The sequence below is a fragment of the Homo sapiens genome, chromosome 6, assembly GCF_000001405.40.
Source record: "Homo sapiens chromosome 6, GRCh38.p14 Primary Assembly".
Classification (NCBI taxonomy): domain Eukaryota; kingdom Metazoa; phylum Chordata; class Mammalia; order Primates; family Hominidae; genus Homo; species Homo sapiens.
This window is the reverse complement of record NC_000006.12, coordinates 148714551-149195790: the sequence shown is the minus strand read 5'-3', so window position 1 is coordinate 149195790 and position 481240 is coordinate 148714551. Positions and strand designations below refer to the sequence as shown.

Here is a 481240-nt window from a genome sequence, read left to right as displayed (position 1 = left end):
GAAAACACATAAACACCAAAAAGCTTGTTTTCTTTAAAAGGTCCAGACTTTAGAGAGTCCAGCTCCAAGTTTTAAGACCACAGACTGAATTCTCATTATGGCATTCAGATCAAATCAATGGCATATCTAGAGTTGGAGTACACAGGCCCTGAAATTGCAAGGATTTGAAAGCTACGTATTGAGAGACCCAAAATGTGTATGGATGCTTCTAACTGAGGGGCAGTTTTCATTATATTTCCAGGGGTGCACTCAACTACAGTTTTCGTTCATCAGATTTACATATCTTCCTCAAAAAAACAAACTTCCACTGTGTCTTTTAGTAGTAGCCAAGCCTGTGCCTTCATTCTGCTTTCATTAAATCATTTGCTCAGTTGGCGTTCTGTAGCTCTGAGCTTTACACTGATAAAAGCTGAAACTGAAAACCTACTCGGTAATCAGGTGGTAGACTGGGACTGTATTAACAACTCAAAATGAAATGTGCTTGGGGGTTTTATAGCTTTAAGTCCAGCTTTAAGTTTTCATGAACTGGGTGAATCCTGCTTTCTGGTAATGGGTACAGGCACAGGTGGTCAAATGACTATGAGAATCGCCAGGAAGTTTACAGCAGGACAGGGCATTCTCTCCCCTGCTTTGCAAAGGGGGTTATTGTTGTTAAAATTCCTTGGGACTTGGATTGCACCATTTGAGTACTTTATCATCTCAGTTCTGAAATGAAATCTCTTGGGGAGCGGAAGGACTGAAACCTTGGCTGGCAGCAGTGATGAAGGAAACGGGCCCTCTTACCAGCTCGATGGGTGAGGGGATTTACTGCTGGTGTAGATAAGATTCGATGTAGTTAGACATTGTCAACACATCCTGGTGTAAATGCAGTGCCCTTCCTTGACTTTCCCAAGGGAAAAACAGAGCTCATGACACTGACTTTCATTTCTCAACAACAGTATTGAAAACATCTTCCTTGTAAAGGCAGCTGAGACACTGGTCTTTAAAGGTCTTCATTGCTGGGCAGACTTAAGAATGTAATCTGATGTGCAGTGTTATCATGTATATGTGGACATGTTTACAAGTGCATGTATTATTTTATTTTAATTTTAATTTTTATCATTTCTTTTGAGATGGAGTTTTGATCTTGTCACCCAGGCTGGAGTGCAGTGGCATGATCTTGGCTTGCTGCAACCTCCACCTCCTGGGTTCAAGTGATTCTCCTGCCTCAGCCTCCTGAGTAGCTGGGATTTCAGGTGCCCGCCACCACGCCTGGCTAATTTTTTGTATTTTTAGTTGAAATGGGATTTCACCATATTGGCCAGCCTGGTCTTCAACTCCCGACCTCAGGTGATCGGCCTGCCTTGCCTCCCAAAGTGCTGGGATTACAGGTATGAGCACCCGGCCACCTGTATTATTTTAAGTGTAATTTTGCACACAGAGCAAACGGGGCATATCTGCAGGAAATAAGTATTTACTATTTGATGGTATTGGTATCAGCTTAGATTATAATGACAGTGGCTCCAGGATCTCGCAAAGGAAGGAATGAACTAAGCTCCACGGTAGCCATTTTTGTGCTTGGCTTTGAGTTGGTTATTTATTCACTTGATGATCATTCTTTCATTCAACACTTTGCACAAGCATTGTTTGTGCAGGCTGGGTACTGAAGACATACCTTGAAAAGCACAGATTGTCCCATTAAGAGATTATAGCAGTATGAGAGAGACAAAATGAACAGGTATTTGCTACATAGCAGGAAAGGGGGGAGGTGAACACATCGGAGGGTCTGAGTCTCAGGGCAGAGAGCCTAGGAAGAAGAAAGAGTCCTGCAAGAAATGACCACAGCTTTATATTACAAAATTTGGTGGCACAAGGCTAACTCACTGTCCATCTTTCATTCCATTTTTTTTAATTTCCCTATTTTTTATGTTCATTCTTCTGCATGAACTTTGTATTATTTTTAATCAAATTCCAATTTAGACTACATCAAACTTATAGACTCATTTAGGGAAAATCACTCTCACTTTATCAGGATTGAATTTTCTTATATAAGAAAAAAATGTACTTTTCTCTGTTTCTTTCTTATCTTTTAAAATGACTTTTAGTAGAGTTTTATCAATATATGTTGCACACTTGTCTTTTGTTAAGGTTATTCCTAGGTATATTCCCTATTTTTTTTTGTTTTTGTGATTGGCTTTTTTTCCTCATTATTATTATTATTATTATTTTATTTTTTTGAGATGGAGTCTCACTCTGTCGCCCAGGCTGGAGCACAAAGGCATGGTCTCAGCTCACTGCGACCTCTGCCTCCCGGGTTCAAGCGATTCTCCTGTCTCAGCCTCCCAAGTAGCTGGGATAACAGGAGCCCGCCACTACGCCCAGCTAATTTTTTGTGTTTTTAGTAGAGACGGGGTTTCACCATGTTGGCCAGGCTGGTCTCGAACTCCTGATCTCGTGATTCATCTGCCTCAGCCTCCCAATGTGCTGGGATTACAGGCATGAGCCACCACACCTGGCCTTTCCATTACATTTTATAACTGATCAATTGGAAATAAAAGAGCTAGTGACATTGGATATTTATTTTTTACCTGGGCATAGAACGATCCCACCAGACACAGGTAATTCCCCTCTTATTTACTCGTTGCCTTAGGTCAAGTTCCCTGGGAAACAGACTTGAAGTTGGAGGTCTGTGTGCAGAAGCTTTATGGGAGTGTTCCCTCAAGAAAACAGCCATGAGTGGCTGGGTGCGGTGCTTATGCCTGTAATCTCAGCACTTTGGGAGGCTGAGGCATGTGGATCACCTGAGCTCAGGAGTGTGAGACTAGCCTGGGCAACATGGGGAAACCCTGTCTCTACAAAAAACATAAAATTAGCCAGGCATGGTGGCATGCGCCTGTAGTCCCATCCACTCAGAAGGCTGAGGTGGGAGGATTGCTTGAGCCTAGGAGGCAGTGGTTGCAGTAAGCTGAGATTGCACCACTGCTCTCCAGCCTGGGAGAAGATAGACATTGTCAAAAAAAAAAAAAAAAAAAAAAAAAGAAAAGAATGAGGGGTGAGGGAGGGAGAGGGAAGCAGGATTGGGAGAGGGAGAAATGAACCGCAGCAAATTTGCAACAGGGACCTCAGCTGCTCCCACAGGGAGCTCCAGAGCTGAGATGGTCCTTCTGAGTTGTCCTGAATTAGGGTAAGGAGGCAAGGCCTTTGTACCCCCACATTAACCCCTCACTGGAGGTGGGTTACCATGGAGGAGGGGATGTAAACTTGGGCCAGGCAGTTCCCTTTAACAGGGAGCAAATTTAGCAGCCATCGGAAGTGAACACTCCAGGGTGCTGGGGAACTGAGTGTCTTGGTCTTGAAGGGAAGGGCTTGGCTGGGTACCACAACATCCACTACACTGATACTGGCTTTCTTAGATCCCTAGATGACTATGAGCAGGGACACTAACAACACTGAGAAGCCCAATAGGTCAAAAAATACCTAGGTAGCTGCTCCTTCCTTTACCTTTAAAAGTCTTGCTATTTAAACTTACCTTTTAGAGGCTTGTAAAGGTGTTCCACTATTGCTTTTAATGAAGTTTTTTGAACACCAGTGATCTTCATTTTGAACTCACATTAATATTCCTTGGAGTATTAAATAACTATTCTCAGTATAGGGGAAATTTCCAGGAATAGAACAGTGGGTCTTCAGTCCAAATACTATTGGTTGAAATTTTAAAATGCTTTGACCAGTCCAGACCTGCTGAGAAAAATGCCAACTCCCCCCAACACACATTTACAGGAAGACTTACATATAACCATTTCTTTGCTTTATCTCTCAACTTTATTGGGGTGTAATTACATAAAATAAAACACATCTATTTTAAGTGTAGAGTTGGGTGAGTTTGGCAAATGTTTACACCCATGTAATCACCATGTCAATGAATGTATAGAGTATTTCCATCATCCCTTTGCAGTTATCCTCCTACTGTTCTCTCACTCTGCCCCCAGGCAACCACTGGTCTGCTTTCTGTCACTATAAATTAGGTGAAGAAGTTTCATATATTTGGACCCTTATAGTATGTAGTCCTTTAAGTCTGACATCTTTCATTTGCTGTAGTATTTAAAAACTAGTTTTATTGAGGTATACTTTGCACCCAGTATAACTCATTTATTTTAAGTGAACAGTCTGATGACCTGATAAATGTATACAATCATGTAATCACTGCCACAATCAAGTTAAGACATAGAACATTTCCATGGACCTCCAAAAGGCTCTCATTACCCTTTGCAGTCAATCCCTTGTCTGCAGTGTCTAATCTGCTGTTAATCTTATCATTATATTTCTCCTATCATATTTTTTTTTAACCTCTACAAGTTCCATGTGGATTTCTCATATCAGATTTTTTTTAACCTCTACAAGTTCTATTTGGATCTTTTTCATATCTGCTATTTCTTTTATCATTATCTTTATGTTTTATTTTATATCTTTGAACATGTTAATAAGATTTTAAAATCTTAATCTTTCAATATTAAATCTTTTAAGGTCCTTCTACCCATTCTATTATCTCTGGCATTTCTGAGTCTGTAATTGATTCTTCTCCTGGTTATAGGTAATCTCTTCTCGTTTCTTTACATGCTTTGTGATTTTTGATTGAATCTTAGCCATTGTCAATTTTACGTTGTTGAGTGCTCATTTTACTGTATTTCTTTAATGAATACCGACTTTTTTCCTTTTTAGCAGTTAAGTTACTTGGGATCAGTTTTATCTTTTTAAGACTTTCTTTTAAGCTTGTTATGGTGGGCCCACCACATCCTTTAGTTAGGGCTAATTTAGCCCCTCTACTCTGGCATCATGATTTTTGCCAATACATTGTTATTGGTTTTGCCTTGAAGACTTTAAAAATGTTTTATTCTTTAAAAAATATTTTTTATAAATAAATATATTTTCTTAAATATTAAAATTGAGGAAAAATGATCTTTTAAAAAAAAGTTTTCTCACCGGCTGCCTGGATATAAAGTTGGTGCTGTTGGGGGAGCACAGGGGGATTGAGACTGGCCTTTTTGGCTGCATAGGGGCTGGGTGAGGCCTGTCACTGCCAACTTTCCACCACTTCCCTGGCAACCTGTATGATGCAGCAGAGGCAGCCATAATCCCCCAGGAAACATAACTCTGTCAGCTGGAGAAAAACACCCTCATCCCCTATAGCAGCCACAGCAAGCCTTGCCCAAGGAGAGTCTGAGCTCAGACATGCCTAACACTGCCCCCACCTGATGGTCTTTCTCTACCTGCCCTGGTAGCCAAAGACAAAAGACATTATCTCTTTGAAGCTCTGTGGCTTCACCCATCACCTGGCCAACCTAGGGCAGGCTTGTATCCTCCCTGTACTACCACAGCTGATGCTGTCTTGAAAGCGCCACCTCCTGGCTGGAGGCCAATCAACACAAACCATTACAGCAACTCATAAAAGAACAGCCTTGTCCCAAGAAAGGAGAAAACAGCTAACTCTACTGCCTGTAACATCCTGGATAACCAGAGGTCCTGAGTCTGTCTACATGACAACTTTACTGCCAGGACAACCAGCATTAGAGAAAACCAGCACACTAAACAAAACTACAACAAAGTTCCCACAAAAAGTCCACCTCACTCCTCTGCTACCTCCACTGGAGCAGGTGCTGGTATCCACCTGAAGATGGATCACATCACAGGACTCTTTGCAGACACTCCCCAGTACCAGCCCAGAGCCTGGTAGCTCCACGGGGTGGCTAGAATCAGAAGAGAAATAACAATCACTGCACTCTGGCTCTTAGGAAGCCCCATCCCTAGAGGAAGGGGAGTGTGCCACATCAAGGGAATACCTGTGGGGCAAAAGAAAATGAACAGCAGCCCTTGAGCCCCAGATCTTTTCTCTGACACAGTGTACCCATATGAGAAGGAACCAGAAGAACAATTTTGGTAATATGACAAAACAAAGTTCTATTATGCCCCCAAAAGATCACACTAGCTCACCAGCAACGAATCCAAACCAAGAAGAAATATCTGAATTGCCAGCAAAAGAATTCAGAAGGTCAATTATTAAGTTACTCAAGGAGGCACCAGAGAAAGGTGAATACCAACTTAAAGAAATTTAAAAAATGTTACAGGATATGGATGGAAAAATCTCCAGAGAAGTACATAGCATAAATAAAAAGTAGTCACAACTTCTGGAAATGAAGGACACTCTTAGAGAAATGCAAAATACGTGGAAAAACCTCAACAATAGAATTGAACAAATAGAAGAAAGAACTTCAGAGCTCAAAGACAAGGCTTTCAAATTAACCCAATCTGACAAAGACAAATAAAACAGAATCAAAATAATGAACAAAGCCTCCAAGAAGTTTGGGATTCTGTTAAACAACCAAACCTAAGAATAATTGATGTTCCCAAGGAAGAAGATAAACGCAAAAGTCTGGAAAACATATTTGAGGGAATAATCGAGGAAAACTTCCCTGGCCTTGCTAGAGATTTAGACATCCAAATATAAGAAGCTCAAAGAACACCCAAGATATTCATCACAAAAAGCTCTTTGCCTAGGCACATAGTCATCAAGTTACCTAAAGTCAAGAAGGAAAGAATCTTAAGAGTTGTGAGGCAAAAGCATCAGGTAACCTATAAAGGAAAATGTATCAGATTAACAACAGGTTTCTCAGCAGAGACCCTATAAGCTAGATGGGATTGGGGTCTTATCTTTAGCCTCCTTAAACGAAACAATTATCAGCCCAGAATTTTGTATCCAGCGAAACTAAGCTTCACAAACAAAGGAAAGATATAGTCTATTTCAGACAAACAAATGCTGAGAGAATTTGCCACTACCAAGCCAACACTATAAGAACTGATGAAAGGAGCTCTAAATCTTGAAACAAAACCTCAAAATACACCAAAATAGAACCTTCTTAGAGCATAAATCTCACAGGACCTATAAAACAATAACAATGAAGAAAAAAAACCCACAGGGTATTCAGGCAACAATTAGCATGATGAATAGAATAGTACCTCACATCTCAATACTAATGCTGAATATAAATGGCCTAAATGCTCCACTTAAAAGATACAGAATGGCAGAATGGATAACAATTCACCAACCAAATGTCTGCTGCCTTCAAGAGACTCATCTAACATAAGGACTCACATAAACTTAAGGTAAAAGGGTGGAGAAAGATATTCCATACAAATGGACACCAAAAGCAAGCAGGAGTAGCTATTACCATATCAGACAAAACAGATATTAAAGCAACAACAGTTAAAAAAGACAAAGAGGGACATTATATTACAATCCTAAATATTACATGCAGCTAATATTGGAGCTCCCAGATTTATAGAACAAGTACTACTAGACCTAAGAAATGAGATAGATGGCAATACAATAATAGTGGGGGACTCCAATACTCTACTGACAGTACTAGACAGATCATCAACACAGAAAGTCAACAAAGAAACAATGGTCTTAAACTATACCCTAGAACAAATTGACTTAACAGATATGTATAGAACATTCTACCCAACAACTGAAGAATATACATTCTATTCATCAACACATGGTATATTCTCCAAGATAGACCATATAACAGGCCACAAAATAAGCCTCTATAAATTTAAGAAAATTGAAATTTTATCAAATACTCTCTCAGACCACAGTGGAATAAAATTGGAAATCAACCCAAAAAGGAGCGCTCAAACCCATGCAAATACAAGGAAATTAAATAACCTGCCCCTGAATAATTGTAGGGTCAACAATCAAATCAAGATGGAAATTAAAAAATTATTTGAATGGGATGACAATAATAACACAACCTATCAAAACCTCTGGGACACAGCAAAAGTGGTGCTAAGAGGAAAGTTCAGAGCATTAAATGCCTACATCAGAAAAGTCTGAAAGAGCAAAATAGACAATCTAAGGTCACACCTCATGGAACTGGAGAAGCAAGAACAAGCCAAACCCAAACCCAGCAGAAGAAAAAAAATAACTAAGATCACAGCACAACTAAATGAAATTGAAACAAATAAAACACAAAAGACAAATGAAACAAAAAGCTGGTTCTTTGAAAAGATAAATAACATCAATAGACCATTAGTGAAACTAATAAAAGAAGAAAGTATATTCAAATAAGCTCAATTAGAAATGAAACAGCAGATACTACGACCAATGCCACAGAAATACAAAAGATTATTCAAGCCTACTACGAACACCTTACATACACAAACTAGAAAACCCAGAGGAGATGGATAAATTCCTGGAAACATGCCACCCTCCTAGATTAAACCAGGAAGAAATATAAACTCTGAACAGACCCATAACAAGCAACAAGACTGATATGGTAATAAAATAATTGGCAGCAACAAAAAAAGTCCAGGACCAGATGGATTCATAGGTGAATTCTGTCAGTCATTCAAAGAAGAATTGGTACCAATTCTGTTGACACTACTCCAAAATTTAGAAAAAGAGGATCCTCCCTAAATCATTCTATGAAGCCAGTACCACTCTAATACCAAAACCAGGAAAGGACATAACAACAACAAAAAAGAAAACTGCAGATCAATATCTGTGATTAATATAGAAACATAAATCCTCAGCAAAATACTAGCGAACTGAATCCAACAGCATATCAAAAAGATAATTCACTATGATCAAGTGGGGGTTTCATACCAGGGATGCAGGGATGGTTTAACATATGCAAGTCAATAAATGTGATACATCACAGAAACAGAATTTAAAACAAAAATCACGTGATCATCTCAATAGTGGCAGAAAAAGCAATTGGCAAAATTCAGCATCCTTTTATAAAAACTTCAGCAAAATTGGCATAGAAGGAACATCCCTTAAGGTAATAAAAGCCATCTATGACAAACTCACAGTGAACATTATACTGAATGGGGAAAAGTTGAAAGCATTCCCCTTGGAAACTAGAACAAGACAAGGATGTCCACTTTTACCACTTCTATTCAACATAGTACTGGAAGTCTTAGCCAGAATAATTAGACAAGAGAAAGAAATAAAGGGCATCCAAATCAGTAAAGAGGAAATCAAACTGTCACTGTTCACTGAGGATACGGTCATACACGTAGAAAACCCTGAAGACTTATCCAAAAGGCTCCTAGAACTGATAAATGAATTCAATAAAGTTTCAGGATACCAAATCAATGCACACAAATCAGTGGCACTGTTGTACACCAACAGCGATCAAGCTGAGAATCAAATCAAGAACTCAACCCCTTTTACAATAGCTGCAAAATAAAATAAAATAAAGTAAAACAAAATAAAATACTAGAAAATAAAATACTTAGGAATATACCTAACCAGGGAGGTGAAAGACCTCTACAAGGAAAACTACAAAGCACTGCTGAAAGAACTAACAGATGACATAAACAAATGGAAACACATCCTATGCTCATGGATGAGTAGAAAATGTGAAAATGACCATACTGCCCAAAGCAATCTACAAAATCAATGCAGTTCCCATCAAAATACCGTCATCATCCTTCGCAGAACTAGAAAAAAACCAATTCTGAAATTCATATGTGCCAGGGTCCGTCCCACAGACCCTAACTGCATGACGGATGAATAATGTACTCAGACACTGATATTCAGTGAAAGAGCAGGGTAGAGGGCCAGACAACTGACCGAAAGAGTTGTAGCAGCCACTGCCTGACTAGCTGGCCCTGCCAGCATTTATTCAGCACACACTAAATGACAAAGGCTTTGAGTCAACACCACTAGAGAGTAATTAACCTGGTAGTCCTCCACACAGGACAGCCATCCTGCCTGAGAATGATCGAAGGTTAGTTTTAGGACCACATGAGTAAACAAGTTATTTAGATAAACTCCCTTAACATTCCTTTGTACCTACTTTAAGCTATTTACTTAAGATAAGGATTAGGCTGCCTTCAGCCAGATCTGTTACTGAAGCTTATGCAACAACCCCGGCCTTCCAGGAAGGTTTGTATCTATTACTTATAACTATCTTTAAAATTTTTCCCACCAGCCTGACTGAACTCCCACCCATATGGGACCAAAAATGAGCCCACATAGCCAATTCAAGACCAAGCAAAAAGAATAAATCTGGGGGCATCACATTACCTGACTTCAAACTATACTACAAGGCAATAGCCACCAAAACAGCATGGTAATGTCATAAAAATAGGTACATAGACCAATGGAACAGAACAGAGAACCCAGAAATAAAGCCAAATACTTACAGCCAACTGATCTTTGACAAAGCAAGCAAAAACATAAAGTGGGGAAAGGGCACCCTATTCAACAAATGGTGCTGGGATAATTGGCAAGTGACATGTAGGAGAATGAAACTGGATTCTCATCTCTCACCTTATCTGAAAATCAACTAAAGAGGGATCAAAGACTTAAATCTAAGACCTGAAACCATTAAAATTCTAGAAGATAACATTAGAAAAACCCTTGTAGATACTGGCTTTGGCAAAGGCGTTGTGACCAAGAACCAAAAAGCAAAAGCAACCAAAACAAAGATAAATACTTGGGACTTAATTAAACTAAAAAGCATCTACATAGCAAAATAAATAATCGGAGGAGTAAACAGACAACCCACAAAGTGTGAGAAAATCTTCATGAACTATGCATCTGACAAAGGACTAATATCCCGAATCTATAAGGAACTCAAACAAATCAGCAAGAAGAAAAGAAACAATCTCATCAAAAAGTGGGCTAAGGACATGAATAGACAGTGCTCAAAAGAAGATATACAGATGGCCAACAAACACATGAAAAAATGCTCAGTTATCAGGGAAATGTAAATCGAAACCACAATGAGATACCACATTACTCTTGCAAGAATGGCCATAATTTACAAATAAAAAAATAATAGATGTTGGCATGGATGGGGTGAAAAGGGAACACTTTTACACTGTTGGAGGGAATGTAAACTAGTACAACCACTATGGAAAACAGTGTGGAGATTCCTTACAGGACTAAAAGTAGATCTACTATTTGATCCAACAATCTCTACCCAGAGGAAAACAAGTCATGATATGAAAAAGACACTTGCACACACACATTTATAGCAGCACAATTTTCAATTGCAAAAATATGGAACCAGCCCAAATGCCTGTCAATCAACCAGTGGATAAGGAAAATGTGCTATATATACACCATAAAATACTATTCAGCCATGAAAAGGAATGAAATAATGGCATTTGCCACAACCTAGATGGAATTGGAGACCATATGCTAAGTGAAGTAATCAGGAATAGAAAACCAAACGTCGTATGTTCTCACTTATGAGTGGGAGCTAAGCTATGAGAACACAAAGGCATAAGAATTGTACAATGGACTTTGGGATCTTGGCAGTAAGGACGGGGAGGGGTGAAGGATAAAATACTACACACTGGGTACAGTGTACACTGCTTGGGTGATGGGTACACCAAAGTCTCAGAAGTCACCACCAAAGAACTTATCCATGTAACCAAACACCACCTATTCCCCAAAAACCTATTGAAATAAAAAAAACAAGTGGAAAGGGGGGGAAACATTGATTGGTGAAGAACTTTCAAGGTTTTGTTTTTTTTTTTTTGTCTAAAAAAATCTTTATTCTGCCCTTATTTGTTATTATCATTATTTTTATTATTTTTGAGACAGGATCTGGCTCTGTCACCCAGTCTGAAGTGCAGTAGCACAATCTTGGCTCACTGCAACCTCTGCCTCCTGGGCACAAATGATCCTTCCACCTCAGCCTCCTGAGTAGCTGGGACTACGGTATGCACCACCACACCCCACTAGCTTTTGTATTTTTTTGTAGAGATGGGGTTTTGCCATGTTGTCCAGGCTGGTCTTGAACTCCTGGCTCAAGCTATCTGCTTGTCTTGGCCTCTCAAAGTGCTGGCATTACAGGCATGAGCCACCGCACCTGGCCATGCCCTCATTTTGAAAGGTATTTTCTCTAAATTTAGAATTCTAGAATTATAGCTTTTTTTTTTCTTTGTGTACTTTGAAGATGTTCTACTCTCTTGTAACTTTGTTACTAACAAGGAGTCTGTGGTCATTCTAATTCTTGTTTCTCTACATAGTGTGTATTTTTTTTCTCCAGCTACTTGTAAGGTACTCTCTTTACCACTGGTTTTGATCAATTTGATTATAACGGTGTTTGTGTAGTTTTCTTTATGTTTCTTGTGATCCTTTGAGCTTCTTGTATCTGTGGTTTACGCTTTTCACTAAATTTGGAGAAATTTTAACCTTATTTTTTCAATTTTTTTTTCTATATCTATCCCTCCTTTTCTGGGACCCTTATCACATGTATATAGATCAAGTATATTGACCCACAGGCCACTATCATTCTGTTTCATTTAAAAAAATATTTTCTCTCTGTTCTTCATTTTGCATAGTTTCTATTGCTATGGTCAAGTTTAATAAACCTTTTTTCTGTATTGTATGCTTTTTATCCCAACAAGTATATTTTTTCTGTTCAAATAGAATATTTTTCATCTCTAGAATTTCCATTCGTGTCTTTTTTATATCTTTTGTTTCTTACACTGTCATGTTCACATTTTTCTTACACCATGATCATAATGATAATATTTGTATTAGTCATTTTAAAATCCTTGACTGCTAATGCCATTTTCTGCCATTTCTGAGTTTCTTTCTATGAATTAATTGTTTTTCCTGGTTATGGGTTATATTTTCCTTCTTTACATGCCTGGTAATTTTTGACCAAATACCAGACATTACAACTTTTACATTGTTAAAGGTTGGATTTTTTTCACATTCTTTTAAAGAGTGTTAGGCTTTTTATGTCAGGCAGCTAAGTTACTTGCAGATTGGCTTAATCTCTTTGTGCTTTATTTTATTTTTTATTTTTTTTTGAGATGGAGTCTCACTCTGTCACCCAGGCTGGAGCGCAGTGGTGCAATCTCGGCTCACTGCAACTTCTGCCTCCTGGATTCAAGTGATTCTCCTGCCTCAGCCTCCTGAGTAGCTGGGATTATGGGCGTACCACCACGCCCGGCTAATTTTTGTATTTTCAGTAGAGACGGGGTTTCACCATGTTGGTCAGGCTCATCTCAAACTCATGACCTCAGGTGATCCACCTGCCTCGGCCTCCCAAAGTGTTGGGATTACAGACATGAGCCACCCCGCCCGGCCCCTTTGTGTTTTATTTTTAAACTCTTTTGGGATGGGGCTAACCTAGCCTTTACTCTGAGACAGCCCTATTTCTAAGGCCTGGCCCTCCTGGAATATCTACTAAATGCCTTGCGTATTCAGTGAGGGCTTTCTACTTTGCCTCATGAGAAACGGAACTATTGCCAAGTCTGTGTGAACTCTGGGAATTGTCAGCGTACGGTTCTCTGGTGATTGTTCTTTTTGCAGAAGTTGTTTTTGCCTGGCCTTATGAGTTATCACCTCACACATGCGCAGACTGGCATTCAGCTAAAGACTGCACAGGACTCCCGAGTAGGTTTCTGGAACTCTTTCTCTGTGTGACTCCCTCCTTGCAGCTATTCCCCCACAGAGCTGCCTTGGACTCCCTAACCTTGCATCTTTGTCTCCTCAACTCAGCAAGATTCCAGGGCTCTGTTTCCATTCCAGCATCTTACACTAAAGTCCAGAAAGTTCCTCCAGGCAGAAAGCCTTGTCAGTGGTGGGGCTCACTTCACTTATTTTCCATTTTTCAGGAAGAACAGTCCTGCACTGCTTGTAGCACAATTTCTGAAAATTCTCATTTCCTATATTTTGTCCAGTTTTCTAGTTGTTTATGACCAAAGGATAGTTCTAGATTCTCCCAGTGGAGCTTTTATATTTTTATTTTTAAAGTATATGTTAAACTAAACATTGTCAGGGTTTTGAATTCACTTTGTGATTAAGTTTTTTTGTTATGATATGAATTTGATTTCTATAAACAGGGCCTTCACTGCATTGAACAAAAATAAGGCTATTGACATCTTATGGTTAAAAACCTACAAGCATTTAGATGTAATTCAGTGGTTACCAGTATCTTCAGATACAATATATTATACTCCTTGATAGGAATAGCAGCTTCAGCATTAATATGGAAAAAGCATTTTGCCTAATATTACAGCAATAAATCCAAACCCTACAGAATAGAAAACGGGGTAGATTTTAGTCATAATTAGAAATAAATTGTGCACATATCAGAAACTGCTTAAGGAAGTTGGTATTTCTGTTCCTTTTCTATTTTTTCTGCTTCCATGTACCGATTTGCTTGCTTTAAATGACGTATACACATGGATAGTCTTCACCAAAGGATCGAGGTAGACTATGTCCCAACCATGAATAATTGCTCATGTACCCAGTGCCTAAAAATAAACCATGATGTAGTTAAAGAAATCAGGCAGTGAGACTACATAGGGATAAATGTCAAGACCGCCTTGAGTCCATAGTCATCTCTGAGCGGGAGGGTTCTGTCAGTACCTACCAATGCTTATGGGTCCTGCTTTAGAATACCTGGATTGACCTCTCCAGAGAGGTATCTTCATCTGATGTAGAGAGTCAACTTGCCACAAGCTTTTAGAGCTACAAAAGATTTTATAATGAGTGTCCTCATTTATTTATTGTAGACTTAATGAGTTTTTTGTGCCTTGGGGGCTGCTGCTACAGCTGTTGCTTTCTGTTTGGAAGGGAAAGTATGTTCCTGGTTCGCTCGCAACACAGGATGCATTTTTCATAAAAATCATTCCCAAATGAGGGCGAGGTAAGTTGCAAACAAGTCATCCTACTCCAGTCTGTGTATATTAGGAGCTAAATTGGCTTTGGGGCTACATGAGGAACTTAGTTTCTGATACAATGTGAGTTTCAAACTTTAGGGGGTCCTTGCTAATCCCATACTCATTAGAGGAGTCCCTTCAGCTATGAGGTTGCAGGATGCAGAGGGAAACCAAAGTCAGAGGCAAGCAGAAACCATCAAGGCCTGAAAACATTTGCTAATGATCTGACCACTGGGGAAATTAGTCCTTAGACAAACAATCCTTCCAGCTTAATGCTGGAGTATTTCTCAACTCATCATGTAGCTTCTCTCTTGCTGATGGTCAGATGTTGTTAACGTTCAACAATAAAGTACAAATTCATGAGAGCCAGGAATTCATAAAATCCATCAAAGTAGTGTTGGAGAATTATTGGAATCACACTCAAAGTGTTGACAAATGAGAGTTCCGCAGAGTTAACCTGATGAACAACTGAAGGAGAGAAATTTAGGAAAGGTACAGCAGGACATAACCACAGGCAGAAAATAATTTGGTCACCAAAGGATTAAGGGACACAGTGGGAAAACTAATAATTTCCTAGAATTTTTTTTCTAATTACTTTTGTTTTTTTTTTTTTGAGATGGAGTCTTGTTCTGTTGCTCAGGTTGGAGTGCAGTGGTGCGATCTCGGCTCACTACAACATCTGCCTCCTGGGTTCAAGCGATTCTCATGCCTCAGCCTCTCAAGTAGCTAGGACTACAGGCACACACTACCATGCCCAGCTATTTCTTTTGTATTTTTAGTAAAAACATGGTTTTACCATGTTGGCCAGGCTGGTCTTGAACTCCTGGCCTCAGGTGACCTGCCCTCCTTGGCCTCCTTTCTTTATGACCCTACTGCAAAAGTCAAACATAAATGTCAAGTAAACTCTGTCATTTTAGGCTATCATGCAATTTATTTAAAATATAATAATGCCCTCCTCAACAAAAGCCTTCATGCAATTTGTCTTTTCAAAAGTTAAGGCATAATTACATTTTAGCCTATATTTGGTTGAATATAATATAAATTTATCTTTTATAAGTTTTAGTTTTATTTAAGTTTTTATCAAAATGTTTCTATGCTTAGTGTGAAATTTTGGTCCCCATTTTAAGAGGATTTACTTTAATTGACATTTATTTATTTATTGACAAGTAAAAATTGTATATATGTGGTACATAACATCATGTTTTGATATTTGTATTCATTGTGAAATGGCTAAGTCAATTTATTTTAACCTATGCTTTATTTCACAAATTTACCCTGTTTTGGTGGTAAGAACACATAAAAGAAAATGACTCTCTAAGTAATTTTCAAGTATGCAATACATTGTTACTATACTTTAACTGAGCATTAACTAGTTGTGTTACTGTATCTTTTTACAAAGGAAATTTGGTATTATAGTCCTTTGCTAAATTGAGAACCAAAAGGAAATGGCCTCAGGGCACTTTCCTAGTAGGAGATTTTGGGATGAATATTTATCTGGAGGTTTCCAGGAATGCAAATTACCCACAAGAGACTAGCCACATTGATGGACACGAACTATTACCCATTGCTCTGACCCAATAGCACTTTCTGGCTTTTTTTATGGGAAGAAAAGAAGGACCCTGCAAATCCTAGAAAATGGAAGGTCTTCCTGCTCCAGCCTGTGTTCTACAGCCTCATCTCCCACTTCTCCTTACCCTCCCTGCCTCACCTTCTCCACTCTGTCTCCCTTCCCATAGACATACCACTCTCTTTCCTGGCCCAGAAGTTCTGGTAGCAACAACCATCAGCCTGGTTATTGTTGGGATATGTTGTTCAGCTTTAGATACTGACAATCAGATGTGAATTACCCATGCTACCATCTTGGGGTACAAATATAGTCACATATCTTTTATTTAATTTCTCCAGAGACATGCTGAGCTACCACTTCCCTCCTTTAGCAGGAAATTTGTATTTTTGCTCTTCTCTTCCCTATTCTCACTTCTACAATTACTTAAGCATGATAGAGACCTTTTCAGTCCAAGGAGGTCAGTCTTGTCTCCAAATGCCAGTAGGTAAAGACCTGGGAAGTCTGATTAGTCTGCTAGAGGGCCCCAGTTTATGGATACCAGGACTCATTTTTGGCCCTTTAGTGAAATCACTGTGAAAATGGTCTTGTGTGGGCCAACGTGTCTTTGTTCAATGCTTTACGAATGCTCTTTCTCATCTAGATTTGCCAGGTCTTGGCACCATTGGCAATGATTTTTTTTTTTAAGTTTATGCTCACACACCCAACCAAATGATCCCAGAGCATAACCTCTGTGTGAGAAGGGCTGTGTCTGGAGGGGTTTGCAGCCTCTGCCATACACTGTGCCAGAAGGCCATCTCTTTCCCCTCCATCTAGTTGGTGCTGGAGTTGAGACTAGACCATCAGTCCAAACTCCTCATCCCTTCTTGATAATGTCCCGGGAACCTAGGGCTCCTCTTCTACCAACAGACCTCAGTAAAGACCCCTCTAACTTATTAGATAACTTCCCAATAAAATAGAACCTTAAAAAGGAAGAGCTGCCTGGGAAGCTTTTGTAAATTTGCCTGTGTGTATTCTCAGTGAACAGATCTGCATCCCCAAGATGTTTTTGTAAAGTACAGTTTCACACACCACAGTAAGATCTAGTACTGCTTCCCCGGAGTCCTGGTGCCTGCCCACCTCACTCTTGCCTAACCAAGAACACTACAAGTAGGCCACTCAAATGACTGCTCCCTGAGCTCCTAGAAAGTTCTCCAACCTGTCAAGCTCCCCCACTCTACTAGGGGACCATTAGAGTCTCTTGCTAAAAAACGTCAGCATCATTATGCATCCTGCCACCTTTGTGTTGTTGTTGTTGTTGTTGTTGTTGTTGCTTTTGGACCCAACTCAGTACCTGGCACATAATAGGCATTTGGGGGAATACTTGGCCGGGGGTTGTGGCTCACACCTGTAATCCCAGCACTTTGGGAGGCCGAGGTGGGTGGATCATGAGGTCAGGAGATCGAGACCATCCTGGCTAACATGGTGAAACTCCGTCTCTACTAAAAAATACAAAAAAAAAGGCCGGGCGCGGTGGCTCACGCCTGTAATCCCAGCACTTTGGGAGGCCGAGGCGGGCGGATCACGAGGTCAGGAGATCGAGACCACCCCGGCTAAAATGGTGAAACCCCGTCTCTACTAAAAATACAAAAAATTAGCCGGGCGTAGTGGCGGGCGCCTGTAGTCCCAGCTACTTGGGAGGCTGAGGCAGGAGAATGGCGTGAACCCGGGAGGCGGAGCTTGCAGTGAGCCGAGATCCCGCCACTGCACTCCAGCCTGGGCGACAGAGCGAGACTCCGTCTCAAAAAAAAAAAAAAAAGAGCCAGGCGTGGTGGCGGGTACCTGTAGTCCCAGCTACTGGGGAGGCTGAGGCAGGAGACTGGCGTGAACCCGGGAGGTGGAGCTTGCAGTTAGCCTAGGTCGTACCACTGCACTCCAGCCTGGGCGACAGAACAAGACTCCATCTCAAAAAATAATAACAATAAAAAAATAAAAAAATAAAAAAAATAACAAAGACTCGATTGGATGGAGAATTCTGCCCAGGGCTCACAGAGAAATACAGGAGGTTGGGGGAGGAAGGCGTATAGAGAGGCGGTGAGAGTTGGGTGTGCCATAGGTAAATAAAAGTGTTGGGAGTGGTTAATGTTGATTTCACAGATGAATTAAAACATTTGATAACCCTGTAAATAGACTCCTGTATGTTTATGTAAATGGCACACTTAGCTTGTAGTTACAAGGTGCTAAAATAACTGCACGAAAATGAAAGACTCCATCAGTCAAATGGTTGTTTTGCCTATGTGAAAGTCAAACAAGCAATTGGATTGATTTTTTTTTCTCCTCTGAATTGACCCTTTGTTAAGTGACCTAACACCGTAGTGCAAACTGCCAAGTGAAGGCAGCAGCTGACTGTTGTACTGATTACAGCCTTCCTGGGGTTCCTGTGTGGAAAACGAAGCAAGGTAAATTTGTTAAACCATGATGTGGGCTCAATAAACATTTGTTATTGATTGGGATTGTTTAATCATTGAGGTTATCAGGTAATTATTTATTCTTCCAGGGCATTATATAATTGATTAAAGGGAGAAATCAGTAGAATAAATATGAAAAGTAGGTTCCGTTTTTATCATTTTATGATCTAACTTAAGGGTAATCTTTTATTTTTATTGTAGTAAAGAGAGGCACATTTGAATATCTGTGAATATGCACTACTTAAAGAGCCTGTGGTAGGCTGAAAAATGGCCTCCCAAAGATGTCTAATCCCAGGCACCTGTGATATGATATTAGATTGGTGCAAAAGTAATTGTGGGTTTTGCAATGAAAAGTAATGGCCAAATCCACAGTTACTTTTGCACCAACCTAATACTTTATATGGTAAAGGGATCTCTGCAGACATGATTAAATTAAGGATTTTTGAGACAAGGAGATTATCCTAGATTATCCAGGGGAACCCAAGGTAATCACAAAGTTCCTTTAAATGTGGAGGAGTGTGGTAGAAGGCCAATCAGAGAGAGATGGGAAGATGCAGCAACACTGCCAGCTCTGAAGACGGAAGAAGGGGCCATGAGCCAAGGAATGCAGGTAGCCTCCACAAGCTGGAAAAGGCAAAAACATAGATACTTCCCTAGGACCTCCAAAAGGAGGCAGCCCTGACAACACCTTGTGTGATGGTTAATACTGAGTGTCAACTTGATTGGATTGAAGGATACAAAGTATTGATCATGGGTGTGTCTGTGAGGGTGTTGCCAAAGGAGATTAACATTTGAGTCAGTGGGCTGGGAAAGGCAGACCCACCCTTAATCTGGGTGGATACAATCTAATGAGCTGCCAGCTCAGCTAGAATATAAGCAGGCAGGAAAATGTGAAATCACTGGCCTAGTCTCCCAGCCTACATCTTTCTCCCATGCTGGATGCTTCCTGCCCTTGAAGGTTGGACTCCAGGTTCTTCAGTTTTGGAACTCAGACTGGCTCTTCTTGCTCCTCAGCCTGCAGAGGGCCTACTGTGGGACCTTGCGATCATGTGATTTAATACTTAATAAACTCCCATATATATATATATATGTTCTGTCCCTCTAGAGAACCCTGACAAATACACCCTGACTGTAGGACTCGTTTTGTGCTTCTGACCTCCAGAACTGTAAGATAATGAATTTGTGCTGTTTTTGGCCACTGTGTTTGGTAATTTTCTACAGCAACAATAGGAGACTCATACAGGTGCAAAGGCAGCTCACATTTCCCTCCTGCTCAAAGCAGGAGATTATCCTGGATTATCCGGGGGTCCCAATGTAATCACAGGGTCCTTATAAGAGGGACTCGAGAGGGTCAGAGTCAGAGGAAATGTGACAACAGAGCAGGAGGTAAAGTCAGAGAGAAAGATCTGAAGGTCCCCATGTTGCTGTCTTTGAAGATGGAGGAAAAGATACAGGGAATGTTGGCGACCTCTAGAAACAGAAAAGGCAGTGGAATAATATTTTCCCTAGAAACTGCACAAGGAATACAACCTGCGGACACCTTGATTCTATGCTTTCTGACCTCCAGAACAATAAGACAATACATTTGTATTGTTCTAAGCCACTTAGTTGGTGATAATTTGTTATAGCAACAATAGAAAACAGATCTATGAATTGTTGAGCAGAGAATTCTCTAAATTTGCTTGATAAATATACTCAAATATGAATATGGTTCATTTTAACATTAAAATATTGTTGAAAAACCAACCCAAGCTTATTCCATTATAATCCTCCTACAAAAATATTATTAATATTTGTATCTTTCTTACTGTGGATGATTGGTTTTTAGCTGATGAAGAGTTCAAGTAATGTGTGGAAGTGGCAGCTCTGCTATCCTTTTGGTGTTGACTCGATGTTGCATTATTCATTGTCTTCAGTGTTTTCAAGTTGCTTGTCTATTTTGAGGTGGTTTATTTGGTTAAACTCAGGTACTATGATTCATAAATATACCTAACCAGATACAGGAAAGGCACAAAATATCAGAGTATGCTGCCAAGGAGAGCAGGGGCTCTCAAACCTTCCCTTGGGACACTGCTGGAGATAACCCTGGCCTGGGTGACAGGATGGGGACAGAGAGTGACAGGGTAGTACAGATTTGTTATCGCTGCCACACAAAAGGCATTTAAAAAAATTCTAGCCTCTCAAAATTGACCTATAGCAATCTGGAGAGAAGAACTTGCTTCTGATGTAATATTATTTTAGAGTAGTCTCTAAAGAGCTTTTCCATGTTTGAAAACTCTTATATGGGAACATTTATCAGAACCAGTCCAAGGCAGCGTCAGAATCTCCATTTCAGCATGCATGAAAAGGAAGAAATTGTGAACAGGTAAAAGCTGGCTAGGCAACTACTGTTTAAGTGCCTAGTAAGAGCATTGGAAAGTGGGGCTCCTTTCCATGGAGTGATGAAATCTAAGAAAGACGTGCGAAATTTTATAAAACCAAATCACTGATTAGTAACTTCAGGGGGATGGCCTGTGCAGAAGGGCCCTTTACCGAGTCCGAACACACAAAAAGCATGATTATCAAAGCACCTTTCAGCAAAGTGAGGACTTTGAGGAAGCTCAGAGACAGAATCTGAGATGTTGTTTGTATGAGGTTCCAGGCTTTTCCATGGGCTGCAGTCTTTGTTGCCTTCCTTTCCATGGTGTAGTTTCAATGTCCTACCCTCCAACTGAGCAATCTGTCAGGCCAACTTCCACAGCTCCCTTAGGACTCAGCTTACTTTTCCCTTCCATAGAGTCTACCCTGCAAACTTCAGCACCCAAAGAGAAGCCCCTTGTAGCTGCAAGGGCTGCACTTGCGTTTGCTCTATTATAATACATTTGCTAGACAGACTTACCCATCACCTTACCCAGATGGTGACCTGCTGAAGGGGAAGGACCGCATCTTTTCAACCTTGCAATCTCTGTGCTTAGTATAAGACATAGCTCATTATAGGCATTCACGAAATCTTGGTTGAATAAATCAATCATAAGCAGTCTTTTTATATACTTGGAGCAAAGGCTTCTCCCTGCCTCACATCACCTCCTTTCCTTCCTCCTTCTTGTTCTTTGATTGTAGTCAGTATTTACTCACTGGACATCCTGGAACTTCAGTGATCACTGGTAGAGGGAGAGGCAACAACTTCAATGGAGAGTTATTGCATAGGAACCTCTACCTTCTCTTTTCCTCCTGCCTCCCCTGCCCCAGGCAGGCAGAGAGCATCTTCACAAGACCCCTACATGCAAAGTCTCCAGCTATAGCTCTTGTTCACGTCCATCCTCTTTGGCCAAATCCAGGAGTTCCGGGGTTCTTCTGAATTCACTCTCTAAAAACACCTAAGTCCCCGTGCTAGTTTCCTAGGAATGTTGTAAGAAATTACCAAAAACTGGGTGGCTTAAAACAACATATCTTTATTCTTTCTGGCCGGAAGTCTGAAATCAAGGTGTCAGCAGGGCCATGCTCTCTCTGAAGGGTCTAGGGGAGAAAGTGTTCCCTGGCTTTCTTTTGGCTTCTGGGGTTGCAGCAATCCTTAGTGTTCCTTGGCTTACAGCTGCATCACTCCCCTGTCTGCCTCCATCTTCACATGACTTTCTCCCTATGTGTCTCTGTGCTTCTATCTCTTCTCTTTTGTAAGGACACTAGTCATATTGCATAAAAGGCCCTCCTTAGGCCAATATGACATCATCTTAATTTACATCTTAAAAATATCTGCAAAGATCCTATTTCCAAATAAGGTCACATTCATAGGTTCCAAGGGTTAAGATGCAACATACCTTTTTGGGGAACACAATTGAACCCATAACAGCCCCTTTCTCTAGGGATCTGACCTCAGCTTGCTCAGCTGGGGATGGCCTTTGAGATGTTACTTGCCCCCTGTGACTGTAATAGTCAGCCTTGAGTCAGACAAACTCAGGGAAAGGGAAGCCTGTGATAGGAATACACACCTAAAAAATAAGTCGTTAACATCCTAGGGCAGGAGCCTAGCAGAGTCTGTCCTCGTGCGTGCTGGAGCTGGAAGGAGATTACTGATTTCAGGAGGTCCTGGGGACTTCAGCAGTCACAGTTGTGGAAATGTATTCTTATGCTCTTCCCTTAACCTGATTTGGAGTACGGCTTTTTTCTTGCCTCACAGCAAAAGTGGCTTCCAATCTCTATTCATTGATTTCAGTTCTGCTCCCTGTCTCCTGTCCCCGGCTCAAGTGCAGCTTGTTCTGGACTTGGCTTTTCCAGGCCCGATTCTGCCTCACGACCCTTCAGCTTTATGGTCCACTGTGAACTGACCCATTCTCATCATGTTACTTAGTTCACATGCTGTTATGGACTGAATGTTTCCCTCCAAAATTCATATATTGAAGCCCTAACCCCCGATATGATGGCCTTTGGAAGTGGAGTCTTTAGGTTTAGATGAGGTCAGGAGGGGAAGGCCCTAAGAAGGGATTGATTAGAGCACTTATAAGAAGAGTTAGAGAGATCAAAGCATGTACTCTTGTTCTTTCTTCCTTTCTCTTTCTCTAGACCATATTGGGACATGTCAGGAAGGTGGCCATCCATCTGTAAGCCAGGAGGAGTGCCCTCATGAAGAACTGAATCTGCTGGCACTTTTATCTCAGACTTATGGCCTCTAAATGATGCAAAAACAAGTATCTGTTGTTTAAATCACCCAGCGTCTGGCATTTCATTATAGCAGCCGGGCTGACTAAGAGACATGGCTGTGGAGAGATTCAGAGTGGCTTGGGTCCTCTGTCCGAGGCAGGCTCCAGGCCAGGCCTTGTGAGGGTCAGGCCTGGGATGCTGGTTCTGCGATTTCTCCTGGTCCAGGGTTGGACATAAATGTGTGTTTGTGTCCAGGAGTGGTGCTCTAACCCCAAGGCCCCCATCTGCAATGGTGGCATTTGAAACTTGACTGCTGGCCACTGAGACTTCTTGAGGCTTCTCCAAACAGAGCAAAGAGGCTGTCCTTGGTTCTTCTAGGATGAAGGACTCACCAGGTTGGGAACAGGAAACCTAGAGAAATTCTCAACATCCTTACAGGCAACTCTTGCAATTGTATATGGCACTGCTTGCTGGTTGAGAGAGGCTTGTAGTGTTTGTTCTCAGGACACTCACTGCGGCACTGTCCCCACATATGAAAACCAGGAGAGTGGGGATTTAAGCTTGTTTGTTTGCTTTTAAGCTGCAGAAGCATGCATTTTTCATAATGAGTAGAGGCCACCAACATATGGCTCATGGATCTCCTTTGCTGAACCTATTCCAACTCAGAGCTGTAAGAGCCCTCATCAAGTGTAAAGAAACCCGTCTCCTCATGTAACTGAAATTTTAAGTACCACTCAGGTCTGGTTTCAACTCTGGCAATAAAATAAAAATCTTTCTCACCTTTTCACAGATTGGGTCTCCCTGGTATATTTCAAATTAGCGCAGTTAGCTGAGCCCTCTAATGTTTCTGGATATGAAATGGATAGGGGTAATTCAGCCTCAGCAGCTCAACAGCATCCCACTTGCTGTCACTGGATCACAGCTATGGAAGTGTTTCGCTTTCCCCGGCTGCACGAGAAAGCTTGATGACGACCGGATGTGGAAATATAAGTCCCACCTATTTGAGAGGTAAAACTGATGAAGACATAACATACAAGTCTGTATGTCTTCAGAAGTCATTAATAGGAAAGAACTTGTTTACTCAAATCTTCTAATCTGCCCATTTTAAAGAAAGTTGTGGGCAGCACAGTTGACATGTCTTCCAGGTTCCAAAACCAACAGAACTGAGAGTTTCAGGTTACCAGAAAGAAGTCAAACATCTAGCATTTAATGAAACTGTACGTGGACTCAGAAAATGGTAAAGGGTAAAAGGACAAAAACAAGACCTCACGGTAATGACGTCACCTCCTAGGGTGACTCTGCTGGGCTTTCCGAGGGACACACAAAAAATAGTAAAGTAATAGTGCAGTCCAGTTGGGGAGATAAGATGTAACTCAGGGGAAAACCAAACGCCAGTAAAGTGTTTGAGTGACATTTTAATAGAGAGCAATGGAAGAGCTATTTCATGGGGATCCTGGGCTAATTGCCAAGGCCATCCCATCAGCAGTAATTGCTCTGCATTGGAAGGGGATAGCCGTTACTTCAGGCTGCGAGGGTCAGAGATGTAGGGCTTGACCAAGGGGTTGAGTCGGAGGTTGACGCAGGCAGGGGAGGGGTCTTTCCCGGCAGGTTAAATGGCGTGGGCAGAGGGCACAGAGGGGAAATTAATGTGTTCAGGAGAAGGAGAAATTATGTGGTAATGTTCAGAAAAGCTCAGGCACTTGGACTTCATATTTTACAAATACTCTGAGAGAAACAGGAGAAAAAAATCAATTCTAAAAGTCTGAATTGTGTAATAACTGCTGACAGTTTTGGCTTTTTTACTGCAGATGTGTTTAAATGCATGTTTTATTATAAAATTTAAAATAAAATATTGTGTATATATGCTGAAATAAAACTATTAAAAACAACAGAATTTCAAAGGCCAATTCTTGTACCATTTCTCTAATAGGTCTTTTTGTATCAGGTCTTTAAAAAAAATCATAGAAGGAAATTTTGCCTTGTCCAAAGTGGTTTGAAATATCTCACATGGGAAGGTTTCTCAATGAGAAAACAATTATGTAATTACACTCATGTTTATCTCATTTCTGTATACTTTGACTTACTAGAATTAAAGCTTCTTGCTGAAGGAACTTCCCAGAAACTTCCCCAATCCTAAAACAGAACTTTGGAATGGTACCTTCAGTTGGGAAAGCTGATGGCTTTAGACGTAGGGCTTTGTGTTGGCTTGTGAAGTGTCAGTGGGAGGGGAGCTTGACTGCACTTTAGTCACCCATGTATAACTGGCTTCTAGTAGACAGACCTCCTACCGGCTCACAATCTATGGAACCTGCTTGTCACCCATACCCTAAATCACTGTTCTTCCCCCAGGTGACTTAGTAAGTGGTTCACACACAGCTTGCCAGCACATGAAGGGAGGAGTACAAATGGCCCCTCTGGGCAGCTGCGACTGCCCTCTCGGTGTCCCCCGGCACTTCTGACCATGCTGGAGTGGCACAGAGATGACTCAGTGATGCTCAGCTATACTCAGAAAGCATTTAGGCAATTTTCCCGAAAGCTGAGCCTGGTCAGCTTCAGAAATCTGCCCTGGCCCTGCCCTTTTAGGAGGGCACAGATCACTCATTTTTACAAAGCCCATTGAGATGTAAGCCCACACCCAGAAGTTCATATTTGACTGATGAATATACCCCATTGTGGCTTTGTATATGTCTTTGCTGCCAGTGGGTATTCTGTAAAAGGCCTGTTTGTATAAGCTGGTGGAAAGGGTTTAAGTATGACAGAGTTGCTGCGTTCTGGGGAAGCGAGGATGGAAAAGCAAGGTTTTCTAGGGCTCAACCAGAAGAGCCTGGAGACTTGACAATCAGGTGTTTGTGGAGAAGATAGGAAGAGGTGAGCAGGCGTAGCAAGAGACAGACAATGGGGGAGGGAGGGCTGATAGCTGGAAATGCGAGTTCATGGAGTCCTCTCATTGGAGATGGGGGTGAAAAGGGAGGGGAGGAGGACAGGAGTCAGGCGGAGAGACCCACTCAGGTGCTTCTATGGAGCTGGGGTCATTCACGTGCACGTGCCTTTCTGGAGTCTCCCCTTCCTCTCCCATAGGACCCCAGTAGTGCCCTGTGCTTCAGTGTGTGAACCGTGGCTTTTATTTTCTCTATTCTGATGCTTTGACATCCGGAGCCTTGTGTCCCCTGGAGGGACTGCCCCTTTCAGGGTTAGCCAATTCGTAGGGATAGTAAACAACCCGCCCAAGGGCACAATTTTCAAATACAAACCAACCAACCTAGAGTCCACACCCCAACCACCTTCTTTGCTGGGCTCTCATACTCTGAGTCATTACCCATCTGCCCTAATCCCCCCTGGCCCAGGTGCTAGACAACTAGGGACAGACCCTCTTCCCAGAGCCCACTGAAATAATTCAAGCCATCCGATGCTAAGTAGCTTACCCCGTCTTTCCTGTTCCTTCCCACAGAAACCACAGCCGAGGCTCTTGCCTGTAGTTTCTCTGCTCCCTCTGCCTCCTGATGGTCCCTGGTTCATCCCCATGTGGCCCTCATGGTGCTGTGCCCTCCTCCCCTTGGGAACTGTGAGTAACAAACTATCTTTTTAATGGCGATTGTCTCTCGATCTGTTGGTCTCACCATACCTAAATAGTAACAAAGTCTGTTAAAACGTTCAGTTCCAAAAAAATCTCATGAGCCAGTGCTCTGCCCCAGTCATGTCCCCATAGTCCTAGGTCACCCCTCTGACTGTTCTCCTCTCTCTCTTAGTATTAGAGACATTGTCTGGGTGATAAGTAAGTCATTAAACAAAATAAAAGTAAGAACTTAGTTACCAGGTCACAAAAGAGCCCAATACTGTCTTAAAATTATGTATTTAAGGCTACAGTGAAAGCTGAATAATTGATTTTCTTAGATGTCCAATATTTGGCTTGCGAGCAGAAAGGAGGTGACATTAACAAGGAGATTGGAGATCCATTGACTTGGAGAGATCCCGGCCATAAATGGGCTGGGCTTGGGTGGCCATCCTGAGAGATGCAAGGACAAGAAAAGTCTAACATTTATTGAATGATTACTATATGCCAGGACTGTTCCAAGGACTTCACAATGTATTTAATCCTCCGACAAAACTTTGAGGAAAATACTCTTATTCCCATTTTAAATACAGGAATGGGGCCAGGCACGGTGGCTCATGCCTGTAATCCCAGCACTTTGGGAGGCTGAGGCAGGCAGATCACGAGGTCAGGAGTTCGAGACCAGCCTGACCAACATGGTGAAACCCCATTTCTACTAAAAATATAAAACTTAGCTGGGCGTGGTGGTGTGTGCCTGTAATCCCAGCGACTCAGGAGGTTGAGGCAGAAGAATCACTTGAACTCGGGAGACAGAGGTTGCAGTGAGCTGAGATTGTACCACTGCACTCTAGCCTGGGTGACAGAGCGAGACTTGGTCTCAAAATATATATATATGTGTGTGTGTGTGTGTATATATACATATATAAATATATATGTATATATATAAAAATATATGTATATATTATATATATATTTATAAAAAATATATATGTATATATTATATATATATTTATATATATTTTATATATACATATATATTTATATTTATATATATTTTATATATACATATATATTTATATGTATATATATTTTTATATATATACATTATATATATATGGAGACTGAGGCATAGAGATGTTGAGTAACTTGCCTAAGTTCACATAGTTAGCTAAGTGGCAGAGATAATCTCGAAATCCAGGCAGTGTGGCTTCAGGGCCTATGCTCAACCACTACCCCATCTAGTACAGTAGAAATAGCCAGACAGACTCATACAGACACTTTGGTTCTACCAATTTTTAGTTGTGTGAATATGGGTTAGTAATTTGACCATCTATGATATACGGGTCCAACTATAATATGAAGGTGATAATATTTATCCATTTTCTCCATATATAAGTATGATAATACTTATCCAATAGGATTATTTTGAGGAGTAAGTAAGATAATCATGAAAACTGAGCACCATGTCTGGTGCATAAATGAGTGGTAGATAAATACCAGTGTCCCTTTTTATTCCTAAGCAAGACATAGCTGGCCATTGCATTGTTACTGTACACTGGTGATCCCATGGCTGCCCATACCTGGATTATTCTACATGGGCCCAGTTAAAAAACTGGAAAATGTGTTACTAAGGTGGGTTGCAGGCAGGCAAGGCTGACATTCAGCCAGTATGCCCTGTATGCTCCTGTCAGTTGTTAAAATATGGAAATAGGTCCACATGGGTTGGTAATTTGATGTTGTCCTCAGCCTTTTCCAGGGGTCCCTGTCACTGCAATCACCCAGTTTTCTCTGCAGGGACACCTGGCCCAGGCCAGGCCTCCAGGATGCTGCGTGCAGAGCCCTGGCCGGTGCCCATCCTGGTCCCTCGGCGCCTGTGCTGTCCTGGTTGTTAAATGCTCAGATAACCACTGTAGGCAACAGCAGCAGAAGAGCTGCACTGCAGCCCTCAGGACTTGCTGAAGACCCCAGATCCTTGGGTGTAGGCCAGCAAAAGCAGGAAGCATAAGCCGGGCATTCTGCCATCCTTTTACGTGCTTAGTGATCAAAGAGAGAAAGCAAGCAAGCAAGGTTTTCCTCCTTCCTTTCTTCCCCCTCCTCATCCTCACCTTCGAAAAGTTACCTCTTCAGAGGCAGGTTAACATTTCTAGGCCGTTAGCAAAAATGAAAATGTCTATGTTTATGAAATCAATGTTCCCAAGTGGATCTATGCCACATTAATTTGACCTGAGAGATAAAAATCACCTCTTGGGCTCAAGTCAAATTGCATGTGGGCTCTGAACCATAATGACTTGCAATTACAAGGGCCACTTCTTGAAAACACCCTACCACAAATTCCATCTGCACTGGGACCACCCAGCCTCATTCCCATTTACTATCAGTCTGGATACAATTGGCTTTGATTGTATCTTTTGAAAACGTAACTGCAGTTTCCTGTGAGCTGAGCCATGAAGCCAGGAGGCATCTTAACAATCACATTTGAGCTGTCACAGTGGAGCACAGTTAGGTTACTTTGGAGTCTGAGCCAAGACTTTATCCACTTTGCTACAGGCATTTGGGAGAAGGCTTCTGAGATTTGGCAAACTAAGCTAAAGATTGTTTATGAACCATATTTATCACACCACTTTCAGAGAGAAACACCTGAATCATATTTCCTTTTATATGTAAAAACTGGACAGCTAGCCAAGTAATTCTTCATGCATAATCTTGGGCTGCTTTCTCAAAAATCCTGTAATGTATCCCACTTTACAGATGAAGAAAATGACATTTAGAGACATTGATTTCCTTGCTCAGTGGTGGAATGTAAATAAAATCTTTCTATGTAATATTTTGCCCTTAATCAAATTGCTTGGAACTGAGGAACAAAGATCAGTCAATAATATTTCCTAGGAAGTAAAAATCCTTTAAATTTATTTTGACTTTGTTTTCAACGAGAAGGTTGATTAACTCATATCCGCCTTCTTAACACATTGAAAATCTAAGAAAGGAGGATGATAAGTTTGTATGTGAAGGCTTGTCATTTTCATATATTGCAAGAACTAGGAAGGGCCTTAGCGATTAGCTAGTCCAGTTTTTCCCAAAGTATATGTCTTAAGGTGTTGGTAGATGTTATGCATTAAGAGAATTCCATGATCAGATAAAGTTCAGAACAGTCACTTATACAGTTAAACGGGTGTGTTTACCGTAGGGCTATCCGGAGATCAGGAGTTTCTTTCTCTCTCTCTCTCTTTCTCTCTTTCTGTCTTTCTTTCTTTCTTTTTTTTTTTTGACAGAGTTTTGCTCTGTTGCCCAGGCTGGAGTGAAGCGGTAAGATCTCAGCTCACTGCAACCTCTGCCCCCTGGGTTCAAGTGATTCTCCTGCCTCAGCCTCCTGAGTAGCTGGGATTATAGGTGCCCACCACCACACCTGGCTAATTTTTGTATTTTTAGTAGTGACGGGGTTTCGCCATGTTGTCCGGGCTGGTCCCGAACTCCTGACCTCAGGTGATCCACCTGTCTCGGCCTCCCAAAGTGCTGGAATTACAGGCGTGAGCCACCATGCTTTGTTTAACAGACCGACATGTTTGGGACTAGGAATATGCTGCTAAATGCTTGACCACCAGTTCTTTGGAGAAAAAGCCCTGCTTTTGCAGTAGCTGCTGATTTCTGTGGTGTAAATATTCCCACTACAGCCAATATCCAGCTACCAACATATCAATGATTGTGAAGTTGGGGAGAGATACATAGCAGCACACATTACCCAACACTTCCACAAGACAGTGCAATAGACATAAACAAGAGCACACCTAACAGTAAAAGGTGGTAAATTAATTAGGAAGTATTGTGTTCTGTAATCATTGCCTTTTTAATGGAGTTTATTTAATTGGAAGTTTATGCAGTTTAATTTTTAATAATGACCATGTTTAACAACTGGCTCACAAACTTCCTAGACATTTAACAATTGACTTTTGCAAGCTGGAACAAGCTAGCTCCAGCACACCACTGCTTATGGTCCCCAAAAGGATTTGGGTGGATGGGAATAGATCATGTGGTGCTCCACAAAATTATTTGACCCAAGACCCTTCCTTCAGGTAGTATTTTATAGGATTTGTGTTCTGCAGAGAACACTTCAGTAAGCGCTGAGCTAGTCAAACTTTGTCAATTTTTTTCCCCCTAATTTTTCTTCATTTTCAAAGCTCCCATGGTTTCCCGACTACTCACTGGGAGCTTAACATACCGCACTTCCATGAAATTCAATTCAATAAATATTTATTGGGCTCCTGTTATGAACAAAACATTATGCGAGTACTCCAGAAAATTCTAGATGACTAAGACTTAGTTCCTGTCCTTGGGGGGTAAACTGTAGGACACAGACACAAAGAACCACAGAGGGAAGCAACATATGCTGAGTGCCCCTAGAGCGGTACAAGCCATAACTTTGAGAGGTTGAAGAAAACGAAATCACATCCAGCTGGAGATGTTACGATGGGAGACGCTCAAGTCCACAGGGGGCCTGAGATTTAGCTGTGGCTCTTGCCTGGGACTGGAAGAGGCAAAGGTAGACAGAGGAGCCGGCGTGTGGTTCTCTTGTTCAAAGAGTGTGTACTCACTCATTTACCACTTCATTCAGCAGGCAAGGATTGGGAGGTTCTGGGGCGAGGCCAGTAAAGCCTGTCTTTTTAAAACTTTGCATGTTTTCATTACCAGCTACGTCGAGCATCTGTTCACATACTAGTTAGCTATTTGGGTTTTCTCTTCTGATGAATTGCTTGTTTGTATCTTTTGCCCATGTTTGACAGGCTTTCCTTTTTCCTCCCTTGTCAGTTTGCAGGGGTTTCTTGTATATTCTTTTGTGTAAGTTATAGATATTTAAAATGTTTTCCCCCAGTCTATCACCCACGTGTTTAATTTGTCTCTGTTGTCTTCTGGCGGCAATGTAGTGTAGTGGTTAAACCCGAGGGCTCTCTCTTCAGCTCCTAAATTACTGATGTGGCCTTGGACAAGCTATTTAACTGACTTGTGCCTGACTCCTCACCTCTAAGATACAGTAATGACAGCTTCTACTTCTTATGGGCGTTAGGAAGATTAGTTTAATCAATACACATTAACAACTTTGCTTGGTAAATATTAAGCTTTATTTGTTGACCCCAAATCTTTAATTTTGATTTCGTTAATCTGTCAGTTTTTACTTTTCTGGTTTATGTTTTTGGGGGATTTTCCCCAAAATCCCCCAACATTTTCTTCTATTAATTTTATATTTTTATTTTTGCATTTATTTATTTATTTATTTTGTCTTGAGACAAGGTCTCGCTCTGTCACTCAGGCTAGAGTGCAGTGGTGTGATCCTGGTTCACTGCAGCCTCAACCTCTGGGCTCAAGCAATCCTCCCACCTCAGCCTCCTGAGTAGCTGGGATTACAAGGCACATGCCACCACGCTCAAATAATTTTTAAATTTTATGTAGAGATAGGGTCTTACTATGTTGCTCAGGTTGGTCTCAAACTCCGGGGCATAAGTGATCTTCCTGCCTCAGCCTCCCAAAATGCTGGGATTATAGGCATGAGCCACTGTGCTCAGACCATTTATCCTTTAATGGTGTGAGGTAGGCCTCTAAATTTATTATTTTTCATGTAATAAGCCAATGCCTTTTCTAAATAATCCATCTTTTTGCAAGCAATATATCTTATGATTTCTTTTACTTTTAAATTCTATTTTCTCCAATATTAGTATTAGATTAAATATATTACATGTTAATATTAAAACTGCTGTCTCATCTTTCTTTGATCCATATTTGATTAGTTTATTATTTTTCCATCACTTCAACTTTTCTATATTTTTAAAAAACATGTGTCTTGGAAGTAATATTAATAAGTAATATTAATTACAAATAAGCTATTACCAATATTAATAATCAATAATAAATGCTAAAAGTTTCTGCCTTTTGATCTGTTTTAACTCTTTGACATTTTAATAATTAAATTATGTATAACATGATATATAATGGTATATAATAATCATCATATTAGAATATATAATAAATATTTCTGCCATCTGATTTCATGTTTTCCATTTACCATGGCTTCTTTTAGCTTATTCTTCTTTCCTATTTTCCACTGGCCATATCAAATTTAAAAGTTTGATAATATCCAGGGATGGGGAAGGTGCCTGGAAACAGCCGCTGTTGGTGGGGCATAAAATGGTGCAAACATTTTGGAGGTAATTTGACAAATATCTATTAGAATTTAAAATGCACACGCTCTTTGATCCATCATTTCTACCTCCAGGAATGCATCCAATGGATAAGGACTTTTATTGTAACGTTTTTTGTTGTAGTAAAAATCCATACTCTTTTCAACCTTCTGTACTATTTGAATTTCTTACTGTGAACATGTATCACTTTTATCATTAAAAACATACTATATAAAAATTATACATATAATTTATATAGTGCCTTTGTATATATATTTATAATTTTTATATAGTACATATATAGGTGTTTATATATACTTGGAAAGGAGAGAAATGTAAAGATCTCACAAAGCCAAACAAAGAATTTCTTTGTGAAAAATCTGGGAACCTCTAACCTAATGTATCACTTTAATCATTTTCTAAATAATATTGTATCTCAACGAAATAAAAATGGGGTTTTCTCTACTCTTATATCATCTTTCATCTGATTTTCCAAAAATTCAATGTATAGTTTTTCTCATTTATTTCTACAGGTGGATTATCTAAGCTAGGAAGAAGTTAAAATAGCTTGACTAACTCCCCACAGTGAGTTAATGCAGCTGTAGGCAGAGTTCTGGGCTCTGATTGGCCACCATTACCTCTGGGAGGTGCACTCATCTAAGAGAAACATCACTGAGGTAACAGTGACTTTCATTTGTCAGTCATTGTTCAGTGTTTTGCATATCTGTATCAGGAGGAATAAACTCTATCAGGAATTTATCAATAAATTTCATTTATTTTTAATTTAATAGACTGTTTCAGTCCATTTTTGTGTGGCTACAACAAAGTACCCGAGACTGGATAATTGATAAAAGAACAGAAGTTTATTTCTCATGGTTCTGGAGGCTGAGAGTCCAAGATCAAGAAGCCAGTAGAAGTGGTGTCTGTTGAGGGCTGCTCTCTGCTTTCAAGATGGCGCCTTGTTGCTGCATCCTCCCCAGAGGAGGAAAGCAATGTCCTTACATGGAGGAAGAGATAGGAAGGCAAGAGGGTGCTCCCTTCATCCCTGAGCCCTTTTATAAGGTGCTAATGCCATAGATGACTTAATCACCTCCCAAAGAACACACCTCTTAATATCACCACAATGGGTTTTAAGTTTGAACATGGATTTTGGTGAGGAAACGAAGATTCAAACCATAGTGTGGACCTTTCAAACTGGCCAGTCATCTACATGGCTTGGTGATCAATGAAATTTGACAATTTTACTGGCTTTCTATTAGAAAGAATTGCTTAATATTCCATGAAATTTTAATTTTGCATTGCATTCTTGAAACAGCCCTAGAAGCTTCAGAATGAAAGCAATGGGAAGCATGGGTTTGGCATAGACAGACTTGTTGAAGCCATGTTCCTGAGGTCTGGAAGCAAGGATTTGGTGATGGAATTCACAGAGTCAAGAGGGCTTCAGAACAGGGAGACTAGGCAGCCCCTACTTCCAGCTTTGATTTATGTTCTGTTCAAACGAAACATCTTGCTTCCTGAATGACACTTTGGCTTAATTTCACCAGAGTAGCAATTCTTAATCCAAAGCAGTCAAGAAGAATTTGCTCAGTGGTCAAACAGCATTTTTCTGCTTGGAAACCATGAAGGTCCACTGTTGCACAATATTCTTGAGCAAACAAGGTAAAGGTGTCTATAGGAAAGAGGAAAACCAGTAAATGTACCAGACCAGGCTGGGGTCAGCACAATTCATTCACCTTACAACTGCCATTCCAGTCTAGTCCCAAGGTGGCAGATTTAATTTTGGTTAATTCTCAACTTTTGAAGAATATATTATTCACTACTTCCTCTATGCCTCCAAAGCACTTAGTCCATATTTTCGTTAATGTATTAGCCGCATTCTGTCATTGTTAATACTTTATTCACCTATTTCCACAAATAGACTTTAAGCCCTTGAGGGTAGAGACTGTGTCTTCATCTTCACATTTTTCAAAGTCAAATGGAATGCCTGGCACATATTAGGTACTATATATTGTCTAAAGAATAAAAGTATAAACCAATGACTGAAGTCTACTTATATTCTGATCATGTAGTTACGAGATACTTTGAAGGAATAAATATAACATGCACCAATGCAAAGATTCAAAACAGGTGTGTGATATAATATTAGAAGACAAGATACAGCAAGGGGCTCTTTTTTGGCTCAAAAAGAAAAATCTAATTTAAATCAAATCTAAATCGTTATCTCTAGATTTGGACAAGTTACAGCAACTTTCATTCCGATTATTCATTACCTAAACTCCTGGCCACTTGGGTGACTGGAATGTCAAAGGCATACAAGTTTGCATTATTTAAAAATATTTTCTTAAAGCTCTTTGCTCTTTGGGATATTAGTAAGGTCACAGAAAAAGCCAGTGTCACAGGTCAATTCAAATCCTCTATTTTCATTCACAAAATTTTCCTTTATAAGAGGAAATCATTTGAATTATTACCCACCTTGAATCATTAACCCTAATAATTTGTTTACTAAATGTAAATTTTTTTTTTTTTGAGTCTGGATCTCGCTTTGTCGGCCAGGCCGGAGTATAGTGGCGCCATCACAACTCACTGCACCCTCAACTTGCTGGGCTGAAGCAATCCTCCCACCTCAGCCCACAAGTAGCTGGGATTTCAGGTGTGCACCATCACACCTGGCCACTATTTTAATTTTTCATAGAGACAGGGTCTCACTATGCTGCCTAGGTTTGTTTTGAACTTCTGAGCTCAAGTGATCCTCCCACCCTAGCCTCCCAAAGTGCTGGGATTACAACCATGAGCCACCAGACCCAGCCTGAATGTACATTTCTTATTTCAAATTAATTTAATGAACAAAATAATGCCAGTTATAATATATCCCTAAATTTCAGTTACTCCCACTACTCATTTATATAATGGCAACTTAGGAGGAGAATTTATATACTAATAGTATATTCACAGGCCTCTGTGTTGAAAGGAACTTGTATTTCAAGTGAGGGGTAAAACATCTTTTATCAAGCCAGTAGGGAGGAATTAATTTGAATTAATGGGATTTTAGGAATGGATCTTTAGACAATTGGGTATAATTGGTTAATAATTTTTAGAGTTGGAAATAATTAGATCATAACTTCTAACAGAGAAAACCTCCGGACTAGATGAGTAGTGTTCTTTACTCTGAGATTCAGTATCAACATTTGCACCGCTTACTCATCAAGGAGATTTGAGGATGGGGGCAAGCACAGAAGACAGTAAGAGACACCTGCCACACAGCATCTCAAAAGGTCAACGTTAGGACTCAGGAGAAACAGATGAAATCAAGATCGTGATCAATAAGATCAGGTACTTTGGTTTCTTAGAGGTAATGATGGCATTTATGAGAAAGGACTGATATGGACCTAAAGGAGAGAAGAGTGGGGCCTGGGAAATGATGCAGAGAAAAGGATACCTGGTTCTAGGGATCAGCGGACTGTCCCTCACCCCCAAATTTAGGGGTGGTTTGAAAAATAAGAGAAGCACTTTGAGTGGTAGTCCTTGAATTCCCAGGAGGGACCAAGGGCTCCACCCAACATGACAGGAAGCTTTGTGATATAACTGGCACTTTGACATTCCTGCTGCGAGGCAATTCTGTTTTGTTAAGATGCTGGTCATTTTCTAAATGGGAACATCAAGCCACCTGTCTTTCTAGATTTTGCCTGCCAAACAACTGCCATCTCATGAGCAAGAATATTTCTCCTAGACAGAGACTATACTAAGCTTAGGGCCCTCCAGGTATCTAGATGGGTGGAAGGGGAGGGATGAGCTTCTGGAACTGTTCCTAGCTAGTGAGACAGAGCAGGGGCCCCTCTTGGGGACCTGCAGCCACCTCACCACCCAACAAGAATGGAATTAAAAGAAAATCTTGAGTTCCTTCAAGGGAAGTTGCAGGCACTTAGCTAGCCCTGAGAAGTAAATGAGAAACTTGATAAGCAAGAAGGTAATAGTAGCTTAAACCGTATCCAAGGACGTTAGAATCACGAAATGTTTGGCTCCTCTACAGAAACTAAAGATAACATCTTAGCCTATGTCCCTTAGTTGTTTTTCAGAATCCTAGAACCCCCCACCCCCACCCAAATGGATCTCCTCCAGATAAGGGGGAACCAAAGACTGAACTCTTTGTTCTAAGTTTCTTCTTGAGGGGCCTGGAGGAGGTCACATCCCTGGCCCAGAACATTCTACTAATCCCATATTTTTAGATGACGCTTTGCCTTCTTAACTAATTGCAAATCAGAAAATCTTTGAATCCACTTATGATCTTGCTTGGGCTCATGCTTGGAGATATCCCACCTTTTGAGGTCCAGCCAATGTATAGCATCCATGTATTGATTTATGACTTTGCCTGCAACCTCTGCCCCCTGTCTTAAAAAGCCTTTACCCCTAAGCCATCTGGAGGTTTGACTCTTAAGCAATAGCTGCCAATTGTCCTTGCTTAGCACCCTGCGAATAAACGCCTTCCTTTCTCCTGCTGCAAACCTCAGTGTGGATATCTCATCTTACTGCGCCGGGCAGGTGGAGTCCAGTTTGGTTTGATAACATTAGGGGCTGGAAGAGTATGCATTCCTGTTATAGTCACAGTAAGACCCTAATGCTTGAGGTGACTTGGATGAGTTCCTTGAGCTGAAGGAGTTGAACGAGAGTGTGCGTCTTTGCATGGCACCATTCCTGATGTCCAAATTATATTTGTCGATGGAAGCCGAATTAAGTTTAACTGACTTCCTGCCTTTTCCTCAAGGATGAAATCTGTGAGAGAATTGTTGCTGCTGCTACTGATGGTGATCAAGATATTTAAATTGAACCGCATTTTAAGGTTTTAGTCCTTTATTTCATAACAAACACTGTGACGTAAATAGGTAGCTACAATTGCACATTCCAGCTAAGGTAGCCTCCCAAATTCCCAGAGGTTATCTAGGCATGCAAATTAAATTTAGCTGAATGCAAATGCACTTCCCTGCTTTGTTTCAATGTCCTGCAAATGAGAAAAAAAAAAAAAAAAAAAAAAAAAGAGAGAGAGAAAGACAAAGAAAAGGCCTTTAAAACATTTTCCTTCTTTCTCACTTTTCCATATCTTTCTGACTGGGGTAGTTCAAATTAGCATAACTCTAAGATACTATTTTAGATCACTTCTTCAAGTCAGTGCTCTTAAGACTGATATTGTCAAAGGGCAAAGGCTAAACCTGATATATATGTGCTGCTGCAGCCCCTGTAACAGAGCCTGGAACTCACTTAATTTTTTTTTTTTTAAGTGTGCCTGATCTTACGGATCCAAATGCCCAGTTCAGAGTTGTTAGATTGGAAGACTGTACACTTATTCCAATGATTCTACCATTAATCTAATCCCTTTTGGAATTATCTTATTGGAATTCCTATCCTAGACCAAGGCATGTGGTTTGAAAGATTTATTGGTGGCAAACTTTGGTTTTGCGAGAGAATCTGCTATTTAGAAAATGCAAAAGGCATCTGGTGCCCAGTCTGGTAAATAAGTTGAGTAATCTAACTTTTTAATCTGATTCATATGTGATTAGAAATGAACGAGACTAATTTTCTGATGTATTTCTCCATAAACTATATCTGAAAGCGATTCCAAAACAGAAATTTCACAGATGTTTCGAAGAATGGTGGTACCACTGGAATATGTTGTGTATCTAGGTGGGCATCCACCTTAAATGGAATTGCATTCCTATTATGCATATCGTTAAAAAATCTTACAAAGTTTTGAGACTAAAAAACAAAATTCCAAGCGGTCCTTATTCCATATTCATGGGCACTGCCTGGAATGGGCCTGATTGTTGTGATGAGTTTGAGTTTGTGGCCATTTTTGCTGGTCCTTATTCCATATTCATGGGCACTGCCTGGAATGGGCCTGATTGTTGTGATGAGTTTGAGTTTGTGGCCATTCTTGCTGGTCCTTCAAGGTAGCAGAAAGGATGGTGCTGGTATCTTAGCTGCTTGAGCCAATTATGTTTTTACTGGAATTGGAGTAACAAGCTTCTGTGCTGCCTATTAACTTCCTACATGCTGAGATGAGAATAGCTTGAAGCTGTGGAAAAATGCTGATATACTTAAAATAAAGAACCAAAATAGCCATATAAAGAAACCTCAGGGAATTTTAACCAAGAAATTACTGCCAAATAAATCTGCAGCCAGTCAAAATGCTGAATATTTTATTTTGAAAAGGAACTATATTTTTAGTCTCTGCCATGCTTGTCAACACTCCACTGTAATAATAAACTAAACCATTCATTAAAAAAAAAAAAGATGGAAGTGACCTTTTTCACAAACCCAATTAGCCACACCATGCATTAGTGGAGACAGAAATGCACAAGTGACTGTTGGCGATCATAAACACGAGGTCGGGGCATTTGTAGTTCATAACAAGGAATAAGAAGCATCTACTGTCCGATCGGAGTTCCACCAAAACTGTTGGCTTCTGTGGGCCCTTCCCACAACAACAAAAGATGAGCTGAAAAATAAAAGTCAACTCTGGTCATCATGGTAGTTCAGTAATCTTTTCTTCTCTCTTTTCTTCTTGAATGTTCATTTTATTGCATTCACTGTTGTGAGGTGAAAGGCTGAAGAAACTAATTATAAAAACAATATGCATCCATCTTAGATAATTTGGAAAATAAGCCAATAATAAAAAAGAAAATAAAAGTTACCCATCCCTCACCATTCAGAAATAATCGCAGTTAACATTTTGATATATTGCCTTCTTATCTTCTTTAAATGCATTATAGGTAAATAATTTAAAATACAATTAGGAGGATGCATATGATTTTGTTTTTTTCCCTTAGCATATTATACACATTTTCCTATGTGAGTAAATACTCTTCAAAAAGATAATTTTTAAAGGGTGCACAATAGCCAACCCCATGCATAGAACATAAATTCATCATTGGAATTCCTATTAATAGATATGCAACTTCTTTTCATTTATATTAATACATGTCTATAATGAATATCTCTTTATAATGTTTTATGTACTTGTATTAGTCTGTTTTCACACTGCTGATAAAGACATACCCGAGACTGGGTAATTTATAAAAGAAAGAGGTTTAATGGACTCACATTTCCACAAGGCTGGGGAGGCCTCACGATCACGGCCGAAGACGAAGGAAGAGCAAAGGGATGTCTTACATGGGAGAAGACAAGAGAGCATGTGCAGGGAAACTCCCCTTTATAGACCCATCAGATCTTGTGAGACTTATTTACTATCAGGAGAACAGCACAAGAAAGACCCACTCTCATGATTCAATTACGTCCCATGGGGTCCCACCCATGACACATGGGAATTATGAGAGCTACAATTAGAGATTTGGGTGGGGACATAGCCAAACCATATCAATACTGTTATGATTGTTTCCTTAGTATGCATTCTGAGAAGTGGAATTCCTAAGTCAAAGGATTCTGTGCATGTTTTAGCTAGTAAGTTTCTTGTTAAAAATAAATGATGCTTCTACTAATACATTGAAAATTATTATAATAATTACCCCCCTCCATCTACTTTTCTTTCAAAGATAAGCATTATCCCTTGAACCTCAGTATTATCAGTCCCATCTCTACTGGGTGCTGCCATATAAAACCAAACATGATATATAGGTTCACTGACATGGATAATTTGTCTCTCACCTCACTGTCTGCCAGAAGGAATATGGTGGAATTTGCTAAGGGATTCAAATGTATATCCAAGAAATGTGACAAATACTTTTGGGGTGCCTGAAAAGGTCAACCTCCATCCTTAGACAGGTGTCTGCATAAGCTTTCCTGAACAATGGGGCTGGGCATTTTATTTTTATAACAGGTAGATCAGGGATATCTGACTCTACCCAAAGCACTCAGATAGAAATCACAAAAGTTTGACTTAAGAGGCTACGAGACTGTATTCCATGAAGGTGACTTCTTCTAGAAGACTAAGCTGCAGCAGCCTTTTTGGGCCATGAGGACTGGTGATGAAGCAGAGAGAGCCAGAGGCAATCTGCAAAGGAAGCCAGAGGAGGGAGCAAAGGGACAGAGGGAAGCAGAGAGACATTGGGGTAGGATAGGGAAGGGAGAGAAAAATAGACAGAGCAAGGGTTTAGTTACCAAAGATTCGACTTCCTGTGTATATTCTTCAAGTTTCATGAAACACTCCTCTCATCTTGCAATAAGTTCTCTTTTACTCAAGCTGACTGAAATGTGAGCAAGTTATCCTGACTCAAACAATGGGACTGATGTTGATCAATCTTCCCACTGTGGCAATCTCAGGCACATGCTCTTTGTTATATGGCTAGGTGCTGGTCAGTATATATTTTTTAAAACAAGAATGTATAATTGCTGAATGTACCTTAATTTGAAAATGTTGTTTTTTTCCCTGTAGATAGGTCATATTGGTCAGACCACATGCTGACATGTGAATTTGTTCCCACCAAATGAGTCAGTTGAGATTTTAAAAAGCAAAAACAAAAAACCCAAACACCTCCCAATTGTTCTGGAGGATAAAAAAAAATGAGCTAGTTGGTCTTACTGGCTTGTACTAACAAAAAATAACCCCAAAAAATCTGGCTTCAGTATACTTAAAACAATAACATTAGCTCTTTCTGCTATCCCAGTGGGAACAGAGTTGTAATAAACTGCACATTGTCCAGATTGGTGTGATTTTAACCTGGTAGTGGGATAAAAAATATTTGCTACATGGTTTAAAGTTGAAATAGCAAGAACAAGTCTTTCTTATTCACATTTTCTTAAGAAGCTCTCTGTGCATAGAAGAGTGTGAGCCTGGGATGGGACAGGTGAGACATACTTTGAGGGATGTCAGCTCCTGCTCATTGCTACCTAGATAACGTATACACTAGAACTGAGACAAGACGCTGGGGAGGCTGGAGTGGCTTTTGCTTTTGCTTTTATTTTGGAATAGCAAAATATAGATGAGGAGAAGATGATGCAATTTTTGTAGGAGAAAAGAGTGAAGGGACAGGGTGAGGAAACAGCAGAAGTTGTTGTTTCTCTTTCCCCATCTTCTTCCAAAATTGAAATACTGAAGCATCTTAGGCACAGTTTTCTGTGAAAATGCACAGAGATGGTGTCTTAGTCTGTTTTGGGCTGCTGTAAAAGGACACCCAGAGGCTGGGTATTTTATAAAGAACAGAAATTTATTTCTTATAGTTCTGAAGGCTAAACATCCAGGATTGAGGGGCCGGCATCTGGTGAGGGCCTTCTTGCTGTGTCATCCCATGGCAGGAGCAGAAGGGCAAGAGAATGGGGACACATGGGAGAAAGGAAGCAAGAGAGGGCCAAATTTGCTTTTCTAATAAACCCACTCTCACAATAATGAAACTACTCGCATGATAGCAGCATTAATCCATTCATGAGGGCAGAGCTCTCATGACCTAATCACCTCTTAAAAGTCCCACCTCTCAGCTTGGTTGCATTGGGGATTAAGTTTCCAACACATGCACTTTGGGGGACACATTTAAACCACAGCAGATGGAGATGTGCATGTGGGAGGATCATGAGGAAGCACTCTTGGAAAGAGCATCTGTGAGGAAATAAATAAAGCAGGGTTGGGAAAGGCAGAAGTGAAGCTGCAATACAGCTACAACAGAGGTCTCAGCTGATCTCATGGTTTCTGGAGCTGGGCTGGCCCTTCGGAGTTAGCTCAAATTAAGGCAAGGGGAGTGGTCCTTATACTCTGCATTATCTACCAGTCATTGGATGTGGGCTGCTCCTGTGTCTTCAGCGGGGGGCATAACCTTGGGCAAAGCAGCTTCTTTCTACTCAGAACTTTTCCCGTGGAGGTTCAATTGTGAGCTGTTTGTAGCCAATGCTCCTGACAGCTAGAAGCAAATGCCTCATTCAGGGGGATCTGAGCAGTGCACCACAGTAGCCACTGGAGTCCACACCTCCCACCACTTGGGGCCACTTGCTTCATATAGTAAGTTTATCCCAACTGGGATAAGCTCCTCCAGGGTTCCTGGATAACTCTGCCAAAGATAGGTTATTAGGATAAACTATAGCCCCTGCTACTGCACCTGGTCCTGAGGCTTCAACTTATACACATTGTCTTTCCTATGACCCATTCTTGATTCCCTTCACCCTTGGCTAGCACCTGTCTTGGTCGAGGTGTCTTGTCTGGTGTGAGCAGACTTCATTCCTGAGAGGTCTGAGCCCCTGGCCACAATGCCCTGCTTAGGCTGTGGCTGCTGCATTTGCCCATTTACCATTAAAATTAGGCCTGGAAGTATAAACAGATGCTTCATTATATCACTTGGGTGCCCAATATATTCCTTCCTGCCCTATTGTATCACTTCAGTCACACCTGTGATGATCTGGGTCACTTTACCCAGATGATTTACAGCATCAAGGATGATGACCTTTTCCTTGTCTGCTGGTCTCTTGGCACAAGGCTCTTGAAGTAACTGGGTGGCAGCTACAGTTTAAGGTTTACTGAGACCCTTACTTTGTTCCCTGGTGGAAGCGTTGCCCTCTGGGGATCAGGATCTCTAGACCATAGAGCCAACTGTTGCAGGGATGGGCAATTTCAAGTCCCCATGCTGGAGTTGTGATAAACAGGGCTGCTCCTACTTCCACCCCTTGGTTCCTCCTGGACCTGGGTTATAGACTATATCAGGGGACACAGCTCAGTAATGTTTATTGATTTAGGATGTGTACAGCATTCTGGAGAAGAGTGCTCCATATTTGCAGAGTGTCACTTCTAAGCTAGTGCCTCAGCTGCACCTTCAAAAAGCTGTTCAATTTTTATCAGGCACAAATGTTCTAGGCGGGACTGTATGTGATAGAACCAGTGGATCCCGTGGTTAAGTGCCCACTGCTATACTTCCTTTGTTGCGTAGTAAGACCCTTGTCCAAGACGATGTTAAGCAAGATCCCATATCAATGGTCCAACACTCAGTAAGGCCTGTGATCATGGTGATGGCTGAGGCTTGGCAGGCAGGAGAGCAAACTTGTACTTGAAATACATATTTGCTCTCAGTCAATATGAACGACTGCTCATTCCTGGGTAGAAATGGTCCACTGAAGTCAAGTTATCACCAAGTAGCTGATCTCCTTGAGGGACGGTGCCAAACTGGGGTCTCAATGTTGGCTTTGTTCCTGTAAAGTTGGTTGCAGCAATAGCAGCACTATTGGGCCCAAATATAGCCTGCATTCCTGCCCCCATGGCCTCTGTCCATGAGCCCATTGTGCCAACACTTGGCATAGCTGGTGACAGAAGCTGGCTGTTGTCAACGGGTCAAATCATCCCATCTCCTTGGTTGTTTAGTGAGTCTTCTATGATGAATGTTCTGTGATGGACATTAACATGGGAAACAAAGTCCCTCCCACGTGGTTTCTGCTCCCCTATGTCCATCTGCAGCCTCTTCTCCAGACCCCCTTGCCTCTGACCTTCCAAACTTTCTTTTGACAGATCCAACCCACCAGTCACATGGTTTATCACTGTCCATGAAACCACCTATCATCTTGACTCAAGCTACTCTCTTACCACATCGTGGATGACTAAGTGTGCTGCCTAAAACTCTGCTCACTGGGAGATCCCTCCCCACTGCTGCTTTCAGTGCCATTTGTGAGAGGGGCTGTGACACAGAAGCCACCTGTCTTTAGCTTGTACTCACACACCAAGACAACCATCCATTGGTGAGCCCTGCTTAGCCTTTTTAAAAATTCCTTTAGCTTCTCAAAAGCGATCTCCCTCCCCCATGCAGCTGAATTGGTGAGCTCAGGGAGAGTGCATGTGTGGTACTGTTAGATGTCATGTGGGGTTGGGCCACCTCTTCATGCAGCTTCATTGAGTGCTCTGATCCAAATGTACCACTTCTGTCTTATGATGCATTGCTGTTGGGCATGCCACTGAGCTTCTCAGTGAGGCTTGCTCCCTTCTAACCAGCTCTGTCCTTGCTGCTCAGGTGAACAGGCTTTTTGGCTGCATGTGGAAGATCCATTCTGGCGTGCCCACCTCTACAAGCCTCTTCTCCCCTTCACTGTTTGCTGCAGCAGCTCTAGCATTTCTCCTACAATTTATTGCAAATATATTTTCCAAGAGGTTGAGAGCCTCCTAGCAGCATATCAGCATCATCTTCTGGGATCCTTGCAGGAGTGTTGAATTCTGAATTACAAGATGATGCTCCCATATCAATGAGCCCTCCCCCGCTTATCTGAGTTGATCTTGTCTTCCTTGACGCATCACCTTGGGATCCAGCCCCATGCATGTCCCCCAAACCCCAGCTCTAGCTAGCACTAGTCGGCTAGGTCTTGTGGCTTTTTTGAAGCATAGAGACCCTGTCCTGGCTTAATAAGCTCAGCACTTCCCATGCTGGCTCATGTGACTTGATCCTGTGTATTGGTGTGATGTCCAGGACAGATAGGGTAGATCCTGAGAGGCTCTCGTGCTCTCTTTAAGTTAGAGGATCCTGTAATGTCTTCAAGCAAGAGGTCAATGTCAGTCTTAGTAGAAGGCAGTAGACTACTTCTGCAATCCCAGAGCACCAAAAGGCTCTGGATTTTTAAAGTTCTTGAGCACATCAAGACAAATCTTCACATTGCAAGTCTTAGGGTCCCCCACGCACTCTCAATTTTTTGTAAATAGAATCATATGATTTTTGGCAATTCTGTATGCTCCTTTTTCCACTCAAAAATATTTCCAGGATATCTTTCTATGTCAACATACATTTACGTTAGGTTAAACTATATGAAAAGACGGATATTCAAATGTTTTGAACCTGCAAAAATGGCACTAGAGTTTAACCTAATGGAACTTGTTCTTCCTGCAGAATTCCCATTTCGGTAAATAGCTGTTCCATCTTTCTGGTTGCTTAGGCCAGAAACCTTGGAGTCATTTTTTTCCTCCTTATTTTTTTCTCAGACCTCTAAACCAATGTGTCAGCAAATTCCATCTACTCTACCTTCAAAATGTATCCAGATCTTACTCAAACTGTTTCACCTTCATGGCTACCATTCTGAATCATCATTTCTCACCTGGGTTATTCTAATAGCCTCCTAACTGGTAACCTTTCTACTGCCTTTATCTTCCTTCTAGCCATACTTTAAAACAATTTTTTAAAATATTTTGTAGAGACGGGGTCTCTCCATGATGACCAGGCTGGTCTCAAACTCCTAGCCTCAAGTGATTCTCCAACCTTGGCCTCCTAAAGTGCTGGTATTGCAGGCATGAGGCACCGTGCCCAACCCCTTATACCCAATCTTAACAAAGGAGCCAGAGGGATCCTGTAAAACATAAATAAGATCATGGCTCTTGTCTGCTCAAAATTGTCCAAAGATCTCCCATGTCACTTAGAATAAAAACTAAAGTCTATGACAAGCCCTGTGTAACTTGGCATCTCTGATCTTGTTGATCCTCTAGTTTACTTCTCTGCTGCTCACTTACTTCTCTTATTCAACCAGTCTCCTTTCTGTTCCTTGGGCACATCCGGCTTGCTCCTGCCTCAGCACCCTTGCATCTGCTCTTCCATAAGCCTAGAAGGCAGCTTACCCTAATATCCATGTGGCTCTCCCTTTTCTCCTTCACATTTTTACTCAAATGTCATCTTCCCTCATCTCCCTATTTTAAATGGCATCCTTCTTTGGCCTCCCTAATCCTCTTGCCTGCTTTATTTGTATCCATAGTGCTTCTTGACATCTAACATATATTTTCCTTACTTATTTTGTTTACTGTCTCTCTCCACTAGACTGTAAGGTCAAGGAGAGCAGAACATTTTGCCGGCTTTGTTTACCTCTGAAGAAACTAGAATAGTGCCTGACATACAGTTACCATTCAAAAAAAAAATGTTGAATGAACGAATGGATGAATGGATCATTCTTAATGACTTCATCATCTGTATAGATCTTAATTTACCCAGTTCACTCACTGGTGGACATTTGTTTCGATTCGTTTCCATCATGAAAAAAGCATCCTCAAATATCCTTGTGAAAACATTTTTGGGGACAATCTTCTAATTCTAATGGAACTGATGTTTCCCAAAAGAGAAAATGGAGTTTAATAACTGTAACAACACTAATAAACAGAATTTCATTGTTTTGACTTTATCTTAGGGCTACAAAGCTTGCAAAATACACATGAGAAAATAGATGTCAACTGAAGAACCACAAATACATTTCCTTCTCAAAACGTCGAGGTGAGGTTTGTGTGAACGCATGCCGAAGTACATGAAGGAAGTTGAGAGAAAAGTTCTTATCTTTCTCCTGTGTACAATCCATCCTCCCTCTTTGTTATTTACTGTCCTGGCAACAGCCGAGAAACTCTAATTTCACTTTGACTCCTCTTTAATCCCCATCACCACAATCCATCATAAGGTGTCATCTTCATGTGTGAATGCTGGTGCTTATCATCTCTTACATTTTTTTCTTCTCTATATTTCCCTTCCCAGTCCCTGCCTGCCCTATTTAGCTCTTGTCTTAGCTGAATCCCTGCAAAGCTAAAAGCTAAAAGAAAAGCTGAAAGAATCATTTCCCCAAACTATTTCCCCAAATTCCGTACCCAAAGGGATTCTAATCTGGAAACCTTCTTGCAGAATGAACCCATGTCATCCGGGGTCTGGAGCACATTGGGGCAGTCTCTGAAAAATGCTTAAATTAAATTAGGACTGGGTGCAGTGACTCATTCCTGTAATCCCAGCTACTCAGAGGTCTTGAGCCCAGGAGGTCGAGGCTGCAGTAAGCTATGATCACACCACCGCACTCCAGTCTGGGCAAGAGAATGAGATCCTGTCTCTGAAAAATAAAAATGTTGCCTCAACTGCATAAGTGATTTTGTTTATGAAAACATGTGAGACATTTGTGGGGGACCCCAGGAAATATTTGGATGGAATTTAGAGGTGCCCAAGGTCTTGCACGAGCAGGTAGGGGTAATAAGTCATTACATTTTGGATTATTGCTGTTACTGTAACAGCATCTGCATATCCTCAGTGAGGTCTGCATTGGACAGAGACAAATGCAGTGACATTTTAGAAATCTTAAGCTAGCAACCAGCACTGAAATGTTTTTTATTTGTCAATCCCTGCATGTCAGAAACAATTGGAAACTCCTTAACCTATAGTTTCAAGATGTTTGTAAATTCTTTTTTCTTTATTTTAGATACTTTATAGTCTAAGAATAATTTTTATCTCCAGCTCATCCTCTAGCCAAGTGTCTAATGCCTTTGTGAATTTATAATTCAAAATTAATTCCCCCCCGAGTTAGCCTTGTATAAACAAATGATTATAGAAATGATAAAACAAATGTCAAAGTAAAATATTAAAGGGTACAGAATTTCACGAATGAAAAGACATAAAAGTGTTGCAATCTGGGTGGGGCAGGGAATTGGAGAGGAGTGTGGGTATGCAGAAAAACGTTATGAAAGTATTTCAGTAAGTGATTGGATAAGAAGACAGAGTCTAAGTTAAATCAGGGCTCAACTTGTTGGCTTGTGGCTTGGGCAGTATCATCTGGTCAGCAGTGGCCAGTCCAATGTCAAAATCTTTAAGTGGACATGTCCCAGTTCCTGTGGCCAGCCAGAGGTGCTAATGCTGGCCTTCACTGGGCAAGTGTGTAAATCCAGAACAAAAATTCTAATGTAATATTGCTATTGTTATGTAGGGTATGTATTTGTAGGGATTGTATGAATGTAGTAAGTTTTGTCATTACTATACCACTTTAAATATGCTTTATCTGATTTTAAGATATGTGAGATTAAAGTAATTGACTTTATTAATGGAACAGAACAGAGGCCTCAAAAATAACACCACACGTCTACCACCATCTGATCTTTGACAAACCTGACACACACAAACAATGGGGAAAAGATTCCCTATTTAATAAATGGTGTTGGGAAAACTGGCTAGCCACATGCAGAAAACTGAAACTGGACCCCTTCCTTACACCTTATAGAAAAATCAACTCAAGATGGATCAAATACTTAAACATAAGACCTAGAAAACCTAGAAGAAAATCTAGAAGAAAACCTGGGCATAAAATCCTAGAAGAAAACCTGGGCATAAAATCCTAGAAGAAAACCTGGGCAATACCATTCAGGACATAGGTGTGGGCAAAGATTTCATGTCTAAAACACCAAAAGCAATGGCATTAAAAGCCAAAATTGACAAATGGGATCTAATTAAACTAAAGAGCTGCACAGCAAAAGAAACTACCATCAGAGTGAACAGGCAACCTACAGAATGGGAGAAATTTTTTGCAATCCTTCCATCTGACAAAGGGCTAATATCCAGAATCTACAAAGAACTTAAACAAATTTACAAGAAAAAAGCAAACAACCCCATCAAACAATGGGCAAAGGATATGAACAGACAGGCTTCTCAAAAGAAGATATTTATTCAGCCAACAGATATATGAAAAAACGCTCCTCATCGCTGGTCATTAGGGAAATGCAAATCAAAACCACAATGAGATACCATCTCACGCCAGTTAGAATGGTGATCATTAAAAAGTCAGGTGCTGGAGAGATTGTGGAAAAATAGGAATGCTTTTACACTATTGGTGGGAGTGTAAATTAGCTCAACCATTGTGGAAGACAGTGTGGCCTTTCCTCAAGGATCTAGAACTAGAAATACCATTTGACCCAGCAGTCCTATTACTGGGCATATACCCAAAGGATTATAAACCATTCTACAATAAAGACACATGCACATGTATGTTTATTGTGGCACTATTCACAATAGCAAAGACTTGAAACCAACCAAAATGTCCATCAATGACAGACTGGATTAAGAAAATGTGGCACATATACACCATGGAATACTATGCATCCATAAAAAAGGATGAGTTGGTGTCCTTTGCAGGAACATGGATGAAGCTGGAAACCATCATTCTCAGCAAACTATCACAAGATCAGAAAACCAAACACTGCATGTTCTCACTCATAAGTGGGAGTTGAACAATGAGAACACATGGACACAGGAAGGGGAACATCAAACACTGGGGCCTGTAGGGGGTGGGGGGCTAGGGAAGGGATAACATTAGGAGAAATACCTAATGTAGGTGATGGGTTGATGGGTACAGCAAACCACCACGGCACGTGTATACCTATGTAACAAAATTGCATGTTCTGCACATGTAGCCCAGAACTTAAAGTATTAATGATAAAAAAAAAGAGAAAACACATACACACACACACACCTACAAGTTATTGGCTTTATTATATTTTAAAGTTTATTAGAGTTATCATATAGATTGAATGCTAGGAAAGAATGTTCTTATTAAATTTATTAAATCTGCATGATAGGCATTTGAGCAATTCAGATGTGTTAAATACCTAATTGTAGTTCGAAGTGTCTAAGAAAATTTTGTTATTTAAGATAGGACATTTTAGTTTTTTAACTTATGAACTAATTTAAACATTTATCAAGGAGTGTGAAAATAGCTCTTCTGATTTTTGGACAATTGCTATATTTCTAAATAAAAAAGAAAGAAGATTTGCAAACTGAATTTAAATGTTCAGAAAAATGGAGATTCTTAATTTATAGCTTTAATAATTTGAATACTAATGTTAAATCCTGCTACAGTCAATGATTGGGCAAGCAGACAGAATCTTTCTTTCTGGACATACAAACTCTGATTTTTAGGAACTCCAATGATAATTCCCATTGTGATCTCAGAGACACAGAGTAACTTAGTCCACATAGACCGAGCTCCACATTGGGGAAACGTGCCATGGGGGACGGGTTGTGCACGTGCAGTTCCCATGTGGGTCATGCTGTTCATAGACGCTGACTGGAATGTCTAACTCACTCCTCATTTTTCAAAGTTTCATCTTTTCATAACTGCTTGAATTCTTCAAGGTCTTTCTTCTCCCCAACAACATTATTTAGACTCATTTATATTGCCATATGTAGTCATTTAATATTCATTCCATTCTATGAATGTACCACTGTTATTTATTCATTTTACTATTGATGGAAATTTCAGGTTGTTTTCAGCTTTTTATTTATTATAAGCAATTTCTGCTATAAATAATCTTATACTCATCACCTGTTTGCACATGCAAGGCTTTTGCTAGTATCCGTAAATGTCTAGGATTGGAATTGAAGGGTGAATTAAAATAGGTGATGCCGAAGATTGTACTGATTTCTGCTGTACATCAGCATAGGAGACATCCTGTTGCTTTATGTCTTTATGAATACTTGATAGTGCCAAGATTTTTAATATTTGCCAGTCATGTGGGACTAAAATTTTATACCAATGGGGTTTTAATTTGTATTTCTCTGATTACAAATGAGCTGAACATCTTTTAATGTTTTTAATATTTGGTTTCCTTCCTTTGTGAAATATTCATTTTGGCCCATTTTTTCATTGGGTTATTTATTATTTTTAATAGACCTTGACACACAGGAAGAGATACGTATTGTATGTGTTATTAATTCATAGGAGTTCTTTATATATTCATGATCCTGATCCTTTGTCAGTTTGATGTGTGGCAAATATCTCCTTCCAGTTGATGGTATGTATTTTTTCTCTCTTTTAATGGCTATTTTTGATGAACATAAATTCTTTTAATGTAATTTATTTTGTCAATATTTTCCTTTATAATTTCTATCCTTTGAACTGTGTTCAAGAGTGGCCTAAGTACCCTGAGGTGATAAAGATATTCTCCTATATTTTCTTCTAAAGATTTTTTGTAAAAACACCCTTTTATTTTGAAACACCTTCAAGCTAATAGATATGTTGAAAAGATAAAAATAGTACAAAGGACCTCAGTATACCCTATTCCCAGATGCACATATTATTTACATTTTACTCCCATTTTCTTTTGCATTCTCTCTCTCAACTTTTGAAAATCTCTTTCTTGAAACCTTTAATGGTAAAGTAAGTAAATCATGGCCCTTTACCCAAAATGCTTCTAATATATTTTTTTAGGAATAGGGATATGTTTCTAAAAGTTTAAAAAATTTGCTTCCCCCATTTAAATTCTTGGTCCATCAATAATTCATTTTTGAGTAAGTTATGAGGCAGAGAGACAATATAAATTTTTATGGAGATATCTAAGAGTCCCACACTCTCTGAAAATAATCCAACATTTCCTCTGTAATGTTACTTGCAACAAATATCAAGATTTCACATGTGCATGGATCTGAGTCTGGGCTCTTCAGTTTGTCCCTTTGGTCTGTTTGTCTGTCCTATTAAGACAGACTACATTATCTTAATTACTATAGCATTGTAGGAAGTCTTGATATCTGGCTGGGGAAATCTCTCTACATACTTTGTCTTCTTTAAGGGTGTTTTAATGACCATAAGATCTTTACTCTTTTATATAAATTTTAGAATTAGTTTATCAATTGCCAGGAAAAGTCACTTGGGGATTTTGATGAGAAATTCATGAAATCCATTGTTAAATTAAATAAGCAGGAGGCCAGTAAACTGAGGTTGTCTTTGTACCTTGATTTCCTATGCAACAAACTGCAGCCTAACTTAGCGTGTACTAAACTCAACACTTTTTTCTAACAAATGGCTGGGTTTCAGCCAATCACAGGTAGCCAACTGATTACATCATGAGAAAATAAGCCAAATGCCAGCTGTAGCGATTCAGATGCTTTCTCTACCTGGCTTCCATATTCAGTCTATTTCCATAGCTCACTGCTCATGCTTCTGGGTAGAGCTCTCTGAACCTCTTCTGGTTCTGAGTGCTGCCTGATTCATGAAATGTTCTTTGCTCAAATAAATTCTGCTAAACTTAATTTGTCTGAAGTTTTTCTGTTAATACTATAAATCAATTTTCTAGGAACTGACATCTTTGCAAAATTGAGCCTTCTGATCTATGAAGTTAGTATGTTCCTCCATTTAGTTATTTAAAAAATCTCTGCAATAAATGTTTGTAGAATATTTTTGCAGAAAAATATTGCACATCTTTTTCATATTTATGCATCAGTATTGTATATATTTCTTGATATTATAAATGGTATTTTTAAAAAATGTAAAATTCTAAATGTTTGTTATCAGTATATAGAATACAAATTGGTATTATAGCTAGTAAGCTGGCTAGAAGCTCTAATGTTAATAATATATCTGTAAATTTTTTAGGTGGTCTATGCATACAATTATATGATTTGCATATAGTAACAATTTTGTTTCTTTTTTCCCGATATTTATATCTTTCATTTGTTTCTTATTTATCTAGGATGACTAGGACTCTTAAAATAATATTGAATAGAAGTGAGAGTAAATGTTCTTGAATTGCTCCTAATTTCAAAGGGAATAATTTTTAGTATTTCAACATTGGGTGTTTACTGTCATTTTTTTGTGAAGGTCTTTGATCAAACTAGAAAGTTTTCTTCTATTCTTAGTCTATTGCATATTGAATGTCATTGAATGCTTTTCCTGAATCTCTATGATGATTAATTGGCCCTCTTTAATCTGTTAGATCCGTTATATTAATAGATTTTTCTGAGTTTGAACTAACCCTGCATTCCTAGAATAAACCTAACTTGATTGTGATATAATACATATTATGTAGGATTATATTATATAGAATTCAGTCTGTCAATATTTTGTTGAGAGTTTTGCTTCTATTTTTAATGCATTAGTTTTTTTTCCTGATTTTACAAATTTTGTAAAATAAGTTGAGATAATGTTTTCTCTTTTTCTGCTTGCTGGAAGAATTTGGTAAGATTGAAAGTATCTATTCCTAAATTTAGTGAGAACTCACCTGTAGAACCATTTAGGCTTAGAGTTTCTTGTGGGAAGATTTTTAATTACTGACTTAATTTTGTTAACAGTTATCAAGCCAGTCAGATTTTCTATTATTGCCTGAGTCATTTTTGGTAATTTATATTTTTCTGAGAAGTTGGCTGCTTCATATAATTTTTCAAATTATTTTTATAAACTTATAATATTCTTCTTTTATCTTTATAATTACTGCTACATCTGTGGTTTGGTCCTCTTTTTATCTCAGTCTTAATATTTTTTATTTATAACTTCTCTGTCTTTTCTTGATCAGTTTTGCTGGAAGTTTATCCATTTATTAGTGTTTTTAAAGATATAACTCTTAGCATCTTGATCCTCTTTATAGCTTTTATGTTTCCTATTTTATTAACTTCTTCTCTTGCCTTTATTATTTCTTTTTCCTACTATCTTTGGGTCTATATTGTTTTTCAAAGTTGACTTCTTAAATTGAATGTTTAGTGCAGTCATCTTTAATTTTTATTTCTTAAATATAATCAACATAATGATTATAGAAATTTATAAAATAAGTTGCCTTATCTGTATTGCTTTTTTTTCCCTCTACTAGTTTGGAAGTTATGCAGTTTATTTCTAGTCTTTTAGTGTATCCCTAGAATTTTTTCATGTATATTTAATCAATGTGTCTAATGTTAGTGAATATTTTATTCTCTTGAATAATCTAAATATATCCATATGCTTTTCCTTCAATTACCTCTCAATCAATTTACATGCTATTATTGTCAGCAGGTAAGAACTATATTTAACTCAGTCTGGTTTTTATTTTCTCATCTCCATAAATTAGACATTGTTATCTCTAAGTTACTCCATGATTAAAAAAAAGTCATCACCATTTTGGGTTCCAAGGTAATTATTGCAAGTCCTAATTATTGCAAGACTTATACTGGCCTTCATTGTCCTAAGGAGTGCAGACTTTTAGTCTAGGCCTGATTTGGAGGATACCAAAACTATTTTAAAAATCAAGTCTGTGAAACTATTGCTGTTTCTGAGAACTGTTTACCTCAGACAAATTTCCCCTTGATTGAGATGATCAAACAACGGCTACTCTCTCACCCTTTCCTGTTTTCATACTCTGACACATACTGTGTTTTCTTTCTAATGAAACAAGTCTGGGGAATTTTCTAGTACCCCTAAAAACCTGCTTTTAAAAATAAAGTTCATGAAATATTTCCCCTCTTACTGGGATTCCACTGATTTCCACTGGTTCCCTTTCCTTTCCTTGCACCTGAAGCCTTGGGTCTTTACTGGCAAATAAAGTATTTGGGTAAGGCATGAGATATTTAATATGTGAAAACAAAAAGCCTCAGTAAATAGTGGAGATGTGGGCTTTACTTGTCAGAGTGCATTCCATGTGTTTCCTGAGTAAACGTTTCAGAAAAACCCTTAAAGACAACAGACTCTAATCAGGCCAGCACAGCACACACACACAAAAAGTCCAAGTGAAAGCGTAAGATAAGAGAGAATTATGACTATTCTCTCTAAAAAGGAAAGCTCTATTTCTGAAAGTGTAGAGTCAAAACAGTTGAATTCTTCATCCTTACAGTCCTGCTGGGAGTGAAGAACTACCAGATTTCTGACCCGAACAAGAGCAACGACCTGCCTCCAAGCTGTCGGACTCTAAAACTCATGCCCTGATGCAAATGACCCTCTCAATGGATCCCTGGTACACACGTTGGGTTCCTTGATTTTGGTCTCACTCAAAGTTTATTGTGTGTCAAATTTATAAAAAGGGAAAAGCCCGTCTGTGACCAGATGAAGAGACAATGCAAATCTTACCTGGCTATGACGGTGCTGGATCACAGCAGGCCTGCAGGCCCTCAGGGAGGCAACGTAGCTTCCCTGCAGACGTCCTGCGGGTGCTGGGGTGAGAAGACAACAGGCCTTTGGAAGACGTGGCTGCAAAGTCAAGCCACAAAGTGACAATGATGACCTCTGACTGAGAATTAGAAGACTGAAGGGAGAATGTTAAAATGTGGTCAAGATTTTGATTGCAAAATCTACACTCAAAATGATCTTTTAGGTTGTTTTTTTTTTAAATCCATAAAATGGGTTTATCTGAGATAAAGAGACATCTCTTTGTTCAGTATGGGGAAATTTCTTCCATAAATATGCAGTAATAGAGGATGTTTTTCCCTTTGAAGTTTACTGCTTATAGTATTTCTAGATCTCAACTTGTGAACATTACCAATATTGCAACATTTTGCTTCATCACTGAGTGTTTTAAGTTTTACCTCTCATTTCTTGAATGGTTGTAGAGACTGTCAAATGGAAGTCTGGGGCATATCTTTTCTAAACTTGCTTAGAATCCTTCTAGAGCTTATCTTTTTCTTAAGATTGAGGGCTGTCATAGATGAATTTAAATTTCTTTCTATGTTTCCAATAGAAAATTCATGTTTAATTTCTAAATGAATATAAGGTATTCTTTTTGAGAGTAGTTTCATTTTTTTAATCATAATCACTTAAAAATATCTAAGTGTTTTGTGAGGATAGAAACTTTATAATTTTATATTTGTATTTATTTATTTAGACGTTGTCTCGCTCTGTCACCCAGGCTGGAGTACAATGGCACAATCTTGGCTCACTGCAACCTCCACCTCCCGGGTTCAAACAATTCTCCTGCCTCAGCGTCCCAAGTAGCTGGGATTACAGGCATGTACCACCATGCCCAGCTAATTTTTGTATTTTTAGTAGAGATGAGGTTTCGCCATGTTGGCTAGGCTGGTCTCGAACTCTTGACCTCAGGTGATATGTCCACCTCAGCCTCCCAAAGTGCTGGGATTACAGACATGAGCCTGTAATCATGTATTTAGACATATGTTCATGTGTGTGCTTTATTTTAAATTATATTAATATTTTTCCAGTGTCCCCAGTGTGCCAGGTACTACTGTGTCTTACATATAGTAATTTATTTGATCCTCATGAAAGCCCTATGAATATGTACTGTCATTATTTCCATTTCGTATGTGAAGAAGCCTGGGCACAGAGAGGTTAAGTGACTTCCCCCAGTCACACAGCTCATGACGCCGGACCTATAGCGCTGCTGACTCTCGTGATGCTCTGCTGTAATATAATAACTCTCTGGCCAGATGCGCTGAGCATTTAACCTGTTTCCCAGGTTCATCCACATGTGGAAGCTGCATTAACTTCTAGAACCACCAGGACGTTATACTAAGCCAGACACCAAAGGACAAATGCTGTCTGATTCTACTGGCGTGGCGTCCCTAGAATAGGCAAATTCATGGAGACAGAAAGTAGAATGATGGCTGCCGGGGGCTGGAGCAGGAGGCGTGGGAGTTGTTTAATGGGTATAGGGTTTCATTTTGTTGGGGAAAGGAGTTCTGGAGATAGATGGCGGGCTGGTTGTACCACATGTAAATGTACTTACTGCTACTGAACGGTGCACTTACAATGGTTAAAAATGCTATTTTTTTTTTACCGTAGTTTAAAGCACCCCACTAAAATTATCTTCAATAGGCCAATGATTCAGGGAACACAGAGCATCTCCTGTTACTGGGAGCTGCTGGGTAATGGAAAAGTTGTGTTCAGCTACTTTGAACCCTTCAGAAGCAAGGGAGACTTCAAACTGGGGATTGACCTGAGAGATAGCTATAACTTGGAAAACTGTGCGTGGCTTTGATTCTCTCATATGCATTTCACCTTTTGGTTTCTGCTGTGAATTGGTGGAAAAGAGAGGCTAGAGCTGCGTCTGGTGGGAGGGCTGGAGACCGTGGCTACGGCGCACCTCTCCTACTGCACTGGGAGTAGGGGAATTGGCTTGCCTGCTGGCGGGCCTCCCCGGGCTTGGCTCTGTGAGCCTCTCTCGCAGGTCTGGGCTTCAGTTCTTGGACATTTTTGCCCCTGAGTGACCGTGTCTGGCTGCTGTGGTCTCTGTGTGTCCCACCCTGCTGCCTCCCTGCAGTGCTCCAGGACTGGGCCTCCACCACAATAATAATCACCACCGTTTTATCAGGCACCAGGGCACACACAGTCAGGTGTAATCTTCACAGCAGCCCCTTCAGGTCAGTGCCAGTACCCCCAATTATCAGAGGAAGACCCTTCCTTCAATCCCCACTGATGAAATTAGGACCCCCAAATACACTTTCTCATAGTACCTTGTACATTTGATCCCAGCCCTTTCCTCCATGTAGTTGCCAGATGGGCGTAATTTGTTGTGATGTCTAGCTCCCCTATTAGTAAGCTCTGCCTCCGTTTTTGTTCCTAAAAGTAACTCCAGCAAGAGGCAACACAGTGCTGGGCTGCATTAGGCTTTTGGCCAACATTTATAGAGTGAAGAAATGAGTTGCATAACATGTCCAAGGTCCTGTTGCAAATCAATGACAGGTTAAAAAACAGGATTAAAATAAAACCCTATCACATATCTCTTCCTTGTTCTCTGTTTTAAAAATTATATATGTACACACACGTATATATGTATATGTGTGTACATATGTGTGCATGTGCGTATCTGTGTATGTGTGTATACATACGTGTTTTTTAAAAAATATGGCAGGAAGGGCTGGGTGTGGTGGCTCAAGCCTGTAATCCCAGCAGTTTGGGAGGCCCAGAGAGATGGATCACCTGAGGTCAGGAGTTCAAGACCAGCCTGGCCAACGTGGTGAAACCTGTCTCTATTAAAAATAAAAAAAATTAGCGGGCGCCTGTAATCCCAGCTACTCGGGAGACTGAGGCAGGAGAGTCATTTGAACCCGGGAGGCAGAGGTTGTAGTGAGCTGATATCATGCCATTGCACTCCAGCCTGGGCAACAGGAGCGAAACTCCATCTCAAAAAATAAATAAAATAAAATAAAAATAGGGCAGGAAGAAGAGAAGAGGAAGACCTGCAATTCCCTAAGGGAAGAAGCAAGCGGGGGTGAATGACAGCCTTCAGTGACAGGCAGGGGATGTCAGAGAGAGTCAATGCCAGAGGCTTGGCTCCTGGTTGGGCAGCAGAGGCCCTCAGGGTGACAGCCCTCCCTCCCAAGGCTGGGATACATCAAGAATCAGGTGGAACTATTGATTGAGATCAGAGTCCATCAAGTCCCCACTGCATGAAGCTCAGTTCTCCTCCACACTGACTAGGCCGTCTCTGTCAGCACCTTCCCCCACTGTCCCTGTCCCCTGCTATGGCCTGAATGTTTGTGCCCCCCCAAATTTATATGTTGATACAAAATCCCCAATGCAGTAGTCTTAAGAGGTGGAGCCTTTGAGAGGTGATTAGGTCATGAAGGCTCTGCCCTCATAAATAGGGTTAGCGCTCTTATAAAAGAGGCTTGGCAGAGCTTGTTTGCCCCTTCCCCTTCTGCCATGTGAGGAACATACAAGGCATCATCTATGAGGAATGGGCCCTCACCAGACACTAAAACTGCTGGCGCCTTGATCTTGGACTTCCCAGCCTCCAGAACTGTAAGCAATACATTTCTGCTGTTTATAGATTACCCAGTCCAAGGTATTTCACTGTAGCAGCCTGAAATGGACTAACACACACCCTATTCACACATTAACACACGCACTCAGACACATATCACGTACCTGCACACACACAAACACACCCTCAAATCTACACATATGCACACTCACAGACACATACACTTATATACACCCACACAGATCCACATATGAACACACACACACACACACAGACTCAAACCTGCACATACACTCACACATACACCCACACACATAGTCACACACACTTGCCCATGTGGGAGTCTGAAAACATTTTCATGCTTTCTGAGGCTCCCTATTTCCCGTGGAATTAAGTTCAAACTCCTTGGCATAGCATTTGGGGCCTGTCACATGGAATCTGAACATGTCTTTCTGACCCTTTCTTCTCCCACATAGCTCTATCCATGACATCCATCAGGAGGCAATTGGGTTCCCAGCCTGGATTACACTGGTTGGCAGGAAGGCTGTGAGTTGGAAGCCTGACATTGGGAGCCCTCTTTCCTTGTCTGTGCCATCAGAGCCTTCCATCATTGTGACATCCCTGAGGGCTGTCTAAGGGAGCAAACCACCTGGTAGGACTTTTCACGTTTGCTCAAGATTTTTTAATCTGCCCTAATCCTCCCTATACCTGTTCAACCCTTCAAAAAAACGCAGACAAAAGCACTACTTAGCAAATCTTTCCTCAATCCCTTCACTTAGGGGAAAACCCTTTCAAGCCCTTCCTCCATACAGAGAACTTCCATTCACGTCTCTGTATGCCTCCCTGTGCCACATACCAGCCCCACACTGAAGATGCTTGGCTTACTTCTTTCATGAAGTCTGCAGTCCTCGGACTCAGGATGGTTAAGTGCTGTATTTGTGTCATTTCAAAGAGTTTAACAGGACACCTTGTACAAATCAGGTGCTCTAAAAATCATTTATTTCTCTTTGATATAAAAAGGCTACTACATTTTGTGGTCAGTAAATTCTTCCATAGTTATTTGGCTCAACTGATAACATTGTGTGTTGAAATGTATCTAAGGCAACCATTTGAGTGTAAATCTCATCTGATCGGGAAAAATCACTAGGCCAATAACTTCTTCCTGAGGTTGGTTTACATGAATAGCTCTTCCCTGGGCTGGTCTTAGGGGAAATGGAATCCTGGGGAGACCAGATGTGCAAGGGTATCAGGGAAGGGCCAGTTTTATGGGATCAAGTTCTTGGTGGGAAGCAGGAAGAGGCAGCTAGGTCATAAGATAAAAGTGAAAATTTTAGAAAAAGGAATGCAGGGAAGGAAGGAGACAGGAAGAAAGACAGAACTTGACAGAACTTAAAAGTCCCATTTCTCTTAATTAAACATTTTTGCCTTGGCTGGGCATGTCAGGCCATAGGGTCAAAACTGAACTAAGAGGTTTGTGCAAAAGTATTCCCATCACACTTTCTAAGTATTTGTTGAAGTGAAAGTGTTCTCACTAGAACAGTTCAGTGATTTTTGCTTCGTTGTCCATTATTTTAAAAATGATCTCCCACATGAATAGCATATCAGCTTTTATATAAGCTACCATGGGTTATGAGCTCTTAAGAGGAAAACGTCTATCCCAGTAAAAAAAAATATTATTATTGCTACTTTACTACTTTTGAATTCAGCTGAAGCTTCGTGTTGGGGCCATTGGGACATCTTACATGCATTGCTTTGATCTCTACGTTATTTATTTCCATATCAGCATGAGTTTTTTCCTAGGGAATCTCTAGTTTCTGGCTGAGGGATTCTTTGGCAGTGCAGATGCTGTGTCGAAAAGAGTAGGTCCCTGGGATTTGCCATACAGTTCAGCATGTAGATTTACCTTTGAAGGCTTAAAAACTATCCGAAGTGGGGTTGGGAAGAAAAGAGTTATTTTTTTTCCTCTCACCTCTGAGTCCAATTACCTAATAAAGATTCATCATTCCTTTTGTCCGAGAAGCCCTGTGACCTAATTTTGCTCCTTGCCTCGTTTCAGATATCACAACCCATTTTTGTGCATTCTGCTTCCCTAATGAAATCCACATGTCTTAAATCAATAAAGCCATTGTTTAACTTCCTTCTCTTAAGCAGTGCCTTTTGCAGGGTCTATTTTGTTTGCATACTTGTTTGTAGGAAACACGTCTCCTTATCTAGAATCTTCCCCTTCTCCCCCCAACTTTGAGATCTTTTTCTTATCCTTCCTTTTAATGATTATCAGTTTGATGGTGTGCAGCTATTAAATGCTCTTTAATGGACTAGTCAAGAGAAAATTTTGTTTATGCAGGTTTTCTTTCTTGTTAATTGTTTGTTTTAGATAGGTCAAAAAATTAACAGTGGAAAATTCAATGTGTTTGTTCAGTATCTTTGTATACACTTAGAATGTAAAAACCCCCTGTGCAAACTTCAGAAACTCAGGTTTTATTGCCTGTTTCCAGACCCCCCAGTCTGTCCCTTTTTCCATTCAAGAGCCACCACTAAGGACTACTGAGTATTAGATCTTTTTGTACTTTTGAGGCTCCTAGATCATGACAAGACCCTCTTAGTGGTTTTCTGTTCCGAATAAACCTAAAACTCATGAAAGTTGCCTGATGTGAAAGTCAGGCTACTTTCACAGGGAACATTTTACTTATCTCAAAATCCAGGGATTCAACATAGAAGCCAACTTGAGTGGAAGAAGAAAACACCCATTTGTACCATCTCTGGGGCTTTGAGCCTCGCTGTAAATTCTAAGTAGTTCTCCATCCCATCACTGACTTTCAACAGAGTTGGTCAAGGGCTGGCCCCACAGCACTTCCTGTGAATCTGCTGGGAATCTTTCCTTTCCGGTTTCTCATGGAAGAAAGTGTGAGCTGGGTTATCAAGTACGTGCTTGAATATGGAGGATGAGGATGAGGATGGTGGAACACTGAGTTCCACTTATCGTCCTACAAATTCTCTTGGATTCAACCTTGCCCAATGGGAGAACTAGAAGAAGGGATAAACAAATGGTGGGTCAGACCTTCTACTGTTCACACATTCTTTGTGATCCCGTTGTTTTTTCTTCCTTCATTATCTTTCTTGGCCTTTTTGTGGGCTCCTGCCTGCATCTCTTTTTCTCATTTTCAGCCTCTTGCCAGAGTCAGGGCAACTGTCCTCTTCACACATCATCTTCGTTTTCTGAAGTTTTATTTAAATCATATCATAAAAAATGCCTTTTCTTTTCCTGAAAAGGTCTACTGTTACCATTCTGGACTTGATGTGAGAAGGTGAGCTTGGAATTAAATCCTCACACGCAGCAAAAGTAACTAGCTAGTCACTTTAAAAATAAACAAAAACCCAAAAACCCAAACCTTTCCTCTACTGCTTTATGGACATCTTTCCTTTCAGGGCAGTCACTGAAATGTAAAGGAATGAGCACAATGTCCTGCTTTGTTTATCTGAGAAACACCAGCAGCTCCCAGACGCTTCTGTTTTCTTCAAGAAAGACAGAAAGAGAGAATCTGGCTGTATTTGCTGTGACCAAGGGTCAACCCCTTCTTCTGTCTTCCATATTCTCTCCTGCTAGGCTCTTCCTTCTTCTGAAACATTCCCTGTTCGATGTCTAGGATGACCTCTCTCACTTCAAGTCCTTTAAAGAATCAAACATTTCCCGCGGGTTGGCCTCCCTTGGCACTCCACTTCCTTTCTTTCTCTGAACTGGGGAGGCAAGAAGACAGTCAAAGTGGAGCCAGAAGGCCAAGCTTAGCTTCACGGTGCCTGATGTCCTGTAAAAGGGGACACCATGTGGAAAAGCCGAGAGAGTTCCAGGAGTAGGGTTCAAGACATTCTGCTTTCTGCTGGTGACAAGATCCACAGGTGGTTTGCAGGACTGGAGTAAGCCTGGAGAAGCCTCACGGACCCTCCACATCTAATACTAGTTTGAGGCCAAGCTCCCCATCTCCCTCTCCAGCACACTCTTCTCTGTACACAGGTATTTGTTTCTACCTCTTCCCTTAATTGGCCTAGGCAGCAAAATGGGGTGCTCTGAACATTATCAGGGGCTGCACGGGGATTGCAGTGCTGGTGGCACAGCAGAGCTGGTGTAACCAGCTGGTCACACCCTTATTGTTGTCATCATGATTTACTGACTGGGCGGTGCTGCTATGGTTAATGTATGCCTGAGTTAGAAATGGGTCTGAGATGTCTTAAAACAAGACAGATTGTGTGTAAGGAGAGGAACAGCAAACAGGTTTCATTTTGATTGCTAGTCCCAGTACTGGCACCTAGAGTGAGATGTTAACAAAGATTTTGAAGCTTTCTTCTGGCAAGCGAGTGATTGGTTATGGGAGGGGGGAGTGGCAGCGAGAGTGTTTTCCTTTGGGTTTACTTCTTCTGCTACCAGAGGAGGACATGATTGAAAGGCAAAGGGATTAGCCTTCTCCCTTGATTCCTGGTCTGAGCCTCTCATTCCTTGCTATGTTTCTCAAGGGCTCTTTGGTGTCTCCCAGTCCTGATGTATCCAGTCTCACCCCGTAAGTTCATTGGAAGGAAGAGTGAAGAGAGAACCAAGGGAGCAGAGACTCAAGAAAGAGAACAGAGCCTCATACGTCACACTCCCAGGGAGTATAAGGAGTGTGTGGCCAACTCCTCCACCCGTAGCTGGGAAAGTTGGAATGATTCTAACCTCTTTGTGTGATAACTCCTCAAATTCTAGCACGGGGATAATAGAGGCTTGTTGTGAGAATTAGATAAAATAATGTATAAAAGCTGTTGGAATATTTTACTGGCTTTATAAATGTCAACTATTTTCATTAAAGTATATATAAGCTCTTGCTTTTCCTAGTATAAGCTCTTCTCCTATGGTGGCCCAATGGCATCCCTAATGATTTCACCATGCCCTGGTTCATGTCAGGGTTCCTCCCTTTTGGGATTCTCTGAGCTTCTTTTGTAGATAGAATGTGTGGCTTTTGGGGAAATAGAGGCATTGCAGGATCAGAGCATAAGTCCAGAAGGAATCTTGACAGTCTTCTAATTCCCACATTAGAAACTCATAGGATGGAGCCAGAACTGGGCTGGAGAGGATTTTCAGCATTCCTCTCCAGCCCAGCAGGTCAATGGGGACTTTGATAAAACCATAATGAAGATGATGAGGGGTGCAGGGTCTTCCTGCTTCCCTTTCATCCTCTCCAACTTCCCAGCTGCCCTTCCTTGTGGTACCCAGGGCCACCTTCAGTGTGTGGTCCAGGATGGATCCAGGCCTTTTCTCATGAGCTCAATAAACCTCATTCCCTGGGAGAAGCATCATGATTGGGCTTTAGGAGGTCATCTGATTCTGGTGATATTTACTGGTAGAAATGGCTGATATATGGGATCACTTGGCAGTATTTAATACCTTTTAAAAGAGAAGCCCATTAACCAAGATTATGGTAGAATGTGGTACATTTTTTAGCTTGGAGGGCCTTTCATTCTCCACCAATATTTCAGAAAATCAGGAGTTAGTAAATCAGTACTGTTGGCTGCTAGTCACTGATTCAGAGAGCCTTCTCCTCAGCCATATTGGGGTTTTATTAAAAAAAATATTCGGGAAGGAGATTGTCTACTTCATCACATAACTCTCCTTGACTGTTCAATGATCCTCACTATCAGGATGTTTTCTCTTGTATCTAAGCTAAATCCTGTCCGTGTTGTTTGATCCATTTTATTTCCTCTTGTCCTGCCCTTAGTGGAAACAGAAAACAGCTGGTGACTGTTTCTTGCATACAACAAAGGATTCTGGCTTCTAAGCCTATTCAATTAAAAGGAAACTCACTAAAGCAGCCACCCCCATTGCAGAGCTCTGGGGCCCCAACTCTAACTGCTGGGCTAGGGTCTTGCACTTCAGAAAACCAGAGGCACCACCATATACCAGTTTTATGTCCTTGCCGTGTGTGTGACAAATCCTGTGTTTAACTTGGGCGAGCTTCAGAAGGTTCTCGTTGTACCACATTCCAACTAAGAGCCTGCCACAGGAGGCCTGCATTTGAACTCTGTTGACGTTCTCCACAACCTTTCAGACTTCCCTAATGGAGCCGACAAAGTAGCTGCCACGGAGGACATGGATACTGTCACCATCGTGGAAACATAGTGTTTATCCACTTGGAAAAAAGGGGGAGTATGGAGAGTGTCAATACATAAAACTGCAGGGCCAATTCCCTGTGCACTCTTCTTTATACTATTCAGCAATTCATTTCATGGAGCAAGACTCCTTAGCCAGCTTGGTGAAAAAAAAAGGGGAGACATGTTTCATTTGTATTGAACTCAGGACTCTGACTTGAATGTGGTTAGAATACAAGTCTATGCCGAAAGGTTCTTGCAAATGCAGCAAAAACACTTCTGAAATAGGAATCAATGTTCAGGTTTTTCCCTGGCAAGTTTATCTTTGCTGTGTCATTCACTGCTTTTCAAGTAGGATCTAGGGACTGGTGTAGAGTTCCAGAAAGTAACTCATAATAATAAAAATGAACATTTAGTGAACACACATGCCAAGTATTTGATGCATATTAACTCCTAATTCTTTCAACAATGCTCTGAAGTAGGCACTGCTGCTATCCCCATGATATAGATAAAGAAACTGAGGCACAGAAAGATTAGGAACTTGCCCAAAGTATCTGTTATAGCAAGAGGTAGAGACATAACTTGAATCCAGGCAGTTTAGTTCCAGAGCCCAGACTCTCAGCCAAGCATGACATGACATCTGTGCCCAAAGCCATGAGTCAAATACGGCCACCGCTCTGAAAATTCCTGTTGCTCAATGATGAGTAGTTCGACACATCATTTTTTTTTTTACAGTGATAAAACAGATGTAGCATGTAGTCTTACGCAAACATGCAAAATCAAAGAATTTTTAGTATGCAGTGAATTGCTTCAAGCTGCACCTTGGTGTCCTGGGGCATGTACTTCACCTCCTCTGATGTCTGGGGTAGTACGCTGATGAAAAATGTAAGAGCTACAGTGGCGTTCCTTACCTCTTCCTCTTCTCAGTTCCCCTGCACTGAAGCCAGAGGTCAGAGGTCAGATGTTAGGTGCTGATAAGACAATCTCCTGTCATGTTTTTTTCGACCATTGCTCTACCTCCTTTTTTCTGGTATGGTCAAGGATAGGAAAGGGGTTGTGATGGTTAATACTGAGTGTCAACTTGATTGGATTGAAGGATACAAAGTATTGGTCCTGGGCATGTCTGTGAGAGTGTTGCTAAGAGATTAACGTTTGAGTCAGTGAGCTGGGGAAGGCAGATCAACCCTTAATCTTGTGGGCTCAATCTAATCAGCTGCCAGCGAATATAAAGCAGGAAGAAAAACGTGAAAAGGAGAGACGGGCCTAGCCTCCCAGCCTACATCTTTCTCCTGTGCTGGATGCTCCTTGCCCTCGAACATCGAACTCCAAGTTCTTCAGTTCTGGGACTCTGACTGGCTCTCCCTGTCAGCTTGCAGACAGCCTATTGTGGGACCTTGTGATCATGTAAGTTAATACTTAGTAAACTCCCCTTTATATCTATCTGTGTATCTACCTATGTATCTATGTATGTATGTGTCTATTATCTATCTATCTATCTATCTATCTATCTATCTATCTATCTATCTATCATCTATCTATCATCTATCTATCTGTCCTATAGGTTCTGTCCCTCTAGAGAACCCTGACTAATACAGAGGCAGAGCTGGGTCATGCCAGTGGCCTTATCACAGGGTGAGGAGGGAGCATTTCCTTAGATGCTGGGGCCCACATCCCAGAAGTAGGGTCTGTGTACCGTGGCTGCTCAGTCACTCTTTGTGTCCTTCCCGGGCTCCTGATGCCCCACCACTGGTGGGTTGCCCTCCCTCCCCAGTGCTCTGGGCAGGAAGAAATGGAGCTACTCTCCATGCTCATCTGCATCTCAGCTGTCTGTTGACGACACCACAAAACTGTCAAAAGATGAGGAGAGTCCTTTCTGGTCTTGATATGTGTTTGTGCCACACTTCACCACACTTCCTGCCTTTCTGGGAATCAGGAACACAGGGTTCAGCAAAGCGGGACCCTTATCAGCTCTTCCCCCATTGCCTGTTTACAAGAAGAAGCCAACACACAGCTGGAGGACCTCCTGTGGGTGGGGCTTGAACACCACCAAGAGCTGTGCTCCCTTTCTCACTCAAGGCTCAATTGCTGGTGAGCAGCAAGTTTGCGTTGGCAAAACAAATTCACTCTGCTGACCTTGTTTTACTCCTTTCTCTTCCCCATTGGATTATTACAAACAAAATGCTAAGAAAGACTGTGCTTATAAAATGCACCTGGATCACGAATAGTGTGCTGAACCAGAGTCTCATTTGAGAATTTTCTCCTTCTACTGTTTATATGACCTTTTTCTCTTTCATGTGTGTGTTTTTAATTAAACCTTTTATTTTTAAATAACCATAGATTCACATGCAGTTATAAAAAAATAAAGAGAGATCTCCTGTACCCTTTACCCAGTTTACCCCAATATTAACATTCTATAAAACAGTAGTACAGTATCACAACCAGGATATTGATATTGATATAGTCAACGTACAGAACAATTCCATCATTGCCAGGACCCCTCGTGTTGGTCTTTTATAGCCACATCTATTTCCCTCTCTTCTTAACCACTGCCACCCACTAATCTGTTCCCCATTTCTATAATTTTGTCATTTAAATAATGTTATGTATGGAATTAAATGTGGGATTAGCTTTTTTACTGAGCATAATTCTCTAGAGACTATGTGTATCAATAGCTAAATTCTTTTTATTACTGAGGAGTATTCCTTGGTAAGAATGTACCAAAGTTTGTTTAACCATTCACTCATTGAAAGACATCTAGGTTGGCTGGGTGTGGTGGCTCACATCTGTAATCCCAGCACTTTGGGAGGCTGAGGAGGGCGGATCACGAGGTCAGGAGTTAGAGACCATCCTGGTTAACACAGTGAAACCCCGTCTCTACTAAAAATACGAAAATTAGCCGGGTGTGGTGGTGGGTGCCTGTAGTCCCAGCTACTTGGGAGGTTGAGGCAGAAGAATGGCTTGAACTCAGGAGGCAGAGCTTGCAGTGAGTCGAGATAGCACCAGTGCACTCCAGTCTGGGCAACAGAGCAAGACTCCTTCCCCCACAAAAAAGAAAGACATCTAGGTTGTTTTTAGTTTTTGACTATTAGTAAGAAATCAGATATAAAAATTTGTGCTCAGGTATTGGTATGAATGTAAGTTTTATTTCTCTGGGATAAATGCCCAGGAATGTAATTGCTGAGTCATATGGTAGTTGCAAGTTTATTTTTTTAAGAAACTGCCAACTGTTTTACAAAGTGGCTATACCATTTTACATTCCCACCAGCAATGCATGAATGATGCAGTTTCTCTGCATCCTGGTTATCCTGATAGATTGTAGTAATATCTCATTGTGCTTTTAATTTACATTTCCCTGATAGCTAAAGATGTTGAATATCTTTTTGTTTAACTTCATTGTCATCTGAATACACTCTTCTGTGAAATGCCCCTTATGTCTTTTCCCCATTTTTCAACCAGGACTGTTGAGTTTTTTTACTGATAAGTTTTGAGAGTTCTTTATATATTCTAGATACTAATCCTTTGTTGGATATGTGGTTTGCAAATATTTACTCCCAATCTGTGGTTTGTCTCTTTAACCTCTTAACAGTGTTTTTTGCAAAACAAAAACTTTTAATTTTGATGAAGGCAAATTTATCAATTTTTCTTTTATGGATCATGATTATGGTATCAAGCTTAAGAAGTCTTTGCCTAGCTCTAAATCATGAAAATTTGATTATATTTCCCCCTAAACATCTTATAGTTTTACATTTAAGCCTGTGGCCCATTTTGAATTAATTTTTGGAGAAGGCGTGAGACAGAGGTCTAGGTTCATTTTTTTTGCCTGTGGATGTCCAATTGCTCTAACACCATTTATTGAAAATGACTCTTTACTCTGCTGGACTGCATGTTCATCATTGTCAAAAGTCGATTGGGCATATTTGTCTGAGTTGAGTTCTTCCTTTTTTTTTTTTCTGGAGATGGGGTTTCACAACGTTGCCAAGGTTGAAGTACAATGGCTATTCACAGGTGCAATCGTAGTGCACCCCACCCTCAAACTCCTGGCCTCAAGCGATCCTCCTGTCTCAGCCTCCTGAGGAGCTGGGACTATAGGCACTAGCTATTGTGTCTGGCTTGTGTGAGTCCAGTTTTAGGTTCTCTATTCTGTTTCATTGATCAATGTGTCCATTCCTCTGCCAATACCATACAGTATTGATTACTTATATAATATTCCTTATTTCAGAAGTAACATTTAACATTACATATTATGTAATGGCTCAAAATTAGATAGATTTCTCCCACTATTCTTTTTTTTCAATTTTTTAAGCTAGTCTAGTTCCTTTGCTTTGTCATATATATTTTAGAACAATATTTTGTCTCTCTTGCAAGGACTTTGATAGAAATTGCATTCAAACTTTATGCTAATTTGGGGAGAATTGATATCATTATGTTGAGTCTTCTAATCTGTGCATATACGTCTATTTATATAGATCCTCTTTAATTTCTCTGATCAGCATTGTGCATTTTTCAGCATATGGATCACATATATAGTTTTCCAGATTTACACCTAAGTATTTAATTTTTAAAGTAATCATAAATAGTATTATATGTGTTTCAATTTTCTTTGTTAAAAATAAATTTAATTGTGTATATTTGAGATTTACAACATGATGTTATGAGACAGATATAGATAGTAAAATCATCATCTGTGAGATGATAAATACGTAAATTTGTTTTACTATAGCAAATATTTTACTATCTATGGTAACATAGTTGTGTTACTATAGATAACAAGAGCAGCTACAATCTACTTATTTAACAAAAATTCTCAATACCATATGATTTTATTAACTATAGTTCTCCCGTACATTAGATCTCTCGTCCTGTTCATCCTATGTATCTGCTACTTTGTGACTTGACCCCATCTCTCCATTTCCTCCCTTCCCCTGTCCCTCACTCTAGTAACCACTGTTTTATTCTATATCTCTGTATATTTAGACATTTTTTAAAAAGGATTCCACATATAAGTGGGATCATCCAACATTTTTCTTTCTGTGTCTGGTTTATCTCAGCATGATATCCTTTAGGTCCATTCATGTTGTGGCAAATGGTAGGATCTCCTTTTTTAAGGCTGAATAATATTCCATTGTGTGTGTGTGTGGATACATACAGCAACACTACATTTTCTTTTTTTCTTTATCCATTCATTTATTGACAGAGACTTGGGTTGTTTTCATATCTTGGCTATTGTGAATGATGCTGCAGTGAACATTGGAGCAGATATTTTTATGAGGTAGTGATTTTATCTCCTTCGGGTATATACCAGAAAAGTGGAACTTCTAGGCCATGCAGTAGTTTTAATTTTTAATGTCTTTAGGAACCCCCACACAGGCATACCTTGGAGATATTGTGGGTTGAGTTCCAGACCACCACAATGAAGCAAATATTGCAATAAAGTGAGTCACACCTTTTTTTTGTTCTCCATTAAAAATAAAAGTTATGTTTATATTGCACTGTAGTCTATTAGGTGTGTAATAGCATTTTGTCTAAAAACACAATGTACATACTTTAATTAAAAAATATTTTATTACTAAAACATGCCAATGATTATCTGAACCTTCAGTGAGTCATGATCTTTTTGCTGGTGGAGGGTCTTGCCTTGATGTTGACTATTGACTAATCAGAGTGGTGGTTGCTGAAAATTGGGGAGGCTATGGCCATTTCTAAAAATACAACAACAATGAATTTGCCACATCAATAAACTCTTCCTTTCATGACGGATTTCTCTGTAGTGTGCAATGCTGTTTGATAGGATTTTTACCTGTAGTAGAATTTGTTTCAAAATTGGAGTCAATCCTCTCAAATCTTGCTGCTGCTTTATCAACTGGGTTTATGTAATCTTCTAAATCCTTTGTTGTCATCTCAACAATGTTCACAGCATCTTCAGCAGGCTTAGATTTCATCTAAAGAAACCATTTTAGTTGCCCATCCTTAAAAAGCAAACTCCTCATCAATTCAATTTTTATCATGAGATTTTGGCAATTCAGTCCCATCTTCAGGCTCCACTTTTAATTCTAGTTCTCTTGCTATTTCCACCACATCTGCGGTTACGTCCTCAAATAAAGTCTTGGACCCTTCAAAGACATCCATGAGGGCTGGAATCAATTCTTCCAAACTCCTGTGAATGTTGATATTTTGACCTCCTCTCTTCAATCATGAATGTTCTCAATGGCATCTAGAATGGTGAATCCTTTCCAGAAGCCTTACAATTTGCTTTGCCCAGATCCATCAGGGGAATAACGATCTATGGCAGCTATAGTGTTACAAAATGTATGCTTAAATAACAGAACTTGAAAGGCTAAATTACTCCTTGATCCATGGGCTGCAGAATGGATCTTGTGTTAGCAGGCATTCATCTCCTTGTACATCTCCATCAGAGGTCTTCATGACCAAGTGCATTGTCAATGAGCAATAATCTTTTGGAGGGAATATTTTTTATCTGGGCAGTAGATCTCAACAGTGGGCTTGAAATACTCAGCAAACCATGCTATAAACAGATGTGCTGTCATCCAGGCTTTGTTTTTCCACTTATAGAACACAGGGAGAGTAGATTTAGCATAATTCTTAAGGGCCCTAGGATTTTCAGAATGGTCAATGAGCATTGGCTTCAACTTAAAGTCACCAGCTGCATTAGCCCTTAACAAGAAAGTCAGCCTGTCCTTTGAAGCTTTAAAGCCAGGCATTGACTTCTCTTCTTTAGAAATGAAAGTCCTAGAAGGTATCTTTTTCCAACTTAATGTTGTTTTGTCTACACCGAAAACCTGTTGTTTTGTGTAGCCATGTTCATCAATTAGCTAGATCTTCTAGATATCTTGGTACAGCTTCTATATCAGCACTTGCAGTTTCATATTGTATTTTTATGTTACGGAGATGGTTTCTTTCTTTAAACTTCATAAGCCAACCTCAGCTAGCTTCCAACTTTTCTTCTACAACTTCCTCATCTCTCTCAGCCTTCAGAGAATTGAAGAGAGTTAGGGCCTTGTTCTGGATAAGGCTTTGGCTTAAGAGAATGTTGTGGTTGGTTTGATCTTCTATCCAGACCACTAGCACCTTTTCCATATCAACAATGAGGCTTTTTTGCTTTTTTATCATTTGTGTATTCACTGAGTACCACTTTTAAATATCCTTCAAGAAATTTTCCCTTGCATTAACAATTTGGCTAACTGTTTGGTGCAAGAGCCCTAGCTTTTGGTCTGTTTTGGCTTTCAACATGCCTTCCTCACTAAGCTTAATCATTTCTAGCTTTTGATTTAAAGTGAAAGATGAGAGACTCTTCCCTTCACTTGAACACTTAGAGGCCATTGTAGGGTTATTAACTGGCCTAATTTAAATATATTGTATCTCAGGGAATATGGAGGCTTGAAGGAGAGAGATGGAGAAACAGCCAGCTGGTGGAGCAGTCAGAACACACACATTTATTGATTAAATTTGTCATCTTATCAGGGCATGGTTTATGGCGCCCTAAAAAATTACTGTGGCAACATAAAAGATCCTTGATGAGATCACCATAACACATATAATAATAATGAAAAAGTTTGAAAATATCGTGAGAATTGCCAAAATGGGACACAGAGACAGGAAGTGAGTACATGCTTTGGAAAAATTGTGTTGATAGACTTGCTTGACACAGAGTTGCCATAAACATTCAATTTGTAAAAAAGAAAAAAAAGTAGAATCTGCAAAACATTACAAAATGAAGTATGTCTGTAGTGTTTTCCATAATGGCTGTACAATCTATATTCCCACCAACTGTGGACAAGGGTTCCCTTTTCTCCAGACCCTCACCAACATTTGTTATCGCTTTCCTTTTTGATAATAGTCATCCTAACAGGTGTGAAATGATACCTTATGGTGGTTTTAATTTACATTATATTTTTACTTTTAGTCCCCATGTGTTCATTTCTAATATATAGAAATATAATTGGTTTTTGTATGTTAATTTTGTGTCTTGTGAACTTGCTGAACTCATTTATTTACTCTAGAAGTTTTTTTGTATATTCTTGGGATTTCCTATGTAGACAGTCTTACCATCTGCAAATAGGAACAGTTTTGTTTCTTTTTTTCCAATCTGTATGCCTTTTATTTCTTTTTCTTTTTCTTCACTTATTGCTCTGTCTAGCACTTGGAGCGCTATGTTGAATTAGAGTAGTGCATGTGGATATTCTTGCCTTGTCCCTAATCTTAGGTGGAAAGTGTTCAACGCTTGTAAATGGTATTAATACACCAATCAAAAGGCAGAGATTGGCAACGTGGATTTAAAAAAATCACCAAAATCTATCCTATGTACAAGAAACTTGCTTTAGTATAAGGATATAGGCAAGTTGGAAATAAAAAGAGAAAGAGAAAGTGGATTTTCAAGCAAAGAAAATTACCAGACACAGATAAAGACATTATATAATGATCAAAATGTCAATGCATCAAGAAGACATAATAGTTCACTCTTCTTTAGTTTCCAAGTCTCTGGAGATTTTCTTATCTTTCTGTTACTGATTTCTAGTTTGATTCTTTTGTGATCAGAGGACATACTCTGTATGATTTCAACTATTTTAAATTTATTGGGAGTGTGTGTGTGTGTTTATGACCCAGGGTATGTTCTATCTTGGTATATGTTCTGTAGGCACATGTAAAGAATGTGCATTCTGCAGTTGATGGGTGGTGTTGCTACTATCCTATGGGGTGAAGTCCTGTTCCCTTTTCAGCTTTGTCTGACATCACCCTGGCATGAGGTAGGGGTGGAGAGTGGGGCTGGGGTACCTTGTTGCAGTTGGTAAAGACGAAAGTCTAGGCTCCCCTCTTGGCTTTTTCTGGTGTGAGTGAGCCATAGTTTTTTCTGCGGTGTTTGTAGGAGAGTGGTTATTGTTTAAAATAACCAGTCCTACTTGGATGCCCTTTCCTGGCCCTTTGGCTAGAGAAAGTAGGCTTTGATTGAGATTTTCTTTTGTCTGTGCCCATTGGCATTCCCAGTTGCCAGCTTCTTCAGCTCCAAGTCTGGGCTTTACGAGGCAAGAAGAAAATCCAGGGAACTCACCACCATGTCATTCTTTGGGTCCCAAGTTCTCCAGCTGATTTGCCCTCTTCTTTCTACCTTTCAGGGTTTCCCGATGTTTGTTTTATACAGAATGTTCAGGGTTTTTAGAAGTACTTAGCAGAAGGAATAGGGGAAAACACTTCTACCCCATCGTCTGGGAAGTAGAAGTCAGTCTTTCATGGTTTGACAAACGCTGTTAACGTGGAAAGATACATGATGTTCTAGATCTCTTCTGATTGGTTGTCCAATTCTTTCTTTTTCTGAAAAAGAGTCCCCAAATAAGGCCAAATAATTACTTCCCTTTGGGAGAGTCTTGATGTGAATGAGGCTGCGATGTTGCTTGGGTCACTGTGAGTTTGTTAGACTCCACCCCCTACCCTTCTTTTTCCAGAAAGTAAAACTTGGGCTTCCTGTATTTGTCTAAAGTGGTTTGTTCTTGGAGTATGTTCTGCATCCAGAGTGCCAAATATCTTCTGGAACTGAGGCCTGGACACAGATTAAGGATAAAGTTAAGGCTACTTAGGTGAAGCAGCCATACCACGTGGAAGCCAGAGTTGCAATGTGAGTGGTCTCAACCAGGAGAAAGGCCCTGTATTAATGTGCTAGGGTTGCCATAACAAAGTACCATGGACTGGGTGGCTTAAATAACAGGAATTTATTTTCTCACAGTTCTGGAGTCTAGAAGTTCAAGATAATGGTCTCAGCAGGATTCGTTTCTTCAGAGGCCTCTCTCCTTGGCTTGTAGATGGTCATCTTCTTCCTGCATCTTTAGGTGGTCCTTCCCCTGGGGCCTGATCTCCTCTTTTTATAAGGACGCCAGTTAGATTGAATTAGGGCCCACCCAAATGACCTCATTTTAACTTAGTTACTTCTTTGAGACCCTGTCTCCAAATACTGGCACATTCTGAGGTACTGAGAGTTAGGACCTCAACATGTAAATTTGGAGAGACATAATTAAGCCCGTAACAATCCCCAAATCAGGAAAATGAGAGGTGGAGGCAAAAAAGGGCAGAATGAGCCCCATGTTGAGAGACTTCAGGATGGGCCAGGTCAGCAGACGAAGTTCTGCGAATTTTGCTGAATAGTTTTTCCAGCTGACCCTGATGTGATGTTTAATCCCTGTTTCTCTTCCAAAGGGTCCTGGCCTTGCCTAATTCAACTTCTAACTTTTGTTTTTTAAACCAAAAAGGAAAGTTAGGTGCCTAGGGAAAATTTCCCAGACACTCAATATGTGTCAAATATATTTTAATTTTTTATTGTGATATACAAGTACATAAACTACACCAATCTAAAGTGTGTCACTCACTGTTTAAACATGTGTACATATTTGTAGCCACCATCTGGATCAAGGCATCACAAGTCCAGCACTCCAGAAAGTTCCTCATGCTCTTTCCAGTCAATCCCTGCCTCTCCACCTGGAGGTAACCACTCCAGACATGTGCTCCTGACCTTCATATAAGTGAAATAATAAAAGACATATTATTTTGTGACTGCTTCTATCTTCTATTGTGAGACTCATCTGTGTTGTGAGTATTAGAAGTGTGTTGCCTTTATTGCCAAGTATTATCTTATTATGTGGATATAGCATGAGTTATTTATTCATTCTTTTGTTGACAGACTTGTGAGCTATTTCCAATTTGGGGCTATTTTACATAAAGCTGCTATGAACATTCTCGTACATATCTTTTGGTGGATCTATGCACAAACTGCTCTCAGGTACATAAACCTAGGAGTAGAATTGCTGGGTCATTTCAAAGCTACTCATTAAATTAAATTTGATAAACATATACATGAATTTAAGTCAATTCTTCCTTTTGTTAGGTTATTTTTAGCATCAATTCTGTGGACTCCAATCATGACTTTCATATGTCTTTGCAATATCTAGTTATGTCATAAATTTAATTGAAGGTGCAATAAACTATTCTTAAAATGCCCTCTTAAAAATGTACTGATTGACATTTTACATTAGCAGTAAGATGCAATAAGGTGGGAGCTATTAAAAACAAAATAGAAGATGTGTCTTGAGACCTTTTGGTGGGGTGTCACCAATCAAAATACAACAGTTTTTTTTTTTTTGCCACAGGCTTTATGGAAGGAAGAGATAAAGTACAAACTGCCCAGTAATGGTATGAATCATACAACTTCTCTTCCTTCATTTCCTAGGGGACTGTTGACTTTTTGGCTATAAGAGAGAAACAGAATTGATCATGTATGATCAGAATGACCCTTGATCATCAGGAGTTCAGAGCTGCTGAGTGATTTTTAGACTGAGGTGAAGTCGAGGCTCAGAGAGGGAAGGTTTTAGAAAGCTGCTCCAGACACCATGTAGCTGTGTTGGTTCCTGAGCTGCCCAGGGGAAAAATACACACATCTGTGACAACAGGATTGAGCTCCTCTGGATTTTCATCAACCCTTCTATTGCCTGGACTACAGGCTCCCAATGGTGTGCCCAGACTTGGGTTCCTTCTTCTCAGTGAGGCCTGGTGGGGTATGGGGTTTCCAGAGCTTCCTGGCCTGTTGTTTCTGGCTGTGAGTGGCCCTGCTTATTTACCTTGTTCCCCAGTGTGTGGTTCAAATACGATCATGTTTCCCATGCACCATGACAACAGAGAGGATGGGAAGCACTGTATTGGACCATGTTCCCTAAAGTTAAGTTGTACAATGCACCCCACACTTTTCTGGGAGAACTTAAGTTTCATTGATTCCCGTTTCCAGAGGCTCCATACACAGAATCTTCCTTTCTGTTTCAACTTTTTTCTTCAGTGCCCCACATGAAATAACTTTTGTAAACAGGTATGGTATAGACAAGCCATCCGCTTATTTCCCTTTCAGGCCAAGCACTCCCAAGAGAACTGTAAGACCTGGGGTAGACACGCATGATGTCTACCTGGGAGGACACGAAAGAACTGGGCATCTTGTGGCCATTTGCTGGGAAATGGCGAAGACCACCATAGACATGGAAGTCCTCTTCTGTGGATCAGTGGCACTGCCCCAAGCCATAGAACAAAGAATGATGACCAGAGAGGGGTATGGGGGCTCCTAATGCTGGTGAGGAGTGAGGGATGGGCAAGGAGACCTGAGCCCACAGGATCAGCAGATTGCTACCTCTCCTTCCAGAGACAGAACACAAGGGCCACTGTGGAAATCTTTACTTGATGGGGATCAGTTTGGGGAGCAGTACGCAGACCCTTTCTGCCCCAGTGCCTTTTGCAAATGCCGTTGGGGCAGTGAGGGTCTGTGTACTGCCCCCTGTATGATTATTAAATGATTATTAGATCTAAGTCATTTTTAAAAAGAGAGAGATATAGAACCACTGATTATAGTTTTTGATGAGCACAAGATAAGTGGCCACCACCTGGAGCTGATGTGACTCTTGCCAGGAGCAAGGCAACTCAGCATTTTGAAACTTTTCTGCCTAACCGTAGTGCAGAACTAGGTATGATTTCTCCTAGCTCTTATAGAATATCTAAACTAGCTAAGGGATCCCCTGTTTCTGCCACTGTGGATACCAGCTGTCTGGGGGAGCTATGGCTGTTATGTAATCACCAGAGACCTTAGTCTGTGTCACTAGCAGACTCCAGGGAAATTTCTTCTGTAGCACACATCCCCTGGGGTTCTGGCCTGATCCCAGGTTCCCTGAGATATGGTGTCTACTCTGCCTTCTCCTCTCCGCCCCTGCCCCACCCTTGATGCGGGTACTTAAGGAACTTAGGACAATTTGGAACTTTCAGGGCTCAGCACATTGTGACTGGAAAGAGAATAGGGTTTGGGATCAGACAGACCCGTGCTGGCCATACAGTCTTGTTATTTACATTTGCTAAACCTGTGTCCTCATCTCCCAAATGGAAAATATAATAGGATTCACTTCCTAGGTTCTCATGAGGCTTCAGGGAGAAAGTGTCTAAAGCACCTGGCACACAGTAGGCTTTTCAATGATGTCCTGTTCCCATGTCATGGTTTCTCTGTGCCCTCAGAAGAGCATGGGACTGAGGGTGTGTGAAGGCTCTGCTTCAGCAACTCAAAACCAAGGGCATCTCAGAGCTAACCCAGGACCTACATTCTGAACCACTGGCAAGTGGAGCAGCTTCCCAGGGAAGCTCCAGGTTGGCCCAATAATAGACTGAATCTGATGAAATTAGAATGGAGCCAGGCCAGCTAGAGAGAAGACAGTAACTAGAAAGTCAGCAGCCTGTCATGAAAACTAAATGGCCCCATCTAGGACAGTAAATAACAATCTGGAGACTCGGGGCAGCATGAAATACCTTACCATCTATGCAAGCAATTTACTTCTTGACAGGATCAACATTTTCACATCTCCACTAATGCTAGCAACTGCCACTAAGAAAAATTAAACCTCATGGTTCTTTGAAGCCACTGTTTAGTCAGGTTTCTGTTACTTAGAGCTGAACATAAACACTAACCAACCCAAGATGGGGTGATGGTGAAGAAGGTTCTAGAAATGGAGTAGCAAAATCAATCAAAGAACCAAAGAGATGAGAATGAAAACTTGGTTGGAAGAGATGCAACACTTGGCAATCTGCATTTTGTGGGGAGACAGAGATTTTATGAACATCCAGAACTCATTTGCATACATCCCTGGGCCAAATGGGTATCTCAGGGAAAGAGAAATCACAAGTAGCCTGATTGAGCAGCCAGTGCAAGTCCTATATGCAAATTAACACTTTGGGCATATCAGGCTATCGATAATGAACTTTATTTGCCTGGCTTGCCATCCGGGCTGGATCACACCTAGGGACACATAGTATTGCCAGTTTCCTAATATAATCTAACTTTAAACATATTACCATCATTCTGGATGTAACAACATGCTCTTAGTTTTCCTTTCATAATATCCTGGATGGACTCCACTTGCCTTCCTGGAACCGAGCCCCCGTCGGGCAGTGGAAAAACCAAAGCTTGAAGCCACAGCCATTTGCTTAACCCAGCACAACTAAGCAGCTGGAAGACCTTGACCAAGCCACCTAAATACCCTGTGCTTCGGGTTTCTCATCTGTCAAAAGACAACAGCCATCCTGACTTCAGTGGATTGTCATAGAGCATGGCGGAAAGGGCTTAGCACAACGCTGGTCACGCTGCAGGCAAAGAACTAATGAGTGGTACCTACTCCCTGCCTTGCCAACTCCCCTGTCTCCCCTCACTGCTCATACTAAATTGACTCTGAGTTTTACCTGCTCTTTTAAATCTGACATCAAATCAGGAATTCTCCACTTTGAAACGCTTCCATATGTGGACTCTGCCTGTGCTGGTACCTGAGATTGCTTTCCCATGCATCAAGTGATGAGTTTGGCCCTTTCCTCTCTGCTGCCTGAGTTCCTGAGCTATCACTAATGATTGCTAATGGTCAGCATCCCCCATACTCTGTGAGGCCCTGAGGTTAGGACCCTGTTGTGTCTGTTGTTCTATCTCCAGCCCCTAGGACAGTTCTTGATCCATAGTTAATGCTCACAGACTCGTGGAATAAATGAGTGAATGAATGAAGTCCTTGAGCATCGCATAGGTAGCACGGAAATGTCCTAATAAAGTACTTTGTGTAGGCAAAGGCTCAGAAAACTTTTGTGGAACAAAAACATTTCAGTCCTACCTTCCCAGCTTTGGTGACTCTAATTGCTATGAATTCTTACCACTTCCTTCTTTTTTTTTTTTTTTTTTGAGACAGAGTCTAGCTCTGTCGCCAGGCTGGAGTGCAGCAGCCCGATCTCGTCTCACTGCAACCTCTGCCTCCCGGGTTCAAGCAATTCTCCTGCCTCAGCCACTCAAGTAGCTGGGACTACAGGCTCATGCCACCACACCTGGCTAATTTTTGTATTTTTAGTAGAGACGGAGTTTCACCACGTTGGCCAGGATGGTCTCGATCTCTTGACCTCGTGATCTGCCAGCCTCAGCCTCCCAAACACTTCCTTCTTTTTCAGCAAGAGAAGTAACCAGGGCAGCACAGAAACCCTCTAGAGCTATACAACCCTGTAACTATGTTTTATAATAGCTCCGTTCTTTCACAAACCTTCCTCCTTCCTGACCTACTCAAGGGAGGGAAACTGGGAGCATTATCAAAATATCAGTAGCTTATCTCTGAAAAAAACATTTTTCCCTGGCTGTCAAATTGAGCATAGCTAAGCACATTTAAGAGATTACAATGGAACCTTGAAATTATACCTTGTAATAGTGACAACTACCACCACAACTGACATTAACAAGCTCCAGGATGTGCCAGGCAGTGTCCTAAGCATTTTGTTTATCAGCTCTTCCCAACAACCTTATGACAGAGGCAACATCAGCATTTTACTGATGAAAAAACCAAGATACAAAGCGGTTAAAGAACTTGCCTAGAGTTACTAGTAACTGATGAAGCTGAGATTTGAATCAAGGCTATCTAATCTAGAACTGGAACTCTTTTTTTTTTTTTTTTTGAGATGGAGTCTAGCTCTGTCACCCAGGCTGGAGTGCAGTGGTGCAATCTCGGCTCACTGCAAGCTCTGCCTCCCGGGTTCACGCCATTCTCCAGCCTCAGCCTCCCAAGTAGCTGGGACTACAGGCATCCGCCACCACACCCAGCTAATTTTTTTGTATTTTTAGTAGAGATGGGGTTTCACCGTGTTAGCCAGGATGGTCTCAATCTCCTGACCTTGTGATCCTCCCGCCTCGGCCTCCCAAAGTGCTGGGATTACAGGCATGAGCCACCGCTCCTGGCCTAGAACTGGAACTCTTAACCACTGAGCTATACCAAAGTTTATTATTATTATTTTGGCCCCAAAATTGGGTAACACTGATCCAATCAAAAGACTTCTTAGTTTTTGGCTTATTGAATAAAACTCCTGAAAGTACAATTTCACATACATGTCACCCCGCTTCCCCCAACTGGCTCTCAAAGATAATATCAAAGTGAAATTCTGCATTAGCTTGCTTAGTCCTATTATGGCCTAGTAAATGTTTTTCTATTTTGTTTAGAAGAACTTGTAATCTGGTTCCCACTCTTCTTTCCTTGCATGTTTTACAGAACACATCGTGCTTGCAGAGAGAGCAAACCATGCCTGTCCCTTGTGGAGCCCACAGTGCTATGTGCTTAGTGTGGCAGTTGGGCCAGGAATGAAAACAACTACACCATAGTAACAATCCGTCATTCTGTCCATCTGCTACCCAAGAGGGATCTTAAAATAGTTTCAATTCACCTTTAAAATCCACTGCTCTATGAAGGGCTTGTAACACTTGGCGGCCTTGGAAGCCTGCCTGAGAAACAGGACTGCTATTCGGACTACTGGTGTCCAGCTGTAAGCCTCCTTGGAGGGAAACAAGCCATCCATTCATTGGGCTGTTGTGAAATTTTCCTTCCCCACCAGCCCTCCCAGCCAAGAAGGAGAATACCTGGAGGAATGGCATTCTGAATTTTTGTTCTTCCTAATGTAGGGCCTGAGTTTTTATTTTCTTAATGGCCTACTCTTTTTTTTTCTTCCTGCTTAACCCTCTTCTGCTCCAACTCCCCAACCCTACAGCTTTCCCCTTCTTTTAGCTTTTCTTTCTTCAGCTGAGGGATTGGGTGTGAGTCGAAATTTTATGGTCTAGAATTTCCAAATTGATTCATGGGGTAACTATCCCCAAACCAGCACAGTTTTAATTAGGGTAGGAGTAATGAAATGGGAGACTCCCTGGACCCCTTTGTGGGACTTTCAACAGGGGTGTGGCTTGTTTGCTCTGCCACCACATGCTCAAACCACTTACAGGAGGGGAGCATGCCGGTGAGCAGGTGCCGGAGCCAGGGTGAGCACTTTTGGGCTCTGGCCCCATGGCAGTGTCTACGAGTATTACAGTGCTCTTTCAGCCCTGCTGTCCAGGGATGGCTTAAGTGTTAAACAGCTCAGTGAAGAGTCAGGGTGACAGCCTTTTTGGGATTCTGCACCCAGTGCATCCCAAATTCTTGCCTTGCATCCAGGAAGAATCAGGTTACATGTACTTGAAAGATGGTGAATGCGGGGATTTTACTGGGTGATGGAGGTGGCTCTCAGTGGGATGGGAAGCTGGAGAGGGGATGGAGTGGGAAGATGATCTTCCCCTGGAGTTCAGCCATCCTGAAGCTGATCTCCTCTCCGACTGCCCCCAGCCAAACTCCTCTCAGGTGCTTCCTCTCTTCTCTCATTCTCTGCCATGCCGCTCTGCTGCTCTGCTGCTCTGCCATGCTTCTGCTCGTGGAGCAGATTTTTATGGGTACAGGATGGGGGGTGTGGTGGGCCAGGGTGGTCTTGGAAAAGGCAACAGTTGGGGACAAAAACAGGAATGCCTATTCCCATTTAAGGCCTTGGGTGACCAGGCTTGAGGGTGGGGCCTTTGCTGGGGAACCACCCTCTACTACCCGGTATTTCCTTGCCTCTTGTGCATATCAGTAGTATGAGTGAAGTGAGACCTTCCTGGGCAAACCCAGACATCTGGTCCCTGGGGTTAGCTCTGGCTCCACTGAGCAGCACCAAAGAGCATGGAGATGCTCAGCATGTGGCAGCTGGAGAGAACAGCATCACCCTTTGTTGGCTCCTGGTTCTGGTGCCTAATTGTGTTCTAGATCTCGACAGGGCACGGCCAGTGGGGATTAAAACAGGACAGAAGATTCTCCTTTTTGCTATTTCCATTTTTTTAAAGGTTGCATTCTCAATATTCTAGTAGTCTAGCCTATCAGATCTCTGTGTGAATTTGAAAGTTAGATCGCAAAATTTCAGTCTCACACATTTTTTTTTCCATTTTAATTTTCGTTTAGGCTGTGAAACCTAGCTTAAAATAAACTTAGAGTAGTTTTTGTTTCTTACGGGAGATGGCATAGGCCTTAGATTATTTACTGTCTCTTTCTGAAGAATTTAACGCAAACATGGATATCAGACCAAATCATACAATTTATATCAACAATATGAATGACAAAATTAAAAAGGAAGAATTGAAGAGATGCCTATATGCCCTGTTTTCTCAGTTTGGTCATGTGGTGGACTTTGTGGCTTTAAAGACCATGAAGATGAGGGGCAGGGCTTTGTCATATTTAAGGAACTGGGCTCATCCACAAATGCTTAGAGACAGTCACAAGGATTTCCATTTTATGGTAAACCAATGCGAATACATATGCAAAAACAGATTTGGATATAATATCTGAAATGTGTGGCACTTTTGCTGACAAAGAAAAGAAAAAAGCCAAAACTGTGGAACAGACTGCAACAACCACAAACAAAAGGCCTGGCTAGGGAACTCCAAATTCAGCTAGTACCCAAGGAAATTCAACACCAAATCCTCAGGTCCTCGATTACCCTCCAAACTATATTTTATTCCTTAATAACTTACCAGAAGAGACTAATGAGATGATGTTATCCATGCTGTTTAATCAGTTCCCTGGCTTCAAGGAAGTATGTCTAGTACCAGGGAGGCATGACATTGCTTTTGTTGAATTTGAAAATGATGGGAAGGCTGGAGCTGCCAGGGATGCTTTACAGGGATTTAAGATCACAACATCCCATGCTATGAAGATCACCTATGCCAAGAAATAAAATTTGGGAGAGTCATCTTTAAAGGACTTGGTGTTATTTATAGTGTTTGTTTTGCTAACATTTGGTTGGGTCATTGTAATAGAGATTAGGGGAAGTGAAAGTGAAATTTTTGTGAAGGACTTAAATTATCTAGTATTTCTTTAGCCTTGGTGAATTATGAAATACGAAGGCCTTAATTTTGTACAATAAACTTTGATTTGTATTCTGTGAAAAATAAATAAATAAACTTAGAGCTACGCTTCATATGCATTCTCTGGGGATAATGCTATCAGATCAAGAATATCTTAGAGGTGTAATTGCATATATTCTCACTTGTCACCCACACCAAAGCCATGAGGTAGGTGGCACAGTTGAATCATTTTTGAACATAGAACATGCCATTTTGATTTAAAATCAAATTATGGCAACTAGAGCTGGGCATGGTGGCTCATGCTTGTAATCCCAACATCTTTGGAGGCCGAGGTGGGAGGATCACTTGAGTCCAAGAGTTCAAGACCAGCCTGGGCAACATAGAGAGACCCTTGTCTCTACAGAAAAAGAAAAAATTAGCTATGCATGGTGGCACAGCTGTAGTCCTAGCTACTTGGGAGTTGGAGGTAGGCGGATGGCTTGAGCTCAGAAGGTTGAGGCTGCAGTAAGTTGTGATCGTGCCACTGAACTCCAGCCTGGGCAACAGAACAAGACCTTGTCTCAAAAAAAGAAAAACAAAACAAAAACAAAAAACAAACAAAAACCAATAAATTGTGGCAACTAGGAAGAAAAAGGGTATGGAGAATCAATACCATTAAACATAGTCTCACTGATGACTTTTTTCCATACTTTTGGTTGAAGTATAAACATATAGATATATCATTCTAAAACCTACCATTTGTTAGGTGTTTTTTGTTCTGAGTAATCATAGCAAGCAGTTATGTTTGCAACCAACAGCCATTTGCACCTGTGCCCCCTGAGTCCCCTGTCCAGAGCCTCACCAGCAGAGCCACCTGTATTTAATACTGAAAACACTAGCTTTCCCAGCTCCCCTTATTGCCATCAGCATCTAGTTAAATCCCGGTGAATTAAACCAGAATGAAAGTCTTCCCTGGAGCTTCTGGAAAAAACCTTCTTCTTTAGTTAAAAGATCTATGCAAGGGAAAATTAGTGCCTCTTCCTTTTGGATAGAGACTGAGCTGCAGCAGTTCTCTTGCAACCTCGAAGGGACAATCCTGAGGATAAATGACAACTCACTGAAGGTAGCCGAGCAGAAAGATGACAGTCACCTGGGTTCTTTTCCACCTCATTAAGCCACTAAGCCAACACTGAAAATACCTACCTCTGGGCTTCTTGTTTTATGAGAAAACTAACATCTTTATTTTTCAAACCACATTTAGCATGATGTTACTTGCATCTAAAAGCATCCTTAATGATTCACCATATAAATGGTGTTGCTGTAGTTCACTGTCAGACTTAATTTCCTTTTTATAGGAAACTTTTTGTAACATTTCTTTTAATCTCTTGAAATTAAACATCTAGGTAACAAAACTTCTAAACATAATTTTGAAATTCAATAGAATATTCTTACTGGAATATAAATGAGAAATGTTAAAAAATAATTTTAAAGAGGAATATACATTTAAATATGTAAATGCTTGGGTACAACTACAACAGATGACATGATAAAGTAGTCAGAGCTTGCATACCTATGTAGAATCACTGAATATAATGGTTCTCACATGTAGCATGATACAGGTGTGCTTCGCCGCTGGCTCAAATCCCAACAGAGGTGTAGACATTAGCATTGAGATTTTTCAAAAGGTGAACAGCTCTTGGTAAAGTTCCAACCAAACAATCTACAATCTCACATGGACTTATGTGGTAGCTGCATTTTTGGAAAATTCAGTGTACCTTAAGAACTGTACAAAAATTACTTTGTAACACAGAGTTAGGATCCAGAATCACAGATCTATAAATATGTTTTCACCTACATGAATATCTGATGGTACAATTGGGAGTCATGTGAGACTTTGGACAATTCTTTGCAATGCAGAATTAGCCTAGACATTGCAACATGTCTGGTGTCTCACCCAATAAACATTGACGGTGGCCCCCTGATTATTGTGACAACCAAAACTTGCCCCCATAGGTTTAGAAAGCATCCTCTGGGGACAGTCCTGCAACCGTCTCCCTCACCACAGAGGACAATATCCTGGGGCAGGCACTCTTGGTTGTTTGCTCTGCATAGATGTCAGAAGCACTCCTTATTTCTGACTCTGCAAGTCTTAGACATGCTTCCATGGGTGGGTAGGTGGAGGGAAAGTACAGAAGCAAATGGTGGATTGCTTAGGATCGGTGCTATTACTGTATTTCAAGAGTCACTGGTTCATTGCTTTCTCGGTTTGTGTGCATTTTTTTCAAGGGATCCCCACTATGTGCAAGGAATGATGGTAGACACAGAGTTGACTAAGATTTCCTTCCTGCCCTCAGGGAGGTAGAAGACTAAAATAGAAGCAGAGAAAAGTATCAAATTTTAAGATGGCGCAGGTGTTCTTAGCCTGAGGTCCCAGAAATGTGCTTCAGGGGATCCTCTAAAACTCTTGAAATTACAGACAACAATGCATGTGTGTGTGTGTGTGTGTGTGTGTGTGTGTGTGTGTGTATTTTTGAATAAAGGGTGTATAGATTTAATCACATTCTCAAAGAACTCCAAGACACAATAAAGGTTACAGCTGATGCACAGGGCAGGCTGATACACAGGTGGCAGCCTATCTGATGGATTTTTGGAAGTTGCCCTCTGCTCCAAATATCTCTTTTACTCACATTTCTTTCACTGAACTTCTACCAATAGAGATTCATTCTAATGAATGGATAGTTAGCATGGATCTCTCCAACACTGATGCTCCAACAACTTTCAAGAAATGTCTATTGAGCTTCTGCTGAGTAGCAGGCACTGAACTAAGGACCAGGGATGCAGCAGTGAACAGAATGGAGCTCACAGCCTGGTGAAGGAGCTGGAGTAGGAGCAATATGCAGATACAGGGAGCACTGAGGGGCAACTTGACCCCAAGGCAGTGGAGAGGTTCTCAGGAAGAGATAAGCGATCCTGGGCTGTGCTGATGTAGCTTGAGTAACAGCTAGCCGTCTTGTGTGAACAGAGGGTCCCAGTCCATGAGGACACTGCCTTGGGCCTGAGGACACTGCTTTGGGCCTGTGGACGTGGGCAGGCTGCTGAGGTGGGAGGTGGAAAGCCTCTTACAGCATGGGGCCTCAGCTGTGCCTCAGTTTTGCTTGGGTTGGCCTCTGGGGGAACAGGGGGCCTTGCAGGATGACCCTGATAGCATAATCTGCGTTTTGGTGTGCATTTAAGATTCCAGTTCACATGGGCTTCTAGTCATATGTCGCAAGAGTGTTTGTAAAGCAGACTGCAGACTCTCTGGGATTGAAGGGTGAAGTGGGAGGGAGGTTTATAACCTGGAAACTATGTGCTGACTGTGGCCCTGTTGAGATGCAGTGTGGTTTCTATGGGGTTCCTTCTGGACCTCATACATTTCAGTTTCCCCTGGAACAAGGCCTTTGCTGAGAAAGAAAACATACATTGGCCATGAAAATGCAGAAGCGCTCCATGGGTTGCTCCAAGCAGCTCTCTAAGCAGAGGCTTAACTTGTCCTGAGGCCATCTTGTCTTTGGAAACTCTAACCAAGCAAAACACATATCTTTTTATGCCTTTCCTTTCTTTACACAGACATTGACTAAAAAGGAGCAGGAATAACTGCCAATTCAGTAGGCTCCTTGCTCTTTTGTGCATTTTAAAGGCATTTGGTGTTTGGGATTTGGAAGAAAATCATGAGAACTGAGAAGCTCTGGCTGTCTTGGCGGGAAGCAGGCTCATTGTTTGCAGAGAGAGCTGGTTTCCATGGTTTTGGACTATAGACAGCTGCGTTTTTGTTTTTTGTTTTTTTTTAAAGAGTAGTTTCTACTTGCAATTGGATCTAATAAATAGTCAAGGTAGCCAGTCTCCCAACAGCAAAAGGTCTTTGAGTTATTTGGAAACACCCTAGTATGTTATCATTCACGACCAACTGTACCTGGTTTTTAGTTATTAAAAGTCATGCATTCTCTCAGGATAGGGCCTGTTTGGCCCAAATTCTGCTTTATCGAGGGCAGCCAATTATATTTCAGGCTTAACGTTCTAGTCTTAAAAGTGAACACATTCCTTTCTTTTAAACGACAGGAGACTTGGGATGGTCTGGGATAGGAACGCAGGGTGGGGACCTGCAGTCCTGCAGGCCTGAGAGGCAAGTGCTGGAGCTGAGGCCATGGGAGGCTCATGGTTTCCCCTCCTCCCCTAAGCCCGCTGGCACAGCAACCATATGGTGCACTGTAGGGAAACCAACAAGTGAAAAGTGGCCATTTTACTTCTGTCACTGAAGTAGGACACTGGACAAACTTTTGCTTCTTTTTTTCATGACCTATAAAGAAGAACAAATTAAACTAAAATGAAAATAACATTTTTCAGCCAGGTGCAGTGGCTCATGCCTATAATTTCAGCACTTTGGGAGGCCAAGGCAGGCAGATCACTTGAGGTCAGGAGTGCAAGACTGGCCTGTGGTGAAACCCCATCTCTACTAAAAATGCATCTCATGCTGAGGCATGAGAATCGCTTGAACCCGGGAGGTAGAGGCTGCAGTGAGCTGAGATGGTGCCACTGCACTCCAACCTGGGTGACAGAGCAAGACTTCATCTCAAAAAAAAAAAAAAGAAAAAAGAAATAACTTTTTTTTTTAATTGGGACACTGACTTGGAATTCAGAGGGATCAGGTAATGAATTTAATAATTTCCATGTTAGCAGCAATATTAAAGCAATTACAGGGTCCCTTGTATCTCGAGCAGCAGGCTTGGCATAGTGGATGGAACAGTGCAAAAGTCTAGGTCTCACCAGCATGCCAACATTACCTGTGGCCCTTACAACCTTTTAGCAGAAACCTGTACTCTTTCTAAACAGGGTTGAACTGTGTGATTATGCTCAAAACCTTTAATGTTGCCCCAAAAAATCTTCTGTAGGATGTTATGTTCTTTTCTCCCTTTCCTGAACTTATGGCTGGTGTTCTGGCTTACTTTTTATTTTGTTGGCTTTATTGTCATTGGCCCTTTGCTTGCTATTAGATTTTCTTCTGTCTAGATCTTGGTTTCCAACTGGATTTTTAGTCCTTTGGGATCAGAGACTACCAGATCATTTAATTTTCTAATGTGCTCTGTTTCCCCACCTAAGATGGATTTCTGAGTCTGGCACAAAACCAACTGGGAATACGTCAGACTTTCCTTCCAATGACACTTTCGTCAAAGAGAACGAGAGATAACCCTTTCCCCATCTTCTTTAAGCATCATGGTTGTTGTGGGTTAGCAGTTTCTTAGGATCACTTACACACAAATTTACCACCAAATATATAAACTGCAGAATGGGATCTATCGGAGAGCCTTGGTAGAATTAGATTAGTGGTGACTTAGAGTGGGATTGGAGAAGCTAAGGAGGGGCTGATGCTTTAATCAGTGCTGTAAGCACTGCAACAACTTGTTTTTTTGCAGCCACTGCCTGTCCTTTTGGCTAGAACAAGATTTCTCCCCTAAGTGACTTACATTTTCTCACTCTCAGTGGAAGATACATTTGGCTCAGGAACCATTATTTCTCTTCCTTGGGGACCAATCTGAAAGTAAAAATATTAATCATCTTCATAATCACAGACATTTCTTTTCATGTAACAGAGCACCAAACCCTTCATGGCCAGGTAGGTATGTTCAAATTAATTTAACTCACCCTGAAAGGAGAATTCCTAGGAGAAGAAGAAACTCAAAGATGTGCCCTCCAGGGTGAGGGTCCCAAAGACCTTCGGCCCAAACTCATTCTCGCCTCCCTGCAAACTCTGTAGCTTGGTTGACAGATGTGGTCCAGACTCAGGAAGATTGTCCTTAACCCAATCCAATCTTGTAAAATGATATTTAAGTCACTTTCTCAAGTACACTTTCAGGTAATCAATACTATTTTTAAAAAACTCATTGCAAGCTCAATGATAACATGTTAAAATTAGTGCATTTAATGTTGTTTTCCATTTATCGGAAATCTGAGTTACTGCTATGGTGAAATAAAAAGTGTCTACCTGTAGTCTATCGATGTATGTAAGAGAAGATGATAGATGGGAAGGTAGATAAGAGTGAAGAGGAGAGTGGATGACAGGATAGAAGAGGAGGGAACAGGAAGGGACAGGGGAGAAATGGCAAGTAGACACACACGTATGGAACTGGTAAAAAAAAAAAAAAAAAAAAAAAAAGTAGCCCCACAGCATGCTTGGAAGTGAGAATTGATTTTAGTCACCTCCCTTTTTCTAATATTCAGTGTCTTCTGCAATTAAGAATGTTAAGTTAGAAGGAATACTGGTACATGATGTGTGGTGTATGGAATTTGGAATCAGAAGACCTCGATTTGAATCCCAGCTCTGCTTTCTTCTTAGCAATGTTGAGTTCAGGTAATTTACTTCATTTCTTGCATCTGAGTGGCCACTTGTGTGAAATACAAATAATACCCCCTCAGAATTACTGTAAGGACTCAACTATTAGGTTGATGCAAAAGTAACTGCCGTTTTCGAAATGACTTTTAATGGCAACACCGCAATTACTTTTGCATCAATCTAATAGCATGTGCACTTTGAGACCATCAAAGAATGCTAGTTATTATCACATCCAGAGTCCTCTTAAAAGAATCTTGTTGCTCTGTAAGAACTTACCCGCCTTGAAGACAAATAACAGACATAAAATAGGTACTCTTCATTGTGTGTTTCACTATACAGAGAAACTTAATATCTTGAAAGAACCTGAATAAGCAAAGATGTAATCATATTTTAAAAAATGTTAACATGTATTTCTGTAAAATGTGAAAAAAGTACTCATTTAATATATATTTTTATTTTAAAAAGTTTTAAAATTGTATATAGTTGGTGGGTACAAGTGCAGATTTCTTCCATGCATACATTGCATAGGGTGAAGTCTAGGCTTTTAGTGTGCTTATTACCCTAATAGTGAACATTTTACCCAATAGGTAAGTTTTCAACCCTCACCCTCTCACCCCTTCCCACCTTTTGTCATCTCCGATGTCTATTATTCCACTCTGTGTGTCCATGTGTATCCATTATTCAGCTCCCACTTCTAAGTGAGAATATGTGATGTTTGACTTTCTGTTTCTGAGTTATTTCACTAAGGATAATGGCCTCCAGTTCCATCCATGGATGTTTCATCCATATTGCTGCAAAAGACATGACTTCATTCTTTTTTATGACTAAGTAGTATTCACACACACCACAGAATACTACTCAGTCATAAAAAAGAATAAAGTTATATATATATATATCTTTTAGATATATATATATGTGTGTGTATATATGTATATTAATATATATATGAGATCCAAAATATGAGATCTAGATGTAGATCTCACATTTTCTTCGTTCAGTCCACCATTGATGGAGTTAGGTTGATTCTATATCTTTGCTGTTGTGAATAGTGCTGCAATAAACACATAAGTGCAGGTATCTTTTTTTTTTTTTTTTTTTTTGAGACAGTCTTGCACTGTCACCCAGGCTGAAGTGCAGTGGTGCAATCTCAGCTCATGGCAAAGTCTGCCTCTCAAGTTCTAGTGATTCTTCTGCCTCAGCCTCCCAAGTAGCTGGGATTATAGGCATCCACCATCACGACCGGCTAATTTTTTTTTATATTCTTAGTAGAGACAGGGTTTCACCATGTTGGCCAGGCTGGTCTTGAACTCCTGACCTCAGGGATCCACCCACCTCAGCCTCCCAAAGTGCTGGAATTACAGATGTGAGCCACTGTGCCCAGTCAGCATTTTTTTGATATAATAATATTTTTCCCTTTCGATAAATACCTAGTAGTGGGATTGTGGATTGAATAATAGCTCTATTTTTAGTTCTTTGAGAAAGTTTCATACTGTTTTCCATGGTGGTTGTTCTAATTTACATTCCCATCAACAATGTATAAGCATTTCCTTTTCTCCACATCCTCACCCACATCTATTGTTTTTAGCAGTTTTAATAATAATAATAACCATACTGACTGGTGTAAGATGGTATCTTATTATGGTTTTAATTTGTATTTATCTGATGATTAGTGATGGTGAGCATATTTTAATATGTTTGTTGGCCACTTTATGTCTTATTTTTTTTGAGACGGAGTCTTGCTCTGTTGCCCAGGCTGGAGTGCAGTGGCGCGATCTCAGCTCACCACAACCTCTGCTTCCCAAGTTCAAGCGATTCTCCTGCCTCAGCCTCTCTAGTAGTTGGGACTACAGGTGTGCACCACCATGCCTGGCTAATTTTTGTATTTTTAGTAGAGACAGGGTTTCATTATGTTGGCCAGACTGGTCTCAAACTCCTGACCTTGTGACCTGCCCACCTTGGCCTCCCAAAATGCTGGGATTACAGGCGTCAGCCACTGAGCCTGGCCTCACTTTATGTCTTCTTTTGATGAATGTCTCTTCATGTCCTATGCCCACTTTTTCATGAGGTTATTTGCTTTTTTCTTCTTGAGTTGTTTGAGTTCCTTGCAGATTCTGGATGTTAGCCCTTTGTTGGATGCGCAGTTTGCAAATACTTTTCCCATTCTGTAGGTTGTCTGTTTACTCTGTTGATTGTTTCTTTTGCTGTGCAGAAGCTTTTTAGTTTAATTAAGTCCCATTTGTCTACCTTTGTTTTTATTGTGTTTGCTTTTCAGGACTTGGTCATAAATTCTTTACCTAGGCCAATGTCCAGAAGAGTTTTTCCTAGGTTTTCTTATTTTTAAGAAAACGAGGGTTTTTATAGTATCAGGTCTTATGTTTAGGTTGTTCATCTACCTTGTGTTAATTTTCATATGTGGTGAGAGGTACGGATCTAGTTTCATTCTTCTGCATATGGCTATCCAATTTTGCTGGCACCATTTATCGAATAGAACATCACTTCCCCAATGTACATTTTTGTTGACTTTGTCAAAGATCACTTGGTTGTAGGGATGTGGCTTTATTTCTGGGTTCTCTATTCTGTTCCATTGATACATGTGTTTATTTTTATAACAGTACCACACTGTTTTGGTTACTATAGCCCTTGTAGTATAACTTGAAGTCAGGTAATGTGATGCCTCCAGATTTGTTCTTTGTGCTTAGGATTACTTTCATTATTTGGGCTCTTTTCTGGTTCCATGTGAATTTTAGGATCATTTTTTCTAATTCTGTGAAAAATGGCATGGGTAATTTGATAGGAATTGCATTGACTCTGTAGATTGCTTTGGGTACTATGGTCATTTTAACAATATTGATTTTTCCTGTTCAAGAGCATGGGATGTGATATGGTTTGGCTGTTAAAATCTCAACTTGAATTCTAATTCCCATAATCCCCACATCAAGGGAGAGACCAGGTGTGGGTGATTGAATCAGGGGGGTGGTTTCCCCCATGCTGTTCTCATGATAGTGAGTGAGTTCTCATGAGATCTGATAGTTTTATAAGGATATCTTCCCCCTTTGCTGGGCACTTCTTCCTGCTGCCTTGTGAAGAAGGTGCCTTTCTTCCCCTTTGCCTTGCACCATGATTGTAAATTTCCTGAGGCCCCCCCAGCCAAGCTGAACTGTGAGTCAATTAAACCTCTTTCCTTTATAAAATTACCCAGACTTGGGCAGTTCCTTATAGCAGTGTGAAAACGAACTAATACAGGATGTTTTTCCATTTGTTTGTGTCATCTATGATTTCTTTCATCAGTGTTTTGTCATTCTCCTTATAGAGACCATTATTCTCCTTGGTTAAATGTATTCCTAGGTATTTTATTTTTCTTATAGCTATTGTAAATGGGATTGCTTTCTTGATTTGGTCCTTGCCCAGGTCATGATTGTTGTATAGAAATGTGTCTGATTTCTGTATGTTAATTTTGTATCCTAAAACTTCGCTAAATTCATTTATCAAGTCTAAGAATTTTTTGGGTAGTGTCTTTAGGGTTTTCTAGAGATAAGATTAATCATCAGCAAAAAGGGATAATTTGACTTCTTCTTTTCTGATTTTGATGCCTTTTATTTTTTTTTCTTTTGCCTGATTGCACTGGTGAGGACTTCCACTGCTATGTTGAATAAGAATTATGAAAGTGGACATCCGGCATTATTCACAATAGCAAAGACTTGGAACCAACCCAAATGTCCAACAATGATAGACTGGATTAAGAAAATGTGGCACATATACACCATGAAATACTATGCAGTCATAAAAAATGATGAGTTCATGTCCTTTGTAGGGACATGGATGAAATTGGAAATCATAATTGTCAGTAAACTATCGCAAGAACAAAAAACCAAACACTGCATATTCTCACTCATAGGTGGGAATTGAACAATGAGATCACATGGACACAGGAAGGGGAATATCACACTCTGGGGACTGTTGTGGGGTGGGGGGAGTGGGGAGGGATAATATTGGGAGATATACCTAATGCTAGATGACGAGTTAGTGGGTGCAGCGCACCAGCATGGCACATGTATACATATGTAACTAACCTGCACAATGTGCACATGTACCCTAGAACTTAAAATATAATAAAAAAGTAAATAAATAAATAAATAAAAAAGAAAGTGGACATCCTTGTCTTGTTCCAGTTCTTGTAGGGGATACTTTCAACTTTTCCCCATTAAATATGATGTTGGCTGTGGGTTTGTTGTATGTGGCCTTTATTATGTTGGAGTAAATTCTTTCCAGGCCTAGGTTCTTTTCATCTTTCTTGAAGATTTTTATCACTAAGGCATGCTGAATTCTATTGAATGCTTTTTCTGCATCTATTGAGATAATTATATGGTTTTTGCCCTTAATTCTGTTTATTTGATGTATAACATTTATTGATTTTCATATGTTGAAACATCCTTACATCCCTGGGATACAACCCAACTGATTATAGTGTATTAACTTTTGGATGCACTGTAGGATTTGATTTGCTAGTATTTTGTTGAAGATTTTTTCATTTATGTTCATCAGGGATATTGATCTATAGTTTTATTTTTGTGATGTGCCATTGTCTGGTTTTGGTATCAGGTTGATACTGGCTTGTAGAATGAGTTAGGGAGAATACCTTACTCCTTAATTTTTTTTTTAATAATTTCAGGAGGATTGGTATTAGTTCTTTGTATATTTGGTACAATTTGGCTGTGAATCCATCTGGTCCTGGGCTTTTTTTGTTGGAAGATTTTTTACATTACTGCTTCAATTTCACTACTTATTATTGCTCCATCCAGGAGTCCTATTTCTTCCTGGTTCAATCTCAGGAGGTTGGTGTGTTTCCAGGAATGTGTCCATTTCCTCTAGATTTTCTTTGTTTGTGAGCATATAGTTGTTCATACAGTAATAATAATAGTCTCTGCTGAAGCTATTATTTCTTTTTCTTTTTGTATTTCTGTGGTATCAATTGTAATGTCTCCTTTTTCACTTCTGATTGTGTTTATTTGGATCTTCTCTCCTTTTTCTTGGTTATTCTAGCTAGTGGGTTATCAATTTTGTTTATCTTTTTGAAGAACTTACTTTTCATTTCATTGATCCTTTATATTATTTTGTTCTCTATTTCATTTAGTTCTGCTCTGATCTTTGTTATGTCTTTTCTTCCGCTAACTTTGGCTTCGTTTTGTTCTTGCTTTTCTATTTCCTTGAGGTGCAACATTGGGTTGTTATTTGTTATTTCTACTTTTTTTTCCAAAGTATTTTTTAATTTTAATATTTGTGGGTACATAGTAGGTGTATATATTTATGGGTTACATGAGATGTTTTGATACAGGCACATAATGCATAATAATATTATGTAAAATGGGGATATCTATCCCTTCAAGTATTTATCCTTTGTGTTACAAACAATCCAGTTATGCTCTTTTAGTTATTTTAAAATGTACAATTAAATTATTATTGACCATAGTCATCCTACTATTGTATTTCTCGATGTAGGCATTTAATATTATAAATTTAACTCTTAGCACTGCTTTTGCTGTATCTCCCAGGTTTTGGAATGTTTTATTTTCATTTTCATTCATTTCGAAAAATATCTTAATTTCTGTTTTAATTTTTTCATTGACACAGTGAGTTTTTCAGGAGCATGAATTTTAATGTCCAGGGGTTGGTATGAGAAAGCTCTAAAGTACCTTTTGGTATTGATTTCTAGCTTTATTGCACTGTGATGCAAAAAGATACTTCATGGAATTTTGATTTTTAAAAACTTGTTCAGGATTGTTTTGTGGCCTAACATGTGGTCTGTCTTGGAGAATGTTTCATGTGCTGATGAAAAGAATGTGTATTCTGTAGTTTTGGGGTGAAATGTTTAATAAATGTCTGTTAAGTTCATTTGGTCTGAAATCCAATTTACCCCAATGTTTTTGTTAATTTTCTGTCTTGACAATCTGTCTAGTGCTGTGAGTTGGGTGTTAAAATGCTCCACTCTTATTTGTATTGCTTTATTTCTTTCTTTAGGTCTAGTAACATTTATTTTATGAATTAAAGTGCTGCAATGTTGAGTGCTTATATATTTAGAATTGTTATATTCTCCTGTTGAAGGATCCCTTTATCATTACATAATGACCTCCTTCGTCTTTTTCTAAATTGTTTTTTATTTAAAGTCTGTTTTATCTGTTATCCGTATAGCTACTCGTCAGTTTTGGTTTCTTCTTGTGTGGAATATTTTTCCACCCCTTTACTTTTAGTTTATATGTGTCTTTATGAGTAAAGTGAGTTTCTTATAGGCAGCATATACTTGGATCATGACTTTTTGTCCATTCTGCCAATCAGTATCTTTTAAGTGGAGCATTTAATCTATTTATATTCAAGGTTAACATTGATATGTGAGGTTAACATTGCTTTGATCCTGTCATATTGCTAATTGTTTTCTAGTTTTTTAAAAGTTCATTTCTCTCTTTTTCTCTGTCTTGTTGTCCTTGTGGTTGGATGAAATTCTATCATGTTGTCATTTGATTCGTTTCTTTTCCTCCTTCGTGTGATTGTTTTATAAGAACAGTGCATTTTACAGTTCCATGTGTTTTGTGATGGTGAATATTGACCTTTTGTTTCCATATTTAAGATCGCTTTGGACATTTCCTGTAGAGTGGGTCTAGTGGTGACAAATTCCCTCAACGTTTGCTTGTCTAGGAAAGCCTATATGTCTCCTTCATTTATGAAGCTTATTATGGCAGGATATAATATTCTTGACTGACAGTTATTTATTTTATTTTATTTTTTTCATTTCAGTACTTTGAAAATGCAATCTCATTCTCTTCTGGCCTGTGAGGTTTCTGCTGAAAAGCGTGATGGTGTTTCCTTCATAGGAGACTAGACAATTTTTCTCTTGCTAATTTTAAAATTATTTCTTTCACTTTGACTTTAGACATTCTAAATATAATATGCCATGATGAAGTCCTTTGTGCAATGTATTTACCTGGAGATCATTGGGCTTCCTGGATCTCGATGTCTAAATGTCTTGATAGACTTGGGAAGTTTTCATCAATTATTTTCTTAAATAGGTTTTCTAAACGTTTTGATGTCTCTTCCTCCTTGGGAATAGTGATAATTCATAAGTTTGCTTGTTTTATATAGTACCAGTCATCTTGAAGACTTTGTTCATTTTAAAATTCTTTTTTCCTTATTTTTGTCTCACTGGATTATTTCAAAAGACCTGACCTCAAGTTTTGAGATTCTGTGTTCTACTTGGTGTAATCTATTATTGAATCTTTTGAATGTATTTTGCATTTTCTTCAATAAATGTTTTAGTTCCAGAATTTCTGCCTTTTAAAAAGATATCTGCCTGCTTGGTAAGTTTCTCATTCATAGCCTGAGTTGACTTTCTAGTTTCTTTGTATTGGTTTTCAGATTATCTTGCATCTCATTGAGCTTCTTTAAAATCAATATTTTGAATTCTTTATCTGGCATTTTGGGGAATTCGTTTTGATTGGGATCTGTTGCTGGGCAATTCTTATTGTCCTTCGATGATGTCATATTTCCCTGTTTTTCATGTTTCCTGTGTCTTTCTGTTGATATCTGCTCATCTAGTATAGTAGTTGCTTGTTTCATTTTTTTTGAAATTGCTTTTGTGGGGGAGAATTTTTTCTTAGGAATGTATGTATGTTGATTGAGTAAACTACTTTGACTTTGATTTTGGTTGCCTGTGGTACTGTGATCTTTGTGTGACTTCCTTGGCAATATACAGTATCAGTGGTATCTGTGATTTCCTTGGTGACTTAGGGTACAGTTATTAGTTGAGGTTGTGGTGAAGTTTTGCTGGGGACTTGGACACCAACTGAGCCAGTCTTCAGGCCCAAGTATCAGCAGTGGAATAAATGTGCCTCTTTTTAGGCACTGGCTCTGGTGTTAGTGGACTCTGGAGCACTGATGCTTGGGGCTCCAGGTGGCTTGCTTAGAAGCTAGTAGTAATAGTAGTGGGCTAGGTGTGTGGGTGGGTTCTCAGGCCCCTGGGAAGCTGGTGTCATGTGGGTGATGGCAGTAGCAGTGGTGGAGCAACCCACTGGGACCCAAGCAGTTCAAATAGGTATTGCTAGAAGCTGCAATAGGTTGGGTGAGCCAGTCCTCCACCCCACAGATGCCTGTAGAAGGGTAGTGGGTATTGTCCTAAGTGTGCTTAAGGGAGCTTGGTCTCCCCTGTCCCTTCCCTGGCTGGGTGGCAGCTGCAGCCTCATCACCTCTACTTGGTCTGAGGGTGGGGCACAGCCCAGGGTTAAACTCTAAAAATCATGCTAGCTGTGGGCTTGCGACAAGAGAATATGAGGGCCCACTAAGGCAAGCAGTGTGTGCAAGAAGCTATGGGGAGTGCAGCCCATTCAAGTCTGAGTTTCATAGCAGCCCATAGCAGAGTGGTGGATATTGTTTTAGGTATGCATAGGGGAACCTGGTTTTCCTGTCCCTCCTTGGCCAGGTGGTGGCTGCAGCCATGTTAGCCCAAGCTCAGCCCAAAAGTCTCAAGCCCAGCATTAATGTCTTAAAATAGTGTCTTGGGCTTGGGACCAGGGAGGATGGTATCCATCCCAGGCAAGCAGCATAGGCCAGAAGCTGTGGGGAGTGTAATCTACTCACATCTCAGTTTCATAGCAGCCCACTGCAGGGCAGTGAGTATTCTCCTGGATGTGCATAAAATAGCCTGGTTTCCCTGTCTCTCCTTGGCTGGGCAGCAGCTGCCACCATGTCAGCCTGAATTCAAACCAAGTGTGGGTCATAGCACAGTGTTAAATTCTCAAAATGGCACCTTGGGCTTACCAGAAGGAGCAGGGCCTTAAGGGCAAGAAGCTGTGGGAGGTAATACACATTTTTGGAATGTCTCCAAATGTGAAGTTCTGAGTAGCCACTGGTAGGTGAATGAAGGAATAAGCCCTGCAGAAGTTCACAGGGTAGCTGGGGGAGCCAGACATGAATGCAAACTCTGAGGGCAATATTAATAGAACTGAGTAAATAGCTATTAGAATGAATAGACAATTAGCTAGAATGATTTTATCCACAATAACTTTGGATCAATGGGGATTCATTATCTGTAACCTCCAGGCTCTTCACTTTGAACATGGACAAAGACACCTGGATCATTGAGATTCTCAGTTAAACAGCACATAGCTGAGTATACAGTCACCAGAAATCCTAAGATCTTACTTGAATGGTCATTGTATTGGCTTAGTTCTTACAATCTCAATGATTGGTGCTTCTTTAATGACTGAGAGTCTGGCTTGGGTGCCCCTTCTCTTTTTTTCCATGACACCCTTTGGCTGAAGAGAATAGACACAGCAGTAAAGGGAAGGACAGGAGAAACAGTGTCCCTGGAGGGTCCTTAAGACTGGTCATTTCCTTATGCTTCTTTAAGAGTTGAATGTGTGATGAGAATTTCCCCTTTCTGAAGGTGCAGGCTGCTGGGAAAGAATGTGTGTGCAGGGGTAGTGGTGGGGGAGATGTGTGGGGAGATAGGACAGGAACACACTTCTTTCTGCTTTATGCATGAAGGGAAAACCACACAGATCTATCCCATCGTGCTTTAAGCCTCCTTAACACTGGAAAGCACTATCTCTACTCAGGGCACCAGCCACTCTGACCTTGAATGTTTTCTATACAAAGTATATACATCAATAGACAGCTGGCATCCACCATTTTTAACTACACTGGACCTGTCTGGGAACAATAATAAACCTTTATCATCCCACGCAGCATTTCCAAGCATATGGTCATTGATGCTTGCTCCAAACTTGTTCAATAAATTTTAGAATAAATTCTTTTTTTCTTATGTTGGCTTAGAATTCAAATAATTTCTGTTGCAGTGTGATCTCAACCTCAGTGCCAGAAGCTTTCCTATGCAGCTTCCTTTTCTTTATATAGTGACTGTGATTTTCAATGTATGGATTTGTTTGATTCCTGTGATCCCAATTATTCCTCAGCTTATGAAGATGTATCTAACCTGGTATCAGTAGAGTTAACGTTCAGCTTCCTTTAAAATCTCTTAGCAACTAGTATGATAGATGAAGCCCAACAAAACACTTACGCTCTTGCTTGAGGATGTCTATCTATCTAAAATGTTATTTAAAATTATAAAAATTATATACTTCACACACACACACACACACACACACACGAAATGCTTGTCCATTGAGTGAGTGGATTTAGCTGTTACTCAAAGGGGAGAAATATGTAACTTCAGGTCATTTTTCAGGCTAAGAATTAGACTTCCTGAGTTCTGGGTAGTACGAGGGTTTGTTTCAGATTCCTTGAATCAGAGCCCTGAGTCTGCACACTGGCCCCATGGCAGTTACATTACTGGAATCTTGATCTCCTTCCAAGAATGCTCAAAAATTACATGAAAAGGTTGAGTGAGCTGACCTGAAAAAAATTAGATGAAAGAAATAGTGTTTTTCATCTTTAGTATGTTGCTGTTTAACTATCAAGGACATCTAGATTTCTAGTCATCAAATGCTCAGTGACCTTCAGAAGTGTGCTTTCCTCACCCAGTAGACAGTAATACTGTAGTTGCCGAAGTCAGAATACACAGGTATTTACTTGCCATGTAATCAGCATAATTGCAGAGGATTGTTCTGTGTATAACTTGGAAAGTATTTTTTAACCTCTGGAAGCTCTGCTATCTAATTACTGATTTTCTGTTTCACTTACCACTTCCCTCTACACATAAATCTGTGATGATGTTTTTAACAAATAAGATCCACTAAAATTCTAGATGATTTGCAGGCATCCCAATTTCAGTTAACCTTTTCTTTCACAGACTAGTTTAGGTTATTACCCCAGTAGCTAAACATACTGTATTTATCTTTAGTTTAACAAAAATTCTAACAAAACCACTTATTAATGATTAGTTGGGTTCTCCATTGCTTACCAAGCTATAATGCTGTTGAAAGACAACTTTTAACTCCTGCATGGGTGTGTCACACTTCAAGTTCTTGAAAAGCTCTATAGGCATTTTCTTCCTTTTTTCCTTTCTTATTTAATTAAATTATTTGCGTAGTGTGTCAGGTTTAGCTGCTGGAGGTTTTACGGGAAATGTCACTTGCAGGCTGCAATGTGCTGTAGGTTAGAGCTTAGTCATTCTTTTCAGAATTAGCGAATTCAGCATTCCTTTCTTTGGCCCTCCCCTGGGCACCAGCCTACTTTCTTTAAGGGAAATCATCAAGGTTTCACTTGGCTTTTTCATACCTCCCACTCTCCTCCATCCAAACTCCAAGTACTCCAAGGTCATGACCACTTGGAGGGCCTTTTGCCAGCAGTGCTGTGGACCTGTGGCTGGAGGAACCTCTCAAAGACACAGGCAGACTTTACTACTGCTGATGATCAATATACCATGAATGCATGGACAAAGGAAGAGAGGCAGTCATGCCCAAGAAGAGAGAAATGAGAAAGCCAGGAGCAGCATCAAGGTGATGGGAAAGGCTAACCTCCTATCAAGGTTGGAGGAGACCTGGCACATTTCAGAGCTACTGCAGAGGGGCAGTAGCACAAGAGCCCAGCCACAGTTTCACGCTAGGCCTGGGGTATCTGCAGGTATCTTGGCCTGGTTTATTGGATCTGTCTTCCTTCTTTGGGCAAATACAATCTAGTCCCAGTGAAGAAAAGCTTGCTGCACGTTTCCTCCCCAGGCTTTGGAATGCTACCAAAACTGGAAAAGTAAATTCCATAAATCTCTGCTCATCCAGATCTTTCTTGTTCTGAAAAAAAAAACAAACAAAAAAAAACCTCAGCATGAGTTCCACAACTCCTGCAGCCCACACTGCATTCTCCCTGTGAGCCTTGCAGATTCGGGTCTGAACCATAAAATTCAGCAGTTCATTATCCTCTGACATGAACCATTCAAGAGGGAGTGTGGAACTGAGAATTCCCGGGGCACAGGATGGGGGATTGGGGGGCTGACAGCCGTGTCCAGGGCAGCTCTGCTCCTGAGCACCATTACAGTTGTACTGTCTCGGTATCCTCCTCTGCATCATTAGAAACACAGGCTCAGTATCTGTAAGTTGACTTGTTGCTGTAAAGACTTCAAATCTGTGCATTGCTTTCTCACTGGGCTTATTTCAAGTCCCAGGAGCAGAAATTGTGTTTTATATTGTTTCCTCTTCCTCTTCACATGGCATCAGTAGTTTGCCTGTTCGTTTATTTAACAAGTATTTATTGAACCTTTGCTATCCACAGGCACTATGCTGGTGGAAGGTGGACATGCTGCTGGTCCTTTGACAGGTCAGTGGTTCTCACACTTCAGCCAGTATCAGAATCTCCTGGAGGCTTCTGTTAAAAACAGATTGCTGGGCTGCACTTCCAAGAGTGTCTGATGGTCCCCCAATTGTTTTTTTTTTTTTTTTTGATGGAGTCTCGCTCTGTTGCCCAGGCTGGAGTGCAGTGGTGCAGTCTCGGCTCACTGCAACCTCCTTTTCCTGGGTTTAAGCAATTCTCCTGCCTCAGACTCCTGAGTAGCTGGGATTACAGGTGCCTGCCACCACGCCTGGCTAATTTTTTGTATTTTTAATAGAGAAGGGGTTTCACCACATTGGCCAGGCCTCATGATCCTCCCACCTCAGCCTCCCAAAGTGCTGGGATTACAGGTGTGAGCCACTGCACCTGGCCCAAATCTGTATTTTTAGTAAGTGGCCAGGTGATGCTGAGGCTGCTGGTGTTGGGGTGTGAGGACCACATTTTGAGAAGCATTGGTTTATTCACATAGCAGTTGGTGACAGCACTGTTTTACCCAACGGCTCTTAACAGCTGGCATCTAAACTCCTCCTGAGGAAGGATCTTCCTTTGTCTGAAAAAATTCCTTTAAAAACCTGCTTGGATGGGCAACACCTTTGGATGCCAGCCAGCAGCAAGATATCAGGAAAGGAAACATGCTCTTCAGTATACATTGGGGAACTGGAGGGTTTCACACCTGAAGAAGAGGGCAGATGAATGAAGAGGGTGAGAAGAAAGGAAAGAGAAAAAGGGCCAGGCAGGTGAGGGGCCAACCATCCAAGTGAAGGCTTGTTTTATGTGCTGTAAAGCCTGTCTTTGTTTATTATCTTTTTTTTGAGACAGTCTTCCTCTGTTGCCCAGGCTAGAGTGCAGTGGCATGATCTCGGCTCACTGCAACCTCCGCCTCGCAGGTTCAAGCAATTCTCCCTGCCTCAGCCTCCCGAGTAGCTGGGATTACAGGCACCCGCTACCACACCTGGCTAACTTTTGTATATTTAGTAGAGATGGGGTTTTGCCATGTTGGCCAGGCTGATCTTGAACTCCTGACCTCAAATGATCTGCCTGCCTTGGCCTCCCAATGTGCTGAGATTACAGGCGTGAGCGAACATGCATTGCCTGTCTTTGTTTATTCTCTATTCCCTACTTGCCCTCCCCCAAACCTTGAATCCAAAGAAGCAGGAACCAAAGGGCGTAGAGGCCACAAAAAGATAAAGCTCTCTAGAAAACACAAGAACCCTAAGATGCATCTTGAGGTTCCTCAGGCTACGGAACTGGAATTCGTGGTGGGGCAGAAGCCCATGTGGCCTGGCTCTCCAAGGGGCCAGAGCCCCTTGATGGCTTCTGAGTAAGCCATGGCTGAAAGCTAAGTTCTCAGTGAGGTCTTGAAGGCCTGAACAATATTTATTTTATTTTATTTTACTATTTTTTTTGAGATGGGGTCTCTCTATGTTGCTCAGGGTGGTCCTGAACTCCTGGGCTCAAGCTCTCCTCCCACCTCAGCCTCCCAAGTAGCTGGGACCACTGATGTGAGCCGTTGCACCTGAAATTTTATTTAAAGTGTTTTTATTTTAAACTTTAAGCCTTAAAAGAAAGAATGAAGCTGAAAATTCCATAAACATGACCATAATCAAAATTACAGCTTATTGTATTAGTGCTATGAACTTTCTCAAATGTATAGTTTTCTTTGGTCTTTCTTTACCATAGTCTTGTCAAAAGAAAACACTAGTATTAGTCATATATTCCTATTGGGAAACTGAGGCATAAAAGATGAACAATAAAGCCATGGTTTCGAGCCCGGGTCTCCTGACAGACAGTCCAGGGGGTTTTCCTAAGGAGATGCTGGGAAAAGCCTTTGTTCTCAGAGCTCTATTTTCCTCTCAGATGAGGTAGCTGCAGAGTTCAATTTGAATTCTGAGCAAATTAATATTTGGAATAGTATCTCAGCATATCCCAAGGAGGAGGTTAAATCATTTTGTCCCTAACTTAATGTCCGACTCTCAAACCCAGAGCCTTAGCTTTTTCCTTAAAAACCTGCCTGTCATTTGCCTGCAGGAGGGAAACAGGGAGGGCTGTGATCAAACCTAACTCTCTTTACATTTGCAGCCGCATGTTACACTCTGATATCAATCTTGCAGCTGGAAAGGTCTATATAAGAAATAGCCACGGCCAAATTCTCTGTTTTTTGGCAAACCTTACTCCATCTGTCTTGATAGCCGACAGGCAAATCAGTTTTATTCTAAATCAAAATGATGGGTGTCCTAGCAGTTCCTGGCCAGGCCAAGGAGAACTGAGGATGGGAGGATGCAGAGGGCCCCTCTCCCCCTTAACTCTCCTCTTCAGGTATCTTCTTTAGCCAGGTGAGATCAGGTTTAAATTAGACTCTCTAACAGGGAGGAAGAGGACAAGACTCCACAAAACCCAGGCCTGAGCAGAGTTTGTGATTCAAAAGAGGTGAGCCTTCACACTGGGGAGCAGGGTACTGAGAGTGAGGCCTTCTCTCTCCCCATGTCTCCAAACACCACACATCTAGTCTTGACGGCCAAAAATCCTCACCAGAAGAAAGTGCTAGCATTTATTATGCCTTAATGTATCTGTCTCAGTTCCTTCTCACAATTACCTGTGAAGTACATATGCCTCTTTCACAGAAGACAGATCCTAGGTCTCAGGAACCTGAAGTTACCTGCCCTCGTTAATAGGTGGCAGGATTGATATTTGAACTGTGTTACTACAAAGCCCGTATTCTTCTCCACTCTTCCATCCCCTGGTTCCCCAAAGCCTGCCTGTGAGAAAAGAACAATGAATGACTGTTTTCTTAAATACAAAATCACATCTTTTTAAATTTGGAGATTATGGTCTTAGTTTTTTAATGTGAAAATGTCTATTCTTTGCCCCAAATCATGGTGACGGTAGATAGTAATTCCCTTCTCTCCTCTTCCTTTTTTTGCTTCATATTTTTACTTGACCAATGGGGAAAGGAAGCTGACAGTCCTATTTTGGTTCCATGTTTCTATTAATTTTTTTTTCTTGGTTCATAAATCAAAAGTCTGGGACCCCTGCTTTACACAGAGTAACTCATCACAGCGAAAGAATAGCATAGCGACTGGAACGCAGGGCCGCAGCCGTGTCCTAGGTAACATGCTGATCATTCGATTTAGGATTTACTAACTGACACTGTACAATTGGTTCGAGTTTGGTGATAAGCTTTAAGTACGACTACTAGGGACTTCTTAGTCAAAGGTCATCTCTTCTCTAATCTGAAGCTTCTTCTTCCTTTAAGATTCCCACTTTCCTTCCTGGTTGTGCCCGTATATCTGGGTTCTAGTTTCTTAACTCAATAGAATGTGTTAATCAGCTAATATTCTTCTGAACTCATTTTTATTCTGTTCTATACACAGTTATTTTTCTAGGTGGAAGCTTGAACATATTTTTTCTATATTAAATAGTCTCATGATTTTTACAAATGGTATGAAATTGCTACAGGCCATATTAAATATTACAATGCCCTTAAACTTGAACAAAGCCAGTCTGGGACAGACAGTAAGTCCACAGCCTGACAGGCAGCACCCCCTTGCTGACTGTACATTCCGTTGCGTTAATCAGCCGTGGGACAGAGCCACTGCTGATGCCGCTCCTCTTTTGAACACCGTCACCTGTGGGCTCAGGGCAGCTGCAGACCCTCCAGTCCCGGGAGCCACATCTTCAGACACAGCTCTGTGTCTGCGCCATACCAGTTTCAGGGCCTCCGGAGTGTCTCTCAGCTCTAAGTCCTGCAATTTCCTTTATGGATGCAGTAAATCATTCCACACACCATGGAGCAGAGGAACAGTCTGAATTATTAGACCTACCTGCTTGGCTCCTTTAGAGGGGGATTCTTATATTGAATGATTTTCCCTCTTCACTTATTATTATTTTTTAGATTTTTTAAATGTTTTTTTGAGACGGAGTCGCCCTCTGTCGCCCAGGCTGGAGTGCAATGGCGCGATCTCGGCTCACTGCAACCTCCGCCTACTGGGTTAAGTGATTCTCCTGCCTCAGCCTCCCAGAGTAGCTGGGACTACAGGGGCACACCACCACACTCAGCTAATTATTTTTGTATTTTTTAGTAGAGATGAGGTTTCACCACGTTGGCCAGGCTGGTCTCGAACTCTTGACCTCAGGTGATCCTCTCGCCTTGGTCTCCCAAAGTGCTGGGATTACAGGCGTGAGCCATGTGAAATGTTTACATAAAACACCCATAGAGCGTTCCTTAGAAGCTGACCAGGGGGATTCTGGTCATGTTGGGCCACTAGTGTTGGTTTCCCAGAGGTGGCAAGTCTCTGTCACTTTCTTTCTCTATCTCTCCTGTTTACTCTGCCCTCCTGTTTCTCACTCCAAGTTCTCCGCCTTCCTTTGCTCAGTGAAAAAGAATTAGTTCACTGCATTCATTCAGCCACTCACCCATTGGCTCATTTGTTCACTCCTTCATTCTGAGTGCTGCATTTAAGTGCCGTGGACACTGCAGTGAACAAGACAAGGTGTTGCCCTCACAGAGGGTGTGGTCTGGGGGGTGAGACAATGGTTAAATGAGCATTTACAATGTAGCGTGGTGAGCGCTACCCTTGGGGGGAGCACCAAGGGGCTTCTGGAGGCACTGAAGCAACAGAGATGACGCAAAGCGGCTCAAGACCTGAGAAAGCGCTGTTCAAGTGGCAGCTGCAGCTTGTTCACCCTCAGCCTGGGCTCCCTGGGGCAACACAGACCCAAGGTGAGCTGAAATTGTACCCGCAGTTCTTCTTGAGCAAGAAAGGGTTTTCCTGGTGGAATTCCACAACTGAGTTGGAAAAATAAAGATTAAGATACAAGCGTGTGCCGAGGGACAGAGAACGTGACTTCTGTGAAGTGGAGAGAAGAGAGCTATGCTGCACAAAGTGGAAAGGAAACTTTGTCACCGTTAAATAAATGTAACCAGAACAGACTCAAGGAGGGCTCTGAAGGGTGGAGTCCACTGAAGTTGTGTACAATTCATTATGGAAGCGAGACTCGAATAATAGCTGACTTAGTTTAATTTATATAGGTGAATCAATAATTTGCCTGAGAGATCCAATTTTGGGTTTAAATGATCTGAATAGTCTTGCCCTAAAATCAAGCTCTGTCCAGGAGCCCTAGTGATTGAGGCAGTGGAACAGCTCTGGGCTAAACTGGTTGGGTCAGCTCTATCCACGCCTTTGTAAGCTGTTTTAACCATTTCACAAGAGTGAGGCATGATGTGAGGTTAAGGGAGCTTTCCTGTGATGGGAGGCTGGGGAACGGGACGGCTCACCCACAAGCTAAGGGTCTGGCTTGAGCATTTGTGGTTCAAGTGCATGTATTTGCAAGGTACGGTTTGCCTTGTGTCAATGAACCTTTAAATGTCACCTGAGATCAGTTAAAAGTAAAATATTAAATATGTAGCAGCTGTGAATGTATTGTAATTTATGTGAAAGTGCTTTGAAAACTTAAATGCTGTAGTGTTTAACCTTTTTCTTTGGTAACAGACCATTTTGAGAATCTGATGAAAATATGGACCCCCTTCCCAAAAGAAGTACATACCAATATGCTTATACCTTTATGATTCTCTACACAAATTCAAGAAGTTCACAGATATTCTGATGTCACAGCTTCCCTGATATAGAGATTTATAAGTATAAAATGTTATTGAGTATTCTTTTTACATATTAAGTGAATGGTGGTATGTAGAGTTTTATATTTAACATGATCTCAATGATATTATATGTATAGAAAAGGATATACGCACATGGAACAGACTGGAAGGATATGCACTAAAATGTAAATAGTGCTTATATTTGGGTGATGAGATTGTGGGTGATCTTAATTTTCTTCTCTAAGTCTTGTTTGAAAATTTTTTCACTATTTTATTGTTAACAAGTGTCGCTGTGCCTTGTGACAGGCTATAGAAATACTGGGCAGAGCTTTCAAAAGCAAATCTAGGCTGGGCGTGGTGGCTCATGCCTGTAATCCCAGCATTTTGGGAGGCCGAGGCGGGCAGATCATGAGGTCAGGAGTTCGAGACCAGCCTGGCCAACATGGTGAAACTCCATCTCTATTTAAAATACAAAAATTAGCTGGGCATGGTGGTGTGTGCCTGTAATCCCAGCTACTCAGGAGTCTGAGGCAGGAGAATCACTTGAACCTGGGAGGCAGAGGTTGCAGTGAGCCAAGATGGCGCCACTGCACTCCAGCCTGGGCGACAGACAGCAAATCTAAAAAGACCCTGTAGTGGAACCTCTTTTGGGTGGCGGCTTTGTTCACAGTAGTCTCCCGTATTCTCTGTTTCACTTATTGAAGTTTAAGTTACCCTCAGTTAACCTCGGTCCAAAAATATTAAGTTATTTGGCCTGGGGGTGGGTGGTAGTGGGTTGGGGGAGGGGGAAGCACATTCACTTACTTTTATTACAGTATTTTGTTATAAGTGTTCCATTTTATTATGAGTTATTGTTAATCTCTGATAGTGCCTAATTTATTAATAAAAATTAAACTTTTTTCATAGGTATGTATGTATAGAAAAACACATAAGCATATACACGGTTTGGTACTATTCTTGAGTCCAGGCAACGACTGGGGGTCTTGGAACATATCTTCCTTATCCACGAGGACTACTGTATTTACCAGTCTCTGAGATCTAGTGATTTATACCATGGGAACATTCCTCCTGGCCTTCTGATTGGTTCAAGGATGGGGGGCCCTGACTAGCTAAACCAATCATTGTCTTTCCCCAAGACTTTTCTGAACTGTAACTAGCAAGAAGCCAGCTCCTCTGTGGTGACAGAAGCTGTGAGAGTGAGGTTTGGAAGCTTTTTATTTTTTGGTAAGGGAAAGGGGGCACATTTTCTGCTGGTCTGGAAAAGAGAAAAAGAGAGAAGGGTGGGAGAGAGAGGGAGAAACACCAGGTAGCATTTCAGTCCCTGGTTCCAGTTGCCCTTGAGCCCGATTGCACCCTTGTCCTGCTTGCATTTTTGCTTTTTCAATTCTTTTTCTGATTTTATAGATACCCTTCTGCTCTTCCAGTAGATTTTCTTTTTGTCTGAACTTGTTAGAGTTGGATTATTTCTGGCACCCGAAACCAACAAGTACATACAATTAACAAAAGTATAAGTAGTCATATAATATAACTTGGATTATATTTATAACCCCAATTATGGAGTACAGAAAATCACCAATATTACTTGACACAAAAAGTGATTGGCTTTGTGTGCCTGGCCCTGTGCAGGACAGAGGGAGGGGGAAAAAAAAAAACCAGACAAATTGAAAATTTTGGTTCAGATCCTGAAATCATCTTGTCTGTTAAGGAGGCAAAACTTGTCTTCTTGGCTCTATGCAGAAACAGACAATAGGGGATTGTTTAAACCCTAGGTTATGACCATTTAAATTACAAGTCTATTCTCTCATTTATGAATGTGATGCTTCAGATAACACATTTACATGGGTATAAAAGAGAAATATCTTTTCTAACTTAATGAGCTGGAAAAGAATCTCTGCATTAACTTGGCAAACTGAAGATATCTGAGCTCTGCTAAAGAGAAAATCTCAGCAAATCTGTAGAGATTCTCTACAAGAATAATTACTCTCACATGGGTTTGTGCTCTTCACAACCAATTCTATTTCAACAAATGTTTAACTATAATGAAATTAGCAAGAGATACTGGGACAATATTCTAGAAACATTTGACCTAGTGGAATTTCATAATGACCTTCTTAATTAAAATATAACCCACCTAAGCGAAAAGCTCCAACTTCAAATCTGGTCCTACCTGTATCCACTATGAAAGTGTGGAAAATTATATCTGCCTTTGGCAAGTGTATGTTTCTAATGGGCTTAGAAATGGCCTGTCCAGGATAGTGTGCTAAGCTGGTGATGATGAAATCATTTCCACCTTTGGAGGCTGGTTATGGTGGCACAATCAGAAGGAAAGAGTTTTGAGGTTTACATCTAGAGTGACTATAAGATAATGAGATTAAATTTTTTTTTAGTCTCATTTAGACTAAATTTAGACTAAATTTTTTTCTTTAGGCAATGTACTATAACCTACATATTCTAATTCAAGTAAAAGCTATGTTCACGTTTCTTGAAGGTTGAGAGATATTGTTATCAAAGCATTTTAGACTACGACTTTGAGTAATTTGATATTACATGACTAATATCTTTAGATGATTCTAGATTTTGGATTTGATGCTATAGCTACGAAATAAGTATTCGGGGTAGGGCTTTCAAAATAGTTAGAATCTCAGTGTTTATTGTAGGTTTTTATCTGAATTACCAAATTACTTTTCAGAAATGTATCAATTTTACTCCCATCATCAGCAGAGCGAGAGTGAGTACTTCACTAACCTCTCTCCTCATCTCAGGCATTCACATACCTAAATATGTTTGCCCCAAAGCATCTCCAGTGATGCCACATTGCTTCTGTTCAAACTTCTTTGATTACTAATGAGGATGAACACTTTTCTTGTTTCTTAGCTTTTGAAATAGCTAAGGTCTGAGAATGAATGTGTCATTTGCACATTTTATTCGTTTTATTGATTTATGTAAGTTCCTTAAGATTAGCAGTTTCAGTCTTTTATCTGCCATGTCTGCTACAAATGTTTCCCCTCATTTGTTTACTTTTTAACTGAGTTCTTTTTTATTTGAAACTCAGAGATTCTAGTATTTTTTTCTTTGTGATTTCTTTCATTTTGCCTATGTTTAAAGTTCATCTCCACCCCCAAAATCAAATTCATTTGATTTACTTTGATAGCATAAATAAATCCTGTCAATTCACTGGAGCACAAAGATATATTTGAAGTAATAAACTCATTTTAATTTTGAATTGTATTTTTCATTTATGCTATTTTAAAAAGAAAGAAAGGAGAAGCCAAGAAAAGAGGGCAGATAGAAAAGGCAAACATCAGTACTCCCAGGATCTAAGAGTGTTTGGGGGATCCAAGGCTCTATGTAGAGGCAGAAGCCACCAGTGACTTACCTCTGCCCTGGCAGTTACTTCTGGGTTTCAGGTTAGTGTTCTGACCAGTCTGGAAAATAGCTAGAGGCCTGGATTTGCTGACAACAGCCCCAGTGCAAGTTATAACTGAAACAGGAACCTCTCCTATCTCACCTGACCATCACAGGGGTTAAGTACCTGGAAATCCAGAGATGAAATGAAGAGGAGTCTTTAGGGAGGTAAGTGGCAGAGAGACTGGGAAGCCTGGATTCCTGACTTCTTTTCCTTCTGCCCCACTCCTCCCCTTCCCCACTCAATATCCTGCACCCAAGAGTTGGATACTGATTTACAGGGAGTGGGAAAAGGGGACATTTTTAATTTGTATTCAACCAAGTTTATGTCTAAATCTAACCACACTGCCCTTTTTTCTCTTTACATCCTTGAAATTCAGATTTGTGCAAAAAGGCGTAGGTAGAATGTAGTAAAGATCAAATCAGGTAAGACACAGGTTTTAGTTTGGTAGGGTCTTCTCATTTCAGGTTTGTGTCTGGAATTAGAGCCTTCAAAACTGCCCCAAATGAACAGTAGTTGTCTCTATTATGTTTAATCAAACTCTCAGACCAAGAGTCCAAATGCTGTTCACCGAGGAACCCTGAAGTTATTATGTGATAAACATATTCAATGAATGATGAAAATGATTTTCTATACATTGGCTATGGCAGCATAATGTAGACAAAAGAGTGCTAGATAAGCAGCCAGAAGGTTCTAGAATCAACTATACCCACTATGTGACCTCTTGAAAATCAATTTGCCTCTTTGAGCCTTAGTTTCCTAATCCATATAACCATCTACACAGAGATTAGAGATCTGCAAAGAAGTAGGCAGGGCTGGGGGAGATACACAGGGTGCTAATTAATTTAGAAGAAGGAAAATGATTTCCTCATGTCACTTTTGTGTTCTGAAATGCCCAAAGCTTCCTCATTGCCCTTATAGTAAATAAAAATTTCTTCCAAAATTTTTAGCAATCTGGCTCAATCTTATCTTGCCTCCTACAAGCAATAAAAAGAAGCAAGAGCATGTTACATTTGAGTGTGCATCCTGGTTTTGCTCCTTACTGTGCTGTCACGGGCTCATTGTTTAACTTCATGGAGGCTTTGTTTCCCGTTATACACATAGGGATGACAATGCCTCTTTCTTGCAAATCTGCTGCAAGGGCCGAGTGATATTTGTGCTTATGATCTGCCTTGCTATTATCTGCAAATTCCGCTGCTCTAGCTCAAATCCCACATGAGGTCTTCTCCTTACTGAGGTCTTTACTGACCTCCCATGTAGCCCCTATGTGTGCCAATAAATTTTTGTAGATGAAAATAATTTAAACTGAAAGTTACCTGAATCCTTTTCTAGTGTGGCCGGCCTTGATAACGGGGCAATGCCTCTTTCTTGACATCTTCCTATATCCTTGTTTTTTGCATTAAACACACTTTCTACTTATCTGTATTGTGGCAATTATGGTATTGCCTGAAGGTTATCTGGGACAGTCATCACATGGGTCACCTCTTGATTACTGAACCAGAATTGTCATCATGTTTTAGTTATACAACAAACTCAGGAAAGATGATCTGATAAAGACTGATTTTAAAAATACAACGCTAATCTAAAAATAATAGCAACAAAACTTAAATCAGGCCAGAAGACCTGGGAACGCTAATAACTTATTGATCAACAGTGTGTATGTACACTGGTAAATGTACCAGGTAAATGCACCAACCATGAGTTTCTTCTGGGCCATACTGCTTTAAAGCAATAAAGGAAAATGAGCAAGTGAGAGAGAGAAAGGAGGTTTGGAAAGAACTTGTGATTTCTTGAGTAAATTGTTATGGATACGGCGCCCCCTAGTGCACTGAACAACACAGGTGCCCCAGTGTGTAGTAGCTGAGAGCTCCGGAGCTGAGCAATCTCATCCCCATCACCAACCTTACTTGAAACACCTGCGATTTCTGTTTCATCATAGCTTTCCTTTCCACTGCACAAGCAACTGTAGCCCAAGGAAGAAAGGGGGACAGATGTCCTTTATTTGGTTGGATTTAAGCACTGATCCTCATGGGAGTCATGAATTAATTCAAGGTACCCAAATAATATTGAAAAGTATAAAAAATTTTACCTTGAAAAGAGTTTCTACTTTTTCCCGAGATAGAGGAATGTAATTAGGAGAATAAGCAAAACTGAAAGATGATTCCTTGTTATTTTCTAAAAATGTTATTTGTCCCCATCTTCTTTTTATCAACATGTTCGTCATCTGATGCAAATATATTTTCTTCAAGCACGATGCACGGACCAAAATTGAACCACAGCAAGAGGAAAACAAGTCTTCCAATGAGGAAAAATGTAATCCAATAATTTGCATTAAAGCATTGTTTCTCAAAGTGTAGTCTCCAGAACACTAGTTCCACAGGATATCAATGGGTCTTATGCAAATAAGGGTTTCATGGCAAATACTTTTGAGAAATTTGAAATTCAACAAAAGATCAATTAATTTTTAAAAATGCTTCAGTATGCATGAGTCCTTAGTATACTCTGAATATACTACCATACTGTGTAACACCACACTATGAACTGCAGCACTTCCAAAATTATTTAACACGATTTTTTTTCATGCCTATCTCACACACTTGGTTCATGAATTATCCTTTGAGAATACACATTGGACTAGAATTTCACTAGTTTCCAAAGATGGACACCATACAGGAAAGTGTGCCAAAAGGAGAAAAAGCAAATAGTAAATTTGATATGTGCAAAACTTAAGGTGACTATAAGGAAGTTTGTGGTCAGTGTCTTAACTCTCTTCTGCATTTGAAAGATTAGTAATACAACACATTAAAGTTTTTCAACATGGCAGTCCTATGGGGAATCAACCATGCTGGAAACATCACCAGCCCACAAAATCATTGCCAGATTTTTCCCACATCACAGCAGTAACACTACTTCTGAGAATGAGAAATGACCCTCCAAGAAGTTTAGTACCCCCGTCCTGCCAGGTTTCCAATTTTTACTAACACTTTTCTTTGTGCACAACCTGTATTAATTCACATGGATGTTTTAGGCTCATTATTACCATTAGTCATGGGATCACAGATACACACAGTAGTTTAAATAAGTTAGAGGAAGCCTGTATTTAGTACAAGCTGTGAATTAGAGCTGAATCTTCTAACTTGCAGCTAGACAAACTCGTCCCAAAGAATGCTTGAGAAAAGTGGAATTCCACAGACTGGTTTATCTTGGATAATGGCACAGTAAACAGAACAGTGGAAACCAGGCCAGGAGGAAGGGACCGATGCTTCTTCAGGACAGGTCCTTGCTGCATTTGCTCTATCTCATGCCCAGGAGGATGTGCCTACTCCTGGGAGCTCAATTCACATTTCAGAAATGCTGCTGTCCATCGACTCACAGCATACTGGGCAATGCCACTTGCAGACATGAAGGAACGGGGGCTTCAGGCAACCTGGAATGACTATATGTAATTCTATGCCCTCTTGCTGGGGATACAGTGTTCTGTGGTGAGAACAAACCTTTCATCAGCTTAGGAAGTGTTGTGGCTCAGTCTTTTAGCATTTAGGGGTCAAGGGTGGGAAATGGTTCATCCCAGAAGCAGCTCTTGGTTTTCAGTAGATGTTTTATTTTCTTTCTAATGTTTTCCAGCTGAGTCGATTTCAGACCGATGGAGGTCAAATGATTTACACTGATGCCCAGTGAAACAGAACAGCTGGGACTTGAACTCGGGGACTTGACTGGTGGGCAGCCCCCAGCCTAGTCAGTCAAATGCTCTCCTCCCAGGTTTTTACTGCCTCTCTGGTTGCACCTCAAAGGCAGCCTGCTGTGTCTGGCAGGGCCCATCTCCTGGGCCGTGTCTGCTCCTGACTGGAATAAGAGGCCTGTGACAGGTCAAGTCTGAATGTTCTGGCAGAGCGGCACAGGGCAGACTGCTCCACCCCTGCTCAAAGCACACAGCGTCTGGTGAAAGCCAGATTGAAGATAGCTAAATGCGCATGCCAAGATTCCAAAAGGAAAAACTTAGCTCTCAACTTTCCTTTGCATGGTGATTTTTCATCCTCTCCTTTTTCTTTTTGTAAAAAGGGAATCCCCATGTTTACAAGTTGAAATCCAAAATGCACAAGTGGTCAGTTCACAATTCTGTGACCCATGAACATCTGTGGGCCTGGGTGTTCCTTGGGAATCTGCAGTGCTTGGAGCAGTGAGCCAAGCCTGCCCTGGCAGAAGGGAATTCTCCAGTGAGTCAAATAGTCCTGCGAGTGCCCGGGGTCTGCTTCTCCTCTGGTTCTGCTTTCCTGGGACATGTCTGTACTTGACTTCCCCTAGTTTTATGAACTGCATTTTGACTATATTTTTGGAGGTGGGTCCATCTGAAACTCGTTACAGGAAGTAGGACAAGAATCTTCATTTTGCCTTTAAGAGAAATAAAACTCTGTAATCTGAGATGGGCAAACATGCTCCAAGTCTGTTTACCAAGGAACAAGAACCTCTCTGTGTCTTTTGAGCAGACAGAAAAATTAAAAATAAAATATTTATTTGGGATTTGTCTCTGAGGACTTCAGTGACTGAAAACCAATAGGGCCTCCCCTCCCTCTGTGGAAAGGCGAGTTCCAAAGCCCCGGCTCCCAGGAGAGCCCTATGGTGAGGCTGCTCCAGTACAGCAGGTGGCAGTGGGTGTGGCTGAAAGTGCCTCATCACTTTCATTCTGGATCCTAGGTCTGTAGATGGGCTTTGGCTATATCATCTTTTTAAAGTTTTAATTTGGTAGCTGCTTCAAAAGTTAAGGGAACCCTCAATGGGCAAAGTTAGCATGTGACATATTTGTGTCTCCTCTTTGGACCTTGGTTTTCCTTGTCTGTAAAATGAGGGAATGGACCAGATCACTGCTCCAGAGCCCCAATGCAACTATAGGAATCTGCACTTTGAGGCTTGCTTCTCTCCTAGTAGGAATTCAGTTCCTCTGCCCTAACTTTTCTGCTATAGTCTGGGTGTTATGGGCTGAATTGTGTGTCCCCCACAAATTCATATATGAAAGTCTTAACCAAGTATCTCAGAATGTGAGCATTTTTGGAAATAGGATCTGTATTAGTCTGTTTTCACACTGCTAATATTAAGACATACCCAAGACTGGATAATTAATAAAGGAAAGAGGTTTGATTGATTCACTGTTCAGCATGGTTGGAGAGGCCTCAGGAAACTTACAATAATGGCAGAAGGGGAAGCAAACATGTCCTTCTTCACATGGTGGCAGCAGCAAGAAGAAGCGCCCAGCAAAAGGGGAAAAGCCCCTTATAAAACCATCAGATGTCATGAGAACTCACTATCACGAGAACAATAGCATGGGGGTAACCACCCCCATGATTCAATTATCCATCACCGGGTCCCTTTCACATGTGGGGATTATGGGAACTACAATTCAATATGAGATTTGGGTGGGGACACAGCCAAACCATATTAGGGTCTTAAACGAAGTCATTAAGTTAAAATGAGGTCATTAGAGTGAGCCCTAATCCAATATGATTGCGGTCCTTAGAAGAAGAGATCAAGACACAGACAGGCACGGGGGAAGGACACGGGAGGATGCAGGGATAAGGTGCCCTCTGCAAGCCCAGGAGAGAGGCCTCAGGAGGAACCAACCCTGCCAGCACTTCAATCTCGGACTTCCAGCCTCCAGAACTATGGGACAATACACTTCTGTTGTTTAAGGCAACCAGTCCGCAGCACTTTGTTACGGTAGGCCTAGCCGACTAACACCACATGATATCACAATGAATGTGCTGGGCTGTGAAAGAAGTTCTGTGTGTTTTTCTTAACAGACTTGGATTTTTGGTTTTAGCCCAAAAAAGACTTTTCTGTAGCAGGATATTTAAAACATTATGTTTGTTTATTTTTTACAGATTTCTTTATCATCTGATGTGAAATAAGCCGTGTTAGTAAAATAACTCCTCTTTATCTTTACTTGAAGGGGGTTTCACAATTTTGACCCAGAGGGCTATTTTTCTTAATAGCTATGGATTGTCATCCTGCTTTTTTTTTGTTTCTTTTTTTTTTTTTTTGACGGAGTCTCGCTCTGTCACCCAGGCTGGAGTACAGTGGCATGATCTCGGCTCACTGCAACCTCTGCCTTCCAGGTTCAAGTGATTCTCCTGCCTCAGCCTACTGAGTGACTGGGACTGCAGGCGCATGCCACCACACCCAGCTAATTTTTTGTATTTTTAGTAGAGACGGGGTTTCACTGTGTTAGCCAGGACTGTCTCAATCTCTGGACCTCGTGATCCGCACGCCTCGGCCTCCCAAAGTGCTGGGATTACAGGCATAAGCCACCGCGCTCGGCTGTCATCCTGCCTTTTAAGAAATACTGTCATTATCTATAAAATTCATTAAAGGCCAAATAGCTCATTGGATAAACCCGCAGGTGATGGCACATGTATAAAGAACTTCAGACCACACAAGCAACCCCAGATATGGCACGGTCCAGTTTTTCTTGAGTATTTTTGGCTCTAAAGTTGATTGAGTCAAACATCATTTGATTGAGTTACAGAAGGACAAACAAAATGATGAACAAAGGTCACCACTTATCACCTGCTGTTTAAGATTCTCATATTCTTACTTGAAATAAAGCATACCATTACCAAAGTGGATTTTTCTTTCCTTTCGTATCAGCATTCTGATTCTTTTATATAACAGTCACATGTAATTGGAATGTAGCATCAGACACACAGGGAGCATAGTTTGTTTCTCTTTGTAAGCTCCATTTGACCACAGCAGTGAAATTTCCCAAGAACGGTGTTTCCAGATCAAGACTACTCACTTGAGAGCTTAGAGTGGTCCAGGTTTTGAAGTGCTGCATGTCTGAGAAACAGATCATCGTAGACACTGAGAATTGGGGCACATCCTTCCTTTCCTATCTGACGGTAGACATGCCCCGTAGATGCTGGATAACAGAGACAGATGATTCAGATGTAGCACCCCGACATGAAACCAACCGTGGAAATACTGATAAAATCACCTGTTTGCTTTTTAAAATATGCAACAACATGAGTAAATGACTAGTTCATTTTATCAGCCCCCTTTTTTTTGCTGTCATATAATTACACGAATGAAAATTGATACACTTTTTAAAATACAGCTTTTCAAAATCCCATCTTGAGGAAAAAAGCTTGGCCAATTAAGAAGGCTGAGGGGAGGAACTGCAGGCACTTTTATTTCCAGCTGTCAACAGGATGGAAGAAATATGTCAACTTATTTATATTTATTTATTTATATGGGTGATGAATAAGTTAAGGAATGCTTCATCTCAAACACAGATTGCTTTTATTTTAGCTAAGTTAATGTTTCAGTTCCATATATATTTTTGAATTTCCATCAACGTCAAACACCATTTTTTTCTTTCTTCTTAAAAAAAAAAAAAGATTTACAAGCACTTTTACGGCACTCAAGAAAGTAGGCTGAAGGTTCATAATAATAATTTTCCTTTTAAAAAACATCCATCAGACCAAAATAAAATCATTTTAATTAACTCCTTCCTGAGTAACTAAAACCTTGGAATGTGCTGAAAGGTTATAATAAATAAGACAGTCAAAGATCAACTAGCTTAAAAGGTATTTTTTAAATTAAACTATGTAAAATGTACAATATGTTTCATGAAGTACAAACTGTTGGGCCCAGGGCCAAAAAAAATGTTGTCATGTTTGCCAAATAAACTGAAGTACCTTGACTTTTAGGACCTAGAGGGTGTTGGCTGGGACAAAATAACATTAAGGCCCTGTAAGTAAATCCGTCAGCATCTTTTTTTGTGAAGTTATAATGATCACTGCTGAAAAGAAATGCCTTTGAACACACAGGTAAAAGTACCCAGATAAACTTGCAGTAAGAGGATGAATGTTTTTGAACGACCAATTGTCCCAATGTTCTGACAAGAGCAGAGAAAACACAGCCAACTCAACTTTATTTTCAGATTGTGAGATTGCACAGTGTGTAAACTTATCATCATTCTTTATATGGAATTTCATAGAAATGACTCACAGGGTACCAGGCAGCAGTTCTTGTACTGGTTTTGAATATGATTGATAGCTGTTCTCCAGGTTGCTTCTGAAAGTATGCCTAATGGTAGGGCCCTGGTCTCTCTGAACAGGACAAAGGATATTTCCTCCTCTAAGAACATTTCCCTTCATCACTTCTCTGCCCCCGTCCTCTGAGGCAGAAAGAAGGCCCATGAGCGGCCAAGTGCTGGACTCTGTGCCTCTGTGGTCCCCGCCTTCCCTGGACTCCTGTGGGCTGCAGCCTTCTTAACACACATCTCATGATAAAGTAGCTTCAGTGCTCACTCGGCAGGTTCCAAATGACTTGCTTTATATCTTGGCTACAGTCCAATTTTAGTGAAGGCAGAAAAAATTCTAGAGAGACTTTGTGGTTTATGAAAAGTATAAAATGTGTAGCTTGTGTAAAGTCAGAGTCTTATTTACTATTAACTACTCCCAACTCACACATTTGCTAGGGCTGGCTCTAGGGGACAAATATGAAATAGACAAAATTTGTGGCAGTGTCCTTCCTGCTGCCACCACTGAACCTCGGCTTCTTAGCTAGCTGTTTATCGTCTTCCCAGGAGAATGTGTATTTTCAGCATTTTTTTTAAGGTGAAAATATTTCAGAACTCAAAGCAACAGATTTCTAATGACTGAACCAAGGCATCATTGATAGGTGGCAGGGGAGGGGCAGTGGGAGGTGGAAAGAAGACATACCTTAGGACAGTGAGACTGCCCAACATGTACTCACATCACATTGGAGGCAGCCACTTACTTACAAAGCTGGCCAAGCAGTCTCTGTCCCAGAAGCTCTTGCTGCTTCTTTTTGATGTCTCAAGTAAGAGTTCTCAGGAGCACACAGGTCCCATAAGAAATGGGACTCTACCTGCACAGAACTCAGGTAGTTCTCGGGTAGCTCTTCCACCTGCACAGAACTCAGGACCCCTTTTTACTGAAAACAGGTACCTCTTAGGGAACTAGAAGTTACAATAGTACATAGTACCAGGTCCTATAGGACCCAACTTGGCCAGGGGTGTGTTTGATAGATTACACACCATCTGTGGTCAGGCTCAGAACTTCTGCTGTAGGAGTCAAATGCCTGAGCTAAATTGGTTCCTAGAACTTCCATTAAAGCAGTGTTGGGAGAAGATGTTTCATATTGGGTGCAAAAGACACAGCCATGCCCTTTCCCTGATGCCACATGACCTTCAGATTTATCTGTCTTGTCTACATTCTTCCTTACACAGCAAACAAATTATTTTCCCTGCTAGAGTACTTTGATATCTGTCAGCACGGTGCTTTGAAATGGAATGTCTCAATGGAGCTGGCCATGCACTTTGACCTTGAAAGGTACTCCAGGCTGTGGATTGGTTGGGGATGCGGCACAAGCTGACTTGCTCTTTCAGAGATAATTACACTGCTCTTGGTGAAAGTGCCCCCTGAGAAGGACCAGAGGCAGAACTCTACCCATGCGGGTAGAAACCACTTACCCATGGAGATCCTCCTCCTTTAAAAAAAAAAAATTAATTGAGACAGAGTCTCACTCTGTCACCCAGGCTGGAGTGCAGTGGTGTGATCACAGCTCACTGCAACCTCAAACTCCTGGGCTCAAGTGATCCTCCCACCTCAGCCTCGGATTATAGGCTCAAGCCATGGCACCTGGCTCCATCCTCCTTTTCGATGTCCTAATCTGTCTTACCTTCTCTTAGATCCTTCCAGAGGAGATACCCTGGTCTCTGAAGTGGTTTTGTATTTCCACTGAAATATACAAGTCTGGATGTCTCCTACCATTGAGGTAATATTTTTATAAGTCATTTTACAAATGATAAGTTATTAGGCTAGGGGCTATATTTCTCCCCCTTTTCCCATGATATGGGGTGGGGGAAAGCTGTTTTATGACAAGATGCCTTGGGATGGAGCCATCTAGTGTACCCGGGAAAGACCCAAAGAGCCAAGAGAAAACACAGAATAAAATTAAACAAATAAAACCCGCAAAACCGGGCATCTCCCAATGACCCCAACATGTGGGAATGTTTTGTTCTTTTTAATGCACCCAAGCATTAATTTAGTCCCTTAAGGATTTTACTTCCCCAAACAAAGAACTTTCTGGAAAAGGGAGATAAAGCCATAGAGGCAACACAGTCACATCACCTCTTATAAATATCTTCCAGCCACTTTTCATCATCCTGTTCTTCATCGTCGATTGGCTCCTCGGTTTCCAGTGGAGTTGGGATAAAGAAGTGTGGCCTCAGGGGGGGCTTGCTGACGTGAGACTTAAGTCCAAACTTGCGCTTCAGCAGGTGGAACTGCTCTTTGACGTAGTGGTAAAACTCGTACTCGTATCTCATCCGCTGGTAGAGGATCTGCACAGCCTCAGGAGAGGGGACAGTCTTCTTCACCGTCACAGTCATGTTTCCAAGCTTCCTGTGCTCTGGAAGAGAACCGGGGTCGCACATGAGCCATCATTTGCAGTAGCTTAGAAGGGATCCCGGCGAGGACCCACATTACCTGTACAACTCTGGTAGCACCTAAGGAAGCAACTGCATATCCAAGTATTAGAAGAGAAGAAGGGTTCCTGACAATATTTGGAAACACTTACCAACTCTAGGTGTTAATGTCAACATGAGTTGACGAAGCACAAGCTATCAAATTTCCTTTCATCAGATGTGAACCATGCGATTGGACCAAATTCAATTGTTAACTCTGAGTTCTACATTCTTTTGAACAGCAGAATCTATCCATTTTCCCTCTTTTATTTCTTGATACACCAGAAAAGGGCTTTACCCTCAGAAGGAGGCATGGAAGAGCTGTCTAACCACTTTCTAATAATCTTGTTTTGTAAGTTTTAAAATATTGACATAAAGTTTAATTTGATACAAAATCCATTTCCATTTTACTATTTCAACAATGCATTTGTCCAGAAAAGGAAAGGAAGGGCTGCCAGATTTCTTAAGTATAATTTACAAATTTTTAAAATTTATTTTTATTTTTTGTAGAGACAGGTTCTCACCATGTACCCAGACTGGTCTCGGCATCAAGAGATCCTTCTGCCTTGGCATCCCAAAGTGCTGGGATTATGGCACGAGCCACTGCACCCAGTCTAAATATAATTTTAACCCTTGTAAATTTTAAATTTTTTATTGTGGTAAAATATATACAACTAAAATATGCTTAATTTTATACTAATGCTTAATAACAAAATATATTTTATATTCATTGCTGAATAGCATGAAAATGTTATATATAGAGTGTACAATTTTAACTATTTTTAAGTGTACACTTCAGTGGCATTAATTATATTTACAGTGTTGTGCAACCATCACCACTGTTTTAAAAATCCTTTCATGAGTCTATACAAAAACTTGATATCCATTAAACAATAACTCCCAATTCCTTTCCTTTCCTTACCCCACCCTACTTACCCCATCGATTAGATAGAACCTCTAATCCATGTTCTATCTTTATGAATTTGCCTATTCTCAGTACTTCATGTAGGTGGAATCATACAATATTTGTCCTTTTTTTGTCTAGCTTATTTCACTAAGCATGTTTTCAAGGTTCTTCCATGTTGTAGTGTGTATCAGAGCTTCATTCCTTTTTTTTTTTTTTTGAGATGGAGTTTTGCTCTTGTTGTCCAGGCTGGAGTGCAATGGCGCAATCTTGGCTCACTACAACCTCTACCTCCCGGGTTCAAGTGATTCTCCTGCCTCAGCCTCCTGAGTAGCTGAGATTACAGGCATGCACCACCATGCCTGGCTAATTTTGTATTTTTAGTAGAGATGGGGTTTCTCCATGTTGGTCAGGCTGGTCTCGAATTCCCGACCTCAGGTGATCCACCTGCCTCGGCCTCCCAAAGTGCTGGTATTACAGGTGTGAGCCACCATGCCTGGCCCAGAACTTCATTCCTTTTAAGGTTGAATAACATTCCATTGTATAGATAGAACGCAATTTGTTTATCCTTTCATCCTTGGAGAGACACTTGGGTTGTTTCCATCTTTTGCTTATTATAATGAACATTTGCATTCTAGTATCTGAGTCCCTGTTTCCACTTATTTTGGGTATATGCCTAGGAGCAGAATTGCTGGGTCATGCGGTAATTCTAAGTTTAATGTTTTGAAGAACTGCCAAATTATTTTCCACAGTGTTTGCACCATTTTACATTCCTACCAGCAATGTGTGAAGGTTCCAATTTCTTCGAATTCTCTCCTACGATTGTTATTTTCCTCCCTTTTTAAAATTGTAGCCATCCCAGTAAGTGTGGAGTGGTATCTCACTGTGGTTTTGATTTGCATTTCCCTAATGACTCCTGTAGTGATGCTGATGCTAATGGTTTCCCTAATTTCTAATGACCTTTTCATGTGCTTTTTGACAAGCATGTGTCCAACAAATGCTGTTTGTTTGTATATCTTCTTTAGAGAAATGTCTATTCAAGTCCTTTGCCCATTTTTGAAGTGGGGTTTTTTTTTGTTTGCTTTTGTTTGTTTTTATTGTTGAGTTGAAGGAGTTATTTACATATTTTAGATAATCTGCACATATATCAGGTATATAATTTACAAATATTTTCTTCCATTCCACAGGCTGTCTTTTCACTCTGTTGATAGTGTTCTTTGATGCATAAAAGTTTTTAATTTTAATGAAGACTATTTTATCCATTTTTCTCATATTGCCTGACTTTTGGTGTCACATTAAAAAAAATTGCCAAATCCAAGGTTGACATATAGAAGTTTTTAATTGTAATGGAGACCATTTTATCTGTTTTCTTCTTATTGCCTGTCTTTTGGTGTCATATTAAAGAAGCCATTGCCAAATCCAAGGTCATGAAGATTTGCCCTCACATTTTCTTTTATAATCTTGCTTTTGACTAAAATTTTTGTCAACAAATTTGAATAGGTATATAATTTACTAAATACAGTTCCAAATGGCTATTTCCAAAATCAGACTCATCTGAAAGGACATAGACTTCCCAATTTTTAGGATATTTGAGGTACCTTCTGAAGCCTTCAGTAGCAATTCTAAAGAAGGAATTTGAAAAATTCTCTATGTAGAGGCTAAGAAGGGTAGTGGGGGATTGGGGACAGGTGGGGATGGTTCATAGGTACAAAAAAAATTGAAAAATGAATAAGACCTATTATTTGATAGCACAACAGGGTGACTATAGCCAATAATAATTTAATTGTACATTTAAAAATAACTAAAAGAGCCGGGTATGGTGGCTCATGCCTGTAATCCCAGCACTTTGGGAGGACGAGGCAGGTGGATCACGAGGCCAAGAGATCGAGACCATCCAGGCCAACATGGTGAAACCCTGTCTCTACTAAAAATACACAAATTAGCTGGGCGTGGTGGCATGCACCTGTAGTCCCAGCTACTCGGGAGCCTGAGGCAGGAGAATTGCTTGAACCCGGGAGGCAGAGGTTGCAGTGAGCTGAGATTGCGCCACTGCACTCCAGCCTGGCGACAGAGCGAGACTCTGTCTAAAATTAATAATAATAATAATAAAATAACTAAAAGAGCATAACTGGATTGTTTGTAATGCAAAGGATAAATGCTTGAGGGGATGGATACCCCATTCTCCATGATGAGATTATTATGCATTGCATGCCTGTATCAAAACATCTCATGTACCCCATTAGGTATTAATTAAAATAAAAAATAAATAAATTCTCTATGTGGCCAACAGCCTCATTGAATAAGGGTATTACTTTTCAAACTGACTCTTTTGAAAGTCCTTTGCCAGGTTGGGTCCTTTGCACAGGGGAGCCTAGATCCTTGTAAATAGATAACATGGTCTTCATTGAAATTAAAAACATAACACACATTGAACACTCTAGAATTTCTGTTAAATAACTTGGCATAGACTCTTCTGAAATGGGTTCCTAACAGAACATTTTATAATATCTGTCTTCTCTGAAGATATGAACTCTAGCTAATCTGGGGCGGGTCATTGTTCACAGGTCTTAGGTGTTCCTTTTTGTTTTTTAAAACAGAGCTAAAAAATCTTATGAAAGACAGACAAGAAATAAAGAGTTTTAAGTCAAACATTGAGAGGCAGAGGAAAAATAATTCTCTCATTGAAAGCCTCCTTCAATCCCTTCCTCTTAGAGCACTATACATTGTGTAGGGTTTTGTTATCTGATACACAAAAAAGTAAGACTCCTGTGATTTAAAATAAATTCATTACTTAAATTATTTGGCCCAACCTGGCAAAGGATCCAAGGGGATAAGCAAAAGGGAGCCTAGATCCTTGTAAAGAAGTAATTTGGAAATCTGTTCTATTTCACAGCCTCAAAGCTCTTTGTCGTAAGGTTGAAACAGTAATTTCCTAAAAACAATGGACAGCAAGTGTAATCATATAAATACCTTGACTACAAAACTATCTGAGAAATACCAATCACATTTTACTAGTCTTCAATCACTTGCAAAATGTTGGTCTATATAATGGATTGAGTTGATTTGCTATATAAATGGTTATTAATTTCAGGCCAGAAAAACTTTGGGAATATTCTTTAAAGTTACAGCATAATGGGTTTATACATTTCTTTCTTTGATTACGATTAGGTGACTGGGTCAACTGCCATAAGGTTACTCCTAGTTCATGACAATAAAACTCTCTTCCCTGAATGCCTTCCTCTATGGTTAGGATGGGGGAGTTGGTGGATGGGCAGAGCAGGTAAATAACTCTGTCAAAAGTGACATTATATCCTTCCGAATAGACATTTCTCAAAATAAGACATACAAATGGCCAAGAGGTATATGAAAAAACTCAACATGCTAATCATCAAGGAAATGCAAATCAAAACCACAATGAGCTATCATCTTACTCCAGTTAGAATAGCTATTATTAAAAGCCAATAAATAACAGATGCTGGTGAGGATGTGGAGAAAAGGGAACTCTTATACACTGTTGGTGGGAATGCCAATTAGAACAGCCACTATGGTAAACAGTATGGAGAGTTCTCAAAAAACTAAAAATAGAACTACCATGATCCAGCAACCCTTCTACTATGTATCTATCCAAAGGAAATGAAATCAACATATCAAAGGGATACCTGCACTTGCATGCTCACGTGTTTACTGTAGTAATATTCGCAGTGGTAAAGATATGGAATCAACCTGTGTCCATCAATGAATGAATGAAGAAAATGTGGTATTATACACAATGGAATACTATTTGGCCATAAAAAAGAAAGAAATCATGTCATTTGCATCAACATGGATGGAACTGGAGGTCATCATGTTAAATGAAATAATCTAGGCACAGAAAGACAAAGATCGTGTATTTTCACTCATATATGGGAGCTAAAGAAGTTGACCACAAGGAGGGAGTAGGATGATACATACCAGAGGCTGGGAAGGATGTCTGGGTTGGAGAGCGGGCTGAAGAGAGGTTGGTTAATGGGTACAAATGTACAGTTATATAGAAGATGTAAGTTCTCATGCTCCATAGCAGAGTAGGGTGACTATAGTTAGCAACAATGTATTGTATGTTTCAAAGTAGCTAGAAAAAAAAATTCAAATGTTCCTAACACATAGAAATGATAAATACTCAAGGTGATGGATACCCTAAACACCCTGATTTGATCATTGCACATTCTATGCATGGAAAAAAATATCATACATATCCCATAAATATGTAAAATATTATACATCAATAAAATGTGATATTGTGTCCTTCAAGTACAAGTGAAAAGAACCAGGACATATTTGCACGATTAGTTAACTGATATGGTGCGAGATGGTGACAGTCCTGGCTGAGCCTAATGCTTTGTGGTATATTTTTATAGTAACAGCTACAGTTAATGGGAACTAATGTGTAGCAAGCACTGAGCTAAGCACTTGTACACACAATCATACTTAATCCTCACAATAACCCCTTGATGGAAGAGCCATTTTATACATGAGGAAACTGAGGCCAAGGCTATAACTCATTCAAGGTCATGCAGCCAGAAAGTGGCAGAGGTAGGAGGCTCCTCATGACAATCAGCTGCTGTGCTTTTGCTGTGTTGTTTCTTGGTGTGGACAGGTGAGAGGGCTATTACTGCTTCTCACACCTTTCTTCACAGTGTGGTAGAGCATAATGGTCAATGTCCAGGCCTAGAGCCTACTACTCCTCCTGCTGACTGAGGCACCCAAACTTAACAACCGATCTCACAGGAAACTGGCAGGTGTTTTGGAGGGAATGGCTAATGGCTTTATAGTTTGGGAGGAGAAAAGGGCCGATTAAAAAAAAATTGGGCACGATCATCTCTGGGTCCAATACTCAGAGTCAGTGATGAAAACCACCCCAACAACCACTATTTGCAGAGTTCCACCTGAGAGGTAAAACTGCGTCCTGGTGGTTTATTTAGATTAAACTTGTAATTTTGTGTTTCCAGTAGGAAACATTCTATCCCAGGCAGAAATTGACCTAGTATTTACCATGTTCGGAAAACGACAGACTTCTGGTGATAACCAGCATCTAAAATCCCAGTGCACTCCATCGACTCTATGACTGGAAAGTACTGGCTCTTATGATTTCACTCAGAGCCCCCTACATTGACATATCTTATCCAACTTTTATACAGTAATGAGAGGTCTTTAATAAGATTGATATTTGATAAGATCCCAGGTAGCCTTTCCAACCAAATTTTAATTGCATGTCACCTTACCAGCCTGACAAAAGTGCTTTGGCTATTTGATAGTGCTAGTCAGAACATGAGGAGGCCCAGCCCTATGTTTGCTAGAACACTCCACAGAGAGGACAGACTTTTAAGACAAGAGGGAAGGGGGACTTTTTCATGTTTGGCTACAAGGCAAGAGCTTTAAAAGATCCTTTCTTGAATAGTTAAGGATCCAGGGAGGGTGACCGCCAAATATGGCAACTTGGTATGGCGATATTTCAAATTGAAGGCCATTGGAGACCAGTACATCCTGGATGAAGCTGTTCTCTGAAGTTCCCTTATCTACCTAGAAATTGGACCTGCCAAAGAGGAACAAAATTGCCTTCAGTCACCTCCCCTAAAATTTCATTAATCAGAGAAGATCAAAACTCATGTCACAGAGGAAGGGACTGAAGATTAAACACCACACTCAGAGCTCAGATGAACGTTGTCCCAAACTATTGCCTGTTCTTGGGTCCCATTCAGTTCCCAAAGAGAATTATTTACCTTCCATTGTCTGAGCATTGGGCCCATTCATTCCCCTTAAATATCATTTACTACTCTTCAAAATTGCCACATTTAACCTCCATTTCCCCTTTCCCTATGAAGAAAGGTATAGAAAAAAGCTGGACCTCCCTGGGTTATGAGGTAACCACTCTCCTGTGATTTTCTCCTGTGTAGCATTTTATTTTTAAGAGGTAGGGTCTTGCTCTGTTGCCCAGGCTAGAGTGCAGTGGTGGCTCACTGCAGCCTCAAACTCCTGGGCTCAAGCGATCCTCCCCTCAACCTCCTGAGTATTTGGGACTACAGGAGTGAGCTACCATGCTCAGTTTCATGCATATTAATAAATTTTATTCCTTTTTTTCCTGTTAATCTGCCTATTGTAAGTTCATTTTCAAGTAAGCTTCAGAGGGTGGAGGAGAAGCTTTTCCTGTTACCCCTCCAATAACAACAGATTGTCTCGTGTATTTCAGTTACTTCAGTCTTCCTTACTCTTCTTAATCCCTCCCTAAATCCCCCGTCTAAACATGAGGGTCAGTATCAGCTGGTTTGGCAGATTCTTATGGGATCTAATGTTTCCCCAAGCTCTAGTTTTGCATTAATATCCAATTCTTGCTTCATTTGTCTACCCACCCTGCCTCCTTGGAGTTTCCTTCTCTCCCTCATCCACCCCCTCTTCTTCATTGTCAACCTCTCCCTCTCAACTGGCTCCTTGCCATCAAAACTCACTTCCCTTCTTGAAAAAACCCTTGTCTCATGCACCCTCCCTCTTTCATCTTTTCTCTCTCCTCCCCATCACAGCCCAACTTCCTGAAGAGCTGTCTACATTTGTTGTAACATTTTCAGCTTACGTACGTGACTGAACTCACCAAAACCTGCTTTCTGTTCCTTCTGTACTCCATTCAGTTACTCTCGCTTCCTTGTTGGTAGCTCAGAGGGCGCCTCACAGCATGACCCCATCACACTGTGGGCCACACACTCCATTTTGAAACCCCTGCATCTGCAACAGTGTTTTCCTGGCACCCTCACCTCTCTCTGATCACTCCCTTTCCATCTTCTCTACGCCCTCCTCTTTCCCAGCCTGTCTTATAAAGACCAGTCCTCCTCAGGCTCTGTTCCAGCCTCTTCCCTTCTCCCTGGTTACTCCCTGGGTGGCAGCATCCAACCCTCTATCCTTTAGTCCTCATAGCACTGTGAACAACAAAATGAACAGTTTATATAAACAATGACAGCTTTTTTGACCTTCGTTTTCCACAGAGCTGCCAAATTTAATAAGGTTAATGACATTGCCAGAGGGTTATGTCGCGGTCAGAAACAGGAGTGCTATTTTGTGCCAGGAGAAACAGAGACTCAGATTCAACCAATATTGATGGGGAACACCCATTATGAGTTTGGATCATCATATACATTATTTTATTTGATATTCTCAATAACCCTGTGAGGTGAATATCATGACCCCTCTTTTGCAGATGGAGAAATAGAAACTTACCCAAGGTCACATAGCTGGCTGGTAAGTGAAAAAACGAATTTGAATCTGGGTCCCCATCTATGTTGAGATTTTTCCCTAACTTTAAGTACTGCACCATAACCAGGGCAGCTTTCATGAGCCTGTAGAAAACTATCACCTTCATATGGAAAGACCAGAGGTGGTTTGTCTTGTATAATAAGCAGAGAATTCTTAAAAATCTCATTTCAAAGACATATGGATGTGTGTCTTGCTGTACGATAATCGGTGCTATGGAAAAGTCATTCCATTGCTAAGTTTTCCACATTTTTGTAAAATGCCAGACTTTCCATCCAAACAAAACAAAGCTACATGGACTATGGAATCAGCCTCTCTCCAGACTGCCATAATAGCAGCTCTAGAGGAAGTTGTTAGGATTTTTTTTCAAATAATTGTTGTTATTTCAGCCACAAAACAATTATGCTTTAAAAATCTATACTTATTAGTAGCATTCCTTGGGAAGGGAAGAAGCCCTCGTTAGGTGAGCACATACTGTCGGATTAACCATGAAGAAGTGAAGACCTCACTCCATGAGCGTTCTCTGATCCTAGCAGGAACTGAGAGTAACTTCAAGGGGCTCATGTCTCTTGTGCCCACTGATAAACATTTTAAAAGAAAGAGACGAATACAGAGCTCCTCCCTTTAAGACAGGGTGGCAAAAAGGCAGCCCAAGATCGGACTGGCAGGCAATGTGTTGTTTGGCCCGTGGGGTATTTTTTTTTTTTTAGAAATGGATTCAGTTGTTGTAAGGCTTGGTCTATTTCACATGGAAAGCTGGATTTCTGGCTTTTCTCAAAGGGCGGCTACATTCTTCTGGAGCCAAGTGTGACTGCCCCCGTGAAAGAGGCCAGGGCTTTCCAGTTTGCCTCAGACTCTAAATGCCGGTTCATTCTTTTATGTTACCTGACTGGCTGTTATAGAAAGTCGAGTTTTATGCTTCTGCTTTAAAGATTCTAAAATTCAGGCTTTCATAAACCTAGAGAGTAAGTGCTTCTCGTCAAAATCAAGGCTTCAATTAGGCCTCACTGGTGTGCCCAATATCATCTTCCTTCCCTCTTTCTGCAAAGATTTGTTGAATAGCTATTCTGCACCACGCACAGGAATTGTTGCAGTGAATGGGGCATCATCATCATCACCATCATCATCATCATCAGTTGGCACTTTGAGAGCTTTCTCTGTGCCAAGAATTGTAAGATATCTAAACACACATTTAATCCTTATAAAGCTCCCAGTGCTGTAGAGGTCTCTTATTATCACCATTTAAAGCTGTGGCATTGGAATTTAGAAGTTTGTGCAGGCTCACACAGCTGGTAAGTGGTGAAGCCCGAAGTTGGGTGTGGGGAAGTCTGACTAATGAGCCCAGGTTCTTAACTCTCCACATTGCTGACGAGTGGATGGAGCTCACAGTCTAAGGGAGATGCCTGCTCACAAGGCTTGTCACCATGGGGGCAGAGAGGGCATCTCACTCTGATTCATTTGCTGGAGTCAACATTTCTTCTGTTTGGTCAGAAATCCTCACCAGGGAGACCAGGCTTATTGGGCTTATCTTAAATACTCTGCATGGAGTTGGGTCTTTCATACTTACTACAAGATCATGAAGATTTGCCGTATGTGCTGTGTGTGCACGTCTGAGAGTATAGATTCTGTGTGTGTTTCAATCAAGAGATGGAAAACTTTTAGGAGGCCTCTGAGGCACTATCCACCTCCTAAAAAATTTTCTCTAGATTTTATTCTTAACATCTCCACCAGGTTTCATTTAGCTGTTCTTCCAAAGAGGCTTTTTATACTGAGTGATCAGGACAAAAGCGATACCCCATTTATCTTTGTATTTCCACAGCTCAGCACCTGGGGAAACACAGTTCTCCTCTGTACAGGCTTCTTGAGGGAACAAAAGAAACCATCAGAAGGACGAGGGTGCTGTCAGATTCAAGGAAGGCTTGGCTGTGTCTGTGAGATGGAGACAGACAGCTGGGCACAAAGGCAGTATCTGAAGGAGTTTCACAGAAATTCCTAGGAGACCCACAAATGCTGGGTCCTTAGCGAGAAGCAGTCTACCCTCCCATCTGGCTGGGGTCTGTACATTTCAGTGTTTAACTTTGTGGTTTGGTTGCCTTTTGGGACCAATAGTGCTGGCAAGGCACATTTTTCTGCCTCTCTACTTTAATTCATCAATACTTTTTGGCAAAAAGAAGCTGTGGCTTCAGGATGTTTTTGATATTTTTTTAAAAAGTTTTTTCTTATTACCTTTAGGGATTGGTCAAATAATTCCCTTAGTTAATTTTATGATAACTATTGAAAATTTCCTCAAAATAGGCACTGGTTTTGAGCTATGAAGTGTTCAGAAGAGGGAAAACAAAGTAAAAAAACAAACTTTGAGCTTTCTATTTAAAGAACACAATAGAGATTGTTTTTTCTTTATAGACATGTCCAATCAGCCATAGAGTCAGGGCCACAGGGGGATAGACTTCCAGGCTCTGCGCTGTCCCTGGGGAGGGAGTGGCAGGGACACTACAGAGTAGTTACGGTCCTGAGTGGAGATTCTTCTAACAGCTGGCCCCCAGTGACATAAAAATCTGTAGTTGGCCACCCAATGTTGGTAGAGAATAAAACCTGGCATGAGGCCAGGAGGGGGCTGCTTTCTGTATTATTAAAACTTTACAAATAGTAGCCCGAACAGTGCAACTTCTCATACAAGTCCTGCAGAGAAGCACATCCCTCTCATTTTCATAGGGCTCTGTGGATTAATGCGCTTTCACATCGCCCCTCACTACCTTGCTCAATCTTCCCAGTACCCATTTTACTTACAGATACCAAGGGCCCCAGAGGTCACAAGACCAGCTCAAGGCTGTACAGCCAGGACATTTCAGTCCAAGCACTGGAAAGTGGGCTTTCTGATTCTCAGCCTTGCACCTTTTTGCTACACCACAGGCTGTTAATTTCCAAATTGAGTGGAAATCTATAACCACCCACTTCTCCTTGCCCTGTGTGTATTCTGGCATTCAGGGAATCCATTGAAAAGAAGGGCTTGAGTGTTCTAAGATGAGGGGAATGCTTTGGTAAGTCTGGGAGGATCTGGTGAAAAACTTGCAAGCCAGCAAAAATGTTTTCACACTGAAAGGGACTGTGTCTTTTTCATTTTTAGTTCCCCAGTGTCCAGCTCCATGCCTGGCACCTAACCACCCTCCATAAATGTTTGTTGATTTGAAACCTGTATTTTAAATCCATCTGCAAGACTGGATTAACCCAAAGGGCAACTTTCAGTGTTGACTATGCATACTTCACTTTTTAGCTAAATTCCTTCCTTAGTTGAGGGTCCTTCCTGAGCAAACTTTCCATTTCTGGAAATTGAATTTCTGGATAGTAGGCTGACAGAGAAGGTTTGGATCACAGGTTGTTCTGGAGAGGTAGTGGTATTTGCTTTTCTTAGCCACTCTGTTGAAGAACATTATGTTATGGTGACAGAACGCTTGCAAATACTTAGCCAAGCTTAAGACATGCCATGATAAGGAAGGTTCACCACAAACACAAATAGCTATGTAGAAGCCACCGTCTTGCAGCTAATGAATTTGTGCTGGGTGTGATATTTACCCCAGCCATTAACTGAAGATTCAAACACTGTTGGGTAAAAAGACATTTATTTGTGTGACCTGACTTTGCTGTATGAATGCTGGTCAGTTACTTAATTTGCCATCACTTTTGGTACTTTTTAGTGATGTTTCTCCATTAGCAAAATGAAAGTGTTTTATTTAGAAGGAAAACAGTCATTCAATCACATCCATTTGACCTATGTGCCAAGGACTTTGCTGTGGATACAATGTGAACTGTGGCTCTTTGGTCAGTCTTGAACACTTCCTGGTGGAAGAACTTAGCCCGGGCTTTTGGGAGTATCCACAGAAAGCTGGTGGCTCAGGGAAAAGGCTGCAGGGAAAAAGTTCTACTGGGACCTTGGAAACACATCTCTGCCCGGCACCAGGCACACCCATCTGCATGAAATGCATATGTCAGTGGATTGCACACAGATTCTGGTTTGCCAACTCAGGGGCTCCTCCCAATGCCCTGCCAAACAAACACTAGCTTAACTTCTGGATGTGAATGATAAATATCACTCGCCAGTAACCTGTCTGCATGCAAGACTGGGCAGTGACAAGCACGATGTGCTCACTGCCCAAGATTTTGCTTTGATTTTGTTTTACTGCCCAAGATCTGAACATTTTTTGCAAACATAGCAGCTTCTCTACCTCTGCTGCATTGACATATGTTTGAACTGGTTCATAATCTTCAGTACTCCTAAAAGTCCCTTTAATGTAAATAGAAAGGAAATCACAGACCTGTTCCTGGGAGTCCCACTTCCCACCTCTCTTCATCTGTCAAACATGCATAATGGAAAAACGATGTAGCCCTGGCTCTGGGCCAGAATAAACAATCTGGAAATACTGTATAAACCCAGCTGCTGCACCGGAGGACAGAGGCCTCGCTTTATGACCTCCGAGATGGTTAACCATACGCAAAATAACAAAAGCTCACCACCAACTTGCAGTGTATTTTGATGCTGGGCTGGCTCTGGCATTCCTTTCCTTGATCCGAGTGTATGCACACTCCGCGCTGACCAGAGCCCTCTTCCCTTAACAATCTGCACTTGTTTTAACCTGGTCCAGCAGAGATTATGTGCACCAAACAAATACTAGTTTAATAACAACCAAAAGAGGGGCCAAAGTTTACCAGCGAAAAAAAATAAGCATGGACAAAAGACAGGCACCAGTTCTACAGCTTCAGGGGAGCTGAGTGGTGATCAACTGAGAGGCCTTGCTGTTTTAAGAAGCGCCCTGTCTAAGAAACTGACTTACTCATCTCAGGTTAGATTACAGCCAGAGATTCCCAGCACACGGGGATAAAGCACACTTTCTCAGGCAACAGGTGTGCCGAAAGTCACGGTCAAGTGGAGCACTCGGCAGTGGGAGAGGAAGTACCGTCGGTGTACTCCCCAGGGTTGGCAAACGCCTGCCACCTCCATTCCCATACAGCCCTGCACCACGCTGGCCGCTCCCAAAACTGTGTGAACATGATGCTTGTCACAGATAGAGTAAACTCATTTCCTGAATTATAGGGGAGGCCATACAGTTCAAAGAGATGAAATACAGCTGCAGGGCCGCCGGACTCCCTAGGGCTGCCTCCAGCGGAAATGAATGTGTGTCACTGCGGCTCACAGCGATATGTGCTGGGCTGGCCGGGCCAGCGCTACATTTGCCACTCAGATATGATCGATGGCATGTTAAGACCACCTTCCTGGTGGTATGGCCATGAAGGGAGAAAAGAACAAAAAGCACTTCATGGCTGCCTTGGTGCTGAGGGTTGATAAAGTAAACAGAAAACTTTTGGGGTGTGTTTTGCAGTCTTTTATTCAGATCTGGAAATATAAATAATTAAAAATAATTTGAGATCACTTGGACCTTCAAGAGAATCTTTGATCTATGTAGCCAAGTAAAAGTTCATGATTTACTTTCTTGTTGTTTAAAAATGCAGAAACCGCTAGGTTCCTTTGATGAAAGAGAATGAAGGGTTTCTAATGCACACACTTTGCTTGGATTTTTGGAAGCAGGGAACACAGTAAAAGGAACCAGGAAGAGAAAGTATTGGTCTGTGTGGGGTAGGTCGCTGAGGGCCCACCAAGACCAGGGCACTGGGCCCCTGTGGAATGGAAATCAGCCCGGAGGAGGAATGCATTTTCAGAAACATCACGGAGGCGGGTCCTAACCCCATGGAATTGGAGATGAGGGCAGCTGTTGGACGGGCTTCTAGGTTATTGCCTGGGGCTTCTAGGTTATTGCCTGGGGGATTCAACTCCACACTACTTATGCTCAGAATCTGCTGAAATTGCTAGCGGGGGTGGGCGGTGGTGGTAGTTAGTTATTTTCTTGCCTGGATTCTTTTTGCTTAGTCATCAATGCTGTACTGAGCACCGACTAAGCTCAATGCTTGATTCCAGGAAATAAGAGAAATAAAATAAAATAAAAGCTAAAAACACAGGCTCTTTCTTCTAGAAGGAGTACACAATAAAGGGAGAAGCAAATGTGCAATCCTTCCAACAACTTCCTGGGCAATCTGGAGATCTCTGTTTCACTGCGGATGGGAAGGATGCTCCTCACAGTGGGGCACCACAGGAGGGAGAGAAAGGGGGATCACAAGGAGGTGGCATTGATGGCCGCAGATGTCCACCTTTCGTGTCCTTCTGCAGAGCCAGGTGAACACCCTGCCGGACAAACTTAATGTGCAACAAATCACCGGAAGGGCCCGACACTTGTAGAGGTTTCGGTTCATGAGTTGCTGATCAGCATCCCAGCTTCTGTTGATGTGGGAGCCTCCCAACCTCACCCTCAGATCCTAATGCCTAGACTTGAACATGACAGGGCTGGAGGAGATGGCCAAGCTCAACTCCTCCTGGCCCAGACACACACGCTGAGGGTAATGAGTCCTGGGGTGGCTTCAGTTCCCTCCACAACCACCCCCCTAAGTCAGCAGCTCTGGCTTCCTGGCTTTCCCTGCTGCCTGTATTTACCGAATGAAGGGCAAGTTGCTATGTTTCTTTTCTCCCCAAGTTCGGCATCATGGCCCAGACCATTAAAAAGCTGACATATTTGTTTGAAAGTATGTGCTACGGTAAATACATATTTGTTTGAAAGTATGTGCTACGGTAAAATTTGTTTGAAAGTATGTGCTACGTGTGTGTTTTCCTCAGCACAGTTTTTACCACTAAAATACCGGCTTATATATGAGGATGGCAATAAAAGAAGGATTTATTTTCACAACAACAATTGAAGCAGATATTTCTGTTTAAAAATATCTACTTCTAAAAAAAACTTATTGGGAGAATTACTATGTCTTTATCAACAAAATGTATCTCTTTCTTAAAATATACTTTTAATTTGATATAAGTATTGAGAAATGTGTTTTTATTACGTTTGTTACTTTATTTGAAATCGTATTATGAAGGCCAGACCCAGTGACTGATAAGGATATCCTGATCAAACTGGTTTTTCATCTGGATAAAGAAGATCAAGAGAAATACTATTGCAGCAGTTCTAAATTCTTTTGGTATCTGACAATTTCATAAGCTCTGCTTTTGCTTTATGGACAGGATTCTTTTTCTCTACTCCTCATAGTCTGTGTGGCATTTGCAGGCCTAGGGTACTTCTCTCTCTCCCTCTCTTACACACAGACACACGCGCGCGCACATACACACACACACACACACACACACACACACACACACACACACATGCTCCTCCTTTGGCAGGGAGGAGGCCCTCTCCTGAAATCACACTTCATTACCTACATCTAGCCCTGATGATGTTAAAGCCAGTTGCTGACACCGTCACTCTGGGCACTCCACAGATGGTGATATGACCACAGGACAGTTCTTTGTCTCATTTTTTCATGTTGGTCTATTACTTTTTCTTCTCTGGGGTTTCGTACAGATCAAGCTACTATCTAGATCCACACAGGATCATCAGAAAGCCCTTGGGAAGTTTATAAGCTTTGAGCTTTAAACCTTATTTCTTGGAGAAAAATAATTTAAAACATAAACATTTATTTTTCTGATTGTGATGTACCCATATAAACATACTATGTACATGTATACATGATGTGCAGATATATGTATATACTTACCTATATGTACATATACACATATGCAAATACATAGTAAAGTTTTTAGGAAACTTAGGAAAACAAGAATATAAAATAACTTTTAATCAAGCCACAGTTATTACTGTAGTAGTACATTTCCTTCTAGTCTTTTTCTTATTTATGCCTATTCATTGTAAAACACATCTGTGCTATATTGTTTATTTAGTTTTATCATCTTTAAAATTTAACTAACCATGACCATTTCTCCTATATCTTTAATTATTACCAATTACATTTTGCAATGTGTTTTTATATGCTCCATTTTATAGATGCCTTAAAGGTCATATAACCATCTGCTACTGTTAGATGATTGGGTTTTCTGTTTCTATGACTCAATAATATCAGATGCACATCCTTGTTCATAAGCGATCATGTGCCTTTTTGCTTGTTTCCCTAAGGTCAATGGCAGCTTCAGATATTGAGCAGTAACTTTTCTTCTTATAGCTGATAAGGTCTTCAATTCTGCCAACTCTAAGATACCACTTATCTTCTATTGTCAGAGATCCTGAAACTTTAAGACATTTATTTTATTGTTACATGAAATCAATCTATCACCTACCTTGCTAAAGTTTCAAAATGCACAGGGCCTTTTGAAAATCCTGCATCTCCTGACTCTGAGAATGTAAAGGAGTACAGCAGTGCCCTTAATATGGGAGTATGGTTGCTCGTAAAACATTTAGTGCACTTGAAATTCTTAGCAAATTACACCACATGATGACTACAATCACGGAGACGAAATCTTTTCTCATTTTTGGATTCTATGAACTGGGTACTCAGATAGGGCTATCACAGAACTTTGTATTTTTATAGTTAATTCAAAATGCATTTTCTTTAACAGAATGTATCCTATTGCATTTTTTGTTTTAAGATTATATTAGTCACAATCATCAGCCTCAGTGAGTGAACCAATGGTGAGTCTCAAGAGCCAACAACCTGGATGTTCTCTCTGGAATGTTAAACATGGGGAAATTTTGATAAACCCTTGAAGGGCTGTGAATGAAGCAGCTGTTCATGGAGGCCGAACATGTAGATAAGTGAGATATTTAACCTTCTGTCCAGGCATTAAGAAGTTAGGTTAATAGGAGGTGCTACTCAAAATAACCATTCCCAAGTCAGGAAAGTGTGAAATGAAGTTCCAAGGATGCTGTCAATTCTACTGGGAGAGTTTGCAATGTTACTTTAAAATTAAATGTACTTTATCTGGGCAACCTGTAGCCCACTGGTAGTACTCAGTCTTAGGGGAATGCAAATTAACAGCCCTACCTCTTCCTTCTCTCCCTGTTAAAAATCAGATTTGCAACTGCACACTAAATAAGACAGTGTGAATATCTAAAAACATCCAAATTGCTTTAACCAGGCAAAACTCTAAGAAAAAATGAGATGAAACTGCAACCTTCCCATTTGTATAGGAGGCCCATTTGTTTTGCTTAAGGAAAGTTTGAAATTGATAAGCTAATGTCAGTAGACACCAGGACCATGTGAGGGAAAAATCCCTGGGTATCATGGCTATGACTTTGAAAAGCAGGGGTAGGCCGGGTGCGGTGGCTTAGGCCTGTAATCCCAGCACTTTGAGAGGCCAAGGTGGTGGATCACTTGAGGTCAGGAATTTGAGACCAGCTTGGCCAACATGGCAAAACCTCGTGTCCACTAAAAATGCAAAAATTAGCTGGGCATGGTGGTGCATGCCTGTAATCCCAGCCACTCAGGAGGCTGAGAGTCGCTTGAACCCGGGAGGCAGAGGTTGCAGTGAGCTAACGCCACCGCACTGCAGCGACATAGCGAGACCCCATTTCAAAAAAAAAAAAAAAAAAAAAAAAAAGAAAAGAAAAGAAAAGCAGAGTAACAGAGTTAAATGTTTGATATGGATACTGATATACTATAAAAATGTTATAGACATATTAAAACTTGCAAATGCAGCCTGGGAAAAAAATTAAAACATTTTAATTTTTCTGACATGAGAGAAGAAACAGAGAAGAGCACTGACATGCATTAGGTTTTAGGTCAACAACAGGCTATAAATGAAGGTAGTTGCGATGACTTCTTGAGCTGAACTTTCATGGCCAATGGCTGTGAGAAACTGCAGAAGCTTCTGATGTCAGATGGAAGAGAAGGGACTGATTGTCAGGTTAGACTTTTGATGCAGCACAAGCATGAAATTGTGGTGCAATGCACTGACCATTAACCACCAGCCTTCCCCTTTGATAAGACATGGGTGGGAGTGATAAAGGGGAAATGAAAAAGAAACAATCAGCCAATGCTAGAAAGGCCATTATGTGAATTAGAAGCAGGTAAGAAAGAGGTGCTAGTGTTACTAAGAAACGTGCTCAAAGGTATCATTAGGTTCCGTTAGGATTGGTTCACTTTGGAAACTGCATTAGAGACAGGTGGGGGAGGGGACAGGAGAAACGGGTAACTTGAATGACATTCAAAGCATTCTTAAAAAGTGTGTTCAATGAATGGAAAATCAAAGATGTTTGAAAGAGAAAAGTCAACAAATGGAAAAGCTGTAACCCATTCCATTTTAGTTTAGTTTTATTGGGGCATGAAATGAAATTTCATAATGTTCTAAAAACAACAACTTAACTGCATAAAACTGAATAAGTGAACCGGCATTAAATCCATACTGTATTTTTTAAAATCTCATTTTGATATAATAATAGTAACTGGTTAGTTAGGTCATAGTCCTCTTCCTCAAGTCACGCACAGTTAAAGAAATATTTCTAAAAATTTCTAATTGCTCCTACATTCTAGCAAAACCATACATCGACTTGCTGGTTGATTTATGACTTTCTAGTAACCTTTACTCTCAAATGGCTTCTACCAAATGATTTATTTACTTGGTCTATGCTGAGGTAACCTCCTGGCTGGGCTGACTGCCGTCCTTTCAGCTCGAAGTGTAAAGGATTGAGTCCCCTCACTAAGACATTTCTTGAGTTTCTGTGAGAGCTGTGGGTTCTCATGCGATAAACCATGAGTCTTAGGTTCAATTTTGAAATGTCTCTCTTTCAGATTGCTTGAGCCGGGGAGGTCTAGGCTGCAGTGAGCTGTGACTGCACCACTGTACTCCAGTCTGGGCAACAGAGTGAGACCTTGTCCAAAACAAACAATAAACAAACACCCAGAACAAATAAAAAATGTCTCTCCTTCCTCGTCATTTCTCTTTGGAGAAAAAAGAAAATCTTTGACAATTTCTGACCCACTGAACAATGTAAAGTGGCAAAGTTTCACACTTTTGCCAAAGGCTTCTAATTTCAAGCCTTTTTCTGGTCCACGGTGGTGCTTCACCTCACTCTTGTCTTTCCTGCCCAGTTTCCTCTCTTAGATTACAAACTTAATCTACTAAATGCCTGCCCCCCGACAATAGCAGAGTTTTATAAGATCTGTATAAAGTCATTAGTTTTCCCATTAAGCATCGGTGTCCCCCAACTCCAGCCTGTAAGATGCACACAGTATCTGGAACCACAGAAGATTGCTAAGACAATGTTAGGTGTCTGACACCTTTTAGCTATAAGTGCAAGATGATGTGGTTGAACATCAAAGGCTGTGGAACATGCAACCAGGAATCAGCATATCCTCATTGAAAACTTTTACACCATTTCTACCAAAAAAGATTAAATTCTAATTGAATGCTACTTACTCATCACTTCTTGAGTTTTACATGTGACAATAAAATGAAGGCCTACTGGTTACTGGTTGGCTAGAAGGGAAAGCAAGTGAAAGCTCTTTGGCTCTTCTTTGGGTAGATTTAATTCTACCGCACCCCCCTCCCTTTCTGAACATTTACAAAACCCTCAAGTACTTTTCTTTCCCTCCTTCTCCATTTTTTTCCCACGAGGTCCAAAGTCCCAGGGAGGGAGCTGCTGGGCATGGGGGGATGGGGTGAGAATAGGGTAGGGAACCACAGCTGCTCTCAAATTGTGCTGGTGTCTTGGACAGGGGTGACAGATGGTGGCAGGAGAGCCATTATTCCCACCCTGCCAAGCTCATGACAGCCATTTCACAGAGGTCACGGCCAGGCTCCACCTGACAATACTTGTGCCAATGTTTCTAAGCTTCTGTGACCAACTGTCCAAAAAGGCACTAGATATGAGCCCCAATTCTTGTACTTTTTAGCTGAGAGAATGCTTTGAAGGCTTTTCAACCATCAGGCTTCTGTGCATTCCCTGAGGTATTTAGACCCGGTGCTTCGATAAATTAGTGGTTGCAACTGAGCACATAATTCCTTATATCCACTTAGAATGTTTATGAGATAATTAGTTCTCAATTTCATACAGCACCATCGGTTCACCTCCTGATCAGACAGATACATGAGTGGCTATTTTTTTGGAAGTATGGCAAACATAGTTGAAGTCAGTTGACATTAGGTTATACCTCATAGAGCATATAGTAAATAAGTCATATCCATAATTGTCATAGAAAAAACACACAACACATAAGTTTGGGTTTATAGCCACAAAGAGGAACATAGAAGACAGGGAAAAATATGACCCTGAACATGAGCATGGAATGTTTTCAAACTTATTGATATTCACAGTCTTTATTCATAGCATCTTGATGGGATTCATGAGTAACAAAGGGCTTTGTGGAAATATCTGAAGGCCAATAATTCTTTTTAACAGACTAACAAGACCAAATTACTATTAAATTGATTTCAGTAGTTGGTAACCGTACTTATTTCTGGTAGACTACATATTTCAATAAACAACTTTAAAAACAAATGTCACTGAATGTCAATTCACTATAAATTTAACAGTGAATATGTCATAAAATATTTTTATATCTAAACAACTAAAATAATAATAGGACCCTAAAAAGACTTTTAAAAAGTGTTCATTAATCAAGTTTTGTTCTATATGATAAATGATGTACTCTAAGAATTTCTAAAACTCCAATAGATACTTGCTGTAACTAAACTGGAAAGGGTTCCCATTTTTGCTTTGCTATTTTAGAAAAATAAGGAGTATTCCTTGGATTGTTTGCTTTCTTAAATTCCACTCTCCGATTCATTAAAACCCTTATGAAAACCAAAGTTGCTGACATGACTGAAACAAATGGCTTTACTGTTAACCAGATTGAGTCTTTGCAAGCACTTTATTAAAGCGATTTTAGTAATTCCAACTAGTAAAGTCTTCCCCCACCAACAAAAAAATAAAACAAAGTAACACATTTAGAATATCAATGAACATCACCTCAACAGAACCACTAAGCTTTCCAGAAACACTGTGTTCTTGAGAATTCAGCAGAATAACATTTCATAGAATCCTACTTTTCTAGCTACCCCATCTCCCTCAGATAATCATGTTTTAGATTTTGCCCTTTTCAGAGAGAGAGAGAGAGAGAGAGACCAGTTAAGAGCTTACGAGCACGGGGTTGCAAGTCACCTGGGCCTGGGTTGAATGTTCAATCACTTGAGTGCTGCTAGCGACCAGCTCAGTAACATAGAAGCGTTATGAATCATCTCTAAGTTGGTGGTTTCCTTATCTGTACAATGGACATAATAATAGTATCTTCCTCACAGGGTTGTTCTTAGGATTAAATGAAATAGTACATCTAAAGGACTTAACAAGATTCCTGAGACACAAGAAGCTCCCAATGAGTGTTAAATATAATAACAACAACTATTAATATTATGACTGTTATCCTCAAAATATATTCCCTTGAAACATCAGTATTCTGCCACTGAAATAGAAAAATGCTAATCTCCCCAAATGAAACAATTAATTTCAATTTAGTTGAAACTTAATGTGTTAATGATACTTTATGAAATTACAGACATCAAGACTTTGAGATGCTCTGCTCCTATAAAATTTTAAGGTCTGGTGGTTCAGTGAAAGTAAAGATTCATATCCCTTACAGTATACATGTGCATTTATAGATCAACTTTCCCCACCTATACATTCATTAGGTGCATAAAATTCCAAAGCACTTCTTGATCATGAATACCGTATAATCTATAATTATTTAATTCTGTAAAAATGTCAAAAATATATTTTGGATGTTTCACATATTTTCCCCTCCCTAATAGAGTTCCATTTGGGTAGTACTATCTCTTTTCTATTCATTTTTTATCTTCTACTATATCTTCTTGCCTGTATTAGGTAAATAATAAACATTCAAAAATCATTCATGACTGCAGCATCTGAAACACTTTAATAAAAAAGGAAGAAAAGTAAAGTTTTGTCAGACACCCCCCCATCGCCACTGCAATAGCTGGATGGTTTAGGGCAAAGAGAAAATGCAGTCAGATACAAAGTGGAGATACAAAGGGGAAACCATAGCCTGCTGAGATCAGGAACTGTGCCATTCAATCCTCTGCTCAATTTCCTGGGCTATGTAGTTTAGGCAAAACCAATTCAGGTTTGCTTTCTTACGGAATGACATGCTATTTAACTAAGTAATGAAATGCACAGAGGATCCACTTAAGATCTTGGGTCAAAAGACCCAATGATGCCCCTGAATTGGTGTTAGAAAAATCAGGACCATTTGCAGGCCCGTCACTTCTCTGTATTGGCCTTTCCACTTTTTCCAGAATGCTCGCCACCACTTGGCAGAGGCGCCCATGGGGTTCAGAGGGCCTGCCTGACTTTCTACATCATGTCTGGTCAGCTGCATCTTTCACAGGGATGACCAGTGTGTGGCTGTAAGCTGTTGTGGAATTCTCTCCTCTTGAGCACAGATGTTTCTCCATCGATATGGCTGTGAAATTGAGATCGCAATGACTATTAAATGAGACTTTTCTTGGCTGCTGAGTCCAAGCTCATGGAATCCATATTTCACCGTGGAGGCTTCTGGTCGATGCTGGTCTGTGGCCCTCACTCTTAGCATTATTCCTCAACTCCACCATCTTTCCCTGGGTTACCTGATCTGTGTCTCTAGACTGAAGCCACCTGATGTTCCCAGAGCTTGTATTGCTTGTGCCTTCTGCCCAACTGCCATCCCTGCCTAGATAACCACCTGCCCAGCAGTCTCCCTGGCTCTGGCCCCACAATTAGCCTTGGCATGTGGGCCTTTACAACACTTTCAACAAAGGAAAGAATTAGGAAGAGATGCTAAAATAGTCAGTCACACCATAGTCCAAATCAAATGGAAGAAAAGGCACACCAATTCACCTCCACATCCAGTATTCTAACATCTTCTGACTCTCAATGTTTTTGTACAATTCGTGATTTATTTTCTAAAAACTCAGAATCAATTTATATTTACCAGGGGCATGATGGTTTTGGCTAATATGTATCCAAAGAAAAGTCCAAAGTTTTATTTTTGTCATTTTATTTTGGAGGATAAAGTATAATGAGGAATATACTTTATTGAAAAATATCAAGCCTAAACTTCACTCCTCAATAATGCTGGTGTTTACCTCTCAGAAAGGATCCTCATCAGTCACTAGAAAAAGCAAATAGGCAAATGTCATTTTAACATTCCTTGTGGTATGTAATGGGAGGGAGGTTGACTAGAGTTGGTGTGTCCACACTTACCAAACATAAATCAATGGCTTCAAGATATCACAGCATGAAGACTTTATTAGGTGCCATCTGTAATCACTCAATGAAAAACAAATAAAGGATGCATATTTCAACCTCAGTTCTTGATATGAAAATAGCTGATGAGTCCCCATCCGATTTGCTAAACCATCATTATAATATTTAATCTTACTACTACAGTGACTTGTGAGGAGGAGGGTGTGTCAGCTACTGCAGAGTTAAGACAGACAATGTGTTTTCAGATTCAAGACAGTTATGCTGCAATGGAAAAGATCTATGAGCTACCTTCTTGTAATTCAATTATTTTAAATACCTGCATTCAGGCCTGGAAAGCCAAGTCCTGCCCTTAATGGTGTTTGTACCGTAGTTCATATGGTAGATAAAATGTCAAGATTATTAAAGAGTTAAGTACAGAATTATAGAACTTTAGTATTTCAGGGCTAGAAATCTACACACATTTTATAGCTTCTGTATACAAGAAAGGGCCACGTGTGTGTGTGTGTGTGTGTGTGTGTGTGTGTGTGAGAGAGAGAGAGAGAGAGAGAGACAAGGTGAGTTTTTAAAAAACTACTGGCTAGAATTTGCCAGGTGAACTGATGAAATCCAAAGGACAGTTGCCAAAAAGAGGTTAGATATCTTAGAGAGAGGGGCTGGTAAAGGGACAAAAAGTGGAACCCAGGATTTTGTGTGCACACAACTGTGCTGCCCCCTCGAGAATGATGTTCTTTACTTGCCCCATTTTCATCAGTGTTGCTGCGGGTGCAGGAAAAGAACACGGAAGAGAGAGGGATAAAAATTCTGTGTGCTCCCAGCAATTCCACAGTAAGCCAGTGGGCTCTCCTTCTGCTTCCATATAATTTTTATCTGAACATTCAATTATTTTCCTAAAATTCATGCTTTTCCCATAATTTAAAATGCTACATGCTTACTATCTAACAGTTGGGAAATGAAGAAAATAAATTACTAATAATCCCACCACCCAAAGATATGACTAACAACATCAACATTCTGAGCATTTCAATTTAATCATTTCCTGTGCTCACGTAGTTTTTCTAGTAAAACTGGTATCATATTGTAAATACGATTTACTATTCTTTTCTCCTTTACTTCATGTCACATCATATTTCAAGCAATCAGCTATGTCATTTAACTGTTTTTGGTATATCAAAATGTATTTAGCTATTCTTCTATTTTTACAGTTGTCTTTTTATTGTGCAATGGTAAACTATCCTGTGAGGAACATCCTTATAATAGTTTTTATGTACCTGTATGATTTTTTTTTCTAGCATTGAAATGGGTCAAAGATTGTAAACATTATTTCCTCACCAAGAAATCAAAGAATCACTTACATTTAATTAACACATCAATTTTAATATACAATTTGATGAGTTTTGACAGCTATATATACCTATGCCCCTACTACCACAATCAAGGTACAGGATTTTTCTATCAGTTCTGCAGCTATGGGCATTTTGAAGGCTTTTAAGATGTATCACTAACTTGCTCTTTACCCCAGGGGTTAACAATGTGCTCTCCCTCTAGGAGTCTCCTGAGGCGCCATTTCTCTTCATCCTCATCATCGGGGACTCCACGACTGCTCAGTGTTTGTTCACATAACAGACAATAATAATTTCATAGAAAATATGGTCTCATTTTAATATGCACTTCTTAGATTATGAATGTGGTTGGGCTTATTTCTTAGTGTATTTGTTGGTAACTTGTATTTCTCTTTCTCCATTGTTTTCTGTTAGTGATTTTCTTATGGATTTGTAAAAAATGCTTCATGTTTTGGTAAAATATAATCATATGATATCATTGTTGCAAATATTTTGCCAACTTAAGTATGTTTTAAACATGCTTAAAGTTTCAATTAAACATATTTATTCTTTACTGTGTCTCTCTCTCTCTTTTTTTTTTTTTTGGAGACAGTCTCACTCTATTGCCCAGGCTGGAATGCAGTGGCCCCATCTCGGCTCACTACAACCTCTGCCCCCCAGGTTCAAGCGATTCTCCTGCCTCAGCGTCCTGAGTAGCTGGGATTACAGGCATCCGCCACCACACCCAGCTGATTTTTGTATTTTTTAGTATAGATGGGGTTTTGGTCAGGCTGGTCTCGAACTCCTGACCTCAAGTGATCCACTTGCCTCGGCCTCCTAAAGTGCTAGGATTACATGCATGAGCCACCATGCCAGCCCTTTACTTTCTCCTTGTATAAATATGTGTTTTACTGCTTTTATGCTTAGTAAATCCTTAGCAAAACCCCATCCCCCCAAAAAACAGTCAACTATATTTTCCTCTATTCCTTTCATATTTTCATTAAAAAAAAAATGAACTCTTTAGACCATCTGGAATTTATTAAGGCCCATGATATAAGGAGACTATTTTTTCCCTAAACATTTAGCTAACTAATTTACACCTTTATTTATTCTTTCTTTTTAATGATCTTTACCAGAGAGCACATTACCTTTTGCATTAGCAACTGTTTCTGTTACTGTTTCACTGACTTGTCTATCTGAGCTTGTGCTTTTACACCATTATTTTAAACCCAAGAGCTTTCTAGTATTTTTGAATCTTGTTGGGCAAATCTCCTCTCATTACTTTAAAAAAAGATCACTGGCCATGTCACTTGTTTATTTTTTCCAGATGAGCTTGAGAATCACTTTAAGCTAAAAAAAAATACTTTAAATTATATGCTCATGTGAGGAAAATGGCATTTTTGTGATATTCCATATTTTCATGCATGAACATGGTCTGTCCTCTTGGTTTGCATTTCTTTGGTTGTTGTTGTTCCCAAAGTAAAGTTTGGTGCTCACATTTCAAGTAGAAATTCTGGGCTAGAATTTCTCACAAGGGCTTGAACTGTTAATGAAAAACTCTGACCTCATTTAAGTATCCCAAAATGGCCAAGGGGTGGGAGAACACATAAGATTAGATTTCAGAGAGCCAAAAGGACTTTTAAATTTTGAAATGCTCCATAAATGATTATGAAAATGTGTTTCCTTGACTCTGACTAATGAGCCTTAGTGTGGAAAATCCTACTTCTATTGGATTTCTAATGAAATCCTAAATCTATTTCATTAAAGACATAAAGACTATAATTGCAGCATCATTCTGTACACATTCCTTAATTTTTCCTAAAAACTCAATGTTATTTTGACATTAGCAACTACTAGCAAACTATGTCTAAGTATTAGGCATAATCTTTTTTCCCATTAGTTAGCTTACTCCATTTCACAGATATGTAGAAACAAAGTCTGGCTTCAATTTGCATCTGAAATGGGGTGTGTATATATTTTTACTCTTGGTCTGTATTAAAAATAAACTAGAAGAGCAAGTGGGAATGTGCCACAGGATGTGGTCACTCAACTTCATGTGACCTCGACATTTGCATTTGAAAACAACTCTAACTAGTGACTTCAAAGGTGATTTTCAAAATAATGCACAAGGAAAATCGTTCCTCTTTAACTCCAAACAGAGACACGGCCAAGAAGTCAAGTCCACTCAGATCAGTAGGCACTAGATGGGCAATTCTACTGCCACCAGAAAAGCTGAAGCCAGTAGAGTCCTCATGCCACACTTCACAAGGGATCACACCAGGGAATGCTGGAATCTGCATCATGAGAGACTTTGGAACAATTGTGTTGGTCTCTCCTTTCAAACTCAAAAACTTGACTAAGTTGAGCACTTGAAAACCCTGCCCTATTGCAGACGGAAACGGAAGAATCAAATGAGATGATTAGAAAAGTGCCTTGGAAACTGTACATCGGTGCACGGGCACATTATCTCCATTAATCCTCAAAACAGCTTTGTGAGGTCACCATTCTCTGCTTTCGGATGAAGAAACAGACATTCAGAGAGGTTAAGGAGATTGCCGACAGTTAAACAGCTGGTAAGAATTAGAGCTGGGATTCAAACCCATGTCTACTGACTGCAAAGACCATGATTGACCTATGTACTATACCATTTTCACATCTCAGGAAAGGAGAAGAAAACTTCACAGATAGAAGATGCCTTCTTGTTAAAGAGCAGCTTTTAGCTTCCTAGCAGATGATCCAGAACAAGCTGAAGTGAAACAGGAACCCAAAGATCAGCCAACTCCTTGGCCTGCTAACAGGCAGTGGTGGCCCTACCCCTGGCCAGTAGACTGGTTTTGGGACCAACTTATAACACTAATTGTGTGTGACCTGCATATTCCCAACAGAAAGAAGCCTCTGAGCTTGCTTTTGTTAAACTTCCAGGATAGGACTGAAGCCATTCTTGCTTACATTTTGTTCACCAAATAAGACTCTAGGCTCCATAAACAGGGATGCACGATATACTCCAGGCACAGGTATGTTCTAAGTGCATTAAAGCTGTGTATGGATTTGAAGGGAAAATCTCTTTCCAATTTTCTATTGAATACTTCTTGACTGTGGCCTCCAGAAAACAATAGTTGTTGACAGTCACATGCCTGGCATTCAGCAATCTGGCTTCTGTGATGGTTTCCCAGCTCTATGGTGAGCTGGGAAAATATCTAGAACATTTCTAAGCAGATATTCTGGGAGATGGCTTTTTTTAAGGTATAATTGAAAGGACTTCAAGCTTCCAGACTTGGGTGACTGGCAAAATTGTGGCACTGTGGAGTAATCTGCATCCCTTTAAATAAATAAAACACAAAATCCTACATAGATGATTAAAGAAAATGGAGAACTAGAAGGGGGTTGCCTTGCTCTTAAAACCCCACCTCTCCTTCTCAGAGATTTTTGCTGGCTTTAAGCTCAGTCTTTCAACTGCAGGAGAGAGATGTTCTGTATATGAGAGGGCAATAGTGAACTAGAATCATTTGGGGCTTCCTGGCACCTTCCAGTCACCTCCCTGTGGTGGACAAGAGAATTGTTACTAAGCCTGTGCCTAGAGATCCGCAGGGTACCCACACACACTTCCTGGTGAGCGCCATCCATGTCCTCTCTGTTCTTTGTGTGACTAGCAGGGTTGGGCACATCATCTGGGCTCAAAAATATGTTTGCCCTTACTTTTCATGACAAAAACCACAATTACTTTTGCACCAACCTAATACAATAAATTGAGTTTGTGGACCAAATAAATCCCTTTTCCTTATTTCTATGTAGCATTGCATCTTAAGTAAAAATGAAGTTTAGTATACCATGAAGGTGAACTCATGGAAAAATAAGGAACACAGGAGCAACTCTCAAAATAAAAACCCAGTTTCACAAAAAATGACAAATTTCAAATGCACGGGTTTCTGAGCCCCAAATAGCTAATGCTACTGCTTATAGCCAGAAAGCCTGTCCACACATCCACACTTTGAGTAAAGACCCTGCCCTGGGACTTAACTTCAGAATGCCTAAATCTCTCTGAATCTGAAAGTAGGACTAGATTATAAAAGCAGTGCTCTATTAGTTACACCCCTAATAAAAAAAATGGTACTTATCAACTTACAGAATTTGGCATACAGTTGAGACATTGATTGTTTCAGCAATGTGTGCTCACTATGTGCTCACTTTGTAAAGCAAAACAAAACACTAAGCCTTTGATGCTGGCATATTGGCCTTTTTCTCTTGGGTGGATTCCACTTTGCAAGTGTTTCCTGCCCCAGATTAATCTGATATCCAAAGCACGTGTTATTGGAAGAGCTTTTTGCTATTTGTGCCCAAAACATTAGACTACTGAGCACATTATTAAGCAAACTTGGATCCTTTTTAGGAGCTCTCCAGATGGGTTACTGCCTTTCAGCTGCGCCCAGCATTCTTGTCTCTGGTGGTATTAAGCTGGAGCCACAGGCATGCAGCAGACGCCATTTCCCCAATAAACCCCATGGCCGAATGAGGCAGAGCGGGCACCACTCACACTTCATATTAAGTTCAGCCTACGGATGCTGATATCTGAATAACATTCCCACCGACCGTCATCCCCCTCAAAAGCAAAATGTAGAAAGGCAGCGAACTACATTTGAGGTTGAAGCCAGCAGTACAGATCCAGTTGTTCAGACTGTCATTTGACATTGTGTTTCCTCACTGATACTAGGGAAAAAGAGAGTGAGGGGAAATGGGAGACTTTAACCACAATACCATAATGGAGGCCACAAATAAGCTACTGTATGTCAACAGAAGTCAGACACTGACAAGAGTTTTTTTTTGAAATGAAAAAACATTGACATTTTAAAAGAATATGCTAATATTGCTTGAGATTTAAGAACTGGTAGAAGTCTCAGGCTGAACAGAGGGAAATGTTTAGCAAAACCCTCATGAAATTGATTCAAGTTTTACTAGGAATTAAGTTACAGTTTTTGACTCTGAACCATTAAAACCAACTATTCAGCCAAAAATGTATTTGGGATTTAACATTTTCTTTTGGAAAAACATCTTAAAAGTGATGTACCCTAGTCACTTAAAGGCTGTGAAACTCTATTTTAACAATATGATGGGGCCCACTTTCAACCAAAGCAAAGCTAATAATAATATGGTCTAAGATCAAGACTAATAACACATGTGGTTTTGTATCTACTTATAGACACTCTGGGAGTTGTGTGGTCTTTTGTGATGGCCACTGGGACTGATTCTGAGTTGGTGAAAGTAAGCTAATCTTCCATGGCTGATGCCAGGAACCAACGCACATGCCCTATTATACTTAGGCAAACAATATCCTATGTTATAATGTGGAAATATAGAAGCATGGCAGAGCCAGAAGTCAACCCGCATAAACAAAAGGCTTGGTCACCATTTGGAGTGCCAGCGCCACATCCTGGCTCTGAACAAGATGGCCGGCCTCAGGGCCTCGGGCCAGTTCTCCCGACTGACAGCAGCCAGTGGCTCCTCCTGGTGGCTCTCCGTCAGATGACGCCTGTCCACATCAAGGCTCCCACCAGAGTGCTTCCTCTCCCGTGGTAGGGCCAGCCCTCAGAAAAGGAGGCCACAGCACTGGCCTTCCACACAGACTGGAATGCTCACTGTTCTAGGGGATGCGGATGCCTGTGAAAATCTGAAAATTCTTTGCTTCCCAGAAAAAAAGCAGGAATATGAAATTTTTTTCTGATAAACTGGATGGCAGCCAGGTGTCGTGGTTCACACCTGTTATGCTAACACTTTGGGAGGTCAAGGTGGGTGGAATGCTTGAACCCAAGAGTTTGAGATCAGCCTGGGCAGCACAGTGAGACCTCACCTCTATAAAAAATAAACAAAATAAGTGGGTATGGCGGCACAAACCTGTGGTCCTAGCTACTTGGGAGGCTGAGGCAGGAGGACAGAATTTGGTCCCAAGAGGTTGAGGCTGCAGTGAGCCGAGATCATGCCACCACACTCTAGCCTGGGTAACAGAGTGAGACCCTGTCTCCAGAAAAAAGAAAGAAAGAATGAAAAGAAACAAGAGAAAGAAAAAGAAAGAAAGAAAGAAAGAAGGAAAGAAGGAAAGAAGGAAAGAAAGAAAGAAAGAAAGAAAAAGAAAGAAAGAAAGAAAGAAAGAAAGAAAGAAAGAAAGAAAGAAAGAAAGAAAGAAAGAAAGAAAAGGATGGTGATGGAGCAGCTGAAAGATTCCCTGAAAGGCCAGGTGTGGTGGCTCATGTCTATAATCCTAGCACTTTGGGAGACCAAGGAAAGAGGAGCACGTGAGTCCAGGAGTTTGAGACAAGCCTGGGCAACACAATGAGACCCCATCTCACATTTAGGAAAAAATATATATCAAATCAAATAAAAATTCCCTGAAAACCATGTGGTGGACTTCAGGTTAAGAACTTCTGCTGTGGGCCACACTTAGTGTTGTAGGAACGGCATAGTTTGTGGGGAGGAGGAAAAGTACTACTGAAAATCTGCTCTTTTGCAAAAAGCCCTCACTCTTAGTAGCACAGGCCACGCCTGGACATCCACCATGAATGACTCCTTCCTTTGAAGTGGAGTGACCTGCCTCAGGGCCCTGCTGGACCACGGGTGGCAGGGTGGCGCAGTGCTATGCCTGGGTCCAGGTCCTGGTGCAGTGTGGACCAGGGCAAGCTACCCACAAATAGGGTTTCTCACCATATCCCACGGCAGCCAAGATTTAACCCTCTGCCCACACTGCTAATGAGAGGAATGGCAGGAAGGGCCAAAGATGTGAGATAATGAACCTGCTTAAATGGCCAACAGTTCACATCACATCACCTGTATTTTTAGTGCACCAAATTTAGATGAATAAAAGAACATACTTCCTACAAAAAAAGCTCTTTAAAATAATTATCAGTACATGTATAGTAAAAAGTGCCTAAAATGATTTTTTTTTCTAAGGAGCCTCCCCATAAAATAGTGACGTCATATACAAACTTCAGTTTCCTCATCTGTAAAATGGGAATAATAAAAGTGCCTAAGTCACTGGATTATTCTGATAATTACATTAGGTAGCCCACATAAAATGTTTATCACAGTACATGCATTCAGTATTAATTCAATACATTTTTACTGTACACCCACTACGTGGAAAGTACTGTTCTAGTATTTCTGTGATCACTATTCTCATTATTAGAAATTCCCCTGGGAAGGACAAATTGTGTTATTGTCAGCTGTCAATATATTGTATTCTAGATCATTCTAGATCTTTGTTCTAGAATGATCTATTAGGGTCCTCGGGGAGTGGGCCACAGGACAGTCGAGTTTTAGGAGAGGACGGTTCTGGTGCCAAGGGTGGTCAGCATGGAGAGGGTGGTCTAGGGTGTGGGAATGGAGGCCTGGAGGCAGGCATGTAGCGGGGGAATCTGTCCAGGAAGATGGAGTAGCAGGATGCAGAAGAGAAACTCTCTTTGTTCTGGTCATGGTCTCCAGTTGTGGGAGAGAACAAGCGATGAAGAGGCATCTGAACAGCGGCGCATTTCACCATGACCAGAGATTGTCACCAACACTCTGTGTCACTGTGGAAAGGATCTCCATGACTAAACTGAAGGCCTGGTGTGCAGGGGCTACCCTGGAGGAGAGGGGTTCCCTCCAGAAGAGCAAGGGGCATGGACAAGGGGACAAAAGGTAGAACATCCCAGCTCCAGGTCTCTTCCTTGGCTATGAACCTCAACAGGCCAGTCACACTTACTGGCCTCACTGCATTTGTGCTCCTATCTCATGCCTTTGCCCTCTGCTCTCCTGCAGGATGTTGCAGCGATAGCTCGCTGGGCTGGAGGTCCAAGAGGAGGTGTTCTTTGCCCACTAGTGAGCCAGCAGGTTCCAACTCCTCCTGGAGTGGATCACAGGCAGCCAGCAGTGGCTAGCAAGAGGTCCCAGGCAAGGAGGAAGTCAGCACAGAGATCAGGACTATTAAATGCATCAATATCCATAAAGCCCTCATGATGCTGTCTGGCCCACAGTAAGTGCACCATCACTAGTGTTTGTTAAATAAATGGCCCAGCTGCCTCTCCCTCAGGAAATTTCTTTTTCAAGGCCGACCTGGGAAACATGGACTTTCTTTAGGTTTTATTTAAAAGGGCAATGTTTCTGTATAACAGAGGTCCACCCAGGGTCTTACGGGGATGCACAGGCTGTATCTCACAGCAAGGAGGAGGATGTCACGCAATCCATTCACTGGGGCAAAGAGTGCCTGTCTCTACTATGACAACTTAGTAAGATGGCTGAGAAAATGCATTCAGATCATGGAAACAGAAACCAGTAAGGAGAGGCCTTGGGAGTCTTTACCTGGATGTTTCTGAGCCCTTACAAAGCCACGCCGTGGAGTTCAGTTTGTTGGCACCTGTGCTTAGGGGGACCACATGCTGGAGAATGCACTGAATCGCAGGTCTTTCACTGACTGACTACATACAAAATACAATTTTATTTTAATTAATTAACTAATTAATTGAGAAGGAGTTTCACTTTTGTTGCCCAGGCTGGAGTACAATGGCATGGTCTCGACTCACTGCAACCTCCGCCTCCTGGGTTCAAGTGATAATCCTGCCTCAGCCTCCCGAGTAGCTGGGATTACAGGCATGCACCACCATGCCTGGCTCATTTTTGTATTTTTAGTAGAGACGGTGTTTTACCATGTTGGCCAGGCTGGTCTTGAACTCCTGCCCTCGTGATCCGCCCGCCCGGCCTCCCAAACTGTTGAGATTACAGGGGTGAGTCACTGCGCCCGGCCTACAATTTTATTTTTACAATGCTTACCTGCTAGTATCTACAGGCATTTTGCAGGAAAAAATACAAATAATACAGGTAAAAATCAGATCAAAATACTAGAAAGAAAGAATGAGACAAGTGAAAATTAAAATGCTAGGGTGACACTGTGATATACAAATGGAATCAAACTAGTTTCAGTACTTTATTTAAAAAGCTATTAAATACTTAACTTTGTTACCGCCAAGGTTTGAGTTGTTTGAGTTGGAAGAGCTCAGGACTGTATGAAAAAGAGAACAGTGGCAATTTTTATCTTTATGCCTAACCAGCCTTCAGATCTGGGGGTGGTGGAGGAACAGGCCACCCAGTGACCCAGGTAGGCATGTCCAGGTATTTGTCCCAGACACGCTCGGTGAGTAACCATGCTTTACATGCTGTTCTGAAAACTCTGCCAGGCAGGAGGTCAGAAAGGAGAGAAGGATGGGAGAAGGAGAGCCAGTCACGACTTTTGATGGAAGTGACGGGTCATGGCCCCTGTCTTCAAGAAGCCCCTGTAGAGTTAACTGCCAAAAAAAAGAGGACTCCTCCACTTCGTGCAAATGACAGAGGACAGAGCACAAGCAAGCCCTCCCTTAAGGGGCCACAGCGACAGTTTCCTCGCTGCTCAGTTGTGGCCCTTCTCACTGTCGTCCTTTTTTTTGTTTGATCACAAAAATAGAAAAAGCTACAAAGCGTGGTGGGAAGCCCACAGGGTTTGGAGCCAGACAGACTCTGCCTTGCACCAGCTATGAGACCCTGAGTATGGTCCTTAGACTGTCTGGCTGTGTTTTGTCCTTTGTAGAATAGCAATGCTAATATCTAACTTGCCGTGCCGCTGTGACTATTAGAAATACACATGTATAATCCCAGCACTTTGGGAGGCTGAGGCGGGTGGATCACCTAAGGTCGGGAGTTTGAGACCAGCCTGACCAACATGGAGAAACCCCGTCTCTCCTAAAAACACAAAATTAGCTGGGCGTGGTGGTGCATGCCTGTAAACCCAGCTACTCAGGAGGCTGAGGCAGGAGAATCTCTTGAACCTGAGAGGCGAAGGTTGCGGTGAGTCAAGATCGTGTCACTGTACTCCACCCTGGGCAACAAGAGTGAAACTCCATCTCAAAAAACAAATGAAAAGAAAAAGAAATATGTATATACATCACAGCGCATAGTGTCTGGACAGGGATGGTCCCTAATACATGTGGCTCTCTGTAATGCACGTGTGTTACAGGAAAGGCAGAGAACACAGGAAAGTCTACAGGAGAAACTAAAACCATGCAGAAACCACCACAACTAACAACTGCAGTTCTCTTGGTATTTTCCCTTCTAGTTTGTTCTGCTAAGCATATTGTGTGTGTGTGTATACAACAAATACATAAAAATATTGTATAATATAAATATAAATATTGTGTCAGATTTTTCATTGTTTTTCTGTTTTCCAATATATTAACATTCTTCAAACTAAAACTCCAACCGCCTCACTATATTTCATTGCATCACTGTAAAATCACTTATAAAGCTTTCCCCAAATATTAGACATCTTTTTCCCCCCAATTCCTTTCTACAACAAAGAAAGGCAATCCAGAGGACAGTGTTCATCTTTGAAGGCTCTTTGTCCTAATCCAAGGTTTGCTCCTCACAGCTGCTTTGAACGTGGGCAGATTTTGAATGCGAACGGACCCTCCAGGTCTTCCCCTGGAAATGGGGAGGAAGAGGACTTCTAACTGCATTAGTTTCCTATGATAACAAGTTGCCACAAACCAGGTAGCTTAAGACAACAGAAGTTTATTCTCTCATAGTTTTGAAAACTAGAATTGATGGGTTGGAAGAGTTGTGTTTCCCTCGAGGGGAGAATCCTTCCTCCTCTTCTAGTTTCCAGGGGTGGCTGCAAATTCTTGGTGCTCCCTGGCTTGTGACAGCATCACTCCAGTCTCTGCCTCCATCTTCACTGGCCTTCATCCTTGAGCCTCAGTCTCTCTCTCCTTTTAAGGGCACAAGTCATTGGATTTAGGGTCCACCCTAATCTAGTATGACCTCATCTTAACTTGATTACATCTGCAAAGTCTCTACTTCCAAATAAGGTCTCATTCACAGATATAGGGGATTAGGACTTCAACATATTTTGCAGGGGAAGGGGTCTCAATTCTTGGGTAACGTTAGGGGATTCACAACACTACCTAACAGAGATGTGAACAAGTGAACCAATGTAAGTCTAAGGTACTTTGCTAACTGTAAAAGCGCTATCCAAATGCAAATTGCCACTTTTAAAGGTTTTGGGTCAAAAAGGAACCAGTTTTAGGAAGACAGAGTTTCTCTCTCTTTAGGTTTGGGCGTCTGGCCATTGCTATGGGGCAGCACATGTTTGAGCTTTGAAGCCAAGAAGGCCAAACCCTATGGAAGAATCATGGCGCCTCGGAGGCCCCAGATGCCTTAGGAGTGGTCTTGCCCACTGGCTGGCCTTCTACCTTGCTGACCCAGGCAGCCCACGCTGGGAGGAAAATCTACGGCAGTGCTTCTCCAATAACCTCGGATTGTTTTCCCTACCTAATCCATTTCAGATTGACACTTTTGTAAATGACGATAAAAATAAATTGTCAGAAAAATGACCACAGCCACGTAAAATTCCCATCAAAGCTTCCAAATGCTGCTTCTTAATTTCTGCCCTTATCTCGTCACGGGCTGGTAGCAAGCAGCTTGCGGACTGGCACCGGTCCGTGGACCACACTTTGAGTCGCGGTGCTTGGCTGTGGCCAGGCCGCCGCAGGCACAGGGGCCCCACTGAACACATTCCTGCTCCCAGGCAAGAACACTCTTCCTTCTGTGCTGGAAGAGTGTTCGCCAGCCTCCAGCCTCATTCCAGGGGTCCTGCCTGGCTGGGGAAAACCCCCTCCCCCACACCTGGGCCTCCGTGTTTTCTTTGAGTTTGTTTTCCCACTGATTGACTTTCCCTTCAGTCTGGGCTTTAACAACAGTTTTCTGAGTGAACGCAGGCGATCCCAGCAACCCTGACACCACGGCTCATATGGAATGTATTTAGAGAGGGGAAAAAACTCAAATGGAGTGGTTATACGATTTTGAACTGGCTTGGACATAACATGGCTGGAATTTCGGAGCTGGCTTTTGTTTGCATTCGTCATGAAACATTTGTTATATGAGCTGCTGCTCCTGCTACCGGAGCAGCTGCGGCAGACGAGCCTTCACGATGGCTGCTTTTCCTTCTGTCTATGAGCAGACTGGCTGTGCTCACCCCCCGAGGCCTTCACTCCCCCACTCCATGCCTGTGCCGCCATCTGTGCATAACCTGGGGAACACGTTTCCCCCAAACTGACACCTAACAGCACAGGAAACGAAGATGTCCTTTTCCACCAGGTTATGTGGAATGATACCTTTAAATGGTCATACGCTCTGCCTCTGATCACAGGAGTCTGTTTTTATCAGTTCTTATAATTTACATTTCCTCCCACAAGAAACCTCCAGTACAGCCCTGATTTGTCTTCTAGGTAATTTTAAAATCATAGTATTAAGTGTGGAGCTTCATCATGGTAATGTCATCCAGTAAAAACCCAAAAGGGATTAATTAATCAATTACCGTTAAAGGATCTTGTTTTTGTTAGTTTTGCTTTTGAAATTTTACCAGTACTATAATCCCAAGATACAGATGCTGAAGGCAGTGCTACGGTAGTTTGATTCACATCATGGCTACACAGATACTGCATAAAAGATATGTGTGTGACAGATCTAGCTAAGAACGGTAAACACAAAGCTGGCAGCAGAATCTTAAAGTTCAGGTAGTTAGAACATTCCCAGTTAAATGTAGTGGGCTGATTACATGCCTTCAATGCCTGTCCTTTGAAAAACTTCTCTAAAATGACAGTGAAGGAATGATAATTTTATTAAAGATGGCATTTTATTAAAAGATGGATAAAATGCTGGAGAAGGATTATCAGTGGAAGGCAGGCCTCCACCAATTTCTGGAAGATGAAATGCGGTTGGAGGCACGCATCCGATTAGGCAAAGCAGACGAAGAGAGTCTGAAGTGCTGACGAAAAGGGACATGGCTCGGGAGTGTCAGCTCACCCAGCTGAGAGTCAGAGATGGAGTACCACTGGGTGTCCCCGACGGGAGAGCTGGGTCTGAGGCTGGCAGTCTAGGTATGAAGCAGCTGGGACCCCAGTTCCCTCCACAGCCAGGGGCAGGCAATCTTAGGATCAGTCTCCAGATAGTTTGGGCAGAGGCTCCATACCGATTTGCTAACCCAGAGGAGTGGGAAGGAGAGGTATGGGCTAAAATCCCAGCACTGGGGAAACTGGTGCATTCAGTGAGAACCTTCAGCGCCTGTTCCCACACCAGCAACCAGTTGCATGCATGCTCCACTCTCCTACCACACTTCATCTCCCATCCCCAAAGCAGATGTTTGGATAATTTTTCCGTGGGAAAACTGGACAAACTCCAGAGAGAAAAAAACTACAATCACTAACAAATATTTTTCCAGCAAAACCTCTATTGCTATTTGATTATCCTCAAGCGAGGTCCACTGGTCAATGAGCCTCCTTCATTGCACAGCACTTACAATTAGCTTTTCTTCGCTTTTTTTTTTTAAAGATGGGGTCTTACTCTGTCACCCAGGCTGAAGCGCAGTGGCACAATCTTGGCTCACAGCAACCCTGCAACCTCTGCCTCTGGGGCTCAAGCGATCCTCCCACCTCAGCCTCTCAAATAGCTGGGACTATGACTGTACACCCCCACACCCAGCTAATTTTTGTATTTTTTTTTTGTAGAGACAGGTTTCACCATGTTGTCCAGGCTGGTCTTGAACTCCTGAGCTCAAGAGATCCACCCACCTTGGCTTCCCAAAGTGCTGGGATTCCAGGTGTGAGCCACCATGTCCGGCTGCAATTAGCTCTTTAGTGCCTCACTCTTAAAACGAAAGACAGACAAGTGTCACCAGAGGAAAGCCTTCAGACTGAAAAAGAGAGCCCAAACCAACCAAAACAGTACAAAGGAATCTGGAGCAAATAGAGATAAAGCGGGGAATAAATGAAAACGCTTAAACCAATGTCTATAATTTTTAGACTTTTAAGGTAATATTGCATCCATTCACTAACAAGAACAAGATGTTATATAAAAAGAAGAAAGAAAGGCTGAAAAAGAGAAGATTCAACAGAGTGGCTGGAATACAAATTGAGGAACTCTTCCAGAGAAAAAATGTTCAAAAGATGGCAATTGAGGGAGGAAAAAACAGCGAAGCGCATAGAAAGGATGAATCTAGAGGTTCAAGTATCTGACCACTAAAAGCATTCCAGAAAAGAAGCAGAACATGGTGGTAAAATCATCAAAGAAACAAAATGTTAAGAATTCCCAGAAATAGAAGACAGGAGTTTTAAGCCTGAAAGTATCCACTAAATATTTAGCACACATACCGAGTCATATTGTAAAATTTCATAAAAGGAATAAAGAGACAATCCAAGGAGAGAGAGAGAGAGAGAGAGAGAGAGAGAGAGAGAGAGAGAGAGAGAGAGAGAGAGAGAGAATGAGCATGAATATGAGAACCAAACTAGCCATCAAGTTAGAGTAGAATACTGAGCTTTTCAGACCTTCAATGACTCAAAAAAAATTTCCCTCCCATGCACCTTTCATGAGGAGGCAACTTAGGAACATCTTGAAGTAAAATGAGTTATTAAATCAAGAAATAGCATCCCCGAGATTAAGAAAACTGGACCCAACTGAGAAACATAGTAAAGGGAAGCTGCAGTAAAGCTGTGTTTAGAGTAATGAACCCAGATATACTAGGAGCAGGAGCTTTCTTGGTGGAAAGAGGAGAGGGCCTCTGGGGGAAGGGAGGGCAGGCTGGGATAGAGCTTAAAGAGCTCTGGGTGGAAAGAGGAGAGGGCCTCTGGGGGAAGGGAGGGCAGGCTGCGATGGAGCTTAAAGAGCTCTGGGTGGAAAGAGGAGAGGGCCTCTGCGGGAAGGGAGGGCAGGTTGGGATGGAACTGACATACTTATCTGGTAATTAATATTTAAATAATACCAAAAGTAATACTGAATGCGGCAGATCTAATGGCACATACGAAAATTTTGGCACATACGAAATTTTTGATAGGTACAAATAAATCTAGGCAAATAAATGAAGGCAATAAATAATTCCAGGAAAAACAATTAAGTTGTGCAAGAAATGAAACAAAATCATGATGTACTACTCTGATCAGCAGCCAACAAAATGTATATAGTCACAGCAACGTCAGCAGGACCATGCATCTCAAATGTGGGTATGACCATCTTAGGAAGATGGAGAGGAGCAAGGAAGTAGAAGTAAAGGTAATGGAATAAGAGAATGAGATCATGACCCCAGTAAATCAAGAAACAGCAGCCTGTGCATACTAGTTACAGATAGCGCGGTGATTATCCGAAGAAACATCTAGCTGCGCTGAAAGTGATTGGCTCTGCAACATCAGACTTCATCTTTGGGAGGGTTGGAATAGGAAACTGCTGGTTTTCATTATACATCTTATAGGACTATTTGATTTTTAATTATATACATGCATTACTTAATAGATATAGCAAAAAATGCAGGGAGGTAAAATCCTAGGAACACATGTTTTGAAAAACAGTTCTGGTAGAGTCTGGTTGACAATGCAGCAGAAGCATCTAGAAGCGTATGCTATGGTAAAGACGAGGGGCGGGGTGAGACCTTCAAGTCAAGTGAAACTACCCCACCTGACAAACAACCCTCTCTTCTTCTCATCAGTGTGGGATTATGTTGGATTTTTCTATGCGTTTGTAGGTAATGAAATGAACGTGCTTACTAGAACCCACAAGAAACCACACATAAAAATCCCCAGCAATGTTATATACACAGGTATATTTCTAGCTTTTTGCTGTATTCTTTCACAATTCTGTGCCATTTGCAAGATGTGAAAAGCTAGGACATTATGTATTGATAAAAATGTCTGAGACATGAAAAATATACAGACCAAGAAATATTTTTATTTGAAAAAGATTTAGCCAGACAAAAATAGAAGCTTCCATTATAAAATGTTGAGTCATGCAAAATGGGTAAGGATTGTACTTCGCCCCGGCAGGGGGTACATTTTATAAGCAAAGAATGTCAGAGAGCTAAGGCCACGAGCCAAGGGCCCAAAGACAGTTTTGAAATCCTTTGTCTAGTGCTCTTTCCACATCACCACATTAATTCCTGGGGTGGACAGGGACCTTGACAATTTAAGCATAAAAGAACAAACTGACCACAAGGTCGTTTTTATAAAGATCAACCATCAACCCCTGGGGTCAAGTTTCCAATCTTTGCTCAAGCTTTAGAAGCCTTTCAGCTTTGTGGCGTTATCAGGAAAGTCCAAAAATTGAAATTTGTGGTGACTAATTCCACCCCCTACAAATACTCAATGCAGAGCATATTACTGTCAGCTCAGCTAAAAACTGCTCAAAGTAGAAGTGATTAAATTCTAAAGTAGAAAAAAATTCACCTCCAAACACAGAAACACACTGGTACCTCCCCCGCACACCCAGATATTATTAGCCAGCTTTTTGCCTGGGGAAATGAATCATGAGACAGAAAACTGTACAACCCCCAAGTCTGACCACACTGAGTAACTGGGGTAGACACAGAGGGGGGCATCTGGGGCTCTCCCGAGGCCAAGGTTGGGACCCAGAAGAGATGAATTTCCCTGGGTGCACAGGGTGGGAGGGAGGTGGGGCTGGAAGAACTTGATCTGGAGGGATGATCCCGAAGGCTCCCAGTGAAGAAGGCCAGGAAGAGCAGAGGATGGTGCCAGGAGGATGATGTCGGGGGACACAGGCAGCTCATGCCTGGATCAGGCAGTGACTGGTAACAGAAGGAGAGTCCATGCTGGTGGGCCCAGGGGAACATAGGTGGTCAAGCAGGGCAGTACTTGGTGTCTGGGGATGCAGTGTGCGACCTCCTGTATTCGGTGCGAGGCACATGGGGCCAGCAGGAGCTGGTGTGAGCCCGGGTCTGAAGGGTGGTGGGATCTTAGTGGGGAAGACTGGGAAGACAGCAGGGAGGAAGAACTCAGGCTGGAGGAGGATGGGGGCCTGGGAGGATCCCTGCCACACTGTTAGGAAGCCAGGGAGCTTGGGTGGTGGTAGGATGGGAAGAGGGCAGGGAAACGGGGGGAGGGTGACACAGGCCCTCCGGCAGCAGCGGCTTGGCCACTGGCGCTGAGATTGGTATGAGTGACTCAGTGCCAGGTTGCGCCACAGAAAGCTGAGGCTGCGGATCCTTCTCCTGCCTCTGGTAGGGCCGTCTTAAAGGCAGGGTGAGTGAGCCTGGCTCCAAGAGGCTGGGTCCGCAGGCAGGGGCTGACGTGGGCTGGCCCAAGCCCCAGCTCTCCTCACTCTGAGTGCTTCTATGCTTTCTCACCTCCACGCTTCCAATCATGTTATTTTCCTCTTATTAAAATGCCTCCTTCCACGTCCACTTGGCAAACTCCTACGCACCCTTTAAGGCCGGGCACAAATGTCTCCACAGGGTTATGCGCCCCAGCCCTGTTAGTGACGGCCTTCCAGCTAGACAAGATTTTCATCTTTATACTGCCCTTCCCCAGGAAAGGGACATCACAGACACTCAGCTATTTATTTGCTGGAGGTGTTTGTTGAATTTTTCTGGTAGTTTCAGATTACACCTATTTAAATATTAGTTTTCAGAGAAGAGAAATATTTTTGTAAAGTTATTCCTAGAACATCAATGTCTGTGAAGGAAGTTCTATTTTCCTGTTAATCTTTCATAATAAAATTGGAAATGCTTTCTCCTGGAGGAGAGATGATCCCAACGCAAGAACAAATCAGTAAGCAAGAGTAAAACATGTTTTCCAATAAAACAAAGAGTAATAGTTGAAATAGGCCAAACGCACATATATTATGCTGCAATTTAAGCTTTCATAAAGTAAATTAAACAAGCCTAGAGGCTGAATTCTTGTGAATTGGTGATGTTTCTGTAAACTGAATGATGTTATCAGCCTGTGGTTATACAGTTCCCCTCAGAAAAATGTTCACTAAAAAAAATCACAAGTGTTTAGAAGTTAAAGGGGTTTACATTATGTGTTCATTTTTAATGAACTATTTGCCCAGTAGCTACAGCTGAACCAGTTATATGCCTTCAGCTTAGACTTTTTTTTTTTTTTTTTTGAGATGAGTCTTGCTCTGTGGCCCAGGCTAGAGTGCAATGGCTCGATCTCAGCTCACTGCAACCTCCACCTTCCGGGTTCAGGCAATTCTCCTGCCTCAGCCTCCTGAGTAGCTGGGATTACAGGCATGTGTTGCCATGCCTGGCTAATTTTTGTATTTTTAGTAGAGATGGGGTTTCACCATGTTGGCCAGGCTGGTCTCGAACTCCTGACCTTGTGATCCACCTGCCTTGGCTTAACAAAATGTTGAGATTACAGGCATGAGCCAGCATGCCCAGCCCAGCTTAGATTTTTAGACACTATCTTAAAGACCTTGCACTGCTATTCCCTACGTCCCCGCAACCCCCACTGGAAAGACGTCAGGTGTTGTCAAACAGATCTATTCTCAAAATTATTTTTTTCTGTGTGTATTGCCTCGTACTGGCTTAAGATAACACACTGGCTTAAGATAACACATCTTGTGTGTGTGTTAAGGTAACACACACACAAGATCCAGTGCTGACATTATTAGGATCTGAGCCTGGGACATGGCTGCTGAAAAAAAAAATCTTTATAGAGAATATCGATGGTAAATGAACCAATAGCAAATTGAAGTCCTGTTTTCATCAATGATAATTGAGTTTTTAAAAACAATCATCTATGATGATTCCTAAACTCATGTTTCTTAGTGAACAGACAGATACGTTGGACAGAGATAAACTATATATTTAATTTTAATTTTTTTTTTTTGGTAGAAACAGGATCTTGCTGTTGCTCAGGCTGGTCTTGAATTCCTAGGCTCAAGTGATCCTCCTGCCTTGGCCTCCCAAGGTGCTGGGGTTACAGGTATAAGCCACAGTGCCCAGCCTAGATTTTATTTTTAAGCTCTTGCCTTTAATGGCAATACATACTATGAATGCTTAGTACTCACTAACTTCTGAATTAATGATTAAATATAAAGAAGAGTTTTAGAGGAATCACAGATTTATGTTTTGTGATGGGCCTGGGGACAGAAGCGTGAATGTCAGTGCTGTCCCTTAGGACTTGGCGAGACTGTGAGCAAGTTGTTCAGCCTCTTTGAGCCTTGGTTTCCTTGTTTAGAAAATGAGAAAAAAAAATTGTCTTCCTCAACTTCAGGGGATTTGTGTAAGAATCAAATGAGATCATCTATATGAAAGTGTTTTATAACTGCATATTGTTATACAAGTAATTATGACTTAGAAACTTACTGATTTTGTGATCTTAAGATGATTGCATCATGTATGAGTGCTATATAATAAGGAGTCTAGTTGTTTGAACATGGGTAGGTGCACACACCACACACACACACACACACACACACACACACACACACACACACAAGATCCAGTGCTGACATTATTAGGATCTGAGCCTGGGACATGGCTGGTGAAAAAAAAATCTTTATAGAGAATATCGATGGTAAATGAACCAATAGCAAATTGGAGTCCTGTTTTCATCAATGAAAACTGAGTTTTTAAAAACAACTTAATTGCCTTCTAAAAATAGCTAATCTGAATTCCTCCTAACCATCATTGTATACTTGGGAGTTTCCAGAATATTTTTGAGTTTTGCTGCAGCACAGAAGCAATAGAAGTGGAAAATAAAAATGGAAATTAAAAATGAAAGAGAGAATTTGTTTAATTCAGGCTTTCTAAAATGTTAGTTTTTAAAACTAAAGCCAGAGTTAGTGGTGTATCTATATAATATATACATTATATATTATATATACATTATATATATAATATATAATGTATATATAATATAATATAATATAATGTATACAATATAATGTATATATTTTATATATAATATATAACATACAATATATACATTATATATTACATATAATTTATATATAATATATAACGTACAATATATACATTATATATTACATATACTTTATATATAATTTAGATATACATGTATATACTTTTAACTCACATAAACTTATTTGATTGCAAAACTCCACCCTCTTCCCCTAGTCTCCACTGGCTTTCATAAAGTGCAGTTTGAACTACTGCAATCAATTGGACTTGGAATCCTTTTCATATCCAAAAATCTCATTTTTAGGCCTCAAATTGGACATAATTGTACATCTGTGTTCAAGCGTTATGTAAACTCCCGTCTGCAGAGCAAAGTCTATTAGGGAACCTAGTGCACTTTCTTGAGAAAATGGAGAGACATCGCCACCTGCTGGACAAAGGTTATTAATTCATTAATTTAGTGTTCTGAAGTACGTAATTCTGCACATGGAAAACAGTTTTTCAAGAGCTGAATCTTAGGAATCTTACTTAAAAAAACTCTATTATCATTCTATGTCTATTAAATAACATGGAATATAACAGTCAGCAAAATTCAATATTCAGCATAAGTTAAGGGTAGTTGGCCCCAATAACGTCTCAACAGTGGGTTTCATTTAGTGAAAAGTCTTAGCTCCCTAATATTTCTGGTAAGAGTTCAGGCATAAAAACCTCATTAACTTGGATTATGTGTGTCTTCCAGCCCCTTAGCATGTCACTGTAGTAATATTTCCACTTAACTTATTCCTTGCAATTGTTTCTGGAACAGGCTATTGACTGGAATATAATTGTTCGTTCCTCTCTGCCCAAGTCAGTAATACAGAAATATTGTTTCTTAAAGGCATGAGATTTCCTTGTAATGTATCAGCTGTAACTGGTGAAACAGGTCAAGGATAATCATTTCCTTCATTTGTTCCTTCCAATTTTTTCCTCTTTCTTTCACCTAGAAGTTACAAAGAGAACCTCCAGTCCAGTTTCTCTCAGGGACAGCCCTGTCTCTCCTGTGATGGGCTTGGTGGGCAGGCTAATTACTGAACACTCACCATATAGTAAGGCTGGGCTAAGGACTCTACATGGATTGATCATGCAAGACTCACAAGAACCTATGAAGTACATAAGATTATTTATGCATCTTATCCAGATGGGGAAACTGAGGCTTAGAGGGGCTATACCTTGCCTCTGGTTATGCAGTTAAGTGGAGGAGGGGGTCTAGCATGCGGGCTATCTATCTCAGAGCCTGTGCTCTAATCATTATGACATACTAGGCCGGGCGCGGTGGATCACGCCAGTAATCCCAGCACTTTCGGAGGCCGAGGCAGGTGGCTCACCTGAGGTCAGGAGTTCAAGACCAGCCTGATGAACATGGTGAAATCCCGTCTCTACCAAAAATACAAAAATTAGCTGGGCATGGTAGTGGGAGCCTGTAATCCCAGCTGCTTGGGAAGCTGAGGCAGGAGAATGGCCTGAACCCAGGAGGCAGAGGTTGCAGTGAGCCGAGATCGTGCCATTGCATTCCAGCCTGGACAACAAAAGTGAAACTCTGTCTCAAAAAAAAAAAAAAAAAGATGGGGGGATAACTCAGTGGTAGAGCATTTGACTGCATTATGACATACTGTCTTCTCCACAGGTGTGTGTGTGTGTGTTATGAAGAGAGAGGGATGGAAATTGTGACCAGAGAGTTGGAGTTGGGACCCCTGTCTTGATCACTTGAGCATCAGCAGCTCCAGGGAAGAACACATTCTGAAGGAGGAACTCTCCAGCTAGGATTTCATCCTGTCCTAGAGGACACGAAGAGGTGGAGACCACCCCCACAACTAAACTTGAGGATTACTAAGGCAATGGGGACTGCCTAGGAATATTTTTGAGGGGGTAAAAGCACCCCATAATTGTGCTAAGTAACAAAAGACAGAACAAGCAGCCTTAAAACATTCTACATGATACACTGGTATTAGAATAATAAGATCTTAAAGACCATCCACTTGAAAACTGGATTTGCCCCTGGTCATATGGGCAGACCCATGGCAGACAAAGAACTAGAAGTTCCTCCTAACTCCCAACTCAATGTCCTTTCCTTAAAGAATAACTGTTCTTTATTATAAATAGGCCAAGCTTTTATTATTTAGTATAGAACTCAGGCTGATATTTTTATTGATGGATTAAAATTTGAATTATTTCTGTAGCATAGTATTTAAAAGTTTTCTTCTACATATTTGTTATCATTTTCTAGCAAATATCCTCAAAATTGAAAACTGCAACGTCAATGAAATCAGTGAGCACACTACCATCCTTCTAATGGGAGGTCTAATTTATCATTCATGCATAGTAAAAAAAAAAAGCATAATATTTAAATGTGTACTCTGTGATTGTTTATAAAACTATTTAAGTATAAATATTCCAAACAAAGCACTTAGCTTATAAATGAACTTAAATCCTCAAAGTTAGGATTTAAGTCACTCGTTTGGAATTTGTTACATATTTTTCCTTTGTAATAGTTGGTGACCATATTCTTAAGGCAGCCCACAAAAGTCTAGTAAATTCCCTACTGTGGCTCCAGTGTTTACATTTGTAATGGAAACGTGTTGAAAATGAATACTAATGTAGTGCTAGTCATGGAAAGTATTTAAAACACAAAGTAAAAGGATTGGACACATGAGTTTTCAAGTCGCTAGGAAGGGAGAAGGTAATGGGTTAATATTAGGTCATAGAGTTCTATGTCTGGATGCTAGGTGGCGCTATTGAACCAGAACAGCTCGGTTATTTGCCAAGTCAAGGGTTTATAGAGGGATGCTCATATGACTGTTCCTATTACACATATTCACATGTTCCTTGTCTTTCATGTGCTTATTTATTTTGGCCCTTACCACCACTGAGATTTTAGCTCCTAAAAATTATGACTAGAAAAATACTGATGGCTCACAGCATGTCTTTAAGAGTTAAGGAGAAAAAGTGTTCAGAAATACATTAATATTCACTGCTCAGAAATATGTGAGTCTTGCCCCTTACTTACACATTTTTGTGGATGACTATGGATCATTCTCTCAACTTCTCTGGGCTGGCTTCAGTTTCTCATTTTTACTTTTATTTTATTTTTGAAACAAGGTCTTGCTCTGTCACCTAGGCTAGAGTGCAATGGGTGCGATCATCATAGCTCACTGCAGCCTCGACCTCCCCAAGGCTCAGGTGATCCTCCCACTTCAGCCTGCCCAGTAGCTGGGACCACAGGCACATGCCATCAGGCCTGTTTTTTTTTTTTTTTTTTTTAGATGGAGTCTCACACTGTCACCTAGGCTGGAGTGCAGTGGTGCAATCTCTGCTCACTGCAACCTCTGCCTCCCAGGTTCAAGCAATTCTCCTGTCTCAGCCTCCAGAGTAGCTGGGATTACAGGCACCTGCCACCATGCCCAGTTGATTTTTTGTATTTTTAGTAGAGATGGGGTTTCACTATGTTGGCCAGGCTGGTCTTGAACTCCTGACCTCGTGATCCACCCACCTTGGCCTCCCAAAGTGCTGGGATTACAGGTGTGAGCCACCACGCCTGGACTTTTTTTTTTGTATTTTTAGTAGAGACGAGCTTTTGCTATGTTGCTCAGGCTAGTCTCAAACTCCTAGCCTCAAGTGATCTGTCTGCCTTGGCTTCCCAAAATGGTAGGATTACAGGTGCAAGTCACTATACCTGGCCTCAGTTTCTCATTTTTAAAAGGTGATAAGTAATAAACAAACATAATAAGGATTAATCAATAAAAAATAATTATGTATAAGATGACATATGTGATCATATGTAATAATTATGTATATGTTCAACCAGTGAGGTTGCTTCTACCGAGTAAACCTGCTGGGGCCTTGGTGCTCCCTAATTCAAACTCATGGTCAGGATTGAGCAGTGTTTTCTGAATGCCCACTCCACAGTACTTGTCCTAATATCAGCAGCTGCGCACCGGCTGGAAGAAATACCAAGCATATTCTCTTGGTTATCCATCTTGCTAAAACTCTAATTTTTATTTCATCTCAAGTACTTACTATCCTAAGCTTCTGAGATACTCTATTCTGTCTCCATAAAATGCAAATATTAACATAAAATGACTGTTTAAAAAAAGTTCTAAAGGCTAAGTTTCTCCAATATTTTTGGTAGGAGACAAATTTACTTGATGTCAGCATATATTTCTACAAGAAAGGAACAGAAGAAAAGACAGTTACGCTGTTATTGAGAAAGGTTATTAACCTGTCTAAATGGTGAGTTATTGGGACAGGTAGTATTGATTTGAAAGAATCAATGAATATCATTTCAATCTGAAATAAGTGACAACCCATATGACTAACAGACATTACGATTTTTACTAGCTCTCCAAAGAGTCATTGCTATTAGTGTTTTTTCTTCTGTAATGAGACTGGTATACATATTTTTAGTATTGCTAGAGAGGAGTTACCAGAAGTCAGCAAACTCCTATTTTTTTTTTTGTTTTTGTTTTTCAATAACAGGACAAACACCAAAGAAAAATGGCCAGTGGTGTTTTTGCATCTTAATTCAGCTCTTCAGATGGTTAGTTAATCTACAATGAGTTAAGGGTCACTAGATCCCTTAAATCAGTATCTTAGATTTTAGCTTTTCTTCTCTCTGTTCTCTAATCTACTCAGTTATCAAACTCTTCAATAAAGGGAAAGAGTAATGATTTTAGTATGCCCTAAGACATGAACTTAGACTAAAAATACAAAGATGAGATGGTGAAGTAACTAGAAACTTGCAGCTATTCTTTCTTTAACCTACTTGACACCAACTCAGTTGTGGTGATGAGAAAACAATATGGGTGCTAAGTCTTCCCTGAGGCTAAAATATATTGAGAAACTGGCCAGGAGTGTGTGTTGATCTCTTGTCCTCTGCCTCAGGGGACACGGAAACTTGTTGGGATAGAGGAACTGTGGACTAGCTTGGTCTTCAATGTTACCATAGAAACATATCACAAGAAGATGCCCAAGAGAACACAAAACACAGTAGAAGTTACTGAAGCAACAACTCAAAGGTTCATTTTATTGGGCATATAATGTGTGGCAGCTGAGAGAGTTATGCTAGGGTGATATTTAAAGTATTTGACAACCAGCTCCACTCAAGAACTGAACTCAGAACAGTCACTGAGTGTGACACTGGCCCGGGGTCCTGAAGATCCCTCTTGTGCCATGAATTAGTCCTTCCGTTACATCACTGTTGGAAAAGGCGGGGGTAACAAGGACGGGCAGCCAGGCTGGCAGGTGCACCCTGAAGGCCGTATAGAAGTGTTTCACTGTTTTAACCGCTAGTCCAGCTGGACCACGTGGACTGGCCAAGTGGCCTGGCTTATGGAAACCTTTCATCCCACTACACAGGAAAACCAGATGTCCTTTATTCTCTTTGAGATATTTACTATGCCAAACTCTGAGGGAAAAATAATCTTTAATTTATAGGTGGAAAGATCATGGCTGAAGGTAAAAGAGTTAATAGTAACTTGGTTTTCAGAAATCTTTTCTCCTTGAATTAACGAACTTTCAGATCACGGAATAAAGGCCCATAATTTCTGAGAAGACACATATTTAAATGGAGAAAATAGGAAGTCAATATGATATACCACGACAAGAGCCACTAAGTGGGTCCTCTGGGCTAAGCTTTTTATAGGTGGTTTATCTGTATTCAAAAGCATGAAGATAAAAATACCCTCATCTAGGTTCTCAGGTCCACAACCCCTGTGCTGGGTTTTGCATCCTGTGAATGGTGTGTGTTCCAGACCTCAGGATGGATGGTGATGTAACTGGAAGAGGACTCTCACGTTGGCTCCTCCTCCCAAATGCTGGGACAAGAGAGTGCTCATTAAAATAAACAATATTAATAAAATAAAAACACATACATTTATTTCGTACACTGGCTCTGAGGGTCAGAAATTCAGGGGTAGCTTAGTTGGGTGGTCCTGGCTTGGGATCTCTCATGAGACAGCCATTAACATGTTGGTTGGGGCTGCAGTTATCTGAAGGCTTGACTGGGGTCATAGTAGCTGCTCCCAAGATGGCTCACACACGTGGCTCTTGGTCTGAGGTCTCAGTTCCTCACTATGTGAACCTCTCTTCATCCATAGCAGCTGATCTCTCTCAGAGCAAATGACTGAGCAGACAGTAACAAAGTTGGAAGCCATAATATCTTTTATGGAGAGTGTTCATCTTATGTGTCACCAGGATTTAGTTTGCCCTTTATCTCAGACTGTGTATTAGACACACACACACCACACACCACACCACACCACACACACACACACACACACACACACACACACACACACACACACACACCATAGAACAAGATAAAGCCAAAAGGAGAAAATGATTAACATAAACCTTTCTTCTTCAAAGGAGTCTAATTTAGGATAAGACCTCTCCTTGCACAAAGAACGGAGTTTATGTTGTCTTCTAGAAATAAAAATCAGTCACATCAAACTCTTTACATTAAAATTCTATAAACTCTTTAAATGGCTTGTTGTTGAAAAGACAAAGGAAATCCTAGTTTCACAACCCCACTCAGGTAAATGGGATTTGAACTCTAATGAGAGCTGGGAGGCTAAGGCAGCCTCCACCAACTATCCACCTTCCTTCAGCAAGTCCCTGATGGTGGTAGGGCCACCTTGACCTTGTGCAACGGGATCCAGGGCTCTCTGGGCAAAGACCAGTTTCCCTGGGCCTTGGGACCTACCAGTGATGCAGGTGGGGTTCGGGAACCCTGTGGAATGTGAGGCAGCAGACTGCATTTGGGGAGCTTTCATCTGCTGCTTCCTTCTTTCTTTCTTTCTTTTTTTTGAGATGAAGTTTCGCTCTTGTCGCCTAGGCTGGAGTGCAGTGGCGCGATCTTGGCTCACTGCAACCTCCACCTCCCAGGTTCAAGCGATTCTCCTGCCTCAGCCTCCCGAGTAGCTGGAATTACAGGCTCCCACCAACACACCTGGCTAATTGTTGTATTTTTAGTAGAGACAGGGTTTCTCCGTGTTGGCCAGGCTGGTCTCGAACTCCTGACGTCAGGTGATCCACCTGCCTCGGCCTCCCAAAATGCTGGGATTATAGGCATGAGCCACCGCACCGGGCCTATCTGCTGCTTATTTCTACAGGGCAGAATGCCTTCTTCCATCTCAGGACAACAAAACAGAACAATAAACAGATCACTGAATGTGTATTCAAGGCTTGTTGTCACAGCAGTAGATTAAGGAGAATAGGAAAAAACAAACAACGTTGTTTGTCTTTCTCTTTGGATAAAATGACAATGAAAAAATAAATGATGGATTTCTGAAAGTAATTATACTTACGATGATACCACAGGCAGCCCTTGTAATTGCTTTGCCACATTCTATTTCTTGCTGCTATTTGGGGACCACTCGGTTTGTTAGGATAAAATCATAATTGTATTTTCAATTTGCTGCTCTATCTATTCCACTGTCAGGATTTGATACACTAGAGTGCTTTTATCAAATGGAAGTTGGGCCAGAGAGAATTCATCACAAGGATGGCTCTTTCATACTCACGCATGTTTCCATCAATGGAGTCCAGGTGCACACACACGGATTCATTTGTACCCACCCCAACAACATGCTCAAGACAAGGCTGATGGAAAATGTTGCCAGTTTCAGTTTCCAGCAACATGCTCAAGACAAGGCTGATGGAGAATGTTGCCAATTTCAGTTTCCATAGGGAGAAATGGAGCCATTAAGCCTTTGGAACATGGTGCTTTTATGTCTGAACATGAAGCTCAAGATTTTGGCATCTGCAGCTCCTGGTTCTAACTTTCCTTTGCAAGCCCAGGGAACTAACTGCCCTTTGTCATCAGAAGAGATCATTTCACTCCTTTATTTCCTGAGGCCTTTTCAAGGTGAGTAGCCCTGGACACAGACCTCTCATGGAGAAGAGCTTGCTTACAAATGAAGTTACCTGGGTCTTTGTAGATACTGAGCACGCCCTTGAAGTAATGAGGTAAAAATCTTTCCAGTAACAGCAGCACATCTTCCAACTCTTCAAGAATCCCCACGAGCAGGAAGTTTTCATTCACGTTCAGCTTTGCTCTCTCAAGGGCCCATTCACCAGGCTCCCTTTATGGATATAAAAATTTATTTAAAATCAGACATTCATATTTGAAATGCAGCAAGATGCTGAGAGTTTACCCCCTCTACCTCCCACCTTCACTTGCATAAGTCCAAATCCTGTTTCCCTCAAGGACCAGCCCAGATGTAGCCCCATCCAGGGCCTTCCCAGTCCTTCCAACTGGTGTCCTGCCCTGCTCACCATTCCTTCTCTGTCACTTTCATCCATGCTTCATGCCAAGCCCAGGGCCTTGAATTCAGAGGCCCTGCCTAAGTATTGTGGACGAATGAATGCAGGCACAAGCAGTTAGGTTCTAACAAATACTAATCAAGGGGTGAGTAGAATGGTTTTTTAATAGGAGGACCAAACTGAACCAATTAAATGAATTTAGGAGTTTTGAAATATGAAACTTACCGACATAGTATTTATGTAGAACTCAAAAGAGCTGTCAGGTCATGCCTATTAATCATCTTATTCTTTGGAAGAGTTAAAGAGGAATCTTTGGATTTTTGTTTTGTTTTATTTTGTTTGTCTAGATTGCAGAAGGAAAACAGCCTAATTTGTAAAAATCAGAGAGCTGATTTGTAGGCCAGCTCTCTGAACTGACACTAAGGCGAGTGAGAAAAGCCCGGGAGTGGGGCTCCAGGCCTGGCTGTCATTTATCATTTGGGGGAATTGGGCAAGCCAGGGTTCTCTTTTGAAAAATGGTAAAAATCACCCTTACCTAGTTCAAAGCATTGTTGTAAAGACTGTGCAAGGTGATATGATGAAAGAGTTATAAAAATCATTGTGTGTGTATCAAGGTGTGGTGTCATGAGTCACCTCTCCAAGATTAGAAAATTCAAAAATCTGAAAAATACTACACGATTTAAAAAATACTTTAGGGAGTTCAAATCATGTTTCCTGTTATAAAGATATTCACTGTGATCAGCAAGTGAGTCATCCAGCCCCAAATCTTCCCAATACCTGAAGCACTAAATGTTAACCAGGAGGTATTTGTTATTGAGGCAAGGGTCGGGGGCAGGGGAGAGGCCACCTGGACTCAGGGGGCTTATGGTGAAGTCAAAAACCAACACTCCTAGTTCTATAATTTGGACTATAAGCAAACTCTTTTGTTATGGCAAATGAAACAAGACAGGAATAACAACAATACGCCTAAAAACGAAGCAGAAATCATAGCATAAGCAAAAAGGTACAATGAATGCGTTGCCGGTGTAGAAGTAGCAGTTCTCCTTTGGCCTTTTCAGAAACACAAGGACCCTCTAGTTAATGTTTCCTTTGGGGAATAATGTCACTTCTGATAGCAGGGGTTGATTTCCTACCAAGCAAATATAATGCTTCATTGTTGCTGCCATTTCTTCTCCAGGCTATGACATTTGTCTAGCACAGTAGATTTCAACTATAGCTACGCCAGAAGCATCTGGGGAGGCTGCTACACACGAGACTATGATTGGGTGGGGGTTCTTAACAAGTATACAGGGGTGCTGATGCAGGACCTGGGCAGATCACACCCTGGGGGTCCTGACTATCTGAGTAAGTCACTCTCTAAAGAAGGTTGTGCCTTCAAGTAAGGTTGACAGGTGATCATTATAAAACACTTTCTTCTCTGCCTACTAAGTATATCCACTATGGGATTGAGGTGTGGGCTTCCAGTGTCTCAGACCCAGTGACACATGCTACGAGGGCAGGTTGTTGGTTAAGTCAGTCACTGTACAGGAGCAGGCTGGGTGTTCGCTCCTGGTCTTCACGATCACATTTTATGTGACATTTTGTCATTTTATCCAAAGAGAAAGACAAACAACATGGGATGAGTAGTGACAAGTATGTTTTAGGTATAAACAAGGGTTTGGTTCCAGTTACAAAGCTTTATATGGTGGTCTCCTGAGGCCTCTACAGACCCTGATTTTTAAATTTCATTATTTATAGGACATTTGGAGTCTCAAATATTATCTTGAAAGATTAATAGTAAACAGGAACTGAATTCCAGAAGGTTGAGAGACTAGGGATACAAAAGATTCCCACCGAGTACCAGGCTGGTGGGGTTCTTGCCCTTGTTGTGCGTACGTGCATGCCATGACCCTGCTTTAGCCCTTACCTGCATCTGGGATGCTGTCCACAAAAGTACGGAATGATGTAAAATAACCTGGGGTTGGAGCACTCGGGATAGTTTTCAAGAATACACTCATTGATATCCTAGAAGAGAAAATACAGCAGTCAGATGTCTTGTAGTCTCTGCAAGGCTCTATCAAATGCCACACAGTTTAAGTAAAATTCATGATTGAATTACACAGGCACGCCTTGAGAAGATGAAGAGAATTCACAGATTTCATGAGAAAACTTATTTTTTGCCTCCCAGCATCCTGCTCCACTGGCCAGGCACACACAGGGCTGGGCCATTTTAGAGAGTGCATGCTCTGTTGAGTAAACTGCATCTCTGCACTTCCTGGTGGCTCCGAGTCTTAAGTTTGGTCACAGGCCTTGGGAGAACAGTGGTACCCACTGTGCTTCGTGGTGGCGCCACCAGTTGCCAGCCAATTAGTAGGTATACAGTTGGCAATTAATAAATGTTTGTTGCATGAATTTAGGGCTTCTCTGTGTATCCATGCATCCAACAACTAAGTACCTACAATAGTCTCATAAGAGTTTGCAAATTTTAGAGGAGCTGTAAAATCACTTCTAACACTATATTAGCTTAAAAAGTAGCAGGATGTTTATATACAGACACCCTCTCACTTTCAAAGGCAACAGTTGTGACGTCCAGGTTTTCCATTTCTCTTATATGAGGTTGGACATGGTGTTTCTGAGGGCGTTACCAGAGCTTGAAATGGCTTGGTGGGGGTAAGCAGAAGGGCTCAAAACCAACTTTTATCAAGGTAGATCATATTAGAGATTCTAAATAAGACATGCCTCATTCTCAGGTATTTCTAAGGAGAAAAGATAACTCAATCTACAAATAAACCAAACAGCTGTAGGATGTTTTTCCAGAGACTATACTGGCAAGGCAGATTAAGACTGGACACAACTCCCAAATATGGTTGATGAAATTATGAGTCGGTAGAAGCTACTGTATCTGATATACATGTGTGGGTGTAGGTGTTTAGGTGTGGGTGTTTAGCTAGTAACAATTTTTTTAGTTCAAATTGGGAATGAGAGAAATATAATTTATGCTTTTTCTTAAAAACAATAATCCCCTCATACTTCTTCAGTTTATATGCCAATTAAGTAAATTACACAATTACAATAACAAATTCAACGGAAATAAACAGAATCTGCAAAAAACACAATTGAGAGTACTCAAGCACTTGAGTTTACCATGAGAGGCGGAGGTGCAGTTTCCAGGGAGGAACATATGAGAAGTGAATAGGGGGGTGCATATGTCTGTCCAGCCATGTGGTGAGGGTGATTAAGAGCATCTCATTGTGTATGAAAACCCATTAAAATGCAAGACACTAGACCTGAAATACCTTTCTAAGAAGAGTTTGACACTGACAGATGTGTGTGTGTGTGTGTGTGTGTGTGTGTGTGTGTGTGTATATATGGATATTCATTGCTGCAATGAGTTTATTTATTACAACAAAATATGGCAGAATTTACATGTTCACGAACGGGGGATTGGTTTTAAGAGAAATTATGGTACATTCACACACTGAAATACTGGATACCTGGAAAAAATGAGAAGGATCTGTGTGTGCTATCCTGAAAAGTCTTGGATAAATTTTCAAGTGAATGAAAGTATAGACTACAGGACAATATAAACATGTAGGACAATATAAAAATCAACATGTTTACATAAACACAAAAGGATCTGGAAGGAGACACAGCACACGATTGAAAGCAGTTTTTTCTGGTGGTTGGCATAAAGGAAGATGAGAATATACTGAATTTTTCCTTATTCCTTTTTTGAAGTGTTAGCTTTTATTACAATGTACGCATCTTACTTTTTTTGTTTTTTTTTTTGAGACAGAGTCTTGCTGTCCCCCAGGCTGGACTGCAGTGGCGTGATCTCGGCTCACTGGAAGCTCCACCTCCCGGGTTCACGCCATTCTCCTGCCTCAGCCTCCCGAGTAGCTGGGACTACAGGTGCCCGCCACCACACCCGGCTAATTTTTTGTATTTTTAGTAGAGATGGGGTTTCACCGTGTTAGCCACGATAGTCTCCATCTCCTGACCTCATGATCCGCCCGCCTCGGCCTCCCAAAGAGCTGGGATTACAGGCGTGAGCCACTGTGCCCGGCTGCATCTTACATTTATTGTGAGAAAACTGTACAGAGATTTACACACTGTGAAACAAACCAAAGCTTGTGCGGGCGGGTGCCTGTGCTTTGCCTTGAGGATGCTCTGAGCCCCCTGCCCTGCTCACATTTGAGGGTGTCCTCTGGTAGTTGGCCTCCCCTTGGAACCTGAGCCTTTAGTCCGAGGGACCCAATAACCCTGGTGGCCTCCCTCTGCAGCAGTGGCAACAGGGAGGGGGCCAGGAGCTGGGTGAGAAGCAGAGCCTAGGGTGATTCTGGCCAGGACAGTGTTCATCTGCTGAGGTCGAGATTTCACAAAGAAGGACGGAGTAAAGTGATGGGGAACATCCAAAGAACTGTCACATACGCAGTCAGCCCCCCAGAGTCCTGCATTAACAGGAGGAGCAGGGCATCAGAGACCGCCAGAGCCTCCTACAGAGGCTCTCATGGCACCTGCTGCTTCTCCAGAGCTGCCCTTGAGCAAGTACTTGTGTGCTTATTTGTTTAGGTTGTAGGTCCCTCAGAGCACAGACTGTTCACTGCATCTCCAGTGCTCAGCACCCTGCCTGGACTAAAGCAGGAGTGCAATAGATACTGAATGAGTGAGTGAATAAATGGCAGAAGGAGAGAGACAAGGCACACTGCTCCAGAGCAAGAAAGGAAGCAGACACCTCTTCCATTTGCTGACCCTGCCAGGGTTTTGTCCTCAGCAACCCCGGGCTCATAGGAGTAGACAGAGGGCATCAGCTGGCTGGTGAGGGGAGGGCGGAGGAGGCACTGGGGCCTAAGAAGGCCACTTCCCTATTGGAATCCACAAATAACCTCACGAGGTCAATTTATAGGAAGACATAAATTCCTAGTTTTAAAAGTGCAGTTAACAATTCTTTTCTTAGACCAAGACGCATCCTGGGGGATTTCAAAGAGTTCCATTTGAGCCCATTAGGTTGATGAACGGCATTCATCACAACCCATCTATGGTGATGCTATAGGAGGATATAAATAAAGATGACTGGACCGGAAGATCCAGAGGAAGCAGAAATGAGCTGAGAAGCCCCAGGCATGGAGCTGCCAACTGCTTGGCCACAACCACAATAAATGGGGATGCTGCTGCCTGGCAGCCTGAGGACCAGGGGCCTGCAGGAAACTGCTCCTGGCACCTCCTACCCAGTCCACTCTTAGCAGAACCGAGACCTTCAGTGAGCAACATTTCAGCCTCCTGGGAAACTAAATGAGACCAATGAGCTGCACTTACAGTGGCCTGTTCTGACGGATGCCTTTCAGTCTCCTAGGACCATTTGGTTGCCCTGGTGTTCATGATTTATCTTTGGTCTAAGATTTATTATCCTGCATTGTTTTACAATCACCTTTTAATACTAAAGTTCTCTCAGCACATATATTTTCTAAATGATTACGCAACTTCATTTTTTCCTTCCATGTAGTGCTTCTAGGGTAAGATTGCTTTTTTAAAAAAGAAAAAAAAACATTTAATATGGATTTCAAACTTTTGTTTAAGATTGTCACTGCATTGATGACTTTAGCCAAGCCAGCCTGCTTGCCAGCACCTGATCTACGACTTGCTCCTCTGGTTCCTGAGTCTTGGCACACACCATGGGCACCCCTGCAGTGCCCTTCCCTGCCAAGTCTAGCCCTTTTTATCATTGGGTCTTAACATAAGACCCCACGCTGCTCAAGATTTTGCATTATTAGGGAAATGAGATCATCTCTCTGAGTAAGCATTCCAGATAACTATGAGAATCCTTTTCATTGCCAACACTGTACAAAAATTAATCCATTTGTGTTGCAATGTATTCTAAACTGTACTATTTTAAAAACCATATGCTTTCCTCCCTCTAGATTTTCTTTGTGGGCTCGTCTTTTTCCGTTCTGATCTTACAGCAAAATCGTCTTTTATCCACTTGCTCCTGTAATGTTTCCACCAGATGGATGGTGATGGGTGACTCTCATCTTTTGAGTCTAAAGGGCCGGCTGGTCTCAGAGGAAACTCCAGTCACTGCCTCCAGTTCCAGAGAGTCCTTCCTGAGGCCTCTCTCACCCTTACTCCCACACCCCCTCTTCACCCCCACAGGATGATGACAGCAGCTTCTCAGCCAGCAGCTCTTCCTTCCACCTCTCCTCCCTGTGTGCAGCCTCCAGAGGTGCCCCAGTCTGCACTTCCTTGCTCTCCTTGGAGGACTCCTATTGACAGTGCAACAGGGATAACAATGGGGCACCTGATACAAACTGTGATTTCCCTGGCCAGACTTCCAGGGCATTTGATATGCAGGGCCAGGAATCTGCATTTGAAAGAAACTCTGGTGACTCTGAGAGGATGGTCACTCTTCATGAGCTGTCTGTGTATTAGGTAATTCATCTCATGCCTTTGCTCTTCCTCTCCCTTGCCACCTCCCTCCTCACCTAGTCTCAATAGCAGGCCCAGGTTTCTGGCGGGGAGAGTTAACATACTCCAGTCCACCTGGGCTAGCGCTCACTTGGGTCCAGGAAAAGGAGACAGATAGGACCATGGGCTTCCTTCCATGCTGGCCATTCACTGCCAGCCACATCTGGCAGATGGGGTCCCTGGGACAGGGCTCAGGTGCCACATCGCATACTCTCTTCCCTGTTGGCTGGAACCCAAATGTCTCCAGGAGTGGGGTCTGTCTGGAACCTCATCCATCAGCTGGGACCTGGCACTCTAACCTAGTTCTAGTTCTTAGGCTAGATCTGCTCCCAACATTGGGAGTGGCCAGAATTCTTTTAGAAGTGGACAGACTTCCTCATGGTGCCCATGAAAGGACTTCCAAGCTGGCCTGAGTGCTCCTGGCATCCTGAAATAACCTTCCCACCCACCTTGCAGGGGCTCCTCTGTGTATCGGCACTTGCTTCACCCACATGAGGGCTTGCTCTAGAGATGAGACACTGCGCTGGAGGCCTGGACACCTCCTACTCCCTCCCTGTCAGCGAATTTTCACAGCCCTGCCTCCTTCTCCTCACTCTGCACTGCCAGGCCCACAGGCCTCTCGTCTGCTTCTGCCTGAGACATAAAACTGCTCTTTTATTTCTCTGTACATCAAGAACTAGACAACTGCTTCCTCTCTTGGATTTCAGTTTTAATTTTAGAAAGGGTGGAAGGAAGAAATTCCCAGGTGGAGTTAATTTTATCACAAAAGGTGAATTTAGAGACGATTCATATTTTACTTATCCTTTTATAAGACAGCACCTTGTCTGAAAGCCACTGAACTGAAAAAAGACTTATTGGTGTTTTTACACAGCTCCATGCTTGAAACATGGATCAGTTTTGTCCATATGGCCCATGGCTTTCAAAGACAGGATTTCTGGCTGCTTTCAATAGCAGAATCCTTAAGAGGCCATATGCAAAGTTCCCTGAATGAGGAAAAGGAGATTTGGGTGCTGGTCTCAGCTCCAAGATTAATTAGCTCCAAGATTAATTAGCTGGGTGTCCTCAGCTAAATCGTGCCATCTCTGAGCCTCAGTTTCTCTCAGCTACATAATCTCAGTCGATGAAACTGCAGATGGACGTACCTGGTACCAACTTTTTTTTTCTCTTTTTTTTTTGAGACAGAGTTTCGCTCTTGTTGCCCAGGCTGGAGTGCAATGACGCAATTTTGGCTCACTGCAGCCTCTGCCTCCTGGGTTCAAATGATTTTTCTGCCTCAGCCTCCCGAGTAGTTGGGATTACAGGCAGCCACCACCATGCCCGGCTAATTTTTTGTATTTTTAGTAGCGGCAAACTCGAACTCCTGACCTCAGGTGATCCACCTTCCTTGACCTCCCAAAGTGCTGGGATTACAGGCGTGAGCCACTGCGCCTGACAATAACCAACTTTTAAGAATAGTTTTATAATCTCAAGATCTAGAAAAGGCTGTAATTTCTTAGATACCAAAACTTACGAGTTAATACAAGGCTTTTACTCTGCATTTATCATTTAAACTTTTTCACCTTTCATGAACGGCAGAGAGAGAAAACCACCAAGGTTGGTATCAGACAAACCTCAGTTCAAATCTTGGCTGTACCTCTTGTGAGTTGTGGAGTCTTTGGCAAATGTTCACTTCTCAAAAGCTCAACTTCTTCATCTGGTAAAATGAGGACAATAATACTTGCCTCATAGACCCTTTGCTAAGATTAGAAATCATTTATACCAGTTACTTTACCTGCCACTCACCTGTTAAGATTATGCCATCTTTATTATACCTTCAGCATTTCATTCCTTTTTACTTAATCTTATATTCAAAAACACCATTCCTGGTGATTCTGATAGTTTTTTTTTTTTTTTTTTTAAATAGTGACTCTGGCTAACTCACAGAGAAAACAGAGAGGAAGAAAAATACAGAAACATGTAATGTGCTATGTCAGTCAAAACAACAATACAATTTAATGGAAACACAAACGGTATTATGCAAAATATACCACTGTGGAACTTTGGACTTCTTATAGCTCATCTTACTCTGCACATGACGCAATGTAACACGATGATATAAAAAGCTCTTTTTCAATGTGGACTTAAAATTGATTTTTGGAGCCAGTCTTCACACGCTAAAAATATGGATATTATGGAAAAGGACGGTTTCTTACGCTGGCTGTGTTAGAAGTGGGAGAGAGAAAAATGACTGTCATTCACCATTGAGGCAGTACCCAAATCCTTGACCCATAAGTGGACCACGGTAATCAGAGTACAAGTTTAATGGGTTAAATGGAATGGATGTGGTCTAAGTTAACTTTTATTGCCTCATACACTCTTCCTTGTAAAAGGCTTTTTTCCAACCTTGTAAAAAAATCTGAGCCAGAACCAGAGGAGTCAAACAAGACTTTTTAGTGAGGCTTAATGGATTGGAAAGTGGCAGATGGCCAGATACCATCATTCTCCCATTCCATGCTCATGTCTAGCATGAATCACTGATGACACACTCTAGTTGAGATGGGAAGTGTCCTTCGGAATTCTCAATACAGCCATCCAGGAAGCATCAGCATCAGGCAGAGAAGCACGTTGCTCTCCCTGTTGTAAGCACAGCTTGCGATGTTGGATATTTAATATCTGTGGCATCTACCGTAGTGGCTTTCTGGTCCTTTACACTACTTCTGAGTTTATGGCTATGTGTCTGATGGCAGGATGGCAGATAAAGAATTTCTGGATAAGTGAGACATAATGCCAACTTTACTTTAATTATTTCGTTTCTTTTTCATATGAGTTAAGTAAATCCTTAATAAACAAACTGGCTTTAAAATTATTGGGAAAATAAAAGTGGAAATGCCTTTTTGTTTGTTTGTTTTTTGAGATGAAGTCTCGCTCTGTCGCCCAGGCTGGAGTGCAGTGGCACGATCTCGGCTCGCTGTAACCTCTGCCTCCCAGGTTCAAGCAATTCTCCTGCCTCAGCCTCCTGAGTAGCTGGAACTACAGGCACATGCCACCCACACCCGGCTAGTTTTTGTATTTTTAGTAGAGACAGCGTTTTGCCATGTTAGCCAGGCTGGTCTCGAACTCCTGACCTCAGGGGATCCACCCTCCTTGGCCTCCCCCAAAAATAGAAATGTCTTTGGAATTGTCAGCATACATGCTTTTTTGGGGGTTATCTATCACCTCAAACATTTATTCTTTGTATTACAAACAATCCAATTATATACTTTTAATTATTTTAAAATGGACAATTAAATTATTTTTGACCAGAGTCACACTGTTGTGCTAGCAAATACTAGGTCTTATTAATTCTGTCCAACTATGTTTTTGTACCCCTTAATCCTCCCCACTTCTCCCCGCCACTGCCATTACCCTTTCCAGTCTCTGGCAACCAATCTTCTACTCTATCTCCATGAGTTCAATTATCTTAATTTTTAGCTCCCACAAATAAATGAGAACTTGCAAAATTTGTCTTTCTGTACCTGACTTATTTCATTTAACATAATGACCTCCAGTTCCATTCAACATGACCTCCACGTCATTGCAAATGACAGGATCTCATTCATTTTTATGGCGGCATATCTACATTTATTTTAGCGAATATCCTTAACTCATTGGGAGCGCTAGTCCAGTGGAGCTCTTAAATTCTGAAACTGAAACACTTACGGACACAAGAGACCAAACATTTTTTGAAGTCATTCATTTGGATTCCAAGAGTGTGAGTTTCCAGTTTCTATTGCATTGAACTAAAGACAAATAAATAGTCACAGTTTTTTTTTTTTTTTTTTTTTTTTGGTTGAGACGGAGTCTTGCTCTGTCTCCCAGGCTGCAGTGCAGAGGCGCGATCTCGGCTCACTGCAACCTCTGCCTCCCAGATTAAGCGATTCTCCTGCCTCAGCCTCCTGAGTAGTTGGGATTACAGGCACGTGTCACCACACCCGGCTAATTTTTGTATTTTTAGTAGAGATAGGTTTTCACCATGTTGGTCAGGCTGGTCTTGAACTCCTGACCTCGTGATCTGCCCGCCTCAGCCTCCCAAAGTGCTGAGACTACAGGCATGAGCCACTGGACCCGGCCGAAATAGTCACAGTTTTATGCTGAAATGTTCCATTATAAGATGAAGACCAATCTAGTATCCAGCTCAGTTTTCATTAGATTTTTGGTAGGCTCTTTTCAATGAACTACAGCAAAGTTTACTAAGCATTTGAGATGCCTGTGGGCAGGACCCTGTGGAAGCTGTAGTGCCTCTCCCCCAGAAATATCCCTGCACTTCTTCTGGTTAACACAGTGTCACTCAAACAAGGAACCGCGGTCTTTGAGGTTCAAGGGGTTTTGATGCTTTTCAGAGATGTGGAGCCCACAACTACAATGGTCTCACAGAGAGTCTGGAAAACACGTGGAGCCTAACCAAATAAAAATAACACATCCTGATGGAGTCAAACTGGCTAACAGACAAACTGGTTGCTTCTATTTCTATAACAAAATATTTATCATAGTTACATTCCAATTCAGTTATAGAGATTAGGGAACTTGTAGTACATGTCATTGTAAATAACTGCAGTCATTTAAAATGTTTACAAAGAATATGTAACTATAGGAAAAATGCTTATCTGAGAAAGTCGGGATAAAATTATATATATATAATATGACTACAACCCTAGTTTTTTTTTTAAAAAAACTTATATTTTAAAGATAGATGGGAAGAAAATAAATTTAAAAAAATTTAAATGATTGGATCTAAGATGGTAGAATAAAGGATTTTCCCCTTTTTCTATTTTGGTCTTAAAATCTTATTTGATGTATATGTGCTATTGAAAAAAATTCAAAAATGTTTGTCAAAGTAATATGTACATGTCAAAAAAAAAAAAGACAAAAGGTATAATGAAAGCAACTGTCTCTTGTTCTATGCCTCTCTGCCTCTCAGTTGTGTCCCTCAGAGGTTAAGAATCCCATTTAGCTGGATTCTATGTCTGACTTGCTTGTTTTACTCCCTCGTTTTGCTGAAGTAATTCCTCAAGTAACTTTTTGCTTTGCTGTTTTCTAGCTTACAAGGAATTTGTTGCTAATAATGTTCTCAATAACTTGCAGGTGATGTGTGTCTGTCTATGTGTGTGTGTGTGTGTGTGTGTTTTAACATCAGAGAAGATTGTGTGCTCTTTAACATTTCTCTCTCTAACCCTGATTTTCTGAAATCTCACATGGTAGACCTAGCATTGTGCTGAACACTTAGCAGGCCCTTTTAATCTGGGGACTCATGTCTTTCAGGCTTAAGATATTGGTTTCTGTGTGTGTGTGTATGTGTTTAAATAATCTTCTCTCCTTCATTTTCTGCATTCTTTAATTCTAGTTTTCCAATTGGCTTTTGAAACTTGAATGATCTTTTATAATCGTTACTCTTTCATCTTTTCTTACTCTGTCTTTTTGCTCTTCTAAGAGATTTTTTGATCTTCCATGTCCTTCCACTGAATTTTTGATCATGACAATCATATTTTAATGTCTAAGCGTTCTTTCTTGATGCATGCTGATTTTCTTCTTACAGCATCCTGCTCTATGTATGGATGCAACATTTTCTCCAATCTCTCTGAGGAAACTAAGTAAAGCTCCCTCTTAAAGCTTTATTCTTTTTCCTGAAATTTGTCTCCCTTAGGATTATTGTTTCCATTTGCTTATTTTAGCCCCTGTCTTTTAAGGTGCAGTCTTTCTTCAAATAGCTATGGATGTTTTCTTGTCCATTCATATTTAATGATGAGTCAGGAAAAACTGATGGAGAGCTGTGCTGACATTGGTAGCGTTTATAACCAGTGGGCTGCACCATCCTGCTGGTGATTATTTAATGGCCAGGTTGGGAGGTCTTTTCTCAGGAAACATTCAAATACTTTGGGAATGAATCAATTTTTCACCCAATAGACGGCTGCTGGGTGCTGGGCTTTCCCAGGTAGGGATGAAATAAAGGGCTTCTCTTCCATATAGACATCTCCAGTTCATCCTTCTGCTGTCAGCCTCTTGCTTTATCCATCGTCCCTGGCATTTCCAAATAAACCTGGAGTCTTATTCCGCTGTATTTTCTCCTCCAAATGCACTCTAGACTGTGGCTTCCTGGCCCAACTTTATCAGTTACCAACATTGTATGCCTTCTCCCAGGTACAAGGGTTTCAACCTTGTTTTTCTGCTCACTGTTGCGTGTCTCACCCTTTAACATGTCCTTATTATCATCTTAAGGGTTAGGAGAGAATTAAGTGCTGCCCACTTGCCTTCTTATGCTGAAAATTGTCCAACAAGGGCGAGTTCCACCCACCTCAAGCACATACACCATGAATCATGTACAGATGGAGAAACGGAAATAAAATCAATGCAAAGGAAAACTTAATGGCAAACATCTAAGACCTTAGAAATACTGATTGCAAATCCCTGTAACTTCAAAATGGAATCTTATCTTTTGACTCAAACATTAATGCAACATTTTCACATGTTAAAATGTCTACAAATATTAAAAATGCCTCATTTTTTGCAAAATAAATTCCTGCCTCTGTGGGAGATTTCAGTTTTTCTCCCTCAAGGTTATAGCAAATTGGCAGGAAAATCTCTCACTAAATAAGTTAGCTCACGGACTGCACAGCAAGGCACCATAACCAGCAGCAACAGCTGGTGACTTACCAGCTGTTAAGTAAGGTAATTTCCTTACCCTAACCGTACTGCAGCAACAGTTTATCTCTTAAAGAAGCCAGGAGGCAAGTTTAAATAGAAATTTGTGAGTATGAGCAACATGGGAAGAAACAGACTAAACAAATAGATCTGGGCTCTCACTGCACCTTAGAAAGAAAAATGAAATACAAAAATGTAAGACAGCAAGAGGAAGCAACTGGCCTCTTGGTTTTTCAGGCTCCTTTGCTCCTTAGGAGTAGGGACAGATTGGCATCTCTTTCTTACAGCCAAAAAAAAACCCCCTGTCTTAAATGTTTGCCTGGAGGTCGGGCGCGGTGGCTCACGCCTGTAATCCCAGCATTTTGGGAGGCCGAGGCAGGTGGATCACCTGAGGTCAGGAGTTCAAGACTAGTCTGGCCAACATGGTGAAACCCCGTCTCTACTAAAAATACAAAAAAAAGGCCAGGCGCGGTGGCTCACGCCTGTAATCCCAGCACTTTGGGAGGCCGAGACGGGCGGATCATGAGGTCAGGAGATCGAGACCATGGTGAAACCCCGTCTCTACTAAAAAAAAAAAAAAAAAATACAAAAAATTAGCTGGGTGTGGTAGCGGGCGCCTGTAGTCCCAGCTACTCAGGAGGCTGAGGCAGGAGAATGGTGTGAACCCAGAAGGCAGAGCTTGCAGTGAGCCGAGATTGCACCACTGCACTCCAGCCTGGGCAAAAGAATGAGACTCCATCTCAAAAAAAAAAAAAAAAAAATTGGTCGGGTGTGGTGGTGTGCACCTGTAATCCCAGCTACTCAGGAGGCTGAGGCAGGAGAATCGCTTGAACCTGGGAGGTGGAGGTTACAGTGAGCCAAGACCACACCACTGCACTCCAGCCTGGGCAACAGAGTGAGACTCCATCTCAAAAAAAAAAAAAAAAAAAAAAGCTTGCCTGGAATGACGTCTTGATCACTTTTTGGAATGTTTAAAAAACAGTAGTTGAATGCATGAAGTTAGCCATGATTTTGTGATAGAAGTCCAGTTAAGAGAAGTCATTCATTCATTCTCTCTACTGGAACTTGAAGTTCCTAAAATCATTCAGAAAAACCTGTCAACTACAGACAGAAGATAATAAATGAGCATAACATACCAAGACAGAGACGATGTTGACTCTGTGGTTATGGAAAGTGGGAAAAATGCAAAATGGAAGATCAGTTCAATATTTATGGCATAGAAATAAAAACCACAATGATATACCATCTCACACCAGTCAGAATGGCGATTATTAAAAAGTCAAGAAACAACAGTTGCTGGCGAGGCTGTGGAGAAATAGGAACATTTTGCACTGTTGGTGGGAATGTAAATTAGTTCAACCATTGTGGAAGACAGTGTGGTGATTCCTCAAAGATCTACAACCAGAAATACCATTTGACCCAGCAATCCCATTACTGGGTATATACTCAAAGGAAGATAAATCATTTTACTATAAAGATATATGCATGCAAATGTTCACTGCAGCACTATTCATAATAGCAAGGACACAGAATCAGCCCAAATGCCCATTGGTGATAGACTGGATAAAGAAAATATGGTACATATATACCATGGAATACTATACAGCCATAAAAAGGAACAAGATCATGTCCTTTGCAGGGACATGGATAAAGCTGGAAGCCACTATCCTAACAGCAAACTAACAAATTAACACAGGAACAGAAAACCAAACACTACATGTTCTCACTTATAAGTGGGAGCTGAACAATGAGAACACATGGACATAGGGAGGGGAACACATACTGGGGCGTGTCAGTGGGGTTGGGGGAGGGAGAGCATCAAGATAAATAGCTAATGCATGTTGGGCTTAATACCTAGGTGATGGGTTGATGGGTGCAGCAAACCACCATGGCACATGTTTCCCTATGTAACAAAACTGCATGTCCTGCACAGGTATCCTGGAACTTAAAATAAAATTCATAAAATATGGTATAGGATGAGTGCAAGAAACGCCCACTGTGAGTGGACTGCAGGTGGTGGTCCTGTCCAATTGTTTTCAGTTAGTTACAAGGACCTCTTTGGCCACAGTGGGGACCCTCCTTGAGGCAACCCTCTTCAGCCACCCTCAGGTCTGCACTGCTCCCTCTTCAAATCTGCCGCTGTCCTGGGTGTGATTGTGTTAGTGTGAACCTTGTCATTACTGCCTTTCCCCAGTCTCTTGAGGGCCTTTCATCCCTCAGTCATCTGGGGCTCTCTCTGGCTTTCTTCTCTGATTCCCATCCATCAAACATGGCTCTCAGCTAGGTGTCTGGTGGAAATGAGTTCATAAATTAATGCACACAGAAGAATAAATAAATAAGTTATCAAGCTCAATGTGCTTCCAAGAAATACTTGCATTTTAGTGGAAATCAGTCCTTTAAGAAATGAGGTCTAATGGTGGTGGAGAGAGGGAGGGAGAGAAGAAGGAAGGGACTAACCTTTACTGAGTACCAATCATTTTATTCGGTAAAAGCTTGTGGAAGGAATGAAAAGTACACTGGAGACTTTACTAATTCTATCTCATTAAATGAGCAAAGTTCGGGCCCACTGTCAATTTGGTGAGAGGCAGAGAGACACTGCTGAGGTTGCATGCCCTTTTTCTTCTCAGAAGGCTCCCAGAGGTCACCTTGAACTTCCTGTCAGATCCCGAATTCTTCTCCAGCTTCTGGAGTCTTCTTTCCTCTACAGCCAGGGCCGCTCAACCCTCTCCAATTCTATGGCTGATCCTGGACCCAGAAGAGAGGGATGTAAGGAGTTCCCAGTAAAAGGAAACGTCAACATACACAGAGGGTCTGTTGGGGAGGTGCTGGATGGGCAGGGCTCCAAGACCTCCTGCCCTACCCAAGCCAGAAGAGCTCTGCTTCGCCTGGGTTTACATATTGGGTTCTCTGTAAGGCTTCATTTGATACAAAGGTTCTAGATCTGAGAATCATTGCTCTAGGCCAGCATGCTGAGACTCAAGACATCTGATCACCAGCCTGGGCAACAAAAAGTTGTCTCTACAAAAAAGTTAAAAAAAAAAAATCAGCTGGAGGTATAGTGGTTCATGCCTACTGTAGTCCCAGCTACTCAGGAGGTTGAAATGGGAGGATCACTTGACCCTGGAGGTCAAGGCTGCAGTGAGCTGTGATCGCACCACTGCATTCCGGCCTGGGCAACAGAGTGACACTCTGTCTCTCTCACACACACAAAAGGCACGTGATCAGCTAGCATGACCCTATTCCTGTGCCCTAGTTCTGCCCATTGTACTTCTTCCTTGTTTCTGAGATTCGGGCCCACCTGGTTCTCCATTTCTTAACTGAAGCCATGTTTTGCTGCCTGTATCTGAGCCTCTGTCTTACAAGCTTGCTCAGTACTCCTGGTTCATCTAGATTCTATAAGAGTGTGGTCTGATTTGCTTTCACTAGGTACTACCTCCAGTGGAATAGAGTCTTGCTTGTGAATATCAAGCCAGTCACCAGGTCCGGTTATTAGCGTGAACTTTTATGTTACCTACTCCTGGATTTGGGGCCCCTTCCTGGGGCACCATGGGCCCTTCATCATGTCATTGCTGCTTCAACTTGCCCACTACCACTCTCTGTTCTGTCTGCCTCAGTGTGGACATCCGGCTCTTACACTGCTCCCCACTTCTCTATATAAGCAGGTCCAGGAAGTCTGATCTCAATAACTGGGTCATGACTGCTGGCTCCCAAGATTAAAGAGCACCTTGTGGAAAAAACAAAAATGTGAGAAAACCTTTTTCTTCTTCCTCTCCCTTCTGCAGTCCAGCTGTTGACAATTCTATTCCTCTGCCCACTTTACCTTCAAAGAAAAGAGGGAGCTACCTCATCCAAGTTAACAAGGGGAAGAGTAGGTTTTTCGTGTGTACAATAGCATTAAATACTATGTTCTATTAAATACTATATTCAATATTATATTAAATACATTAAATACTATATTCAATAGCATTAAATACTATGATCTATTTTCTAAGTGCCAAAAGTATCTTTTAAAAAACATGGCATCATTTGCTAGAAAGAAATTTAAGTTGCTGTAATTCGGTCTATAATGTCATTATCAGGCATTTCCAGCAAAGCGTGTCAATTCCTTGATTATTTTGGTTGTCATTATCTATTGGGAATGAATAGAGGCCCTGCACGTCTATTAAATGCTGGGGACGCCAGCCTGGCCCTCAGGAAGGCACACAGGTGGGGTGCTGGGCTGGCTTCCCTAATTCCACTCTCTGAACCTTCTAAAAGCCACACCTGCAGATTCAATGCTCTTCCAGCCTCCGGGGCAGGAAGAGCTGCCAAATACGCAGAATTTTGCCAGGTTATGTGGTCATTTTATTAGGCGAATAAAAGTCTACAGATTTTAGTGCAAAACCACTGGGCCCAACCCAGTTTTGTACAAACATTTTCGAAGGTAAAAGTGGAATACATTATCAGTCACTAATTCTCACCATTATAGTGTTTTTGGCTAACAATCATTTTCCTTCTGTCTATGATGTCAGAAACCTTAGCACAAAGAATGTCTTTCAGCAGAGGTTAGCCCCATTGGGAATTATTTATAAAACTACTAGGTGCCTTAATGTTTTTTTTTTTTGTTTTGTTTTTTACCAAATTGGACATCAAAATGACGTTAAAATATTTTGGCAAAAATTTTGGGGCATAAATTTTACATAATCATAAATTATAAGGACTGAATCCAGTGGTTAGTTGAATACTGAGGAAAAAGGGGTGGGAGAGAGCTATTATTATCTTTAATGCCATTGATTAGAAATGAAATGCAAGGTAAACTTCATTTGGGATTCTAACTTTAAGTTTTCAACCATACTATTCTAATACAGTTTAAAGGCCTTGTATAAAGGCATAGTTCCATTGGCCATAGTTCTATCATGCCACGATATGGTCTACTGCAATTTTATTTCAGAGATTCTTAATTTAGGGTAGTTCAAAATGATTCACTCATTGTGTTTCAACAATTCAAACTGGAATCTCCAACCAATGAATGCCAAGATTCTTTAATTACATTATGAATTAAGGCATCTACTGTACATAAGGCATCACAGTAAGCACTCTGGCTTTAAGCGACCAATGAATAACTGGATTGATTTTCCTTTATTTGTAGTTTATAATATGTAACTATGCTAATACTTATATAGAATATCTTCTTGGTAGTTCTCATTATTTTTATGATTTTTTAAAATTAATGCCTTTGCCTTATATTAAAATGTGTCATACGGCCAGGCGCAGTGGCTCACGCCTGTAATCCCAGCACTTTGGGATGCTGAGGCAGGTGGATTACCTGAGGTCAGGAGTTCGAGACCAGCCTGACTAATATGGTGAAACCCCACCTCTAGTAAAAATACAAAAATTAGCTGGGCGTGGTGGTCTGTGCCTGTAGTCCCAGCTACTCGAGAGGCTGAGACAGGAGAATTGCTTGAACCCGGGAGGCGGAGGTTGCAGTGAGCTGAGATTGCGCCACTGCACTCCAGCCTGGGTGACAGAGTGAGACACCATCTCAAAAAATAAATAAATAAATACATAAAAAGTAAAAATAAAAATGTATCATGTTATTATTCCTACACTAAATTTATTTAGTTTTTAACTGGTAACTCTCTCCAGTCTCATTATTTTCAGCCTCTACTTTTAGTAAATGAACCTTTCTATTTTTAATAAATTAATTTAATCATTTACTTTTAGTGAGATTAAAATACTTAATTTCTGCACCTTACATTGCGTTTTTTAAAATTTGCTATTCTTTTTTTCCTGCATCTTTTTTCTTTTCATGTCTTCTGTTGGTTTAATAGAGTTTTTAATAATATCCCTTCCCTGTCCTCTACTGCTTTAGAATCTAAGGATTACATTTTACCCTTACATTTTTTTTTTAACATTGTAAGATTTTTTTTCAAACACATGGATGACTCTTACAATTTAAGAAAATAAAAATAACAAAGGAGCTTAAGATACTTTCATTACTGAGAGAGTCTGAGGAAGGGCAAAGAATTTTAAAAATTCATTTGTAAATAGATGATGAGAAAGATAAGTAAATGGAAAAGTCATTAAATTTTTTTTAACATTCAAACTTGATTAAATTTTTTCTAATAAAGCATGAAGTAATTTGGTTTTCTTATATTCCTCCAAATCGGAGATGAATTTTAGCAACTTTATCCATTAAACACCACTCACCTTTTTAAAGTTGCCTAATTGTAATCTTTTTTTAACATACAAACAACTTTTAACACTTAATATTCAACTCATTTTACTAACATTGTTTTACTCAACAGCTCTGTTCACTGTTGCTTTTTATGCCCTTGTACCTTAATTTCCCCCATAATTCATCTTTTAATAATGCTTTTAATGAACTCAGTAAGTAGGAAACTCTCTGTGTCTGAAAAAGGCCAGTGGAATGATTGTTTAGCTGGGTATAAAATTCCAGGTTCACAATTTTTTTATCTCAACACTTTGAAGATATTACTGTACTGTCATCTGATATCTATTGTTGCTGACAAGAAGTCTGCTATGAGCCTAACTATGATTCCTTCATTGGTCATCTGCTTTGCTTCCTTTTCCTTGATATCTTCAGTTTCACTCTAAAATACTTGTGTGAATATTTAAATTTGTTTAATCTGTTCAGTACTCCCAGTGTACTTTTAGTATGAAGGATCACATCTCCAGGCCAGGCGCGGTGGCTTATGCCTATAATCCCAGCACTTTGGGAGGCCAAGGTGGGCAGATCCGAGGTCAGGAGATCAGGACCATCCTGGCTAACATGGTAAAACCCTGACTCTACTAAAAATACAAAAAAATTAGCCAGGCGTGGTGGTAGGTGCCTGCAGTCCCAGCTACTCAGGAGGCTGACGCAGGAGAATGGCATGAACCTGGGAGGTAGAGCTTGCAGTGAGTCGAGATCATGCCACTGCACCCCAGCCTGGGTGACAGAGCAAGACTCTGTCTCAAAAAAAAAAAAAAAAAGAATCATCTCCAATTTTGGAATATTTTGTCCTTTAATTGCTTCAAATATTTCTTCCCTAACATTTTTCTATTCTCTTTTTTCTGGATCTCCTATCAGATGCCTGTTGAAACTTTACAATATTTTTTCCATGTCTCTTAACTGCTCTATCTGTCTATCTGTTTCTGAATTCCATTCTTGGTGAATTCCTCTTGACTATTTTCTAAATCAATTAATATTCTCTTTAACTTTATTTAGCTTAGAACTTATCTATTAAATTTTTACTTCAATAACCATATTTTTCATTTTACTTAATTATTTTAAAGATATCCTCATGTCCTTGTTTCATGTCTCTCTTACAATTTTCTGCTCTTTTTAAATGGAAGCTATTCATTCTTTTGTCTTTTCAAACATCCTAGGCACACTTATTTTAAAGACTTTGTCAGGTTGTTCCTTAAAGCCATCTGGAGTGTATTCATATTCCAGTACTAGATTTTGCTGCCTGCCTTTCTTGGTATTGGATTTTTTTTCCATGTTCCTTAGAATGTATGGTCTGTAGGCTCATTTTGGGTAGGAGATTCATAATCTGTCTCCGTCTTCTTCCTCTCTCTGCTGCCTCTCTCCTCTCCCTGTCTCTCTTTCTTCCTCCTTCTCACCCTCTGTCTTATTCTAGTGGTTTTGTGGCTTCTACCATCCGGACTCCCGGGTCCTGAGTCCAGAATCAGGTCTTAGTTTTACTTCCCATCTTATGAGAGCAATGAGAATATTACACATTTGCTTACAAAGGAGCAAATAGTTTGGTTCACTTCTTACTTGTGAGTTTGTGGTTTTGTTTTTCCACCTCTGTATATCTCTAGCCTCTTATAAGGGCATAGTTCCAGGCAGAAGATGAGCAGTTGCTACGTTTAACTTCCTTTACTTGGAAAGTGAGGGGAAGTGTGGCTTCTCACCCCATGCCTTGGTTTAAAGCACTGAGCCTGGTCTGGCCCTCTTGTTGGCCAGGACACTTCTAGTCTCCTTGACCTTGTCCTATTTCTGGCTGCCACTACTGGATTCTGGACCAGAGCCCAGCTGGCCTGTGGATTCATCATTGCTCACCACTCAGGAATTCCTCCATGCATGAGGATGTTCTTATTTTATAATAAAGCTGGTAAATCCTTTGGATTTCCTCTTTTTATATTCTATCAATCATTACAATATATTTGGGGTCAAGAGAGTGTGAACTCAGTATACCATCTTGATTGGGAGCCCTGTATGGGCTATTCATGCTTCTTTGCTACAGGAAGGTCTATCAGAGGAAATGCTGAGTGTAGAGGCATGGATAACCTGGGATGTAAGGAGTGAAACTTGCAAAGTTAGAGGAAAGAAGTTGAGTAAGATGTCAAGTCTGTGCCAAAGCAAGGTCACATGTTTAGAGAAACGTAATCATTTTTGCTCTATATGTCAGAGGGTAAAGGACAATGCACAGTTTAAGTCAGACATCAAACAGCATTATTCCTGAGGGTTCTTCTTACAGACCCTGTGAGACACTGTTACATCATAGCAGTGAGTTTGTCTTAATGGTGTTGCTTTGAGTCTATTATTAGTGTTGCATGTTGCCAAAAGTTCCAATATTTGAAGTATGCCATGAATATAAAAAGTTATAATCTTTGTTCTACATATTCTGTATCAGAATTATATTCTAACCTAGAAGATTTGCTTCTCTGTATTACGGTATCCACCCAGTGCCAGATAGGTGTTCTATTATAGTTTCTAAAAGTGGTCTTTGAAGATAATGAAATTTTTATTTGAATTATGCTATGCCTAGCAAATCACCATGGAAGTCTGGGTGTCTAATGAAAGATTTCAGATGATACTACTGTTTTTCAATAAACAACATCATAAAAATTTCACCAGTAAAGTCCAGAATACAAGTACCATTAAATTTTGAACAAAAAGTACTTAAGTGTTCATATAGATAAAGATATATCATTGTTGATACTTTTTCTTGCTAGATATCTGCATGACTGAAATGACATTATATGACCTATAAACTACTCCCTGCTGGAAAAGGTGCATTCCAGATGCGGGCTCCACTCAGAGGAATAATGACTTCGGGATTTTGCATCTTGGTTGTCTGTGATTCTCATCTCTACAGCCCAGAAGGAGCCACATGGCTGGATCTCTGCCACTGGCTGACTGCTGTGAGTGCTGCAAGTGCTGCCTTGGTTAACCAGGCATGCACCAGCCACCTGGGCTGCAGTGCTATGCTGCTTGCTGCATTCAGACCAGCACATACATGGCAGCAGCCTCGGCCTATAAGGGGCTGCGCTGATTATATTCTGAAGCATACAGTCAATGGGACTATCTATCCTTCTAATATTGACTCATCTTGAGATGCTGATGAAACTCTTAAAATAAGCAGGAGGTCGGGTTTATGGATGGGCCCGCATCCCTACCCGCTACTTAGCCACACAGAAAATGGAGAGATCACCATTGTGAGTTTTCTCTAGGAGGGGCAGTGTGATATTATATGAATGCACTGCCAGTGCATCCTATGGGGGCTACAATTTTGCTATTCTCAAGCTTAAAATAATCATGGAAATATATTTTAACTTTTTTGTGCTCTGCATGTAATACCAGAAGGAAAAGGTGTTTATAAAACGTAGGCCAGAGATCAGAAGGAATACGGCAGATTTTGGTGAAAAGTTGAATTATGAGGTGGAGACAAAAGAATCATTCACCTCAAATCTGTTCATTTCACCTGTTATAAGAAGCCCACAGCATAGTCCACGTCTCCACAGTTTAGTACTTCCTGGAGGCAGTACTGAACAGAAAACTCAAGCTCAAACATCTTCCCAGCCAAAATGAAGCTTTGTGACTGTAAGAATGGCAGGAATTCCTGAGAAACCAAGAATGTTCTTTAAGGGATTTATACCATAAAAGTTATTTATGGCCCCTTTGGGCCACACAAGTTTTGAAAAGCCACAGAAACTGTCTTAGCCTCAGAATTTTGATGATTTTGCCTTCTTAGCTGAAGAGGTTCAGAATTTCGTTTTCTTTCACATGCAATAGTCTAATAGTTTTGGCTTAAGAACGCAAAACAAACCACAAAAGTCACACTTTCAACCTCTGGTTATCCAGGGTATAAACAGCATGTTTGTGGATTATTTTTTAGGCCAGCCCACAGCTTCTCCTTTCTGTGCTCCATGATCCTGACTTAGAAGGTCATTAAGGACTCGTAATAAGTTCAATAAAGAGATGCTGAACCTAAATAAAATAATTATTTTAAATTAACAGGGAACTTCGGTTTCTCAAGATCCTAGTATCATGAGTGACTAAGAATTGTCTGTGAAATGGAGCTTCACTGGACTATTCTCTTTTGTGAGTATTTAAAATTTTCCATAATGTTATAAAAAGCAAACAAAAAAATCCCAGAAAAAATAAATGACTATTAGTATAGTGTGTTCCCCAGTGTCTGTTCTCATCTTCAGAGGATATGAACTGGGGTTTATGTTGGTTCACTAAATGTATATATCCTAAGATGTACCTGCATATAATAAAAATATTAGAGAACATTCTGTAAGGAAGCTCAATTTTTTCCTGCCTTCATTTTCCCTTTTTCTAATTCATTTTTTCATTCATCCATTCATTCACTCATTCATTTTCCATCTGTCTCACTCTAAAGCTTCTTGGACTGTGTTTTCAGTGGGTCAGGTTCTTTATGAATCCTCAGACCTTTATAATTTTCCATCCTAAGTTTGCTTAGAGATCTCATTTCTGACCCTTTCATTGGTCCTGCTTCCTGGATTCTTTCTCTTCTAAAATAAAACATGACTACATGGAATCCAAGAAAAAAAGCTACGAAATCAAGCCCCTTTATTATGCTGGTATTTGAGATTTCTCTCACAGCTTTCTTATAGAATGTTCCCTATTTTTATTATATGCAGGTACATCTTAGGATATATACATTTAGTGAACCAACATAAACCCCAGTTCATATCCTCTGAAGATGAGAACAGACACGGGGACTCCAAAAGCAGGGAGGGAGACAGCAAAGGCTGCAAGCCTTCCTACTGGGTACTATGTTCATTATCTGGTGCCAAGATCAACAGAAGCTCAAACACATGCAATACACCCTTGCAACAAACCTCCACATATACAACCTGAATCTAAAATAAAAATTCTAATTAAAAACATAAAAAATAAAGGCTGTGTTATAATAGCATTTTTTTCTCTTATTACTCTTTCCTTTCTCTTATTGATATTCCCTCCCCTTTTTAGGTTAACTACCCATGAATCAGACCAAGGCTGTATAAACACACAAAAAATTCAAGTCACTAGAATAACTTCTACACACATAAGTACTGAAATGAAGAACTACTAAAACAGAATTTCCCAGATCTATCTTTCCTCAAGTTGAGAACCAAAGCCAAAGAAAAGCAAATATACACTCAAGTTAAAATATGTTAATTACTCTGATGATGAAGAGATCAATTCCACAGGGTAAATGTAGAACTATATTTATCATTTAGACACACAAGAGAAAGAGTCTGTAGGAGGAAAAGCAGTCTTCCTGGTGAAAAACTGATTAAACAGGGCAGGTGTGGTGGCTTGTGCCTGTAATCCCAGCACTTTGGGAAGCCGGGGCAGGCAGATCACCTGAGGTCAGGAGTTCAAGACCAGCTTGGCCAACATGGCAAAACCCCATCTTTACTAAAAATACAAAAATTAGCTGGGCATGGTGGCAAGTGCCTGTAGTCCCAGCTACTTGGGAGGCTGAGGGAGGAGAATCACTTGAACCTGGGAGGCAGAGGCTGCAGTGAGCCAAGATCATGCCACTGCACTCCAGCCTGGTGACAGAGTGAGATCCTGTCTCAGAAACAACGATAACCATAACAAACCTGATTAAACATATAATATTTAGGAGGGGCTCTTTCTCTTCCTCTTTCTTATCATGAACAGTTTTCAAAGCCAGAGAGTGGAAGAATCAATTCTCTATGGCGATCTCAGCACTTTCAACACTCAAGGTATAACACTCAGTGAATGTAGCATCCTTCAACGCTGCTCTTACTGGGTTCCCAACATCTGCTGGGCACCGTGTTGTGTGCAGTCTGTCCCCACTCTGCCCCCACCCCCTGCTGAATACAGGCTCCAGAGCTGGGACAGCAATTACCAATGCCCACAGGTGCCTGCCAGGTCATGTGAATGCATGAATAGGGCCCTGTGCCTGCAGATACTGAGGGGTGGAGAAACGCAGGGCAAACTAGGAATGCACACGCCCTGTCTCCAGGGGGCAGATGCTGTTCAGCTCCAGCCAGTCTCTGCCACACAAAATTTGTCCCAGGGTTGCCCAATATTCTCACCTGTCAAGAGAAGCTAGAAATTTGAATTTGGATCTTTGTGTGAGATCTCTCAATTCTTAAATGTTGGTACTACAAACAACAACAAAACCCATATATGAAACAAAACACGTCGGCAAGTCACATGTGACCCACAGGTAACTGGTTTATGCCCCACTGTCTTTAGTCATAGCCACTTCAAAATAAGATTTTATAACCTGCTGTACTATGTTTCTGGCAAGAATAATGCTAGTAGATAAGGAACAAGTAGAGTTTGTAATGCGACTAGAACACAGAAGATATCTGTGAAATAGAGAAGAAAACCCTGGCTTAGCCATCAGATGATCTGGGTTTGGGTCTTGCTTCTGTGCTAGCTGCTGAGTCACAATGGGTGAAGCACTCCATCTTTTTGAGCATCAGGTTTCTTACCTCTAAAATAAGAACAGGACCGAGGCTGGGCGCAGCGGCTCATGCCTGGAATCCCAGCACTTTGGGAGGCCGAGGCGGGCGGATCACTTGAGGCCAGGAGTTCGAGACCAGCCTGGCCAATGGCAAAACCCCAACTCTGCTAAAAATACAAAAATTAGCCAAGTGTGGTGGTGCGTGCCTATAATTCCAGCTACTTGGGAAGCTGAGGTACGAGAATAGCTTGAACCCGGGAGGCGGAGGTTGCAGTGAGCCGAGATCGCCCCACTGCACTCCAGCTTGTGCGACAGAGTGAGACTCTGTCTCACACACACACACACAAGATAAGGATAGGACAAATTCTTTTACAGGATGGCTATGGGGATTAAAGAAAAAATATGTGAAAATGCTTTACAGACTACAAGATAGCATTCTGCAGAGGTAAGGGGTGAACAGGCACTTTGAGTTTTGAATCTATAGATTAAGGGCTATGAAGGGTTCAGCAACATTGGATGAAGTGGTCCTGGAAATGCAAGGACTTGAGGATTCATCTTGGCCCTGAAAGAGAAACTGCAGTGAGCAGGGCAAGGAAAACGGGAAAAAGGAAAAGAGCCTGGTGGGGGGGACAGAAAGAAAAGCTGTGGGGTCTTAGAGAGTGTGCTTTCCTTTATGAGGAAACAAAGTAGGACTGTAAAGACCACAGTGAAACTCTTGACTAGCGAAGAGGTGAATATCCGCCTGGTGGATTATTTGTGGCAAATTTAAAATCACAGGTTGTCTTCCCAGTCTTGGAATAGTTTCAAGTGACCAACTGACCTCCTTACCCTTGAATCAGAGAATAAGAACTCACTTCAATATTAGTCCCCCAAAAAACACAATCAGAGGAGACCATGATGCTAGAATACTTTCATTAATTCTAAGATTAAACAGAGAGGCTCTTTGGATTATCAGCAGTTTTCCACTATCAGAACCAACATTTTCTCCTATTAAAGTGAATAAATTGTTTTTCATTAATTTATAACCATTCCACCAAGAATGTAGAAACTTTTACTATGGGGTTGTTTACTAGCCCACTCTTGCATTGCTATAAATATCTGAGGCCAGGCACAGTGGCTCACACCTGTAATCCCAGCATTTTGGGAGGCTGAGGCAAGTGGATCACTTGAGGCCAGAAGTTCGAGATCAGCTTGGCCAACATGGCAAAACCTTGTCTCTACCAAAAATACAAAAAAAATTAGCCAGCGTGCTGGTGCATGCCTGTAGTCCCAGGTTGTTGGGAGGCTGAGGCACAAGAATCGCTTGAACTTGGGAGGCAGAGGTTGCAGTGAGCCAAGATCATGCCACTGCATTCCAGCCTGGGTGACAGAGTGAGATTCTGTCTCAACAAAAAAAAAAAAAAAAAAAAAAAAAAAAGGAAAGAAATATTCAAGACTGGGTAATTTATAAGGAAAAGAGGTTTAACTGACCCAGTGATCTGCAGGCTGTGCAGGAAGCATGGTGCTGGCATCTGCTCAGCTTCTAGGGAGGCCTCAGCAAGCTTCCAATCATGGCAGAAGGTGAAGTGGGAGCAGCCACATCACATGGCAAAAGCAGGAGCAAGTGAGGCTCAGGGGAGGAGGGGCCACACACTTTTAAATGGCCAGATCTCCTGAGAACTCACTCACTATCATGAGGTCAGCACCAAGGAGTCGCTGCTAAACCATTCATGAAAAATTTGCGTCAATGATCTGATCACTTCCCACCAGGCCCCACCTCCAATACTGGGGATTACAATTCAAAATGAGATTTGGGTGGGGACAAATATACAAACAGTATCAGCTTGTTATTGGTTTTATCCTTTAGTAAGTCACACAAGTCTCTAAATTCTTTTATCCTTAACTTTTAGCACTAAGTTCTAGACAGTTTCTCCAAGTATAATAAGTCTAAGGATGCTAGTTTGGTTTAAAAAACAGAGAAAAATAAAGTTTCAATATAAAACAATTTTTTTTTTTCAAAAAGAGTAACCAAACTTTTGGAAACTCCCACTGGAGAATTCTCAACGGTACTAGACTATTATGCAGATGGTGCCCAAGATCTTCCTGGCCCCCAGCCCAGGGTCACCCTCCTTTAGGAAGATTGTGTATTTAGCTGATGACCTGTGCCACTAGGTCTGATGGAAGGCTCAGGAGAAACTCATTCTTCTTATTCCACTTTCTTGCCCTGGCCTTGTTTAGATGTAGAAATCGAACTTACTGACATTCAGAATTTGGGCATTTAAGATGTTAACTGACCTAGAAACAAATGCACTAAGAAACAAATGTCACCTCCTTTGGTGCTCCTCCTTGCCAGTTGGGATTGAAGGAAGCAAGTGGTTATTAGCCTTGAATGCTGAGCCGCCCAAAGGGGTCTGTGGATAGAAATGTATTTCAGTATAATTTGTTTTCTTTGTAATCCTAAGTATTTTATGATATGCATTTAAAAACATTCTGAGAAGAGGTCTGTAGACTTCACTAGACTGCTAAAGAGGTTCATGACACAAAAGAGGTTAAGATTCCCTCAAGTATTGGTTATTTCTTTCCTTGAGCAGGGGCCATCCATATGCTCCTGCTGTAAAATGTATTTCCTGACCTGTATTCTCATGCTAGGTCTCTGGGGCCATGAAGAAAAGTCAACAGAAGATTATTTTCTACTGAGATTTTTAAAATTCTACCTTAAACGCTTGGTTAAAACTTCAATTTCAGAGAGTTGGACAGCAAAACTACAACCACAACCAAGTTTTCATGCAAATAGAGTCCTCTGGGTGGTCCAAATGCTTAAAGGAATCTGTATTTGCCATTTAATCTAGCACAGTGGTTCTCAAAGTGAGGTCCACAGACCCCCGGCAGGACTCTAAAACTGTTTTTGTTTTTTGTTTTTTGTTTTGAGACGTAATCTCACTCTCTCGCCCAGGCTGGAGTGCAGTGGCGCGATCTCGGCTCACTGCAAGCTCCGCCCCTCGGGTTCACCCCATTCTCCTGCCTCAACGCCCGGCTAATTTTTTTTGTATTTTTAGTAGAGACGGGGTTTCACCGTGTTGGCCAGGATGGTCTCGATCTCCTGACCTCGTGATCTGCCCGCCTCGGCCTCTCAAAGTGCTGGGATTACAGGCGTGAGCCACCGCGATCGGCCTCGGGACTCTAAAACTCTTTAAGGGGTCCACAAGAACCAACTGGTTTTCATAAGAATCCTAAGGTGTTCTTTGCCTGTTGATGGTGTTGACATTTGTGTGGATGGAGCAAGGCTATGATCATAAACAGGTGGCTCATTCACAAGAATGCAGACGGTGGACCAAACTGTTCCACAGGTCATGGTATTCTTCACCACCATACTTACGACAATAAAAACACCAGTTTATCTTAAGGATGTTCTTGATGGAGCAGTAAAAATTATTTATTGTTCTAAACGTCAACCCCTGAGTACTCATATTTTTAATATTGTGTGAAGAAGTATGGGAAGTTTGCATAAAGCACTTCTGCTACTGACCTCCTAGCAGTTTGATGTAGTCTAAGGATTCACTTTTCAGGGCAATATGCTTAAATGTATATAATAAACAGGATTATAAAGGAGACCTAATCCATTGAATTATTTATCAAAATACTACAAAGTTGTGATAAGTAACATATATGCTTGTTCAATGTATTGAATGACAAGATTTCTCAATGGGTCTAATATCTACCATGACATTGATCCAAGAATTATGTTAGTATGAATGATTGAGACATCTCCAGTAACAGTTGATATAAAATATCTATGAATTCTATAGGTGGGAATTGAACAATGAGAACACTTGGACACAGGGTGGGGAACATCACACACCGGGGCCTGTCGTGGGGTGGGGGGAGGGGGGAGGGATAGCATTAGGAGATATACCTAATGTAAATGATGAGTTAACGGGTGCAGCACACCAACATGGCACATGTATACATATGTAACAAACCTGCACATTGTGCACATGTACCCTAGAACTTAAAGTATAATAATAAAAATAAAAATTAAAAAAAATTTATGAGTTCTATTGGTGGCATGACAGGTACTGTTAATATTGCCACTGTTTGTTGCCTACATTCAAAAACGAACATTTGCAAACTTTAAGTTGGTAAAACTATGATGTATTTTTTGCCACTATCATTCAGAGATCCTCTGTAATTTACCCATGAACTTTTTGTGGGGATCTGTGGACCCCATATAGAGAACACCTGCCTCAGAACAAACTTTTGATTCTTGACATAAATAGCATCCGCAGTTACTCATTGTCCTCTTATTTTTCTTAGCTTTCGGTCACCACCTGATATATATTAATTATCTGTCTGTTTACTACCTGCCTCACCTCACTAGGATGTCAGCTCCATGACAGGTGGGGCTTTGTCTCCCTTGTTCACTCCTGTTCCAGGGCTTAGGAGAGTGCCAGCCCACAGGAGACGCTTAGCCAATATTTTCTTGAGTGAATGAATAGATACGATCAGCTTCCAAGTCTTACTGAGTCTACGTGGAACACTGCTCTTTCCACTTCTAGTTCCTGCTCCTAGGAGAGTGTCACTGTGTTCTTCAATATTTATGTCTCTTATAAATATTGCAGTTTGCAGCTAGTCTCATGATTTAAAGTGAGTAGTTTTAGAGAGAAGTTGCGCTTTGAAAGAACCTCTTAATCAATTAATGCCGAGCCTCTTTGCACTTTCCCTGGGACGTCTGGGGATTGTCAGGATCTGCTACTGTTTCCTGCTGGCTTCCACAGAGAAAAGGCAAATGACTGAAACACAAGCCAGAATTTTCTGCAAAATCCCCAAAGTAAAGCTTTCGTGGGCTAAGATGGAAAATATGAATCTGAACGTCTGAATATCTGGGATTGTAATTTTATCCAGGAAAACACACTGGTGTCACGTTAAAGAGGTCAAGCAGCTAATGGAAAAATACCATCTAGTTACCTTATCATGAAACATCTCCTTTGGCTTCTCGCTCTTCATAGGTTGATCTGCTTAACTATTTGGATTTAAAAGAAAGAAAGATCTCATGGCATCAAATCTTATTCTTTGTCTTCAAATACTTCTATTATAAAACCAGTTCCTGTTTATTATATAAAATATGGCCAAGCAAAAAGAGGACGATAAAAAGCTACCATAAACCTGCCACACCAAATAAATATTTTAAAATGAAAGATATAAAGAATATAAAAATATGGTAGATATAAAAGTATGTTGGTGTATAGCACCTTTCAGTAACTTTTATACGAAAGCCTGGTTTTCTTACTGTAGGTTGTCCTGACTGTAATGCCGAACTCCAAATAAAATATTTAAAAGAACAAAGGAAGCAAAAGTCTTTGAACTTTCTTCCCCTAAACGCTTAATTTTTTTTGTACTTAAATGTGAGATTCCTCCACAAAGAGGCCAATGTTTCTTTAGTTGGATTTTCATCGACTTAGACATTCTTCCATCTAAATTCCAAATGGGGAGGGATGGAATGAACAAAGGAAAACTCATTTGATTATCCAAAAAACTCAGGAGAGTTTGTTATTTACCATGTGAATTGGTAACTTCTCACTGACTCCTTTATTTGAGGAAGTGGCATGAAGATGAGACAGTGTTAGGTGAGACAAGCCCTTCAGCCTCTTTAATTAGAATGGGAAAGGACTGGATTAGCTTTGGCTTCTCAGTTTTATAGGCTCCCTTCTTGGGAGGCTGAATGTGATTGCCTTAATTTAACAAGGTCTCTGTTCACCTGGAAGGACTCATGACAGAGTTGGGGACCTATATGATCTCCTTTGGCACTTTTGCAGTTGGTAGAACAGATACTTCTGTTAATGCAATCCAAGTTTGTTTTCAGTTTCTCTGAACAAGGACAAAGGCAAATCCCTCTTGCTTTCCTTTTATTTTGGTAATAGTCTCATGGCTTACTTTTTAATTTAATGCCCTAGTCTTCTTTTAAGTCAGTTTATAAGTGTTGGTAACATGCTAATGCAGTTTGTTAGAAGTAATAGAAATTCAGGACTTGGATTTCTTTTGGAACTCAGCCAGCTTCTTCAAAAAGGAAGGCTCTGAAATTTCCAACCTCTTAATAATTCATTCTCAGTCCTTCCCTATCTTCACCATTCCTTTTGAATTTTTAAACTTTTTAATCAAGGTTTTCATTTGCGGGGGGTGGGGGGGGGCCTTTACTGAAGTCAAGTAATTCCACCTTCATGAAGTTCTCACAGACCAGAAGTAGCTTCTTCAGAAGTCTAGAGGCCTCAAATGATAATAACAAAAACACTGAATTATGTGCCTCTTGTGTTTTCAAAGCCTTTGAACCTCTATTATCTCATTCTTATTGGCTGAGGAAGGACTGCTGAGGTTCCTGCATTTCTGAGAAGGGCCATTCCAGAAGGAGCAGGTGCTGGCTGTAAAGCTCACTGCTTGGGTCACTCCTTGTTGGCACAGGAGCATTGGAATAAGGGTGGGAGAGAGTGACAGACTTGGAGTTTCTGCCCAGTGGATCAGTGAATTAACAGGAGCAGAGGACAAGGAGGAGAAGGAGAGATGGAACTGCATCCTTGGGAATAGGCGAAGTCTACTTTGAAGGGTGGACTTGGAAATGATGAAGCGGAGTGGATTGGCATTTGGTTGGGAAGAGGTGGGGAGGGTGGGACAGTATTACATGTTGTAGGAATCTACAGCTTCAGATTAGAGACCAGGGAAACATCCTCATCTGCCTTCCTGCCAATCTTTCGGAGAACACAAGAAAGAAAGTTAATTGTGGTTATAGGTGTTGCTATTGTTGTTTTTTGCTTTTTTTTTTTTTTTTTTTTGAGACAGGGTCTTTCTCTGTCACCCAGGCTGGAGTCCAGTAATGTGATCTTGGCTAACTGCAACCTCCACCTCCCAAGTTCAAGCAATTCTTGTGCCTCAGCCTCCTGAGTAGCTGGGACTACAGGCACACGCCACCATGCTGGGCTACCTTTTGTATTTTTAGTAGAGTCAGGGTTTCGTCATGTTAGCCAGGCTGGTCTCAAACTCCTGGCCTCAAGTGATTCACCCGCTTTGACCTCCCAAAGTGCTGGACTTACAGGCATGAGCCACCGCACCCAGCCTGTTTTTTGAATAAAGGGAGTAAACCAGGTAATTGATGCATGATGCAGGCTCTGCCTAACTGTTCAATGTCAAGTTTCAGTTCTTGCTACCTCCTGCCTCAAACTTTATACCCCAGCACCCTTCACTGCCTTTAGTTCCTCCTCTGTATCAAGCTATTTCAAATTACACCCTCTCTGCTTGGACCTTGTACTCATCCTGCAAGACTCAACTGAGGTAACACCTCCTCCAGGAAGCCTCACAGACACGAGCTCCCCACACCTCTGGTGGTGCTCCTAGATAAAGCTCTGATGTTAGAACCCTAGCTGTGTGTGCCTCTCTCCTTAGACAATTCCTCGAGAGCATAGTCCATATTCTGTTTTTGAAGCTGTAGCCCTCACCACTGAGCTTGGCATAAAGTAGATGCTCATGTCTGTTTGGCTGAACGAATACACGTCTGATGAATGAAAGCACATGATGAAGAAGATCAAGAGTTTTGGCGCTACGGATGTCACTGCAGTGTTAGTGTCATGGCAGTAGGAATTCTCATTCTATTCAATGATGTTTCCCAAATGGTGGAAAATGTGCCTGTCACACGGTGGGTCCTGAAACAAAATTTTTAAAATAAATTAAGAAGGAAGAAACATTTTTGGAAGTGATGTACAAGTGGCAAGTTACAGATTCTTTTGCCATGTCAAAAGATTTTAAAGAGCTTTTCTTGAAGGCAAGCGTTCTTTTCATGAGAGACCCGCTTTTTCATCTGGAAGGAAGCTTCAAGGCACAAAGTCTTCTGCAGCTTACTCATGTGCAGTAGAAATTTTTTTTTTGTTATTCACGTTACACAGTCTGCAGTGAGCCTAAGACCCGAGTCTTCTGAAGTCTCAGGGCCATGTAGGGCACACCACTTGGTGCAGAGACTGCAGTGCCCTGTCCATCCTGACCCTTCCTGGGTTGTTCTTTGCAGAGCTAAGCTCTCAGGCCCCAAGACGCAGTGAGAGAAGAGTCTGGAGATCTGGAAGCTTCTGCATACCTCCCTGCTTCCAAGCAGCATGCATATTTTATTTTCTAGACAAGCTGGGAGGATAAACAATTTCCCAATAAACTGAGAGTGGCCAGGGAGGCAAGTAATTAATGTATCTCCTGGTTTGTGGGTGGGAGTGGGCAGGAAGCACATCAACCAGATCCCTGGGCTGTAATGGATGTCACAGTTCTCTTAAATGGTCATCTTGAGGTTAAAACACATTTTTCCAATAGTGTCTGCCATTATAAAATGTAAGATTCAGAAAGATACATCTGTATGAAGCACAATCTTTTGTATTATTTTGTAGATGTTACCAATCCTTAATCACCAGTAGGGTGATGATGTATATCAATCAGCATCACCTTCAACAGTGAATAGTTACTGAGCAGTGTGGTGTGCAGGACACTGCAAAGACAGGGAGCATAAAGTGATTGCACTCTCTGTCCTTGAGGAACTTTCTATCCAGGTAGGGAGACATAAAAATGATGATGACGGCAATTCAGGGAAAAGCAAAATACAGGGCATGGCAAGCTCTCCACAGGGATTCCGAGGAGGAGGGTGGTTTCAGGAATTTTTTGCATCAGAAATGTGTCAGGGAATCATGAAGCCAATTGTCTGTAGCATAGAGGTTGGAGAGTCAGCTGTAGCATCAGATGACCTGGCTTCAAATCAGTGGTGTACCGGCAAATGCCTAACAACCATCTTTTCAGAAACAAGCAAACAAACAAAGGACTGATGTGTAGCATATGCAGATTTCCATGCTGTAAATACTCCTATATGGCCAAATTTTCAAGCTACTGTCTTTGTGTCAACTGACTAGCGCAATTCCTAAAAATAAAAAATTGACTCGATTAGTCTGAGCCAGCTCTAACATACCACTAGCTGAAATCCAGGCTCTATTACTTACTAGTGGTATGAACTGAGGCAAGTTACTTAACCTCTGTAATCCTTGGCATCTCATCTGCAAAACAGGTATAATAATACCAATCTTAGGGGGATGCTGTAAGAATTAAATGAGATATTACATATGTGGCAGCCATGAATCTCTCCCATTGCTGGAAGAGTAAGTAACCAATGGTCCCAGCTGCTTTGTTCGATTTTATCACCTCATTTGTGCCAAGGGCATGCTTCCCGTAGGCTAATATCAGGCAGTGACTAGTGTGACAAGTTGTCTAAGGCAGGCCCATTCCTGCAACACACAGGACTCCTCTGATGAATGACTTTGGCTGACAACTTCCCCTTGGCCTGACTGAAACTTTCTTAAAACTACACTGTGTTCTGAGGCTCTCCTTACCCAATAGTCCTTCCCCTGTTCTTTATAGGAATCAGATCTACTATGGGTTTGATGGCTCTTCCTGCCTCCTTTTCCCTTCACAGGCATTTCCCCCAATAAATCTCTTGCACATCCAATCTCATCTTGGTATCTGCATCTTGAAGAAGCCCTTTAGGTTGTGTATATGGTATGTGCTCAATAGTATTTGTTTTTTAAGAGAAGAGTAATGTGGAATCTCCTTGCGCTTTAGGTTCTGAGGACCTACCTCTTCCTTTGGTAAGTGATCCTGAAAGAGAACGTGACAATCCCACGCATACCTCTGCATGCCTCACCAGGCCAATGCAGACCAGACTTCCCCACCACTATCTTCATTTTTTCCACATCTTTCTTGCCCCATCTGCATATCCATCTTGCTTCTACCCTTGTCACTAAATGGAAACTGCTCTTGCCAAGATTAGTAGAAATCTAATGGTTACGTTTTCTATTCTCATTTTAGATATTCTTCCTTGAAGCTTCTGACAGTCATGAACCTCTCAGAACTTTTTTCCTCTGATTCTCTGACACCACCACACCTCTATATTGTACTCTTCCTGGGACTCTTGTTCAGTTTTTGTTGTTGTTGTTGTTGTTGTTTTGCTTCAAAGTCCTCAGTTGGTGCTAAAAAATGGGTGACTCTGGGCTCTTTTATCCTCATCCCTGATACGCACCCCATGGCTCTAATTCAACAACTTCAGCAGATAATTACTGAGCACCAACATTGTTCCAGACATGATCTCAACCTTCACAGAATATTTTAGTAGATTGATTACCCTCTCTTTGGATACTGATAACTTCCAATTCCACATATTCAGCACAGCCCACTTTTCTGCCTGCTGGGTGTCTCCATTCATATGTACTGCAAGCACCTGAAACTCAGCATATCCAAAGCAGAATTTATTTTTCCTGCACATCCGTCCCGTTATTCCCTACCCTCAGCAGTACCTTGCATCAGCTTACTCCAACTAGAAACCTAGAATCATCCTGAACGCCTCTTCATCCTTTAGCTCCATAGCCAATTACTCATGAAACAATTGTTGATCTTATTACATAGACATGTCTTTATCCATTCCTCTTGGTCTCATGTACCATGACAATCCTATTTCAAACCAAAATAGTTTATTTTGCTCTACTCCAAACATCCTCCCCTTGCAAGATTTTCTAAATGAAAATCTTGGCTGAGTGCAGTGGCTCATGCCTGTAATCCCAGCACTCTGGGAGGCCAAGGCAGAAAGATGGCTCAAGGCCAGGAGTCAGGACCAGCCTGGGAAACACAGCAAGGCCCCATTCGCTAGGGTAGTGCACACCTATAGCCCGAGCTACTTGGCAGGCTGAGGTGGGAGGATTGCTTGAGCCCAGGGGTTTGAGGCTGCAGTGAGCTATGATTGTGCCACTGCACTCCAGCCTGCAAGACAGAGTGAGATCCCGTCTCTAAAAAACAAATTAATTAAAAATAAATAAATAAATGCAAATCCTATCATGTCATGATGTCTAGGACTTTTTATTGTCTTTAGCATAAAGCTTCAAATATTTAGAATATCTTTTTAAGGGCTTTGATGATTGATCTATTGCCCACCTCTCCAGCTTTCATATCACACCCCTGTTCTCATCCATATGAGATTCTTGCAGTACTTGGGACCCTTGACCTATGCACGTATTGTTCCCACAGCCTGATCATCTCTCCCAATACTTGTTTAATGTCTGTTTTCCCTGATAGATTATATACTCTGGGAGGGCTAGAACCACATCTGTGTTTTTCATTAGTGCATTCTCAACATCTGCTAAAGGGCTGGCTACAGAGTAGGTGCTGTGCATTTGTTGAAAGGAAGAATGAAGGAATTGACCATATCTGAATATAAGTAGTCTAAACATTTATGCACATGATGTATATAATAATCAGTTGCAGATGGGTAGGTTCCTGAAAAGATGTTGGTAACAAAATGCCAGACCCACCGGGTTTATTTATAGTTAAAGGAAAAAACCCAGGAAGAACAGTTTAATTTTTTAAAAAAAGAACAAGTCAAATTTCAGCCACTGGCATCGATGTTATCGTGTGTTTGTACACATGCATGTGTACACTGTGTGATGTGGGGGTGGTGGTGATAGGGTCTCCTATGGTGATTTGGTCACCTTGAAGACTACGTCCTCCTTTTCTGGACAAGGAATGAGGTTGCACTAGGCTGTCTTCAGAAGTAGATTGGTGAACAACACATTGGAAAAGTTTAGGTAACAGCTGTCACTTCTGAGTTTTATCATTTTGTTTCAGAACTTAACATACGCTCTTTTCAGACATTCTTGTACTTCACAAATTTCTTCTTGACATTTTATTTCCTACATTCGCTTTTCCTGGTAAACACCCCATAGGGCTCAGCCTTTGCTGGCAGCATGATAGCAGGAGTTAACTCTGTGTGACATTTCCAACCCTCCTGCTCCAGCCGTAACAACTCAAATGACTGGCTGAGATGAGATAACCTCTATGTTTCTTTTCTGCCTTGAAATATTATGACTAATTGAGGTATGATTTTTTTTTCCTTTTATCAACTCCATGGGATCCCATGTTAAAAGACCTTGATGACGAATCCTGTTCTTCCATTTGGCTTCTTGCTTCTGATTGTTTTCATTCCTGCCTTGTTCCTAGCCTCCTATTCTACTGTGCCAATGACGGTAGGCTCACAGGTCAAGGGCCTACCCAGTAAGACTCCATTCCAAGAGCCGCTGGTAAGATGTTTAATTGTTTCTTGCCACAGCTTTGTCACTTGCAAAAAGGGACTAATAAGGCTATCTTGGTGAATAGCACATTCTTGGAAGACGGTTGACTTAATGAGGTGTTTTGAGTTTTTTAAAGCGAAAAGCCCTTTGAAAACTTGGTGTTAACTGATGCCGTAATGTAAAATTATTTATTTTGACTGAATCTTAAAATTCTCAGTGCTCAATATGGCTTTGCAAATAAATTAAATACAGACTGTGCTCTGCAGAAACCTGACTTTCTCTAATCACATTTAGAGAGAATTAAATGAGGTGTCTTTTATCAAAAACATTTAAATCAATACTGGATTAAAAAGGGAGGCCCAAGTAGTTTTAGGTACAGGGAATGAAACAAATAATATCTTGCCCCAGTTTAGAAGAGCTTTCCCAGGAAAAGGAAACCTTTTTGAAAATTAAATTCTGAAGATTTGTTGGACTAATGACAACATTTTACTTACCTGTAATGATTAGTATCTAAAAGCAAGTGCTCATAAACCTCAAGTTTAAAAGCACTGTTAAGGCTGCTAAGCATAACAGAAGTGCTTCTTTTTGATAATAACGTATTAGTTTGAGTAAACTGGTGTAGCTTAATTTCATCAGCTATAATGGAGTGATGTACTCTGAGACCCTCTGTGCCCTGGGTAGAAACTGTAAGATTGAACAAGCAACAATTAACTTTGCTGAGGATACAAAGCATCCTACTATGGTTTCAATGTGGTCACTCCAGAACTCAGGTGTTGCCAATGTCATAGTATTAGGAGGTGGGCCTTTAAGAGGTGAAGGGCCATGGGATCTCTTCCCTTGTGAATGGGACTAGGTGGCCTTACAAAAGGGCTTGACAGGTTGGGTGCAGTGGTTCATGCCAGTAATCCCAGCACTTTGGGAGGCCGAGTTGGGCGGATCATTTGAGGTCAAGTGTTCGAGACCAGCCTGGCCAACATGGAGCAACCCCGACTCTACTAAAAATAAAAAAATTAGCCAGGTGTGGTGGTGCACGCCTGTAGCCCCACCTACTTGGAGGGCTGAGGCAGGAGAATCACTTGAACCCAGGATGCAGAGGTTGCAGTGAGCCAAAATTGCACCATGGCATTCTAGCCTGGGTGACAGTGTAAGACTCCATCTCAAAAAAAAAAAACAAAAAAGGCTTGATGGAGGGAGTTCACTCGCTTGCCCTTCTGCCTTTTTCAGTGTGAAGACATAGCATGCTTCTCCTCCAGAAGAACCATCTTAGAAGCAGACAGAAGCCCTCACCAGACAACTGAACCTGCTGGCACTTTGATCTTGGACTTAGCAGTCTCCAGAACTGTGAGAAAGAAATTTCTTTTCTTTATAAATTACCCAGTGTCAGGTATTTTGTTACAGCAGCACAAACAGATAAAGACACATCCATTTTATGGCCTAGAAAGACGTGTCCAGCTTAATCAACAGCAGTGACCCAGAGGCACCGGAGATGCTTGCACAGGAAATACAGATATGCACATTTATATGAATGAAAAATATGCAAAGGATGCACTGATGTGATCATATATTTTTCAAACTGTGAATAAATCAAATATGTATGCACTTAGTCATTTACTGAGCTAATAATTTTTGAGCTCTTATTATGTGTCAGACCCTGTGTGTGTGTTTAGGTGCTGAAGAAGTACAGGTGAAAAAGACAGGAAAGTTCCCTACCCACATGCAGCAAATTCTAAGACCTTCCTATGCAATAAGCTCCACGGAGGCAATGGGATGTAAATAAAGCAGTGAAGATGGCACCTGCCCTTCAGGAGCTGACAGTCAGGCTGGGAAGGACTAAGGAATCAATGACAGTGTCACATAGGACAAAAAGAAGCAGTTTGGCATAGTGGTTAAGAACAAGGTTTCTGAAGCCTGTCTGCCTGGGTGAGCATCCTGGTTTTATCACTTAATGGAGGCGGCTTCACTGTAGGCAAGTTACTTAACCTCTCTGAGCATCAGGATTCTCAACTCTAAAATAAGATCACAGTCACACCTTTTCATAAGATCATTGTGAGGATTAAGTTGAGGATTCTAGTGCTAAACAGTACCTGGAATATAGTGTGACTTCAGGAAAAAGAAATGGTGTAAAGCACATGGGCAACTGGAATTCTAGAAAAGGGAGAACATCTCAAAGGCTGGGATCATGAGAGACTGCAGATGAGAATTTGAACGATGGATAGGAGGTGGAGAGAAAAAAGACAAAGGTGGTCTTTCCGGCCAGGTGTGGTGACTCATGCCTTTAATCCCAGCACTTTGGGAGGCCTAGGTGGGAGGATCACTTGAGCTTAGGAGTTTGAGACCAGCCTGGGTAACACAGTGAGACCTCATTTCTACAAAAAAAAAATTACAAAAATTAGTCAGGCGTGGTGGCTTGTGCCTGTAGTCCCAGCTACTTGGGAGACTGAGGGAGGAGGATGGTTTGAACCTGGGAGGTAGAGGCTGCAGCGAGCTGAGATCCCAACCACTGCACTCCAACCTAGGCAACAGAGGAAGATCCTGTCTCAAAAAAAGAAGAAAAAGACAAAAAAGGCCTTTCAACTTAGGTTATCAGCATAAGGACAAGAATAGAGATGAGGATGAGCTTTTTCTGAAAGATGATGTCAGAAGCTTGGTTGGATTAGCGTTTATTTGGGAAAGCAATATGTCAGGGCTGGCAGGATAGGTCCAGATTGTTAAGAGCCTTGAAAGACAGAGAAAGGCCTGTAGAATTCACCACAGTGGGCAAAAGTCACCAAGCTTCTTAAGCAAGAAATTAAACGATATGATGTGAAGTGCTGCTTTGGGAGGCTAATCTGGCAGCACTATGCAAAAGCTGAAAGAGAGGGAGAATGTCTGGAATTTGAGGAGAGCAGTTAGGAGGTATGGGAGAGTTGAAAAAAGTTAAAGACTGTGGTGTTGGCAGCAGCCGTGGAGAGAAGATGGGGACATCTGAGAGACATTCTAAGAAAAAAATAAAAAGAATTTCACTGCTGATTGGACTGACTAGATTAAGGAAATAACTCTTTTTAAAAAATCAGGAGCATGGTATATAGGTGATATATGTAGGTTATTCCAAAGTTTTAAGTAACAAGCAATCATATTGGACAAAAATAGATTAGGCAAGATGTACGAAACTGACCGTACAAACTCTTATCGGATACCCAAGAGAGACTGTGAGTCCTTGATAAAGATGAAGGACCAAAGGACTTAGGGAAGGAAAGAAATATTGTGAGGCACAATAAGCCCATTTGGGATGGGCCAGATACGAAACCCACCATTCCAAACAAAGAGTTACTCGAGCTTTAACACCTGGGCTTTGCACATAAAAGTAAAAGGCATATGCTGATTTATGAAATTAATGACCTAAATTTAATGAGGGAAGCAGCTGGAAATAACAAAGTTAAAATCTCAGATACATCTTAAGCCAAAACAATTCAAGTGAGGGGGTTTATGCCCTCACTCCAACTTAGTTTCCAAAAATAAAAGAAAAATAAGAGTCGCTGCTTACTGACCACACAGAGCTAAGAGCGGGCATGGCAGGAAGAACAGTGTCATCACTTTGAAGTTCTCAAGGCCAAAACTTTAAAGGGAAACATCGTGCAATCAAGCATCAACATTCTTTTCAAGGACCTTGGCATATTTGCTTCCACATTTGTAGCTGAATGGATGGACTGAAAACTGCTCAAAGTACAGGGTCTTAGTCAAAGATTTCTCCCTTTTCCAATGTCAAGTGTGCTCAGGGTCCATTCAAAGACCTTCCCAGTACTTCTTCAACAGAAGTCAGGGAGATGTGGGGTCTCTGTGTCAGAGGTGAATGAGCCCTAGCCAAAGACCACCTAGGCTTGGGGCAAATCAAATTTACATCTGCTGCCGTAATTAAAGCAAGGTAAAATGGGTATCTCACAGGACTTTAAGCCTCCAGTTGTTTTTCATCTTTCCTTTGTATTGCAAAACTGTGAATTATGGTTCTAGTCTGCATTTATTACAATTTGTTAAATGTGGTCACTGAGGAACTGACTGCCAGGGAAACCACACCCATGGGAAAGGACACAAGACAACATCCAGTCCAGAAACCTCAAGAAAGGACACACTTGAATTTACTCTGGTGACACAGGTGGTTGACAATGAAGCCACTCTGGAAGTGGTGGGTTATCAAAAAGGACACGTAGGTTACAGGTGCATGCGGGGCCGAGGGGTGTTAATATGATAATCTTTGTCTTTTTCCTTAGGTTTTTCTATTACTAGTTGTTGAGACTGATGCTGCTTATATTCTCCCTGAGATGAAATCCCAAAGGATCTGGATCCTAGACATCATACTCTAGTAGAATAAAAGTAGAAATGAGCGAAATTTGGCAATTAGCAATTTAACTTTTACTTCAATTATCTGACTTCTATGAGAAACCAATTTTTTTTTAAAAAAATTTTTACCTTAAGTTCTGGAATACATATGCTGAACGTGCAGGTTTGTTACACAGGTATACACGTCCCATGGTGGTTTGCTGCAACTATCAACCTGTCATCTAGGTTTTAAGCCCCGCATGTATTAGGTATTTGTCCTAATGCTCTCCCTCCCCTTTCCCCCCAACCCCTGACAGGCCCCGGTGTGTGATGTTCCCCTCCCTGTGTCCATGTGTTCTCATTGTTCAACTCCCACTTATGAGTGAGAACATGCGGTGTTTGGTTTTCTGTTCTTGTGTTAGTTTGCTGAGGATGATGGTTTCCAGCTTCATCCATGTCCCTGCAAAGGACATGAACTCATTCTTTTTTATGGCTGCATAGTATTCCACGGTATATATGTGCCACATTTTCTTTATCTAGTCTGTCACTGATGGGCATTTGGGTTAGTTCCAAGTCTTTGCTATTATAAACAATGCTGCAATAAACACACATGTGCATGTGTCTTTACAGCCTATGTAAAGACTATATACTATAAAATGTATGTGATGTATAATCCTTTGGGTATATACCCAGTAATGGGATTGCTGGGTCATTTTTATCAACATTATATTTAACACTGTTCTAGAGATACAACAAAAACAAATGGATAAGAGTTATAAAAACTAGAAAAAAGAAAGATAAAATTATCACCTGGGGATATAATTTTATCTGGTAAACTGAAAATAATCTGTGAAAATTTCTTGACAAACATAGAATTCACTTACTAAGGTGACTGAGTTAAAGGTAATATATAGAAATTAGTAACAGTAATAATATGTAAAATTACAACAACAACAAACCAAATATCTAGAAATCAACTTAAGAAATGTGCAAGATCTAAATGAAGAAAACTTTAAAACTCTGGAGAGATATAACAGAAGTTCTGAGCAAATGGAAAGGCAAAATACATTCTCAAATAATAAGACTCCACATACAGACGTCAATCCTCCCTACCTTAATCTAAAGCTCAAAGTAAACCCAACACACAGGGTATTCTGGGTATGAATGTGGGGTGGGGGTAGCGGACGGCTGAACAAGCTGATTTTCTTTTCTTTTTTTTTTTTTTTTTTTTGAGACAGATTCTCACTCTGTCATCCAGGCTGGAGTACAGTGGCGCGATCTTGGCTCACTGCAAGCTCCACCTCCCGAGTTCACACCATTCTCCTGCCTCAGCCTCCCGAGTAGCTGGGACTACTGGCACCCGCCACCTCGTCCGGCTAATTTTTTTGTATCTTTAGTAGAGACGGGGTTTCACCATGTTAGCCAGGATGGGCTCGATCTCCTGACCTCATGATCCGCCCGCCCTGGCCTCCCAAAGTGCCGGGATTACAGGCGTGAGCCACCACGCCCGACCCTGAACAAGCTGATTTTAAAGTTCCTAAGGAAAAATGAACAAAGACAAAGACCTAGGACAATTGGGGAAAAAGCTGAGTAAAGAGGAAAGACTGGACCCTGCCAGATAATAAAATGTATATATAAATAGTCACTCTATATTATATAATTATACTATTGCATATTACATAATAAAACTATGTATTATGTAATTATACAATAGGTTACAACAGTGTGTATATATATAAATATATAGAATAGTGTTCTGTATATAAAGATACACATTAATGGAACAAAATAAAAGCCAAAAGAAAAAACAGATCCCTCTAAAACCAAGAATTTCTCATATAATAAAGGTGATACTTTAATGAGGAAAACACAAATTATTGTATAAATGGGATAGTTTGTTAGCCATCTGGAAAAAAAAGAAACTACATTGATATGTTATACCTGACACCAGAATAAATTTCAGAAGTATTAAAGATTTTAATTTAACATGAATAACAACAAAACTCTAGAAGACACCATGGAGAATATTTTTTATAGTTTCAGAGTTAATAAGATCCTTCTGAGTATAACACAAAACTCAGAAGCCATAAAAAGAAAAAGGTTGATAAATTTGACCACAAAGAAATAAAATTCTGCATGTAAAAAACATCACAAAGAAAGTTAAAAGAGATTACTAACTAGGAAAACAATACTTGCAATTTATATCAAAAATAGTGGGCAAATTTCTGTAATTTTCTGAAAAGTTTCTAGAGATCAGAATGTTAGCAAAATGGGCAATGATAAGATGAGAAAGGAAAATACAAATGCCTCTTAAACATGTGAGAAGATGCTCAACTTCACTCATAACGAGAGAAATGCAACTTATCCTACTGACACATAATTTCTCATCTCTCAGCCTGGCAAAGATAAAAACGTATGATGACATGGTGTGCAGGTGAAGGGCGGAGGAATTGAATGATGCACAAGATGGACCACGCTCCCGGAATCCTGATACCAGAAATACATGGACATGTCCATTCTGATGTACCCTTGACAGCAGAGTATGAATTGGAAATGTGCTGGAGCCAGATAGTAACAGCTTATAAGAGGCAAATGCCCATCTCTTAACTCTGCTGTATTCAGTGATGTCATGTTCGTAGTTTGAAATCACCATGGTGAGAAGTATTGACACCACAGAAATTGGCAAAGTTACAAAACAACCCCCCACCCCCGCCAGAGGTGGTTATTAAACATTTATGAGCATACCACTACTTATAATTTCTGAAGTCTCTGCCAGTTTAATACCTTAAAAGTGACATATTGCTTTAATTTGCAGTTCAAAAATTATAGATGAGGCTGAGCATTTTTTAGATTATCCGGAATTTTACTTGTAATTTTTCAATGGGGAATTAGTCTTTTTTTTACTGATTTATAAGACTTCTTATATCTTAATATCTTTAAGAATAAATTCTTTGTCATATTTGTAAATATTGTCTCCATTCGATTTGCCTGTTAATGTTGCCTATAATGCCTTTTTGTGAAATAAACTGTTAAATTATCTAAAGACAAATCTAAAATTCATTTCTTTTGTGATTTCTTCCATTGCCTATATGCTTTGCCATCCTCTAGCTCAGTCATGTCTCCTTCCACAGGATAGACAACTCACAGCCTCCGTGGCTCAGATACACATCCTTCTGATTTCTCACATTTTACCTTTTTAATCCATCTGAATTTATTTGATGTATGTTGGGTTCCTTAACGGTCTAATTTTTCCTACACTATTTATTCATAAACCTATCTTTTCTCTATTGGTGCATGATGCTTTTTTTCTAACTGAAATTTTATTGAGATAACTGTAAATTCACATGCAGTTGTGAGGCTCTTTGATCAAATAATAATATTATTATTATAATGATGATAGCTAATATTACATTTAAAGATCAGAAAGACATAGGAGTGTTTTAAGCAAGACAATGACAAAGTCAGATACACACTGGACACTTTGATCATGGATTGGAAGAAGATGAACTGGAGACAGGTTGACAGTATCTGGCACATTACAGGTGTTCAGAATATGTTGAAATTGCACGTGCAAGTAGGGAAAAGAGGCAAACATCGTTGGAGCTCCACACATCCTCGCATCTGTTATTGGGTGTTTAACAGGGAGCTGTGACAGGTACTGAGAGACAAGATGATATTCTATTATCAAGTTACATTTTAGTTCAAAACATAAGACTTACAGACATGAAATAATTTGAAGGGTTTAAAAAGCAATGTATGAGAATGTAAAAAAGAAATACCTGAGTAATAGTTACCAAGAGAAATAAAGATGAGCGGTCATCAAGACTGGTCTCGGCTAATTTTATTGCCTTGGTTTAGGACCCTTGTCTTAATCTCACAGGGTTTTTATTAATAGTGATAAGACATAGAATGCCATCGATTATACCTGACATTTATCATCAAAGTTTCCTTTTTAGTTGTTGAACTTGATAACTTTGTCTTATACATCTGCTGACTCTTTCTACAAGTCTTATCCAAGTGGTTAATTACAAAACCCGGAAGTGAGTGAATAATGCTCTGCAGAGGGTAACGGGACAGCAGTCTTACTATAAAAGTCAAACCAGTGTTATTTCACCTCTAATGCAAAGGGAGATGCATATGCAAACTTTTAGCTGAATGTTGATACAATTCCATTGTGTTTTTACTTTGTAATATGAAATGCAGAGCCATTTTTTAGGAGCCAATGCCTTACCCATTAGGCGGCTGGGGCTTCTTGCAGATCGGTGTTTTAAAAGCTTTGCTTGTCATGAAATTGAGTAAGCTTTGGTTAAAATTCTTTCATTCAACTGTGAATATCTGCATGGGTTTAGGATCAGAGAAAAAGCGGTTTGTTCTAGAGGCTGTGTGATTTTGTAGCCAGTTAAGACCCCACCTGTTCCATTTATTCCTGGCTGCTTTCCCAGAAAGAACATGGGATGAAATCAAACTTCTTATGAAATTTCTGCCAAACCACTTCTACTGGTATCATTTCTACTCTGTCTGAAACACTCATTGGTCAATCAGAAAAGGGAACAAACGTTGTTTGTTACATGTGCTTAGCAAATCTCAATGACTATAAACCAGACCATCACAATGTCCAGGCTAGATTATTTATTGTATAACTTGTTCGGGTATTTTTTTTTTTAATATTATAAGGCAAGTTTGAACTTTCAACTGCATTTCAGGAGATTAGGCATCTATAATACCTGTTTCTATCCAAGCTTATTCTGAAGCTCCAAGATACTTAGCATGGCCTTGGCTCCCCACCTACCCACCTCCTTTTAATAATAAGCTCATGCTAACATCGACATCATGCCCCATGCTTTGGGAAGAAGCCCTCAATATGGTGACAAATGGTCAGACATTCCCTCTTCTTAGTTTCCATCCTCCTTATAGTCAAAAGTATTTTAGTCCTGTCCTTCAACTTCCAGCCATTAGAGGGCAAGGCTGCCGCAGCTAACAAATCCTGAGTCTTGTTTTGAGAAGCCTGAGTGAAGCAAGTATTTTTCCAATTACACACTATCTAATTCAATTTACATTTATTAGAAAAACTGCCAGCTATTTCATGTTAATATTGACATTTTCATAAGTACTCGCAATTAGAATTCAAGCTGAGATTCCAACAAATCTCTTAGATGTTTTACACTTACTTTTCCTGTCTTCAGACTTTGCAAAATATTTTGAAGAACACGTTTGGAGATCATTCAGCCTTTGGGGAATTTATACTGTGTATGTAAAACAGCTGGGTAGGGAAAAAAATATTACAAATGGCAAAGCAATTGAGGACAACTATAGAGGCATGCCAACTTCTGCAAAAATAAGTGTGGGGTATAAAATTCAAAATGTTAACAAAGTTAAATGGAGCCATTAGTTTTTTACTTTATATAAAACTTCATCCCATCGCTTCTTTCAATAGCAAGACCTCTGACTGCATTCAGAGAACATTTCCTGACTGCATTTAAAATGTAGTTCTACTCACCCACATCTTTTAATTTAGCATTTACATGTCTTTGTATGAATTGGCCTGCATTTAAAGAATGTCACATGTCTCTTTGAAGAGATGGCAATGGACTCCAAGTGCCTCGTCAACCTAAATAAAAAGATGTCCAGATGCTAAAATATTTTATTCATCAAAGTGCTCATTCTGTTTTACTGTTTAAAGCATGGCTTCCTAAAGTGAGATCTGAAATGTATACTATAATGCACACCTTGGTTTCTGGATAAGAAATATTATTTACTTCAACTTTAGAAGAAAGTCTGACTTAAGACATTTATAGAATATTCATAAATACAACACATAATATTGCACTATATCATCAAACCTCTTTAATGACATTTATTTGCATATGCCAATGAAAAGCCTAACAAATAAAAATGTCTAAGGGGAAGAAGGCAAATGCAGGTTTTTCCAAATGGGCAGAGGATAAGAAGGTAAGCTTCCATAAGGCATTCAGGGGGTGCTTCTCTCAGTGAAAACAGCTCCTGCTAATACAGTCAGGAACGGATACGTTGTTAATTCCTCAGTAGTTCTCAACCTCAGCTACACATTGGCCTCACTTCTGAAGCTTAAAAAAAAAAAAAATCCCAAAGCCCAGGCTGCACCCTAGACCTATTAAACCAGAACTTTCGGGTGTGGGACCCAGGAATCAGTAGTTTTTAAAGCCTCCACAAGTGGCCAAGGCTGAGAACCACCGCCTTAATAAATGTTAGCCACCTGCCCCAGTAGGGGTGCAGCGCTGAGCGCCAGCGGCGGGACACAGCTGCAGCAGCTCCGCTGACTCACAGCGAGGGGCGGGGCTCACAGCAGATGAGCTCAGCTGACAGGTGGCCGGCGGATGCACCTGGCTGTGCTCTGGCGGCCCTTGCGGTGCGTGCTCCTGATGGGACCTTGCATGGAGACAGCAGGTCAGGCAAACCTGCCTTGGCAGCCATCAGAGCAGCGTTGCTTCCCCCACAACTGGGACATCTGGAGAAACACTTTACTGTACCCAAGCTCCTCACCTCCCTAAGCCCTCCGCTCCTGCCAAATAGGCGGTTCACCAGAGTGAGCCTCTTGCTCTCAGGCTTTTACACACTTTCTAAAGTGTCACTTCACTTGGAACAGTCCCCTCCTGCTGTCCCCAGAGCCTTACTTCTGCTGCATCTTCTTCTACCCCTAAAGACAGCACCCACCTCTCCTCTGTCCGCCTCTCCTTTTCTGGGAAGCCGCTCCCAACAACCCCAACTCTTGCTGATTTCGTTCCTCCCCGCAATTTTCAGATTGCTAATTTAACACATCCCAGCCAATGACAAGTCCTATATGGCTGCACTGAGCTATTATTAATATCTCCTTCTTGGTATTAAGCTTTTCAAGTTTGGGTCTTCTGTTGCTAACTAGGCGGCAAGCAACTGGAAGCACAGCAATGAGTCTTCAATGTCTTTGTAATTGCTCCCTCATTGCTGCCCCTGACCCCACCTGGAGCTGCTCTTTGCACATGGTTGATGTCCCATAAAAACTTCCTCCTTGGTTTATCTTGCACTTGGATCACTGCAGTAGCCTCTGATCTATCTAGCTGGTCTATCCACATCGACTTGAAGCCCTTCTGTACTCTGTATGTTGTAGCCAAAGTGATTCCTCCCACAAAATGTAAAAGATTCAGGATGTCCTGTAAACATGCCTCTTTTGCTTTAAGTCCTTTAGTGCCTCCCCAGGGATCTTTAAGATGGTCTGGGAGGCTCTGTGGGGCCCACCACCTGCCTGCCCACATCACTGCACCCAGCTCTTTCCTTTCTTCCTCAGCTCGCCCTGCTGCAGCTTCCCTGGTTCTTCCTCCGTGCTGTGTTCCCTTCTGCCACAGGGCTTTGTATGTGCCCTATGCCTGGGTGTTCTTCCTTCTCCTCTTTCCCTTCAGATATAGCTCAACCAACACTTCTCTGACTTCCAGACTTGCCAACTGCCCCATTCAATGCCTGGACAGCGCCATGTCTCTGCATTGTAGGATGCAGCCTACATCCTACATGTAGGATGTGATGCAGCCACTATTTCACATACATCTGTATGGTTTTGGGATGAATGCCTGTCTCCCTGGCAGTCTGTGAGCTCCATGAGGACTGACAGTGTCCATTTTAGCTCAACATTTTATTTCCAGTTCCTACAATAGCTCCTACTACACAGAAAGTACTAAATCAATGTTTATTGAGTGAATGAACGAATGACGGATGGATTGGTGGATGAGTCACTAGTAGAAGAAAAAAAAAAATGTATGACTGGCCACTTAGTTTTGCAGACTAGGGCCAGGAAAGCCATGGTTTGGTGCCACTGCATAGTAGAATGCACAGTGGTGAGCACTTATAAGTGGCATAGCCAAGTGTCAGAATGCCTGTCACACCCATGTCCCCTCCACAGTCCCCTCTCCCCCCTGCTAAGTTATCCTTGATGACACTGTGGTAGGCAAAATAATGGACGTCGAAGGTGTCCCTATCCTAATCCCTGGGACCTGTGAATATGTTACCTTGTATGGCAAAAAGGACTCTGCAAATGTGAGTACGGTTACAGACCTTGAGAGGGGACACTATGCCGGATTATCGGGGTGAGCCCAATCTAATGACATAAGTCCTTAAAAGTGGAGAGCCCTTTCCAGCTGGGCTAGAGAAATGAGATGGTAGAAGGAGAGGTGTGAAGCATAAGAGGGGCTCAACCCACCGTTGGTGTCTTTGAAGATGGCTGAAGAGAACTGAGAACCCCTGGGCAGCCTGGGCACTGACACTTGGGTGCTGGAAGTGGCTCTAGGTCTCAACAACTTCTGGTTTCCGTGTGGCTTAGCTGTGCTGTGGTTCATGTGCTTCCCATGGGGCCTGGCTCTGCCTGGCATTCGTTTCCTAGCCTTCACTGGCCTGCAATCCTTTTGTCTTCATTCCCACAGTTCTCCTGCCCCGTGGCTCCTGATACAGAGGTAACCTGGGTGACTCGTAAGCCCCTTGTAACTAAGGTAGCCTCATGCAAGTTCCCCTTATTTGTGGTTTGATCTTCACCACCACTCAGCCTCTCTGGGATCGCCATCCTGGTTCATAAGAGGGGAATGAGGAGTGCTCATACCTACGCCAGGAGAGGCTGTGAGGGCGGACACCCTAACATGAGGCAAAGCATGCTAACCTGCTACACACTACACACATGGCTGCCGTTTGGTGGTAGCACAGGTGGCAGGGGGTAGCATTCTATTCTAGCTCCAAAATCCCTTTGTTGGTCCCTCCTCTCCTCCCTTGCCCCCTCCTTCACCCATCTTGTTTTCTGTTTGCCTGAAACTCCCAGGGATACCCTCAGGTCTTGCTAACCCCCAGAAGTGGCCTTTGGTCCTAAAATCACCTGTGACTCCTGCTTTAGATACACCCAGGACAAATGTATTTCGCAGCGTATCTCTGAAGCTGGGGCTTCCTGGTCCTCCATGCTCCTGGATGGCTTGCATCAGCCTGGCGGAGCATTCGGCTCTGGCGTGCCTTTCTCGTTACTCCTCGGAGAGGGAGAGTGCGCGTGTATATGACTTTCCAACCCAGGGCCTACAGGAGCTTAGGTTTCCAAGTAAATAAACACAAGACAAATGTATGCCAGCGGGCTGGGATCAAAACACATCTCCAGCTGTTGGGAACACAAAGAGAAGTAGTTTCCTTAGAAACAGGTTCCCGGGGGAAGGAATCTAGTGAGGCAATTTGAGACCACAGCAGAAGCAGACCTGAGGGTTCAGGACCCAGTATGTCCTGAGCCCCAGGAAAACAGCAGCCTCTATGGACTCCCTGAGCAGAGGAGCTCCAGGTCTGGAGGAAAAATGGCCCCTTTAGGTCATGTGGAGCCAGTAACGGAGCCAAGGGGGTGGGAGCATCAATACTGAAATGTGTTTTGGAGAGTTTTAGCTTCCAAAGCACTTCTGTGTAGAATGCTCAATAGACTCTCCCAACAACCCTGTAATGCAGGCAAAGTAGGTAATATGGTCCCATTGTACAGATGAGACAAGCAAGGTTCACAGAGGCTAAATCCAAGTCACCCAGCTAAGGCAGCTGAGAAGGGAATATAAATACACCTTATCTTGGGCCCCTGGCTCAGCCTACAATTGGAAGCTAAATTTGAACTAGTTGAAGACCAAGAGCGTAACTTTCTTACCGTCACGTATTTGGAAAACATAGATATTTACTGAAACACTTAAAAAGCAGACAATCCAAAGCCCTTCTTCATTTTATTTATTTAAGAAAAACAATGCCTTAGAAATAGAGGCAATGCCTGAGGTTTCTTTTGCTCAAAGGACAGTCTCAGCTGGTTGGGACAGAGTGGAAATTTCCACATGCTGGTATTTCATATGTATACTTTCAAAGTTAAAGGACATTCAGAGTCCAAAACTTTCAAGTAGATTAAAATGCATAGCTTTCTAAAAACCTTTGCTGACTCTGGCCAATTTTCAGACTTCTCCAGAATCCAACAGGGCCAACATGATTCACTGAATTCTTTATGAATTAAGAAGCTGTAAATTACACATCTTTTCTTTTAAACATGCATTACTTTCCACATTTTACAGCCAAGCCGAATAAACAGTGTCACAGAGGCAGTGTTCTCTCTGGGAAGATTTTCTCCCTTTTCTTCCTATTCTTCAAATGGAGGATGGCCTAGTGAAGTGGCAATAATGGTTAGGGCAGCAGCCCAATTTGACATTTTTGAGAACTTGATGTGTAACCAGCAGGGTGAAAATGACAGCATAAGAAATCCACTTTCATGGAAGCTCCAAGACTGGAAAAGGGAGTGGCTTCAGCAGGAATAAGATGCTCTCCCTCATCTGGAGATGACAACAGTTGCTCTTCATTAGAAAAAGCTTTCCACCATTCATTAAATATGGTCTGTGTGCCAGGTATTTCCCTACCCTGGAAATAAAGGAGGCTGGACATGAGCTGGATTAGAGTCTCAGGTGCTGGGATGTGTCCAAGTGTGCCTGGGTTCAGAGGACTCCCACCCCCAAAAAGGAGGCAGCCACCTCCACACTGGGGAGCTTCCAGCTCTGGACAAAAAGAAATGAGCCTAAGACAACTGCCTTTTCACAGTATGGCTGCTAGAAGTTGAACTTGCATCTATGCGAGCACTAATTTATTTAAAAATGATTTTCCAGGAAATGCAAAGGAAGAAGAGTTTGGAAAGAAATAGAAAGTTTGAGAAAAGCTAGTTGTTCCCAGAAAATAAGGTATAGCTATAAGATGCTTGAATATTTGAAAACAAATTGCTGTAACAGCGATGTCTTTGTAAAGATGGAGAGACGATGTTACATCAAATGATTCTGCTTCAAAAGCGTGGGACTCGGCCCAGTCCTCTTCTCCCTTTACCCTTCAGGAACATAAGGTCTGAGTGGGCAAACAGCACCGAAGTGGAATCAGGAGGTCTGGATTCTCCTCCTGGCAGGGACTTTACCCCACCCCGAATCCCAGGCCCGTTCCCACACCTGTAAAATGAGAGAGTCCTCATCCTCTTTGGGGTTCCTGCAAATCCTAGGATTCCTTTACCCTTTCCATTTTCTTCCAAACCACCCTGCCTCACAAGATGATATTATTTCATCCTCAGAGCAGGCTTGGAGGCAGGCACTGGCCACTCCCAGCTGTATGCTAAGCAGCTCTGTGAGGCTCAGGGCCAGGGGCAGAACTGCCCGAATTTTGGCAATGGGATAAAGCAAGGGGCTTTAGAGCACTGAGATCTGGAATGACGTGGTAAATCAGCAGACTCATTTCAGGCCAGCAACCAAGACCCTGTGGGCATGCGGTGTGCAGGGAAGGGCCTCCGAGGGGAGGGGTGGCCGGCAAGGAGGGGACAGTGGGCTCCTCACAGCTGCCTGCGCCCCGCTGAGACACAAACAACACCCTCTTTTGAGTCAAACAACTGACTACCCAGCCTTTGCCAAAATGAGGACAGACTCTTCTGAAAGGGGGCAATTTTATTTCAAGGGTCTAATGGGACCAAGGAGATGGAATTAAAAGTTTCAGCTATTAAAAAAAGGCAATAGACCATCTTCTTCCAAATAAACAAACTATCCTTTGAACAAGAAGACAGCCTTCTAACCAGGTCAGGCTGGAACCAGATCATGAAGGGGACACCCCTCCCCCCCACCACCAGGCTCTCCTCTCTTGAATCTGAGCCCCCCCGAGTTTCTGCTGTGCTGCTTTGGGGAGCCCAGTGCTTTCCTGCTGGGGCCTTGCCAAGGATCGATCTGATGACCTCATCTGACATAGACCCTTCCCGAACACAGTGCTTACATTTGGAAAGGAGCCCCTACAAATTTCTAAGGGCAGAATTCCAGGCAGGGAAATCTCTCTACAATCTCTCAAGTCACATAACAAAGGCAGTTACCAGCTCTTCAAAAATATAACACTTGCCCCAACTACCAACTTTCAATATTTTATGACCTTTTTAAAAAAACTCCAAACCAGGCTGGGCACGGTGGCTCACACCTGTAATCTCAGCACTTTGGGAGGCTGAGGTGGGTGGATCATTTTAGGTCAGGAGTTCGAGACCAGCCTGGCCAACATGGTGAAACCCCCGCCTCTACTAAAAATACAAAAATTAACCAGGCGTGGTGGGAAGCACCTGTAGTCCTAGCTGCTGGGGAGGCTGAAGCAGGAGAATCGCTTGAACCCCGGAGGTGGAGGTTGCAGTGAGCAGAGATCTTGCCACTGCGCTCCAGCCTGGGCAACAGAGCAAGACTGTGTCTCAAAACAAAAACAAAAACGAACAAATGGAAACTCCAAACCATAATTTTTTCCCCTCACATTTGCCACCTTTCTCTCTAATGATTGCAGCTTATTATTTGTGTGAGTGTGTGAAAACTGCATTATATGAAATGATTTACAGGATGGCAACAGAAGCTTGACAGAACGGAAGAAGCTAGAGCATTCCTCTTAACTCTTACATTAATATTTGAAGAGTAGTGTTCATAAGACGTGTTTCTGTATTGTTGGTTTTTTGGCATTTTCTGCTGTCCTTTGGTTCTAACTTTCTTAGCATGAGGATTGAATCAGAACTATGAAAAAATTGTCTGGATTAAATGGAATGTATGCTGTTTTTAAAGAGCATATAGATATATTAATCAAGATCCAAAACAAATAATAAAGATAATTAGAGAAGACATTATTCTTGTAGTGTTTCTATACTCTGAATACACGTCTCACCAAATAAAAAACATATAGTCATATTCATAACCTATAGTTTTTTATTTTATTTAATTATTATTATTATTATTTTTTGAGATGGAGTCTCGGTCTGGCACCTAGGCTGGAGTGCAGTAGCACGATCTTGGCTCACTGCAACCTCTGCCTCCCGGATTCAAAGGATTCTCCTGCCTCAGCCTCCCAATTCGCTGGGATCACAGGCATGCGCCACCATGCTCGGCTAATTTTTGTATTTTTAATAAAGACAGGTTTTCACCATGTTGGCCAGGCTGGTCTCGATCTCCTGGCCTCAAGTGATGCACCTGCCTCGGCCTCCCAAAGTGCTGGGATTACAGGCGTGAGCCACTGCGCCCGGCCTCATAACCTATAAAGAAATAGATTAGGGTTTCGCCATAAAAACTAAAAAAAAAAAAAAAAAAAAAGGGAAAAGCCACTTTTAAAATATATCATCAAAGGAAGAAAATAAAAATAAAAATAAAATCATCAAAATATTTCACTGAAGCCTTAGGTAGTTGATCAAATACCGAAGGTGAGTGGAAAGCCGTGGGTCTGGTGTAGTCGTCTGGCCCTGGCTGAGACACTAACTTCTCTGTATCTCAGTTTTCTCTACTCTAATCATGGATTTGAAAACATGAACGTGACACTGAGGGGACATCATCCCCAAATGCTCCCAGCCTCTGAACATCCACTTCCATTATGTTTTTAAAATGAGATGAGGAAGCAGCCGTCCTGGCCGTGGCCCTGAGATTCGGTGCTTTTCTCCAGCGGCAAGGCTGCTGCTGACGGCACATCAGCAGTGGCCTCAGCTCTGGGCGATCTTCCAGCTTTGGGAACAACACCTCTGACTGATCCTCAACACTTCCTACTTTCCTGCTTGTGCCCGACAACAGCCCAGGATGGGTCCGGGTGAACCCCAAGGGCTCTCTCAGACACAGAGACCAGGATTTCAGCCTCCTGGGCACCAGGCTGTCAGCTCCTCAGTACATGTTTCTCAACACAGGGATGGGAAATGTACCTTTCGTTCTAGTGCTGAAAGAAAGACGCGCAACTCCGCCCTCCGTTTTTGTTACCAACCTCTGTGCTGCGGAAATAATTACTGGGCTCGAGACTAACATCCCTTATGGAGCTGAGGGTCCCAAAACAAGTCCAGAGAAAGCAAACAATTACTGGTGCAATGACAGGGTTCTATCGCGCTGTGGTGGAAAGAACCCAGACTGTGAAGGCAGGAAACCCGAAACAGTCGGTCGCAGTTGCGCCCTTACCTGAGAGGTGACTGTGGCAAATCCCACAACCTTTAGAATCTCAGGGTCCTCATCTGAAAACACCTCCCCCTCCCAGAGTGGTCATGGGAACTGAATGGGCTGAGGGATGAGAAGGGGCTCTGCCGCCCTCTAACAGACACCCCCCCAACACCTTTGTTCTTCTTAAGCACTACAGTGCTAGTCAGGACTCCTTAGGAAAGACTGTTAACGCTCTGGGTCCCAAAACCTAGCACTAAAGACAACTGAGCAAAGCAAAATCAGAAAATAATTTGAGGAAATGTTCATTAGGATCTGGGTCACCCGGAACCAGTTTCTCTCGCCAAGACCTCCTTCCTGCGGAAGCACCCTCTCTGCGCCACGCTCCATGGAGGCGCCAAGGAGAAGGCCTGGGAAGGGAAGAGTGAACCTTCCCTGGTGGAGGGCCCACTCCTCAGGCAGTGGGGAGACCGCCTTTTGCATGCGACAGGACTTACCAGGTAGCGCTCCTCCTGCCTCATGCTGGGGGTGCGGATCATGTGATTTTGTTCCCCTCTCCAGTCTCCAAAGCGACGGAAAAAATAGTTGGATAAGAACCGGTTGACGGGGTCTCTAATGATGTTGATGTAGACAGGCTGGTCTCCTCCAAACCTAACACAAACATTGAGTTCGTTACAACCCATCACTGCAGGACGAAAACAGGGCCTACTTAGACAACATCTCCCCTTCCCTCTAGGTTAACTTATTGAAAGATGACCTCCTATGCTAAGGTGCCAATGACACGTAATAAGCAAACGGTGTTTCCTGATAAGCATTTTATTATCATGCAGGAAGTGGGGAGGATGATACCTGTTCCAGGTACCTGTTGAGGGGCTGTGAGGACATTTCATAGTATAGCACGGTACAAACCACACCATTGTGCATGTTAAGGAAGAGATGGTGTCTAGTTTTCTCACCAGGCTGTAGGTTTCTTGAGGATGGGGGCCACTCTGTATTGGATTTAGTATTTCCAATGGCTAGAACAGAACCCACAGGGACACAATTGGCCCTCGGTGAATGTTTCAGTTGATTGGTAGGTTCTGACTGCCTTGCTGGGTGAGACGGCACTTCCTCTATATTGTAATTCAAACAGTTCCGGGTCAGGTGCTCTGCAGTAAGGGAGTGAATAACAGCCAGTCTTCACTGAGCACTCGCTATTCACCTTGTTCTAAATACCTCATGTAACCAGCTTGCTGAAGCCCCATAACACGTCAATGGAGTAGAAAAAATAATTATCCTCATTTACACTTGGGGAAACTGAGGCAGGAATAAGGTTCATAACTTGTAGCTGAACTAGGATATGGGTCCAGGCAATCTGGCTCTAGAATCTATGCTCTTAATTATGGAAAAGTGATTTCTGGAGTTGAGGAAATTTTGTGTGGGATATCAAGAATGAAACAAAATTCAACATAATTATCCTCAAGTGATGGCAAGTGGCTTCAGATAAAAATAAAGCAAATAGCCAGGTGTTCCATTTTAATTCCTTCCATGAAAGGATTAGATGAATCCACTAAATCTTGGCCCAAGAACAAGGTCTTCCCGAAGCAGAGTGATGAGATTGGCTGGATTTCTCTTAATGATTCCTTCTTTTTCTCTTTGAACTGCTTGAAAGCAGTAGCCTTGAGGAGTTCGGGGAGAGTGCCCCAGTCTCTGGGCAGAGGGCATGCTCTGGTGACCTCCTGAGGGGCCTGCAGGGTTCTCTAGCCCTATGGCCTCGTGACCTTCTGAGGAATGTGCCTGGACATTCTGTCAGGGGTCAGAAAGAACTAAGAGAAAACAAACTGACAGGACCCCGCTCCTGCCTCTCCCCAGCTGGCAGACTCCATTCACCTTTCAAAACCCAGCCTGGAGTCACATCACATCCCTCAGCAATTAATGCCCAACCCAGGGTCCATGCCTCCCTCCTCTGTGCCCTGGGCCCTCTCTCTTGCACTGTGTGGAAATGTGTGCCTCTCCCATCAGACTGTGGGCCTCCTGCAGCCAGGAACGACACGCTCTAGCTCAGTGTGTGGCACACAGTAGGTGCTCAACAAATGATGACCAAATGAAGAAATGAACATCTGAGTGTGTGCCTCTCAGTTGTTAACGTTTCTTCCCATATCATGGGGCTCTGTTGTCAGAGGAAAGTAATAACAAGCCCCCATCCTTTTCTGTGTATGAATTCATATAATGTTGTTCCTGGTTTATCTGCATTTTTAAAAAGAATCTTCAGAGAGAAGAATCCAAAGGAACAACTCTGAGATAGTGGAATTTCAGGCACCAGGACATATGAATGACACCCTGGAGCCCTTAAATACTACCACATTGGAACACACACTGCTCATGGGTGAGATTAGCCTTGCAATGCGAATCTTGTTAGTTCTCAGAAATACACATTCATGTAACTGGATGAACAACTAACTGGAGTCCCAGGAGTTAGCTGTGCCAACCACCAGCTAACTACTGTACACACCCCAGATTTATCCCCCTTTTAAAATTAAATTGGGTTTCATATCTATGATAAACAGCAACTAAAGTAATAAAGCTAGGGACTAGGAAGACAAGGCTTGCATACCAAATATGCACCTAATTAGACCCTCAAAATTGCTTCATGCTTTTAAAAACCTCAACTGTTCTTTTATGTTCATGTGAAGAATGACTGCTAGTGCTAGTTAGCAGAAATGCCCAATCATGTGAATCCATGCACAGCATCCCATCAGGAGATGGCTCTCAGCCTCACCACTGCCATCTTTGATCAATGGCGAGAGAAGTAAGGACTGGGAAGTCTTGATGAGCATGGATGACTTGCTCTTGTTTGCACGTTGCAATCCAATGCAAGACTTCCAGAATAATTTTCCAAAATGGAAGTTTTAGATGGCTTAAGAATGTATTGTCAAGTATCAGATAATATAGTAGGCTCTCTCTAGAAGTTTCTAACTATGACAAACAGGTGTCTTGTATATATCTTCCCCTTTGCAGAAGGCAATAATGGTTGCCGGCTGCCAACCCTCTGTACACACAGCTTCCGCCAAATTGGGAAAATCTGGGGTGACACGTCCGTTATACAGAAGAGGCCAGAATACCACCATGCTACCATCAGGGACCAGAGCATAGCACATGTCCTAGTGCCTGAGTAGGGAAGCAATTTCCCTACCCTCATTCCATCTTCTTTCAGCATCAGTTTCTCCTCTAAGTAATTTAAAACTCTGGTCAGAATTTCTGGCTACTATTTATAAAGTCCCTGGGTCACCTGAACCTTTTGCTCACTCATGATTTCATTTTGGGGCTGAGAATGGTTTGTACCCTACCATCCCATACAGTGATTTTTAAAAGCCTTGAGAGAAGATTCCACAACCTCCCTGTGAAGTCCACTGTATCAGTTGAAAAGTCTTTCTTATACTCAGCCAATATTTAACATTTTCCTTTTATGCACATTTCCTTTTGTTTGAACCATTTGACACAAAGGATTTGCATCTCCTATGCTTTTACAATGCTTAGCCTTTTCAACTTCAATTTTAATTCTTTTAACTTTTTGTTGTTTCTTTCAAACATTCCTTTGGCTTTTATCTTAAGACTTATTTCCCTTCATTTTATAATCTAAAGCTCTAATTTGATCTTTATGGAGCGCTAAAAAATTGTGGTGACTACGGCTGATCACAGGTTCTAAGTAGTGCATACACTAGAGAGTAGAAGAGTCAGGCCATATTTTGTTTTTTGTTCAACAACATACCCTTTTGTCCTTCAGTCACCACAATTACTCCTGCATCTTTGAAGCTCTCTTTTAAGTCATCCTAAAATAGCAGGCATTACCAATTTCTTCGACATTTGTTGACAGATCCTATTCCCCGACTCTGTAAGCACTCCTCTGGGCTTCCTTTGGACTCTGCCACTGTGTCGTATTTTTTAAATTTTTACTCATTTTTTTTGATGAGAAGATGAAGCTCTGCAGCAGGGAATAATTTTCTAGAAAGCATAACTGCATGTTTCTCACTCTGAGAGGCATTTCCGAACACCTCATTCTGAGCATTTTCATCAGCATTGGTCCCACACTGCTACCTCAATCAATTAATCAACCCATCGATAATATTAGTCACCTCTTCCACAGCTACACAAAGCACTAGGGTAAAAATCTTAGGTATATTTTCATCAAAATTTGAAAGGCATTCTTCCTGAGGTAATAATTATTGCACATATTAAATCAATACTTAAGACCAGAATTATCCCGGAGAATTAAGACTGTTTTGTACTCCAATTATAGTAGAGATTACTGTGATTGGAATCAGTTTTTGAAAGTATATCCTGTTCTTCTAAGAAATTCTAGTAAAATGTATATATTTGCCCTTTTCATCATTTTCAAGTGTACAATTCAGTGGTATCAAAACATTCACATTGTTGTGAAGTCATCATTATCACCCGTCTCCAAAACGTTTTCACGTTCACAAATGGAAACTCTGCCCATTCAACAAAAAAATCCCTTTTCCTGCTTTCCCCACCCCTGGTAACCACCATTCTGCCAAAAGCCTACCTCCTTTTTAGCCTCTGGCCTGGAAGCAGAGGTTATCTTTGTGCCACTATCTACATTAAAGGGTGAAAAGTACCATAGGCCAGAGGCCCAGGGCTTTGACCCTTGATCAGTGAGGGAGGAAGACAGTTTGAAGTGAGAGAAAGGCCATCATGGAAAAGAACAGGACCTTTTGGGGGCAGAGTGAGGAGTGGCTGAGGCGGAGAGGGGTAGAGCTGGCTGTTTATTTTTGAGACGGAGTTTCGCTCTTGTTGCCCAGGCTGGAGTGCAATGGCGTGATCTCGGCTTACTGCAACATCTGCCTCCTGGGTTCAAGCGATTCTCCTGCCACAGTCTCCCAAGTAGTTGGGATTACAGGCGCCCATCACCATGCCCATCTAATTTTTGTATTTTTAGTAGAGATGGGGTTTCGCCGTGTTGGCCAGGCTGGTCTCGAACTCCTGACCTCAAGTGATCCGCCTGCCTCGGCCTCCCAAAGTGCTGGGATTACAGGTGTCAGTCACTGCGCCCAGCCAAGCTGGCTGTTAAAGGGCCCTTTGCTGGAGCCCGTCACAGTAACAAGAGTCCCTGAAGGTCCAGTGGGGGCCAGCATGGTGGGGAGGTCTGGCTTCTGTCCTCACACCCCCTGCAGTGGGCACTTCCATCTCCTCTGCCCAGGACTAGACTCCCCTCCGCCCACCATCCATCACAAAACACAAGCAGAAGAGACAGCTGTGCTCTGCTCTCCGGTCTGTCCCAAGGCAGGAGAGATGGAAACATTTGCTGTGAGAAGCTGAGACAAATGGGGAAGGAGGTGGGTATTTGGGTCAGGGCTCCCACTCACAGAGGAAGATGAATTGACAAGGCATGAAATAAACAGTAAGGAATAATCAGGAAATGAGGGAAAGTCCAGATTATACTCATCCCTGATGGGCCAACACAGCTGGTGGCCCATGCAGCGGCAGAGATCCACTCCCCATAGAGGGAAAAGCAGAAACATGAGGAAGAAAGTGCCAATTTAGGAAGACGAGTCCAGCCAGGGTTCACAAAGGCAAAACCCAGAGAAAACTCGCACTTGTAAATGGAACTTCTGCGCTGTATTTAAGGAGGCAGAGACGGTGTTAACTGCTAATACCGATTTTTACTTTGGTGCTTTCTTCAGAGTTTGCAGTGTCTGTCAAAAGATAAGAGATTTGAAGGGCACAGAATTGAATTGGTCACTTGGCTAAGAAGAATAAAAAAGTCAACATTTACAAATAAGATGTGAAAACCAAATTGACTTGTGGAATTAGCGAAGTCTGATTTGTTTTGTTAAATAATGCCATCAGAGGGCAGAGTTTGTTCACAAAAGTTGATAGAAGAAACACTGTTCACATCAGTAATTGAGACTTCACTTGTAGGGAAGAGAAAAGGTGTCCAAAATGCACCCCCTTGCACATCACACCCCACTGCTTTTCTGGTGATTGACTAATTTTCACACTGTTTGTTTGTTTTTGCAAGTTACTATTGGCACCGGAACCACCATCTGAGATACAGGAGAAGACAGAAATGGAAGCAAAGGAAGGTGAGGGGGTCATGGCAGAGAAAGGAAGAATGATGTGAAAAAAGGATAAGGGAAGTGGTGGTTTGAAATTATTTAGCATATTGGTGTCTCTCATAATGCATTTGGACTATTTTGACAGCATCGGGTTCTGAGGCAAAGCTTCTTAAGGGTTTCCCTGCAAAAGCACATTTGGAAGGGTGAGGGGCATTGTAGATTGCAAAAATATTTATACGCCCCCCAAAAAATACAAGCTTAGAAAACAAACAAAATTGGGGGCAGGGGACAGACAAATTTGAATTGTAGTCTGTTGCAAGGCTTTCTAGTGTGTGGATCTAAGATAGATTTGGAGGGATGCTGTTGATGTTGGAAAGTTGATCTTTTTCAGAAACTGCTTCTTAAAGTTAACTCTGAAAACTGAAAAAAGATACCTGAAACCATAGTATGCAAATATTAAAAATCCTACTTAAACATCCTAACAAAGAGAAGCACCTTTTAGGCCAAGGTAGTTTTAACTCAATTCTCCAGATAGTCCAGGTGAAAAACATTTGCCTGGCTTGAATTTCTAGGGAGTTCCACAACTGTGTGCAACAGCAACCCAGTGTGCAAGTCAGGAATCCCCACTGAAGCCTGAGATCTCTGCTGAGAGCTCGCTGTGCATAAGTCCCCGGGCAGGAAACCTTCCCTGAGGCAAAACACCTGATGGTCTGAACCAATTACTTCCCATCTCTGGATTAATAAAACTAGATATGGTTCCTTCTAACTCTAAAAAAGGAAAAAGAAGAAACAGGACAAGAAGCCTAGAAGGTGAAAAAAAACGAAGTAGGTCAGCTAGAGAAACACCAAGTGCTCACGGGATCGCATTGTACATGACTCAAGACTGTCTAAATTTCAAGGTAAAAATGCCATCTTTAATGGAATAAAAAAAGAAAGGGCAATTAGCTATGGTATAATGCCTTACCCTTCAAAAGTTCTGACCATTTGTGTGCAAAAAAAGTGTGGGGAGGGAGGCCTGACTTTCATCCTTACAGTCTGCTTGCCAGCAAGTACCGTGCGGCATGTTAACGATGTGTGGAGGATTGGAAATATCAACAATAATATTAGGTTGCAGTGTCAGTTCTTCTCATGGGAACCTCATTATCCTGAAACAAGCAATAGGTCTGTCAGCAGCTATAAGGGTAGGTTTCTTAAGATCAGCTTCATTATCTTTATAACTTATCAGTCAAAATACATCTAAAAGTTATTTTTTAAAGTATGTTAATGTCCTTGGCTTTGCATGGTGGCTCACGCCTGTAATCCCAGCACTTGGGAGGCTGAGGTGGGCAAATCACTTGAGGCCATGAGTTTTGAGGCCAGCCTGGCCAACATGGTGAAACCCTGTCTCCACTAAAAATAGAAAAATTAGCCAGGTGTGGTGGTGCATGCCTGTAATTCCAGCTACTCGGGAGGCTGAGGCAGGAGAATCGCTTGAACTGAGGTTACAGTGAGCTGAGATTGCACCGCTGCACTCCAGCCTGGGCGACAGAGTAAGACTCCATCTCAAAAAAAAGTAATGTCAAAGGCCTCTTAAGAAGTTCCAGCTTAGTTGTTTTTCTCTGTCAATTGCATATTGACAGAGAAATTTTCCTTAGATAAAGCTACTCCCTTAAACAATGAAAAGCTGATTTTTTAATGTCCCATGTTCTATGAGTGGAACAATCATAATCTTGTCATATATTAAAGTTCAACTGATCATTCTCTTCATTTTTATGGAAGGCTGGTAGCTAAGGGCCCAGGCCCTGGTATGTGGGTGTGAAGAGAGGAAGAGGTTGCTCCTGGGGAGTCAGTTCTGGCTTTTTATTGAAAGCAGCAAAGCTGGTCAGGCAGTCTCTTGTTATTTCTGCTTAAAACTCTTGACTGCTGTTCCAGTCCAGTCATGTCCATCCTGGGTTGCACTGCATCCCTTTCAGTTCCTCTTGGCCCTGCTCTTCTGCTGGTCGCTGTGCTGGGAATGCTCTCCCCCTTCACTTGTCTAAAGCTGACCCATCCCTCACCTCCCCGAAGAAACACCTTCCCAGAGTCCTCATCCCACAGGGAAGTTCCTGCTTCCCACCTCCGCTAGGGGAAGCCCTGTGACCACCCTCTCCTTACATCTGTTACACTTTAATGGAAGAAGAACTTAGAGTCTCCCAAAGGCAAGGAAAACATTTAATGTTGACTGCAGAAGTCCCAGTTCTCATGTAGTGTATAGAAGAGAGAAGGTAATCCATAGACATGTGTTTAATTGAGTAAAATAGAACTGAGGGAGGAGAAGCAGAGCCCAGCCCTGTCCTCAAGGTGTTTCCATAGAAACCGAGTCAGGAGCTGGGCAGTGGGCTCAGCCTGAGACGTCTACAGAATTGCCTTTTTAACTGCCACTCTGAATGTATACAGCATCTGATATGTTTTGGCTCCGTGTCCCCACCCAAATCTTATCTTGAATTGTACATCTGTAATTCCCATGTATTGTGGGAGGGACCTGATGGGAGATAATTTGAATCATGGGGTGGTTTCCCCCATACTGTTCTCGTGGTAGCGAATAAGTCTCACAAGATATGATGGTTTTATCAGGGATTTCCGCTTTTGCATCTTCCTCATTTCTCTTGCCGCCACCATGTAAGAAGTGCCTTTCGACTCCTGCCATGATTCTGAGGCCTCCCCAGCCACGTGGAACTGTAAGTCCAATTAAACCTATTTTTCTTCCCAGTCTTGGATATCAGCAGCATGAAAACGGACCAATACAGCATCCTTCTCTCAGAAGGCCTTTCCTTCACAGGTTCAGAGCATCCCTATATGGTAGGGATGACTGAGAACTGTCCTTGTTTTACAGATGGAAAAATAGAAAACAGAGACCCCCAAGAGGTTGAACAGCTTGCCGAGAATCATGACCAGTTGGGAGGCCAGTTCTGACACCAGAGGTCCTGACGGCCAGGCCAGCACTGTTTTCTGTAGACATGGTATCTTCTAAAAGGCATTTATCATTTTTTTTCCTTTCAGAATTAAATGAAGACTAAACTCCTGTACACGTGTTTGTTGGTAGAGGCCATCACAGAATATGGCCACCATACTGTGATCTGCCAACCCAATTAAGATACTGGCCATGGCTTCTAATTTGTGTTTTACACTGTTCAGACATAAATATTTAAAATTTGTTGCATTGCAATCTGTTTGGTTGTAAAGATTTGACCTATGAAGCAAGAAGTGTTCATGAATGAGGTTTAAGGATGTCAGGGGTGACTCAGAAGGAAACGCGCTAGAACAGCAAGGATCAGGGAAGCAGCGCTTTTCTCTTTGCAAGTCATAAAATACAATGCCTGAAAGAGCTAATAAGCCTTGTTATCTAATCATGTCTAATAATATGCATGTGGCCTTCTGGAATTAAGAGGCAGGGCACACACCCTGGATAATCCAGTAACAAGCCATTTTATAAATGTGGTTGAAAACACAGTCCTAGCTGCCCAGCACCTGGCCCTGGATTACTGTGGAAAATTTGCAGGAGTCCTGTTACCATCCCAGGAACTCTGGTTATCAGGAAGGCCCAGGAAACTTCAGGGAACACTTGCTTTTAAAGATAAGGCAGCAGCTCCTTTTCTCTGCTTAATAACTTGCTTTACTGAATCTCATTCTTTGCACTTAACTTGCACAGGACCTGCTGCATAGCAGGGAAGTCCTTGGATGGCTGAAATCTTCTTCCAGCCAGGTGGGTTGTCAGGCACCCTGGACCAGAGCAGCAGCTCCTCCAGACCCAGCTCCCTTGGTGCCTGGCCTGCAGGAGCCACTGGGTCAGCACTAACTAGCAGATGTTGCCTGCTGCCCTGGGTCCTTTGGTGCTCTCGTGTGGACCTGCAAGGAACTGTCAACCCCATGTTAAGATGACAGAAGTGCCCGTCAGAGGGCTGACAAGGGAGGCCCGGAGGTTCCCAGGCTGGTCTCCAGCAGATCTGCCTCTGGATCCAGTGATCTGTCAGCTATTAGATAGCAGCTGTGTATGCAGACTTGAGCCAGCACAGGGAGAGCAAAACACTGAGGGCCATCAGCAAAGGAGTGAGGCACAGTGACAATCAACCTATGCTAATGAAAGACTGGGGAAGAGAACACTCAGAACCTGAAGCTAGTAATTTAACAAATAGGGAATCTAAAAACCTGAATTTGAAGATTTGCATTGTTATCAGAAGACCACAGCTGCTGGAAACAAAAACCAGAATTTTAAATACCTCCCCAGCATCAAACACGTGAGGCTTAGAAAATCAAATGGTTTACAGTCACGCATTGCTTAATGTCAGGGGTACATTCTGAGAAATGCATCATTAGGTGATTTCGTGGTTGTGCAAGCATCATAGAGTACATACACAAACCTCGATGGCACGGCCTACTGCGTAACTATGCTGTAGAGTACAGCCTGTTGCTTCTGGGCTACAAACCTGGACAGCATGTGACTATACTGAATACTGGAGGCAACTGTGACACAATAATAATCATTTGTGTATCTAAACATAGAAAAGATATGGTAAAAATACCATATTATAATCTTATGGATTAATGTATATATGAGGTCTGTCATTGACCAAAATGTCGTGATGTGGCACACGATTGTATTAAAAAGACAGACAGAGGCTGGTACTTTGGATCCTAGAAAATACTCATTACTCTAGCACTAAATTATTTCTAGAGTTCTGTGCAGGTTCAAATTGTACAAAAATGTGCAATAAAATATTTATGCTAAAATACCCATCTCCTGCCTTCTTATTTGTTTCAATACAAAATCTGATTCCTTTTTAAAAAAGAGCTATTAGGTCAAATGGCTTCTCATTAAAAATAATTCCAAGTTTTTATAAGATTTAAGACAGTAGTCTAGGAAGAAATGAAGTTTCTGTTCAAATATTTCAAATTTTGATCCCTCCGTAGCAAAAATAAACGGATTAAAAATGTCTTTTCAAGGGCAATTGCACTGCCTTGTAAATAAAGGTAGATTTCTAAAGTAACTGTTCATTAGAAGAAAATGAAAGAACCATTAAACTGGAAAATGTCTTACCTTGAGAAGTTGAGGAAATGAACATGTCGAGTGAATAAATAGGGTTGTTCGGCAGTACTTATATTTTTAATCAGTTCCATCTATTAAAAAAAGTAAAAATTAGCATATATAGGATCTAATTTACCAAGCCATATTAAGTTAAAGGTTATGTATCCCACTCTTTTTTTTTTTTTTTTTTTTGAGATGGAGTCTCGCTCTGTCACCCAGGCTGGAGTGCAGTAGCTCGATCTCGGTTCACTGCAAGCTCCGCCTCCCGGGTTCACGCCATTCTCCTGCCTCAGCCTCTCTGAGTAGCTGGGACTACAGGCGCCCGCCACCACGCCCGGCTAATTTTTTGTATTTTTTAGTAGAGACAGGGTTTCACCGTGGTCTCGAACTTCTGACCTCGTGATCCGCCCGCCTCGGCCTCCCAAAGTGCTGGGATTACAAGCGTGAGCCTCCGCGCCTGGCCAATATCCGACTCTTTTTATTCCCACTTATTCCCAGTGGACCAGCGGTATAAGTGCAACATTTATCAAGTTTTACATAAGGCTCCTTAGCGAATAAAACAGTGCTATCCAAATTGATAGTCCTGTGTCTCATTTAGTTGATTGTTACCATGAAAGCAACGTGACAGATTAAGTAATTTTGACTGGAGAAATCAGTGTGTTGCTGTACTAAAATGTAAATAAAAGAATGCCTTCTATCCCTTCCTTTAAAGTCAAATCAAGGAAGGAGGTTAGTCATTATCTTATTCTGTAAATGATATTATTGGGATATACAAAAATATTGAAACAGGTGCTGCAGAATTTAAAAATGGAATAAAATGAGGTACTACTTCATTCTTGTGCTCCTTGACCATGAAATTTATAAGGAAAATATTCTGTAGGAAACACATAAACCCCCAAATGTCTTGGTGTTTTGGTGGGTGGTCATCTGAATTATTTATTTGCAGTTATCAGCAAGGCAAAAAGTAGTTTATATTCGTATAAACTAACTTTTATGGCCTTCTGGAACATGTCATGATACAGAAAATGTTTAGTAAAATCTGTTAGAAATTCCAAGCATTCTTATGACTCCCTAACTTTCTGAACTTCTCTTTCCCTAGTTTTTCTGGTTGGCCCCATCAAAACGAACACACTGTGGAATTTTTTAAAAGCACATTGCAGCTTGCTACTTTGGATGAATGTCAGAAGTGCAACATTTCATGTTTTATGAAATAGTTCAAGTTGAAAAACTGGAAACAAAACCAGTCATTCACATGTGAACCGCAGTAGCAACAAGAACAATAAAATAAGAGTCTGGAACTCCAGGTTTGTCTCAAACATGACAGAAAGCCCAAGTCTGCCTTGTTCCTTCATGTCTAACACAGGGGCTGACACATATATAAGTGCTCGATAAATATTTGTTCAATGAATTAACTCCAACTAGTACACGCTTTATAGATTATTACACTAGGATCTCAGTGTATAAACCTTGTAATTAGATATTCAAGCTCACAACGATTGAAGGAATGAAATTGAATTTTAAAGGTAAATGACTCGCAGTTCATAAACCCTGTGCTTCTGTTAGTCAGTGGCAGGTATGAGTGAATAATGGTCTGTCTGTCCTCAAACCTCAGTATAAAAGGAAATTGAATCCTGCCTCTTTATCTACTGTTTATCCTCGACACACCACCTGCAAGTGCTTGTTTTTGGTAGTAAAACTTCCTGCGTGGTCACGTTGTTCATTTTGATTTTTGATGCATTTACTAATGGAATTACTGGTTTGGAGACATAACCATAGGTAATTTATCTCTGAGGGTGCCTGCTTGGAAAAATAACTCTTGACTGTGTGTATGTTTAATGTAAAGACCATTAACACTTTTATCTCTAGGTTATTTTATTCAGATATTTCTCTGCACACAGAAGAGTCATACAAGAAAGCCCCCTAGTACTGTACAAGAAAACTGGAAGAACAGGTCAGAAGGAAAAACGTTTCTTTCACATATTCCACATTAAATTATATTCTCTAAACACATGTCAATGTGTTAAATTTAATGGAAGAATAGTAGTAGTTAGATTTTGAGAACAGTGTCATAATAGTCATAAAGCTGTCTATTTCAGGAGGAAAAAAATGGATTAGCAGTGACAATGTATAACTCTTTCTAGACGTTATCTTTAAACATAGAATCAAGGTACTAATGCTCGTGTTTATTGTATTAGCACAGTGAAGGCAGAGGGTACATTTCAGCTCTCAGCCGGTTTGATCTTCACAAATTCTAAGACTTTCCTTGTTTTTGGCGACAAGCAGTCATATTCTGAACTCGTTGCTGCCATTGCTTGAGGTCTCTTGCCTGGTCCTCCCCCCATGGCCAGCAGCCTGCCTGTTCCTTCACCTAAATCTTATTTGCAGGAGAGGCATCAGGGGGTGACAATGGCACCACCTAAAATCACCAACGAGCCACCTCTCCTCTCCCTGGCTCATGCGGGACCACTCCTGGCCTTTAGTCTGATTCCATGGCATAAATTCACTCATCATTCATTGAGTACTTATTAGGCACTGGAGATAAAAACACGAATAAGATGGGTGGGAAGACACATGAAGAAGACAGTGGAATATGTCCTAATGGTGCCCTCAAACTCCACCATGGCCACAAACACACTTAATCCTCACCCATCTTTACTCTTTATCCAGCCTCATCCATCTCTGGACAGTCTGGTTCAGGTTACTGGTGCTCGGCATATTCCCACCTTTGATCCAGCTCTTTCCCGGACTCCCATAATTCAATGGTGTGTTGAGCCATGTGAATTCCACCTGTGCTATTTCCCTCAACTGGCTCTCAGGACCACACATGCTGTGGCCAGCCAAATGAGAGCCCTCCTTGTTCCTTCCTCACACTAAAGCCTGACCAAGTCCAAGCTCCAGTTTAAGTTCCCTCTTTCAGAATGTTCTTCTGCTACTCCTTGTGTGTCTAAATACTAACCACTCTTCACCTCTGGCTAAAATATCTACCCCTCCAAGTAGCCTTTCTGGATAGCCCTTTTCATTCAACATCCTTTGATCTCCCCTCTGTATCAGGCAATGTTGCTCAGGGTTATGGCTATAGAGATGATGGATTTGGTTCTTGCTGTTAGGAAGCTGTCAGAGTCTTGTGGGTGAGGTGGACTAAGAGGCAGGTACAATCATGTGATAACCACCATGAGGTAGATGGTAGATAAGTGAAGCACCTCTCTCTACATTCAGATGGAGAGGTAATGCTTCCCCAGGGAGGTTTCCCTCAGTAGTCTGGAAGGGCCTAGAGGAGTTAGCCAGGAAAGAAAGGGATTCATGGCATTGCAAATAATGAAGAGCAGATACAAAAGGCAGAACATAAAATGATACGGCACCAAGGAACTGCAGGAGTTCAGTGTGCCAGAGGTGTTCAGTGATCCGAGATGGGATCAGCAAAGTAGCAGGTGAGACTAGAGAATCAGGTAAGAGTCAGGTAATGGAGGGCACTGCAGATCACAGCAGGAATTCTGACATTTATTCTGTGGGTGATCAACAGCCAGAAAAAATTCTTTTTTCCAGATCTGAGGACAGGGTGGAGAATGTGAAGAAGGGTAAGGATTAGATACAGAAGCACAGCCAGGAAGACTGGGCAATAATCCCAACAGCAAATGACAATGGCATGAACTGAGGTCGTGGTTTTCAGTGTGGTCCCCAGACCTGCAGCATCAGCATCACCCGAGACTTGTTAGAAATGCAAATTCTCAGGATCCGCCCCAGGCCTTCTGAATTAGAAGGAACTCTGGGGGAAGGGGTGCCAGCAGTCTGTGTTTTGCCAAGCCTTCCAAGGGATGCTAAGGCACAAAAGTGTGAGAACCACTGAAATAAGTCAATGTAAGTAAGACAGAAGGGGAGGTTCCGGGAGGGTTAAGGAGGTGACTACCTGCCAATGGAAGGGAGGCAGGGCAAGTGGCCAAGAGAGCTTCCTTCCCAGATTCCTGGCTAGGACAACCAAATACGTGATGGTATCCATTCATGGAGATGGGCAATGCTGGGGGAGGAAAAGATTTGGCTGCAGATAAGGGGGGAAATGGGCTTGGTTTTGAACATGACCTTCCATAGCAGTGCATCTGAAAATTCTTCAGGACATGCACTTTCTACATTACATTGTAGTTGAGTTTGTGCACGAGTCTGAGCTGAAATGTAAATTCTGTGAGGGTTGGGGGCAGGCTTTATCCCCTAGAAAGCCTACTCAAGGTACTTGGACAGAACATACACCCCACAAATATTTATGAAATGAAGCTATCATCTTTAGAAATCCTTTTTGGAGTCAAGAAATGTATAGTTAACTGAAGACAGAATTATCTAGCACTCAGGCTATGAATTTAGCCTTTCTGAGACAGACCCATATGTTCATTATCCTGGTGTCACATGGGGCAAACAGTCTTACCATTATAACATCCAGGACATAACACCATCAAACAGACTCCCATTTTCTGAGTGCACCAAGGTGCTCTTTATACATATGGTGTCATTTAATCCTCACAAGAACCCCATGAATAAGTAATATTATTATTATTATTATTATTATTATTATTATTATTATTTTGAGACAAAGTCTCTGCTGCCCAGGCTGGAGTGCAGTGGACAAGAAACCCACGGATAAGTATTATTATTATTATTATTATTATTATTATTATTATTATTATTTTGAGACGAAGTCTCACTCTGCTGCCCAGGCTGGAGTGCAGTGGCGCAATCTTGGCTCACTGCAACCTCCCCCTCCCAGGTTCAAGCGATTCTCCTGCCCCAGCCTCCCCAGTAGCTGGGATTATAGGCGCCTGCCACCACGCCCAGCTAATTTTTGTATTTTTAGTAGAGACAGGGTTTCACCATGTTGGTCAGGCTGGTCTTGAACTCCTGACCTCAGGTGATCCACCCGCCTTGGCCTGCCAAAGTGCTAGGATTACAGGTGTGAGCCACCGTGCCCAGCCATGGATAAGTATTATTATCCCTACTGTAGAGGTTAAGAAACTGAGGCACAAAAGGCTGCATTGGTTGCTTAAAGCCTTATCCACACAAGAGGTAAAGCCAGGATTGAAATCCAAGTCTTTCCAAACCCTAAATCCTGTTTTTTATTTACTGGCTGCAATCTATTCACCATTCCCACCGAGATTTGATCTATACATAACCTTTCAAAATGGAAGGAACAGATTGGTTAGCACAAAAGTCTGGAGAACAAAGAAGGTTTATGGAATATAAATTTTCTTCTTTTCTTGTGATGTGCTGAAAATTTGAAAGAAAGTTCTAACAGATGGAAAAGCATTATGAAATAATACAAAAATAAAAGCTTTAAAATGCCAGAGATAATACTTTTTAAAAGTTCTAGGTGGGAAAACTGAGTATATATCCTAACAAGAACAGAAAATTAATTTTAAATACTAAAAAAGATAACTATGTAATGAAAGATACCTAAAAGAAAAAAATCAGATCACAGCATATCAGTAAGTAATTCCTAATCTTTTGCTTTCAACCTGACTGGCTGGGATGGTGCAGCAGAAAACCTTTACCTGCAGTTCTACCAACACAGTCAGACTTTGCTCCTGACTTCTTGGCAAATATTTGTCAGCAGAGGCGGTATCTAACCCTACGTGGTTCATAAGTGAATTCTGTGTCACTCATGAACACCTAGACGTCTTACAATTTTGCAAAGCATTTTACAGAAAGGACATGTTTTTAACATATCAAAGCAAAATAAGGAGTAGCTCACAGGAAGAGCCTTGGCCCTTGAACCTCAGAGCCTGGGAAGATGGCTGGAGGCTCCGGTGACCCTTCCCTCTTCCCACAGTATGGGGTAGCCCTTGTAAGCAGGAGGCAGGATGGCCTGCGGGAAGCAGTCAGCGCAACACACGCCTGCAATGAAGAAGAAGTCCACCAGGGGGAGCAATGACATGATCAAGGCAAAGAGCCTGGGTCTCAATTACAGAGAAAATCTCATGGCTGCAACTGGAAGGAAAGGAAAAACTTATTTTATTTTTGCAGGCCTTGCTGCTTCTTCCTTGTTTTTCTTTTTTTTTTTTCCACCAAGTTTCTATTAGCGGACTCAGTTTCTGTGTGTAGGGCTCCAAGACTAGACGTCTGCAGGGCTGTGTGAACTAATCCCTGTGGCATGGAAAGGGACCAGGCTCCTCTCTTTGGTTTGACTCTAAGGTCCAGTTGGAGCACTCTCATGCCTGTGGACACTGTCCCCACTCCTATAAAGTCGGGAAGTTCTGACGGTCATTCTAAGCGAGGCTTTTCCAAAACATGTCAAGCCAGAGAAAGGTTCCTGGGATAAAGAGAGAGGCTCATGAGGAGACAACACTTCATAAATCTTCAGGGACGCATGGAGTCTTCAGGGGTTTGAGAGAGTCTCAGGTGACAGCGGGATTTTCCTAGCGTAGTAAAGGATTCACTTCAATAAAAGGAAAACTTTCTAATAATCAGAGGCTTTTGTGAAATCATTCCTTGCTAGGGCTGTGCGTGAGGACCTCTTCGGGAGTTTTTCCCCTGCAAAATACAAATAACTTTGGCTCTGCCTTTACAAGTTTAGCTCTGTATTTTGCAGTGGGACCTGAATACACATATTGTGAGAACGCTCCCCAGCAGATTTTGGTGCCTATCGTGATTAAGAACAATTTTTTATTAACCCATGTATGCCTAGTGTTCCATTATTGGAACGCTAAGCATGTGGGAGTTATTTACATCCTACTGCTCAAGGTCATTGCCAAGGTCTGATTGCAAAAATTTAAAAAAATTGCTACCTCAGGCATAAATGGAATAGCTTCCCACTGTCTACAGAAGAAAGTTCCAACTCCGAAGCCCAGCATTTAAAGTTCGGGATTTGACCCCCGTTTGCTTTCAAGTCTTATTCTCCCACATTATTCTTAATTTACACTATATTTTAATCAGATTCCTGTACACACTTATTCCTCCTTCTAACATGGGGCAATAATGCTTTCCTAACAATGTTGCCTCGAGGATTAGAAATAGGGTGCACTAATATCTAGTGGGCTGTCTGGGGTTTAATACGCACATTAATACTAGGTTCTCAATAAATATTCATCAAAGTGAATGAACAAAAAACAGAGAAATCTGCTGTAAAAATGAATGAGTGCACCTTTTTTTTTTTTTTTTTTTTTTTTTTTTTGGGATGGAGTCTCGCTCTGTCGCCCAGGCTAGAGTGCAGTGGCGCAATCTCGGCTCACTGCAAGCTCCACCTCCCAGGTTCAGGCCATTATCCTGCCTCAGCCTCCCAAGTAGTTGGGACTACAGGCACCCGCCACCACGCCCGGCTAATTTTTTGTATTTTGTTTAGTAGAGACAGGGTTTCACCATGTTAGCCAGGATGGTCTTGATCTCCTGACCTCGTGATCCGCCCGCCTCAGCCTCCCAAAGTGCTGAGATTACAGGTATGAGCCACCGCACCCGGCCTTTTTTTTTTTTTTTTTTTGAGATGGAGTCTTGCTCTGTCGCCCAGGCTGGAGTGCAGTCGTGCAACTTCGGCTCACTGCAACCTCTGCCTCCTGGGTTCAAGTGATTCTCTTCCCTCAGCCTCCTGAGTAGCTGGGATTACAGGCGTGCACCACCACGCCCATCTAATTTTTGTGTTTTTAGTAGAGACAGGGTTTCACCATGTTGGCCAGGCTGGTCTCGAACTCCTGACCTCAGGTGATCCACCGCCTCGGCCTCCCAGAGTGCTGGGATTACAGGCGTGAGCCACCATGCCTGGCCCACCTTCTTGATTAAACAGAGGCCCGATTAACCATGCCTTAGGGATCCCTGTAGCCTGTAGACTTTTACAAACTTAACATGATTTTTTTAGGTGAGTTGGGTTTTTTCCCCCTAAGTCTCACTGCTTTCTAGCCACCATTCAGACTTGAAACTTGCAGGGGGCAAGAGCAACAGGAGAGGGAAATTTAAAATATTGTAAGGAAATAGTGTTTTGATAAGGAAGCTAAAGCTATCTAGGGCACATGGGCATAGGATCTCTCTCTCCTCCACCCTTTATATAACTCTTCAAGGTTTTAATAATTTGAATAGCTGTTGGAGGGTCAGAACAGATGTTACGTTTATAGTGATATAGTAGCCTTTACTGTTACAACTGGTGGGAGGATGTGGACTTGCCTAGTATTTCACAGACAATGAACTGGAGTTCTGCAGAATGCAAATGAGTCACAAACACTCATTAAGACTCCCCTGAACAATGAAGACTGCAAAAACGCTAGGTGAAATCCAGTCAAACAGTTTGTTTGCAGTTTTGTTTTTAATTTTCGAAGTCTTCAAAATGCGAATAATCATCGTGAATTGATTCATTCGGGACAAGGCACGCAACATTTACCAAATTTATTGAACCATAATATTTTTTTTCTTTCAATGTCTTAGAGGACTAGGATTCTCAGGAACATACCTAGGGCAATGCTGGTATGATGATTTCGACAGAGCTTCTTAACCCTGGCTGCATCATAAAATCTCTTGTGACACTTCATTAAAGAAAAAGTTTTCTGGGCTCTACCCCAGAATCTCCAGGAGAAGGGCCACTGCAACTCTAGGTTTTAAAAGGCTCTGCTGAGATTCTGCTATCCAGCTAGAGGAGATAAACACTGCATGATGAGAATGGCTTTTGGATTAAGGAAGGCCTAGGTTCAAGGCCAAGAGCCACTGATAGTCATTACAATGTATTTGGAAAGTTACAATCTGATTGTCTTAGGTGTCTCACCCATAAAACAGGGAATCATACCCACTCAGTAGTATATTTTTAGGTCCAAAAAGTTCAATGAAACAATGAAGAAAAACAATGCAGGTTGTAGGTGCTGTATCCAACACGTAATCCTCAGTTTCAACAGAAATAGAAATAGTAAAATTATGTGCCTTCTCAATATGCTGGTAACTTTTGCTTTTCTTTAAAGAGAATGAAAGTAATTATGGATTCTCATAGTTGTAATACACCTGCAGCACTCTGACCTTTCTTGTATTTAGAGCAATGCTCAGAAAGATGGTGTCACCTCTTAACCAAAGATGGTTATGTGTTTTTTTGGCAATCACATGCCATGTCTTCTGGGGAAAAAAATTCCCTATTTTTCAAAGCTGTATATAATCTCCATTTTTCAAGAGATAATTTAAGCCAGCTTAAGACCTGAAATCTAGTTTTAGGGCATAAATGCAATGATGTCATCACAGGTTTGCATGATGAGCTGTGCGAAAGTCCAACACTTGCCCAGCAGCCATTGCCCATGCTCTGCTGTTGAGGTGATATTTCCCAAAATATGAACTTCAAAGGTATTTCTATTTTTATAAGGACAGATGTAGTGGGATTTTTATAGGCATTCTAACATTTGGTGTCTTCACACTCCCTTTCCTTTTTAATAATCCCTTCAGTGTCTTGTTCCATTTAATAGATTTAAAAAATTTAGCTCTGTGTGTGTGTGTGTGTGTGTGTGTGTGTGTGTGTGTGTATGATCACAACTACCCTCCAGAGAGCAATGCATGTGTGAATTTGACTGTGGCCCAGAGAGGTGCCTTTTTGTATGAATGAAATGGAATAGATAATCTGGTCTTAGAAATGGATAATATTCCAAAGTTCATTTGTAAGTCAGTAGTTTGAAACTTGGAGCACATTTTCTCATAAAAGAAATTCTCTACACGGTGGATAAAGTCCCAGGCCAGCCCACAAGAGCCTGTTTAAGTCATACTGCACCTGAAGTGGAATTGTTATTAACTCTAGAGGACAATGATTCTATGGGAACAAATTTTCAGAATTCTACCATTTATAGGTGAGAACAACTGACTACAATTTCCACTAGTCTTCTAAACCATTTCCCCCTTCATTCCTCTAATAAATTACCAAAAAAGGAGCTATTCATACCACAAATTATTTCTTGAATATATATTAAAATAATATTTTTTCTGTTTATGCACGTTGAAACTTTAATAAAAGCAATACAAGGACAAAAAAAGTGTTTCTCTAAATGTTGTTGAACTTCAAACTGGGTTTCTTGTCCTTTTATTTCCTGGCTTCTCTCTCTGCATGCCAGAGCCAGATGGCTGCGGAGAGGTAATAGTTACTGTTATTATGTTTGTTTTCACATTAAAATTATATATTTGTTTTTTCTACCTTATCTTTACCTTTGCCATGCGTTTTTAAAACTGCCTTACAATTTAATAGAAATCTGGAATAATGAAGTTATGAAATATATTCTAGGTCACTTTGACCACAGGAATCAGAAATGTTTCAACTACACAATACACAGATTATGCTAGAAGTTGTACAAATATATCACAGAATCACAGGGCTGGAAAGAATCTTAAAAGACTGTCTAGTCTCTTCTCTGGCTTCCAGACAAGCCAACCATTCCAAACAGATGAGAGCTAGCCTATATTTTAGAAGAGAAGGAAGACTTTGTCTTTAACCCTTTCTGGATCTAACAATCTATACATGGTTAGTAAATTGCTGTTAATTTTTATTCTAAATTATTCCATTCATAGTTACAAGTGTATTTTACTTTTTCATGTTTGCTCCTCATAGGAAACAAACTAGGTTGATCTCTATAAAATCCCAAGGCACATTTAAATACTGTACTTTGTGTTCTTTCTTCTAACAATTCCTGAACATCCCAATGTCTAATCCTTGAGTTACTTTTGTCCTGCTCTCTGCAGGTAGTTTGTTGTCTCTCCTGCAGTGGGAACTAAAATCTAGCAACTGTGTTTTATGAGGCATCTGGGAACTGAGTATGATGATATTATATTTAAGTGTAATCCCATAGATAAGCAGGCCATAAGAGTTAGATTCAAAAGAACACCAAATTTAATAATTATAATAAAATTGCAATAATGTATTTATTTATAATTCCTTTCTTTCAGGCAGTTAAAAAGGCATCACCAGCCTAATCACATTAGCTCTTCAATCAAGTAAGGTAATCAAAGAGAACCTGCCCCTACTGTATGTACAATCTTATACATAAAATGCAATATCCTTAAATGCCACCAAAGATCATTCTTTTCTTTGGAGACCCTAATATGGAACCTACAAGGTATAACCTTAAAATATTTTTTGCTGATTGGTAATGATTCTTTAACTATTCGTGCTGGTAATGGCTATTTAAACTTGATACTGAGTGATTTTTTAATGGAAGTTTGCAAAGGAGTGGGCAATTTGATCTCTGTATTATAAAAGACACAAAACATAGTGGCTTTAGAACAAGTATGGTTGGCTATGTTACTGTCTTAAAACAGTTCTACTTTCCCCCAAGATAAAATGGAAATACGCAATTGGTAAATTAAGAATGAGATTCCCTCTGTTTGTGAGGTTCTGAATGTTTCAAAGCTGGAGATTATGTCCAAAGAAAATGGACATGGATGGAAATTTATTTATTTATTTTTTTATTTACTTATTTATTATTTATTTATTGAGACAAAGTCTCGCTCTGTCTCCAGGCTGGAGTGCAGTGGTGCAATCTTGACTCACTGCAACCTCTGCCTTCTGGGTTCAAGTGATTCTCCTGCCTCCGCCTCCCGAATAGCTGGGACTACAGGCACGTGCCACCATGCCCAGCTAATTTTTTTGTATTTTTAGTAGAGACGCAGTTTCACCATGTTGGCCAGGATAGTCTCAATCCTGGCCTTGATCTCGATCCTCAGGCTCCCAAAGTGCTGGGATTACAGGCATGAGGAAATTTTTATAATGATGATCTCAACCTGATAGTGAGCCATGTTCCTTGTTTCTTCCCAACATGCAGGTACCACTCATTGGGTGGCTGCTCATCCTATGTATGTAAGGGGACAGAAGCCAGTTTCTGAGACCAGGATGACAAACCCAACTCTGTAAAATGACCATGAGAACACTCTATCTGACTTTTCTACATTAGCAAAGCACCCCCACAGAGACTGTTGCCCTTACCTCTATACAGGTTTGCAAAGTAAACCTTCATAGCTTCTTGGTAGAGGACAGCACTCCCATCCTACCATCAGCACGTCCACTTGTACAGCTCAGCTACACTAGGGCAAAATTGTTCCTGTGAAGTGGGGTCATTCTTTTCCTACCACTGAACATTCCAAATGCTGCTCTCAAAGCCTAAGATCCTCTGAGTTTCCCATAGCAGGAAGCTCATGTCCCCCATCAACCAATACAACCATAAAGATCCTGGACATTGGTGAGAAAATGAAGAGGGAAGAATATTAAAATAAAATCTTCTCATTTTGATGGTGAAGATGTCAGCATTATTTATAGCTCGGTGGTATGACTCTTTGAGATGTATATATCGCTAATTTTAGCTAACTAGACAAGGGCAAGTACATACAGTCCTTCATCAGTCCTAATGGAAGTATCCCTTCATGGATATTCCCTGGTTTATAGAGTTCTTATGGAACCCTTAACTTAAATTTCCTTCCACACTCTGGCAAAAATACAGCATGAAATCAAAACTCTGGTATTCACTCATCAGGAGTCTGAAGGATGACCTGTAAGGCACCCACTAGTTACACAAATGAGCTGAAGCAAAACACAATTTAACAATGTGCAAAGTCAACTTACTTGTTCATTTTTAGTAAGCCTGGTTTTGTTGTGAATGTCTGATGTGACCAAATTAAATCCGTGCTTCTCCGACAAGATTCTCAGAAGCAAGACCACAGTACGGCTCCCACACTTGCCTACCCTGTTGTACACCACCTGGCTTGGGAAAGGTAGTACCTGGGAAAAAAACCAAGAGAACAAACATGAAACGTCTGTATGGAAATACTTAGGATTCTTCCCTCAATTTCAGAACAATAACTGTTTCATATAATAAATCTGAGTGAAAAAGGCCTATAATCAGATTAATAAAAAGGATGTATATCAGTTCATCAGAAGTGATAAACTATATTTATCTTCATGATATAACAAGAGAAATGTTGGTCTTCTTAACTCTCTGCACTGATGAAATTTCAGGCAGTCTCTAAGATTGATTATCAAACTTGTTTTGTTTCTTTTTAAAAACAAAATACATAAATATGTTCCTTAATGACAATATTTTTTGCTATTATGCTTTATCAGAACAACTTAATTTACAGAGTGATCAAGAAGTGGAGTGGAATTCCAGAACTCTTAAAATGCAATAATAGAAAGACAATTTGTAAATGGATGATGGATTTGAATAGATATTTCTCCAAAGAAAATATACAAATGGCCAACAAGCACATGAAAAAATGCTCAACATCATTAGTCACAGGGAAATGCAAATCAAAATCGCAATGAGATACCACTTCACAGCCATGAGGATGGGTATAATAAACAACCAAGAAGACAGTAACAGGTCAGGAGTGGAGTGGAATTGCTGGATCATATGGTAACCGTAGGTTTAATTTTTTGAAGGACTGCTAAACCATTTTCAATACAGCTATACTATTTTATATTCCTACCAACAACATATGAGGGTTCCAATTTCTGCACATCCTTGCCAACACTTGTTATTGATATATATGTATTTTTTTATTTTTTTAGACAGGGTCTCACTCTTCTGCCCAGGCTGGAGTGCAGTGGCATGATCCTGGGCTCACCAACCTCCGTCTCCCGGGCTCATGCGATCCTCCCACCTTAGCTTCCCGAGTAGCTGGGACTACAGGCACACACCACGACTGGCTAATTTTTGTAATTTTTTTTTTTTTTGGTAGAGACAGGGTTTCACCATGTTGCCCAAGCTGGTCTCAAACTCCTGAGCTCAAGCAATCTGCTGGCCTCGGCCTCCCAAAGTGCTGGGATTACAGGCATGAGCCACCATGCCTGACCTGTTACTGTCTTTTTGGTTGTTTATTATACCCATCCTCGTTGCTGTGAAGTGGTATCTCGTTGTGATTTCGATTTGCATTTCCCTGTGACTAATGATGTTGAGCATTTTTTCATGTGCTTATTGGCCATTTGTATATTTTCTTTGGAGAAATGTCTATTCAAATCCATCATCCATTTACAAATTGTCTTTTTATTATTGCATTTTAAGAGTTCCATATATATATTCTGGATTTGCAAATACATAATCTACAAATATTTTCTCCCATCCTGTAAGTTGTCTTTTCATTTTCTTTATGGTGTCCTTTGAAGCACAGAAGTTTTTCATTTTGACTGAGTCCAATTTATCTAAATTTTCTCTGGTTGTTTTGGTTTTGGTGTCATATCTAAGAAACTATTGCCTAATCTAAGATCGTAAAGATATACATTTATGTTTCCTCCTGAGAGTTTTATAGCTTTATTTCTAACATTTAGGTATTTGATCCATTTTAAGTTACTTTTGTGTGTGGTGTGAGTTAGTTGTCTAACTTCATTCTTCTGCATGCAAATATCCAATTGTCACAGCACCATTTGTTGAAAAGACTCCTCTTTCTATTCTTTCCCCACTTAGCTGTTTAGTACCCTTGTCAAAAATTCACTAACCATAAGTGTATTTGGGGTCATTATTATTTCTGGATTCTCAATTCTATTCCCTTAATCTATATGTTTATACTCATGTCAGTACCACACAGTCTTATTATAGCTTTGTTCTAAGTTTTTAAATTGGGAAGGGAAGGGTAAGTCCCTCCAACTTTGTTCTTCCTTTTCAAGATTGTTTTTGGCTACTCTGTGTCCTTTGCATTTCCATGTGAACTTTAGGGTCAGCTTGCTAATATCTGCCCAAAAAAGTAGTTGAGATTATGATAAGGACTGCATTGAATCTGTAGATAAATTTGATTACGACAGCCACCTTAACAATATTGTCTTCCAATCCATGAACATGGATGTCTTCCTATTTATTTAGTTCTCCTTTAATTCGTTTCTTTGATGTTTTGTTGTTTTCATTGCTCATGCCTTATACTGCTGTTGTTGAATTTATTCTTTTTGATGTCATTATAAATAGAATTCTTCTCTTAGTTTCATTTTGGACTGATTGGTAAAAATACGATTGATTTTTCTATATTGATCTTATATTCCACAATCTTGCTGAACTCATTTATTAATTCCAATAGTTTTTTTGTGTGGATTCTTTAGGATTTTCTATAATAAGATCATGCTATGTGCAAACAGAGAAGTTTTACTTCTTCCTTTCCAATATGAATGTCTTTCCTTTCTTTTTCCTTTCTAATTGCCTAGTGGACAATGATTTTTATATACTATTATCTACTTCTTATCTTGATATACTACTGTTTATCTATTTTGATATAATATTATATACTATTTATACTATTATCTACTTTATTATATATTTTTCATAGCTATTATGAAAAGCATCTATGATTAATCATTTTTATCTGCAATAAAGATATTTCTCCATTTTGAATGCTCAGCATTGATCAACAACTGACAATAATCAAAGGATTCCTTCATTCAGCACATACTCATAACAGAAGGTCATTTTAAAAAGCTCAAAACTAAATAATAAAGCACAGTAGAAAATCATAAATACACTGCAAACATAAATATATTATGGTAGGTCATTTGAATTTTTGCCTTTGCAATTATAGGTTAATTTAATTTTCCTGAAATATTTGTATGCAGGGTAGCATTTAATAAATTTGAAGCTTAAAGGCTAGTTGTCACTGGAATAAAATATAATATCTATATCATTCACTTAACAACCAGTCACATGCCATTTTGGTGCAATTTTTCCATTATGTATTTTTTTCTTATGAGTAATACCTTGTTTCTTGAGGGCCAGTCTACTATGTGTCCTCACAGTGCCTAGAATGTGCTTTGTACATAAAGAGCCTAAACAGACACTGAATGAGCCCTAACTGCTCTGAGGAATTTAATGTGCTGCTTAACACTAATTAACACAACAATTTCACTAAAATGTGAAACCAAGAGAATCTTCAAATACAGCTGCTTTATCTGACCAAATGCTATTTGAAGTCATCAGAGAAAATAAAAAGATGGTCATTTTAATAGGTCATTGTTACTTATGGTTTAATCAGTGAGTACTTCAAAAGCCTGTTCATTGGCAACAATTACAGAAGTCCAGATATTCAGAAAAATAAATTACATTCTTGGCTACAAGGTTATGATCAGGAAGGTTGAATTAGGTTTCATGTTTAGTTTAATGGTACAAATAGCATTTATAAGTTGGAGTTTCCATTACAACCAGGCTGGGGTATGAAATTATGGCTACGACAGAGCTGCCAACATAAACTCAGAGTTTAATTCCTCCATAGAAACAAACTGTCCAACAATTGGGATAGGTGCATTTTTTCCCGTCTCATAGCACATTACGGAATAGCAAGGAAGAATGTGTTACATCTGAATTAATGACCTAGAAGATGGGAGTTACCACATAGGTAAGTACTTTATTACAAGAGTACAGGTGCCTCTTGGACAGTTTAAGTGAATAACTGAGGCACTTACCTAGAAAACTTAGGTGAAATCACTTAATTTCTCCTGAATTGTTTGGGTAATCAGCACAGTAGCAGGCTTAGTATCTATCTGATTCTTTTTACTAATAACCAAAGATGTTATTTACCTTTAGGCTATTGGGTAATTCATTTTTTAAAAGATGTTAATTCTAATTGTTTTATTAGTTTGTGGCAAGCTTCCAACTAATAGTTTGAAAGTTTGTTATTTAAAAAGAACGCGTCTATAAGAACAAAACATCCTGTGTCATTTCTGCAGCTGGGTCTACGATAATAACTTGAGATAAAGGAGGGCTTAACATCCTCACAGTGACGGTACTTCTATCATTTCTCTAAATACCAATACACACCTACATGATATGAACATAAAAGCAGGAAATGTGTTTTCACTAAAATTTCTGGAATCAGCCTTGTGAGTTTTAAAGACACCTAATGCACTACCACAAACGTAAGTAAACCTGTCTGAAATTTAGGGTGGGGTTTTTAATCATTTTCTAAAAGAACCTATGTAATGCATTGAAACTTGCCGAATTAAGCAGCTAAATCAATGTGTAGATGTTGGATACAGTGTTAACAAGAAGCAGATTCCTCCTGTTCCTGGTAGAACTATAGATTTGTTTCTGATGGCCAGGCATGGTGGCTCATACCTGTAATCCCACCACTTTGGGAGGCTGAGGTGGGTGGATCACCTGAGGTCAGGAGTTCGAGACCAGCCTGGCCAACACGGTGAAACACTGTCTCTACTAAAAATACAAAATTAGCTAGGAGTGGTGGCAGGTGCCTGTAGTCCCAGCTACTCAGGAGGCTGAGGCAGGAGAATCGCTTGAAGCCGAGAGGCAGAGATTGCAGTGAGCTGAGATCGCGCCATTGCACTTCAGCCTGGGTGACAGAGTGATACTTAGTCTCAAAAAAATAAAAATAAATAAACAAAAAGAAAATAAGATAGATTTGTTTCTGAAGGTCTGCTTTAAAAATGTTCATCACCTTTTATTTGAAATGCACTTTCTGGAAAGATGGCAAAAAAAAAAAAAAAAAAAAAAAAAAAAGGACTGATTTTTAAGGAGGGAGGGACTGACCCTGTCCTAGGTTCTGTGACATGTAAACCCTTTTCATCCTTGTTTAACAATACAGAATGAAACAGCATAACTGTCTTTTACTCTGGCTGTGCATTTCTCTAAGAGTGTAAATTATCAAATGGCTTAAGTATCATTAGTAGCATCCAAGTAACTCCCTCTGTGTGCCCCCCATACTCCCCGTGGATCACAGATTCCTAACATAATGGAGTTTGAGGTCCAGAAGCAATTTAGAATAATTCATCCATTCAACACCCCCTAGCCACAACTATCACCCTCTATCACCCCCATCTCCAGCCCAATCTGTGTTTGATTTGGATGAAATTTTCCTTTACACTATGTAGATATTACAACTATTTTTACATGAGTAAACTGAAGCCCAGAAATATCATTTGGCATCTTCAAGGTCACAAAGCTAGAGTGACACATAACCACGAAAGCCCAGCTCTCGGCTCTCCTGACTCCTAAGATGACACTTCTTTAATATACAAATCAAATAGTGAAGAGAATTTTTAGTTTGACTTCTGTGACAGAGATCCTCTTTCCTTTTTTATGTCTTGCATGTATCCAACCTCATTGAATACACTGTTTTTCAACAGTCGGCGATCACAACCAGTATCATCAGCCATTACTCAGCCATGACTCAAGTCCCCAGAAGGCTTAAGTGGAACTGACAGGAGCAGATTAGCCTCTCTCTCCTTCCTAAGGACTCTTTCTAGAAAGCTAATGGAAGCCCAGAGTGTCAACGCAGCTAATTGGAGAAGAAGGTGGCAGGATGTATACTTTTCCCTTCCCTCCTTCCCCTGATATATCACAGGCGGTCAAAGTAGACAGCTGCCTCAAATATTGTCAACTGCTTCCACTGGGAAAGGAAAAAACCAAGAAGCAGTAAGTTATAGTAAAATGTATACAAAATCCTAAGTATATTTGGAATGTCTATCAGGACAAGCAAATGCCCTCAAATGATAAACTCAATCACTGTGAAAAGACTTTTAAAGACCTCTTAGGATCAATCTCGAAATCTTCATTATCCTTAACAGATACTTGCAATTGTCAGGCCGAGAACTCTATCCTCTACTTTAATGTTCCTATTATCATTTGCACAGAGAGTTTGAATGCTCACTCTTTCTTTAGGTGCCCTATAGAGAAGTACACATGAAACTCCTCAAGCACCCTCTCCCTCCCCCAAGTGATTCTTCATTCTTGGCAACTGCGGTTATATGAATGTTATGTCTGTGATTTCTATTTTATGGCCAATTTGTAAAAGTGAAGGGGCCTCCAAAATCTTTCATTCTATGAATTATATATTTTTATGCTGCCTGCCTTGTAAGTTCTGCAAATGCCACAAATCCCCAGAGCCTGACAGGCCTGTGTGGAGCGTGCCAGATAAACAGAAATCTTTCCAAGATCCTGAGCACGACAGGAACCACCACCAGATGACATCCACAAGTTCAATAGCTTAGCCCTGGTTTGAAATGGGGAGAAGAGAAGGAAGGCTTTCTAGGTAAAAAGTAAATGTGGTCTGGACCAAGACTTTCATAGTCTATGAGACCCAGAGTCTATAGAGCTCTTCTGGGGATTGGTAATGTTGGAAGAATTAACATCAGTGCTGCTTTTAATTCTCTGCAAAATGATACTTAATATAGTACAAGCTGTGGTTCGCAAATAACTGTATATTCAAATTCCTCACAGAACTTTTAAAAATGCAGATTTCTGGGCCACACTCTAAGACGAACTGAATCACAGTCTAGGATGAGAGTCAGGAGTCTCTCTCTAAAAAGCTCACCAGGGCCCTCTGCCAACTCCATCAGCTTTGAGGAAGTGCTGTCACAGAGGACTCCCAGCTTTCTGTATTAAGTGGCTGAGTGGGTCCTTGAAGCCTTCTGAGGGATTAAGGCTGGGGAGAAGGTTGCCTGCGTGATCCTGGAGAGGAGTTGGGGCGAAGGGCACTGTTGTGTCTTCCTGGGGTCTCATTGTGTGTTGATGAGCTCCACTCACATTTACCAGTCATAATTAACCTCATAAGTATGCTCACACTCTCCCAGGCTAGTTAGAGAACAGGTGTGCTGGTTAACTGAATGTGTAGGTTAACTGAAATTTATACTGAATGTTGTTAAAGCATTAGACCCTTAGCATGAATATTATACTGACTGTGAAATGACTTTGCTTGACGAATAAAACTGCAGTTCATGATTTTTCAGCAACTCCATTTCATGGTTAATCAAACTAACACTTGAAAGAGTCACAGCCAGGGCTGTGCAAGGCCTGAATTCAGGGACAATTCTGTTCCTCACTGTCCATAGGACTGTGAGCAGTTTAAATCCACTCAGCAAATCCTCATGTTAAAGTTCCTAGGACACTGTGGTGCTAGAAGCCAGTCACTTCACACCCTTGAGCCCCAGTTTCCTCACTTATAAAAAGGGGAAAGTTAGGTTATAACCCAATAAATGATATTTTCTTCTGAAGCTATTAAATTAATTTCAGTCCATATTGCTACCAAGATATAATCTGGAAAACGCCTTAAAAGTTAAAACTAGATTTTACCGTGTTTCCTTGTTTGTGGAATATATTCATTAAAGAAACAGAAAAAACAAAGTTCCAGTAATTTGTGCTGATGACATGGGTTCCAACTCCATAGGCGTTCCCAGTTTTATTTTGGACACCTTGGCTGTCCTATTCTTGTTTGGGCTTGTCCCATAATAAATCTACCTTTATCTTCCTTTTATCTTTCTCTTCCTTTCCACAGTTTTAATCATTTCAAGCTTCCCATTTTGAGATCATCGCCAAAGCCTCCCAGAACTCGGCAGTGATTCTCACTGGCCTTTGCCCATCAAACCATCTGAGCCACACACATCTGTTTTCTAATTACCATCATCTCTTCTGCTCCCAGTCTCCTTTCCTCCATTCTAGGGGAGGAAATACACAGAACCGATCTCAGAATTCTATTTCCCCTCATTGCAATCCTCCTGAACAGAAGGCTCTTTCCATCCACAACTCTCAAATGACATCCTGCGTGCTTCTCATTATTCAAGCCCATCTTCTCCAAGAGCTATGCCAAATCTGAACCTTTGGCTTTCTTCTCTTCCCCTGTTCCCACTTGAAACAATTCCATGTGTAATGCTACCTACAGAAAAATAAATATAGCCATAGATCATTTACAAGTCCATCTGGGTCTATCTGTTATGTGCATAGTGGATAATTAATAAAAATAATCTATCTGTTATGTATATAGTGGATAATTAATAAAGAGTATAGACTAGACTATTGGGATGAAAATACGATTATAGTAAGTGCTGTAGAACCAATGCTGTCATATTTATTATTATAAAGGATGCTCTTTCAGTTATCTCTTAAAACTATAAGAAAATCTACCAATTTTTTCTTAACATTCATAATATTTTGAAACCCCTGATTTGCTACGTTACAGAAGAAAAAGTATGTTGAAGTCGAAGGTTCCCTGGACTGAAAGTTATGAAACTCTGGCATTCCCCTTGGCTTTATCACTCTAAGTAGTTGAGTGACATGAGCAAATGATCCTGAACAACTTCTCTAAGTCAAAGTTTCCTCAAAGTATAGAATGAGGGCACTGAACCTAATGATTCCCAAGGCTCCTCCCTGTCCATGTGCCATATGTTAACCGAGGGCTACACAATACTTAGGGATGACCACAGGGTTATCTGAGTGGCATCCTGCACTTCTAAATATTAATTCCATTCTGTATACCTAATGTCCTGTTATCTCCATAACGCACATCATCACTATGCTATTCCCAGAACACAATAGCCTGCATGCTGTACCAGAATTTTCATACAAAGAAGCAATTTTCACAAGGAGCCATAAGTCATTTTCTAGATGTAATGATTAAGCTACCATAGTTGGATCCTTGAAGAGTGCTTCAGGAAAAAAATACAAGACTTCCAGTTTGAGCAGGAACTCAAATTTCAGGTGACACTGGTGAATGCTATCAATGCCATAGACCAAAAGATGAATATTTTCAAATTTCAAATTAACAAATATGAAAAAAATATACATATGAGGAACAAAGAGATTCACTTTTAATGCCACAGTACCCTTTAAGCTTCTGTGGTCAGTACACAAATAATAGGCAAAAAGCAGCCATAAACTGGGTATCTCATTACCACAGAATGTTACAGTTTCCTTTTTTTTGAGACGAGGTCTTGCTCTGTTGCCCAGGCTGGAGTGCAGGAGCACAATCTTGGTTCATTGCTACCTCTGCTTCTCAGCCTCCAGTGATTCTCATTCCTCAGCCTCCTGAACAGCTAGGATTACAGGCACACAGCATCATGCCTGGCTAATTTTTGTATTTTTATTACAGACAGGATTTCACCCTGTTGGCCAGGCTGGTCTCGAACTCCTGGCCTCAAGTGATTCACCTGCCTCGGCTTCTGAAAGCGCTGGGATTACAGGCATGAGGCACCGCGCTCGGCCAAAAATGTTACAGTTTCTAAAATTCAAACTGCAGTTGGGTCCATAGGAATCCATGGAATACTTGTATGTTTGACAGAAAGAGAAATGAAATCCACATGCCACACACATGAAATGTAAGCACAATGGGAGAGTGCAAGTTTGCGAGGCTAAACCTTCCTGAAGGCATATTTCCAAGTGGGACTTGTCTTCCTTTTGCATACACAAGGTAGCCCTACTGCACTTGTGCTTGGCGGCTTCTGTCCACTCTTCTAAGAGGCCTTTCAACTTCTCTATGGCTTTTATGATCAAAATTAAGTGGAGAAACCCACGTGGATGTGGAAGTCCTGTTTAACCTCATCTTCCCGTGAACATCTGTTATGCATGTGGATGTACCCTGTATGTTTTTGTTGTGCTCAAAAACATTATGAGTAATATTGTTGCAGTCACATCAGACTTGTAGCCATTTCTAACACTTTCTTACATGCTATGTATTCAGTCGTCCAAAAGTCCTTATTAGACAAACTCTGAGGATGAAAGTAGGAGGGTTCTCAAATTAGTTCTAGTTTGCAGTTGTTCCATTTTTAGTATTAATCAATTCGATTGGCTTTTTACATTAACTTTTGGACCAGAGTACGGAATTACAAAAATGCGTTTGGATAGATAATCTCTCCACTAGACCCACACACTTAATTTGACTCTCCATTCAGATCTGTAATACATTTTTGTTTAATCACACAAATCTCCAAATAAAACATGCATAGACACTTTTGTTTATACAGACTTCTAAGGTTTAAGAGTCTGCTCTAAAGCTAAGTTTCATTTCTCTATATTTATCCTATTTTGTTTTAGTTAACAATTTATACTCTGAGTCCAACCTCAAAACTCATTTGCTATTATACAAATAGAGGAGAAGTATTGATTATTGATTGGAGGTTTCATAATTTATAGCAGATATTGTTGGCATGGGCCAACCACTCGATTTAGAATGATCTTCTCTGGATGTTAGTGGGGAAAGAGTCCATTATTCTCATTACAACCCTCAGAAGAAGAGACTGCCCTCACTGAAAATAGTATAAAGGCTGGGGAAACAGCCACACTTGGCTGCCAAGACTCCTCTCTCATCAAAGCACTGTGCAAAGATTTTAAGACCAAAAGCTTGGATATACTGTTCACTGTGAATCACATCATTATTTTCCATTTGAAATGTCTGAATCAAATGTTAGTTTCTTGAGTGTGAATTGTACTGAGAAACTTATTCTTAGATTCAAATGATCATTGTTTAAATCTCTTAGCTGAGTTTTAGGCTTATATAACATAACCCATAATTTAAAATAGTGTGGCAGATTGGTACGATAATGGCCCCTGACCAGTCACACCTCTTCCTATCCCTGCACCGTGTAACTTCCTTCCACACGGCCCTCTAGACTGGCCACATGACTTGCTTTGGCCATTAAGACATTAGTAAGTGCAATACAAACAGATGCTTGAAAACAGCCTGCATGTGGGGGCTTCACCTCTCTTTCCCCTAGGAGGTTTTCCACCATCGTATGAACTTAGGCTAGCTTCCAGGAAGATAAAAGGTGGCACAGAATATTGAAAATTCTGTGACTAAATTCAGCAAGTAATTATTGAGCATTTACTGCGTGCTAGTCATTTGGTTAGGCATAAGAAATTGGTTGACTGCTGTAATTATTTGATTGCCTGTCTCACTAGATTTTAAACTCCATGACTGCAGGGGCCACATCTGCTTTTTCTGACTATTGTATCTTCAGTGTTCAGCTCAATGCCTGGCACATAGTAGGCACTCAATAAATAATTGTTGAATAAGTGAATACATCAAAGGTTACAACAAGTCTCTTGCCCTGTAAGAACTCACAATCTAACAAGGGAATTGAACGCTGACACTGCTTGCGCTGATACCATGTGGTAAGCGCCCCACTAGAGATATGCATACAGTGGTATGAGAACGGAAGGGGTGATCAACTTGGCCTTGAGAACTCAGGGAAGGGGTCACAGAGAACACGGCATTTGAACGGAGTCTTGGTATCTCTAGAAATTGTATGGCTTCAAAGGGATAGCCATTTTCCCTTTGCAAAGTACACCTACCCAATTCTTATTGATTTGCATTAATAAGAAACTTTCTAGCCTCCCTCCCATGTTTGATTTGGCTATGTGGAATTGGCTTCTTGGCATTTTTCACATCGTGTGTGTGTCTGTGTGTTGCACGTATGATATGCAAGGAAAACACACCATACAAAATTCATCAACTCTCTGGCCTAGTGTTTCCCCTCATACATACTGAGCATAGCAACACAGCAGGACAACTGAGTTGCAGCTCAAGAACAAATGGGTTAAACATGGCTAAAGAACTTCTCTGCTTTATGTTACATCTCCATGTATCAATACGAGGATGCTTGTATCTGCAGGTAACCAAAAACCCAACGAAACTCAAACAATAAAGAGAATACATTCTCTCGTAAATAAATAGGAAAATATATTCTCTTACAAAAGTCCTTAGGTATGGAGGTTTTAGGCCTCATTCCATACTTTTGTTCCATCTCGCTCTTCCATCCTGGAAATGCCAGCATTGTCCTCAGACTAGCTTTTCTTATGTTTCATGATGGCTGCTGCAGTTCCAGCCATCCCATGCAGAATTACAAAGTCTGGGGCAAGAAGAGACTATCTTTCCTGGGTGCTTCCTTTAAGATCTGAAAATCCTACCTAGAAGGCCCTGAGAAAATTTCTCATGTTCCATTGGTTTGGTCTAAACTTCCAGTGTACATCTCAACTAGCCATGAGCAAAGGAAATAAGACAACCATGCTAGGCTTAGATTAATCAGGACTCACTCATGAGCTAGGGTGGAACTGCCTTCCTCTTAGGGTAAAACTTGAACAAGTCAGATTTCTGCTAAAGAGGGGGAGGCTGTGGGAGAATGGATATGGAGTAAGTAACCAGTAGGGTCTGCTGTACCCCACCACTCAAAGGCCCTGTTGTTCTTGATTCTTCAAACACCTGTTCATGAAAATCTCCATTCCTCATCTACAGAAAAGGGAGTAAGAGCAGCAAACACCAAGGACATTCTCAACATGTGCGAAGGATCCATGGCTGTGTCCTATCCATATCCCCACAGCTGCTCCCTGCCCTAGGCATAGATTTGCTGATAGCTGGAGAAGAGGAGAGATGAAATACATTCCTTTCTACATAAAATGACATTGCTTCCCACACTGAAATGAGATAGAGAATTAGCAACAAGGTGAACTTGAGCTGGGAGATTAACTCCACACAAGAATCCAGAAATCATAAGGTATTTTTAGCTAGAGATGGCAATAAGACATTTAAATTGCTCTCAGATGAAATTATGTCTTAACTGCCTACATGTTGGGGGCTTTTCACAAGTATACCTTTTTCATAATTGAATTAATTTTGAACAAATGTGGCATGGAATCTAGACGCAATCCACCAGCATAGATCTGATCATGGAATGCTCTTTTCCACAGTATCTATTGGCTGGTTTTTGCTTTCATCTGTTACCTGGTCCTGGGTAAACAGATTTTTCAGAAATCTCCACCAGGATGGATGGGGGAACCCATTTCCTATAGGGAACTGTTATTACATTCAGGCTATCAAACAGTGCTAAATAAAATAAATCATTATTCAAAAAATATTTTTATAAATTGATACAGATATTTTCCATCTCTTGGGATTTTGTGATCTGATAGAAAGAGGAAAAGAGAAAGACAGTTTATAGAGCAACAATTGTCTCTATAGCTAGACTCACTGGATGGATATAAAACTTCTGACTTCCCCTATAATGGTCAAGAAGTTGGACCTGACTAAGCAATAAGAAAATCCTCATCAGGAGAGTTTAGTTAAAGAAACAAATGAAGGAAACAGAAGTTTAAAATGAGGGCAAGAGCCCCAGGTTTTAAGAGTCTATTGCTGATCTCAGACTGTAGTTGCCCTAGGGCAATAGAGTGAAAAAAAAAAAAAATCTTAGTGATGGGTTGAGCACTTGCTTGGGTCAGAGTCTGGGTAAGGCCACTGTCCAACCTATGTCATTGTAGTGCAGGAGCTCATCCTCCACCAGTGACACAAATACCTCCCCTCCAGGCCTTCACTGGGGACTGTACCCTTGGATGGAGAGCTGCTTATGTCTATCAAAGGGCTGGCTGAAAGATGTCAAAAGTAAGGGAGATTGTTTGAGGATACAGACTCCATCCATTTCTCTGTACATTTTGAATTTTTAGCCTTGGTCCAAGTTGGACCATCAAAAAGCTGTCTATTGAAGCATAACTTCTTGGCCCCATCTAGAGCTGCTTTGACTGAGTGACATTTTGGCATCATATCCTTGGCAGCTCTCAAGTGACACCATATGATAGGACATCTCACAATCCAGTTCTGTTTTGGAATGGGGATGTCATTGAGCACAATGTCTTCTATCTTTCTCATTTTTTTTCATCCCAGGGCTCTTAATTTGGTGGTGCCTTTCACGCAATATCTCACTTAATTTGTAAAATGACCTCAGAACCATGAGTATTAGTGCTCCCATATTAAAGAAGAAAAGGCTGGGAATTAGGGGGATTAAATAACTTGTTCAAAGTCTATTCCAGAGCTGGTACTCAAGCTCTCTAATCCACTACACTGTAGGACAAATGACTGTATTATTTTTTCTTCTCATGGAAAATGAGAACGACATTACCATTTATGGCCCCATTTTTTCTTGGCTACCAGAAAATCCAAAGTAAAGTTTGTTCAACTATGGCAATTAGTGGTATGATGGTTTATATAATTGTTTTTTCACCAATTACGCTAACCTGATGAACTCACTAGCCTGTAAGGCTATGGGAAGGCCAAGACTTCAATGTATTTCTATGATTTTTCCCCTTCCTCCCTCCCACTGGTCCTCCTCCTCCCCTTTCCCTCCCCTTTCTCTCTCTCTCTCTTTCTCACTCTCTCTTTGTTTTGTTCTCTCTCTTTGCAACTGTACTTAGCTCAATACATAACGGGGACGTAAGGACAACTGAATGATGGATGAATTCTTACCATGCTCCAGCAGTAATGTCTTCAGAGAATATTTTAAATTCAGAAGGTAAATATACCCCATTATTGTATTGTTAATTGCTTTCTTTCATCCCCATAGAGTCCTCACCTTCAATATGAAAAAAAAACATTTTTTCAAACCTATTACTAACTATATAGAATATTTTGAAATGACAACCCCCTATAGCAGATTCTGCTAGTTGCTTACCTAATATCTACTTTCCTCTCTTCCTAAAGGAACCATGACCTCATTCTAGGTAACAATATGCCCAGCTAAAAATAGTCACCCTAGACTCACTTGAAGTTGGGAGTGATAGAGTGATGGAGTTCTGTCCATTCATTCAACAAATGAATGAGTTATAAATGAACACTGCTGAGTTGGCCTCTTGGGCAATTTTTAATGACAGACAGATTCCTCTGGCATTGTTTTTCAGTCCTCTGCCTTGACTTTCCATTCTATTCTCCTCCCTGGAACACAGACACCACGCCTAGAGTTGCAGAAGCAATCCTGTGACCATGAGGCAAGAAGCATGAGGGCCATGCTACAAGCCAAGATCTGCAAGCTAATGAAGACAGAGAACGAAGATAAGAGGTAGACCCCAGTGATATCACAGTGCCACCACACCAGACCTGGACTGCTTAATGCATGAAATAAAAAGGGCTCTCCACTTGTGTGGGTCACTCTTGTCAGGTTTTCTGTTTGTTAGCCCAATGCATTTCTGATATAGGCCTTTCTCTTTTTAATTTTTTGCTAATTTTATTCATTTTTAAAAATGGCTACAGGTATTATCCTCTGAGAAAATCAAAATCAAGTGCACTCACAGTGAAAAGAGTTCTAAGTCTCATATCATTCCTTTTGATCCTGTAGTACACTGACATTGTAGTAACAGCACTATTAGCTTCGAAATGCTGTATCGATGATCAAAATATGTCAGTGGAAAGGATCTCATAAAGTGTGCTGCTTTCTTTCTTCAATTACTTTAAAAGTCTGTCATTAAACATTTCTGGGGGTAGTTTATAAAATATTTATGGTTGGAAGCCAAAGGTAGCTGGAGAAGAAGAAATGTTTGTTATAAATATATTTCTCTACTCACAAGCTGTCAAAGGAACTCACTGTAGTTTTTGTAATCTGCTAGGTCACGGTAAAGTTCCCTTCTGTGAATGTATGTGGTCTACTTAAAACAACAATAACAACCACACTCATTTGCTCAGAAGTCCAGCTAAACAATCTTTCAGCCCCTGTGTAATTTTAGTGTAAGCGCATTAAAAATTCAAAGCATCTTGCACCTGGAAATTATGTGGTCAATAAACAACTTTTGACCTAGTTGTGAGAGTTGCTCTCAAGGTTAAACTATGTTCATCCAGTCATCATGGGGAGTGACCAAAGGGTCACTTGCATCCAAGTGCAGAAATGCAATTTTATTTTTCAGGAATTTATACACAATTCCTTTGAAGATTCAAGAGGAGTAATATTTAGTAGGCTTTGACATTAAACGTGTAGAATTGTGACTTGGAAATATTCCCCCCTTTCTTCCACTGGGCAATGTTTGCAAACAACCTACACATTGGCAACCTTTGGAAAAAACCTACTACTATAAACTTTAAAGGTTTTTTCTCTTTTTCTTCTTTCTTTTTTTTTGTAGAAAGTTTAAAAGTCATTGTGAGTTGCAAGTCCTTCATCTGCATTCGTCCCTTTCTTTTTAAAGGTGTTCCTTATCTGTTGAAAAAGCTTGTGCCTGCTTTTGCCTGAGAATTGTAAACCGCTCAACTCAGATTGCTGGAAGCACCTTAAACATCTGCTCCCCTCAGACCGTTGCTGTCCTGCCTTCATCTTATATGCTTTAATCGGTGGGCTCTTCTGGACTTTTTTATGGGGGCAAGTAGTCAGGTCACAAATCAGTCTCCTTCTTTTTCTCTCATACACAGAGCTCAAGTTCATTGTAAAAATCATGTTTAGTACAGAAGGAACCAAAACAGGAGGGCACATCATGTCAGCAGTGTTTGCAGAGCTAATTCCATCAAACGTCAGTGAAAGCTCTGGGGTAAAAGCAATGCATCAGTTTCTGCATGAGGAATTCAACATAAACATGAATATTAGAAAAATAAGTGGAGACAAGAAATTCTTTGAAAATGCCCCAAAGTAATAGAATCAAGCAGGCATAGTCACGCCTGCTTTTCTTATTTAGAATCTCAAAAACACGCATTCCACCTTCTCTCAGCCCAGCCCCAACCAAGAGAATGCAAATCCTGAATTCATGCAGCCTGGCTGAGAGAAAGCTGTGTCTTTCCAGGAGAGGCCCAAGAGCTATTGGGTTGGGGTCTGTTACCCACAGGCCAAGTTTCTTCTCCGAAAGGGAGTTGTGAATTACCAAGAAATGTGTTCCTGGGAAGTCCAGCCCACATGTGACGGCCTAGGGGAAATTCAGAGTGTCCCCCCACACTAACGTATCTGGGGATACAATTGGGACAAGGGCATTGCTCTGCTCAAATGCAATGCACAGGAGGACAGCCAAAGCCAAGTGCCAGTCTCCTCTCCCCTTAGGACTTAAGCAAAACTGTGTGGCTGGCAAAACCGTCTTCAGTGTCCTCTTCTCCCCAACTCCCCTTTCATTCCCTGAACTCACAGCTGCTAACTTCCTACTGTGTGCCCGAGGATGCAGTGATGGAGAAGCTGCTGATTGTCTCCTAGGGATTTCTTTGTGAAAAGGGCTATGTCAGAGATAAGTACAAGGTGATAAGGGACCAATGAGTAGGGACATCTGGCCCTGAAGTGGGGGTGAGCAGGGCAGGGACGAGGGGCTGTCAGAGAAGGGCCTAGAGCAAGAATCAGGAAACTTAGGTCACATATTCTTTGTTTTGATTACAACCCTTTAAAAAATGTCAAAACAATTCTTAGCTTGTGGGAGGTAAAATATTACACTGATGTGGCCTATGGGTCATAGTTTGCTGACCCATCTTCTAGAGAAAATAATACCTGTGTCAAGTCCCTTAGGATAAGACATAAAATTAACTACTGTTTAGTAAGCACTTGGATTTGTCAGGTCTTAGACCAGCTGCTTTATAAAGCTCATTTCATTGAATCATCACAATACCATAAGAGGGCTATAGTCATCAGAAGGAAATATCACCAATATTATTTACTGACGAGGAAACCGAGGTCCAGGGGCATTAAATCCTTTGTTGAATGTCAGAGCCCTCAGCCCAGCTGAAAACAGGAACCCCGGCCTATCTGGCTTCCAAGCGACCAACTACAATCCAAGTACAGTTGTATATCTAAGTCCTGCCCTGGACAAAGGCCCCCAGGAGTGGGGAGGGGCTAAAATTCTGAGCACACCCTACTGGCCAATCCCTCATCCTGGGTCAGGTGATGGTCTCGATCTCCTGACCTTGTGATCCACCCGCCTCGGCCTCCCAAAGTGCTGGGATTACAGGCATGAGCCACCGCACCCAGCCAAAGCCTATTATTCTTAAAACTGTAACTAAAAATAATTAGGAAGAGACTCTAGCATTTTGCTTATATCCCTGAAACACAGAACATGCTAACCCTTTAAACACTGATTAAAAAACATGGAGTAATCACAATGAGATACCACTTTATAGCCACCTGGCTGACTATAATCAAAAAGATGAACAATGACAAATGTTGGCAAGGATACAAAGACACTGGAAGCCTCCTACATTGCTGGTGGAATGTAAAATGGTGCATCCACTTTGGAAAACAGTCTGGCAGCTCCTCAAAAAGCTAAACATAGAGTTACTATATGACCCAGAAATTCCACTCCTAGGTGTATACCCAAGATATGTCCCCAAAGTCTTGTATTGAAATATTCGTAGAAGCATTATTCATAATAACCCAAAAGTGGAGACGACTGAAATGCCCATGAAATGATAAGCAGATAACTAAAACATGGTATGTCCATGCAATGTCACTATTTTAAGCATAAGCATTTTTTTTAAGGGTGGGAGTTGGGTACAGGCAGCTGGACACTAAAAGGCTTATGCCTGTAATCTCAGCACTTTGGGAGGCCGAGATGGGTGGATCACTTGAGGCCAGGCCAAGAGTTTGAGACCAGCCTGGCCAACACGGTGAAACTCCATCTCTACTAAAAATTAAAAAATTAGCCAGGTGTCATGGGGCATGCCTGTAATCCCAGCTACTTGGGACGTTGAGGCATGAGAACTGCTTGAACCTGGGAGGTGGAGGTTGCAGTAAGCCGAGATCGTGCCACTGCACTCCAGCCTGGGTGACAGAGAGAGACTCCATCTCAAAAATAAATAAATAAAATAATAATAATAATAAAAGAAGGCCAGGTATGGTGGCTCATGCCTGTAATCCCAGCAATTTGGGAGGCCGAGGCGGGCGGATCACGAGGTCAGGAGATCAAGACCATCCTGGCTAACACAGTGAAACCCTGTCTCTATAGAAAATACAAAAAAAAAGTACCTAGGTACTCCTAGGTACTGAGGAGGCTGAGGCAGGAGAATGGTGTGAACCCGCGAGAGGGAGCTTGCAGTGAGCTGAGATCGTGCCACTGCACTCCAGCCTGGGGGACAGAGCGAGACTCCGACTCAAAAAAAAAAAAAAGAAAAAGAAAGATCATCTCTATGCAAATAAGGAATAGTATTCTGCCATAGAAAGAAATGAACTGATACCTCCTACATGGACAGACCTCGAAAACATTATGCTGAGTAAGAGAAGTCAGACATAAAGGCCACATATTGTATATTGTATGATTCCACTTATATGAAATGCTCAGAATCCTGTAGGCAAAATCATAGAGACAGGCAGTATGCTAGTGGTTGTCAGGGGTTGGAGGTCATGGGGGATGTGGGGAGTGACAGTCAATAGGTACAGGGTTTCTTTTTGGAGTGACAAAAATGCTTTGAATTGGACAGTGGTAATGGTGGCAAAATTTTGTGAATATACTAAAAACCACTGAATTGTACACTTTAAAAGGGAGAATTTCCTGGTATGTGAATAGAATTACATTTTTGAAAACAATAGTGTACATTTTATCTCTCTTCCCCACCATGAGACTTTCCAGTGCTCTCTTCTCCACTCCCCTCTCATGTTAAATCTGAGGTTGTTTCCTGTGGCCGATGTCCTCCTTACTAATTCTGGCTCTGATGATGCTGGGTGTTTGAGGAGAGGGTGGGGACTGGAGCCCTGCTCTGGGTAGAGATGTATCACATGGCTGGGGCACAGGGTGGAAGAGTGGGGCATGGGTGGCGGCAGTGGGGACAGCCAACTGGAGGGAGATGGGGCTCCAGAGGCACCAGACCATGGGGAGTGGCACTTCATGACTGCGACTGGATGCTGAAGGGCCTCTGTCCCCTTCCTGTGCTTCCATAACCCACAAGGATGCTCCAGGTCCATCCTGCTCAGAGGAAGTTTCTCTATAGCTGTTCACCTGGAGTGCAGAAAGCTTGGTGGGTCTCTCCTCCCAGGGATGTGTGCATTCCAAAGGATGGCTCCAGAGAGGGAAATGCTTAATTAATTCTAACACAATACCTGTTCCTCATAGGCTGCCAGACAGAGAGTCCCTGGAGAGGTAGAGTTTTTGTTTTGGGGCTCCAGCCTAATCTCCCCATACGGATGGAATGCTTTTTCACAACCACCCAACAAACAACAAGCATACTATACAACACACAAAATCACTTAGGAAAAAGCAAGTTATGATTGCTGTTGGACCCAAACACTCACGTCTTCTCCATCTCTGGGCGATTCTCCTGTTCACTTGTTGGACTTACAATTATTAGTACAGAGCTTGGCACTAAATTATTCTCAACTCCTTAATCTGTATGTATTTAATCTTCCCAGAGAGACTACAGGCAGGAGCTCTGTCTTCATGGAACTCTTCCCCTTCCAGGCAAAGGATGAAGCTCAGCCCAGGGACTCTGGATTCTGTCTGCCTGGTTGCCACCAGCAATTGGCCATTAACTGATGTTATTTAAACCTTCCTTGTTAGAACTAATTAATAGACTCCTCTTGTGTACTATCAAGAAAATGCCTCTGAGACTTTTGCAAGTAACTGCATCTAATTACCTCTCCAGCCATCTATTTTAGGTGCCAGAAATGCCTAATGAGGAGAGCTTATAAAGGGGTCTATAACACTCGCTGGTAGAGGCTCACTTAGCTGCTGTTTGTCCTTCTGACGCTCCTGATGGGAACACGGTCAGGGTACAGAGATTTATTAAAAATAACACACCATCTCTTAAAGAGTCCCAGTCTTGCTTTTAAAAGAGCAGGCAAGAAATCACAAGGAATTATTAAAAAACAAAAGCACTGGGAGGTAGAGACGAGTGAGTAGGTTGAGCCTGGGAGTTCGAGAGCAGCCTGGGCAACATGGTGGAATCTCATCTCTACAAAACACAACAAAAACTAGCCAGGCATAGTGGCATGCACCTGTGGTCCCAGCTACTCAGGAGGCTGAGGTGGAAGGATTGCTTGAGCCCAGGAGGTTGAGATTGCAGTGAGCCAGGATTGGGCCACCGCATTCCAGCCTGAGTGACAGAGCAAGATCTTGTCTCAAAAACAAATAAAAGCAAACAAAGAAACCTCTCGAGGGTGGGCAGGAGGGTTGGAGTGGAAAAAGGGAGGGAAGAACTTTGCTCCTACCCCTCCATCCTCAGGGCATCAGAAGAGGGTGAAGCAGGGGGCCTCCAGAGAGACCACATTGGCCAGTGTGGAGGATGGAGTGGTGGGGGCGAGGCTGGAACCAAAGACATCAGCAAGATCTGTCTCAAAACGTACAGCAATTAGGACCAAGAGGCTCACAATGTGTCCTCTAAAGGTCAACAGCTAGCATCAAAAACCCTGAAGATGAAACAAAATCTACCATGTATTTAAATGAATGGAAACATAATTGGGAGTCTAATTTGTGTAAAGATAGCTGGGTCTCAGCCAATCACAAGCCGGTCTAAGCTTCAGCCAATAACAGGCTACCAACTGATCAGACCACATCCAGTGAACGCAAAGCTGAGCTGTAAGGAATCAAGTTTTTTGTGTACCTGCCTTCTACTCTGTCTATAAATACTGCCCATGATGCAGAGTGCAGCTCTCTCTGAACCTCTTATGATTTTGAAAACTGCCTGATCCATGAATCATATTTTGCTCAAATAAACTGTTAATTTATTAAAATGTTTCCTTTTAACAATGTTATTCTAGTAAATATGGGCCTTTAAACCTGTGTCTTCCTGTCTAGTCCTCAAACTCAAATTAAGCCATTTTAATGGATGACAGTAGTCAGAAGCCACCTGGCAACACCCTGGAAAGTCTAAAAGGCTTAACTGGTGCCATAGCCATTAAAAAAGGAAATATGTTTTAGAAATAATGACCATAGATTACTTGTTTCATCAAACAGGACAAAATATTTAGAAGAAAAACATCAAGAACAAACTTGGCACTGAATAACAGTTTTCAGAAGACAAACTATTTTGAAAACTTTTGGGTTCTGCATTTTGCCATGACCACCATGGTACCTGTGGGACAAGATTATGAAAGCATAATTATTTCATTATGTAGAAAAACCTTAAAGACATACCTTCTTCCCTGCTGGACTGGGAATTCACTGTGGCTATAGAAGCAGGTGTTGATAGTCATCTACTTGTAGCCCCTACCAACAGAAGTGTACACACACACACACACACACACACACACGGCTCTGACACTGAGCACACTATGGAGAGATAGAGGGGTTCTCCCAGCTTCTAACTGACTCTGACATTTCCTTTGGCTGGGCTGGAGCAGGTAGTGGGAGCAGGAACTATTACAGCTGTGAGCTGGCAAGACCTCTGGTGGTGGCAGCCATGTTGGAAGGCGCTCAGTGGCAGTGAGGAGGTAGCAGAACCCTTGACAGCCTTGTTGGAGAGGAGGTGGAGGTGCACCCCATGGTAGAGGTATCTGGAGGAGAAAGACATATCCTAACTGTGTGGGAGGAAGCATTTGTATGTAGGGAATGCTTGGGAGTTGGAGACTGGGTATTAACGGGGTTCAGTTTCATTTTTCTTGCAGGAAATCAGAGTACTATAGTAAAGATCACAGGCTTACAGCAACAGCCATGCAAAGATGGTGGTGGGAATCAAAATGAACCAAAAGCTGGACAATAGAAATATCTTGGTTTTCTCTATTCATGTTCATTAAAGATACATATTTATACATCTCCTAGTCTATTCCAGAAGGGATGCAAGGTGGCTAACAAAGCTATCTTCCAAATAACAAAAATGCACAAATTAAAAATAGAACTAAAAAAAGTTTAACAATAAAAAGAATAAGATAAGGAAAGTAAAGAAAAAAGGATGTGCCTAGGGACCTAGCACGGTGCTAGGACTGAGTTCAAATGCACACCATAACGAGGTTACCGCTGCACCTCTGACATTTTATTATGTATGGTAGGAGCCATCTGGCGGAGCCTAATCATAAAATATAGTTAGGAAATATGGACTCAACCACACACATTTCCTGTGATATTTTAATCATCATGAGAATGCAAGTAAGAATAATAAAAAAGAGAGTATTTTGTTTGATAAAGAAAAATCTAAAGATGATGGCCCTATAAAATTTACATCAAAAGCACCAGCAGGCCAATTCTTTAAAAAGCACATTGTCTGCAGACAAATTCAGGTGTCAGCTGCTGAAGATCACTGAAGAATGAGGTGCTATATTAAATCAAATGGCTATTTAACAGCTGAAAGTAGCAGAGATAGGCTGGGGGAAAAGCGATTAATTTTGATTACGTATGTAAGACCGGATAAAAATGCTTCTTTTCCAAGTACACTCTCAAACAAGTCTTTAGAAGCTTTTTACATGGAAATGGTATCTTAAAACTCACTTAAGAACATTCAGTGAAGATTCTGAATGAGAAACCAAAGTCCAATTGATTTGGGAGTAGTTCCAGGTTAGTATTCAATTCATAAAGCAGTGGGGTTTTCCTCCTTACCGATGGTTTTGCAGCAAATACTAAGGTACTTCTGGAATTTTAACCCCACGAGGGCTTGGGTTTCATTCTTAAGGTCATCCGGCCTCAGTCACAACAATGCCCCTTCTGGTGCATGGCACATGTGGTTTGCAGCCACCCGGGACCCACAGTTATCAATGCACAGAGAGGGCAGTATAGAGTATCAAGCAAGAGCGACAGAGTTTTAAGAAAGATCAAGAAATGCTGCTTCGGTCATTTCTGAAAATGAGTTCCACGGTCTACCTGGCGGATCTTAGCCCAGGAAGCTGAGGGCAACCTTAGGCCCTAGAACTTGCCACCCATCTGAGCTCCCGTCCTCCTTTCTGCCGCTCCTTCATGTCCTCCACTTCTGAGAGCAGTTTTGAGTCACATCCCCTGTGGGAGATGCCTCAGCCCTACCCTGAAGCTGACCCCTGCCCCCACATAGCCCCAGCACCTTGCGTTTGAGCACACCGCTTCCCAGGTTGTGCAGGCCTCAGATTTTGAGTACAGTGTCGTAATACGTATTTGGCCTGTAACTTAGAGTCACTGGGGACACAGGTTAAAAATTCAGACCCCCAGCTCCACAGAATCACACTCTCAGGTGAAGCCTGGGAACCTACATTTTTAACAGCACGCCACGTAATTCTTCCATTGACGAATGGTCCAAGCAACCCCGCTTTTAAGACTCATGGGGTAAAGACGGTCTCTTTATATACAGTTAGTATGTGACTTCAGCTTTTGTGAGTTCAAGGACTGTGATAATAAATACTGAATTCTATTCATTAAATGTTTATTGAGGTCCTGCTATATGCATGGCCCTGTGTACTAGGTAATGGGCTAAATGCAGCTATGAAGGTAAGTCCCAGCCCTCACGGCAGTGTATACAGTTGGTGGATGAGAGAGAGGCAGATATTCCAGAAAACAGAGCAAATGGCTGAGGGGGAAGAAAGGAGGGTGGGGGGGTGCTGCTGCCCTAAGCAGCCTTTCCTCCCCAGGCCACTGTCTCAATTTGGAGCCTACAGGGTGACTGTCACAGCCTCCAAGCCCTGCCTAGGACCCCTCCCCTCCTCTTCCCTTTCTTCACTCCTTTCTCCTCTTTGCACACTGCACAAGGCTAGGCCATGGTGTCGAATCAGACCAGAGGAGCACATGGGAGCTGGAAGGGAGGAAGGGAAGGAGGGCTTGAGGGATTGGCTCTAACTATGCAACGTGATGAGCAAGGCAGGAAGAAATTGCCTCTGTGTTAGTCCACACTTTCTGTCAAGGATGGGTTTTGCTATACAGCTAAATTAAAATGGCTTATCCATGCATCTCAGCGCAAGTTACAGGCCAAATACGTATTACGACACTGTACTCAAAATCTGAGGCCTGCACAACCTGGGAAGTGGTGTGCTCAAACGCAAGGTGCTGGGGCTATGTGGGGGCAGGGTTCAGTTTCAGGGTAGGGCTGAGGCATCTCCCACAAGGGATGTGACTCAAAACTGCTCTCAGAAGTGGAGGACATGAAGGAGCGGCAGAAAGGAGGACGGGAGCTCAGATGGGTGGCAAGTTCTAGGGCCTAAGGTTGCCCTCAGCTTCCTGGGCTAAGATCCGCCAGTGAGTGAGGCGCTAAAGAGGGGGCGGCACCCAGGATCCAGAACGATGTCTGCACTAACACTGTGAACCCCAGACAATCTCTTCTCCCCGTTTCACTCTCTATAATGAAGCAACTTAGAGCCAATGCCCCATTCTCCCTCCCCTTGCTTCCCTTCACAATTTGCAAAATATACTCACGGGAGGATATGTGTTACGGTGGATCTATTACAATACAGCATAGTGCCAGAGTGCAAATCCCAGTTCTAGCTCTTACCTGCAGCATCCCTTTCGGCAAATTACTTAACCTCTCTGTGCCTTAGTTTATCCATCCGTAAAATGGCTAGTAATAACGCCAATATTATGGCCTGTGATGTTTAAATGTAAACTACCCAAAACAGTGTGTGGCACGCAGTAAGTACTCAATCAATTTTAGCTATTATTCTGTCCCTATTCAAATTTCCTGCCAAAACAAACAACAAAAGCAAACAGCTGAATAGATCATTTACTTTGAAAATAGAACTGCAGGAAAGCAGCTTAAATGTTTAGAGAAGTGACAGTCTGTTGGCTCTGGTTGCTGGAGAAGCTATTTGTTTCATGTTTCTTTATAGCACTGAGGAAAACTATGTAACATCTATGTCCCACCACTGGCTTAAGCATCCATTCCCTGCTAGAAACCCTCCCCCACACCACCCTTCAAATCAGGAGTCCTGCTTCTTCTTGGGCAAACCTGAGTTGAGCTTCCATTTCAGCCTGGTGTTAGGACAAAAATTTATCAAATACTGACAATATGTTAGCAAAGGATTTCTCTGGATTCTTATGCATTCCCCTATTTTTCATATTTGAGCCAATCTTTTCTTTCCAAGATTTGGTAATCATGTTCACATAATAACAGTTGCACTAGGATACAATTCTAAACTACATGTAATGGATGTTTATCGTTTGTGGCTGCCCAAAGTCTTTGAAATACCTTATTAATATTTTGACAGCTTCCCACAGTGGGAATCCTGACTTTCCAACATTTCCTGCTTTTTTTGAAGGTATGAATTGCCATTTTGAAATATGCAGACATCCTTGTTTGGGGTCTGGGACTGGCTGACCTGGGAGGTAGGGCTTTTTTTTCCTACCCTCTTATCTCCATTTATGTTACCAGCCAGAGAAGCAGATATGATGGCTAGAGCTCCAGGGGCCATTTTGGAACATGAGGCAATCTTAAGCATGGAAGACATACACGCAAAAATATGGTTCCTGGATGACTGTGGGGATGTCATACCACTCAGAGGTGCCTATCTTTAGATTTGCTAAACTTCTATCTTGTATAGGCCACTTTAATTTTGTCTTTTCTATGACATGTAGTCCAATTTAATCTGCTATCATTTGAATGTTTGTGTCTTCCCAAAATTCATATGCCGGAAGCTAATCCCTAATGTGATAGTATAAGAGGTGGGACTTTGGGGAAGTGATTAGGTCCTGAGGCATAAACGGGATTAGTGCTCTTATAAAAAAAGACCCCAGAGAATTGCCATGCCCCCTCCACCATGTGAGAAGGCACCATCTGTGAACCAGGAATCAGGCAGTCACCAGACACTGAATCGGCCAGCATCTTGACCTTTTGACCTTCCACCCTCCAGAACTGTGAGAAATAACTTTCTGTAGTTTATAAGCTACCCAGTCTATGGTATTTTGTTATAGAAGCCTGAAAGACATAATCTTTTATATTACATGTATAAATATCAATGTATATATTAGATTTTATATATTTAGTTCTATATACCATATTTCAGGGATCCCCCACCCCTGGGCTATGGACTGGTACTGGTCCGTGGCCTGTAACGAACTGGGCTGCACAGAAAGAGGTGAGTGGTGGGCGGGCGAGTGAGCATTACTGCCTGACCTCTGCCTCCTATTAGATCAGCGGCAGTATTATATTCTCATAGGAGCGTGAACTCTTATACTATCACATTAGGGATTAGGTTCTGGTATACGAATTTTGGGAGGACACAAACATTCAAACCATTGCAAATTAAATTGGACTACATATCATAGAAAAGACTACGAACTACACATGCAAGGGATATATTAATGGTTGCACGTTCCCTGTGAGAATCTAATGCCTGACCATCTGAGGTGGAACAGTTTCATCCTGAAACCATCCTCCCCACCCACCCCCCAATCTATGGAAAAATTATCTTCCACACAACTGGTCCCTGGTGCCAAAAAGGTTGGGGACCACTGCCATATTTCATTTATCAAAGGTAGAATCGAGTTTCGGGTAAGATTTCTGAACTCTCGTATGAGAGTATGAAAGTTAAGACTATACTTAAAGTTAAGACTGTATTTAACAATATTGCAAAAAAAGAGAAACCAAACCTTATGTATCTCCTAATGCAGTACAATGGAAAACATTCAGCACCACTTATGACACATTTTCATCAAAATACTGCATTGGAATGAAAACTTATTTCCCATAGTTCTGGAGGATGGGAAGTCCAAGAGCAAGTTGTATCTCTTCCTATAAGGGCACTAATTCCATTTATAAGGGTTCCACCCTCATGAACTAATCACTGCCCAAAGGCTCCCCTCCTACTGCTATCACACTGGGGATTAGACTTCAACATATGAATCTTGGGGAGACACATTTAGCCCCTAGCACCATAAGTTGGTAACCAGTGCAGCTAGAAGATTAATGTATATAGGGCTTTGTAACCTATACTTTCATTTTTGTACATTTAAACTGTTCCATAATTTTAAAAAAATTTAAAGACAATAGTCAATAAAACTCTTATATTTTCTAGTAGACTTAATATTTTTCCTTGGTTTGATAAAATGACTTTCGTCTAATATGGCAGATTATTCTCTACAGAAGCAATAATTAATAAAATCAGAAGTTTGTATGAACTGACATAGGAAAGCCAAAGCATTGGAATCAGCATTTCATGTTAAGGAATCAAAATCCTAAGAAAAGGATAACTACTCACTATTACGGTTTTCTCCTGAAACTCCTTATTGTGTCCAAAACATTTAGGGACATTCATTACTGACAATGAAATTATCTTTTGTAAATCAACAGAAATACATCTGATCCATTCTAACTGGTTCCTTGGTCATTCCAATCCTCAAAAAAAAAAAAAAAAAAAAAAAAAGATTTTTGGTCCCAAATACGGACTGTAGAAATTGCTTGCTCCTATAGATACAATGTTTTACACAGTCCTGGAAATGAGTCCTGTAGCCTGCAGGTGGGCAGAGTCTAAAATAAAGGCATTCTTCAAGCTACCCTTCCGATGCACAGTCAGAACATCAGAATCAATTCCGGATGGATGTTTGCAGAGGTGCTGTCCTGGCCAGGGACGGGATTTTCCTTGCTTAAGCTATTAGTTTCCAGTTGGGCAATTTCCCTAATGATTGGCAAGCTGAGGGGCCCATAAAAGCCAATGGCATTGCAAGTCCTTACTGGCTCCACTAATCCAGTAAGAAATTTCTGCACAAAGTTATTTGAGATCTCTAAGGTGCTCTAAAACTTTGCTGTGTGAAGTGAGAAACAGGGACCAGGCATTAAAATAACCTGGAAGCGTGTCAGAAATGCCAAATCTTGGGCCCCTCTCCAGACCTACTGCATTTTCACAAGATTCCCAGTGGATTTAAGTGCACATTACCACTGATAACTGATCCTTCAAATAACAACTGAGGTGCACCCTGTATCTGCTCTACAGTACTTCACAGGGGACAGTTCATTGTGAAACAGCCACCTTGTTGGCATTCTGTAATAGAATTAAATACTTATTCTCCAAAGAGAGTTTGTTAAAAGTGCTATCTGCTGTGCTCATCAGAGGGCGTTTCATCACAAGATAAAAATAAAACACATCCTCTTGGGAATAATCTACCACACCTGACAACTCCTTAGCTTCATTTGTTGCCAAAATATGAACAGGCTCTGACCGGCCAGGGAGGATTTTTCTCATTGCTTGTTTCTCCTTGTGGATAAATTATGGAAGCCATTACAGGCAAAAGCAATGTAGATAAGAGTTGCTTCTCCTTGATCCTTGTGTTCTCTTAAACTGCACACTACATGGCTAGAGTTATTGATTAACAACAAGGCCTGAAACTCTTCAAAGTACAGACTTTAACGAAGCATGGTTCAGGACTTACGCAGGGATATGGGCCTGCTCGGCCTTCGTCCTTTTCTTCTGTCACAGTTAATGCTGTTTTATGTCCTCTGATAAGCAGCCTTGAGATGAAAAGAAACAACTCATGGATTGAAACTTTCACTGAGGTATTTTTTCAGTGGCTTATTTGAACTCAGGAAAGCCACACAAGGTGCCACATAAAAGACGCATAGATAGAGTATTCCAATTTATTTTATTTTATGTTTTGAAATAGACCCTCGCTGTGTCACCCAGGCTGGAGTGCATTGGCATGATCTCGGCTCACTGCAACCTCCGTCTCCAAGGTTCAGACGATTCTCCTGCCTCGGCCTCCCGAGTAGCTGGGATTACAGGTGCTCACCACCATGCCCAGCTAATTTTTATATTTTTAGTAGAGACAGGGTTTCACCATGTTGATCAGGCTGGTCTTGAACTCCTGACCTCAAGTGATCTGCCCCCCTTAGTCTCACAAAGTGCTGGGATTACAGGCGTGAGCCACTATGGCCGGCCTGAATCTATTTTAAATGATCATTTCTTTGCTGGCAAAAAGGATTTGAGGCTGTTTACCACTTTCTCCATCCTTTTCCCCTCCAAAAAGCATGGAATTAATAAGACAATTAATACAAGAACAAAAGAAAGATGTAATTTAAAAAGGAATGGAGACAATATACAAAAGAAGACAATTCCGGTTTCATGTCTGATTTTTTTTTTTCTGATAATTACTTTCTATCTTCTGTTTCTCTTTTTAGCTTCTAAATTTTCATTTGTGACTTTTTGGGAAAGCTATTTGTCCTGAAAGCCAAAATTTTCCAACGCCAAATGATTGAGAGGAGAGTGATGTGGAATTCTAAAGAGTAAAACTTGAAGGGGAAGGCATCAAGTGTATCAACAGAACCAAAGATTGCTAAGAATAAGGTAAGAGCTAGTTGCCTCCCAAAAGGAGACAAAGGTTCCGTCAGTCAACAGGATAAGGATAAAGAAGGACAAGATCAGATTTCAGAAGCTGTTTGGGTCCCTAGGAAAAGGTCTAGTGGTTCTCTCCCTTGGGCCAAGTGATCTAGGGAAGAACAGGTTGACAGAAATCGCAGATAATGTTCTGGGAGTCCTACAGAACAAGGAGCTGGCCTCCCAGGGTGTGAGCTCTGAGGCTCTACCTCTCAGAGAGAGGTCCAGCTTCTCATTAGAGCTTGAGCTTCAGAGTGGTGATGACTGAGTGACCTTCTCAGACACACGATCCTGGGGCAATTCATGATAAGAACATTTCTGGAACTTTTCTGAATCTCTGAAAAAAGGGCTAGAGGTGCCTGGGGTCAGGGCAAGGGGGGATGCAGGGCCTCTGGGCTTCACCAGAGACCCTGGAGGGGTCAGGGCCAGCCAATTCAGACGTGGAAGCAATGGGCTGAATCCCAAGACCAGGCCTAGTGAACTGAGACAATCCTGGACAGAGGACAGCGCCTGGACAAGGGTCTGTTCCCCAAAGGCCCCCTGGGAACTTGGATCAGCCGGAAGGAGAAAGGAAGAAAGAAATGAGAAGGGGAGACCCCTGAGAAGCTGAGACTAAACGATTAGAAACAGACACCTTTCTATCATCAGTGGAAATGGGCAGTTCCTGTGCTGGGTTTATTTACCTTAGGATGCATGTTTAGTAATACCTTAAATCATGTAAGGTATGGGTTAAATAAGGTTATTTAACCCATAATGTTACATTTTTGCACACCTAACTCATACCTTTTATAAACATACATATATAAATATAGATAAATTTAGTAGAAAGTTGAACTTGCTCTGATTGATGAGACAGCAGGAGAGAAAGACCCATGTAAGGGTTCTGAGTTGATTTGCTAACTTTCTTTAAAGATGTGAGTCTGTGGTTATGACCTAAAGAACAGGTGGGCTGCAGTATGAGAGAGACGGAGATGGCTTAACTTGTCCTTCACACCCTGAACAGGGTTCTGAAGGAAGGAAAGAAAGCTGAGTAGAAGTGGGGGTGTCAAAAAAGCATCCTGCCTGTAATGCCAGCACTTTGGGAGGTTCAGGCGGGCGGATCACCTGAGGTCGGGAGTTTGAGACCAGCCTGACCAACATGGAGAAACCCCATCTCTACTAAAAATACAAACTTAGCTGGGTGTGGTGGTGCATGCCTGTTATCCCAGCTACTTGGGAGGCTGAGGCAGAAGAATCGTTTGAACCCAGGAGGCGGAGGTTGTGGTGAGCCAAGATCGTGCCATTGCACTCCAGCCTGGGCAACGAGAGTGAAACTCTGTCTCAAAAAAAAAAAAAAAAAAAAAAAGCATCCCAGGCTACCTTGGGAGATTTAAATAATCTATTTTGATTGTGAAATGTATGTGTATTTACCAAGGTAATCAAACTAATGCTAAGTTCCAATAACAAGAAGCAAACTTCCAAATCATTAAATAGCAAACACTTCTTCCCCAAAAACAATGCAGAACAGTTCCTATTGCTTTTCCCCAGTAAGCTTTGCTAGTTCTTTCTATATTTGCATAATCAAGACAATAGTTCTTAAAATATTATACACTATCCTGTGAAAATGCAGCTTGCCTATTTAGCAGTCATTTGAACACACCATATCTGCCATCATTTTTGCTGTGGCGGGGGGGACAGTGCTTGAGGAATTGCTACCTAGCAAAAGATTTATCTTCATATAGATACTTCGAGCAAAGCAAAGTAATCACTTAGAAGGCAGGAGCACTAGCTGGCAATTTTCTAAGTGAAAGTGGAGGTGGTCTGCCAGCACACATCCTTGCTGCTAGAAGGACGTTAAACAACGATGCATGAATAATGTAGATCCTGAGAGCCGCTGCATCCCTGAGGACCTACAGGCTCTACTGCCAAAACAAAAACTAAACAAAAACTGCCTGCACAAAGCACCTTTGGGTGCCTGCAATTGGAATACAAGTAGAGTCTTTTTAGAGTAAGATGGGAAATTTTAATTTTATACATATATGTGGAAGAATATTAAAAAATCAAACATCTACTTTTGGTGCCATTACCACCATTAAAAGGAAACCATGACCGTATCTGAGCGGTAGGAAGCGCACGGGCATCTCTCTATATGAATGGGACTTTTGGAATTCTGTTGTTCAGATTGCTCAGGACCAAAGGCAAATGAAACTACCTATTACATCCTTTAGCAGCCATCACAATGATTACCATTAAAGATCAGTGCTCTTTTAAAAAAGTTCAATTACTGCCTATTAAATTTGAATTTCTCACAAAGTGAACTGAAGAGGAATTTTACCAAAATATACTTATTCTCAAAGAGAAAATTACAAGATAAATATTATTTCCAATAAAAAGTGAAATGTAGCATAATACAAAACAATATATGAAAACACATCCTTGTAATCCTTAATTTTGAATGAATGATAGCTTTGAGCTATAATTCAAGCATTCAATGGTCATACAACCACAAAATCAACAGTAAATAATTAGATGATTAAGAGTAAACTATTGAAATGTTTTTTGCTAAGGTTTAAGAAAGAGATTCACATGAACTGATAGACTAATTTAAGTTCTCAGACCTCCAATAAATGGATGATTCAGGTTTATCATCAACAGCCTTTTGTTATGCTGTAAAAATATTTTGTTCTTTTTGAACTAATCCTGATTACAAGATCATTTGTAACTAAAATAAGGGAAAACAGATCTTTCATTGGCACGTTTTGAACTAGATATAGGTAGCTGAAAATATGTTGTCTGCATAACTGAGTAATTCAAATGACTCATGTTCACAGAGTTAAAAAGAGAATTTGATATTAATCATTAAAATATAAAATTATAAATCTAAATTCGTTTAACACACATTCAAAATATAGAAGCCCTGTATTACAATTAAATGGCAAAGAAAAATAATTAAATGTAATAAGCAAAAGAATAACTTCTGTCATTTGGGATAGCAATGGTTGACTTTCTCATACACTAAAATAAAAATATATACCACCAAACGCCCAAGATTTTGAAATGGAAATGATTCTTTTGGTGACTTCGCTAATGTACTAACTGGCTTTGAGTACACAGTAATCACCAAGTGGTTGTTTAGATTTCTGATTAGATGAAACATTATTATTCTAAAAGGGTATTCCAATATATCACCAATTAAAAATATACTATATATACCTACTCAAAATAATTAGTAATGAGAGCCTATTTTTACTAGGAATAAAAACTAGTTAAAACAAACTTTTCTGGCAGATTTAAAATTGATTTGACTCGAGCCAAATGCCACAAAACATATACAATTACACTTAGCTAAAATGAGACCCTGGTCAGGAGTTTGAGACCAACCTGGCCAACATGGTGAAACCATATCTCTACTAAAAATACAAAAATTAGCTGGGCATGGTGGCAGGCACCTGTAATCCCAGCTACTCGGGAGGCTGAGGTAGGAGAATTGCTTGAACCTGCGAGACGGAGGTTGCAGTGAGCCAAGATCGTGCCACTGCACTCAAGGCTGGGTGACAGAGCAAGACTCTGTCAAAAAAAAAAAAAAAAAAAAAAAAAAGCCCTGGAAACACCCTGACATAAATTACAAATGGACAGCTGTTAAAATAATATCTATAAAAATTAGCAATTCAGATCAGTAAAACACAGTTCCCCAATTAGCCACACTGGGGAATTTAAATTAGGTCATGAAATTCGTTAGCACTTTTCCATTCTAGGGCTCTGTACGTATTGCAGAGTTGCAGAATGTTCTCTGCATCGGGGATTTTTACACCCTGAAACTAGTACCTGAGCCAGTGCTAAATAAACCAAAGAAATGACTGAAGGCCATAAGAAAATGGCCACCCTTTTCTTTCTTTGCACTAAGAGGTCCTTGAAATGAGGTGGTTCTCTTTTGTAAAGTAATTGTTCCTACAATCATCTGTCACATTCTTGATCTTTACAGAGAAAAAGGCCCATGTCAGCCTATCTCCCTTCTGAATTATGAATGTCAAATTAGTAGGGCTCATTAAAAGTGCATTTCTCCCCTATGTGTGTTGTGGTATCCCTACAACATATGCTTCCTGAGATCTGGAGTAACATTTAGTATAAGTACACCTCTATAAGGTATCTAGAATGATATTTCCTTGTAGGATATAATTCAGTGTGATCTCCAAACTGTGGTCTGCAATATACTAAATTTCTTATCTTAAATGCAGTACTTTTCAATAAACAACTGCTTTTGATTTTACTTGGATAATTATGGCTGAAAAGTATACTTAAAATAGCATCAATTCCCGTGTTGGCCAGACTGAATACAAGTGAAAACACTAATCCTACCAAACAGAGATTTTTTTTCTCTCACATTATTTGTTGTGTACACGTTAATCTGTTATTTTGTCTTACCGTAATAAAATAAATAAAATATATTCATAATTTTTGCTTTAATCCCATCTGTGGTTAACCAGTTTAGAATAACTTGAAATGGCAACATCAGTGGTCAGAACACACACTTTTGAAGGCTTACATAACTCAAACTCTGCTTGTTGCTGTGACTCCTAGAACCCTTCCTCAGTATTTGCACAGGCATTTATGTGTGCACATCAAACCCACTAACTCATACCATGCCAACAACTGACTAGACTTTCATTAATCCAGGATAGACTAGGCCTGTGCTAAGCATTTTAGATGGTTTCTTTCAATTAATTCTCTCAACAACCCTATCAAATAGGATCCCTTGTACATGAGGAAACAGGACAGCAGAAATTCTGAAATCTGTCCCAAATCACAGTTAGTAAGAGGCAGAGTCTTCAAGTGAATGTAGGTTCACTAAGCTTCAGAAGTTAAGCCCCCAAATACTATACTATCACCTTTCATGACAAAAACCGCAATCACTTTTGCACCAACCTAATACAATGGCAGTCAAGCTAATAACATCTCTCCTCAGTGACCATTGTGTATCTGAACACATTTTGAAACTTTAGAAACATCAATTAGATAACCCTCATACCTTGTCCATTAAGTGCACAGATGACAAGCCCAGATCAGTTACTTTTGCCCACTTTTTGCTATATTCACCCATGATGAAGTTAATTTGTAGCAAACAATCATATTCTAAATCAAAGAACCTGAAATCCTCATAAACTACAGTCTGCACACTTCTCATTATTAATGCCCTGACATACCACTTCACTGGTATATTCTTTTTGGCCAAGGGGAGGAAGACATCTGGTTTTGAAGAGGAAGAAAGAAACGGCAGAAGCATGAAGATCAAAGCCAGGCAGGTAAGTGACTCTGGGCAAGAAGCATCCACCTCTCCAAATCACCTGTGATGCTTCACGTCCTACAGCACCGCGCTAGAGGCACTGCATCATGGAATCATGCTGGATGGGGCTTACGTAACTGACAAGTTCATTCTGGATACCTCTGACTGCCAGATGAAAGGATTCCTCTAGGTACACATAATTAGTACATATCCATTAAGCCAAAAAAGATGTATAAAATATGTTCCATGCCCTTGAGGAATTACAATATAGCTGGGGAGATAACAATATATGCATACCGGTAACAGTATGATGTATAATGATGTGTGCCAGCTATTGTTACAGAAGAATATTATAAGGTCAGAAGTGACATTCTAAGTGCTTTGCAGTTTTGCACACTAAGATCTCTAACAGGAGCCCAAGGCTGCCTTCCTCTTAGAGGAGGTGAAGTCTTAAGATCATATATTCCTCAAGGACAGAATTAGGCTCTGGTGGTAGGAAATGATACGCTCAAAGGATGGCACAAAGGTTTTTCAGGCTGTTTTCCACTTGGCTCCTTCCCTGGGTCTCCTTCTGTTGTTGGCTGGCTTCACATTGCTCATTTTTCTCTCATGTCCCACACAGCTAGTACAGAAAGTAAATGACTCCCAATTTCCCCTTAATGGGGGCTGGGGAGGGGAAGGGAGCCAATGGGGAGTCTAGGTCTCACCCCAGGGAAAGGCAGAGGGGAAGGTCCAGCTGGTTTTGCTCTACCCTAGGTTTTAGGGGGATACATTGACAATTCTGTTTCCATGGAGTGGAGGAAGGGGAGCTGAAGGTCAAGATGAGGGTGTGAGCCTAGAAGAGAACTGCCAGGGTCTCCACCCAGTCTGCCTTTCACTAGGCTTTAGGCTTCAGGGGCAGAGGAGCCCTGCACATAATCAAACCAGCTTGCCAGAGCAAGAGGCCACATGGGGGTTCATTCGCAGGGTGTCAGGGACCAGGGAAGAGAGAAGTAATGACTCAGAGGTTTGGAAAACAGGCCACTCCATCTGTACCCATCATTGCGAAGCCAGCACCTTATGGCTCCCAAAGCACGTCTAGAAATGTTAACTAGATTTCCTTTTCACAAAAATGTGAATGTGAAGAATACTGGGAAATCATTACTTCCTATTTTATAAGTGAGAAAAACAAAACTCAGAGAGAGAGTACTTGGCTTTGCCAGGATGAGGACTAGGAGGAGTAGGAGCCGGGACTTGGACCAGGATCTTCAAACTCCTGCTGCTGATGCCTTCCCAATATTGAGCTTCTGCCTAGGGCAGCTGCAGGAGGTGGAGGCTTCAAGGAAAGCCTTACAAGATGGGGAATCTGAGCAGGAGCACCCAGTGAATGCTTTGGAGACAAGAACCAAAAATTACTAAATTGGCTGGGTGCAGTGGCTCACACCTGTTATCTTAGCACTTTGGGAGACTGAGGACTTCACTTGAGGTCAGGGGTTCGAGACCAGCCTGTCCAACATGATGAAACTCAGTCTCTACTAAAAACACAAAAATTAGCTGGGTGTGGTGGTGGGTGCCTGTAATCCCAACTACCCAGGAGGCTGAGGCAGGAGAATCGCTTGAACCTGGTAGGTGGAGGCTGCAGTGAACCAAGATTGTGTCACTGCACTCCAGCCTGGGTGACAGAGTGAGACTGTCTCAAAAAAGAAAAGCATTACTAAATTGTAAATAAGAGTCAATAACCACTAAATAATATTCATATTGGAAATAATTTTTGCTAATTTTCTTATTTTATTATATATATAAAATAAGAATGATCTTACTGGATTCAAGAACATCAACTCCAAAATATTAGGCTGTCCCTCTAAACAACATTGCACTTTTCCTAATCTACTGTGGATTCATCATCCATGAATATATATCAACTTTTATAGGAACTGATTTATAGTTTTGGCCTGTACTGTCATTTGGGCAAATGAAGTCCAGCTGTTTACTATCCCCCACAAGAAACAAGATGTCCTTCAATTTGTCTTTGATATATCGTATTTAAGATTTGAGGCACTTTGAGTCTATTTAATTTCAGACCACAGTTGTGTTCAAGGCCTTGGTGAAGAGTTTTGTGTTCACCTCAAACACACTGCTTCTGATTTTATAGGCTTTGATGATTTTCCAGAGTCAATGTCCCTTCTGACAAGAATCATAATTAATTTAGTCTTTGCTTCTACCTCCCAAGATCATTTTGGTTATTAGTTTCTGAATGTTCTCCAGCCAGTTATGCCTCTCTTGGTCTTTGTTGACTAAAACTGCATAGAAACTCTCTGACATAGATAAATCATGGCTTGCACAAGACACTGTTATATTCTGTGCTCCAGGGTGTCCAGTACTTTGACAGCCTCTTTGGGCTGCAGTATTTTCCTGGGAGGAAGCCCCTACATTACAGGTGACAGAGACTCTGAGCTTAGTAGATAGTCCTGTGGTTCAGTAGTACCAGAAAAAATATTAGAGTCACCTGCATATTAGAGTCACCTGCAAACTCAGATTTTTCTGAGCATTTCCTCTTCCGGTCACCAGTAAAAATGTTACAACAAATCAAATACTGAGAAATAGTGCCTGTCTGCACGTCTCAAACTGTCTGTCCCCATTAGTTTTTACCCCTATTAGTTTATAAAATAAAGTTGAATTAAACTAATTCAGCACATGTTCCTGAGTGCAAGATCACAACCCACAAAGGAAACATATTTTCTTGAATAACTGTATGCTTTCAGAAAATTTAAAAATAATATTTTGTTAACATGATAAAGAATATGTATCTTAAACTAAAAATTACAATTATACTCAATGACAGAACATTTTTAATATTATTAAAACTTGAAGCAAAAGAAAGATACTGTCTATAACCATCATTCATTCATTTGACATGTATTTATTGTCAACTAAATAGGTACATGTCCTAAATGTGGGGGACATGATAATTAATACACAGTCTCCCACCATGGACTTTACATTACATAATATTATTCTGGATAATGTTATAAAACTTAAAACAGAATTGGATAAAGAGATAAAATGCATGCTTTTTGTCAATTATGTGATTCTCTATCAAAAAAAGGAAAAAGAAAATAAATGAAAAATTATTGAAATAAAAAGTTCAGTAACATGACATTATATCAGTAATTTTTCAGTATTACAACAATAAATTTAAAACATAGTGGAAAAATATTCCATCCAGAATAGCAACCAAAAAATAATAAAAATACCTATAATAACCTTTAGTGTGAAATGTAAAGACCCCGTATGGAACCAAAGAATGTTATAATAAGGAACATTCAGAGAACAACAACAACAACAAGCTCTTGTAAATGAAACATATGAGAACAGCAAGGAAGAAATGCAACAGAAGGAGTGGAAGACAGTTTCAAAACTCTTCTAGACAGTAGAGCAAAAAAGACAAAGAAAAGAAAAAATGAGAGGAACAAGGCCAAGAAACACAGACAACTACTCCTGGAGGTCCAAAATCCAAATAAGAGTAGGTTCAGAATGACAAAAAATGAAAATGTAGAGGAAGAAACAGGCAAGGTGGCTCACAGCTACAATCCCAGCACTTTGGGAAGCTGAGGCAGGAGGATGACTGAAGGCCAGGAGTTCAAGACCAACCTGGGCAACAACGTGAGACTCAAAATTCATTAAAAAATGTAAAAATTAAAACCAGGCGAGATGCAATAGCTCATGCCTGTAATCCTAGCACTTTGGGAGGCTGAGGCGGGAGGATCGCTTAAGCCCAGGAGTTCAAGACCTGGCTGGGCAACATAGCTAGACCTTGGGTCTATTAAAATTAAAAAAAAAAAAAAAATTAGCCAGGCATGGTTGCACATGCCTGTAGTCCCAGCTATTCAGGAGGCTGAGGTGGGAAGATCACTTGAGCCCAGGATTTCAAGGTTGCAGTGAGCTGTGATCACACCACTGTACTCCAGCCTGGGTTACAGAGTGAAATCCTATCTTTCTGGAAAATAAAACATCAAGCAAAGTTTCCAGAACAGGGTATCTGTTTCTAGATTGCAAAGTCCACCAAGTATCTGGAATGGTACATGAAACTTATACACACCAGACACAGAATTATACAATTTTAGAACACGAAGAATAAGAAGCTTCCACAGAGACAGATTAGATGTTCATATAAAAAATCAGGAATTCGTTTTCTCAACAGAAATACTGGAAGCTAGAATAAAACTGGCAAAAACCTTCATACTCAGAGGGGACATGATTTTGTGGCAGAGATAGTCAATGCTCAGAGTATTCATATGCTCTATCTTGCAGCCCTCTGTCAGTTAAGTGGGGCCTTGCGACAAGTTCTGGCTAATGGACTGCTCACAGAAGTGACACAAGTCAGCCAGGCGCAGTGGCTCACGCCTGTAATCCCAACACTTTGGGAGGCCGAGGCGGGTGGACCACTTGAGGTCAGGAGTTCGAGACCAGCCTGGCCAACATGGCAAAACCCCCATCTCTACTAAAAATACAAAAATTAGCTGGGCGTGGTGGCAGGCGCCTGCAATCCCAGCTACTCAGGAGGCTGAGGCAGGAGAATCATTTGAACCCGGGAGGCAGAGGTTGCAGTGAGCTAAGATCACACCATTGCACTCCAGTCAGGGTGACAAGAGCAAAACTCTGTCTCAAAAAAAAAAAAAAAAAAAGTGACACGGGTCACTTCTGGGCTGAAGGGCTGAAAAGTCTCCCTACGTGCCCCTCTAGTTCCTCTCTGCTCTGTGCCACAGTAACATTGGAGGTCCTGTGTTGAGACGGTAATGCCACAAGATGGAAACAGCCTGGATCCCTGAGCTATATAAGCTATTTCTTATACAAGCAAGAAATAAACTCGAATGTGCAAAGCCACTAAGATTTTGGAGTTTATTATAATTGCATCACCCTAACCTATCTTGATTAATATGGATTTCCAATCTGGAATTCCATATCATGTCAAACTATCAATCAAGGATGAAATAAAGATATTTTCAGAAATGCAGTATTTCAGATGACTTCTGTCCCATGCGCCTGTTCTTGAGAAGCTACTGGAGGCTGAGGAAAGAAGGCAGAATGATGGTCCCCCAAAGATGCCCATGTCCTCATCTCCAAATTCTGTGAATATGTTACCCTACATGGCAAAAAGGACTTTGCAGGTGTGATAAGTTAAGAATCCTGAGCTGAGGAGAGGATCCTGGATTACCCAGGTGAGTCCAATGTAATCACAAGGGTCCTGATAAATTAAGGAAGGAGAGAGGAGAAGGAGAGTCTGAGATCTGAGGATGCAACAATGCTGGCCTTGAAGATAAAGGAGACATAAGTCAAGAAATGCTGGTGGCCTCTAGAAGCTGGAAAAGTCAAGGAAATGGATTTGCCCCAGAGCTTCCAGAAGGAACGCATCTCTGCTGACTCTTCAATTTGAGCCCAGTGAGACCCATTTCAGACTTCTGACCTCCAGAACTGTAAGACAATAAATGTGTGTTGCTTTAAGCTACTAAGCTTGCTGTAATTGTTACAGCAGCAAAAAGGAACAAATACAATATGGTAATGCAGGAAATAGGAGTGAATACATGTAGTAGTTCATTTTCATGCTGCTGATAAAGACATATCCCAGACTGGGCAATTTACAAAAGGAAGAGGTTTAATGGACTCACAGTTCCACAAGGCTGGGAGGCCTCACAATCACGGCAGAAGGTGAAAGGCACATCTCACATGGTGGCAGACAAGAGAAGAGAGTTTGTGCAGGGAAACGCCCCTTGATAAAACCATCAGATCTCGTGAGACTTACTATCACGAGAATAGCAAAGGAAAGACCTACCCTCATGATTCAATTGCCTCCCACTGGGTCCCTCCCACAACACGTGGGGATTATTGGAGCTACAATTCAAGATGAGACCTAGGTGGGGACACAGCCAAACCATATCGATACAGAAGAGAGTGAAAGGAGATCCCAAGACACACCTGAGCATGAGGTTGAGCGAGCAAGCCGTTCTGATGGGAGCAGGCAAGAAGACCCCAGGAGAGACTTCATCAACTCCACACTGACACAACACCTAATGTGTGTGAAGGCTCCAGGGAGATTTACACAACTGAAGAAGAGTTCAAGGATAAATTGGGGATCATAGAAAAGTATGTAAATAAATTTACAAAACAAGAGAATTATTTGTTATAAAGGAAATGAAAAGATAAGCAGGAAAGGAGACATAATCATAATGGCTCAGCTGTCACTCCTGTCTACCTAGTTGCAACAATAAAATCACTGGGCATTGATTTAGCCCCAATAACATACACCTAGGCAAGAAGGCTAGATGGCACAGAAGGGTGATGGGGGGTGGGAGGTGGGTCAGCTGCAGTGAAAGAGCTAAATCCTTCTCTTGCACAGACAATGCCTAAAGCTGAGTGAAATCCGGAAGCAGCAACATAACAGGTTAACCAGGGATATGAAGTTAATACTAAAGAACCAGATAAAAGAGCAGAAAGTGACGTGCAGGGCGCCATCGGGGACCACTGTTTTTCAACAAGCACTTTGGTTCTGTAAACTCTGTGTGTTACGTGCATGCACGACTTTGATTAAACATACAAGGACTGATGAAATATTTGCAACAAATGTGACAGGAGGCTTGAATATTATTAATATACTATAAAGACTAGATGGGTGAAAATGGTTCATTTTAGTTGCCCTTGCGTGGTGGCATTGTGGGTAATTATTTTTTCCTGCTAGTCTATAATTTTCTGTACTTTCCAAATTAAAACATAATAGAAGCATGCATAATTTTTAAAACAAAGAAATGATCATACAATCTAATAAAAAATAAGAAAAGAATTAGGTAGGCTGGGTGCGGTGGCTCACGCCTGTAATCCCAGCACTTTGGGAGGCCGAGGCGGGCAGATCATGAGGTCAGGAGATCGAGACCATTCTGGCTAACATGGTGAAACCCCGTCTCCACTAAAAATACAAAAAATTAGCTGGGCGTAGTGGCGGGTGCCTGTAGTCCCAGCTACTTGGGAGGCTGAGGCAGGAGAATGGTGTGAACCCGGGAGGCGGAGCTTGCAGTGAGCCGAGATCCTGCCACTGCACTCCAGCCTGGGCGACAGAGCGAGACTCCATCTCAAAAAAAAAAAAAAAAAAAAAAAAAGGATTAGGTAGCTATATGCTATATTGGGAGCTGCTAAGATGATTAAGTTACTACAACTTGCAGAGCCCTGAGGCAACTGCCACTCTGCCAAGGAATGGTGGCATGGGTTTTCTTAATTTGCTAAAGCAGTTTCTTGATTAAATATGCTTTCCAACAACAATGTGCCATTTTAAAATTTCATGCTTCATTTAAAGCCCTTCATTTTTGTTATAGACAGCCCAGCCCCAACAACCAGTTAAGCTCATGATTTTGTAACTGAGGCTGGTCTGGATAAGGCTTGGTGAACATCTTATCAATGATAACTGGCCCCTGGGGATTGGGGTGGGGAAGATACTAAAAGAACAATTACATAAACTACATATTTTTAAAACTGTGGCTTCACAGAATTTTTTAATTAGAAAAATGAAAGATGTGCTTAATAGCACTAAACATTTGTGGAGGAAGAAATGAATTCATTATGTTCTTCTTGGGCAAGAGTAGACACATTACATGCTCATAAAATTGATAAATTTAGGACTGTGTCTGAACTTGGACATGGATCTCCACTGAAAGTTGAAATCTGAGAAAGCAGCCAGCTGGGCCAAACACTTCCACATAAATGGTTTAAGAAATGTGATGAGCGCGAAGTAAGAGTGAAGTGGGAATACAGGCGACTTCGGGATTAAAAAAACAATAACCCTATTATGTAAGGTTGATTTGTTTTCCTTTTGCAGATTATTTTACCTTATAAGCTATTAATTACCCATCTCCAACAGAATACCAAAGCATAAAGTTCTTTATAGCATACAGTGGTCTCAGAAGCTCTTATAATTATTTAAAAATAAAATGTTCACATCATTAATTTTCCTATCACTTGCAATGATAAAAAAAATGAGAGGGTGGAAGGGACTCTTTCAAGGTCATGTTCATCAGAGTGAAACTGATTCCTAACTCCCAGCCTCATTCTGTCTTGCTAGGTCTCTCTTTCTCTAAACCTGATATATTTATCATGAATCATTAAACACAAATCTATTACCCAGTGCAATTGATTCTTCCATAAAATGAAAAGCAGCTTCACTTTTGTACTTTTGTAGGATTTTTTTTTTTAAAGGACTTTTGGTAAAGTCAGGTTTGAAACAGAGAACAATATATTCTTAGGAAAAAACAAAATGGCAGGGGATTGTGAAAGGCCTTGCTTAGTGTCCTGAATTAGCCCAAAGGCATCAAAGCGGGGATACCTACAAGACCTCAATGTTCTTATAAGGTAAGAGATTCGTATCTGGTCTGCCAATTGGCATGTAATTGCTTTTAAAAATCCAAAGAAGCCAGTTGCAGTGGCTCATGCCTATAATCCCAACACTTTGGGAGGCCGAGGCAGAAGGATCACTTGAAGCCAGGGGTTCAAGGCCAGCCTGGGCAACAGAGTGAGACCCCATCTCTACCAAAAAAAAAAAGTTAGCTGGGCATAGTGGCACACACCTGTAATCCTAGCTACTTGGGAGGCTGAGGCAGGAAGATAACTTGAGCCCAGGAGGTCAAGGCTACAGTGAGCTATGATTGTGCCACTGTACTCCAGCCTGTGTGACAGGGCAAGACTGTGTCTCTAAAAAAAAAAATTAAAAATAAAAAGATAAGGCTGGGCCTGGTGGCTCAAGCCTGTAATCCCAGCACTTTGGGAGGCCAAGACAGGCAGGTCAGGTCTCAAACTCCTTGAGGTCAGGAGTTTGAGACCAGCCTGGCCAACATGGTGAAACCCCATCTCTACTGAAAATATAAAAATTAGCTGGGCATGATAGTGCACACCTGTAATCCCAGCTACTCGGGAGGCTGAGGCACAAGAATCACCTGAACCCAGGAGGTGGAGGTTGCAGTGAGCCGAGATCATACCACTATACTCCAGCCTGGACGACAGTGTGAGACTCAGTCTCAAAAAAATTTTAAAAAAATTTTAAAAGTAAAATAAAAGTAAAACTCCAACGAAAATAGGGTGTGGGGTGGGGTGGGGGACTGGGAACTAGGCTTGCTCTAAGTTATAGCAAACTGAGTTACCAGAATCTACATCAAGGAAACAGCTATAGAACCAAGGACCCATTGCTGGGTGCTACCATGTGTCAGGCATCATGCTAAGTGCATTCCAGTGATCTCACTTCAGCCTCACAATCCTAAGAGGTGGGCATTACTATCCTCTTTTAGAAATAGAAAACTGAAGCTCAAAGAGGTGACGTACTCATTTAGAGTACCTAGGGTAACTAGTGACGTAGCTAGGATTTGAACTGAGATCTGATTCTAAAACCGATGCTTCTCAGCCTCCTCCCAGGCACCAAGAATGAACAGAAAGTTCAGAAGGAAGCATGCAGCAAATTAACACAGTCACATGTTTTCAGCCTAAGGGGTGGGTGAGTGCATTGGACATACTGGATATATATTTTATTAGTCTCATTCATTTTTTTTGTGTTTGGAATAGTTCATAATTAAAAATAATTGAAAAGTTGAAAATAAAGAGGTTTCATCATTTCAGCCTTAGACAAAAATAAGAAAGTATTATAAACTTCTTGAGAACGCCAGTTCTTTGTTTTTCAAAGAAAATCAGACAATGTGGGTTTTTACCACATCGCATGTTCTTTACAGAACAATGAATAGGAGCGTGGAACCAGGGGCACCCTCTTAGCAGCAGCAATGGCTTCAGGAGCTGTGGCCACATGGAAGCATGCTAGGCAGGGCGGCCCTGCACACAACACAATTTTGTGCCAGAGATTTATTTGCTTCTTGCAGGTCCTCACAGAGAAGAGGAAAACCAGGTGGATGGGCATGTCTATATCCTGAAAAATAGGCTTTGAGGTTTTGGGAGACAGAAACAAGAAATTCATTTTTCTCTGAAATCTACTCTTGCAAGTAAAAGTGATGCTAACCAAAGGAGACTGTGTATACACACAAAATCCAGCAATCCTGCCCTCCGGGAAATGGGGACTTTTGGATCCAGAAATCTTCTCCAAGGTCACCAATGCTTAACCAAGCCAACTGAAGGTCATTGTACTCCCAATACCTTCTATAAGTAATTTACCTACTATCATTATAATATATTTGGGTTTTCATCTTTAAGCTCAAAGCAAGGAATGGACATCATGGTTTCTTTACTATAGAACATGGAACCTCTTTCTGTCAATGTGTCTCTAAATCTAAAGAAGTTATTAAAAGGGGAAAAAAATGTAATCTTTCTTAGGAACTTGTGGTAGTTTTGTGTATTAGTCCATTTTCACACTGCTGATAAAGACATACCCAAGACTGGGTAATTTACAAAAGAAAGAGGTTTGACGGAGTCACAGTTCCACATGGCTAAGGAGGCCTCACGATCATGGCTGAAGGTGAAAGGCACATCTCACATGGCAGCAGACAAGAGAAGAGAGTGAGAATCAGTGAAAGCAGTTTCCCCTCATAAAACCATCAGATCTTGTGAGATGGATTCACTACCACAAGAACAGTATGGAGGAAACCACCCCCATGATTATCTCCCACTGGCTACCTCCCACAACACTTGGGAATTATGGGAGCTACAATTCAAGATGAGATTTTGGTAGGGACACAGCCAAACTGTATCATATTGTTAGCCTAACGGTTAGTTAGGCTGAGAAGTTTCCTGTAGAAATAGGGGCACATTGTTTGAGAGACAGCAGACTTCCTTACTGTTTTTCTTTGTTGCTCTCATGTCCCTCTGTTGTGTGGCAACAGGATCTCTCTCTTCGGTAACTTTGTCTTAAATGAATTGTCACTGAGATCCTTTTCAGAGAAAAATATGATGTAATATAATATGTTTTTTGTGTAGAAGATAACACAATTTGAACAGCAGGAATGAATTTTAAATAGAAGAAATTGGAGAGAATGTTGGGGCTAATAACACAGCTAAAAACATGAGAATGATGAGGAAAAGTGAAGAAAGAAGGTTGGGGGGAAAACCTGAGTGGTATGGAAGGTTGGAAAAAAAACTTAAAAATGCACTGAAATGCCAGGCGCAGTGGCTCATGCCTGTAATCCCAGCAGTTTGGGAGGCCGAGGTGGGTGGATCACAAGGTCAAGAGATCGAGACCATCCTGGCCAACATGGTGAAACCCCGTCTCTACTAAAAATACAAAAATTAGCCAGGCATGATGGTGCACACCTGTAGTCCCAGCTACTCGGGAGGCTGAGGCAGGAGAATTGCTTGAATCCGGGAGGCGGAGGTTGCAGTGAGCCAAGATCGCGCCACTACACTCCAGCCTGGCAATAGAGCGAGACTCCATCTCAAAAAAAAAAAAAAAAAAAAAAGCACTGAAATTATCCTGATAAGCTTCTAAAAATGGTTTCAATGTTTCTTAAATCAAATCAAATAATGCCTAAAAGGCATAATACTTAATAGTATCCTAGTAACTGAAGATATTAAACTCAATCCATTTGCATTGCTACCTGGGGCTGCTGTAACAAAGTACCACAAACTTGGTGGCTTAAAACAACAGAAATTTACCGTCACAGTTCAGGAGGTCAGAAATCTGAAATCAAGGTGTCTATAGGGCTGGCTCCTGCCTGGGGGTTTGGAGGGGGAACCTGCTCCATGCTTCTCTGCTCGTTGGTGGCTGCCAGCCATCCTTGGTGTACCTTGGTCTGTGGCAGCATAACAGCATAATCCCAATCTGCCTCCATTGTCCCTACTGCATTCTCCTGTGGGTCTCTATCTCTGTGTCCAAATTTCCCTCTTCTTATACAGACATCAATCATTGTCTTTAGGGTCCACCCTTCTCCAGTATGACCTCATCTTCATCTGCAAAGAGCCTAATTACAAACAGGATCCCACTCACAGATTCTGGGGTTAGGATCCAATGTATCTTTTGGGAAAACATAATTCAATCCATGACACCATTCAAAACTGGATTTGTGACTGATCATTCCTTTCCTACTACACAATTACGTAGACATGGACTCCACTGCCTATCATCTTTTCTCTCTTTCCTGTTAAAGCCAAGCTCCTCAAAGCAGTTCATATCTCAATTTCCCACCTACCACTCTTAAAACTCCAGCAGTGAGGCCCATCCCTTCTCATCCTTTCCATCCTAGACTTTTTTTTGAAGAGACAGAGTCTCACTCTGTCACCCAGGCTGGAGAGTGGTGGTGCAATCATAGCTCACTGTAACCTCCAACTCTCTGGGCTCAAGCGATCCTCCCACCTCAGCCTCCAAAAGTGCTCGGATTAGAGGCATAAGCCACCATGCCTGTCCGCATCCCAGGTTATCTGACCTAGTTAGTTCCTCCTATTCAAACTTCAGGACTTGCACCTGGAAAAAAGGTCAAGTTGAGCTTCCTGCATTCTCCTTGTGTTGAGTGTGCATCCTCATCATAGCATCCAGCAGCCCACTTAGCATACTTACTGTATGAATCTGTTTGCCAGCCTGTCCTTTGACTGGACTAAACTCCCGGAGGGCATAGACTGTGCATTCTGTGGCCTGACAGCCTCAGCACCCAGCACAGAGCCCAAGACAAATTTGATGCATAGTAAACACTTGGATGAATGCATGTCACTTAGACTTAAGAATCTATCAGTCACAGAAGCATGTGCTCTCTGTCTTTGATTCCATCAAACCTCATGACACAACCAGATTATAAGCTGTTAGATTACAGAGATCATCTTCAATTCTTTAAATGTCTTCCTGATCCCTTAGACTAAGTAGGCATTAAACAATCAATACTAAAGGGAAATTAGCTTCTGGGGGTGTAGGTAGGAAGGACTCAACTTTATTGAGCAATGGTTCACTGCCAGACACTGCAAAGCACTATACAAATATTATCTCAGTTCATATTACTACTTCTCATTCATTTGGAGATTGCTGGATCAGCATAATAATTGTAAGCCGCCTTCTAATGAACCCATTTTACAACGGAATTTTGAATACTAATACTTTATATGCAAACATAATATTTTATATATAAAAATGCTTTTGTATGTAAGTGTAGATATCAGTAATATATCTTAACCCTCAATATACTATTAGCATCCATTGGACCCACTTTTAGTTTTTTAGGTTTTATAAATTTGAAGCAGTTCTAGCTATTTGTATGGATTAATATTTTATAACTTTATTCTTTCTTAGAGATATTACAAAGAAAAAGAGAAAATACTTTTTTTTAAAAAAAGAAAGAGAATAAAACTCATTCTACCTTGCAACTACCATATGGGTCCAGCAGACCGTTTAAGAAAATCTAAGATCCATTATGGCATCTTTGTAATTTTATTATTCCTATATCTTGAAACAGTTTGCTATTTTATCATCTCAGGAACAATTACCCACCAGTTATATATCAATTATTCCCAAATAAGGTTTAAGAAGACTAAAGTAATAGAAAAATATAAGAACAATAGAATGGATTAGAACACTGCCATTCAGTAGAATGTTCCTTGATGATGAAAATGTTCTATTTTTCTTGTGCAAGACAGTAACCACTAGCTGCATATAGCTACAGAGAATTTGAAATGTGGCTAGTGCAATGGAGAAACTGAATTTTTATTTTTTTAATTTTAATTAATTTAGATTTAAATAGCTACCTGAGGCTAATAGCTACCATATTAAACAATGTGAGCCTAAGGGAATGATTCATTAGTGAAATAAATTGTCACTATTGCATCACCCTCCATCTTTCTTATTGTATTACCCAAAGTATTACATCATCTTTTTGGAGGATATAAAAGGAGACTAGAGACATCATCTTTGTAGTTTGTTTTAATTTCATTGACTAGAGTGGAGAATTTCAAATTTTTCATTCTTGCCTATAATGACAAAAAGAAGATAACTGACAGAAAGAGAGATGAGATTTCACAAACAACAGAAACATCAGAGATGAATGCAAGCCATCACACGACGGCACTGAAGACTCTAATGATGATGATGAAATTGATCATGGAAACGAAACGTCAGACTACGACTCTTCAGATGATGACATGATAGATTAATTCTCTTAGACTCTCTAAATATATTGAATGAACAATATATTTCTAAGGACAAAAAGAAAACATGCTATTCTTATACAGTCAGTCGTTCAAGAGGAAGGATTCCCTCAAATAATATTTTGTGAAAAGAACCCGGACCATCCTGTTTTGCTAAATGAATGTGGGATGGTATTCTTTCACCTTTTCAAGTCTGTATACCAAAATTTACTTTATATACAGTTTGAAAACGTTCAGGTGCTGAAGGTAGCTAAGTATACAAAGGTTACTGGAAGAAAACGGATAAAGTAGATGTGAAAAGGTTCACTGCATTGATTTTAAAAAATTAAGTGTCCTTTGAACCCAAATGGTAAATGGTGATGACTATTTTTTTCTGGTATACTGAAGGTTAAAATTTGTGTATTATACTAATCAATGTACCAGATTGCTTATTTAAAAGTGCAAAAATTTAGAAATAAGGTAGAAAATTATTGTATTTCTACTTAAATTAGTAATTTTGAAATGGTTAAAAACATGAGCACTGGAGCTATACACAGCCCTGGGCTGGAATCCCAAGTCCAATGCTTACTTAGTGTGTGACCTTTGGCAAGTTAGCCTGTCCCTCTAAAATCCAGCTCCCTTATCTGTAAAGTAAGGATTTAAAAATTACTTCCTCTCTTATATCATTTATAGAGATTAAATTTTGCATGCAAAGTGCTTAGCATAGTGTGTGGCACACAGGAAAAAACAGATATGGATAGCGATTTTATTATCTTTGAGGCGGTTAGAACAGCTCTCCTTATCTATGGGGTTTGGGATGTCAATGTATATGAAATGATATCCACATCCTGTTTGTTACCAACAGAACTTATCATTGCTGCTGCCCGCTGCTTGCACCAGGTACCCACGTCCCAGGTGAAGTGAAGCCAAGGAGGGGAAACGTCAGCTTCTCGGGTCTGTGGACACTGCACATGATGCTGCAGAGGCCACGGCACTGAAGCCTTTAAACCCAACTGTAATCTTCTCTCATACCAGAAAATTTCTTTTTCTGATTTTTAGATTGAGCAGGTGTTACTTTAATGAACTCAAATTATGCATTAAAGTATAAGGAACTGGGTAGAAGCTTCCCAAAATCTCACCACTTGGAGAAAACACTATTACCCTTTCCAGGCTTGTCTCTGTAGGCATACATACAAACATATGCGTGCAATTTCACAAAAAGAGCTATCATGCTTTTGTTTTTGTACTTAAAATAATCTTTCTGTTTCATTTGCTAGAAATCTCCATGGTGATTCTTAGTCAGTGCTCTAACCTTAAACCACCGTATTCTGTGTACATACAAAGTAGTGGTAAAATGTGGCAACCGAAAGAAAATATTAACATCGACCTGTAAATAGCGGCTTAGTTCAAAAACCGAGGTGAGCTGTGAGGTTCAAGTGGATTTTAAAAACAAGTGAAAATCAGAGGGCTTTGTTTTTTCTTATGAAAATATTGGACAGAATGAGGACGGGGGCCCAGTATGTGTTGTGTGGCACACCCCATTCCCTAAATGGCTATTACTTGTGGAATGTGAAACTTGTGAAATTGAACATTTAATAAAATGAGAACTCGCCTGTAACGTCAGTATATTTTCAGGGTTTAAAAATCTTATTTTATCTAGATCTCAACTCTTTCAGTCTTGGCATCAAAAAGTTATTTTTTGAGCACTAAGCAAATATGAAAAAGATGGGTCTGGACTGAGTCTTGCTTTTCCCTGCCAGGGTAAGGGTTCATTCCAGAGGCCAGGCATGTGTGAGTCCTCATCGTCTGCATGCCACCCTGTCCCTGGATAAGCCAGTGGTCTACAGACCTAAACCACTGAGGCCCCACCCCAGGGGACACTTAAGGGACCTTTATCCGGAAGTCTGACCTCATCACTTCTGAGATTCATTTCCACCCTGCCAGAAGCAATAAGAACGGATGAGAAGATGTTCACATACCAGTAATATTTTTACCCATTTTTATATTCTTCTTCTTATGGCTACTGCTTAGAAAATCAAGAGTATTTTGCTGCTCCAATCCCAGATAATGAAAATACAGTTATAGTGAAAGCTTCTGTATTAGGTAAACTTCTGCTGATTTAAAGAGATTATGCTCCCAATTTTCAAACTTAGTAAAGAGTTTATAAAACTGGATTTACTCTAAAGGGGTCTGAATAATCTGCTATAACCTGATCATTTTTGCATATTACAAGAAGCTTTAGTTAGGGGTTGGGGGAGATATGGGGGAGTTGAAGACCAGACTGTAGGGGCAGGGGGAAGAGGCACAGCTAGGGAAGACCCTATGGGAGAAGGGGAAGTGAAGCCAGCCAACACCGAATCTAGGCACTGACAATCCCAGCAAAGAGGCAGGCAGGACAGACAACCCAGCCACAGCAAGACCAGCAGGAAGACCAAAGTGTTGACTCAGGCTGGCCACCAAGGAAAAAGGTCAAAAAGGCAAGTTCATAAAAAAAGGGTCTGGGTCTTCAGACCAGATAAAATCCTGTTTACCAAGCCAGGAACAAAAAGCCATTGAGGAAAACAGCTGATGGGTCCCATTGACAGAGCCACCTAATCCAACTCAATAATATCATGACAGGGCAGGGGGCTATGGAGTGCTTCACCTTGCCCCTCCCTACCTGGGAGAAAAAGGAAGTCACTGGTGAGGACACCTACCAGGACCTTCGGCACCATTCTTCTTTTCCCCCTCTATTGTCCCTCCTAGGCAGGTAACTGACCCCTCTAAAAATGTTTTCTCTACAAGAAAACTTACAATGGTGAGTCATCATTACATTAATAAATAAACTTTAGATAATAGCCATATCACTCTCTCTAGGCTATTAACAGTAAAAACACCACAGAAAATGTCTAAGGAAATGGTTCTCTTTATATTCATGGCCTTTAGAACAGTGGCTCTCCAATGTGAACTCCAGACTGACAGCATCAGCATCATGTGGGAGCTTGTGAGAAATGCACATGCTCAGCTCCCACCCCAGACCCACTGAATCAGACACTCTGGGGCCTGGGCCCAGCAATCTGTGTTTTAATAAGCCTCCAGGTACTTTCGATGCAAGCTAAAGTTTGAGAATACTGGCTCAGTGAAAGAACCTGGGATGGAAGCCAGAAGACCTAATTCAGATTCCAGCTCTGGATTCCATGGTCTAATTCAGTGAAATTTAATGAATAGTCATGATGTGCCTCTGTGCATTGAGGCTAATACAAGAATGTGAGGATACTGAGACGAGTTAGACACGGTCCTTATCCCCAGAGAGAACATAATCCTCTATATTCCTTTGCTCCTCTAGAATAGAGGCTATTTTTGTTGTTGTTGTTCTTGTTTTGTTTCATATTTGTATTTCTACCACCTGCAGCATCACAGGCATTCAATAAACAGGTGGTGGATCAAGTGGTAGAACCATTCCACGACTGTGATAAATACTGCTGTACCACTCATCAATAATTTTAATGTTACTGCAGTACAGTTAACAGCAGCCACCCTTGATTTAATGTTTATCGCATGTCAGTGTCAAGTGTTCATCATACATCAGCTCATTCAATCATTTTAGGCATCCTGTGCTGTAAGCGGTATTTTTAGTCCCACCCTGCACATGAGAAACTGAGGCTCAAAATATTAAGTAATTCATCCACTGTCACACAGCTAGAAAGTGGCAGCGTCAGTGTTGAATCCAGAAATATCTTCTTCCAAAGTTCATGCTCATGAATGTGGGGGTGGTCTAAACATACTTTGGGGCTGATTTGTTTGGATCTGTGTCCCCACCCAAATCTCATGTCTAATTGTCATCCCCAGTGTCGGAGTGGCCTGGTGGGAGGTGACTGGATCATGAGGGTGGATTTTCAGGGTTTAGCACTATCCCCCTTGGTGCTGTCATGGCGACAGTGAGTTCCTGTGAGATCTGGTTGTTTAAAAGTGTGTGGTACCTCCCCCAATCCCTCTTGTTCCTGCTCTGGCCACGTAAGATGCGCCTGCTTCCTCTCTGCCTTCCACCATGATTGAAAGTTTCCTGAAGCCTCCCCAGAAGCTGAGTAGATGCCTCTATCATGCTTCCTATACAGCCTGTGGAATTTTTTAAATTACCCAGTCTCGGGTATTTCTTTATAGCAATGCAGGAATGGACTAATACAGGAGTAAATTTCCCCAAAGCCTCTAAGGTTGGGGGTTCATTATCTTCTCACCGTGTATTTACAACTGCATTTTGTAGGCATCACCTTAAGTGGTCAAAGACTAAGAAAACAACCAAGTACAGGGAGAGCTAGAGTGCTTGTATCTACACTTTAAGATTTCACAGGCCAGAAAGAACATTCTTGAAGTGACAGATAGAGGGTTGCCAACTTCTTATTTTGCCAAGCACAACCCCTTCCCAAGTACTGATCAACAATCCCCATCATTTCCTAGAAGGAAAAAAAATGATGTCAAAAAAGTACAAGGGACATACGGTTAGAATAAAGGGTAATTGCATTGCATGTATTTTCTTATATACAATGATCAATTTGTTCTAGTTTGCTCACTTTTCAGTAGATTAGCATTCGGTTTTCATTGAGCTCAAGAAAGTAAACAGTGTTAGGGAAACTATACTAAAGGATTATTCTGCCCCTTAAGTCAGACAAAACTGCTTACAGGAAAAACAAAAGTGGACTCACAGGCCAGGCCAGGGCAGCCTTGAGGTGGTATTGGCAGGGCCTCAAGTGGAGTATCCCAACCCAGTTAGGCTGGAGAGAACAGGACAGATGTGAGTCTAGCCCCAAAGCCCGAAGGCATGGGGAGGCCGGGTGTGGCTATCACACTGTGGGCCAGCATCGATGCCAAGGCAAATGAAAATGAGGTGCAAACAGGAGAAGCTGCCAGAGGTCTGAAGTCAGTCTCAGGCTCCAATGCCTGGGCAGCAACAGCCACTGATTCAACAATGGCTCCTTCTCCCTGTCATCTGGGCTATCATCATGCTTTTCTGCTTCCTCCTTGTTAGAAGTTAAACATCAATTTCACATATGTCATCTACTGTTTCTTGTGAATGATTCGTGTCCAGGAGAGATCTGTTCTGCTTGTTGGAGGCTGTAAGTAAGATAAAAGAAAAAGGGGACTTATATCACAAGCAAAGATCTTACCTTACTAGGAGGTGGTCCATGGTCATCCAAGTAAGTGGAATTTCCTAGAAAATAAAGGAAAAAGTTGATGAATCCGTTTTTTAAATCCCAAATGAATTTAGTGCAAAGTTATTGAAGATAAGCATTCTAGTTATACAGTATTTCTGCTCAGACAACAGTACCAAAGAAAAATGGGGAATTAATCACTGGTTTGACTGGATTTTGCTGATATTACTATGTTTGATTAATAGTTTCAGCTGTTACAAACATTCTACATACATGGTTATGTATGCACACAAACATACATAACACACACAGTAACACGCACCATTATTCTCACCCATTATCTGCTGAGTTTAGCTTAGACCATTGGTACTCAAATGTTATTGTACTTCAGAATTACCCGCAGGGCTTGTTGAAACAAGACTGCCCAGCCCCAGTCTGAGAACCTGCATTTCTAACCAGTTCCCAAGAGATACTGATGCTGCCGGTCCTGAACCCCATACTCTCTTTCTCCAATTTGTCTTAAAATTGTCTGTTTCTCTTCTCTCTTCAGGCTAGCTTGCTTCCGGAGCTTGATTTGTCTTCACTAATAGCCATTTACTGGCATGTGTGTATTCAGAGTGCACGGCTATTGTTTCCTGATGAATAAAAGACTCAGAGGGATTTGGAAGGGAATTAAAGTTTACTGACTTCCTTTCAGTAGCAGCTACTCTGCTAAGTGCTTTACAGGTATTTATCTATTTAATGCAAATACCAGAGATGGATTAGAAGTGTCCCCTTTTAACAGAGGAGAGAACAGAGGCCTGGAGAAACTCAGTAACCTATGCACAGTCACACAGCTGGTAAACTGCAGAGAGGAGAGAAGACTGGTTTTTCCAGAGCATGTTCAGGCATCTACCCATCTGAAAAGCCTACCTAGAGTCCTTCCTGCCATCTCAGGCTTCTGTGTGAGGCAGGCACTGTAAACATTACCATCTGGAGACATCTGATCACCTGGGGAGCCAAAGATGCAATCAGTATAATCGAAGGCGCCTATCCAAGAGGGGTAACTCTTGTGAGTCTAGGGAAAATCATCTCACCAGAAAAGTAAAAATGACCAAACAAGCTAATGGAATGAAATGTAGAAAATCATGGAACGGAACTGCAAGAATACCTCTAGAGAACAGTAGATGATTGGGGGATAAGGTCAGTGTCTTAGTCTGAGTGGATGAAAGGTGCTTTTGACAGCAGAGAGCAAAAATGACTTAAGAAACTGGACTAAGAAGGGGGAAGCAGGGCTTAAGCCAGGGACAGTTGAACTGGGGAAATGTATCCAAACATAATAAATAAGCGGGTTCTGGCTTATAGGTTTTTCCATACTGAGTCATCATCCTTCCCCTTTTCTTTGTCATCTTCTGATTTATAGCCCACTTGGTGTTCACAGTGGCCATTTGTATATAGTAAAGGAACATCAGGGTCCAGTTTTAGTGTATAAGACACTTAAACACAAACACCCAGCATGCCCATGATTGGGCTATTTTAGGACCCTTTTAAATGTGAACATGATGAACAATTTGTTAGACCTTAATTAATGTACTTCTGAACTCCACTGAGAGCGTGCATGAATAGGATGTAAGATCTATGTTGGATTTAGTAAAGAGGTTATATGAGTCAAAGAATTCAGAAAAATAGCTGCCTGTGCCTAGAGAACTATTTAGAAATATTCTACCACCGTGCAGCTGGTGCGGCTGCCTGGAGCTCCCATCTGCTCAGCATGGGAATATGCCTTCCCCAGGGGAAGCGTGAGAAATCCCAGCACACACCAGCATGTTCTCCAGGAATCAATCTCAAGGATCGAAGACAGCCTCAACAACTAAATATTTCTAAAATACTAAATTTTCCATAAGAACTGAAGTTCCTAAAAACTCCTAAAAAAGAACGATTTAAATGCCTGATTCCTACCTCAAACTCCAGGCTCGGGTACCTACTAACTCCTTGGCACCTCAGCTTGGATGTCTAAAGGCATCTCACACTTCCCCTGTCCAAAACAGAACCCTATTTGCTCCAATTCCATCCTGCAAATTTCTGCCTCCACTGTCTTCCTTATTGGGTTATACAATATATCCCTTCCTCCAAACGTGTCCCATTTTTCAGGCCAAAGCCCAAGAGTCATTCTTGATCCATGTTTTTCCCCTATGCTATAGGTACCAACCCAAAGACAAGTCCTATTGGCTTGGCTTTCAAAATATAACTCAAATCTGACCACTTCTCACCAGTCCCTCTGGGCCATATGAGAGATGCCTTGTGTCTCTATCACCAATTTCCTCTCCTACTCATATAGCAACCAGAGAGATCGTTCAGCCTTATCTACTAGATCATGGTAGCCCTCTGCTTAAACTCAATTTCTCTACACACAAAAGAGTCAGCTCCTCGCCATGGTCTGTAAGGCCCTGCATCACCCAGGCCCCACCTCCCCCTCCATGCACCACTAGCCACCACAGCCTTCTCTGTGGTTCAGAGCACTCCAGCCTCTTGTCAATGAGGGGCCTTTTGAACTGGCTCTATCCTCTTCCAGAAAAGCTCTTCCCCACCCTCTTCATTCAGTCTCTATTCAAATGGAACTTCTTTATAGATGCCCACTCTGAATACCCTGTCTAAAATAGCACACTCATTTACTTGTTTACCGTCTTTCTCTTTCAGCTAGTGTACAAGCTTTATGAGAACAGGGACTTGTGTGACCTGTTCATTGCTTCAGTTCCTAGAACAGAGCCTGGAAAATAGCAGGTACTCAGTATTCACTTAATGAACGAAATACCACATTAACTAACTCTTTATACCAAAATCTTAGCAATGGCTTGTAAGAAGGAACTATTACTAGTACATTAGCCCAGTTTGCTCCTTAGCCAAAGGGTCTGCAATTTTTTTTTTTTTTTTTTGAGACGGTGTCTCACTTTGTTGCCCAGGCTGGAGTGCAGTGGTGCAATCTTGGCTCACTGCAACCTCCGTCTCCCGGGTTCAAGCGATTCTCCTGCCTCAGCCTCCCGAGCAGCTGGGATTACAGGCATGCACCACCACACCTGGTTAATTTTTTGTATTTTTAGTAGAGACAGGGTTTCTCCATGTTGGCCAGGCTGGTCTTGAACTCCTGACCTCAAGTGATCTGCCCGCCTCGGGCTCCCAAAGTGCTGGGATTACAGGCGTGAGCCACTGCGCCTGGCCCAGTGTTTTTAATAAGTGAACAGAAGCACTAATCATGGAGTTTGGGGGAAAAGACCTATTTTAGAGGACACACATTGTGCAGAAGTCCATCTCATAATTTATCCCCTTATAACTCAATGCCATGACTTAGCTATCTGTATGATACTGGGTCATTTTCTTAATTTCTCCGTATCTATCTCTTTTTGTGTAAATGAAGAGAATGATGGTATCCAGGTCATAGACATGGTCTGGGATTAAGTGGAATAATGCATACAGAGCACCCAAGTCAGGATTAAGCACCAAGTAAGCCCTTGATAAAAGTTAAATATTGTGACTGTTGTTACTGTCATTTCTATTCAACCTCAGTGGAAACAGGAAGTCCAGTCTGTTAAGCTTTTACATGGATGTGTAGAATACTCAATGTTTCCATAAGAACTGAAGTTCCTAAAAACTCCTAAAAAGAATGATTTAAATGCCTGATTGCTTCCTCAAACTCCAAGCTCGGGTACCTACTAACTCCTTAGCACCTCAGCTTGGATGTCTAACGGCATCTCACACTTCCTTCTAGACAATCCTTCTCACTACCTTCCACCTGGTATTGGTCTAAGTCCTATGGCATACCTTTGACTCAACAGTTAAAACCTTTGTTAGTTCTAAGTGAGAAATACTAAAATAAGAGAACAGTGTATCACAGCAAAATGGTCAATTCTATCTCTTTTCTATTCAATGACTTTTTGTTTTAAGGACACTGGCTTTGTAGCTGTCTTAACAGTTATGTCTACACTAAATTCTTTCCCTGGTAGAGTTAAGCATTACCTCAAAATTGAGATGCGCGGATACGCATGACAAAAGTTCCTCAGCATGGTAAGAAGAGATGTGGGCAATGTGGGCCGCACTAGTTCTCTACCTCCTCATTAGGCATTCTCGCATCTACATATTCAATCAGTATTTACAGAGCACCTCCTATTCTGTAGAAGGATCTAGAAACCAAATAAGAAATGAAAATCCTATTTTTTGCCACTGGATTGTATAACAACCTTTATTGAGTGTTTACTACTTGGCAGGCACTTTGTAAAGATCATTTTATCTAATCCTCACAAGCGCCCCTCAAAGCAATATTAGTCAAGCATTTTACCCACATCTCCAGTAAACAAACAGCGGAATTCAAACCCATACAGGCTGACTACTGTTGACACCTCCTGCTCCATAAAATGCAAAAATATTCTAATATAATTCGTCATTTTCTTATCTTTCCCCTTCCTTCTTTCTTTCTTTTCCCTCCTTCTACCTTCCTCCTCCCCCATTCCTTCACTGTAGAAGACTTTCATAATCAGATGTCACATCACAGAAATGAGACAACTCTTTTTTTTTTTTTTTTTTTTTTGAGATGGAGTTTTGCTCTTGTTGCCCGGGCTGGAGTGCAACGGCGCAATCTCGGCTCACTGCAGCCTCTGCCTTCCAGGTTCAAGCAATTCTCCTGCCTCAGCCTCCCGAGTAGCTGGGATTACAGGCACCCGCCAACATGCCCAGCTAATTTTTGTATTTTTAGTAGTGATGGGGTTTCACCATGTTGGCCAGGCTGGTCTCAAACTCCTGACCTCAGGTGATCCACCCGCCTTGGACTCCCAAAGTGCTAGGATTGCAGGTGTGAGCCACTGCGCCCAACCAGAAATGAGACAACTCTCTTTAATGCTTCTTTCTGTGCACATAAAGGAACAAGGGTCCTCGGTGTTGGCACCTGGACCATGGGCCCTGTTATCTCGGTTATCTCACCAGCAGATCACCGTGCTCCCATGGTTTCTTAGAACTCAGAGGCTATAAATGCTTTGCCCTTATAAGAGAGGTATAGAAAGGGGGAAAGAAAAGTTGCATAGACAGAAGGTATTTCTTTAGCAGGAGACAGTGAGTTTCTCTTCTTCTAGGGTATAACTATTTTATTATTTGATATGTAGGTAGAGCTTTTCATCCTAGGATTTTACGCTTTCATCAGAGTGCAAAGTCAACAAAACTGTCAGAATTTTAAAAAATGAAGTTGGTAACTTGCTCCCTGTGGAGATCAAAGGATGAGTGCTGTTATCAAAACGAGCTTTCTTGGAGAGGCTCCCAGGCATCAAAGGAGCTTCTGGCTACTCTGCCTTGTCAAGGAGTCGATGGTGGGTGTTAAGTTGTGGGGATGGAAGGGCAGCCCCAAACTCTCCAGGCCTTTGAGCATGGAGCTCAAGATCTAAATTCGGGGAAGGGAAGAAAAGGTGGAAGTGGGCTGGCAAGGGTCTGGACCAGGACAGAGGACAAGCACGCTCCTGACACCCTCCTCCACATGTCCTGTCTATACCCACCCAGGGCACCCCAGGCTCAGATCCAGACGGCAGCACTGTGCCAGGCAGGACATTCTTATTTTCAGAGGCCTCTATGGGTAAATCAGTTCATTTTTTTCTGAAAAGTAACCTATACCTTTAGAGTTTTGATTCCAGCCTTGTTTTCATGGCTCAAGTCCCTCTGATGGGGATCATGAATTACAGTGTCTTGTCAAGCGGGAAAAACTTCACACATTCCCATTCCTATCATCAGCCAAACTTTCTGAGTTTGTCACCTAACTGCCAAGAAATCACTAGTGAGGGCTGGCCATAGAGCTTAACCTCTTAGAGAAACTTAAGCTTAACCAGGCCCCTCAGGTAAGCGGAGGAGACAAAAGGTGGCTTTGACGCCCTAGTCCATCCCTGGGAACTCCATGCTGCTGCTCTATACCTTGCAGATGGTGGTGGTTACATACTCTATACATTGATAGAAGAATACACCAAAACCAACAACACTACACTAACGGTTTAATTTTTTTTTTTTTTTTTAGACGGAGTCTGGTTCTGTCACCCAGGCTGGAGTGCAGTGGTGTGATCTCGGCTTACTGCAAGCTCCGCCTCCTGGGTTCACACCATTCTCCTGCCTCAGCCTCCTGAGTAGCTGGGATTACAGGCGCCCACCACCACACCCAGCTAACTTTTTGTATTTTTAGTAGAGATGGGGTTTCACCATGTTAGCCAGGATGGTCCCGATCTCCTGATCTCGTGATCCACCCACCTTGGCCTCCCAAAATGCTAGGATTATAGGTGTGAGCCACCACACCCTGCCTAATATGTTTTTTAAATGACCTGACTAGAAGGCAAGTGATCTCAGATTTTGCAACCAGCTAAATTACAACACAATCTAAATTTCACCTTACCCATCTAGCCCTTCATGATGGAGCCCTCCCAGGGAGGTTGTAAATGTAACATGAGGGATCACATGGAAAGGTACAAAGGCGTTACATCCAAGTACACAGGAGTTAGTTGGAGCACTTGGAGGACTTTGTATGTACTACCTGAGTCTCTGCATGGCAGTATGTTATCAAGATCTCTTTACTTTGGCAGTTTTATAAAATATTTTTAGCAAAGATGCATTTCAAGAAACTCATGTGAAGTCTGATTCTAGGAATTAGGAGGCCAGGATTTGTAACTCAGAATCTGAAGATCACTGTTTACTGTACTACACCTGGGTCTCAGCTGGCAGAACCAAGGCATGTTTGCTGTCCAAGACCACCTAAGTCTTCTATGACAAGACAATGGATATGAAAAGTCAGAGATCTGGCTGGGTGCTGTGGCTCATGCCTATAATCCCAGCACTTTGAGAAGCTGAGGTGGGTGGATCACCTGAGGTCAGGAGTTTGACACTAGCCTGGCCAACATGGTGAAACCCCATCTCCACTAAAAATACAAAAATTAGCTGAGCCTGGTGGTGGGTACCTGTAATCCCAGCTACTCAGGCAGCTGAGGTGGGAGAATTACTTGAATCCAGGAGGGAGACATCACAGTGAGCTGAGATCGTGCCACTGCACACCAGCCTCCAGCCTGGGCAACAGAGCAAGACCTTGTCAAAAAAAAAAAAAAAGAAAAAAAAAAGAAAAAAGAAAAGTCAGATATCTTGCACCTAGACAAACAGGTTAAACTTCACCTTTGTAGTAGAGAATGCCCCATGAAACATGATTTCACTCTGAATACACTGCTGTACCTCCTCAAGGTTTTCCAAGTACACATCAGTGAAAATGAAATAAGCTGATAGGTTATTGTAAGGAATGCATGAGAATAATTTTGTTCTATGAAAAATGCTCAGAACAACACCAGCACATGATAGGCACCTAGTAACTGTTCACTAGCAGTACTAGCTGCACTACTACAAGTAGCAGTAGCAGTATTAGAGCCGCCTTCACTGCCTCACCATCTTCTCACTCAAGGTTTAGCCCTCTCTGCACATTCTACTCGCCTGCTTTTAAGAAATGTTGCTGTCAGGGCCCAGCCTTAGCGATTCTGATTTTAATTATTCTGGGACAAGTCCATGGTATTTGGTATTTTTAAAGTTCCTCACATAATTCTACTGTCTAGCCAAGGTTGAGAGCCACTGAGCTGCAAAACACAAATTCATGTACTTCATAATCCAGGCTGAATCCCACTTTCCAGAAGTAAAACATAACAGATTTTACCGAGGCTCATCTTCATCTCAGGCCACTTCCATCATTTCCGGTGGGAGATTATACAAAACAAGCTTCTTGTCAAAAGAGAATGCTGATGGAGCGTGGATGATCACAGAACTCCCAGTGACAGGGGAAGGTGATCAAGCTGTTCTGGTCAGCACCTGCTCCAAGGGGGTGCAAGGAAATTGTAAAGGGCCAGGCCTAGCTCACAGGTTGCCTGGGAGTGGGCTGGCACAGGGCACCTCCGGGCATAGAGCTTATCCCCTAAACCATATGGGAGCCTAAACCTTTCTGGGGCCCTAAAGATCTTTTCAAGAATAAATTTCAGAGCTTATAATTTCAGAACATATTGTTCCTGCAAACAATGTATTGTTCTGTTGAACCTCTTGTTTTATGGGTAAAAAGAGGAACTAAGAGCATCACCCTCTATCTGTCCAGAGTTTCTCTGGGCCCCACTTGACTTAAACCACCAGGGGATATTCTGTCAGTCCTGGAGACACTCATACATGATCCCCACACTCACACATAATCCCCATACTCATACATAATCCCCACATTCATACACAATCTCCACACTCATACCTGATCCCCACACTCATACCTGACCCCACCACTCATACCTGAACCCCCGACTCATACATGATCCCCTGCACTCATACACGACCTCCGCACTCACACACGACCCCCGCACTCATACACGACCCCCGCACTTATACACGACCCCCCGCACTCATACACGATCTCCACACTCATACACGACACCCACACTAATACACGACCCCCGCACTCATACACGACCCCCCTACTCATACACGATCCCCCACACTCATACATGACCCCCCGCACTCATACACGATCCCCGCACTCATACACAATCCCTGTACTCATACACGATACCCACACTCATACACGACACCCCACTCATACACGATCCCCCACACTCATACACGACCCCCCCACTCATACACAATCTCCGCACTCGTACATGACCCCCCGCACTCGTACACGATCCCCACACTCATACACGATCCCCCCCACTCATACACGATCCCCGCACTCATACATGACCCCCCCCACTCATACATGATCCCCCGTACTCATACACGATCTCCGCACTCATACACGATCTCCGCACTCATACACGACCCCCGCACTCTTACATGATCCCTCACACTCGTACATGATCTCCTCACTCGTACACAATCCCCCGCACTCACACACGACCCCCGCACTCTTACATGATCCCCCACACTCGTACATGATCTCCTCACTCGTACACAATCCCCCGCACTCATACACGATACCCGCACTCATACACGAACCCCCCACTCATACACAATCTCCGCACTCGTACATGACCCCTACACTCGTACATGACTCCCCACACTCGTACACGATCCCCCCACTCATACACGACCCCCGCACTCATACACGACCCCCCCACTCATACACAATCTCCGCACTCGTACATGACCCCCCAAACTCATACACGATCCCCACACTCGTACATGATCCCCGCACTCGTACACGACCCCTCGCACTCATACATGACCCCACACTCACACATGACCCCTCACACTCATACCCAACCCCGCACTCATTCATGACCCCTCACACTCATACACGACCCCCTGCACTCATACACGACCACCCCACTCATACACGACCCCTCACACTCATACATGACCCCCTGCACTCATACATGACCCCTCGCACTCATACACGACCCCACACTCATACACGACCCCTCACACTCATACACGACCCACTCATACACGACCCCTCGCACTCATACACGACCCCTGCACTCATACACGATCCCCTGCACTCAAACACGATCCCCTGCCCCCACACACAACCCCCCCACCCACACACGACCCCAGCACTCGTACATGACCCCCCACACTCATACACGATCCCCCCACTCATACGCGATCCCCCGCACTCATACACGACCCCCGCACTCATACACGACCCCCGCACTCATACACGACCCCCCCACTCATACACGATCTCTGCACTCATACATGACCCCCCACACTTGTACACGATACCCACACTCATACACGACCCCCCGCACTCATACACAACTCCCCGCACTCAAACACGACCCCCCGCACCCACACACGACCCCCCGCACCCACACACGATCCCCCCACCCACACATGACCCCCCGCACTCATACACGACCCCCACACTCATACATGATGCCCCCACTTATACACAATCCCCGCACTCATACACAACCCCCCACTCAAACATGACCCCCCTACTCATACACGACCCCCACAATAATACATAACCCCCCACTCATACACAAACCCCACACTCATACATGATCCCCGCACTCATACATGACCCCCCCCAACTCATATATGACCCCCCACACTCATACATGATCCCCCACACACTTCATGGGCCCACAGGATCCGCAAGTAAGAAGGCTCTGGAAAATCTGAAGCAAAGATACCCTCTGGTCTCATCCCTGAAACGCACCCCCTCTTTCCAGGCTGTACGACTGGGATGGAGAGGAGATAAGGAAACGTGGTCAGCACAGAGGAGCCCAATGCCATGCCCACGTGAATCCAATAGAGAACAACAACAACAAAAACAACAAAACGAATAAAGAAGAAATTGGTAGAATTGCTGACAAGAGAAAGGACTATGAAATGAATGATCAGGGTGCTGTGTATTTTAAATAGCCACAATCAGACACAATCACGCTTATGCAAGAGGGATGGTGAAAAGGAGCCTCAGGGGAATCACTTAATGGATTCAGTAGAACTGAGTAGTGACAAAGAACATGGCCCAGGGGTTGTAGAGTCAATCCTGCAGGCTCCAGAATCAAATGACCTGGGTTCAAATCTCAGACCTGCCCTCTACTAGCCGAGTGACTTTGGAAATATCACTTAATTTTCTTGATGTTTAATGGCCCCATTTACAACTTGAGGACAGTAAGTCACAGAGTTAAGATAATTAAATATATTGATATAGTTTGGATGTCCCCTCCAAGTCTCATGTTGAGATATAATCCTCGGTGTTGGAGGTGGGGCCTGGTGGGAGGTGTTTGCGTCATGGGGGTGGATCCCTCCTGGCTTGGTGCTGTCCTTGTGGTAGTGAGTTCTTGTGGGATCTGATTGTTTAAAAGTGTGTGGCACTTCCCCCACTCTCTCTCTTGCTCCCATTCCTGTCTAGTCCTGTGAGACCCCTGCTCTCCCTTCGCCTTCTGCCATGCATATGTAAGCTTCCTGAGGCCTCCTCAGAAGCAGATGCCAGCACCATACTTTCTGTACAGCCTACAGAACCACGAACCAATTAAACCTCCTTTCTTTATAAATTACCTAGTCACCAGTATTTCTTTATAGCAATGCAAGAACAGCTTAATACATATATTTAATGTAAATTTAAATTTAAAATCAAATGTAAATTAGATGTATTAAATGTGTGCAGCACTTATCACACTGCCTGTCCAGGATACAGTAAATGCTCAATAAATGGTCGCTACTTCCTCATCTTATATTACCAAATTTTACCAGTCATATTTAGCTTCCTTGTTTGTTTGTTTTTTTGAGGCGGAGTCTTGCTGTGTCGCCGAAGCGGGAGCGCAGTGGTGCGATCTCGGCTGACTGCAAACTCCGCCTCCCAGGTTCAAGCAATTCTCCTGCCTCGGCCTCCCGAGTATCTGGGACTACAGATGCGTGCCACCACGTCCAGCTAATTTTTGTATTTTTAGTAGAGATGGGGTTTCACTATGTTGGCCAGGCTGGTCTTGAACTCCCTGACCTCAGGTGATCCGCCCACTTCAGTCTCCCAAAATGCTGGGATTACAGGCGTGAGCCACCGCACCCAGCCAGTTATATTTAGTTTTATAATTCTATTTATTATTCACAAAATCAAAAGGAATCCTGAGGTCAGGGAATAGTTTATTGTATAAAGGACAAATATTAATATAAAATAATTATTTGATATTTTCTATTACTTTCCAATACTGTCTTGATATATCTTCTAAAATTTACAAAAAATTTTTTCCAATTATCTGAACTACACTTAACAATATGCAAATGAACTTCCAGAACCTCAGGGGCTATAATTTATTCTTGACTCTGAAGCCTTGCATTAGCAGATCTATTTTAGTCTGAATTGGTCTCTGAAGAATACAATGTTTTAATTCTAGATCACCTTATGGAAACTATAACATGCATTACTGTCAATGTCAAAGAAGCTGCCGTGACACTGTGTCAGTTTTGATCAAACACAAGCAATTCCTTTCAGAATCTTTCTTCCACAGGTCCTTTTCAAATCATAATCATAAGCAATTTAAATCCTTCCCCTTTTATTCAGAAGCAGCCATTTCCCACAGGATTCCGGTTACCTATGACACGATCATGTGGCGGCATGTCGCCCCGGGAGTCCAGGCCTTGATAAGACACTGTTAACGAAGGAGTCACTGTTGAAGACAATGCTGCAACCCCAGCTTTGTCCCTGCCAAGAAATTATGCTAATGCCACACTTTCCACCGTTAAACCATGGGTTGCATTTCTCTAAGAGGTAGCTGTCAGCACACACCAGCCGTTGCTAACAATGAGGAATTTGTGTGCTGTGTAAATGTCTCCAGCAGCTCCATTGCTTATAATTAATGCAGCCCCAAAACACTGTGATGAAGGAAAATTGCTGGCACAGCTTTATTTAAGCCTTAATAAAATTATTTTCCACTGAATTAAAACAAATGGCTTTATTAACAATCAATATTTAAATATTTTTACAAAAATATCTGCTTAAAAAAATCTGGAAGGCTCACCCAACCGGTTAACAAAGGCAAACATATCCCGAAAAGTACTTTCTTGATCTCAAATGTGAAAAATGAGCATTCCAGACACTGAAAAATAATATCCTAATTAAAATGCTATCAATTATGATTTAGAAAGTCATTCCATTTCTAATTAAACTTAAAAGCAAATTAATGCTCTTCCCTTACTATTTCAGGCTCAAAAACACTGCCTTGTTTTATAACACATCTTTTTTTCCATTAAATCTGAATATACATTTTAGAATGTCAAGGGTAAATTTGTAGAAGGAAATTACTTTCGGAATCAAATGATCAGTGCACTACTGCTATAATAACAACCGAAATATAAATATGTATAATTTCCAAATTAGCTCAGGAATTCATCATAATGTTATATGATCTTATGCAGGTAGAAATGGAGTATCAAAGAGAGATGGAATCACTTAAGGCTTCTGTTTCATTCCATTTGAAGTAATTGCTACAGTCAACTGATCTCACCTGTGGAATGCTAACACACCTGCTAACGCAGCAGCCCCAGCCCTGCACATGGCAAGCCTCTAACCAGCAGCCGGGTAGGGCCTCTTCTATCAGGACCTAGATGTCATGTGGCTGCCACAACGATTGACACTTTCCATCATGTGCTTATTGCACGAAGCACCCCTGATAAGTACAGAGCAGGTAAGGTGAAGATGACTAAGAATTTACCCTGGGAGAAAGAAAACAAGACAAGGCTGAAAACACCAGCATCCTCATTCTCATCATCAGTGATCAGCATTGATGCTGTTCTCAGCACTGTGCAAAGCACTCTCCGGACCTCATTCTACAGCAACCTAGGAGGCAAGAACCCCAGTTTACAATAGAAGCTGCTCAGGAAGGTGAGGTGACCTGCACCATGTCAGGCAGCTAATCATCAGGAGGTCCTGGGTTTGACACCAGTAGCCTGACTCTGAAGCCCTGTTCCATACCCACACACTCCCTGCCTTGCTTAGATTCCCACCTGGGAGCCACGGCAGGCTTGTGAGATCTTCATCCCTTTGAGGCTGATCTGTCTAGATCAGGGGTGGCCTAAGCAAAGTGGGGTCTCAGCTCTGGGAGCAACATCCAGCACCCCCCAGCTAGATGTGTACTTCAGGCAGAGTGTCCCTCGCCCATCGAGGACAAAGGGCTGCTGAAGAGCCTCATCACCTGGGAACCCAAGGAGCCAGCACAGTGCTCAGCAGGGTGATAACAGGGGGTGGAGAGGGACAAGTGAGATGGGGGCCCCCATCTCAGCAGCCACTCAGAGCCTCTGGCCACCTCCTGTCTTCTTCTAGCTGACGTGTCCTTTTCCTGGTCCCGGTTAGCTACAAGATGGCTGCTCTGCAAGGGTGTGCCCATTCTGCAGAGTCACCATTACTTTGAAATATTTGATATAAAAAGTGATCTTGGATTAGAAATCCATTCACATTATTGCAAGAAATTTCAGCATCACATTTGTCAGCAACAGAAAAGGAAACTCTGCTTGATTCTTTAAACATAATTTCAGTTGATGGGAATTTTTGAAGGGTGGTTGCGATAAGCTGAACAATGATTCCCCCAAAGTTGTCCTCGTCCTCATCTCCAAAACCTGTGAGTCCGTTACTTTACGTGGCAAAAGAGACCACGAGTCAAAGAATGCAGGCAGCTTCCAGGATGCTGGAAGATCCTAGATTACTTGGGACGAATCAATGTAATCACAGTGTCCTTGTCAGAGCCAGGCAAGACAGTCAGAGTGGGAGAAAGAGATGTGACGCTGGAGGATGTGTTTTGCAGATGGAGGAAGGGGCCACGAGTCAGGGAGTGCAGACAGCTTCTAGGAGCTGGAAAAGGCAAGAAAACAAATTCTTGCCTAGAGCCTCCAGAAGGAACACAGCCCTACTGACATCTTAATTTGAGCCCATTAAAACCCAGTTCAGATGAACTGTAAGATAATTATTTTGTGTTATTTTAAGCCACTACATTTATAGTAATTTGTTACAGCAGCAATAGGAAGTTAATAGTTGTGAAAATGATTTTTTATTTTTTGTCACTTCTTTCTATGAGCAAAATTTCTTGTAAGTGGTGACTCTCTGAAGACTGCTGAATGAAGCATTTCAAGTTGGAAATCCGAAGAGAGGTCATCACTCTCAATTATAAACTGATACATTTTTTATTTGGAGGTTTCCCACAACTTCAAAATTTAATATCTTCCCTAATATTTTGTATTTTGTTTTATGAATAATTACATAAAAATATGCGGTGAAAGTTTTCATCAAGCCTCATATAGACACCATCATCTCACCAGTTTACTTCAGTGTACCATCAAAATATTATCATTTTTTAAATATTCCATGATTTGAAAAGTTTTGATGTATTGCTTTACTTAACAAACATATAGAACATCAACAGATAAGAGTGTTGTCTTTGAAAGGGGGCTTTAATCCAACCAAACTGCCATTGTACTAAGCCTGATTTTCTCTCAAGCTTTGTTACGAGTCAGTACATTTCACCCGCGACATGCACGTGCATGCACACACACAGCCACATACACGATTTCAGAACAGAAAAATAACCATAGATATAGTACACCACACCCCTCAACTTACAGAGGAAATAATCAAAGCAATGAGAGGTTAAGTAATTCAGCTAAGACACACGGCTGGTTAATAGTGAAGGTTAAGAACAGCCCCAGGTGCTTGCTCACTCCACAGCATGACAACCTTACTACCTGCCATTTTTGACCCTAAGTGGTCACAATTTTCAAGCTTGCTTACCTAGCTTACTCTCCAAACCTGAATTGGAGTGAGTGGGTTTCTCTTATGTAATGAAATTCTTTCTCTAAGGACACACATATATCCTCATTGAGAGAACTTTTCTTAAAAGCTTCAAGCCTTGAAGTCAATTCCTACAAGCAATACTCCAAGTGTCCTGCATGTGGCTGTGGGGAGTTTACAGCCTACCAAGGTTACTACACTAATGTAGAAGTTCATGCTTTAGCATGTTTGTTGAAAAGAAGTAATACTTGTGAATATCAATTTCAGTAAATAACTCAAACTCATAGGAGACCAGGCCTGTGCAGCAATGTGAGTGAAATGCTAGCTGTCTGGGAAAGTATAAAGGGAGTGTGACAGGTGACGGGTAGAAATCAGAGGCAGGACAGTCACTACTGCACCCATCTAAGATTTACTGAAAATCTCTATGCTGGGCATTGTGCTGGATCCTGGGGATACAGTCTTAGTTTGGACTGCTGTAACAAATTGCCACCGACTAGGTGGCCTAAGTAGCAAACATTTATTTCTCACAGTTCTGGAGGCAGGAAGTCTAAGTTCAGGTTGCTGGCATGCTCAAGTTCCAGTGAGAGCCCTCATCCTGCCTGTGTCCTCACATGACAGAAAGAGAGGGGGACAGAGAGAGAGAAGGACAGAGAGAGAGAGGGAGAGAGGGAGAGAGAGAGAGAGAGAGAGAGAGAGAGGGAGAGAATGCTTGGCTGTCTCCTTCGTCCTTATAAGGCCCCCAATCCCATCATGGCAGCCCTACCCTCAAACCTAATCACCTCCCAAAGGCCCCACCTCCAAATATCATCACACTGGGGGTTAGGGCTTCAATATATAGATTTTAGAGGGACACAGCCATTGAGTCCATAGCACTGTCCCTCAGAAGTCTGCAGAAAAAGAGGTGACAGACATTAAACAAAGGATGATAAAATAAGTATTGATTTATGAGTGTGATGAGTCTTTCAAAGAGTAAATACAGAGTGATGTATGTGAGAAGGGAGAACAGAGGCCCTGAACTCCAGGAAGAGCAGGAAAGAGGGTGAGAGCATCCCAGGAGATGGTGGGCAGCCTGTGCTGGGCCCCAGGTCAGGAGGGAACAGGCCACTGTGAGTAACCAAGAGAAGACCGGAGTAAATGCATCCTGTAGTGGAGTCAGGCACATCTCCATGTAAAGGGAGTCTCCCCAGCTGTATCTGGAAGAAAAGAGGGACGCTGACAGCAAGAGAAGGGCAGGCGCACCTGGCCAGGGCACCATGCACCTGCAGCAGGGTGTGGCACTGGGAAGAGTGCAGGGCATCTGCATACCCAGGGGACTGCTGGATGGTGAGTCTAAGTTAAAGATGTGTTTACGACTTGAAACCAAAATCAGAAGAGGTAGTCTCATTCAAAAGGCAAATGGAAGTCCTCACAAAGATGCCAAAGGGATTGGGGCACATCTGAAATGAGCTTACATGCGTGCAGAACTTTAATGTTGTCACACATCATCTCAGCAGCCCCTCCCATCAACCCCAGGGGTCAGGAGGGCACTGAGACTCTCACCCTTCACAGGAAAGGAAGCTGAGCCCAGGTCACATGGCTGGGTAGTGTCAGAGCTGGGCTCGGACTGGGTTCAAGTCTCAGTCCAGGGTGGTATACACAGCAAGGCAATGGGTAGACTGGTTTCCTGCTGCCACTGTGTGTGTGTGTGTGTGTGTGTGTGTGTGTGTGTGTGAAACATTACCACTGTGAAGCTGGGGGAAAGCTAAACCCAGAATCCAATAGAAGTAGTCTGTGAGGACTAAGTAGGCCTTGGTGACTTTCTATGAATGAAATAATTCTTGCTGGGTTATGGGTCACGTGCATGAAGGTTGGTGTCAATGCACACATAATTTTAAATGGGTAAAATAAAATTGTGCTTCCAGCTCTGCCTCCTGTTTGATGGGTTTCTGGCCCATGGCCTGGTGTGACTGGTCATGACTGTGTCTTCCACATTCTAAATGCATCAATCCTATGTTTGACAGAGAAATGACTCATCACTTGCCAATTCTTCTCATGCTTTAGGGAAACGGGTAAGAAGGAACATTCTACCGGATGTTTCAAATAAACTGCATTAAAATGACATGCATGTGAACAAGAGACTTGAAGAGTTGCTCATAAATGCTGATGCTGATTTAGGAAGCGTGTGTGGATGAAATGCGTTTGATGCCAGCGTCGGTCTTATACAGATGTTGTGGGACAGATAGAACCATCCCATCTGGGATTATGCTTTCCTATAAACTTTCAAGTAACACAAGGAAAGGATCATAGTTTCTTCTTTATTAGGCCTTCAAATGTAAAATAAGGTTTTGAATAGAGCAGTGGAAATTATTGAAGTCATTTGGAAAGGTAATCCTCACAAAATTAACTAGCAACCTAACACATGAGCCTGATGGTGTCTATTAAAAGGGAGTAAGCTTTAATAAATTCATCACTCTCCTTTTCCTATCATCTCTCTAGTTCTATTTCACATCAGCTTTAATAGGATTTACGTGAAATTTTGTGGTTCACAGAACTATAATTTTGGAAGATAAACAAGGATTCCCAGACCTCCATATGTTACTCTATGCACAGATAAACACAACACCAAAAAACAAAACTACACCAAAGCCAAACAAATAGGTGCCTTAACATCAGAAATTCCTTTCCAAAGATAGGCTGAAGGCACAAGGGAAAGAATGCAGGGGAAGAATGTGAGTATGGCAGCCAACAGCCCAAGGTAGTGATCTACTTATTGGACGTAACCTTGGCAAGGTCTTGCAGTTTCTGAGTTTTAGTTTCCCTAGAGGTAAAGCAGGAAGAATAAAACTTACCTCATAAGGCTGGGGTGGTGTGAAACGGGGAGTGGTTAAAATCATCATTTATAAACTACCTGGCATACAAACATAAAGTGTAACTCTTACGATTATATTTAAAATAGAGCCAATTTAAGAACATGGTACATTAAGTAAAACATCTTCCAAGTAGTCACATACATAAACATCAGTCTGGTGCTGAAAGATGTAGCCCTTGTTACGCTCTTAGAATGGCCTGTCACAGTCTTCCTGCACATTTTTCAGGATTTATGATGGGGGGGTTATACCTGGGCATAAATTAATGTAATTTTCAAAACCCTGGCAGGGTTTGGGTATTCCTACACTTGTAGTATGATTCTGAAAAATAAAGTCTACCGTGGCTCATAAATACTCTTTAGTACTTAGTAGATCGGTTTCTTTTCTAGAGAAGTCTTAGTCCTACCTTTCAACAAAATGAGTTGGGAAATCCCTTCTAAAAGCCTGGCTGTTTTGAATTGCTCATAAATCTAGAAATATTCACGGTCTTTTCAAAGACGAAGTGAGTCACTCACTTTTGAATCACTGAATTTGAGGGTTGATGCAGATTACAGGGCTTGAAAGCAAAGGCCAGCACTAGCTCTGTTGGACAAAACCAGAGTTCATCTTTGCATTAAAACAAACGTCAAGTTTTCTGGTTTTCAGGGAACTAATGGAGAAAACACATTCGTGAATTCCAAATATATCCAAGCCTACTTAACATCAACTTACTTGTTGGAAAATGCTTCTTAATAAAACAATTTTTCCCCAACAGCAGAAAACATCAATTGAGTGAGTCTATCCTTACTAAAAATAAAGTCATTATCATGGTGCAAAAGGGAGCAGAAGCTCATCAGAAGACAGAGCTTTTGTCTAAGGAGTGGCCTGACATGGAGTGGGGCCTCAGATCACAGTGTCCTTTGCAGAGGAAGTGATGATGCCAGGACTGCTCATCAGTGGCAGGCTCATCAGTGATGAACAGCCTCTGACTGAGACATTAAGAAGATTACTGTGTTGGATGGAGGGAGGCACAGGATGATCTTCCAACCTTACTTCCAATTCTCAGATTCAGGGACTCCCTGAAGATCCCTTACAGCAACAAGCACAGCAAACTGCTCATCTTTTAAAAATCACCTTATTTATCATGTAGATTTCAATCCTACAAACAAGTGTGTATTAGTCTGTTCTCATGGTGCTGATAAAGACATACCTGAGACTGGATAATTTATAAAGAAAAAGAGGTTTAATAGACTCACAGTTCCACGTGGCTGGGGAGGCCTCACAATCAGGGCGGAAGGTGAAAGGCACATCTTACATGGTGGCAGATGAGAGCATGAGAGCCAAGCGAAAGGGGTTTCCCCTTATCAAACCATCAGATCTCACGAGACTTATTCACTACCACGAGAACAGTATGGGGGAAACTGCCCCCAGGATTCAATTATCTCTCACCAGCTCCATCCCACCCAATCTCAAGATGAGATTTGGATGGGGACACAGCCAAACCATATCAAAGTATGAATAATAAATATCAAGAAGAAGGATATTAATGATATCAAGAAGACATTTTAACATGGGTATGACTCTTTATAAAGAGTCGGTGCTATAGCACAGAATTTTACAAATAAAATGGCTTTCAAAAATACATACATACGTACATATATATGTGTGTGTGTGTGTGTGTGTGTGTGTGTGTGTGTGTGTGTGTATTCAACAATGCCTCAAAGAAAGGTAGAAATGGGAAGGGAAAGCTGTTTGATTAATGCAAACTGGGTTTTTCTCTCAAGAATGACTTTGTGCCTGCCAAATGACAAAGGTTTCACAGATTTTTCTCTACTGTGACTAGCAGGCAAATGTGTTGGTTTATGCCCAGTGCAGTGGTAGGACCTGGGGTTACGTGGATGTGAGATTGTCTGATCTCAGGACACAAAGACTGAAGTTAGTTGAGCATAGGAGAAGTGAAAGATACTTGCTTTCACAGCTGAGGTTTTACTAGAGAAGCCATAGAGCAGGCAGTAAGAACAAGACTCTGGTTGCCCTCGAGGCCATGACCGTTTCAGAATCAAGCAAAGCCATTACAAACCTAAAGAAAAAAAAAATGCCTTGTGGAGGTCGTAAAAAGATAAATCAAAGGAAGGTACATGTAACAGAGAATAATTGAAGAGATCACTCAGCAATGGAGGAAATATATTTCATGATAGTACAAAGAGGCATTGAAGCAAAAACAACTTGTAAGGAGAATAAAAACAATAACACGGGGTTATAAATGAGAAATTAATATTATAATGAAATTGTGCTGATGAAAGCTGGAAAGAGAGAATGAAGTTATACTAGCTAATAGAGATATGAAGCAGTGGAAAATGAATGTTTAGGTAGGGAAGCCTTGATATTTTTCTGAGGTACAGGAAAATAGAATGCAACTGGCATTTATTATGTCTATCATGAGTTGTTCATTAGGCAACTCACTAGGTAGTGCTCTCATTCAATCTTCAGGTGGATGTTGTTTTCGCATCTTGTAGACGAGGAAACAACCCTCAAGGGGTCAAAAAATTTCCCCAGGAAGGGACAACTAGCCAATGGTAGGGGCAGCACAGATTTGGAAGAGCCGGTTTCCACAGCCCATAGTTGACGTCCTTATTTTGCAGATCTACCCCCGACTACTGGTTTTTTCTGTCTGTATAACATCAGCAATTTAATAAAGGGGCAGATTTTGAAAAATGTCTTTCAAATAAATAAACGAGAGAAATAAGGTTTGGGAGCTCATCGTAGGTTTTCTAAACTATGTTATTTCATTTTTTAGTTATCACTAAATTTATTTAGTTATCACTAAATATATTTAGTTATCACTAAATATTGATTATAAAATAATCAATATTGTCATGGAAAAAAGCAGGGAAGAATTTAAAGTCTAATTAATTCTTTCTTTCCCCAATATGTATATGTATTTGTATATATATATACATACACACACATATACATATACATACACACACATATATTCTAAAGTTATATAAATAATGTCACATAAGGCTGTGCATACATGTAAGAGATAATTGTCTAACGAAGCATGCTTTCTCAATTTAAAAGCCTCAGACATACATTCCATGCATAGTCCCCAAAATATTCAAAGTCAAGTTAACAAAAGTTTGTTTCCTCACCTGGAGTGTTTTTATCCCATCTTTCCACCTATCCAAATTTTAGCCATTCCTATCCCCATTTTCTTTCTTAAGTCCATTTTTCAACACTCTAAGCCACATTAATTTGCCTCTTCTCTGAATTCACACACACACACACACACACACACACACACACACACACACACACACACAATTTCAGCAAGGAAAGAATGGGTCAATGCCGGACCTGGATGCTAATGACATTTGATTGCTGTATGTTTCATTTCACTTTGGCATGGAGCCAGCTTGTCTAACAACCAGGTGTTTTCTCTCTCTCTCTCTCTCTTTTTAAAACATTCTTTATATTAAACGTAATAAGTAAATGACTTTTCCAAAAAGAAAAAGGAATTTAAGAAAACACCCGACTTTCCTCTACAGTACCTCTGATCACAAAATTGGACACCACACTGAAAATGCAACACTTGATTCATTTCTGTGGGGAGTCTTTCAAAAGCTTTAAACACGGTGACCCCATGCCCAAAAGGGCATTTGAAAGACAATTTCAAAAGTAAGCCCTGCTGTTACTCCACTCCAGAGACCATTTTGAGCTTCTTTTCCACCACTAATGTCACAAAAATGACCAACACGCCAGGAAAGAGGGCTTGCATTTCGAGTCAAATCCCTTTAACAGAAGTCATTCTTAAACATGCCACACCAAACAGATGGAGTCATCGAAGTACTGTATGTACCACCTGTGCTTTCATCCAAATGCCACCTGCAGTACAGACCAAATGAACTTTTAAAGGTTCCAAGCCAACATAATGTTCACAGTCATGACCACTTCTAGGCCTAAAAATCGCAGAGTACAAAGTCGCATTTTGAGTTAGCTTACCTAGATTTTAAATCTTTTATGAATAAAACAACTATATAAATAATGCACACCACATTTTAAAAATTTTTATTAGCACTTGTGGAGAAAATAGACATCAGCCTTTCTGAATACTGAGCATTGTGTACTGAGGGCAAAACAAGGGAAACCAGAAAACCATCTCAATGCCCTGTAAACTGGACACTAGACCAAACTATTTTGTCAAGTTACAATTCCTCCCTTTACTATAACTATTAATCATGACATTTTCTGAAACAACCAAGGATAACTATTAATTATTGCCTCAACACATAACATTCCGGTGAGGGTTAATATTGAGCGTCAACTTGATTGGATTGAAAGATGCAAAGTGTTGGAAGTTCCAAGATGGATGAATAGGAACGGTTCCAGTCTACAGCTCCCAGAGTGAGCAATACAGAGACGGGTGATTTCTGCATTTCCAACTGAGGTACCAGATTCATCTCACTGGGGCTTGTCGGACAGTGGATGCAGCCCATGGAGCATGAGCCGAAGCAGGGCGGGGCATCGCCTCACCCGGGAAGTGCAAGGGGTCAGGGAATTCCCTTTCCTAGCCAAGGGAAGCTGTGACGCATGGCACCTGGAAAATCAGGTCACTCCCACCCTAATACTGCGATTTTCCAATGGTCTTAGCAAATGGCACACCAGGAGATTACATCCCACGCCTGGCTCGGAGGGTCCCACGCCCATGGAGCCTCACTCGCTGCTAGCACAGCAGTATGAGATCGAACTGCGAGGTGGCAGCCAGGCTGGGGGAGGGGCGCCTGCCATTGCTGAGGCTTGAGTAGGTAAACAAAGTGGCCGGGAAGCTCAAACTGGGTGGAGCCCACCGCAGCTCAAGGAGGCCTGCCTGCCTCTGTAGACTCCACCTCTGGGGGCAGGGCACAGCTGAACAAAAGGCAGCAGAAACCTCTGCAGACTTAAACGTCCCTGTCTGACAGCTTTGAAGAGAGTAGTGGTTCTCCCAGCATGGAGTTTGAGATCTGAGAACAGACAGACTGCCTCCTTAAGTTGGTCCCTGACCCCCGAGTAGCCTAACTGGGAGACACCTCCCAGTAGAGGCCAACTGACACCTCATACGGCCGGGTACCCCTCTGAGACAAAGCTTCCAGAAGAAGGATCAGGCAGGAACATTTGCCGTTCTGCAATATTTGCTGTTCTGCAGCCTCCGATGGTGATACCCAGGCAAACAGGGTCTGGAGTGACCTGCAGCAAACTCCAACAGACCTGCAGCTGAGGGTCCTGACTGTTAGAAGGAAAACTAACAAACAGAAAGGACATCCACACCAAAACCCCATCTGTATGTCACCATCATCAAAGACCAAAGGTAGATAAAACCACAAAGATGGGGAGAAACCAGAGCAGAAAAGCCAAAAATTCTAAAAATAGAGTGCCTCTTCTCCTCCAGAGGAATGCAGCTCCTTGGTAGCAACGGAACAAAGCTGGACGGAGAATGACTTTGGCGAGTTGAGAGAAGAAGGCTTCAGACAATCAGTAATAACAAACTTCTCCGAGCTAAAGGAGGATGCTCGAACCCATCGCAAAGAAGCTAAAAACCTTGAAAAAAGATTAGACAAATGGCTAACTAGAATAAACAGCATAGAGAAGACCTTAAATAACCTGATGGAGCTGAAAACCATGGCATGAGAACTACGTGATGCATGCACAAGCTTCAGTAGCCAATTCGATCAAGTGGAAGAAAGGGTATAAGTGATTGAAGATCAAATGAATGAAAAGAAGCAAGAAGAGAAGTTTAGAGAAAAAAGAGTAAAAATAAACGAACAAAGCCTCCAAGAAATATGGGACTATATGAAAAGACCAAATCTACGTCTGATTGGTGTACCTGAAAGTGACGGGGAGAATGGAACCAAGTTGGAAAACACTCTGCAGGATATTATCCAGGAGAACTGCCCCAACCTAGCAAGGCAGGCCAACATTCAAATTCAGGAAATAGAGGGAATGCCACAAAGATACTCCTCGAGAAGAGCAACTCCAAGACACCTAATTGTCAGATTCACCAAAGTTGAAATGAAGGAAAAAATGTTAAGGGCGCCAGAGAGAAAGGTCAGGTTACCCACAAAGGGAAGCCCATCAGACTAACAGCTGGTCTCTTGGCAGAAACTCTACAAGCCAGAAGAGAGTGGGGGCCAATATTCAACATTCTTAAAGAAGAGAATTTTCAACCCAGAATTTCACATCCAGCCAAACTAAGCTTCATAAGTGAAGGAGAAATAAAATTCTTTACAGACAAGCAAATGCTGAGAGATTTTGTCACCACCAGGCCTGCCCTAAAAGAGCTCCCGAAGGAAGCCCTAAACATGGAAAGGAACAACCAGTACCAGCCACTGCAAAAACATGCCAAATTGTAAAGACCATCGATGCTAGAAAGAAACTGCATCAACTAACAAGCCAAATAAGCAGCTAACACGATAATGACAGGATCAAATTCACACACAACAATATTAACCTTAAATGTAAATGGGCTAAATGCTCCAATTAAAAGACACAGACTGGCAAATTGGATAAAGAGTCAAGACCCATCAGTGTGCTGTATTCAGGAGACCCATCTCATGTGCAGAGACACACATAGGCTCAAAATAAAGGGATGGAGGAAGATCTACCAAGCAAATGGAAAACAAAACAAAGCAGTGGTTGCAATCCTAGTCTCTGATAAAACACACTTTAAACCAACAAAGATCAAAAGAGACAAAGAAGGCCATTACATAATGGCAAAGGGATCAATTCAACAAGAAGAGCTAACTATCCTAAATATATATGCACCCAATACAGGAGCACCCAGATTCATAAAGCAAGTCCTTAGAGACCCACAAAGAGACTTAGACTCCCACACAATAATAATGGGAGACTTTAACACCCCACTGTCAACATTAGACAGATCCATGAGACAGAAAGTTAATAGGGATATCCAGGAATTGAACTCAGTTCTGCACCAAGCAGATCTAATAGACATCTACAGAACTCTCCACCCCAAATCAACAGAATATACATTCTTCTCAGCACACATCACACTTATTCCAAAACTGACCACATAGTTGGAAGTAAAGCACTCCTCAGCAAATGTAAAAGAACAGAAATCACAAAAAACTGTCTGTCAGACCTCAGTGCAATCAAACTAGAACTCAGGATTAAGGAACACCCGCAATACCGCTCAACTACATGGAAACTGAATGACCTGCTCCTGAATGACTACTGGGTACATAATGAAATGAAGGCAGAAATAAAGATGCTCCCTGAAACCAATGAGAGCAAAGACACAACATACCAGAATCTCTGGGACACATTTAAAGCAGTGTGTAGAGGGAAATTTGTAGCACTAAATGCCCACAAGAGAAAGCAGGAAAGATCTAAAATTGACACCCTAATATCACAATTAAAAGAACTAGAGAAGCAAGAGCAAACACATTCAAAACCTAGCAGAAGGCAAGAAATAACTAAGATCAGAACAGAACCGAAGGAGACAGAGACACAAAAAAACCTTAAAAAAATCAATGAATCCAGGAGCTGGTTTTTTGAAAAGATCAACAAAATTGATAGACCGCTAGCAAGACTAATAAAGAAGAAAAGAGAGAAGAATCAAATAGACACAATAAAAAATGATAAAGGGGATATCATCACCGATCCCACAGAAATACAAACTACCATCAGAGAATACTATAAACACCTCTACGCAAATAAACTAGAAAATCTAGAAGAAATGGATAAATTCCTGGACACATACACCCTCCCCAAGACTAAACCAGGAAGAAGCTGAATCCCTGAATAGACCAATAACAGATTCAGAAATTGAGGCAATAATTAATAGCCTACCAACCAAAAAAAGTCCAGGACCAGACGAATTCACGTCTGAATTCTACCAGAGGTATAGAGAGGAGCTGGTACCATTCCTTCTGAAACTAGTCCAGTCAAGAGAAAAAGAGGGAATCCTCCCTAACTCATTTTATGAGGCCAGCATCATCCTGATACCAAAGCCGGGCAGAGACACAACAAAAACAGAGAATTTTAGACCAATATCCCTGATGAACATCAATGCAAAAATCCTCAATAAAATACTGGCAAACCAAATCCAACAGCACCTCAAAAAGCTTATCCACTATGATCAAGTGGGCTTCATCCCTGGGATGCAAGGCTGGTTCAACATATGCAAATCAATAAACGTAATCCAGCATATAAACAGAACCAATGACAAAAACCATGTGATTATCTCAATAGATGCAGAAAAGGCCTTCGACAAAATTCAACAGCCCTTCATGCTAAAAACTCTCAATAAACTAGGTATTGATGGAACATATCTGAAAATAATAAGAGCTATTTATGACAAACCCACAGCCAGTATCATACTGAATGGGCAAAAACTGGAAGCATTCCCTTTGAAAACTGGCACAAGACAGGGATGCCCTCTCTCACCACTCCTGTTCAACATAGTGTTGGAAGCTCTGGCCAGGGCAATCAGGCAGGAGAAAGAAATAAAGGGTATTCAATTAGGAAAAGAGGAAGTCAAATTGTCCCTGTTTGCAGATGACATGACTGTATATTTAGAAAACCCCATCATCTCAGCCCAAAATCTCCTTAAGCTGATAAGCAACTTCAGCGAAGTCTCAGGATACAAAATCAATGTGCAAAAATCACAAGCATTCCTATACACCAATAACAGACAAACAGAGAGCCAAATCATGAGTGAACTCCCATTCACAATTGCTTCAAAGAGAATAAAATACCTAGGAATCCAACGTACAAGTGATGTGAAGGACATCTTCAAAGAGAACTACAAACCACTGCTCAAAGAAATAAAAGAGGACACAAACAAATGGAAGAACATTCCATGCTCATGGATAGGAAGAATCAATATCGTGAAAATGGCCATACTGCCCAAGGTAATTTGTAGATTCAATGCCATCCCCATTAAGCTACCAATGACTTTCTTCACAGAATTGGAAAAAAACTACTTTAAAGTTCATGTGGAACCAAAAAAGAGCCTGCATTGCCAAGACAATCCTAAGCCAAAAGAACAAAGCTGGAGGCATCATTCTACCTGACTTCAAACTAAATGACAAGGCTACAGTAACCAAAACAGCACGGTACTGGTACCAAAACAGAGATATAGATCAATGGAACAGAACAGAGCCCTCAGAAATAATACCACACATCTACAACCATCTGATCTTTGACAAACCTGACAAAAACCAGCAATGGGGAAAGGATTCCCTATTTAATAAATGGTGCTGGGAAAACTGGCTGGCCATATGTAGAAAGCTGAAACTGGATCCCTTCCTTACACCTTATACAAAAATTAATTCGAGATGGATTAAAGACTTAAATGTTAGACCTAAAACCATAAAAACCCTAGAAGAAAACCTAGGCAATACCATTCAGGACCTAGGCATGGGCAAGGACTTCATGACTAAAACACCAAAAGCAATGGCAACAAAAGCCAAAATTGACAAATGGGATCTAATTAAACTAAAGAGCTTCTGCACAGCAAAAGAAACTACCATCAGAGTGAACAGGCAACCTACAGAATGGGAGAAAATTTTTACAATCTACCCATCTGACAAAGGGCTAATATCCAGAATCTACAAAGAACTCAAACAAATTTCCAAGAAAAAAATCAAACAACCCCATCAAAAAGTGGGCAAAGGATATGAACAGACACTTCTCAAAAGAAGACATTTATGCAGCCAACAGACACATGAAAATATCCTCATCATCACTGGCCATCAGAGAAATGCAAATCAAAACCACAATGAGATACCATCTCACACCAGTTAGAATGGTAAAAAGTCAGGAAACAACAGGTGCTGAAGAGGATGTGGAGAAATAGGAACACTTTTACACTGTTGGTAGGACTGTAAACTAGTTCAACCATTGTGGAAGACAGTGTGGAGATTCCTCAAGGATCTAGAACTAGAAATACCATTTGACCAAGCCATCCCATTACTGGGTATATACCCAAAGGATTATAAATCATGCTGCTATAAAGACACATGCACACGTATGTTTATTGCGGCACTATTCACAACAGCAAAGACTTGGAACCAACCCAAATGTCCATCAATGATAGGCTGGATTAAAAAAATGTGGCACATATACACCATGGAATACTATGCAGCCATAAAAAAAGGATGAGTTCACGTCCTTTGTAGAGACATGGATGAAGCTGGAAACGATCATTCTGAGCAAACTGTTGCAAGGACAGAAAACCAAACACCACATGTTCTCACTCATAGGTGGGAACTGAACAATGAGAACACATGGACACAGGGTGGGGAACATCACACGCCCGGGCCTGTTGTGGGGTGGGGCAAGGGGGGAGGGATAGCATTAGGAGATATACCTAATGTAAATGACGAGTTAATGGGTGCAGCGCACCAATATAGCACATGAATACATATGTAACAAACCTGCACATTGTGCACATGTACCCTAGAACTTAAAGTATAATTAAAAAAAAAAAAAGAAAGATGCAAATGTTGTTCCTGGGTATGTCTGTGAGGGTGTTGCCATTTGAGTCAGTGGACTGGAGAGGCAGACCCACCCTCTATCTGGGTGGGCACCATCAAATCAGCTTTCTCCATCTTTCTCCCATGCTGAATACTTCCTGCCCTCGAACATCAGACCCAAGTTCTTCAGCTTTTGGACTCTTGTTACATCAGTGATTTTCCAGGGGCTCTCAGGCCTTTGGCCACAGACTGAAGGCTGTACTGTAGGCTTCCTTACTTCTGAGGTTTTGGGACTTGGATTGGCTTCCCTGTTCCTCAGCTTGCAGATGGCCTGCTGTGGCACTTCACCTTGTGATCGTGTGAGTCAATACTCCTTAATAAACTCCCTTCATATATACATCTAGCCTATTAGTTCTGTGCCTCTACAGAACACTGACTAATAAAAAATGCTTTCACAGTCTTAGAAGGCATTGTGTATGTTTGCATTACACAATATATTCTATAATGTTGCTACAAGTAAACATACTCTTTGCATTCAACACATACTTGGGTTTTTTTTCATTTTCGCCCAAGTGTTGTTTTTTGCCTAATGAAGATTCCTATTCACTGACAGGAGAAACCACTATCCTGTGGTTTCTCAACCACTAGCCACCCAGACCTGGATCAGACAGAAAAAATAAACAGAGGTGGAGAAGCACTTGCTATGCTTCTTCCTCCTCAAACATCTGGGAATTTTTTTTTTTTTTTTTTGAGATGGAGACTCACTCTGTCTCCCAGGCTGGAGTGCAGTGGCATGATCTCAGCTCACTGCAACATCTGCCTCACATCTGGGAAATTTCATAAGGGGTAAGAGCACTTCAAGACCACCTGGAATCTTCACCATGAATAAGCTCTACAATATCGGTCAAGCCACTCAGCTTTTCTGAGTCTCTTTTCCTCATATGCAGAATTGGAGTTAAGATGACTATAACCGAGTATCTAATGTCATGGTGCAAATACAGTCTGTGCTCTAAGTTCTGCCCTTGGTAAGTTAGATATACTTACCCAGTTGTGTTAATTGACTGTGCATTCACGGGAAGGAGTAGATACAATGTTGGCAGAACTTACGGTGGGCGTAATACATTCGCTGTGCCTTAAAGGATGGCTATGACTCAACTCAGTTGTGATAAAAGGAATATACATTTACAGTGGGAAACCGTATAGTCATGAGAATGACAGGCAGAATCAGCTTGGTGTGTATGTGTGTGCTTAGGGGGCTCTGACCGTGAGAGTAGCTGTGGCTCTCCTTAGAGCATCCCTACAATTTGTTGCAGAGCTTGTGGTGAAAATTCACAGTTGAAGCCAAGTTCTGTTCACTGAATGTGTTTAACAATTTCAAGATGTTGTTAATTGACTTCCTCATAAAAATGATGAAAAGCCCAAAAAATTCTAAGATGACATACTACTACACCTACATTCATTCCCTCCTTTAAATTATATATAATAGGCATATAGTTTATATATTATGTATATATAAGTAATATATGTAATAATATATGTAATTTATTATATAATGTAATATATATATCACAAAGCTCTCATTGCCAGTATTAAGTAATTCAGCTATAATAAATTATTTATTCTAAAATGTTATCTCTGATTTTCCTCCTCAAAAAAGGAGGAAAAAAGAGAAAGTCAGGGATTCAACCACAGTAACAGTTTAGATCCCAATTCTCCATAAGCTTTGGTATGAAGACCAACCTGAAATGTAACTTAGGGCAAGTTTACACCTGTCATTTTTCTATTCTAGTCAGTTCAAAGGCAGCCTTCCTGACCAAGGCAAATAACTCACGCATAAACACGTGATTTACCCAGATCATCTCTGACATCCCACAAGAGATTATGTGGGAAAGCCCGCCCCGCAACCCTAGTCCCATCTCTTCAAGAGGTAGCTACCGCCTAGTCACTGGCCTTTATTGACTAAGGGAAAAGCCCCCATGCAGGACATGCTAGGTTGGTGGCACCTCTGCCCATACACTATCACCTGTGGCTGTCTCCGATGAATAGGACTTAGTAGATGCGTACTTTGATATATAACATTTTATTGCACTACGTTATGCTGATGGATGTGGCTCTGGTTTTATTTGTTTAGCATGAATCATCTTTGTGAACGTTTCCCCTATTTACCTTACATAATATTAATCAAAACATATTTTTCGGCTGGCCACAGTGGCTCACTCCTGTAATCCCAGCACTTTGGGAGGCCGAGGCAGGTGGATCACGAGGTCAGGAGTTCAAGGCCAGCCTGGTCAAGATGGTGAAACCCCATCTCTACTAAAAACTACAAAAATTAGCCGGGTATGGTGACACGCACCTGTAATCCCAGCTACTTGGGAGGCTGAGGTGGGAGAATCGCTTGAACCCAGGAGGTGGAGGTTGTAGTGAGCCAAGATCGCGTTACTGCACTCCAGCCTGGGTGACAGAGTGAAACTCCGTCTCAAAACGAAACAAAACAAAACAAAACCCCATATTTTTCAGCTGTAAGCAATTTGACTAGGTTGTAAAAAGTTAGAATTGATCACCAACATACAAAGGAGGAAATGTGTCATCTATCAATTGACTTTTTTGTCAGGTCCAGGTGCTGCCCTAGTTCCTGCCAGCTCAAGTGTGTATAATTTACACAACACAAACTGTATTGCCCAGCATCTGCAGTGGTACCCGTGGCCAACTCCAGGATACATGTCTTGCTCAGCTTTCTAGTGAATCTCATCGTAAGGGTCTCCTTTTTCTCCCGAAGTATTAATATTATGAACATTAGTGAGCAAAACTCAGGTGAAAAAATGCAGATTTCTACCTGTGTGCAAGTGCATGGAAAGATGAAACTGCCTTCTGCCAAAACCACTTCCAGAAACTCATCCCCACCTTCCTTGGATCCTTTTTTACTCTGATTGGAAACTACCATTTAATTTTCTTAGTTATCTGGCTTTCAGCCTCCAAATAAGTCCTCCCTGGGAACAGTGACCTTCCCAGCAGAGAGCTTGTTCCTTCTCTCCCGTCTGTTCCCACTGGCCTTCCTCACCTGGCTTTCACCAGAAGTGGGTATTTCTTTACCTAAGACAGCCCACTACCTGCTTTCTGTGAGTGAATCCTCCCCTGGTGAGAAAGGGCAGTGATCTGAGAACAAAAGGAAATTGTTAGAGCACTATGAGAGGAGATAACAAATCCCCGGCGAGGCAAGTAGGCTGCAAAGCAATGACTGTTTGAAGCACACTGGGTAAAAACCAGGAAAGACCCTGATACGGTTTGGCTGTGTCCCCATCAAATCTCATCTTGAATAGTAACTCCCACAGGTCCCACGTGTCAAGGGAGAGAGACCCAGTGGGAGGTAAATGAATCATGGGGGCGGGTCTTTCTCGTGCTGTTCTCGTGATAGTGAATACGTCTCGCGAGATCTGATGGTTTTAAAAAGCCTGTACAAGCTCTCTCTCTTTGCTTGCTGGCATCCACTTAAGACGTGACTTGATCCTCCTTGCCTTCCACCATAATTGTGAGGCCTCCCCAGCCACGTGGAACCCGACGTCCATTAAACCTCTTTCTTTTGTAAATTGCCCCGTCTCGGGTATGTCTTTATCAGTAGTGTGAAAATGGACTAACACAGACCCCTAGCGAATAATTAACATCGGAATAATTAATATCCACTACAATGCAAAAATATTTCAGCAACAGAGGCTTCTAAAATGTTTTCCTACCTTTAATTTCTACCCTCTTGACCCAAGTTTTGTGTATTACACCATGATCTCACCCCATCCATATGTGAACTTCAATTCATCAGGAAATAGAAGCTCAGCCCTCCCCCAGCTATCCTTGCTCCTTCCCCCACCTGATATTTTTATTCCAAGGCAATACTTTCTAGAGTTTTCCAACACTGACTTCTACCAAAGCATGGTAATATTAAAATTAAGATTTGTTCCATAATGAATCACCTTTTCCTAAAATGAAAAACTAGGACTGTGTTTCTGTAGACAGTATACTGTAATGCTGAGAATGTAAGTAAATATGAAGAAAAGCACATTTAGACAAAATTAAATTTTCAGTTCTATAAAAGGAGAAGACAAAGAGTAGTTAAGATCTTCTGTGGGGAAAACAGAATAGCCTTTCCGGAAGTATGTAATTTATCATCTTGAAATAGATTGGGCAAGTTCCAACACAGCCACACATTCAGAATCATGTCCACATTCTGTGTGCTCACAATGAACAAGTCCACGCCCCAATTCCAAGATCCTACAGCGTGGGCTCAGCGGTACAGGGACAGGTGTGCAGCTCCAGGACAGACGGTAGCAGAGGAGCTGTATTTGGCAATGCTCACTGCAATGTTTCTAAGTCATATTTTTATAGCTGAATCAAAGTGATTTTATTCTGAAGACCCACAGGCTTGCTTTTTTATTTAAAAAAACCTTTTTGTTTGTTTTTCTGTCAACTACCCGACACTAGCTATCAGACTTCATCATGTGTGATATCTGTTAGGGAAGAAAGAAAGAACTTTGTTATATGATGCAAAAGGTTGCACATTTTTGTCCTTATGTATCTGGAGGACTGGAAATCTAAAATATCACCCCAGTATTTTGGGTATGCAGGGGGTAGGGAAGTGGCTCTGGGAGCAGAAAGTGTTACTTGGAGTACAGGAGTCCCCTGTTGAAGAACAAATGGCTTTAAGAAAAACAAACAACCCCATTAAAAAGTGGACAAAGGACATGAACAGACACTTCTCAAAAGAAGACATACATGCGGCCAACCAAACATATGAAAAAAAGTTCAACATCACTGATCATTAGAGAAATACAAATCAAAACCACAATAAGATACCATCTCATATCAGTCAGAATCATGATTATTAAAAACTCAAGAAAGAACAGATGCCGGTGAGGTTGCAGAGAAACAGGAACGCTTTTACACTGTTGGTGGGAATGTAAATTAGTTCAACCATTGTGGAAGACGGTGTGACAATTCCTCAGAGACCTAGAACCAGAAATACCATTTGACCCAGCGATCCCTTTACTGGGTATACACCCAAAGGAATATAAGTCATTCTATTATAAAGATATCTGTATATGTATATTCATGGCAGCACTATTCACAATAGCAAAGACATGGAATCAACCCAAATGCCCATCAATGACAGACGACAGACTGGATAAAGAAAATGTGGTACATATACACCATGGAATACTATGCAGCCATAAAAAGGAACAAGATCATGTCCTTTGCAGGGACATGGATGAAGCTGGAAGCCATTATCCTCAGCAAAGTAACACAGGCACAGAAAACCAAACACCACATGTTCTCACTTATAAGTGGAGCTGAACAGTGAGAACACGTGGACACAGGGAGGGGAATACACACACAGGGGCCTGTTGGGGGAGGGAGGGAGAGCATCAGGAAAAATAGCTGATGCATGTGGGGCTTAATACCTACGTGATGGGTTGATAGGTGCAGCAAACCACCACGGCACACGTTTACCTATGTAACAAACCTGTATGTCCTGCACATGTACCCCAGAATTTTAAAAGAAAAGAAAAGAAGACAAGTGTCCTCATTCATTCAACAGGTATTTACTAAAGTCATGTGACAGGCACTGTCCTCGGTGCTGGGCATAACACATGGGGGTTGGGGGGTTCTGACCCTCACAGACCTTACAAGTCTGGGGAGGTTTGGAGATAGGAAAGCAGTGGGCAGCTAGGGAAGCCCAGTGGAGGAATAACCAACTCAGGCTCAGGGCGGTCAGCAAAGGATTCCCGGGGAAGATGCTACCTGAGCTTCAATAAAAAAGATAAATAGGAATTAAGTGATAAAGGTGGGGATTGGCAAGAGAGAAAGACATTCCAGGCCAAGTGAACAGTTCACTAGGCAGCTCCTACCCTACATGCCCTCAAAGCAATCTCCTATGCTCCAGATCTCTGAGGATTATGATATTTCTCCATACAAATGGATAAAGTAAAAACAGACTTGGCTTACATGGTAAGAGACTGTAATATATATTTCAGTAAAATCTCCAGATTGAAAATCAGTAAGTCTGAGAACAGGAGCCTCAATGGAACATGAACAGGCCTAGGCTCTTTTCCTGAACTATAATCGTTTAAACACACATCCAGATCCAGGGCACGCAGCACGGGCCTTGGCAGCAGGAGGGCAAATAAGAGATTAGCATTTAGCCAAACGCAACATATGTTTCGGATAGATTCAGTGTAATTTGTCTATTTACAGTGACTGTCTTTTTCCCAGAGGAAAAATCAGTGGGCTCTGTCCATGTTTGTTTCTAAACATTTTAAACACAAAATGTTCCCGACTCTGCTTTGCTTGAGGTCCTTTCTTAATGACAACACTGGCATCAGTCACAGATTCACAACCATGGGTGCAGGTAAAAACGCCTTTTCTGGACAGAGATGAAAGAGCATGATTGCTGGTTTGCTTAATCCCTTTTGCTGCTAATTAAATCAGTACCCAGACATCATCCTCGGATTCCTTGCATCTGGTTTGAACAAAGGTAAGAAGTCATGGTTTGAAACCTTTCCCAGCCACATGCAGTGTGGGCCTCACTCACTCGGCCTCATCAGGGGCAGCCCCTCAGTTGGCAGCCACCGTAAACATGCAGTCAACACCAGCCACTTCTGTTTCGGCACTTGCCCTCTAAGTTGTCGGAGCAGTGAGCTGGAGGGCTCCCCTCGGCTTTAGTGACTCCCTCGTCCCAATGTACACATAAAGTCTGCAAAGGTTCAGGAAAAATTGCACGAACCCAGATGTTCTGATCATTCTATTCCCAGCCGTCACCTCACCACAGGAAAGCCCAGTCACAACATTCTTCTTATTTCTATGGGCTAAAATGGTGATTTACACCAGCATTGATTGACCATAAAGGTCGCCTGGCTGAGCAGAAAAGTTTGCCAACAGTCTGCTTAGCATAGTTAAATTCTCAAACAGTTGTATCTGTATGCATAGAGATATACATTATATGTATATATGCATAGAGATTTGCATGAAAAGGTATTTAAAATGCTAATGGTCCCTTTTTAGTAAATAAAGCAGTATCTGTGAGTGGCTGGATTTCCAGGAATTTTCTACCTTGGTTTTTCTAGTTCAAGATTTGCATTTTTTTCTTTATAATTTTTTGTGATGTCCAAATTGCTTTTATACTGGTAACATTTCATTTTATCATCAGTAAAAACTATAAGTAAATGTGTACGTATATATATGTGTGTGTATACAAATATATTATACATACTTCTTAAAGTAAATCCAGCTGGCTAATCTGTCCCGAGGCTACATGTCAGGGATGAGGGATGCTAAAAGTCCATGACAATAGCCATTTGTTGCTCAAAATGTCCAGGAGCAGGAGCGAGCCTGGCTACCAGGGTCCACAAAGACTGGCTGAGCCTTCCTCTGCCCCTACTGACACCACCTCCAAACAAGAGCAGGAAGCCCTGAGCCATCAGCTTCACAAGGGTGAGTTCTGGAATGGCACAGATGCCATTTAAAGCCCATTCTGAATGATATGGGGAGTTTCAAAGGCAGAGCCTAGGGGTTCTGATGCTTTGCTCTACCCTCCAGCCAAGGAATCCCATGAGAGTTGCCAGTAGAAAGACCACAGATGATACAACGGGAAAATCTTCCCTGGCTTCTAAATGCAGCTCTGTTGAAGGCCTCGTCCGAGTGGGACAACGGGAATCATAGTGAGGGCAGGTATCAGTGTAGAGTCCACGACATCAGTGATACCACAACCACACTTCAGAAACTGCTCATCTCTTTCCATCATTTTTCCCTTCTTGGTTCCTCTGTAATCCCATATGTCAACCTGGAGGCTGCACTTCCAGTTGCCCATTGAGACACTTCACAGACCTCCATCCATTCCTGCAACTTTTGGTGTTGTTTACTAATTCATCTGGGAAGCATTTTATGTTGCCCTTCAGAATCATAATGAGGCCACTATTGCCAAGGATTTATTTTCTTTAAAATAGTGAAGTGTGGGCTTTCTTAGATTGGTTGTCCTAACCCAGATGCTTGGGTCAGGCTGGAGCAAGCGTGCTTTTTTGATTAGTTTGCTCTCCGTAGATGAAATGTGCTGGTTTGCCTTGGACTCTGGTTGATTGTGCTTCTTTAGTGTCAGAAGGGTGGCTATGGCCTACATATGCAAAGAAAATAAATTCTTCAAGACGGGGTGTAGCATGATAGTTAAGAGCAGACGCTGGTCCAGGCTGCTGGCACTCAAATGCTGGCTCCACCGTGGGCTGCTATGAAGCCCTGGGGAAGCTACTCAACTTCTCTGTGTCTCATGTGCCTCTCCATACAACTGGAATAATAATAGTATCTGTATCACAGAATTGACTAAAGTATAATTTTCAAAAAGTGAAAACACTACACTCATAGAAATATAAAGTGGGTAGGCATCAAATATTTATTTAGCTCATTAACCAGGGAACCAGCAAGGTGAGAATTAGTATATATCATAGAGTGGGTATATATCCCCAGCACACACACATATACCACATAGAACAGTATCTGGCACATAATAAGCAGTAAGCACTGTATAACTGTAACTATATATATGTAACTATATAACTATAGTTATACACTATATAACACCATTATTATGTTGTAACTAAAATAAAATTGCTCTTTCGGTCTGCATCTGATACGGTTTGGCTCTGTGTCCCCACCCAAATCTCACTTTGAATTGTAATAATCCCCACGTGTCAAGGGCAGGACGAGGTGGAGGTTATTGAATCATGGGGGCAGTTTCCCCCATGCTGTTCTCATGATAGTGAGTGAGTTCTCACAAGATCTGATGGTTTTATAAGGTGCTTCCCCTTTTGCTCAGCACTCATTCTCTCTCCTGCTGCCCTGTAAAAAGGCACCTTCCACCATGATTGTAGTTTTCTGAGGCCTCCCCAGTCCTGCAGAATGGTGAGTCAATTAAATCTCTTTCCTTTAAAAATTACCCAGTCTCAAGTATGTCCTTATAGGAGTGTGAGAACGGACTAATACAGCATCCATCAAAAGAGGCATTTTTTTCTCAAGGTAAACTGCCCGGAATAAACTTGAAATGTGGCAAAAGGAGTTTCCAAATGTCTATTAATATTGCCTTTTTCAACTAGATGACATAAATATACTATTTTCTACTTCATTGGGATGATTAATTCTTATACTCAAAGAAGGAGGTTTATGCAGCTTATGAAGGAGATGAATTTTTAAATTTTTACATTCAGCTCTATGGCTACAATGGTTAATTTTAGGCGTCAACTTAATTGGAATGAGGGATGCCTGGATGACTTGGTGAAGCATTGCTTCCTGTGTGTCCTTGAGAGTGTTTTCAGAGGAGACTGGCATGTAAGTGGGTGGACTGAGTGGGGAAGATCCACCCTCAACAAGAGCAGGCACCGCCCACTCATCCAGAGCCTGAACAGAACAAAAAGGAGGAGGAAGGGCAAATTATCTCTCTTGCAGAGCCAGGACACCCTTCTGCTCCTGCCCTTGGACACGAGGACTCCAGGTTCCTTGGTCTTTGGACTCTAGGACTTGTACCAGTGGGCCCTAGGGCTCTAGGGTCTTTAGCCTCAAACCGAAAGTGACAGCACTAGCCTCCTTGGTTCTTGGGCCTTCTGACTTGGACTGAGCCACACTACCGGCCCCTCTTGGTTATCCGGCTCGAAGAGAGCCTATGGAAACTTTGCAGCCTCCTCAAATGTGTTAGCCAATTCCTGTAATCAATTTCTTGTCATATGTCTCTCTCTCTGTGTATAAGAAACAGAGTTTGAAAGTTTCTCAAAACTTTCAAACCTATTAGAATAGTGTAATCATTTTTTTTTTTTTTTTGAGATGGAGTCTCACTCTGTCACCAGGCTGGAGTGCAGTGGTGCGATCTCGGCTCACTGCAACCTCCACCTCCCAGGTTCAAGCAATTCTCCTGCCTCAGCCTCCTGAGTAGCTGGGACTACAGGCACGCATCACCACACCCAGCTAATTTTTGTATTCTTAGTAGAGACAGGGTTTCACCATGTTAGCCAGGATGGACTCGATCTCTCGACCTCATGATCCGCCCACCTCGGCCTCCCAAAGTGCTGGGATTACTGGCGTGAGCCACCATGCCCAGCCTTAATCATGTTTTTTATAACTGAAAATAAGCCTTTGTGCTTAGTTCAAGTTTGCGGGAAAAAACATTGAATTTTTTTTTAACAACCAAGAATGGGTAGAATAACTATACCATGGTCAGGGCAGAACAAGACTCTGCTGTCTTCCTTGACTGTCTAAACTCACCAAAGCTAAGTGTTAAAGCCTGAACATCTTCCAGGTATCTCCTAACAAGTAAAATATTTTGTTTGCTCTGTTTCTCATACATGTGACTTACTTCTTAAAAAGATTCTCCCAACAGGTGTGACAAGTTACTTTTATATGACCCTAAGATTTTTTTCCGTGTCTGGTCAGGGCCAATCATTCCATTCCAGATAAGCAAATTTGCTGACAAAAATATCTGGCTTCCTACACTTAGGTTATAGGGGGTCACTCTGCCAATCTCTTTAACCCATGACAAATTTCAAAGCAAAAGCTCTGTCCAGTGGGAGATTATAGAAAAGACTCAATTCATCTGCACTGAATGAACCCACTGATGAGTATTTATCCAGAAATCACTTCATGTTTTCCAATCAATCTTCTGTGCCAGTGAACATGAACTGCAGATAATTTACCCAGAACAGGCTCTCTGTGTTGGAGATAAAGCTGGAGCCCCTGAAACTATTCATTAGAACAGTAAAAAATATAATATTCTCTTTGGGTCAAAACAACTACTTTCCTCACAGTATCTGTATTACTTCCACTTTTTAAAAAGAATTCTAATGGACCATCTGTGACAGACTCCAAGAGAACCTCCCAGTTCTCCCCACCTCCTGGTATTCATGTCCTTGTGTAAGGAATAAGGAGGCCAAATTACAAACAACCACACGAGGGGAAATTTTAACTGGGCCAAAGGTGACAGGGAGTGACTGGGTTTCAAACATCTTATGTCAGGCCTGAAAATGAATGCTGAGGCAGCAACTATATTACACAAATTTATAACAGCAAGGAACCTTGGGCGGCCCCTGGCCAACATTCAGCAGGCAACTGAGGCCCACAATCCACCAGCCCACGTTGACCTGAATCCTGTAACAACCACTTGAGTTTGCTAGCAGCTCCTTCCCCAGTCAAGCTTTGACTCACCCACAGCCCCAGCTGACACTTTGACTGTAGCCTTGTGAAGCAGAAGACTCTGTCAAGTTATGCCAGACTCCTGGCCCACAGGAACCTGGAGATAATAAGTATGTGTTGCAATGAATAAGGTGTTGCTTTAAGCTGCTAAGTGCCTTCTCATATTGTTATATTGCTACAGATAACTAAAACATCATCCTAAAAGATAGCAGGTCAGAGGTCGACAAGCTAAGACATTATGGCTTCCACTGATATCCAAGTGAACTGTTCATGTCAGATGGACATATTGCTGAAGCATGGCCTCCCAGCACACAGTGGGACTCACCAGCCTGCCTCACTCAGGAGAGCCCATGCCTGGCTGGTCACTCACTTCCTTCTGGAGATCACCAATCTGCCACTTCACCTTTGAAAGGCTGCTACCCTCTGAAGGCAACTATCCAAAGTCTTTTCAGTGTAAAACTACCTGCATGCCCCATGGCACATGGTTAGGTTTCCAGATTGTCACTGCTGAAAGGGACTTTGACAACTGTTTCTACAATTCTCAAATTATAGTTTCATGTGCATCATATTTATTGCACCACACACTGAGCTAAGCATGGTGGATGCAGAAATGAATGGTACATGTTTCCTGACCTTGACAGGCTCAAAGTCAAATGGGAAAGAGGACTATTTTATTTATTTATTTATTTTTATTTTTTATTATTATTATTATACTTTAAGTTTTAGGGTACATGTGCACAATGTGCAGGTTAGTTACATATGTATACATGTGCCATGCTGGTGTGCTGCACCCATTAACTCGTCATTTAGCATTAGGTATATCTCCTAATGCTATCCTTCCCCCCTCCCCCCAACCCACAACAGTCCCCAGAGTGTGATGTTCCGCTTCCTACGTCCATGTGTTCTCATTGTTCAATTCCCACCTATGAGTGAGAACATGCAGTGTTTGGTTTTTTGTCCTTGCGATAGTTTACTGAGAATGATGATTTCCAATTTCATCCATGTCCCTACAAAGGACAGGAACTCATCATTTTTTATGGCTGCATAGTATTCCATGGTGTATATGTGCCACATTTTCTTAATCCAGTCTATCATTGTTGGACATTTGGGTTGGTTCCAAGTCTTTGCTATTGTGAATAGTGCCGCAATAAACATACGTGTGCATGTGTCTTTATAGCAGCATGATTTGTAGTCCTTTGGGTATATACCCAGTAATGGGATGGCTGGGTCAAATGGTATTTCTAGTTCTAGATCCCTGAGGAATCGCCACACTGACTTCCACAAGGGTTGAACTAGTTTACAGTCCCACCAACAGTGTAAAAGTGTTCCTATTTCTCCACATCCTCTCCAGCACCTGTTGTTTCCTAACTTTTTAATGATTGCCATTCTAACTGGTGTGAGATGGTATCTCATTGTGGTTTTGATTTGCATTTCTCTGATGGCCAGTGATGATGAGCATTTTTTCATGTGTTTTTTGGCTGCATAAATGAAAGAGGACTATTTTAAAGTAGCATAAAACTTTTTAAATATTGGGAAAGATATGAATTAGAACACTCACACATTGTTAGTGGGAGTGTAGAGTCATACAGACACTTTGGAAAATTGGCAGCTGCTTATAAAGTTAAACATGTTTCTACTCTATGACCCAGGGATTACACAGTTAAGTATTTACCCAACAGAAATGAAAGCATATGTCCTCAAAAAGATTTTTGTACATTCTTGTACATAGATGAAGAATATTCACAGTGGCCTTATTCACAATAGCCCCAAACTGGAAACCATCCAAATGCCCAACAATAGGACAATGAATAAATAAACCGTGATATATTCATGAAATGGAATACTGCTTGGCAATAAAAATCAATGAACCACTGATGTAGTGGATATCTTTACATATCACAACACGGATGAACCTCAAAAATATTATTTTGAGTAAAAGACATGAAAGAGAAAAAAGAATACATACTCTAGAGTTCAATTTCTATGAAGTTCAAGAACAAGCAGCCCTGTGAGGCTGCAAAGAAACAGAAACGCATATACACTGTTGGTGGGAATGTAAATTAGTTCAGTTAGTTTCAAACTGTGGAACAAGTTTGGAGATTTCTCAAAGAACTTAAAACAGAACAACCACTCGACCCAGCTAAACACATTACTGGGTACATACCCGAAGGAATACAGATCATTATACCAAAAAAGACACATGCACTCTTATGTTAATCACCATGCTATTCACAATAGCAAAGACATGGAATCAACCTAGGTGCCCATCAGTGGAGGATTGGATCGAGACTATGTGGTACACATACACCATGGAATACTATGCAGCCATTAAAAAAAACAACAACAATGAAACCATGTTCTTTGCAGCAAAGCTGGAGACCATAATGCCAAGTGAATTAGCACAGGAACAGAAAACCAAATGCCACATGTTCTCACCTGTAAGTGGGAGGTAACCATTAAGCACATATGGATATAAACACGAGAACAATACACACTGCAACCTACTACAGGGGCAGGAAATGACAGGAGCGTGGGTTGCAAAACTACTCACTGGGTACTATGCTCACTACTTGGGTCCAATATACCCATGTAACAATCCTACACATGTACCCCTGTATCTAAAATAAAAGCAGGAAAAAATAAAATAAAATTCAACTGAGAGAAACAATAAAATAAAATAAGAAATAAATTAATTGATTTAAATAAAGAACAGGCAGCCCTAATCCTGAGTGGCTGGAGCAGACAGGGAAGGGGCAATGAGGTAACTTTCTGATCAGTGGACATGTTCTACATCTTGACTGGATCAACGGTTAAGCAGATGTGTGTATTATCAAAACTCATCAAACTGTACATGTAAGATATGTGCACATTACTGCAAATTTTATCTTAATAAGAAAAGAATATATTGAAAACAGGCGAGAACTGGGTTCCTACTGCATCTTTGAAATTCACTAACTGTAAGACCTGGGGCAAGTAACTTATTCTCTTTAAGCCCCACTTTCCTCGCTTGTAACATAGGACAACAGCCTTACCTCCCAGGGCTGTTTTGAGGATTAAAGAGACAAAATGTGTAGAGTATTTAGTTTAATGTCTAGCACATTGCACAATAAATAAAAGTTATTTTCATTCTTGCTTTTAAAAAAGTGACATGGAAGTACATAAACAGTGCTAAGTCATACAGAGATGAGGAAACAATTCTGCCTCAGTGACAAAGTGGGTCAGAGAAAGCTACCTAAAGGAGACGATGGTATAAATTAGTCCTTGAAATAGTATTTTACCAGGTGAACGAAAGGGTGGAGAGGATCCATCCCTGAACCTTTTTAACCAAAGTTACTCTGAGCCTTCTAAATTAAGCAGCTTTCACGGGGCTCAACGTATCTGAAATGAATTAATTCAGCAAGTATTCATTAAGTATGTGCTCTATGCAGAACATTATGCTAAGTGCTGTAAATGGGAGAAAAAAAACAAAACACAAAAACCATAAATACCTGGATTATACTGGAAGTGTGGTTAACTTCAGCTAAATGGAAAACCTAGGCAAATTACAAATGTATTTGAACTTGCTAGGCCCATTTGCATTGGAGCATGGCTAGTGAGGTGTTTTAGGGAGATGATGTAGTTTTAGGTAGACAGAGCTGGGTCTGGAATCTGGAATCAGCCACTTTCCAGTGGCTTCTGCAAATTACTTCACCTCTTAGAGCCTCAATTTTCTTACCTGCAAAATGCCGAAGAGAGTTACCTTCATGATTAAATGAGACAACTTGTGTATTTTCTACCAGACAGAACCGAAGTAAATAACTGACACTTCAAAACATTAGCTCACTTTTGGGAAAGGCTACAGAAAAATCCAAAGACTTGAGTGAGAATAGTGCCCCTTAAGCTCAAACTGCAATCATATTGATTGGATCACTGCCGTTTAAAAAATTAGTCCTTTTAAAAATATATTTTTTCAGGGTTTAAAGAGATCTATATTTTAAAATCACAAAACAATTCCACAGTAAGGACCAATATCTTCTGAGTTGGCCAAAAGTCCCCTAGCAGAACATAAGTGACATTGGCCTGGGCCAGTGGCCTTTGCTGTCTAATGTAATAGGAAATGGAGCCATTCAGAAGGGGATGTGGACTTTAGGGGCACCTGTCTCACTTACCATCTGCTTCCCATTCCCCCTGTGATCAGTCAAAACATTTTCAAAATATTTTACCCAAATAAGACACTTGATAGACGTTGCTTTCCTGAAATTTTAATCTGGGAAATGATGTTTGTTTAGCTACAGGAATCTTCAGGTGCCTAGACCACATTCAAATTTAGGGTTGCAAAATTTCATTTCTGGCAATAATTACATAGGCGTGTTCTTTATTTTATTTAATATCTATTTCCGGTGTTTTATTTAGCTCCCAGAACCACACAGAGTATGTCATCACCGCGACAGAGTGGTTTGTAAACCCACTAAGTACTACTCACTAGGATTGCCACAGACTAGGCCTGTTATAAGAAACCTCTTAAAATATACAGACGAGGGCCACGCTGTATTTGCCTTCTCCAAGGGTAGGAATTAAGGCTAAGTGCAAGCATATGCCTGCCGAGGAAATGGTCTGACACTTTTTAAACATATCAAATGCTCCAGCAAAATAAAGCAGTACATGGTTTAAATAATATTCCCACTTTGCTGGGATAACCACAGAGGGAGGGATGTGCAGACGAGAAAACTCCCCACCACCTTCCTTCGGGCTCTGTACTCCCTAGCTCCCTTCTACAGGCTGGACCTCATTTTCCTCAACAAAGTCAGCCGGCGGCCTCCACACTGTAGTGATCATGGCCTGACCTCCTTCACGCACTTCTGACTTGAAACACAAGCAGCTAAAACCAGTTTTTGCAATCTCTCTCAAATAGCTAGATCTTGTAAATAAAATAATGATTGGTGTAAGACAGTTACATATAACAGATGTGTGCATATGACCATCTGACTCTCCCTCAAAACACAGATGAGAAAGGATGGGTTGGAAAGCCCCTTCTTGTCTACACAACAAATTAACTGAGGCCTACCTTGGTTTTTCCTGGAAAGTAATTAAGACAAATTTTCCTTATTTCACTGACACTTTCTATACCGTAATGGCAGACTTTAGAGATCCTAAGAATGACAGCAAAAACACTATGTGCTGCTCTGGGAGGCCCTTTTGATTTTTGTTGTTGTTGTTCTTGGGACAGAGTCTCACTCTGTCACCCAGGCTCAAGTGCATTGGTAAGATCTCGGCTCACTGCAATCTCTGCCTCCTGGGTTCAAGTGATTCTCCTGCCTCAGCCTCCTGAGGAGCTGGGATTACAGGCACGTGCCACCACGTCCAGCTAATTTTTGTATTTCTAGGAGAGATGGGGTTTCTCCATGTTGGCCAGGCTGGTCTCGAACTCCCTTACCGCAGGTGATCTGCCCACCTTGGCCTCCCAAAGTGCTGGAATTATGGGTCTGGGCCATTGCACCCAGCCCCCTTTGGCTTTTAATTGACACATGATTAATGTACTGCTATTATAGTATTTTAAGGGTAGTGAAAAGTTAAGTGTTCATTCTTATTCTTCAGAGACTTATTTGTTCTAGGTAGACCAAAGAAAATAATTCAGAAAACTGCTTACACAAAGAAATATGACACAGCTCTTTTGCATCTTCCCTGGAAAAAGCAGCAACAATTTGCTATTTATTCAAACACATGACAGAAAAAAAAAACAAAAACAAAACAGACCCCCTTGGGCAAATTATAAAGCACAGCTAGGGAGAAAATGAAAAGTGCTTTGAAATTTTTAAATAGTAATTATCAAATAGTAATTAAACCAAAGTAGAACAGGAAACAAACCAATCTATCAACTTAGGGGATTTTCTGTCTCCTTAGTTACATGGAATAGCACTTCCCACAGATGAAACTTGAGGCAGGGTATAATTCTGGCATTAAAATAATCAATAATTCATTTTCTCCTTAAGTATTAAATTAATCATAAGAGAAGGAAATTATGTAAATACATGCAGGTATGGAAATTTGTTTAATGAATATAAATTAATTACTGATGCCATAAGAAATTTTCTATCATCATTTTTATGTATTCACTTAATAAAAGGAGATCTTTCTGCTTTTTAAAAACATTCTTCACAAGCTATAAGAAATACGTTTTATTCTATTTCAAATCTTACTAGTCTTTTTTTTTAATCTATCAAAATATCAATAAGAGTCATTGTAATTTTACAATTTTGTTTTTGTTGGGTTTTTTTTTTTTTCATTTCAAAATGTTCTTGGTCATTGGGAAGAATGCAAAGCAGAGATGGTCACGCACAAAGAAAAGTTTTCATTAATAAATACCAGAGGCTACAGCATGGTAAGGACACACACCAAGCTGTGCGACCACCACCCACCAGGGTGACCACTGAAGGGGAAGACGCAGTGAACGCAGTGGAAGACTGAGCACCCGGGTGTCCAGCTGCTGGGGCTCCACAGGTGAAGGACTCAGTAGGTGAGGGGCAGTCCCAAAATGCCAAAGAGCATTAGTTGACCTTAAGCAACACAGGTTCAAACTGGGCGGGCCCACTTATATGCAGATTTTTTTCAAAATACAGTCAGCCTTCCATATCCAAAGGTTCCATCTGCAACCAGACACGGATTGAAAATACAATATTCTTGGGGTGTGAAACTTGTGGATGCGGAGGGCTGACTTTTCGTATCCACAGGTCCCTCAGAGTCCACTGTGGGACTTAAGTTTGCTTGGATTCTGGTATCTGCAGGTGGGCCTGGAACCAATCCCCTGCAGATACCGAGACCCAACTGTACTGGCTTCCTTCTGATGCTAACCACTAGGATATGACGAATAGCTAAAGAATTCAGCTTTCAGAGCACCTATTGGCATTCTTGCACATACAAAAGAGGTGCATTCTAGCAAATGTAGCCTGAAAACTGAACGTGTAAATCAAACCCCATTTTCCCATGGACATTCCTTTTGAAACAGGGTTTGGATTCACATGGGGCTGAGGGTCTGGGAGAAACCTGGCTCCAGTGGTTCCAGCATGAGCACCAGAAGCAGCATCTCTAGCAGTGCAGCCCCAGATGCAAAGTCCAAGTTTCCATCCCAGGATCCTAGAGGTTGCCTGATCTCTGGGAACATACCTTCCTTTGGGTTCCTTCTGCAACTATTCCTTTTGTTCCTCTTGCCCTCTCAATATCATTGTACCAAACCTCTTGTATTAGATACCCTCTGTTTGCAATAGCCAACGAGTTTCTGTTTCCTGACTGGAGTCCGACTCAGACAACATTCCCTTCAATACCTAGCAAAGTGAGTTTTGCCCAAAATAGGGAAGTAGGGAGGTAGTGTGGTACTATGAAAAAAGCTCTAAATTTGGAATTAGAACTAAGTTGAAACCTCCACCTTACCATTTACTGGCCAAATGACCTTTGGCAAGTTACCCCTTTTTACCTTCTCTGTACAATGGAAGCAATACTAGCCACATACCAGGGAAATTGGCTGAAAGCTTCTAGTTCTAGTTCTCAGCCTTAACTGTACCATAGCATCATCTGGGAAACTTCTTCAAAAATACCACATTTGGGATCCTCCAAATGTTGGAGGAGAAGCTGATATCAGAGAAGCTGATAATCCATTTTTGGTGGGATCCAAGCATTGGTAGTTGCAAAATCTTCCCAAGTGACTCTGCCTCACAGTGTGATTTGAAAACCATAGGTGTAGCAGCATCAACGTCACCTCTTAGAAAGGCAGACTCTCGGGACTCACCTCAGCCCTATGAAATCATGTCAAAAGATGAAATTACAACAGATTTATTTTACAGATTGAATAAGCTTTCATTTTTGATTCTAGAATCAGGCAAAACCTCATTCTATATAAAACAAAATAGGTGTTCCAAGGAGCTGAGCAGAGAGGTTGGCTTTAGAGACAGAAAAGGGTGAAAGAAAGCAGAGACAGAAAACAAAAAAGTGAACTGGTGGTTTCAAAGTTACTTTCCTCAGAGGGTTAAAGGAGAGGGGCCTTCCTGATTATGCTGACTCAGGTTGATTGGAACCTCCTCTTGTTTAGGAAAACTGGCCTGTTTCAAAGTTCAGTTTGTATACACGGCACTTAGCACTAAGTGACTCCATTCTGGTTTGATCTATTCTGCTGCGGCCGAGTGCAAGAGGCTAATCCAAAACAATGGCCTCCCATAAACTTTGTTTAACTGAATCCACATTTTGCCAGATTCCAGGTGATTACTCTGCACATTAAAGTTTGAGGAGTGCTTGGTCTAAAATATAGTAGGTACTCAATGAACAACAGTTGAATCCGAATATTAGCCGGTTAAATAGATAATGAAATTGAATATTGGGCAGCTGCATATGGGGGCATATACCTATTCAGAACAATTCAGGGGACCTGCTGGGGGCCCCTTTATTTTGGAGCCTCGCGCTGCAGTCACACTATCCTGGATGCCTATGCCCTCACATGCAGTTCAGCAGCTTCTAACTGGTCTCCCGCCTCTACTCTTCTTCCTCTGTGATTCTTCACTCTCCACACAGCAAAGTGATCATTAAAAAAAAAAATTCTGTAGAGACAGGGGTGACAGGGATCTTATTATGTTGCCCAGGCTGGTCTCGAATTCTTGGTCTCAAGTGATCTTCTCACCTTGGGGTCCCAAAGTGCTGTGATTACAGGCTTGAGCCACCATGCCTGGCCCAAAGTGATCATTTTAAAGGAGAAGGAGAGCCTTGACACTGACAGTGACGTCTATGGACCAGCAGCAACAGCAACAGCAACAGCAACAGCATCCCAGGAAGATGTTAGAAATGCAGAATTTCAGGCCCTGCCAGGCTTCCTGAATCATGGTCTTCAGCTGAAGTCCCTAGGTGATTGGAATACACCTGTTTGGATACTCTAAAGGCTTTCTGTTATCTTAGGAGGAAACCTCACATTCCTAGCTGATCTGGACCCACTTCCTCTCTGACCTCGTGTCCTGGCACTGTCCCCACACTCACCATCACCTGCACACGCTGGCCTTCCTTCTGCTCCTTGAGTCCACCCTGCCCTTTCCAACCTGGGGCCTTAGAACTAGCTGCTCCCTCTCACCCCGCCCTCAGGCCTTCATGTGGCTGGCTCCTTCGCCCATACGGCCCCTCCTGAGAGTGGCCTGACCTGGTCACCTATTTAATGAGTCACCTTCCTTCACTCTATCCCTAGTTGCTCTCTATCATATGATACTGATTTAATCTCCTCAAGGCATTTATGAACATCTGAAAAGATCTTATTCATATGTTTACTTATTACCTTCCCCCTCCAAGAATGTAAGTTCCATAAGAAGAGGGAACTTGGCCAGGCACGGTGGCTCATGCCAGCCAAGGTGGGCACATTGCTTGAGCTCAGGAGTTCAAGACCAGCCTGAGCAACATGGCGAAACCCCGTCTCTACAAAAAATACAAAATTTAGCTGGGCATGGTGGCACATGCCTATAGTCCCAGCTACTTGGGGGACTGAGGTGGGAGGATTGCTTGAGCCCAGGGAGGTGGAGGTTGAGGCTGCAGCAAGTTGTATTTGCACCACTGCACTCCAGCCTGGGTGATAAAGTGAGACCCTGTCTCAAAAAAAGGAGAGAAAAAAAAAAAAAGAGGGACCTTGTATCTCTTGTTCTCTGCTGTACCTTAGAACCCAGAAAAGTGCTTTGTACTTGGTAGGCATTTAATAAATATTTGTTGAATACATATCCTCATATTTTTCCACTGCAATTCCCAATGCAACAATGAGTTCAATGCTAATTGTTAGAAAGAGTCTTTCCTTCCCACCCCTTGGGATTCCAAGTGAAGGAACTTCAGCTACAGGATATTCCTGGCCTGACATCTCTCCCATCTCCTTTTAGTAACCTGTCTGATAGATGAACTTTTGGAGAAAGCAAGAAAACATTTCTGGTTTTTAGAACAAACCTATCTCCTTGATTCTGATACTCTTTGCTACTAGGTTCTCTGCATGGAGTAGGCTTTGTCCCAGGAAGGGGTGAGGATATGGATTGAGGGGGATAAGTTCAATTTGGAGAAGAGTTAGGGAGTCTTTGGGATGCAAATCAAAAGCCATTTTTTTTGACATGAATTACCTGTCTTCAATGGTCCAAAATTGCTCCAAAATTCAGGAGATAACTAAAGGGGTATTATGTATTAAGCCACCTAAAATGCTAACACACATCACAGTATATATATCAGGTGTACTGATAATACCTATCAGTATACATGGGATCATTTGAGAACTATAAGTCTTCCTCAAATATCCACGGAATGATCTAGAATTCTGTTCTATGCCCTCATGAGTTATCAGCTGAGGAAAATGATCCTGATTCTTGTGGTTTTCCATTACCACTTCTAAAGAGAATTACTCATATTTTCTTGTAGTCCAGTCCCCCAAATGTAAGTGTCTTCAAAGCTTGGCTCTGTTGAGCATCTGTTTCACCTGAAAATGTCCTGCTTTCTCACCCACCTTGGGGGAAATACCTTGGCTCCCCAGGAGGTCACCTGTGTACTCCTGGACCATCCAACCCCGCCCCTGTCTGGATACTTGGTGGACCCAATGTCCATCTTTTTGCAGGGCCTCTGTGTTTCCAGTGGCATCTTAAAATAGTAACAAGTCTTAAAGAGTGGCACATTTACCCTAGGAACAATTAGAAAATGTTCATCAAGTTCAAAAATCTCTAATTTCCTTCAGAGCTAGATGTAACTTAGAGTTCTAATCCAATCCCTGTACCAAGAATCCAATGCTCAGAGAAGTTCAGTGATTGGCCCAAGGCGACTCAGCGAAAAGGTTCGTGCCTGAACGCTGGAATCAGTTCAAGATGGACCATCTCAATCATGAATTTCAATAAAGGAATTAGGTAGTTGTGTCAAACACTGCCAGATGCCAAGTAGGTCCTATGAAATTTGTGTTTGTTTGGGTTTTTGTGAGATGGAGTTAACACACGCAAATGTGAGCCAGACATAAGAAAAAATGATGAAACGCTGCCAAGTCATTACAGTACCAATAACAACTATAGCTAAGAAAAGTAACTGATGACTCAGAATAAATAATTTCCATACACATTAAATTAGCATTGGCTTTTGGCGAGAACATCTTTGAGCACACGTAGCTGCAGGGCTTAACTGAGAGTGCTGTCAAGCAGATGCTCCCCCAACCCTCCCGTGTGGGTTTGGGCTGCTTTTCCTCCTCTTCCGCAAAACACGATGAACTCTGATTGTTCAAATTAAACAAAAAATGAAACTCCCCAAAATTCTGCCTTCAGTCACCACCACCCAGACCTGTAAATCAGCACTGCTCATTTCAGTAAGTTATTGGCCAGACAACAAAAAAGGTGGTTTCCTTGAGTCCTCACTGAACATAACTGTGTGCCATCATTAGAGGAAAACACATACCCATCTTTAAATTAACCAAAGTTTCTAACATCCCTTTTTAAAAAACAGCCATAAATTTGAAAAGGAAAAATATTTTCCAAGGAAAGCTGATTGCTCGGAACTTCCTACCCCACACACTTCCGTATTTGTACACAAACCTCAATACTTAGGATTCAGAAATGAATCAACCAGGCCTCATCTTGGAAAACACTAAAGCCCCCCACAAGTCATGGAGACTGGCCAGTATTCCCGGAGTGCCAGGGATGCCTGGCTTGGTACAATCATAGTGCCCATTTTGCAACATGACAAATGACAGATTGGAGACTCAGAAAATGATGGCATTTGAGCTCTTCGAGACAAAACCACTTGAAGGATAAGTCATTAAACCTTAACAAGCCAAGACAAGAGGTGACCAGGGACTAATATTCAATACCAGGGGACCAGGGACACGTTTGATTAAGACACAGACTCTCTGAGAAAGCTTACTAGGCTACTGCCTTTCTCCCAACTGGAAAATAGACTGTTGACCACCTTCTATGTCAGTCATCCATCAGTATTCAAGGGGTACCAGTTCCAGGAACCCCACAGACACCAAAATCTAAGGATGCTCAAGTCCCTGATATTATATGGCATAGTATTTGCATATAACATACATACATCCTCCAGTATACCTTAAATAATCTCTAGATTACTTATAGTACTAAATACAATGTAAATGCTATGTATTAATAGTTATACTGTAATTTTTTAATTGTATTATTTTTATTGTTATATTATTATTTTTTATTGTGTTTTTCTGAATATTTTTGATCATTGGTTGACTGAATCCACAGACACAGAACCTGAGGATCCAGAGGGCTTAGTATATTGCATAGGGATCATAACATGTTTTATATTCCTATTTAATTCAATAAAAAGTTTTCAAGTTTCTTGGGATAAAATTTAGAGTTGGTAGCAACATATTGCCTTAAAGATTGACTATTTATTTGTATACTTTGGGCACTCCATATTAATAGGTCATGCTAAATGGCTGTTTTCTATTAGCAAACTGTGGAAGAAATTTATCTTTAAAAGTGTGGATGCCATGATAGCAGGGTCTGTATTTTTCAAATTTAAAAATCCCCCCACATAGCATAGTGCCTAGCTCATTGTATGCCCTCAGTAACTGTTTTTTGTTTGTTTGCTTTCTTGTTTTTTGAAACAGGATCTCTCTCTATTGCCCAGGCTGGAGTGCAGTGGCGCAATCTCGGTTCACCTCTTTCTCACAGGCTCAAGCAATCCTCCCACCTCGGCCTCCTGAGTAGCTGGGACTACAGGCGTGCACCACCATGCCTGGCTACTTTTTCTATTTTTTGTATGGACAGGGTTTCGTCATATTGCTCAGGCTGGTCTTGAACTCCCGAGCTCAGGCAATCTGCCCACCTTGGCCTCCCAAAGTGCTGGGATTACAAGCATGAGCAACTGTGCCCAGCCTCAGTAACTGTTTAATAAACCAAGGACTAAATGAATGAGTGGCTTCCTTATTGGAAATAATGCTGCTTTGGTAAAGAGAATGCTTCCTCAGAAATGATTTACTTTCACCTAGAAAAATCTAATGGTTACCTACTGGTATCTAAGGGTTTTCCTGTAAGATGTAACTAAATGGTAATAAATTGTTTTATTTTTAAAATGTGGTCAAGGAATTAAGATTATTTTGACATTGGATGTTATTTATCTTTGTTTAAATGTATTCACGGTTAAAATGGAATGAACCTTATAACTTTATGTGACTTTTTCTCCTGGGTATATTAGTGCTATTCTTTTGAAGTCTTTAAAATCTGTTAAACAAAGTAAAACCATGGAGACAATAAATGGAAAAAATTACATATCTAAGACAGACTCTTACCCATATTGTTTCAATAACAGCATCAATTTATGAACAAAAAACAAGACGGTGAAAAGGTCAACACAGCAACTACCTCTGTCAAAATCAACCATTTCACAGAATGCTCATATTGATAAGAAAAACACTTCATTCTTAAACTGTCACGGTTTACGCCAGCCCTTAAGACTGTGCTTAGATCTTGAGAAATGTTTTTCCCTTTAACCTTTTTGATGAAATGGGTGGTTTTAAAGGCATGTTTTTCAAAAATAATATTGAGATTCATGCATGTTGAATTTTAATCACTCTGCTTCTCTGAGCTGGAGATCTAGACAGTGAACAACTCTGTGAAGTTTATAGGTGGGCAGTTGGAAAGGTGACACTATTTCCAGCAAAACTAGAACATCTATAACCTGCTTGTCCTCCACCTAAATTTCCCTGACCACAAGGTATCCTTTTCATCTTGAACATATACTTTTTCTCCCTGGAACTTTCTGGTTCTCCTCATTTAAAGCCAAGGCTAAGTTTTCTTTCTATAGGTTCCACAGTTGGGGTTCGTTTTTTGGTTTTTGTTTTTTCAGATAGGGTCTCTCTCTTTCACCCAGGCTGGAGTGCAGTCGCACGATCTCAGGTCACTGCAAGCTCTGCCTCCGGGGCTCAAGCGATCCTCCCAACTCATTCTCCCAAGTAGCTGGGATCACAGGTACATGCCACCATGCCTGGCTAATTTTTGTATATTTTGGAGAGACAGATTTCGCCGTGTTGCCCAGGCTGGTCTCCAACTCCCGAACTCGAGCAATCCGTCCGCCCTGGCCTCACAAAGTGCTGAGATTACAGGCATGAGCCACTGCGCCTGGTCAGGTTCCACAATTTTAAAAAACATGCTTATACTATTTTTCTATCATTGCAGATAACTGTTTCATTATACCCTATGATACTGTCTTCATAGTCCTAAATGAAGCAGTGGTGAGAAGGTCATGAATGATCTGGTGCTTTTTCTCAGGAGGACAGGGGGTCAAGAATGATTCCATCAAATGGTGTTGGATAAGGGAGCTCCTATACTTTCTTTTCTTGTTATTAACGATTTGAGATGAAGGCTTTTTCTCATGCTTTTCTATGGGCTATTTGTTCTGACAGTTATGACAAAGAAAAGATAGAAATACAATACTGTCTTGGCATTGCTTGTTAATTTTAAGAAGCAAGTTGAAAAACAAATCAAAGAATATAATACTTCAGGAGTTTTGAGTCCTTACCTAAATATCAACTAAAACTCATCTGACCGAGCTCCAAATAGAAACTGACTACACTGCACCACTGGGTATCCCAACTCTAATAAGGTATTGTATCCTAAGGCTCATGCCACTGGATTTGCATTTTCTAATTCACTTTCCAATGCAAGATTACTTGGACTTCTGATGAAAATGCTCCTCCAAACAACTAAATCACCATCAGGTTTATAACCAACTCAATGTGTGATAGTCCTGACACCATCACCCCAACCTAACGCGGCACATGGTTATTTCACTCTATGGGATGCTGATCAGTTTTTGGTCTGTCTCAGCTACATCTTTAAATTACACTTGTGCTGTACTCAGATCCTAAGGGCTTCATACTAAGACATGTAAATTATATCCATAAGCAAGATGTTCAGTTGATAGTTTTTTCAAGGATTAAAAAAAATTAATATGCACACCAAAACTTGGCATCCCATTTTGGATGATTTCAATAAAGATCTCACAATATCCTCAGATACATCTCAGAGTCAGGAAGAACACATTTACGGTGTTTGGTTTAAAGTCAATTAATATTCTTTTGGGAGGCCGAGGCAGGTGGATCACCTGAGGTCAGGAATTCAAGACCAGCCTGGCCAACATGGCGAAACCCTGTCTCTACTAAAAATACAAAAATTAACTGGGCGTGGTGGTGCATGCGTGCAATCCCAGCTACTTAGGAGGTTGAGGCAGAATCGCTTGAATCCAGGCGGTGGAGGCTGCAATGAACTGAGACTGCGCCACTGCACTCCAGCCTGGGCAATAGAGAGAGATTGTCTCAAATAAATAAATAAGTAAAGTCAATTAATATTCTACCAAATGTATTTACAAGTATTAGACCCATTGTTTATCATCAGGTTGGGTAATTGAGTTTAACTGCAGTGAGTCAAAACTGAATTGGAATCCACCACTTACTAGCCCTATATATGACTTCGGGAAAGTATTTAAGCAATCTGGGTCTCAGTTCCACCCCACCTACTTTCTTTTTTTTATTTTTTTTAAGAGATAGGGCTGTACTCTGTGCAGGCTGGAATGCAGTGGCACAATCATAGCTCTCTGCAGCCTTAAACTCCTTGGCTCAAACAATCTTCTTGCCTCAGCCTGCCGAGTAGCTGGGACCACATGCATGAGCCACCGCACTCAGCTAGTTTTCCTTATTTTTAAAATAGGGGATAACAATTGTTCTCATCTCTGAGGGTTACTGTTAGGATTATATGACTTCTTATTTGTCGGGCACTTAGCACAGTGTCTTGCTTCCGATAAGCACTATATAAATGTCTGCTAAGTGAAAATAGAAAATACAATGCCTGGCACTCAGAAGGGATTCTATAAGTGATAACTAAATCTGAAGCCAATAGCAATAAAGACTTAATAAAACAAAACTAAACTATAAGGCGAATTTCCTATAATAATAAAGTAAAAAGAATACTTGTCTGTGAGTCATGAAATGACTGTCCCAGTCACAAATACACCCTGTGGCTGTGGAAAAGACACTTCCTCTCTCTGCACCTGAATTTTTTCATCTGCAAAATGAGAGAATTGTACCGCAGAAGTTACAGTAGCTTCCAGATGCTGGTATGTGGCTGCGAAACAGTCGGCGCTGGTCTAGTCTGTGAGAAAGACGAAAGCAAAGGGCACAAAGGGCAATGTGTTGATCTGCTTCCTAAAGTTATATTTAATCATTTTAAAGGAATTTCCTTCAAGATTGATTCTTCCCACCCCCCCCTTTTCTTTCTTTTTCTTTCATCTTTCTTTTAATTTTCCTTTCTTTTCAATGTAAAAATTTCTTTTCTTTCAAGCAACGGTGATGAAAGCAGAATTTTACTGTGGCAAAATACATATATAATTTACCATTTTTAAGTGGACAGTTCAGTGGCATTAAATACATTCACAATGTTGTGCAGTCATCACCACTATCCCTCTCCATAACTTTCTCATTAGCCCAAACTGAAACTCTACACATTACACAATAGCTCCCCATTTCCTCCTCCCCCCTGTCTCTGGCAACCACCATTTTATTTTCGTTTCTATGAATTTGACTACTCTAGGTACTTCAAATGAGTGGAATCATAAAACAGTGTCTTTTTGCATCTTGCTCCTTTCACTTAGCGTAATTTCTTGATGGTAGAATTTTTAAAAATGTTTTTACTTGACAGTCCCCAAGTAATGCTCTTCCTAGTTTCTAATCCAAAAAACCACTGGACTAGAAAACCTCTAAGGTCTCATCTAGCACTAAGGTTCCATAGTTCTATGATCAAGGGCAGTGGTCACATTTTCAGTGCATTGTGGCACCCAACACATTGTGGGTGAGTGCTCCCGAAAGGAAACGATGCGGCAAGACCCTGGGGCTGCTGCTTAGTCCGGTCGTCTTTGTGGGGATAGAATTGGATAGAATATGTGTTGGGTCTATCACTTCCCATATTAATTGCCATATCTCTTTTGTGCTCTAAACTAGTTATACTATAAATGTAGAAATGAAAGGATAATAGAAAATACAGTTTTTGAATGCATGCATCATGTTGCCAGACAAAACCTGGCCCACTTGCCACAAACTGGCAAGAAATTGGTGGGTGTGGTCCAGTTTCCAGCAAATTCTACAAAGCACCTCCTCATGTCTGAACTTTGAGCAATTCAGTAAGTCACTCTATTAAGGGAACTATTTTAGGGAGGTATTGGTTTCTCCAATTACCTTAAAAATCACAGATCTCAGGTTTTGCTGTTTTTCACTCACCCAGCCTCATGGACAAGAGGCTTCAGGAGTTGTAGGCTTTATGTGGCATTCATCATCCATCTTTTAAGTGTAGTGCCTGGTGGTTTTTAAATGTTAACAAAGTGATATGCAAGTCTTTTCCTGTGCTACTAACCCCAGGATGTTCTTGCACTTTAAGTCACAAACTATGAAATTACTTTTTAAAACACCTTCCAAAATAATAGTCCCTAGGTCAGACCAAAGCAAGTAGAGAAATACATAATGATGGGTTGGTAAAATTGTTTTGTGTTTTGAGAATTGAAGCTATGAGTAACTATTAGAAAGAAGAGGACTACAAAGAACAAAGTATTAAAACAAGTGTTTCTGAATATATAAAAGTGAACCCCCAACCATTCCAAACAAACCGAGGGTAAAAATAAGGAGAACACTCGTCTGTGAGTCATGAAACCAGGAGAACACAGTGATCACAGGGAGAGGCTGGTGCAGAGTCCAGCAGAGAAATGATGGCCTCAAAAGGGCAAGTAGAGATGGTGAGAGTGGGGTGGATTTGAGCCGGATTTTGGAAGTAGACTGAACAGCACAGAGAACACTTAATTCTTGTGTCTGGAATCTCATACAATATATAATTAGCCCATGTGCTCTGCCCGCTTCACAATGATGCTCACACATGGCTGAAGATTTCTGCATTTTCCAGATAGGGAAGTTGGGCCTAGAGAGGGTCATTAGTGCAGAGGGTGCCTGCTCACATGGCTGTGTGGGATGAGCAAGGCCAAAGCCATATGCATGGTTACAGCGGACCCAGGTGCAGAGGTGCACGCCCATATAAAGACGTACATTAAGACCTCTTTCCTCTAGCAATGTGAAACATGGTTAATCTTAAACGTCACTAAAATCCATCCATCCATCCATCCATCCATCCATCCATCCATCCATCCATCCATCCCAGGGCTTAACTTGAAATGTCCACTTTGTCCCTGGGTACCCTCAGCTAGATCTGGAGCACATCTCTTCTTAAATGAATTTTCCACTTCTTACTCCAAGGAATTGGTGCCATTGTGTTTCTGGTAGGTTATGTATATTTTGAGCAATTCCTGCTTGTTCCCTCCCAAATAAATAGCATGTGCTTTCTAATTTTTAAGGAAGAGGCAAATCTGTTTTCAGCTGACTTATTCAAATGGAACACTAATGAAAAGTTAACCGCAATGTACTATTGGTTATAAAATGTTACTGTAACATTAAATTGTTTCTGATGTTGATCTGATTAATTTAATGATTCATTAAGACTTGAAAAGTGTCTGATACTTAGTAGGTGGTCAGTAATGATTACTTAATGAATACTTTTGCTCCAAAGCTTAATAATAATAATAAACAATCATCATCATCATTGCAAATACTTTTATTTGCTCCAAGTGTTTTATGTGCATAAATTCATTTAGTCCTCTCTCCATTTTACAGGTGAGAAAAGTGAAACCAAGTGGTGCCAAGTAACCTGCCAAGGACATAAATCTAGAAAGTGAGAGCCAAGAATTTTAACCCAGGCAATCTGGTTCCAGAGTCTGTGCTCTTAATAGCACATTATCTGCTTGTCTTAAGTGAATGAAACATAGGTTTTTAAAACCTAAGGAGCATACGATAATTTAAATATTTTCCCAAAATATTATACTGCTATAACTAGCTCTGCATGCTTAATTTTTCCAGTAATATAACGGCATTATTAACTTATGATTTTGTTCTGTCTGTGCTCTTTCTACACATAATTCTTGACCTCAAGTCAGGCATTAAAATAAAAACCAGTGAAAGAGCACAATTATAGTGTTCTTTGTAAATAAATAAATAAATAAATAAATAAATAATATAGACTAACAAAGTACTTAGGAGCATCCACTATCAGACCTAAGTTGAACAAATACGTAATTTGACAGACGTCATATATCCTGACAGATATATTTGACAAATATATATATTTGACAGAAGTCAACATATTTGACTTCTGTCAAATTACGTATAATTCAGAAGGGATTAAGATTCAGAAAGTGAATGGTTCAAATTCATTCTTAAACATATGGCAACATTTGACAACCTCTATGAAAAAGCTTTTTTTCTCCAAAAAGAACAAATGAAAATAGATTGTTATAGGAAGAATTTCTTACTCTCCTTAATCCAATCACTTCAAAAAGTCATAAAAACAAAAACACACTTTTAAAAATACATGCTTGAGGGTAAAAATTCTCTACCATCTGTTTTAGTAAACCGCATATGTTCATCTAAATATCATGTCAAGTTTTTCTTTTAATGAATACAGAGTACAATCTAATTCACAATTAGTGTTTTTGTTGTTGGTTTTTTTTTTTTTTTTTTACAAACTAGAATAATTTCAAAGTTAAGAAAATGGCAAGCCAGGATCATGACTAATATTCTCACTGAATCCTCTCTTCGGGAGTTTAGACGCTTTTTTTTTTTCCTTTTTTGAGACAGAATCTTGCTCTGTTGTCCGAGCTGGAGTGCAGTGGTGTGATCTCAGCTCATTGCAATCTCCACCTCCTGGATTCAAGCAATTCTCCTGCCTCAGCCTCCTGAGTTGGGATTACAGGCATGCGCCACCATGCCTGGCTAATCTTTGTATTTTTAGTAGAGACAAGGTTTCACTATGATGTCCAGCTAGTCTCAAAGTCCTGACCTCAAGTGAGGCCATCTCTGCCTCCCAAAGTGCTGGGATTACAGGTGTGAACCACCGCGGCCGGCCCCAGACTCTTCTTTTTTCAATGAAAGGCTACAGACTCCTCTGTTAGAAGAACAAATCTCACGTAATTTTAAAACTTCAGAATCTAATTCCACTCTAAAAAGTAGAATTAAATTAGCAAATCTATTCTGATGATAATTGGAACTGTCCAAAAGTCCATTTGCCAGCGTACCCCAAAGTGAGTCATACTTTATGTCATACATAAACCACATGCACTATAGAACAACAAGCATCTTCTGCATTTCAGGCGGTATCAACAATGCCCTTATTTATTGGTAGGTAGAATAATGGCCCTCAATGATGTTTATGGCCTAACTCCCAGAACCTGTGAATGTATTACCTTGCATGGCAAAAGAGACTTCAGGAGATTATCCTGGATTATCTAGGTGGGCCCGATGTAATCACAGAGAGGCAGAACAGAAAGTCAGGGACTGAGCTGTGATGATGGGAGCAGGGTCAGTAAGATGCAACATGAGAGGCACTGAACCTGACTTTGTTGGCTTTGAAGATGGTATTAGGGGGCATGAGCCAAGGAATGCAGGCAGCCCTTTAGAAGCTGAAAAGGCAAGGAAACAGATTCTGCCCTAGAACTTCCAGAAAGGAAAGCAGCCCTCCTGGCCCCTTGATTTTAGCCCATGGTATGTGGATTGTTTTAAGCCACTTAATTTGTGACAATTTGTTACAGCAGCATAGAAAACTAATACAGGTACATAAAGTTGAAAGTTAGACCATGCCAATGATTGCCCAGAAAATTGAAATGGCTCATGAAGTTTAGGTATCTAGGAAGAATAGTGTTCAAAGAAGAACAAAACTGTGAACAATTCAATATAAAAAGTACATGTCATTTTTGTATAATGACAATCAAGTGAATATTCTATAACCTATGTAGTTAATTCATTTAAAAAAAAAAACATGATGAATAAAAACAGGAGCCTGGGCACCATGGCTCATGCCTGTGATCCCAGCACTTTGGGAGGCCGAGGCAGGTGGATCACCTGAGGTCAGGAGTTCAAGACCAGCCTGGCCAACATGGCGAAACCCCATCTCTACTAAAAGTACAAAAATTAGCCCGGCATGGTGGCACATGCCTGTAGTACCAGCTACTTGGGAGGCTGAGGCAGAAGAATGGCTTGAACCTGGGAGGCGGAGGCTGCAGTGGGTGGAGATTGCACCACTGACTCCAGCCTGGGTGACAGAGTGCAAGGCTCCATTTCAAAACAAAACAAAACAGGATGCTCTTAGACAGAACTCATTTATCTATCCACTGTCAAATTCATGCTCTTGTCTCTGATTTCCAGGTCCCAATCTTGACTCATTCCATGATATCTTGCAGGACTAGCAGCTCTCAGTGTCTCTTTGTGACACCTCTTAATAGCTCTATCTGCCCCCTCCTCAACCCTATTCCTGCAACACCCCTACCTACAACTCTGCTTCTCATAATTCAAATGAGGGAGGTATTTCCCCCTTGTAGAAATTCACACTGAGGCCAACCTTCCCTGTATTTCCTCTTTTCCCAGATGCCACATTATTCTAGAGCCTTCTCCTCCCCCCACCATGGGAAAACATGGAGAAGCTGGTCACTCTCTTCTGCATCTATTAGGCTGAGAACTCTTCCTTTGGGCATAAAGGCAGCTGAGTCAGCTTCTGTTGAGCTCATGGCAATGTTACGCCAATATCTTGCTCTCTTGAGATTTGTATACCAGCAGATCCGTGGAAAGATGGATGGTCCCATAATGCATTACCAGAACTTCTTCCTGGGCAATTTCAGATAGCTTGTGAACTCCAGGAGGTGCTTGAGACTCAGGAAAGTACAGACAATAAGCCATAAAGTATTTGCCAGCTATGCCAAGGATTAGACTTCTCTTTAAGTGCCTACATGGCTCAAGTCCTAGGCTTAAAAATGTTTTGTATCTAACTTCAATGCTTTTTTGGGTAAGTAGGCACCCACTGTTTAATTAACAATGTGCTCCTCCAAAGGGGATGCACAAAGGACCTGTGTTCCTATCTTTGCCACTACTGAAGCCAAACAAGCAATTTAAATACAGCCTGCCCAGCAAAATAACTTCAGCCTCCAACCGAAATAACAGAATGTGCTGGCCTATCATCAGGGGACATATTAGTCAGACTGCCAACCCACATCCCTCCCACTTTTGGTGTCCACTGCCTGTCTCTCAAGTCTAGAAAGGGGATGTGTCACCCCACCTCTCACCCCCATACCATGCCACAGGTAACCATGATTCAAGTGACCCAGGAAACTCTATTGACCAGATTCTGTACTTAAGAAAATGTGGCACATATACACCATGGAATACTATGCAGCCATAAAAAATGATGAGTTCATGTCCTTTGTAGGGACATGGATGAAATTGGAAACCATCATTCTCAGTAAACTATCGCAAGAACAAAAAACCAAACACCGCATATTCTCACTCATAGGTGGGAATTGAACAATGAGATCACATGGACACAGGAAGGGGAAAATCACACTCTGGGGACTGTGGTGGGGTCGGGGGAGGGGGGAGGGATAGCATTGGGAGATATACCTAATGCTAGATGACACGTTAGTGGGTGCAGCGCACCAGCATGGCACATGTATACATATGTAACTAACCTGCACAATGTGCACATGTACCCTAAAACTTAGAGTATAATAAAAAAAAAAAAAAAAAGAAAGAAAATACCATCTACCCCCATTGAATTTGACTCAGCGGTAGTGAAAATAAATAATGAGTAAACCTCCTAGCAAAAACCATCTCCCAGTAGCTCACACCTCTTCAATGTATCAGTGATCTCTACTGATGATGGTGATTGGATGTGTCAGAATGGTATCCACCCCTCCCAGAGGTGGATCTCCAAAGCTCTCCAATAGCAGCAAGTTTCTTATACTGCACAGTCTAAGTCTTCAAAGAAGACTCTTGTTTTGCTGACCAAGTACTGTACATTGGCTCTGAGCTTGTTGAGCAGGAGGCCAAGGAAATGTCTCTTACTGTACCTATACTGCACAATCACCTAGTGACTGGGACATAGATCTTGGCCTGAATCATCTTCTTTTCAAAGCTAGGTAACACCCAGGGTTATCCAACACATTCCTGTGATTCAACCCTCAACACCTAACTTCTCCAGACCATCTGAGCATGCTTCTTCAACATAACTTGAACTTAGGCGTCCAGAAATATGAGTTGAAGTTCATGAAGCTAAATACACTCAGATGCTCCTAACAAGCCTAATAGTTGAGTTGCAGTGGAAAAATTCTCAGAACATTAACTATATCTTCAAATTTTCCTGCTATTATTAGTCCTCCACTCTCATTTCCTTCCTCTATTTCAGCTTTTTCTGTTATCTCCTTGTATCAGTCAAAGCCGTGCTCAGATTCCTAAATCCTTTCTTTAAACCTAACATGGATTCCGTTTTTTGATTATTTATAAGTGACACGAAAATTGCTTGCAGACAAATAGTGGAAGACTAGAAGTCTACCTGGAGGAGGAATAGCATCGAACATCCTGCATCATCAACTGAAGGTGATTTTTCTCCTTTCATTCATTCTGCATCTAAAATTCTATAAAAATCTCTTCGCAGTCTACAGAACACAAGATAAAATCCACCAGAGAGCAATGTTAACTGATACCCTAGACACGGGGGCTAATCTTTGTAACACATGAGGTACAGTTTAAGAAAGCTATTATTTCCTACCCTTCCAAATTAAGGTACACTGCTACCAATACTAATATCACATTTCTTTTTCTGTGCTATCAACTTAATGATGAAAAGGAAATGTGAGTAACAGGATAAGGCAGCACCAGTAGGTAATAGATTAAGAAAGAAAATATAATTCTCCTCTAAATTATGCTTATCACAAAAATGTACAGTTCCTCTGTGGCTTAAAACACAGGAGGGCAACTGTTCTCTGGAGGCAATCAGATTACTATTGATTTCAAGAAGATCTGATGTTAGCTGGAGATATAAAAGGCATTCTTAGAGCAAAGGGCCACAGATTAATTTATAGGTAACTATTTTCCCAAGGGTAACTTTTATAATGTCAGTGATAAACTTCCTTTCTTTCTAGTTTGCTTTATTTAGATAAAAATCTTTCTAAATCATTCTTTCAGATTTTGTCATTAACCTTTCTGTAGTCTGAAAAAGCATGTAGTTATGCAAGAAAAGCACTCCAAAAATCAACACTTCATGTGATATTTTACATTTTTCAACTAAAAGAGTAGTCTCTGCCAAGTCCCTCTTCTAAAACTAAAGGAAATTATCTCTACCTCTCTGGTGATGTAGACAGATGTGGGGAAACACACCACTCTCAGTGTGTGTCCACATGTGCACATATACCCACTTACCCACAAATACAAACACACCCAAGTCATTTAAGAGCCAGGTAAGTAAGAGCTGTAAATACATTACATCAGCTCTATTAGCACTTTTTACTGGTTAGGTTATTTAATTTATTAATAAAAACAATTAAAATCTTATTTATTCTTTACACACACACAGAAATGTTTGCACTATCCATAATATATATAGTTTGCCTTTTCAAGTTCTTCCACTAAGATTTTTGCTTTCAATGCAAAAGTAACGTTTTATCCTTATTAACTATGCTTCACATTTGAGATCACAAACCCCCTCCCAAAATAAGGGAAATCAGGTTTGTTTGTATCATTGAAGAAATGGCAAATTACTCATATTCCCCGACAGAGATATTTCATACCTCATGGCTACTGAGGCTGTAGAAGTCAAAAACCTGCCTTGAGACAATGCATGGGGCTTGGTTTTACAGACTATGCAGAATACTATATTCTCTCTCTCTCATTTCTCTTTCTATACATTCAGTCTCTTTCTCTCCTTACTTCAGTTTCATCTATCTTGCCAATTAAGAATTATCACGTCTTTTTGGGGTCAGGGCCAGTGGATCAGAGCAAAGGAGGCAGCCCATAAGTGTGAGAATTGGGTGTACACAGAGGCTTGAGCAAAAATGTAAGTATATTGACAACAACATAGGTCAGTTTCTTCTCAAAGAGGGAGTTATAAATATGGAAAGAGGAAAGAGTAGAACAAACCTAGAGTGTTAGATTAGGATTGGAATACCAATGTAAGCATAAGATTTTTCAAGTATAGACAGACATCTAGAAATTGATATAGACGTGTGTGTGCACGTGTATACACTCAAATATTTTTCTATCTCTGTTCCCTAGAAGCAGCAACCTTCCAGTAGCAATGTGCAAACACAGCACCCAGATCTTGGTTAATAAACACTATTCTCTACTAAAAAAAACCAGACAGCCTTAAAGAAATAGCTGATTATAGTGCAGGGAACATAAAAGGTGAGTCTGAAACATCTTGTTTTATTATAAAGTAAGGGAACCGCTCAAAGGATGACGGGGACATGTAGAAAGAACACAAGACACAAGTTGATGAGATTCCCACTGGCCAAATCTGGGAAAACTTGAGCATCAAAATAAATGCTGATAGTAATGGAATATAGACCATTGAATCAAGTAAGATGCCATGAATCTGTACTGATAAAGATAAATGAATGAATAATAAGTAAACGGGGGAGAAAAACTTCTACTTCACAGTGGAATACCAACTTATAAATCTACAAAGAATGAGAAGGTAGAAAATCACCATTTGGCACCAATTTGGTAATAATGGCATCCATTTGGTAATAATTGATTCTGACGAGAATCATCAACGGATGCTAAAATGGGTAGATAAAATTCTAATGAAGAACAGAATATTTACATAGTTTTTAGTGGCTCCTTATAAAATATTTATTAACTACCTGTTAGTTACTAAGCACCAAATACTTGTTACTTGAATTTATCATGTAGAAACTTGGCAGATGCCATTTTATTGAAGTGATAAAAGTTAATACCACCAGTGATAAGACAAGTCAGCCTCACGTACTTGCTAACATGATGCACTGAGAACTCAGCCTCCCTTCTGCACCATTTATTTCTACAAAAAAGACAGCATAATTTGCATCTAACTATGAGGAAACATCCAACACTACCAAATTAAGGGACAAGGTAATTCTACAACGTTATTGGATTAGACTTAAAAAAAAAAATACAGCCAGGTGCGGTGGCTCATGCCTGTAATCCCAGCACTTTGGGAGGCTGAGGCAGGTGGATCACCTGAGGTCAGGAGTTGGAGACCAGCCTATCCAACATGGCAAAACCCCGACTCTACTGAAAATACACAAAATTAGCTGGGCGTGGTAGTGGGCTCCTGTAATCCCAGCTACTTGGGAGGCTGAGGCAGGAGAATTGCTTGAACCTGGGAGGTGGAGGTTGCAGTGAGCCGAGATCATGCCACTGCACTCCAGCCTGGGTGACAGAGTAAGACTCCGTCTCAAAAAAAAAAAAAAAAAAAGGAATTAAAAAAAAATACTACATGACAATTACATGTAATACATGATCCTGGATCAGATTGTAGATCTATCTATACAAGACATTATTGAGATACTCAATGATTTTTTTTTTTTTTTTGAGATGGAGTCTCGCTCTGTTGCCCAGGCTGGAGTGCAGTGGTGCGATCTCAGCTCACTGCAAGCTCCACCTCCCAGGTTCACGCCATTCTCCTGCCTCAGCCTCCTGAGTAGCTGGGATTACAGGCGGCCACCACCACACCTGGCTAATTTTTTTTTGTATTTTTAGTAGAGACGGGGTTTCATCGTGTTAGCCAGGATGGTCTTGATCTCCTGACCTCGTGATCCGCCTGCCTCGGCCTCCCAAAGTGCTGGGATCACAGGCATGAGCCACCGTGCCCGGCCTGGGATAATCAGTGAATTTTTAATGGGGTTTATGCATTCAATAGTAGAGTTATATCGAGGTTAATATCCTGATTTTGATGGTTGTTCTGTGGTTAGGTAAAAGAGAATTCTGAATCTTTTAGAAAACAGATTTTTAGAGGGAGAACAAGTTTGAGAGGTAAATGAGGCACTGTGTCAACAACCAACTTTCATATAGTTCAGAAAATTAAATAATAATGATATACAGAAAGAGAATGTGTATATGCACACACACACGTGTCTTGAGAGAGAGAAAACAAGTATGATTACCTTGAGTTTTGTGGCATCTGAGTGAGGGCATATGGGAATTTTTTGTTATATTCTTGCAATTTTTCCATAAGTTTGTAATTATTTCTGAATAAGTATATTTAAAGGAAAAAGATTAGAGGATTTTAGTATGTCGATATCCTCAAACGGTTGTCACTAAGCACCTACTGCATGCCAGGCTCTGCAACACAAAGGAGCCAGACCTGACCTTTAGCTACCTAGAGGAACAGGGGAACACAGATAATACGATGTGAACAACCTGAAACTAAGCTGGCACCCGGAGAGAGAGGCCCCCATGGGTACAGATGGGCCTTCGGAGCATTCTAGAAAGAAATAGCAGCTCGTGGAAAAAGCTGAAGGGTATAAACCCCCAGAAGAGTTAGGAAATCAGAAGCAGAGTTTCATGGAAGGAGGTGTAGATAATAAGGCTACTCTTAACCAGAACTTCCAATGGAAGATGCTATTTTTTTCTTTTTCATACACAAAAAGATTCCAGGCAGGCTACATTATGTTTGGTACAATGAAAGAAGAGAGTGTTACTGATCTTGATGGTCATACTCATTATGTGCTAACATAAGTTATTAGTGATACATACACAAAATAATGCTTTTTAACAGCCACAACATATTGACTTTTAAAAACAATAGCAAAAAATACAACTCCAGTTCTTAACTTGTTTAAGAGCATAAAATACGTAATTATCCACCTGGATACCCTTTCATCAGAAAAGTTACAAAGTCTGTATAAGTTGTCAGTAGGTGAATAAGAAAAAGTAACGTAAGAGATTCCTAATATCTTTCTATCTCTAAGTCAATAGATTTTCCAGTCCGATTCGAGTCACAGTCGTGATTACTTTTGCAAATGTAAGAAGTATTAGGTAACAGGGCTTAGTTTTCTGACCCCAGGGTAACCACACAGTGAACATTATGTCAAATCGTATTTTGTCCTACTGAGTAATGAGAAAGCATAAATCAAGAACCCACAGTGGTATTTTTACAAGTTTTGTTTTTGTTTTTTTTTAACATTTAAACCATACTTGCTTTGCATTTCATTATTATCTCTGCTAACAGGATCAGTAATAGAATTCAGACTATTTTTCAGGCTGAAAAGCAACCTAAATTGAAATCTATTACTTTCTTCTGCAAATCTGCCCTACCTTTGTGATGCAAAGTTCGCTCACAGAGCCCAGCGGGGTTTTGCTTCAAATGCAGCCTCTCCATGAAAGTGAAAATTCAATGAGTATTAACCCTTCATTTCTCAGGTCTGAACTCATTTTTTTCCCCAAAGAGTGGTCTTACATTACATAAGAACCCAGATTTTGATTATCCCCAGACAGAAAACCAGGCCTGAATACCTTAGCAGTTGGGCACTGGAAAGCAGGAAGAGAGGAGCAAGACCACTTTCTCCTTTCTCATGTCTCCCTCTCTTTCAAGATAATCCTCTGTGTATGAAGTTCAGACACAAAAACACAGGTATGAATGTTCACAAGTATACAATTTGAGTGGACTCAAATGATGTTAATTTATCATCTCAATCACATCCAATGAACAACATAATCCTGTCCTCAAATAACTTAAAATTGCCTCAAATAGGCATTTTTCTTAATATTTGGCAAAGACTCTTTGAACTTGGCTACCAGCCTAAAATTTCCTTACCATCATAGAATTTGCCCCAGGGTTAAAAGCCAGCCACCCAGGTTTGAAACATTTACGTCTGAACCTGCAATTTGTTGGCCACCCACACTGGCTCATTAAAATGTTGGAACCAAATTTGCTTTGCCAGCTTAATTATCAAAGCCAAGAAATCCATTTCCCACCAACTGAATTAGGGACAGAGTTCTCTCTCAATGGGAAAATGAAGACCTGTGTTTTACCCCCTTCTCTAGGTTACTTAATTGCACCTGTCTACTTCCAATGAAAAGTGATATTAGAACAAGTCGTGTGTACACATCGAGGGTCCAATCTAGCACGAGGCCAGGCCAGGTGTCTCCTTCACCCCAAGTCACACTTTGGCAAATAAAATGAAATCATTTATTTCAGTGGCCTAAGACACATCGTCGACTGCAAGATGTATGCCACTTCACTTCAATCTTGTGTTTTGAACGTGCTCCATTCTAGCTCATTTTATCATATGTGGCTATTGGAGACAGACTTCCGACAGACTAGCAAAGTATCAAAGTCTCCTGGTGAAGGTCTTATTTGTTCTAAGGGGAGTAAATGTAACACATCAGGTAAATGTTCATCCTTTAGCAGGTGGTTGGCAAACTTTCTGTAAAGGGTCAGATAGTAAATATTTTAGGTTTTGCGGTCTCTTTTGCAATCACTCAACTCTGTCATTGTAGTGTGACAGCAGCCACAGACTATACTGTAAATTACAAATAAAATCCTAAGGTCCCCCATCTGTCTGAATGAACTTCCTCTTCAACCAGGGCACTCTTAAAATTTAACCTGAGACTGGTTCAGGCCGTGATGGAAGTAGGACATGCCTCATGATACTTCTCCAGCATTCATCTCAACACAGACCTTAGGTCTCATAAGAAACACTTTACAACCTATTATCTCTGAAGCGTACTACCTGAAGGCTTCCTCTGCAAATAAGAACTCTGGTCTTCATAATCCTTTATCTTAACCCAGACATTTCCTTTCTATTGATCCCAGGTCTTTAGATAAACTCAACCAATTGTCAACAGAAAATGTAAATCTACCTATAGCCTGGAAGCTCCCCCACCCCTTCCAGTTGTCCTGACTTTCTGAACCCAACCAATGTATTTCTTAATGTACCTGATTTCAATCTCATGTCTCCCTAAATGTATAAAACCAAGCTGCACCCCGACCACCTTGGGCACGTGTTCTCAGGACATCCTGTGGGCTGTGTCATGGGCCATGGTCACTCATATTTGGCTCAGAATAAATCTCTTCAAATATTTTACAGAGTTTGACTCTTTTCATCAACAATACCTAAGCAAATGTGCATGGCTGCGTTCCAATAAAGCAGTATTTACAAAAATAAAAGAAGGGCTAGATTTGGCCCACAGCCAAAGGTTTGCTGACCCCAGCTTTAGTATTTCTTGGCTTTGCTTTCTAGTGAAAGTTAGCCTTTATTTAGCCAAACCAAAACCAAAAATAAACAAACAAACAGAAACACTGGAAAGGGGTTTCTGAAAGAGTAGGCCACGTGCCACCTGCACCAAAATCTCCTAGCATACTTCAAAACTATTCCTATCTCTGGACTCCAATCCCAATTTACTCAATCTTGATAACCAGGAGTGGGGCCCGGGAATCTGGATGTTTACAGCTTTCCCTGTTAACTCTTACAGTGCCAAATTTAAGACCTTAAGGGCCATGACTTCAAGGGAAGATAGGACTGCATCTGTTGGGGGTAATGGTTTGTGGCAACTCTATTATCCAAATAGAAAGCTCAAAAGAGAGATATATTCATTCCAGGGACCATTTGTTACTCCACAAATGAGTGTAACATTCAGCTGTTTGTTGAAAAAAAATTTTAAATACAAAAAAAGGAAATAAATGTTCCATATCCTATTCTCTGTTTCTCCGATATCATAGCCATTTAAACTCAGCTTTGGTTTTCTTATATGTAAGTAAGTGGATATAAACCTTAATTGCTTAATACTTTACAACTCACTCCTCACAAGTCCATGCACATATACTTGAGGGCATGACTCTTTTGTTGGGTTTTGGTTTCTCAGAAAACTTTTCTTTTAATAGGAACCAGCTATTTACTATGTTGTATAGAATTCTATTAACTTCTTTTACACATTAGGCTTTGTAGAAATGCCCTCATCAGGGGTCTAAAGATAGTTGCTTTTTATCCTGTCTCTCCTTTCAGTAACATGCTCAATTTGGAATTTAATTATTCTTCCCCAAACTGAGACACACTTCTCAAGTGGGTGCAAGGGTTCCCCTCTTTGCATAATCCACTTGTCTCTCTGGGTGTCTAGTCATATTTCTCCTGAAATGATCATGTTGATATCAGCTGTCATTCATCCTCCTCCTCATGGTGACCATGTGGCTGCAATTCACTGCTTGAGACCAATCAGGGGACTGTGGTGCATTACAAAACATTGGTTTGCTTTTCTTGACATCTGAGAATTTTAACTCAAGTGTGCAAATCCCAGTGAAAACAACACAGTGTGTAATTTCAAGTGCTCTATCTACACCCCAGCTGGCCCATCCTGAGGCACCCAACAATCCCGTGTTGCAGAATGTGGGTGCCGTGTAGGTCACAGCCAATCTCCCTTAAAGAGTTTATGCTTTGGCATGAAACACATCAGGTCTGTAGCTCATAAGCAATGAAATGTCCCAGACAGGAAGATAAGAAAAAAGGTGGGAAGCTGAGTATAATGAAAAGAAAAGCAGACTCAGGACTCACAGCCTGTCTCTAACCACAAAGCCTAGGATAATCTGATTAGCAATAAAATTCTCCCATTCTACAATTTCAGTTCATATAATCAACTATTTAAATCTGAAGACAGGAGTTCACACAGAATAGGAAAAACATGAGAAACACTGATAAAAATAATGTATCCAAACCCGAACTCATTTTCTCCTGACCAAGACCACTATTTGTTCTGAACTCTTTTTTTGTTTTTGTTTTTCTTTCTGGTCAAGACAATTTTCATATTTAATGGCAATGATATTTTTAAGTATGTAATATACACATTAAAATTAAAGGGTGATTTTTCCATGTGGTATGTATTTTTTCAGTTAACAAATATTTATTGAGGATCTACATGTGCTAGCTACATCTACACTGGGACCGTATGGTTAAAAAAAAGCAGGGGAGTGGGGCAGAGGCTTGGCTTCCTGCCCTCTTGGGGTTCACTTGTCACCTCCACCCCAAGCTTCAATTCCCCAGGCCTTATTCCAACACTGTCTTCTTTCAATATTTTATTTATTCAGCTCAATATTCAAAAGGCATAGAAGGCTGTACAGTGAACAGCATCCCTTCCATGTGTGTCCTCCAACTCCTCAGTTTCCTCCCTAGAGGCAACTAATACTATTAGCTTCTTATCTAGCCTTCCAGACAAATGTTATACTATTTAAGCAAACAAGCATATTCTCCCTCTTTCCTTTTCTTTAAAGACAATCAATATTCATGTATATGCTCTACTTTGTACCTTGCTTTTTACAAGTAAGTGTTGGAGTTCATTCCATATTGGTGCATCTTGTTTATAGCTGCATAGTATTCCATTGTGTGGATATACCACGGTTTTTTTAATAAGTGTCTTTAATGCAGATTTATGTTGCTTTCAATCTTTTATTATTACAAACTATTAACGTATATCCTATCATTCACATATGCACACACATCCTAATATACAAAGCCATGCTATCATCATTAATGGAGTAAGTTGGCTTAGTGTATTTCTTGCACATATAGGGGGTCTCCAACCCATAAGCAGAAACAACAGGGGCTGACCCTGACCCCTCTATACCAGTGAAGCCCCCATCACCCTGAAGAGATATGTTAAAGAGAATTCACTGCCATTCAGATCCTGTTGTGCTCTGTATCCTGGAAAGTTTCCTTGTGAGAAAGGAAAAGCAAAGAATCCAGTAGAGATTCTGGAAATCTGTAAATAATCATCGTGCTTTTCTGAGGTCTACAAACAACCACAGTGAACCGCATCAACCCCTAGTACAGCCAGAAGCTGACTGGGTCAGCTGCAGGGTTAAGAGCTTACAGAGCCATAACCCTGATGTCACACACAGAGTTCAGGCATCGGGTGTCATAAATCTGCAAGAATTTCTTGCTCAAAGGCCCTCTTGGCATGATTTTTTTTTTAATGCAGTTGAATGTTCAGAGTTTTGCTTCATCTCTCCATGCAGCTGCAAACTCTACTGGCTCACATGCCCCTACAAGAAGGCATAACTGGTGTGTTTCCTTTTAAATCAAACACCTCCTATAGGTACTTTGGCAGCTCTTCTAAGTCTCTAAAAGCAGAAGGGGGCAGAGAAAGGACCACCCACACAGTTAGGTTTATTTGTACAGCATGATCCTTACAGCGGGCTGTAAAGGACAGCTCCTCCCCACACACTCCTCATACAGGTGGCTCCTCCTGCCCTCTGTTCTGGGGACTTCATCATCAATGCAAACTGTGTCATTAGTGTGAACAACCAGAGTCCTGTCCTTATTACCCCATCATTTAACTTGGTGATGGCAATTTATTGAGCGCCCATAACATGGAAGGTGCTATAAAATTTAATAAATTTTGAAATGATGGAAAGTGCATCGTGTAAATGCATCCAGATGGGTTCCTGGAAAGGCCGAAAAGATTTTTACAGACATGAAAATGAAACAGTTATATTTTATCTCATATAAATGGCAAAGGGGGGGTGTGGACTCAAAATGTATGACTATTAATTGAGTATTCATTTATAACATATTAAATTAGTTCACAGATTGTAATAAAGGCTTCAAAAATTGCCTGATATAGAATGGCCCTTTCAGTATCCTGGTCTACAGCAGGTTTGCTTTACATTGCCTCAGAAATATAAAGATGGCACAACTGAAATTCAGCATAAATGGTGAAGGACACATTCTATTTCGTAATGGTCAAGTTTCTTGCCAATTAAAATTTCTTCTGGGCTGGACACGGTGGCTCACTTCTGTAATCCCAGCACTTTGGGAGGCCAAGGTGGGTGGATCACAAGGTCAGGAGTTTGAGACCAGCTTGGCCAACATGGTGAAACCCCATCTCTACTAAAAATACAAAAATTAGCCAGGCACGGTGGCAGGCGCCTGTAATCCCAGCTACTCGGGAGGCTGACGCAGGAGAATCACTTGAACCCGGGAGGTGGAGGTTGCGGTGAGCTGAGATCGTGCCACTGCACTCCAGCCTGGGCAACAGAGCAAGACTCTGTCTCAAAAAAAAAAAAAATTATTCTGTTATAGGAACTATTGGTGGCAATGGCTTATATTAGGTTGGGGGCAGTATGGCCTAATTTATAGAAACCAGGCACAAAATTTAAAAGAAAAAAAGGGTTCTGGGAGATAATAGGACTCAGCAGTTTCCCTCTCTCATTTCCCATCCCAAACCATAGCCAACTGAGGGCACTTACTGGAATTTTGCTAGCAACTACATGCTTTGTAAAATGTAGAGAATTTTATGTGCACATTAAAACCATAAGAATAATTACATAAAAATATAAAATACAAACACATAAGAAAATCTTACAATGTAAATACATGTGTGTGTGTACATACATGTGTGTATATATACATGAATACCTTAACATGAAAAAGGGGCACTATTAAATTGTTGATCTGTATGATCCGATAATTCTGCATTGGGGGATATGCTAAAAGTAAATGCCCCCTTATCATTTACCAATAAAAAGGAATTTTTTGAAAGATGTTTATAGCAATGTGTAGTATCCAGGCTCGAAGACGACCTGTCAGTGATCCCCACCTCCTGCCATTCACACCCATGAACAGTCCTCTCCCATGCTGTATCAGGATTGGTCTGTGCGACCAATAAAATATGGCAGAAGTTAAACTATATTACTTCCAAGATTAGGTTATAAAAAACATGACTTGCATTTGAGGGCTCTCTCTCTCTTTCTCTCATCACTCATTCCAGGGGAAGTCAGCTACCATGTCATGAGCACCCCTATGGGGAGACCCATGTGGCCAGAAACTGAAGTCTCCTGCTGGCTGCCATGTGAGTGAAGTTGGGAGTGGATCCTCCAGCCCCAGTGAAGCCCTCAGATGAGACTGCAGCCCCAGGCAACAGCTTGACTGCAACCTCATGAGAGACCTAATGAGCAGCTAAGCCACTCTTGGATTCCTGACCCCCAGAAACTGCATGAGATAGTAAATGTTTATTGCTTTAAGATGTTATGTTTTGGGATAATTTGTTACATTGCAATAAATAACCAATACGTGGTGCTATCAAGTTAGTGTAATTATAATAACAGAGGTACTCAAACTTGGAAACTGCTAAGCAAATTATGATATATTATCTTGATGAACTCATGGATATTGTTAAAATTACAAGCATTTTTGTGTTTTCTCTAAGCATGTGTGTACAAAATGGCTTGAAAAAACAGAGTGCAGATACATGCACTAATTAAACAATATAGAAAGTATGCATGTATGCATTTTCTTAAAGATCACTGAAAATTTGGAATTAAATAAATAGCTACCCTTAATCATTTCCTGGATTACTTTTAAATATACAGAACTATACAAAGAAAGAAAAAAAAATCTGCAAATACAAATTGCAAATGCACTATTTAATGTGAATGGTGAATGTTAAAGATCATAGCACTGTGACCTGACATTGCAGAATGAGGGAACTGATGTCTCTCCATGAATAATCGTGGTAGATTAACGGAGATTTTAAAACATGCCTGCAACCTCTCTGACACTCCTTGCACCAAGAGGTGAGATGTATTTTGCCTCCCTTTGAATTCGGGCTTACTAATGGCTTGTTTGTTAGCAATAGAAGTTACTGGAAGTGAAGACCCGCAGCTTCCAAGACTGCATCACACGAGTCCTACAGCTTCTGCCTGGTTCCCTTGGGACACTCATTCTGAGGGAAGCCACCTGTCATGCTGAAAGTCTGACTACTCAAATGCTGCAAAAGCCATGTGTAGACACCAACTGCTATCCATGTGGGTGAGCCAAGTGACTCCCAAATGAGAACTGCCAAGCTGAGCCCTTCCCAAATGCCTAAACCACAAAGCTGTGAACAAAATAAGATAGCTTCATGTCACTAAGTTTTAGGGAATGTGCTAAGCAGCCAGAGTAACCAGAATGAGACCAATTTTTAAAATGGCGCCAATTCTCACCCATTCCGACATCCATACTTTTTGCTATAAGACATTGAGAAGCAGAGTCTCTTTCCTCATTTTTTGAATCTGGGCTAGACTTGTGGCTTGCTGTGGTGTGCAGAGAAGAAACGGTGTGCTGGTTTTGAGCTTAGGCCTCATATAGCCTCTGCCTTTCCACTCTCATAATACCCAGGCATCACTAAAAGAACAAGCCTAGGTTTGTCTGTTGGAAGATGAAGGACCATGTACAGGTGAGCCAACTACTCCCAGACCAACCAGCTGGGGAGTCATAACACATAAGTAAGTCCCCCAGGTAAGACCAGAAGAACTGCCCAGCTGACCCATAGATCATGAGCAATAATCGATGTATCCTTTGTATGCCAGTGGGCTTTGGTGGTTGTTTGTTACACAGCATTATTATTATTGTGGCAATAGATAGCTGATATAATAATCACATTAAATCAATGTATATGATAAACTGGTGTACCTTTCATAAAACTTGAAAATGCCAGCTTGGAAAAACTCAATGTCATCACCTTACATATGTCAATTTCTTTTATGACTTGATGCAGATTAATTAGTATACAATACTCCCAACTTTCTTTGGGGAATTATTTTGTATTTTAGCTGATAATCTGTAATTCATAAGGATAGATATGAAGGGATACTATTTGAGAAGTAGTTTTAACACCAGAGTCAGGTTCACTGGCAATGTATGGTGCTGGTAGTAATAATTTTATAGGCTTTTTAAAAAAAATTGCTCTTCCTCTCTGGTGACACCTTGTATTATAGTTTTAGGGACTGTAGAGAGAAAAGAGAGTTGAGCCCACATCCAAAAAGGCCAAGGCCAGAACTACCCTGGTACTTATTTTGACCCCACATTGCTTAGCAGATGGGCATCAAGGTTCAAACAGAGCCAAATAGCAGGATGGATTTTACCCACACAATTTTCCTAATAATAGCCATGCAGTAATTATGTGCATGGCAACTATGTACCAAACTACTGTGGGGATCTATTTAAGTAATAGAAACGGAAATATCTACATACAATACTTATTACTCATAGGAAAAGACAAACTTAAATACTATTTACATCAATTCAGATAATGCACTACCACTAAAGCCAATAGCAAACCATATAATGAAGTGTTGAAAGTACAGTTTTTGAACCATATTTATGGCCTTTATTCTAATCCTGATCTATGGGAGTTTACCAAAAATTTCCAAAGGCAACTATAATTCTAAGCAGGCTAAAAATATATGGCTACTGGTCCACTCTCTTCCTAACCTTTTAACCCCATGATGGTCAGCCATAATGTTCAATACTGTGGTCAGAGTCCCAAAGTTTTAATGTTCAGCTTGCTTCTGGCTACTGGGTTTTATCTTCTAGCTACTAATTTAACCCAACTGCATCCTAAAATTGACTTTGGCAATGCATTTTAAAATGTGGGAAAAACAGATAAGATGGCTCTGTCTCCTCCCTGTCCTCCAGCAGAGAACACTCCTTCCCTCTCAAATTGATACCAACTTTCTGTACATGATACTGTTGCAGCTGCCAATTTATATCCAGCAGCAGAATTGGGGTGAGGATGGATATGTATACACACTGGGCTGAACAATATAATATTTAAAAAAAAGATTAAGACAACCACTGGAATGATGCCACAAGGCAGTACATGTGAACTGGAGACTAAACTGTGGCTTTGGATGAAGTGGCATTTATGGTGTCTTCCAACCCTGAGACTCACTGATGGGTATGTACATGAATGGCAAAGGTATTCAAAAGACAGAGAAGCTTCCAGCAGGTTGAGATAATCTGAAAACGTAGGACTGCTATAAACAATGATACCTCAGAGGCAATCAGCACACCTAGCTCCTAGCTTCTACTTTCCAAATACCCTTCCCAGTTCTGTTTCTGCTAAGGATACAGAAGACTGCCAGAGAATGCCACCACTCCTGCCCTAACAATAAGAAAAGCAGATAATCCACAAAATCTAATTTTTTGAGCACGTTAGAGTGTTGAGATGGAAAGGCAACCAACTGAACTGACTTTCAAAGGGTGACACGCACCTCTGAGGAAGAAAGGACACAAGCACTGTTTCAGCTTTGACAGTGTATGGGAGAAAGAGGTGGCAGCAAGAAAAGCAGGTGAGAAAAAAAAAAAAAACAAAAAACTAAGGTTTTAAGAAATTCCGTGTGGTTTAGTGTGACAGATTAAGACTTCTGAGATCCCCAAACACGAGAAGTCTGTCCCTACTGCCTACTCTTTTTCCACAGGACTCTGAACTCCCCTGAGAAACTCTGAGGACAGTGCCAAAGGCCTGAGTGAGCTGTGCTCAGGGCACAGGCCCTGCTGAGGTTTGAGTTGGTGACAGGAGTTTCCTGACAAGCCCATCTGCACTTCAGGCCTCGCTCGAGTACAAGGTGATGATTAGTTGCCAGTGAGGGACAGTGTCTTAGTCAGCATGGGCTGCTATAACAAAATACCATAGACCGGGTGGCTTACACAACAGATATTTACTTCTCATCATTCTGGAGGTGGGGAAGTCCAAGATCAAAGGCCCAGCAGATTCAATTCCTGGTGAGGGCTCTCTTCCTGGCTTGCAGATGGCCACCTTCTCACTGTGTCCTCACATGCTGAAGAGAGGGAGTTCTGGTGTCTGTTCTTCTTCTAATAAAGGCACTAATCCCATCATGAGGGCTCCATCTCCATGATTTCATCTAAACCTAATCACCTCCCAAAGGCTCTGCCTCCAAATACCATGACATTGGGGGCTGAAGCTTCAACATATGAATTTGGGGAGACACTAGAACATTCAGTCCATAACAGGTGGTATTAAATCCACCCATATCCCAACGCTTCTTTAATTTATATCAAGCAAAAGCCATCTCCTGCTGGGGAGGGACAGAAACCTGCCCACATTCCACACCTGACCCTGCTTCAGCATGAGGCAAAAGCCATATGCTACTAGGGGTGGGGCAAGAAAGCCTCCCACCCACCTATCCCCATCCCAGGTAAAGGGTGGCGGCTGCCAGGGCAGGAGTAGAAAGCCCACCCCCCTCACAAGCAGGCAAAAGCCATCTCTCCTAGGAAAGGGGTCATGTTTAGGATCTTATGCTGGTAAAAAGTATTTTTAAGAAAAGTAAAGGAAGGAAAACATTCGCCTATGAGGGTGGAGGAATAGGGTGTCTGTTGCTCTTGCTGGTCCCAAAGCCACAGAACATAAGTGACTGGGTAAGAAAAGCGAATGTCCCCAAGAGGGGCACTAGGCTCCCTCACGGCCTGCCTGGAGCACCCTTTCTGTGTGTGGAGACCCACTGATTCCACCACGAATGTCTCTTACTCCTCTCCACCTTAGAATGCCCATGGAAACTCCAGCACAAGGGTGCCTGTCCTTGGATGTCTTAGCCATACCACTGATACCCGTAACCCCAACCAGCCCCAGCCCTGCCTCCCACCCTGGCTTCCCCACCGGCTTCTGTTCGTGGCCTACAGTTAAGTATTCATTGACCAGGGCTCAAAGTTCAGTTCTATGAACAAGGCGGTGTCTTGTTGCTACTTCCTGGATGGTTTCTTCTCAGCTAGAAAGTGAGTTCAGGGGGCTTATTCCCATTCCCTTCTTTAAACCACGGCATCGATAGATATCCACACCTGACATCTTGTTATATCACAAGCATCCAGGGTGATTCTGCAATCCCTTTCAGATGTACTAGACACATCCCAAGCTGGTTACAGGCCACCCTATCATGATTTCCCAATATGAAAATACAGCCTTTCCTTCTTGCTTCTTACCCAAGCCCCCTAACACCCTTGCTGAAGAAATCAAAGCTGTATCTGTCAATGTACCACGCACTGTCTCACCCTGAGTTGCCCCTGGCATAGTTCATCTTACTGCTCCAGCCCCCTGTCTCCTACTCCTGACCTGCTTGCTGACCTTCCAGAGGGAAGAGAGAGGAAAACCAGTATTTACTGCACACATACTAGGCAAATATACACTCCATTCTCATAACTTCATTATTATCCCTCGAAAGAAACAAAAGCTCAGGGAACTTGTTAATGACCACATGGTTGGTAAATGGAGAACTGGGATTGAAACCACTAACCCACAGGCCTGGCTTTTCCTCCATTCCTTGATTCCTCCTTTGAAGGCCTAAAGAGGTAAGGATGATGAGAGCAGTGTTGCCTCTCTCCATTCCAATTAGGCAATGTGGCAGAGGCTTAATCAGATGTATTTTTCCAGTTGTCTATCCAATGTATCAGTAAAGGGGCTAATGCTTCTCACTCTCTGCAGCTAATGGAGGAACTGACCAGACTCATAAGAGAGGTATTTTCTAGGCTTTGACAAAGTAACTCTCCCTCTTTTGGGGGATTTTTCCTTCGCTCCACTCCTTTATACCTTAGAAACTTGAATACTTAGCTACTTTCAATACACAGAGATTAAGAGAGACATAAAAGGAAACTGCTGTGGTTTAATGTCCCCTCTACAACTCATATTGATTGAATTGCTCTTGCAACAGTGTTGAAAGGTGGGACCTTTAAGAGGTGACCAGGTCATGGGGGCTCTGGCCTCATGAATAGGTTAATGCCGCCATAGTGGGAGTGGGTCAGTTATCAAGGGAGTGGGTTCCTGATCAAAGGATGAGCCTGGGCCCTCCCTCTCTTGCTCTCTATCTCATGCACTTGCATCCTCGCCATGTGATGCCTTCTGCCGTGTTTTGATGCTGCAAGAAGGCCCTCACCAAATGCAGCCCCACAATCTCGGACTTCCCAGCCTCCAGACCAGTGAGTCAGCTCAGGCATGCTGTTACAGCAACAGACTAAGATAAAAATGAATTTGAAAGGCATAGGGGGCCGGGTGCGATGGCTCACGCCTGTAATCCCAGCACTTTGGGAGGCCGAGGCAGGCAGATCACTTGAGGTCAGGAGTTCAAGACCAGACTGCTGGGCAACATGGTGAAACCCCATCTCTACTAAAATACCAAAAAAAAAAAGCCAGTGGTGTGTGCCTGTAGTCCCAGCTACTTGAGAGGCTGAGGCAGGAGAATTGCTTGAACCCAGGAGGTGGAGGTTGCAGTGAGATGAGATCGCACCGCTGCACTCCAGCCTGGGTGACAGAGCAAGACTCTGTCTCAAAAACAAAGAAAGGCATAGGGAAGGTAAATCCTTCTAAGTTTCAAGACTAAGCTTGGATAGTGACCACTTTTAAAATAATATCGACATGAGGCAAATGCCTAAAGATTAGTCTGATTTAGCATGAGTCTACAACAACCAAAAGGTGAATCCAATTCAATATTCTCCTCAAAATTCACTTTGAATAGACATGGTTCAGGTTATAAACAGTAAAGCACGGGCTACTTTCAAACTAAGCCGCAATTATACTATATGCATGGACAAAAGAAAAAAAAAAGCGTCCCTTTGATTTCTCAAAATGTATATTTAGGCCAGCAAAGAAACTGGTCCTCCCAGTTCCTGTAAAGCTGAGCCCACATCTTTTTTTCCCCTTGAATAAGCTCTAGTACATCTGTAAAGATAATAGAAAAAGACCGACAGTTGCTTAAGAGCACCTAAGGTAGAATTCTGCAGTTAAAGCCTCTATTCACAGGCTCCATAAAGTTTTTCAGTAGAGATAAGAATGTGAAAAATGTTTTGAAGTTATAAAACCTGTGTTCTAACCTCCTTCATAATCTGGGTGTTCCAATCATTCACCACTTTTCAAGACACAGCAGAGGAAATTTAAAATTTCCAAAGTGCCAAATGATCTGAAGGACTATGAAAAGTTTAAGAAAATGAAACTTTAAAGCCCGTATTCTGAATGCTGTTGGAAAATTACATCAACTTTCAATTTCCTCTCCAAATGTGAATAGCCTTAAAAAGAGAGGTACTCTCTATTCTGGGAAACTTATTCCAGAAATCCTCACCATTTTATTGTCATTTTCACTTATAATCAAATGACCTTTTACGATACTGAGTTTTAAAGACAGAATTTTTCTCCCCTTTTTATGTCATGCCTTTTCTACATACCTTTTAGAAGAAGAACAAAACAAAAACACAAAAACTTCCACTAATTTTCCAACATCTCAGGCTTTTTCCAGTTGACCTTGGATAGTTGATCATGGAATCAAAACTGCAGGCAGATTATTCATTTCCTATTCTTTTTCAAATTAACATGATTTGTGAACATTTCTACACAACGTAACAAACAGTGAAATATTTCTCGTTCAGAATCCCTTGAGGACATTTACATAAACAACCAAATTGCATAATGACTTGGGGATACTGAAGAATATCCTTCAAATGTGAAATTGGAAATAAACAAAACTATATGGGAAGAAAAATGTGAAGCCCTTAGCTATACGAAATGGTCTACTTTATGTACATGTGCATATCAACCCTCAGATACAGGATTTTCATCACGTGAAACTCAAAAATATAAATATGCAAACATAGAGGGACAGCACACTGGAAAAATACTATATGTGAAAATTAGAATTTTATATAGTTTGCAAGTATATTTTCATTTTATGAACCATATCCATATATACATGGTTTATATACTGGAAAAATATTATATGCAAAAATTAGAATTTTATATATTTTGCCAGTATATTTTCATTTTATGAACCATATAGATGGTTCATAAAATGAAGTATATATATATTTATATATATATTTACATATAAAAATAGTAAGCACACCGAAAAAGTGCTTAGTAATTACAATTTCATGTTTCCCATTAAATATTGATTTTATGAATCTGAACTCTGATTTCAAAATAATATGAAATCACATTTCCAGTATATGATATTCTCACATAAACCTTAAAGACAAATGTTTTTAATACTCATTGGAAAACAAATGATAAAATTCCAGCTTGACTTCTCCCCCCTGAAACACACTTCCAGAAAGCCTTGCCTGTTTAGGGAGGAAATGTAAGGATGGCACGTACATGGTGCAGGCTGTTTACATGGGACACTTATTAATTAAGCCTTGTAAACACGCAGAGGAGCACCAGACCACTTCACCCTTGCATGTGGCACTGCAGTCACCAAGGGTGGCCTTACAGCAGGTGGAATAAGAGGGGCCCATGACCCCCCCTCACACACACACAGTGCAGACAGACAACAGGGGATATGGAGCTGAGTGGGGGAGGGGAACATTTAGAGGGCATCATCTTGCTGGGAGGGTTTATAAACACAATCAGCTGTAAACTCCCGAATGTGAAGAGAAGGACCATTTCCCTCTCTCTATCTCTGAGATGAGAGCATTCTACATTGGCCACTCCATCTGACTCCTGATACGACAATGACTCAGAGATTCATACAAGCCACGTCCTGAGTTGCAAGAGTTTTTCAAAAGGAGGCCAGTTGCCCTGTCTTCAGTTCCTGCATTTCCCTCATTTCTTTTATTTATTCACTTAACAAACATTTACGGGGTCCTTATGTGCCAGGTCATTGTAGGCCTTGAGGATACAGTGGAGACAAACCCCAGACATATTCTCTGGCCGCACGAAGTGCATAATCAAGCCAGGGAGATGATGGAGTGCTAGGAAAGAGTTTCACAAGGCAACTCAGGGAAGACTCTCCTGAGATCTGAAGGACAAGTTGGGGTTAAGTAATGTCAGACTATCCCAGGTGAATCCCGCATGTGCAAAGGTCCTGCAGCAGGACGTAGCAGGGGAAAATCAAGAAGGCCTGTGTGGCCAGAGCCAGAACAAAGTGAGGAATGATGGAGAAGCAAGAGGAGCAGGTAGGGCCTCCTCAGCCACACTGAAGGAGTTCTGGGAGTCAGGGAAAACCTCTGAGGGTTTGGGGGCAGTGTGGGAGAGTTGTGGGGGCTGGGAGGCTTTATCTGATTTACATTTTGGAAATTTTATTCTGGCTCCAGAGGAGAGAACATTCAGCATGAAATCTGAGTTGATATAGGTAAGCTAGTTAGAAGACTACTACAGAAACCTACGGGAGATAATTTTGTGGCTTCTATAATGGTGTTAATAGAGGAGTTGGACAGAAGTAATAACACTTAAGAGGTGTTTAAGAAGTAAAGTCATCAGGACTAATGATAGATTATGTATAAATTTCTGTTAGGGTTGATGCCCAAAATGAATATGGACTCTGGCCAACATGGAGGAGAACCAGGTCTCTAGAATATCCCAGGAATGGTAAGAACCGAGAATCAAGATCTTGTAATTCAGTTTGATACCATGCCTAAGGTTTCTTTCTTCCTTTTCCAAGAAGGAGAGTAGAAATGGATTGAGAGAGAGGGGAAGGAGAATTACTCTTGATTCTAGGGAGATTCTATGGATCTACAAAGTACCAGGCTTCTTTGGCAGAAAATACTATAATCTGAAAAGTCAGCAATTGCAACAGTATCATCTTATTCCACAGACTCTAAAATCAGAACTCCAGCCCCTGCCACAGGATTTATTAGGAAGACACACTCTCTAACGATAATAAAAATGATGATAATAATAAAAATGTTCATACCATCACCATCATCAATAATATAAAATAATTACCATTTATTCAGAGCCTTGTAGAAGACAATCTAACAGGCATGTTTAATCCTTACAAAACAATGAAGCTCAGAGATATTGAATCAAAATCTGTGCTAGCAAGGGGACCAAAATAGCCTCCTTCTGGGTCTACCGTTCTGCTCAAAGCTCTAAGACCCCTTTCACGATTTCAGTTCTAAAATTGTTCTTGCCTATTTGGGTGAAGGGATATGTTTACTCCTGAGAACACCTTGGTCTCTTTGAATTTCTTCATGCTTCCCAAGCATAAAACCTGGGACAATATATTAGCATTTCCTCCCACCCTGGCCCTCAATTCTCGTCACTTACAAATCTGGCTGTAGTTAAGAGCCAAGAGAGTGTATATAAAATTCTCCATATAGAGGGAAACAGCATGAGAGAGAGAGAAAATGAAATCAATGTGTGACTTAAAGTGATCTCTGAAGCCCTTAGCCCTTAATTTTGAATTGAGTTGCTGCAGATAATCTTTCCTACCCATACTTTTATGCCCAGATCCATCAAAGTCTTGCTCCATTGAGCCTTAAATAAACTTACATATACATTGTGTTCTCACAAGTGAAAAATTAAAATGACAAAAAGATAATTTCAAAAATATGGCAGATGGTTTATTCTTGATTTGCTGATTTATTATATTCTATCTAAACTTTCAAAGTAATTCATCTTTGTAAGAACTACGATTCCTTGGGGTTGGGGGGAAGCATTGTGATGATGCCTTAGGTTAGCTTCCCTAGAAGCAGAGTCTGGGATAGGGATTTGGATGCAGTTCTCCAGAGAAGCAGCAGCTATGAGCCTTAGCAATGTACACTCAACAAGCGCTGGGCAATGGGAGCATTTGCCCCGCATGGGGACTTGGGCAGGATGTCAACAACATGCACTACAGGCTGTTTTCACAATGTGAAGTTGCTTACATGGAAAACTTTTCAGTATATTAAGGGTCTGTGAGGTATTATGCACCCTCTCCCTTTACAGATGAGAAAACTGAAATTTAAGAGTGACAGAATCACTCATGCAAAGCCAGAGAAACAATTAGCAGAACCAGTACTTTAACCCAAATCTTCAAACTTCAACTTCCATCTATTTGACCTGACAGACAGAGTCAACCTGACAACCTGGAAACTTTCCCAAGAAAAAATACCTAGAAATGTTGGATAAAATATAATAAACATCATATTACAAGCTTGGTTGGGCTCAGAGAGAGAATGAGATATGCCGGGGCCAAAAAGAAAGGGGAGAGTGACTGCTAAGCACGTGCTGATGCTCAGGAAGCCCCAGGAGGATGAGGGTGAGAAACCAGGAGCTTGGAAGTTGATGGCCAAAGAGGGTTGAGGGTTTAATCTTGGCTGCAAAAAGTGGAGTGGAATGAGAAGCAAGTACCTCCTGTAAAACAGAGACCTTCACACATCTACCACACCCTGTGCAAGGATGCTGGCCTCATTATGGGCTCTGGGTAGAAAAAGAAAGAAAGAAAAAAGAAAAATCCTCCCAGAAAATTCATAATTGGAAGCTCACTGCCATTTGGGTTGTGAAAATCTACCCTACCATCTAGTCTAGGAACCCTCATTATAAGAGATTAACATAAGTGGTCTCAGATCAAAGATGTCCTGGAGCACTTGTCAGAAGTAAACACTAAAACAACTCTGTAGAGAAACACCCTTAACAAGACCCCATGAAATCCCACAGATGAAGTACACTGAAATCAAATCAAAGCTATAAAATTAAATTAAATCAAAGCTATAAAATACCTCTGGGGGAAAAATCCCCCAGGAATGCATCAATAGACACAATACACAGCAAAACTAGATCCTCATGTTCTCAAAACCCAAATGTTCTTTCTACTATTTAACTTCCAAGAGACTAAGCTGATGAGGCAGCTTCACTCCTGATCAACCTCACTGATGGAGTTGCAAGCTATGCTCCAGTTCATTAACTTCAAAGATCTATTCAGCTTGTCAAAAAAGTTGCTCTTTGAATTTGATTTTAAGAGAAAAGTGGAAGCTCCTCTAATTCCTAAAAATAGAAGAATTTACCAATATCTTTCTTAGATAATTTAAATATAGATGCAGCCAGAGGCAAGCAAGTGGAATAGTTTTCTTCTTGAATTCCCTCAGGGTTTTAAGATTCCATGAGGATTCCTCCAGAGCCACGTGTCTCCAAAAGCTTTCCAAAAAAAAAAAAAAAAAAAATCTGATCTGAAAATGTTATGTAATCATTGGCTATAATCAAAAAGAGGGTGGGTGAGGAGGCTGCATTCTGTGCCAACCAAAACAGTAACTATGCAAGAAAAACCCTACCCCTTTTTTTTTGGCAATCCCTCGAATTGTGAATCAGAGATGATACAAATATACCTTGCAAAAATCTAAAGTGGCCCATTATAAGCAACTATATAATCATTCCTGGTAACCAGTAACGCAGGTCACAGATGATAGCCCAAACTCTCATACCATAAGACAAGGACACTTTCCAACTCAAACTCAAAGCCAGATTCTTAAATAAATAAGGGGAAGGAAGTTCTTTTCCTGCATAAAAAGATTATTTGACTGATTTTCAATGCTCTGCTCTAATTAAGGACAAAAGATGGGGGAGGAAGAAAGATGAAGTAAAAATGTGAAGTAAGGGAAAGAAGGGAACCTTCAGTTCTGACTATGATACAGGCCCTGTGTTCGGTAATTTGCAAACAGTATTTCAGTGAATCCTCACAAAATCCTTATGAGGCTGGCTTCTGAACCAGACTTACAGATTTAAAAACCCAGTGAGGGTCAGTAACTGCCCATAGAGCACCACTGAGGAAGAGCCTTATCCATGTTTTTCTGATGCCAAAGCCCAGCATTTTTATTAGACTCTGTTCATAAAATCCATATTCAAATTAAAGACTCATGGAAGCTAGGAAAGTAAAGAATCTTCCTCATCAGGATGCAGACAGCTCTCGTATTCACCTTAGGGTTTGCAATTTTAATGTCAACTATTTTTATAATGGTACCTGACAAATTTAATAGCATTGATATTTATTAAAACACAAGAGAGAGAAAGAGGGCGAGAGGGAGTGAGAGAGAGAGTTCCTCTGATACCTCCTTCTAATTCTACTTCCCCATACAGGCCAAGATTAAGATTCAAAATATTTCGCAATGAACATCACCACCAATCAAAAGGATGCCAGCAATATTTTGCATATAGGTAAAATAAAGGATTAAGTACAAGCTTTATCAGCTTCTAGGTACTTTCTGATAAAGAATGAGTATACAAATAGGAATTGCAGGAAGAGAGAGATAAGAAATTGGCAAGAAAAAAAGAGAAAAAGGGAAGGAGGGAGGGAACGGGGTTGGAAAAGAAAAGGAGTGATGGGGACCTAAGTGCAGATAAAAAAGGCAAACTAGAACACTCTTTTTCTTAAATGGTTTAAGTAGGGAGGGATGCAAATACATTCCCTGAACAAGAAGGGACCCCTGAGAGTAGAGTTTTACCACTCAGTTGCCGGGAACCACCAACTTCGCCCACCTTATCAATGCTTCCAGCTAGTATCTATTAACTGACCACTTTGGGCCAAAAACCTTGCTACAATGATTGACAGACACAAAGGAAAGCACACAGTTGCCTTGGCCATCAGGGAGCTGAGCGTCAATCTGTGGAGATAACAACTTGTAAGCAAATAACTCCCCCATCCCACGCCTCAGAGAAGTCTTCTAGTGTGCGACCACGCTAAATTACTACCTTAACCTGGGATGCCTGCCCACCTTCCCTCTATTATCCAAACCTACGTAAATTTTAAAGCCTTTATTTAAATCCTATCTCCTGGCCGGATGCGGTGGCTCATGCCTGTAATCCCAGCACTTTGGGAGGCCAAGGCAGGTGAATCACCTGAGGTCAGGAGTTCGAGACCAGCCTGGCTGACATGGCAAAACCCCGTCTGTACGAAAAATACAAAAATTAGCCGGGCATGGTGGTGCATGCCTGTAGTCCCAGCTACTTGGGAAGCCAACGCAGGAGAATCGCTTGAACCCGAGAGGCAGAGGTTGCAGCGAGCCGAGCTCGCACCACTGCACTCCAGCCTGGGTGACAGAGCGAGACTCCATCTCAAATAAATAAATAAATAAATAAATAAATAAATAAATCCTATCTCCTCCTGCATTGCTTTTCCTGACCACTCCAAGCCTCATTCATTTCCCTCTCCTCTGTCATCCTAACACTAAAGAGTAACAAATGTTTATGAGCACTGACTCTGGGCTAAGCACCTTCGGCAGTGTTTGGCCCTGGTGAGCATCCCTTCTCGAAGCTCTCCCCTTCCCTGGCCCCCATAACATCACTGTCCTGGTTGTCCTCCAGCATCTGTGTCCTTTTGAGGCTCATCACTTAAATATGAGTGGTCCCCAAGGATCCATCCTTGGTCCTAGTTCTCACTTACACTCGCTTCCTAGGCTACTTCATCCCCATCCTCTAATTTACAGGGCAATCATGCTGATGATCCACAGCCTCTATCTCCAGGCCACAGCATGCTCCTGAGAGCGTGATCTGTATCATTTCCTCTGAGAAAACCCAACCCACCTGCACCACAAACTCAGCCTTCCCCAAACACAGCCCGTTAGCCTCCCTCCCATTCCCCACCACTAAGCCCACTCCTCTTCATATATTAGCAAATGGGGAAACAGAACAAATCAATGAAATCTCTTCTTTCTAAAAGTACCCACTCCTCCCCTTGGCTCTGAGGGAAGCTCAAAGCTGAGCTGTGTGGTTAGACTCACCCTGAGTCCACATTCAATCTACCAAGTCCAGGAGATTCTCATTCTCTAATGTCCTGTTCTGCCCTCCATCATGTGCCTGCTCGGTGCAGGCTCTTTTCTTCTCTGGGCTGGATTACTTGTATATCTGCCCCCAGCCTCCACCTCAATCTCTTGCACACCATTCCCCCAACACTGGCTTCCGGGTGAACACTCTCAAATTCAAACCTGACCATGTTGCCCACCTACTTCAAATGGTTTGCCATCCATTAGAATGATGGCCAAACTCCCAACCCCTTAATGGAGTACACTGGTGTGCTCTTTACAAACTTGCCACTGCTTACCTATCTGGCCTCATCATTTGCCACCACTCCTACCCTCCTAGCACCCATCTCTTCATCCCCTAGGCTCTAGACATGTTGAATGGTGTTCTCAAAATCATCACACTGGCCTTCTCACATATTGTTCTTCTTGTCTGAACTGCCTTCCTTCCCTCCTTCCTATGAACAACTCCTCGTTGTCTTTCAAAACTCAATGCAAATATCACCTCCTCTGGGAAGACCTTCACGTTTATTCCAACTACCACCCCTCTACGCTCCCACAACATTCGAAGGATACATTTTCCATCACATACCTTATCACTGTGTACTCTGAACACTCACTTTTCTTACTGTCTTCCCTTCAGAACAGGTGCTTAAAATCATTAAGGCTTTGTATTCCCAATGCATACCACAATGCCTAGCACATAGCAGGTGTTCCATAAAAGCTTGCTGAATAAATCAATAACATATTAGGAATGTTTTTTGACACAGTTCTTTGTTTTTACAATGTATTGACCTTTGGATTTATTTGTAAGAACTAAAGTATATAAAGCAGCATATAAAATAGTGCTTTCTATTATTTTGTTGTTGCTGTTGTTTTGTGGGGTTTGTTTGTTTGCTTGTTTGTTTGGTTTTTGTTCGTTCATTTTTAGAGACAGGGTTTCATTCTGCTGCCCAGGCTAGGGTGCAGTGGTGTGATCATAGCTGACTGCAGCCTCGAACTCCTGGGTTCAAGTGCTCCTCCCACCTCAGCCTCCTGAGTAGCTGGGGCTACAGGTGCATGCCACAACACCCAGCTGACAGTGCTTTCTAAACTATTAAGAATTATCGGAGAAGGTTGGGCGCGGTGGCTCATGCCTATAATCCTAGCACTTTGGAAGTGGCCGGTGGATCACCTGAGGTCAGGAGACCAGCCCAGCCAAGATGGTGAAACCCCGTCTCTACTAAAAATACAAAACATAGCCGGACATCATGGGAGGCGCCTGTAATCTCAGCTTCTTGGGAGGCTGAGGCAGAAGAATTGCTTGAACTGGGGAGGCAGAGGTTGCAGCGAGCTGAGATCACGCCATTGCACTCCAGCCTGGGTGACAGAGGGAGACTCCATCTCAAAAAAAAAAAAAAAAAAAAAAAGAATTATCAGAGAAAGTTGGTTTTTAAAGGGCAACACTGCGGCATGAAGAGAGCCTGTACTAGGGAAGCAGGTGTACCTGGGCTTCACCTTGAAGCCTAACGGGTATCAGTTTTTCACTTCAGTGTGCTTCACTCTCTCCCTTCCAGCTCTTTTTTTTTTTTTTTTTTTTTTTTGAGACAGAGTCTTGCCCTGTCGTCCAGGCTGGAGTGCAATGGCACAATCTCGGCTCACTGCAACCTCCGCCTCCCAGGTTCAAATGATTCTCCTGCCTCAGCTTCCTGAGTAGCTGGGATTACAGGCCCGTGCCACCACGTCCATCTAATTTTTGTATTTTTAGTAGAGACAGGGTTTCGCCATGCTGGCCAGGCTGGTCTCGAACTCCTGACCTTGTGATCTGCCTGCCTCAGCCTCCCAAATGCTGGGATTCCCTTCCAGCTCTGAACCTACAATTTGAATTATAAAACTTCAACTTATATACAATTATCAAGAAATGTTTCTGTTATCAAGAAAATTTCTGTATATAAAACTTCAACTTATATACAATTATCAAGAAATGTTTGACCAAAATCTTATGTCCCTTGTAGGTGTATGGATAAATATACTGAAATAAAGGGCAAAGTGCCATGCTTCTCATCTCAATCCTCATCCTAGAGAGGATGAGGATTCAAAACTACCCTTCAGTTTCTTGGGCTGTGAAACCACATGGGAGCAGTCTGCCCCCATGCATCTCAATGGGAATTTTGGTTCAATTATCCACCACGCTGTCCTATCTTGTTTGTTCAGTGATTAAACCACAGTTACTTTAGGCCTAAACAAGATTAACTAAACTATAAATATTTTCCTGAGGATAGCATATGCAGGTGTAGTTAAAAGCCAACCTTTTGTTCTGCTTATAATAAATTGTCTCTGGAAATAAAACAAAATTAATGGTTGTTTATCACTTTAACCAGCCCGTAATGAATCGGCAAAATAAATGAGTCAATATTATTACATTAACATTTATCATACCTGACATAACAGGTATACAAATCAAGTCTGTGTCATGGTTTTGTAGGTCTGTTAGAAGGCAAAAATACGTCATCTCAGCAAAGATGGAAGATTTTAGAGCAGAACAAACCATGGACTACAGACCCACGCCCATCCCACAACCCCAATGGAAGAAGCTATTCTACCTAAGGGTATAGTTGGGTTTTTTTAAAAGTCCCTGGGTAAAATACGGCAGGCGTTGAGAGGACTTTTTTTCATATATAGTAGAGAAAAAAAGCTTTTTAAGACTTAGTAATGTGCCCTGCCCAAAACCTACTCCTTAAGAAAACATGTTCACACTAAGTCCAAGAAATCAAACAAGGAGATACTTTGTATCACAAATCAGAAGCACATCTGCCATGAGATGCAGGTGCTTGTGAGCAAAGCAGCAGGCCAGGCCACCCTTAAAGTTAACCAGCCAGGACAGGCCTCTCACCGTCAGGGCACTTCCTGAACACATCGAAGACCAGGCAACTGAGCCTCTGTCTCCAGCCACACATTGGTATCACAAGCTGGGGACACCCTCCTGTCCCTTCTCATTCAGTGCACACCTCCATCCCAAGCCTACTTCTCAAATATTTCTTACTACAGCTTTGTAAAGTTTTGAAATTTAATTTTCCATGATGAAAAACATAGTACAAATCATATTACAGAAAATTACAGAAAGGCTTCTTTGCAACTGGACCAGAAACAGAAGTCAGGAAACTGAAGACTGGTTAGGCTCTGCCTCAACAACAGAGCCCTTTAATATTTAAAAACAACATGAGTCAGTCTTTAGTATGACTGACTGACTGCCTTTCCTTAGAACGTGGAAAAGACAACGCAGCCGTCAAAGAGGCTGTGGACCTGTGTTCTTAGCCAGTGAATGCTCAGAGACGAAAAGGAGTGTTTAAAGGATGAAGGATACCCACAGCAGTGTGGTAGAAACAGAAGGAATAAGTTCCCCAACTTCCACCCTTCATTAATTATTCCATGTATTTAAGGGCCTCAAATGAAAGACCTTCCACACAAAGCTTTTGTTGGATCATCCAATGTTCTGAGTTTGTTATTCCACCCGATGTTCTTTCTGTACAAGCAGCCACTTCTATCTGGCCAGAGCTAGGTAAATGGTCTGGCTCTGGGATCGAGCAAGCAACATAGGAACTAAATTTTCTGGCAGTAGGGATTGCTGGTCTCCCAGGAGTTCATCAACTATTTCTAAATGGGAGGACACTGACTTTTTAAAAAAGGTTGTCTTATAAGATCATCAAATCTCCTAAAGCTGACAACACTTACAAAAGAAAGAAAAGGATTCTGTATTTTCTAATCACACCACTCTAGCATTTTTTACTCAAAAAGCAGCTTCATTAAAAATAAATTTCTCTTCAGTGGAATAAAAAAGTATGATACTCTCAAAATTCAAATAATGCAGTTACTAGAAGAAAAACATGGTCACCTGCTCTTCAATCACAAGAAGTATAAGAAACTTAAAGCTGTTCTGAGGAAAGAGAAGGTTCATCTTGAGCCATCAAACACCACTCACCTAAAAAATGTAGGTAATGACTCAAGAGTTTTCTAGAACATCAATTTGATATTCAACTAACAGAGATAAAAATTATTCCCAATATGACAGCATCAAATAATTCAGGAAAGTTGAAAGTATCTTGGAGAAATCTTGTGATCAGCACTGGAAAATATAGAAGTGTAAGTGTGTGTTGGTACAACCACTCCAGAAAACTGTTTGGCAGTGTCTATGAAAGCTGAACAGAAACATACCATACAAATCAGTATTTCCATTCCTAGGTACTCCCCAACAGAAATATGCGCTGATGTTAACCAAAACAATGTTCACAGCAGCACTATTCAGAATAGTGCCAAACCAGAGACAACCCAAAAGTCCATCAATCAACAGTAAAATGGAAGGTGGTATATGCAAACAATGGAACTCTGTAAAGCAGTGAAATTGAACAAACTGCAGCCAAAAGAAACAATATGAATGATTCACAAATATAATGTTGAGCAGAAGCAGCCACGAACTCAGAAGGAGACATACTATATTATTCCAATTGCAGTCATGAGCCAAATATACAATGATGGGCCCACAAGATGATAATGGAGCTGAAAAAGTCCTATGGCTTAGAAATGTCATAGCCATTGTGATGTAGTGCACTGCATTACTCACCTGTTGGTGGTGATGCTGGTGGAAACAAACCCGCTGCACTGTCAGTCATATCAAAGTCTAGCACATAACATTTCTCAGAATGTGTTCCCATCGTTAAGCAACACATGACTGCATATGAAGTTCCAAAAAACAGGCACTCCCCTCTGCAGTTAGAGGCGGTGGAGGGTGAGGAGGGGGGTTTCTGGGGACCTGGTCTATCCTGTTTGAGCTTGGTTTGGGTTATATAGGTGAACTCACTTTGTGAGAATTCAGTAAGCTGTCACTTATGATTTGCGTACGTTTCTTTATGTGTTTCACAAACATCACCCTTATTTTTAGTAACTTTTTTTTTTACATATTACAAAAGTAACTCCTATTCAATGTAGAATATATTAAAAATACACATAAAAAAAATTACTTGCTCATAATCTCTTCACCCAGAGATAACTACTGGCTACATTTTTAGAATAAATATACAGGGATCATTCCCCATCACTATAATCTTGTTTCTCTTAATATTAAAAATCATTTCATGTCATTAAGTGGTCCTCTCCATCTTTCTCAACTGCTGTATCACAAGTCATACCATACCCATACAGTACAATAAATTATTTAATTACTCCTTGCTTTTCTTGATGTTTAGGTTGCTTATAATTAATCATTATTGCAATCAACACTGTAACAATCATGTCTGTAGCTAGATATTTAACCACATCTATGATTATTTCCTTAAGATAAATTTTCTAAAGAATGTTTAGATCAAAGGATATTTAAAAAATTATCCCCAGGAGGAAGTTTTGCTAATTTACTTTCCTATCAGCTGTGTTTGAGTTCCTATTCATGTAACATTAATTTTTGAATAGTACAGCAAAAGACAGTCAAAGCAATGTTGTGTTAAACATTAAATTTGTCTCTCCCCACATATAGGAGTTTTAAAATAGATCCCAGAAAATGGCTAAAGTTAAACTATAACATTTCCCATAAATTGAAAGGCCCAGCTACATGAGACACACATCTCTGCCTGAAACGTGAGCTCCAGCAGTTTTGGACAACATCCTTGAGCCACAAGCTGACAGCAAAAAGGTGACACAGGGAAGGCACTTTATGGCCAGGTGGACCTCATGTTCCCTTTCGGAAGATTTTTCAAAGTTGTCTTGATCTCCAGTCCGAAGTGTCTGGGAGGATAGTTTACACAGTTCACAGGCCCAGGCGACTTTGGGGTTTGCTGAGCACTGAGGGGCTTGGTATTAGCAGGAGAGCAAGACTGTGAGCTCTCATTGCCAGCCCGGGGTCAGCTCTGAATGACGCGCAGCCTCTTGCTTTTTGGTCAAGTATGAAACTCACATAACTTGAATCTATTTTGGTCTGCACGGTGCCAAGCATAATTTATTCAAGGATAGAAACTATTTTCAAACTCACATTAATGGGAAGTATCATTCTCTAGGTCATCAGCAACAGTGAATACCAATATCCTGAAATTCCATAAGATTGGAAAGAAGCAGAGAGAGACATCCATCTCATCCTTTGAGCTACCTGCTGACTCCTAGGCTCTCGTCCCCTCTTCTCAGACCCACTTTCCCCGCTTCCTCTGAGGATTTTACAATCTCTTTCCTCTTGGATGCTGCTTTCCAGAACCAAAGGTAATTAGATTAGACTATTTGAGAGTGGGGTTTCCATTTGAGTTTCCTAAAGTAAGTGTGCAAGCTTAGATACAGCATCCTGCATCATGTGATTGACGCGTTGGTCCTGACTTACTCGCTCAACAATCGTTTACTGAGTTTTGTGCTGATAGATATGAGTTCCCATGTAATGCATAAGACTGGCAAGAAGAAAACAGGAAAGCTAACCTCCAGGATCCTGGTGTGAAATTCCTGGATTTACATGTCCCCCTTATTGTTACTCTAGACTGAGAGGAGGCAAGAGGAAGTATTTATTATTTCCATCCCAAGAAAAACAGAAAATCTAGGAAAAGTGGTCACAGAACTTAGGACAACAAGAGTATTGTACTGAAATGTGCTTCTCACAGTGCTTAGTGATCAGTACTGTTGCCAGCAGTACTGATTACAGAATAGAACTCATGTTTGTTTTTTCCCCAGTGAGCAATTGAGTGGAAATAATGACCTCGAGTGGCATTTCTCTGACCCTACGCACTTCTTATGTGTTGTCCACCAATACATGTAAACTCCAGAAAACATATGTAACAAAAATACATTTATTCACATGATAGTTTTAATACGGAAGATTGTCTAAAACATAGAGTCCACATCCTAGGAAAATATAATGGAAGAGCAATATTGAATTCTTCTCCTCTATCTTGGTGACCAATGCTCATCCATACATTCAGCAGAGTTTCTCAACCTCAGCACTCCTGACATTTGGGGCCAGATAATTGTTCCTGCGGGAACTGTCCTGTGCATTGCAGGACATTTAGCAACAACGCTGGCCTCTACCCACTAGATGCCAGTAATAATCTCAAGTCCCCAGGCAATGCCAAATGTCACCTGGAGAACAAAGTCACCTCTGTTGAGAACCACTGCACTTGAGGGAGTCAGAGTGGTGGAGTCAGAAAAGCACTGAATTGAAAAAGGTTCCAGTCCAGATTCAGTAGTCAGCGAACTGTAACCCTGGTCACTGATGTGTTGCGAGGTTTCACTAACGCGTGCACCTTTAACTGTTGCGCAGATCCTGAGGGAGAGATGTGCATGTACTCAGATACAACCTACAAAGGAGTGGAGACGCAGGAACGGGCAGAGAGAGAAGGCAAACTGCGATGCAGCTGCAACGGAGCTCAGCCTGTCCCACAGGAGCTCTGGAACTGGGATGGCCCATCAGAGTTGTCCCAGATTGACGCAAGGGGATCAGACCTTTGTATCCCCACATCAACCAGGCATTGGATGTGGGATGCCCCGAGAGGAGAGGCATAACCTTGGGCGAGGAGGTTTCCTTCCACACGGGGCACAGCACTCCTTCCAGGCTGAAGGAGGGACCCAGCCATGACACATCGGTAGCCATGCTCAGAAGCTGGCAGCCTGAGTGCCTCTCTGAACGGTGGCACATCACAGCATCCGCTACAGCACCTTAACAGTGCAGGGCTGACATTCACCAGGCACAAGGTGGGACGTGGAGGTGATTCAGGGCACGGACTTCAAAATCAGATTCGCCAAGGAGGTATGCCATCTACCCCTGGGCAACTGCCTTGCCCTCATCTGAACCAGTGGCCTCTTTTTCAGAACCTTGTGGTCTCTACTATTCCAGAAACAGCAAATATAGTGAAGGATTATTCTACATCTGACATCATGAGGCGCTGGAGAGAGCAGACAGCAAAACGGGGTCTCTACTCCCAGAAGCTTTCATTCCAGTTGGAGGCACAGAAGAGCACGGAGTGAGATTAGCACGGGCATGAAGGGATCCAAGGTAACCACTCAATCCACCCAGCGAGGCTGCCGCCTTAGGAGGAGACGCTACATGAACACTGTCAGGGAACGAGCTACAGGAAGCAGCTAAAGTCTGACACCGCTGCAAGGATAACTACGATAGCAATGCGAATGCATTATTCCCAGAGAAAGAAAAGAGCTAAAGAAATCAGCCTTCCCAGACAAAAAGGATAGGCACTTAAAGCTGGAAAAAAAAAAAAAAAAAAAGAATCCTGAAATCTTGATGACAGAAAAAAGCTTTTGGTTTTCACTGACATGTGTGATATTTATTTATGAGTCTTCATTATGAAAATATTTTTGGCCAGGCACAGTGGCTCATGCTTGTAATCCCAGCAATTTGGGAAACTGAGACGGGTGGATCTTTTGAGGTCAGGAGTTCGAGACCAGCCTGGCCAACATGGTAAAACCCTGTCTCTACTAAAAATACAAAAACTAGCTGGGTGTGGTGGTGGGCACCTGTAATTCCAGGAGAGGCTGAATTACAGGAGGCTCTGTAATTCAGCCTCCGTAATTCTGAATTACGGGAGGCTGAGACAGGAGAATCACTAGAACCTGTGAGGTAGAAGCTGCAGTGAACTGAGATGGCATCACTGCACTCCAGCCTGGGTGACAGAGTGAGACTCTGTCTCAAAAAATACATATTTTCAATGTTGCATTATTTTCTTTTAATTCAATGATCAAAAACATTTATATAAATAAAATACTTTTGAAAGTGTGTGTGTGTGTGTGTGTGTGTGTGTGTGAGAGAGAGAGAGAGAGAGAGAGAGAGATCTGCACAAGAACTCTAGATCCTTGCTACTCAAAAGTGTGGTTCATATAGATGCTTCCATTGGATGCAGCTTCTAAGAAATTCAGTGGGGTTGGGGTGGGCCTGAGATTCTGCATTTCTAACAGTTCACAGGTGATGCTGATGCTGCTGACTCAGAACACACATTGAGGAGGACAGTTTCTAGATCATTCAGCTAAAATGGTTGTTAAAATTCAGGTGAAGAAATAATTAAGCCTTCTGGAAAGAAAAAGAAATATGGAAACAATATTGTGCCAAGAACCTAGTAGCTTAAATGCTGCTGTCTTAGCAGCAAAGTGAACCCTAATTAAAACTCTCAGCAAACCAAAAGATATTTCCTTCAGCATTTAAACGTTATTGCCACTGGATCTAAGACAACGCTAAGTAGGTATCATTCACGGGCAGGCATAGGTAGCTACATGGACTCTGGATGTATTATTTACAACATAAATACCACAAAACAAGACCTGAATAATATTATTCCATGTGAAAATGGGCCAGCCCTTAACCACAGCATTTTCCTGAACTAAACTGGCACTCACAACCATTCACTTCAAATGTCAGAGCTGAGCCCTTAAGTAAAAATAATTTGCTACAGACATCATGTTGATGAGATCGTTACTGAACATTTGTAATAAAGGAGTAAGATTTGATCTTAAAATTTGATCTCAAAATTAGTTGAGTTTCTCTTGACAATTTTATTCTAGATGCCTGGCATCATTCAAGGATTTTATCTTTTTTTTAAGAGCTCTTAAGACACGTTATAGGTCAACATTTTGGATCATTTTTTATCACAGCCACGCAGATTGGATGTGTCAGAAAATTATTATATGAGGATAATAAGTGATCTGTACAAACGGCTCAAGTTTATGAATGTAAGCAGAACTTTATGAAATGAATTATAGCATAACAGCATTTTTTAAAGAAATTTCTGATTATTTCAGTGATATTTTCATATAATAACCTTTCCTCAAAGTGACTCATATCTAAATAGTTTAAATAAGGTTTATCCTGGCTAATTAATAAAATAACTTTCACTAAGTGTGTGTGTGTGTATATATATATATTTTCTAGTTGAACGATGATATGGTTTGGCTGTGTCCTCACCCAAATCTCATCTTGAATTATACTCCCATAATTCCCATGTGTTGTGGGAGGGACCCAGAGGGAGACAATTGAATCTTGGGGGGCAGTTTCTCTCATACTGTTCTCGTGGTAGTAAATAAGTCTCACAAGATCTGATGGTTTGATAAGAAGAAACCCGTTTCGCTTGGCTCTCATTCTCTCTCTTGCCGCTGCAATGTAAGAAGAGCCTTTCACCTTCCCCTATGATTGTAAGGCCTCCCTAGCCATGTGGAACTGTAAGTCCATTAAACCTCTTTTTCTTCCCAGTCTCGGGTACATCTTTATCAGCAGCATGAAAACAGACTAATACAAGCAATCTATTTTTTAAAACTGACTTAAAAATTCAAGAATGTAAACTATTTTAAAATGATCTAACAGGAAGAAAGTACTCACAAAGATTTGTCATGTAATATCAGTGGCTTTGATTACAATTTTTTAATAGCACTGTCACTATTTGGGTTGTTCATGGATAGGAAGAATCAATATCATGAAAATGACCACACTGCTCAAAGCAATTTATACATTCAATGCTATTCCCATTAAACTGCCATTGACATTCTTCACAGAATTGGAAAAAAACTATTTTAAAATTCATATGGAACCGAAAAAGAGCCTGAATAGCCAAGGCAATCCTAAGCAAAAAGAACAAAGCTGGAGGCATCATGCTACCCGACTTCAAACTATACTACAGGGCTACAGTAACCAAAACAGCATGGTACTGGTGCAAGAACAGACACATAGACCTATGGAACAGAATAGAGAACCCAGAAATAAGGCCACACACCTGCAACCATCTGATCTGAGACAAACCTGAAAAAAACAAGCAATGGGGAAAGGATTTCCTATTTAATAAATGGTGCAGGGAGACCTGGCTAGCCATATGCAAAAAATTGAAACTGGACCCCTTCCTTACACCATATACAAAAATCAACTTAAGATGGATTAAAGACTTAAATGTAAAACCCAAAACTATAAAAAACCTAGAATAAAACCTAGGCAACGTCATTCAGGACATATGCATGGGCAAAGATTTAATGATGAAGACAACAAAAGCAAAAATTGACAAATGGGATCTAATTAAACTAAAGAGCTTCTGCACAGCAAAAGAAACTATCAATAGGTAAACAAACTACCTACAGAATGGGAGAAAATTTTTGCAATCTATACATCTCACAAAGATCTAATATCCAGCATCTATAAGGAACTTAAATTTACAAGAAAAAAACAACCCCATTAAAAGCAGGCAAAGGACATGAACAGACACTTTTCAAAAGAAGACATACATGCAGCCAAAAAACATGAAAAAAAGCTCAACATCATTGATTATTAGAGAAATGTAAATCAAAACCACAATAAGATACCATCTCACACCAGTCAGAATGGCAATTACTAAAAAGTCAAAAAATAACAGATGCTAGTGAAGTTGTGGAGAAAAAGGAATGTTTTTACACTGTTGGTTGTGGAAGACAGTGTGGTGACTCCTCAACGACCTAGAGGCAGAAATACCATTTGACCCAGCAATCGTATTACTGGACACATACCCAAAGGAGTATAAGTAGTTCTATTACAAACAGACATGCACGCATATGTTCATTGCAGCACTATTCACAATAGCAAAGACATGGAATCAACCTAAATGCTCATCAGTGATAGACTTGATAAAGAAAATGTGGCACAAACATACCATGGAATACAATGCATCCATAAAAAGGGATGAGATCATGTCCTTTGCAGGGACATGAATGGAGCTGGAGGTCATTATCCTTAGCAAACTAACACAGGAACAGAAAACCAAATACAGCATGTTCTCTCTTATAAGTGAGAGCTAAATGATGAGAACACATCGATATATGGGGAGGAACAACACACACTGGGGCCATTTCGAGGGCAGGGGGTGGGAAGAGGGAGAGGATTAGGAAGAATAGCTAGTGGATGCTGGGATTAATACCTGGGTGATGGGATGATCTGTGCAGTAAACCACCATGGGACATGTTTACCTGTGTAACGAACCTGCACATCCTGCACACGGACCCCTGAACTTAAAATAAAAGCTGGAAATTTAAAAAAAGAAATAATAGTATAAAAACCCTTTTATCTAAAGTAAAGTTAGTCTAAAAATTGAGAGTTGAAACTCTTTGAGGCAAATTTAATGAAAAGAGAATCATATACATCCTGTTAGGAAAAAAAAAAAAGATCTGTCATGGTAGCATTTTCATTAAGCAAAAATGTCTTAAGATTGAGTTCCAATTGCACTATATACTATTTAAAAAGCTAACATGATATTTTTGTCTGAACAGGGCAAAATAAAATAATTCTTGTTTTCTACCCCTCAAAATACCCATAAAAACAAATTCTATAATTCTACTTCTGTATATCCAATGATGGTTCCTCAATTCATACATTTTTTATAAGCAAGGGATCAATAATGAGTAAATGTATATTTTAAGGAACTACTTTTTTAACATACATGGTTTGGGGTATCAGTTAGAGTGTATTCTTTTCCTAAGCATTTTTTTCCTCAACATCTTATACTATTCAAGTGTTCAAGTGCTGCCCACAAAATATATAGAAATATCTTGAAATCTCATCCAAACGATTAGTTGTGTTAGTAAGCTTTGATGTTAAGAATACTTTATTGTAATTCTTTTTAACCAGAAAGACATGTACTATACTTCTATTATCCAGAATGTTCAAATAATCAGCATGCCATATTCTTCAACCACTCTGCACAAATGGTAGTTCGCTGGTCATTTTAATAGTATGTAATTTCAATAAAGGCAAATTAATATAGCACTTTAGTCTTTATAAAGCAATTTTCATTTGCATTGCCTCATTTAACCCTCACAACAACCTTTGAGGTAGGCATTATCATAGTCCTCATTTGTATATCTAAGTAGTCTCAAAGATATTATGCAGTTGTCCCCAAATCATCTAGCTATTGAGTAGTAAAATCAGGAATCAAATCTTGGGCTGAGATGCTTTTCTCCTCTTGATACATAACATGAAGTGTGACACAGACTATAAAAGATAATGGTCTATAGCATCTTAATGCCTAAATGCATGTATGCTTTTTTTTTTTTTTTTAAGATGGAGTCTTGCTCTGTCGCCCAGGCTGCAGTGCAGTGGCTCAGTCTCGGCTCACTGCAACCTCTGTCTCCCGGACTCAAGAAATTCTCCTGCCTCAACCTCCCTAGTAGCTGGGACTACAGGCACACGCCGCCAAGCCGGCGTGTATTTCAGTCGAGACAGGGTTTCACTGTGTTGCCCAGACTGGTTGCAACTCCTGAGCTCAGGCAATCCGGCTGCCTCAGCCTCCCAAAGTGCTGGGATTACAGGCACGAGCCACTGCGCCCGGCCACATATATGCTCTTCATTATCTGTTAAATATTCCATGGCCATGCTCTGCTCTTCCTGAGTCTGCTAAGTCTTCTATACTTCATGTCCACTGATAAGACATTTCAAAGTGCCTTGAAACAAAATGCAGCAACTTGCTTTTACCAGTCTATTGTTTCTACCTGACTTGAGGCAGAATGCTTGCCATTCACCAGGTATTCATCAATTCATTCAACAAATATTTACTGAGCTTTTATCATATCGCAGGCACTGTGCTTTCAGTTTTTCTAAGGGTGTCTGTGGACACATACACAAGATAAACAGCCAATATATGTACAATTTTCCACTTGTTCTTTCCAATTAATACTCTGATTGCCACCAAATCTAATACCTTCCAGCCAGCTTAGATACAGACAGAGGTATGATTTGCCTGATATAGCTTCCCTTTTGGGAGACAGTTCCTCGTGAATGGGTACACAGCTCACTCACTGGTGGAACTTGAGAGGATTTGAGATGGTGTGTTGGTTAGTAAATACTGCCTGGACTTATGTCGAGAGAATGTTATTTCCTTCAAAATTTTCATTCAATAATTCCGATTACATAAAAAGAGTGTCATCGTTTGGGGCTAGTGTTATGTTTAAACTCTTCATAACTTGATAATCTCTCTTTTTAGCAGAGAGAAAACTTCAGGCTCAGAAACTTAAGTGGGGAACTTTAGTTAAAATTTAATATATTTTTTCATAGCATTTATTTTTAGTGTTACCTTTTTCATAGTGAGTGAAATGTGGTTACATTTCCACATCGAATATGGATTACAGTTTCTTTCATAAATTATTCACATATAAAAGTCAGTCTTTATTTAAAATGATGAAGCGTATGAGGGTTGGGGTTTCGTGATATGCCGTAAATTACAGAGGTAGGACAGAAATCACTGACATTGGGGAAAACTCATAGGCAGAGAAAGCAGTGGATTGATCAGCAGCAGCCTATTTCTAGGCCGGGTTGTGTGACTTTGAAGATATCATTGAATCTTGTAGCTCATCATCTTCACCTGTAAAATGCGGGGTTGGATGAGATCTATAGTGCAACATTTTTCTGTCCCCAACCCCCTGGGGACAGAAAATTCCCACTGCACAGGGGAACCTTACTACTGCAAGGATGGCAGACTAGGAATTAGAAGGTTAGCAGGAAATGTGTAGTTATTTCAGGTTCCCCAGGCTTCCACTCCCAAGTGTTCACGTTAAGAACATGCTTAGGGGTTGAGAATCACCAGACAAGTTCATCTCTAAGGCCTCTTCCAATTCTAAAACCACAAGAAGCTCTGATTTTACATATAAATGTGCATGCACAGATATCAAGGACATTTGGTAGCTGTGAGAAGAAAATATGCCTATAATTTTTCCTAAGAAGGAAGAATTATTTAAAATAATGATACGTCTGCTTCTTCAGGGGAAAGGTGTACATGGGAAAAACTCCAGGAGAGAAATGCTTTTTGCTGGGTTGATTAAAACTTGAGCTCTGTTAGTCAATGAGAATATGACTTATCTGGCAAAACTATCAGATTACAGAAATGTTATTTGTGTATATGTGTGCCAGAGATATTGGAGGTTCAGTTCCAGACCACCAGAATAAAGCAAATATGACAATATAGTGAGTTTTTTAGTTATCCAAGGCATATAAAAGTTATGTTTATGTTACACTATAGTCTATTAAGTGTGCAATAATACACTTATATCTAAAAATAATGTATATACCTTAATATAAAAATTGTAAATGCTTAATTGCTAAAAATGCTTACAATCATCTGAGCCTTCAGTGAGTCATAATCTTTTTGCTGGAGGAGGGTCTTGTCTCGATGTTGGTGACTGCTAATGGATCAGGGTGATGGTTGCTAAAGCTTGCGGTGGCTATGGCACTTTCTTAAAATAAGACAACAACGAAGTTTGCCACATTGATGTACTCTTCTTTTCACGAAAGATCTCCATAGCATATGATGTGGTTTGATAGCATTTTACACAGAGTAGAACTTCTTTCAAAACTAGAGCCAATCCTCTCAAGCTCTGCAGCTGCTTTATCCACTAAGTTTATGAAATATTCAAAATCCTTTGTTGTCATTTCAACAATGTTCACCGCGTCTTCGCCAGGAGTAGATTCCATCTCAAGAAGCCGCTTTTTTGGCTTATCCATAAGAAACAACTTGGCCGGGCACTGTGGCTCATGTCTGTAATCCCAGCACTTTGGGAGGCCGAGGCAGGTGGATCACCCGAGATCAGGAGTTCGAGAGACCAGCCTGACCAACATGGTGAAACCCTGTCTCTACTAAAAATACAAAAATTAGCCGGGCATGGTGGCAGGCGCCTGTAATCCCAGCTTCTCGGGAGGCTGAGACAGGAGAATCTCTTGAACCCAGGAGGTGGAGGTTGCAGTGAGCCAAGATCGCGCCACTGCACTCCAGCCTGGGTGACAGAGCGAGACTCTGTCTCAAAAAAAAAAAGAAGCAACTCCTCATCTGTTCATCTGTTCAAGTTTGATCATGAGATAGCAGCAATTTAGTCCCATTTTCAGGTTCCACTTCTAATTTTAGTTCTCTCGCTATTTCCACCACATCTGCAGTTACTTCTCCACTCAAGTCTTGACCCCCTCGATGTCATCCCAACTTCTTCCAAACTCCTGTGAATACTGATATTCTGACCTTCTTCCATGAATGACAAATGTTCTTAATGGAATCCAGAATGGTGAATTCTTACCAGAGGATTTTCAATGTACTTTGCCCAGATCCATCAGAGGAATCACTATCCATGGCAGCTATATCCTTATAAAAACTCCAGCCTGGGTGACAGAGCTGAGTTTCAAAAAAAAAGAAATGTATTTCTTAAATAAAAGGATATGAAAGTCAAAATTAGTCCTTGATCCATGGGCTGCAGAATGGATGTTGTGCTAGCAAGCATTAAAACAACATTAATCTCCTTGTACATCTCCATCAGAGACCTTGAGTGACTAGGTACATTGTCAATGAGCAGTGACCTTTGAAAGGAATCTGTTTTTCTGAGCACTATTTTTTTAAAGCCCAACAATGGGCTTAAAATAGTCAGTAAACCATGCTATAAACAGATATGCTGTCACAGGCAGAGTAGATTTGGCAAATTCTTAAGGGCCCTACAATTTTCAGAACGGTAAATAAACACTGGGTTCAACTTTAAGATACCAGCTACATAAGCCCCTAACAGGAAAATCAGCCTGTCATTTGAAGATTCAAAGCCAGGTACCGGGTTCTCCTCTGTAACTAGAGTCCTAGATGGCATCTTCTTCCTATAGAAAGCTGTTATGTCTACATTGAAAATCTGTTGTTTAGTGTAGCTGCCTTCAACAATGATCCTAGCTAGATCTCCTAGATGACCTGTTGCAGCTTCTACATCAGCACTCACTGCTTCACCTTGCACTTTTATGTTCCAGAAACAGCTTCTTTCATTAAACTTCATGAACCAACCTCTGGTAGCTTCCAACTTTTCTTCTGCAGCTTCCTCACCTCTCTCAGCCTTCATAGAACTGAAGAGAGTTAGGACCTTGCTCAGGATCAGGCTTTGGCTTAACGCAATGTTGTGGCTGGTTTGACCTTCTATCCGGACCACTCAAACTTTCTCGGTATCAGTAATGAGGCTCCTTAGCTTTCTTACCATTCACGTGTTCACCGGAATAGCACTTCTCATTCCCTTCAACAACATTTCTTTTGCTTTCAAAACTTGGTTAACTGTCGCTAGAGACCCAGCCTTCAGTTTATCTCAGCTTTCGGTCTATTTCAGCTTTCAACATGCCTTCCTCACTAAGCTTAATCATTTCTAGCTTTCTATTTAAGGTGAGAAATGTGCAACTTTTCCTTTCACTTCAACACTTAGAGGCCATTGTGGGGTTATTAACTGACCTAATTTCAATATTGTTGTGTCTCAGGGAATAGGGAGGTCCAAGGAGAGGAAGAGAGACAGGGAACCACAGGTAGGTGGAGCAGTCAGAACACACATATTTATTGAATAAATTTGCCTTCTTATATGGGTGCAGTTTGTGGCTCCCCCAAACAATTACAATAGTAACACCAAAGATCATTCATCACAGATCCCCATAACAGATATAATAATAATGAAAAAGTTGAAAATATTGCAAGAATTACCAAAATATGATACAGAGGCACTAAGTAAGCATATGTTATCAGAAAAAATGGTGCTGACTATTCACAATAGCAAAGACATAGAATGAACCTAAATGCCCATCAATGGCAGACTGGATAAAGAAAATGTGGTACATATATACCATGGAATACTATGCAGCTGTAAAAAAGAATGAGATCAAGTTCTTGCAGGAATGTGGATGGAGCTGGAGGCCATTATCCTTAGCAAACTAACATAGGAACAGAAAACCAAATACCACATGTTCTCGCTTATAAGTGGGAGCTAATTGATGAGAACACATGGACACAAAGAGGGGAACAGCAGACACCAGGGCCTCCACTGGAGGGTGGGGAGTGGGAGGAGGGAGAGAAACAGAAAAAATAACTATAGGGTACTGGGCTTAGTACCTGGGTGATGAAATAATCTGTACAACAAACTCCCATGACACGCGTTTACCTATATAACAAACCTGCACATGTACCTCTGGACCTAAAATAAAAGTTTTAAAAAAAGAAAAATGAGAAGTGGTGCTGATAAACTTGCTCAACAACAGTTTGCCACGAATCTTCCATTTACTATTTTAAAATGCATTATCTGTGAAGTACAATACAGTGAACCACAATAAAACAAGGTATTCCTGCATAAGTGTGTGTGTGTGTGTGTATATATATACACACACATGTATTTGTGTGTGTGTGTGTGTATATATATACACACACATGTATTTGTATATGTATGTGTCTATAATAAAATACAATAATACCTCACTGATCTATAACTCAGTGTCTGGAGACCTCCTGTATCTGGAATAAACCTGAGTAAATAAGCAGCCAAAATAAATATCACAAAGTCTTTCTGCTGAGTTCACAAGCCCTCCAAGAACTCCACTCACAGCAGTTCACAGAGGCAGCTAACAGGAGGGGGAAAAAACACTGAGAAACACTAAGTTAAACAGAATCGAAAAGGATTTCTTTCCTGCAGGACTTAGGGGAGGCTTTAAAATGTTAAGACGTGTTGAGAGCCCACAAGGAGAGAATAATTCACTATTCTGTAAACTTATTTGACCAAAAATGTCCTTTTCTCTCAAAGCTATACTAATATTTCCAGCCATGATGACACCTACATTTCTAGAGTCACTTTAACGTCTGAATTTTCCAAGTGTTTCCACATATATCACATCTCATTTTGTCCTTACGACATCCCGTGGAGCGGGCTGAGTGGGAATTATTATTTCCCTGGCGTGGTGGGAGCAACAGAGGCAGGACCAGGACCGGAATTCTCTCAGCCCTGCTCATTCCTCCAGATGTCAGCAAGTTCATGGGTGTCAATGCACGACATTCTCCCAGACTTCCCTCACATGTCTTCCCCAGAGTTGGAGATTTCCTTTATCTGGTGAGGAACCAAGAGGAGGAACTAACGTCAAAGAGATTCCCTTGAAAACACTCTGAAATTCTCAAAGTATTCTTAAAAAGAGCTGTGATGAAATTTAATGTTACGTAATGCTTCTCCTCAAGACTGTATTTCATTTGCTCCATAGAATGACAAGGGTCTGAAATCCACACTTGAAAAGGAGACAGAAGTGCTGAGTCAACGGAAGAAGTACAGTGATGTTTCTGAAATAATAAGGAATTTTCCAGGAGGCTTGAGGTAGTACTTTCTGGTTGAAAAAAAAAAAAAAATGTGCCACAAAGAACATTCTTTGGTTCTTTGTGGAGAGAAAAAGAGAGAAGTCCCACAGCGGCATCCACAGCGGGTAAGGACAGCCACAGCTATGGCTGCAGCCCAGGAGGGTGGGCTCGGCCTTGCAGAAGAGGGCAATGGGCTGAGCTGCTGTGACCACCATGAGGATGGAAAACAGAGGGAAGAGAGGGGTGATACGCTCAACCAATGCAATCTGGATTCCGGATGGGATGGAGGGGGGTGGGCCTTGGTCGTCATCAGAGATGACCAGAGCTCTGGCTCAAGACCCCACTCCCTACCATGTAATGGCTTTATAACCCTCGGCAAGTTGCCCCAGGCCTGGAGTTTCAATTCTTAAATCAACACAATGTCAGTGATGATGGCTTACTTACAGGTGCCCTGGACAGACCCTGCGAGCCTTAGGACTCAGATCTGTGAGCCTCCAACCATGTTCCTGCCAGGCCCCACACTGATGCAGGGATTGTCACAGGACTGCACCCCACACCAGAGTGCCCTGCCTGACGTGGCCTGGGAGGAGGGGTCAGGGGCTGAAAGGGAGGCCATGCTCCATTCACAAGCCATGGTGCCAGTGTTCGCCTCAGGAAGGGCACCGTTGTAGAATTAGTCCCAAGGAGTGCCTTTTTCTGTCACCCACAAGGCCCTAGTATGTCTGCCTGGGCCCTGGATCCTCACTCAGGACTTTCAGTCCTTTAGTCAAATCACTTGATATAAAAGAAAATAAGACCAAGAAAAAAATCTCTAATAGGCAAAATCTCCACATCTTGCTTCTGAAATTCTTGTTTAAAACAGAAAACAAAGAAGCTTAACAACCCTTTCTGAGTGGCCTTGGAAAAAAATTTGGAACTAGGGCTCTGTACTCCAGGAAATCCTTATGGGAAAGGAGGCTATACCTCTATTCTTATAGCTAAGGTGAAGGTTAAAATTTCAGTTTATCATTACAATTATTGTATTATTTTTATTTTTTACTTTTCAATTTTGTTGATATGTAACTACCACTATGCATTGCTTAAGAATGGGGACACATTCTGAGAAATGCATTGTTAGGGCATTTCATCATTGTACAAACACCAAAGCGTGAACCTGCATAAACCTAGATGGTACAGCCTACTCTACACCTAGGCTAGATGGTATAGCCTATTGCTCCTAGGCTACAGACCTGGACAGCATGTGACTGTACAGAATATATTGCAGGCAACTGTAACAGAATAGTATGTACTTGTGTATCTAAATATACCTAGGCCAGGTGTGGTGGCTCATGCCTGTAATCCCAACACTTTGGGATTACGGAGGCCGAGGCAGGTAGATCACCTAAGGTCAGGAGTTCGAGACCAGCCTGGACAACATGGTGAAACCCCATCTCTATTTAAAAGGTACAAAAAGTAGCTGGGTGTGGTGGCAGGTGCCCATAATCCCAGCTACTCGGGAGGCTGAGGCAGGAGAGTCACTGGAACCCGGGATGCGTAGGTTGCAGTGAGCTGAGATTGTGTCATTGCACTCCAGCCTGGGTGACAGAGCGAGACTCCGTCTCAAAAAACAAAAAAATTAACATGGAAAGGTACAGTAAAAATAGAGTATTATAATCTTATGAGACCACCATCAGAATAAGCATCTATCCTTTACCAAAGCATCATTATGTGGCACATGACTATACAATAAAAGTCAATTAAAATATTCACACTGTGCTTTAGCAAAACGAATCTTTTATGTGTGTTTGGCTTCACCTTTGTTTGATTTGGTATTATCTGAGAGAAACTGAAAATTGCATAATTCAATTAAATCTTATTTACTTATTCAGAGTCATCCATCAGGCTTGCTTATGTAGAACACAACTGAAAATAAGAGCTAATGGCCTAACGTCTAAAAGAGGTAAAGAGATAAAGATGAGGCACGCTGTTCCCTTATTCATTAAGAGCAGTCGGTTTTAAGTGCGGTAAGTGAGCCGGCACACCAGGAAAAAACGGCTCCTGTCTCCAGGAGAGGAAACATCCAGCAAGCACTTGGAGCTCCAGTGAGGGCCATTCCTGCTGTTTTACAAATTCCAACACGTTCTGTATTTGCTCCCTGAATTTACTGCCTGTTAGAATCAGCAGGTTAGTGGGATGGAGAGCTGCTACGACCAGCCACTTGAGAGCAGGGACAAGGCCAAGGGACCACACAGGAGATGCAAACCTACAACAGACCCAAGAGTGCACCCAGCAGGACAGACCAAGGCCAGGTAAGGGCAGGACAGCGGGTCCCACCCATCATGACGGATCCAGAGGAGATGACTGTATCACAGCCAGATTCCAGAAACAATGTCTTACGAGATTCAAACGATGACTAATAGTTCCACTGGAGAAGAAAACCATGTGTAATATGTTTTAAAGAGATTTCCAACAAATGGTTAAAGAAAAAAGGGGAGGGTATGATGGTTAAAGCTCTAAACTTTCACTTTCTAGAAAACACCATTATCTGGAGCTCTTCATTCCATGCTATTCCAGATAAGTAAGGCCTTACAGTATGTTTTACTACAATTATCTCTCTTTACCTCTTTTCAAAATGCCCAACTCCAGCTGCTGTATCTCATTAAACTTTAAGTTTCACTTCAAAACTCACCACGTGCAGAAAAGAATGAGATGATTCTGCACAAAACTGGTCATCACAATAAAACAGCTTTATTTCCAAGTCCCTGAAAGGCTCAGTTGCGTCATTGACCACACTCCCACCCTCAAAAATCCACCGCAAACACTTCTGCTGAGAAGAGGATTGAACACATAGGAAAATGTAAGCTAATGGTCATATTTTTAAAAATCTTGGAAGAAGATCCACTAAGGGCCTGAATGAGAACCAGAAAGTGCTCCTCTTCTGGAAACCAGGACTGGAGGTCTGAAGCAAAAGCCAGAATTTCTCTAACACAGAACAACACCAGGCTGGTATTTAAAGAGATCTTTCTTGTCTATTTTTTTTCCTTCAGAGGAGGCAAATTTGCCCTATTAATTCAGCCAAAATAAATAAGGACAATTCTCTGGAATTCACATGTCCTTTAAAAAATGCAGAAAATAAAGTGTAAGTAATAAAATTTCAGCTCATAATTCCTCCAAGTTATAAAACAATAGCAATAACAATCAAATATATACGTCCTGTTCTCCTAGAACAAGGTATAAAATTCATATTTTACCAGGCCGGGCGCAGTGGCTCACACCCGTAATCCCAGCACTTTGGGAGGCTGAGGCGGGCAGATTTCCTGAGGTCAGGAGTTCGAGATCAGCCTGACCAACATGGTGAAACCCCATCTCTACTAAAAATTTCAAAAAAAATTAGCTGGGCATGGAGGCGTGTGCCTGTGATCCCAGCTACTCGGGAGGCTGAGGCAGGAGAATTGCTTGAATCCAGGAAGCAGAGGTTGCAGTGAGCCAAGATCGTGCCACTGCACTCCAGCCTGGGGGATAGAGTGAGACTCTCTCCCCGCCCCAAAAAAAAAAAAATTTAATTAAAAAAAGAGTTACAATCAACTAAAACCAACACAGTTTTCAGGGATGTATGTGTGTATGCACACCCACATGCACACACATACACATACACAGAGGTAGTTTCACAGTGACTGCTGAAGTTTAAATTTCAGGAGCCCTTACTTTTATGAGCTCCTTTCCAAGTCTGAGGGGTGGCTCTAACAATAAACGCACATGCTCACGTTTTTTTTGCAAAATCTGCAAAAGGAAACTGCCATTGGTAAAGACCACCACCTCGCTCCATCCTAACTTCCCCTTCTCCACACAACCTCTCACGCTGGGCGACACTGCACTGGAGTGGGCATTTTTTTTTAACTGACAATGTTTTATTCTTTGTCCTAAAGGAAGCTGTCAAATTCACATAATATTCAAGCCCTGCAAAACTTGGCAGAGAACAATAAATACAAGACCAAGAATACTAGTTACCTCAGGTAGAGGGCGGGCCTAGGAGGGACGGAGAGGATAGCATATGTATGTTTAAGATATTCTCAATATTGGGAAACCCTTGTTAGAGGTGAGATCATTATGAAGTCAAGGAGGAATTAACAAGCTTTTCTTTCATGCACTCTTTTTTTTTTCTTTGAGATGAAGTCTCACTCTGTCAGACTCCAGGCTGGAGTGTAGTGGCGTAATCTCGGCTGACTGCAACCCCCGCATCCCAGGTTCAAGTGATTCTCCTGCCCCAGCCTCCCCAGTAGCTGGGATTACAGGCGCCTGCCACCATGCCTGGCTAATTTTGTATTTTTAGTAAAGACGGGGTTTCACCATGTTGGTCAGGCTGGTTTCGAACTCCTGACCTCAGGTGATCCGCCCACCTTGGCCTCCCGAAGTGCTAGGATTACAGGCGTGAGCCACCGCACCTGACCTCATGCACTCATTTTTCTCTGAAATTCACAAATCCTCTAAAAAATGCTGAAAAGAAAGTCTGAGTAACAAATTTTTCAGCTTGTATTTTCATTCCATTCCCCCCACAGATTTTTGTTCTAACAGATTATACTTCACGCTTGAAATTACTGTATTGATCTCTCTGTTCTATTTCTACATGACAAAACTATGTAGGTAAAGTAAAATTCATTTAAAAAATATTCTTGTGACCATAATGCTTTAAAAGTTTAAACTATATATCCTGAATTTGAGTTATTATTAAGATTACCTTTGTTTCACAGTTGATCAAAACAATATAAAGATTTTACACATTTCACAAATAATTAAAATCAAAAGTGGAATTTGATCATAAATACAGTGAATAGGGCCTTGTCTATAAGTAAATTTCACTGATTTCAATTTTATTCCTATTTATTCATTATATTTTTATATATATATATATATATAAAATAACCTTGTTCGCTTTAACAGACAGGAATGGAGAGTGTTTAGTTATAGCCGTGTCACACGCTTCTTTAACATCTTTCTAAATCCCATAGTGATCTGTTGGTGATCTACCTGAGGGGATAACTAGATTAGATCCTCCTTCACTTTGGTTGAAAGCCAAGAATAGGAGCCACGTGACCTGCAAAAGGGTTTGCTGTAGTCACTAGTCATTCACTTTCTCCATGCCAGGATTTTGAATTCTTCCTTTGGTACCTGGAGGTGTTTGACACCAGCATAGAGTCAGATAAGCTTCTTTATAAAGTCGGGGAGGACAGAGGGAAGCTGGTGGGAATTGGGCCGCAAGACAAGTTCTCAGGGAGATCAATTTTAGGGAAGAATAATCTGGCAGCAGACATTTGGCAATTTGATTCCTCTTAGACAATCCCTGCTCAACGCCCATCCCGCTGGAAGTCTTTGCGTTCATGGCGCCCCACGTACAAAAAAATGCTATTCTGAGCCCTAAACCTGGCATTTGGTGCAAATTCACACCTTCACTCTGACATCTGTCCCTCACACTGTCCTTTTGTTCAGTGTAAAACAAAAGTATGGATGCCCTACAAAAATATGTGAACAAAATGTCACCCAACGGAAAGAATTTGAATATTTACCTTTCCCTGTGTACTAAAAGAAATGTAGTTTTGTGTGTGCATAGAAAACAGTCTTCTGGGATTTGCATTTACCTCATTTATACTTGAAAAATAAATTAGACTCTTAATACATACATGTCATATAATTCCAAACATGAAAAACAATCACTTTTTTTTTTTTTTGAGACAGAGTTTTGCTCTTGTCACCCAGGTTGGAGTACAGTGGCACAATCTTGGCTCACTGCAACCTCTACTTCCCGGGTTCAAGCGATTCTCCTGCCTCAGCCTCCTGAGTAGCTGGGATTAAAGGCATCTGCCACCACAGCCGGCTAATTTTTGTATTTTTGGTAGAGATGGGGTTTCACCATGTTGGCCAGGCTGGTCTCGAACTCCTGACCTCAGGTGATCCCACCCATCTCAGCCACCCAAATTGTTGGGATTACAGGCGTGAGCCACCAGACCTGGCCAACAATCACCATTTTAAAATTCATATAAATTTAGGTAAAATTAAAAGATATGGAAATTTAAGTCTCAAATTGTAATGCACTTTATAATTCTTTCAACATAGATCCTATTTTCTATAATTTTTTTTAAAATTCCTTAAACAATTTTGTGAGATCACGTACCCACCAATGCCTAGAATAAGAATATGTCAAGACTTGCAAAAGTTTGCTGAATTGGAAAAAGAGGTTCGCAAAAAAATGTTAATAAAGTTGTTGAAAAATAGTAAAATCAATTCCATCCTCTAATTGACAACTATTGTAAAATTGGAAGTATGTTTGATCTTTTCTTAAAAGTTCCTCTAACAGATAAGGTTTTAAGACATTCAAAATATGTTCATTTGGAATTTCCCCCTCTGAGAAAGATTCTGGCCCAGATCTCATGTCTTAGGGATGGGGAGTAACACTGAAAGCTCAGAAGGGGCTGGACACGGTGGCTCAACCTGTAATCCCAGCACTTTGGGAGGCCGAGGTGGGAGGATCACTTGAGGCCAGGAGTTTGAGACCAGCCTGACCAACATATCGAAACCCTGTCTCTTCTAAAAATGCCAAATATTAGCCGGGCATGGTGGTGCACACCTGTAATCCCAGCTACTTAGGAGGCTGAGGCATGAGAATCGCTTGAACCCAGGAGGCAGAGGTTGCAGTGAGCCAAGATTGTGCCACTGCACTCCAGCGTGGGTGACACAGCAAGACTCCAACTCAAAAAAAAAAAAAGGTCAGAAGGGCCCACCCAAGGTAAGTTCTCCACCAGGCCCAGCCAACCCCAAGCAGGCTGCTCAGTAAGAGGGAAGAAGGAACCAGCACATCGCCTGGCTCCTTAATCACCCACCCAGTGCGATTCACACTGATTTGTTATACCTTGGGCACATAGCATCCTTCAACTGACTGCTATCCTGTTCCTGCCAAAAATAAGGCTGCAGAAACCGATAAAGAGAAACCACCAGGCACAAACTCAATATTCTATTCTCTCTCCTTTCTAAACACATAAAACCAATGAAAAGTAGGACACCTAAACTGTAAAGGTTCAGCTCCCCAGGGAAATACCACCACTGAGCTGTGGTTTGATATTATGCTTTCACTTTTATAAACAGCCAATGTATAGTGCAGCCTCATGAAGAACATGTCCCCATTTCTGGGGAAAAAAAAATATTGAAGGAGGTATTGTCCCTATGATTCTCTAAGATCGAATAGATATCTCCTTTTGGGGGAGGTAGGAAGACAGAGGCCACCCTTTCCCAATGAGCTAGTGTGCACCTTAGACTGGACAATGGTAACATATGATACATTTCACTCCCTTTTTGCTTTGACCTCCAGAAAATTCAGCTACAAATTTAGTAGTTACCTGCAAAAACTCTCTCATTTCAGGTACATGTTATAATTACCTTAGTAAACATATATCATCCAATAAATTCTAGACCATGTGTAAGTTCAGACAGGCTCAGTTGGGGCATGGAGCACCTGTTAGAGCTGTTTTCTTCTTCATCTCTTCTCTAGAAAGATGCCTTTAAATTCTAATAGTCGACTCATTATCTAAAGGACTATCCACCTACCCACTCCATCTCAGCACAGTTCAATTTTCTGTGACCTAGACTTACTCTCTTCCAACTATATTTTAACAAAATTAAAGATGTAGAAACTTGCTTCTGGTTTAGAAACAAAAATGACTGGAACATTTTGCTTTAGACCTCTCCAGAGCAGGTGGCAGAACAGGGTGGGGCTGGATGTCATCCAACAAGCGTTGGAAGGCTGAACAGCTCTACAAAAAGCTACGCTCAGAATGCAAGCTCAACAGCCACAGCCTATGCGACTTTAGGTAAAATGGAAGCAGAGCCACTTCTATAATCTTCAATAATGGCACAAAGAAAATAAATCTGCCTTACTCAATAAAGAGTCATTTCCAAACAGCAAGAAATTACAGCCTCAATGCCAACTTAATCTATGACAAAATGGTATGATCAAAGTTATTGAAATAACTGAAACATAAATTAAGATATGTTATATCCTATCCTAATAAAAGCACACTGGAGATTTTTCTTTCCATTTTAGCTAATCAGAAAAAACAAACCATCAGCTTGTAGAAGGCTATCATAACAGGAAAATGTCAGCAACAAGGCACAGTGACATCACTCTGTTCTACTAAATCAATACCTGCAGGATAAAAGTTGTTTGTCTTGTCAAACTTTTTTTTTTAATCAAGATTAAAGTTACTTTGAAAGTCAAATCTCATTTAAAAAGTTGGAAAAATATTTCAGTATTTTGCTGAAATATGCTTCCCTGTGGCATGAGGCGAAAAGGCAAAGGACCTCGGTGACATGTTGACCTCTCCCTCTGCCCGCTGCACCAGCTGAGCAACCCAGGGCCATTCATGTCTCTGAATTCAGGCTCCTTGTCTGCAGAGGAAGCTTAACACCCACCACTCAGGAGAGGGAAGAGGTGCACGTGACAACAAAGGTGCAAGTACTTTATAAACTGTAAAGCACTGTTCAAATATGAGGACTGTATCAGACGCCTGCCCTAGGCTCTCTCATGGCTTCAGCTCTTCCTTTCTGTTTATAGAGTTGAGTTTGTGAATAAGAAATCTGCTCTCACTCTGTGGTCTAAAAATGTTCGGTGGCTTCTCATTGCATACCAGTTAGTGTAACGTACAAGTTCCTTTTACTGTAGGCGCCTACCTTGCAGCAACCCTCTTCCCTTCCCCTACCATGGTTTCTGGCCAGCCACTCTGTACTGCTTCGTGTGCCCAAAAATGCCACAATTTTGCCCAGTGGCTTGCCTTTGCACGTGCTCTTCTTTCTAGAATCTAGAATGCCCTTTTCCCACATCTTTACATAGAAAATGCCTATTTATGCTTCAATGCCCAGCTCAAGTGTCACCTTTTCCCTGAATCCCTCTCCTTCTCTCTTCTCCTCTGTGCTCCCCATGTTATGTGGGCAAATCTCTATTACCAATAATGTCTGCACGAAGATGATGAATTTATACACATCTGTATCAGAGGCTAGACTAGCAGCTCTTGCAAGAACCTTTATGTCATTAGCACACTCAATTTTTTTAATCTTGAAAAAATTAAAATCTTATCCAATGATCGCAGGGTCAATGTTTTAGAACTCTTAATCGTTCTTTACAATTTAAAGTGAGGCAGTCAGAGATCTTAGGACATACAGAAAATTTTTATCTAGTCCTTTGAAAGAACAGGAAATGCATAAAAATAGCCAGTAAACGAAAATGTAATTTACATAATCTTAGAAGGTCTTTTCCTATAAAAAAAAAAAAGTGACAGAAAGAGTAGGGATCTATACAACAAACAACCACTGTTTGTGAATGCCTAGCGGCAGAATTTTTATGAGTTTGTTTGAAGACAACACACACACACACACACACACACACACACACAAACACAGGCTCCTACATTCCTATACTCCCATCTGCCACCTGCTGTGCTCAGGCTTCTGAATGACTGACTAAACTGAAGACATGTATGTGTATTAACAGGTATTACAAATGCAAATTTCCACAGTATTCTAGGCTGGAGAATACCACACAGCAGTCTCTTTATAATTTGATGGTGGTGTTATAGAACAGAAAGAGTCCCTCTAAAGTTCCAACAGAGACTCAGAGAGGTTAAGTGAATTACCCAAGGTCACACAGCTGCACGGTGGCAATGCCAGGACACAAACAGAAGACTTCTGATTTGAAGCCCAATGTTTTGTTAACACTACACTGCCTCTTGTGATATGAAACATCCCGTTAAAGGCAAATTCACAGAAGAAAATGTAATTTCCTAAACAGAAAATATACCTCTACTGGTCCATCTTGTTGGCCTTTAAATGTCTGTGGTGCCTTGAATTTTGTAGACATTAAAAAGGACCACAATTCACAGGAACTAAACAAATGATCACCATCTAGCTGCTTATACAAATAGTGTTCAAATGAGTGCTGTCTGTGTTCCTGAGATACCCCAAACAGACAGCCAGGCTGTTGTTGAGGAGCTCACCCAAAGGGTGTATGTGCAAGGCTGCATGCAGCTGTCCAGGGGTTGTGTTTTTTGCTCAAGACCCAGTAGGAATCCAGGAGGCTGAGATCCATACAGTTACCCAATCCTGCACATGGGCAATCCAGGCCAACAGAGGTCCAGGGAGGACAGTGGCCATGTCTGCCTGGCCTGAGAGCTAGCAACTACAGGTTCCACAGATGTGGGGACAAAAGTTCTCTCCAGGAACAAGGGCATCTGTGGACCTGTGCTGAGAATCATAGCTGAGAGAGGCAGCAGAAGGGAGAGGCCCAAGCACAGGTTCTAGTATCGCGAAGAGGGACCAGATGGCCTCAGAAGCACTCCCACTGCCAAAATTTAGGATCAAACAACAAACAGGGCTTTCAAAAGTCCTCTAAAAAGCTTTCAACTCAAATCAATTCATTTTAATGTTTTAAAAATTCATTTACTGTTAAAGAAGGATATCATTCAAAATGACGACTTTGTTTCCAGACAGACATGCAGTATCATTGAGTTAATTTACTTTACACCAAAATAAATGCCAATGGGATTTAAAAAGTAAATGAAAAAGTGAAATAACAATAGAATGAGAAGAAAATATAGAGAATTTGTATCTGATGGGATATAAGTCTTTTCTAAGCCTAAAAGCAAAGAAAAGAATAATAAATGGGAAAATGTAATTAATGCACAGGAAAAATAAAAGAAACTGACTTTTAGAACAAAAGGACAAATAAAAAGCCAGGAAATTATTACTTGCATGTATGTCAAAGGGTTAATATCCTTCATCTCTAAAGAACTCTTAGAATTGATAAGAGAAAGAGGAACACATCTATAGAGAAAAATTGCAAAAGAAATTTAAAACTGCAATTCCCAAAAGAAGACCCATGTCTTACAAGCATAAACTGGTTCACTTTCACTAATATTGAAACAAATGCAAATTAAAGAATAAGAGTATCATTTTCACCAATCAAATGAGTAAAGGATTTTTAAAAGATTGCATCCAGTGTTTTTAAGGGTATAGGCAAAACAGGTAATAGACTCCTAGTGAAATATACAAAGCCATATCAATGTGCCGGTTTGTAAAATCAGTTTAAAAATTGGTATACATTTAACCAGCAATTCCAAGTCTAGGAATTTATCCCAAGGCAATAGGGAAGTCTGCAACAATTTAATAATGTTCATCACAACCTTACCTACAACCACAAAAAAAACTAGAAATGGGCCAAATATCAAAAAAGCCTTCTTATAGGAATTAATAGTATATTCACAGGCCACTCTGCCACCATGAAAACCAATGTTGTAAAAAAATATATAAAGATGTGAAACGATATCTATGATACTACAGAGTGGAGGAAGCATGTAACCAAAGCAGTTGTGAACAAAGAAATTAATGTGTGTTTTATTTTCTTTGTGCTTTTTTCCTGTATCCCAGTATTTTACAATGAGCATGTATTAACAGTTTTAATTAATTCTTAAAATTGTGTTTTTAAATAATTACACAGAGTCATTCTAATTATTCACTCTATGTGCATCCAATTATTTTCTCTGGCTATAAAAAAAAAACTTTACCTAGAATATTTGTATGTCAGGAAACTTTGGTAATGAATTTTGATAGTATGCCTAACAGTCAAACGGTAAAACGGTACCGAATCTGCAACAACTATTTGAAGAAACTTCATCTCTAAGACCAGTTGGTTTGCTCTCAATGCTTATTAACAAACTTGACATTAGGTCAAAATCTGTATGTTCACAAAACTCCAAATAGCCTATATTTTAATACTATAGTTTCCAAAGATAAATAAAAACAGCCATTTTAAACTTGAAATCATACAAGGGTGTGATTCTCACTTAAGAAATACTTAATGTTCTTAAATTGGAACAATCAAACTGGTGAATGAAAATTCAGTTTAAAAGATATCTATGAAATGCTTAATAGCACAGATCTTTAATGAGCTAAGCTGAACCCTGACATATTTGTTGTTTACAGGTATTCATTATTTCCCAGAAATGCTATGGTATAGACCCTTGCTACTCAAAATGTGGCCCTCCAACTGCAACCTCAGCTACACCTGGGTGCTTGCTGGAAATGCAGAATCTCAAGCCCAGTTCCAGACCTGCTACATCAGGATCTATAGCTTAACAAATCCTCGAGTGATTTGCATGCACATTAAAGTTTGAGAGATGCCAGAGTAGAGAAGCTGTAAGCTAAAGTGTTATAAGTCATAGACAAATAAAGATTATAGATTAAGATAAAGCATCCCTAAATAGTACTGTAAGAGGATTTACTGCACAAACAAAACTCTCCGACCCTGTATCTGCTACAGTGGTTCTTTACTTTGGTTGCATATTAGAATTACCCATGGAGCTTTTAACACATACACCCTTGACCAAATGAACACATATCTGTATTCTCCAAAGTTCTCCAGGTTATTCTATCATGCAGCCAGTCTTGAGTACCTCCTGATCTACTAGCATCAACAGGGCCTTTAGGAAAGAGATAATCAGTCTAACCATATCCAGGCATGACCAATCACTGCCTCTACTACCTCTTTTAACTCCCCCTGTTCAACACACCTCATACGGGATCTTAAGTCCTTCTCTGTCCCTCCAGGTACAACACAGCCCCATGAATACGGTGATTATCTTAGCACTCAGCATATAACTGGTGCTTGATGAGCATTTGTTGAAGGAATGAACCTGTCTAGATGGAAAAGAAAACAGAGGAAGACTGCCAAGCTAAATATAAAGGAGGGCAAGTGGGTGCGTGGGTGAGAGCAAGTGGGTGAGTGGGTGAGAGCAAGTGGGTGAGTGGGTGAGAGTGATAGGAGAACATGTGTCTCTGATCCTTTAAGGCTCATTGATGTGAGACTTCAATGAAGAATAAGCCTTGTGAGCAAGACTTACTCTGCAATTAACAAAGTCAACTATCATTCTGACAAGGTGACAGGGAAAAAATCTGGGGAAGAGAGGCTATATTTTGGCACAGAAACGCATTATGCCATAAAACAAATGAAGTATGAAGATATAAGCCTAACCAAAACCATACGATCATCTCAACAGCTGCAGAAAAAGCATTCCATAAAATCTAACATCTTTTCATGATAAAAGCCCTCAACAAACTAGGCATCAAAGGAACATACCTCAAAATAATAAAAGCCATATAGGACAAACCCACAGCCAACATCATACTGAATGGAGAAAATTTAAAAGAACTTCCCCTATGAACTGGAACAAGACAAGAATGCCAACTCCCACTACACTATTCAACATAATAGTAGAAGTCCTAGCCAGAGCAATTAGGCAAGATGCTGCAGGAAGTCAGGGACCCCGAACGGAGGGACAGGCTGAAGGCAGAAGAACATAAATTGTGAAGATTTCATGGACATGTATTAGTTCCCCAAATTAATACTTTTATAATTTCTTATGCCTGTCTTTACTACAATCTCTGAACATAAATTGTGAAGATTTCATGGACATTTATCACTTCCCCAATCAATACTCTCATGATTTCCTATGCCTGTCTTTACTTTAATCTCTTAATCCCATCATCTTCGTAAGCTGAGGATGTATGTCACCTCAGGACCCTGTGACGATTGTATTAACTACACAAATTGTTTGTAGAGCATGTGTGTTTGAAAATTACCGATGTCATTTTTCACAGAATTAGAAAAAACAATCCTAAAATTTATATGGAACCAAAAAGACCCTGAATAGTCAAAGCAATCCTAAGCAAAAAGAACAAAGCTGGAGGGATAGCATTATCTGAATTCAAATTATACTACAAGATGATAGTAACCAAAACAGCATGGTACTGGTACAAAAACAGACATATAGAGCAATAGAAGACAGTAGAGAACCCAGAAATAAAGCCACATACCTACAACCAACTGATCGTAAACAAAGTTGGCAAAAATATACAATGGGGAAAGGATACCCTATTCAATAAGTGGTGCTGAAACAATAAGTGGTGTTTGAACAATATGAAATCTGGGCACCTTAAGAACAGGATAACAGCGATTTTCAGGGAACAAGGGAGATAACCTTAAAGTCTGGCTGCCTTTCTCTTATTACCCAAAATGGGTAAGAGAAATACCGCTAAATTCTTTCCCCAGTAAGGAATATTAATAATTAACAGCGTTGGGAAAAGAATGCATTCCTAGGGCGGGGCCTCTAAAATGGGTGCCCTGGGAGTGTCTGCCTTATGCAGATATAGATAGGGATGAAACACACCCTAGTCTCCTGCAGCACCCCCAGGCTTGCTAGGATTAGGAAATTCCAGCCTGTCAAATTCTAGTCAGACCGGTTCTCTGCTCTTGAACCCTGACATTGTGTGCACAGCAGGACATGGAAGTTCATTAGTGATTCTAGTTTCGCCCTGACCTTCTGCCTTGTGACCTTTTGTTGCCCTTGAAGCATGTGATCTCTGTGACCCACACCCTATTCATGCACTCCCTCCCCTTTGAAAACTGCTAATAAAAACTTGCTGGTTTTACAGCTCAGGGGGCATCATGGAACCTGCCGACATGTGATGTCTCCTCCGGACACCCAGCTTTAAAATTTCTCTCTTTTGTACTCTTTCCCTTTATTTCTCAGACCGGCCGACACTTAAGGAAATAGAAAAGAACCCACGTTGAATTATCGGGGGTGGGTTCCCCTGATAGCAAGAGAAAGAAATAAAAGGCATCCAAATTAGAAAAGAGGAAGTCAAATTATCTCTGTTGGCTGATGACATGATCTTATACCTAGAAAACCCTAAAGACTCCTCCAAAAGACTTCTAGATTTGATAAATTACTTCAGTAAAGTTTCAGGACACAAAATCAATGTACAAAAATCAGCATTTCTATACACCAATAATGTTCAAGCTGAGAGCCAAATCAAGAACTCAATATCATTTACAATAGCCACAAAAAATAATAAAACTCCTAGGAATGCATTTAACCAAGGAGGTGAAAAATCTCCACAAGAATTATAAAACATTGATTAAAAAAACTGTAGATGACACAAACAAATGGAAAAGCATCCCAAGCATGTGGATTGGAAGAATCAATATCATTAAAATGCCCATACTATCCAAAGTAACATATAGATTACATGCAATTCCTATCAAATTACCGATGTCATTTTCACAGAATTAGAAAAAACAATCCTAAAATTCATATGGAACCAAAAAGACCCTGAATAGTCAAAGCAATCCTAAGCAAAAAGAACAAAGCTGGAGGGATAGCATTATCTGAATTCAAATTATACTACAAGACTATAGTAACCAAAACAGCATGGTACTGGTACAAAAACAGACATATAGAGCAATAGAAGATAGTAGAGAACCCAGAAATAAAGCCGCTTACCTACAACCAACTGATCATAAACAAAGTTGGCAAAAATATACGATGGGGAAAGGATACCCTATTCAATAAGTGGTGCTGGAAAAATTGGACAGCCATATGCAGAAGAATGAAACTGGACCCCTTTTCTTACCATATAAAAAGTTAACTCAAGATGAATTAAAGACTTAAAGGTAAAACCTGAAACTATAAGAATCCTAGAAGAAAACCTAGGAAAAACTCTTCTGAACATTGGCCTGGGCAAAGAATATATGGCTAAGCAATGCAACAAAAACAAAAATAAACAAAAGGGACTTAATTAAACTAAAGAGCTTCTGTACAGCAAAGAAAGAATCAACAGAGTAAACAAACAACTTGCAGAAAGGGAGAAAATATTTGCAAAAATGCATCCCACAAAGGACTAATATCCAGAATCTATACAAGGAACTCAAATAACTCAACAAGAAAAAAGCAAATAACCCTATTAAAAAGTGGGCAAAGGACATGAACAGACATTTTTCAAAAGAAGATATACAAGCAGCCCACAAAAATACAAAGGAGAAAATGCTCAGTATCACTAATTATCAGAGAAATGCAAATTAAAACCACAATGAGATACCATCTCACACCAGTCAGAATGACTAGTATTAAAAAGTCAAAAAACAACAGATGTTGGCAAGGATGGGGAGAAATGGGAACATGTACACACTGTTAGTGGGAATGTAAATTAGTACAACCTCTGTGGAAAACAGTATGGAGATTTCTCAAAGAACTAAAAATCGAACTACCATTCGACCCAGCAATCCCACTACTGGGTATCTACGGGAAGGAAAAGAATCATTCTATCAAATAAACACCTGCCCTTGTATGTTTATCATAGCACTATTCACAACAGCAAAGTCAGGGAATGAAACTAACTGTCCATCAACAGATGACTGGATAAAGAAAATGTGGTCTATATACAGATGTCTTTTGCAGCAACAGGAATGGAGCTGAAGACCATTGTCCTAAGTGAAGTAACTCAGAAACAAAAACTCAAATACCACACATTCTCACTTAGAAGTGAGAGCTAAACAATGGGTACACATGGACATACAGAGGGAAATAACAGACAATGGGGACTCTCAAAAGCAGGGAGGGAGAAAAGGCTTGATGATTGAAAAATTACCTTTTGTGTACAGTGTTCACTATTTGGGTAATGGGTACACTAGGAACCCAAACCTCACCATTATGCAATATACCCATGTAAAAAGCATGCACTTATACTCCCTGCATCTATTAAAAAAAAAAAAAAAAGATAGAAGCCTGCCCAGCAACCAAATTCAGCTCTAGCAGTTTCTCCTGACCACGCTAGGAAGCACCCCTGAAAACATGGCTAAACATACACTCTATGACAGAGTTTGGGTCAGAGACAGAGTGCCACCATGGTAACTGCATACATTTCAAGACCCTTGCATAAAAAGCACATGCCTCTCTTCAGCCACAAGGAATAGGAAAGAAAGACAAAGATGCTTGAATAAAGTATTCTCCAAATACATTTGAACAATTCATCATCTTATGAGACCCAAAATATTATCACTGATATCCTTTGCCCAGGTGAAAAGAGGAGACAAAAGCCAGAGGTTATGGATCTTAACAAATATTTCCTGTTCCCTCCCTTTAGTTTCTGGGAAAACTCTTTATCTCGCAGCACGAATGAAGAATATAACTACAAACATTTCAGGGTCTCTCAGGCCTTGGATCTCTGCTCTACAAGCAAACAAGAACAGCCTTTTGAGTTGGGAAATGCATGAGCAAAGAAAACAAGGTGGCCTCAATCCTGTTATCTGCCAAAACAAAATAAAGACACTGCGCCATTTGGTTTTTATATTTATGTGGTTTTCTGGAATCGTTTCTCCATTTTTACTTTTGTGTCCCATGCAGCTGTTAGAGAGCTGCTTCTATGGACTGTTGGGAGAGCACGCAACACATTTTCAAGAGTAACCCATGTTAACCCCGCACTGCTGAAGTTGGCTCCACACTCGGGGGTTATATCAACATTTCCTCCTTCAAGCAGATCTTCCACACAGGAACTCCTCCCTCCACCTGCTAAGAGGTGACCACACCACAATCCCCGGGCCAGGCTGGCAAGGCTGCAGGGGTGAGTGTGGCCAGGCCCAGGTTGCTCAGGTGCCCACCCTCCTTCCTCAGCCCTGCCGGGCATTCTCCACCAATCGGCACTTTCTGGTTTCTTCCCCACTGTGGTAAAAATAACTTCCTCTTGAAGTATCTAAATCTGTATGTGATTTTACACACTTTTTTTTTTTTTGGCACGTTGTCGGATGAATTCTGACACTAAAGCAGAATGAAATTGCAAGAGATCTGCAATCACATTTCTGTAAAGCTCTGACCAGATGAGTCAGTTCCACTGTTTTCTCAAAGACTGAGAAAATACTTTCAGGCAAGACACTGCATTCTAAGCACCACAGCAGTTCCTTCTCCCCTAAGCTTCTTAGGAACTTGGCAGTGTGGTAGATGGAGGGAGGCGGAGCAGAAGGCAGGGTGCTGTTTGTTGTGATCTGCCCATGGCTTACTGGCTGTGTTCTGAGCAGAGAGGGCGTCTCAGGGGACCCATCAACCCACATCGACGTGGCTCCCAGAACTTGGCCGCACGTGCTTGGAGGAGCTGAAGCAGGGTTCCAGCCAGCCCGCTGGGGGCCTTGAAGTAAGGCTCTGTTGCACTCCTGCTAACACCCTCAGAAAAGCGGTGGGAGGAGCAGTCATTCTCAAATACCACAGCTTCGAAGAGGATCCCTTCTGACAGTAACATACCACTGCACAAAGCAGGCTCACTGAGGGAACTGGAAAACTGTTCAGTTCTGTGGCTTTTACGGGCCATGTAGACAGAGGAAGGGGGCTAAGATGTGTAAGGGAATCAAAACCATTTCATTTCTCTTTGTGCTTACTGGCCAGCCGTGTCTCCTCTTCTGTGACTGCTCCTGTACTCTGCCCATTTATCTCGTGAGTTGGTTTATCTTTTTCTCATTGATAAACTGAACTTTTAAAGACCTGCATATTAGTTCTATTTCCTGGGGAGATGTTTGTGGTTTTTTTTTGTTTTGTTTTGTTTTGTTTTGTTTTGTTTTGCTATGGTTATGGGGTGTTACTGTTGAGCTTTCACTTTAATATAGTTTTTTTTTTCTTTGTGGTTTTTACTTTCTGTGTCTTCAAATGACTTCTGATGAGAAAGTACTGGTAAACAGACCTATTTGTCTGGACAAGATTTATGTGTGTAGCAGAGCAGGGTAGACATAATAGTCATTTTAGTATCTTCAATTATTTGAAGACTATAAAGTCCAATAGACAAGCCTATATAGCTTCCAGAAGAACAGCAAAAAATGGATGGAGGCTAGAAAGGAGTAGCTCACCACACTGTGAAGAACCCTCTTACCCACTGGAGCTGCCCACAGTGAAATGGGATGGTCAGTAGCAGGCAACCGGGAGGAGGCTGTGCAAATCCTCATCAACAACACAGCTTTCACCTATCACATAGTGAGACTCTAAACTCTGGAAACCCATGTCTTACTCTGCTTCTTCTCTCTTAGGACTTCCTGGGGACATTCTGCTTCCCCTAATTTCTAGAGCAAGTTCTGGCGGAGGTGGAGGAAACGCACTGCTGATTTTAATTTTAGAAAAAATTTAACTATGATTAAGACTCAGAAAATGACAACGATGGCCTAAAATGTTTTTGTGTATTCTACTTGCCTTGGTCACTTGACTTCTGCAATTTTTAAAATAAGTGTTTGGGTCCAAAGAAAATAGCCTTATATTTGTTTCAGTTGCTACAATTATATGACCTCTTGTCTCTTTCAGCACATGATTTGAAGAACAGCAGAGATCTTAGAACGATCTACTTCAGTGATTCTCAAGAGAAAAGAAACACTCTCCCCTGGGAGTGCACAGAAAAATTACCTCAGGGACTTTTTTTTTTTTTTTTTTTTTTTTGAGACAGAGTCTCGCTCTGTCGCCCAGGCTGGAGTACAGTGGTGCGATCTTGTCTCACTGCAAGCTCCACCTCCCGGGTTCACACCATTCTCCTGCCTCAGCCTCCCGAGTAGCTGGGGCTACAAGCGCCCACCACCATGCCCGGCTAATTTTTTGTATTTTTAGTACAGACGGGGTTTCACCGTGTTAGCCAGGACGGTCTCGATCTCCTCACCTTGTGATCCGTCCGCCTCGGCCTCCCAGGGAGCTGGGATTACAGGCGTGAACCACCGCGTACGCCGCATTCTTTTATTTTTTTATTTTTATTTATTTATTTATTTTGGGATGGAGTCTCGCTCTGTCGCCCGGGCTGGAGTGCAGTGGTGCGATCTCGGCTCACTGCAAGCTCCGCCTCCTGGGTTCATGACATTCTCCTGCCTCAGCCTCCCTAGTAGCTGGGACTACAGGCGCCCGCGACCACGCCCGGCTAATTTTTTTGTATTTTTTAGTAGAGACGGGGTTTCACCATGTTAGCCAGGATGGTCTCGATCTCCTGACCTCGTGATCCACCCACCTCGGCCTCCCAAAGTGCTGGGATTACAGGCGTGAGCTCAGGGACTTTTTTAAAAGGACTTCCAATGCCATGCCCTTTCTCCCTCTCCTGGCCACTGAGATGTATTCCCATAGGGACAGTCAAGACCCTATGGAAACACTGCTATGGATGAGGGTCCTAAGGAACGGAAACAGCTGAGAATCATGGATCTAATGAAACTCCTTCATTGTAGAGATGAAGACACTGAAGCCTTGGAGGCTCACATGACTTAACACCGACAACTGACTTATTGTCGGGTCACCCTGCACACCCAGGCCTAGTGCCCCCTCCATCCAGCCGCATGGCTCTGCCTGACGGTTCTGTTTATCCAATGGGAAGGCATTCATGTCAAACAGCCTTTGTGTTAAAGCAGGAAGCTCTGTGCTGGATGACAAGGTCAGGGTTTTTAAGGTCCCCAAACAAAATACAACTTTCTACGAAATAATGTAAAATCAGCATTTGCCTTCAACTGCTCAAGGAACTGGGTGATTGGCCATGCCAGATGGTATGGCTCTCACTTGCCGCAACACCTACTGGAGGCTAACAGAGCAAGGCAACACAGAGAGGCTGAGCTTGGGAAACAAGCAAGTGAAGACACAAGATCTGCTTCTGCGGTTCACTGCTCTTGCTCTGACTGTCAATGAGAGGGAAGTGGGAACTGAGAAAAGAAAGTGGGCGTACTACTGGACGTGGTAGTTTCGTCATGAATGGGGGAAGTTCTGGGAGCAGGCACAGTGTATGCCTGGCATTGTGATTATTTCTGAAAGGATGTATCTTATGGATCACTAGTGCAATCCTAGAACAGCTGGCTATCCCAGAGAGTAAGCGCCAGCATACTCCCTCCACACAGCTATTTTTATTTTGTGAATGCAGGAACAAAAAAAGTAGTGTGGATAAATTCAAAACAGAGGAAATCAGGCTGTGCAAAAAATGTGTCATTTAAAGACTATCTCCAGGAAGCAGAAGAGAAGAAGCAGGAAGGGGTACATATATGTAATTAGTGGGATGGATGAATTACCGGAACTTGTCAGGTGTTGAAGAGCCCTTGCCAAATACTAGTGAAGTAATTGTGTATTTCTAGGTTTGATTGCTTCTTTCAATTGGAAGTCAGGTTATCAGTGAATCTGTATACTCCCCCAGCTGTGTTCTGATATGAGTGTGTGTGTACACTCATATGTGTATGTGTGCTAAATGAAGAGGGAGTTAAAGGGAAGCAAAGAACAAGCTGAGAAAATTGGCAATTGTTGAACTTAAATGTCAGGCCTTGGGTTAGAGAAGTATCCTGTAAAACAGCAATTATTAATCCTATTGTATACATCAAAACATCAGAGGTTCAGAGAAGTTAATAAAATTATTCAAGCTGTCCCAGCTAATAAATGGTAACACAGTGCTTCACACCCGGAGCTCTGCTCCAAAACCTATATCCTTCCTACTGCCTGATGCTTCTGCCCCAAAGAAGGCCTTCCATGAATATTTGTTGAATGACTGAACAAAGGAATTCATATGTCTCAGAATATTCTCATTTTTCTTTCATCAAGATTATGAAAATTGTACTCCTTGAACTAAAAAACAGCAATGGTGTTTCCAGAAATGCAGTACAGTTAAAGGTAATAGGTTATTTAAATCATCTATTAATGAATTAACTAAGAATTGCCTAATCAAAGCCATGACTTAAGGTTATTATAGTATCTTTCACCAAACAAGTGTAAATGGGTTGGTGGATTGAGACCTAATTTTACAGTATGGTCGTGTTGCAGTTCTAGGTTAAACTCTGTTCAGTCCCTATTTCAAAAATCACATCATTCCACGGTCTCATCTCCTTCATGACTTAAAGTCATGCTTGAAACATACTGGCTAATTTAACACAAATTGCTACCTAAAGAAGACACTAACCTACAGAAATAACAGCTATTCTGCAAACTTCCAAAACAACTGGTCTAGGATTTCAGAAAATGACAAGTAACAAGAAGTTTGCATTCTAACTGTATGCACACAAATCTCTAAACTGATCTCAGCTATTCTTAATTACAGAGAGAGCTCTAAAAGTGTAATTCCAAATGCCCAAAGGTAAGAAGTGGACAGTTATCTCTGTGCACAGAAGGAAATGTTTGTGTTACCAGGTATGATGGCTTGTGCCTGTAGTCCCAGCTTCTCAAGAAGCTGAGGTGGGAGGATGGCTTGAGCCCAGGAGGTTGAGGCTGCAGTGAGCTCTGATGGCACCACTACACTCTAGAATGGGCAACCACCTCTAAACAAAACTATATGTACTCATATGTCATAAGTGGTTGTAATGTATTTGCTTGGAGCATCAGCTTCAAAGAGCAAGAAAGAAATAGGCTAAAGGCATCAACTGAGCTAGAGTCCTTCTTGGCATCCCTCCCCATATTCTCTAAATAGAGACCAAACAAAGCAGGATTTGGAATCCTAGTGAAGAACAGTTGCTCAGCAAATATACTGAATCAACAGCCACTTCCTGAGGGCCTGTGTGGAGCACCCAGAAGAGATGTCAGAGCAGGGATGCGAAGCACTGAATAAGCTTCCTCCCTTCAAGGTGCTTGCTCACAGATGATCACAATACAAGGTAGAATGTCAAAACTTCATAAGAGATCATGAAATAAACAAATACTTACAGGAGTTTAGAGATCCTAATTGGAATTGTACCTTCCTAAACAATCAGTACAAAGACATTAGCAGAAGTCTAAGCAGGCAGCGAGACAACAAAAATGAATCAGTGGCAGTTTTGGGGAAATTATAGACAATCAATATAAACCCTGAGACAGACCAAGAGGTATGGCGTAGCTTCAAGACTAAGCAGCTATATCTGGTTCCCTGGTAATTTTGAATGACAGTGTATTAGTCCGTTCTCATGCTGCTATAAGGACATACCTGAGAGTGGGTGATTTTTAAAGGAAAGAGGTTTAATTGACTCACAGTTCCACATGGCTGGGTATGCCTCAAGAAACTTACAATGATGGCAGAAGGGGATGCAAACACATCCTTCTTCTCATGGTGGCAGGAGAGAGAAGTGCTGAGCAAAGGGGAAAAGCCCCTTATGAAACCATCAGATCTTTGCAGCCATAAAAAAGGATGAGCTCATGTCCTTTGTAGGGACATGGATGAAGCTGGAAACCATTATTCTCAGCAAACTATCACAAGGACAAAAAACCAAACACCGCATGTTCTCACTCATAGGTGGGAATTGAACAATGAGAACACTTGGACACAGGAAGGGGAACATCACACACCGGGGCCTGTCGTGGGGTGGGGGGAGGGGGGAGGGATAGCATTAGGAGATATACCTAATGTAAATGACGAGTTAATGGGTGCAGCACACCAAGATGGCACATGTATACGTATGTAACAAACCTGCACGTTGTGCACATGTACCCTAGAACTTAAAGTATAATTAAAAAATATTACCATTTTTCACCTGGATGATTACCAGAACTATAGAGATGACATCTAGCTCTGTGGAGGTGGCAGGAAATGTGAATTATGTGTAAATTACTTCAACATTTTGATCTAAAATATTTAACAAAATTTAATAAATTAAAAATGCTCATAATTGGAATACTGGACCCCAGTAATCCAGTTTTGGGGAATGTGTATTAAAAAAAAAAAGAAAAAAAAAAGAAACCATCAGATCTCATGAGAACTCACTATCACAAGAACAGCATGGGGGTTAACCGCCCCCATGATTCAATTACCTCCCACAGGGTTCCTCCCACAACATGTGGGGATTATGGGAACTACAATTCAAGATGAGATTTGGGTAGAGACATAGAGGCAGACCATTTCAGAGAGTGTTGCCAATTATTCAAACTGAGGCCAAGCAGCATCTAATTGACTGCAGTTATTTTAGAGCTTCTTATTTTGATTATATATATTTTTGAAACCTACTAAAATTTTCTGTCATTTTTGTAAAAACAATATTTCTTCTTAAAACTCATAAGTTATTTTACTCAAGAGAAACATACGTAGCAAATACTGTTCCTATATATTTGTCCTTCATATTATACCACAACATGAATACAAAATAAATTGCATATGAATTCCAATTTCATGAGAATGCTTAAGATTTCCTTGGTTGCTTCATATATTGTATAAGGAACATAATAAACCCAAATGTTTTCTCCTGCTGAGCTCATCGGCTCCATTCTAGTGAGCAAATATAAAGACAAAATATAACCATTGTACTATAATCTGCTGTTCAAAAATTAGCTAAATTCATATTCCACATACAAGTCACAGCAATCTTTGTGACATCTCTAAAATAGGTTAAGTGTTAACTATCCATGAATTATCATACCTTAGAGATAAATGTAAAGTGTTTAATATTCAAAGTAATCCATAACTGTAAAACAAGACCCCCAGGATTCTTTAGAACAGATCCTTGTTTTCAATCCATCTTTAGAGTTTATTTAGGTTTTACTATATACCCAGGTACCGTACTTAACACTTTAAAACTCATTTACATATAAAACTAATTTCTTGCTCCTTGATAAGGTGAACACCTATAATATAGTGAACAATACATAACAGTATTGTATTTAAGTCAGTATCATATTTCCCAACCCCCAAATTAATAGCAAGATCATATATCTGAAAAGGGTCTACTGTTAAGAATATATAAATAATGTTTACAACTCAACAACACAAATACAAACAACCCAATTCAAAAATAGGCAACTGAGGTAACTCAGGAATGGAAAACTCAACATCATATGTTCTCACTCATAAGTGGGAGCTAAGCTATGAGGATGTAAAGGCATAAGAATGACACAATGGACTTTGGGGACTCAGGGAGAAAGGGTGGGAAGGGGGTGAGGGACAAAAGACCAGAAATTGAGTTCTGTGTATACTCCTTGGGTGACGAGTGCACAAAAATCTCACAAATCACCACTAAAGAACTTACTCACGTAACCAAATACCACCTGTTCCCCTAAAACCTATGGAAATAAATTTTTTAAAGAAAATCAGTGGCCGGGCGCGGTGGCTCATGCCTGTAATCCCAGCACTTTGGGAGGCCGAGGCGGGCGAATCACGAGGTCAGGAGATCGAGACCATCCTGGCTAACACAGTGAAACCCCATCTCTACTAAAAAATACAAAAAAATTAGCCAGGCATGGTGGCGGCCGCCTGTAGTCCCAGCTACTTGGGAGGCTGAGGCAGGAGAATGGCGTGTACCTGGGAGGCAGAGCTTGCAGTGAGCTGAGATCGCGCCACTGCACTCCAGCCTGGGCAACAGAGCGAGCCTCCAATCTCAAAAAAAAAAAAAAAATCAGCAAAATGTGAATAGACATTTTTCCAAAGAAGATATACAAACAGTCAACAAGCACATGAAAAGATACTCGACATCATTAATGCAAAACACAACGCCAATGAATATACCACTTCATACCCATTAAGATGGCTATAATAAAAAAATGGAAAATAAGAAATGGCAGTGAGGATGTGAAGAAATTGGAATTCTCATACTTTCTTGGCGGGGGATGTAAAATGGTGCAGCCACTGTAGAAACAGCTTGGCAGTTCCTCAATAACTTAAACTTAGAGTTACCATATGATTCAGCAATCCCACTCCTAGGTATATACCCATAAGAACAGAAAACAGGTGTTGAAACAAAAGCTTGCAACACAAATGTTCATAGCAGCACTACTTACAGTAGACAAAAGGTGAAAACAACCCAAATGTCCATTAATGGGTGAATGGATAAACAAAATGTGGAATATCCATACAGTCTTATGGAACATTTTATTCCGCAATAAAAAAAATTCTTAGGAAATATTATTCAGCCATAAAAAAGAATGAAGTACTGACACATGCTATAACATGAATGAACCTTGAAAACATTATGTCAAGTAAAAGAAGCCAATCACAAAAGACCACATATTATATTATTCTATTTCTATAAAATGCCAAGAATAGGCAAATCTATACAGACAGAAAGTAAATTAGCGGTTGCTTAGGACTGGGGTTGATGGGGCAAAAGTGTTGGATAAAGGGTATGGCGTTTCTCCTTGTGGTGATGAAAATCTAAAATTGTGGCAATGGTTACACATATCTATAATATATTAAAAGCTATTAAACTATTAAAAACTTTAAATGGGTGAATTATATGGTATATGAATTATATCTCAACAAAGCTGTTTAAAAACTAATAGCAAATGCTGAAATGTACTTTATTTGGAATTCTCTTGCAAAACAGTTGCTACATTGACTTTTGCAAATAAGAATTTTTGTGAAATGTTAGTGTTTCTGTCCCTATTTCTGATAAAAAGGGATTTATGTATATCACTGTTTGCTTAAAGCCGAGTTTCTATGTAATACAAATAAATATATTTATGACAAAATTAATTTGTGGTCAAGTCTTCTTTCCAAAAAACAAAAAAAAAGCAGCAACTCCTAATAATTCTAGCAGCTACAATCCATCAAATAAGATGCGTTTTCATTGTCCATCATGGACACCCACCAGTACAGCTGCAGGTCAAGCTACTGTTTTTGCTCCTTCAGTCTCCCTCTGAGGAAGCAAAAGATACTATTTATTTTGGGACTCAAAAACCTTGACCACTTTCTTTCCAGTTTCTCCAAAACAAAACTAACCACTGTCTTAAGCCTGGATTGATGACAGGGAATTTGAAGAAAGACAGTATTTAGATAATCCACATTTATATGTGTTCTTAGACAATTCATACTAAGACTAGTCTACATTAAAAAATAGTTTACAAGGCAGATTGCTTTTCACCATTCATGCTATTTGTTTACAGAACGGATTACCATAGCTGAATTCCATTTTCTATCCTTTCTCTAATATAGTGCCACTGTGTCCCCAACCAACCCCACAATATAAACTTGTAGCTATGAACAAGAATATCATTTTTTCTATGTCAACAATTTCTATTGATAACGTCATATTTTATGCATTCATTTCCTAGATTACTGTTTGGAGCCTAAAGTATTATATTTATACCATGTGTGAAATGCAGAAGAAAAATAAAATTTGGCTTTTTAGGTTCAAAGAAACTATTTTGTAACAGATATGGACCTCTATTTTCACATTTTCCTTTAAATGCACTTAAACTTAGAGAATTTCAAATTCAATAACATGACATACTTTTCATTTTTTGACTCTAAATTGCCAGGCTCATATATAATATACGTAAAGATTGGCAATTCTGAGAACTAAAGTTCTATATCTCCATTTAAAGTGGTATAAATTAAAAATGGAAAGGAAAGCATATCAGCTGGGAATGAGTCCAACAAGTTTAGCTCCCATAAAGTCTAAATCACATATCCAAGGCTGGATGATAGATCATTAGAGTTTGTCGGTTGTACAAGATCAGTAGTAAGCCATCTGGCTTATTCTGTTTATATCAATGAGTCTTATTCCAAGTTTTTGATATTTCCACAGCTCATAAGTAATAAGGCTACTGGCAGCAAGGCTGCATCATAACCTAATTTCTGGGGGAGATTTTATTTGATTTTTTGTTTGTTTTCCATAGCAAAACAAAGTTTGAATGCCATTTCAAAAAAAAAAAATTCACTGAATTGGAAAGACCATGGTCTCCAAGCTTAAGTGTAGCATTTGCTATATATTTCTATTTACCCCAATGTATGTTTGTGCTCCCCCTCCACCCAATCTCAGGGTGGGAAATCAAGATAACAGTTATCCTTGCATGATTTTCCTCCCCATCACTTCCTTTACTCTTTTCAAATGTGTTACAGCAGAACATTCTCTAAGTAGAACATACTCTGCCTTTCCCCAAATTGACTAGGAAGAAGGACTGTTCACCACTGTCTCCTATGGGGAAGAGAAAGCATCATCAGTGGCTCTGTTCTCGTCCTTCCCCACACTATGCTTTCCGGTTGCCCCACGTCAGCCTACTCCTCACGTCACACCTCTCCTAACCTTGGAAGGTCTAAAGCCAGCTGGGGTGGGTGCCGTTGGCTGGTCCTTCCCTCAAAACAGTGGGGCTTAAGTAGCAAACAAGATGCATTTTTAAAAGTTGAAATTAAAAACTGAAACCATGTACATTTTTAAATCACATTTTTAAATACTTTAAAGTATTAAAGTACCTTTAAATACTTTATAAATCTACCCACCCCGCCTCACATTCCTCCTTTCTCTCAAATACATGGGAAGCCTCCAGAAAGCAATACTTTGTTGTTGCTCAACAACAATGGTTCTCAAATTCTCTGCGTTGGAATCACCTAGAGGACTTGCTGACGCACAGATTGCTGGGCCCTGTGCCCAGACTTCAGCAGCTTTGGGATAAGACCTTAGCATGTACATTTGTGACAAATTCCCAGGTGAGGCTGATGCGGCAGGTCCAAGGACCCACATTGGGAACCACTAGCCTAGACATAGCACAACTGCTAAAGAAAGAGAAAACGCCCGGAAGATGCGAGTCCGACCAACATTACTCCCAGTTGTTGTCCAGCTCAGGGAGGGTCTAGTTCCCTAAATAAATGGAGGCCACATAGTGGGGATTAATACGGAAAGGTAGAGTTAAAGCAAACCAGCTGCTTGAATTATTTCCCTTCTCTGCTGGCTCCTCAAGATACTCAGAGTACAAGTATCAAGAAAAGGAAAGTGGAATTATGGATGTAAATGTGATGGATCGTTTTTAGCCAGTCCCGATCTTTAGATTCCCATTTGCATCTTGGCTGTCCTTCCATTTTCTCCCTTAAACTGCCCATAGTGCTATGCAATGGGTATTGCAATCAGACAGACATGGGTTGAAGTCCTGCCTCGCTTGCTATGTGTCCTTCATAACTCTTTGCCCTCATTTTTTCCATACAGAAAATGGAAATAACAATAGAACCTACCGACAGTGTTGCTGTGCAGATTGAATGTCACCCTGTGTATGCACTGACTGGCACATGCGTGATAAATACTAGCTTTTACTATGAATGCTACTGTCTCTTGGCTTTCCTATGAGAATATTCAGTACGTTAAATATCACACTACCTGTTTGATACAACAGGTTGGGTCATTAATTCAACCAATATTTATTGAGTGGCCATTGTGTGTCAGACATAGAATATTGTATAAGTATACTGAAATAATACTCTGTAAAGAAAAGTGTTTGATATAAACATATTTTGATTTGGAAAATTTTTACTTTACATGAACTTACATTTACGAAAAATACTTGCTGCCAAAATTGGCTGAGGAAATTGAGAGGATGTGTTTACTAACCACAAGTTTTGTTTTGACAGACACTAAAATAAAAGAATGGAGGAAAACAGGGGAAAGTAATTCTGCAGACACAGTGGCCTTATATTATTAAAGGTATATTTTAGACCATCCAAAATACCACAAGCCCACTTTTCCCAAAAATCATTATATTTACGTAACAGGGAACAAATTTGGCCAAGGGTATTCTATTTTCAGTTCACAATGATGTCATTTTGAACCTATCACATCAGTCAGAAATATAATGATCAGCTAGTAACAGGAGCAGCATTCAATCTTTCAGTTCTTCCTAGTTTCCTGAGCAGAAGCTGAGAATTCACCCTTCTACCAACTGACCACCCAAATTTATTAGGCCTCATTGTTTGGAAATATAAAGTGAAAATGTTAATGCAATATATGTTGAAATGTCTTGATTTTATCCTCAGTAGTACCTTTGCTCCTTCCTCCTCCCAGAATTTCCCTTCCTCAAGAAAGGTGTCAGAACCCCAAAACTTTAGGAGCTGGGTGGAGGTTTCATTGACAGTCAGGTGTGGCTTCTAATTCTGCCATGAAACACCAGGCCTATGAAGTCTGAGTACCCTACACGAGGCCAGGTGCTTTGAGGACAATGAGCACAGATGACTTCCATCCTGGTCCATTACACTTTTCCCTACACCCCTGGCCTCCATCTATTACTTAAAAAGAACTTCCACAAGAATTCACTGTCAGATTTAATGGAGAAAGACCCTGAGCCTCAACGCTTGCCTCCCAATGCCTGTTAACAGGGATTGCTGCTGGTGATGAAAATACTGTTAACTTTTGTGGCACTAGCAGGTGTCAGAGAGTGGAGGAAGCTATGAGACTCCACAATACAGAACTTATGAAAAGAAGAGGTTTGATTCCCTAATAAAGGATATATTGCCCCAAATCCTCTATGAAACCAAATGCTATGGAAATCTACTTGGGCCAACTTTTCCTGTAATCTGTAGTTCCCCAAAGTTTATAAAGAAATAAAAGTGTAACTTTTAAAATATGAGGTCTTGTACAAGGTAAAGAATATTATTTTATCCACATCTACATTTCCAAATGCCCTAACACATTTGTAACTTGGCTGATGTGGTTTTGTTTTTGTTTTGCTTTGTTTTGTTTGTTTGTTTTGGGTTTTTTTTTTTTCCTTTTCTTTTCTCTTTTCTCCAAACGGTCTACTATCTAGACCTGTGGCTTCTGCCACGAAGTGACGTTTGGGGTAACTGTGGCAGCCTCCAGCTGGCCCGGGTCATTTGGCCCATTTTCTTTCCAGCACTTCGGTGGCTCTGCTTCCCCGCACTCGCTCTCATCGTGCAGATGCTCAGGCTTATCACTTCGGATGCTTGCAAGAAGCTGGAGCTCTCCCAGCCTTCACCCCCGCACGACCTCTTCTGGCCACAGACTTGGGAGGGATCTGCATCCTCCCTTGGCTCGAACGCGAGTGCCAGCATCGTCCTTGCGACCTGGGCTTGCGCTCGCCTGTCCCTGGCACCCCTGGCTCCCGCAGCCGAGACGAGGGAGCTGCGGGGTCACGCCTTCTCGCTGGAGCGGCTCTTTCCCTCCCGTCAAACCCCTTCCTTACTTCTGCTAAAGACAGGCGGCCTCTCTCCTAATAAACCACACACACACACACACACACACACACACACACACACACACACACACACACACAAGTTTTGACTTGAGCTTGAGACGCACACAGCGCCGAGGATCCTCGGGTTACTGGGGGCGACACTGCTGGCCAGGCTGACCAGCGCCCTCGGGCATCCCCAAACCCCTGGATGCAACCCGTTCCCCGCGCCAGGCTAGCTGCGGGCGGCGGGGTGGGCAGCGGCAGCCAAGGGACAAGCCAGCCCGGGGACAGCGCGGAGCCACTAGGGCCGGCGGGCAGGCGGGGGATCTGCGGGACAGAATTCTCAGAGCGGACGGTGGCAAAGGGCTAAACCCACCCACACTCCCCGGGGCGCGGGACGGGACTGAACTGCGGTCACTAACAATGCAACGAAGAGGACCTTCCCTTCCCTTCGCCACTCCCCGCGCCGCCAGGCCTGAAGATACACACACTCCGGCACACCCCACACACCCATCCACTCCGCCCCAGTCCGGATCCGGGTGGCGGAGGTGGGGCGGGGGGAAGGTGAGCGGTGCCTCGCCCCGGGGTACCTGCCGGCAGCGCAACCCAGCGGCGCCCCCGCCTCGGTGAGGACAGTCGGACGCGCGGGAGGAAGAAGGCGCTCCCGACCGCGGCACAGATGCTCACGGGCTTAGCACCTGGAGAGACCCGGGGCGGCGGCGGCGCGCGGTGGCAGCGCGAGAAGTCCCCGCCGCGACCCTCTCCCCGCCGCACAACTTTGCGCTGTCGGCGCCGCCCTAGCGCCTGCCCAGCTTCCTTACCCAAGTACTGCCGCAGGTCGAGCAGGAAGCGAGGGGGTCCCCCGCTGAGCTGATAGAGGAGGGAGCCCAGGCAGAAGACCAGCAGGGTGGCCATGCAGAAGCCGTAGTCCCGGAGGGAGAAGCGCAGGAAAGGCAGCAGGGGCACCCGACGCTTCCAGCTGCCCAGGCCCGGAGGGGCGCCCCCCATAGGGGCCCCATGGGGCCAGGGATCCGCGCCGCCGCCGGGATGCTGCTGCTTCTTCTTCATCGCCTGCTCCGCTGCCTCCCACAGCCTGCCCGTGCCAGGAAAAGGTCACCCATCCGCCGCGAGGAGGAGAGCCCGGCTGGCCGGCTGCACATGGGGAGGGCCGCGCGGAGGGCAGCCGGGTGGGGGCGGGGAGGGGCCGAAGTTGCCGGGCTCAGGAGACTTTCTTCGGCATGGTCCCCGCCGCCGCGGCCCGAGCGGCCGAGGTGTCCGGCCCCGGTTCGGGGCGCTGCCCGTGACGGGGCGCCGCGCCCGTCCGGCGCCCGCTAGCGTCCCCACGCCCCGCGCCCCGCCGCGCCTCGGGCTCGCTTGCGGCCGCCGGGGCTCGCCTCCAGCGCCAGCGTGGACCCCCCGGCTTTGTGTCTGTAGGTCTCGGCGTGTTTTGTCCCGGTTCAGGCTTCTCTAAAAAACGGCAGGGAGGAACAGGAGGCGGACACCATCCCCTCGCTCCACCTCCTTGACAGGGGTTTTCCTCCTTCTCCTCCCCTTTCTCCCTCCGGCGCTCCGCAGCACTCTCCTCCCTCTCCCCTCCCTCTCCGCTCGGGTCTCGGGATTTCGCTCGGGTGTCACGTTACTGCTTCTGCTGGGGGCGGAGGGGGGGAGGCGGCGATTATTCGCAACAAGGAAGAAAGTTTCTGGGTGTTTTCTTTTTTTTTCCTTCCCCCGTTCTTTACAATCTGGATGCGGTTCCTGCGCCACCAGCGACCTCTTGGGGGCCCCGCTGACTTCCCTCTTGTAAACAGTCACCGGCAGGAAGAAGCACGACTGACTTTACTATTTACATTTTTTTCAGTTCAGAAAGTTGATTCTCCTTATATACCCCGTGCGAGCTGCTTACCCAAGGCTGATAAAAGGTACTAGAATACAGGCTCAAGACTTTGCTGAAATGGGAAAAGAGCAAGCGGTGCGAGTTATGGTCAAACACGCCCCAGAGGGCCAGGCGCAGCGCCTGAACTCCCGGGTAGGGTAGCCGAAGAGGACGCTCTGTTCTTGCTTTTCCTGGTCCTACAACTGCTCCACCTCGCAGTGCCCAGAGAGGCAAGTGGGGGGTGCATAGCGGACTCTAGGAGGTCATTGCCCTGCAGACATGAAGGGGAAAGAGCCCAGTCCGCCTATACGCTGATTTCATTGCTGCCTCTCTTCCCTCCACGGGAAAGCCTCTGGACCTGAAAGAACCTCCTGGGGCAGAAAAGGCTCAATCCTAGACATAGATCCTCTGATGGGGTGGTTGATCCACGGAAGGGCTGCTCTGATCAGCCACACTTTAAGTAAGAATACTATATCACTATTTATAGAAGCTGTAGCACCTGAGGGCTGTGTGACTCACCCGAGGTCCCAAAGCTAGTAGTAGGAGTTGGGTTGGGAGTTGCACTCAAATCTATTTGACCCTCAGACCCACTATACTAACCACTGCACAGCAGTACTTCCCAGCCAGAGCCCTTTTCCTTCACGTCCCATAGGAGGATGAGATTTAATTCATTTAGTTCAGGCCACATTGAGAAATGGAAACCTCAGTTTCTGGTGCCTATCATTTCTGGCTCCCTACTCATTTGTATATTCCAGTAATGAACAATTGGATTTAAGAAGGAACCAGGAGCCAAGAACCTCTATGATTCTAAGACTAGGCTCCTGAAAACCTTCATCAAGTTAGGCATCTGAAGAATATTCTGTGGAAAATTACAAAATATTATCCTAGACAAAGAACTTACTCGTTAAGAATATGTCTTAACCTCAGCTACTCAGGAGGCTGAGGCAGGAGAATCGTGTGAACCCGGGAGGCGGAGGTTGCAGTGAGTCGAGATCGCGCCATTGCACTCCAGCCTGGGCGACAGTGCGAGACACCGTCTCAAAAAAAAAAAAAAAGAAAGAAAAGAAAAGAAAGAAAGAAAGAATGAATATGTCTTAACCATGTTCATATATGAATGTCTCTGGTTCATGATTTGAAACATATATCATGAGCTAGAGAGATGTGTAGATGAGGTGACAGGTGCTGCACACACACAGAGACACACGTACACACACACAACTCTACTGTCCAATTTTACATTGTCCTAGCCCACTTTCTAAGGGATGAGAAGGCTGTTTTGGGGCCCCAAGAGAAAAGAAAATATTTTGTTCTGTGACAGAAAACCCTGAATAGAGTGTTAATCATTTGCTTTACATTTATCTCATGAATCAGGGTTTTATTTGGATTAATATGCACATTTTAGAAATGTGACTTCCCCTAAGAGAATTGAGTAGATCAGTCATTGCCCATTAATGTGAATTACTTTAATCAGTACAATGAGTAGCCCAGAACAGACTCCCAATTAATAACGTTTGAGCTTAAGAAGAGGGACTAGGAGACAGAAGGAGCAAAGCAGTGTTCATAATGTTTCAGGGACCGCCTTCCACAAACTGGACCTGTATCTGAGGCCTGGCCCTGTAATCTGAACACTCGCTGGATATAAAATAGTGTGCAAGACCCTCTGTGTTCACAAGTCCCACCCCCAGGAAGTTCAGAGACTTTTCTCACAGCATGCTGTGGGAAATACCCCAATTTTTTCTCCTAAGGAAAGGAATCTGAGGAACAGGGAGATGGAGCAGGAAGAAAGGAAACAAACATTTGAGAAAATAAGTAAATATGAGAATAAATGTTGTTTTAAAAAACGATGAAAAAGTTGCAAGGAAAGTACAAGGGGGCAAAGTCCAGCTTAGAAGAAACAAGCTATGACATGAACTATTTCAGAGAGAATAAACAGGTCAATCTTTAAAAGATTGTGTTAATAGACTCGCCGCCTAAAAAAACTCACAGAAGAAAAAGAAGAGATATCAAGATACAAAGAAGTTTCACATGGAAAAAAATGCTTTATATTTTCACCCAACAAAAACTTAGTTGTTTGGGTAAAACTTTGTTCTTTGAAGTCCCATAAATATCCCTTCAGAAAAAAAAATTAAATTTAAAGTACTTAGACTAATTAATGGTATCTTTATTCAAAGCAGATAACAAATCTAATTAGAGGAAGTTGTGAACGAATTTTATTATTAGTCTTATAATGAAATATACTTTATTCAGCACCTTGACCTCCATTCAATATCTTTAGCTTCTCAATTCCTTCTCTCTCCAGTGACTCATTTGACCTTGTCCTCACTGATGACTAATTGCATCTCCGAAATCTCCTTTTCCCCCTTCACAACCTTCTATCCTTCTGTTTGGCTTCTTTGGAGCCCACCCTGTTTTTCGGTCTTTTCAAGAACTGTCAAGTCTGTGTTCATCCATCTCATGTGTTTACTTCTTTCTTTATCCAGTTTTGATTCCTGATCCATCATTCTGATCTCCTTCTTGCAAACACCCCTTCATTCCCCCTGTTTCTCTCATCTTATATCCTACAGTGCTTGTCTGGTGAAACCCAGGCTCAGTTAAACCCAACCATGCAACTGGACTGGATTGCAGAAAAACACACAGCGCTGGTAAGTGGCTTTTCTTTAAATTAGAGAGCACAGATTTCAGACAGATGCACACCCATGGCTGCCCAGCAATCCCACTCACTAAAAGGACTATTCCATAGTGTCTTTCTCTTCAAACCTCCCATCTCCACCCTCTGCTTTCTTCCCTTCAGTCTCAGGGGATGACCTGGATCAGCCTTTGTTGAGAAAATAGAAGCAGTAGGATGAGAGCTCACTCATTTCCTACCAATCTGTGCCCCGTGCTCTTGGCCTCCCTCCCTGTTTCATCGTGTTCCTGCTTCTATCAAGGCCATGCTGCCACGTGTGCCCTAGACTGCCGTTCCCACCAACCCCAGTCCCACACCCAAGCCTGCCCCCTCCATAGCCTTCTGCATCTCTGTAAATCATTACACTCTCAAGTCACTTGGGCCCCAAACCAGAAGTCTTAGTTTTTCTATTAATAGTTCATTCATTCTTGTATCTAAACCATCTGCAAATCCTATAGGATTCAAAAAAAAGTCCAGTATCTGACATCCTTTGCCACCCCCCCGGGCCAAACCACTGTCTTCTCTCACCTGGATTGTTGCAAAGGCTACTTATATTCATCATGTTTCAGTTTAGCTACATAGAGCTGGAAAAAAAAAACCGCAAATTTAAAAACCAGTGGCTTAAACAGAAAAGAACTTTATTTTTTTTTCTCTCTCTCTTTTTTTTTCCTTTTTGAAACAGAGTCTCCCTCTTTTGCCCAGGCTGGAGTTCAGCCACGCAATCTCAGCTCGCTGCAACCTCCTTCTCCGGGGTTCAAGTGATTCTCCTGCCTCAGCCTCCCAAGTAGCTGGGATTACAAGCGTGTACTACCACACCTGGCTAATTTTTGTATTTTTAGTAGAGACGGGGTTTCATCAAGTTGGCCAGGCTGGTCTCGAACTCCTGACCTCAAATGATCCACCCACCTCGGCCTCCCAAAGTGCTAGGATTACAGGCATGAGCTACCATGCCTGGCCCATTTCTCTCTCATGTGAAACGAGTCCAGAAATAGGCCGTCCAGATTTGGTGTGGTATTTCTATGCTATCCTCAGGGACCCACCTGAGCTTTCTGTTCCACCATCCTCAGCATGTGGCTTCCATTTTAAAGGCCGTCTTATGCAATGTAATCAGCATTTCAAAAAGGTATGAAATCTTCATACCTCTTTGATATGTTCATTGCAGCATTGTGCACAATAGCCAAGATATGGAATCAACCTAAGTGTCCATCAATAGATGAATGGATAATACTATTCAGCCTCAAGAAGGAAATCTTGTCATTTGCAATAACACAGGTTAATCTGGAGGATATTATGTTAAAGGAAATAAGCCAGACACAGAAAGACAAATACTACATGATCTCACTTATATGTGAAATCTAAAAAAGGCCATCTCATTGAAGCAGAGAGAGGAATTACAGTTAACAGGGTTTAAGGAGGGAAGGGTAGGGATTGAGGAGATGTTGGTCAAAGGATACAAAATTTCAGCTAGGCAGCAGGAATAAATTCAAGAGTTCTGTAACGTAGTGACTATAGTTAATAACATATCGTATCGTATACTTGAAAAGTGTTAAGAGAATAGATTTTAAGTGTTCTTACCACAAATAAATGATAAGAATGCAGAAGGGGAGAAAAACAAAACAAAACAAAAAGATCTCCTTATGGTTGCAGATGGCTGCTAGAGTTCCAGCTATTATGTCTATGTTCCAGGTTGGCAGCAGAAGGAAGCAAAAGAGCAAAGAACTCCCAACTGAGTAGGCTCTTTTTAAGCAGTGCTCCAAAGTGTGCTATAAATCTACCTTCTTATAGGTCATTGGCCAGAAATTAATCACATGACTCTGTCTAATTGTAAGGGACAGGGGACAGAGAGTATCTAGGAAATCTAGACTTTAGCTGGGTGCGTTGCTGCCACAAATAAGAATCAGGGTTCTATTGCTAAAGAAAGAAAGGGCAGATGGCTACTATGTGGCAATCAGCAATTTCTGTTGTTCCTCCTGACTGGTCTGCCTGCTCCCAGCCTTTCACCCCATATTCCATTCTCCTCAGAGCAGCCAAAATAGCCATTGCTGCTCAAAACTTGCCAGTGGCTTCCAATGCACTCAGAGTAAAAGGCAGCATCCTAGAGTAGCCTCTGAGGTCTTACTCAATCTGGCTCCATTGTTTCTCTGACCTCATCTCTTATCACTTTTCCTGCTCACCCTTACCTATCCTCATTCATCAGACAAGACAAAAACTTGCTCCTCTATTAGGACCTTTGCTTTCACACTTCCCTCTGCCTAGAAAGTTCTTTTCCACACCTCTGCATGGCTTGACTTTTGACTTCCTCCCAGTTTTGCTCAATGTTGCCTTATCAGAGGAGTTTTCTGGGACTACTCTCTATGTAATGCACGTGTGCATCCACATTCCTTATTCTCTTGACCTCTTTAGCTTTCTCCATGGAATGTACCATAATCTGAAATGTTAGTATTTTGTATGTGTTGTATATTTCTCCCCCCTAGAAAACAAGCATCTTGAAGGCTATGATTTTGTCCCATTTGTTTATTGTTTTATCTCCAATACCTAGAATAGTGCTCACAGGTAGTGATCACTCAAGAAATATTTGTTGAATAAAAAGATGAGTTTTTTATAGGAAGAGTCTGATGTTCGGTGAGTCAAATCTCATTGATTCCGTGGTCGGCCAAGTGCGGATGAGACGTGGAGGTCCTAGAAAGTAGGCCTCCGTGCTGCGAGAACATTCAGATAATCATCAAAAGAATTGTTTGCAGTTGAAGATGTATTCACTGAAAGAAAGGGTGAATGAATGAATGAGGCCCTCACCACCTCCGTGACCCCTAATTAGCAATGCAGCTACTCCCTGTGATCATGAACGCCTCATGGAATCATAAAAGAGATGAGTCTATTGGCTTTGCCTGGTGTTGCCATTCCCCTTGGCAGAGAGGCTGCTGCTCTTTAGGACTGCTGTTCATTTCAGGGATTGGGGCCATCAGTCTCTTGGAGAACCAAGCTGTCTGAGCTTTGACCTTGGAAAAGAAAGAGAGAAAGAAAGAAACTGGAGAGTTGCTCTGGTTTGTGGGGCAGAAATGCACTGAAAACCATCTGGGAAGGTAGTGCTTGCCTTTGCCTGAACAGTGTCTCAAAAGCATATCTGACCAGAGTGTATGATCTAGAGGCACATTTGGATGGGAGGATTATAAAAACTGCACTTAGTAGCCAATAAGCTATTGCTTATATTTAAACTCCTATGCAATGACACAACTTTTGAAAACTCAGCTTTTAACTTATGCTTAACAACAACTGTATTTCAAGTCAAAAGTGCACTGCACAACTGGTCCCTGAGACTGGCCAGTGTGACACTATTAGCCACCTAAAGCCTCTTTTGGAAACAGTCTCAGTACTGTCTCTATTTTTCCTGAAGTATAATGGACCATTAGTATAAGCAGAGGGAAAGGAAAAAAAAAAAGTCAAATACTTACCGGTGGCTTTCATGTTATTCTCAGTTGCCTCTTACCCTGCCATGAGTAGAATCTATACAGTTGAATCTCTGACTAACCTTAATTCCTCATTTCCAAGATCCTTGTCAATTTACAATGTTAAGCTAGTGCTCTTCTCATTTTAGAGGTCATTGTCTGGTGTTAATGCATAAACGCTGAAATCGATGTAGAAGTGATATCCTTTTTCCTTCCTTCCTAACAATGTCATTAATCCTTGTTCAATGGGCACATTACATATCTTCCTGTCCTTTTAGAAAAAAAATATTACTCAAGCTTTGCAAAGTACTTTAAAATAATTTTTTGAAGAACAGCCAAATACTAAACTATGACGATAAGAGTCAGCCCTCTAGTGAAGAATCTTAGTAAAGATTCCCAAGGTCATTTTAGTAGAAAAGTTAAGAAAATATTACATTGTGAAGCATAAACTTTCAGCCCTGAAAATTACTAACCTTCTGACCTAGAGTCAATTACTTAATCTCTTTGTGCTTTCATTTTCTCTTCTGTCAAGAATGGATGATAAAGCCCGTACTCCTGGGTTCACAGGGCTCTGGTCTGGTTCAAAAGCGCGCTTACCTGGCTGGGAAACTACATCACCAGCTGGCTGCTTTTCTCTATGGTACTTGCTGTGAAGTGGTCCAAGACATTATTCCACCCAGAGAAATTGGACTGCAGAATGATGGTACTGCAAACTCTTATTTAAAAAGTAGGCTGGGCACGGTGGCTCACGCCTGGAATCCCAGCAGTGTGGGAGGTGGAGGTGGGTGGATCACATGAGATCAGGAGTTCGAGATCAGCCTGGCCAACATGGTGAAATCCTGTGTCTACTAAAAATAGAAAAATTAGCTGGGCATCGTGGCGGGCATCTGTAATCCCAGATACTTGGGAGGCTGAGGCAGAAGAATCGCTTGAACCCAAGAGGTGAAGGTTGGAGTGAACCAAGATCGCACCACTACAGTCCAGCCTGGGTGACAGAACGAGACTGTGTCTAAATAAATAAATAAATAAAATAAAGAGCAGGCAATTTGAAGCATGGGAGAAACATGGGTCTTGATCCACAACTTATATGGGAACAAATGTGATTTGGCAAGTAGCCTGAGTAGATTCTGAGCCTCATTGTCATTACCTGTGAGATACGGTAAAGCACATAGCATCCCGTGATGGGATTAAATATATTTTAAGTGTGGGTACATGTAAGTCAGAATACATGTAAGTCAGATTATTTTTAAAGATAAGAAAACTAGAATCTAAATAAATTACATAATCTGCACAAATTTGCATTATTTGTGACTGACATCACCAGAACTCAAATAGAGATTGCGCAAGTCCATCTCTAAACCTTTTTTTTTTTTTTTTTTTGAGATGGAGTCTCGCTTTGTCACTCAGGCTGGAGTGCAGTGGCGTGATCTTGGGTCACTGCAACCTCCATCTCCCAGGTTCAAGTGATTCTCCTCCCTCAGCTTCCTGAGTACCTGGGATTACAGGCACCTGCCACCATGCCCGGCTATATATATATATATATATATAATATATATAATTATAATGTATTATATATATATTTTATATATAAAATTTTATATACAAAATATATATTTTTATATAATATATATAATATATTATATAATATATTATATAATATATTATATATATAATATATTATATAATATATTATATAATATATTATATATTATATAATATATAATATATATAATATAATATATAATATATTATATAATATATAATATATATAATATTATATGTATGACATATAAAAGATATATTATATATAAAATGTATGACATATAAAAGATATATTATATATAAAATGTATGACATATAAAAGATATATATAAAATGTATGACATATAAAATATATATTATATATAAAATGTATGACATATAAAATATATATTATATATAAAATGTATGACATATAAAATATATATTATATATAAAATGTATGACATATAAAATATATATTATATATAAAATGTATGACATATAAAATATATATTATATATAAAATATATGACATATAAAATATATATTATATATAAAATATATGACATATAAAATATATATTTTATATAAAATATATAGTATATAAAATATATTTTATATATAAAATATATAGTATATAAAATATATTTTATATATAAAATATATAATATAAAATATACAATATATAAAATATATTTTATATATTATATATTATATATAAAATATATTTTATATATAATATATTATATATAAAATATATAATATATAAAATATATATAATATATATAATATATATAATATATTATATATAAAATATATATATATAATATAAAATATATATTTATATATATATATATATTTGTATTTTTAGTGGAGATGGGGTTTCGCCATGTTGGCCAGACTGGTCTCAAAACTCCTGACCTCAGTGATCCACCCACCTCAGCCTCCCCAAGTGTTGAGATTACAGGCGTGAGGCACCGTGCCCGGCCTCTAATACTTTTTCCACAATAAAATGGATTTCATTTTGGCCACTGACCTCCTCTGAGTATTCAACAAACCTATGAACCTACCTCCTAGAAAAATGAATGTATCTTCTGTATATAATTTCAGCACACCCATGGACCTTCTAGGGGTCCATGGACTCAGATTAAGAACCTGAGCACTAAAGGCTGTGGTCTCTCCTGAATATGCCTGAGTGCATTTACTAAAGGAGAATCTAATTTTTTGCCCTTATGTCAGAAGAGAAAAGCAGATTTTATGGTACTAAAGCAGTCTGGAAAAAGTCTTTAAAAGAAGTTGGAAATATAGAATTTTTATTCACACATTCATGGTCTTTAAAATACTCCTGGGGTGCTAAAGAGGTTCCAGAATTGGAGCTGTATTCAGACATACATTCATTCAGCAGATCCTTACTGAGGGCCCAACGTGTGCCTGGCCCGGGATTTGCAGTGGGGCCCAAGACAAGCCCTGCTCCCATGAAATTCACATCCACCGTGAGGGGAGATGGATGGCGAATAAACAAATATATTATGCTAGGTAGTGTTAAGTGTTATTGAGAGAATAAGACAGGGTGATGCGACTAAGAGTGATGGGTTGAAAGGAGCAGTCTACTGCAGACTGCGTGGACAGGGACAACTTCTCTAAGGAGTTGACCTTTGCAATGTGACCTAAAGGATGAGAAGGATCTTCCTGGGGAAGTTCTGGGGCACAAGCATTTCATGCAGAGAAAACATCCATTTAAGGTCTTTCTGCCTCATATCTTCCCTAAAATGGAAATAGACTTGGTATGTGCCACCGTGATGGGAGTGGGTCATTGAGAAAACAGGTGACATGAGATGAGGCTGGAGAGGTGGGTGGTGCCAGTCCCTGTAGGGCTTTGTAGACCAGGGTAGAGAGTTTGGGTTTTATTCAAGGTGAGATGGGAAAGGGTTCAATGATCAACATGAGCTGATTCATGTTTTTAATTCATCACTTAGGGTGCTGTGTAAGGTTGGCTTGTTGGCAGTGAAAGTGGCAGTAGGAAGATGAGTCATCCAGTAAAATGGTGAGGCTGGCTGGGCTCAGGCTGGTAATGGGGAAGACAGAAAGAAGTTAAACTCAGGATGTGTTTTTTTGGAGGTCGAGGGTATAAACTTGTCAACGAAGTGGATGACGGGAAGTGAGAGAAGAACTAAGCTAAGAATGATACCTAAGGTTTTTGTCAGAGCACCTGGAATGATGCTGAAGCTATTTCTCTGTTTCTTGAAATGCAGAAAACTGAAGCAGGAGCAGGCTTGGGAGAGGGACATGGGTGGCCAAAGTAACCAAGAGTTATGATCAACTATGTTAAGTAGGCAACTGGATATATGAATTTGGAGCTCCAGGGAAAGGTCATGGCTAAAGACATAAATTCAGAAGTTATTTCTATCAATGTGGTATATAAAATCACATAATTGAATAAAATTACCTAGAGAAGCATGTAGATGGAAGGAATAAAAGATGGCACAGGACAAAGCCTTCAGGAAGTCCAACATGCAGAGGTCAAACAGAATAAGTTCACCCAGCAAAAGAGATTGAGTGAGTAGGCAGAGGGCCCAGAGGAAAACCAGGAGAGTGTGGTGTCACTGAAGCCAAAAGAACAAAAGTATTCCATGAAGGAGAGAACGATCCTCTGTAACAAATGCTCCTAAGATGTTGTGGCAGAGACTCCTGCTTGTCCTCTGTACCCATTTTCTCCATTTTTCTTTTAGTAATAGAAACCACTGAGCTGTAGCTGGACACAAAGCCACTTACATGGAGACTACATTTCCCAGTCTCTTTTGCAGCTAGGTGTGGCCATGAGGCTGAGCTCAAGTCAGTGGGGTGTGAGAAAAAGGAACTTATGCAATCTGCTATACTTGGCCTTACAATATTGGGTGTGCACGCCACCTTTCTCTTTTCCTGGTTTTCCATAGGCTGGAATGTGGACATGGAAGGGGCTCAGCTTCAATCATGTGCATGAGGACAGTACTCCAAGGAATATCAGAGAAATTGGTGAAAGGAACCTGGGAACCTGAATGCTCTTAAGCAGAGCCATCCATCTGCTGTGGATTGCCTACTGCCATTTGGACTCCCTTGTGAAAGAAATAAATTAAATTCTCTCTACAATCACTGTATTTTGGGGTCTCTATTTTAGCATCATAGCCCACACCATAAATAATTCACCTATCAAGAAAGATGACAGACACTTTAGGAGGCCAAGGTGAGCAGATCACCTGAGGTCAGGAGTTGGAGACCAGCCTGGCCAACATGGCAAAACCCCATCTCTACTAAAAATACAAAAATTAGCCAGGCATGGTGGTGCATGCCTGTAATCCCAGCTACTTGGGAGGCTGAGGCAGGAGAATTGCTTGAACCCAGCAGTGGAGGCTGTAGTGAGCCAAGATCACACCATTGCACTCTGGCCTGGGTGACAGAGCAAGACTCTGTCTCAAAAAAAAAAAAAAAAAAAGAAAAGAAAAAGAAAGAAAAGAAAAGAAGAAAGAAAAAAAGATGACAGAGGAAACACCCTGCAGCCGATTGGTGAGTTTGACAATTTCAGAGGTATGACTGGGATAGGAGTAGACTGAAGAGCTAATCCATTCATTCACTCTTTCATTCATTCCACATATTTATTGAGTTTTCATTCTGTGTCATGCACTGTCCTAGGCTGCGAGATATAGCAGAAAACAACAGAGATAATGCCCTTGTTCTCATGGCACATGTGTTCTAGTGGAGGAGACAAAAAGTAAACACATAAACAGATATCGCATAAACAGGTCAATGTGAAGGCCAGGTAGTGACCTGTGCTAAGAAGAAAATAAAGCTGAGATCATGGAGAGGAAGTGCTACTTTAGAAACAGTGCTCAGGGGAGGAATTTCAGAGAAGGGTACTTTTGAGATAAATTGAATAAATAGAAATTAAAGGGAAAGCTATATGGAAATCCTGGGGAAGAGTACACCAGGAAGAGGGAACAGAAACTGCAGAGTCCCCGAGGCAGGAATTCACTTGCTTAAGGAATAGAAATAAATCGGATGTGCTATAGAGCACAGCACATGAGGTGATCAAAGTGCATGAGGGAGATTAAATTGGAGAGAAAAAAAGATGCCAGATCATCAGAGTCTGAAAACAAGGAAAAGGGGTTTCAATTTTTTTGTAGGTGTGATGGGAAGCATTGAAGTCATCATAGGGGGTTTAACCAGATTTTGCATTTTAAAATACTGATCCTGCTGCTATATTGAATGTGAGGGTAAGGGTGAAATCAGTTGGTTGATTCAAGTTATCCAGGCCAGAGATGATGGTGGTTTGGGCTTGAATAGCAGCGGTGAAGGTGGTGAGAAGTAGTCTGATTTGGGAGAGGATGTGTGTACATGTGTGTGTGTGTTGGAGATGGCTATAGAATGGCTACAGAAACATCTTTGAGATGATCTACTATATAGGGGTGCAGAGAAATGGGCAGCAGCTGGGAAGCTTATAGGGATTTAGGAAGTCTCTCTCTCTGTCTCCTTTCCCCTCTCTCTCTTTTAAAGATAGGAAATACCAGATTTAATGTGGTAATTGGGATGATCCAGTAGAAAGGGATGCATTTGTGGTGCCAGAAAGACAGGTGAAATTTACAGGAAAAGTATGAAGCCACAATTAAGTAGAGGGCTTATAGTCTTTAATATAAGCAAAGACACTTCATTCATCGAAGAAGGCAAGATGTACCAGAAAATTTATTGGTGAGAAAATACAGAAAATTTCATGTGGTGGCATCCATTTAATCAATGAAATGTGCAGCAACTGAGAGTGAAGATTTGGGCAAGAAGAGAGGTAGGAGGTTTCAATAAAGAGAACCCATAGTGGCATGATTATTTCAGAGTGAGAGACATACAACGAAAGTGCATAGGATTGCTGAACAGTTTGAGCTCATTTAAACTTGGTGGTTCTGAATTTCAAGTGAGTCAAGTCAGCACCAGTGCTGTGTTTTCTGGTGGCTCAGTTTGGTGACTTGTGTGTAGATGCTGAGTAGGGGTTTAGTTGTGCTTAGACATGGCTGAAGTTTTATTAGGGAAATGGAGAACATGCCAATAGTGTTAGGGATGCTTGCAAAAGAGCAGTGTGATGTTGGTCCCTGATACGGTTTGGCTGTGTCCCCACCCAAATCTCATCTTGAATTGCATCTTCCACAATTCCGACGTGTTGTGGGAGGGACCCAGTGGGAGGTAATTGAATCATGGGGGCGGGTCTTTCCCATGCTATTCTCATGATAGTGAATAAGTCTCGTGAGGTCTGATGGCTTTATAAGGGGGAGTTTCTCTGCACAAGCACTCTCTTTGCCTGCTGCCATCTGTGTAAGATGTGACTTGTTCCTCCTTCCTTTCTGCCATGATTGTGAGGCTTCCCCAGCCACATGGAACTGTAAGTCCATTAAACCTCTTTCTTTTGTAAATTGCCCAGTCTCGGGTATGTCTTTATCAGCAGCGTGAAAACGAACTCATACAGTCCCTGAAATCTAAACTAAGAAAAAAATAAGGAAATAGGGGAACAATAATCCAGATTTTATAGGCCTGAAAGTAATACAATTGAGGGGAAGCCCTGTTAAAGATGAGAAGACAAAATTATGAATACAGAATTAGGTATGAGACAATATTGATTTAGAATGACAAAATTAATTCTAACAAATTATGAATTTATAATGTTGATATTTATCAACATAACAAATCCAGAAAATGTACATATTTTTATTAACTGCTTGAAATGCTTTTATTATATATTTTCTTATATAATATACATATAAAAGATGATATAAGGTGATCAAAGAGTGTACAACCAACCCATTATTATATTATTATATTATGTGTTGGTTGCATACCCTTTGATCCACCCCTTCACATGACAACAATTTTGTAATAATTTTTTAAATTCTGGAAATAGATAATTCAGTCCTTCCTCTAGCATGGGGAATGGAAACCGAAAAAATGTTTAACTCTAGATATCTGGGATGCAAAAATCATGTGATTTCAATTTCACACACACATGTGCTTGCTGTTTTTTTTCTTTGGAGATGGAGTTTCGCTCTTGTTGCCCAGGCTGGAGTACAATGGTGTGATCTCGGCTCACTGCAGCCTCCACCTCCTGGGTTCAAGTGATTCTCCTGCTTCAGCCTCCTGGTAGTTGGGATTACAGGCATCTGCCACCATGCCCAGCTAATTTTTTTTTTTTTAGTAGAGATGTGGTTTCACCATGTTGGCCAGGCTGGTCTCGACCTCCTGGCTTTTTGTAGTTATAGCTATAGGTTTCTGCTGTCCTACTGCAGGAATTTTGATCAATTCTATTTTACATGATTCCCATCATAAAAGAAAAAAATCCACAGGGTGATTTTCTGTACATTACATCCTTGAGAATATTCATTGACAGGAGACAACTTCTGTTTTGCCTGGGCATCACTGAGAACAAAGGCTTCACTGAAGCAATTGCTTCCCTACATTTTTAACCTTGTTTCTTCACTACCTGTTGCTGGCAGAGGCCTGTTGCTAGCATAGGCCACATGGCACAAGGTCTTGTGGGCATAAGTCCCCCAGCCCTGCAACTTTGTGTCACTACATGAGAAGAGTGGAGCCAGTGTGCAGGCAGCAGGAGGAATCCTGCAGCCATTATGACTCTGGCGATTACATGACTCTATTCACAGGTGGTTGTGAACCCTTTATCCCCACTAAACCCAATATAAATGCATTCCCTACTAAACTTTCCCTCAGTGGCATCCTTACAATGCCCACAGCCCCTCCAACACCGTCTTCCTGCAAAGGTGTGATAGGAGGGAAGGCAGAGTGGAAAGGGAAAGGGACATCACTCTTCATCATCACTGTTAAATATCTAAGAGCATATATTGAAGTGTCTCAGTCTATGTCCTTTGCCCGTTTTTTCTCTTTAAGTAGGACTGTCTTTTCTCTTTTGATTTTTAATCGTTATGAATTTTAAAACATTTGCTTGGTCTGTATCAAGACATGTAGAATGGTTTAAAAGTCACTCTGAGAATGTACTTGCCACAAAAAATTATCTGACCAGGTGAATACAGTTCATCCTTGAACAACACAGGTTTGAACTCTGCAGATTTTATATGCCAATTTTCTTCCACCTCTGTCACCCCTTGAGAGAGCAAGATCAACCCCTCTTCTTCTGCCTCCTCTTCAGCCTACTCAACATGAAGACGGTAAGGATGAAGACCTTTATGAAGATCCACTTCCACTTAATGAATAGTAAACAGATTTTCTTTTCCTTATGATTTTCTTAATGTATTAGTCTGTTTTCACACTGCTGATAAAGACATACCAGAGACTGGGCAATTTACAAAAGAAAGAGGTTTAATTGGAATTACAGTCCCACATGTGAGGCTGGGGAAGACTCACAATCATGGCAGAAAGCAAGGAGGAGCAAGTCACATCTCACGTGGATGCCGGCAGGCAAAAAAAAAAAAGCTTGTGCAGAGAAACTCCCGTTTTTTTAAATCCATCAGATCTTGTGAGACCCATTCACTATCATGAGAACAGCATGGGAAAGAACTGCCCCCATGATTCAATCATCTCCCACCAGGTCCCTCCCAAAACACGTGGGAATTATGGGAGCTACAAGATGAGATTTGGGTGGGGACACAGAGCCAAACCACATCACTTAATAACATTTTCTTTTCTCTAGCTTATTTTATTGCAAGAATACAGTTTATAACTCATATACAAAATACATGTTCATCGACTGCTTAGGCTATCAGTAATGCTTCCGGGCAATAATAGGCTATTAGTAGTTAAGTTTTGGGGGACTCAAAAGTTATGGTGCATTTTCAGCTGTGCAGGGGGTTGGCACCCCTAACCACTGCATTCTTAAAGCGTCAACTGTACTTAGCTGGAGCCCCTTCCAGGCCTTGCACCGGCCTGTGCTGGGCAGGGGCCCTAAAACTTAGGCTTTGGTGGCTTCATAATAAGTCTGGCTGGGACCAAAAGACCAGAGGTACAGCTGAATGTGAAAAGGTTACTTTCCTTACTAAGAAATCCAGGCCCTCCACAGCTTCCTTGGCTCCCCAGTTGTGCCTCACCACCTTCTCTTTTCCTTCCCCAGCTCCATATCATTTCCTCTCAGGGACATGTGGTGCATCATGGAGGGGAGACGATGCATGGGGATTGGCTAGAAAGCATAAATCCTCATCTTTTGGTTCACAGTTGGGTCAGCAGTCTCTTTGAGACTTGGTTTCTGCTTCATTGTGGGCTGGGAGTTCCCTTTGCAGGGTGTGAGTGAGGAAGGAAATAAGAGAAATACAGGAGAAAATATAACCTTAGGAATACTTTGCAGTGTAGTCCTGCCACAATTGAAGAAGTCAATTACAATATCTCGTGGATATTAGATTTCTCAAAAGAGGAACAGCCGCATGTAACTGTCATTGCTGGTGATGCCAAGGCTATAACTAAAATTCTCTCAGGTCCTGCCTTACTGGAAGGCCCCTATGTCCTCTTTATTTATTTGACGAGGGCTGTCGAAAAAGCCGCCTCTTCAGAAAGGTCTGCATCACAGATTTACTTGAAACTTCCCCCACTGAAATATCCCCTTTAAATTCTTCCAGGAGGCTGGTTAAAATTGGGCGGATCACTTGAGGTTAGGAGTTCGAGAGCAGCCTGGCCAACATGGCGAAATTCCATCTCTACTGAAAATACAAAAATTAGCCAGGCGTGGTGGCACGCGCCTGTAATCCCAGCTACTCGGGAGCCTGAGGTGGGAGAATTGCTTGAACATAGGAGGCGGAGGTTGCAGTGAGCTGAAATCACACCACTGCACTCCAGCCTGGGCAACAGAGCAAGACTCTGCCTCAATCAAAAAAACAAACAAACAAAAAAGGAACTGTTTTGTCAGAACAAACATATTAACATGGCTTAGTTTCTAAAATCAGCTTAACAGTCTACTTAGGGTACTAATGAAATGTGAGCGAAAATAGGTATGTTTTGATGGTGAAGCAAAGTCTGAGAAGATAAGAACAATTAGTAGGAGAGTGGCAAGTATAACATACTTTTATTTATTGTGAAAATAAATCTAATTTCACAGATTAACCTAATTGTGAACCTTCATCTTATAATTTTGCCCTGTTAGCTGCTGGGAAGTGAAATTTCTCATTAAACAGGAATTTGAGGGAATTTTTTTCTGTCTGGAAATTTAAAGCACTCCCTTAAGATGAAGCATTATTTAAGTAGAATATTTCTTCTTCATTAGTTGCAAAAATGAAGAGACAAACCTAAAAATCCCACTACCAAATTACCATCTCTAGAAATACTAGATAGTGGAAACTGAAAGATATGCTCAAATGTAAAGTTTTCATCCCACTGGAATTTATTCTTCAGAAAGTGGATAATTACATTCCAGCTCTTACAAAGTTGTTCATAATAGGAGATCCTATCCCAATTATTTAGAACCACAAAATATTTTGAGAAAGTCATATAGTTTGAAAATGGGCTCAGTCAATGCTACTTTGGAGTGCTTACAGAATAGGTAGAAAGCCCAGAAAAAAAATTAATTGAAATATAATTTATATACCATAATATTCACCTATTTTAATTGTGCATTTCAATAAGGTTTAGACAATGTATACTGTCATGCAACTCATCCTTACACTATGCTTTAGACCAATCCATCATTCCAAAATGTAATTAATCCCTGCTGCCACTCCCAACCCTCAGCACCAGGGAACCACTGATTTGCTTTCTGTCACTAAACTTTGCTTTTCTACATACGCAAATGGAGACATACAGTGTACCCTCTTGCCTTGCTCCTTTCACTCATATGACATTTTTTGAGATCTATTCGTGTCTTGCATGTGTTAGCAGTTCATTCATTTATTTTTGTACTTTTTTTATTGTGGAAAATACACCTACCATGAAATTTATCATTTTAACCATTTTTAAGTATACAATTCAGTGGCATTATATACATTCACAATGCTGTGCAACCACCACCACTATTCATTTCCAGAACTTTTTCTTCTTTCCAAATGGAAACTCTATACCCATGAAACACTAGCTCTCCATTCACCCCTGCCCTCTGCTCCTAGCAATCATCACTCTACTTTCTATCTCTGTGAATTTACCTATTTTTACCTCATATAAGTCCTGTATTGGGATCATACAATATTTGTTCTTTCATGTCTGGCTTATTTCACTTAGCAAAATGTTGTTAACATTCATCTTTGTTGTAGCATATCTCAAAATTTCATTCTTTTTAAGGCTGAATAATACTCCATTGTATGGCTATTGGATTACCTTTTACTGATCCAGTCACCTAATGATGGAAATTTGGGTTGTTTTCATCTTTTGGCTATTGCAAATAATGCTACTATGAGCATTGATGTGCATATTTGAGTCCAGGTTTTCAATTCTTTTGGGTGTATTTCTAGGAATAGAATTGCTGGGTCATATGGAAATTCTATGCATAACCTTTTGAGAAACCACTATACAGTTCTTTCTTTTTTTATTGGAGCAATTAGAGTGGCTATGTAAAGATATTTCACCATGGTTTAAATTTGCATTTCCTTGATATCCAATGATGTTGAACATTTTTTATATGTTTGGTTTAGCCTCTTATATATCGTCTATTGTGAGGTATCCCTCTAAATCTTTTGCCATTTTAAAATTGAGTTGCTAGTCTTTTTATTGAGTTGTAAGAGTTTTTTTATATTCCTTTTCAAATACATGTTTTACTAATACATTTTCCTAGTCTTTGGCTTGTCTTTTTATTTTCTTTAAAATGAAATGCATATATTTTAAAAATTTGATGCTGGTCCAGTTTATAACATTTTTCTTTTCCATTTCATGCCTTTTATGTCCTATCTAAAATTTTTGGCTTACTTCAAAGTCATAAAGACTTTTGTTTGATTTCTTTCTAAGTTTTATAGCTTTAGCCTGGTTGTATATGTCCATCATCCATTTGGGTTAATTTGTGTCTATGGCATAAAAAAGGAGTATTCATTTTACCTCAAAATATGTTCACTTATTCTCATTCCCCTTATTGAGGGAAAAGGAAACAAAAAAGCTGTCCTTTCCCCCATTGAATTACACTGACAAATTGATTATATATGTGTGGACTTTCTGGACTCTCAATTTCATTGATCTACATGTATATCCCTATACCAATACTATGCAGTATTGATTGCTAATTTTTCTTTTCTTTTTTTTTTTTGAGACGGAGTTTCGCTCTTGTTGCCCAGCCTGGAGTGCAATGGCGTGATCTCAGCTCACCGCAACCTCTGCCTTCCGGGTTCAAGCGATTATCCTGCCTCTGCCTCCCAAGTAGCTGGGATTACAGGCATGTGCCACCACGCCTGACTAATTTTGTATTTTTAGTAGAGACGGGGTTTCTCCATGTTAATCAGGCTGGTCTCGAATTCCCGACCTCAGGTGATCTGCCCCCCTTGGCCTCCCAAAGTGCTGGGATTACAGGTGTGAGCCACTGTGCCCAGGCTTTGATTGCTAATTTTTATAATATGTCTTAAAAATAAGTATTGTATGTTTTCCAATTCTTTGCTTCTTCTTAAAAATTGTTCTGACTACTTTAGGTCCTTTGCATTTTATACAAATTTTAGAATCAGCTTGCCAATTTCCATATACAAGAAAATATCTGCTGGTATTCTGATAGGAATTGCATTGAATCTATAGATCAATTTGAGGAGAATTGCCATCTTAACGATATTGAGCCTTTGTCTATGAACATGGTATATCTCCATTCATTTAGGTTATCCTTAATTTTTCTTAGCAATATTTTGTGTTTTCAGTACATAGGCTTCAAAATCTTTTCTTAAATTTATTTCTAAGTATTTTTAATGTGATTATAAATGGCATTTTTAAAAATTTAAGTTTTAGATTGTTGTTAGAGGATGGACCACCTGAATTCACTTATGAGTTCTAGTAGTGTTTTGTAAATTCTCTATGATATGCTAATACATGATCATGACTTTTTGTAAATTAAGTTTTACTTTTTCTTGCCCAATCTGTATGCCATGTGTTTCTTTTAATAGTCTTATTTTGCTGGCTCGAATCTTCAGTATAATATTGAACAGAAGTGGTAAGGGTGAATATCCTTGTTTTGTTCTTGACCCTTGGTAGAAAGTATTCAGTCTTTCACCATTAAGTGTGATGGTAGCTGTAGTTTCTTTGTTGATGACCTTTAATAGATGGAGAAGGTACCCACTATAGTTTGGCTTGTTTGACTCCTTCAAGTCTCATGTTGAAATTTGATTCCTACTGTTGGAGTTGGGGCCTAATGGGAGGTGTTTGGATCATGAGGGCAGATCCCTCATCAGTGGCTTGGTGCCATCATCACAGTAATGACTGAATTCTTGCTCTGTTAGTTCCCATGAAAGCTGATTGTTAAAAAGAGCCTGGCACCTCCACCCTTTCTCTCTCTTGCTTCCTCTCTCACCATGTAATTTCTGCACATGCTGGCTTCCCTTTCCCTTCCACCATGAGTGGAAGCAGCCTGAAGCCCTCATCAGAAGCAGATGCTGGTTCCATGCTTCTTGTACAGCCTACAGAACTGAGAGCCAAGTAAACTTCTTTTCTGTATAAATTACCCAGCCTCAGGTATTTCTTTATAACAACACAAACGACTAAGATAGTTCCCATCTATTCTTATTTTGTTGAATGTTTTTTAAAATCATACATTGCCATTGGAATTTGTTAAATGTCTTCTCTCTGTTTATTAAGATTTTTCCTAATTATTCTATTAACATGGTATAGTGCATTAAATGATTTTTGAATGTTAACCCTACCTTGCATTTCTGTGATAAACCCTAGTTATTCATGATCTATTATTCCTTTTGTATGTTGCACGTTTCAATTTATTCACATTTTGTTAAGGACGTTTGCATCTATATTTATTAAGTATATTGCTCTGTAGTTTTTTTTCTCTGTGATATATTTTTTCATCTTTATATTGAGGGAAATCTTAGCCTCATGAAATGAGCTGAGAAGTTTTCTTCATTCTCTATTTTTTGGAAATTTTTTTTTTGGTAGGATTGGTATTATTTCTCAGGTGTTTGATTTAACAGTTAATTCATCTGTGCCACAACTTTTCTTTATGGAAAAATTTTTAATTGGTAATTTAATTCCTTTACAACATACAGAGATTTTTTTCAGGGTTTCTATTTCTTCTTGAGTCAGTTCTGGTAATTGGTGCCTTTCTAATAATTTTTATATTACCTCTAAGTTGTCAAAAATATTGATATAAAGTTGTTCATAGTATTTCCGTAGTATCATTTTAATTTTTGTGGGATATATAGTAATGTCCCCTTTTTCATTACTGATATTGGTAATTGGTATCTGCCCTACATTTTTTTAATCAGGCTAGCCAAAGTTTAATTATTTTTGTTCATTTTTTCTAAGAAGTAACATTTAGTTTCATTTATTTTTCTATATTTTTAAATTTTATTAGTTTCTATTTATTGGTTTGCACTCTGATCTTTTAAAAATGTTCTTCCACTTACTTACTTTGTGTTTTATTGATCTTCTCTTCCAGTTTTTTAAGGTAAGAACTTGTATTGTTTTTAGACCTTTCTTCTATTATAATATACTCATATAAAGTTATAAATTTTCCTTTCAGCATTCTTTTAGCTACATTTAACAATTTTCATATGTTGTATTTTTATTTTCATCCAGTTTCAGAAAATTTAAAAAAATTGATTTCTGACACATGAGTTACTTAAAAGTGTGTTAAGTTCTACATATTTGGGGATTTCTCAGATGTATTTCTGTTGTTAATATCTAATTTAATTCCATTGTGGACAGATAATATATTTTTTATAATTTTAATCCTTTTAAATTTATTGAAATTAATTTTATGGCCCTCCATATAGTCTATCCTGGTGATTGCTCAATGTGCACTTAAAAGTTATGAATATTCTGCTGCTTGGAAGTGGAATGTTATAATATATGCCAATGAGGTCAAATTGGTTGATATTATTGTTCATGTTTTCTTTATCACTAATGATTTTCTATTTTTAATATCAATTACTGAGAAAGAACTAAATATACAATGTGTCATAATTTTTGCATTAAACATATATTTTTAAAATTTTAAAAATATTTTTAACAGAGATTCAAGTTACCATCTGATGCAGATTCCTTTCAGCCTAAAGAGATTTCATTAGTATTTCCTGTAGTACAGTTCTAGCAATGAATTCTGTCAGTTTTGGCTTATCTGAAAATATCTTTATTTTCTCTTCACATTTGAAGAGTTTGGTGGCTATAGAATTCTTGGCTGACCTTTTTTTCTCCTTCAGCAGTTTGAATATATCATTCTATTGCTATCTGGCCTCCATTATTTCTGATGCAAAGTCAGCCATTTCTTGTATTGTTTCACTGTTTAGGTGATCTGTCATTTTCCTCTTGCCACTTTCAAAATTTTCTCCTTGTCTTGCAGTTTGACTATGATATTTTTGGGTGTGGTTTTGTTTGTACTTAGCCAACTTGGTGTTTTTTGAGCATCTAGATGTGTAAGTTAATATTTTCACAACATATAGAAAGTTTGGATCCACTGTTTCTTCACATTTTTTTCCAGTCTTTTTTTTCTTTCCTTTCCTTTGGACCCTATTTGTGCAAGTGTTGAAATACTTGATGTTGCCTCACATATGTCTGAGATGCTATTCATTTTTCTCCCATCCCTTTTCTATTTGGGTTTTCTGTTTGTTTGTTTGGTTTATTGGTTGGTTGTTTTTGGACTGACTGGGTAATCTATTAATCTATATTCAAATTCACTGATTCTTTCTTCTGACATCTCAAATCTGAAGGTAAATTTATGTAGTGAATTTTTAATTTCAATTATTTTACTTTTTCAGCTCCAGAATTTCCATGTGGCCTTTTTCATAGCTTCTATTTTTCTATTGAGATTTCTTATTTTGACTCATTGTTAGTGTATTTTCTATTAATTCTTTGAACATATTATGTTGAAGTCTCTTTACACTAAAATCTAACATCTGGACCTACTTGGAGTCAGTTTCCATTGACTGTGTGTGTTTTAAACCTGTATATTTGTTCTGTTTCTCTGAATGCCTAGTAATTTTTAAAGTGAAAACTGGACATGGTAGATAATACACTGAAGCAACTCTATATTTATTTCATTTTTTTCCTGAGGGTTGTTTTTTGTTTGTTATAGTAACTTACCTCTATTCAAGCTGAGAAATGTCTACACCATGACACACAACTTCTGATGTCTTTGCTCAGATTTATGTTTGCTTTTTTTAGCCTCATTCCATAAGTCTTCCTGTGCCTGCATAGCTTAGCAGTTGGCTAATTATTTGGCAGAGATTATACCTAGACATTTTGGGCCCATAAAGCTTCTATCCTTTGTTACTCACGCTCTGTGTAAGTTGAGGAGTGCTTTCAAAGGCACAGCCAATTACAAAGTCCCCTTTGACCTCACTTTTAACAAGCTCTCTGGGTTCTCCACATATGTGTAGTTTAGCAATCATTCAGAGATTTGTGGAGAGTTTTATTTCAGCCCTTCTATGGCTCTCACTTCCAATATCTCACATTTAAATTTCTAGCTGGTTGCCATCTTCCTTGAATTGAAATACTTGATACTGTCTGATAAAGCTACAAATTTTGTGCTCCTACCCCAAACTGAATCTGTCATCTCCACCTGGAAAAAACAGGTTTTCACTACCTGTTAACAACAACTCAACTACTACTGGATAATGGTCTTTACCACTTGAGCTGTGGAAGAGAAAGGATGAGAACCCTTTCAAGTAAGAAGCCCACAGTCTTGTCGGTCTTACTTCATGCAGTAGCAGTTTTTCATGAGTAGATTTTCCTTAATTTGCTGTCTGCCTTTGGTCATCTTCTAGTACCTTGTGATGGTTGTTTTGAATGATTTTGTCCAGTTTTTGTTGTTGTTGTTGTTGTTGTTGTTGTTGTTGTTTTTCACTAGTTTTCTGCTTGGAGACAGGAAAGAAATTTAACACAGACCTTGTCATCCTACCTAGGAACTTACAAGTATAACTACATAATTGCAGAACCTCAAACATTTTTAAAGAGCAATACTAAAAGTGATTTGGTTGTGAAGATCTTACAAACACGTAACCTACACGATGAACAACAACAGCAGCAAAAGTCTATCCTAATGTTTTGCAAACAGTGCCATTGATTATCTACAGGGAAGCCTTTCTCTCTACTTCTTCCTTTCTAACAGAATCAGAATGTGTTCACATATTGTAAGATGTATGTTGCATATGTTTCTTCCCAGTTTTAAGGGATGACTATTAATTAATCCTAATCAATCATGATTAATATCCATTTAGAATTATCATTATAAGTATGGTTTTATGATAAAACCCTGGCCAATGAAATAAGAGGAGAAATCTGCCAGGTGGCTTCTGGAAAGGTTTTTTTCTTTCTCATATAAAGGGACATAAGACAGAAATGCACTCACTGTCCTACTTTCAAAAGATTTTTGATGAAGATATAATAATTGAAGCTGCTCCAGGAGGACAAAGCCAAGGACTGGCTTGGTGATATGATAGGATTACTAACCATCCCAGTTTACCTGACACTGTACCAGTTTTAGCACTGAAAGTCCTCTGTCCCAAGAAATTTTTCAGCCCTGGAATAACCAGAAGAGTTGGTCCCCCTACATTGCTCTGCTACTGAATTGACCAACCAACACTGGTGTGACCCTACTATCAGACTTCTTAAAATATGAATAATTAGTTTGCTGTTCTTTAAGCTATCTCTAATTGAATAGGCTATGATGTACAGCGAAAAGTGTCCTATTATAGTACCCAAATATAAACAGCTTTAACCAATTCATCCTTGTATACCCATTCACAACAAGTTAAAATAAGTCTGCCCTAGGAACTTTTCTTTTCTTTTTTAAGAGGGAATGGAGAAGAAGATGGTGAGGAAGAAAAAGTGGGGAGACAGGCAGGTTGGGAGACAGGCAGGGAAGAAGATGGGCATGGGAAGAAGACAGATGGGAGAGGGAGTGGAGAAGAAGGCAGTGAGAGGGAAGAAGACAGGGAGAGAGAGCAGAGGGAGGGAGCTAAGGAGAGGGAGCAGGGAAGGAGACCTGGAGAGGGAGCAGGGAAGGACTACAGGAGAGGGGGCCTGCTCTAGGAACTTTTGATGCATACTAGAAATGTACGTCGTAATTGCAGTGGTGGCCAGTATCAGTTACCCATTGAGAGAAAATAAGCTGTGTGAAATCAAAGACCATATCCATCTTGCAAGGAGCTGTATTCCTCATCATCCCCAGTCCTCAGCCCATGGAGGTAACCAATAAATATTTGGTGAATGAATATTACTCATTACTTTTACTGAAAATTCTCAAGCTAATAGGAAAGTGGCCCCTGGTGCCAGTAGAGTGAATTAAACAGTGAAGTAAACTTTAAAATATTGATTTGTAGACAAATCTGGTAAATCTGGTATATCACAAATCAGAATGGGCCAGAGGATCTGAAATCTTGTTGAGGAAGGGTGAGTAACAGAGGGAAATCAGGAGAGTAACAGAGGGAAGCCGGCCTAGAGTCTGAGAGTTTGGGGGTGAGGAAAGAGGATATGGCTCATGAAAAACTCTAGATATTGATATAAAAGTGTACATTTAAATAGAGTTAAAGTTTGTGGGTAACTACAAGTCAGATAATGTATAATTTTAATTAACTATGGAATATTGCAATATGATCAGGAAGGGTAGACTTCAGTTTTAACTGAATGATGCAGATGGTGAATGGAGCTGCAGCAGGGGCAGCCACAGGTCCATGGGAAAAGGGCAAAGTGATCTCACAGTGAAGATTGGGAGCGGACAGCCAGTCCGGATGGCTGGCTGGAGACCCTGGCAATGGCTTGAGGGTGCAGCCAGCAGGAGCCAAGGTGAGGCTGAGTCAGCCAGGGGAGTGGTGCTGGGAGCAGGGTTGAGCCAAAGGGACAGATCATGAATTCAACAGCTACATACTTCAGCTTCAGGGATCAGCTGGGTGCCCAGCAAACTAGTGAACAGGGCACTGCCTCAGAGGCAATGACTAGAGGACACCATGCTTAAGACCCTGAGTTCCCTTTCTCTGCTCATATCCTTGCTTTATCTTATAGGAAAGGCAGGGGAGGGGAAGTCTATCTGAGAGGCAGAACTGTTTGATTTAATAGAGAGTCAACATAAAACACCAAACTGGACTAAACTTTAAACCAGATTGGACATTTCACTATTTTTTTACTGCTAGCCAGTGATTGGGAGCTTATGAGGAAGACTGTAATAGATATAGGCTAAGTAAAGAAGTCTTATTTTTTCCATACATGAATTGTTGTTAAGTTTTTTGGCCCTCCTCCCCCACATACATATTCCATGTGGACTGTAAGAGAAAAAGAAGGAGCGTGGCTTTCCAGGAAAGCTGGAGCTGGAGAGCAGAAGCACTGGAGCAAGAATGAAATCAACAGACTTCCTGGATTACTCAGAATGAATGTCTCTGAGGCCGCAGCAGTGGGAGTTTTGATCCCAGAAAACACTGGAGCAAATCTGAATCTGCTTTGGTGATTGAATCCAGGGCTGTTCGTCTGTGTTATTCTGCTTCCCTCTGCTCCTAACCTCTTCTCTTTACTATTTTTCATCATGAACAATTGGCTCTGTGTACATTTTCAATGAGTGTAGCCCACTGGTTGGGTAGGGAGTCAAGGGTTAGATAGCCAAGCTTCCCCTTTACCCTTGGGTCTCATTTCCCGCTCTGGTTGGAAATCCCAGAGTTCCAATGATAACTTGATTTGTACTAAGGCATCTGATGTTAATGGTAATTTCTTCTCCAAGGTATTTATGTGTAAACTTGAAAAAAATCATCAAAATCTAGAGTCATGAATTTGTAAGGTGACAGTTTACATAGTGGCTTTAACGTGTCCTATATACAAGAATAACCTGGGAAATATGTTTGAAGACAGTGGAAGATAGTAATTGATAAGACACCAAGGAGAAGAACTTCAAAAGGACTGGGGACCCAATGAGGTCAATGATGGCCTGGGAAACATTTATAATAGGAGAGGCAGACCAGACTTCTAGACCATAAACAACTCCAATGTCCTTGTCTTAGGGTCTAAACTCTAGCATTTCTCAGTGTGGTCTATGCACAAACCACGTTAGATTCACCAGGGGCACCTATTTAAATTGAAAATTCCTGGCCGGGTGCAGTGGCTCATGCCTTAATCCCAGCACTCTGGGAAGCTGAGGTGGGTGGATCACTTGAGCCCAGGAGTTCAAGACCAACCTGGCCAACATGGTGAAACCCTGTCTCTACTAAAAATACAAAAATTAGGCAGGCGTGGTGGTGGGTGCCTGTAATCCCAGCTACTCAGGAGGCTGAGGCAGGAGAATCACTTGAACCTGGGAGGTGGAGGTTGCAATGAGCTGAGGTTGCACCACTGCACTCCAGCCTGAACGACAGAGTGAGACTGTCTCAAAAAAATAAGTAAAAGTAAATAAAATAAAATAAAATAAACTGAAAATTCCTGAGATCCACTCTTTCTCCCTCTTTTTTTTAAAAAAACTTTCTTTCTTTTTTTCATTCTTTCTCTTTCATCAGTACATATAACATAAAATGTGTCATTTTAGCCATTTTTGAGTATTCCATTCAGTAATATTACATACATTCACAATGTTGTGCAACCATCTCTACTATCCATTTCCAAAAGATTTTTGTCATCTCAAACAGGAACTGCACCCATTAAACTAAAACTCCCCCTTTCCCCCTCCCTTCTCCACCTGTAACCTCTATTCTACTTTCTGTCCCTATGAATTTGCTGAGGCCTGCTCTTGACCTTCCTGGATTGTTCTCTCAGAGCCAGGACGGCAGAACTGACAACAGAGAGGAGGAGAGGAGAACAAAAGAGACAGAGTGATTTGAAATTGCAGGTCCTTCCTCTCTTCTTGTTCATTATAAGCAAATGCTCATAACGTTTTCCGGGATTTTTCAGGATTTTCCCTGAAGCTGGCATTTTCCTTCAGCTTCCTATGAAGCTTCAAAAGGCAAAAGCTCTGATGAAGTCGTGTTTGTATTGTCCTCAGCTAATCACACACGTTGGACCCAGCAGGCACTGAAAACACCATAAACAGCTATTGAATGATGCCTATCTTACTTCAAAAGTAAAATTTTAGCTTAGCTTTTCTTTCTTTTCCTCCTTATCCAAAAGCAGGCCTTCTTACCCCTTCAAAGGGATTTTCCAGGTGAGAAAGAGAAAAGAGAACTAAACACGCAACCGAGGTCACCGCCTGATATGGTTTGGATTTGTGTCCCTGCCCAAATCTCATGTCAAATTTTAATCTCCAATGTTGGAGGAGGGTCCTGGTGGGAGGTGATTGGATCATGGGGGTGGATTTCCCCCTTGCTGTGCTTGAGATAGTGAGTGAGTTCTCACGAGATCTGGTTGTTTAAAAGTATATAGCACCTCCTGCGTTGTTCTTCTTCCTCCTGCTCTGGCCATGTAAGACGAGCCTGCTTCCCTTTCCATCATGACTGAACGTTTCCTCAGGCCTCCGCAGCCATGCTTCCTGTACAGCCTGTGGAACCATGAGCCAATTAAACCACTTTTCTTTATAAATTAAATTACCCAGTCTCAGGTAATTTTTTATAGCAGTGAGACTATACACAGCCTATTAGCAAAAAAAAAGAGAAGACTCTGATGCGAACTAGCTGTTCTCATCCTTCCCTTTTAATTAACTCTTGTTTCTATATCATCAGAACAACATATAAAGATTGTGGGCTGGGCATGGTGGCTCACGCCTATAATCCCAGCACTTTGGGAGGCCGAGGTGGTCGGATCACCTGAGGTCAGGAGTTCAAGACCAGCCTGACCAACATGGTGAAACCCCGTCTCTACTAAAATACAAAAAAAAATTAGCCGAGTGTAGTGGCGGACACCTGTAATCTCAGCTACTTGGGAGGCTGAGGTGGGAGAATTGCTTGTACCCAGGAGGTGAAGGTTGCAGTGAGCTGAGATCGTGCCATTGCACTACAGCCTGGGCAACAAGAGCGAAACTCCGTCTCAAAAAAAAAAGATTGTGGAGAAATCTTTCTTGGCACTTCTTTATAAAAATACACTCCTATTGAAATTTAATGATATTCTGTTAGTACAAAGTTGTTTGAACCAGCTTGGTTTCCATTTTTTATTTTCTTAGGGCTATATATATGTTAATATCACAATTTACATGACTAAAGTGCATTCTCTCAAATATTTGAGAGATTATTTTAAGTAAGAATGTGACAATATCCAGATGACTTGTATCCCATTAATTCACTTACTTGTCCTATCAACATTCACTCAACAAATACTCATGGGATCCCTCTCAAGTCAGTGCTAAGGATGTAAGGACAAATAACCCTGGCTCCATTTCTCAAGTTGCCTGAAGGCTTTGCATACTGGCCTGTTTTTCATTTGAAATCTTGCCGTGCTTTGTATTTAAGAATGACAAAGGAGGCTGGGCATGGTGGTTCACGCCTGTAATCCCAGCACTTTGGGAGGCTAAGGCAGGCGGATCACGAGGTCAGATAGAGACCATCCTGGCCAACATGGTGAAACCCCGTCTCTACTAAAATACAAAAAATTAACCAGGCCTGGTGGCACGCGCCTGTAGTCTCAGCTACTCAGGAGGCTGAGGCCAGGGAATCGCTTGAACCTGGGAGGTGGAGGGTGAAGTGAGCTGAGATGGCGCCACTGCACTCCAGCCTGGCAAGGCAACAGAGCAAGACTCCGTCTCAAAAAAAAAAAAAAAAAAAATGACAAAGGACCAATTAAATAACTTAGTATTTCTATGATCCTTTCCACAAGGAAGCTTTAAAATTTAATTTCTGTTTAGGGTATTCATATTCCTCTCCTCTCCCCTAATCAAACCACACATTCCTCTGATTATTATGTTTTCAACATGATGCGGTAACACAAAGTACATCTCAGTCAAAGTAAAAGTTCTGCAATCATTCATTCATCAAGTACTTGTTTACTATTTTGGGTCAGGCACTGTTCCAGCATTGTGCAAATAGAGTAGTGAAGAAGGCAGGAAAAGACTCTGCCATTCAGGAGTTTCTGTGCTCCAAGAGGAGGATGACACCACTAGCTGCTTGTCCAGTAACCTCCTGCTGCCTTATTCTTAGCTATTAGAGCCCTAATGTAGTACAGGGTCATAATGTGCACCACTGAAAATATCTGCTTAATCTTCCTCTGACTTGAGGATAGCAAATTGACCCATTCTGGCATAAGTCTAAGTCATCAGATAGGACTTCTTTAAAAGATTTCAAAGTCATGCTCCTTTGCCTTTTGCTCCTCACTCTTCATCCTCCTTGCCTAGAAACATGAAAGTGATGCCTGGAAGTGGAGCAACTGTCTTTTCTTGTGGATATGAAAGCCACACTCATATAGAGAGGGAGCAGGGAGCTGGAAGAAACCTGGTTTCTTGCTGCTGCCAAGGGAGCAATGCACCACTTATTTAGAGATATATAAGTGCCTCCTTGGTGGTAGGGTTTCTGTCATATGATGTCAGAAACCCTACAACCAGTTAGGGTGAGTCTGATTGTTGCAGGTTGGGGTCCCTAGAGGCAGACTCTGAAGCAGTGATTTGCATGCAGAAAGTGTATTAGGGAGTGTCCTTGGGACAGCACCTGTGGATCATGCAGAGGGAAAAATTCCAAGCCTGGGATGGCCTTTCAGCCTTGTCTCAAGGTGGATAGATGGGGCTGGGCCTTTATATATGTGCAATGCCTAGCCATTGAATGCAGGTGCCCAAGGAAAGGAGTATGACTTTAGTTGAGACAACTCTTTCCAGATGAGTCAATTCCTAAAAAGGGCTGACAATGGAATGCTGTCTGTGGACAGCACTTTCAGAAACATGGGAAATAAGTTCTTCATTCCTAAAAGAGAATCAGGGAAGCACATTATAGCACCCACAGCTGTCCATCATATATGCCACTCGAATACACTTATAAATGCAAGTTTCACAACCAGCCCCCTTGGATACCATCAAGTCTCTTTTCCTGGGAGAAATTTGTAAGCAAAAGGTTAACAGGGTAAACTATAGCCCCAAAAATATTTAATAGAAAGGAAGAGCTGCATCTGTTCTTGGAGTTGCCACTGAAGCTCTTTAAATCCTTCTTCTATTATCCATTTTACATTCCCCTTGCCTTCAGCTGGCATGTTTGCTGGTCTCAGTGGCTTACCTGGTAGTGTGACCCAGATCTGCACCACTGAGGGGTCTGAGCTGCTGGTCACCATGACTTACTCAGGCCACCACTGCAGCAATCACCCTCAAAACCAGGTGAGGGACTACTGAGAGATGCTTAAGTGGATCACCAAGTACCAAACACCTTCTTTCGTGCCCTTATTATATAAGAGCAGCCAACCTTCTCCTAATGATCAAGGTCCATTTTCCGTAACAAGGCAGTCACTCCTTTTCTTTCCTGCTGGTCCTTTGGCACATGAAGCCTTAGGTGCCTAGACAACAGCCATAGCTTATAAATCAATGGGACTAATGATGTGTTCCTTGGTAGAAGCATTTCTGTTTGTGAATTAGAATCTCTAAACCCACAGAGCACAGAATTGCAGAGACAAGAAGCACAGATTCCCCAACTGAGGCTGATGCTAAGCTAACATGATCATTGAGAGAGTGTTTAGGAAAGTCCGTTCTGTGAAAATGACAATTATACTGAGAGCTAAAGGATGAGAATGATGCAGTCAGAAGAGCTAGACAAACACTTTCTTAGATGGCAACAAAAAGAAACCGCAAACAAAAAATCTAAAGTCAGAACAAATTTAGTTTATTACAAATCAGTGCATCTGTACTGTAGAGAATGTGGGGAAATGGGTAGAAAGTGGACTTGGAGAGATAGGCAGAGGCGAGATTATGTGTGATCTTTGAGGTGATAGTGAGGACTTCACATATCTTCTAAATATGAGGCAAAATCACCAAAAAGTTATAAGTGGGCCTAGCGCAGTGGCTCGTACCTACAATCTCAGCACTTTGGGAGGCCGAGGCAGGTAGATTGCTTATGGCCAGGAGTCCGAGACCAGCCTGGGAAACATGGCAAAACCCTATCCCTACAAAAAAAAATACAAAAATTAGTCAGACATGGTGGTGCATGCCTGTAGTTCCAGCTACTTGGGAGGCTGAGGTGGGAAGATCATCTGAGCCCGGGAGGTCGAGGCTGCAGTGAGCCATGATTGTACCACTGCACTCCAGTCTGGGTGACGTTAGATGCTGTCTCAAAAAAAAAAAAAAGTTATATGCAAAATAATGTCACCTTCTGGATTACAGTTTTAAGGGACTAAACTGGGGAAAGTTGGGGCACATAGCTGGCAAGAAGCTACTGGTTTTTAATTTTCCTAAATCCCCTCATAAAAGCCCACAGCAATTAGGATAACAAGCACATAAAACCCGGACAATATCTATAACAAAACTAAATGAAAAAGTAACCTCATTAACTTCAAAA

At 41.1% G+C, this 481240-nt stretch overlaps 1 protein-coding gene, 6 long non-coding RNA genes and 1 pseudogene across 13 annotated transcripts, besides 36 other annotated features; 6 read left to right on the top strand and 2 right to left on the bottom strand.

Annotated features, from left to right (window-relative positions):
- Positions 1–39184: 39184 nt before the first annotated feature.
- Positions 39185–55642, bottom strand: LOC124901426 (uncharacterized). Its single transcript, XR_007059807.1, has 2 exons — positions 55492–55642; positions 39185–39505 (listed from the first exon to the last, which is right to left on the bottom strand). It is a non-coding gene; the product is annotated as an uncharacterized LOC124901426 (long non-coding RNA).
- Positions 55066–55295: an enhancer, noted in NCBI's record as "active region_25247". NCBI's record gives its function as "activates an Ori minimal core promoter by ATAC-STARR-seq in GM12878 lymphoblastoid cells {active_cell/tissue: GM12878}" and the evidence as "EXISTENCE:reporter gene assay evidence [ECO:0000049][PMID:35858748]".
- Positions 66112–66171: a silencer, noted in NCBI's record as "silent region_17656". NCBI's record gives its function as "represses an Ori minimal core promoter by ATAC-STARR-seq in GM12878 lymphoblastoid cells {active_cell/tissue: GM12878}" and the evidence as "EXISTENCE:reporter gene assay evidence [ECO:0000049][PMID:35858748]".
- Positions 77764–78058: a silencer, noted in NCBI's record as "tiled region #12512; K562 Repressive DNase matched - State 5:Enh". NCBI's record gives its function as "represses a minimal TATA promoter and a strong SV40 promoter by Sharpr-MPRA in K562 cells {active_cell/tissue: K562}" and the evidence as "EXISTENCE:reporter gene assay evidence [ECO:0000049][PMID:27701403]".
- Positions 82503–82612: an enhancer, noted in NCBI's record as "active region_25246". NCBI's record gives its function as "activates an Ori minimal core promoter by ATAC-STARR-seq in GM12878 lymphoblastoid cells {active_cell/tissue: GM12878}" and the evidence as "EXISTENCE:reporter gene assay evidence [ECO:0000049][PMID:35858748]".
- On the top strand, positions 83047–84003 carry LOC729200 (small nuclear ribonucleoprotein polypeptide B2 pseudogene; annotated as a pseudogene).
- Positions 115699–115818: an enhancer, noted in NCBI's record as "active region_25245". NCBI's record gives its function as "activates an Ori minimal core promoter by ATAC-STARR-seq in GM12878 lymphoblastoid cells {active_cell/tissue: GM12878}" and the evidence as "EXISTENCE:reporter gene assay evidence [ECO:0000049][PMID:35858748]".
- UST (uronyl 2-sulfotransferase) lies at positions 118801–448761 on the bottom strand. 7 transcript variants are annotated; one of them, NM_005715.3, is made up of 8 exons: positions 448114–448761; positions 308762–308805; positions 254357–254512; positions 241840–241919; positions 231228–231381; positions 176555–176652; positions 174310–174467; positions 118801–121958 (listed from the first exon to the last, which is right to left on the bottom strand). In NM_005715.3, exons 1-8 carry the CDS (start codon positions 448358–448360, stop codon positions 121675–121677), a joined length of 1221 nt encoding a protein of 406 aa, NP_005706.1. In that variant the 5' UTR covers positions 448361–448761; the 3' UTR covers positions 118801–121674. The 7 variants fall into 7 exon arrangements, 5 of the variants coding, with proteins under 5 accessions (NP_005706.1, XP_047274003.1, XP_047274004.1 ...); XR_001743088.3 differs by lacking the exons at positions 118801–121958; positions 174310–174467; positions 176555–176652 and adding exons at positions 182964–183834; positions 202725–202807; positions 205362–205416; XR_007059195.1 differs by lacking the exons at positions 118801–121958; positions 174310–174467; positions 176555–176652 and adding exons at positions 190202–190488; positions 202725–202807; positions 205362–205416.
- Positions 121447–122646: an enhancer, noted in NCBI's record as "BRD4-independent group 4 enhancer chr6:149394281-149395480 (GRCh37/hg19 assembly coordinates)". NCBI's record gives its function as "activates an origin of replication core promoter dependent on BRD2, P300/CBP, MED14 and CDK7 cofactors, and independent of BRD4, by STARR-seq in HCT116 cells {active_cell/tissue: HCT116}" and the evidence as "EXISTENCE:reporter gene assay evidence [ECO:0000049][PMID:35650434]".
- Positions 129390–129799: an enhancer, noted in NCBI's record as "active region_25244". NCBI's record gives its function as "activates an Ori minimal core promoter by ATAC-STARR-seq in GM12878 lymphoblastoid cells {active_cell/tissue: GM12878}" and the evidence as "EXISTENCE:reporter gene assay evidence [ECO:0000049][PMID:35858748]".
- Positions 129820–129899: an enhancer, noted in NCBI's record as "active region_25243". NCBI's record gives its function as "activates an Ori minimal core promoter by ATAC-STARR-seq in GM12878 lymphoblastoid cells {active_cell/tissue: GM12878}" and the evidence as "EXISTENCE:reporter gene assay evidence [ECO:0000049][PMID:35858748]".
- Positions 141257–141376: an enhancer, noted in NCBI's record as "active region_25242". NCBI's record gives its function as "activates an Ori minimal core promoter by ATAC-STARR-seq in GM12878 lymphoblastoid cells {active_cell/tissue: GM12878}" and the evidence as "EXISTENCE:reporter gene assay evidence [ECO:0000049][PMID:35858748]".
- Positions 152042–152121: an enhancer, noted in NCBI's record as "active region_25241". NCBI's record gives its function as "activates an Ori minimal core promoter by ATAC-STARR-seq in GM12878 lymphoblastoid cells {active_cell/tissue: GM12878}" and the evidence as "EXISTENCE:reporter gene assay evidence [ECO:0000049][PMID:35858748]".
- Positions 157631–158216: an enhancer, noted in NCBI's record as "H3K27ac-H3K4me1 hESC enhancer chr6:149358711-149359296 (GRCh37/hg19 assembly coordinates)". NCBI's record gives its function as "activates a minimal SCP1, AML or CMV promoter by ChIP-STARR-seq in primed H9 embryonic stem cells {active_cell/tissue: H9 hESC(primed)}" and the evidence as "EXISTENCE:reporter gene assay evidence [ECO:0000049][PMID:30033119]".
- Positions 162537–162726: an enhancer, noted in NCBI's record as "active region_25240". NCBI's record gives its function as "activates an Ori minimal core promoter by ATAC-STARR-seq in GM12878 lymphoblastoid cells {active_cell/tissue: GM12878}" and the evidence as "EXISTENCE:reporter gene assay evidence [ECO:0000049][PMID:35858748]".
- Positions 163130–168562, top strand: UST-AS2 (UST antisense RNA 2). The gene is made up of 2 exons (NR_134599.1): positions 163130–163266; positions 168011–168562. It is a non-coding gene; the product is annotated as a UST antisense RNA 2 (long non-coding RNA).
- Positions 180618–181172: an enhancer, noted in NCBI's record as "OCT4-NANOG-H3K27ac-H3K4me1 hESC enhancer chr6:149335755-149336309 (GRCh37/hg19 assembly coordinates)". NCBI's record gives its function as "activates a minimal SCP1, AML or CMV promoter by ChIP-STARR-seq in primed H9 embryonic stem cells {active_cell/tissue: H9 hESC(primed)}" and the evidence as "EXISTENCE:reporter gene assay evidence [ECO:0000049][PMID:30033119]".
- On the top strand, positions 212344–214118 carry LOC124901424 (uncharacterized). The gene is made up of 2 exons (XR_007059805.1): positions 212344–212524; positions 213740–214118. It is a non-coding gene; the product is annotated as an uncharacterized LOC124901424 (long non-coding RNA).
- Positions 215124–215625: an enhancer, noted in NCBI's record as "NANOG hESC enhancer chr6:149301302-149301803 (GRCh37/hg19 assembly coordinates)". NCBI's record gives its function as "activates a minimal SCP1, AML or CMV promoter by ChIP-STARR-seq in naive H9 embryonic stem cells {active_cell/tissue: H9 hESC(naive)}" and the evidence as "EXISTENCE:reporter gene assay evidence [ECO:0000049][PMID:30033119]".
- Positions 222621–223619: an enhancer, noted in NCBI's record as "H3K27ac-H3K4me1 hESC enhancer chr6:149293308-149294306 (GRCh37/hg19 assembly coordinates)". NCBI's record gives its function as "activates a minimal SCP1, AML or CMV promoter by ChIP-STARR-seq in naive H9 embryonic stem cells {active_cell/tissue: H9 hESC(naive)}" and the evidence as "EXISTENCE:reporter gene assay evidence [ECO:0000049][PMID:30033119]".
- Positions 225010–225600: an enhancer, noted in NCBI's record as "H3K27ac hESC enhancer chr6:149291327-149291917 (GRCh37/hg19 assembly coordinates)". NCBI's record gives its function as "activates a minimal SCP1, AML or CMV promoter by ChIP-STARR-seq in naive H9 embryonic stem cells {active_cell/tissue: H9 hESC(naive)}" and the evidence as "EXISTENCE:reporter gene assay evidence [ECO:0000049][PMID:30033119]".
- Positions 225601–226191: an enhancer, noted in NCBI's record as "H3K27ac hESC enhancer chr6:149290736-149291326 (GRCh37/hg19 assembly coordinates)". NCBI's record gives its function as "activates a minimal SCP1, AML or CMV promoter by ChIP-STARR-seq in naive and primed H9 embryonic stem cells {active_cell/tissue: H9 hESC(naive and primed)}" and the evidence as "EXISTENCE:reporter gene assay evidence [ECO:0000049][PMID:30033119]".
- Positions 231066–231642: an enhancer, noted in NCBI's record as "H3K27ac-H3K4me1 hESC enhancer chr6:149285285-149285861 (GRCh37/hg19 assembly coordinates)". NCBI's record gives its function as "activates a minimal SCP1, AML or CMV promoter by ChIP-STARR-seq in naive H9 embryonic stem cells {active_cell/tissue: H9 hESC(naive)}" and the evidence as "EXISTENCE:reporter gene assay evidence [ECO:0000049][PMID:30033119]".
- Positions 231107–241532, top strand: UST-AS1 (UST antisense RNA 1). The gene is made up of 3 exons (NR_038408.1): positions 231107–231230; positions 236750–236813; positions 239638–241532. It is a non-coding gene; the product is annotated as a UST antisense RNA 1 (long non-coding RNA).
- Positions 231643–232219: an enhancer, noted in NCBI's record as "H3K4me1 hESC enhancer chr6:149284708-149285284 (GRCh37/hg19 assembly coordinates)". NCBI's record gives its function as "activates a minimal SCP1, AML or CMV promoter by ChIP-STARR-seq in naive H9 embryonic stem cells {active_cell/tissue: H9 hESC(naive)}" and the evidence as "EXISTENCE:reporter gene assay evidence [ECO:0000049][PMID:30033119]".
- Positions 271229–271847: an enhancer, noted in NCBI's record as "NANOG-H3K27ac-H3K4me1 hESC enhancer chr6:149245080-149245698 (GRCh37/hg19 assembly coordinates)". NCBI's record gives its function as "activates a minimal SCP1, AML or CMV promoter by ChIP-STARR-seq in primed H9 embryonic stem cells {active_cell/tissue: H9 hESC(primed)}" and the evidence as "EXISTENCE:reporter gene assay evidence [ECO:0000049][PMID:30033119]".
- Positions 311203–311252: a silencer, noted in NCBI's record as "silent region_17655". NCBI's record gives its function as "represses an Ori minimal core promoter by ATAC-STARR-seq in GM12878 lymphoblastoid cells {active_cell/tissue: GM12878}" and the evidence as "EXISTENCE:reporter gene assay evidence [ECO:0000049][PMID:35858748]".
- Positions 321307–322506: an enhancer, noted in NCBI's record as "MED14-independent group 3 enhancer chr6:149194421-149195620 (GRCh37/hg19 assembly coordinates)". NCBI's record gives its function as "activates an origin of replication core promoter dependent on BRD2, BRD4, P300/CBP and CDK7 cofactors, and independent of MED14, by STARR-seq in HCT116 cells {active_cell/tissue: HCT116}" and the evidence as "EXISTENCE:reporter gene assay evidence [ECO:0000049][PMID:35650434]".
- Positions 326564–326858: a silencer, noted in NCBI's record as "tiled region #942; HepG2 Repressive non-DNase unmatched - State 22:ReprW, and K562 Repressive non-DNase unmatched - State 22:ReprW". NCBI's record gives its function as "represses a minimal TATA promoter and a strong SV40 promoter by Sharpr-MPRA in HepG2 and K562 cells {active_cell/tissue: HepG2 | K562}" and the evidence as "EXISTENCE:reporter gene assay evidence [ECO:0000049][PMID:27701403]".
- Positions 328612–328661: a silencer, noted in NCBI's record as "silent region_17654". NCBI's record gives its function as "represses an Ori minimal core promoter by ATAC-STARR-seq in GM12878 lymphoblastoid cells {active_cell/tissue: GM12878}" and the evidence as "EXISTENCE:reporter gene assay evidence [ECO:0000049][PMID:35858748]".
- Positions 331435–331944: an enhancer, noted in NCBI's record as "NANOG-H3K27ac-H3K4me1 hESC enhancer chr6:149184983-149185492 (GRCh37/hg19 assembly coordinates)". NCBI's record gives its function as "activates a minimal SCP1, AML or CMV promoter by ChIP-STARR-seq in primed H9 embryonic stem cells {active_cell/tissue: H9 hESC(primed)}" and the evidence as "EXISTENCE:reporter gene assay evidence [ECO:0000049][PMID:30033119]".
- Positions 376106–376992: an enhancer, noted in NCBI's record as "OCT4-NANOG hESC enhancer chr6:149139935-149140821 (GRCh37/hg19 assembly coordinates)". NCBI's record gives its function as "activates a minimal SCP1, AML or CMV promoter by ChIP-STARR-seq in primed H9 embryonic stem cells {active_cell/tissue: H9 hESC(primed)}" and the evidence as "EXISTENCE:reporter gene assay evidence [ECO:0000049][PMID:30033119]".
- Positions 414316–414385: an enhancer, noted in NCBI's record as "active region_25239". NCBI's record gives its function as "activates an Ori minimal core promoter by ATAC-STARR-seq in GM12878 lymphoblastoid cells {active_cell/tissue: GM12878}" and the evidence as "EXISTENCE:reporter gene assay evidence [ECO:0000049][PMID:35858748]".
- On the top strand, positions 422228–437887 carry LOC107986659 (uncharacterized). Its single transcript, XR_001744408.2, has 2 exons — positions 422228–434959; positions 435812–437887. It is a non-coding gene; the product is annotated as an uncharacterized LOC107986659 (long non-coding RNA).
- Positions 425908–426538: an enhancer, noted in NCBI's record as "NANOG-H3K4me1 hESC enhancer chr6:149090389-149091019 (GRCh37/hg19 assembly coordinates)". NCBI's record gives its function as "activates a minimal SCP1, AML or CMV promoter by ChIP-STARR-seq in primed H9 embryonic stem cells {active_cell/tissue: H9 hESC(primed)}" and the evidence as "EXISTENCE:reporter gene assay evidence [ECO:0000049][PMID:30033119]".
- Positions 433930–434069: an enhancer, noted in NCBI's record as "active region_25238". NCBI's record gives its function as "activates an Ori minimal core promoter by ATAC-STARR-seq in GM12878 lymphoblastoid cells {active_cell/tissue: GM12878}" and the evidence as "EXISTENCE:reporter gene assay evidence [ECO:0000049][PMID:35858748]".
- Positions 434323–435073: an enhancer, noted in NCBI's record as "NANOG-H3K27ac-H3K4me1 hESC enhancer chr6:149081854-149082604 (GRCh37/hg19 assembly coordinates)". NCBI's record gives its function as "activates a minimal SCP1, AML or CMV promoter by ChIP-STARR-seq in naive H9 embryonic stem cells {active_cell/tissue: H9 hESC(naive)}" and the evidence as "EXISTENCE:reporter gene assay evidence [ECO:0000049][PMID:30033119]".
- Positions 446623–447122: an enhancer, noted in NCBI's record as "H3K4me1 hESC enhancer chr6:149069805-149070304 (GRCh37/hg19 assembly coordinates)". NCBI's record gives its function as "activates a minimal SCP1, AML or CMV promoter by ChIP-STARR-seq in primed H9 embryonic stem cells {active_cell/tissue: H9 hESC(primed)}" and the evidence as "EXISTENCE:reporter gene assay evidence [ECO:0000049][PMID:30033119]".
- Positions 447123–447624: an enhancer, noted in NCBI's record as "H3K4me1 hESC enhancer chr6:149069303-149069804 (GRCh37/hg19 assembly coordinates)". NCBI's record gives its function as "activates a minimal SCP1, AML or CMV promoter by ChIP-STARR-seq in primed H9 embryonic stem cells {active_cell/tissue: H9 hESC(primed)}" and the evidence as "EXISTENCE:reporter gene assay evidence [ECO:0000049][PMID:30033119]".
- Positions 447803–447972: a silencer, noted in NCBI's record as "silent region_17653". NCBI's record gives its function as "represses an Ori minimal core promoter by ATAC-STARR-seq in GM12878 lymphoblastoid cells {active_cell/tissue: GM12878}" and the evidence as "EXISTENCE:reporter gene assay evidence [ECO:0000049][PMID:35858748]".
- Positions 448273–448362: a silencer, noted in NCBI's record as "silent region_17652". NCBI's record gives its function as "represses an Ori minimal core promoter by ATAC-STARR-seq in GM12878 lymphoblastoid cells {active_cell/tissue: GM12878}" and the evidence as "EXISTENCE:reporter gene assay evidence [ECO:0000049][PMID:35858748]".
- Positions 448933–449012: an enhancer, noted in NCBI's record as "active region_25237". NCBI's record gives its function as "activates an Ori minimal core promoter by ATAC-STARR-seq in GM12878 lymphoblastoid cells {active_cell/tissue: GM12878}" and the evidence as "EXISTENCE:reporter gene assay evidence [ECO:0000049][PMID:35858748]".
- Positions 449073–449132: an enhancer, noted in NCBI's record as "active region_25236". NCBI's record gives its function as "activates an Ori minimal core promoter by ATAC-STARR-seq in GM12878 lymphoblastoid cells {active_cell/tissue: GM12878}" and the evidence as "EXISTENCE:reporter gene assay evidence [ECO:0000049][PMID:35858748]".
- On the top strand, positions 450192–459920 carry LOC124901425 (uncharacterized). Its single transcript, XR_007059806.1, has 2 exons — positions 450192–451807; positions 459728–459920. It is a non-coding gene; the product is annotated as an uncharacterized LOC124901425 (long non-coding RNA).
- Positions 459921–481240: the final 21320 nt, after the last annotated feature.

Bases quoted from the DNA above. Each gene is read 5' to 3' on its own strand.
- UST (NM_005715.3), bottom strand. From the start codon at position 448,360: ATGAAGAAGAAGCAGCAGCATCCCGGCGGCGGCGCGGATCCCTGGCCC. The intron at 308,806-448,113 runs GTAAGGAAGCTG...TTTATTTTCTAG, and splicing joins CGACCTGCGGCAGTACTTGG to GAAATTCCACTTACTTGGAT. The intron at 121,959-174,309 runs GTAACTTCATTT...GTTCTCTTCCAG, and splicing joins CAGTATCTACAAAGACCCAG to AGCACAGGAAGCTTGGAAAC.